The sequence below is a fragment of the Trachypithecus francoisi genome, unplaced genomic scaffold, assembly GCF_009764315.1.
Source record: "Trachypithecus francoisi isolate TF-2019V2 unplaced genomic scaffold, Tfra_2.0 Lachesis_group0, whole genome shotgun sequence".
Taxonomy (NCBI): Eukaryota; Metazoa; Chordata; class Mammalia; order Primates; family Cercopithecidae; genus Trachypithecus; species Trachypithecus francoisi.
In genome coordinates, this window is record NW_022681453.1 from 63,563,103 (window position 1) to 64,076,844 (window position 513,742).

A 513,742-nucleotide genomic window follows, 5' to 3' on the forward strand; every position below is an offset into this window, starting at 1 on the left:
GCATAGATCCAAAAGAAGTCAAACAGGTTCTTGTCTCTTTCAACAAATAAGTGCATGACTTCCTTAATAAAAATAAACTAGCTCCCTCCACATTGGCAGTGGAGGTAGCCTCCAAATATTGTACAAGGTGTACTTATACCAAAAAAAATTTATTGTTGATCTGAAATTCAATTTTAACTGGACATCCTGCATTTTATCTGGCAATCATAACTAGGAAGCAAGGAAAAGTGGTGGTGGTGGTAGGTTCTGTGTGAGAAGAAGGGAGAGGAAAACGTGGACGACGTGGGCAGGGCCAGTGCCCACTTGTGAAATAAACAGGATTTTTGTGGACAGACGATTTTAGTAAGTGAAGCAGTACACTCTTGCTGGGTTTGAGTCCAAGACTCTGAGCCATCGAGGGCTGGTGGGTTTTGAGTTCTTTTCTTTTCTGCTTTTGAGATCGTGCCTGACAGAGGTCCTTTTCACCCCACTGTCCTCAGAAAATGAGACTCTTCATGCCAGCCCAGATCTGTTTGTTCTCTGAAGAACAAACATTCTGAGAAATGGAACGTTGAGAGGAAAAAGAAGAGATATGCAGTGAAATGCCTAAAGTATAACCTAATCTGGGCCAAATGTAGCCCACAGGATCCTAAAATGAGACACGTGGGCACCTCCAGCCTCTAATTACACAGTGAGGATGACGCAGATTGGCTACAGCTTGGGTTGCTAGAGAGTACACAAAACCAGACATTTCTTTTCTTATGGGAAGTGGGGAAGCAGTCACTTTAGAGATGATGGGGTGGAGAGAAGGCATGCATTTAATTCTTATCAGCATGAACATGTTTATTTCGACCTAATATAGTTTTTGAGATTTAAAGCATCCAAAATGTCCTGTATTTTATAAAATGAAATAAAGATGAAAGAGCTTAACATTGCTAGTTATTAGGGATAATGCAAATTTAAAACATAACAAGATACCACTATCTGCCTTCTAGAGTGGCTAAAATTAAAGTACAAAACGAACAAACAAACAAACAAAGAAACCAGACAGCACCAAGTGCTGACGAGGATTTGGATCAATAGGCAAAATGATAGTTACTTTGGGAAAGGCGTTTGGCAATTTCTTACAAAGTTAAACATACAGTTAGCATAGGACCCAGAAATCCTACCCCTGTCGGATGAATAACCCAGAAGTACATCAACTCAACTAGTAACTTGATAAACAAATTGCGATACCTCTAAACAATGGAATACTACTCAAATGAAAAGGAACAAAGCTACTGATACATGCAAAAACTTGGATGAGTCTCAAAAGTATCATGTGAACGAAAGAAGCCAGACATAAAAGGCTATATTTCATTTACACAATATTTTGAAAAAGGCAAAAAACTATAGGGGCAGAAAGCAGATTAGTGGTTGTGGCTGGGTGTGGATGATAATTTTCTACAAAGGCGTATGAGGGAATTTTGTGGGGTGATGAAACTTTGATATCTTGATTGTGGTGGTGGTTATAGAATGGTATCTGCCAAAACTCATTGAATGTATGCTGTAAAAGGATAAATTATATTTTGTGTAAATTATACTTCAATAAAACTGACTTTTTTTATTTTTTATTTTATTTTATTTTTTTTTTGAGATAGAGTCTTGCCCTCTTGCCCAGGCTGGAGTGCAGTGGCATGATCTCGGCTCACTGCAACCACTGCCTCCCAGGTTCAAGCGATTCTCATACCTCAGCCTCCCGAGTAGTTGGGACTACAGGCATGCACCACTATGCCCTGCTAATTTTTGTATTTTTAGTACAGGCGGGGTTTGCCACTTTGGCCAGCCTGATCGAACTCCTGACCTCAAGGGATCTGCCCGCCTTTGCCTCCCAAAGTGTTGGGATTACAGGCATGAGCCACTGTGCCCAGCCAATAATCCCGACTTAAAAAAAAAAACAACTAAGGGATTATTTGAGATAGGGTCTTGCTCTGTTGCCCAGGCTGAAGTGCAGTCATGCAATCATAGCTCACTAAAGCCTCGATCTCCCTGGCCCCAGCAATCCGCCCACCTTCCAAGTAGCTGGGACTGAAGGCTTGTGCCACCATACCCAGCATATATATATTCTTTTTTTTTTTTTGAAACGGAATCTCGCTCTGTCACCCAGGCTGGAGTGCACTGGCGCGATCTCTGCTCACCGCAAGCTCCGCCTCCTGGGTTCACGCCATTCTCCTGCCTCAGCCTCCCAAGTAGCTGGGACTACACGTGCCCGCCACCACGCCCGGCTAATTTTTTTGTATTTTTAGTAGAGATGGGGTTTCACCATGTTAGCCAGGATGGTCTCGATCTCCTGACCTCATGATCCGCCCACCTCGGCCTCCCAAAGAGCTGGGATTACAGGCATTAGCCACCATGCCTGGCCAATCTTTTTTATTTTTAGTGGAGACAGGGTCTCACTATTTTGCCCAAATTGGTCTTGAACTCCTGAGCTCAAGCAGTTCTCCTGCCTTGACCTCCCAAAGTGCTGGGATTTCAGGTGTGAGCCACCATGCCTGGCCCTAACAGTTTTTCTTAAATATAATATTGCTATCACCTATATTAATGTCAGCTAATATTTATTGAGTATTTAATATGTAATAGTCATTAGGCAGCATATAATACACACACACGTGTGTGTGTATGTGTTTACACATAAGATGATTTAAAATATGTTAGACAATTATTATGTATATTAGAGTATTTTATACACACATGGATAGATATTAGAGTGATTAGTAGATGAAACTAAGGCTCAGAAATGTGGAGGAACTTGCTCCGGGTCACAGAGGCAGTAAGTGACAGCACTGGGATTTGAGCCCAGTTTCCCTGATTCCAGAGCCATCACAGCTTGCTGCCTTAGTTCAAAGTGTAAGCATAGACAACTTACATATAGCTAGTCAGGGTTTCTCGGCCTTGGCACTATTGACATTTTGGGCTGGAAAATTTTTTGTATGGGGGTATTCTGTGCATTGTAGGATGTTTAGCAGCATCCCTGGTCTCCACCCACTAGATGCCAGTAATGCCCCTTCAGATGTAACAACCAAAAATACCTCCAGACATTGCCAAATATACAATGGGGCAAAGCAGTCTCCACGCCCAATTAAAAACACTGAGGTTTTAGTGTTTCTCTTGTGCAAGACTTCCCAAGAGAAGACTCGCATGGAACCACTGAGAATACGGAAGATCCAGAGAATAAATATGGTATATTTGGATAGCTGGGTTGATGACTTAATTACTGTAGCACTTGGGTCCTGGGTAAATCCCTAGAAGTGAATTAATTCTGCGTAAAACTTATGTGAATAAATATTTATGCACGTGGACATAGAAACATAAAGATGAAACTATAATGTTTCATGAAAAATACCCATGCCAAAATGCATGTTTTTTCCTCTTATGCAGTCACCGTGGGAGTCTTTATGCTTCTGCCAGAGGTACATCATTCCCCAGGATGGTGCCAGGCCTGCCTTTGGGACCAACCTCTGCTTTGAATTCTCTACGTGGCAAGTCTTCCTCCTTTTGGAAACAACTAGAAGTTACCAAGGATGATGAGCAAGTTGGACAATCAAATTAGGTGATCATATTATGTTTTTTTCCCCCAAAGAAGACATGACCGTGAAGAAGTAAGATTGATCTTTCTCTGCAGTTTATTCAATGATTATTGTACATTGGTGATTTCTTTAAAGAAATCATACAATAATGATACTAGATGCCAGTCCCTGAGTGCTTACAATGTGCCTTGTAGTCTGCAATATTCATCTTATGGAATCATAAGAATTATCTGACCTATCACCATATACAAAAATGAACTCAAAATCATCAACTTCCTAAATGTAAGAGCCAAAATCGGCCGGGCGCGGTGGCTCACGCCTGTAATCCCAGCACTTTGGGAGGCTGAGGCGGGTGGATCACGAGGTCAGGAGATCGAGACCATCCTGGCTAACACGGTGAAACCCCGTCTCTACTGAAAATACAAAAAACTAGCTGGGCATGGTGGCAGGCACCTGTAGTCCCAGCTACTAGGGAGGCTGAGACAGGAGAATGGTGTGAACCCGGGAGGTAGAGCTTGCAATGAGCAGAGATTGCACCACTGCACCCCAGCCTGGGTGACAGAGTGAGACTCCGTCTCAAAAAAAAAAAAAAAAAAAAGAGCTAAAATCATAAAACTCTTGGAAGAAAACATCAGTGTAGATCTTTTTGACCTTGGATTAGGTAATAATTTCTTAGATATGACACTCAAAGCATAAGCAATTAAAAACATGTAAGTTGGGGCCAGGAGCAGTGGCTCACGCCTGTAATCTCAACACTTTGGAAGGCCAAGGCGGGCAGATCACCTGAGGTCAGGAGTTCAAGACAAGCCAACATGGCGAAACCTTGTCTCTACTAAAAATACAAAAAATAGCCAGGTGTGGTGGTGGGCGCCTGTAATCCCAGCTACTTGGGAGGGTGAGGCAGGGAGAATTGCTTGAACCTGGGAGTTGGAGGTTGCAGTGAGCCAGATAGTGCCACTGCACTCCAGCCTGGGTGACAGAGTGAGACTCTGTCTCAAAAAATAAAATAAAATAAGTAAAAAAGAAACTACATAAGTTGCCGAAGGTCATATAGTAAATAAGAGGCCTCGGTAACATTTGAAATCAACCTCTAGGCCACTGGGTCTCAATCAGCAACCGGCAGCATCAGCAGTGCCTGGAAATTTGACAGAAATGCACATTATCAGATCCTATCCAAGACCTACTGAATCAGATATTCTGGGGCTCTCAAATTGGGGTGGGGCCTAGTAATTTGTGTTTCAGTATGCCTTACAGATAACTGAAGCAGCCATTTGAGAAGCACTGTGCTGTGCTAGGTGATACTGCCACTCAGAGCCTAAACTAAGGCAGGTGTGTTAAAGATGAACCAACAAGACAGATTGGAGAATTATTTAGAAAGGTAAGAGCTCTGTGGCCAGGTGCGGTGGCTCACGCCTATAATCCCAGAACTTTGGGAGGCCGAGGCGGGTGGATCACCTGAGGTCAGGAGTTTGAGACCAGCCTGGCCAATATGGTGAAACCCTATCTCTACTAAAAATACAAAAATTAGCCAGGTGTGGTGGCAGGCGCCTGTAATCCCAGCTACTCTGTAGGTTGAGGCAAGAGAATTGCTTGAACCCAGGAGACAGAGGTTGCAGTGAGCCGAGGTCATGCCATTGCACTCCAGCCTGGGCAACAAGAGCGAAGCTCTGTCTCAAAAAGAAAAAAAAAAAAGAAGAAGAAGAAGAAAAAGAGTTCTGGCTGGGTGTGCCATAATCTCAGCACTTTGGCAAGCCAAGGCAGGTGGATCACTTGAGATCAGGAGTTTAAGATCAGTCTGGCCAACATGGTGAAACCCCCTTCTCTACTAAAACTAAAAAAATTAGCTGGGCTTGGTGGTGGGTGCCAGTAATCCCAGCTACTCAGGAGGCTGAGACAGGAGAATTGCTTGAACCCAGGAGATGGAGATTGCAGTGAGCCCAGATTGTGTTACCGTACTCCAGCCTGGGCAACAGAGTGAAACTTCATCTCAAAAAAAGGAAGTTAAGGGTTCTGTTTAAAAGGCAGCTGGGATTACAGGCATGTGCCACCATGCCCGGCTAATTTTTGTATTTTTAGTAGAGATGGGATTTCACCATGTTGGCCAGGCTAACTCCTGATCTCAAGTAATCCGCCTACCTTGGCCTCCCAAAGTGCTGGAATTACAGACGTGAACCACTGTGCCCAGCCAAGTATGTAGTTTCTCTTGGCCTCTTTCCTCTTCTGTAAAATGCTGATACAAGCCTTACCTTTGAAAGTTGTATTACATGAGATTATACAGGTAAAGCTTTTAGCATGTTAAGCCTGGACAAGTAGGGGCTTAATAAAGGGTAGTTTTTTAGGCCCACATCATCTCTCTCCTGGACTCACTACCGGTCTTCTCCATCCCTGATCACCCCACCCAAGCGATTCGTCTCTATCTCTGACCCCAATTATCTAACTTTCAGCTCTCTTACTCCGTTTTGCTCACTGTGCCTGGTTTTCAGTTGTATTGAGGGTTTGGCCCTTTTATGATCTCCCATTAGCCCCATCCGCTCCTGCACTCTGAATGGGATTTCTCTCCTTTCTGGCTAGACCACAGGTCTGTCCCTTTTGCCAGCGCCATTGATTTCCTTGACCCATATTCTTTGCAGTGCTGACCTTAGGAAACTTTGAGCTCATTGCGGTTATTTGTTGGCCTTCCCACATTCCACCTGAGCTGCTGGATGCTCCTAGAGAAAGTGACATAACAAGCTGCTCCTTATGGGTCTAATCTCAGAGTCCTCAAGCTGCTCTTAATCTCTTTATTTTCCCCTTTGAATGCAGCCATCTCAAACCTTCTCCAAACTCTTCTGACCTCCTACCACAGCACCTTCCCTCTTCCTCTCAGCAGGTGATCTCGTGGTTTACAGAGGAAATAAAAGCGTCTGTTGATTTCCTGTCATTGCTTCCACAGATTGACCTCCATCTACCCTTGTCCTTTCTTCTGCCCCTTTGCCCAATACTTCTATTGTGCTTGGAGCCCCTTTCTTCAGGCCTACAACCGCCCCATACACCTTTTTTTTTTTTTTGAGACAAGGTCTTTCCCTGTCACCTAAGCTGGTGTGATCATAGCTTACTACAGTATGACCTCTTGGGCTCAAGCCATCCTCCCACCTCAGCCTCTCAAGCAGCTGGAACTATAGGCTCACATCACTATCACTATGCCCCACTAATTTTTTCTTGTTTTGTGGAAATGGGGTCCCACTATGTTGCCAGGCTGGTCTCAAACTCCTGAGCTCAAGTGATCCTCCCTCCTGAGCCTTCCAAGGTGCTGGGGTTACAAGTATGAGCCACCACACCCAGATGGGCCCAGTAGGGGCTATGCTAATCTTTTCTGTACCATTCCAATTTTAGTATATGTGCTGCTGAAGTGCACACTCTACTGCCTTTTAAAAATCTTTTTTTAAATTATTCTACTTTAAATTCTAGGGTACAAGTGCACAACGTGCAGGTTTGTTACATAGGTATACATGTGCCATGTTGGTTTGCTGCACCCATCAACTCGTCATCTACATTAGGTATTTCTTCTAATGCTATCTCTCCTCCAGCCCCCCACCCCTCAACAGGTCCTGGTGTGTGATGTTCCCTGCCCTGTGTCCACGTGTTCTCATTGTTCAACGCCCACCTATGAGTGAGAACATGTGGTGTTGGTTTTCTGTCCTTATGATAGTTTGCTTAGAATGATGGTTTCCACCTTCATCCATGTCCCTGCAAAGACATGAACTCATCCTTTTTTATGACTGCATAGTATTCCATGGTGTATATGTACCACATTTTCTTAATCCAGTCTATCATTGATGGACATTTGGGTTGGTTCCAAGTCTTTGCTATTATGAATAGTGCCACAGTAAACATACGTGGGCAAGTGTCTTTATCATAGAATGATTTATAATCCTTTGGGCATATGCCCAGTAATGGGATTGCTGGGTCAAATGGTATTTCTCGTTCTAGATCCTTGAGGAATCACCACACTGTCTTCCACAATGGTTGAACTAATTTACACTCCCACCAACAGTGTAAAAGCATTCCTAATTCTCCACATCTTCTCCAGCGTCTGTTGTTTCCTGTCTTTTTAATGATTGCCATTCTAACTGGTGTGAGATGGTATCTCATTGTGATTTTGATTTGCATTTCTCTGATGGCCAGTGATGATGAGCCTTTTTCCATGTATCTGTTGGCTGCATAAATGTCTTCTTTTGAGAAATGTCTGTTCATATCCTTTGCCCACTTTTCGATGGGGTTGTTTGTTTTTTTCTTGTAAATTTGTTTAAGTTCTTTGTAGATTCTGGATATTAGCCCTTTGTCAGATGGATAGATTGCAAAAATTTTCTCCCATTCTGTAGGTTGCCTGTTCACTCTGATGGTAGTTTCTCTTGCTGTGTGGAAGCTCTTTAGTTTAATTACATCCCATTTGTCTATTTTGGCCTTTGTTGCCATTGCTTTTGGTGTTTCAGTCATGAAGTCCTTGCCCATGCCTATGTCCTGAGTGGTATTGCCTAGGTTTTCTTCTGGGGTTTTTATGGTGTTAGGTCTTACATTTAAGTCTTTAATCCATCTTGAGTTACTTTTTGTATACAGTGTAAGGAAGAGATCCAGTTTCTTCCTTTAATCTCTTTTTTCTATACATACTTATCCAATAACTTATTTATTTTTATTTTTACTATTTTCTTTAGAGATAGGGTCTCACTCTGTCTCCTGGGCTGCAGTGCAGTGGCACAATCTTGGCTCACTGCATCCTCCACCTCCCGGGCTCAAGTGATCCTCCCACCTCAGCCTCCCGAGTAGCTGGGACTACCGGCGTGCACTACTATACCTGGTTAATTTTTAAAATTTTTGTAGAGACAGGGTTCTTGCTAAGTTGCCCAGGCAGGTCTCAAACTCCTGGCCACAAGTGAGCCTCCTTCCTTGGCCTCCCAAACTGCTGGGAGGCATAAGCAACCACACCCAGCCCCCAATAACTTTTAAATGCATTTAAATCTCTTTCAAATAATAATCATAATAATAAAACACCATCGACTTTGACTCCATTCCTTCCTGCAGCCACCCTATCACTATCCTTCCCTTTATAGCTAAGCCTCTTCAAAGAGTTGTCTGTGCTTGCCACCTCTACTTCTTCCATTCTGATTCACTCTTCAGACCTTCATCATCTGGCTTTGCCTCCACACTCTGCTAAGCCAGCTCTCTCTAAAATAACAAACGCTGCTCCTTGCTGCCAAGTGTCCTGGACGCTTGACCACTCTATGACTTTTAACACTACCGACGCATCCTCTGTAGGAGGCTGTTTCGAAAGCAGCTCCTGGTATTCACTCCCTTTTTTAATCCCTTCCTTTTGTGTGGGCTGAGCCTAGTATCTTGCTTCTAATGACTAGAATAAGACAAAAGTGAGATGGAATGACATAGCACTTCCAAGATGAGGTTATAGAAGACTTGCTTACACTCTTTTTTGGATTCTTCTTTCAGGTTTGCTCTGGTGAATGAAGCAAGCTCCCATGTTGTGAGGTGCCCTGTACAGAGATCCCCATGAGAAAGATCTGAGGCCCTCAGTCCAATAGTCCTTAGAAAACTGAATCCTGCCAACAATTGAAACAGTTTGCCAACAGTTTGGAAAAGGATCACTATCTAGAGAAGCCTGCAGATAAGACCACAGCCTTGAGTGACACTTTGATTACATCCTTGTAAGAGACCCTAAAACAGAGGACCCAGTTAGGTAGTGCAGGACCTGTACCCACAGAAATAGTGTGTGGTGTAACAAGAAATGTATTTGGGGCCGGGCGCGGTGGCTCAAGCCTGTAATCCCAGCACTTTGGGAGGCCGAGATGGGCGGATCACGAGGTCAGGAGATCGAGACCATCCTGGCTAACACAGTGAAACCCCGTCTCTACTAAAAAATACAAAAAACTAGCCGGGCGAGATGGCGGGTGCCTATAGTCCCAGCTACTCGGGAGGCTGAGGCAGGAGAATGGCGTAAACTCGGGAGGCGGAGCTTGCAGTGAGCTGAGATCCGGCCACTGCACTCCAGCCTGGGCGACAGAGCGAGACTCCGTCTCAAAAAAAAAAAAAAAAAAAAAAAAAAAAAAAAAAAAAAAGAAATGTATTTGGTCTTGGTCTCTGGTTCTTGGCACAGAGCTCCTAAAGCCCTTGGAATTTCATGAGTTTCTTTTGTTATTCATAATGAAACCTTTTTGGTCACATCTGAGTTTACATATTAATGAGGTAACTTGCCCCTAGATAGCCTCAGAATGGGGCTGGTCACCAGAAAGACCAAGTGATTATAAGGTTAGAACAGACCTCCTGGAAGGGGCTAGAGATTAAGCTCTTTGAAAACTCTTGCACAACAATAATAGTAGGATGACAGGAGGGTGGTGGACCCCAACTCCACGAGGACAGAGCTCCTGTTCTTGGGATCCTTCCAGACTACACCCCATGTATCCCTTCATCTAGCTGTTCATCTGTTCTGGTTAAAACAACAACAACAACAACAACAAACCAAACTTCACGTAGTGAGCTAAGATTGTGCCACTGCACTCCAGCCTGGGCCGCAGAATGAGACTCCGTCTCAAAAACAAAACAAAACAAAAACTTCAGCCAAATTAAATTTAAAGGAGTTTAATTGAGCAATGAACAATTCACGAATCGGGCAGCCCCCAGAATCACAGCAGATTCACAGAGACTCCAGTGCAGCCACACGGTGGAAGAAGACTTACAGACAAACAAAAACAAAGGCTATGACACACAGAAATCGGCGGTGAGGTACAGAAACAGCTGGATTGATTACAGGTTGGCGTCTGCCTTATTGGAACACAGTTTGAACATTCAGCTATCTATGAATGAAGTATGGCTGCTGGGATTGGCCAAGACTCAGTTATTGTAACAGGCATATACTCCTAAATTAGGTTTTCTTTTTTTCTTTTTTTTTTTTTTGAGACGGAGTCTCACTACGACACCCACACTAGAGTGCAATGGAGCAATCTGGGCTCATTGCAACCTCTGCCTCCCAGGTTCAAGCAATTCTCCTGCCTCAGCCTCCTGAGAAGCTGGGAATACAGGTGTGCGCCACCACGCCCGGCTAATTTTTGTATTTTTAGTAGAGATGGGGTTTCACCATATTGGCCAGGCTGGTCTCAAATTCCTGACCTCAAGTGATCCGCCCACCTCCTAAAGTTCTGGGATTACAGGTGTGAGCCACCACGCCGGCCACTCCTAAGTTAGGTTTTCAAATTTTGTCTGACTATTAAGCTAGGTTACGGTTCATCCACAAGGACTCAAATATAGAAGTATGGAATCTTTCTCAGGCCATTTTAGTTTGCTTTAGCAGTACCCTTTATGATAAACCATAAATGTAAATAGAGTGTTTTTCTGAGTTCTGTGCCCCATTTTAGAAAATTACTGCACATGAGGAGATGATTGCACCCCAACTTACAGTGGGAGGATCAGAAGCACAAGAGGCCTGGACTTGAGACTGGCATCTTCGGTGGGAGCAGTCTTGTGGGAATGAGCCTTTAACTTGTGAGATCTGACCCAGACTCCAGGTAGATAGTGTCAGAATTGAACTGTAGGACACCCAACTGGTGTCAGAGAATTTTCAGTGTGGAGAAAACCCCGTACACCTGGTCTTAGTCGTGTTCTGTGTGGCAGTGCAGAGAGACAGAGTGTGTTTTGTCAGACAGTGAGATAATAAATGTGTTTTGCTTTCAGCCACTACATTTTGGGTTAATTATTTTAAATTTATTTTTTGAGACAGAGTCTTGCTCTGTCACCTAGGCTGGAGTGCAGTGGCACGATCTTGGCTCACTGTAATCTCCGCCTCCCAGGTTAAAGCGATTCTCTTGCCTCTGTCTCCTGAGTAGCTGGGATTACAGGTGCCCGCCACCATGCCTGGCTAATTTTTGTATTTTTAGTAGAGATAGGATTTCACCATGTTGGTCAGGCTGGTCTCGAACTCCTGACCTCAAGTGATCCTCCTGCCTCAGCCTCCTAAAGTGCTGGGATTATAGGCGTGAGCCACCACGCTTGGCCTTAAAATGTATTTTTAATTGATACATAATAATTATATATAGTTATGAGGCTGGAATAAGTTTTACACAGGAATAGATATTAAATACACCTCCCTTCTTAAAACTACTCTCCCATGAATTTCCACAACTGCTTTTCGTCCTAACTCCATCTCTTGCTCTCTTTCCTTTGTGGGCTCTTCTACTATTGCTGTTTTTCAGCTCCTGCTGTTTCTCCAAGGTCTTCTCTTCATCTCTGTATACATTTTCTTGTTGGTCTCATCCATTCAAATGCCATCTATAAGCCAGTGATCCCTCAAGTTTATATCTGTGGCTCTCTGGAAGACCAGACCCATATATTCAACTGCCTAAAGGGAATTCCCACCTCGACACTGGTCTCACAAGACACGGACTCAGCACGTCCAAAAAGGAACTTGTCACTTCCCATCAGACCCTGTATCCTTCTGTGTTTCCTGCGTCAATGAGCCACAATCAGCCGGTTGCTCAAACCAGAAACCTGAGAGTTGTCTTTATTTGTTTTTTCAACAAATATTGATGGAGCACCTATAATGTGCCAAACTGCTTTAGGCTCATGGATAGTGACATTCCTGTGGGAGAGAGACAATGAGGATAATCGACTATAATAGTATGTTAGAGTGCTGCATACACACACACACACACACACACATACACACCCCCCATACACACATCTCACAATAAGTGCTATGGGGAAAAATTGAGCAGGCAGAAGAATGCATATCATGGTACGTGAGTTGTAATATTAGGTAGTGAGAACAGACCTCTCCAAGAAGGAGACGCTTGAAGAAAGAGAAGTCTATGCTATGTGAATATTTGGGAGAAGAGCATTTCAAGAGGGGGCAGTGAGTGCAAATGCCTTGACCAGAGTCTTAACTGGGGGTTTGGGGAACAGCAAGGTGGCCAGTGTGGCTGGAACAGAGAGAAAGAGGAAGATTTTTAGTGATGAGGTTAGTGAGGTACCCAAGTCCAGGTCATGGGCAGCATTCTTGGCCATTGTAAGGAGCCTGGGCTTTACTCTGAGTACAATAGGAAGCTGTGGGAGGGTCTGCAGTGGAGAAATCACGTGATCACTCTGGTTACTATCTTTAGAGTAGGTTGTAGAGAAACGATTCGTCTCATTTTTATCTCTTAACCCCCAAATCCTACTTTTCTCACTAAACCCCATTTATTTTGCATCTTAAATATATCTTGAACCCATCTACTTCTCTTAATTTCTATTGTAACTACTTAAGTCAACAGTATCCTTCATTGAATGATTCATTCATTCAGTCATTCAATGAATACTTACTGAGCAGCTATTATGTTCCAAGCACTATTCCTATTCTCCGTGCTTGGAACAAGGCAATGAAAAAAAAAAAGAAAAGAAAAGAAAAGAAAAAAGGGGAGACTAGCCTGTATGGAGCCTACATTTCTCCCTCGGATTTATTGCTTTTTAAAGAACTTGACTTCTCTTAAGTTGTCTTAGGAACTTATTTGGTTACTTGCTCATTGTATCCGCTCCTCACCAAAGTGTAAATGTTGTGAGATCAGGCACATCACCAATTTTGTTCACCAGCCATATTCTCAGTGCCTAGAATAGCACCTGTTACATAATATGTGCTCAATAAACACTAATTGAATGAACAAAATACTGCAACAGACTCCTAATTGGTCTGTTTCCAGTGACTTTTAAACTTTCTTTGACTTTGACCCACAGTAAGAAAAATATTTTGTGCTGTAACCTAGTAACACTTACACACATGCACACATACTTATAGGTGCATAGGTAAAATTAAAAGTATTGTTATGTGTGGTGCCATCTGATTGTATGTGAAGTTGTCTGATACTATTTATTGTATCCTATTATGTTTTACTGAGAAAAACCCAGCCAGTTACAACTTTAAGAAAATTAAAAAAAAATTTTTTTTTGAGACGTGGTCTCACTGTGTTGCCCAGGCTGTAATCATGTGATTTCTCCACTGCAAACCCTCCCACTCTTGAACTCCTGGGCTCAAGTAATCTTCCCATCTCAGCTTTCCCAGTAGCTGGGATTGCAGGTGTGCACAACTGCACCCAGCACAACTTTAAATTTGATTTCAGAATCCACTCATGCGACTTAACCAGAAGTTTGGCAAATACTGTCCTTATCTATTCTCCACAACCAGTGTTCTTTCTAACCTATAAGTATTCTTATGCGACTTCCCTACATAAAAGCTTTCCATGGCAATCTGTCAGCCTCAGGCATTTTTGCCCAAACATCAGTCATTCATGGTTGTTCATGTACCAACTATAATCTAGGTAGTATTCTGTCTGTCAGTTGAATTACTTTTGTCACTCAATCTCATCCTAAGCAATAATATAAGCAATGTGTTGGGTGTATGAAATATATATATATTTCTATGCATGTTCACTCCATTAACTACGAAAATAAAAAACAGTATTCTGTGTAATATCTAAGATCTTCTTATCATCCAGCCACATTTTGGGAAAGCCTGTTCTTGGGATAAAGGAAGGTCAGATGCCTCAACTAAGTCCACAAGGCACTCTGGAGCTTGCCGGTGCTTTCCACTGCAGTATCAATTTTTTTTTTCTTTTTTTTTACCACTTCCTGCATGCATTCATTCGGAACGACTCACAGGTCCCTGAACACACTGAGCTCTCTTTGGCACTAGGACTCTGCACATGCCATCTCCTTCCTCTGCTCAGGACTCCACCAGTACCACCCCCTTTCATGTCTCAGCTAAAATGTCACATTGGGGAAGCTGTCCCAGTCCGGGGCTGCATAGGTCCTCCTCCAGCGTCCTCCTCCAGCGTCCGGTGCTCATCTCTATATTAGAATGTATCACCCTGCAGTGAAGCAGTTTATTCACCTGTTTTACTCCACTAACTGATGGCTGTAAGCTTCTGGGCTAGAAGAGTATTTCATTTACCAGAGTATTTCTGGTATTTGGTATAGTATTCGATAACAATTTGTTTGATGAATAAAAAAACAGATGTTCGATAACAATTTGTTTGATGAATAAAAAAACAGATGTACGGATTTCTCAATGGACTGAATATCCCTGACACAGCTCATTGCCTGACACATACTAGGTATTCAAAAACTACGATTGAGCAATTGAAAGGAGGGCTCGTTCTCACCCCAGTAACATTATCTATTTACTTATTTATTTTTTGAGATAGAGTCTTGCTCTGTCACCTAGGCTGGAGTGCAATGGTGATCATAGCTCACTGCAGCCTCAACTGCCCAGGCTCAGGCAACCCTCCCACCTCAGCCCACCAAGTAGCTGGGACCACAGGCATGCACCACCATACCCGGCTAATTTTTTGTATTTATTGTAGAGTTGGGGGTCTCCCTATGTTGCCCAGGCTAATCTTGAACTCCTGGGCTCAAGTGATGCTCCTGCCTCGGCCTCCTGAAGTGCTGGGACTACAGGTGTGAGCCACTCCACCTGGCCATGTTATCTTTTTAAAAAAAGTATTCAAGAGGTGATCTCAAGTTCCAATGTCTTTGCCTTTGTGATATTATTCTCTCCTTTCTGCCAGGAAAGAAGTCAGAAATGAGATCAAAATATGTATCTGTGGCGTAAGAGACTTTTGGTTCCTCCAAAAACAATTCTGCTATGACAGAAGACAAAGTCTGCAGGAAAAATCACAGCCCACTGGGGATTATATCTGTTCTTGTTTCTCTTAACGTGTAGTAGCTATAAAGTAAACATTAAACTTCTGAATTAACATTAAACCCATACTTTGTGTATGCTTTCAATATATTTATTGTTACTATGTATTCAGATTTTGATGCCATTATCTTCCTTTTCTGAGGTTCTAGAATACAACTTATGTGATTTTTTTTTTTTTTTTTTTTTGAGACCGAGTCTCGCTCTGTCGCCCAGGCTGGAGTGCACTGGCCGGATCTCGGCTCACTGCAAGCTCCGCCTCCCGGGTTCACGCCATTCTCCTGCCTCAGCCTCCCGAGTAGCTGGGACTACAGGCGCCCGCCACCTCGCCTGGCTAGTTTTTTGTATTTTTTAGTAGAGACGGGGTTTCACTGTGTTAGCCAGGATGGTCTCGATCTCCTGACCTTGTGATCCGCCCGCCTCGGCCTCCCAAAGTGCTGGGATTACAGGCTTGAGCCACCGTGCCCGGCCATGTGATTTTTAAAGACTGATGGTAACACTGTTTCTTACAACAGTCTGTGCCATAGGTATATATAATAAAGGTTTTATAGCAATTAATTTGTATTCAAATACTTTATTTTTCTTTTCTATAATAGCTCTCCTATCTGGCATTTTGGGGAATGTGGTATTTTGGATAAATGGAGCTTCCAGGATTAATTAATGTTAATCTTGTTAACATCAAAACATTAAGAGGCTGGGCGCGGTGGCTCACACCTGTAATCCCAGCACTTTAGGAGGCCGAGGAGGATCACCTGAGGTCAGGAGTTCGAGACCAGCCTGACCAACATGGAGAAACCCCATATCTATTAAAAAATACAAAGTCAGCCAGGCATGGTGGCATATGCCTGTAATCCCAGCTACTCGGGAGGTTGAGGCAGGAGAATTGCTTGAACCTGGGAGGTGGAGGTTACAGTGAGCCGAGACAGCGCCATTGCATTCCTGCCTGGGCAACAAGAGAGAAACTCTGTCTAAAAAAAAAAAAAAAAAAAAAAATTAAAAAAAAGATGGAAACTTTCTCAATATACTGCACATTCCCTGGCTTTTTAAACAAAATGCCCCAAATGTGAACAGTTTTTGCCTACTTGGGGCTCTCCCTTCGGATATCAGTTATTTGGGTGTCCTCTGTGCAGGAAGTTTAGGGGTGGGCACAGGCAGACTTAACTGATGTGTGCCCTGAGGCCAGATGGTTAATGACTAACAGTGACAGTGCAACTTATTTTCTTACTAACAAAACGAAACCCCAAATCAGCTATTTTATGCGCTGTCTCGTATGCCCCACCCTACAACCACCCCCTTTTTATTGTAAGGGGAAAATGAAGCTTATGTAACTGCCTAATTTTCTTTGAGAAAGTGCAAAATGGTTACCTTTAGGAAATATCAACTAGTGAAAGAAAAGGTAAAATGGCCTCCTCCCACCAGAAAGTTATCTATTTTATCACTGTCATATCATTCACTACCACTGCTGCATATCATTTTCACCTGATTTTCAACTTCCATTGCTCTTCAACCTTACTTGCTTATATTTTGTTCATGGAGGGTGGAGATTATTCTGCAATCATTACAAGATGTGTGTGTGTTGGAAAGGACTTGCCTCAAAGCTTACACTTTTTTAATGATCAGGAGATAAATGCTTCTTTCAATGTCAAAGTCCTGCATAATGTTTGATCTTCGTAAAGAATTTCATGTGTAGATTTTTAGATGTATAAACCTGGTGGAAAAGTATTATTTTGGTATCAGAAAGATACACCAATCTGTAGGCTACATCAGTGTGGGAACCCAAAGCACCCCTGATATCCTTCTATGTGATCACAGCACATAATGCTGAAATTGTCTCACCTTTTATCTGCCTCCTCCATTATTTATTTTATTTCATTTTTAAAATTTTTCTTAATACAGTGTCTCACTCTGTATGCCCAGGCTGGAGTGCAATGGTGTGATCATAGTTCACTGCAGCCTCAACCTTCCAGGCCCAAGTGATCCTCCCACCTCAGCCTCCCAAATAGCTGGGACTACAGGTGCCACCATGCCCAGCTAATTTTTTGATTTTTTGTAGAGATGGAGTCTCACTATGTTGCCCAGGCCAGCCTTCGGCTCCTGGGCTCAAGTGATCCTCCCACCTCCCAAGGTGCTGTGATTACAGGCATGAGCCACTGTGCCCAGCTTCCTCCATTAGTTTACAGTGTCTCATGAACTTAGAACATGTCTTAATCTTCTTTGAACCCTAACACTGGGTTCTTACATAGCTACATACTTTTCTTCAGGAAGTGTAAAACGGCTGCCTTCATGAAAAATCAAGTAGGAAAGAAAAGGTAAAACAGTGTTAACCCCAGTGCTTATTGTGTCTCTGCCTGTTTTGACCTTTTCCCCATATCTTCCCATGTCCTCCAAACCATTGTTATTGCACAGCTGATGGGCTTCAGTGCAACTCTGTATCTGTTTTACCCCTTCTGTGGTGCCATTTGTAGCACTTGGCATGTGGGTGTTAAATAAATATTTAAGCTGAATATTGGCAAGTTAGAAAGATAGTTATGGAGGGAAAATGAACCCTCTTTCTCTGTGTTGAATTGCTACATATAACAGGGTAGTTTTGATATATTTTGATGAGTCCAGAACTCTCACATGCTTTTTAATTCCAATCATATTAAGACAGTAAAAACAAGAAAGAAAAAAATCATTTCTGCATTATATTGCACCATCTTGGCAATAAGCAAATTGTGAGATCTCTATAACACTTTGGGATGATACAAATTGTCATTATTTCTCTCTTATGAAAACCCACAGCTTTAACACATGAACAGTTAACTTGTCTTCACTCTGGTTAAACTTTGGGAAAGAAGAGGTAGGCACTTGATTCACTGGTGTTGTTGGCTGGATAGAAAGTAGCAAGCATCCTTACAATAGACCAATGTCATCAGCCTTATAAAATTGTTCAGGCAAAGATTATGCTCAGAAATAAAATATCTGAATAATGGCACTTCTTTTTTTTTGCAGGTTAATTTTTTTCCTAGTGTCATCTACCTATTGTATACCCTTTTTATTCCCCATGGTAAACATTCTGAAAGTTATTTTCCCATCTAAATCATTTCTCTCATCATGGTTTTTTTTTTTTTTTTGAGACGGAGTCTCACTCTGTCACCCAGGCTGGAGTGCAGTGGCCAGATCTCAGCTCACTACAAGCTCCGCCTCCCGGGTTCACGCCATTCTCCTGCCTCAGCCTCCCGAGTAGCTGGGACTACAGGCGCCGGCCACCTCGCCCGGCTAGTTTTTTTGTATTTTTTTTTTTAGTAGAGACGGGGTTTCACAGTGTTAGCCAGGATGGTCTCGATCTCCTGACCTTGTGATCCACCCGTCTCGGCCTCCCAAAGTGCTGGGATTACAGGCTTGAGCCACCGCGCCCGGCCGGTTTTTTTTTTTTTTTTTTTTTTTTGTCCTTGTATAGTTTCTATTCTTTTCCTCACCCCAATCCACTTGTAGAAACTAATGTCTTGGCCGGGCGCGGTGGCTCAAGCCTGTAATCCCAGCACTTTGGGAGGCCGAGACGGGCGGATCACGAGGTCAGGAGATCGAGACCATCCCGGCTAACACGGTGAAACCCCGTCTCTACTAAAAATACAAAAACTAGCCGGGCGAGGTGGCGGGCGCCTGTAGTCCCAGCTACTCGGGAGGCTGAGGCAGGAGAATGGCGTGAACCCGGGAGGCGGAGCTTGCAGTGAGCTGAGATCTGGCCACTGCACTCCAGTCCGGGCGACAGAGCGAGACTCTGCCTCAAAAAAAAAAAAAAAAAAAAAAAAAAAAAAAAAAAAAAAAGAAACTAATGTCTTTTCTCTGATGAATTTTATTTTTAGGAAATTTGGTTCATATTACCTTTAGGTTATTTTAAATAGTAATAATAGCAACTACAATATCAACACCACATAGAACATTTAACTATGTGTCAGTTATTGTTCTGCTTTACATTGCCAGGTGTGGTGGTTCATGCCTGTAATCCCAATATTTAGGGAGGCTGCTGTGGGAGGCTCACTTTGAGGCCAGGAGTTCGACATCAGCCTAGGCAATACTGCCAGATTCTATTGCTGCAAAAAATACAAAAATCAGCTAGGCATGGTGGTGCACACTTGCAGTCCCAGGTACTCAGGAGGCTGAGGTGGGAGGATCACTTGAGGCTGGGAGTTTGAGGCCGCAGTGAACCACGATTGTACCACTGCCTTCCAGTCTGGGCAACAGAGACCCTGTCTCTAAAATAAATAAATAAATAAATAAACACTAAGCCACTCCATGCTATTAATATTTAATAGCCATAATATCCCTAAAAAGAAGGTATTATTCTTAGTTCCATTTGCTAGATGGGGCACTTGACAGCACAGAGAGGTTAAGTAACTAAGATTGCAAAACCAGTAAGTGGTAGTCAGGATTCAAACCCTGACTTCACTTGACTTCAGCTGCAGAATCTGTGGACTTAATCAACAGACTAAGCTCTAGGCACTAGTAGATATTATCCTTATATTATTTTATTTTTTCCTTACCCACTAATATCATCCTGGCCCAAGACCTCATTTTCATTCTTTCTTGTGTATCTTGGCCTCTCAGTGGTGTCTTCCCTTGTGCTCCTCTAAACCTTAGTTATCTCACAGCTGATGAACTTTAGTGCAACCTAGTACCTTCTTTAGATGCTTCTAAGAGGTGCAGTGTTTATTGTCTCAAACTCAAGAAACTACCTACACTCTATATCCTAAGTAGGAGACAGTAGGCTATTCATTAATTTTAGAATATATCAGTGATCTGGGATGCCCTTTGCGCTCCAGCGGAGGGCTAGGTAAGAGAGAATAAACAAAAAAGCTAAGAAATTTCTGGCAAATAACCTTTCACCTAGGTCCCCAAACCTTCCATTTCCCCAGGCCTAAAGCATATCTAAAGCAGGAACTCAGGGGGAAATGTCCCAGGAAAAGAACTCCTTTAGGAATAGGAAAAGCCATGTTTTTCTGGGTACAGTAGGAATGATGCAGTAGAGGCAGGTCTAATCTGTAGCAAAGCTATGAATTTAGAGCTTTGCAAAGAAAAGGACAAGTTTATCCTTAAGGTAGAACCAGCTTTGACAAATGGCTAGTGCTGCAGGGAGCCACAAGGATACAGAAGACAGAACTTCCATCTAGTCCTGAGTCTGAGAATATTAGAAAAAAGGAAGCAAAGATATTACTAGAGGAGGATATGAAGACCCGGTGCAGTCTTTGCAGGAAAGAGATGGAAGTACATTCTTATCCTGGAAGGAGTGCAAAGACCAAGCCTCAGACCTAATTCCAGAGCCAGAAGAGAGGAAAGAGGCCATAGAGCCCCTGAGAATCTCACTCGTCAGAACAGTGGTTCCAGCCTCTGTGGGTTAGGTAACATCAGAGAAGATATATTGCGGGCTATGGGCTTAATCTGGCCCACAAGCCTGTTTTGTCTGACATGCTTTTGTGTTCTTAAAAAAAAATGCAATGAGTTGTCAACATTTAATATTTGGGAGATTTCACCCCAAAACTCAGATTCCTGACTTCTCTTGATTTCCTAAATATCACATTCCCACTTGGAAACCATCAGCTGCAAGTGACTGTGCCTTTTAGATTTCCTTGAGCTGTGGACCTTTATGTTTAGGTTAAAACATCAATCTCAAAAGTTTACATGCTATATGATTCCACTTACATAACATTTTTGAAATTATGAAAATATAGAGATGGAGAATAGATTAGTGGTTACTAGAGGACAGGCATGGAGTTGGGAGAGCAGTTGCAGTGTGGAGGGGGATTTGTGAATACAAAAAGGTAGTATGAGGGAGTTATTTTGTGGTGATGGAACAGTTCTATGTCTTGATTATAGGGGTGGTTACAAGGATCTGTAAATGAGGCAAAGTTGCACTGAACTACACACGCGCACACACACACACACAATAAACAGAACACAGGTTAAGAAAATGGCAAATACATTCTGTAGTCTAGTAAACAGTAATGTACCGTCGTCGATTTCCTGGTGTGAAAGTTGTCACAATCAAAATGGAGTCACTAATGTTAAGAAACCCTGACAAATAGAGCTAGGGAAGGCTACGAAAGAGAGGGTTCTTACATTTGTATGCCTGATAACAAAAACTATCAAAAAAGGCTGCAAAAACCACAACCTTGTACAAAGGCCATCACAACCTTACACAAAAAATACTTCTGCAAGGACATCTGCCCAGCAAATGCCTGTCCAATCTCGGACTGGCGTCACCCTTGTTATTGATCTTTATAGTCAAGGATAATTATTTCAAAACAATTATGTAATCCTTTCCATTTTTTCCTTTAAACACCTTTGTCTATGCAGACAGTTAAACTATGAGATGCATATTTTCATTGCAATGCTCTATTCCCAAATAAACATTATCTTTTAGAAAGCCTCTCTGTTATTTAGGTTGACACTGGTTTTGATGTCTTACTAGAGCTTTATAAGATGTCACCATTGGGGGAAGCATGGGACTCTGGACTATTTTTGCAACTTCTTGTGAGTCTATAATTATTTCAAAATAAAAATTAAAAAAAAAAAAAGGAAAAGTAAGTAGGCTGAGTACCTACGGGTGGTGTTTAGGGAAGTGAGCAAGAGGAGCATGGAGAGCCAACCTCAAGCTGAGAAGTTTCTCCAGTTTAACTTATAAAGGACCTACACTTGCTCCTCACCATTGCTTCTGCTGTTACTATCCCTGTAGTGCTCTTCATTCTGCCCATTTTAGACAGCTATTTCTCTATTGCTTCTTCGTTAGGCTGCTGAGCAGAGAACTAGATCTATTCCTAATAGCAAACCAATCAATCCTAGCCCATTGGGTGTAACCTCAGTTATTAGTTTTCCCACTGCCTAATACTGAGTAGGGTTCCTTGCTGCCAGAGGTGTTTTTTATTATGACATCTGAATTTGATGCCATTGCAGGTGCTAGAAGCTGCCAGAAGGCTGTCCTCCAGATAACTGTCCCTTGGCTCTAACTTGTATCACTGTTTCGTTGCAATTAACATTCAGAAAATGCGCAGTCATCTTATTAAAATTTGTATTTTTTAATGGCAAAAGCACAGAGAGCTGATTGTAGAGCTGTGGTTTACTCTTGCTCTTAGTTACCTGTGTCTAAATGAAGCTGAATCTCTGGGCCTTAGCTATTTCTAAACAGGCATCACAATTTACTAAGGTTAATGCCTGAGGGAACATTAACCTTGCAGACACTAATCTAATTCAGTGTCATCACAAGTGCATAATGCAGGAGTTTGGAGTTTTGCCAAAAAGCACTATTCAAATGAACATTTAGTTGGCAAGGGGTGGGAAGGTGGGTGTGGAAAAGGGAAGGAGGACACCAGAAATGGCTTTATAGATATTTCCATGCCTTTTCTTTTCCCTCTCCCCTCAAAGGTTACGTTTAAGTACCGCAGAGAGGCGCTAAATGGAATCTTCAGATTATTATGAAGAAATCGCAATGAAGGCGTTTTATCCCAACTGCAAGTTCCAGATGCTCACAATTACTCAACATTCACTGAGCATCTTTTATGTTATATGGCTGACCTTGTGCTAGGGTGGGTACACAAAGATGAATAATTGTAAACGATGGCAGTACGCACAAGCACCTCAGGTCGCCTAATGTTAGTTGATGAAGGCATCATTAAGGAGGTCACAATTTGGCTCAAGGGCCCCCAAACGATGAGACAACTGTGTAATCCTAGCTCTATAGAGATCATTACCAAGTCTTTGCCATACAAAGTTTGGACTTTAGGTGAAATGAGAAGGACAAAGTTCTGCCCAAGAGGGTCCAGGGCCGGATCTCTTGATCCGTCTCTATGCCCACACCCCGCATCTCAGCTTGCGGACACTAATAGGGTTTGCCAGTTTCAAGGACGCAGGGCTACATCTTCCGGAAAAGGTGGCATTTGAAGGTGGTAGAGGCCAACGACTGGAGGTGGCGGCGGAGGACTAGTTAAGAGAGAATAAGTGAAAAAGCCAAGAAATTTCTGGCAAACAACGTTTCATCTAGGTCCCCGACCCTTCCATTTCCCCAGGCCTGAAACGCTCCCGAATCCCCGAGTCCTCCACTTCTCTGAACGCTGGGCATTGGTTAAGGCTGAAGGAGCAGGGAGTCCCCCGCTCTAAGACAGTTCCTCAGTTCCGATCTTTTTCAAACCGCTTTCTTTCCGGGCCCAGCCTGGGGGGCCTGCGGCTCGGGTCCAGCTTCCACGGCCACCCTGGGCTGGTGACACGCAGGCGCCGGAATCGAAGCCACACTGTGTCTTCCCAGCCAGGTCTCTGCGCCAGACGAGGGCGGGCGCCGCGGAGCGCTTCCCGTGTGCGGGGCTTCCCACAATGCACCGGGCCGGCAGTGGCGGCGACCGCGGCGGCGCTCTAGCTGCGGCATGTCTGCGTCTCTACTGCTCTGGGAGGAGGAAGAGAAGGAGGAAGAGGAGGAGGAGGAGGAGGGGGAGGAAGAGGAGAAAGGCGCAGGGGTGGGAGCTGTTGCCGAAGCTGCCACAGCAAAAGTTCTCCCCCCTCCCCCCTTCCCCTCCTCTCAAGGCCCCTAGAAAGGTTGGAGCTGCCGCCGCCTGCAGTCGGTGACCGCGCGACTCGGCGCCCGCCCGCGGTAAAGCGCTCGGCCTGGCAGGCCCGGGCCCGGGGGAGGGCGGGGGAGGGGGAGGGGGCGGCGCGCGGGGGGAGCGCGCGGCGGTAACGGCCTGACCCCGGGGGGAGCGAGCCGTGGCGAGGCTGGGGGTGGCCAGGGGGCCGGCCGAGGCCGAGGGAAACGCTGGGGCTGGCCGGGGGACGTGAGGAAGCAGGGCGCGGAGGGTGGGTTGGGGGGTTGAGGAGGGATAATGACGGGGGTGGCGGAGGCGAGAAGACGGCCTCCGAGGCTGGAGGCGGGTGTCAGAGGTAGGGGAGGAGGTGGGATGTTTGCACGGGGAGGACAGAGGGTGCTGGGTGTGGGTGTGAAAAAGCTAGGGAGACACCAGGGCTCTGTCCACCGTGCCTGGTGCAGTGCTTTATGCACCGCAGGCCTCAGTCACTGTTGCTGCCGGAGTGTGCTCTTTGGGAGAAGGGAAGGGCAGGGGTTGGAGAAAAGGGAATGCTTGCAGGAAACGTAGAGGGAGTGCGAACAGGGAGAGGGGCCGGGGGAAAGATGCCGGAGAGGTGGAGGAATGCGGGGAGATGGCTGTGGAGGAGTCTTGAGGATTCTGGGGGGTGTTCATTGTGCAGATACGTTAGGTATTTCATTATGGAAATAACTGAAGCGTTTCTCAGGGAAGGAAAGAAGGAGATAGGAGTTCCCGTGAATAGAAAGGATCGCGTTTGAAGCTAGAGGGAGTGCTAAATAGTAGAGAAGATGCAGGGAATGCATAATAGAATAGACAGATGTAGTATAATTAATAAATATTGGCCTAAGGACTGAAGAGTTATTCCAGATGGGCCGGGATGGCCTAGTTCCGAACCTGTGTGGGCTCTTCAGTAGATGACATCTGGTAAGTGTGGGTCTGGGCTGTGGTTGGGGTCACTGAGAATTAGATTTTAGTCTGTAGTTTGGTCTGTGACATTTTAGACGTGCACCAATGAATATGAGAACCTCTGAAGCAGACCTTGAGAAAGGGCCGGGCCTGTGAGGATTCCTTAGGCCATGGAGCTTCGATTTTAGAAAATTTGAAGTATTAACACTTACCGGAGGTTGGGTAAATACTATCCTGGCAATGAAAATTAATTGACTGGGTGGTTTTCTTCACTGCCCAGTTTATCTGGTCCAGGAAAATTGGTGCTATTCAGCCTGGATTGCAGTACACAAGATTATAATTAATGGTGGGGGGAATACATGCACATGCTTGGTGGCTCTTCTTTGGATACTTCATTTGTAGCTCAAATTAGTCTAGTTGGCTGGATTGGTTCCATAAATCTGTGGCTGGTGGGAGATCTTCTGCCATTCACAGTTCCTGATGTGAACTGTGAGGGAGTTCTCCAGTGAAGAGAATACTCTCATTGAGGCATAGTGGTATTGAAGAAAACAAATCAGCCAGCAAAATGTGGGCCTGCAGAATGGAGGATCTAGAATATCTGTTTTGGTTTTAGGTTGCAAGGAGGTCAGGACTAGTTATCATAAGGTCTAGGGGAACCTAGGAGACTGGATGACTCTAGAGCCAGGTTGGAGGGAGGATTAGCATCTCTATATCAGGAAATGAACCAAGCTGTCTCTGGATTTGCTGAGCTCACACTAGCCCAGATTTCCAAGAGGGAACTCTGGGCTAGAACCATACTCTTAAAAACTACCTGAGTATTATTCACCTTTTATTAAGAAAAAACTATATACGGCTGGGCGCGGTGGCTCATGCCTGTCATCCCAGCACTTTGGGAGGCCGAGGCAGGTAGATCACCTGAGGTCAGGAGTTTGAGACCAGCCTGGCCAACATGGTGAGGGTCTCAAAACTCCTGACCTCAGGGGATCCGCCCGCCTCGGCCTCCCATAGTGCTGGGATTACAGGCGTGAGCCACCGTGCCCGGCCAGATTTACTCATTCTTTTTTTTTTTTTTTTGAGACAGGGTTTCACTTTGTCCCCTAAGCTGGAGTGCGGTGGCTTGGATCATACCTCACTGCAGCCTTGACCTCCTGGGCTCAAGGGATCTTCCTACCTCAGCCTCTTGAGTAGGTAGAACTATAGGCATGCATCACTATGCCCCAATAATTATTTAGTTCTTTTGTAGAGATGAGGTCCCCCTATGTTGCCCGGGCTGGCCTCCAGCTCCTGGCCTCAAGCAGTCCTTTTGTCTAGGTCTCCCAAGGTGCCATGGTTACAGGTGTGACACAGTGGCTTGGCCACTCATTCTTTTAAAGGACTTATCCCCCTCCCCCCCCACCACCTAACCCCTGAGTCTCGCTCTGTCACCCAGGCTGGAGTGCAGTGGCGTGATCTCAGCTCACTGCAACTTTCTGCTTCTTGGATTAAAGCGATTCCCCTGCCTCAGCCTCCCGAGTAGCTGGGATTACAGGCATGCGCCACCACGTCCAGCTAATTTTTGTATTTTTAGTAGAGATGGGGTTTCGCCGTGTTGGCCAGGCTGGTGTCGAACTCTTGGCCTCAAGTGATCCTCCCGCCTTGGCCTCTCAAAGTGCTGGGATTACAGGTGTGACCCACCTTGCCTTTCTAGGGCTTTTTTTTTAAACATAGTATGCTGTACTCAATTGTATTGTCATCATGGCATGAGAAGGCTAGTCTTCCTTCCCTTTTCTCTCACCAGCACTGTATATTATCTGTTCTTTTAATTTTTGTAAGCAGAATGCCCTTAAATATGTCGTTGTCTTTCTACCCTTTAACATTTTTTAAAAAATTATATTTTTTGAGACGGAGTTTTACTCTTGTTGCCTAGACTGGAGTACAGTGGCGTGATCTTGGCTCACTGCAACCTCCACCTCCCAGGTTCAAGCAATTCTCCTGCCTCAACCTCCCAAGTAGCTGGGACTAAAGGTGCCTGTCACCACCCCTGGCTAATTTTGTATTTTTAATAGAGATGGGGTTTCTCCATGTTGGTGAGGCTGGTCTCGAACTCTTGACCTCAGGTGATCCACCCGCCTTGGCCTCCCAAAGTGCTGGGATTACAGGCGTGAGCCACCGTGCCCAGCCTCTACCCTTTTATTATCAAATTGTTCTGAGGGAACTTATAATGAAAAACAGCCCAGTCTCACCTGTCTATTGCAGTTCCACTTTACTGAGGCCGCTACTTCTAAGCATTAATTTGTATTTCTTACCGTGCTTTTTTCCATGTCTCCAAGTAATAGGCATATAATATTATTTCTTGATTTATCAAAATGACATTATCAGGGAATCTATGAATGTTGTCATTGACGTTATCCCCTTTCTCCTCCTTTCTGACCTTTGATAGTTATTTTAGTTTATTCGATGTGTTTATATTTTTAAATAATATGCTTAAACCTTGATTTTAGAGTCCAACAATCTTAGGCTGTATCTCTTGCTTCCCCATTATATTATAGGGATTTAGCCTATATATGGCTCTCCTGAAGTAGAAGGAACATTGACAATTATACTAAAAATGCTGGATGAGATGATAAAGGGAAGTTTGGATGGACCTATGAGAAAGACCATGTTGTAGGAACCATCTTTGCAGAATAAGGTTTGCTTGTTAGAGATGAAGAGGAGTTGCTTGACAATGATAGTTGTTCATCTTGGAATTAGTTAGCAGATTGCAGTATTCTTTGACAGTCTTCTGGAGAGTTTTAGTGTGGGAAATCTGGAAATGCATTAAAATGACCCTTGAATGTTCTTTCTAGGCTTCTATGGCATTTTTTCTTTTGAGACGGAGTCTTGCTCTCACTCAAGCTGGAGTGCAGTGGTGCAATCTCGGCTCACTGCAACCTCCGCCTCCTGGGTTCAAGCAGTTCTCCTGCCTCAGCCTCCTGAATAGCTGGGACTACAGGTGCCCATCACCACACCCGGCTAATTTTTTGTATTTTTAGTAGAGACAGGGTTTCACCTTAGATGGTCTCGATCTCCTGACCTCATAATCTGCCTGCCTTGGCCTCCCAAAATGTTGGGATTACAGGCGTGAACCACTTCGCCCTGCCCCCCCCTTTTTTTTTTTTGAGACAAGGTCTCACTTTGTCACCCAGATTGAAGTGCAGTGGCGTGATCTCAGCTCACTGCAGCCTCCACCTGGGCTAAAGCAATCCTCTTATCTCAGCCCCACAAGTAGCTGGGAATACAGGTGTGCGCCTCCACTCCCGGCTAATTTTTTTGTATTTTTTTTTATAGAGACGGGGTTTCATTGTGTTGCCCAGACTGGTCTTGAGCTCTAGAGCAGAGACTTCCTCTAGTCTCTAGGGAAACTCACAGCAGGTTGATTCTTGGGCTCAAGCGATCTGTGCCTCAGCCTCCCAAAGTGCTAGGATTACAGGCCTGAGCCACAGTGCCCGGCCACAATTCTTACGTTTTTATTTTTAGTAGGGGATGGATTGGCGTGGACATGTATTTTTTGGGGGATGTGATGGGGAAATGTGGTAAGAGGAGGATGAGGAAGAGGAACAGGGTTTGGTGGAGATGGTGATACACTTTGAGGAGGCTGAAGAAAAGGTAAAGAATTTTAAGGGGATTTGGATATAGTTAATGTGAAGGAGGTTTACCTTATGGTGATGAGACTAAAATTTTTGTTACTTTTAAGGAAATTAGCATGTTTAAGTCACTAATATGTTGGGAATGTGGTAGGAAAAAACTATACTGGGCTCAATCTCATATGTTAGGATAAAGTCATAAATTATTAGTGTTTTTGAAAGTTGTGTATGAGGTGCAAATCACTGTGGTGGATATTGGGAGAATAAATATTGCTCCACTTCTTTTTGGGAGTCAAAGTAATGGCACCTCTTCAGAGTTTTCCTTACTTTCAGTGGCAACAGTATTCACAAGTAGTTTATGTATTGCTAAATTTTGTATTTGTGACAGTTATTCTCTTTGTTTTGCAAATGGTACATTGTAACCTGTTCTAGATCAGAGACTTCCTGTAGTCTCTAGGGAAACTCACAGCAGGTTGATTCTTAAGTGCTTAATAAATACCTGTTGAATGACTGATAGAAAGTAGTGTTCACTGTTAGCGATAATAGTGGGATTGTATGAAATTGCTGAGTACTGTGCGGGTATTGTAGACAAAATTGTGTGTGTGTGTGTTTGACAGCGTGCAGGACAAAAGGGATATCTGACTGGAGAGGACCTTTAGATTTAAGGGAAGAAGATAGAATAGATTAGAATGGAATTGCAACGGTTCTGTAACAACTTCGAAGAGGTGGGACCGGGGGATCTCTTCTAAATTTGAGGCTAGTTTAATCTGGAGTAAAATCTGGTCTGTAGCAGGGTGCTGGTTTAATTTAGATTTTTTTATACCTCAGACATAAATGACTGTTTTAGGACTGTCTGATTTAATTCTTTTTTAGGATAGTAAAAATAACATAAGCTTCTTTTCTCAAGGAAGTTATAGTATTTACAATTTTTTTGTTTTTGAAATGGGGTCTTGCTCTGTTGCCCAGGCTGGGGAGCAGTGGTGCGATCTCAGCTCACTGCAGCCTCTGCCTCCCGGGTTCAAACAATTCTCCTGCCTCAGCCTCCCAAGTAGCTGAGATTACAGGAGCGTGCCACTATGCCTGGCTAATTTTTGTATTTTTGTTAGAGGTGGGATTTCACCATGTTGGCCAGGCTGGTCTTGAACTCTTGACCTCAGGTGATCCTCCTACCTTGGCCTCCCAAAGTAGTATTTACATTCTTTTGAGAGAGAAAGACAGTTGTGAAATAATTCAGTAATGGTACAAGATTTCAGAAAGTTGATTTTTAAAAACAAATATCAAAATTATATCTCTGGATAAGAATTTTTTATATTTTGGTGGTCATTTTCAGTAGCAGTGTTCAGAATGTTTTTAGAACGCCTTTTCTGAATTAACTTTTGAGTACAATTCTATACAGTTTCCCTATTTATTAAGTACCTATTGTGTGCTGTTGGGGGAAGGGGTCAATAAAGGTAAGTAAAACATGGTCCCTGTCTGCTAGGAGTTCACAATCCTTCCGAGAGGCACACCTTTTTTTTTTTTGAGATTGCAGTATTCTTTGTCTTCTGGAGAGTTTTAGTGTGGGAAATCTGGAAATCTGTTAAAATGACGCTAAAATGTTTCCAGGCTTCTATGGCTTTTTTTTTTTGAGGCAGGATCTCACTGTTACTCAGGCTGGAGTCCAGTGGTGCGATCTTGGCTCACTGCAACCTCCGCCTCCTGAGTTCAACTGATTCTTGTGCCTCAGCCTACCAAATAGCTGGGACTAGAGGCACACACCACTACCCCTGGCTAATTTTTGTATTTTTAGTAGAGACACGGTTTCATCATGTTGGCCAGGCTGGTCTCGAACTCCTGGCCTTAGGTGATCCACCTGCCTTAACCTCCCAAAGCACTGGGATTACAGGTGTGAGCCACTGCACCCAGCCCAGGAGGCACACTTTTGTTGTTTGTTTGTTTTTTGAGACGGAGCCTTTCTGTCACCCAGGCTGGAGTGCAGTGGCACCATCTTGGCTCACTGCAACCTCTGCCTTCCAGGTTCAAGTGATTCTCCTGCCTCAGTCTCCGAGTAGCTGGGACTACAGGCGTGCACTACCACTCCTGGCAATTTTTTGTATTTTTTAGTAGAGATGGGATTTCACCATGTGGTCAGACTGGTGTCGAACTCCTGGCCTCAAGTGATCCACCCACCTCGGCCTCCCAAAGTGCTGCGATTTCAGGCGTGAGTTGCCGTCCCAGGCCAAGAGGCACACTTTTAAATAATACATGGTATAATCTTATTCTGAATGGTCTCATTGATGACAGAGCTTTTTACTTTGAAAGTTTGATTTTTAGAAATGCTGAAGGTTAGTCAATATCAAATAGAGTGAATAAAGAATAGTTTTGCCTTAAATCCAGTTAATCACAGAAATGGGAATAATTTTCTTGGTTGACTTATTAGCTGATTCTGAAAACACTCCCAAGGAGGAAGTTGGGAATATTTTGAACAGGGGTGATAGCTTCACGTGTTGTTAGTTAGGCACTACGTAAATGTTGGTTGAGTGCATCACCTGGTTGGATGGATGGAGTGAATAAATGAGTAAGTGGTAGCCTTCCAAAGTAACTTACTTTAAAGAGGACCATACTGATTTGAATATGTAAATAAATTCTTTTTAAGAAATTCATTTTTCTCAGATGAAATAAATTCTGAGTATATTTGTTAATAATTTTATTACCTTGAGCAAGATAGTTTAAGTTCACAAATGAGTTTTACAGACAGTAAGTGCTGTAGGAGTTCAGGGAATGGAGAAATGAACATTGGCTAAGGTTTGGTGAAATGATTTAAGTGAACCATACTTTAGCTTGATATTTGAAAAGATTCCTTAGGGATCTCAGAGAGAAACTAAATGACTCCAAATTTCTCTTGCAGCCCTAAAGTGAACCTAGAGTCTAGATCTATTTTTGTCTGAATGCTTTCTGCCTGTTTCGTTTTAGCTACTCCTACTGGTTTGTTCCTTTCAGATTTACATTTGTTTGGTAGATGTTGAGCCCCCTGAAACAACTGTGGGGTCTGTTTTCCATCTTTATATAGTGTAACTTTTAGTTGTTCTTTTATGAGCCTGTACACCACAAATTACTTGGCCTTCATGAGAGAAGAGCATGAGTCAACTTGGCCCTGTTATCCTGGCATTTTCCTGCATGCTTTTCTCAAAGCTGCTTTCTGAATTACGGAATAGAATAGACAGAACTGAGGGCATGTGTCCAGTAGACACAAGCTTGTTGAATGAATGAATGAATGAATGAATGAGATATTTGAAATAATTTAGCTCTGAATTGTCTATATGTTTTATGTTTCTTTTTCATTTATTCGTAACCTGCCTTTTTCTACAAAGGACTTAATGGGGCTGCCAAACTATATGCACTAGCAGTGAATTGAGATAATTAAAGAAGTCTGGTTAAAGAGATGGTGAAGAAAAGAAAAATCTGTTTAAAGAATATAGATCAATGTGTATGGATGTTAGAGAACTAGGAATAAGGTAGAAGATGAGCAGATGGGGAAGGAAAAGTGGTATCTTATAGAAAGGATGATTCTGAAGGAAGGAAAAGATTACTGAAATATGACAAGCTGTGTTTGGAGGAAAGCATGAGAAGATGGAAGGTAAAGAGGATTATTTGAGAGGGCTGTTCTGAGGGGGAAGATGGTAAGGCTATTTGAAGGATAAGAGTCAACAGAAGGTTGGAATATAGTAGAAAATATTAAATTATATTGATTTATAACTAGGGGTTTCAGAAAATAATGGAATGAGTTTTCTTTAATAGATAATGCACATTTGTTATATGCAAAAGCATATAATGCTTTGCTGTCAGGAATAAATCCTTTGGGATTTATTTTCTGGTAGGGCAGCTGGGCTTGTGGACAAATACCTGTACTGTAATCACAAATATATCTGTGAGTCACAAATATACCAAATATTACTGAATTTAAAAGGCAGAAAATGCATTTGATTAGGAGAAAACCTGAGACAGCATTTTAATGGCATAAAAGTGGAATTTTAGCTAGTCTTTGAAGGGATTGATAGGATTCTTTTTTTTTTTTTTTTAAGTTTTGGATTGATAGGATTTTGATTTGCAAAGATTACTGAAAGAGAGCATTCCTGCCTGAGAGATTAGCATAAGCAAAGCTGTGGAGGTGAGAAGCCCAGGAGATGTGGGGAATGGTAAGTTAGGTTTAAATTTTTAAACTGTGACCTGTAGTAAGAAATACATGTCACACTTCCATCTAATATATGCATGTGTGAATGTTTTTGTGTGGGTAAAACAAAAAGTTTCATAATACAGTAACTGTCCTTACAATGGTAGATGCAATTAGATGTTGTCTATTTTGTTTGACTAAAAAGAAAAAAAGCTGGCCAAGGGGGAAGAAAAAAAAGCTGATTGTTCCTCATTAAACTGATTTCATGACTGACAAAATAATTGATCACAATCTATAGTTTGGAACACATAGAGTTCATGAATAAGGTATAATACAAGGTAGGACAGTCAGTTGGGGGTGGGTTGAAAATGAATGGTCTTGAAAGCTAAGCTAAGTAGTTTGTATTTGATATGATGTAGTGTTGTGCTTGGTAAGCAAACAGAAGCTGGGTTTTAGTCTTGGCTCTTCTGTTTACCCACTGTATGATTATGGAGAATTATTTCCTTTCTGAGTTTCCATTTTCTCATCAAATTGATAATCATACTTTCCTGGCAAGGGTTATGGTGAGGATGTGAGAATTAAAGTATGTTAACATAGGATTAAAGTATGTTAGCATACATCATTAGTGTATAACTGTTGAACTTTTCTGAGTAGAGAATTGAGCCGAGGACTGTATATTAGATAGCTTCACCTGGCTGTAGCTATACCTTACTGGATAGATTGTGAGTAATGTGGTGGTAGGGTAAGATTATATGTGAAAAGACCAGTTAGGAAAAAAAAGCCCAGTTAGGTGGCTACTGAAGAAATTAAGAAGGGCTTGAATTAGTTTGATAGCAGTAAGATTAGAATATGGGAGTGGAATGCAATTGGAGGTAGGGAAGGGGGAAGATGACTAGAAATGCACTATTTATTTATTTATTATTAATGAATGAACAAACGTCAGGCTCTTGATCTGTTGCCCAGGCTGGAGTGCAGTTATGTGAACACAGCAGCTCACTGCAGCCTCTACCTCGTGGGCTCAAGTGATCCTCTTGCCTCAGCCTTCTGAGTACCTGGGACCACAGGCATGTGCCACCACGCCTGGCTAATTTTTAATATTTTTTGTAGAGATGTGGTCTCACCATGTTGCCTGGGCTGATCTCAAACTCTTGGGCTCCAGTGATCCCCTCCCTCGGCTTTCCGAAGTGTTGGAATTACAGGTGTGAGCCACCACGCCTGGCTGACTGGAAATTTAGAGTTGTAGAAATATTCAAATGGCAGCAGCTGAAGTTGGATTATATTTTTGGGTAGTTTAGTGGAGTACATTAGAGTATAGTTTCAGTTTCTTTCATGTAGTAGGTGCTCAATTATTTGTTGAATGACAGAAACTAAGTATGTGAACTATGGGATGAATTGTGAGTAGAAGCAGTGATGGATGGATATGAGAAGGAGGGTTAGACTGAAGGATACTTTGATGGACTGCCAGAATTAATTCAGGGAATATTTTTATATTTACTGTGTGCAAGGTTCTATGGTAGGGAGTGTGAAGGATACATGTTTATATATGACACAGTCCGTGTGCTTCAGGAATTCATCCAGGGACAAAATAGACACATCCGTCTATGACACAAGTACTATGGCAGGTTTGTTCAGGGTTGGCTTTGTGGAGAAATTAGTGGTATAACTTAGACCTTGAAGGATAAATAAGATAATAGGCAAAATGGTGAGGGTTGGCTTTCCTAGAAGAAGGAGTGATGAGTGACAGTGAGCAGAGTTCAGGGTATGTTTAGGGGTTGGTGGTCTAGATTAGCTATAATTTAGGGTTTATGTTGAGGAATGGAGGGAAATAAAACTGGAAAGTAGGCAGACTATCTCAAAATTCAGGCTAACTTGGATTTTGAAAATTTATTGAGATACATACAGTAAAGTGCTCCAATCTTAAGGGTACTTAGGTATAAATTTATGTAGCCACCACCCAGTTCAATATACAGGACATTTCCAACTTCCAGAAGGATGCCTCATGTGCCATTTCCAAGTTGATCTCATCCAACCAAAAATAACTATTATTCTGACTTTTGTCATACCAGAGTAGTGTTGTGTGTTTTTGAATTTTGTATAAATAGAACCCAATTTCTGTGTCTAGTTTCTTTTTCTCAAGGAGCATGTCTGTGAGTTTTATCCATGTTATGTTAGGCAGTTGTTTATTCTTTTTCATTGCTGTGTGGTATTCCATCATATGAATATACCACAGTAGATTTATCTATTCCATGATTATTGGATGGTTTCAAGTTTTTTGAAGTCTGAGGAATTTTTTTTTTTTTGGAGGCAGAGTCTCACTCTGTCACCCAGGCTGGAGTGGTGCAATGTCTGCTCACTGCAACCTCCGCCTTCTGGGTTCAAGCAATTCTGCTGCCTTAGCCTCCCGAGTATCCAGGATTACAGGCACATGACCTCACGCCCAGCTAATGTTTGCATTTTTAGTAGAGACAGGGTTTTGCTATATTGACCAGGCTGGTCTCAAACTCCTCACCTCGAATGATCTGCCCACCTCGGTTTCCCAGAGTGCTGGGATTACAGGCATGAGCCACCATTCCTGGCTGAAGTCTGAGGAGTTTTAACTTAAGTCAGTATGCAGTGGCGAACCATTGTTGATATTTGAATGGGTAAGAGAATATTTAAGAATAGTAATCTAGTGACCTTTCTTTTTTTGTAATGAAGAGAACCTGGTGACTGGGAGACAAAGTTAGGAAAAAGTGTGAAGTAGGCTGGACACAGTGGCTCACGCCTGTAATCTCAGCATTTTGGGAGGCGGGCAGATTGCTTGAGCTCAGGAGTTTGAGACCAGCCTGGGCAACATGGCGAAACCTTGTCTCTACAAAGATAAAAAAAAAAATTAGCCGGGTGTGGTGTTACATACCTGTAGTTCCAGCTGCATGGGAGGCTGAGGCAGGAGAATCGCTTGAACCCAGGAGGCAGAGGTTTCAGTAAGCCAAAATCTACACTCCAGCCTGGGTGACAGAAGGAGACCCTGTCTCAAAAAAAAAAAAAAAAAAAAAAAAAAAAAGTGAAGTATTGAGGGTGTAAGTTGGGCCGTCATAGTGGGAATAAAAGGAGAGGGATAGATATAAGAGATACCTCAAAGAGAGAATGGGCAGGTTTGATGGCAGATAGGCTTTTGGGAAACAGCAGAGAAAAAAGAAAACTGAAGAAAAGCTCTAGGACTTTTAATCTGGGTGACTGAGATTGATGGTGCCATTAGTAGAAATTATTAGATCACTTAGCAGATTGGGGTTTTAAGACACATTGACCTGTGTATGAGGCATTAGTACTGGATTGGAGCTAAGAAAAGAAGTCCAATATAGAGTTGGGAATACATACATAGAGTTGATAATTGCTGCTACTAATTCTGGATTTAGTTAGGGCACTGACGGTTATGAAATTATTTGGACTGATAATTGATGTGTTAATTGAAGTAATAGTTGAAGAATCTAGTTAAAAAGAAATCATTATATATTCCAATTCTAGTTAAAAAGAAATCATTATGTATTCTAATTCCTCGGGAGTAAATTGGATTGTAGGAGAGGGTGATGGTTTAAAGATTATTTTGGGTAGCTAGGGGAAGATAGCCATATGAAGAATGAAAATGTAGAAACAGTGGTGAGGGATGAGACCCTTAGTAGCTAAGAATTATAGGGGGCTCCAGGTCAGAACTTGGGAAGATATCCACAATTTGGACTAGGAAGAGCAGCAGTGATTTCAGATAGAAGAAACAACCAGAGACGTCAGAGTAGAATCATGTGCTACAGTGACATAAAGCAAGGTGGATAGCTCAAGTGTCATTGCCAAAAAGAGGGTAAGGACTGGCTGAGCATAGTGGCTCATACCTGTTATTTCAGCACTTTGGGAGGCTGAGGTGGGCATATTGCTTGAGATCAGGAGTTTGAGACCATCCTGGGCAACATGATGAAACCTCGTCTCTACAAAACATAATAAACTTTGCTGGGTGTGGTGGCTTGCACTTGTAGTCCCAGCTACTTGGGAGGCTGAGGTGGGAGGATCACTTGAGCTTGGGAGGTGGAGGTTGCAGTGAGCTGGTATCGCACCACTGCACTCCAGCCTGGGTGACAGAGTGAGAGCCCGTCTCAAAAAGAGCAGTTCAGAGACCAGAGTGCCTGGGGATTTACTGAGTGGGTTGGAAGAATATGGAAGCAATAAATACAGGAATTGAATAAAGAAGTTTAGTTTGAGAAGGAAGAACAACAACTCTTATTCTAAAACTGGAGGCAAGAAGTAACAGATGGGTGGAGATATAACATTTTAGAAACTGTGAAGAGGATTTGATTACAGGTGGAGAAGGTGTGATTTGAGGGAATTTTATAGAAGGGTTTGAGTATTTGATGGGATTAGGGATTTAAATATGAAAATGATTTGGATTAGTCAATGAGATGGAGAGTTGTATTTAGAATAAATCTGTTGTGGAAGATTTCATAGCTTTCTGGTGGTGCTTAACACCCAGTGCGTGGGTGTGGAGGAAACAGATGGTGAGGATTGTCTATCACTGGGGAGATGCATAGTGAGAATAATGGAAGGTCATGATATTCTGGAGAGGACAGTGTTAAAATGGCTGTTGGACAAGTTTAAATTATATAGGGAGACAATACAGCCAAGTGGAGGTAAAGAGCAGGTCTACAACTAAATATAAAGTGGTTGTGGATAAAGAAAAGGGGGGTGGTCTCTGAAGTTACAATCCTAGTGGATTGTAAATTTTTTTTTTTTTGAGCTCTGTCACCCAGGCTACAGTACAGTGGCATCATCTCAGCTCACTGCAGCCTCTGCCTCCCGGGTTCAAGTGATTCTCCTGCCTCAACCTCCCAAGTAGCTGGGATTACAGGCATGAGCCACTATGTCCGGCTAATTTTCTGTATTTTTAATGGAGACAGGGTTTCACCATGTTGCCCAGGCTGGTGTTGAACTCCTGACCTCAAGTGATCCACCTGCTTTGGCCTCCCAAAGTATTGGGATTACAGGCCACCACACCTGGCCTAGCAATTTTCAATTGATGTCTCTGTTTTCAGTTTCTTTGTGGCTAGCTGAAGTGCAGATGAAGGTTTTAGGAGTTTTTGAAGGTCAGGATGTAGAAAGTTCTTCAGCATCTTTGTTGAAGTCATTGAGAATAATGTCTGAATTTGGGACCAAGTAGAATTGAAGTCATTGGGTAGGGAAAATAGGAGGATATTCTGGAAGTTGGTAGATGTTGCAGAAGGAATGGTTTTAGTGAGTAATGTGACTCCCAAGCGATTTTTTAGTGATAGGATAACAGGGAGTGGCCCTGGGGAGTAAGAAGCAGCAAGTCATTTTTTATCAAGCTGAAGGAGTAGGAGAATGATATAGCTAGTCATGAGAGAAGCAGATTGTCCAGGAAAAGCCAGGTAAGATGAGACAGATGGTCACAATAATTGGGCAAGAGTTGATAGTGATTGGAATCGTTGAGCCATGGGAATTGAGAAAAATAGCTAGATTTGTTACATTTACCAGTTCTCTTATTTTTTTTTTTTTTTTTTTCTTTTTGAGACAGGGTCTTCTCTGTTACCCAGGCTACAGTGCAGTGGTCCAGTCATGGCTCACTGCAGCCTTACCTCCTGGGCTGAAGCAATTCTCCTGCCTCAGCCTCCTGAGTAGTTGGGATTACGTATGTGTACCACCATACCCGACTTTTCTTTTGTGTATGTGTATATATATATTTTTTTTTCTTAATTTTTAAATTTTTATTTATTTATTTTTTTTAAAGAGATGTGGTCTTCCTGTGTTGCCCAGGCTGGTCTTAAACTTCTGGTCTCAAGTGATCTTCCCTCCTTGGCCTCCCAACAATTTGTTTATAAAATAAATAATACTTGCAAAATCATAACCATTCATGTGTAATATACTCATCTAAATTTAGCTGAAAGATATTTGTGGGTTAGAAATGAGACACTGGAAACAAAAGATGAGGTGGAAGTGTATTAAAGATAAGGTAAGCTGAATGTGATGGCTCACACCTGTAATCCCAGCGATTTGGGAGGCAGGAGCAAGAAGATCACTTGAACTCAGGAGTTCAAGACCAGCCTGGGCAACATAGGGAAACCCTGTCTCTACACAAAAATAAAAAATTAGCTGGGTGTGGTGGTACACACCTGTAATTGCAGTTACTTAGGAGGCTGAGGTGGGAGAATCACTTGAGCCCTGAAAGTCAAGGCTTCGGTGAGCCATGATCGAAACACTACACTCAGTCTGGGCAACAGAGTGAGACCCTTTCTAAAAAAGAAAAGATGAAGGTAAAAGACAAAAGATGTTCTATTGTTGGTTGACAGTAGAACATGGACAAGCTGATAGGATCTAGTAAATAGATGGACTGTAAATGAATGAGGAGGTTGAAGTTGTAGGCATAAGAGAGGAGGGAGTAGCTTGCAGCAGAGAAAATATGGAGAGAACATATGGAAAGGGGTTTAAACAGGCCATGGTTTGTAGGGGTGAGGATATTGACAAGCATCATTAAGTATAATGTTTTTATTAAACTGGGAAGTAGGGAATCCTCATATTCCCTGGGTTTTTGCAGCCCAGGTCCAATTGTGCCAGCTGCATAAGCGGGACTGTGCTGGTGGTGCATTCAGCAGCTGGTGGAGCAGCGGCGTGGAGCTGCGTGGTGGCGGGTGGGCTGCCGCCCGCCTGGATCCGTGTGCTCTTGGCCCATGGCAGGGCAGGCAGGTGGGCGCTCCCTGAAGTGAGCAGGAAATAACTGATGTCAGGAACCTATTCTTTCTCTGTGCAAATAAGAACAGTCTGTGCCACCCATGACAAAAAGGTGGCAGTATGTCATGCCAGCTTTTAAAAAAATATTGTCAATGATAGAGACCTTGAGATCTCTATTTGTGTGCTTCAAAACCACATCATGTTTTCTGTTGGCAAAAACTTGCATAGGTAAAGAGATTCGGGTAAAATGTGGAAGAATGGGGCACATGGTAAGAATGAGTTGTCCTAAGGGAACTAAAGTGGACTCTACTTTCTTTTTTGTCTATAATAACTTTAATAATCCTGAAGTGCTGGGATTATAGACATGAGCCACTGTGCATGGCCCCTATCAGAGTTTTTGATGTTCATGGTTGAGAGAGAGAGCGCGCATATTTAATGTAGAAACATGAAATGGCAGTGAGAAAAATATGACAAGGCACAAAATATGTAGTATTGGTGTTCCATCCTAGTGTAGCTTTGCTTCAGGATTAGTTCCAGGATTTAGCCCTGGGCTTTCATCACTTTCTTCCTGCCTTAACTTCTACATCTATTTAGCCACCTAGTTTAATAATGAAAGATCTCTGGAGACTCAGAGTCTTGAAGGCCTGAGGAGGGCCCAGGGTTCTCACTTTGCTCAACTCATGAAACTCGGCTTTACCATCATGTAGCAGCCCTGCCTCATTCAGTCTAGAGTTGTTTTTAGGACATGCCTCATACTGGACCTTGTTGAGGGAGAGCATATTCTGAATATTTGGGTGGATTGTGTGGGTTAGGCCAATGATGAGTATCTTAAAGAAGTTGATGGGAAGGATTATAGTAGACATGGAGAGAAGTGTGTTTTAAATGATAACTATATTAATTCAACATAGATAAATGTCTTCACAATATAGGGGTTTGACCTTTGAACATCTGGGATGGCATGGAGAAGTTCCTCTGTAAAATTGAGAAGAGCCAGTATCCAAGAGATTAGAATGAAGTGCACACTTGGTGTTCTGCAGGCCCCTGTATATGTGTGCTTGTCATATGTACACACCTGTATATGTAGATACATATAATATTAGAATTTGTTTATTAGATTATATAATTAGTCTTAGGGGAAGTGGGACTACTAGTCCAACTAGTTTTGAGTTATGAATGATTTAAATGAATTGTTACAGAATATTTGGAAAGATCATTTTCAAGGTTTTGGGGACAGGCCTAGGAAATAGATTTTTCTGTAACTGTGGGGGCTTCTGGAATAGATGCACAAACTTTGACGGTAGTTTGGGGCAAATTTGTGTACGTTGGAGAGTGTTAGCTTTGAAGAAATGAGAACAGACAATAAAAATGCAGTGTTTGAGAAAGTTATTTATGAATCGATTTAGTAGGAGCTGATAAAAATTATAAAAGTTGTGGAGAGATTTTGAATAGCTAAGTGGGAGATACCATGGAAGTGATTTATGAAGCTTTTCTTTTTCTTTTCTTTTTTTGAGATGGCATCTTGCTCTGTTGCCCAGAGTGGAGTGCAGTGACAAGATCATGCCTCACTGCAACCTCTGCCTTTTGGGTTCAAGTGATTCTCCTGCCTCAGCCTCCTGAATAACTAGTATTACAGGTACCCACCACCACACCCGGCTAATTTTTTGTATTTTTAGTAAAGATGAGGTTTCATCATTTTGGATAGGCTGGTCTCGAACTCCTGACTTCAAGTGATCCACTCACCTCAGCCTCCCAAAGTCCTGGGATTACAGGCGTGAGTTCCCGTGCCTGTCCGATTTATGAAGCTTGTTACTACAAGTATTAGAAAAGTAAAATGAAAAGATGGTTTACAAAAGATTTCTTTTGGGAACAATACAGAACAGCAAGGCAAGGAAAAACTAAAATGAATAAATTACGGTGTGGAAAAGTTAGAGAGTAAGAGGAAGGATTAAGGCAGAGTCTACTGAAAGATTTCTTACTGTCAGGCTGTGTGATAATATAAAGCTGTGTTCTGTGGTGCTTTGTTGGATACTATTGATAACTGGTTCTTTAAGGAAAGGGGTTTAAACAGGCCATGGTTTGTAGGGGTGAGGATATTGACAAGCATCATTAAATGTAATATTTTTATTAAAGAAACTTGGGAGCCCTGATATTCCCTGGGCTTTTGCAGCCCCGGCCCTATTAGTTTCGCGGGCGGGACTGTTGCTGGCTGTGCGCTTGGCGGCGTGAAGCAGCGGCGTGGAGCTGCGTGGTGGCGGGTGGGCTGCTGCCCGCCTGGGTCTGTGCGCTCTGGGCCCGTGGCTGGGCGAGTGGGCGCTCCCTGAAGTGAGCACGCCCTGGGGCGGGGAGGACAGACTTTGCCCACCGTCTGGCGAACCCTGCACGCGTCCTTTTGGGGTGTGTTTGTGTGTCCCGCGCGAGTGTGCCCCGCGCGAGTGTGCCCGTGTGCAGGGAGCAGCACCTTCCATGACTTCCTTTTGTGTGTACGTGCGTGCGTGCGTGTATTTGTGCGCGTGCGCCCATCTGCAGAGAGGAGGCGGAGGGGCGCGGAGAAGGTGGCGCACTTGGGGCCTCGGCGGGGACGTCTGCGGCGGCCAGACCTCCCAGACACCGTGCCTTCTGGGTCTGCCCCGCTGGCGCAGTCAGGGCTCCTTCCCTCAGCGGGATGGGAAACTCTGTGAGTGGCTTCTCCGCAGCCACTAACAAGTGTACGCCAGACAGCGGGGGTGGGGGGCAGCCGAAGGCTGATAATGGATACCCGGTTTTCCTCTTATTCCTCTGTTATAAATCTTCTGTTGAACTGCATTGTGTTTACAGTTTCATGTCTGTGAAAAGTTCAGCAGGTAACTTGCTTTACTAGACAGCTTTTTACTGGGTATTAAGATCAAAAAATGTACACCTGTATCCTTATATTTAAAACCCCTGCCTGTCTAGTGGTAAGAACAATCCTAAGGCCTTTCCGGAATTGGGCTGGGGGGCAAACTTTTGCTCTCCAGACTTTGTGAAACACCTTTTACGATGCCAGGAAAGAACTACTTGTGCAGTAGACTGAAAGCTAGAGTTGGAAATGCAAAAGTTGAAGCTCTTTCCAACAGCTTGAATTTAAAACAGCTTTTTGTTTTACATAATAATTGTGATTTGTTGAGTTTACATGAAGAATTTTGCAAAATTAGGCATGGTGTGATTAAAAAAGCGTTTCTTAATTTTATAGAGGGTAATGGTAAAGGCACCACTCAGTTTGGAAATTTCAAGGATGTTAAAATGTTGCTATAAATAAAATCCTATTCAGATTTTTAGATTTAATAAATCTAAAAATGTGTTTGCAGTTGTCCTTTGGGTGCAGGAGCAAGTCCTGGGTTTCTCTGTGCTTGTTTCTGAGCAGATTTTCAGTATTGTTAGCATGATACAGGTATAGAACCTTAACCTGACTGAATAATTTGCTTGAGATTACCAGTCTGTTTTAGAGCTGGGAATAGACTCTGGGTTTCTCATGCCTAGTCTGGTGACCAATCCAAGAATAGACTAAGGAAACTGGGTATTTGTCTGTTTGGTGGAAAATATGGCTGAGCCAAAAAGTGAACGTGTGAACGTTTACTTTTCTGTTATAACATTTAAATGTAATTTCTCCACATGGATTTTTTTGGCCTTTCTTTAAAAACAGAGGACCTGAGGATATTCCACAGTGTTACTTCTAGTGCGATTTGTACCGCATTTACATTTTATTACAATAGGTAGATGCTTATGGTATTTAACTGGGGGAAGATATGTTTTTCATGCGAGTGTTCTCAGTGGTTAGAATAGGGAGTAACTTTAGCACTTTTAGCCTCCTTGAAATGCTAAGAGGAATTAAGTTAATATCATTAATCTCTGTTAAAAACCTTTGGACCTCTTTATTGAGGATTCTTTACAAGGCATGGATGGAATACGTACAGATTTCCCCATAGCTTATATACTTTTATTCTCATTGTTACTGCATTAGCCACACAACAATATTTAATTGTTTTCACTCGGCCTCATACAAGAGGGTACCTTTTTTTAGTATGTGAGTTGCAATTTTTTTTTTTTTTTTTTAGAGACTGGGGTCTCACTGTGTTGAGCAGGCTGGTCTCGAACTCCTGGCCTCAAGCTATCCTCCTTCCTTGGCCTCCCAAAGTGCTGGGATTACAAGTGTGAGCCACTGTGCCCAGCCTGACCTTTTGTTTTGCTGGAAAACATTCCTGTCCTTTCTTATGGCGTTCCTCCTATATCACAAAACAAAAACAGTCTTCTTCCTTTTTCCCTTCTCCAAACAACCTTGGACATTTTAAATCGAATGCAATAGTTCTCAAACCAGAGGTGATTTTGTTGAATGTCTGGGGACATTTTTGGTCAGCATGTTGGGGGGGTTCCACTGGCATCTAGTGGGTAGATAAACCTCCTACAATGCATGTGACAGTCCCCATGATAAAGAAATTATCCAGTGCAAAATGTCAGTAGTGCTGATGTTGACAAAACCCTGATCTGATGTATTGAGAATAACATTCTCCCAAATGGTTTAAACCTGTGGAAGTTATTTGTAATGTAATTGATATCTCTATATCATAATCTTTTTCCAGTGTTGTCATTAGAGTGATCATGAGTCAAAGGTTATGAAGTATATATTAGAACATTAGAATACAGGATTGTGGAGCTGGAATATTAACAAGTATAACTCCTTCAGTATGTAGATGAAGAAATTGAGTTGTGGAGAGATGGTGACTTACCCAAGGTTGGACAGATAATGCAGAGCTCAGGTGTCTTTTTACTTCTACTTCTTAGTTTAAATCATTGCTGAGGGAAAGGGTGTGGCATCACTTTTGCTTCATACAGATAAATTTAATCAAATTACAATTTTAAATAATCACATTGTGAGAAATACTCTCTTTCAATGAATTACTTTTTCAGATTCACACATATTTTTGAATTCTTCAGCATGGTATTGTTACCACTGTAAACTTTTCAGTGGCTGCTTTTTAAGAAAATGTCTGAAAAATTTAAAAAGACCACATATACTTTTTAAAACAAAACAGTTAAAGTTAGTTAGCTTAGGCAAAATTTTGAATGCAAACTCAACCAGAATTACTGAAACATCTTAGGATATCTTGAACTTAACACGTTTATTCTGTTGTATGAGGACCACTAACGTGGTGAATTATTGTGCTGATTGTAAATGTGTTATAGCAAGTCCCCTTAGTTAAGAAAAAGATACTGAAACCTTCAGGTGAAATGTAATTGGGGAAATATAAATTGGATATTTAGATGAAATATTTTCAGATTGCTTAAGCAGTGTATTGTCAGAAGAAGTATCAGTGAGGTTCTTTTTTAAATTAATTTTTTAAAAAATTGGGCAACACTTAATTCCATAAAATAGAATAAGTGTTCTCTCAATGGGGTTCTTTTATATTTAATTTTTTTTCCTAAAAAAAAGCAAAAAAGTGAAGTAAGTTTTCCAGCTCTGCATGCCTGAGTGTGATTTGTATGGCCCCAGGAGCTGTGGACATCTGCGAAAAGACAATGGTGCAAAGATTTCCTTAAAAATTTATATTTGACATTTAAATTTAAAAAAATTTTGAAATTTAAAATTTAAATTTTATGTAAGAAATTTATTTAATAGAAAAAACTTAAAATGCATATTAGCATAAAGAAAAATGGAATCAAGAGAAACTGCTTTTAATATGGCTTTCTTATATTTCTATCAACCTTTTATTATGGAAAAACTGAATGAAAAATAGAATATTATGAACTCTCATATAGCAATTAATGGCTAAGCTTATGTCATCTATACCTCCACCTTACCCGTCTCTCCTCTCTCTTTTTTAGTTTTTATATAGAGATGGGGTCTTGCTGTGTTGCCCAGGCTGTTCCAAACTCCTAGGCTCACATGATCTTCCTGCCTTGGCCTCCCAAAGTGCTGGGATTACAAGCATGAACCACTGAACCTGGCCTCACATGTTAATTTTTTTTTTTTAAACTTTATTCTGGGCCATGCACAGTGGCTCATGCCTGTAATCCTTTCACTATGGGAGACCAAGGCAGGTGATTCTCTTGAACTCGGAGTTCAAGAACAGCCTGGGAAATATGGCAAAACTCTGTCTCTACTATGTAAAAACAGAAAAAACCTTTATTTTGAAAAAATTATAGACTCACAGGAAGTGGTAGAATTAGTAGAGTCCTGTGTACCCTTCACCCAGACATCTTAATAAAGTTCTAGTAAGACAGCAAAACTAGGAAATTGACATTGGTATATTACTGTTAACCACACTACAGAATTTATATCATTTTCGCTGTTTTTTAACCCTGCACTCATTTTTGTGTGTTTAAAGTTCTAGCAGTTTTATCCCATATATAAATTCATGTAACTACCACCAAGACCAAGATCCAGAACTATTGCATCATCACAAAGGAAACTCCTCTTGCTATCCCTTTATATTCCCATCCCATTCCAACACTCCTTGTATCCTGGCAAACTGTTTACTATCCATAGTTTCGTTCTTTCCAGAATGACGTACTTTATGTATGTATGCTTTGTATACATACTTTGTTTAGCCATTCACTTGTTGAAGAACTTTTAGTATGTTGCAGTATTTTGTTATTATGAATAAAGAGGTTATGGACATTTGTGTACAGGATTTTTTGTAAACAAAAGTTTTCGTTTCTCTGAGGTAAGTGCCCAAGAGTGGGATTGCTGGGTTGTATGGCAAGTACATGATTAGTTACTTAAGAAACTTCCAAACTGTCCAAAAATCAGTTGAACATATTTGTGTTGGTCTGTTTTGGGGTTCTCTATTCTCTTCCATTGATATGTGTGTCTGTCTTCCCTCCAGTACCACGCTGTCTTGATTATTATGGTTTTATAGTAAGTCTTATTGAGTAGAGTGCCTCCTCTCACTTCATTCTTCTCTGTCAAGATTGTTTTAGCTCCTCTGGTTTTGTTGCCTTTCCATATAAATTTTAGAATAATCACATCTGTATCTACAAAAAAAATCTTGCTGGGAGTTTGATAGGAATTGAATAAACCTATAGTTGAATTCAAGAAGATTTTTTTTTTTATTGTATAGAGGTCCTTCAGTCCATGACCACAGGATAGTTCTCCGTTTACTTAGATCTTCCGTATCATTTTTGAAGCAAATTCCAGCCATCATATAGTTTTTCTTAAACAGTGTTATTGAGGTATAACTTGTGTACCATACAATTCACCCACTTAAGCTGTACGGTTCAGTTGTTTTCAGCATATTTACACAGTCGTACAGCCATCACCATAATCAATTTTAGAACATTTTCAACACCCTAAAAAGAAACTACCCATTAGCAGTCAATTTCCATTCCCTGTTCCTCCCGGTCCCTGGCAACTACTAGTCTACTTTTAGTCTCTAGGACTTTGCCTGGACATTTCATATGAATGGAATCATAAAGTAGATGGTCTTTTATGTCTGGCTTCTGTTACTTAGTGTTATGTTACATGATGTAGCATGTGTCAGCAGTTGATTCCTTTTTATTGCTGAATAGTAATCTATTATATGGGCTTACCACATTTTTTCTGTATCCATTCATCACTTGTTGGGTTGTTTCCACTTTTTTATTTTTGGCCATTGTGAGTAATGCTGCTGTGAACGTCCATGTGCAAGTTTTTATGTGAACATTTGTTTTAATGTCTTTGGTGTATATGTGTATCTAGGAGTGAAAAATTGCTGAGTCATGTGGTACCGCTGTTTAACCATTTGAGTAACTTCCAGACTATGTTTCAAAACAACTTTACCATTTACATTTCTATCAGCAGTATATGAGGGTTCCAGTTTCCCCATATCCTCGATGACCCTTCTTAGTGGCTTTTTGATTATAGCTATGCTGATGGGTGTGAAGCAGTATTTCATGGTTTGATTAGCATGTCTCTGTTGGCTAATGCTGTGGAGCATCATTTCTTCTGCTTATTGGCCATTTGTATGTCTTTTTTGGAGAAATGTCTTCAGATCTTTTGCCTGTTTTTTAGTTGGGTTGCCTTTTTATTGTTGGGTTTTAAGAGTTCTTTATATGTTCTGGATATTAGACTTATCAGTTAAATGATTTGCATATATCCTCCAATTCTGTGGGTTGTTTTCACTTTCTTGATAGTGTCTTTTGAAGCATAACAGTTAAAATTTTCTTATTGTAATAAAAAATACATAACATGAGATCTACCCTTTTAACAAATTTCTAAGTGTGCAATACAGTATTGTTAACTATAAGCACAATGTTGTACAGCAGATCTCTAGAACGTTTTCATTTTGGATACCTTAAACAACACCCATTGAATAGCAACTGTTCACTTTTTTTTTTTTTTTTTTTTTTTTGAAACATGGTCTCACTCTGTGGCCCAGGTCGGAGTGCAGTGGCGCAGTAACGGATTGCAGTCTCAACCTCCTGGGCTTAAACAAGCCTCTGACCTCAGCCTTCTGAGTAGCTAGGACTACAGGTGCCTGCCACCACGCCTGGCTAATTTAAAATTTTTTTTTTATTTTTGTAGAGACTGGGTCTCATTCTGTTGCCCAGGCTGGAGTGGAGTGGTGCGATCACAGCTCACTCTAGTCTCGACCTCTTGGCCTCAAGCGATCCTCCCACCTTGGTCACTCAAAAGTGCTGGTGTAATCAGATTACAGGTGTAATCCCACACCCAGCCTCAACTCCTCATTTCTACCTCCACATTTCATTTCACTCCTCATTTCAACCACCACACCCAGCCTCAACTCCTCATTTCTACCTCCCGTCATCCCCTGGCAACCATTGTTTTACTTTCTGCTCCTTTGAGATTGACTTTATCTTAGATCCCTCATAAAAGTGGAATCTTTCTCAGCAAAAGTGGAATCATACAGTATTTGGCCTCCTGTGACTGGCTTGTTTCACTTATGTTCTTAAGGTTCATCCATGTTGTCAACGTTATAGAATTTCCTTCTTTCAGGATGAATAATGTTCCATTGTGTGTATGTATACACATATGGACCGCTGCCAGTCCGAGGCCTGTTACAGATTGGGCTGCGCAGCAGGAAGTGAGTGGCAGGTCAGTGAGCATTACTGCCTGAGCTCTGCCTACTGTCAAATCAGCAGTGGTGTTAGATTCTTTTAGATTCTCTTGGGAGCATGAAGCCTGTTGTTAACAGCGGAATCTATTTTACATACTGCTTTTGAGAATCTAATGCCTGATGATCTGAGGTGGAATAGTTTCATCCTGAAACCATCCCTGATCCATTGAAAAAATGTCTTCCATGAAACCAGTCCCTGGTGCTAAAAAGGTTGGGGACCACTGCTGTAGTGAACATAAGTGTGAATATTTCCTCAGAAATCCATGGTGGTGGCTCACGCCTGTTCTCCTAGCACCTGGGGAGGCCGAGGCTAGGGCGGGCGGGTCATTTGAGGTCAGGAGTTTGAGACCTGCGTGGCCACCATGGTGAAGCCCCATCTCTAATAAAAATACAAAAAAATTAGCTGGGCCTGGTGACGCATGCCTGTAGTCTCAGCTACTTGGGAGTCTGAGGTGGGAGAATCACTTGAACCCGGGAGATGGAGGTTGTAGTAAGCCGAGATTGTGCCACACCACTGCACCACTGGGTGACAGAGTGAGACTCTGTCTCAAAAAAAACAAAAAACAAAACCCAAAACCCATTATCAATTCTTTTGGATAAATATGCAAAAGTGGGATTTCTAGACCGTATAGTAGTTCTTTTTTTAGTTTTGTGAGGAACCTCTGAACTTTAAAAAAAAAAAATAGTGTCTGCACCATTTTACGTTCTTATGAACAGTACGCAGGGTTTACACTTTCTCCATCCTTGCCAATACTTGTTATTTTTATTTTTGGATAATGGTTGTTCATACAAGTTCATGTATCTTTTTGGTATAATGATTTCTTTCTTTTGGATATACACCCAGTAATGGGATTTTGGGGTCGAATAGTAGCTCTGTTTTAATTTTGTTTGTTTTTTGAGACAGGGTCTGGCTCTGTCATCTGAGCTGTAGTGCAGTGGTGAGATCATAGCTCACTGCAGCCTCAAACTTCTGGACTCAAGTGATCCTCCCACCTCAGCCTCCCAAAGTGCTGGTGTAAACCACTACATCTCGCCTGTTTTAAGTTTTTTGAGAAATCTCCAAACTGTTTTCCACAGTGGCTGAACTAATTTACATTTCCACCAGCAATATTTAAGTGTTCCCTTTTCTTCACAGCCTCACCAACGTCTGTTAGTTTTTGATTTTTAATAATAGCCATTCTTACTGGTGTGAGGTGGTAGCTCATTGTGGTTTTGATTTGCATATTCCTGGTGATTACTGATGGTGAGCATCTGCTTATATACCTGTTGCCCTTTTGTATGTCGTCTTTGAATAAATATTTTTTCAGGTCCTTTGCCCATTTAAAATGCAGGCTATTTGTTATTTTTTGCTATTGAGTTGTAGGAGTTCCTTATATATTGTGGATTTTAGCCCCTTAGCAGATGTGTAGTTGCAAATATTTTTTCCCATTCCATAAGTTGCCTAGTTGCTCTGTTGATTGATCTCTTTGCTCTGTAGAAGCTTTTTAGCTTGATGTAATCTCACTTGTCTGTTTTTACGCTTGTTGCTCGTGCTTTTGGTGTCAAATCCTAGAAATCATAGCTGTGTCATAAACTTTTTCTTCCATGTTTTTTTCTAGGAGTTTTACAGTTTCAGCTCTTATTAAAGTTTCTAATCTATTTTGAGTTGACTTTTATGTATGGTGTAAAAGGAGGGTCAAACTTCAATTCTTTTTCATATAGCTGCCCAGATTTCCCAGTACCATTTATTGAAGAGACTGTTCTTTTCCCGTTGTAGATTCTTGGCACCTTTCTTGAAGATCAGTTGCCTCTGTATGCCTGGGTTTATTTCTGGGCTTTCTGTTCTGTTCCATTGGTCTGTATGTCTTGTTTTTATGCCAGTACCATACTGTTTTAATATGTTTTGAAATCAGGAAGTGTGAGGCCTTTAACTTTGTTGTTCTTTTTCAAGATTGTTTTGGCTACATTCGGGGGCTTTTGTGGTTCTCTTTGGGTTTTAGGATTGTTTTTGTGTTCCTGTAAAAAATGCCATTGGGATTTTCATTGAGATTGTATTGAATCTGTACATCACTGTGAGTAGTATGGACATTTTAACATTAAGTCTTCTAATCCATGAACATGGGATATATTTCCATTTATTTGTGTCTTTAATTTCTTTCATGAGTGTTTTGTAGTTTTCGGTGTATATAAGTCTTTTGCCTCCTTAGTTAAGTTTATTTTTAAATATTCTTTTTGATGCTACTGCTGTTGTATAGCTTTTTTTTTTGTTTTTTGTTTTGTTTTTAATTGAGACAGGGTCTTGCTTTTTTGCCTGGGCTGAAGTGCAGTGGTTCTATCACAGCTCACTGCAGCCTTGACCTCTCAGGCCTGAGTGATCCTCCTGTCTTTGCCTTCTGAGTAGCTGGGACTACAGGTATGCACCACCACACCAGACTTTTCTTCTGACAGTTTTATAGCTTTAACTGTTACTTATAGGTCTTTAATTCATTTAACTATTTTTTTTTTTTTTTCTTAGAGACAGGGTCTTGCTCTGTCACCCAGGCTGGAGTGCAGTGGCATGATCAAAGCTCACTGCAGCCTTGATCTCCCAGGCTCAACCAAAGCTCAAGCAATCCTCCAGCTGCAGCCTCCTGAGTAGCTGGGACTGTGGCACGTGCCACCATGCCCAGCTAATTTTTGTTGGTTTTTTTTTTGTAGAAACAACATTTTTTTTGTAGAAAAAAATTTTTTAAAATTTATTTTATTTTATTGTATGTATGTATGTATGTATGTATGTATGTATTTTTTTGGAGAGATAGCCTTGCCCAGGCTGGTCTCAAGCTCCTGGGCGAAAATAACCCACCTGCGTTAGCTGGGATTACAGGCATGAGCCATTGAGCCAGGTCTTTAATCCATTTCGAGTTAATGTTTATATATGGAATGATGAAGGTATCCAATTTCATTCTTTTGCATGTAGATATTCTTTGGTTCTAGCACTGGTTTGTTGAAAAAACTTGTTTCTCTACTTAATTGTCTTGGTGTCAAAAAATTGGTTGACTTTGCCTGGTGCAGTGGGCACAATCCTGTAGCCTCGGCTATTTGGGAGGCTGCGATAGGAGGATCTTTGAGCCCAGGCAACATAATGAGACCCCGCCTCTATAAAAAGAATACATAAAATTAGGAGGCTGAGGCAGGAGAATCACTTGAACCTGGAGAGTGGAGTTTGCAGTGAACTGAGATTGTGCCACTGCACTCCAGCCTGGGCGACAGCAGGATCCTGTTTCAGAAAAAAAAAAAAAAAGAATACATACAATTTAACAAAAAAGATTGACCATAAATGTAGTTATTTATGTCTGGACTCTAAATTCTATTACTTGATCTATGTGTTTATCTTTATGCCAGTACCACAGTGTCTTGATTACTGTAGCTTTGTTAGTTTTAAAATCAGAATGTATGCATTCTCTAACTTTGTTCTTTTCTTTCAAGATTGTTTTGGATTTTCTTCGTCCTTTGCAATTCCATATGAATTTTAGCATTAGTTTGTCCATTTCAGCAAAAAAAGGTTCTGGGGTTTTGATAGGAGTTGCACTGAATCAGTAGGTGATTTGGTGAAGTATTTTCATCTTAACAATATGAAATGTTTCAGTCTATGAACATTAGATATTTGTTTAGGTCTTTGTTAATTTCTTTCAGGGATGTTTTGTAGTTTTCAGTGTACATGTCTTGTACCTGTTTTGTTAAATTTATTACCAAGCACTTTTTTTTTTTGCTGCTATTATAAGTGTTTATTATTTTCTTAATTTTATTTTTGAATTTTTCATTGATAGTGTATAGAAATATAGTTGATTTTTGTAAATTTTGAATCCTTGGTGAACTTGTTTATTCTAGTAGCTTTAGTGGATTCCGTAGGGTTTTCTATATATATGATCATGTCATCTGGAAATAGAGACAGTTTTTTTTTTCCCAATATTAATGTCATTTAATTCAATTTTTTGCTTAATTTACTGTATTGGTCCATTCTCACACTGCTATAAGGAAATACCCAACACTGGGTAATTTATAAAGGAAATAGGTTTAATTGGCTGGGGAGGCCTCAAGAAACTTACAAATATGGCAGAAGACGAAGGGGAAATAAGGACCTTCTTCATGTGTTGGCAGGAGAGAGAAGTGCAAGTAGTGGAAATGCCAGATGCTTATGAAACCATCACATCTTGTGAGAACTCATTCACTATCTTGAGAACAGCGTGGGGGAACTGTCCCTATGATCCAGTCATCTCCCTCCCTTGACATGTGGGGATTACAGGTCCCTCCCCTGACATGTGGGGATTACAATTTGAGATCAAATTTGGGTGGGGTACAGAACCAAATCAGATAATTTACCTTGCTAGAACCTCTACTATAGTGTTGAATAGAAGTAGTAGCAAGAGCAGACATCCTTGTCTTATTTCTGATCTTAGGGGGAAGCACTTGTTATTTTAAATATGATATTAGCTTTGATTTTTCATAGATGGCCTTTATCAGGTTGAGGAAGTTCCCTTTCCTAGTTGGGTGTTTTTGTTGTGTAAATGGTTTTGTATTTCATCATATGTTTTTCTTCATCTAAGATGATTTGCCAAAAATAAAAGGTTTTGGCCTTTGTTCTATTGATGTGGTGTATTATATTGATTTTCAAATCTTAAGCCAACTTGCATTTCTGAGATTGGTCATGCATAATCCTTTCTATGTGTTGGTAGATTTGGTTTGTTAGTATTTTGTTGAGAATTTTTGCAGCTACATTTATAAGAGTTATAGGCTTGTCATTTTCTTTTCTTGTGATGTCTTTGTCTTGTGTTGGTAATAGTAATGCTGATCTCATAAAATGAATTGAAGAATATTCTCCCCAAGTTTTGGGAAGAGTTTGTGAACAGTTGGTATTAATTCTTCATTAAATGTTTGGTAGAATTCACCAGTGAAGCCATCTGAGCCTGCAGGTTTCTTTGTTTGTTTGTTTTTGGCAGCATTTGAGGGAACTTTTAAATTAAGAAGTCAGTTTTATTTAATGGCTATGGGGTTATTTATATTCTCTATTTCATCTTGGTTGTGTTTTGCTAGTGTGGTTTTGAGAAGTTGGTGTCAAATTTAAGAGCATAAAATTGTTTGTAGTATTCCCTTACATTCTTTTAAAATTGCTATAGGATCTGTACTGATGTCCTCTGTTTCATACTTGATGTTTTGTGTCTTCTCTTTGTCTTTTGTTGTTGTTGTTGTTAGTTTTGCTAGAGGCTTATTAATTTTTTGCTTAATTGATTTTCTCTATATTCCTCTTTTATTTCTTCTTTTAATAATTGCTTCCTTTGGCTTCATTTTGCTCTTTTTTAGTTTCTTTTGGTAATTCGGTTTCTGGTTTTAGATCTTTCCTCATTTCTAATGTAAGCATTTAGTGCGTCCGGTTGTTGTTAGCTGCATCCCATGTATTTTGATGTGTGTTTTGTTTTTATTTTCATTTATTTTTATGTATATTTTAAAATTTTGAGACTTCTGTTTTGATCCATGGACTTTTAAAAAGTGTGTTGTTTATTCCTCTATTTAGAGATTTTCCTGTTGTCTTTCTGTTACTGATTTCTAGTTTGAGTAGATTATGGTTAGAAAATACACTGTTACCACTTCAGTTCTTTTAAGTTTTTTGAGGTTTGTTTTATGGCCTTGGTGAATGTTCCATGGGTGCTTGAAAAAAAAGTGTATTCTGCTGTTATTGAGTGGAATATTCTCTACATATGTCAATAAGACCCTGTTGGTTGATTGTGCTATTAATGTAGCCACTCTGCTTTAAAAAATTTATTGTTATATCTTTCCATTCTTGTGCTTTTTGTTATGTTGCCAAATTTAAATTTCTTGCAAGCAACATATAATTGGGCCATTAAAAAAAAATCTACTCAGGCTAGCTGAGAGGAGATCCGGAGCCCAGAGCATCCAGGCCACTGCCCCACCTCCCCTGTGTCCCATCGCCTGCCACCTGCATCCTCAGTCCTCTTCCAACAATCTGCTAAAACATGTTGGATACTATGAAGGTGTGCAGAGACATACCTTACCCAAGGATATTAAAAAAAATAAAACTGGCACTGAAGTGGCACCCAGATTACATTCCTGAGAATAAAGAAGAAACAGAGAGAAAATTAAAACAAGTGGCTGAGGCATGTGAGGTGCTGTAAGATGCTAAAAGATGGTACATCTATGACAGATATGGCAAAGAAGGATTAAATGGTGGTGGAGGAGGTGGAAGTCATTTTGACAGTCCATTTGAGTTTGGCTTCACATTCTGTAACCCAGATGATGTCTCCAGGGAATTTTTTTTCGGTGGAAGGAACCCATTTTTATTTGACTTCTTTGAAGACCCTTTTGAGGACTTTTTTTTTGAAATAGGGTCCCTGAGGAAGCCAAGGGACAGAGTCATTTTTTCCACATTCAGTGGATTTCCATCTTTTGGAAGTGGATTTTCTTGTTTTGATACAAGATTTGTTACATTCAGATCAGTAGGTCATGCGGGTTTCACTTCATTCTCTTCCATGTCATTTGGTAGTAGTGGGATGGGCACTTCCAAATTGATATAAGGTTCTACTAAAATGGCTAATGACAGAAAAATCACTACAAAGACAATTGTTGAGAATGGTCAAGAAGGAATAGAATTTGAGGAAGATGGCCAGTTAAAGTCCTTAACCATACACAGTTAGGAGCAGCTGCTGCAGTTGGGCAACTCAAGTAATTCAATGCGTGCATTTAACAGAACTGTTAAACTATAATAAGCCTCATTTGAGGATTAACATAAACTTTTTTTTGAACATTTCAGATGAACCCAACTTTCAGTATAATTGTATCAAATCTAAAGTTTGTATAAACAGCTCAACAGAGTCCCCATTTGTCATAGACTTTTGAGTTTGTTGTTGGTGTGTCCGGAGTTGGTTCCTGCCGGTGGGTTTGTGGTCTCTCTAACTTCAAGAATGAAGCCACGGACCTTCACAGTCGGTGAATGTTAGAGCTCTTAAAGATGGCACAGACCCAAAGAGTGAGCAGTAGCACGGTTTATTGTGAAGAGCAAAAGGACAAAGCTTCCACAGTGTGGAAGGGGACCTGAGTGGGTTGCCGCTGCTGGCTGGGGTGGCCAGCTTTTATTCCCTTATTTGTCCCCTCCCACGTTCCGTTTCTGTGCTGTCAGAATGCCCTTTTTTCAATCTTCCCTGCGATTGGCTGCTTTTAGGATTCTGCTGATTGGTGCGTTTTACAGAGTGCTGATGAGTGCATTTTGCAGAGCACTGATTGGTGCGTTTTACAGAGTGCTGATTGGTGCATTTTACAATCCTCTTTGCTAGCCACAGAGTGCTGATTGCTGAGTTTTTACAGAGCGCTGATTGGTGCATTTTACAATCCTCTTGCTAGCTACAGTGCGCTGGTTGGTGCATTTTACAATCTTCTTGTAAGACAGAAAAGTTCTCCAAGTCTCCACTTCCCAGGAAGTCCAGCTAGCTTCATCTCTCATTGGGACCACATAATAGGACCTTTTCTTTTTGTCTTTAAAATTGTAAATCTCTATGTGTGCTTTGCGTTTTTATTAAATGTACTCCAAGGTGAGCCTTGACACTTTAGTCATAGGAAAAGATTGCATACTAAAAAAGACATGTAAAAGCATGGATCTGCTTTTCCATTGTGTTTAAAATGTGAGCCGTAGTGTTAGCCTCCTGTGAAGTTAACATTGCCAGGATGAATCTTCTACAGAAATAGTTACATTTCTTTTTTTTTTTTTTTTTTTTTGAGACGGAGTCTTGCTCTGTCGCCCGGGCTGGAGTGCAGTGGCCGGATCTCAGCTCACTACAAGCTCCGCCTCCCGGGTTCACGCCATTCTCCTGCCTCAGCCTCCGGAGTAGCTGGGACTACAGGCGCCCGCCACCTCGCCCGGCTAGTTTTTTGTATTTTTAGTAGAGACGAGGTTTCACCGTGTTAGCCAGGATGGTCTCGATCTCCTGACCTCGTGATCCACCCGTCTCGGCCTCCCAAAGTGCTGGGATTACAGGCTTGAGCCACCGCGCCCGGCTAGAAATAGTTACATTTCTGGTTTAATATAAATTAAGAATTTTTCTGGTAGTGCGTGAATGTTTGTTTCCTTGTCTTCTTGCAGATTACTAGAACCTTTATTTAGGATTCCATCTTGACTTAAAATGTTGTTTTGAGTCTATCTCGGTTTTGTAGTGGCTGTTTTGGTTGTTATATGCATACGTGACTTAGTCTACTAGTATCAACATTTATACTTCAACAGAAGTGTGGAAAGCTCACTTTTATTTTACCTTTCACCTTCTCCAATTTTAAATATGATTGTCTTGAGTATCAGATGATGTTACAACTTTTGTTTCAGTCATGAAATATGATATATAAAACTAACGAAGGAAAAGTCTTGTTTACACCTATATTTCCATTCTTCTGTTGTTTCTTCTTTGATATTTTGACATTCCTTTTTTAAAAAATCATTTTCTTTATGTTCAGCAAATTTCCTTCAGCCAGTCTTTATGGATAGGTGTGCTAGAGACTTTTTAAGAAAACTTTTCTTTATTTGAGAATATGCTTTTATTTCCTTATTATTTCTGAAGGGCAGTTTCACTGGATATAGAAGTCCCAGTTGGCAGTTGTCTTTTTTCCAGTGTTTGAAAAATACTGTGCCACTTTTATTTTTGGCCTCTGTGGTTTGAGATGAAAAATCTGGTGTCATTTGAATTGGTGTTCTCTTATGGGTAATGTGTTGTTTCTCTCTGGCTGCTTTCAAGGTTTTTTTTTTTTTTTTTGTCTTTAGTTTTTGAGTGTTTAATTATGATGTGTTAGCGTGAATTTCATTAGGCTTATCAACTCTTTGTATTTGCTTAGCTATTTGGATCTGCAAGTTAGTGTTCCCTAAATTTGAGTATGTTTCAGTCATCATTTCTTCAAGTAGTGTTTGAACCGCACTCTCTTTCTTTCGTCTTTATGGGATTTTGATTGTGTGAATGTTGGATCTTTTTTTACTGTCCTGTAGTTCCCTAAAGCTACTACTTTTTTCAGTTTGTTTTCTTCTCTTGTTCAGATTGGGTGAATTCTAATTTTCTGTCCTCAAGTTCAACGATTCTCTTCCTCGTCATTTCCATTTTTTTTCCCCCCTGAAACAGGGTGTGGCTCTTTCACTCAGGCTGGAGTTAGTGGCACAATCTTGGCTCACTGCAACCTCCACCTCCCATGCTCAAGTCATCCCCCTACCTTAGCGTCCTGAGTAACTGGGACTACAGGTGTAAAGCCACCATGTCTGGCTGATTTTTATATTTTTTGTAGAGATGGTGTTTCGCCATGTTGCCCAGGCTGGTCTTGAACTCCTGAGCTCAGGTGATCCACCCGCCTTGGCCTTCCAAAGTGCTGGGATTACAGGCATGAGCCACCATGCCCAGCCCATCTCTATGTTTTTATTGAGCCCACCTTAAAAAATTATTATAATTTTAGTTACTTTTTTCTTCTTTTTAGTTTTTATTTGCTTACTTATTTTATTTAATTTTTTTTCTAGGTAGGAGTGCAGTGGTGTGATCACAGCTCACTCTCGCTCTGACCTCCCAGGCTCAAGTAATCTTCATACCTTAGCCTGGCAAGTAGCTGGGACTACAGGTGTATGCCACCATGCCCAGTTAATTTGTAAAAATTTTTTTGTAGCAATGGGGTCTCACTGTGTTGCCCACGCTGGTCTTACAACCTCTATTTCTTTGCTGAGATTTTGCATTTTTTCACTTGTTTCTGGGTAATGTATAATTGTGGAAACGTTTTTATTATGGCTGGTTGTGTTTTTTTCACTTGTTGTGGTAGAATTTGTTTTTTTTTTTTTTTGAGATGGAGTCTCGCTCTGTCACCCAGGCTGGAGTGCAATGGCATGATCTCTGTTCACTGCAAGCTCCGCCTCCCAGGTTTACGCCATTCTCCTGCCTCGGCCTCCCGAGTAGCTGGGACTACAGGCACCCGCCACCTCGCCTGGCTAGTTTTTTGTATTTTTTAGTAGAGACGGGGGTTTCACCGTGTTAGCCAGGATGGTCTCGATCTCCTGACCTAGTGATCCACCTGTCTCGGCCTCCCAAAGTGCTGGGATTCCAGGCTTGAGCCACCACGCCCAGCCTAAAATTTGTTAATATATTGTTGAAACTTCTGCTTAAAAATTCTTGTCAAATTCCAACATCTGATTTACCTCTATTTTGGCTTTGATTGATTTTCTTTTCTCGTTTATGGTGTGATTTTCTTAGGTGTTTTTTTGTTACATCATGGACATTTTATCTGTTATCTTAGGAGGCTCTGGGCCCTATTTACATTTTTATTTAGGAGTGGTTCCAGTGGCAGTTTAATTTTTAGAGACTTTGCAGTCTACTTGGTTTGTTTGATCCTACTGGAGCGCCCACTGGAAGGGGTTTCCCCATGCTGGGTTTCTGATTGTCTACAGATGGGAGAGGATTATGGTGGGGCCCACCTACTGGTCTCTTCTTTTTCTCCCCTGTCCTGGTAACTTCGGGCAAGTGAAGAGGTTCTTGGCCCAACCTGAGCCACTTGCTACGGCTGGGTCCCTGAATTTCTCCTACTTGCCTCTCTATCTCTAGGTGGAAAACAGAGTCTCAGGCCAAGTAAGGAAGAAGAGTGCTTCCTGTGGTCTTGTCATTTGGGCTTCCAGTTGATCTCCTTCTCCTGATGTTTTCAGGACAACATCAGAGAGTTGTTGCTATTTGTTTTGGGGGAGGAATCTGACTATCTGAGCTACTTTCTTTTGCTAGATTGGTGATTGGGAAATGTCAGGTCTGGGTTGTCTTCTTCTGTTGGGTGTGAGGACATGAAACACTCTGCTGCTCTTTTGTTTCTCCATTCCTTGGGTCCCAAATTGGTTTACTGCCTTTTTACCACCTTTGGATTTTCCTTTGCTTGTTATTTCAATGGTTTACAGTTGTGCTTCGTGAGTAGCGGCAGTAGGAGAACAGATCTAGGCCATTTTATCTGAACTGGAAGTTGAAGTCCCTGCATCATCTCAATCCAGCGAGTTATTTCAGCATTGAAAATAATGGTATATAATTATGTGTTTTGTGAACTTAAAATTTATTTTTAATTTTTAATTGTTGTGGGTACATAGTAGGTTATATATTTTTGGGGTACATGAGATATTTTGATACAGGCGTAATAATCACATCATGGAAAATGGGGTATCCATCTCAAGCATTTATCCTTTGTATTACAGACAATCCAATTATATTATTTTGGTTGTTTTAAAATGTACAGCCTTGTTTACTTTTAAGCATTATGTAAAATGCATGCTTCACTTATAAACCACATTAAAGTTTTTGTGAGGTCAGTCATACCCTGCTCAAGAGGTTGCTAGGGAATAGATGCATACTATTTTCCTGTGCATCTATACATAAACAGAATTTTGTTATTTAGTTAATTAAAGTGAGTTTTTGAATTCTGAGCATTTTCTTCAAAGATGTGTTTAATAGATTGTATTTAAGATATTTCAACTGTTCCCATAATACGTTACTGCATTTTAGTACTCTTAAACATTTTTCAGAAAAAGACTGAAAATCTTGTATTATGCAACTGATTTATTCTAATTAATAGATTGGAAAAGGTAAGATAAATTATCATGCTTTTACATTGCCTAGTTTTCTTTTTTTTTTTTTTTTTTTTTTTTTTTGAGACGGAGTCTCGCTCTGTCACCCAGGCTGGAGTGCTGTGGCCGGATCTCAGCTCACTGCAAGCTCCATCTCCCGGGTTCATGCCATTCTCCTGCCTCAGCCTCCCGGGTAGCTGGGACTACAGGCGCCGCCACGTCACCCGGCTAGTGTTTTTTTTTGTAGTTTTTTTAGTAGAGACGGGGTTTCACCGTGTTAGCCAGGATGGTCTCGATCTCCTGACCTCGTGATCCGCCCGTCTCGGCCTCCCAAAGTGCTGGGATTACAGGCTTGAGCCACCGCGCCCGGCCTACATTGCCTAGTTTTCTAATGGAGAATAAATTGGCCCAAAATAAGAAAATGTTCACCGTACATTAATAGAAGCTAGTGTTTTTGGCTGGGGACGGTGGCTCACACCTGTAATCTCAGCAACTTGGGAAGCTGAGGTGGAAGGATCCCTTGAGGTCAGGAGTTTGAGATCAGCCTGGGGAAATGTAGTGAGACCCCATCACTAAGAACAACAACAACTACAGAATCACTGGGCTCCTTTGCAGCTGCTACTTAGTATTCTCTAATTGATTCTTATGACAAATCTCAGTTTTCCTAATCAGATTAAAAATTATTCCCTTATCTCAGGGACTATATTTTTTTTTATGTTTAGGCACACCTCTACATTGTGTTCAGTGCCTAGTGTAATTCTGGGCATGTATTCTAGACAGAGTAGATCAGATTGGTTCTGGCATTGAATAAGGTGAAGAATATCAAAAGATGTACTGGAAATGGCGTATGGCTTTTTGTGGCCCACTTACAAGTTTTTAAGTGACCATATTTAATTATATTTATATTAAAACTAGTAATTCCATTCCTTCTTGTTATTTTTGACTTGTGATAGTATTTTTGTTGTTGTTGTTGTTTTGAGACAGAGTCTCACTCTGTCGCACAGTCGAGTGCAGTGGCACAATGTTGGCTCATTGCAACCTTTGCCTCCCATGCTGAAGTGATTCTCATGCCTCAGCCTCCCAAGTAGCTGGGATTACAGGTGTGTACCAGCATGCCTGGCTAATTAATTACTTGTAATAGTATTTTAACATGTTTTTGATCACAAAGAATTGACATTTCAAAAATCAAAGTTAAATGAAGTGTTAAACTTTAATTTTTAAATGGGCATTTCTATATTCTTTTCTAGTGTTCCCTTCATTATTACAATAACTTCATGTAATAAAAATGATGAGTTTTCTCTAATTATACACATATGTATCTATCATTGTAAATAGCATCTTCATGTCAAAATTTATGTCTATTAGTGTTACACTGAACTTTAAAGATGTTTACTTTTTTTCTGATTCCTAGAAGATTGCTAAGAGTAATGTTAAATATATCTTAATTTGAAAATGACCTTACCTGTGGTGTTATGTTAGAGTAGACATTTATTAGGAGGTGGAGGATCTGGTCGATGGCTTTTGTTTTTGATTTGGAGAGAGTCTCACTCTGTTACTCAGGCTGGAGTGCATGGTGCAGTCCTAGCTCACTGCAGCCTCAAATTGCTTGACTCAAGTAATCCTCCCACCTCAGCCTTCCTAGTGTCTGGGTGGCATGCACCAGCTTGCCTGGCTAATTTAAAAAAAAAATTTTTTTTTGTAGAGATGGGGTCTCACTATGTTGCCCAGGCTGGTCTCAAACTCCTGGGCTCAAGTGATCCTCCCACCTTGGCCTCCCAAAGTGTTGGGATTATAGGCATGAATTGCCGTGCCTGGCCTTAGTTGAAGTCTTTGTCTTGCCACTAAGATGGTGTATAATCTTCGTTACTTAACCTCTTGAACCTGTTTCATCATCTAAAGAACTGAGACAAACAATAATACTTGCCCAGGTAGTTGTGTGTGAGTGTTTAGAGGGTGGGGAATGAAATGTCACCTGTGAAAGCACTTTGTAAACTCTAAAGTACTTTATCAGAATATGGTTGTTTCGTCTTTGAGTAAGATTGTTTCAAAGTTTGCCTGGGTGATCTCGATCATCATAGTACAAAATGTATCATGATTGTTTACAAAATGAATGTTTATTCAGTAAAAATTTAAGAATTAAACAGCTTTTCCTTAAGTTTTGTGGCTTACTAACCTTAAAAATTAATTTACGTTATCTGGGAAAGGATTACATAGTTGCTTGTCAGTGCAGCATCCTCTCTGTGATAGGGTTAGTTTTGGAATGTTTCTTCTGGAAGCAGGTGATTTAGATTTAAAAGTTCTATCTCTTTAGTGGTTTATAGTCTAAAGTTGATAAAATGCTTACTTTTGTAGCATTACTTTTTCTAACATGGATGGACAGTTGGTTTCTTCTTTGACGAATATTTATTGGTTAGTTGATTTGAAAAGATCAAGGGAAGGTGAAAATTTTCACTTGATGGCTTTATTTTACTCACTTTTCTAGGCCAACTTCTATGTATCTGAGTGCTCCTTTGTAGGATTTTCTTTCTCAGCTAAGTGCAGTAACCACACCAATTGCAAAGTTTTAAAGATTGTGACTTGATTTTTTTATTTTTTTGAAAGGTGATTTCTGGCCAGGCACGGTGACTCATGCCGGTAATCCCAGCAGTTTGGGAGGCCAAGGCAGGTGGATCAGGAGGTCAGGAGGTCGAGAACATCCTGGCCAACATGGTGAAGCCCCATCTCTACTAAAATACAAAAAATCAGCCGAGCTTGGTGGTGTGCGCCTGTAGTCCCAGCTATGCAGTTGGCTGAGGCAGGGGAATCGCTTGAACCTGGGAGGTGGATATTGCAGTGAGCTGAAATCATGCCACCACACTGCAGCCTGGTGACAGAGCAAGACTGCATCTCAAAAAAAAAAAAAGTGATTTCTGGGGTGGTTGGTTTGAATTTACTGGGCTGTCATCCCTCCTTGGGATAGATATGGTTATGAATAATATACTCTTAGGCCATTCAGATATCATTTAGTTCAAAATATATAAAGTGTAACTACTTAGGGGGAATCTTAATAACTTTAAATTTCAAAGCAGTTATTACAAGTTTAAAGAACACGTTCATCTGTTCTTTGCATTGTCACTCTATAGAGATTCAAAACAAATTCATAGAAATCTCTTGCCTGGAACAAGTTTTTATTCTTTTTAAAACATCATTCAAAAAGCCTCATTAAATCATAAAAGTAAGAACTAATTTAAAAATATAACTTGACTAATGTGTAAATGTATAATGTGTAAAATGTGCTCTAGTTAAAAGATGCTAAAGGACTGTAAGCATTTTTAGTTTCAGATTCTTATACCATGTGTGCTGTAATTTATCCTTTCATTGCTTTGGGCTTTTGATTTAAAGGGCAGTGGTAGCCTTTTTATTTGATAGAGCTCCTGGGAGTATAAACAGTTAAAATGTGTAAGCATTACACATTTCATTGAAACTTTAAAAATGATTTTCTAGAAAGATTACTTTAGTTAACCAAGAACTATGTTCTTTGTCAATGAATGGCTTTTCAAAGGATGATCATACTTAGGAGTAACATTAAGGTTTTATTTATTGCCTTAGAAATTTATATTCTTGACAGAATTTTTGTGGGAGTTTCTTCTAACACATCTTTTATCTGGATCTTGCTACGTTAATTCATAAAACTTCATCTTTAGCAATTTTACTTTTCTAGGCAAAGATGACAGTTAAAACATAATTTGGTGGGCTAAAAGTATACTCTGCAAACAACATAAAGATATACTTTGAAAATATTGTATCAGTAGAAACTGTCTACATGAAATGTAAAATATTTGAAAACATGAAATGTGAAATATTTGAAAATATGAAAGAAGCTCTTCCTATCTGTTGCATTGTGCTTGCAGTTTTTGTAGCTCTTCTGAAGGAGTACTTCTGAAATTTGTTACTAGCATTATTTTTAAACAAAGAATGGAAATTAAGTTAGATTGGACTAACCTATTTATGTTGCTAAGAATTACCATGGTGCATTTGATACAGTGTTTCATAAAGTTCATAGTAGACTTATCAGTATGTTGAAATTTCTTTTATTTTTAAGGCAGTCAAGGCTTTTTCTGGAAATTCTAAGGGTAACGTAATGTTGCCAAACTCCGTTTAGGCTGGTTTTGAGACCAAGTTTCACCATTTTATTAGGTTAATGTGACCTTGGGTGACTTTTCTGCATGCCTTAGTTTTGTTATCTATGATTCCATAATTAGAAAGAGAGTGTTGTATGGTGATTAAGCTTCTAGAGCCTGATTTTCCTGGGAGGAAATTCCAGCTTTACTAATAATTTAAAAAATACTGCGTCTCTTATGTGTAAGGCACTGTTTTAGGCACTTGGGATATATCAGTGGATAAAACAGACAAAAATTTTTTCTCTTGTGTAGCTTATAGTTAGGGCAGAAAAAAAACATAAATAAGTCGGTTGTGTAATATGTTAGGAGGTGGGCAGTACTGTGCAAAATGTATAACAGGATAAAAGGGGGATTGAGTGTATATGGTGGGATGTTGTAATTTTAAATGGTGTGACTGGAAGAGCCCTCATTAACAAGACTTTAGCAAGACTTTGTAGTAGCTAAAGGATTTAGTTACAAAGATCTCTCGAGGAAGAGTGTTCCAGACAGAGGAACAGCCAGTGCAGTAGATTCTGCTGCATGCTGGAGATTCTGGGACAATAAGGAGGTCAGGTCACTGCTGCTGGAGTGGAGTGAACAAGGGGAGAGGATAGAAAATGAGGTCTGAAAGATGAGGGTGGGTAGTGGTGGAGGTGGTCGTTGATGGGTGGGGGATAAGCACAGTAGTGCATGTAAGGCCTTGTAGACCCTTATAAGGAGATTGGTTCTGCCTCTTACTACTTTCATATTCTTTAGTAAATTATATAACCTTTTAGTTTTGTCATCTGTAAAATGTGAATAATAACAATACCAATCTCATAGGCTTGTTGTTTTGATTGAGTTAATACCTGTAGTGTCCTAGGAACACTACTGAGCAGAGTCCAAAGCATATATTCATTACTTATATATTGCATATATTCTTACATGTGGAATCAACATTAAGAGATCACCTTCTTCCTTTTCAAAAGAAAAGGTAGCAAAGGAAGAGTTAATTGCTCACTGCTTTGACTTTTCCATGATAAATTGCTTATGCTTCAATTGTATCACATTATTATCACAAACATTTACTCTGTATGTGCTTATCATCCTTGCTAAATTATGAATGCCTTTGGACAGAGACCAGGGTATTTTATTATGTCTTAGGAATCTTAATGTGTTGTAAATATATATCATGTGATAAAAAATGTTGACTAAATTAATGACAAAAATGTTGACTTATTTAATACATTGGACCACCTGCTAGTAAGTATATTGGAACATTGCCAGTCTATCAAAGCTAAATAGTGGAAGGGTGGTAGCTAACAGCCTCTGCAAAATATTTATGTATTTTATTTCTGTGCCGTAATTATTCAAATTGGCATTAGTAGAAAATTTCCTTAAATATTATATAGATATACAAGTTTGTACCATGTAAAATGAAAAGTCTTTATGTATATTATTGTATATCTATTAACATTTGCTGTCCTTGGTTGATAGGAAACAACTGCTATCTTGATTGATAGCATAGATACAATAAAACTCCTACTTTAAAATACAATAGTTCCCTACTTACAGTGGTTTGATTTAGGATTTTTTGACTTTATGATGATGCAAAAGGCATAGGCATTTAGTTATAGGCATGAACTTGTTACTTATTGGGACATAACCTCATCATAAGTCAAGGAACATCTGTATATTTTTAGTCTTAATCTGTTTGTATCTGCCCAAGTGTTTATAATCAAAGATTATTTAGCCAGCAAAATGTTAAAAGAATTGCTAAGCAGGAATATTCACTGACTGCTGAAGTGGGGTAGTAGGGCAAGCAAAGAGGAAGATCTGAACTGACTTGGGTGGTTGTCCAAGTCATTTTATATCTGCGTTTTTGTATTTGCATGGTTTCAGTTTCTAGCTTAGTAGGTTCTCTTCTCCCCATTCTTGGTTGAGAGGAGTGGAAGAGGAGAAAGGGGGATAGAGGCTTGAAGACATGAAATTAGTAGATGATGCTAAATGAATTAGGGTTCCAGAGACAGACTATGTGACAGGTGACTTGGGGGTAATTGTGGGTTTACATGGTAGAGGAATGGTTGTGTGGGAAAGACATTCCAGAATTTCTGTTTATAAATTTATACTTTGAGGTTATATTATTTTGTGTGTATGCATGTTTCCTTTTCCTTCTTGCTTCACTATTTTATTTTTGTTTTCTTTTTACATATCTAAGTTATATTCTTTGATGTATGACAGCAGTAATTTAGTGCTTTCAATAAAATGTGATGCAAGAAGGTGAGTATGCTTTTTGTGAAAATGTGTTCGACTGAATATTAAGATTTCAAAAACATTTGTCCAGTCTGTAGATGTTACTAGCTCATGATGAGTTGTGTAATAATATCCTGATTGTGGAGTAGATACATCACATCAACTTTTAAAAAGACTCATAGTGTTAAAATGCATAATATGAAGACATTTTTTCCCCATATATAGGCTTTGCAGTGTCCTTTTCTGTTCAATTTTATTCTTGTAATTAGCAATTCTAAAAGTTGGATATAGTAATGTATGTAGCAGTATATGTACAGAATATATAATATTCTAATAGAATACTGAACAGCGGCAGTGTAATGCAGAAACAGTTGTTAAAAGAAGAACTTTAGACAAATTTAGCAGAGCATATCTGTGCAAAGAACTATTCATAAATCAGGCAGCACTCTGAACCAGAAGAGGTTTGGAGACCTCCACCCAGCAACATAGGCAGGCAGTATTTATACACAGAAAAAGCAAGTGACAAGCAGAAATAGCTTGATTGGTTACCTCTTGGCATTTGCCTTATGTGGACATAGTCTTATCAGGTGACAGTCTGTAATTGGCTGAGGCTTGGCTACTGTGATTTGCTGAGACTCAGCTACTTGTTACAAAAATATACTCTTAAATTAGGTAGCAGTTTGTTTACATAGTAAGTTAGGTTTTGTTGGCTACCCAGAGAGGCAGCTTTAGACCTAATTTAGCATAATATTGCTTTACTTTAACCATTTTTAATAGTGTCTAACTTAGTAGTATAGTTTTATAGCTTTTATTATCCTTTTGGTACTCTTGCTATAGAAGTATGTACTTAAAATAGCTTTGCATAATTGAGAGGAATGACATATATATGCTTTTGAATGCTTGGCTGCAAAACATTGAGGCAGGCAATTAGGAGCTTAGTAGAAATAAAGTATTTTAAAGTAGATTTTTTTGTTTGTAACTAGCTCAATAACAAAGCTACTGACTAGCTAAGTACTGGAAAATGCTAAATTATCAGAAAGACTGTACTGTTTGTAGTTTCTTGATAAAGCATATGTAAATACAACCTTGAGCTGATATACTTGGTTATTTTCTAGAGATTATCAATTTCTAGAAAATACCCTGCTTTTACATTTATGGCTTTTATTGATGTGCAAGGTATTTATGGATCCCTAAACTTGTATTAGGACTGTTACATAAAATGCTTTACCTATTGTTTCTGAATAAAATTATATTTGGCTTGTTCCTTATTTCTGATAATTCAACTTTCAGTCTTCATTACTTTCATTTAATATACCTGGGAAAAATCCCAATTACTTGAATAAAGTGATCTGTGGTTGGTATCAATGCAATAATACCAATGTGGAATGTTAATTTTCTGTGTTAGTCTCTGCTAAAAGGTCGATTATAGCATGATGTTTAAAAAATATTGATGGACCATTTTAGCGTTATTAAATACCTTTTGCTTTGAACTTTTAAGATGCTTATGTTTGTATTTTCAAAAACTGCATCCTTAATATATTTAGATTTTTTCAGCTGAGGGAAATGTTACTGTAAGAGTTTATCAAGAAAACAGTGCTATTTGAGTGTTGGAGAGTATCAGAATATGATTTTAATGAAACACATTTGTGCTTTCCTTCCTATTTTAGGATATTTAAGATGATTGTCAAGGTTATTGTCCTGACTTCAAATAAATCTTAATCCTTCACTGGAAGTTAAGTTTGAAAAAGTCCAATTTGTATCTGAGTCATTGTTGTAATATCATTTAGCATTGGTGGGTCATTGCACTCAGACTAAGTGTTAGTTGTTACTAATTTTATTTAACAGTATCTACCATGGAAAGAATTTTGTTAGACTTAGGACACTTAAATGTAACAATTTTACCTGACTTTAAGACTATGTTTAATTCTGATTCTTTTGGGGGATAACCTGTATTTGTGTACTTTTGTAGGATAGAGGGAGGAATCAGCAGCTTGAAAATTTAAGCACGTGATCTGGCGGGATGGGCATTTGCCTGACATATTTAATGGAGGTAATTCATCATTGTTTGACTCAATCTTTAATTTTTACCTGTGATAGATGCTCATGTTACTACACATACAATAACTGTTGGGTATAAGTGTGCATTTATGGCCAATCCCTTTTCTTTTTATATTCATGTAAATAACATGATATCACTATTATAAATATTATAAATAATATGTAGATATGGACATATGTACACAGAAAATAACATTGTTAATTTTATAAGATGAAGTCCATTATCTTCTCTTAAGATTACTTGCATATCTTCTTTTAGGCCTCATTTCCTTTATGTTAGAAAGGCAAATGATCCTCTCCTTTCTTGTTGGCCTATGTTGGTGCATATATTAAACCTATGCTTTTGTCTTTCATACAACATGAAAGAAAATATCTAACAGTTTTCAAGGAGTTTACATATCTGTCGGTGGCACATACTCATGTCAATTTTGAATGATCATAAAAATTATTCTGTTTGTTGTATTTTTAATTTTTAAATTTTTTTTATAGAGACGGGGTCTCGACTATGTTGCCCAGGCTAGTCCTGAACCCCTGAACTCAAGTAGTCCTCTTGCCTCAGCATCCCAAAGTGCTAGGATTACAGGTGTGAGTCACTGTACCCGGCCTGATCATAAAAATTCTGAAGTTTCTCTGTGCATTTTAAAATTTGTTTTTTGAGAATTTTTTTTTTTTTGAGATAGGTTTTTTTTTTGAGATAGGCTGGAGTACAGTGGTATGATCTTGGCTCACTGCAACCTCTGTCTGTGGGGCTCAAGTGATCCACCCACCTCAGGCCTCCCAAGTAACTGGGACCACAGGCACAGGCCACCCTACCTGGCTAACTTTTGTGTTTTTTTTTGTTGAGATAGCGTTTTGCCATGTTGCCCAGGCGGATCTTGAACTTTTGAGCTCAAGCAATCCATCCACCTTGGCCTCCCAAAGTGCTGGGATTACAGACCTGAGCCACTGTGCTCAGCCTGAGAATTCTTTTTCACCTTGCAGATTGAAATTATTTGGAATTTCAGTGGCCATATTTTAGGATTTTCCTAGTTTTTCCTCATCTTCTGATAATTGTTATGTTCAACATTTTTCACTTCTTTACTCATGTTTATTATAATAGGTGTATACACTTAGGCAATAGAGAATGTTATAACATCGAGAAAAGGTTTTCCAATCCCTCCCTATTCAGTATAATCATTGTATATCCCTGCAGACAATTTCTATACATATACAAGCATTTATGTGTGTGCTTATATTTACACATTTTTTTACACAAATGAGATCACACCATATTATTCAGTAATATTAAAAAAATAAACTTCCACATTTTTGCAAATCCTTCTCATTTTATGCTGCATAGTATTATAATATTTGGACATATCATGATTTTTCTAACTAGTCATCTACTTATGGATATTTAGCCCCTTTTTTTTGCTATTGTAAATGATAATGCAGTGAATATTCTTGGGTACACCTTTGCACATATTTAAAAATGTATCTGGCTAGGTGTGGTGGCTTATGCCTGTAATCCAAGCACTTTGGGAGGCCAAGGCAGGTGGATCACTTGAGGTCAGGAGTTCGAGACTAGCTTGGCCAATGTGGTGAAACCCCAGCTCTACTAAAAATACAAAAATTAGCCAGACATGGTGGTGGGTGCCTATTATCCCAGCTACTCGGGAGACTGAGGCGGAAGAATTGCTTAAACCCAGGAGGCGGAGGTTGTGGTGAGCCAAGATGCCACCACTGCATTCCAGCCTGGGCGACAGAGCAAGACTCTGTCTTACATTAAAAAAAAAATTATATATATATATATATATCTGTAGTATAAATTCTGAAGGGAAAAATTATTGGACTGAAGATTATGTACATTTAACAATTTGGTGGATAAATTGCCTAACTCTAAAAAGAAGGCCAGATATCATTAGTCTGTGAGAGAGGGGATCTCTGTATCTCTTTGACAACACTAGCTAGTGTTAGACTTTTTAATATTTGTCAGTTTTTTGTTGATTAGCTTTGCTTTTCTTACGAATGAGTTTGAAGATTTTCCCCCTTATTATTGGCCATAATGTATGTTTTCAGTTACCGATTTGGTCATGTGCTTTGCCCTTTTATGGAGCTCTTTATGTTTTTGTATATTAAGGAAAGGAGCCTCTTGTCATTTTTTTTTAAGTTTTCCAGTTGACAATTGTATACACTTATGAGAGTGTAATGTTTTTTATTTTTACTTGACACATATATAGTGTATATTTATGGTAACATACATGGTGTATATTTAAATTTTATACACTGTTAAAAATAGTGTATATTCACAATAAACACTTTTTCTGTATTTTGTTACATGCTTACATTGTGTAATGGTCAGATCTGGCTAATTAAAGTATTTTCATCACTTTAAATATTTACCATTTCTTTGTGAGCCTCTTGTCATTTATTAGACAGATTACTTTTGCTCAAGTTTTGCTCATCTTTTGATTTTATTATTTTGCCCAACAGAAGTTTTCATTTTTTATTGTTGAATATACTAATCTCATCTTCCATGACTGAGGTGGGCAGTGGAGAACAGTTCTGTGTTAGATTTAAAAGGTCTTTATCATTGATTATAGGGCTCACTTTTCCCTTCAGGTTATAGCATCTCTGAATAACATGAATCTCTAACTTATCATACTTTGACTTTTGTTTCTTTTTCTTCTTTTTCTTAAATTAGTTTGGCCAGGTGTCTTTAGGAAGAAAATGAATATACATAAATAATTATCTTTTAAAATATAAATAATAGGTATTGGGACTCATGATGGAAGAATAGGTATACATTCATAATGACAACTACAAAGTTAAAATGCCTGGGAGCATATTACTTTAAAAAAATTTGAAACTCTATGGAAGAATAAGAAAGAGTATTTGAATCAGTTCACATTTTTTGATAAGATATATATGAAACTCTTCAAATATATATTTAAAGCTGTATATTTTAAGTATTGCTTTAGCTGCATCCTGTAAATTTTGATATTTGTTTTGATTTTCATTCAGTTAAAAATATTTTCTAATTTCCCTTTACATTTTGTCTTTGTTATTTAGAAGTTTGAAGTTTAATTTCCAAATGTTCGTGGATTTCCCAGTTTTTTAGTTGATATCAAATTCAATTCTGGTATAGTTAGAGAACATATAAATGTATTTGTTTATAAGACAGGGTCTTGCTGTGTTGCCCAGGCTGGTCTTGAACTCTGGGGCTTAAGCAATCTGTCCACCTCAGGCTCCCGAAGTGTTGGGATTACAGGCGTGAGCCACCTTGTGCGGCTCAGACAACATATTTTTATGACTTCAATCCATTTAAATTTAGTGAGACTTATTTTATGGCCCAGCATGTGGCCTGTCCTAGAGAATGTTTTAAAACACTATGTATTCTAGTATTGTTTGGTAGTGTTTTCAATATATGCCACTTACGTATAGTTGGTTGATAGTGTGATTCCAGTCTTCTCTGTCCTTTCTAGTTTTCTGTCTAATTATTATATCACTTATTTAGAGTGAGACATTGAGATCTCCAAATATAATTGTTGAATTTTTAATTTTTCCTTTCAGTCATGTTAGTTACTGCTTCATTATTTTGGGACTCTTTAGATGCATACACAATTGTTATATCTTCCTGATGTTTTGAGTGTTTATTATTATGAAATGTCTTTCGTTGTCTCTATAGTCTTAAAGTGTGTTTTATCTGATGTTAATATAGCCATTCTGTCTCTTATGGGTACTGCTTCTATAGTATATCCTTTTTTTCCCCATCCTTTTACTTTCAGTTTTAAATGTAGGATATGTCTTTTGTTGACAGCATATAGTTGGAATTTGTGTTTCTCTCCTTTCTGACAGTCGTTGCCTTTCCATTGGACTGTTTAGACCATTCATATTTAATTAGGGATATAGTTGGATTTACATTTGCCATTTTGGTATACCTGCTACACACACACACACACACACACACACACACACACAAATATATACATATTTATATACATATATAAAAAGATATCTATACATATATAAAGCAAGTATATATAGTGTCATTTCACTGTGGTTTATATATGATATGGTCCTTTATATATATATATCTACATAGATATAGATAGGTATCTCCTATGTTTTTGTTCCTTTGTTTCCTCTATTGCCTTTTGTGTTAAATACTTTTTAGTGTGCCATTTTAATTACTCCAGTGATTTTTTTTAACTATATTTTTAAAGATATTTTCTTTGTGGTTGCTGTCAGGATTATGCATTTTAACAGGCTGCTTATTATCAGTTAGATAAAGAAACTTTCCTCCAATGTAGGTCCATTTTCTCTTCTTTATTGTACCACTATTATAATATACTTCTATATATATTATAAGCCCAGTAGTACAGTCTTGTCATCATTGCTTTATACGTTCTTAGGTGTTTTAAAGGAAGGAAGAAATGGGAAAAATATGTTTGTAGAGTCTTTTTTGAATTAACCCACATATTTGCCATTTCTGGTGCTCTTCAATTCTTTCTGTGTATTTAAGTCTGATGTCTTTTCCTTTCAGCTTGATGGGCTTCCTTTGGTGTTTGTTAAGGCAGGTCTGCTAGCAAAAACAATTGTCTCAATTTTTGGTTATCTGGGAATATTTTTTCATTTTTGAAGGATAGTTTTGCTGCCTTCTTGGTTGACAGCTGTATCTTTCAGCTCTTTGAATATGTGATTTCACTGTCTTGTTGTCTCTATTGTTTTTGACTGGAAGTTAGCCACTAATCTCTGCATATGCTGAATCATTATTCTCTTCCTACTTTCAAGATTTTTCTCCTTGTGTTTGCTTTCAACAAGTTTGACTACGTTGTGTCCAGTTGTAGGTTGCTTTATATTTTCCTACTTGAAATTCATTGTGCTTCTTAGATCTGTAGATTTATTTTCCTTAGAAAAATTAAATTTGGTGGCTCATACCTATAATCCCAGCACAGGTGGGGATTTGAGAGGCCAAGGTGATCACATCACCTGAGGTCAGGAGTTCAAGACCAGCTCGGCCAACATGGTGAAACCCTGTCTCTACAAAAATACAAAAATTAGCCAGGCATGATGGCGGGTTCCTGTAATCCCAGCTACTTGGGAGGCTGAGGCAGGAGAATCACTTGAACCTGGGAGGCACAGGTTGCAGTGAGCCGAGATCACACTATTACACTCCAGACTGGGTGACTGAGCGAGACTCCATCTTAAAGAAAGTAAATTTGTCACGTTTTGGCCAATATTTTATTAATTTTTTTTTTCTGCCCTTCTTTCCTGGTACTCAAAATGTTGGTAAGCTGAATGTTGTTCCACATGTCTTTGAGGCTCTGTTCATTTTACTTCCATCTTTTTCCACTCTTGTTTTTCAGAGTAGATGGTTTCTATTGATGTATCTTAAAAGTCACTGATTTTCTTTTGCCATAAATCTGTTGAGCCCTTCTGATAAATTTTTTATTTCTGTTACTGTATTCTTAAACTTCAGGATTTCCATTTGGTTCTTTTACATAATTTCTGCATCTTTGTTGAGGATCTCTTATTTGTTGATTGTGGTTTTTCATAATTAAAAAACTTTAAAACATGAGTTCCTTTTAACATATTTAACATATCTATAGTAGATATTTTACATAATATATTGTAACAACTCTGGATTGTGAAGAGCCACTCCCCTTTTATTGTTATTGTTGTCATTTCACTATAGTTTATATATGATACAATCCTACTGAGAAAAAGAAATTTTATTTTGCACGAAAGTGTATCTGGAAAAAGAGATATGCGTGAATATCCAGGAAAATTCTGAAATGCAAAAGTACTGAGAGGTGAATAGCTCTATAAGAATTTGAACAGGCCAGGCGCGGTGGCTCAAGCCTGTAATCCCAGCACTTTGGGAGGCCGAGACGGGCGGATCACAAGGTCAGGAGTTCGAGACCATCCTGGCTAACATGGTGAAACCTCGTCTCTACTAAAAAATACAAAAAAAAAAAAAAACTAGCCGGGCGAGGTGGCAGGTGCCTGTAGTCCCAGCTACTCGGGAGGCTGAGGCAGGAGAATGGCGTAAACCCGGGAGGCGGAGCTTGCAGTGAGCTGAGATCCGGCCACTGCACTCCAGCCTGGGCGACAGAGTGAGACTCCGTCTCAAAAAAAAAAAAAAAGAAAGAATTTGAACTTTTAAAAAAATATGTAAACTGTTGAAATGTGTTTTTAAAAATGAATTAATATATTTTCTGAAGTTCAAAGAGGAAATCATTACTGATATGGATGTAGGTGGGAAAGACTATTCTTTTTGCCTTTGCACCATCATAAACTAATGTAAAATCATAGGATCTTTCGTGTATCATCTGGTCTCCACACTTCTTGTGAAGGAGTGTATGCAAACTATTCTTGATAGATAGGACTCTAATATTTTAAGAACCTCCAGGGTAGGAAATTCCATAAAATCTTTAGTCTGTTAACTATGCTCCGAATACTCACTGTCAGGAAGTTTTCTTCCTGTGTATAGCCTATACTCTGTTTTTGTTTTGAATGTGCTAAAAATTTTCCGTATATTTTTATCTATCTTTTTTGTCAGCTTTTTCCTGTCAGTGGTAATCTTGCTGATAATATTTAATCTGATTTTATAACCATAATTGTTTCTATTGTTTTTGGCCACTAGAATTTTATGTTGAATTTATATAATAGTTTCTTTTAAGTTTTGGCATGCCATTAGTTCTGTTTGTTTGTAAGGCCTGCCATTGTGTTTCTTTTCTCTTCACTTCATAGACTTTAACAAAGCAGATATGATTAGTGTTTTTTTTTTTTTTGTTGAGACGGAGTCTTGCTCTGTCGCCCGGGCTGAAGTGCAGTGGCCGGATCTCAGCTCACTGCAAGCTCCGCCTCCTGGGTTCACGCCATTCTCCTGCCTCAGCCTCCGGAGTAGCTGGGACTACAGGTATCCGCCACCTCGCCCGGCTAGTTTTTTGTATTTTTAGTAGAGACGGGGTTTCACCGTGTTAGCCAGGATGGTCTCGATCTCCTGACCTCGTGATCCGCCCGTCTCGGCCTCCCAAAGTGCTGGGATTACAGGCTTGAGCCACCGCGCCCGGCTATGATTAGTGTTTGTAAGTAGTTTCTTAAGTTTTGTTTTTTCTAACCTTTTAGGTCTGTAATTCTCTGAATTTCCTTGAATATCCTGTATCTTTGAGGCTGTAGATTCCACATCTAGGCAATTGTTTTTTTTTTTTTTTTTTTTTTTTTTGAGACAGAGTCTCGCTTTGTTGCCCAGGCTGGAGTGCAGTGGCGCATTCTTGGCGCACTGCAAGCTCCGCCCCCCGGATTCATGCCATTCTCCTGCCTCAGCCTCCCGAGTAGCTGAGACTATACACGCCCGCCACCATGCCTGGCTAATTTTTGGTATTTTTAGTAGAGATGGGGTTTCATCGTGTTAGCCAGGATGGTCTCGATCTCCTGACCTTGTGATCTGCCTGCCTTGGCCTCCCAAAGTGCTGGGATTACAGGCATGAGCCACCGTGACCGGCTGGCAGTTGTTCTTTATAAGACCAAGTTTATTTCTCATTTACCGTCTACTTACTACTATTGCATTTTCCCAATTTCAAACATAAAAACAAGTCAGTACATTGATCATTGAGTCATAACTTATTATATTTAGAAAGAATTTTCACTTCAGTATTCATACCAATTTGCACATATTATATTTGTATAGTATTTTTTCCTACCGTTAATAATGTTTGTTGTGTGTGTGTTTATTGTAGGAATTGGATGGCATAAGTGATTAAGGTGGTATTGAGGATTTCTGAAGCCTATGAAAGGTAGAAACTCAACCATGATTTCTTTTTCAACTCTACAGCATTCCCTTCCTTGAAGTCTTCATTTTTACCTTAGTCTCAGGTAATTTTAATACTTATATTTCATAATCTTGAATAAATAAGTTTTTTCAAAATGAAGTCATTGTGTTTAGCTGCTAGAATTTTATACTGAATTTATATAATAGTTTCTTAAAGTTTTGGTATTTATATTTGGAAGAAACTAGTTTTTTTCTTGAGGGAACACATTTAAGAGATGAATAATGATGTCATTTTAGACTCTAACTCACACAAAAATGTGTAATCTTAAGTGAAATTGAATTGAGAGTTATTTTCTTGGTTTAACACTTTTTCTCAACAGGGTATAGCATTTTTTACCCCCTATCCTGAACACATATACACTCATATTAAATTTCCCAGAATTTTCAAAGAAACTGTTTTCACACTGAGGAAAGTTAGGCATGTTAGTCAAGTTTAATGGTGTTTGCTATATAATTTTTAAAATGTGGAAAAACCATATCAGTTTCTATACATCTGTACATGTGTGTATGCCTGCACTAATATAAGGAAGCAGTCTTATAGATAATTCAGTAATCACTTAAGTATATAGGCTTGGCTACTGTGACTGAGGCTTATAAAGGTAGAAATATATTTGAATTTACTTGAAAAGTCTGTGTAAACTATCTTGAGAGTATATGGAGGCTGCAGAATCACTATATCCCAGGGCTCCTTTGTCTTGCTCCGCTCTTCTTATGTGCAGTTTCTATATTGTGGGCGAGAATGGTTACCACTGTGTCTGCTGATAAGAAGAAAAAGAGAAGGGCATTCTGTTTACCTTTAAGAGGAGTTTGTGTATATCACTTTCACTCAGATCCCTTTGGTTTTAACTTTGTCACATGTCACAACCAGCTGCAAAGGAGGCTGGGAAGTAAGTGACTCTGATCTAGGCAGCCATATGTTACACTTAATTTTTATTACTGGATAAGAAGGAGAGAACAGATTCTGGGGAGATAGCCAGGTATCTGTCACATTAAGGTTTGAGTCAGATATATTTTCCATTAAAAAGAAGTGCTGTTGATTTAAACAGTTAACTTTGTTGTTGTTGTTCTAGAATGAGTCTTGGTTACTGTATAGTATGTATTAAAAATAACCATTAGCAATCTAGGCATAGTGGTATGCGCCCAGTCCCGTCTCATTTAATTAAAAAAAAAAATAGGTGTTTAACATTTGTTCATAGTATACAGGGACATTTTGTTTTAAGAAGTTTTTAAAAATATTTTTAAAATATTTCTTTTGATCATATAAGAATACAGAAACTTTATAGTTTGAATATTAATGTTTGAAATTGTTGATATTGGCATAAAATGTGATGGATGCAATAACTAGATCCAACAGAATGTAGGATTCTGCTTTATGGGAACTTTTTTTTTTTTAACCTTTTCCCTCGCCCTCTCCTTGTTAAGATAAATTATAGCTGTTTCTTAAACTGTTTGAATTTCTGTAAATTTGATATTTTAGTATTTCTAAATACACTATCTTCTTGTTACATTGTTTTACAGAACAGATAATAAATATTTGGAATGCAGAATATGCCTAGATTCTGTTTCATTTGAGAGGGGCTTCAGTGTGGTATAGAAATGCCTGTTAACTTTGGCTTATTCAAATATTTATAAATTATTTTTCTGTGCTGAAAAAATAGTTTTTTAAAAAAACTTTTTAGATTTTTGAAGTCGTATTATATAAAATGATTATTGTTAGTGTGTAAGTTTTCTGATTAATAGTTGTTTTAGCAGCTATTGAAATAGGTATTTATTTAAACATCCTTTATTGTTGTTAGCACTGATCAGAGATGCCATTGTGTCCCATTGTATAAATGATGTTCCTGTTAGGATATTTTGAAATAGTAGTACTTTAAAAATTAACATAGTTTACAAGGTATGTTTTATAGATACAAAATGGTAGTTATACAGAGATATATCTGAAGAGGTCTTTGAATGTACTTAGACAAGAAATAGATTTTGTTTTTTTAATAAGAGATGAAGTGGTTTCTGCTTAGATCAAAACTGTACTTTTCAAGGATGAAAGCAAATGCAAAACTTCTTCAGAATAACAAATAGCAAATTTGTTAAAGGTTCTGGTATTAATCATGGGTTTCATCTCACCAATGATTTGGAGGCTCATTGATACTTATATTTCTAATGCTGATTTTTTAAGGTCTAATTTCTCACAGTTAGAAACATAGGTTAGAAATGTTAATATCCAAGTGAATGTAACTGGCATCCTGCAAATAACAAAGTGCTTTGGATCAGAAGTAATTTGTGAAATCTAGCTTTTTTTCTTTTACCTGTTTTCAGAACAGGTTCCTTTGGGTGCCTCTCTTTTGGCTTGCAAGTGAAGTTTCATTTTAAAATGAATGGGTTCTGTTACAAAGTCGGGGGAAGAGGTGTTACTGAATTTGTGAGAATATTTTAAGTTGAAAATTACTCTTTTTATACAAAAGACGATGATTAGGTTCCGAAGCTTGCCTATTATAACCTGCTTTGACTCATAGGTGAAGTTCCATATTATTCAAAAAAGTTTATGGAAAATAATATTACTACCAAACTCAATACATAGAAATGGAGGATCTCTAAGTGGGAAATATTTATTTCTTTCATGCTCAAATGCAGATTAATTAAAGGTAATAAGTGGCACATGGAAGCTCATACACATTCTGAAAGGGAACTTGGTGCTTTAAAAAATTTTAGAGCATATAGCACAAGCCTTCAAATCTGTTTTCATTTTAAATTGTACAGCCCTCTTTTTTTGATACAGGTGTATCATTAGCACTGACTGGTTTTACATTTATTAGCCATATTTAGGATTATTTTTAAATTTCCAATTGGATATGGGAAGGTAGAGAGATTTTCCTGGTAAGGCTTTGAGAAAACAGAGGAAGGAAGGTAGCTTAAGAAGATATATTTAAAACCATGAAAAAGAAAGAATGGCTGAGGAGAAATTCACTGAGATATGAGTAACAGATAGAAATTGGAAAACAGAAAATGTGGAAAGTGTCGAGTCCTCCCACAGAAGAAAAGGGGATTCTGTGTCAGAACATTCTCCCATGGTAGCCATGAGATGGAGTAGTCAGCTAAGGACAGTTTGATTGCTTTGCCAAGCCAAGCAATGATGATAGAGAGGCCTTAAGAGCAGGTGGTGAGAGGGCAATGAGAATTCAACTACTTCTTAATGTGTCCAGGGGCTTTTAAAGTCAGGAAATAGTGTGATAAGGTAAAAAGTGCATTGAGTCAGGTAAGTCTGGTTTGAAATCTCAGTTTACTTCTTAGCTATGCATCCTTGGGTAAGCCCCAGTTTGTCTGTTAAATGGGGATATGCTGTTACTGTCTTGAGGGTTATTGTAAGTATTAAGTAAGGCAATATATTTAAAGGTGCCCAGCACAGTGTCTTACATTTCAGCACACATTAGTTGTCTTTCCTTTCCAGGTTTTCATAATTTCTGAATTTTAGAATACAGATGTAAACATACTAATTTGGAAAGACCCCATTAATTGTATAAAACTCCCATTAGGAAAACCTCAGCAAGCATTTTTTTCCCCCAATTTTTAATTGGCCCTTGTAGAACAAGGAAGCATTTTTAAGAGCCTTGTATATTTGATTAAAAATGAGTAATAGTACCCAACTTGTCCATTTGTAATGCTTCTGTTAACTTTGTCCTCTGAAGACAAGCCCAGACAGTTCCCCAAGTTTTGGAAATAATTGTCAAAAAACATTTGTGTTAAAAGCCTATGTATTTAATTCCTTATTAAAAGCCCCGACCCAAAACTGTTTGCTCTGTTTCAACTTAATATAAATCTGTAAAGCTTAGTTTTTAATTACTTACACATAATTGATTAGAAACATTAAATTCGAAGATGACCACAAGAAGAGTCAACTATTTCTTCTAGTAGACAGGAGAAAAGTAATGGCAGATAATTTACATTCTTTTTAAGTACCCCTCTGCCACTAGGCTTAAATGACTAGAGGGTTACCTAAGTCACTACAGTTAGACTTTTACACAGCTGAACTAAACGTGTCAATAGGAAGAATGTTAGGTATGTGTGGGGTTGGGAGTGGGAGCGGGGAGGGGAAATTCAATGGAACTGCAAGTTGTGTTGTGGCCCCCTAAATACCCCTGTAGCCGGTTTCTCTCGCAGAGGGATGGTGATGAGGGAAGAATAAATCATGGAAGTGGGGAAAGAATGCAGAATTCAAAGTAATCTGTGAAAGGGAGCTTTAGGAGAAATTGGCCTTAGTTGGTCTCCTTCCTTTCTCTTTCCTGCTCTGTTGTAGTTTTCACCATTCTCTGCTGTGGATAACTTGAAGTACAGAGGAAGGATTGCCTCTCATTCTTAGCTGAATTAGCCCAAGCCCGTCTTGGTTCTTAACAGGGCTGCCATTTTGTACTCTGTGGTATCAGCTGCCTAAGGTCTCTGCGAGATAAAGGGTCTTCACAGGGAGCTCAGCGTGGCTTATTACTCCACGTATTTTCTTTTCTCTCCAGTTGGACAGGGGTTCCTTGAAGCTGAAATTAATTGTTTAGTTTTTTTCCCCTTCCAAATCAGTCTTCCATGTGAGTAGTAAGATTTAAAGGAAGCATTATTTCTTTCCTCTTCTGTGTCGTATCCCTAACCCCTGACTTTCCATGAATTATACACACATTTGGATTAGAAAGCAGTTGGCTTTTTGAGGAGTTAACAGGAAGAGACAGTTAATTATCCACTTATTAGTGTGGCTTGACTACCTCAGTTTTCTTTCTTTACACTTAGCTGATCCTCCCTAAAAATAATGAAATTAGGAGAGGGATATGGCATGTGTTAGCTTTTGAGCTTGGAACCTTTTGTTGTATTTGGATTTTTGAATATGCAGTGAGGCACGTGAGAGCTTTGACTGAGACCACTGAAGAGTTTCCGTAGGAAAGGTTAAAACCATAATGGCAGAGAAGGGAGGTGCAAGGACAATACCAATGTGTTTTTTCTACTTTATCTTTTTAAATTAATAAATGTAGCTTTGTCCTGTTCCCTTTTTCCATGGACCTGGTAAAATTTCCTGGCCAGAGACAGGTTGAGGTATATGATAGAGGTATGACTCACTTTGTCTTTGAAACTTGTCTTAAAATAACACTAAGTCTTTGTTTTAAAATAAAGAAGAAAAACAAGACCTAGAGTCAATTTTGTTACTCATACCCTGTTAGCTTGCTGTAACCTTAAAGAAAGAAAAGATGTTGGTACATGAAAAAGGAATAATAAAAAGTCAAAATTAGTCTTCTTCATGAAGATCCTTTCTTATTTCATTTTCCAAATTCCAGTTAAGTTTCTTACCAGGAAAAAAAAAATATATGTGTGTGTGTGTGTGTGTGTGTGTATGTGTGTGTGTGTATTTCTCTCTATGAGTGTGTGTGTGTGTGTATATAGAAAGGATCTTACTATCTACATAGTTGTCCTTGATTTTTTTTTCACTTAATATATCTTGGAGAACCAGCACATAAAGCTAACCTTATTCCTTTTAATGGCTGCATGTGTTTCATTGTATGGTTGAGTCATAATTAATGTAACAAGTCCCCTGTCTATGGATGCTTAAATGTGTTTCCAGTCTTTTCCCATTGAAGGGTTGTAGCAAACACCCTTATACTTTCTTCTTTGATGAATGTCTGTAAATAAACCCATAAGGTTGGATACTATATATCCCTAGCAGTGAGATTGCTGAATCAAGAGTACATACAGTTTTCATTTTGATAGATATTTCCAAAGCTCAGTTTAAAGCTTTGTCTTATTTAAAACCTTGTATCCATTGATATTGGAGTTTGTTTTGATATCTTAGTACTTTCTGGTATTTTGGGGAAATTTCAGGGTATTTCAAAAAGTTTCCAGGCCAGACAGTTTAATTCCCAATATATGCCTTAATTTGGGGCCATAGGAATAAGGAACTTAATGTAAAAAGGAAGAGAGATTTATTTTTCTTTGCATGTGGTCGGTTTTCAGGAAGATTTTTGAAGAGGTCATTTGTTTTTCATTTGGAGTATTTCCACTTTGTCTTCAGTTTACTACTTCTGTATCAAGGTGTGCTCTCTTCCTGTTCCAAGCCTCTCACTCTAGCACTTTATGCCTTTTTTCCAAAATATTATCTGTCCCCAGAATACTAATACTTCCTCAATACTTATTGTTTTGACTTGATGCTAAGCATAGAATTAGGTAAAATAAATAAATAAATAAAAAATCACATCAAGCTAAAAATCTTCTACACAGGAAAGGATATAGTCAATAAAGTGAAGAGACAACCCACAGAATGGGGGAAAATATTTGCAAACTACCCTTCTGACAAGGGATTAATAACCAGAATATATAAGGAGCTCAAACAATTCTATAGGAAAAAAAATCTAATAATTCAATCAAAAAATGGACAAAAGATTTCAGTAGACGTTTCTCAAAAGACATGCAAATGGCAGACAGGCATGAGCATGAAAAGGTGCTCAACATCATTGATCATCAGAGAAATGGAGATCAAAACTACAATGAGATGTCATCTCCAGTTAAAATTGCTTATATCCAAAAGACAGGCAATTACCAGTGCTGGTGAGGATGTGGAGAAAAGGGAACCCTTCTACGCTGTTGGTGGGAATGTAAATTAGTACAGCCACTATGGAGAAAAGTTTGGTGGTTCCTCAAAAAACTAAAAATTGAGCTACCATACGATCTAGCAGTCCCACTGCTGGGCATATACCCCCCAAAAAGGAAATCAGTATATTAAGATATTTGCACTCCTGTGTTTGTTGCAGCACTGTTTACAATAGCTAAGAATTGGAAGCCACCTGAGTGTGTATGAACAGATGAGTGGATAAACAAAATGTACATGTACACAGTGGAGTAGTATTCAGCCATAAAAAAGAATGAGATCCAGTCATTTGCAACAACATAGGTGAAACTGGAGATCACTATGTTAAATGAAATAAGCCAGGCACAGAAAGACAAATGCATGTTCTCACTTATTTGTGGTACCTAAAAATCAAAACAATTGAACTCATGGGTATAGAGAGTTAAAGGATAGTTGCTAGAGGCTGAGAAGGGGAAGGTGGGGATGGTTAATGGGCAAAAAAAAAAAAATGAATAAGACCTACTATTTGATAGCACAGTAGAATGATTATAGTCAATAACAACTTGATTATACATTTAAAAATAAAGAATGTAATTGGGTTGTTTGTAACTCAAAGGGTAAATTCTTGAGAGGATGGATACCCCATTCTCCATGATTTGCTTATTTCACATTGCTTATATCAAAATACCTCATGAAACCCATAAACATATATACTTATGTATATATGCACTGCCCCCAACTTTTTTTTTTTTTTTTTTTTTTTTTTGAGATGGAGTCTTGCTCTCGCCAGGCTGGAGTGAAGTGGTTCGATCTCGGCTCACTGCAACCTTCACCTCCTGGGTTGAAATGATTCTTCTCCCTCAGCCTCCTGAGTAGCTGGGACTACAGGCACCCGCCACCATGCCTAGCTACATTTTTTGTATTTTTAGTGGAGACAGGGTTTTACCATGTTGGCCAGGATGGTCTTGATCTCCTGACCTCGTGATCTGCCCGCCTCGGCTTCCCAAAGTGTTGGGATTACAGGCATGAGCCACTGCGCCCGGCCAATGTTTTATATATTTAAAACATAAAAATATAGTTATTTTATATATTTAATGATTGTTTCTAAGTTTTCTTTAGTGATTGGTCTGGTAGTGTTCCTGTCAGTTTATTCTTTATTGAATTCATCTCTTCTTATTTTTAAGGTATTTTAGTATATTAAGGATATGGAATTTTTGACTGATGTTACAAATACTTTTCACCAATTAATTTTTAAGGATTTCCAAATAAATGGTCAGAATAATCAAATTTTAGCCTTAAGACAGTGTTTCATTTAGTTTTAGTTTATTTTCTAAGAAATGTGATAAATGAAATTTTTGAAGAGAGCAGATATTTGGTGATGTATGTAACATCTTTGACGTTTATTTTTATTTATTTATTTTTGAGACAGGGTCTTGTCCTGTCACCCAGGCAGAGTGCAGTAGTACAATCACAGCTCACTGCAGCCCCAACCTCCTGGGCTCAAGCCATCCTCCTTCCTCGGTCTCCCAAGTAGCTGGGACCACAGGTGCGTGCCACCATGCCCAGCTAATTAATGTATTTTTATTTTGTAGAGATGGGGTTTTGCCTTGTTGCCCTGGCTGGTCTTACACTCCTGGGCTCATGTGATACGCCTACCTCGGCCTCCTAGATTGTTAGAATTACAGGCATGAGCTACCATACCCGGCAATCTTTGACCTTTAGATTTTAACTTTGCTACCTTAAAGATTTTGAAAAGTGAAGTAAGGTGTTTTGTACAGATATACTGTATATATTCTAGGCTGATAATACCTGGTACCAGGGAAGAAAGATTAGCAAGTTTTGAATTATACATTTGTATATTTTGCTGTTCATAAGGTTGTTTTAAGCTGTTCATTTCAGTAAAGGTTTCTCCGTTAACGATAACCTTAGTAAAGGAAAGAGTATTTTGATTTCAGTAGTGTGTTGGAATATAACTTTGGTGTTTGACTGCTGAAAACTATGATCAAAGTTGGTCATTACTTATGTGATTAATTTGGGAAAGAAGTGACTAAACTGAAATATACTTAACATTTTCATTATGGTAATGACTGCTGTAGTGGTTTTCTGTGTATACCTTTGTTTACATTTTTTATTTCATCAAGATAAATTCCAAAATGTAGAATTCCTTGTTCAAAGAATATGTACATTTTTATAGCTTTTGATACATACTACCAAATGACTTTTGAAAGTAGTTGATATAATACATACTTTTATTATCAGTAGATGAGTGTCTTTTTTTTAATACTTCAATATTGGATGTATTTTTTAAGAGTCATTATCAGTTTGGTAGTTGAAATATGATAGTACTGTTTAATGGTAATTTCTTGGATTACTACTGAGACTCTTTTTTTGTGTTTAATGACTATTTCTAAATTTTTAAAAATGATTGCTTGATGATGTTCTCTGTCAGTTTATTCCTTATTGAATTCATCTATATTTTTATTTTATTTTATTTTATTTTTTTTTGTATTTTTTTTTTTTTTTAGTAGAGACGGGGTTTCACAGTGTTAGCCAGGATGGTCTCGATCTCCTGACCTCGTGATCCGCCCGTCTCGGCCTCCCAAAGTGCTGGGATTACAGGCTTGAGCCATCGCGCCCGGACTATATTTTTATTTTTAACACATTTCAATATATTATTAATATATTAAAGTGTATGGATCCCTTGACTGATGTTACAAATACTTTTCCCTAATTTGCTTTTATGTCAGGCTTATTTTTCAATAATTAAGTAGTTAGGATTTTATGCCTTTATATCAAAATGAAAATTTGTGTTTTATTTTACCAGCCTTTGGAAACCGATCTTGGTATTATAATTTTAAAATTGGAGGCAGTTCCAAAGTACATGAATAAAATCTTTGTATTTGAATATTCAAATTCTTAATTTGAAAATTTTAAAAAATGAAGTAGTCACATAAAACTAATTTACTATGTTTCGTTGCCAAACTTGGTCTTTCTAGGCAGTTATACTTAAGCATGAACATTGACGACAAACTGGAAGGATTGTTTCTTAAATGTGGCGGCATAGACGAAATGCAGTCTTCCAGGACAATGGTTGTAATGGGTGGAGTGTCTGGCCAGTCTACTGTGTCTGGAGAGCTACAGGATTCAGTACTTCAAGATCGAAGTATGCCTCACCAGGAGATCCTTGCTGCAGATGAAGTGTTACAAGAAAGTGAAATGAGACAACAGGATATGATATCACATGATGAACTCATGGTCCATGAGGAGACAGTGAAAAATGATGAAGAGCAGATGGAAACACATGAAAGACTTCCTCAAGGACTACAATATGCACTTAATGTTCCTGTAAGTAATTCCTTTATAGGATACTAAACTTAGAAACATAATTTCTTGTTAAGTAATACTGCAAGTCATCGAAGAAATTTCAGGAAATGTTTCAGGGCTAAATAGTGTTCTTGAATAGATATACTAAAATATTGACATAAATCATATTTGAAAGGCAAAATTAAGTTCTTGTATTATATTATTTTAGAAGCTTATTTCTTTCAGGATAACAATATTTCTATATCAGGATTACTTTGGTATTAAATTTTAAATGCTTAATTTTGAAAGATACTTTATTTAACTTCTAGGTTTCTCCTTAAAGAGTAAAACATTTGAATCTTCAACATAACTAGAAAAAGATCACACATTCAAGGGTTTTTCCTTCAAATTCTGTAATTCCTGCCTTCTTAAATTTTTCTAATATGCTCTTATTCTCTGTTCTCTTTGTATTCTCCACTTCCTTGATCTGTTTATCTTTTTAAAGTATATCAGCCCTTTACTTTTTCCTGTCTACCCCAGACATCATTTAAGATGTTTCATAAGAGCCCATATCTTTTTCCTTCTTCTACCTTTATTTTTACCCAGTAATCAGTGAAACCACAACCATCATGTAAATTCTTGTCTCTTCTTTCTATGATATCAAACCTGGGTTCCTTTCAGTTCATCTAACATGTACTTTTTCTTTTGATTTAAGACTTTAATATATCCTGTTTGAGATAATACCCTTAGTCATACATCATACCTGTTTTATAACCTGTAGATATAAGTTGACTTCTTCTTAACTCTAGGTTGAGTCCCTGTGACAGGGACTTGTGATTTACTTGTACGATGTTTCTCTGATAGATTGTAGACTGTAAGGACAGGAGTTTTGTCTTACTTTTCACTGTAGTCCAGGTGTTGGCACATGGTGTGAATGAATGGATAACTACTTGTAGTTGTGCTCTGATATATACGTTCACCAGCTTTACCTAGCCCATTGCAATAACTTTTTCCTCTTTAGCCTGTTGATGTGATGGATTACATTAATTGATTTTTTTATGTGGAAGCAACTTTCTTACCTGGAATAAATCCTGCTTGTTTGTGGTATATAGTTCTTTTTAAATGTGGTTGGATTTGATTTGATAATATTTTGAGGATTTTTACATTTGTGTTCTTGATAAATATTAGTCTATAGTTTTCCTGATGTCTTTGTCTGTTTTTGGTATTAGGGTAATACTGATCTCATAGAATAAATTAGCAAGTATTCCCTCTGCTTATGTCTTCTGGAAGAGATTGTAGAGAATTAATATAATTTCTTCCTTAAATGTTTGGTAGAATTCACCAGTGAACTGCTTTGGGTCTGGTGCTTTCTGTTTTGGAAGGTTATTGTTGATTCGATTTCTCCTATAAATATAGGTCTCTTCAGATTATGTAATTCTTCTTGTGTGAGTTTTGACAGATTGTGTCTTCCAAGGAATTGGTCCATTTTGATAAAGTTGTCAAATTTGTGGGAGCAAAGTTCATAGTATTCTTTTATTATCCTTTTAATGTCCAGGGGTTTATCGTGACGTCCTCTCTTTCATTTCTGATATTAGTAATTTGTGTTTTCTCTTTTTTTTCTTAAGACAGTAATTTTTTTTAAATTCCTTTTTTTATTTTTGTGAAGTATCATTTAACTGAGTTAAATTATATAGGGTTTTTTTTGGGTCTGTAATTGATGTACATTTGATTTTAAAAAGACACTGTTTGCCTTATATCAGGACAAAGAAGATTTACATACAACTATCAGCAGAAAAACAAAGTTTCTCTGTGATCTGAGCAGAGGTACTCTTTTCCTTGATCATAAGAAAATGCAGTATTTTTAGAAGGTAAAGCTATTAAGATTACAGAAGTTTTACCAAAATGCTTTAAGCAAAAACTCTTTTTTTTTTTTTTTTTTTTTTTGAGACGGAGTCTCGCTCTGTCGTCCGGGCTGGAGTGCAGTGGCTGGATCTCAGCTCACTGCAAGCTCTGCCTCCCGGGTTTACGCCATTCTCCTGCCTCAGCCTCCGCAGTAGCTGGGACTACAGGCGCCCGCCACCTCGCCCGGCTAGATTTTTGTATTTTTTTTAGTAGAGACGGGGTTTCACCATGTTAGCCAGGATGGACTCGATCTCCTGACCTCGTGATCCGCCCGTCTCGGCCTCCCAAAGTGCTGGGATTACAGGCTTGAGCCACCGCGCCCGGCCTGCAAAAACTCTTTAAGAAAAAAGTATGAGTTCTCATTTTCTATTCTTAGCATGAATTTTAATTCTTTCTGGTAGAACCTAAGTCTTCTGAATGCCTGTTAGCATCATCCAAAGCTTGAACTTCTTCTATTTCTGGATTAAAAATTCATTCACAAATGAGCTGTGCAATGCGATCACTTTTTCTGACTTTAAACTTTTCTTTGCCAAAATTAAACAGTACACCACCAACATTTCCTCAGTAATCTTTGTCTATGACACCAGTTCCTACATCGATAAAGTGTTTTGCAGCCAAGCCAGACCATGGAGCTACTCTTCTATAAAACCCAGAAGGAAGAGCTATCTGAATGTCCATTTTCACTGTAGCTTTCTCCGTAGGTGGTATTGTATCATCATAGGCACCGTCAAGGTCATAGCCTTTGGGCTGTGTGGATCCCGGAGTCAGGGTTGTGGCCTGCTCAGAGAGTGGGGCAAAATGGAGCTGCATGCCACCCTCCTCTGCAAACCAGGCCTGTTTGCTGGGGGTAATGGTGGGTGTCTCTTCAGAGCAGGGCATGGTAGAGTGAGAATGCGAGCAGAGGAGAGAGCAACAATTTTTAAGTGTCCATTTTAGTAGCGTAAACTATGTTGACATTGTTGTACAACAGATCTCTAGAACTTTTTCATCTTGTAAAACTGAAACTGAAACTCATATTCGAATAACTCTGCATTTCCCCCTGCCCAGTGGTAGAGGCTTGCTCATTTTACTGATATTTTCAAAGAAACGGCTTTTGGTTTTCTTGATTTTTTTTTTTTTTTTAACTCTGTTTCCTATTTTCAGTTTCATTTATTTCTACTCTAATTTTTATTATTTTTTTCTGCTTGTTTTGGATTTACTTTGCTCTTCTTATTTTACTTTCCTAAAGTGGAAGTGTATTCATTTTAGATTTTTTTGTTTCTAATATATACATTCATACTATAAATTTTCCTCTAAGTACTGCTTTAGGTACATTGCACACATGTTGATAGTTGTGTTTTTATTTTTGTTTAGTTCAATATATTTAAAAATATCTGTTAAGATTTCTTCTTTGGACTGGGTGTGGTGGCTCACACCTATAATCTCAGTACTTTGGGAGGCTAAAGTGGGTGGATCACTTGAGCTCAGGAGTTTGAGACCAGCCTGGGCAACACAACAAAACCCCATCTCTACTAAAAATACAAAAGTTAGCTGGGCATGTGGCATGCACTTGTTATCCCAGCTATGTGGGAGACTGAGGCATGAGAATCACTTGAACTCTGGAGGCAGAGGTTGCAGTGAGCCAAGATTGCGCCACTGCACTCCAGCCTGGCTGACAGAGTGAAACTCTGTCTTAAAAAACAAAACAAAACAAAACAAAAAACAAACTTCTTTGCACCATTATTGTTTAGAAGTGTGTCATTTAATATCCAAGTATTTTGAAATATTTTCTAGCTACCATTCTGTTATTTAGTTCTAGTTTAATTCTGTTGTGGTCTTAGAGCAGACGCCGTGTGATTGCTATTCTGTTAAGTTTGTTAGATTGTGTTTTATGGCCCAGAATGTTGTCCACCTTGGTGAAATGTTATGTGTGAGCTTTTAAAGAGTGCGCATTCTGTTTTTATTGGATGAGGTAGTCTATAGATTGCAATAGACTGACATTTTTATTGGACTGACAGTAGCCTGAGCGTTCTCCAGTGTATCTGTCAGATAGTTTCTACTGTCATCTTTCCAAACCAGATGTATACATGTCATTCCCTTACCGAAACTTCTCCAGTGGTTCCTCATTACTAAACAGCTAAAATATACTTTTTTGCATGGGTGGAAATAGCCATCATACTCCTGTCCCTTATCCAACTTTTTTTTAAACTGTAGTTCAGCCCCTTTCCCCACCATTTTATGCTTTAAGCATATGAAATTAATTTAGTTGCCTAGGTCCACTATGGTTTTTTTTCTGTTACTTTTGTTAATGTCGTATATGCCTATAATATTATTTATTTGGCAATTTCCTGTTGTTCACATTTCACCTTAAAAGATTTCTCTTTCTTGTGATTTTCTTTATGGTAACTATAATAACTTTGCATTTCCTTGCTTGCAGGACTGTCTTGTCATTATATTTTAAGGTATTTTTTTCTGTATCCTGCCTTTAAATTTTGTGTTTTCAATACCTAGGTTATAGTAGGCAGATTGTTTTTGAGTGAAAATATGCATTCTGTTTTTAATTGAGGAAAAGTTTAAAGTGAAATGCTCAGATTCTGAGTTTGTAGTTCAGAGTTTTGACAACTGCATAAACTTGTATAGTCCATAATCCATCAAGACACCAAATGTTTTTGTCATCCTGAGGAGTTTTTTTGTAATTCTTCCCAGTCAGTTCCCTCCACAACAATTGTTCTGATATTTTTTCTTCATAAATTGTCATTGTCCCTTGAGAACCTCATGTAAATGGAGTTATATGCAACTCTTGTGTCTGGCTGCTTTTGCACAACACATTTTGAGATTCATCCATGTTGGTTGAATGCATCAACAGTTCATTCTTTTTCCCTATTGATTAATGTTCAGTCATTTAAATTAATATCTTAAAATTTATTTATTCATTTTCCTTTTTGTGGTTATTTATGTTGTCTCTTTCAATGATTATGAATAATGCGGTTAGGAAAATTGTTGTACAAGTCTTTTTTTCATTTCTCTTGGTACATGTTCGTGTAAGTCTTAGTTCTCTTGGGTTTTCATTGATGGACCTAGTGTCTGTCTTTAAATCAGTATCACACTGTTTTGATTGCTGTATCTTTTATAGCAAATATTGAAATCAAGTTGTGTAAGTCCTCCAATTTTGTTGTTCTTTTGTAATGCTGTAGTGACTATGTTAGGACCTTTGCATTTTCATAAAAAATATAGAATCCACCTTTTAGGTTTTTTTTTTTTTTTTTTTTTTTTTTTTTTTTTAAGCCAACAGGTTCTGATTGAGATTGCATGGATTCTGTATATTGACTTGATACAAACCAACATCTAAACAATAATGGCTCCCAGTCCATGAACATTGTACACCTTTACTTTTATTTAGGTTTTCTTTATTTCAGCATTGTTTTGTAGTTTTCAGTGTAAAGTTATTGGGCACATTTTGTTAATTTTATCCTTAAGTATTTCATGGCTTTGGTTGGATGCTGTTGTGAGTGGTATGTTTTAAAATGTCAAATTCTAATTGGTACTTTCTAGAATATAGAAATGCAGTTGATTCTTTTTATATTGACTGTGTTCTGTGACTTTGTTATCTTTACTGATTAGTTATAGTAGTTATGTTGTAGATTCCTTAGGTTTCTTCACTATCGTATTGTTTTACTTTCTTTCCAATCTGTATCTCTTTTATTTCTTTTTCTTATTGCACTGTCTGGGGCCTACAAAACAATGATGAATAGAAGCGATGCAAGTAGACATCTTTGCTTTGTTCCAGATCTTAAGGGGACTGCATTTACTCTTTCATCATTAAGAATTATGTTAGAGGCTGGGTGCAGTGATTCATGCCTCTAATCTCAGCACTTTCAGGTGCCAAGGCAGGCAAGGGATTGCTTGAGCTAAGGAGTTGAAGACCAGCCTGTGCAACATGGGGAAACCCCATCTCTACCAAAAAAAAAAAAAAATTACCTGGGCATGGTGGTGTGCACCTGTAGTTGCAGCTACTTGGGAGGCTGAATTGGGAGGATCACCTGACTCCAGGAGGTGGAGGTTGTGGTGAGCCGAGATCACACCATTGTACTCCAGCCTGGGTGACAGAGTGAGACCCTGTTTCAAAAAAGGAATTAGGTATAGGTTTTTCATAGATTACTTTTATTACGTTGAAGTGTTCTTTCTAGTTTGCTGAGACTTTGTCTAAAAAACATGAATGGATATTTAACTTCATCAAGTGTTTCTTCTGCATTGATTGAAATGATCATATGAATATCCTCTCATTCTCTTAATATGGTGAATTGTACTGATTTTCAAATATTAAACAGCCCTTGCATTCCTGGGATAAATCACATGTGGTCATGATGTGTCATCCTTTTTTCTTGTTGAATTCAGTTTACTAATTTAAACATTTGTATGTTTATGAGAGATATTAGTCCATGGTTTTCTTTTTTTTGTAATAGCTATGTCATTTTTAGGTATATTGGCCTCATTTTAAATGGGTTAGGACGTATTTCCTTCTCTATTTTCTGAAAGAGTTTGTGTAAGATTGATATTTCTATCATACATATTTGATAGACTTTACCAGTAAAGCTAATCTAGATTTGAGTTTTCTTTGTGGGAAAGGTTTTTTTGTTGTTCTTTGGAGACAAGGTCTTGCTCTGTTGCCCAGGCTGGAGTGCAGAGTGCAGGGGCACAGTCACAGCTCACTGTAACCTCAACCTCTTGGGCTTAAATGATCCTCCCACCTCAGCTTCCCAAACAATTGGGACTACAGGCACATGTCATCACACCAGGCAAATTAAAAAAAAATTTTTTTTATAGAGACAGGGTCTCACTATGTTGTCCAGACTTGTTTCGAGCTCCCGGGCTCAAGTGGCCTCCCACCTCAACCTGTGGGAAGGTTTTAAATTACAAATTTTATTTAAGAAACATAAGTAGGCTATTCATACTAAATATTTTTTTTCTTGAATAAGTTTCGGTAAATTGTTTTTTTTTGTTTTTTTTTTTTTTTTTTTTGAGACGGAGTCTCGCTCTGTCGCCCGGGCTGGAGTGCAGTGGCCGGATCTCAGCTCACTGGAAGCTCCGCCTCCCGGGTTTACGCCATTCTCCTGCCTCAGCCTCCCGAGTAGCTGGGACTACAGGCGCCCGCTACCTCGCCCGGCTAGTTTTTTGTATTTTTTAGTAGAGACGGGGTTTCACCGTTTCGGTATATTGTATTTTTAAAGGAATTTGTCTATTTCTTAATTGTTTAATTGACCAAAGTTCTATTAATATTTTCTTTTGTTGTTTTAAGGATCAATGGTGATTTCTTTTTTTCTCATTCCTGCTATTGGTACAATAATTTTTCTTTTTCTTGATTAGACTGGGTAGAGATTTACTAGTTTTTGTTGTCTCTTCAAATAATGACGTTTCGGTTTTATCGATTTTCACTATTCACTTTAACTTTTGTTCATTTTTACTTTTTATTATTTCTTTCTACTGCTTTGGTTTTCATTTGCTCTTCTCATCTTAACTTTTTAAAGTAGAAAGTTTGGCGACTGATTTTAGATATTCATTTTTGACCTAAACATGTGAAGCTCTAAACTTTTTTCTCAGCATGGCTTTTGATGTATTTTTATCATTTTAATTCAATTAAAGATACTTTTAAACTTCCTTTATTTCTTTTTGATTCGTGAGTTAATTAGAAGTATTTTGCTTAATTTCTGAATGTTTAAAAATTTTCCAGATACCTTTTCATCACTGATACCTAATGAGTGTGGTTAGAAAATATATGCTGTATGATTTCTGCCCTTTTGAATTTATTGAGACTTGTTTTAGTGCTTGGCATATGATCTATTTGGTGAGTGTTCTGTGTGTACTTGAAAAGAATGTGTATTCTGACTATTGTTGGTTGGGTTATTTTCTAAATGTCAGTTAGGTCAAATCGTTTAGTTGTATTCACTTTTTTCTTTTATTTATTTATTTTTTTGCTCATGCTGGTGTGCAGTGGTGTGATCATGGCTTAATGTAGCCTTCACCTCCTGAGCTCAAGTTATCCTCACAACTCAGTCTCCTGAGCTATCTGGTCTGTGGGTACACACCACCATGCCAGGCTAATTTTTAAATTTTTTTTGTAGAGACAGAGTCTCACTATGTTGCCCAGGCTAGTCTCACACTCCTGGGTTCAAGCAATCCTCCTGCTTTCACCTCCCAAAGTACTGGGATTACAGGCGTGAGCCACAGTGCCCATTCACTAATTGTATTCTTTAATTCTTTTATGTACTCACTGATCTACATGTTCTGTTAGTTACTGGGAGAGAACTGCTAAAGTCCAGCAGTTAAAGTTTGTTATCCAAAAGACTCAGTTCAAAATTACATGTTGCATTTAATTGTCATGTTCTTCAGTTTTTGTTAGTCTGGGTTAATTCATCACTTTTGGAATTTATATTTTATATTGGTTTAGGAGAATGTCCCTCAGGCCTTACCTGATTTTTTTTCCTCCTTATGATATTTAAGTTAAGCATCTTTGGCAGGAATATCGTAGAAATAGTGCTGTGTTTTCTCCCCATTGCATTCTGACAGGCAGCACCTGAGTTTTATTTGCCGTCATTCAGATGATGGTTCACTTTGATCAATTGACACCTTCCAGGCTTTGCTACTATAAAGTTATTCCTTATCACACTTTATGTGCATCAGTATGGAATTAGGGTTTTAAAAAATTTGCTGGGTTAAAATATATTACTGTGATTATTTTCATACTCAGTTTGTTTAAGATTTGGCTAACAGAAGCCTTTTCAAGCTGGTTTTATGTTCTTGGACATACCTTGTCAGTCGTTGAGTACTTCTTTGCTTTTTGGCACATTATGTTCTAGGCTTATCTTGTCTGTTTTCTGCTTCAGTTCTGGAGTCAGCTATTTCTCCAAGGACCCCCTAGTTCATTTTAGTGGAGAATAGTATTTAGAAACCAGGGTCTGGGTGCTGAACATGCTGCTCCTTGCAGTTGGGGTATACCTGCTCCCAGGCCTCTCAATGGACAGAGCTAGAGAATGTATGTATGTATGTAATTATATACATTTGTATATAGTGCACATTTTCCTTTCTATAATAATTTCCATACCCATCAATATTGAAAACCATAAGTTCCTACTGATACTTCCCATTACAGTCCAACAGAGTACATTAGACGGTGAGAAACCTGGCTTGTTATCTCAGCGTATTTACTTATTACCCTAATGCCTGATGCAGATGCTCCTAGGCTTCTAAACCTCACAGGAGTGCTTGCTACCCCTGCCGTGCATGGATACCTTTCTCCTCCTGCATGTGCTTTGACAACTTGAACTAGACCTTAGCTCCAAGTGGACCCCTTCCTTAGGGCATTCTTAGATACACTGCACTGGTCCACACCCACTCTTTGATACCTTCTTCATCCTACTTAGCTTTTGACATCATGCTCTAGGCTGCTCTTTTCCCACAATCTAGACCCTTCCTTATGCTGCTTGGGCTCCAACACCTCATGCTGAGCTGCCCTTCTATATGGAGAACCACCTCACCCTTCTTGGGCTTTGACATCTTATATTGGGCCTCCTCCCATGTAGAAGCCCTCTTCCTTCTGTCTGGTATCTGACATCTTGCTTGGCCCCAGCTTACAGCTTTAGAACTGACTGGTTCCTGGAGGATAAGAGGATAGGCAAGAGCAGGAAGGGAAAAGGACAAAATCTATCCTTTTTTATTTTAAAATTATATAGATTTATGGAAGGTGGCAAAAATGGTACAGAGAAGACCCACTGCATCCTTCATCCAATTTCTCCCAGTTGTTACATTTTATATAAACGTACTGCAATGTCAAAAACCAAGAAATTCACATTGCTACAGTGTATCCCATGTTGAGTACTTTATGCAAGAACCCCTAACCGTTTTTGGCACCAGGGACCAGTTTCCTGGAAGACAGTTTTTCCACGAATGAGGTGGGGGTGGAGATGGTTTCAGGATGATTCAAGAGCATTACGTGTATTGTGCACTTTATTTCTGTTATTATAATATATAATGAAGTAATTATACAACTCACCATAATGTAGAATCAGTAGGAGCCCTGAGCTTGTTTTCCTGCAACTAGACCGTCCCATATGGGGGTGATGGGAGACAGTGACAGATCATCATCAGGCATTAGGTTCTCATTAAGGAGCAGGCAACCTAGATCCCTTGCATGTGCAGTTCACAATAGGGTTTGAGCTCCTATGAGATTTTAATGCTGACGGTGACCCAACAGGAGGCGGAGCTCAGGCATTAATGCGAGCAGTGGGGAGAGTGTGTAAATACAAATGAAGCTTTGCTTGCTCATTGGTTGTTCACCTCCTGCTATGCAGCCAGGTTCCTAACAGGTCCATGGCCTGGGAGTTGGGGACTTCTGTTTTATAGCACGTGTAGATTTGTGTAGCCACCAAAGCAATCAAGATACAGAACTAAGCCAGGATAACAAAGGTCTGTCTGGTGCTATCTGCTATAGGCACACCTCTTGTCTTCCTTCCACCATTCCTAACCCCTGAATACCCCTAATCTGTTGTTTATCTCTAGAACTTTGTCAGTTTTGAGAATGTTGTATCAATGGAATCCTACAGGATGTGACCTTTTGGACTTGACTTTTTTCACTCAACATAGTGCTCTTGAGAGTCATCCAGGTTGTTGCATATATCAGTAATTTGTTACCGTTTGTTTTGTAGTAGTGTTGCATAGCATTGATGTACCACAGTTTACCATTCACTTACCGAGGGGACAGTTTAGTTGTTTCAAGGTTTTGGTTATTAAAAATAAAGCTAGTGTTAACATTTGTGTGCAGGTTTTTCTGTGAATATAGGTGTTCATATCTCTAGAATAAATACCCTACCATACCCCTATCACCCAGATATAGTCACTCATAAATTTTGGCTTATGTGCTTTATGCTTTTTTGACGAGCATGCCATACATGAGATGATATTGCTTTTTATGTAGTCTTTTCACTTAACAGTATATTTTGAACTTTTTTCAACTCTGTATTCTTCTAAAACAACTTCAGTGTCTGCTTGATAATTCATTCCTTATATTCCCAATAGATAATGATAAATTTGAGTCCATTCTGAAAATGAATCAGAGAAAAGCTGTATTATGCCATATACCAGATGGGCAGAATTTGCAAAGTGTTTGCATAACATTGGTTTATAGTAGAACATAAGAGACATGAGAAATTCTATCCCTTACTTCTTACTTATGGGTTCCTGTTGATAAGGTGGGGGGGGTAAAGGTAAAGGGCAGGTCTGGGTTTCATTAATGTACTTTCTTTTTTCTTTTCTTTTTTTTTTTTGAGACAGGGTCTTGTTCTGTCACCCAGGCGGGAGTGCAATGGCATGATCATGGCTCATGACAGACTTGATCTCTTTGGCTGAAGTGATCCTCTCACCGTTGCCTCCAGAGTAGCTGGCACCACAGTTGTGTGCCACCTTGCCTGGCTAATGTTTAAAATTTTTTTCAGAGATGGGATCTCAGTATGTTGTCCGGGCTGCTCTTGAACTCCTGGGCTCAAGCCATCCTCCCACCTTGGCCTCCCAAAGTGCTGGGATTACTGGTGTGAGCCACCACAACTGGCCATGAATGTTCTTTTTCTTTCTTTCTTTTTTTTTTTTGAGACAGAGTCTCGCTCTGTCACCCAGGCTGGAGTGCAGTGGTGCGGTCTCAGTTCAGTGCAACCTCCACCTCCTGGGTTCAAGCATTTCTCCCTGCCTCAGCCTACCAAGTAGCTAGGATTACAGATGCACGCCACCATGCCTGGCTAATTTTTGTATTTTTAATAGAGACAGGGTTTCCCCATGTTGGCTAGGCTGGTCTTGAACTCCTGACCTCAGGTGATCCGCCCACCGCGGCCTCCCAAAGTGCTGGGATTATAGGTGTGAGCCACTGCGCCTGGCCAAATGTACATTTTTGAATTGAAGAGAGAAATTGATCTAGAATAATATGATCCAGGTCCCCTAAACTGTAGAAACTTCACAGTCCTTTACTCAAGTGTTTTTGTAGATTGTGCTAAAGCCTTTTAAAAATTGATACTGAACATGTTAATGATTTTCTTCTTTGATTTGCTCATTCATGTGGAAGGTACAGATAACTTTATATTAACTTTTTTTGGTCAGTTCAAAGCAAAAAATTGAGTTTTTAGTGTTTTAAAATTGTTTAAGTTCTGTAGCTTATGTAAACTCACTAGTGTCTGGTGACATTTGAAATATAAGTCATCATTTGTGATAACTACCAATTTTCAGGATTTATTTTGGCTCTCTAAGTCAGTCACTCAGATTTAGCTCAGTGGCACTATGTTTTCAACAGCAAAGTATAGGCCAGCTGTTTCTTATTTTAATAAACTTTACTAATAGTGATGGGGTCTTGTTGTGTTGCCCAGGCTGGTCTCAAACTCCTGGCCTCAAAACAATCCTTCTGGGATTACAGGCATGACCTACTATGCCTTGCCTAGGCCAACCTTTGAACGTCTACATCTTTCTCATTAGAATTTTGCTTTTAATATTTTAAATATTTAAATTAGATTTTAATAAAATTAATTTTTCAGTTCCTTGGTCACACTAGTCACATTTCAGGTTGTCAGTAGTCACATGTAGCTTCTGTATTGGATAGTGTAGATAAATAATTATTTTCGTCATTTCAGAATATTTTATTAGATAGCACTATATTAGAAAGCCTCTCAACTCAGAAACAAAATTTTATTTCAGCAATTAAAAAAATTATTTGGCCTATCCATTTTACACACTTATCAGACCCATTGAGGAGTATTTAGCAAATCATAAATTTTTATGGTCTTTATTTTTCAGTTTGGTGGCAAGCATGTTAAGAGGAAGGACTATGTTCTGTATTAGCAAAATAGGGCAAATTGTAATTCACAGTGCTGTATGCGACATTCATCTTCTAGAAAACTATTGCTTTGTATCACTTGAGTGAAAGGATTTTATAAAGTAGGAACTATCTAAAAAATCATGCTCTAGTCACATAATGATGTAATAAAATATGAAATATTTCAGGCATGTGTATAATTCCTTAAAAAATGCTTCAGCATTTGTGTAGCATTGTTAGTCATGAATTTTTTTGCTATAAAGCAGCATGTATAAAATTGCAGGCATACTGTTATGCATTTTTGTGTTTATGATTAATTCATTTAATGGCCCAGGAAACTCAAAATATATTTGGCCATTGGTGTAAGACCTCTGTTTTGGTTTTTAGTTTTTAAATTTCCTTAAATTCTATTACTAGCTTAGGGAGGAGGGTATAGATAATTCTCCCAAATATTTCATGCTCCAGTCAATAAAAACTTAATATACAGATGCTAGGGATTGGTGACTTTTTTCTTCCTATTAGAAAAAAGGAATTGTTTTACCCATTTCAGTGGCTTTGTGGTATTTATTATTTTTGACAAATATTTTGTGCTTTGTTTTAATTGAGGAATTGCATTGCATTTATTGGTGACGATTGATCTTTCAGAATCATTCTGGGGGGTGACAAATCAGTTTGCCTTTGTATTTGTTGGCTTAAATAGCCATTTATAGAATATGTTTCTTCCCCTCTCTGGCGAACTTCCAACTTGTTATTTATTACATTATGTACTTTTTCAAAGTCGTTTATAAGTTATACCCAATTCCTAACTACCATTGCATTTCTTTTAAAGTTTTTTTGAGGGATTCAGTAGTAGTTTTGTTTTAAGGAGAATAGATGGTAACTAACTTCAACTCTATTTTTTTCACGAGATTTCACTCTCATACCACATGGCTCTTTAAAAAAGTGTATTATCTACCAATAATCATTATTTGGGCAGAAAGCATGTACTGAGTACTATTCCTTTCCTGGTGAGAGTCATGTTTATTGCTTATTATTAATGATTTCAACTCAACAGGCAAGTAGATGAATCAGATTGTCTCTTCCAGTAGATTGTTTTAGGGAGTTGACCCAACATGGTCTATTTTTCAGTACCCTCACTTGCTCTTAAGGTTGTTTGACCTAGTTTATATCTTTTTTTCCTCCTTAAGTGGACATAAATTGTTGGTAGAAGATTTCTTTATAGATTACTTTATTATTTTTATTTTTAAATTTTTTATAGAGATGGAAACTTGCTAGGTTACCAGACTGGCCTTGAACTCCTGGCTTCAAGCCAGCCTTTTGCCTCAGCCTCTCAAAGTGTTGGGATCATAGGTTTAAGCCACCACAGCTGGTTTCTAGCTGACTTTAATAACATAACCAGTCTCCTAACACTCTTAATATAGTTCTATCTGACCTTTGATGTCTAATTGCTTCATCTGGAATTGTGAGACAGTGGTACTGAAGGAGAGTTACGCTCTTAGACTAGTAGTACAGTACACAAATTGGAAATCATTTAGCACAGGGTATATAGAGTCAGCCTAGCTACGTTAGTTTCAGAGCGGTCTACTTTGGTGTTTTTATATTTGTATTTTATTATAAAAGGACTACATTGTCATTGTAAAAATTAAAACAAGGTAGAAGAAATAATAAAGTGAAAAGTAAAAATTTCCTTGTTTCCAGTGTCTGTCTACTACTCTTAATTCCAAAGAAATAGCTACTAATATTGATAACTTTATGGAAGTTTTACATTTATAAAGAAACATATTGTGTGCATACATTTTTGTCTATATAATACATTTTGGATATATAATACATATATTTGACTGGGCTCAGTGGCTCACACCTGTAATCCCAGCACTTTGGGAGGCTGAGGCGGGTGGATCATGAAGTCAGGAGATCGAGACCATCCTGGCTAATACGGTGAAACCTTGTCTCTACTAAAAAAAAAAAAATTAGCCAGGCGTGATGGCACGCACCTGTAGTCCCAGCTACTTGGGAGGCTGAGGCAGGAGAATGGCATGAACCCGGGAGGCGGAACTTGCGGTGAGCTGAGATTGCGCCACTGCACTCCAGCCTGGGCGACAGAGCGAGACTCTGTCTCAAAAAAAAAAAAAAAAAAGCATATTTAATATAAATATACAATATTTTGTTTTACATAAATTGGATAATGCTGTTTGTGTGCATTTGAAATTTACATTATTCATTTAATGACACATCTTGTGGAGATTTCCATGTTATTGCATATAAAACTGCCCTATTTTAATGAGTGATTAAAGGATATGCCATAATTTATTTAATCACACTCCTCTGTTGATTGACATTTGTTGTTACTGGGTTTGTTTGAATGAAATAATTGGAAAGGAGCGTGTGTGTGTGCGTGCGTGTGTGCATGTGCGCACATTTATAACATTGCTCTAGGTATATATCTTTTTATTGAAATGTAACATTTATACAGAAAAGTGCACAAATCATAAGAGTACATCTTGATTTAATTTCTCTGAAGTGAACATCTCATGTAACCACTCTCAAGATCAAGATACAGAATCCCTTTTGGTCACAGCACTCCTCTAGTTCCTAAAGACGACTACTACCCCAACACTTTTGTCATAGTCTATTAGTTTTACCTGACTTTGAATTCGAAATAAGCAGAATCGTAGACACTATATACTGAGTATCTGGTTTCTTTATTTTCATTGTTTATGAGATATACCCATGTTATTGCATGTAATTTCTGTATAATCATCAGTTGAATGAATTTCATTTATTCTAGTCTAATAGGCGTTGAGATTGTTTCTGGATGTTTGGTATTAAGTGCTGCTGTGAATATTCTTGGATGTCACTTGTATGTATATTTACTCATTTCTGTTGGTTATATACTTAGAATTGAATTTACTGGATATGCGTATGTTCAGCTTTAGTACATACTGACAAGTTGTTTAAATTGGTTTTGCCAATTTATAATGATTGCTCTATATCCTTGCTATTCGATCTTGTCAGTCTTTTAAGTTTAGCTGTTTTGGTGGTATGATAGTGGAATTACAATATGGCTTAATGTTTCATTTCACTGATAACTAATGAAATTGAATGTCTTTTCATGTTTATTGACAATTTGAATATTATTTTTTAGTAAGGTACATGTTCATCTTTTGCCTAATTTTCTATTAGATTGTTTCTTTCTCTAACAGATTTGTAGTAGTTTTTTATCCACTGGTTGGATGTATGTATTGCAGTTATCATTTCTGACTCTGGCTAGTCTTTTTGCTTTTTTGATAAACAGGAGTTAATAAGGTTCAATTTATTGTATAAGTCTTTTCCTTTTGGTATTTTTTGTGTCCCTCTTAAGAAATTTTTGCCTATCCCAACATTGTGAAGGTATTTTCCTTATTTAACTTCTGGAGGCTTTATGGTTTTCCGTTCCCATTTAGATCAGTAATCCACTGGGAATTGATTTTTGCTGGTGATGTGAATTGTGGAGATTAAGATTTATTTGATAGCTCTGGTTTCTTTCTCAAACATACCCATAGAGATTTTCTTTCACTTTACTTTGCTGGGTTAATGTTTCAGTTTTTAGAACAACTTAGTATATTAAGATAATAATATGTTTTTAAATTAATGGTAAGGATTTGTACTAGGACTGGATTTGATTTCTTTTTAAGGTTGAAAAATGTAAAAATTTTAAAACTATAAAGAGAATAAAAATTGTGATAATCTTACTACTCTAGGGTAACTGCTCTTAACATTCCATTGCTAGCATTTTAATGTTTCATTTTTGTTTTTGTTTTTCTATGTAGGTAGTTGTGTGTTTGCATAAAATTTGCTCTATTTATATTTGTGTTTGTATAAAATTGTGAAAAGATATTTATCTGCATGCCTATTTATATTTATTACTTTAACTTACACCATGAGCATTTCATCTTGGTTATTAAAAGTCAGATTTCTAATATTTGTATAATGCCATATAGCTGTATTATAACTTATCTGACTGTATCTTTATTATTGGGTATTAGACATTTGCACCCTTTTCTTACTGTTGTAAATAATATTGTCGTGTTATATATGTGCTTTTTTGTCAAGTGAAAGCATTTCTTCAGTATAAGTCTCTTAAGACTTTTATTGTATATTGGCCAGATTGTAGTCTACAAAAGATGACCAATTTAGTTTCCCTCTAGTAGTATATGAGAGTCCCAACTTAGTATCATTATAAATAATCTAAAGAAGGAAATATGAAGTATAATTTCTAGATTTGTATATTATATTTAGGAAGAACAGTGACAACTGGACTTTGTCCTGGGTGGAAGGTAGAAAAGAAAACTAAAAAATAGCATTGGCTGGGCATGGTGGCTCACGCCTGTAATCCCAACACTTTGGGAGGTCAAGGCGGGCGGATCTCTTGAGGCCAGGAATTTGAGACCAGCTTGGCCAACATGGCGAACCCTGTCTCTACTGAAAATACAAAATTAGTTGGGCGTGGTGGTACATGTCTGTAGTCTCAGCTACTCGAAAGGCTGAGGCATGAGAATTGTTTGAACCTGGGAGGTGGAGGTTGCAGTGAGGTGAGATTGCACCACTGCACTCCAGTCTGGGTGATAGAGTGAGACTCTCTCCTTAAAAAAAAAAAAAAAAGAATCTTTAGATAGGATACTGGGATAATATATTGAAAGGCAGGGAATTTAGAAGGAGTATCTAACGTGAAAGGAAAGATTATTTTTTAGGCATATTGAGTTTTAGATATCAAGATGTCTAAGTAGAGATATTTTATAGAAATTGCTAATCCTTTGTGTATCCAAGCAGTTACACACCTATTAATTGTATGATAATTAATAACTATATATTCATCTAGTGCTTTAAGGTTTTCAAGGTGCTTTTCATGTAATCTCATTTGATTTTCTGATGTAAGATGGATTTTATTACTACTACCAATTAACAGATGAGTTTATTATGATACTAAGAGGCATCAAGAACTATTTCATACTGCTCTGTACTGTAGTTAGTACTTTACAGAGTTATCGTATTTAACTATGAGATTTTCCCCTCTAGGTTACAGGTGAACAAAGTTCGGCATGATTCAGTTTTAGTTGTTCAGTGTCACACACTATTAGTATTACTATTTGAAACTGGATTTTATTTCTTTGAATTCCCAAGCCTGTGCTTTTCTTGTTTTGCCATATTACCACTGGAAGCCAGGTTCACCTAGCTAGTAATTGGAAGAGACAGTTTTGAAACCCAAGTCTTCTGTTTCATCTAAATATTCTTGGCATTTTGTCTTTTTTTTTTTTTTTTTGAGACAGAGTTTCACTCTGTCGCCCAGGCTGGAGTGCCGTGGCACGATCCCAGCTCACTGCAACCTCTGCCGCCCAGGTTCAAGTGATTCTCCTGCCTCAGCCTCCCAAGCCGCTAGGATTATAGGTGTCTGCCACTGCGCTCAGCTAATTTTCGTAGTTTTAGTAGAGGTGGGGTTTCACCATCTTGGCCAGCTCGTCTTGAATTCCTCAGCTAGTGATCCACCCACCTCGGCCTCCCAGAGTGCTGGGATTACAGGCATGAGCCTCCGTGCCTGGCCTTTTTTTTTTTTTTTTAAACATTTTGTTTTCCTTTAGTAATAATCACTACATGTTCTAAAACCACTAGAAGTTTTTTCTTATTTTGGAAGCAACCAAACTATAGTTCATATATGGAAAAATACAGTATGTTTGTATAAAAAGCATTTTTAAATAAGTTTGAATAATTTAGATTTATTGAAAAGCAGTCCTGGACTGAAAGGTATTTGATCTTAAGTCCTAGTTTTACAACTTAATAACTTGGGTAAGACACCTCCCTGAAATTTTGGTAACATGAGGATAAGAAAGAATTCACAGATCACAATCGTTAGAATCTTAGTCACTAGATTCAGAAGACTTTGGTTTAAATTTTGTCTTTCTGTCTTAGTTAATGTGCTTTAAGGCAAGTAACTCAGCCTTCCTGGGCCTTAGTTTTCTATTTTTTTTAATGAAAATTCTTAACATAGTGTTACTGTAGGATTCAGTGCAATAGACTATACAGGCTGGAGACCATGTCTTCCCCGTGTATTGTATTTATGTCTTCAGCACTTAGGACAGTACATGGTACATAGTAAATGTCTGATAAATCTTAGTTTATGCTGAGGAGGCAGAATCACAAACTCATAAAAATGCCATGTAAATGCTGAGTATTTTTATAGTTAGAAAAATCAGAGTCTAGTTTAACTTTACATTTTGAAATAATTTTATACTTAAAGTTGCAGAAATAGTAGAGTTTGCATAAACCTTTCACCCAGCTTCCCCTAATGTTAAAACTTATGCAACCGTATGGTACAGTTTTCAAGACCAGGAATTTACCGTTGGTGAAATACTATTAAACTACAGACCTTGTTTGAATTTTATGTTTCCCTCCAAATGCCCTTTTTCTGTTTGAGGATTCAATTCAGGACCCACATTTCATTGAGTTATCCTATTTTCTTAGCCGCCTCCAATGTGTTTCAGTTGAATGCAGACTTTTCTTCGTCTTTTGTGACCTTTATACTTTGATGAATGTTGGTCAGTTGTCTTGTACGCTGTTTCTTAATTTGAGCTTCTCTGGTGTTTTCTCATGGTTAGATTGATGCTCTGTACTTTTGACATCCCCACAGAAGTGATGTTGTGTCCCCCTCAGTGCATCATATCAGGGGCACATAATGTGGATAGGTCTTAAAACTGGTGATAGTAACCTTGATCCTTCTTTACTGTGATTGTCTGCTGGGTTTCCCCATTGTAAAATTACTATGTTTTTCTTTCTAATTGACAGATACCTTGGAGGAGATACTTTGAGACCGTTTAAATATCCTGTTTCTCAAAATTTTTCCCACTAACTTTAGCATCTGTTGGTGGGGACCTTGCCTGTGATGGTTATTACCATGATGTTTACCTAATAGTGATTTTTGTCTTTTCTTCATTCCTTCTATATTGATGTTCCTTGTAGCTGTCCCATTTCCTCCATTTATTTGTTGTTTTTACTATTTCATTTTGTATCTGTGGATATTCATTTTATTCTGTGGTTTATAATCCAGTACTGTTGTTGCTTACCTTCTTGCTCAGATCACTCCATCTTTGGCCATTAGGAGCTCTTTTAGTCTGGGTCTTATGTCCTTTTGACATCCTCTGATCCGTTTTTGAATACTTTAGCTTCTGACATTATGATCTCTAAAGTAATCTTATATTTTTCCCTGACTCAGCTCTGGGCTCACCCACTTCTCAGAGGACTCTGGTTCTTTTTTATTTGGATAATGGCATTTAGAAACCAAGTTCTGGGTGCTAGGTGTGTTGGGTGTCGTTGCTTTTTAGTGACCTCAACAAACAAGCTAGGAAATACATGTATGTCTACTAAGCCATGCATGCACACAACATCTATAGTAATTTCTTTATATTGATGGGGCCCAGGCATCTGTATTAAAAGAGGTTGAGTGTAGGAGAGAAAGGGATTATATAGTTAAGCTATATCTAGATTAGCAGCTCTCAAATATTCTGGTCTTGGGGTCCCTTTATACTCTTAAAAAGTGCTGAGAACTCCTAAGAGCTTTTGCTTATGTTGGTTATATGTATCAGTATTTACCATATTCGAAATTAAAGTTGAGAAATTTAGAGTTTTACGTATTAATTTGTCACAATAAAACTCACAACGTTAGCATGTAACATTTGTAAATAAAAAATAACTGTTTTCCAAAACAAAAAATTTAGTGAGAAGAGGGAAATTGTTTTACATTTTTTGATATCTCTTTATTATCTGACTTAATATAACTGGATATAATGCATATCTGTGGTGACATATATTCAGTCTGTGGTGATATCACATTTTAATTAGCCTCTGTAAAATGCCACTGTATACTTTTGAGAGAAAGAGAGTTTTAAAAATCTGATACTATTGTGAAAGTAGTTTTGATGTCATGAATGACCTGAAAGGGTATAAGGGACCTTCAGGAGTCCCCCACTATGCTGACAGTTTTTTGCAAGTTCTAAAACATCTCTTGATTACCCTGACCTTTTTCTCATTTTCAGTCTTTCCTTTTTTATTCTCCCAACTGTAAACATAAAGAGTTAAGAACCACTGATGTAAATTTACTGAAACTGTTACAAAATACAGGCACATATTACTGGAAGGATGGATCCAGAAGAACTGCTATGAAGAAAAGGAGAGAACTTAAATTAGGTGATTTTATGGAACTTGGAAGACTAGAATTTCCAAGTAGGATAGGGATGGTCAGCACTGATTCAGGTAAGGTAACTTGATTTGATCAGTTAATCTAGTTCATCTTTAATTATATAAACTGTAAGATGGTGATCTAGTAACCAGAATTTACTTTTATAGTGAGAAATGTAATAGGTATATAGACCAGAATGTTTATTTCCAACTGTGGCTCTCTGAACCTTTTCAAAATCAAAGGATAGCAATGGACTTTTGCCTGACAAATGTAGCTCCTTTCAAAATTTTGCATGCAGTCATGGATCAGGCAAACGGGACAGATATAGTTCATGATTCACACAGGCCTCTCCATCAGTGTACTGCTTCACCTCCCTGTCCTGTTCTGTGGCTTTGTGAGCTCGGAATTTGAAGTCTTCCTGTTGTCTGGTTACATCAAACTGTTCTTGCAGTTCTGTCCTGGAAATATACATGCAAGTTAAACTTAATCTTAAATTTCTCCTTTTCTGGACTCCATGAATACCCCCATATTGCTGACATTCTTTAGACAGTACATTTACAGTACTGTTAATTGTGTCATAACTTTCCTTTTATATTTAAACCTGTTATACTTTTAGTCACCTTGATTCAACTTGGGTGTTGCCTAGGCAGTATTTTGAACAGGTTCCTTCTAGTGATAGTTAAACACATCTTTTTTTATACGGCTGTGTGTACTACTTTTACTCTCAGAACAACCATTTCTCTAAATTTGAGCACAGTTTTATCTCTATGCTGACTACAGATTATTCTTTCAAAATGTTTGGCCAAAAGAAGGAAGATAGTAGCTGGAAAAATTTTGGTCCACAAGAACTTATAGGGGAAATTTCAGTGTGCTTTTAAGAAGAGAAGAAGTAGCCAGTAGTGTCAGGGAAACTATAAAATAGATAGTGAAACAGCAGAGCCGTGGAAATGGGTGGGAATGGAATCAGTAGTAGAGTATAGGAGAAAACAGAAAGACCACCTTCATTTTATTCCAGTGGGTTGGAAGATGAGTGAGAATACCAAAATTTGAAATTGAAAATTGATAGGAACATATGACTCCAGAAATGGAGAGGAGTGATGGTAAGGTCATATCCTTCTGCCAAGTACCTTAGGTCTTTTCTGTAAAGTAGATCATATAGAATTTTGAAAGTGGAGCTGGGGAGCTGATAATGGATACTATAGGCAACAGTCTGTTGCCAATTCCTCACTGAGGAAATGATAAGGAAATAGTTTTATATTAATTTATTTGTAGAAGAATACATTGGGAGATGATAATGCTCTAAGTCAGTGAGGTTGTATGGTTAATTGGAGGGAAGTGGATGTCACTGGGTATGGGTGCAGGATGTTGGGAATGAAGAGAAGGAAGAGTCTAAAATGATTCCAAGGAGTCAGTCATCTTGTTTGGAAGGTGGGGAGAGAGGGTAGACCAAAATTTGCAACTGTAGTGAAATACTTATTCATAATATTATGACTGGCAACATTATTTTAGTTACATTTATATTTGTTACATCACTTATTGAGACAAGATGAAGTTGAGAAGAGTAGCAAATTTGCAAGACAAAATTAAAACGGGGGATATATGTGATAAACTTGCAGCTGTCATCATCTGTTGTTTTGTCCCTAAAGTCTGATGCAGTTATTTCACATTGTCTTTATTTCTCCCTTTGAATTTCTACCCTTATTCTCTGTTCCATTCAGTTTGAGTATGACATGTGCTGTCTGTATTAGGTGTTTGTTTTGTTTTGTTGTTTTTTTTGTTTTTGTTTTGTTTTTTTTTGGTAATGCATCAGAACTTTGCATCTACATTTTAAGACCTTTGAAAAGGAAATCTCATATTTAGAATGTAGTATCTAGAATGTATGTAGAATGGCACTTTGCACATATTACAATCTCAGTAAATGTTTTTGTTATAGTATTTTAGCCTGACAGAGCAGGCACTTAATAGCCATTTCGAATGAGAAAATGAATGACAGCTGTTCTAAGAAATACCAATAAAGAGTATCTTACTTTAAAATATCAAGACAGTATACATGCACACTAAATAGTTAAATATAAAAGTAAGACTTTATTTTGGGGTGAGAAATAAGTCTTGATAAAGCAAGTCATTCTGGAGTTGAGTTAATGATTAGAATCAAAGGAAGGATATTTTCAGTATAGGGAGGACTCTATGTTTAAAGTCAGGAGAATAAAGAGGGAAAGATTGAAAATGAGAAATAGGGTAATTAAGAGATGTTTTAGAACTTGCAAGAAAGAACCAGCATAGGGAGTGGTAAGAGGAGAGGAAGCATGACACTATAGGTCTCTACTTCTGTCTTAACTTGGGGAAGAGGTTAGATGAGTATAGAAGGGAGATGTGAAAAGGAAATCATGTCTGGTAGCTTCTGTAGTTTCAAAGTGGGAAGCCCAGAGGGAGATTGGCTCAGTGGATGAGCAGGGGCCTTAGAGTTTTAGGAGAAATGTCTGAGTTTAGGCAAATCTGAAGAAGGGCAGGTAGGGTGGTGGTGGATGGTAGTGGTGGTGGCATTTCTGGACTGGTAATAAGAACAGCATTGAAATTCAGGCCTGCAAATAGGCATGAGGGTACTAATGGGACTAGGTGAAAATCATAGTATTCGTATAATCACTTTCCATATAGGTGGAAATAACAGGTTCAGATATATGTATTAATCTTTTTTACTGTTTGCATATAAAGACTCTTCTTTGGTTTGTGAATGGCAGTTAACAGCAGAACTTATTTATGAATTTATCTTACACTCTTGACACTTGCTAAAGAGTTCCTCTTTTTTATTGCCGCGTGCTACATTTCCATAGTTTATTTGGAATTTACATGCTGACAGAAATGTTTGCACTACTTTTTGGTACTCTTTCAAAATAGGGCAGAAAAATTCCACAGCTGCTTACATAGTCTGTTGTCTTTTCTTGTCTCATACCCATTCCCAGTAATTGTTTTTCAGTAAATATCACTTCAGAGGTGACAAGAGGTCTGTATTCCCAAGTCTTGTAGGTGGTGATTTTACCATCCTATTTCGTATTCAAAATAATTGATACCAACGAAGCCAGAAGAGTGGTCACTGCACCCTTCTGTAACTTGGTAGAATTACTAGCTAAATAAATTATCATTTGCATAATGTTTTTATGCCAAGGTTCTTGATTTGTGATTCTCCCATGGCCTGCATTTCAGGAATTCATGAGAACTTCCACTTTTTATTTTGTCAGTCTGAGATTCCTGGCTTAGGTTGCATTTTTCTTGTGAACCTCTTCTACACAGCTGTGTTCCCCTTTACACTGTGAATCTGTAAGATGTTGATCATCTTTTGCATCATGCTTTTTAGTATGGTTATTGAAAATGTAGCCATTAGCATATTGTTCTTACTGAATTATTCTCAAGGATCTTTAGTGTATTTTATAGCCTGAGTTGAAAGTTTCTTAGTTTTAAGGTTCTTGTTTAACTTCAAGGTTAGATTGAAAATGTAGCAGTGAGGAGGGGATGACTGAACACCATCAAATCTGATGAGAAGTGACGACAGTACCTTTAGTGATCTTAGAACCTTGGTTTTTCTTTTCTTTCTTTAAGGACAAGTAACTCTGAGAACTGAGATCTGAAAATTGAAGAAGACTGTTGAAATCTTAATGTTTCTTCTAGTATTTCTCTATTATGTAGTTAGTATCACATCTTGTACAGTGTAGCGGCCTAAAATTATACTTTCTGTAAACACATATTTGATGATGGTTTGTTGTAGAGCCCAGGAAAGTACTGGCTAAGATCTTGAGTCATATGACAAAAATGTTGAGCATGATGATGATTAGATTTTCATTGTTAATTTGTCCTTCTTTTGATAAATTATCTTTTAGAATTTTGTGTGATTTACTTGATATTTTATAAATACAGAGCCCATTCAGTATTGTGTTTTGATTTTTGGAATTTAACCTTTTTTTTGTGCTTTTAAGTATCAGTTTCCTTAAATGTGGGAATGAAATTGATGTTACGATTTCCTGACTTCTGCTTGGTCTTATGATCATCTTTTCCCAGGACGTCTTTAATCTTTTTTCTCAGGTAGATTTAAAAAAAAAATTGTTTATCCCTCAATTTATGTACTCTCAATTCTTATTACTCACTGCCTGTTGATGAATTCTGTAGCACAGTATATAGTTAGCACACACACACACAGATCATCATTCTGGGAGCACCTACCTGTATGTGGGTTTAGCAAAGGATTAAACATAAAATGGCCTTTTGTCACAATGAACTTTTTATGTCTAAAATTGGCTTTTCTTTTTTTAAACAGATAAGTGTAAAGCAGGAAATTACTTTTACTGATGTATCTGAGCAACTGATGAGAGACAAAAAACAAATCAGAGAGCCAGTAGACTTACAGAAAAAGAAGAAGCGGAAACAACGTTCTCCTGCAAAAGTAAGACAATATATTAAGGTGGTAATCACAATCCCTTAATTCCAACTGTTGGTTAATTCTATAGGCAAGAACCTGGCTGGACCCTAAGGCAGATGTAAAATTCTTGTGTGGTTTAGTAGGAAGGGGTGCATGACTGCATGGAGGTGGTGGGCCTTGCTTTCAATTTTTCTGCTTCTCTTTCACCAGGTTCCTGACTTGTCTAAAAATGAACTCTTCTTTTTCCATATCTCTAACAGATGGCATGCATTGCCCTTTCTTCTCATTTGTGTTAGTTTTCCTTATCTTTATATGAAGGTTTCAGGAAAATGTAATACCAGTTATTCATCAGGAAAAGGTATAGGATCCCTGTTAATAGGATGTAAACTTCATGAGGGCAGGGACTTCATTTTGTTCACAGCTGTATCCTAAGAGCCTGGAATAGGAGACATAATAGATCCTCAATAAGTATTTTATGGGTTTATGAATGGATTAGTAAATCAGCAAGTAACCCAGGCTGGAGTGCAGTGGCATGATCATGGCTCACTGCAGCCTTAGACTCCCAGTCCCAAGGGATCCTCCTGCCTCAGCTTCCTAAGTAGCTGGGACCACAGGCATGTGCCACCAAGCCTGGCTAATTTTTGAATTTCTTACAGAAATGGGGTCTTCCTATGTTGGCCAGGGTAGTCTCCAACTCCTGGTCTCAAGCAGTCCTCCCACCTCAACCTCCCAAAGTACTGGGATTACAGGCATGAGCCACCACTCCTGGCCTGCTTTTTTCTCTTTAGCATAGTGATAGCTGAATGTATGCAGCATTTTTGGTATTCCTAGAAATTCTCTGAACTCTCCGCAGTATATTTGCATTTTTATAGTTAAGTCTTATTTTTTTCTTCCCTCATGTGGTGAGAAAGTCCTTTTAAAAAAGATCATACTGTAATAGATTTTTTTGATGGCTTTTTAAAAATTTGTGTTTTGAAATCATAATCATCATTATTATTTATGGTTTTTATACTTTTGGACTTATTGGAGTGTTGGAGCCAGCTCGAGCTGGCTTGCAAGTTTTCATTTGCAAACTAGTTGCCAAAACGATTGGTAGCATATAATTAGCTATGGTGGGAATATTTACACCCCAGAAATCAGCAAATGCTTCTCTACCCCCTGATTCCTTAGCTGGTGGTTAAATATTTGCCAGCATACCACTATTTGGGGGATATATAAGTATGTCTGCAATAGCAAATTTTGAAAAACATAGAGACTAAAATAACCCATAGTTACATTTCCTTGAGATAACTACTTGGATTTTCTGCCATATTCCCTTTCTATCTTTTTTTCAAATGTGTGCGGATAGATATGTAGGTATAATATAGATTTAATTAGCTGATTTTTAACACTTAAAGTGTATGTAAGCAATTTTTGTGCTTTAAATTTTTAATGTTTTTTGTAATCCTTTTATTAGCTACATAATCTATTTTTTGATAGATCATGTTATATTTAATTATTGCTTTATTGGACATTATTGTGTTGTTTGAAAGTTGTAGTCCTTTTGTTTCTGTTTTAAATCATGCTGCACTTAAAATGTTTGAGTATGTATCTTTGTGCACTATTGATCAAAGGGTGTGAAATTTTAGAAAGATTTCTTGATAATGTTACTCTTTTCAGAAATGTTATACTAGTTACATTTCTACCTGCAGTGAACCTGAGGTGTATCTGTCTGCATTCTCACTGGTCTTGAGTGACTTTGCTTAAGATGGGAGCCTCATTATAGTTTAAATTTGAATTTCTTTAGTTTCTGGTCACACTAAACTTCTAAAATTTTTGTTGGCATTTTATATTTCATGTTTTGTGAAATTCTCCCTTCTTTTCTTCCCTCTCCCTCCACTTCTCTTCTTGGGGTTTTAATGTTTTTCTCAGTAATTTATATCATTTTTGGGGGTTCTTTACATTAATGAACAAATCAAGTTCTTCAAATATAGAATAATACCAGGTTTTGTGTACAAAATTATTTCTAAAATCGTTTGTGATAGTGATTGATTGTTACTTTGGATTCATTGCTGATCTATGGGGTATCTATTTCAAGTGTGCTTTCTTCTTGAAATTCTGACTAAAACCCAGATTATTATCTTCTTATTGGGTGTTGGACTCTGTTTTTGGTGATATGTTCTAGGTATTTGTAAATATAGATAGGTATTTACAGACTTTAAGCTATTTTGCTTGTCTAATTTGAGATAAAACATTTATAATGTATCATTTTAGAATATTTCTAAAGGTATTATTTAAGTATTTATATACCTATAGTGGCCAGATGACAGAGTTGTCCTGTTCTAAGTATAGTATATATAAGAGAATGTTTTAAGGAAGCCCTTTAGAGAAATTCTTAGAAAGATGAAGTGACTAGAAACAGTATACAGAAGACAGAGGTGTAAGAATAACAAACAGGCCAGGTATAGTGGCTCACACTTGTAAACCTAGCACTTTGGGAGTCTGAGACAAAAGAATTGCTTGACCCCAGGAGTTCAAGACCATCCTGGGCAACATTGTGGAATCCTGTGTTTGTTTGTTTTAATAAAGAACAAACAATTATTTTTCAATTATCCTGGCATGTTACATGTAATGGGACAGGGAATGGTTGTGAACTGTTTTTAACCACTCATCTGCCATCTCCAGATGAATGGGTTTTTTGTGTCTGGAGTCTTAGAACTTTAAGGTATAATCAGTGAGTAATTTTACATTTTCTCAAGAGTGTGTATAAAAATTTATGCTTCAGAACTTTTGTTAAAGTAATTTGTTCTGCTCTTTGGTATGAAGAGAAAGAGAAACTCACCCATGTTTGTAAATCAATAAGTGTTACTTGTTACAAATTCCTTAAAAACAGTTTTAAGTTCCTCAAAGAATTATGATTTATTATGCCTAGAGGACTCCACTATCCCCCAGCACCTTTTCCAAATCTTAAAATCTTGCCATTGTGAATATTTTGAGTTTGTGTCACCATTGTGTACTATTAGATTGGGGACCTGCACAAGAAATATAACTAATGTGATACAGTTTTAGTAAAAATATCAGAGCTTATAAACATCCATGTAACTATGGCTCCCTTTATGGTAAGTTTTGTGAAGTACTGTGTTGTTATGTCATCTTTTAGCTGCCATGGATTTTAAGCAATAATTGCCTTCTGAACCTTTCTCATATGGCAAAGCTGAGTCTTTTTTTTTTTTTTTTTTTTTTTGGAAAACTTAAATGCAATGGGAAAGCCTGGTCATCTTAAGGTAGGTTTTAATACTTGAAAGCTGCCTAAATACACTTGGCAGGATGCCTGAGGAAGAGGGTAACTGAGCTAGGAAACATCATCTAGGTCAAGCTATTTGCATCTGTTGTGGAATTAGCTGTTTTATGAAAGTAAGTTTTCTACATAATAGAAGCTTACACCTTTTAAATATCAAATTTCATTTTATTTTCACCATTTTTTGGGAAATCTTTAACGTGTTGTTTTCCTTTTAAATATAGTGTATTTGAACGTAATTCAGTGTTTAATGTCTTGAAGCTGACATAAATATTTTTAAAAATCGTGTATTGTAGTTGAAGCCCTCTAGGAGAACAGAGATTTTAGGGCTCTCCCCCACCCACCTGACCCTGAAAATCCTCACTGTTAGACTTTAAGTGTTATACTGCTTATTATCACTTCACTTCTCATTCCTTGGTGACATGCTATTCATTTTTACATTGCTGTATATCTGGGTGGCCACTTAACATCACTTTCCTTTGCCCCTTTGAGTCTGTTTTTGGTGATTGTTATACTCTTAAGCTTGAAAACCTCAAATCTTGACACTAGAAGGTTCTGAATAAATGAAGTATTACTACTGGACTTTGGTATTCACTTGTTACGTGAATTAGAAGGTAACATTTTCCATCTCAGAAGGGTTTTAGGAGGATTGTTGGGTTAACATTAATGAATTCTAAGAATTTTTTTCAGTAAAATGTAACAATATTATCTAAATCCCATGTCGTATATATTATATATAGGTCTTCTCAAGCTCCTTAGTAACAGAGAGAGGGTATTTTTAATTACGTCTCTTTATTCTGAAATATATCTCTTCTTTTCATTTATTCAACAAATAATTTGAGTGCCTGTTATGTGCCAGGATCTCTCATCAGAAGAAAGGAACTGGGTTGTTTGTTGTAACACTTTAGGTGATCTGAATAAAAATTGATTATTCAAAGTTATGCTGAACTGAGGAAGAGTACTTTTCACACATCAAATAGATTGTATAGAGAATCCTTTCCCAACAATTTATTATATATTGTTGGTTCCCAGAAAAGATTTTGGATTTTGGTATAAAAAAGATTTAAGATTGAATTATGTAAAATAAGGAAAATTTAATGAAAAGAAACAGAAGTAGATGTACCAGACATTTGTCATGCTTTCTTCTACATGTTACCTTGATTTAGGAAGAAGTAGCTTTAAAGATGAACTGATTATAAGACTTGAGGATGAAAACAGGAAGTATGGAATAGTAAGAAAATGAAGGAATAAGATTGGCAAAATAATAGAGTTTTATTTATCTAATTTTCCCAGGAAATTGTGTGTTTTGGGCAAATTGTTTTTCCATAGAACTGAACCCTAACTTTGAAAAAAAATCTGATGTAAATCTTCCTTTAGAAAATATCACCTACTTCTTTGCCTAATATTCAGGAAACAGGGAAGAAACAGCCTTTTCTAAAACCCAGGGTCATTTTGCTTAACATAGTTGTTGTACCATGGTTATGATACAGTGAATTGCCATTTAAAAATGCAATTTGGGCCGGGCGCGGTGGCTCAAGCCTGTAATCCCAGCACTTTGGGAGGCCGAGACGGGCAGATCATGAGGTCAGGAGATCGAGACCATCCTGGCTAACACGATGAAACCCCGTCTCTACTAAAAAAAAATACAAAAAACTAGCCAGGTGAGGTGGCGGGCGCCTGTAGTCCCAGCTCCTTGGGAGGCTGAGGCAGGAGAATGGCCTAAACCCGGGAGGCGGGGCTTGCAGTGAGCTGAGATCCGGCCACTGCACTCCAGCCTGGGCGACAGAGCGAGACTCTGTCACAAAAAAAAAAAAAAAATTGCAATTTGGTGATGAGAAAAATCTAGTACTGAGAAACAATAAAAAAACTCGATGAATAACAGAAAGTGACAATGTTAGAGTGGGTTAATAAGGATGACCAGGACAGTCAAGTTGCCATGATGGGTATTACTCAGGGTGACTGTTATTTGTATTATCTTTGGACTTGCACTATTTTCCATTTCTCATTGGATTTGGATTGTAAAGACAATTGTCACAGCTGTCATTCTCCATCCCCAGTTGCAGTAGAACATCTCATAATAGGTGAGAAATATAAACTCTCTTATCTAAGTTGTCTTTTGAGTTTTGGTGGCTTAGAAGCTGATTTTGATTGATTCAGGAATATATGATAAAACTTATAGTGTTTAGTTTAAAATATGCTTTAATAATTTTAGTAGTACACATTTGAATGTGAAAAATCATGTCTGCCTTTTAGGAAAACAGAACTTTTTCTCAGTGAGGGGTGTCAGGTTTCATTTAGTCAGTGGCAGTGATCCTTATGGAGTGAAAAATCTCTGAATTTGAATAGGCAGACTTTAGGGCTTTGCCTAATGAAAATGGGTATATTATTTAAGATAACGTTCACCATATGTGTATATTTAGGTAGCTGGCTGGTAATGGATTTGTCTTAAAACAGAAAATATATCACAATGAATATGAGATTAATAAAGCAGATTAACTGAGAAATTCCATTTGATACTCAATTTTTTTCCTATAAAATCTTGTTTTAAATTTACTGAACACATAAGAAATAAAAATCTAGTGTGTTGAGAATTAGGGTATTACTGATTTCTCCACTTGCTAAAGCCTGATTCCTTGGTGTATGTAATATACCATATTTCTCCTGAAGTAGCAATGACAAGAGGCAAGATAAAGCATCTGAAAATGCTATAGCAGGCATCTTAGAATTTAACATTTTAAACATAAAATTCTTTAATTGTAATGATGTTCATGTGTTGGGGGAAAAAGAAAAGCAAAAATATTTTATGGAACCAGTTGCAGGTAAGACTGCTAATCTCCAAGGCAAACACACTTAGCTGGTAGATCACATTCTACATTAAAGGTCTTGAAAAGGTGTGAGCAAGAAAAGAAGGCAAGTCAATACCAGGGAAGAAAATTTTGCCTGCATTAATGTGCTAGTTTTGTTCTGCTAAGGGATTTTATTCTTTGCCTACCCGCTTCTCTCACTACTCAGTTATCTGAAGACTAAAAAATTGAAAAGTAAAGTTTTGCTTTTAGCAACACATTTAAAAAACAATAAAGTGGTAAGCTAGGAGGAGTATTTGATATGAACAGCAGGCAGCCAGGTCCGTTGACAGGAATAGTCTCCACTATGCTCCAGATACCATTTTGGACACTGAGATTATAAGGGGGAATAAAAATCTTTTGGATATATTTAAAACAGGCTACAAATTGAAAGGGCCATTGATGCTCATCTGAGTCAAGATGAGTCTACTCTGTGTCCTTTAAACGAAGATGTTTGTTACTCTGGCCTAAAGAAAGAAAGGAAAATATAAAATGTCCAAGAATTTGGTCTTTCTGTCTTTGAACTTAAAAAAAGCTATATTTTCCTGTGTGTTTATCCACAAGGCAGTGGTAGCTGTTTCATCCACAAAATTCACCTTGAATTAAGGCTTGAATCTACAATGAAAGGCAGCAGTACCAGAAAACAATGACCTAGAACTCTTCAACTCTTCGTAAAAGGACTTTGTACGGTCAAGGATTACATCCGTTTCACATTAAGCAACTTGGGCCAGATTTGTTCCTTACAAAGCCTTTCCTTGCAGTTGCTATGCCACAGAAAGCTATTGAAGTGCCATGTTTTTTGGCAGTTGGATTTTCTTATTTGTTATCAACATACATGAAAAAAATACCTGCTACGTCTTGTTTTTAGTTCCATTTTATATAAGTATTTAACATCTTTGTGTTTGTTTTATGTCAAAAATATTTTGAGTCATATTTTAAAAGATTTTGTGTGTTTTTCCTTTTGCACAGTCTTAACTTGCTTATTATTATGTGACTTGGAGGGGTTGAAAAAATTTAAAACTGACTGGCCCAGAGATGAAGCATTCCACTCTCTTTGACTCTCCTCAGGAAGCTGTGACACCCACTTCCATTCTCCTGCCAAATGTTTCCCTTCCATGACTTTGGTGCATAGACTTTGAAGCATTGTTGACCACATTGGCTGTTTGCCCAGAATCCAAATGCCCTGTGTAATTTGCATAATAATTACTGCTGATTTGCATATAGTATAAGCTAAACTGTCTTCTTGAATTTAAAGTAAAAATGTTTTAAAGATTAAAGCCGTTTTCCTTTACCTACTACCCTTTTCTAGGTTTGAGAAGGCGTCACAGCTGTGTGTTTGCAGGCCCTCATCAGTTTCCAAAGTTCTTTGTTTCCCAGTTTTCTCTACCTATGTTGGACAGTTCCTAAGCTCCCATTCTGTATGCCCGCACCTAGAGCATTGTTTCCCTCTCACTGGCCATACTCCTGATCAGATCTTCTGGTTTTCTTTGCTGCTTCAACATCATATTCTTTTTTTTTTTTTTTTTTTGCTTTCCTCAATAATGAAAAAGGAATAATTTTCACTCTTCCACATGTCTGATGAAAGGCAATTTTTTTTTTTTTTTTTTGAGACCGGTTTTGTTCTATTGCCCAGGCTGGAGTGCGGTGGGATGATGATGGCTCACTGCAGCCTTGACCTCCTGGCCCAAATGATCTTCCCATCCTCAGCTTCCCAAGTAGCTAGGAGTACAGGGATGTGCCACCACACCTGGCTAATTTTTGTGGAGACGGGATTTTGTCATTTTGCCCAGGCTGGTCTTGAACTCCTGGGCTGAAGTGAGCCACCTACCTCAGCCACCCAAAGTGCTGGGATTACAGGCTTGAGCCACCATGCCTGGCCAAGAGGCAGCTTAATGTTGCACATTGAACAAGTTGTTGATAAATTGGAATACATGCAGCCTAAGGTGAGTTTCTCTCTGGTGCCATCCAGACCAGACTCACGATACTGTTAATCTCAATAAGCACAGAAATATAAGATTGCTTTCTTTGACTCCTGTCTTCCTTTTACCCACTTCTATTTAAAAAAAAAAATTTTTTTAAGAAATAATTTTCCTATACAGTACTTATGTCCCATATGGACCCCATACCCACTTGTAATTTGTTTGACAAATATTCTTAGGAATATGTTTAACAATAATTTAGTAGTTCTAGAATAACCTTTAGGGTCTTCTTAGAAACAGACCCTAAATTCTACATATTATAACTTGAAAACTTAGTGTTCTCTTTTCTTTTTTTAAGTGATAGGTAACCACTTACATGGTTCAAAAAAATGTGTTAGGTATACAGTGTAAAACCTCCCTCCCATTTTATCTCTTGTCTGCACAGTTCCCCAGCCATCACAATCAAGGATATATACTTCTATATATATATATCCTTCTCAAGTAGTTTTTATGCCTATACAAATATATATTCCTGTATGTACCTTTTATGTACAAAAGTTAGCAAAACTATACACTAAACTTTGCAAAACTAGCAAAACACTTCTAAACTTTGCCTTTTTTTAACTTAACAAATCCTGACACCTTTTCATGTAAGTATTAGAAAGCTTTGTCATTTTTACAACCACATAATATTAAATTGTATTCATTTTCCATGATTTATTTAATTAGTCCCATACTAATTGATATTTAGATCATGTCTAAAGGCTTTTTTCCTGCATATATGAGAATTTGAGATTGAAAATATACCTGTGCTCACCCTAACTGAACACTTAGGAACTCCATCACGCATCAGCGTTACAGAGGAGAAGGCTGTGATGAGATCTTACTTAACCAGCTTCCAAGGTTTTATTAGTGATTTTTGCTCATTCTGAGTCACATTGTACTTTCTTACAGTTAATAACATTATTCTAATAGTCTTTTCAAGATTATTTAAAAACAAAATATTTCATAATCTCTGGTGACCGTTGTTTGCATTATCTTTTTTAAAAATTACTATTTGATTACGTTTTTAAAACTTATTTCTTTTGTTTTTGTCTTTTTTTTTTGAACTAGATCCTTACAATAAATGAGGATGGATCACTTGGTTTGAAAACCCCTAAATCTCACGTTTGTGAGCACTGCAATGCTGCCTTTAGAACGAACTATCACTTACAGAGACATGTCTTCATTCATACAGGTATTTCTCGAATTGAAATGGGCTTGTGACCATTAAAGTTATTATCTTTGTTATTTTCATCTTCGTGTAAACGTCATTCATTCCTAAGACCACAGCTAATCTGGCATTCCAAATCAGAGATTTTGTAGGCCGGAATGTCAGAAGGAAACCAGGAAAAAATGTTGAGTAAGAAAACAATTAGCATGGATGTGTAAAATTAATTAAATAGTCTTAATTGGACACCTGTTTGGCTTAATGTGCTCCATTTAGCTAGAAAAATTAGAGATTAGAGAATGTATTATTAAAAGCCTGTTTGTCAGTGTTCATTTTTTGTGTATGCAAAATATCCAGGCAGAGTTTAAAACATGGATTTGGAAATCAAATATAAATAAATGATAGCTAAGATAATGAAGTTGTAGAGAACAGTATTAAAGATGGCAGACCTTTGGGTAAACAAACTAGACATGTAAGATGAAATGAGGAATAAAAACAGTTATAAGGGAGATTTGATGAATTAGGAAAATAGTGTCCCAGAAGCTGGAAGAAGCTAGAATTCCAAGCGGGGTGTGACCAACAGTGCCAGTTCCCTAGGGAGGATAGAGGTTAGAGAACCGAGAAAAAAATCTTTGGAATAAATAGCAAGGAGATCACAAGTAGCATTTCAGAAAGCAGAGTATAAGGGTTAAACCACAAGTGGGCAGTGGAGAATTTGAGACTTAGAGTGGACTATTCTTTTAAGGAGGTGTAGTGAAAGGGAAGGAGAGAAACTACTAAGGTAGAAGTGTTTCAGGACTGAAACAAGGTTTCTCAGCATAGAACAGGCCAGAGAATACTTAAAAGGAAAAGCCCCAGCAGAGAGAGAAAGTTTGAAGAGACAAGATCTTTTGAAAAAGGGATGTTTAGAAAGTTCTGAAGGTTCTGAAGAAAATATGTAAAAGGGCATAAATGGATGGTTAACTAGGGAGAAAACAGGATGGGCACACCTTCTTCCAAATAAAAAGAAAGAAAAGATGTTTAAGACACGTGAGAACCTGTAGAGTTCTTTCTTACCCCATGATTTTAAAATTTAATTTTAAATTGTTTTATTTATTTCCTTTTCCCCCCTTGAATATATAGATCAAATTTAATCTCATTTTTATGTGATTGTGAGAATATGAATTTTTAAATCCTGGGGAAAAAATGGAGAGGAAATAAAATTCTGTTAATAACATCAAAAAATTGTATGGCTATTTTGTAATTTTCCAAAATTTGGGCATCTAAGATTTTTCTTTCCTCAGAAACAGTAACTAAAAACTGTTGTTTTATTCAGTAACTAATTTGTGGATGTGAAATTATTTTAAGGCGAAAAACCATTTCAATGTAGTCAATGTGACATGCGTTTCATACAGAAGTACCTGCTACAGAGACATGAGAAGATTCATACTGGTGAGTGTTAACCACCCTTACTAGGTTCATTAAAATGATTATTTCAGATGGAGGGAAGAATTTTTAATAAGTGGCAGTGACTTGCTGCCATTTCCATTGGTGTAGACTATAAATCACAGGTTATCTTTTTTATCCCTTCAATAAATCAATGTTAACTGTTAAGACTTAACTTTAATGTCCAAGCCTAAGAAATTACTTTGAAATAGAGTTGTATAATAACCTAAAATACATGTTTAAAGTCACAAAAGGAAGGAAGATTTTCTGAAATTGCTATTTCCTTAGGTATTTACTAAGCTTTAAGTTATCATTAATTAGTCTGAGGTAGGAAGCGAATTCCTGACTACTGAAGCAGCAGTACAATTCATTCTCTTTCTTTGCATTTCATGTATATACCTTACCCTATCAGTAAACATGTAATCTTAAAAAGTTGAGAATTGCCAATTTCTCAGTCAAGTTATTAATGATTTAGAAATTAAATATTCTAGAAGATCATTATAAAGGAACACATACCTTAAAAACCTAAGTCTCATTTTAGAGAAAATATTTATTTGCATCTATTTTTGCCAGTGGTAAAACCAGCTTTTATAAGTAACTTTGATTTAATAGTCTGTCGGCTTAACCTTTGTTGCATCTAAGCATGTTGAAAAGTGTGTCTTTAGAATTGATTTCCAGTGTTTTGCTTTTTGTGATGGAATAAAAGCAGAGTTGGTAAATTTGTATAACTTTGAATTTTGCATTTGAATAGAATTGAGAATTGTGATAATATGAGAATATTGGAAATATTAAAGTTCTTCATATTTTTCTGTTTTAAAAGTACTCAAGCAAGTACCTGCCCAGTGTTGTTATTTAGATGTGTTCTCATGGAACCTGCAGTGTTTATGAAAGGACAGTTTGTCATATAGAAGCAACGTTTTCTGTCCAATAACTTTTTTTTCAATTTTCTTTGCCCCTAAAAAGAAGCATGAATGTGTCTGATCTGCTTAAATAAAACTTCAGCCAGGCCGGGCGCGGTGGCTCACGCCTGTAATCTCAGCACTTTGGGAGGCAGAGGCGGGTGGATCACCTGAGGTCAGGAGTTTGATACCAGCCTGACCAACATGGAAGAAACCCCATCTCTACTAAAAATACAAAATTAGCCGGGCGTGGTGGCACGTGCCTGTAATCCCAGCTATTCGGGGGGCTGAGGCAGGAGAATCGCTTGAACCTAGGAGGCAGAGATTGCGGTGAGCCGAGATCGCGCCATTGCACTCCAGCCTGGGCAATAAAAGCGAAACTCCGTCTCAAAAAAAATAAATAAACAAATAAATAAAACAATAAAACTTTGTGCAACACGTCTGTATGCTTGGATGTACTTTTTAACAATCATTTTGCACATTACTCATTTCATTTTTTTAAGTAAACGTATTCATCTGTGTTAGAAGGGGCTATACTATGCGCTATGGGAGAAAAAATTTATAGATTTTGTGTGACTTATAGCTAAATTTAAATTACTGTATAACAATAAAACCTGATCAGATAAAAATGAAAGTGATTATTTTTGTGTGTTCTTAATACCTATTAGGGTTTGATATTTTATTCATTCAACAAAAATTTATTGAGCATCCAGTGTTTTTCAAGCACCGGAAATAGATAACATAAGGCAGTTTCTTTGCAGTTTACGTTCTTGTGGGAAAATAGACATGGAAAAACACACATATAAACAAGCACAGTGCAGTTAAGTGTTCTAGAATTTTATACAAAATTCTGAAGGTACTATTGTGCCCTGAAGAAGAGACACATGTGCTGTCTGTGAAAGTTACTTAGGGAAGGTGTCACAGAAAAGCTACATGAGGCTAAGTTAAGAATATATGTGTGTGGGTGGGTGTGTATCTGAAAAAAATATTTTTGAAACAGTACTTACCTTTATTGCACTATGATATTTTGTGTGTGTGTGTGTGTATATGAATTTTTTTTTTTTAAGTGCTGGTCACAATTCTGTAATCAACTACACTAGACCGTGGGGAATCTTGGATTTAAGCAGAGTATAATGGGTTGTTAATGTTTATTTAGAATTTACTAAGTACCAGAAAACTTTGTTAAATATCTCATTTCGTCCTCACATTAATTGTGAAAGGCAGGAGTCATTACTATCCACATTTTATAGATGAGCAGATAGTAAGAAGTGCACAGAAGTTAAGGAACTTTCCCAAATGTGTATATCTAATAAATGATGGAACCAAGATTTCAGCTCAAGCCTCTGTGATTCCAGAGTACACATGTGAAATCACTGGCTATGCAGAATGGGACTAGAAGCAGAAAGTTATATTTGGGCCTTTTTGAGTTTTTCTTGCTCTGCTGCTAAGCCAATTATGGCTTAGCCTTCCTATAGGTATAGTAGCATCTAAGAGCGGTAGAAGCAAAGGCTGGAGTTCTCATATTATAGAGAACAGTGTAGAAGAAGATAAGGAGTTGAGAGGAACCAGGGCAAAGCAATCACTAGGGTTCCTTAACAAAGAAAAGTTCTTTTGAAGAGAGAATCAATTCTGCCCTATTGTTCCCTCCCCACTAGGTGGAAGTGATATAAGGGGATAGTTTTCTCTTCTTTACTTCATATTCTTGATTCTTTTTGTAGATTCTTTTTAAAGGCAGTAAAATGTTTTTTGTTAAACCTATTTGGGAATATATATCTAGAACCACAAATAGATCTCCATCATTTATTATTATGTTCTAACTGTTCTTTCATTTTCTAAATGGCTTTTATTTTTGGAGGAGGGTAGTGCCCTAAAGTTTGCCCACGTGAAGGCTTTCTTTCTCTGTAGGCCCTTAGTTTAGAAGAATACATTTAAATAGTTACAGCATTAAAAAAGATTTTCCGTATTTCTATCCATTTTTTAATTTTCAAGTGAGTAATGAGTCACCTGACCCTCAAAGGTTGGTGAAAACCATCAGCCCTTAAAGGCTCCATTTTCCATACATCCTTCCTTCTCCCTTTAGGTCTCATTTTACTGTCTCCTCCTGGTCCCTCAAGCCTCCAAGCCCATTCTCTGGCAACATGGTTAAAAATCATTACTTGCTTGGTAGCTATGGCCAACCATAAAGAAACCTGTGTCTTACTAAAACCAAGAACATAGTTGATTTGGTTTCAAAAGGTAAAATGTTTAACGTGCCCTAGACAGGCTATTATTTAATTCCATTTCCTAAATTTGGGCTTGGCTATGAAATACCATTTTAGGGGAGAGTACTTTTTCATCCAAAGGCTGATCCCTGAAATTCTGGTTTAAGCTTTATTCCTTTAGATTAAGGCACTGAAAACTCACATTTTAAATACCCTCAGGACTGCTATTTTTGGCAATTATGGGAGATTTACCTTTTTTGTGAATATTATCTTTTTTGTAAATATTACAGATCCTTTATTTAGGTGATGTTTTGGATGTGTGAGAGAAGATGAGGACTTGAGGCTAAGGTTGAAGATAATTCTAAGTGATCATTTTGTTTAGGGCCAGAATTACTGATCAAGTGTGTATCAAGGTTAAATATTTATCATCATTGGCAGATTTCCTTGTGGATCAAGTACTTTTGTCTGATGTGCCCTTTCCTTGTCTAAGGTGCCTATTTTAAAAATGCATATATAGAATAAATGTTAGAATGGCACATATCCATAGTTGTGTTATTTTCTTCTCACCCAATGAACATTTTACTCTAAGAAACTTCCAGTCTTATCACCAAGAGGGACTGAGGAGTAAAAAACCTAAGTACCATTGTTAATTTTAGTTTTGTAAATTCCTCCAAATAGTAAGCCACAGAATACCTGCCCTGATGTTCTGTTATACAAATTATGGTTGTTTTTTAGTTATGCCAGTTTTCATAATTTATTTTTTATTTCAATTAGTAAAAATATTATGAAGCTATTTCTATAGGGAAGTTTCTATAGGAAAGTTTTTATAAATGATTCTCCTCCTGGCCAGGTGCAGTGGCTCACGCCTGTAATCCGAGCACTTTGGGAGGCCGAGGCAGGCGGATCACAAGGTCAGGAGTTTAAGAACAGCCTGGCCAACATAGTGAAACCCGATGTCTGCTAAAAATACAAAAATTAGCCAGGTGTGGTGGCACAAGCCTTTAATCCCAGCTACTCGGGAGGCTGAGGCAGGAGAATCGTTTGAACCTGGGAGGCAGAGGTTGTGGTGAGTTGAGATTATGCCATTGCACTCCAGCCTGGGCGACAGAGCCAGACTTCATCTCAAAAAAAAAAAAAGAGAGAGAGATTCTACTCCCAAAAACAAAAGAAATTTTTGAAAAAACTAAATCACTCAGAATTATATATGTTCACTAGATTTCTTTTTCTGTAAGGTTCTTTTTTAAGCCTTTAGTTCTTAGATGTATATAGTTCTGTCTTTAAAAATACAAAAATACTGGAAAACCTGTCATCTAAGTTGGTGTTCTTCATGCCTAAAAATACAGCAGTCCTCTTTTCCTCTTTACTATGACTTTTATTCACAACTGTATTAAATAGCTGAATAATAATGCACTTTTGTTTTTGTAAACCAGTTGGGGTAATGGGATGGGGTTACAGAGAATGTTAATTTACCCTTCACTAACTTAGCTTAACCCTTTATATTTCCCTTAGTATGGTTCAGTTATTGATAAAAATTAGTTTTCCGCTCACGTTTTTCAAGCCCTAATTTATAGTTAATTAGCTTTAACAGAGAAGTCTTAAGAAAGAAAATGTTAAAGACCTACTTAGAGTTTAACTCTTAATTTGTGAGGATGAAGGAAATGAATACTGTTTGTATAACTGAAAATGTTGTGTGCACTACAAGCTCCTGGCATTGTGATTGCTGAAGCCCAGACTGCACTGGCATGGACAGATCTTGCCAAGGAAGTATTAAGCAGAGAAGTATGGATTGCTGGGACTGACATTTTCTGCTTTAACAAAGCTTTTAGAAACCATTTTTTTTTAAATCTGCAAAGCTGTTAATAATTCCTACTAAAAGATTGGTTATACATAAAACATATAAAAGCTTAACACTATGTATCAAAATATCTCAGTAAAGACAATAAAAGAAATCATGTATATGTGTATGTATATATGTATATAATTAAAGTATGGTGTAATTATATATATAAATTGATAAAAACCTGATATGTATAAAAATATTAAACCATACTTAAATTTTTTTTTTATTTAGGAGGATAGGAGAAGTCATCCAGAAGATTGATTCCATTTATTATTATGTCTTACAACAGAAATATGGCATATCAGAGGCTTTATAATGAAAGTTGCCCAGTTTTCAATTAAGTGTGTATATTTTATGGATGAGTATCCCTACCCCTCAAATCTATATAGAATGTTCTTTGTTAGTTCATAGCAGCTATATTTTTAAAAGATGTTTAGCATTTGTTTTAACAAGTCTTTAACAAATTGAGACTTGGTTGAAGTGGTCTCATTCTTCTATATAGTCATTGAGTGAATGAACATGTGAATCGTGTGACTCACAGTTTAAGGAAGCGTATGTCAAATTTCCAACACAGTGGTGCAGACAACCTGAGCTTTACTATTTCATTGAAATAGACCAGACAGGATTCAGAGTGGTGGCTTCATGGAAGAGCACTTTATCCACACAGCAGTCCTGTGAGGAGGGTACTGGTATTCCTGTTTTACAGATGAGGTTCAAAGATTAAGTCATCTCCCTCAGTGCGTATAACTGGTAAATAACAATCTAGCTCTTCAAAGTTTGTGCCCTTAACCAATATGCTATTGAAAGGGTAGATCAAGCACAAAGGAAATTTCGAAGTGACATCAACTTTTGGTTTTAACCAGGGAGATTTTTATTTTGTTCAGGTAAGGGCAAAGCCAGTCCTGGACCTGGCCTGTAACCTGTATGTATGTAGCCTTCTATGCTTCACTGGAAAGAAGTCTGTGGGTGGAGGGATAAGACCGGATTTCACAATGGAGTGGGCAGAGGCAAGATGTGCATGTAAATAGCCGTTCTGAGGAGAGCAGGAAGGACGGGGAGAGTGGAGGTGAGGAGATAAGTCTAGAAAGCTTGATTTTGGAATTGCATTGTCTAGCCTTGATGCTAAGCTAAGGAGTGTCAGATTTATCTTGTAAAGCATTATAAAATACCAAGGCATTTAACTACCATGTTAAAAAAAATACTGTTTTGTGAGGAAAGATGGAAATTTGGAAAATATTTTACTGTTAATCATAACTAATATGAAAAAATTGCAGAATATTTAATATTTTTATGCAAAAATATTTAATCATAATTATGTATTAATCAAATTTAGGTATTTAAATTTTTCTGAAACAAATGGAACAACATAGTTAAGCTTTAAGGAATGTAATATTACTTTAGTTTTGGTCATTTTGAGAAAGTAGGCAAAACTTAAATACTTTTTTTGTTTTCAGAGATGAAGTCTCCCTCTCTTGCCTAGGCTGGAGTGCAGTGGCATGATCATAGCTCACTGAGGCCTCTACCTCCTGGGCTCAAGCAATCCTCCCACCTTAGCTTCCTTGAGTTTCTGGGACTACAGGGGTGCACCAGCATGCCTGACTGAAGTTACTTTTGACAGTAGTTTCTTATTTTTCTTATTTGACCATAGTATGGTTTGGTTTCCCCTTTTAAAATATTTTCAAAAACTGTAGAAAATGTACTCTAAAACAAGATAAGTTTCTCTACTCTTTGACTTGTTAACCTGCCTTCCTTTAATGTAGGGCCCCTTGAAAAATTATTTTACATTCTACAGAAGATGAAACATTCGTTCAGTTGGGTCTCGATATAATGCTTTGTTTGACAAATTATTTCACACCATATTCTTTTGGAAAAATAATTACTTCTTTAAACTCAAACTCCTGAAGACCTCAGGATTTTCGAATATTGGAAGCATACCACCATGCCTGGGTAATCTTTTTTAATTTTTTGTATTTTTTGTTTTAGAGATGGGGTCTCCCTGTCTATCCCAGGCTGGTCTGAAACTCCTGGGCTCAAGTGATCCTCCCACTTTGGCCTCCCAGAGTGCTGGGATTATAGGCGTGAGCCACTGTGCCTAGCTTCAGTGTACATTTTTAATTATTCCAGAAAATATACTCCGGTAATTATACTATTCGCAATTATACTATTCCAGAAAATATACTCTGGCAAGTATACTAGGTAATTAAGTTTACTCTTAATTACCTAGGAGTGAATTGACAAGGTTGTAGGTTAATTATTACAATTTTTTTTAGTTAAAATTTTTACTTTAGATTCAGGGGGTACATATATAAGTTTCTTACAAGGGGATATTGCACGATTCTGAATTTGGGCTTCTATTGATCCTGTCACCCAGTCAGTGAACCTAGTACCCAATAGGAAGTTTTTCAGGCCTTTCCCCTACTCCTCCTCTTCTTCCTTTTGGAGTCTCTAGCGTCTGTTTTTCCCATTTTTATGTCTGTATGTACCCAAGATTTAGCTCCCACTTGTAAGTGGGAATATGTGTTACTTGGTTTTCTATTTTTTACGTTAACTCACTTAGGGTGATGGACTCCAGCTGCATCCATGTTGCTGCAAAAGACATCATTTTGCTCTTTTTATAGCTTTGTAGTATTCCATGGTGTATATGTACCCCATTTTCTTTATCCAGTCCACTGCTGATGGATACCTATGTTGATTGTATGTCTCTACTGTTGTGAATAGTACTGCCATAAACCTATGAGTGCATGTGTCATTTGGTAGAATTTTTTTTTTCTTTTGGGTATGTACCCAGTAATGGGATTGCTGGGTCAAATGGTGGTTCTATTTTTACTTCCTTGAGAAATCTCCAGACTGCTTTTCACAGTGGCTGAAATAATTCACATTTCTACCAATGGTGTATAAATGTTCCCTTTTCTGTGTAGCTTCACCAACATATGTTATTTTTTGACATATTAATAGCCCTTCTTAGGGGTGTGAGATAGTATGTCATTATGGTGTTCATTTTTTTTTTTTAAGATGGTGTTGCTGTGTTACTTAGGCTGGTGTGCAATGGCATGATCTGGGCTCACTGCGGCCTCGACCTCCTGGATTCAAGTGATCCTCCCACCTCAGGCTTCCGAGTAGCTGGGACTACAGGTGCACACCACCACTCCCAGCTGATTTTTGCTTTTTGTAGAGACCAGGCTTTAACATGTTGCCCAGGCTGGTCTCAAATTGCTGGGCTCAAGTGATCCACCTGCCTTAGCCTCCCAAAGTACTGAGATTACAGGAATGAGCCACTGTGCCTGGCCTTTTTCATATGTTGACTGCTTGTATGTCTTATTTTGAGAAGTGTCTGTTCTCATGTCCTTTGACCAGTTTTTAATGGGGTTAATTGTTTTTTGCTTGTTGATTTAACTGCCTTACAGGTTCTAGATATTAGTTTTTTGTTGAACGCATAGTTTGAGAATGTTTTCTCCCATTCTGTAGGTTGTCTGTTTACTCTGCTGATTCTTTTGCTATGCAGAAATGCTAGTTTCTTTAGGTGTCACTTGTCAGTTTTTGTTTTTGTTGCAGTTTTTTTGTAGATACCAGGTCTTGCCATGTTGCCTAGGCTGGTCTTGAACTCCTGGCCTCAAGCAGTCCTCTTACTTTGGCCTCCCAAAGTGCTAGGATTGCAGGTGTGAGCCACTGTGCCCTGCCTGTCAGTTTTCGTTGTTTTTGCAATTGCCGGACTTAGTCATAAATTCTTTGCCAAGGCTTATGTCTGGAAGGGTATTTCCTAGGTTTTCTTCCAGGATTTTTATCGTTTTATGTCTTACATTTAAGTCTTTAATTTGTCTTGCATTAATTTTTGCATATGGTGATAGGTAGGAGTCCAGTTTCATTCTTCTGGATATGGTTAGCTAGTTTCCGCTGCTCCATTTATTAGGAGTCTTTTCCCTACTGATTATTTTTTGCCAACTTTCTTGAATAGCAATTGGTTGTAGGTGCAGCTTTGTTTTCTGGGTTCTCTGTTCTGTTCCATTGCTTTGTGTATCTAGTTTTGTACCAGTACCATGCTGTTTTGGTTACTGTGGCCTGTAGTATAGTTTGAAGTCGTGGTTTTGTTCTTTTTGGTTAGGATTGCTTTGGCTGTTGGGGCTGTCGGTTTTTTTTATTTGTTTTTTGTTTTTTGATTCCATATAAATTTTAGAATAGTTTTTTTCTATTTCTGTGAAAAATGACGTTGGTAGTTTGATAGGGATGGTGGTGAATCTGTAGATTGCTTTGGGAAGTATGGACATTCTAATGGCATTGATTCCTTCTAGTTCATTAACATGGAACATTTTTTGCATTTGTTTATGTCATCTATGATTTCCTTCAGCAGTGTTTTGTGGTTCTTCTTATAGAGATCTTTCACCTTGGTTAGATGTATTCCTAGGGTATGGGTGTGTGTGTGTGTGTGTGTGTGTGTGTGTGTTTGTGTGTGTCTAGTGTAAATGGGATTATGTTCTTGATCTGCCTCTCAGCTGCATGTTGGTGTATAGAAATGCTGTTGATTTTGTATTCTGAAACTTTACTGAAATTGTTGATCACGTCTAGGAGCCTTTTGGCAGAGTCTTTAGGGTTTTCTAGATACTGAATCATATGGTCAGCAAAGAGAAGCGATTTGACTTTCTCTTTTCCTGTTTGGATGCCTTTTATTTCTTTCTCTTGCCTGATTGCTCTGGCTAGGACTTGCAGTACTATGTTGAAGAGAGTGATGAGAATGGGCGTCCTTGTCTTGTTCCAGTTCTTAGGGGGAATGTGTCCAGCTTTTGCTTGTTCAGCATAGTGTTGATTGTGGTTTGTCATAGATGCCTGTTATTATTGTGAGGTATGTTCCTTTAATGCTTAGTTTTTTGAGGATTTTTATAATGAAGGGATGTTGGATTTTATCAAAAGCTGTTTCTTTGTCTATTGAGCTGATCATGTGATTATGTGATTTTTGTTTTTAATTCTGTTTATTTGGTGAATCACATTCATTGATTTGCATATGATGAGCCAGCTTTGCATCCTGGGAATAAAGCATACTTGATCAAACTGAATTAACTTTTTGTTGTGCTGCTAGATTCAGTTTGCTAGTATTTTGTTCTGGATTTTTGCATCTATTTCCATCAGGGATGCTGGCCTTTAGTGTTTTTTTCTCATTGTGTCTTTGCCAGATTTTGGTATCAGGATGATACTGGTTTCGTAGAATGAGTTAGGGAGGAATCCCTTCTCCTTGATTTTTTGGAATAGTTTTTCAGTAGGACTGGAACCAGCTGTCTTTTGTACGTTTGGTAGAATTCAGCTGTGAATCCATCTGGTCCAGGGCTTTCCCCCTGCCCCCTGGTTGGTGTGTTTTTTATTAGTGATTTAATTTTGAAACTCCTTATTGATCTGTTCAAGGTTTGAATTTTTTCCTGATTCAATCTTGGGAGGTTGTGTGTTTATAAGAATTTAACTGTATTCTCTAGATTTTCTAGTTTGTGTGTATAGGGGTGTTCATAATAATCTCCTTGGAGCTTTTGTATTTCTGTGGGATTAGTTGTAATGTCACTTTTGTTGTTTCTGATTGTGCTTATTTGAATTTTTTCCTTTGTTAATCTAGCTAGTGGTCTGTTAGCCTTGTTTATCCTTTCAAAAAACCAACTTTTTGTTTTGTTGATTCTTTGTATGGTTTTGGCGTCTCAATTTCATTTAGTTCTACTCTGTTTTCTTTTATTCCTTTAGCCTTGGGATTAGTTTGTTCTTGTTTTTCTAATTCCTTTAGGTGTGATTTTTTTTTACACATTTTTTACACACTTTAGTTACATTGTTAATTTGAAATCTTTCTGTCCTCTTGATGTGGGAGTTTAGTGCTATAAACTTTCCTCTTAATACTGCTTTTGCTGCATTCTATAGATTTTGGTAGCTTGTGTCTCTTGTCTTCATTTGTTTCAAAGAATATTTTGATTTCTGCCTTAATTTCATTGTTTATCCAAAAGTCATTCAGGAGCAAGTTGTTTAGTTTCTAGTAATTGTGTGGTTTTGAGGATTCTTCTTGGTATTGATACCTATTTTTATTCCACTGTGGTCTGAGAATGCGCTTGGTATGGCTTCCATTTTTTTGAATTTATTGAGACTTGATTTATGGCCCAGCATGAGGTTGATCTTAAGAGTATGTTCTATGTGCAAATGAGAAAAATGTATTTTCTGTGGCTGTTGGGTAGAGTATTCTGTAGAGGTCTATTAGGTCCAGTTGGTCAAGTGAGAAATTAGACACTTGTCCAGAATTTCTGTGTTAGTTTTCTGCCTCAGTAATCTATTTAATGCTGTCAGTGGGATGTTGAAGTCTCCCACTATTATTGTATGGCTGTATACATCTTTTCCTAGCTTTAGACATACTTGCTTTATGAATCTAGGTGCTCCAGTTTTGGGTGCATATATATTTAGGATAGCAAAGTCTTCTTATTGAATTGAATCCTTTGTCATTATAAGATGACCTTCTTTGTCTTTTTTTACTGTTGGTTTAAAGTCTGTTTTATCTGATACAAGAATAATGACCCCTACTCTTTCTTGTTTTACATTTGTGTGATTAGTTAAAATTAAAGAGACAAATGCATTCATAAAAAAACCAAAATGACTGCAAACACAAAAAGAACAACCTATTTGTTGCTGTTTGAAGACCCACAGTATTCTATATGGGCCTATTGTACTTATGTAATGGAGGAACTCTACCTTAAAAATCATACATATTCTTTCCCACTTCATCTCTCTTCACCTTAAAAACCAGTCATATATGGTCTTGCCCACTTCATCAACCTTTGAGTTCTTTACCAATGGATAGAGGGGGAGGACATGGAGTTTGATCCACTGTAACTCTAGAGTCCTGAGAAAGTCCAACTTTATCCCAATAGAAAAATCTTGTGCTCTACCTGTTCTTCAGACATTTTGTTTTCTTAAATGATGTTTAGGAGAAATAGACAGTGGACCTATAGGAACCTGAAAGGTATTATTTTAAAATGTTAGGATTCTGTGACAAATCCAAGGGTGTTTGGCTTATGCAGAAGCCTTCAACAAAAATACTAGAGACAGGCCGGGAAACTTTTCAAGTGCTGTTATTAAGGAGATGAGATGCCAGGCAAGGCTGAAGAAGCTCTTGATTGTTACAGGATGGGTGGAAGCTGGCTACTAAAAGCAATACTTGATGCTATGCTTTAATCATCCAGACTTCTGCTAGATTATTTAATAGAAGAATTTGCTCAATGTCTAACATTATCTAGGCCTTTTCTGATATTAAAAAGTAAAATATTACAGCGAAAAAATAAGCAGTAGTAACAGACTGCCTTGGCAGAATAAAAGTATTTTTGTTCATTTTCCCCCTTGTATTTTACGTGATATTTTGTATTTGAAAGCTGTTCTTGGAATATTGTGTGTAAACTTGAAGTTTACATGACATCATTACTCTTTTGAACTGAGAGTTAAAGCTATTTACTCTGTAACAGTCTGGATATATTTGCTCAGCAGTGTTTGCGTTATATATCTAATTAATTAGCTATTAAATTTTTTTCCCCTGAAGGAAACTAACTTCTGAACCTAATCTCATTCTCTCTTTCCCCTGCCTCATTGAAATGATTGTTTTATAATGAGATTTCTTAGGAATACTACTATCATACTCTAGCAAAGTATATTTTATTAAGTGATGAGGGTCTGAAGAAGACCTTAAGACTGAAAATGGAATGAAATGGACATGAAAGACATTTCAGAGGAAGAATAAATACAGGTGAAATTTAATAGTAATATAAACAGAAGAAATTGGAGTGAAACTGATATAGGAGAATGGCTTTTAAACTTTTTTTGATGGAACTCTGATTCTCAAATGAAATCCTACATGGTATCAACATCAATAGTCAATTAAAAAACAAGGCAGATGATTTCAAGTGGCTTTCCTTGGCTATTGATGAGTTGACAGATGGTACCAATTATTATGATCTGTTTTTACCCACTTCTGACACCAAATGTGTGGATTTTTCCTCATACCAACAAACACTTCTCCAACTCTGGACACCAGCCAGTGTCCTATTATACAGTTTAATTAAATGCTGACACTAACTACTTGGAGTTAGCATCAGATCCTGCAAGTTAAGGGCTCAGTCCCACAAGACTGCCCCCTGTTCGGTAGCCAGTCACAAGTTTAGGCCTCTTGTACTTCTGACCAACTGGCTATAAATCACGAGGGGAGGGAGTTTGAATAATTTACTATAACAGTTTACAGAACCCAGGAAAGCACTTTACTTACATTTACCATTTTATTATAAAGGATACAGATGAACAGCCAGATGAAGAGGGTCCACAGGACAAGGTCTGGAAGGGTCCCAGGTACCGGAGCTTCTGTCTTGTGGATTTAGGGTGTGCCACCATCCTGGCACTTGGATGTGTTCACCAACCCAGAAGCTCTCAATACCTCATTACTTAGGGACTTTTATGGAGGTTAGTAATGTAGGCATGATGGATTGATTATTAACTCAGTTTCTAGCCCTTCTTCCATTCCTGGAGGTTGAGGAGAATGGGGCTGAAATTTCTAGGCTTCTACTCAAGGCCTTGTCTTTCTGGTGACCAGCCCCTATCCTGAAGCTATCTAGGGTCCCAGAAAAAGTCGCCTCATTAGAATAAAAGAGGCTCCTATCACCCAGGAAATTCCTAGGGTTTTAGGAGTTCTGTGTCAGGAACAAAAGACACTCCTATCACTCAGGAAATTGAAAGGATTTTAGGAGCTCTGTCAGGAATCAGGGACAAAGACCAAATACTAGAACAAAAGATGCTTTTATCACCCCAATCACTCAGGAAATTACTAGAGTTTTAGGAGCTCTTTGTCTGGACCTGGGGACAAAAATTGAATATATATTTGTTTTTCTTTTTTTGAGACGGAGTCTTACTCTTATTTCCCAGGCTGGAGTGCAGTGGCACAATCTCGACTCACTGCAACCTCAGCCTCCCAGGTTCATGTGATTCTGAGTAGCTGGGATTACAGGTGCATGCTACCACACCTGGCTAATTTTTGTATTTGTAGGAGAGACAGGGTTCCACCATGTTGGCCAGGCTGGTCTTGAACTCCTTACCTCAGGTGACCCACCCACCTTGGCCTCCCAAAGTCTTGGGATTACAGGCGTGAGCCACCGTGCCCAGCCTAAATATATATTTCTTCTTATAGTACAATATTACCCTGTTATTTATTCAAGAAGTCAATACAAGGTTTGAAGTGACTGAAGAATTCGTCTCTGTGCAAGAACCATAGGCAAGAATAGTTTCAAAATGGAATTATACACTTTAAATGGATAAATGGAATGGTATGCAACTTAAATGTCAAGGTGTTTTCCAAAAAATGAATATTTTAAAGAACTTGACAAAACATTATTTTAATATAAACTGAAGTGGATCTGCTAAGTTGTGTTACAGCGAATGGTGGGGGAAAAAAATACATGTGGAACAGAATAGTTTAGTTGGACTAATTTACAAAGCTTGAGAGGTAATACAAAGCATTTAAAGTTTATGGCCTTTCATGGTAGTATTTGTGACCAGTACTTTGTGAGAAACGTTTGAATACATTATGTGTCATTGAACCAATAGTGTGAATAGTGAACTGCATTTGCTCTGGTGGACTTAACCATTATCAGTGTTCTGTAAATTTCTGTCAGCTATGGAAGCTGAATGTTCTGACTTACTCTACTATATAGCAGTTTAATATCTTAGAAGTGGTAAAATCTTATTGAGAGCTTTTGAATGTAAAGCCAAAATTAAACGTTTTCTGAATTAATAGCACCAGTCTCAATCACTAAAGAATAGCTTTGGAAATTAGCTTTTGCTGAAGACTTGAAAATGTTTCTTGGCCGGGCGCGGTGGCTCAAGCCTGTAATCCCAGCACTTTGGGAGGCTGAGACGGGTGGATCACGAGGTCAGGAGATCAAGACTATCCTGGCTAACACGGTGAAACCCCGTCTCTACTAAAAAAAATACAAAAAACTAGCCGGGCGAGGTGGCAGGCGCCTGTAGTCCCAGCCACTCGGGAGGCTGAGACAGGAGAATGGCGTAAACCCGGGAGGCAGAGCTTGCAGTGAGCCGAGATCCGGCCACTGCACTCCAGCCTGGGTGACAGAGCGAGACTCCGTCTCAAAATAATAATAATAATAATAATTTTTAAAAAAATGTTTCTTAATAAATTCAGTCTGTTATTACAAGGGAAACCAGTGTCTATATGTAAAATTTCTCCCGTGATAAAGTTATCTTAACAGCACCTGATATTGAATCACAAAATGCTTCTTTATGTACTTCCTATGATATAAGTTAGAACAAGAAGCAAAGTCTCCATTCTCACACAAATAGGCAATGGATTTATTTTCCAAGCTCAAACTACAATTTCATCAGATTTTGGACCTTGAGGCAAGTGCAAAGAGAATTTTCATATTTCAGAATCCACTTAATTCTGCAACTCTACCTACTCTTTAATTGGGAGTAATTAATCTCCAGTGTAATACATGATAAAAGGCAAATATCAGGGATCTAATAAAATTTTTTGTAAATGCCTTTCAAGTGGTGAATAATGCTTGATAAAATCACGTTTTCATGGATTGTTATCAGTATGTCTTTGTGACAAGATGGTTTCAAAGATGAGATACATAAAATCTCATTGCAGATCAGCATTAACATACATTTACAATTGACTTTAATGATAGGGAATGCTAATTTTGAAGCCCTGTAAAAGAGAATTCCAATGTTTTCATTAGTAGACCTGTATGGTGAAAAGTTATGCATTGTTATTATAGTTTGCACTTCATTAATAAAATTGTTGTGGAAATTGTTTTCTCTCTTATTACATGAGTTTGTATACAGTATCCTTGATTTTTACCTTTTGGTCTACAAAGCTTAATATTATTTAATGTGTGGCCCTTTGTGTTTAAAAAAAAAAGAAAAAGATAGCTTGTCAACCCTGTCAGGTTATTTTGAATGCCCCACCCTCTCACTTCTTAGACCTCTGTTTTGTTGGTGACACTGTCATTTATTCTTCCTCTGTCATAGTCATACTTTAGACTATTGCTCACCAAACTTTAGTCTTCCTGTGACTTTAGTTTCTTATTTCCCAGACACACTGTCCTATCATTCCTCCTCATGTCATTTAGTACTTAGGTTTCAACAATCCTTCGTCTTCGGGAGGACTCAGAATCCAGTGATTCTACCTCCTTTTCACTATCCCTCTTTTTCCTTGTATCTTCATTTTCCTTATTTAATTTAAATTGTCATCATTTATCATATTCACTCCCTTGCTTACATTCATACCCTTGCCCCCTCTCATACGTAGTACTTACGTTGGCTACATTACAGCCGTAAGTAAATTTAATGACCTTTTTATTAACCTATTTTACTCCAACAGAAAGCCACAGGGAATTAGGGTCACTTTAGATTTTAAATGAACCCATAATGACTTCTGGAAATGATTTCCTTAGTCTTTTCATTCTCCTGCTCATCCAGATTGGGTCTTTAGTTCAAACAGTGGGCCAGCTCCACCTGTCTAGTGTCGTAATTCAGATTTTATTGGAACAGAGACATACCAGTTCCTTAATGTATTATCTGTGGCTACACAGCAAAGTTGAGTAGTTGTGACAGATCATATGGCCCCATGAAAGCCTAAAGTATTTACTGTGTGGCCCTTTTAAAAGCTTGTCAGTCTTTCTCCTAAACAGGTGTTTCATACATTCTCCTTTCCATAAACCTCCAACACTTCCCCTACCCTGTATCAATCACTGAGCAAATTGAAGTCATCAAACGAGAAATTCAGTAAGTTTTTAGTGCATCTGGTTATCAATAAATCAGGAAGTTTTGATCTTTTGGAGAAAGACGGGCAAATGGTAATTTATTTTATTTTGCAAAAAAGCTGAGGATTTTTTCCAGTGTTTTGTTTAGATATGTTTAGGTATATATAGGTAGTTTAAATCTTCGTTTTCCATGAAGGGAAATATGTGTTGTTGACCTCAGATTTCTTTTAACGTACAATTTACATACAATAAGCTTTACCATTTTTAGTGTGTAGTTTTGTGAATGTTGACAGTTTCATAATTACTACCATAATCAAGATACAGACTAGTTCTGTCACTCCCCAGGAGTCCCTTGTACTTTTTAAAGTGAGCCCCTCTCCTACCAACATCCTGTGACAAACACTGGTAAGATTTTTGTCTCTGTAGTTTTGCTTCTTCCAGAACATCATATAAATTGAATTATATAGTATGTAGCCTTTTGAATCTGACTTACTTCACTTAGTATAGTGCATTTGAAAGTCATCTGTGTTGATGCACCAATAGTTCATTGCTTTTCATTGCTGAGTAGTATTCCACTGGGAAAATACCTTGGAGTGATATTGCTGGGTCATATGATAAATGGACAGGCATACATCATTTTATTGCACTTCACTTTACTGCAGTTTGCAAATTACAGTTTTGTTTTTTTTTAATTGAAGGTTTATGGCAATCCTGTGTTGAGCGTCTTGTCAGCACCATGTTTCCAGCAGCATGCGCTCACTTTCTATCTCTGTGTCACATTTTGATAATTCTTTCAATATTTCAAACCTTTTCAGTAGTATTTTATCTGTTGTGGTGATCTGTGATCGGTGATCTTTGATGTTACTATTGTAATTGTTTTGGGGCACCACAAACTGTGCCCATATAAGACAATGAACTTAATCAATAAATGTTGTGTGTGTTCCAACTGCTCCACCAACTGGCTGTTCCCTCATTTCTCTGCCTCTACTGTGACCCGATTTCCAGAGATGCTACAATATTGAAATTAAGCCAGTTAACCCTATAGTGGCCTCTAAGTGTGCAAGTGAAAGGAAGATTCGCACACCTCTCACTTGAAGTCAAAAGCTAGAAATGATTAAGCTTAGTGAGGAAGACATGTTGAAAGCCAAGAGAGGCTGAAAAGCGAGGCCTCTTGTGCCAGGAAGCCAAGTTGTGAGTGCAAAGGAAAAAGTTCTTAAAGGAAATTAAAAGTGCTCCTGTAGCCTCCACCTCTCAGGTTCAAGCGATTCCCCTACCTCAGCCTCCCACATAGCTGGGATTACAGGTGTCCGCCACCATGCCCAGCTAATTTTCGTACTTTTAGTAGAGATGGGGTTTCACCATGTCGGCCAGGCTGATCTCGAACTCCTGACCTCAAGTGATCTGCCCTTCTCAGCCTCCAAAGTGCTGAGATTACAGGTATGAGCCACCGCATCCAGTGCAATAAAGTATTTTTAAATTGTGATATGTATGTTTGTTTTATTTAGACGTAATGCTATTTTACACTTAATAGGCTATAGTATAATGTAAACATAACTTTTACACATTTTGCATGCACTGAGAAACAAAAAAATTTGTGTGACTTGCTTTATTGTGATGTTAGCTTTATTATGGTTGTTTGGAACTGAACCTGCAATATCTCCAAGGTATGCCTGTATGTTTAATGTTATGAAAAATCACCATAGCATTTTCCAAAGCAACTATACCATTTTACATCTCCACAGTATCTTATGAGATTTCCGGTTGATCTGTGTCCTTGACAGCACTTGGCACTGCTCTATTTCATTTTAGTCATTCTAATAAGTGTGTGCTAGTATCTCATTGTGGTTTTACTATAAGGACCTAACATGTTGAGCATTTTTTCATGTGCTTATTTATATATTGTGGGGTAGAGGAATAATGTGTCTGTTCAGCTATTTTACACATTTAAAACATGGGATTGTTTCTTTCCTTATTGTTGATTTTTGAGAGTTTTTCATTTATTAGATATGTGATTTGCAATTTTTTCCCATAGGTTGTTTTTCAAATTGATGAAGTATTTTTTTTATCGAAAGGCCTCTTAGTATTTTCCAAGATATAACATCGTGTTTAATTTTATTTTTCTGTGCAATATACTATTAACTTCATATTTCTAACTGTAATACAGAATAAAAAACAAAAAGGTAATGAGTTTACATTAACATATTTTTTTGAAATAGAAATTCAAAACCAAAAATTTGACATATCAGTTAGATTTAATTTTTCTCTGTTGAGTTTGGAGCCTAAGTTTTATTATATATTTTAAAGAACATTATGAATTTTAAAATATTCAATGGGTAATGTAAGTATTCTCATATAACATCTATTTCTTTAAAAATGGGTTAGACTGTATAAGTAAAATAAAATATTTAAAATAAAAGTTTACTACCAAACTGAAGCACTAAAAGATTTAACGTACATCATATGGGTAATAAATTACATTTGGAAAATATTTTTAACATATGATTAATTTGTATTTATTCTTACTAATTTTCAGATTCATGCTTTGCTTGTAACAATTAAAATGTAGTTACAGCCAGGTGCGGTGGTGCACACCTGTAGAGCCAGCTACCTGGGAGGCTAAGGTGGGAGAATCCTATGAGCAATTATTGAAGCTGGGTGATAGATGAGTGAGGGATCTTTATGAATTCTCTACTTTTGTGTATGTTTGAAAAGATCCGTAATGATAATTAACATAAACTGTAGGAATAGAAAGCAGATAATTTGTTCCTGGATGGGGATGACAGAGAGGAGCAAGAGAAAGGAAATATAGAGAATAAAAGGAATAGAAAGCAGACAATTTGTTCCTGGAGGGGGATGACAGAGAGGAGCGGGAGAAAGGAAATATAGAGAATAAAAGGAAATTTTGTGGTTTAAGATAAATGTATTGTCTTGATTGTGATGATGCTTTCAGAACTAACCAAATAGTCAAATAGTCCAAAAAATGGAAATAAACAAACAATAAAACCAGAAAACTTAGGTTCAACTCATTCCAACTGCTGTCATCTACCTGGAAGAAGACCAGACACTGGTAACAACTTAATACTTGCTAAACGAATTAATGACTGGGGTGCCATTTGGCATTTTATTGGTCTACATTTTTTTAAACTATAGAAAATATTGAGCATTAGTTTCTTACAGGTAAGTTACAAATTATTTGAAAGAAGTATGTACATGTAATCAGAGGTCCACACTCGGGGATGCTCTGAGATAAAGTATCTCAGATGAATAAAGCACTGAAGCAGCTTTTCTGGAGATGAAAGGCAGCCAGCCAGAGTTCATTCCCAGGCTTGGTTTATTAGCATCATGACCAGGGCAAAACTTTCATCACCTGGTGAGGATAATTTATTCCTCTCCCTAGCCTCATCAAGGTGTAATTAACAAATGGAAATTGTATATATTTAGGGTATACAACATGATGTTTTGATACATGTATACATTGTGAAGTGATTGTCACAGTCAAACTAACATAACCATCACTTCACGTAACGATCTTTTGTGTGTGTGGTGAGAACGCTTAAGATTTACTCTCAGCAATTCCGTGTGTACAAATTATTAACTATAGGTCCCATGCTATATATCTCCAGAACTAACTCATCTTACAACTGAAAGTTTGTAACCTTTGACCAAAATCCACCCATTCCCCCTTACCCCAGCTCCTGGTGACTACTATTCTACTCTCTGTTTTTTGAGTTCTGCCTCTTTAGATTCCATGTATAAATGACATCATGGGTGTTTATCTCTCTCTGTCTGGCTTATTTCAACTAACATAATGCCCTCCATGTTCATCCATATTGTCACAAATGATAGGCTTTCCTTTTTTAAGCTGAATAATTCATTATGTACACACACACACACACCCCACATTTTCTTCATTTATCCACTGACAGACACTTGGGTTGTTTTTGTATGTTGACTATTGTGAATAATGCTACAGTGGCCGGGCTCGGTGACTCACGCCTGTAATCCTAGCACTTTGGGAGGCTGAGGCAGGTGGATCGCCTGAGGTCAGGAGTTTGAGACCAGCCTGTCCAATACAGTGAAACCCCGTCTCTACTAAAAATACAAAAAAATTAGCTGGGCATGGTGGCAGACACCTGTAATTCCAGCTACTAGGGAGGCTGAGGCAGGAGAATCTCTTGAACCTGGGTGGCAGAGGTTGCAGTGAGCTGAGATCGTGCAATTACACTCCAGCCTGGGTGACGAGTAAAACTCCGTCTCAAAAAAAAAAAAGCTACAATGAACATTCAGATATCTCTTTAAGGTAATGATTTCAGTTCTTTTGGATATATACCCAGAAATGAAATTACTGGATCATATGGTAGTTCTATTTTTAGTTAGTTTGTTTGTTTTTTTAAGAGACCTCCATACTGTTTTCCATAATGGCTGTATCATAGATTTACAATCTCGGCAACAGTGTGCAGTGGTTTGTTTTCTTCACATCTTCACCAACATTTGTTACCATTTGACTTTTTGATAATAGCCATCCTAACAGGTATGAGGTGACTGACATCTCATGCTTTTGATTTGCATTTCCCTGATGATTTGTGATGTTGAGTACATTTTTATATGTCTGTTGGAAAAATGCATGCCTTTGGAAAAATGTATATTCGGGTCCTTTGCCCATTTTAAAATTAGGCTATTTGTGGGTTTGTGCTATTGAGTTGTATGAGTTTCTTATGCATTTTGGATATTAGCTTCTTTTCTTGATGGATATATGACTTGCAAATGTTTTTTCCCATTCCGTAGGTTATCTTTTCATTTTGTTGAGCGTGCTAAAACTTTTCAGTTTGACGTCCTAATCATTTATTTTTGCTTTATTTGCTTATGGTTTTGTTGTCATATCTACAAAATCATTACCAAGACCATGTCAAGGAGCTTTCCCCCATGCTTTCTTCAAGGATTTTTATGGTTTCAGGTCTTACGTTTAAGTCTTTAATCCTTCTTGAGTTGTTTTTTTGTGTATGGTGTACAAGAATAGCGCTTTTAAGCTTTAAAGACAGAAATAAGACAGGTATTCTAGATTGAAATGCAAATTACACCTACATTTTAAAGATGATACTTTAAGAAATAGAGCTCTTGTAGCAGAACACTTCGTGTTCCTGGAGTCTGTAGTGCTTGTTTATTCTCTTTAGATATTAATTGACAGCCAAATCCAGAAGAGATAGCTGCTGAATTTGTCACTAATTCTGAGTCTGACTCTCATTTCTTTGCATAAAAGTAGTGTTAATGCTCTGTGCTCTAATTAGAGCACCTAAACCATGTTTCTGAAATACAGTGTAAAGGAAATTAAAGTGTAAGGTACAGCTAGTATAAAAAAAGCAAATCATTTTATTGTGGCAGAATAATAGTGACATCATACGGGTGGGCAAAAAGCCACAGGACCCTGATTAGGAAAATGATTTTAGTCATGAAAAAAGTATGCTTTCTGAGAGAATGGTCCTTCATCTTTTATACGCTAGTTAATTTTTTTAAAAGGAAAGAAAGCTGATGTGCATTTTTACAGTTTTGTATGCAGAGTAAGCTGATGACAGGGGCTTCTTTTAAGGGGACTCAACATAGAGTCATCTGACTTGGTAAGTCCATTATGGGCTTAATGTAGCCTTCACTGTTGAGCTCTTATTATAGGGCACTTGTTTTCAAGAAGTAGCTGGAAACTGGGGGCTTACATCAAGTTCAGAAATAGACGTGACTAATTTAAAATGTTAGAAGTCAGGATACTTTTTAGTAAACATTGTTTTTTAAACTCTGTTGTACGTGTTGGGATTCTAACTCATTGATGTTTGGTAGGAATTCGCTGGTGCCTACATATCCAGCCATTTTACTGATTTTACATATGTCATATTTAGATGGTGTCTACAGTAACTGCTATTGCTTTAATTTAGGTCTTGTACTCCCTAGGTGCCATCATTGGAACATCAGTTATTTAGTGTTAATATACTTAGATGTTAATACCAGTTGTGTACTGACTGTGTAACTGGCTAATAGAAAAGTGAGATGTGAAAGTGTCATAAATGTATGGTGTTCAGCTTATTTTGGAATTAGGACAATGGTTTTTTTGTTTTGTTTTGTATTTTTCATGTATGCTTCCTAGACCAACTCTCAGATCTTTAATTTGTGAACAGGCTTCCTTAGGATGTTGCTCTTACTAGAGGTAATTAATCAGTTTTCATTGATGGCTCCCTCATAAAGTGGAAGTTTAAAACCTAAGCTATGGAAGCCATGAAACGGTTTCCCTCAGCCGGTCATGGTGGCTCACACATGTAGTCCCAGCACTTTGGGAGGGCGAGACAGGCAGATCACATGAGGTCAGGAGTTTGAGACCAGCCGGGCAACATGGTGAAACCCTGTCTATACTAAAAATACAAAAAAATTAGCCTGGCCTGGTGGTAGGTGCCTGCAATCCCAGCTACTCAGGAGGCTGAGGCATGAGAATCACTTGAACCCAGGAGGCAGAGGTTGTGGTGAGCTAAGGTTGCGCCACTGCACTCTAGCCTGGTTAACAGAGTGAGAGTCCGTCTCAAAAAAAAAAAAAAAAAGCTTTCCTCCTCTCATTTGCTGTTTCATCCTAAGGAACTTGAGAAATAGACTACTTTAAATATTACAGTGTATATAAATGTGTAATTTCATAGCTCTGCAGAAGAAAACCCAGAAAAAAAGGAAGAATTTTTTAAACTTTCTTTTTGGGGAAGGAAAGTTTTTATTTGTTATCTCTTATTGGAATCTGTTATTTACAAAATGGGCAAACATTGCCAATCTTTCTGAAGTTTGAAATGCAGAATTTGAAGTTTCTCGTGGCCCTGCATTCTAGTGAAAGAAAACCATTCTTTTTTTTTTTTTTTTTTTTTTTTTGAGACGGAGTCTCACTCTGTCGCCCAGGCTGGAGTGCAGTGGCCGGATCTCAGCTCACTGCAAGCTCCGCCTCCCGGGTTCATGCCATTCTCCTGCCTCAGCCTCCCAAGTAGCTGGGACTACAGGCGCCCGCCACCTCGCCCGGCTAGTTTTTTGTATTTTTTAGTAGAGACGGGGTTTCACCGTGTTAGCCAGGATGGTCTCGATCTCCTGACCTCGTGATCCGCCCGTCTCGGCCTCCCAAAGTACTGGGATTACAGGCTTGAGCCACCGCGCCCGGCCCAAGAAAACCATTCTATACTAGAAAGGTGTTATTTTAAAAGTTTGATACCCAGAAAAATTACTTATTTCATTAGGTACCTTAATGCCTTTGAGTTTTTTGTCAGTTTGATTTAACTGACATTGACATGTCTTTGTGTTAGTGTTGCAGCTTCTCAGGCTTTATATCTTACTTCGTTGGTTGTAATTTAGTCTCAGATGATTTCCTATAGGATGTAATTTCCTGCATAGTATATGAGTTCTACTTAGCCTGATAAATGATCTTTCTAACCTTCTGGAAGGACTATATGCCAAAGATATTCTGATATTTTTCTAAAGTTTTAAGGAAAATTATTGGGTATGTGGTTATTAGTCCATGGGTTTATTTTAGTAATTGTCATTGTTTCACCTTTTCTCAAGTTTATTGTTCAGCTTAAGGATAGTTTCATTTAGGATATATAGCCCAGACACTGGGTTATAATTATAATCAATATGTAAGTATGGCAGTAATCATTTTTTATCAACCTTGTCATTCCTGTTCTTAATAGTTAACATTTTTTGAGCTGTTACACTGCTGTGCTAGGCTTCATTCTTAAATTACTACTTCACATTAGTTATTTAATATTTGGGTCTGAGGTATATTCTATTAATATTTCCATTTTGCAGGTGAGAATACAAAGTCCTCGAAGTTTGAATACATGCTTATTTCTCACAGTAAGAAATGCTGAGACCAGCATTAAAACTCAGCTCATCTGGCTGTAGGACCTGTACTCTTAAGTACTATTTTATATTGCATCACATAATGGTACATGATCTTTTTTGGTTAGGGTAATATTTATGATGCTTGTAAATTTTATTGTCTACACTTTGTAATGATTTATTAAATATGGATGTTTCCTTTTGTTGTCAAGTATGTATTACTATGCCATGTGAACTTTGTCATAGTCTCATTTTAAGTATTTTTCACCCAGATTTTATGAAGACCCTTTATTATTAAAATAATATCCACATATATTCTGATTAATACAACAATGGCTACCATTTTTTGAGTATTAAGTGCTTTACATTTGCAGTCATAACAAAGAATTGATTTGGGTAAGTTTTGTAGAAAAAATTTAGCAGAAAATGATTATAGAGGTAAGAAAAAAGCATGGTAGTTTAGGAATTGAAAGAAAGCCACTTTGATTAGAGCTCAGAAAGCAGAGTGGGGAATTGTGAAGAAAGGTCAGACACAAGAAAGGTAGGGGCCAGATGAATAGAGGACCCAATTTTAATTTTTATTCTTAGAACAGCAGAAGGCCATTAATATGCTTTAAACATGATCAGATTTACTGAAATAAACAGAGCCTGACTGTAATGTGGAATTAGAAGAAGATGGTAGATCCCAGAGAAACTACTCCTTAGGAGGATATTATGTAATAGGCGAGACCACAGGATGATGGTGTCTTGACCTTTGGGTGATGACAGTGGGAAGTGGAGAGAAGTGAACAGGTTTGATAGGTATTTAGTAGGCTGAATCCGTAGGGCCTGTCAATTGTCCAAATATGGAGAGAGGATAAAGAAGAAAAAAATTGTACAGTCCTCTCGCTTGTGCAGTTTAGGTGGGAGAAGAGTGCCATTTGTGGCGTAACCTGTAAGTTGAAGATTGTATTAGTCCATTCTCGCATTATTGTAAGGACATACCCAAGACTGGTGATTTATAAAGAAAAGAGGTTTAATTGGCTCACAGTTCCACATGGCTGGAGAGGCTTCAGGAAACTTGCAATCATGGTGGAAGGGGAAGAGGCAAGTCTTACATGGTGGCAGGTGAGAGAAAGCAAGCAAGAGCAGGGAAAATTGCCTTAGCCGTCAGATCTTGTGAGAACTCATTATCAGGAGAATGGCATGAGGGAAAATGCCCCATGATCCAGTCACCTCTCACCTGGTCCCTCTTCGACACATGGGGATTGTGGGGATTACAATTTGAGATGAAATTTGGGTGGGGAACAGAGCCAAACCATGTCATAGTCCCTAAGTTTATTTTGAGATATGATGTATTTGAGATCCTTAAGTGTTATAGAAGTGGATATATTACATAAACAGTTTGGATATGTGGTTCTGGAGCTCAGATTTGAGAGTAATTAAAGCTGTGGATAGATGGGCTTCCCTTCATGCCAAAGAGAAAAATACATAATGAGATAAGCAGAAAGCTTGTTTTGAAGAACTAAAAACATTGCACATTTGGAAGGAAGAGGGTGAACTAGAAAGACAACTGAGAAGGAGCAGTTGGAGAGGTTGAAGGAATATGGATGTCATAGATGCCAAGGGAAAAGTGAGTTTCAAGAAAAAGAAAGGGATCACTTGCGTTAAATGCTGTTGAGAGGACTAGTAAGATTTCTGGGCCGGGTATGATGGCTCACACCTGTAATCCCAGCACTTTGGGAGGGCAAGACGGGTGAATCACTTGAGGTCAGGAGTTCAAGACCAGCCTGGCCAACATAGTGAAACCCCATCTCTACTAATAATACAAAAATTAGCTGGGCATGGTGGTGCATGCCTGTAATGCCAGCTACTCGGGAGGCTGAGGCAGGAGAATCACTTAAACTAGGGAGGTGGAGGTTGCAGTGAGCCGAGATGACACCATTGCCCTCCAGCCTGGGGGACAAGAGCGAAACTCTGTCTCAGAAAAAAAAGAGAGGCTGGGCGCGGTGGCTCAAGCCTGTAATCCCAGCACTTTGGGAGGCCGAGACGGGCGGATCACGAGGTCAGGAGTTCGAGACCATCCTGGCTAACACGGTGAAACCCCGTCTCTACTAAAAAATACAAAAAAAGCTAGCTGGGCGAGGTGGCTGGCGCCTGTAGTCCCAGCTACTCGGGAGGCTGAGGCAGGAGAATGGCGTAAACCCGGGAGGCGGAGCTTGCAGTGAGCTGAGATCCGGCCAGTGCACTCCAGCCTGGGCGACAGAGCGAGACTCCGTTTCAAAAAAAAAAAAAAGCAAAAAAAGATTTCTGAGGAGACTTGGTTGTATTGGTGACCTGAATGTGATTTATAAGAACCATTTTGATAGGGTGGGTCATTGCAGCAGCCAGATGGAATAGTTTGAAGAGGGAAAGGAAGGTTTGCAGTTGCCAAAAATCAGATTAGTATGTCAAACCATAGTGAGCTAGATTATACATAGATGTCTTTATAACTCTCTCACATGTATGGTTTACCCTAACAGTTACCCGTATATTATAGTAAAAATTTTTATCCATAAACAGCTGATTGTGGGCAGTGTCAAAGTTACCAGGGAGAAACATCACAGTGGGAGAAACAGTCTCGCTGGATAACTGTTAGAAGAGAAACTTTAGGGCCCTTGGGTAGGGGAAAATTAACCATTTTGTGGGACACCTGGAAATTGTTTTTTCCTTACCATGTTATTGCTTCCTGGATGTAAAAAACATTTAAAACTTCTTGATACTTTTCAGGTAAGCTTTCTCTGTCAGTCTTGAAATCATTCAAGTGCTGTATAGATTTAAAATGATAAAGGAATTTTCTCCACAAGGGAATTTTTCATTTAAGTGTTTTTATTTTTCTTAGGAAAAATAGATATCAGTCATTTTATTCTTATTTCAAGAATGAAGAAACAGGCCAGACGTGGTAGTTCATTTCTGTAATCACAATACTTTGGGAGCCTGAGTTGGGAGGATCACTTGAGGCCAGGAATTCGAGACCAGTCTGGACACCATAACAAGACCCTGTCTCTATAAAAAATAATTTTTTAAAAATTAGCTGGGCATGGTGATGCATGCCTGTGGTCCTGGCTACTTAGGAGGCTAAAGTGGGGGAGGATCACTTGAGCCCAGGAGTTCACGGCTGCAGTGAGCTGTGATTGTATCACTCCACTCCAGCCTGGGTGCCATAGTGAGACCCTGTCTCTTAAAAAAAAAAAAAAAAAACTCTTAAAAAAAGAATGAGAAACATACCAAAGTATACATCAGGAGTAACATATAGAGCCCATTATCACTACCACTTTTTAATTGTTCGAGAATAGTAGACGAGAAAAAATAAGTTAAAAAATATTTTTTGTAAGCAATATGATTATAAACTTGGAAAACCCAAGAGGTTCAACTGAAAAATTACTGCAAACAAGTAAATTCATTAAAATAGCAGAAAACCATACCCTTTGTATAGCCACACACACAGGGAATAGAAGATATAAGAGAAGAAAACACTCTTTTCACAATATCAACAAAAAGACAAACCCCGGAATGAATTTAAGAAGATGTAGAAAATCCCATATGAGGAAATCATTCAAAGCACTACTGAGGATACAAAGGTTTGTGAAATGGGAAGGCGTATCTTTTTTCTTCCTAGGAGAAAAGAGTAAACGTCATAAAGAATATCAAATTGTTCATAAGTTAACATAAACACTTCAGAGAACTCTCCTCCCTCTAATTCCTGATAAGCTAATTCTGAAATTTACAGGGAAGTGGTCCAGCAGGACAAACGAGAAGAATGCAGAAAAAGCAATGAGGAAGATTAGCCTTACCAACAGTAAAGGATATTATAAAGGCTTATGAATTGAAACATTTTGGTTCTGGCTTATGAACAGTCACACTAGTGGAACAGATTAGCAGGTCTAAGGATAGACCCATGGAACTTAATTAGTGTGTGATTGTGATAAAGGAATGGTAAGAAATGTGATCAAGAAAAGCTAAACTTTTCAATAAATGGTGTTGGGGAAACTGGATAGCCATCTGAAAAAACAAAAGTTTTATCCATACCTCACATTCTACCTCAAGGTAAACTCCAAATATATGAGAGTTTGTTTTTAATTTTTGTTTTTTTTGTTTTTGTTTTTTGTTTTTTTTTTTGTTTTGTTTTGTTTGAGACAGTGTCTCACCCCTTTGCCCAGGTTGGAGTGCAGTGGCACAATCTCGACTCACTGCAACCTCTGCCCACTCCCCAACACCAGGTTCAAGCAATTCTCCTGCCTCAGCCTCCCAAGTCGCTGGGATTACAGGCACATGCCACCACGCTTAGCTAAGTTTTGTATTTTTAGTAGAGACGGGAAGTTTTGTCATGTTGGCCAAGCTGGTCTCAAACTCCTGACCTCGGGTGATCCACCTGCCTCAGCCTCCCAAAGTGCTGGGATTACAGGCATGAGCCATGGCACCCGGCCATATGAGAGATTTAATGTAAAAAATGAAACTTACAGTTTAAACTTACGTGTCTGAAAATATGAGCAGATCAGAGTGGAGAAATCTTTTCTAAATAACACTCAAAATCCAGTATCCATAAAAGAAAAGATTGATAAATTCAACTACATAAAAATGAAAACCTCTAAGAGCAAACAACTCTACCCCTACCATTCAAGAGCAGGGGAAAGGCCAGGAAAAAAATTCTGAAACTCATTATAGACAAAAGACCAGCCTTCTTAATAAAGCTCTTTTAAGTCATCAAGCAAAAAACCTGGAACTACAAAAAAGTAGGTGGAAGATGTGAGCAGACAGTTCGCAGAAAATGAAATATAAGATGACTCCACCTCCTACTGGATAGTTGTTTCACCTGTTAGATATGTAGTCATCAGAAAGTTTGACAACATAGTGGGTTATAGGGAAACAGTAACTCATCCATGGCTGGTGTGGGAGTACAGATTGATAGCATCTCCCCTGAAGACTAGTTTGGTAATACATTTCAGAATCATAAATATATGTTTTATTTGTCCAGAAATTCTATTTCTGGGTGTTTATTCCACAAATATACCTGCGTGTATGTGAATTAATATATTTACAAAGTTATCCATTACAAAATCATAATAGCAAATGTTGGGAAATAATAGAGGATTGGTTAAATAAATTGTAGTATGTCTTTCCATCAGTGAAAAATAAATAACATCAGCTGTGAGAAAGAATGAGCTAATTCTCTTTTTGCTGCTAAGATCTCCAAGATACATTGTTGACTGAAGGAAAAAAAAAAAGAATAGTGAATTAAATATGCTATCTTTGTAAAAGAATGAGGGAAAAGTAGAAAAGATTATGTATTCATTTTTACTTATGTTGTGTCGAAAAACCTGGCCAGGTGCATGCCTATAATCCCAGCTACTCAGAAAGTGGGAATATCACTTGAGCCCCAGAATTCAAGACTAGTCTAGGCAATATAGCGAGACCCTGTCTTTAAAAAAGAAAGAAAGAAAGAAAGAAAGAAAGAAACTCTGTAAAGAAACTGGCTCAAACAAATAAATGTAGTTACCTTTGTCAGGGCCAAAGATAGGAGGAAGACATTTTCCTGTATACTTTTTTTTAAGTGTTTTGATTTTTTTTTTAACTCTGTAAATACATTCCCTAATCCATAAACAGGGATCCTTAAGTGGCAAAACTTAAATTTTAAAAATTTCTGGAATAGCTAGTTTTAAAAGGAAGGAATGGAGACGAGTATAAGAATGGGAGGGAGGAAAAGGGATATGAAGAAAGATGGTACAGTAAAAAAGGGAGGAAATAGGTACTAAAGGAGAGCAAAAGACAGGAATAAAAAATGAGACCCAATCAAAAAATAATAAGTCATAGAAGATGAATTTATATTGCATCCAGTTTTGGCTGAGTTAGCTATCACAATTGCTCTGTTTAGTTGGGAGGAGGATTGTTTTTAGCAACAAAGGAACATTTGTACAAATCACTTTTAAGGTGTTAATGTTTCTGGTTTTGTTTTGGTTTTGGTTTTTGGTTTTTTTTGCAGACAGGATCTTGCTCTTGTCACCCAGGCTGGAATACAGTGGCGCAGTCACAGCTCACTGCAACCTCAACCTCCCAGGCTCAAGTAATCCTGCTGCCTGCGCCTCTGAGTAACTGGGACCACAGGCATGTGCCACCACACCCTGCTAATTTGTAAAAATTTTCTGTAGAAACAGGGTCCACTGTGTCACCCAGGCTGGTCCTGAACTCCTAGACTCAAGTGATCCTCCCACCTGAACCTCTCAAAAGTGCTGGGATCAGTGGTGTGAGACACCACACCTGGTTGAATCTTTTGTTAAAGGAAATGCCGTAGTGTTGCTTTTAGTTAAATAAACTTAATTATTGGTTCATCTATTAGAATGTAGCAAGTAATTTAAACATGGGTTTTCTCCAGTTTATGTATGTATGTATGCATGCATTCATTCAGAGACAGTGGGTTGGGAGTGTTTCGCCATGTTGGCCAGGCTGGTCTCAAACTCCTGGCTTCAAGTGATCCGCCTGCCTCATCCTTCCAAAGTTCTGAGATTACAGACGTGAGGTGCTGCACCCGGCTTTCTCCAGTTAATTTATTTTTAATTAATCTTGAGCTCCTTGAGTGAAAAAAATAACTTCTCACTTTGCATAGTGTCAATTGTATTACCATGCATATTTTAAAATAACTATTGAGATATAATTCACAGTATCAGAAAATCCACCCATTTAAAATGTATAATAGTTTTTAGTATGTTCACAGAGTTGTACAACTATCACCACTATCTGGATTTTAGAATGTTTTCGTCACCCCCTAAAGGAAAACCAATACCTGTTAGTAGTCACTCCCCATTCTCTACTCCCTTCCAGCCCTGGGTCACCATTAATCACTTTCTATCACTGTGGATTTGCCTGTTTGGGGCATGTGTGTAGCTTGTACTTTATTTCTTTTTATAGTTGAGTAATATTCCATTCCAATTTTATAGTTGGATATGTCACATTTTCATTCATTTATTGGTTGAGGGACATTTGGGCTGTTTCCTCTTTTGGCCATTGTGAATAATGCTGCTATGAATACTTGTGCATGAGTTTTTGTGTGAACTTAATTTTTAGTTCTCTTGGGTATGTGCTTAGGGGTGAAATTGCTGGGTCATGTTTAACATTTTCGTGGTCTGCAAAACTGTTTTCCAAAGCACTTAATACCATTTTACAGTTCTGCCAGCCATGTATAAGGGTTTCAGTTCTCTACATCCAAGCTTTTGTTATTGTCTTTTTAATTATTATATTTCCCTAATGATCATGATGGTGAGTATCTTTTCATGTACTGATTGGCCATTTGTTTATCTTCTTTGGAGAAATGCCCATTCAGATCCATTGCCTATTTTTAAATTAGTTGTCTATCTCCCGTTGAGTTGTAAGAGTTCCCTTTATATTCTGGATACATGTTCCTTATCTGATACATGATTTGTAAATATTTTTTATTCCATTCTGTGAATTATGTCTTCATTTTGTTACAACCATACCATGAAGTTTATCCTAAGTGTACAATTCAGTGACATTAAGTACATGTATAATGTTGTGTAACCAAATAGAAACTCTGTACCCATTAAGCAATAACTCTCTTTTCCCCTCTTCTTCAGTCCTGATAACCAATATTCTACTTTCTATCACTCTGAATTTTCCTGTTCTAGATACCTCATATAAGCAGAATCATTCCATGTTTGCCCTTTTGTATCTGGCATCTTACATTTAGCATAATGTTTTCAAGATTCGCTCATGTTGTAATATGTATCATCATTTCATTTTTCTAGGTGAATAATGCTTCATTCTTTGTATATGTCATATATTTATCCATTCATCTGTTGATGGACACTTGGGTTACTTCTGCCTTTTGTCTATTTTGAATAATTCTGTGATCAGTGTTGGCATACAAGCATCTGTTGGAATCCATGTTTTCAATTCTTTTAGATATGTATCTAGGAATGGAATTACTAGGTCATGTGATAATTGTGTTAAACTTTTTGAGGAAGTGCCAAACTCTTCCTCAGTCCCAACAGCAGACATATTTCCTAAATGTCATTTCATTTGTGTGGGCTTTTTTTTTTCCCTTTAGACAGAGTCTTTTTCTGTCGCCCAAGCTGGAGTACAGTGGTGTGATCTTGGCTCACTGCAACCTCTGCTTCCCAGATTCAAGCGATTCTCCTGCCTCAGCCTCCCGAGTAGCTGGGGTTGCAGGAGTGTGCCACCACGCCTGGCTAATTTTTGTAGTTTTAGTAGAGATGGGTTTCACCATGTTGGCCAGACCAGTCTTGAACTCCTGACCTCAAGTGGTCCACCTGCCTCTGCCTCCCAAAGTGTTGGGATTACAGGCGTGAGCCACAGTGTCTGGCATGTCTTTTCATTTTTTTGATAGTGTCCTTTGAAGCATGAAAGTTTTTAATTTTGATTAAGTTCAATTTATTTATTTTTTGTTTGGTTACTTGTGCTTTTGGTTTTATCTAGGAAACCACTGCCTAACTAAGGTCCTGTATTATCTTCTAACATTTTTATAGTTTTAGGTCTCACGTTTAGGCCTCTGATCCATTTTCAGTTAACTTTTGTTTATTGATGTGAGAGGTGTGGGAGTTGGTGGGAGGGTGTCTAACTTCATTTTTTTTTTGTATGTGGGTATCAAATCTGTTGAAAAGACTGTTCTTTCCCCATTACTTTGGCACCTTTTTAGAAAATCTGTTGACCATAAATGTAAGGATTTACTTTTGGACTGTGAATTTTATTCCTTGAAATGTATGTCTTGTCCTTAAGCTGTTATCATATAGTCTTGGTTATTGTGGCTTTGTAGTAAATTTTGAAATCTGAAAGTAAGAGTCCTCCTGCTTGGTTCTTTTTCAAGATAGTTTTGGCTCTTTTAGATGTGAATTTTAAGATTAGGTTGTCAATTTCTGCTTTAAATCTGTAGATCAGTTTGAGGAATTTTGCCATCTTAACAGTATTAAGTCTTCCAATCCACAAATATACAGAATGAATTGACTTGTAATCAACTTACTAATTTTTCTCATTCATTCTTTCTCACTTTTGATAAATAACTAACTTCTGACGTTAATGAGCTCTATCATCTACATTCTTTTTTAAATTTAGTTTAATTTTTTTTGAGATGGGGTCTCATTCTGTTACCCAGGTTGGAGTGCAGTGGCACGATCTTGGCTCTCTACAACCTTCACCTCCCAGGCTCAAACGATCCTTCCACCTCAGCCTCCCGAGTAGCTGGAATCACAGGCGCACACCACCACACATGACTAAATTTTTGTATTTTTAGTAGAAACAGGTTTCCCCAAGTTGCCCAAGCTGGTCTTGAACTCCTGAGCTCCAGCAGTCCACCCTCCACAGCCTCCCAAAGTGCTGGGATTATAGGCATGAGCCATTGCACCCAGCTTTACAAGCTCTATTTCAAAATTTGCACGTATTCTTTCTTCCCCTATCCAACAACATTACCTGTAATCTCTTTCCCTTCCCATCTTGTTTCCTCTGGATTTTGTTCTTTTGATTGTACACCATTTCAGCAGTATTCGGTATTGATAATCAATTTCTCTTCTTCACTGGCTCCTCTGCCTTCAGTCAGTTCAGTCTCCCTGTCAAACAGTGCTTATTCTGGAATGGATTGCCTCTTAACTATTATTTCCCATCTCCATCTTTTCATTTCTTTCACTTCCAAACTTCCTTTATAAGTGACTTTCTCTCCCAACTTCCATTGCTTCAGTAGTTAACACATTCATTAACCCCTTGACCACGTGCCTTAATTTTCGGCCTTCAGTATTTCCTTTCTATAAAATGAGTGAATTGGTCTGGATTTGTTGTCGTAAGCTATCTTTCTAGTCTCTGAATCTTTGGAACCCTTACTTGGAGCCCCATTGTATAAAAGTGAGCTATTCTCTACTAATTTTGGGTGACAAACTTTGAGCCTTTTGCCACATCAGCAGCTGTCCGTCTGGGCCTCTGGAACTTGAAAGAGCACAGTTCGAAAGCCACTGGAAACCCTTTAGCTCTAAAATTTGGTAGCTCTACAGTAATTACTGAAGTTACATTCCTGAAAGTTTTAAAACAACTTACTTGTTGCCAATTAAATTCTCTTCTTAGACACCATTTCTCCTGCACATTTTATAGTATCTAAACACTTAGAGTACTGTTATTTCCCTCCCCCCACCCCCGCCAACATTTTTTTTCCCTTGGCTTTAATCTCTCTGCTACTCAGCTTAAATTTCAACACTTCCAAGAAACTATTCCAAATCATACTAGCTCATAGTAACATTTTCCCCTTAATAATCCACTGTAATGGTCACCATTTATGCCTTTCACTTGGCACTTAAAAAATATCACAAGGGGCAAGGCACAGTGGCTCATGCCTGTAACCCCAACACTCTGGGAGGGCAAGGCAGGAGAATTGTTTGAGCCTGGAGTTCGAGACAGGCCTTGGGCAACATAGTGAAACACCATCTGTACAAGAAAAAAAATGTTTTTAATTGCATAAGGTACTTTGAACTACATAAATATAATTTAGACCTGGATTCTGAGCTAAAGAAATACAATCTAGTAGAAGAATAGAGATATACAAAATAATTAAATAATTATAATTATGTCAACTCAGTAATTTGAAATTTTAAAAAAGTTTAACTCAATGATTATTGAGTTGAAAGTAATGAGTGCCGTAGGAGAGGCACAGATAGAATTCTGTGGAAACTGAAAGATACCTTTCACCGGGGAGAATAGGACAGAGTATCCCAAAGCAGATGAGTAGGGTCTCAAAGGGAATATAGTGTTTGAACACCCAAAGGTGGGCCTTCCTGATCGAAGGAGCAGCGTGAATCAGGATAAAAGTAGGAAAGCACAAGATGGTAGGTATTTTGGTTTGTCTGAAAGGGTTACAAAGAGAAAGAGTGAAATATAAAGATGTAAAAGTAAATCAAAATCGACATAGTGTTAGTTGTCTTTTTAAAATGTGTGTATCTTGTTTTCCCAATTATGTTATAAACTGAAGACAAGTAGTATGTTTTATATTTTTAACCTCCTACAACAAGGGCTATGGGTAGACTAGTAGTCTTTGGTAAAATTTTCGTTAAATGTTTGAACGGTAGAAACAGTAGTTTCCCCAACAAGCGTTATTCAAGGTAACTTCTTGTCGCACCCTTCTGTTAACTTAGACTGTGGTTTTATCAGTAAAAACTATTCTAGAGCTTTGTAGTAGTGGTTCTTTACGGCTTAGAAATCATTGCTGGGGCCAGTGGCACAATGGATAACATGCCTGACTATGGATCAGAAGATTCTAGGAGTCATTAGGGAATTTTAAAAAATGGGGGTGGGGGTTGTGTGTTGTGTTATATGTCCAATTAACAATACTCAGTTTAATTCATTCCCTAAATGACATAGGAAGTGCTGGCTTGAGTTGAGGAAAAGAATAAGTATAAACAAACTTAAGACTCTAAGTTCTTTTTATATTTTATTAAATTAGATTTTTAAGGATGTTTTCAGGGTTCAGATTTTATTTAACCACAAACATTTTTGAAAAAGAAATTGAGTTAAAAAGCTGTGCCCGGGAAATGTGTTGTATTGTGCATGGGTAACTTTTTTTTTCTTAGTGTTACACAATATTTTATATTATTGAAAAAAAGATTAGAAACATCAGCTAGTCTGTTCATATTGCTATAAATTCCTGGCACTGCTGTTCTCCTTGGAAAGAGTATATTACATATGCATGTAACAAAAAGACAGGAAAATGGACTGTGCCTGTATTCATCCTTTTCTTTCCAATAGCATATGCTAATCCTTTTCATTTTTATAAAGCAAAATATATTTGACAAATGAAATTGGAAGTTATAACTTTCAAAAGCCATTTATTTTAGAGATTCTTATGCAAAGCAATTCATTATTTTACAATATTTGTTTTGTTTTAAACTTTCTATATTATGTGCTAGGTGAAAAACCATTTCGCTGTGATGAATGTGGTATGAGATTTATACAAAAATATCATATGGAAAGGCATAAGAGAACTCATAGTGGAGAAAAACCTTACCAGTGTGAATACTGTTTACAGGTAAGAGAGATGGCTTGAAATTCTTCTATTGTAATTAAATTATACAATAATTATAAATTAGATTAGAAAATATTACTACTTAGAACTATTTGAGGGGCCTTCTAACTTATGGATTAGATTTATAATAGAAAATTGGCTCAGTGAGTTTGTTTTGAATTATGTATGTTATCACATTAATATATCTTTATATTAATTGTTTTGTTTCACTTTTTCTTTTCTTGGTTGACCAAAAACACAACCCACTGCCATCCTCCGAATTCAACAGTATTTTTCCAGAACAGATCGTGTATTGAAACATAAACGTATGTGCCATGAAAATCATGACAAAAAACTAAATAGATGTGCCATCAAAGGTGGCCTTCTGACATCTGAGGAAGATTCTGGCTTTTCTACGTCACCAAAAGACAACTCACTGCCAAAAAAGAAAAGGCAGAAAACGGAGAAAAAATCATCTGGAATGGACAAAGAGAGTGCTTTGGACAAATCTGACCTGAAAAAAGACAAAAATGATTACTTGCCTCTTTATTCTTCAAGTACTAAAGTAAAAGATGAATATATGGTTGCAGAGTATGCTGTTGAAATGCCACATTCTTCAGTTGGGGGCTCTCATTTAGAAGATGCGTCAGGAGAAATACACCCACCTAAGTTAGTTCTCAAAAAAATTAATAGTAAGAGAAGTCTGAAACAGCCACTGGAGCAAAATCAAACAATTTCACCTTTATCCACATATGAAGAGAGCAAAGTTTCAAAGTATGCTTTTGAACTTGTGGATAAACAGGCTTTACTGGACTCAGAAGGCAATGCTGACATTGATCAGGTTGATAATTTGCAGGAGGGGCCCAGTAAACCTGTGCATAGTAGTACTAATTATGATGATGCCATGCAGTTTTTGAAGAAGAAGCGGTATCTTCAAGCAGCAAGTAACAACAGCAGGGAATATGCGCTGAATGTGGGTACCATAGCTTCTCAGCCTTCTGTAACACAAGCAGCTGTGGCAAGTGTCATTGATGAAAGTACCACGGCATCCATATTAGAGTCACAGGCACTGAATGTGGAGATTAAGAGTAATCATGACAAAAATGTTATTCCAGATGAGGTACTGCAGACTCTGTTGGATCATTATTCCCACAAAGCTAATGGACAGCATGAGATATCCTTCAGTGTTGCAGATACTGAAGTGACTTCTAGCATATCAATAAATTCTTCAGAAGTACCAGAGGTCACCCCGTCAGAGAACGTTGGATCAAGCTCCCAAGCATCCTCATCAGATAAAGCCAACATGTTGCAGGAATACTCCAAGTTTCTGCAGCAGGCTTTGGACAGAACTAGCCAAAATGATGCCTATTTGAATAGCCCGAGCCTTAACTTTGTGACTGATAACCAGACCCTCCCAAATCAGCCAGCATTCTCTTCCATAGACAAGCAGGTCTATGCCACCATGCCCATCAATAGCTTTCGATCAGGAATGAATTCTCCACTAAGAACAACTCCAGATAAGTCCCATTTTGGACTAATAGTTGGTGATTCACAGCACTCATTTCCCTTTTCAGGTGATGAGACAAACCATGCTTCTGCCACATCAACACAGGACTTTTTGGATCAAGTGACTTCTCAGAAGAAAGCTGAGGCCCAGCCTGTCCACCAAGCTTACCAAATGAGCTCCTTTGAACAGCCCTTCCGTGCTCCGTATCATGGATCAAGAGCTGGAATAGCTACTCAATTTAGCACTGCCAATGGACAGGTGAACCTTCGGGGACCAGGGACAAGTGCTGAATTTTCAGAATTTCCCTTGGTGAATGTAAATGATAATAGAGCTGGGATGACATCTTCACCTGATGCCACAACTGGCCAGACTTTTGGCTAAAAAAAAAAAAAAAAAAAAAAAAGTGTAAATAATACTGGCACTTTAGAACAGATTAATCAAGAGTGGGGTTACTCTGTGTAAATGGAGTGCTGTACAGATTTAAGAGCAATGCGTAATAACAAGTTAAGCTGATATGAATAGCAAGATAATCCAATAACTGCATTTCGTTTGGTTAGTCAGCATTCTTTGAACTGCCTTACATGTTGTCACCTTTATAGAAGCAATGCATTACTTGTTTTAGATCAGAAACTTGCTATTCCACCCACACCAAGTTAAAAAGGAAAAAAAAAAAAAAGACTTTCGCACAATTGTTTCCTAACTGATAACATTGTACATTCTTAGGAGATTAGTAATTGTGTGAAATTTACTCATACTGTTTCTAAGTTTTTCAGCATAGTCATTGCACTTCAGCAGGGAATCTGAGTATACTTTACAGACAGAGTGAACTTAAAAAGTTTAATGTCAAGAGATTATGGCTTAAATAAATTAGTGTGTCCTATAGGGGGAAAAAAACCAAGAAACCACCTTTTAAAAAGAATGATAATGCCATATACCCTTGATTTTCATTTTGCATTATATTGACATGTGTTTTTTTGAAGAAAAAAAAGTAATAAAAATCTGATAGTCTAAGACTCCACTATTTAAAAGCCTAATTACTTTAAAAATATGCATACTTTCAAAACTTTTACCAAAACACACAACTGTTGAAGCAGTCACTTCTCTATGGAAGTATGCATATTGGTGTCAGTTTCTTTGTACAGTTGTACCTAGATATTTTTTATGATTTTTCATGTGCAGGTATCAAGGTTTTGAAGTTTTAGTAAAAAAAATTCTGTAGATTACATTCCCAAGAACATAATGCTTACACAAAATGTATATTCCACATTTTAAAGCTTAATTGTATTTTACTTTACATATACACTTCAGTTAACATAGAGCACTTAGAATCTATTTGGTATTTTTGATTTCTCAAAGTAAAAAACAAATTAGATTTTTAGGTTTGATATGGTTGTGTCATAATCATCTCATAATTGACAATTTTAACTTTTGGCAATAAAAAGAAATTGGGATATCTTTGGAACTGTAAAACGTGGTTTAATCTTTTTCTTTCTAGACTCTTGATAGATTGGATAATTAAACAGCATCCAGAGAAACTAAAGAAATGGGCATTTTAATTGCTTATTTTATCTTGAGTTACTTTTTAATGAACACTGCTCATTACAACTTTACAAACCAAAAGTGTTTACTAATTCCAGTAACTACCATTTCTTTTTCAGCTAGATGAGTGATCGGAAAATTTTTGTTGCATTTCAAAATCTAAATAAACTACAGACTTTATCCTATACCATGAATGTTTTTTTTTAATACTCTGTCTTAAAATAATACAGCATGGTACAATAAATAGTGCTTTTATATATATACACACACACACACTTTTCTGAAGAATGATGGTTTGAGTTATGCGTTGGGCAATTTTGATTTTTGGAAGTTATATTAGTTATTGACTCTTTGTTCCAACTTTTTCATTTTTACATTTTGAATTTCTGCCATCTTCGTCACAATGCACATACTGATTTAGCACCAGTGAAAATCTAAAATTAATACCCTTGGAAAATGGAACTATTCTTAATTTCCATTTTGACTCTTATACTGGCCCTGTAGATGTGCAGGCTTTGTTTCAATATAGAATATGTTATCCATTTAAATTATTTTTGCTTTTATTTAATGTTATCCCAAGACTGTTCTCATAAAGAAAGGGAAGAAATAACTATCCACCCTTAACATCCTTCATTTATTTTGAATATATTGGTGTTTTTATGATAAGGAATATAAATTATATTTAATGTGGTTTCCTCTATACTTTGGTTATTAAGTTTTGCTTGAAATACTAGTTTTCCCATTTGACAGCTTTCTTTGCTGCCAAAGTTTTCAAGAATTTTAGACTTCTTTGAAGTAAATATTTAAGTTCTGCCATTATTGACTCTTAAGATTGTGTGTGTTGTGCATTACATAATTACAAAAAGGCTTCATTCAGGTGATATGTTAAAAATGGAACTGTGCTCACCCTAGATAGGCATTGGTATTTTTCTCATAGTACTTTTGATGAGAGTAGGCATTTATTTCTTGAGTTGTTTTGGTGCCTCATCAAAAATTTTGTTCCATGGAGAACTTGATGTAATTTTGATACAATGTAGAGGTTTTTTCAGTTGTTTTAACATCACCAGCACAGTTTTTAGGATGTGACTCTTGCTGAGCACTTAGGGTAAGCTTGGGAAGGAAGGCCTTTGAAAGTGGTAGTTATGCAAGCAGACTTTCAGGTGTTGCATTCCTGTTTTCACACATTTCTTTAAATCTACATAATGGCAGACTTTTCTACCAGGTTACAAGCATTTTTTAGATAAGTGATACTCAGCCAGCATAACTTACTGACTTACCATTTATGTATAGTCATCACTCTCTTACTGTGAAATTCCAAATGCCTACCAGAGTTACCTTGTTCTATCATAATATGATAAACATCTCAACAGTTTTGGGTTTCCCCACTTTGGTTCAGAAGGTTATTTAATTTCTATCTGGGCATTAATGGAGAAAATAAGTAGCCTTGTGTGCTGCTTTAGATTGAAACATGGAGGATATGAGATACTATTTTGCAATTCATGTTTCTCATTTCTCAAAGTGAGCACATTGTTCTATAAAAACATGCTGGTACACCCTTAAACTTTTGATCAATCTGAGTGAGGTGTGCTTTTCCTCTTGGGACCTACTCTCACGTTTGAAGATTGGAAACATCACGTTAGATGAGGTAATATCTCTTGAACATCTTCTAAAGGGTTTTTTAAAACCTTATTGCACACATATTTCATTTGTTTTGAGTAAGTGGCTCTTAAATGTTTTGGGTCTACATGCAAATGTGGTACTTGATAAGGTAGGAATCCATCTTCGTAGCTGTGACTGAGGGTGCCAGCCATCGGTCAGGTCATTTTTATATCAAGAGGCAGAAGGCAGTTATGTCAAAAATTGTGCTCAGGGCAGGATTTCCTTTCCACAGAGGAGAGACACTTGCAGAGTGCCAGCTAGGTTAGATCTTTTCCCACTTCTTTCATTTGATTAATTTGGGTTTCTAAAGGGCTGTTTAAAAAAAAAAAAAGAAAAAAGAAAAAAAAAAGGCCGGGCCGGGAAACTTTAAAAAGTAGGCATTACTGTAGTACTGCATTTCTTAGACTTAGAACATTTTAAACTAGAACTCATTTTTTTCACAGTATATTTACTTGAAGAAGCACTATAATAATCAGAAATATTTTGAGTCTGAAATTTAATTTAAAACCTTTTCCGTTTCAAATTGCTTTATTTCAGGGAAATAATTTTCCAGTTGTTTTGCTATATTCTGCAAATAAAAACCGTGTTTCCTTTTTTCACTTAAACTTTGGTAGGAAACAAACTGAAGCAGACAAACATTTCTTGTTATGTTTGTTGCTTTCTTTAATCCAATGGATAAAAAAGTAAAACCCTGTAAACATTATTTTATTTTTTTATGCAATACCATGCTGTAAATATGGTTCATCAAATAAGGATGTACCTATGATTGAATCTTTAATTCTGCACAGTTAGAGTTTATATATAAACGTGTCTTGACAATCAAGGACTTTTATGTGAGTCTTCCTTTATGATGTTTATTAATGTTATGCATTCCATTTGTTTTGAAGTGAGTACCAATGTGCTAATTTGTATTGTCTGAAAGTATGTAATGTTTTTACAGCTTGTTTTTAAGAATCTGTAAATATGTACAAACAAATCACAGTACTGCTTTATGTTAGAAGGCATATGATGTTGTACTGTATGTAAGCAATAATACATAGCAGTGCTAACTTTACAAGTAGCATCAGGAAAGTTCTAAAAACATTTCAGAGTTATTAATTATCCTTATTTCATTTAATAATGATTATCTTTAATCAGTTTTTATAAGCAAATTCCATTGTTCCTCCTATTGGAACGTAACACTGTTTACACAGCATAATTGAAGTTGCAGGGGAGACAGGCTAAATCTGACTTCATCTGTACTCACTTTCACTAAGCATTGAATGGCCTTACCACTCTTCTGCAAGATGGAGGAAGACCGCAAAACTTAGTGCCCATCACACTGAAGGAAGGGATGTGGTTTTTTTTCCTGCTTCTGTACTGCTACCTAACTTTGTGATTTGCTTTGGATTTTAATATTTGTTTCTGTTTTAGATTCAAGCCCGTAAGTTTTGAGGTGACTTCAGCTCCATTGTGAAATAGATAGTTCTCTTCATATTTCATAACTACATTTCAATAATTCTAAACTTTCTACATTGATTTTTAGATACTTATTTTTCAAGCTTGATTTCTCAGCTGATCAGATGAATTTATTCAACTTCAATACAAAGAAAGACAAACCTATTATAGTTTCAAGTGAGTAGATATTATACTGTACAGAACAGCTATTTGAACACACACATCACTGCTTTAGAAATAAAACCGCCAATTTATAAATGTATATGACCTACATTTTATAGGAAAAAAATGTTTTTAAATGCTAGTCATTTATATAATGTGCTTTGAAGGATTTGCTAGTCCACTTCTGTCACTTTTTAGTACACTGGTATCTTTTATATGTAATGTATGCTTTTTATTATTGTAGCAAAGCATTTCAGTAGAAAGAATTTTGCAACAATATGGGGGAAATTTTTCATTGTTGGATTTGAATTATACTGGATTTTATCTGTGTAGTCTTACTTGTCTTTATTTTAATGCTGTCTGAAGGGAACTTGGTATCCAAATAAAGCAGGTAACCTCATTTTACTTCAAGGGCATACTGTGTAGTGCTGAATTTAATCTGAAAATCTGATGATTTTGAAAAGAAAAACAAGTTTATAAACATTGTACAGAAGAAATTAAATGTGTGATGGAAATCATGATGGTGGAGCACGTTGAATTTTCTGATATATAGTGTTATTTTCCTGGGATCCCCTATGCCTTCTTTGTATTTCAACTAATAAAAGAAAAACCCTGTCATTAAAACTGGTAAGATAATAGGATATTCTGATTATACAGTATTACTATTCCTATCCCATTTTCTGACCTTTTCTCAATCACTGTAAATTTTTATTTTCTATTTCCTATTGATAATTAAATATGTACATAATATAGACACTGTTGTATAGAACTGAATGAATTGGGTTGCTATGCTTGAGTGGGTAGTGAAATGGAAATATTTGATGAATACTGAGAGTTCCTAAAATGCCAGAGCAAATTTTCGAGGGAAAGGGGGCATCGTGTGTCTTGGGAAGGTTGCGTCAGGTTGTTTCTTCAACTCCCTAAGAAATTATTGTGAAGGACTCAACTGCAAACTCGGGATCAGATACAAAATGGGTCTTTCCTTTCCCTCTCCCACAAAAAATAGGAGCACTAAATTTTAAAATCTACTCAGGTGACAATTGCTTTGCAATGAAACTTATGACATTGAAATTTTCACTGTTAAATAAAAAGATATTTGTGATATTTTTAAATACAAACTTTTGCATCAGTAGTCAGCATCCTGACACAATTGAAATTTGGTAAGTCGATATATTTTAAAATATTTTGCTCTCCAAATAGAATTGTTTTTAAACAATTGGGAGGATTTTTTGTTTCTTTAAATCTATTTTAATTGTCATTGTAAAAACAAAATCTTGCTTGACCCTATATTATGCCATGAATGAATTGCTGAGCCTTTATGATACAGTGAAAGCTTGTTTCATGCATAGTCATGGAACATAGAGATGTTCTTTAAACTGACCTATTGATAAGAGGTTTAATGAGTTTCACGGCTTTCAACACTATTGTCATATAGTTATCTTTGCCATTTGGAGTTTATAAAACCATTTTATGTATTGTGATACTAAAGGACGTTGTTTTGCTTTACTTTAAATTGAATTATCAGACTAATATTTGCAAATTCTGCATTTTAAATGTGGACACTGGCTGTTTGAAAAATAAAAAAATACAGAATACAGTTTTATGGATAATTTTCGAGCTGAATTTTTCACAATATTCTGAACCAAATAACGAATGGTAAATATGCAAAAATCATGGTGCATAGATTTAACAGTAAAGAGAAAAGTATGTCTGTGTGGAATTAACAGTTACACAAATTGGGTAACAATTGTCAGGGCCTTTATTATAGCTTTGTGTGGAATGTTATTTATTAGACAGTTCTAAAATGCAAGAGTCAAATGTTACTGTCATTGAATATTTTAGACTTGAAACGTGTTTATCATAGGGCTAAGAAAATATGTGGTTTTTTCTTTACAGATAAGATTCTGTTAACCCACTATCAGCATATGTGGGATTTCCTTTCTTTTTCTTTCATTAGTGGAGATTTGTTTTCATCCATCTACCACCTTGCCAGTACCCTAGCTTGTGACCAGCGGGATGCATTGTAAGAAAGTTGTCTGCAGTTAGGAGTGCAGTCTGGGTCCATGGAACAAATTTAAACTAATTGGCCCTTGCAATGATCAGTCCTAGGACCCTGGCCTTATTAGCATGGTGCTTTAACCAATTGTACATAATAATACCACTGATAGTCTACTAATGCATTTCCTAGATCCCAGTTTTTCTTGAATGATTAGGAATGGTGGGGAGAGGGGTGGGGAGATACTCTACATGATACTTCTCCAGTCTTCTAAAGATTATAAGAAAAAATAAAAAATTGAAGTCACTTGAATTAATGTGTTGTCACTGAGTCTTACTTGACAATTTATCATACACAAAGTGAGTATGAAGATTTTTCTGGTTATATGTTTGGATTGAATTTAAAAATTTTTTTTCAGAGTGCTGGTTGTTCTGTTTTCTTTCTTCTCTGGTGAACCTGATAGGATATAAATTATATTCATATGATGCGTAAAGAATAAATGGAGGTGAAAAGTTTTAAGTGAACTAAAGCTAAAATTTGGGTCTCATAATTTTCATTCTTTTGTCATTTTCAAGTGTAATTAAAAGGAACATTTTACCGAGACACTCACACAGCTGCATATGCGTATGTGTAAGAGCTGGGATGTGAAATGTGATATTGTAAATTAGAATGACATCTCAAAGTGATTTTCAAGTGACTGGGAAAACTAAGGTTTAGAAATGGACTTGAATTGTTAGAGAACATTTGAGCATTTACATATTTACCCACTAATAGAGATGAACTTTTTTATTATTTATTTATTTATTTATTTATTTATTTTTATTATACTTTAAGTTCTAGGGTACATGTGCATAATGTGCAGGTTTGTTACATATGTATACCTGTGCCATGTTGGTGTGCTGCACCCATCAACTCGTCAGCACCCATCAATTCATCATTTATATCATGTATAACTCCCCAATGCAATCCCTCCCCCCACCATGATAGGCCCCAGTGTGTGATGGTCCCCTTCCCGAGTCCAAGTGATCTCATTGTTCAGTTCCCACCTATGAGTGAGAACATGCGGTGTTTGGTTTTCTCTTCTTGTGATAGTTTGCTAAGAATGATGGTTTCCAGCTGCATCCATGTCCCTACAAAGGACGCAAACTCATCCTTTTTTATGGCTGCATAGTATTCCATGGTGTATATGTGCCACATTTTCTTAATCCAGTCTGTCACAGATGGACATTTGGGTTGATTCCAAGTCTTTGCTATTGTGAATAGTGCCGCAATAAGCATACGTGTGCATGTGTCTTTGTAGTAGAATAATTTATAATCCTTTGGGTATATACCCAGTAATGGGATGGCTGGGTCATATGGTACATCTAGTTCTAGATCCTTGAGGAATCGCCATACTGTTTTCCATAATGGTTGAACTAGTTTACAATCCCACAACAGTGTAAAAGTGTTCCTATTTCTCCACATCCTCTCCAACACCTGTTGTTTCCTGATTTTTTAATGACTGCCGTTCTAACTGGTGTGAGATGGTATCTCATTGTGGTTTTGATTTGCATTTGTCTGATGGCGAGTGATGATGAGCATTTTTTCATGTGTCTGTTGGCTGTATGGATGTCTTCTTTTGAGAAATGTCTGTTCATATCCTTTGCCCACTTTTGATGGGGTTGTTGGTTTTTTCTTGTATATTTGTTTGAGTTCCTTGTAGATTCTGGATATTAGCCCTTGTCAGATGAGTAGATTGCAAAAATTTTCTCCCATTCTGCAGGTTGCCTGTTCACTCTGATGGTAGTAGTTCTTTTGCTGTGCAGAAGCTCTTTAGTTTAATTAGATCCCATTTGTCAATTTTGGCTTTTGCTGCCGTTGCTTTTGGTGTTTTAGATATGAAGTCCTTGCCCATGCCTATGTCCTGAATGGTACTACCTAGATTTTCTTCTAGGGTTTTTATAGTATTAGGTCTAACGTTTAAGTCTCGAATCCATCTTGAATTAATCTTCGTATAAGGAGTAAGGAAAGGATCCAGTTTCAGCTTTCTACTTATGGCTAGCCAGTTTTCCCAGCACCATTTATTAAATAGGGAATCCTTTCCCCATTCTTGTTCTCTCAGTTTGTCAAAGATCAGATGGCTGTAGATGTGTGGTATTATTTCTGAGGACTCTGTTCTGTTCCATTGGTCTATATCTCTGTTTTGGTACCAGTACCATGCTGTTTGGTTACTGTAGCCTTGTAGTATAGTTTGAAGTCAGGTAGCGTGACGCCTCCAGCTTTGTCCGTTTGACTTAGGATTGTCTTGGCAATGTGGGCTCTTTTTTGGTTCCATATGAACTTTAAAGCCGTTTTTTCCAATTCTGTGAAGAAAGTCATTGGTAGCTTGATGGGGATGGCATTGAATCTATAAATCACCTTGGGCAGTATGGCCATTTTCACGATATTGATTCTTCCTATCCATGAGCATGGTATGTTCTTCCATTTGTTTGTGTCCTCTTTGATTTCACTGAGCAGTGGTTTGTAGTTCTCTTGAAGAGGTCCTTTACATCCCTTGTAAGTTGGATTCCTAGGTATTTGATTCTCTTTGAAGCAATTGTGAATGGAAGTTCATTCCTGATTTGGCTCTCTGCTTGTCTGTTACTGGTGTATAAGAATGCTTGTGATTTTTGCACATTATTTTTGTATCCTGAGATGTTGCTGAAGTTGCTTATCAGCTTAAGGAGATTTTGGGCTGAGACAATGGGGTTTTCTAAATATACAATCATGTCATCTGCAAACAGGGACAATTTAACTTCTTCTTTTCCTAACTGAATACCCTTTATTCTTTCTCTTGCCTGATTGCCCTAGCCAGAACTTCCAAGACTATGTTGAATAGGAGTGGTGAGAGAGGGCATCCCTGTCTTGTGCCAGTTTTCAAAGGGATTTTTTCCAGTTTTTGCCCATTCAGTATGATATTAGCTATGGGTTTGTCAAATAGCTCTTATTATTTTGAGGTACGTTCCATCAATACCGAATTTATTGAGCGTTTTTAGCATGAAGGGCTGTTGAATTTTGTCAAAAGCCTTTTCTGCATCTATTGAGATAATCATGTGGTTCTTGTCTTTGGTTCTGTTTATATGCTGGACTACGTTTATTGATTTGCGAATGTTGAACCAGCCTTGCATCCCAGGGATGAAGCCCACTTGATCATGGTGGATAAGCTTTTTGATGTGCTGCTGAATCCGGTTTGCCAGTATTTTATTGAGGATTTTTGCATCGATGTTCATCAGTGATATTGGTCTAAAATTCTCTTTTTTTGTTGTGACAGATGAACTTTTAAAGTTGTAACCTTAATTTTCCCTAGCTTCTCATTCTTAATAAGGTTCTGAAAATACGATGTTGTGTCAAGATGGGGAAGGGAGCCAAAGAAATGCCTTGCCCATGGTAGGAACTGTGTTTTCTATTGATTTGAATCCACTGGGGCTGACTTGTTTGACCCTACATTCATTCAGCACCAATCACCTATTTAATAACAGGCATTGTACTTCCTGTGTATAATAGATGGTTGAGGCTATTAGCATCTTTATTTGACCCTGTGAAAGGTATTTATAGTGTTATCAATTGCAGGTTGCAGTATTGTTCTTTAGATTATTCAAGCAAACAATGAGTGTTAAGATGTGTTGAATGCTATGCTGAGTAATCTTATCCCTCGAACTTGTAAGTACATTTATTCCCTGTTTTAGGATAGGATTAGAAAATATAATCTTAATAAATTCCACAAGATAGAAAATACATACAGACTAAAAAAGTGGAAATAGGGAACATTGTCAAAAATTATACTCTACCTAAAATAACAAAGTTAGGGATAGGATTCAAGCCTGGACTGTGCAAATGAGAAATAGATTTTGTTTTGAAGGAACTGACCTACCACAGGACTGAGGTTCCCACACGTGAGAGTGAAAATACACTAGAGGGTCACCTGTACCCCACTGTGGGGTTGGAAATGGGTGGTGAGAGATGGTTTCCTGGAAGTGGAGAAATAACTAAACCAAGGCTGATTCGTCATTCTAGCACAGTCTTCATGGAAAGGTATTAATATTTTAAACACTTTGAAGTCATATGCTACCTGTTCAATCCTCCCAGACTACAATTATGTTTATGGTACTTTATGTTAAATAACTTCCAGCTGTCTCTATATATGATTCTCTCTCTTGGCCATTTCCTTCAAGGTGTTTTGGCCTCTGAAACTTACCTTTTAAACTTCAGATATGGTAGTTTCCCCTATGGGAAAACTATGGGAGTTTCAGCACCATCACCCTAATGCAACTTTTGTGAAGACAGTATGAGGGTTAAGACTGATTGCTAGATCACGAAATGGCTGAAAGAGGACATAGCAGAGTAAAGGCATGCAGAGTAATTTGCATAAGATGGCTGAGAGCACAGAAGATGGCCAAGAGCAGTTTGTGCATTGGTGGGGGGTGGGGGGAGGGGGAGAATATACACAGAGTCTAGTAATATGTGTGTAAAAAATAGGGTTTTCTTTGTGGATTGTCTTATGGTTTTTTTGTAGGGGGAAGGGGATGGAGTCTTGCTCTGTGCCCCAGGCTGGAATGCAATGGCATGATCATAGCTCACTGCAGCCTTGTACTCCTAGGCTCAAGTAATCCCCTTGCTTCAGCCCCCCGAGTAGGTGGGACTACAGGCATGTGCCACCATACCCAGTTATGTTTATTATGTTGTATAGAGACAGGGTCTTGCTGTGTTTCCCAGGCTTGCTGTTAAACTCCCGGTCTCAAGTGATCACCCTACCTCGGACTAAAAATATCCTTTAAGAAAGTACTTCCAAGGCAGCATATCCAATGCTGCATGGGACAGCTTTAAATGAGCTATGCATGTTTTTTGTTGAGGATGATTGTGAGACAGTAGAGTTGTAGTTTGATAATATTCTATAGGCTGCATGGGCAAATAAGGGACAGTGAAATAAACAGAGGACTTAAGAGGATTAAATCACTGCTCTGCCTTGATTGATCTGTGTAGCCTTGCTCAAGTCACATTTTTCTAAGCCTCAACTTTCTCATCTGCAAAATAAGGATAATAAATGCCTACATGAATTGCTGTGAATGTCAAATCACTTGAGATAATTTGTAAACTGTAAAGTACTAAATACATACCATATTCAGATTTTATGTATTTATTTTTTTAAAGGGGTCTCGCTCTGTTGCCCAGGCGGAGTGCAGTGGCATGATCATAGCTCACTGTATCCTCGAACTCGGGCTCTAGAGATCCTCTTGCCTCAGCCTCCTGAAGAACTGAGACTTCACACTTGCTCCACTACGTCTAGCTAATCTTTGTTTTATTTTTTATAGACAGGATTTTTTTTTGTTTGTTTATGTTACCCAGGCTGGTCTTGAAATCCTGGACAGAAGCAGTCCTCCCGCCTTGGCCTCCCAAAGTGTTGGGATTGCAGGTGTGATTACACTGTGCCCAGCCTATCCAGATTTTGAAGCGGCACAAAAGCAAGATAGAGCAGAGTTGGACAAGTGTATTTACTGTATTCAGTAAATACAGATTCCAAATACTTCGGAATCTGGTGGGGGTGGGGTGGGAGATAAATAAGAAAATTAGCAAACAATGTGGGGTAGATTGTATTTCCCGTATGCTCTTCTTACAATATGATGTTGGGATTCCTTCAAAAGAGTTAGGGTCTATGTTACCTCCCATTGAGCCTGAGTGGACCTTTGTAAGTGCCCCAACCAATAGGAGAAATGGTAGAAATGACACTACATGACTTTTTGGGCTAGGTCCTAAAGGCAGTAGGGAGTCTGGCTTCCTCACAATTGGAAGCCTCATTTCATGTAAAGCAGAACATGTAATAACTTTCGCTTGTAGACAATATTATCTTTCAAAAGACTGAAGAAGATACGAGAGTCTGTCTGGATTTAATTGACCAAGGAATAACTAGTTAGTGAAGCAGAAGTGATAGGAATTTTGTAAATGAGTGATTACTTATCTCATAATTTGTGTTCACTGACAAATGGAGTACGGGGTATTATAAAGCACATGCCCTAAACCTTAGGAACATAATTCAAAAAACTTCATTAAAAAACTATGACTGTAGCCTGGGCAACATACAAAGACCCCCATCTCTCAAAAACACTTTTAAAAATCACCCAGGTGTGGTGGTGCACACCTAAAGTCCCAGCAGTTCAGGAGGCCGAGATGGCAGGATCACAAGCTCAGGAGGTTGGGGCTGCAGTGAGCCATGATAGCGCCACTGCACTCCACCTGGGGTGTCAGAGCGAGACCCTGTCTCAAAAGTATGATTTCATTATCACATACCCTGAACGGGATGGAACATTCTGGATGAAGTCTAAACAACACTGACATACATTGCCACAAATGAGAAACAATAAGCAGAAGTGTCATCCTACAAAAGAAAGGGAATATACTGGGGTGGAGGTCCCCACTTTCTCACTCCTAAGCTACTGGTTAATCATGAACAGGAACCTGGCCAACCCGTGATTCAAAAGCACAGTTATGGACAATGAGGTTAAGATATTGGAACCACTTTCTTCTCTCTCCCTTTTTTTCTCTTACATTATTTTTCTTTCCCTATTTCTGTTCCTTCTTTGCTATTCTTTTTTCTTTCTTTCTTTCTTTCTTTCTCCTGAGTGTCTATGCCATAATCACAGGTATACATCGACTAGAAGCAAGCAGCAGATGCTATGTGATGAGATTTGAAGCCCTGCCTCTCATGCAGGTTAGGCTTATTTGTTTTTTAGTATTCATATTTCAGGAACATTCAAAACTAAATTGATCATCAGGAGAAGATTGTGAGACCCCCTGGATTAGTTTGTAAGCTTCTTAAAGGCATTAAGTTCAGAGAGCATAAAGCTACCTCACACAATGAGCAAGTGTGAATGAATGAGCAATGCTAGGGGGTACAGGAGGCATTCAGAGGGCTATCTGAAGGTATTAGAAGTATGATGGAGATTCAATGGCATTAAGATGATGCTATGATCCAGGGGCCTGGAAATGCCAGAATTCTACACTCAACTACAACTTGCACTTGCCATAACCTTAAAAAAAAAAAATTCCCTAAAGTGGCACACAAGAATCAATGGCCAGTGGGAAACAAGGCACCCTCTTAATATGTGCTATGCTCATTTCCCAAACCCTAGTGTAGAAATGAGCTAGAGGATGTGGCTGGAACTATAAGGCCTCTAGAGCCACTTCCTTCCCCGTGACACCTTACCATCTCATGCTGACGGGGGCATTTCAGTATATGAGAATCGAGGGAATAAGGAGTAGGATGGCCAGGACTCATCAGTGAGCAGGTGGGCCCCAGCCCTTTTCTCACTGCTCCAGTTGCATAGGAGCAAAGAAAGGAAGAAGCAAAAAAGAGACATGTCCACATGTGAGGCCTCGTAATGGAAAATGCTCACTGCTGGATGGGGTTCAGTAAGTATTCTACCATCTGATCAGTCAGGCCACTCCTGGAGAGCAGGGCTTGTGAATATTTCTCAAATTCTTTGGTACCCTCCCTCCCTTTACCTCTACCACAGCCCAAACCACCTCCAGGTGTTGCCTGAGTTTCTGTAAGTTTCTGTACATACACTCTTGTTGGCCTCTGGTTCTTGCTCCACATAACAGCCATGCATCAGCAGCTTCCCAGTTGTTACTTAGAGAAACATGGCGTTCCTTACCTTGGCCCTATGTAGTCATCTGCTGCCCGTAGACCCCGCCTTCCCTACAGTAAGCCTCTCATCCTCTCTGCTCTTTCACCACTGGACTGCTTTCAGCTTCGGATACTTGGTCATGCCCTCTTGCGCTACAAAGGCACTATTTTCTGTCTACACTCTATTAAACCTCATACTCCCACCCCATGCGTCCCTTGGATTTCAGCCCTAGCATCACTTTCCCAGAAAAACTTATCCTGATTTTCCTGATTGGGTCACGTTAACCATTTCAGAATCTCTCTCTCATCACTCTGTACAGTTTCTCTAGCTTCTGGATGGCTGTTTGTAATGTGTGAGAATTTGATGAATGTCTGTTTTGCCTGCCTGCCCAGAGCGGTCTTGCTTCCACTGTGTGTTCTGTGTTGGCCACAGTCCTTGGTGAACAACAGATGTTTGGTGAATGTGGTCGAAGGAGAGGATGCAGGCCCCCTGAGTTATATCCAAGGATGCAAAAAGAGCTTGCCGGTCCTGCAGAAGAATCACTGTCAGGGAGTTTGAGGCTCTGGATAACCGCAGTAAGACCAGAAAACTGGACATGGGATTTTCAAAATGGGAGGGAAAATAGTGGATTGTGAAACCAAGAGATAGCTGATCTGGATTTCAGTTCCCAGTAAAATTCTAGAATGTTCATAACCACTCTACCAGGTAGGCTCAGCAGGTCTTAATCATTAACTCCATGCTACAAGTAAGAAAATGGAAGCTTAGACACATTGGAGACCGTGGGCAAGGTCACACAGTGAAGAGGGAGAACCAGGTCTCAGATCCAGACCTGACTTCTCTCATCTACACTCTAGACAGCCTGTCACTGGGTCTGCCATAGATGGTATTTGAGTAAAAGCTAATGCTAATCACTTTGTTGTCACAGTCTAGTGAGGCTGCCACTGTCATCATAAAATAATCTGGACCCTGTTTCTCAGGCTCCTTTCTGCATCACATTTTGTTTTGTGCTCCCACCAGGTCCTAGCCCATGACAGATGCCAGGTGGCTGATAGAGGCAGAATGACTTTCTCTTGTCAGGGCAAACCCCCAGAATCAACAAACAGCCTAGATCCTGGAGGAGAGACCTGCCCAACAGGAGCTGAACGCCTGACACCAGGAAAGCCGTGGCCCCTCCCTCTCCATTCTGTCTTACCAGAGAAACCAGAGGAAGAAGACTGGCCCACCCCAACTTCCCTGGGAGCCAGGCGCTCTCAGCCCGTGTGAGGGGCTTGTGCTTTGTTCAGGCCTGCATCTCCCGAGTCACCCCCTCACAACTCCCCAGAATGCTGGGTGGCCCTCTGGCAGGACACCCTCTTTGACCTGGGGCTCCTGGAAGTGCTTTTCAAAGTCCATGAAGAAGGAAAACCTTTTTCTGTTTTCTCTCTTCGCCTGGATTAAACAGGCTGCATTGTGTAGAGGAGAGAGCCTGGCACTGGCATGAGACCTAGGTTCCCATCTCGGCTCCACCCTCAGAGCTGGCAAACCTTGTGAGTGTGTGCAGAATTCCTGTGATTTTTTTAAATAGGCAGGCTTGCCCTAGGGAGGTGCATCACAATGAGCAACTAAAACATATATGCAGTTTATATAAGTACTCTGTTTAAATAGTAAGTTACTCATGCTGCCTCAGTGATATATCCGCCTTCTCCCTGTCATTGAAAATTGTAACTACAATAAGACACCACTGCCAGCAAGACGTATTCTATCTCTCAGGTGTTTTGAAGAGGGGAAAAAAACTATTGGGCTAGAAATCTCATGATTTTCCAACCTTGGTTGAGGATTAGAATCATCTGAGAAGTTTAAAGAAAATACTGATTTCCAGGCCCCACCCCAGACGCATTAAGTAATTAAGTCAGAATATCTGGAGGTGGGTCCCCCAGGTACTGGCATTTTCTGAAACCACCCCTAGGTGATTATAAACAGTACACCACACTAGGGAAGCCACCTCTTGAAGCACCTTTGACTGTGGTTCCAGGGCCTAGGTTATGAGATAGATATGTTTTTGTGTACTTACCTATTCACATCATGACTTCATGTTTTCAACCTGCTTTCCCATTCCTATTCTGGTTGACCTTGTTGGAGCCCTGATCCCTCTCCAGGGTTCAGACTTTCTGACAAATGACACTGTCTTTCAGGTTATGATTTTGTTGCCAGCCTTCACACAGAAGGCAGTTCTCAGTGCCAGCCACTGGAAGGAAAGAGGTGAGAGAGCATCTGTCTGTGGCTGAGCTGGGTGAGACACACAAAGCAATAGGCTCACTATTATGTGCTTCACCTTGACCTTGAGGTGTTACTGACTAGAGAAAAAGGTGAGTTTAAGGCTGGGCGTGGTGGCTTACACCTATAATCCCAGCAGGCGGATCACCTGAGCTCGGGAGTTCAAGACCAGCCTGGCCAACGTGGTGAAACCTTGTCTTTACTAAAAATACAAAATCACCCGCACATGGTGGTGCATGCCTGTAATTCCAGCTACTCAGGAGGCTGAGGCAGGAGAATCTCTTGAACCCAGGAGGTGGAGGTTGCCATGAGCCGAGATTGCGCCATTGCACTCCAGCCTGGGCAATAAAAGCGAAACTCCATCTAAAAAAAAAGGTGAGTTTAATAACAACATTATTCTTTTTTTATGTATAACTGAGCTTCAAAAACAATGAATTCAAACAATGAAATAAATAGAACTACTTTGAAAGGAAATAAAATGTTTTAATTTTTTAACCTTGGTTGGATGTTCTAGGTATTCACTATCACTGCATAACGATTACCCCAAACCTTAGTGGCTTACAACAACGACAATAATTTATTTTCTCTTATGGTTTCTGTGAGTCAGGAATTCAGACAGAGCCCAGCAAGCACAGCTTGTCTTTGCTCTACAACGCCTGGAGCCTCCACCGGGAACTGGAATCATCTGCAGGCTTGTTTCACTCACATGTCCAGTGGTTGACACTGGCTATTGGCTGGAACACCCACAAGTAGCCTCTCCCTGTGGCCTGGGCTTCCTCACAACATGGTGGCTGAATCCCAAGGGTAAGTGCACTGACAGTGAGGAAGCCAGGCTCCCTATTGCCTTTAGGACCTAACCCACAAAGTCATGTAGTGTCATTTCTACCATTTCTCCTATTGGTTCGGGTACTTACAAAGGTCCACTCAGGCTCAATGGGAGGTAACATAGACCCTAACTCCTTTTGAAGGAATCCCAACATCATATTGTAAGAAGAGCATACGGGAAATACAATCTGCCAAACACTGTTTGTTTTTAATTTTCTTATTCATCTCGCACCCCACCCCCTCCAGATTCCAAAGTAATGTATGCTCATTGCAAGAAAAAAAAATTGAATAAAAATCCAGAATGGACTGGTTTGGTGGTTCACGCCTATAATCCCGGCACTTTGCGGGGCTTAGGCAGGAGAATTGCCTGAGACCAGGCTGGGCAACACAGTGAGACCCTGTCTCTACCACAACAACAACAAAAATTCAGAATTTGTACTCCAAAGTCTATACTCACTATCTCAATCCCTCCCTGGAGATAACCACTATTAACAGATTGATGTGTATTTTTCTTTTTTCTTTTCTTTCTTTTTTTTTTTTGAGATGGAGTTTTGTTCTCGTTGTCCAGGCTGGAGTCCAATGGCACGATCTAGGCTCACCGCAACCTCCGCCTCCCTGGTTCAAGCGATTCTCCTGCCTCAGCCTCCAGAGTAGCTGGAATTACAGGCATGCACCACCACACCCAGCTAATTTTTTTTGTATTTTTAGTAGAGATGGAGTTTTTCCGTGTTGGTCAGACTGGTCTTGAACTCCCAACCTCAGGTGATCCACCCACCTCAGTCTCCCAAAGTGCTGGGATTACAGGCATGAGCCACTGCACCCGGCTCTATTTTTCTGTACAAAACACACACATATATAGAGTACATATATATACCGTATACATATATTGTGTATATATGTATGTACTATATACATATGTACACACTGCTTTTTAAAAAACACTATACATTATTCTTCAACTTGCTGTATTTATTCATTATTATGTAATGAACAGAGTTCCATGTTAGCACATATGGAAACACTTAATTCTTTGTTTCTTTCTTTTTTTTTTTTGAGATGGAGTCTCACTCTGTCAGCCAGGCTGGAGTGCAGTGGCATCATCTCAGTGCATTGCAACCTCTGCCTCCCAGGTTCAAGCAATTCTCGTGCCTCAACCTTCTGAGTAGATTACAGGCACACACCATGATGCCTAGCTAATTTTTGTTGTATTTTTATTAGAAATGAGGTTTTTAGGCCGAGGAGGGTGTATCACCTGAAGTCAGGAGTTCAAGACAAGCCTGGCCAACATGATGAAACCCCATTTCTACTAAAAATACAACAATTAGCCGGGTGTGGTGGTGGGTGCTTGTAATCCCGGCTATTCGGGAGGCTGATGCAGGAGAATCACTTGAACCTGGGAGGCGGAGGTTGTGGTGAGCCAAGATCATGCCACTGCACTCCAACCTGGCAACAGAGTAAGACTCCGTCTCAGAAAAAAAAAAAGAAAAGAAAAGAAAAGAAAAAGAAAATAAATGGGGTTTTTGTTTTTTGTATTTTTATTAGAAATGTTAGCCAGGCGGCTGGGCACAGTGGCTCACGCCTGTAATCCCAGCAGTTTGGGAGGTTGGGGGGTGGGGGGCGCGGATCACGAAGTCAGGAGTTCGAGACCAGCCTGGCCAATATGGTGAAACCCCATCTCTACTAAAGATACAAAAATTAGCTGGGCACAGTGGTGGGCGCCTGTAATCCCAGCTACTCAGGAGGCTGAGGCAGGAGAATTGTTGGAACCCCAGAGGTGGAGGTTGCAGTGAGCCGAGATCATGCCGTTGCACTCCAGCCAGGGCGACAGGGTGAGGCTCCGTCTCAAAAAAAAAGAAATGTTAGCCAGGGTGATCTCAAACTCCTGATCTCAGGTGATTCCCCGGCCTCAGCCTCTCAAAGTGCTAGGATTATAGGCGTGAGCCACTGCACCCAGCCCAAAAACACCTAATTATTTCTAATGCCAGCTGTCGTAGTATGGCTGTACCATAACTTATCTAAGCAGTCTTCTGTTGACGGACATTTAGGTTGTTCTCATTGTTTAAAGTATTACAAATTAATGATACAACAAATGTGCTTTTACTAGTTCATGTAGGGCAGTATCTTAAAAATGGCAATGTTTAAAGGATATGCAGGATACTATTTCTCTCTCTCTCTTTTTTTTTTTTTGAGACAGAGTCTTACTCTGTCGCCCAGGCTGGAGTGTGGTGGCACGATCTCAGCTCACTGCAACCTCTACCTCCTGGGTTCAAGCGATTCTCCTGTCTCAGCCTTCCGAGTAGCTGGAATTACAGGTGCCTACCAGCACACCTGGCTAAATTTTGTATTTTTAGTAGAGATAGGTTTTCACCATGTTGGCCAGGCTGGTCTCAAACTCCTGACCTCAGATGATCCACCTGCCTCAGCCTCCCTAGGTGTTGGGATTACAGGTGCGAGCCACCTTGTCTAGCCAGAATACTATTTTTCAACATGAGCATTTTTTTTTAAGGTTAGTATCATTGTTATAAGAAAAATCTACATTAAGCAGGATATATATCTTTTTTCTTTGCAAAGGGCAGGTTTATCTAGCCTTAACATGAAGAAAAGAAACAAATATATTTGTTCCTGGGTTTAGAAGATGCTTGTAAACTTTGAAGGGGATTTCTCATTTATTTAGAAAATGACGAGTGACGGGAAGTAGGTGGTTATAAAGCAAGAGGTGGATTTCCTTTTCTAATGTTTTTAACTCAGGCTGATATGGAATTGAATGTAGATTCTTCAGAATTCATGTTGACACTTAGAGGGAGGCTCATCAGAAGGTGATAGCGAAGAGGAAACCAGCTTGAGGCAAAAAAAAAAAAAAAAAAAAAAAAAAAGTGTGATGTATGACCCACCAAAAATGAAGTGTGATGTATGACCCACCAAAAATGAATAAGAAAAATGACTCTGCTGGTCATACTGATGGATCATGGAAATACAGTCAGCCCTTCATATCTGTGGATTTGACCAATGGCAGGTCAAAAATATTTGGTTTAAAAAAAAAAAGAGCTTGGTTGCATCTGTACTGAGCATGTACAAACGTTTCTTCTTGTCATTATTCCCTAAACAATACAGTATAACAACAATTTACATAGTTTTTTTTTTTTTTTTGGTTTGATTGTTTTTTTTTAAGACAGGATCTCACTCTGTCACTCAGGCGTAATGTAGTGATATGATCATGGCTCACTAAAGACTCAACATCCTGGGCTCAGGCAATCCTACCACCTCAGCCTCCCAAGTAACTGGCACTACAGGTATGCACCACCATGCCCAGCTAATTTTTAAAGTTTCTTTTGTGGGGAAAAGAATAGGCTCTCACCATATTGCCCAAGCTGGTCTCGAATTCCTGGGCTCATGCGATCCTCTTACCTTGGTCTCCCAAAGTGCTGGGATTACAGGTGTGTGCTACTGTGCCTGGCCTTGAATTAGGTATTGTAAGTAATCTGGAGATGACTTAAAGTATGTGGGAGGATGTGTGTAGGTTAAATGCAAATACTACCTCATTTTATATCAGGGACTTAAGCATCTATGGATTTTGGTATTGGTTGGGGAGCCTGCAGCTAATCCCCTGCAGATGCCAAGGGGTGACTGCATAATGGATTCCAGTAATATAACTCTGTCAACCTGTCCGCCTCTTCATCCTTTGTTCACAGATGGCTAATCTGTAATTTTTGGGGGGTCTTTTTTTCTGGCAGAGATGGGTTATTAAAAACTTCTTTGCTGAACATGAAATTCTGACACATGCTACAACATGGATGAACCTTGAGGACATTATGCTGAGTGAAGTAAGCCAGACACAAAAGGACAAGTATTGTATGATTCTACTTACGTGAAATATACAAAATAGGTAAATCCATAGAGACGGGAAGTAGATGAAGGGAGTTATCTCTGCGAGTAGGCGAAATGGGGAGTTCGTGCTTAGTGGGTATAGAGTTTCTACTGGGGACGATGAACGTTTTGGAAATAGCGGTGATGGCTGGACAATATTGTGAGTGTGATTAATGCCACTGAACTGTACACTTAAAATGGTAAAAATGGCAAATTTGATGTTCTATATCTTCACACACGTCTTTGCTGGAGCAGAAGCGAGAGGTTAGGCTCCGTCAGTGTTCCCATGGCTTAGCCTTCCCTTTTGTTTTTAAAAGAACAACCTCTATTTTTAGGGATTTTCACACAAAGGCTTGTGGGCGTGGGAAGTTCTCCCAGCTGCCCTCCTGTTTCTCAGAAGCCCACATGGAAGCCTCGCAAGTTATTTAAGGTTTAGGAAATATGCCAGATTGGGAATGGAGATAATTTAATCTCTGTATGTTAATTTAGGTTTTTTTTTTTCCTGCAACATGAGGCCCTGGAAACCTTACTTCACCCCTAGGAAAGGCAGTTCTGGATCTTGCTGAAAGTGGTAAGGGTAATTCACCCCTATACAGCATGCCCAGAGCACTTTCCTGGCAAAAGCACTTCCACGCCCTCAGAGTCTGGGGTCACCTGATCACGCAGCCAGGCGCACACGGAGACCCCCGCTACCGGGGTCTCGGTCAGCTTGTCCAGACGCCTCTCGGCACCTGCCCAGGGGGCTGCGGGTTTCCCTGCACTCCGGGCTTACCCCGGGCTTTCTCAGTCCTGCGTGCAGCGCTCACAGCCATTTCTCAGAGCCGCACAGGGTAGGCTCCTGTCCCTAGCCCCCTGGTCTCGGGGCTGGGCACCTCCGCTGGTGGCACTGTCGAGGGGGGAGCGGCAGTGGCTGGTCACGTTGAGCCTGTGTGCTTGCGGCCCCTACTCCCTGTTTTCTGCCAGCCCTGCCCCTACCCAGGTGAAAGTTCTTGTCCAGTTAGGTGCGAAGGCCCGACCCTTGCGGAGGGAAAGCCTCTGCACCGCCCCCTCTCCACCTGGGCCCGAGACTCCCGGTGCTGGCGTGGCAGGGGTGCCCCCGCCGGGACAGGACAGCTGGGACCCGTGCAGCCGAGCCGGGGCAGCCACGTGGCAGCGGGGCGGGGACCGGGCGGGCCTGGCGCTGGGAGCTGGCTGTCCCGGGAGCAGGTGAGGGCGGAAGGGCTGTGGGGGGTGGAGAGGGTGGTCTCGGGACAGTTCCTCTCCCCGGCCCGCAGTTAGGAGCCAGGTCTGGGGTCACCTTTGCCCCCACCTCCCCGCCCAGGTGGATTCTCCCCTACCGCCGGTCACCCGCGCGCCGGCACACGGGCGTGGCCCCAGTACTTGGGGTGGGGGTTCGCGTCTTTGTGGGGTGCCAAGGGGTCCGAGTCCCAGCGCGGCCCAGACGTGAGGGTCGGGGCTCCGCGGAGGAGCCGGCTCTGCGGGGCAGCGGGAAGGGCGAGTTGAAGCCTGGGGTCCCTTGCTCTGTGGGGGACACCCGGGTGCTCTGGTCCTTTACCTGTCACCCGGCTTTTGGCAGGACTGCAGTCCACGAAGTCCCCCAGCCTTCCCAGCTTCCCACTGGGCTAACCCTGTTCCCCCAACCCTCCACTCTTAGTGCCCGGGCGCCTTCCCTCCTCGCCAGCGCTGGCTGCTGTCCTAAGTCGCCTTCTTCCCAGGACGACCAGCTCTACCCTTCCCTCTTGCTCTCGTCCTCCCCCTTCCTCCTTCTTCCAAAGGGTCCTGAGCCCCGTCTACCTTGCAGCACTATGCTGGGGAGAAGAGCCACACAGAGCAGGGGTACAAACTCCCCCTCCCCTCAGGGAAAGCCAGGTCCAGCGCGAAGAGGTGGGTGCCTGGGGGTGGATTGAGGAGCTGCCCTAGTCCTGTCCAGCCTTTTCTCACCCACCCTCTTCTCTCCCCTACCCTTCTCCGGCCCTGCTCCAGAAGGGTCCCAAGACAGCCTTCTCATGGCCGCTCTCCCTTCTGCTCAGCTACATTCACTCACCAGCTGCAGCCAGGTCTAGTGAGTCATGATGCCCTCCTCCTGGAGAGAGGGGTTCACGAGGAACCTGAGGGCAGGAGAGGAGTGTGACTCTGTGTCCTCAAGGCTGGGCAGCCGGGCTGTGACCCTCACATATTTAAGGAGCTCAGGGAAGAAGGAGAGAGCTGGGAGTGCCTGAGGCTTTAGGGCAGCAACGTTTGAGCACAGGTGGGCTCTGAAGGACCAGCGGGATCTACTTGGGTACCAAAAACGTACGTAACCCGGCCAAGTTTTCAGATGAGGCAGACAAGGCTTCTTCCCCGGCCAGGGCCTCGCCTGGTAGTTTGAACAATTCTAGTAGAGAGAAAGGATGGACAACAAGAGCAGAGGAGGAGGAACCAGCCTGACCAAGGATGCTGTTACCTTGCAGAGCAGTCTCCCTGTCCAGATCACCAGGATCCCGTTTGCTGGAGAATGACCCAGATGTCCCAGGTGCAGGAGCTCTTCCACGAGGCAGCCCAGCAGGTAGGCTCCAGATGTGCCAGGCCTGTGATGGAGGCCTGTGAGCACTGGGATCCCCAGACAGTGGGCTGGATGCAAACATTACAGTGCACTCTTTAGACGTAATTAACTCCAAAGTCTTTTTTGGTCATCCAGTTTAATGAGAAAATATAGCCAAAATATTATAGCCATTATTAACTGTTGATGTACAGAAAACTTGGCATTATCTGTGGTGGATTTTGAGTCCTGAGATCTCCCACAACTCCAAACCCCATCCTGAGAGGCCTTCCATGGACAGTCACAGTGAGGACTCACATAATACGAACTCATTTTAATTCTGGATCAAACCAATGTAAGAAGGTAAATTTATTTCTGAAAAAACTCTTATGTTCTGAAGCCGAAAGGATTTCTGGATGCCCTAGTGTTTGCTTTTTTTTTTTTTTTTTTTTTCTTTATCTTCTCCCTGCTGATCATTAGTTATAGCAAATATGCATTCTGTAGATATGGAATTGAAGTGGCTTTCCCCAGAAACAGAGAACTGGTCCCTGAAGAAATAATAATAATAATAATAATAATAATAATAAACCATACTAAGGTTTTTATTCAGAAACTATGTGCACCCAGGGTCTTTGCCATCCATGATCACTCAACATGAATTTTTCACTATCTCTTGGACTTCTGTCCTGCCTTCTAGAGAGGGGCAGGAGGGTTTCCCAGCCTTATAACAGGGGAACAAGCCCCATCAGTGGGGAGAGAAGCAACATGAAACAGAAACCCAGATGGAAAACGTGAGGCCCCAGGAATTCCCAAAGAAGACAAATAAGACATTCTGGGCTCTCCCCTGTGAGAGCATCCATTCCTCTCTCCCCTGTTTAAAACCTCTGGTGTCTCCTCATGTGCACCACTCAGGGCTCAAACTTTCCAGCCTCAGCCCTACACAGTCTGACCCCACCTGAGTCTCAAGTCGGGTTCCCCACGTCTTCATCTTCCTGCCACACTTTCCAGCCAAACCACACCATTCCCCAGGGCTTATATCTTTCCCTTGATCTTTGCTGATGCTTCTTATCGACAATTTGTCATTGAAACCTTCACCCAAGGTAGGACCTGGTATTTAAGTGGACAGTAAATGTTAGTTGATTGACCACATGAACAAACAACAGAAAACTACAATGCAAGTTAAATTGTCCTAAGGGCCCTGAGAGTTGATTTCTAAAATGTAATGGATACAGTGACCTCTATGTTGCCTCCTTCTCTCTTAATATCTAAACATTGAAGGATTGGACACTGCCCAATGCCCAATTTTAAGGCCTTCGGTGTTCATGATCTAGAAATCCATCCTTTCTTTCTCTCTCCCTCCCCTGCACTGTCTTGTTAAGGATACCATTTCTTGATTGGATGATTCATACTCTCCTAACTTCTTTTTCCACATTGCTACTAAAGTGATTCTTTTGTGAAGCATACATCTGTACATTTGACCCCTCTGCTTAAATTCCTTCAATAGCTTCTCACTGCCTTCAGAATTCAGCTCAGACTCCTCATCTTGGCCCCCAGGGCCCTCCATGATGGTTAACTCACCCCTCCTGTTCCATGGCATCCTGTGTCACTGCACTTACTAGGTAGCATTGAAATGAGCTGTTTCTTTTCTGTCTCCCTTAAGGCTGTGAACTTAAATTCAAGGGCATGTCTTATTTATTTTTGTATTCCCAATACCTGGCATAGTGGGTTGTGTGTAGAAGATGCTCCATCAGTGTTGCTTCTACTGAACTGAACTCACCTGGCTAGGAATTGGGTGAGTTGCCATTTGCATTAAGTTTTAAAGTAATGGTGGAAGTGGAACATATGGTGAACTTGGGAAGCATATTCCAGGTGGGAGGGTGAGAAAATGATAATAGCTACCAATTAGTGGGCACTTACTGTATACTGAGCACTTAATATGCATTACCTCATTTATCTCCACTATAACATTCTGAAGTTGATATGATTATTTTGGTTTGACAGAAGAAGAACTGTAGCACTGTAAAGCCAGGGACATTTGATGCCAAGTCCCAAGCTTTCATCCTTTTTGCTATGTGCCTCCTGCTCCAAATGGTATAAGGAAAGCCACCCAGATGGTAAATCAAGGACCTGTGCGGAGGAACAGAGAGTAGGTTAGGTGGCTAACATGCTGGAAGCTGAACTCTAGGAGTGGCTGGCCCTCAAGAAATTTCCTGTGAACCTTTGAAAAATTGTATTCCAGTCTTGGGGATCAGAAATTCTGCTAGGAGATTTGACGCCTGCAGAACACAAGATTAGGAGGCAGTGCCCAGTGGGAAGACAAGCTAGTGAGTGTCATGCCACCTTCAGTCTTGACCTGCTCTTCTCTTGGTCACGGTGATTAGAAAGTAGCTCACAGGAAGTTTGGCAAGGGTGGGGACACTTGGAAGTTAGGTGGAGGGTGAATGAATTAACTCTTGGTTTGCTTTAATCATTTTAGGACCAGATAGGGTAGCTCTCTCTCTCTCTCTGTGTGTGTGTGTGTGTGTGTGTGTGTGTGTGTGTGTGTGTAGACTGGTCAGTAATAAGTGAACCAGCTAGGAAAGAACTATAGATCTGAATGTTAATGGTGTGGTGGTCGAGGGTGCATGTGCTGCCTGGGTCAAGTCCTGGCGCTAATGCTTTGTGACCTTGAACAAGTTTTGTAACCTCACTAAGCCTCCATTTCCTCACCTACAAAATGACTGCCCGGTGATTGAAACTACTGTAGAGATTGAAGACAATTAAAAGAGATAATTTGCATAAACATTTGGTATAGTGCTTGGTTCCTGGTCAGCATTCAGCTTATATTATATAAATAGCTAATAATAAAACTAAGGTGGGGAGTATGTTTTTAATCCAAGGGGTACTGGTATAAATAAGCAGAAGGATCCATTGGCAAATAAATGCATGACTCAGCACAGCTGAGTCAGGCGGAAGACCTAAGGCAGGAGTCTCAAACCCAGAATCATACCTTGGACCAACACTAGAATGTGGGACATTGTTCTGGACAACCTGCTGGGTGGGCAGTCTGTTGAGGATGGTGGGTGCTTTCTAGGCCTGAGTGAGTCTGGAGTGGTTCGGGAATATGAGTGTGTGTTTGGAGACCAACCGAACTGCTGGCAGGCCAAGTCTTGTTCCAGGGGCCTCTGTCCGGAGGCACTTTGTGTGCTTTGGTGGTAGACTCAAACCTGGGTTCTGGGTTTTCCATTCTGACCGTGCTGCTGGATAGGCTGGGCCCTTGGGCAAATTACCCGCGGGTTCCCAGTCTATTTCCACAACTATGTGATGGGGTGAGTGGATCTGATTCTCAGGGTTTTTATGAGATTAAAGGAGATGCCATATGTGGAAGGGTCTGGGCCAGTGCCTCTCACATGACAAGCACTAAGTAAAATGCTCGTTTAATGATTGGATGAAGCCGACCGCACACAGAAACCCAGCGGACTAGGCTGTGAAACCTGGGGCTTAAAAACTAAGAAAGAAACAGCCGGTGCCGAGGGAGGTGAATGGAAGGCTAACGAGCCATGATTGGGTGCTTGTCTCTGCCAGGTACTGGACAGAGAGCACTGTTGCAATCTGGTTGTTTCAGGAAGACTGAGTTGGCAGGAGAAAGCAGGTAGCCTGAGACAAAAACAGATGGCAAGCTGACAAGCTGTGTGGAGGTCTGAAGTCCAGCAGAATCTCATGCTCTTAGCGTCAGGAATAGGGAGAAAACTCGGTTTCATTTACCAGGTGTTTATTGAATGACAGTTCTTGCCAGAACCTCCAGCTCCTGCTGGAGATATTAAAACAAACACAAAAACAACAGCAATCTCCTAGTTCTTATGGAATAAGAAGTGCCTGCAGCTAGACTGAGGCTTTTGTCTTCCTTCTCGCAGGGTTGGAGAGTCTCAATAGCAACTTAAAAGGGAAGCTGGCCTGAGAATAAGTCACCAAAAGCCAGTTTAACTAGTATACCGGATTCATGCTCTTTCTTCTGCATTCTGCTTTACCACAGAGACTTGAAGTATGGCACTAGTGGGTCCATGTGGACCCTTTTCTAGGAGGTCTGCAGGCCAAAGTCTGGCTAATTATTCTAGGAAAAAACCCACTGCCGGCCGTGGGAGTAGGCTCCCCATCAGAACCATGGTGTCTGGCCCAAGCGCAGGAGGAGGAGTTTCCAGGTCGCTGAGGCCTGCCTGGGTTCTGGCTCTGCTCCCTGTCTTCTTGTACAACGTCCCAGCTCTTTCCCTTCTGTGTCCTCTCCTCCCTTGCTGTCTCATGGTTTGGATCTGTGTCCCCACCAAATCTTATGTTTAATTGTAATCCCCAGTGTTGGAGGTAGGGCCTGGTGGGAGGTGATAGGATCCTGGGGGTGGTTTCTCATGAATGGTTTAGCACCATTCCCTCGATGCTGTTCTGATAGTGAGTGAGTTCTCATGAAATCTGGTTGTTTAAAAGTGTGCAGCACTTCCCAGGACCTCTTGCTCCTGCTCTGGCCATGTAAGATGCCTGCCTCCCCTTTGCCTTCCACCATGATTGAAAGTTTCCTGAGGCCTCCCTGGAAGCAGAAGCTGCTATGCTTCCCGTACAGCCTGTGGAACCATGAGCCAATTAAACCTCTTTTCTTTATAAATTACCAGTCTCAGGTATTTCTTTATAGCAGTGCAAGTACGGACTAATACACACTTTTTCTCTGTCTTTTCCTCTTTAATTAGATGGCTTACCTGAGTTAGCTTGGCGTGGTAAGATAGAGTCTGGTCAAGTTTTGGGGCAATGGTGAATAGGGAGGTGGCACCGGCAAGAGAAGCAGATAGAAACAGAATCAAACAATCAAGACACAGAGGAGTCCTCAGAGATCCTCTGGCTTAGTCCCTTTGCTTGTCGTGTCAAGAAGCAAGCCCAGAGACTTGAGTTCCAGCAGTAGTGGGTCCAGGAGGACACAAATGTTGAATGACTTGCCCAGAGCCACACACAAACAGTGGCAGAACCAGATTAGAAGCAAGGCTACTGGCCCCAGAACATAGCCCTGAGTTGACCCTGACACATCCAATTTTGAGTATGGGTGTCAGGCTTCATCGCAAAAGCTTAGCTCTTATTTTCTGAGTGTTCATTAGCCAGTGTATGGTTAAGAACTGACTTTTATTTTTACGATGCATTTTTCAGGGCTTTTTTAGCATCTTTAAAAAGCCATTATGCAAAGTGAGCCTCGGTAGACACATGCCAGGCAATAGCATATTGCTTTATTAGCAGATGTAGAGAAATGAATGCGGCTGAGGAGGAAGGAAAAGGGAACTTCAGACAAGAAGGTCTTGTTAGCCCTTCTTTTTTTTCTTTAAACGTATTTACATCTCTTGAAGCCCCTCTTGTTAAGATGAGGACACTGGAGCCCAAATGGTTGGGTGGAAGAGCAGGACTTGCTTCTGGGATTCCTAGGGCCATGACCCTCTCACTATCCCAGGTTTTGTAGGGCATGAAGCTTATACCATTTTTATGGACTCTCTTTAGTAGAAAGGATACAAATTGCAAATAGAAAATTTGGCATTATCTTTGGAAGGGACCAAATGCCAAGTGATGTGTCCTGAGGCTTAAGCTGTTAGCTTCACCATAAAACCACCTCTGGTCAAGGGACAGAAGCAGCTTTACAGGCAGCAGAAGACAAGAGGCTAATGCTCCTGGAGTTGGAGAGAAATGGCAGCTCCTGTTCTCAGGATTGAGATGCAGCACAAGTATTTCATGTGCACACTGACATCCTTTCCTCTCTTTCTCCTCTGTCTTCCCCCTTTCCATTTTATAGCCCCATTTGTTACTTTGCCTAAAAATGACAACTGGGCCCCAAAGGCTGCATATTTGTAAAAAATAGAGTGGGGACGTTTTCTGGATAAAAGTGTCCTACCTAGAAACTGGAGTGACAGTGTTCTTCACTGAAATGAGTTAGGCAGGGTTCTGTGACTCATCTGTACTTGCGGGTTTTTAACTTACAGAGGTGAGAACACGGAGAGGTCAATGTCACTGAAAGAAGATTTTTGTTACTTACCTTGCTTGAGAGAAGAGAATACACTATGCCACGCAGGGCCACAGGGGAAGCACCAGGAATGCTCAGGGGGCTGAAGACAGGAGTGAGGGGAATGCCCAGCCCAAAGCCTTTATTGGGGTTTTTTCAGGAGAGGAAAGGCAGGGCACGGTGAACAGCTTAGGATTGGCAGTTTGAATAATTCTAGTGGGCTCTGGATTGTAGGGGTGGCCTCTGGTTGCCAGATGCGTGGCTCTGGAATGATTTGCATCAGGAGAAATCTTGGTGTGGTATGTGAGTTAGATGAGGAGGTGGTTTTTGGAGGTATAGACTCAGCACTGGTTATTTTGCTTAAGAAAGGTATGTTCATGGCTAAGCCTTTTGCTATCTCTGAGAATTGGCTAGGTCTGGGAGGGTCAGTCTTTTCTAGGCCAGCAAGATTTTAAAACATTTTTAAGTTGATATATAATAATTATACATGTTTATGGGATACATGTGATATTTTGGTACATATATACAATGTGTAATGATCAAATCAGGGTAATTGGGGTATCCATCGCCTCAAACATTGATCATTTCTTTGTTTTAGGAGCATTTCAAATCTACTTCTCTAGCTATTTTGAAGTATACAATAAGTTACTGTTAACTATAGTTACCTTACTGTGTTATAGAACACTAGAACTTACTCTTTTTATCTAACTATACAGTTGTACCCATTAACCAACCTCTCTTTATCCCCCAATCCCCTTCTTACCCTCTGATAACCATCATTCTACTATTGACCTCCATGAAGTCAACTGTTTTAGCTTCCACATATGAGTGAGAACATGTGATATTTGTCTTTCTGTTCCTGGTTTATTTCACTTAACCTAATGACCTCCAGTTCCATCCATGTTGCTGACATGATGGGATTTCATTCATTTTTATGGCTAAATAGTTTTCCATTGTACACATTTACCACATTTTCTTTGTCCATTCATCTTTTTTTTTTTTTTTTTTTGAGACGGAGTCTCGCTCTGTCCCCCAGGCTGGAGTGCAGTGGCTGGATCTCGGCTCACTGCAAGCTCGGTCTCCCGGGTTTACGCCATTCTCCTGCCTCAGCCTCCCGAGTAGCTGGGACTACAGGCGCCCGCCACCTCGCCCGGCTAGTTTTTTGTATTTTTTAGTAGAGACGGGGTTTCACCGTGTTCGCCAGGATGGTCTCGATCTCCTGACCTCGTGATCCGCCCGTCTCGGCCTCCCAAAGTGCTGGGATTACAGGCTTGAGCCACCGCGCCCGGCCACCATTCATCTTTTGATGGACACTTAGGTTGACTCCTTTTGCTATTGTGAATAGGGCTGCAATAAACATGGGGGTGCAGGCATCCCTTTGATATACTCATTTCCTTTCCTTTGGATAAGTATCCACAGTGGGATTGTTGGATCATATGGTAGTTCTATTTTTAATTTTTAAGGAGCTTCCATATTGTTTTTTATAATGCCTGTGATAATTTACATTTTCACCAACAGTGCACAAGGGTTTCCTTTTCTCCAAAGCCTCACAAACACTTGTTATCTTACATTTTTTGGGTAATAGTCATTCTAACAGGCGTGAGGTGGTATCTCATTGTGTTTTTGATTTGCATTTCCCTGATAATTAGTGCTGTTGAGCATTTTTTCATATGCCTGTTAGCTATTTGTATGTCTTCTTTTGAGGAATGTCTATTTAGATGTTTTGACCACTTTTTAATGTGATTAGTCATTTTATGCTGTTGAGTTGTTTGAGTTCCTTATATGTTCTGGATATTAGTCCCTTGCTGCATGAATATCTTGCAAATATTTTATCCCGTTCTACAGGTTGTCTTTTCACTCTATTTACTGTTTCCTTTGCTGTGCAGAAACTTTTTAGATCAATATGACCCCATTTGTCTATTTTTGTTTTTGTTGCCTGTGCTTTTGAAATCTTAGCCATAAAACCTTTTCCCAGACCAATGTCCCAAAGCATGCCCCCTATGTTTTCTTCTAGTAGTTTTATAGTTTGGATGTTACATTTATGTCTTTAACCCATTTTGTGTTGCTTTTTGTATAGGTCGAGAGATGGGGGTCTAGTTTCATTCTTCTGCATGTGGATATACAGTTTTCCTGGTACCATTTATTACTGCGGAAAGAGGGTGTCCTTTCCCCAATATATGTCCTTGGCACCTTTGTTGAAAATCAGTTGGCTGTAAATATGTGGATTTATTTCCAGATTCTCTATTCTGTACTGTTGGTCTATGTGTCTGCTTCTATACCAATACCATGCTGTTTTGGCTACCAAGGCTTTGTAGTATATTTTGAAGTTGGGTGGTGTGATGCTTTCAGCTTTGTTCTTTTTGCTTAGGATGGCTTTGCCTATTCTGGCTCTTTTTTGTTGTTGTTCCATACAAATTCTAGGGTGTTTTTTTTTTCTATTTATGTGAAGAATGTCGTTGGTATTTTGATAGGGATTGTATTGACTCTGTAGATTGCTTTGCATAGTATGGTCATTTTAACAACAGTAATTCTTCTCATTAATAATTCCAAGCATGGGATGTCTTTCCATTTGTTTGTGTGTGTCCTCTTTATTTCATCAGTGTTTTGTAGTTCTCATTGTAGAGGTTTTTCATGTCCTTGGTCAGCAAGATTTTTAAGTTGTCGTAACATCATTAGATACAGATTAAAAAAAAAAAAGTGGTTAATACATTCTGCCTAGCTATGAATAGAGAGATTAGGCAACTTCAAACCTTCTCACTGCCTTAAGGTAAATTTCATCCATAGTCAGATATAGACAAAATACTGCATTTGCCATCATTTAATCTTCTGGGGTTTGCAAGGAACACCTAGATGCTATGGTAATGCCTCTGAAGTACTATTCTTGTAATTTGAATAAGGTGCCATTAGGTGGTGCTTTTACTCCGGCCGCCTGGCCTGATTGAACACCCTGGCTTCCTGTAGGGGAGAATAACTGAGTTTTAGCTTACTTTTTCATTAATTTTATACTTTCTCTGACCAAAATATTTCTCTTCAGAATAACAGTTAAAACATTAGACAATTCTGTATTCCTAGAACATTATCAATTAATTGTAGTAGGATAAAGAGAAATACGCATATGACTGGGCGTGGTGGCTCGTGCCTGTAATCCCAGCACTTTGGGAGTCCGAGGTGAGCAGACCACCTGAAGTCAGGAGTTCAAAACTAGCCTGGCCACCATGGTGAAACCCCGTCTCTACAAAAATACAAAAAAAATTTAACCGGGTGTGGTGGCGGCTGCCTGTAATCCCAGCTATTCTGCAGGCTGAGGTGGGAGAATCCCTTTCACCTGGAGGTTGCAGTGAGCTGAGATCAAACAACTGCACTCCAGTCTGGGTGACAGAGTGAGACTCCATCTCAAAAAAAATTAAATTAAATTAAAAAGAAATACACATACTTCACTATAATTCAATTCAGTATCTCTTTTTGCTCTTCAATAATTATCAAGTGTAATCGAATTCCTAAATTTTTTCTTTCTGAATTTTAACACCTTAATCAAAGGGTGGGTGTGCTTGACATGAAAAGTCTTTAGAGGTAGTACCTAGCTTTGATGCTGCTGCTTCTTTTGTTTTTTTCAATCATGGCTTACTGCAGCCTCAACCTCCTGGGTCTGAGTAGCTAGGACCACAGGTGCGTGCCACCATGCCTGGCTATTTTTAAAATATTTTGTAGAGGCAGGGTTTTGCCATTTTGCCCAGGCTGGTCTCGAACTCTTGGGCTCAAGCAATCCTCCCACGGGCCTCCCAAAGTACTGGGATTACAGGTATCAGCCATCTCACCCAGCTTTGATGCATTTCTAATACAATAATGCTTTAACATTTACCACTGCTTGGGAGGCCGAGACGGGCGGATCACGAGGTCAGGAGATCGAGACCATCCTGGCTAACATGAGGAAACCCCATCTCTACTAAAAAAATACAAAAAATTAGCCGGGCGAGGTGGTGGGTGCCTGTAGTCCCGGCTACTCGGGAGGCTGAGGCAGGAGAATGGCGTAAACCCGGGAGGCGGAGCTTGCAGTGAGCTGAGATCCGGCCACTGCACTCCAGCCTGGAGGACAGAGCGAGACTCCGTCTCAAAAAAAAAAAAAAAAAAAAGAAAGGTCCTATTTACATTCCCTTTGTTTTTTGTTGTTTTGTTTTTAGAGACAGGGTGTCACTCTGTTACCCAGGCTGGAGTGCAGTGATGTGGTCATAGCTCACTGCAGCCTTAAACTCCTGGGACTCAAGGGATCCTCTCATCTCAGCCTCCCAAGTAGCTAGGACCACAGCACATGCCACCATGTCTGGCAAATTTTTAAATTTTTGTAGAGATGGGGTCTCACTATGTTTCCCAGGCTGGTGATGAACTCCTTGCCTGGCCTCAAGTGATCTTCCCGCCTCAGCCTCTGAAAGCACTGGGATTACAAATGTGAGCCACTGTGTCCAGCCTGTTTGTTTTTGACTTGCTGTGTGAATGTCTTCTTCCCCACATGAACAGCCAGAAAGAAAGAAAAAAGGATAGTGTGGTACAAATCACTCGCCTGTGTAAAAATTCTAGCATGTTCTTTTCCCAATCTGCAGCTATCCTGTGAATAACATCACTGTCCCTGGTTACCGGCTTTAGGGGCTTACTGATTAACTTGAGGCAATGGTGGCCGAGCAACCCTCACTAAGCCAAAAATAGTTGCGTTCCTGCTCTGCCATGAGTCTCTGCATTCACAGAATTTAACTTAAAACAAAAAGCCATGACTCATTTTGAGTCACTTTCCTTCTTAATTTTAGGTAGTTATTAGTAAAGAATAACACAAAGCAAAAACAAATTAAAAAACTTAAAGATACACAAAAAATGTTGAGGTAGGCATTGATTTTATAAAAGGATTCACCATCTTTAAGTATTCCATTCATTCAATACATTTTAAAATGTGATTGAAATTACAGAAATCTTTTGGTGAATTCATCCACTGAATGAAATGACATATAGCCATAAATGGTATCCCTAACGCTAGGTCAGCCAAAAAACCCATTCTGGTTTAAAAATATTTCTAAGAATGTGGTAATTTTTTCTTTAAATATAAAATAAGTTCGTTGTTGTTGTTGTCGTTGTTTTTCTTTGAGACAGAGTCTCTTTCTGTTCCCAGCTGGAGTCCAGTGGCACGATCATGGCTCACTGGAGCCTTAACCTCCCAGGCTCAGATGATCCTCCCACCTCAGCCTCCTGAATAACTAGGACCGCAAGGGCACACCACCACGCCCAGCTTATTTCTTTGTATTTTTAGTAGAGACGGAGTTTCGCCATGTTGCCCAGGCTGGTCTCAAACTCCTGGACTCAAGGGATCCACCTGCCTGGGCCTCCCAAAGTGCTGGGATTCCTGGTGTGAGCCACTGTGGATAGTCTAGGGTTTTTATTATAGAAGTACTACATGCATGCAGTGAGAAGGATTCACACAATACAGCATGACATGAAACGAAAAGCCTTCTTTCCCTCTTCCTTCACTTCTATTCCCCAGTGGCAGTCATTGCTAATGGCTTCTGGTTTTCATGTCTTCTAATTTTTCTCATTGTAACTTTAAATAATATCCTTATACTTCAGTTTCTTAGGTCACTAATTTGTTATCATTTTACTTCCTATTTCCCATATGAAAAATAGGACATTGGCACACATACACTTCCTTCCATTTCTCTCATTTCATTTCCATTTTTTAGTAGTTGTTTTATTATTTTTACATTATCAAGGTTTATACCATTTTTCTATGTAACCGTATTTTTGTGTTTATTATAGTTGGTTATAGAAATTTATTTTATTTTATTTTTTTTTTGAGACAAGGTCTTGCTCTGTTGCCCAGGCTGGAGTGCAGTGGCGTGAGCGTAGTTCACTGCAGCCTCGAACTCCTGGGCTCAAGCGATCCTCCCACCTCAGCCTCCCAAGTAGCTGGGACTACAGGCATGTCCACCACACCTGCCTTTTTTCTCTTTTGGAGAAAGGTTCTGATTATGTTGCCCAGGCTGGTCTCGAACTCCTGGCTTCAAGTGACCCTCCTGCCTTGGCTTCCTAAAGTGTTGGAATTACAGGCATGAGCCACTGCCCCAGGCCTACTATCTTAACTATTTTTATGTGTAGAGTTCAATGGTATTAAATACATTCATAATGTTTTGCAACCTATTTATTTATTTTGACAAAATTTTACATTTATAGAAAAGTTATAATAATACAATAAAAAACCCCACATACTCTTGACTCAGTCGATTCGAATTGACCACTTGTTAACACTTTGCCTTTTTGCTTTATCATTAGACCATTCTCTCTATACATATGCATATATTTTCTCTAAACCGTATAAAAATAATTTGCAGACATCATGTCCTTTTATCCATAAATACTTCAGTGTCTATTTCCTAAGAACAAGAATATTCTTTTACCTAACCACAATATCTGTTTCAGGATCAGGACATGTAACATTCAAAAATCCTATTGTCGGCCAAGCGAGGTGGCTCACGCCTGTAATCCCAGCACTTTGGGAGGCTGAGGCGGGCAGATCACGAGGTCAGGAGCACAAGACCATCCTGGCTAACACAGTAAAACCCCATCACTACTAAAAGTACAAAAAATTAGCCAGGTATGGTTGCATGTGCCTATAGTCCCAGCTACTTGGGAGGCTGAAGCAGGAGAATGGCGTGAACTTGGGAGGCGGAGCTTGCAGTGAGCCGAGATCATGCCACTGCACTCCAGCCTGGGTGACAGAGTGAGATTCCATCTCAAAAAAACAAAACAAAACAAAATCCTATTTTCTAATCCATAACTCTACATTAAAATTTTGCCAGTTATCCCACTAACATCCCCCAGCTTCTCCCCCAGACCTCCTTCCAGGATCCAATCCAGGATCATACGTGACCCTTAGTTGTGATAATTTCTCTCTCTTTATTTTATTTTATTTGAGACAGAGTTTCACTCTTCTCGCCCAGGCTGGAGTTCAGTGGTACAACCTTGGGTCACTGCAACCTCTGCCTCCCAGGTTCAAGCGATGCTTCTGCCTCAGGCTCCCGAGTAGCTGGAATTACAGACAACCACCACCACAACCAGCTAATTTTTGTATTTTTAGTAGAGATGGGGTTTTACCATCGTGGCCAGGCTGGTTTCGAACTCCTGATCTCAGGTGATTACCCACCTCAGCCTCCCAAAGCGCTGGGATTACAGGCGTGAGCCACCACACCTGGCCAGTTGTGATACTCTCTTTAGTCTCTTTTAATCTGGAGCAGTCCCATGGCCTTTCTTTGTCTTCTATGACCTTGACTGGGTTTTTTTTTGTTGTTTTTGTTGTTGTTGTTGTTGTTTTTTAACAGAACACATGTTGGTTATTTTGTAGACTGTCCTCAGGTTTTCTTATTTTTGTTTTTTTGTATTTTATAGGCAGAATTGGGGGTGATGTCCCTCAGTTTGGGGCATGATCTGTCACAGATAGATTTAGGTTTTCTATTTTTGGCAGGAACACCACAGCAGTGATGGCGTGCTCTTCCCGGGACATCATAGTAGGAGCTACGTGATTTCCATTTGTCCCGTTGTTGGTGATGTTAACTTTGGCTATTTATTTAAGGTAGTGTCCACTAGGTTAATCCACTCTAAAGTTACTAATTTCTCTTTGTAGTTAATAAGTAATTTGTAGAGGATGCTTTGAGACTATAGAAATACCCTGTTCCTCATTAATCCTTCACTCACTAGCATTAGCATCCATTGATGATCCTTGGCAGAACTGGCTCTTACTGTGATGGCTGCAAAATGGTGAATTTCTAACCCCCTAATTCCTTCCACATGGATCAGCTGGCTTTTCACTGTAAGGAAGGGCTTTCTCTTCTTGCTGCCACACGGGAATGATACCTTGGCCAGGGCCACATCAACATGAAAGGGGATATGTTTGGGACTACAACAATTCCAGTTGCTCTTCCAGCCCTCAGCCTCCAGGTCCACTCAGTGACAATGAGCAGAAATAGACGTATTATGATTAGTCGTGACCAGGTAGGGTGGCTCACACCTGTCATCTCAGCACTTTGCGGGGCTGAGGCAGGAGGATCACTTGAGCCAGGAGTTTGAGACCAGCCTGGGCAACAGTGCAAAACTCTGTCTCTACAAAACATACAAAAAAATTAGCTGGGCATGGTGATACACGCCTGTAATCCCAGATACTCAGGAGGCTGAGGCAGGAGGATTGCTTCAGCCTAGGAAGTTGAGGCTGCAGTGAGCTGTGATCACACCACTGTACTCCAGCCTGGGTGACAGAGCAAGACCCTGTCTCAAAGAAAAAAAACAAAAAGCAGTGAATTTATTTATGTATGTCCATATGGACTCAGATTCTTATTCTACTCCTTGAAATTCTATTGCTATTATTTACTTTCAGGACCAAATTGTGCCAGATTTGGCTAGTGGGAGCCCCTTCAAGTGGGCTCTTGTGTCCTTTTGACACAGCCTTGTCATTTTTTTCTTTTCAGCACTTCCCTACTTTCTGGCAGAAGATATTCCAGACTCATTTTGTACGTTCTCTGCCCTAGCCTTGAATTAGAGCCCTGGCTCCTTAAAGTGAAGAATGATAGATCATTCTATCATTCTTAGAAATTCTTCGTTCTAAGATAGATAGAAATTCTATCATTCTTACATAGAAATTCTATCACTCTTAGAAATCAAGATCTGGGTGCTAGATACGTTCATTGCCACTGGGACGTCTTGGCTTATAGTCACCTTTTTTTGTTTGTTTGAGACAAGGTCTCCTCTGTAGCCCAGGCTGGAGTACAGGAGCATGATTGTAGCTCACTGTGACCTTGAATTCCTAGGCTCAAGCAATCCTCTTGCCTCAGCCTCCTATGTAGCTAGGACTACAGGCACGCACCACCACACCTGGCTAATTTTTCTATTTTTTGTAGCAGTGTGATCTTACTATGTTGCTCAGGCTGGTCTTAAACACCTGGCCTCAAGCAATTCTCCAGCCTCTGTCTCCCAAAGTGCTGGGATTACAGGTGTGAGCCACTATGCCTGGCCTTATAGACACTTTAAGTGGGCAGAGGGAAGGAATGTAAATATAAATATGTACATTGATCTATCTGGGTCTCTGTACATTAAAAACCATAAATTCATACTAATATGTCTAACTCCAGTTCATCACTATGGGGGTTATTCTTCTCTTTTTTCCTTAGTTGGAATTCCTTCTCCAACCATGAGAAACTTGACTCCTATTCAATGTATTTTGTTATTCGCTTACAATTCACAGAAAGCAGATTTAGAATTGGTAATTCATACTCCTACAAATACTCGAATTTTCGATCCGGCATTTAATATTAATTGCAGTTGTTTTTATTTTAGACTGTGATACATAATCAAAATACTATGTTCATAAGTTACTCCAGTTAGTTCTTTTTCCACTTTAAGTATGATTATGGCATTCATTTGAAATACAGCTAGGATAATTTGTTTCTTTTTGCATTCTATTTAGATTTTGAACTCTCATCTTTGTTGATTTAATTGTATTTGATGTTGAGTATGTAAAATATTAACATGATTCCCAAAATTTTAACTATATGGATGGGTCTCCTCACTACATATGAATTCTTAAATGGATATAATATTGGCTGATCCACTGAAGCACCTGGAAGAATAACCTTTTTGCAGCTGATGTTTCAGTGGTTTGCCTGTTATTAGGGGGAGGGGGCATTAGGGTCTATGTTGCTCCTCCTTGTGTTAAATCCAGGTAGACTTCCTTGCGGCAGCCCGAGTCCAGCAGGAAAAGCTCTGCCCTTTTGCCAAGGAGGTTGGGAAGGGCCAAGGAAGCCCTTGTTTAGGTGGCCTTGGCATGGCTGCTGTGGCGTTTTGTTGTTTGCCAGATGACATCAGGTGTCCAGAGCTCATCTCTGGGCTCTGAGTTCTGAGGCTGCTGTGTGATTCTGGGAGGCAGAACTTCGGCATCAATGTTTTCACAGTGTCTGATGGTCTTGCCACTTCAGATGTTGAGCCATGTGTGACCAGGTCATGTGCTTGTGAGAATCCCAGCCTTGAACAGGTGTGAAGATGCACAGGTATGGAGAAAAAAAAAAAAACAACAGATTGAGTCTGTGGGAACGACTAGATTTTGACCACAGCTTTCGTACCAGCTCGGTGGTAGAAGAGACCGACACAGCCACGAAGACCACACATTCCTAGGAATGACTAAATCTATACAGACCAAGGGTGCTGCCCAGATCCTAATCCAGGGAAATAAGACCTTGATGGCTCCAACTGGATCCTTGCTTCCTTGGCTGCAGAGCCATTTCTATTTCCAGCATCAGTCGCCTGGCAGAGCACTCACTGGAGGTCCATTCTGGAGCTCCCACTACAAAACAGAAGGGATGGGCTCTCTTTTACTCAGAATGCCTGGGCTGGGCAGGGATTAGAGACGCAGCTTTCAGGGCTGAGCTGTAGAGCAAGGATTCCACTTTAAACATGAAGACAAGTTAGCTGGAGAAAATAGCAAATACAATCAAAAGACTTCTTTGTCTTCCTTCCAACTTCCCAGAAGAAATCCTCGTATGTATTTAAAATCCTCTGTTGTGTTTTGTGTTTACACAAGCTTTCACAACTATCATCTCATCTAAACTTGACCAACCCCCCCGAGGCAGGCATGTAGCTGCACATATGGGCTGTAGTCCATGGAGCCCACGGCCATGCTGGCGCCCGGCCCAGCTCTCAATCCCTGTGGTCCAGCACATAGGGCCGGTTCAGAGGCAGGGGAAAGGAATGAGGCTCCTCAGTCTGCCCATTGGATTGCAGTTCAGCAGCAGCTTGGGCATATTCTCTGATGTTTAATTAATAATCCAGTAATCAACTTTGAGGAAGCCATCTGCTGGTTTGCATGTGTGTGTAATCCAGGTGGAACCAGTCTCTGCAGGTGCACTTTGAGAGAAAGGAGCAGGCCAGGTCTTGCTTTGACCTACCCCTGACCTGCATGGACAGAAGCAGAATTTCTCAACTGATTGCTTTTCCTCCAGCTCCCAGAAGGGAGAAAAGGTATCATCTCACATTTCAAACGCGTTCATGAAGACTTAGCTGGTGACTGAGGCAAAAGGCTTCTGGGGCTGAGCTCATATCACTGCCTCTGGCAGAACTTTCCAGCCTCTTACTCAGCTCTGCTTGCTGGATGCAGGATTGAGATACTTCCCACTCAGGTGCAACTTCCCCGCCTTTCTAGACAACCCCCTCTCCCCCCTCAACCTACTCCCCACCTTGCTCAAGTATGGAGATTATTCACAGGAGAACGACTTCCCCTTCTGAACTAAAAACACCCACCAGGCAGTCATGGTTTTTCCAGCATGGGGTGCAGGCCCCCGGGCTCAGACGGACAGGAGTCTGGCTTCTTGTCCTGGGTGCTTGGGTAGGAAGACCCTAGCAATGAGGAGCATGGCAGAGGGATCATCCTGGGCCAGGCGCCAAGTCGTCGCACCCCTGGAACCTGTCAAGCTGGCCCTGCCAGGCTGAGGGTCTTCAGGGAGGAGAGGACTCTTGCCCTCAGGCATGTTTTATGCTGCCCTTTCTGAGGGACCGATTTGCCCCTTGCTTTTCTTATCCCCCTCATCCTCTATCTCTACTTTGCAATAGACCCAATGCCTTGTATAAGGGACATTCCATTTCCCCAGCCCATTATGTCTATGTAATAGGATGTTGAATGGGATTCATGTTATGCTGGAATTGATGACTGGGGCCCAAATCTGGGACACTAGGCCCTAAAGAGAGCAACCTATGGTTGGGACCAGACCTCTCTCCTGGTGTTTCACAAGAGAGCACAGAACTGGCCTAACCTTCAGCAACCATCACCCCAGCCCTTCCATCCCCTCCTCCCCTGGGCGACAGAAAAGACTGGGTGGTGGCACTCAGAGAATCTTAGCGTGGACTTTGTGGGAGGGCCTATTTGGGGTGAAGCGTTCCTTCCTTCTGCCTTAGGGGAAGGAGTTGGGGATGCAGACTCAGGAGAATCCAGTACTTTGTGTGTATGTGGAGGGGAGCTGACGTTCTGTCCTCCTGTTGCATGTCTGCCCGTACTGCAGACCGTGGCCCTGCCCCTCAGCCTGTCAGAACAGGAGCTGAAGAGAATGGGAGAGCACACAGGACAGAGCCAGAGCTCTCATGACGCAAGGGAGCTGCTTTTAGTTTTCCAGCCAGTCCTCTCCCAAGAGGTGAGCTCTGGGCACTAGCTAAAGTCTGAATGGCATCACGAATGTGGCGAGGCTGGACAAGGGACCTGTGAGAAGAGCGGGGACACACAAGCTGCTACTTCTTTTTTTGAGACAGGGTCTCACTCTGTCACCCAGCCTGGAGTGCAGTGGTGCAATCTCGGCTCACAGCAACCTCCGCCTCCTGGGTTCAAGTGATTCTCATGCCTCAGCCTCCTGAGTAGCTGGGACTATAGGCACGCACCACCACGCCTGGCTAATTTTTGTAATTTTTAGCAGAGACGGGGTTTCACCATGTTAACCAGGCTGATCTCAAACTCCTGACCTCAAGTGATCCACCCACCTCTGCCTCCCAAAGTGCTAGGATTACAGGCATGAGCCACTGCGCCCAGCCCCAAGTTGCTACTTCTATGTGGATGCCTGGGAGGCAGCGTGGCATCTGGGAAATATCCCTCGGGGGATCTATTTGGCATTTTATTCTGGGGCTTTCCATCTCATCCTCTTCCCCTTTCTCTCTGTTTTGGTTTCTTCTTTTTCCTTCTTTCTCTCTCTTGCTGGGCTTCCGTAGTGTCTCTCTCTTTCTCCAAGAACATCAGGGTTACTCCCTTGGGGTCAAACCTACGCTCTTCCCACCCAGTCTCTGATGAGCAGACTGTGGGAAGACTTAGTTATAGTTTTTTGTCACACGGTGAGAAAAGGTAGGCACACACCCCTAAATATCCTGAAACAAGCTGCGAGGGCTCAGTCACCAAACCCATTTTAAATCAGTTATATTTTCATTCTCTGGGTAAAGGGTTTCCCGAAGTTTCTACCTGCTCTAAGTTTCTACCCTTGAGGCTGATTCACTAGTCCAGTAAGATCAAGGAAATGAAAGGCATTTCACATACCAGCAGGTAAACAAACGCATATGCAAACCAGCCTTCAGAGTGGGAAAATGAAGGCGCGCATGAAAGAGGAATAAGGTTTCTATCATCACAAAGGCATTCATGGGTAAGGCAGATGTATTTGCTGTTAGAATTTGAAACCTGAAAGATTTAAATGTAGGGGCAAAAAGGGCAAGTAATGTTTAGCTGAGTGTGGTGCAGGGAAAATCACAGATCTTGCGAGTGCTAGGGCAAGCCCTGGCTGTGAGAAGCCCTGGCTGTGAGATTGGGCCGTCAGGTTTCTTCTCTCAGCCTCCGTCTCCTCAGCCCTCAGCGGGGCCCCCTCCCTGCCTGCCTCACGGGGCTGCTGTGAGGAGCAGAGCAGAGGGCTCCTGTGGAAGCTGACGGCACTCTCTATAGTATTAGTCTTTCTGTTGCTGAGAGTCACTGTTATTACTGAGGAACGGTAGGCCTGTAACAAGACACAATAGGAAGTGGAACACAAGCGGAGACAGGAAGTTGGGACCTATCCTGAATTTTGAGATTAGGATCCTGGGAAACAATCCTGCATTCCCCAGACAGGTCCTTTGGTACCATTGGCTCAAGGGCAAGCCTAGATTGGCAGAGTCTTTGTTCCGAACCCCGAGGACTGTTCTGACATTTATTGACTTTCAGGAGATTGCTCATTTGTGGTTTGCGAAGGACAGGCAAGCAGTCGTGTACATGCATAAATGAAGCTTACGGAGTTGGAGATTGATGGGGACACAAGGGGTCCCCGGACCCATCAGTCCCATGTGGCTGAATTGAGATCCCTGAGTATTTCTGGGGGCCTCTTCTTGATCTGTGGATGTGTGTGTGATACAGGAGGTGGAAGAGGAGCTGGGATCCTCCCTTTTGATTTTGAGCATGTGCCGTTGGCCTCAGCCTTTGGTCCTAGATCCTGGGTGCACCCATTGTTCTCAACCATTCAGCAGCCATGCCCCGTGGACTCTGGATCTTAGATTTTCCCCTAAACTCTTGATTTTTCTGCCTTTTTATTGTGTTTATGGATAACAGTTGCTCACCAGGTCCAGAATCATTGCACATGGTGACTCCTAGCTTTGGATGCCTCCCTCTCCCCACCCACCCAACCCAGCTGAGAACAGTAATCACTCCTGTAGTCGTTTGTGGCCACTGGAAGACTCTGTTCATGCCTGAGTTTAGATTAATTGCCAGACCTACATAAGAGCATTCACAGTGTGAGTTGCTACTGGTTTTGTTTAAGATCATTTTAGTATATCCACAAAGTTATGGTTTTTTTAGTAAAAGGTTTCCATTTGAGTGTTTATAAGTGCCTTTGTTATTTGTGAATTGGAAAAACGAGCAAGGAATCTGTTTATGTGTTATTCGCCTCTGATTCCAAACAATTGTCCAATAATGCTGTAGAATCCTGGGGTATCAGCAGAGATCACTGGTATCAGTGCTCAGTCAGGAAAACAGAAATAACTCCAGTCATTTTAAACAGGGAATCTCATCCACAGGGCTGATTGCAGAGGTGTTAAAAGGGCTGAAGGAGCAAAGAGCACCCAGTGAGGTTGGCCATAGGTTAGTAACTGCCAGAAGCTGCTGTCCCTGCTAGGACTGGAGGATGAAGAGGGCTCATGGGTCTCAGGAGGTGAAACCCAGAATCTCACACTCACTTAGAAGCATCATCTAGTGCTTCTGCTTGCATTCCATGGGCTGGAACTCAGTCACACAGCCACATCTAGCTGCAAAGAGGCTGGGAGTCTACCTGACTCCCTGGCTACTTGAGTGATGACTAGAGGGAAGGGACTAGGTTTGTGAACAATGAGTCTCTGCTACATGTGGGTACGGGAATCACTGTTGTTATGAGAGAACAGTGACCCTTTTGTAGAGGTATGCTTCAGGATATGTGTGTGTGTGTGTGTGCGTGTATACACACACACTTGCCCTGGCACAATAAGACAGGATTGTTTTTAAGCTGAGTTCTCCTACCTCCCTCCTTCTGTTCCACTCTCACTCCCTCCCCATGCCATCCCTGGCCCTCCCCTCAGCTGATTTCTGTGTATTCTGTTTGCAGGAGGCCCTGGCCCAGCCCCAGCCCTGGTGGAAGAGCCAGCTGTTCATGTGGGAGCCTGTGCTCTTTGGGACCTGGGATGGTGTGTTCACATCCTGCATGATCAACATCTTTGGGGTTGTGCTCTTCCTGAGGACAGGCTGGCTGGTGGTGAGTACTGAGCTAGTGGCCTGGAGCCTCTCACGGGCCTGAGACAGGAAAGCTCTGCCCCTCTTGGCATTCTATAGTGCAGGCCACAGATTCCTGAAGCACAGATACTCCTGAAACATGAAACAGAAGCAAGCACAGTGAATAGCTAGCATTGCTTGTTTTTTTTTTTTTTTTTTTTTTGAGGCGGAGTCTCGCTCTGTCGCCCGGACTGGAGTGCAGTGGCCAGATCTCAGCTCACTGCAAGCTCCGCCTCCCGGGTTCCCGCCATTCTCCTGCCTCAGCCTCCCGAGTAGCTGGGACTACAGGCGCCCGCCACCTCGCCCGGCTAGTTTTTGTATTTTTAGTAGAGACGGGGTTTCACCGTGTTAGCCAGGATGGTCTCGATCTCCTGACCTCGTGATCCGCCCGTCTCGGCCTCCCAAAGTGCTGGGATTACAGGCTTGAGCCACCGCGCCCGGCCGCATTGCTTGTTAAATGAGCATCCTGCGAACGTAGGCTTCTGAAGTTGGGGTGGAAACCTCACACTGTAGATTTGACTGTGGAATAGGAGCACCGAAGTCAGGGCTCATCATGGGCGGGACTCCAGATGGGTTGGAGAGATCATTGATGGCAATTTTGCCTCCAGCTTGTGGCCCTCTGTAGTTTTCCTGGTATTCTTCACTTCATCTTGGGCCCGCCCTCATGGTTGCCTTCCCCCACTGTACCGCAACCCTGTGGGTAAGACTGTGAAGGAGGATGCTTGGTCATAGGTGTGGGCCGCCTACCTCTAGGGATGGATCGCCTAGGACGCACTCTGCTGTGTGAGATCCTGGGGGTCAGTTCATCTCCTTCTGTAGAAGGAACAAAAGGCCTCTTCTTTAAGTCTTATGCAAAAGCATCCTAGGACCTTCCACGCAGATGTGTGCCTGGAGCAGGTGTTCTCAGTCCCACACACAGTGCCATCTCGTGCAGTGGGACTTCAGTAGACCACACAGGTGCGCAGAACAAAAGGCAAGCCAGTCACCATCTAAACATAGCTGAGCGCCTGCTGTGGGCCAAGCACTCCTTAGTGCCAATGGGATTACAAAAGACAAGACATGGCCTGGGGCCTCATCCCCTCCTCTCCTCCCCGCCCCGCCTCATAAGCTAACAACCATGATGGGTAGATATCACATTAGGAGAGTTCTCAAAACAACATTAAGTCCCTTGGGGTGGAACAGGCTATGAATGCTGCAGTCACTGAGGTGTCCAGGAAGGCTTCCTGGAGGAGATGTGGTTGAGCCAGGCTTTGAAGGGTGAGCTGGACTAGATGGGTGAAAGAGAGGAGGCCATTCAAGGTGTAGAATCTACTAGTCAGGATTCTCCAGAGAAATAGGCCAGTGCCAACAGGAGATGTAAGTATATCAGGTATATATTAGCAGGTAAGGATTGATGCTGCAGTCTTGAGTCTGAAGGCTGGAAATGCAGGAAGAATTTCTGTGTTGCAGCCTGGAGGCAGAATTCATTCTTCTTTAGGAAACCAGTCTTCGCTTGTAAGGCCTTCAACTGATTAGATGAGGCCCACCCATAATATGGAGGGTAATCTCCTTTACTTAATTAAGGTCAACTGATAGTAAATATTAATCACATCTGAAAATCACCTTTACAGCAACATTTAGACTAGTGTTTGACTAAACAGCTAGTTGCCATAGTCTAGCCAAGTTGACATATAAAATTAACCATTACATGGGCAAATTTTGGGAGATTTAAACTCCTTTATAGTGGGATGTACAGGATTCTTAGCCCCCATAAGAAGTCTGGGCAAGGTCGGATCTTCCTAAGCTCTCATTCTGTGCCACACTCAGATCCTCAGCTCAGGGTTCAGCCTTAACCACAGCCAGGGTGGATCTCAGACCAGCAGTGGAGCCCCTGAGCATTATATTATGAACACTGGAACAGAGTACAACTGACTTCCAGGGCAATTTTCCAGCTCATGTTAGGACACTCAGCTCTTGAACTGGCTCTGCCCACTCCTATTTCTCTCTCCAGCACCTGCAACACGTGGAGTCTTGACTATCAGGAGTCTTCCTTGCTTTCTATTGCAAAACATGTGACGTTGCAGCTCCTTCTTAGATGTGCTGTGTCCATTTCCTCTCGGGAACTCCTGCTTTTCACACTGAAATGTGTCTATCTGCATGTGTTCATCTCCAGGTGTGCATGTGTTTGTTTATTCGCTCAACAAGCATTTAATGAACACCTATTTTGTGGAGGTTATGCTAAGCACTGAGGATATGAAGGGGAAGAAAACATGATCCTGCTCCGTATTAGTCCATGTTGCATTGCTATAAAGGAATACCTGAGGCTAATTTATAAAGAAAAGAGGTTTATTTAGCTCACAGTTCTGCACACTGTACAAGAAGCATGGTACCAGCATCTGCATCTGGTGAGGCCTCAGAAAGCTTTCACTCATGGGGGAAGGTGATGAGGGAGCAGGTGTGCCACATAGCCGGACAGAAGGCAAGAGAGGTGCCAGCCTCTTTTAAACAACCAGCTCTCCTGCGAACGAACAGAGTGAGAACTCCCCCATTACCGTGGGAGGACAGCAATCCATTCACAAGGGGTCCACCCCCATGACCCAGACACATCCCACCAGGCCCCACCTCCAACAATGGGGATCACATTTCGACATGAGATTTGGAGGGGATCCAAATCCAGACATCTAAACCATGCCATCCTCGCCTGGAGCTCACAGCCTAGACGTCAAAACCAGCTTGGAAACAGACTCAGTTTGGCAAGTCCTGTGAAAAGCACTAAGCCCCGGCACTGTAGGAGGAGCCCAGAGAAAGGGTTACAGGGCCAGCTTCCTGGTGAGAAATCCTAAACACAGGCCTAAAGGATATGCTGCAGTTAACCTGACAAAGACAGAGAATGAGCAGGAGAGGCCTTCCAAGCAGAGAATCAGCATAGTGGGGAGAGAACTTGCTGCTGCATGTTAGGCCCAAAGTGAGATTAGGAGGCACCTCGTGAGGGCATCGGCAGCTCTGACTGTACCCTACAAGTGCGAGAGTCCCTGAAGAATTTGCAGCCAGGACGCTTCCCTTCAGTTAGAACTGCTTCCTGGCCTTGGCTCTTGTGGTGCTTGCTTTGTCCTTTTTAGTCGTCCTGACTCTGTGCCCCCACCCCCGGCCCCCATTCCAATGCTGTGGGAGGAGGGGAGGTGGTCAGTGCTCCCAGCAGGGAGCTGGCAGGGCCTCCTCGCCTAACCCAGTCTCACTCCTTGCTATTCTGCTGCAGGGAAACACGGGAGTGCTCCTGGGCATGTTCCTGGTGTCCTTCGTTGTCCTGGTGGCCCTTGTCACGGTGCTGTCTGGCATTGGTGTCGGGGAGCGCAGCAGCATCAGCAGCGGTGGCGTCTACTCCATGATCTCCTCGGTCCTGGGTGGGCAGACGGGAGGCACCATCGGGCTGCTCTATGTGTTTGGCCAGGTGAGACCTGCACCCGGGACGCTCCCCCTGCCTGGCCCTCTGCCACTTTCTTGTCCATTTCCTCACTTGACCTGGGGAGAGGCGAGGGTGGGGACAATTGCCCCATGTGACAGACAAGCAGGCTGGGGCTCTGAGGGGAACTCAGCAGAGAGCCAAGTCACCATCCGGGGCCTGACCCCTTCGCCCAGCACTCCTTTCTCTCTGCCACTGCCGCCTCTTGGATGCCTGATGTGACCAGCAGGGCAGGGCCTGGCCAGCACATTCTTGCTGTTCAATCTGGGGACCAGCATGCATGACAGCAGCTGAAGCCCGGGGGGCAGCCAGGTGGCCTGGGCCCTGGGGTGCTTTTTTACTGAAAGCAGGTATTTTGCCTGTGCCAAAGGGCTTTCCTAGAAGCAGGCTTTTCTCAAATGAGCTGGAGCTCCCCGACAGCATTTGATAGCTTGGGTGGCCTTCCCAGGGAGGCCGGCAGCCCCTTGTGTGGACGCCCGGTCTGAGAGGGAGAATGTTAATGAGGAGCCTGCTTCATCAGAATGGACGAAGGCACTCCGAAAACAAGCGAGTAGGGGGAAATCCTAAGGCTTTTTTAGCTAAAACACAGGCATGGTAACTTAATGCTGAGGGAACAAAGTACAGACATTAAGAAGCAGTTCTTTGTCAGCATTTCTTGGATTGAAAAAGGCTTTTATGAGAGTGCAAATGGTGGTGGGTGGTTGAAAAAACAGTTTAAAGAGAAGAATTTGTCTAAGTAAGAGTGTGCAAGAATCTCCCCAGAGAAAGCATTGGTTTTGTTTCTTTTATTTTTAGGCAGCAGGAGCAGGGTGCTTCAAGCATAAATATATCTGATTCTCGAACAGCACAGAGCCACGTGTGTGCATGTGTGGGTGGTGGGGGTGCGTGTGTGTCTAGGACAGTGCAGGGAAGGCAAATGGATGGCCTCTGCACTCTTAAAAAGCACTTGCCTTGACTGCACAAAGGTCTTTAAGTATAGTAGTTGGAGAGGGGAGTAATAAATGGTCAGTTTACTTTATTACCCTGGGGATTTGGGGTGTGTGTGTGTGTGGTGTGTGTGTGTGTGTATATATATATTATATATATATTTTTTTACTTCTCTGCTATTTTATAGCCAACCAGGCTGCAAGGTAGGCAAAGTCCTGCTTTCCCCCTCGGTGCAGACACCAAGTGAGCCTCTAGAAGCAGATGCCATGGGTGGGTACCGGCATGAACACCCCTGGACAAAGAGAGGGAGCTGGGCTCCTAAGAGTCCTCCTTATGTGGGCTGATTTGGAAAAAAGATGTTCACAAATAAGATGTTTTCTAAGCACTGGCAGCCACTTGGGCCTTGGTCCCAAACATTAGAGTCCCCCTGGACACTGTCTCTGGAGTGCCTGTGCTTTTAGCTGACGCAGGCCGGGAGTCCCTGATCAGGGTGTGGTTACTGTGTAATCCTTTTTATAAATTGCCGAATTTGGTTTGTTAACATTTTGTGGAGGATTTTTGTGTATATATTCGTGAGGGATACTGGTCTGTAGTTTCCTTGTGATTCTTTGTCTGGTTTTGGTGTCAGGCTAATTCTGGCCTCATAGAGTGAGTTGGAAGGTGTTGCCTCCTTCTCTATTTTTTGGAGGAGTTTGTGAAGGGTTGGTGTTAATTCTTTAAACATATGGTAGAATTTTGCCATGAAGCCATCTGGTCTAGGTTTTTTTTGGATAGAAAGTTTTTTGGTTACTAATGGAATCTCTTTACTTATATAGGCATATTCTGGTTTTCTACTTCTTCTTGATTCAGTTTTGATAGTTTGTATCTTTCTAGAATTTTGTCTATTTCTTTTCTTTCTTTCTTTTTTTTTTAATCTGGGAGTTTTTTTGTTTTGTTTTTTTGAGACAAAGTTTTGCTCTTGCCTCCTGGGCTGGAGTGCAATGGTGTGATCTCAGCTTACCACAATCTCTGCCTCCCGGGTTCAAGCAATTATCCTGCCTCAGCCTCCCGAGTAGCTGGGATTACAGGCATGTGCCACCATGCCCGGCTAATTTTGTATTTTCAGTAGAGACGGGGTTTCTCCATGTTGGTCAGGCTGGTCTCGAACTCCCAATCTGAGGTAATCCGCCCGCCTCAACCTCCCAAAGTGCTGGGATTACAGGCGTAAGCCACCACACCTGGCCACGAATTTGTTCACTTCATGTAGGTTATCTAATGCGTTGGCATATTAATTGTCTATGGATTTTCTTATCCTTTTTATTTTTGTAAGGTTGGTGGTAATGTCTCCCCTTTCATTCCTAATTTAAATAATCATCTCCTTCTTTTTTCTTGATCAGTCTAGATAAAGGTGTGTCTACAAAGAACTAATTATTGGTTTGCTGATTTTCTCTATTGTTTTTCTGGTCCCTCATTCATTTCTACCCCCAGACTCATTTTGAGAAGATGGTTTAATTTTGGGCTGTTACTGCTTTCCTTAAAGTAAGTCTCTTTGGTTTCAAGCATCCTTATTTACAACTTATATTGCAAATTTCCAGTGATGGTACCATCATCTATTTAGCACCAACAAAGTATCTTATGATATTCACAGCTAGCTACTGTTTCCTCTTCTTCAGCAGTGATTAATAACAGTCATAATGATAATGACAGTAGCTATTATTATTATTATTACTATTATTATTATTTTCTGCCCAGGCTGGAGTGCAGTGGCGTGATCTCGGCTTTCTGCAACCTCTGTCCCCTGGGTTCAAGCGATTTTCCTGCCTCAGCCTCCCAAGTAGCTGGGACTACAGGTGCGCACCGCTGCGCCCGGCTTATTTTTAGTTTTAGTAGAGATGGAGTTTCACCACGTTGCCCTGGCTAGTCTCAAACTTCTGGCCTTAGGTGATCTGCTCACCTTGGTCTCCCAAAGTGCTGGGATTACAGGTGGTAGCTATTGTTTCTACAACTCTATCAGTCAGATATTGTTCTAGGACTTTACATAAATCATCTCATTTAGTTCTCACAGTAACCTTCTGAAGGTTACTATCATTATCTGTGTTTCACGGAGAGGTTAAAACACTTTCCCAAGTCAGCTAGGATTTGGCCTTAGATATTTTGGCTTCGCAGTTCATGCTCCTAACCACCATGCCCTTACAAGCCTCCTGAGGAGCTTCCCCTGCCCCCTACCCTGCCCCCTCCCCTGTTGCTGGCATCTTTGGGCTAAAAAGCAATTTTAGATACAAACCAGAAAGATGAGATCCACTGGAGTTACTGGGAACAAAAGGCAGCATTTACAGCTTGGCTCACTTTGCATGAGCAAATTGTTCTACTGCTAGGAAAAAAAAAAAATCAGTTTGGAAGCTTCAGATGCAAATGGTCCCATGGCATCATCCTCTGCATGTCAGAGACATCAGGTACCGGGAAAATGGTGCCCATATAAATGGTCTTCATTGCTACATTTTTGTCCATTTCTTTTCTTTTCTTTTCTTTCTTTTGCTCAGATAATTTTGACCATGAAGAGTCCTGTGGACCTGGCCAAATACTGATGAAATAACCTCACTATCACACATCACACTCTTGGTGTTTAGTAATGAGGAAGTCTGAGTTCTGAGATGAATGCAGGAAAACATTAGTCTCTCTCTCTCTCTCTCTCTCTCTTTCTCTCTCTCTCTCAGAAATGATTGTATTTCCTTCACATTTCTTGGAATTTCCACCTCACCCTAATATGGACAGAAATGTTTGTCATTATGGGATGCTGGAATAACTGTTAAGCGAAGTGTGTAAATTTGGGGGATGCTGACAAACATGACATGTGCCTAGTTGCAAAGTAAGCTGATCTCACTGAAGAATGGGGCCTTGTTCACAAGCTCCTCTCAAATCCAGAAGTTGTATTACTCTCTTGCCTTTACATGAAAGTGCTGGAACTCTTGGAGCCTGCTTCCCAGAGCACCTTTTATATGATCAGCATATCACAAAATATTTATTGAATGCTTGCAACATACTTAGCAAATGCAAGTACTTGAAGAGGTACAGTCAGCACAAACAATTTTTTAAGATATTTGCATTCTTGGTGGTAGGGTGGGCAGACAAACTTATGTGCATGACATGATAATAGAATATGGAACCAGATAATTAATTGTATGGCCCTAGCAGTTAGCTTACTATTTATTCAGAAAAGGAGGTTGAGGAATTCATGGAAAAGGAGGGACTTGAATGAATGAGGCCCTAATAGAATGTGTTCCCAGAGAATGGCAAGGCAGGGCTACAGTGATAAGAGTGGCCAGCTGGCCCTGGGGGCAGTGGAGGACAAAACTGAGGAGAGAAGGAGGCTGAGGCTGAGGAATTAGGAAAAGTGAGGCTGATGTTATTTTCAACAATTTAATTTGAAATGATCTTTGAAATATTTCCCAAAAGATAAACTCATGACACTCAGGCAAATATAAGAAAAACATGTGCCAAGGATTTCATTTCATTTTTGTTTTTTTAAAAAGATTATATAAGGCAAAGATTTATACGATCTGAAGAGAAAAGTGCTGGGATTACAGGCCCAGCACTTTGGAGGCCGAGACGGGCGGATCACGAGGTCAGGAGATCGAGACCATCCTGGCTAACACGGTGAAACCCGTCTCTACTAAAAATACAAAAACTAGCCGGGCGAGGTGGCGGGCGCCTGTAGTCCCAGCTACTCGGGAGGCTGAGGCAGGAGAATGGCGTAAACCCGGGAGGCGGAGCTTGCAGTGAGCTGAAATCTGGCCACTGCACTCCAGCCTGGGCGACAGAGCTAGACTCCGTCTCAAAAAAAAAAAAAAAAAAAAAAAAGATTATATAACAAATATTCATAGGAGCCTCACCTGGACCAGGGATTTTATTTAATTTATGAATTAATAGAGGAGCCAGTAAGATGTTACAGAGCAGTTGCGAAGGATGCTGGTGGATAGAGGTCAAATTTGTAAATTTATAGTTAAGCAGTTGAATAAATAAATGTTAGGATAAGATTGATGGGTTAGATAGAAAACCAGCTAATGTCTTACAGGACAACAAATCCTAATCTTTTGGGTTATATGTTCCATTGGACAGAAGTTATTTGCATCTGTACTGGAAAAAAAATCCATAAGGTAACATGTAACTTTATTAAATCTGGGGCATATTTAATCAACAGCAAATAGTGAGTGCAGTGAAGTACATTCACCTAGATAGTCCTTGGGTAGCCTTTGTCACATGACATTGAAAAAGATGTGCCACTCCCTTTTTTTTTCTATTGCTAAGTTTTAGATAATTTTAAAAATAATACTGACCTACAGAGAAATGAAGAAAAATCTGGTTTACTGCAGTGCCCTTTTAAGGCTCTGTAGATGGGACCTCCTGTGTGTTCTTGTTCTATCTTTAGTACTTGAATAACTCGGACCGAGAAATCTGGAGGCCTCTTTGGCCCAGTGTCCCATCTTCTTCCTCCCATAGTCTTTTCATCTTTGTTACCACTGACAGCTGGCTCTCAGCTTGGGTTCCTCCTTCATTCTTTAGTTGAGATGTAGACAAGCAGAAATGGGGCCTGAGGCAAGTTCACAGGCTGCTTTAACCCTGTGCTGGTCCCAGGCGCTGAGCCTCGGTGCCAGTGAGTACGTCCGATGGGGGTGCAGGGATCTCAGCGCCGGGCGGTTCTGCCTGTGGCCCCTGCCTTTCTGTCCTGCTGACTCTTCTACCTGGAATCGCGTGTCAGTGTGTTGCAGGTGCCATGTACATCACCGGCTTTGCTGAATCCATCTCAGATTTGCTGGGCCTCAGGAATATCTGGGCTGTGCGAGGAATTTCAGTTGCAGTGCTTCTGGCCTTGCTGGGCATTAACCTCGCAGGTGTCAAATGGATAATCCGCCTCCAGCTGCTGTTGCTGTTCCTGCTGGCCGTGTCCACATTGGACTTTGTGGTGGGTTCTTTCACCCACCTGGACCCAGGTAAGCCTTTCGGAGTCCAGTATGTGGCCTTATAGATCTTCACTGCTTTATAGATGTTTGTAGGGTGAGTTTGCCAACCCCACCTCCCCCTAACCCCCATAGGCTTTACCTACAATTGGTGTGGGCTGTTCCTGGATCAGGTGAGTAGGTGTGTCTTAGAGCAGCCTCACGAGGTTGGAAGCTCCTCTTCACACAGACATCGCCTAGCACATTTTCTATGTGTCCTTTTATTTTCTTGCTATTAAAAAAACCCGGCCAGGCACGGTGGCTCATGCCTGTAATCCCAGCACTTTGGGAGGCCGAGGCAGGTGGATCACCTGAAGTCAGGAGTTTGAGACCAGCCTGACCAACATGGTGAAACCCTGTCTCTACTAAATACAAAAAAAAATATTATTTAGCGAGATCTGTTTGATGCTAAAGCTGTTCCCTGAGGTGAGAAGAGGGGCCTGTTTTTGCACGATGACACAGTGTCTTTCTGTAACAGCAACTCTGCTTTTCCCTTTGGAGGCCACCCCGATGTGCGTCTACACAGTCCTGTCTACACAGTCCTGTGTTTTAGAAAAATGTTGGTTGTGGGAGGGTCAGCATTTGGTTGGCATCCACTCCTCTGGCCTTATTACTTCTGAGCATGTTAAAATCTTCTGTTGGAAAATTGTCACTCCCCCCTACCCTCTGGCATCCTAGTCCCTCCCCAGGAACCTTCAGACAGCCCAATGATCCGGCACCTAAAGGGTTAACCCTGGGGCCCACTCTTTGCTCAGGGGCAATGTGATGTTCATACTGATCACCTGGAGCCCAGGCCTTGCAGCTTGCTAAATATTTGACGCATCTCCAGGAAGGAAACGGTGATTTTTTTTTTTTTTCCTGGCCATGTACCACCCTGCAGAGATGGCCCACATATGGAGGGAGATTGCTGGCCTTTGGCCCATCAAACTGTCAGTGAAGGAAAGACAGAGTCCACTCAGGGTCCCTGATTCCTGGTACTTCCCCCTCCAGCGACACAGTTGCTGGAAGAGCTTAATTAGTTAAATTGCAAGGCGATACTACTGGCTTCTTTGAAACTTCACACTAGCCTGATGTATTTTCCTTCTTCTTGATTAGAAGTTTTCTTGGCTGCTCTTCTAAGTTACTCCAAATATTTTTCCTTCCTTCTGGTCAATACATTAGTAGAGTGTAGTGTGAAATGAAATTTATTTTCAGTCATTCCCATAGCAACTGGCCCCTCAAGAATCTGTTTTTGGTATCACTGATGTTTCATATGGGATATTTTCTTTGTGGTTAAAAATCCAAACTGAAACCAAACTATAAACCTTCAGAATGAATTTAACAGAGTGATTTCAACTCTTAAAAATGAGGACATATACGTAGATATTTGAAAAAAAGACTGGAAGGAACTATGCCTAATAGTGACTATCTTTCTGTTGAGATTCTATGTGGCTAAATTATTTTATTTCTACTTTTCCTTCCATTGACCAGCGTTACTATTTTTTTTTTAATTAATAGATTTACTTTTAGAGCAGTTTTAGGTTTATGGAAAATTAAGCAAATAGTACAAAAGTTCCCACATACCCCTTTTCTCCCTCCCCCACCACAGTTTCCCCTATTACTAATATCTTGTATTAATGTGGTACATTTACGGGAAGTGATGAACCAATATTGATACGTTATTGCTAATAGTTTAGGGTTCATTCATCGTTACACAGTCTATGGATTTTGACAATGTACAATGTTATGTATGCAACATTACAGCATCATACAGATGAGTTTCACTGCCTTAAAAATTCCCTGTGCCTTGCCTCTTAATGCTTCCCAACTTCTGGCAACCACTGATCTTTTTACTGTTTCCATAGTTTTGCCTTTTCCAGAATGTTGTATAGTTGGAACCATACAGTATGTAGCATTTTCAGTTTGGCTTCTTTCACTAGTAATATGCACTTAAGATTCCTCCATGTCTTTTTCTGGCTTGATAACTCATTTCCTTTTATTGCTGAATAAAAAGAAACTGGATGTAGCACAGTTTATCCATTCACCCACTGAAGGACATCTTGGTTACCTCCAGTTTTTGGCAATTATGAATAAAACTGATATAAACATCCATGTTCAGGTTTTTGTGAGGATACATTTTTAATTCATTTGGATAAATACCTAGATGCATCATTGTTGGAGCATATGGTAAGACTATGTTTGTAAGAAACTGCCAAACTGTCTTCTAAAGTGGCTGTACCATTTTGCATTCCCACTAACAATGAATGAGAGTTCCTGTTGCTCCACATCCTCTTCAGCATTTGGTATTGTCAGTTTTTTTTTGTTTGTTTTTTTTTTCAGTAATTCTAGTAGATGCCCAGTAATATCGCATCATTGTTTTAATTTGCAATTCCCTAATGACATATGATATTGAGCATGTTTTTTATGCTTGTTTGCCATCTGTATATCACCTTTGGTGAAGTGTTTGTCAAGATCTTTTGCCCTTTTTAAAAACTGTTGTTTTTTTTTCCTATCATTGAGTTGTTTTGTTTTGTTTTGAGACAGGGTCTTGCTCTGTCGCCCAGGCTGGAGTGCAGTGGTAAGATCTTGGCTCACTGCAACCTCTGCCTCCTGGGTTTAAGAAATTCTTGTGCCTCAGCCTCCCAAGTTGCTGGGATTACAGGTGCACATCATCACACCCAACTAATTTTTTGTATTTTTCTTTCTTTTTTTTTTTTTTGAGACGGAGTCTTGCTCTGTCGCCCGGGCTGGAGTGCAGTGGCCGGATCTCAGCTCACTGCAAGCTCCGCCTCCCGGGTTTACGCCATTCTCCTGCCTCAGCCTCCCGAGTAGCTGGGACTACAGGCGCCCGCCACCTCGCCCGGCTAGTTTTTTGTATTTTTTAGTAGAGACGGGGTTTCACCATGTTAGCCAGGATGGTCTTAAACTCCTGACCTCATGATCCGCCCGTCTCGGCCTCCCAAAGTGCTGGGATTACAGGCTTGAGCCACCGTGCCCGGCCAATTTTTTGCATTTTTATCAGAGATGGGGTTTCACCATGTTGGCCAGGCTGGTCTTGAACTCCTGGCCTCAAGAGATCCACCTGCTTCGGCCTCCCAAAGTGCTGGGATTACAGGCATGAGCCACCATGCCCAGCCACCATTGAGTTTTAAGAGTTCTTTGTATATTTTGGATTCAAGCCCTTTATCGGATGTGTGTTTTGCAATTTTTTTCTCCCCAGTCTGGGTTTCTTTCATTCTCTTAACAGTGTCTTTTGCAGAGCAGAAGTTTTAAACTGTAATGGAGTCTATCTTATCAATGTTTTTCCATGGATCATGTCTTGGGTCCTTGTGTGCTATACCTAAAATCTCTTTGCTAAACTCCTAGATTTTCTCATTCTGGAAGTTTTGTTTGACATTTAGGTCTATGATCCAGATTGAGTTAATACTTTGTGAAGGATGTAAGATGAGTGTCCTGATTATATTGGATTTTATTTATTTATTTATTTATTTATTTTGGCACGTGAATATCCAGTTGTTCCAGCTTCAGTTGTTGAAAAGACTCTCCTGTCTCCATTGAGTTGCTTTTGTGCCTTTGTCAAATATCAGTTGACTGTATTTGTGTGTTTCTGGGCTCTCTTTTCTCTTCCATTGCTCTGTTTGTCTATTCTGTCTCCAATACCATACTGTCTTGATTACTACAGCTTTATAGTAAGTCTTAAAGTTGGTTAGCATCTATCCTCCAACTTTGTCCCTTTTTGCCAGTGGTTTTTTTGTTTTTTGTTTGTTTGTTTTTGAGATGGAGTTTCACCCTTGTTGCCCAGGCTGGAGTACAGTGGTGAAATCTTGGCTCACTACAACCTCCGTCTCCTGGGTTCAAGCAATTCTTCTGCCTCAGCCTCCCAAGTAGCTGGGATTACTGGCATGCACCATCACATCTGACTAATTTTTGTATTTTTAGTAGAGACAGTGTTTCACCATGTTGGCAAGGCTGGTCTCGAACTCCTGACTTCAGGTGATCCACCTGCCTTGGTCTCACAAAGTGCTGGGATTATAGGTGTGAGCCACCGCGCCTGACCAGTGTTACTTCTAAAAAGTTTTTTTAAAGTACACTTAAGCCTAACTTTATTTCTTCCCATTTCTTTAAATATAAAAAATGAAGGAACCAGGTGCATCCACTAGGGAGCTTAATAGGACTGTAGAATCTCAGGTCCCACTCCAGACCTACTAAATCAGCAACTCTGAGGACCAGAGTCGATCCAGCTGTGGTTTAAAAAGCCAGCCAGGTGATTCCAGTATCAGCTAAACTCTGAGATCCACAGATAAGAGCTAAGCCGGGGGCGGAGCAAGATGGCCGAATAGGAACAGCTCCAGTCTCCAACTCCCAGCGCGAGCGACACAGAAGACCGGTGATTTCTGCATTTTCAACTGAGGTACTGGGGTCATCTCACTAGGGAGTGCCGGACAATCGGTGCTGGTCAGCTGCTGCAGCCTGACCAGCGAGAGCTGAAGCAGGGCGAGGCATCGCCTCACCTGGAAGCGCAAGGGGGAAGGAAATCCCTTTTCCTAGCCAGGGGAACTGAGACACACAACACCTGGAAAATCGGGTAACTCCCACCCCAATACTGCGCTTTAAGGAAACAGGCACACCAGGAGAATATATCCCACACCTGGCCGGGAGGGTCCCACGCCCACGGAGCCTCCCTCACTGCTAACACAGCCGTCTGCGGCGATCTAGGCAAGGCAGCAGCGAGGCTGGGGGAGGGGCGCCGCCATTGCTGAGGCTTAAGTAGGTAAACAAAGCCGCTGGGAAGCTCGAACTGGGTGGAGCTCACAGCAGCTCAAGGAAGCCTGCCTGTCTCTGTAGACTCTACCTCTGCCGACAGCACACAGCTGCAGTCCAATAGGGGAAAGAGCGGGGGCCGGTGCAGACGCGAACGACTCTGTCTGACAGCTTTGGGAGAGCCGTGGATCTCCTAACACGGAGGTTGAGATCTGAGAACGGACAGACTGCCTGCTCAGGTGGGTCCCTGACCCCTGAGTAGCCTAGCTGGGAGACATCCCCCACTAGGGGCAGTCTGACACCCCACACCTCACAGGGTGGAGTACCCCTGAGAGGAAACTTCCAAAGGAAGAATCAGACAGGTACACTCGCTGTTCAGCAATATTCTATCTTCGGCTGATACCCAGGCAAACAGGGTCTGGAGTGGACCTCAAGCAATCTCCAACAGACCAACAGACAGTCCTTCTGACTGTCAGACGGAAAACTATCAAACAGGAAGGACACCTATACCAAAACCCCATCCGTACGTCACCATCATCAAAGTCCAGAGACAGATAAAACCACAAAGATGGGGAAGAAGCAGGGCAGAAAAGCTGGAAATTCAAAAAATAAGAGCGCATCTCCCCCTGCAAAGGAGTGCAGCCCATCGCCAGCAACGGATCAAAGCTGGTCAGAGAATGACTTTGACGAGATGAGAGAAGAAGGCTTCAGTCCATCAAACCTCTCAGAGCTAAAGGAGGAATTACGTACCCAGCGCAAAGAAACTAAAAATCTTGAAAAAAAAGTGGAAGAATTGACAGCTAGACTAATTAATGCAGAGAAGATCATAAACGAAATGACAGAGATGAAAACCATGACACGAGAAATACGTGACAAATGCACAAGCTTCAGTAACTGACTCGATCAACTGGAAGAAAGAGTATCAGCGATTGAGGATCAAATGAATGAAATGAAGCGAGAAGAGAAACCAAAAGAAACAAGAAGAAAAAGAAATGAACAAAGCCTGCAAGAAGTATGGGATTATGTAAAAAGACCAAATCTACGTCTGATTGGGGTGCCTGAAAGTGAGGGGGAAAATGGAACCAAGTTGGAAAATACTCTTCAGGATATCATCCAGGAGAACTTCCCCAACCTAGTAGGGCAGGCCAACATTCAAATTCAGGAAATACAGAGAACGCCACAAAGATACTCCTCCAGAAGAGCAACTCCAAGACACATAATTGCCAGATTCACCAAAGTTGAAATGAAGGAAAAAATCTAAGGGCAGCCAGAGAGAAAGGTCGGGTTACCCACAAAGGGAAGCCCATCAGAATAACAGCAGATCTCTCGGCAGAACTCTACAAGCCAGAAGAGAGTGGGGGCCAATATTCAACGTTCTTAAAGAAAAGAATTTTCAACCCAGAATTTCATATCCAGCCAAACTAAGTTTCATCAGTGAAGGAGAAATAAAATCCTTTACAGATAAGCAAATGCTTAGAGATTTTGTCACCACCAGGCCTGCCTTACAAGAGACCCTGAAGGAAGCCCTAAACATGGAAAGGAACAACCGGTACCAGCCATTGCAAAAACATGCCAAAATGTAAAGACCATCGAGGCTAGGAAGAAACTGCATCAACTAACGAGCAAAATAACCAGTTAATATCATAATGACAGGATCAAGTTCACACATAACAATATTAACCTTAAATGTCAATGGACTAAATGCTCCAATTAAAAGACACAGACTGGCAAACTGGATAAAGAGTCAAGACCCATCAGTCTGCTGTATTCAGGAGACCCATCTCACATGCAGAGACATACATAGGCTCAAAAAAAAGGGATGGAGGAAGATCTACCAAGCAAATGGAGAACAAAAAAAAGCAGGGGTTGCAATCCTAGTCTCTGATAAAACAGACTTTAAACCATCAAAGATCAAAAGAGACAAAGAAGGCCATTACATAATAGTAAAGGGATCAATTCAACAGGAAGAGCTAACTCTCCTAAATATATATGCACCCAATACAGGAGCACCCAGATTCATAAAGCAGTCCTTAGAGACCTACAAAGAGACTTAGACTCCCATACAATAATAATGGGAGACTTCAACACTCCACTGTCAACATTAGACAGATCAACGAGACAGAAAGTTAACAAGGATATCCAGGAATTGAACTCAGCTCTGCACCAAGGACCTAATAGACATCTATAGAACTCTCCACCCCAAATCAACAGAATATACATTCTTCTCAGCACCACATCGCACTTATTCCAAAATTGACCACATAATTGGAAGTAAAGCACTCCTCAGCAAATGTACAAGAACAGAAATTATAACAAATGTCTCTCAGACCACAGTGCAATCAAACTAGAACTCAGGACTAAGAAACTCAATCAAAACACTCAACTACATGGAAACTGAACAACCTGCTCCTGAATGACTACTGGGTACATAACGAAATGAAAGCAGAAATAAAGATGTTCTTTGAAACCAATGAGAACAAAGATACAACATACCAGAATCTCTGGGACACATTTAAAGCAGTGTGTAGAGGGAAATTTATAGCACTAAATGCCCACAAGAGAAAGCAGGAAAGATCTAAAATTGACACTCTAACATCACAATTAAAAGAACTAGAGAGGCAAGAGCAAACACATTCAAAAGCTAGCAGAAGGCAAGAAATAACTAAGATCAGAGCAGAACTGAAGGAGATAGAGACACAAAAAACCCTCCAAAAAATCAATGAATCCAGGAGTTGGTTTTTTGAAAAGATCAACAAAATTGACAGACCACTAGCTAGACTAATAAAGAAGAAAAGAGAGAGGAATCAAATAGACGCAATAAAAAATGATAAAGGGGATATCACCACCGACCCCACAGAAATACAAACAACCATCAGAGAATACTATAAATGCCTCTATGCAAATCAACTAGAAAATCTAGAAGAAATGGATAATTTCCTGGACACTTACACTCTCCCAAGACTAAACCAGGAAGAAGTTGAATCCCTGAATAGACCAATAGCAGGCTCTGAAATTGAGGCAACAATTAATAGCCTACCCACCAAAAAAAGTCCAGGACCAGATGGATTCACAGCTGAATTCTACCAGAGGTACAAGGAGGAGCTGGTACCATTCCTTCTGAAACTATTCCAATCAATAGAAAAAGAGGGAATCCTCCCTAACTCATTTTATGAGGCCAACATCATCCTGATACCAAAGCCTGGCAGAGACACAACAAAAAAAGAGAATTTTAGACCAATATCCCTGATGAACATCGATGCAAAAATCCTCAATAAAATACTGGCAAACCGGATTCAGCAGCACATCAAAAAGCTTATCCACCATGATCAAGTGGGCTTCATCCTGGGATGCAAGGCTGGTTCAACATTCGCAAATCAATAAACGTAATCCAGCATATAAACAGAACCAAAGACAAGAACACATGATTATCTCAATAGATGCAGAAAAGGCTTTTGACAAAATTCAACAGCCCTTTATGCTAAAAACGCTCAATAAATTGGTATTGATGGAACGTACCTCAAAATAATAAGAGCTATTTATGACAAACCCACAGCTAATATCATACTGAATGGGCAAAAACTGGAAAAATTCCCTTTGAAAACTGGCACAAGACAGGGATGCCCTCTCTCACCACTCCTATTCAACATAGTGTTGGAAGTTCTGGCTAGGGCAATCAGGCAAGAGAAAGAAATCAAGGGTATCCAGTTAGGAAAAGAAGAAGTCAAATTGTCCCTGTTTGCAGATGACATGATTGTATATTTAGAAAACCCCATTGTCTCAGCCCAAAATCTCCTTAAGCTGATAAGCAACTTCAGCAAAGTCTCAGGATACAAAATTAATGTGCAAAAATCACAAGCATTCTTATACACCAGTAACAGACAAGCAGAGAGCCAAATCAGGAATGAACTTCCATTCACAATTGCTTCAAAGAGAATCAAATACCTAGGAATCCAGCTTACAAGGGATGTCAAGGACCTCTTCAAGGAGAACTACAAACCACTGCTCAGTGAAATCAAAGAGGACACAAACAAATGGAGAACATACCATGCTCATGGATAGGAAGAATCAATATCGTGAAAATGGCCATACTGCCCAAGGTTATTTATAGATTCAATGCCATCCCCATCAAGCTACCAATGACTTTCTTCACAGAATTGGAAAAAACGGCTTTAAAGTTCATATGGAACCAAAAAAGAGCCCGCATTGCCAAGACAATCCTAAGTCAAAAGGACAAAGCTGGAGGCATCACGCTACCTGACTTCAAACTATACTACAAGGCTACAGTAACCAAAACAGCATGGTACTGGTACCACAACAGAGATATAGACCAATGGAACAGAACAGAGTCCTCAGAAAATACCACACATCTACAGCCATCTGATCTTTGACAAACCTGAGAGAAACAAGAAATGGGGAAAGGGTTCCCTATTTAATAAATGGTGCTGGGAAAATTGGCTAGCCATAAGTAGAAAGCTGAAACTGGATCCTTTCCTTACCCCTTATACGAAAATTAATTCAAGATGGATTAGAGACTTAAATGTTAGACCTAATACCATAAAAACCCTAGAAGAAAATCTAGGTAGTACCATTCAGGACATAGGCATGGGCAAGGACTTCATGTCTAAAACACCAAAAGCAACGGCAGCAAAAGCCAAAATTGACACATGGGATCTAATTAAACTAAAGAGCTTTTGCACAGCTAAAGAAACTACCATCAGAGTGAACAGGCAACCTACAGAATGGGAGAAAATTTTTGCAACCTACTCATCTGACAAAGGGCTAATATCCAGAATCTACAAAGAACTCAAACAAATATACAAGAAAAAACAAACAACCCCATCAAAAAGTGGGGAAAGGATATGAACAGACATTTCTCAAAAGAAGACATCCATACAGCCAACAGACACATGAAAAAATGCTCATCATCACTCGCCATCAGAGAAATGCAAATCAAAACCACAATGAGATACCATCTCACACCAGTTAGAATGGCAATCATTAAGAAGTCAGGAAAAACAGGTGTTGGAGAGGATGTGGAGAAATAGGAACACTTTTACACTGTTGGTGGGATTGTAAACTAGTTCAACCATTATGGAAAACAGTATGGCGATTCCTCAAGGATCTAGAACTAGATGTACCATATGACCCAGCCATCCCACTACTGGGTATATACCCAAAGGATTATAAATCATGCTGCTATAAAGACACATGCACACGTATGTTTATTGCGGCACTATTCACAATAGCAAAGACTTGGAATCAACCCAATGTCCATCTGTGACAGACTGGATTAAGAAAATGTGGCACATATACACCATGGAATACTATGCAGCCATCAAAAAGGATGAGTTTGCGTCCTTTGTAGGACATGGATGCAGCTGGAAACCATCATTCTTAGCAAACTATCACAAGAAGAGAAACCAAACACCGCATGTTCTCACTCATAGGTGGGAACTGAACAATGAGATCACTTGGACTCGGGAAGGGAACATCACACACTGGGGCCTATCATGGGGGGGGGGGAGGAGGGAGGGATTGCATTGGGGAGTTATACATGATATAAACGTCATGCACATGTACCCTAGAACTTAAAGTATAATAAAAAAAAAAGAAAAAAAAAATGAAACAATTCCAAACAATCCTGAAATATATAATGTATAATGTAAATATGTAAAAAGTAAAGTAAAGAATGAAAGTCTCCTCCTTCACTCAATTTCTCCACTTCTTTCCAGAGGGAGATTGGTCCATGTATTAGTTACCTATTATTGTCAAACAAATTACCCCAAAATTTAGTGGCATAAGATAACAATAAACATTTGTTATCTCTGGCCTTTTCTGTGGGCCAGTAATTTGGGTGTGACTTGGTTGGCGGCCCTGGATCAGAGTCTCTGGTGAGGTTCACTCAGATGTCCTCAGGGGTTGTGGTCATCTGCAGGCTTAATTGGGGCTGGAGCATCTCACTGGCAAGTTGGTATTGCTTCTTGTTAGGAGGCCTCAGTGGTCCATGTGGTCCTTTCCTGAGAGCTGTTTTAGTATCCTTAAGACAAGGGGTAACTGATTTCTCCCAGAGTAAACAATCAGAGAGAGAGAGAAACAGGTAGAGAGAAAGAGAGAGGGAGGGGGAGAGAGAGAGAGAGAGAGAGAGAGAGAGAGAGAGAGAGAGAGAGAGAGAGAGAGAGAACAGAGAAGATGAGAGCTTTTTTTTTTTTTTTTTTTTTTTTTTTTTTTTTTTAAAGAAGGGGTTTTGTGGTTGTCACCTGGGCTGGAATGCAATGGCGGGATCTCAGTTCAGTTCACTGCAACCGCCACCTCCTAGGTTCAAGTGATTCTCCTGCCTCAGCCTCTTAAGTAGCTGGGATTATAGGCACTTGGCATCATGCCTGGGTAATTTATATATTTTTAGGAGAGACAGGATATCACCATGTTGGCCAGGCTGGTCTTGAACTCCTGACCTCAAGTGATCCCCCTGCCTCTGTCTCCCAAAGTGCTGGGATTACAGGCTTGAGCCACCATGCCCGGCCTAATTTTCACCTTTTCAATGGAAAAGTGTCAAAGAATTTGAAGGCACACTTAAAAACCACAATAGCTAATTTTAAAATCAGGAAAATGTTATAAATACACTTAAGTCAAACTATATTTTTCTCTTTGTTTTTATTTTAAAGACAAAATCAACGTCTTTGTTTCATAAAAATGAAAAAAATTCTGAAATTTTTCAAGTGAAAAGTGAAAGTTTCTTCCCTTCACTCCGTTTTCCCACTCCTACTCCCCAGAGGGAGATCGGCACATAGCTTCGCAGTCTATTTTCTATACATGCACAAGCTCACATGCACACGTGCTTGTACGTAAACACACACAGCACAGCTCTTTGTAAAAGTATAATTAAATTCCACATTGTTTTGCTAGTCCCCACTCTTGAACATATCATGGATATCCTTCAATTTCAGTACATTTAGGATTTCCTCATTCTTTTAAAACACCCACATACCATTCCATATTAGAGGTTTAAAATGCTTTATATTTAAAGATTAACTTACTGATGAGTATTTAGATTTTTCCAGTTTGTTGCTATCACAAATATTGCTGATGTGTACGTCCTATACAAAAGTTTGAGCTAATTTCTACAGGATCTTTGCTTGTAAATAGAATTCACAGGACAAAGGTCAAACACTTTTAAAATTGTGTTAGGTTCTACGAGATTGCCTTCCAATAATGTTGTTGCATTCTGAATGACCACTAACAGTAGCTAAGAGTTACTGATTCCCCATACCTTGGAAAAGATTGAAGAGGCTCAATTTTTCAAGTTTCTGTCATGTGATGGGCAAAAAAATGTAACTTTTTCTTTTAATTTGCCTTTCTTGAAACATTAATGAGGATTTTTTTTTTGTATTTTATTCCCACTTGTATTTTTTTTTTCTTTGAGTCGTCTATAATCTTTCTCTGTTTTTGCTTTCTATTTTCCCTATTTTCTTTTCCAGATTTCTTTTTCTACAATCTTGTTTTGCTCTCCCTGTCAGGTGCTGGCAGCTTTCTCCAAATGTCTGGTAGTCCTTGGCTGTCCATGCATTGTTGGTAATGAGGCACCACAGAGCTGACCGGGAGTTCCATCCACAACCCGAGTGGGTGGCAGTTGTGACAGGTGGGCATCACAGTAGGGTGATCGGTGGCAAACTGCGTTGTTTCATTGGAAGTCTCGCAAATGTTCGTTTCTGCAGGTCTTTCTCTGGTATAGTCATATACTCCAGAGAAGAATTCTCTCATCTCCCGCCAGGGACATGCCCAGCTGCCTCAGTTCGGGGAGCAGAGTGGAGGTGGGTGAAGGGGCTGGCAGCCTCATAGTCAGGTGCAGACTGTCATTCGTCAGATGCTTTCCCCTGGCACACCCTTCCCTCCAGTGTGTCCTTCCATCTCAAGTTGTCTTCCCCTGTCACCCTCACTCTATGTCTTGTCTCTCATTTCATCTCCAGACTTCCCACAACAGTGGGTCCTCCTCATTGCCCTCATTTCCTCATCTCCTGACTTCTTGATCTGCAGCCTGGCAACCTGGGCCCCTCTTCCTTTCTTCACCTCCTGTCCTGTCCTTCCAAAAACAAGCATCATTGCATAAGGCTCTCTGAAGACACAGAGCTTCTTCACTGTAAAAAGCTAAATAGCATGAAAACTTAATTTAAACAAGACCCTCTCAAGAATTTGTTTGGCTTAAAGCTACTAAAATGCCATTCTGTTGGCTCATATTTTCATTTATGTAAGATGAGTGTCATGCCAAAATGATTTTATTGCCATAGAAGTCAGGCAAATATAGAGAAAATACATTTTAGAAAATAAAGTGACATGTGGCACATTTGAATTCTATGTTCTGCCTTTAAAAATGAAATCATGCCTCTCCAAGCTTAAGTTTTTGGTTATCTAGGAAGACGGTAGCCTGGTCTCTACAGGGTTCCACTCCAGAGCCCACACTGCACACTCTCTGCCCTGCCATGGCACTCTGCCATCTGTGGGAAGTGGGTCAGTTGGGCCAGGCCAGGCACAGGTCCATCTCATGCTGAATGTAGCAGACTGGAGCTGCTTCTGCTGGCTGAGGGAGGGGGCTTGTGCTTGGCTGTGAGGACAAGGTCATTGCTTTGGAGCTGTAAAAGGGATGGGGCAAGCATGCCTGCCTCTGCTGTCTGCTGAGATTCCTTTATCTCAGGTGCCCATCATCTCCTGATCTTCAACCCCAGGACCTTGACTCATTTCTTATTCTTGAAACTTTTTGCACTGTTGACCACCTATGCTAATTTGAAATGGTCTCTTCCTATTTATTCCACAACACAACACTGGCTTAGCTCTCTTCTTGGTTTTCCTGTTCCCTGATGTGGGCAGGGAGGCCACGGGGCTCAGTCCTCTGCTATCACGGCATTGTTTTTGTGCCTTTTTCTTCGGAAATAAACTTCCACCATCGCTGCACCAGTGCCTCTCCCCTGCTTCTCCAGCTTTCTTCAGTGTGGCTCTCACATCGCCAGCTCCTGTCGGATTTCTACCTGGCTGTCTGGGCACCATCTTGAATTCAAGTTTAAAATTAAAAATTAAAAAAACTCAATTTCTCACTCCTCTCTTTACTTAGTCTCTTCTTCCCCAACTGCCCTTTCACCAGTTAATCAACAAGCCAAGAATCAGCTCATCATCTGAGTGCCTATCACCATTCCCCAAGCCTGGAAAACCTGGAAAAGAACTTTCATTTCTCTGTCTAGTTTAAGCTCTTCTATCCTTTACAACCCCACAGTTCTCACCTTAGATCAGCAGATGTCATTTCCTCTGTGGGCCATTTAGACAATGTCCAAATCCGAATTTATCCCTTGAGGATCTTCCCTTTGGTTGTCCCCAGCCATTTCCTAAGGGTGACTGACACCTATGCACTGAAGCCAGGTCAGTTTTCCTACAACAGTACTTTGTCTTGGTCACTCTCCAGCTTAAACAGCATCAGTGGCTTTCTGTTGCTGTAGGACAAAACCCAAACCCATTCTGTTTGCATTCAAAGAGCCACATGGGCTATCCCTAAATTAATTACCCATTTGGTTGGATCTCCAGTTCAGGCCCTTTCTGAACAATTCCCCCCAAAACATGTTTATTTGCTGATTTATGAAGCATATGAATACAGCTCTGCTTCTGATTCTGGAATTCTCTTCACCATGCTCAGTTGGACCTAAGTTCTTGCTCTTGGATGAAGTAGTTCGGGAAATTGTACACGAAGAAGGCATGGTCTAAAATCCAGGATCCCCTGTGTGGTCTTGAGCCACGTTAGATGTTCTGAGCCTTGGTTTTCTCATTGGTTAAAAACAAGGATGAAAATCGTATTTACATCTCCAGGCTGCCTTCCTGACTGTCTGCGCATGGCTGCCAGGCCTAAGGCCCGTGGAGATCCTTTGGGTGAGGGGCTGTAACAGTCTGCTTGGGCCGCCAGGGACTTTAATGAGGACATTTGGGACTCTGGTTCCGTGTTAAAATTTTTAAGGCTGGGCGCAGCGTCTAATGTCTATAATCCAGCACTTTGGGAGGCCGAGGTGGGTGGATGACCTGAGGTCAGGAGTTTGAGACCAGCCTGACCAACATGGTGAAACCCTGTCTCTATGAAAAATATAAAAATTAGCCAGGTGTGGTGCATGCTTGTAGTTCCAGCTACTTAGGAGGCTCAGGCAGGAGAATCTCTTGAACCGGGGAGGCGGAGGTTGCAGTGAGCCAAGATTGTGCCATTGCACTCCAGCCTGGGCAACAGAGGGAGACTCTGTCTCCAAAAAAAAAAAAAAAAAAAAAGTTTTAAAAATGTACTGATGAACACTTCCAAGTGTATAGGAAAGAATGTAGCAGATATTCATTTATCCACCACCCGAATTTAATGGATATTATTTTGCCAGTTTTGCTTCAGAGCTCTATTTAACATCAAAATAAATAAAGTATTACAGATGTAGTTTAAGCTGTACCTTCACTGACCCCCTCCTGTCCCCCAAGGGACCACTGTCCGGAGGCTCATCTTCCCCATGTGTTTTTATTTTTCTACCATATGTAGATGGCCCTAAGTGCTGTCTGCTATTGTTTAGTGTTTGAAAATTTCATATACATTGTATCATACTGCATGGATCCTTTCATTTGATACATAATTTGAAAGGTGAATGAATGATTTTACAATTTGCTTTCTTTCACCCAACGTAGTTTTGCAATTTATCCATGTTAGTGCATGTCATGGCGCTTCATTCATTTTAACTGTTCTTCATGTAAGGGAGACCCAGAAAAGTTACTGAGTGGTGAAGGTGGTGTGAGAGGGGTTTGCACAGGGCACCGGAGCTCCTGGCGCTCCCCGTGCAGTCGGAGAGGCAGGAAAGACTTTTTAGAGGAGATTCCGTGGGAGCTGTTAAGTGGGACGGACGTAGAGGCTTTGTCAGCCACCCAGCAGGGCTTGGGCTTTATTTTGGGGGCAGCGGGAAACCTGACTCAAGTTCATATTTTAGAAAGATTGCTCTGGTCCCAGTACAGAAACTGGCCTTGGATAGGGATGAAGAAAGGAGGCAGGACTCACTTGAGAGGCTGCTACGGCAACCCAAAAGAGCCAGGCAGGGCCTCTGGGGTGGAAAAGAGACGAGATGGGGGCGGGGTATGGGGTGAGGACAGGAAAAGGGATAAGGCTGACACGTGGCTGGCTGGTGGCTTCATGTTCTGGGACTCGGGAGGAACATGGCAGCTGGAACAGGTGTGGGGGAAATGGCGAGGCTAGTGTGAGAGGTCAGCTGAAGATGGTGGCCCAGAGCTCGGAGGTGTGGTCACGGCTGGGGTGAAGCGCCCTCAGCGTGGGAGCAGTAGAAGCGCTGGGCTGGGAGAAATGCTTGGGCAGCGTGTGCTGGTTTGGAAGCAGAAAGAGCCATATTTGTTGAATGAATTTGATTTACCAGAAGAGGCGTTTTCACTGTTCTATATATTTTTTTAAAAACCTCTCTGACAAAATTCCAAACATACAAAGTGGGTAAGCTAAAAATTAATATTCTTCACCCAGAAACACACCCAGAATCTCCCCCAGTGGCTGTTCCATTCGGGATGCAGGGAACACATGGATGTTTCGGCTGCTCTCTGGGCCTGGCAGCTGGCCTGCACTGTGGCTGCGGAGAGCCAGGCCTGGGGTCTTCCTTCCACGGTGCTGGCCTATTGTAGGTATTCAGGAAATATTTGTGCAAGGAGCGAACACACTGCATGGAAGATTGTGAGGCTTGACTCAGCGGCCTCTTCTGCCTGGACAGGTGAGGATGGCTCATCCATGGGTGCCTGGAGGGAGCCTTCTACGCCCCCATGGGGAACACCTGCCTGGGTCCCCCTTCGCTGGGGCTCTGTTATCCTCCTGAGATGAAGAACCAGCAGTTAGCTGTCACCAGAATTGTGTCCTTCCAGCGGGGCATGTCCCTGAGCCTCCCTTGCGGCTCCCTTTGCCGTGTGATGGAAGGGCATCTGCGTGGCTTTGCCAGGAAGGGTCTTCTGGACTCTGGTGAACTAGGGCAGCCTGGAAGGGCCCTGCAGTGCCCGAGATGGCCTCTGTGTGGAGTAGTGATTCTGACTGTTTGTTTTCTGGCCTCTGATGGCTGGAAAGGCTCGTCCCAGGACAGCTGGCTCAACCCTTCCTCGCTGCCCACGGAGGTACTAAGAGGAAACACTCTTATGCGTGAAATGGCTGTGGGATCCTGGCGTTCACACTCTGCTTCTGGGCTGACGGGTGGGCGGTGCCCCACAGCAAGGCCTTCCGCACGCTCTCATGTGACTTTCCTGATGATGGTGGGAGGGACGTGTGCTGAGTTGCTCAAAGAAGCAGGACAGTGACTTAGAGAGGTGAAGTAACTTCAAAGTCCAGGCCTCAGTCTCCAGCCCCTTCCTGGCCCAGCAGAAAGGAACAAAGTCTCGGAATAGCTGATGAGCTGTTTAAGGGGGGGCCCCAGCTTCACAGCCTGGCCTCCATCCCTGGGGTTCTTAACCCTGTCTGCACATCAGAAGCACCAGGGGAGCCTCAGGTACGGAGAAAAGAATCCCAAGCTCCACCCCAGACCAAGTAAATCAGCACTCTGGGGTGGGCCTGGTGGTCTGTATTTTCAAGTGCTCCCGGTGCTACTGTGCAGCCAGGGTTGAGAACCTTTGCCTTTCAGCCTCTACTCATGCAGGCTGTGCTCTGTTATCTGCAGAGATGGGCACCCAGGCTCAGTGGAGGAAACCAAAGCAATCCAGGCCAAGTACCTCAGAGCTCAGGCTGGCAACACCCTGGAGACAAGACTGTCATCCCGTTTACACTGGGCACGGGCTCAGGGCCGGGACTGGAACTCTTCTTCAGTTAGCCCCTGATGTAAGGACTGACTCCTTTTTCTCCTGTATTTCCCACTTGACCTGCACTCAGCTGAGGGCCAAAAGTACAGCAAACACCTGCTTAGTTTTGGATATGAATGTGTGCAACGAACTGGGAAGGAGCGCCAACTCTGTGTCAGGCACTTTGCATAGATTCTTTGCAACAGTTGTATCTTTGAAACAACCGAGTGAGATGGGTGAGATGGTTATTGCAGTTTTACAGACAGGGAAGTCAAAGTCCCAGAGAGGTTTTGCAACTTTCTTGAGTTTGCATAGTCCGAGTTTTCAATCCTCATCCAGGATTGAAACCCAGAGGCAACTGACTCCAAAGCACCTGGTTCCCTGGTGCTCCCTGGCACCTGCTGGCTCTGGGGTGCCCTTGGAGGAAGATGGTGAACTCCTTACTGCTTCCTTTCTCCTTTCAGATCAAGGGGATCTGAGAACCTGCCAGTCTCTGCTGGGCCCTTTCATGCCTGGTTAAAACTATTAGGGGTGAGCCTCTTGAAGGGAAAGCAGGAGATGAGGTGTGGACTGTGAGGACCAGCAGCTGAGGTGGCTAAAACATACCTCCCCAGTGCCACCAGGAACAGAGGCCATAGACACGCTCAGTTCAGGACCAAACTCAAGTCCCAAGTCAGGCAGGGAATGGTGTCCAGCCGGGCAGGGGCGCTCCTAGTTCAGCCCACAGGGCTTCAGCAGCACCTCCTCCTGGAGCACACAGGGTGAGGCCAGCTTGGGAGCCCAGCTGCTCGGCCCCAGCCCTCTGCATCCTTGGCCTCAGGCAGGCTGACCCCAGCATCACGGAGAATTTCTGCCCCTTTTTTGGATGATTCCTTGGAAGGTTGTGTTAATCAGAAGTACAAAGGGATCACAGGGCCCCTAAAGAGGCAGCAGACCTGCTGGAATTTGTGGCCACAATGAAAGAGATGGGAAGCACCAAGTAGCATTTCTTTTTTCTTTTCTTTTCTTTTCTTTTTTTTTTTTAATTTCTGAGACAGGGTCTCACTCTGTCACCCATGCTAGAGTGCCGTGGTGTGATCTTGACCCACTGCAGCCTCGAGTTCCCAGGCTTAAGCGATTCTCCCACTTCTCAGCCTCCTGAGTAGCTGGGACTATAGTTGTGCACCACCATGCCCAGCTAATTTTTGTGTCTTTTGTAGAGATAGGGTTTCGCCATATTGCCCAGGCTAGTCTCGAACTCCTGGGCTCAAACAATCCCCCTGTCTTGGCCTCCCAAAGGGCTGGGATTATAGGCATGAGCCAATGTGCCCGGCCCCAAGTACCATTGCAAACCTTTATTAGGCTTCTCCTGTTTTTTTTTTTTTTTTTCCTTTTTCTTTCTCCTCATCCCTTTCTGACTCTTTTTCCTCTTCCTCTTTTTCTGGTTCTGATCTCTTTCCCTCTGCCTCTATTCCTGGCTGGACCCTTGGGATGAGCTACTGGGTGGGGGTTTCTGGCCAGGCCTGGGCTGCTTCCTCTTACTGCCCTCATTCCTCTTTGTGAATCATCATTATGTGTATGCTATTTACTACCTAGGTAGGTTCTTGTTGTATTGCAGATGCTGATAATGAGCAGGTGTTTGGAGGATCCAGAGTGCATAGCATTGATGATTTAGTCTTGAGAAGTTTACTCATTCACTTGGTCCAACCGCAACGTAGGCCAGTCACCATGTCCTGCCTGCCACTTGGCTGTAGCAAGAAAGTTCCTAAGACCAAAAACAATCTGAATCTGAAAGTCCTTGCTGGTGCTAAGGGAGGGATGAAGCCCAGGAGGTAAGGCTGGGCTGGTGGATCCACACCGTGCTCCTGTTGCTTTCACCCTCTGTTGGCTTTGTCTCTGGTGACGTGATCTAAGGGACGCTGCTGGTGGGATTGATACTGGGATTGCAGAAAAGTGGTTTCACTGGGGGTTCCAGGAGTCCCAGGTGTCAGGGTTGCTCCCTGAGTGGCCTGTCTCGACAACATGAGAGCCTTGAGGACAGGAATCTATCTCAGTCAACTCTGTGTCCTCCAACACTAGCACGGGGCTTGCTGTGGGCAGGAGCTCAATAGGTTTGCTAAGTGAATGAATGAAGGATGAATCAAAACCAGTGAAAGAAGTACAAGGGAAAGGCTCTGAAACCCACATGGAGGTGTGGAGAACCCTAGCCCCTTAGCTGCTTATCTGCAGTCGCCTGGGCCATGGATACTCCCCAGGCCTCCCTCCAGAGAGGCGCCGACCTTCCTGTGTTGGCAGCAGTTTGCAGGTATTCTGTCTGCACAGAATGGCAGAGGATCGCACAATGCCTGTGTGGAGGCCCAGCCCAGGGTGGGGCCAGCTTGCAAGCCCAGTCAGATCTTCTTGGGAAGAAGGAAGGAAGGAAGGGTTGCAACTGAGAAGAAACTGTGGCTTTGAAAGTTTTCCTCCAGGGTTTTTTTGTTTGCAAGGAAAGGAGATGCTTAGGGAGGCGTTATATACGGGACAAAAGAGTGCGGCTGGGTCAGTGGTGAAATCAGAGTGCACGTCTTTCCCACAGCAGGTCGGTGGGGATAGCTTTGTCTGCGAATGCCCATGTGCTGGGAAGACGTTGCAGCCTCTGGTAATAACAGCTCTGTGTTTCTAGATTTCTTTTTTCTTTTTTGGGAAAAGTACATGTGCTTCATATTACCTGTGTCCACAGCACAGATACAAGTGAGTAAAATGTAAACAAGGATCCAGATAGCTGGGACAAAGAGTCTCCTGACCTGTTCTTTCCGACTGTGCGGGTTTGAGAGAAAGACCAGGGATCTGGCAGTGTTGGCCAGACATTCCTGCAGGTCAGTTGGAATCCGGTTGGGGATTTGCTGATGTGAAACATACGTGGACACTCACACAACCCAACATATTGGGCCGAAAAGCAAGACCAACTTGACCTTAAACAAAATCCTCCTTTGCTTCTGAACTATGCGCCAGGCAAGACAAATTTAGGGAAATGGGAATATGGATTTCTATTTGTTAAAAAAGATACAGTTGTTTCTCATCAGGCTTTTCCAGTTATAGCACATAGGATTGCAGTGACCTCATTTTTGATCAATGGCCAATGCATTCAACTGTCTGGTGGAATAATCTATTAACTGGGCACCTGCCAATTGTCTGGAATAGGAACTAGTTTAGGCATATGTTTTAAAAAGTGATAACATTGTTATGAGCCCTGCTGAGACAAGGGGATGGGAAGCTCAAGCAGGTCAGCACTGGCTCTGAAGTCGGTTTGGGATGATGGACTGCGTTTTTCAGTAGACTCACTGCCCTGTGACTGACCTGCCTGCCTCTCTCCCTGCATTAATTACATGGTATTTAAAGGCAAACCAACAAACCACTTAAGAGTCCCAGAACCCGGGCATGTGGAATCTGGATGAGTGACCTTCGCTGGGTCACACACAGCCACTGTTAGAACCCAGTTCTCCCAGTTCCCCACCCAGCGCTCTCTGCCCTGTGCCCCCATGCAGCTCCCTCCGAGTCCCATGTGATCACCTGTGTTTATGATAAGTCATCACTCACATCTGTGTATTGATTCTGCTGCGAAGAGGCCCCTTATGGCACTGGCTGGTGGAGGAGGCAGCTATGCAGTCTGACAGCCCACCAGCAGGCTAAGTTTGCCACTTTTAGGGATCCATGTCTTAATCCTGAGCGTGAAAAGACTTAAGGTGTTACAAGCATCACCTACTTCATCTAAACTCACATCTGCAACCAGTGGCTGATTGAGAGATGGCAAAGGCTGTGGACACCAGGAAGCCATGAGGAGAAGGACCCCCTCAGCAAGGCCCAGGACCTGTAGACCTTTGGATGGGAAGAACTTCACCTGCAGATAGTTATCATGTGTAGTCAGACACTGCTTATCTGTAATAGTGAGGACAGTGGTAGCTCACCTTTACTGAGCACTACTATATGCCAGGCACTGGTTTTTTGTACTTTATATGTATTAATTCATTTAACTCTTACAAAAGAAGTAGATACTATTATTCCCATTTTACAGTGGGGAAACAAAGGTGGTGAGAGGTGAGTACCTCACCTACCATAGGTAGAGTTGAGAATCAAGTCACACTGGGTGCGATGGCTCACCCCTGTAATCCCAGCACTTTGGGAGGCTGGGGTAGGAGGATCACTTGAGCCCCGGAGTTCGAGACCAGCCTAGGCAATACAGTGAGACTTCATCTCTAGAAAACATTTTAAAAATGAGCTGGGCATGGTGATGCACACCTGTTGTCTCAGCTACTCAGAAGGCTGAGGCAGGAGGAATCACTTGAGCCCAAGAGTTTGAGGTCACAGTGAGCTGTGCATTCCAGCCCAGGTGACAAAGCGAGAACCCTGACCCTAAGAAAGAAAGTAAAAAAGAAAGAAAGAGAGAAAGGCGGGGGGGGGGGGGGGGGGGGAAGAGAAAGGAAGGAAGGAAGTAAAGGAGAGAAAGAGAACATTACCAGTACTATTGCTTCCCTCCAGTTGCATCTCCACAGCAGTCACTCTTAGACTTTTGGTTATTTATTTACCTACTTTCTGTTCATAGAGTCAAATCTGACTCCCAGGAAAGGGCATGTGTCTGGGCAGCTGAGGGGCCGTCATAGGCCTGGGGTTCTAGATGACTGGAGGGAGTGCTTGGGAGAGCGAGCTGCTCTGTATTTTGCTTCTAAGCTCCTCATTGCCTACCTCTAGCCCTCAGGAGTGGGTCAAACCAGAACACTGCCTGGGGGCCAGTGGCTCACGCCTGTAATCCCAGCACTTTGGGAGGCCGAGGCCTCCATCTGTCACACCCACATCCAGAAATACCTGGTGCGGTCAGCTCCTGAGACCTCTGAGAATTTGGAGGGCTAAATCAGATTGGTTCTCAGATTTTCCCTCTGCTGACTTGACATTCCATTTTCTTGGGTCTGATATCTGTACCACTGGACCATCTACTTTTTAACTTCCAAAATTTTGTTGCTGTGTTCTCCTGTCTTCCCCATTCTTATGGATTTATATCCTTTCAAAAATTTCTTTGATGGGTGCAATGATTCATGCCTCTAATCCCAGCACTTTGGGAGACCCAGGCAGGAGGGTTGCTTGAGTCCAGGAGTTTGAGACTAGCCTGGGCAACATGGTGAGACCCCACCTCTAAAAAAATGTTCTTTGATATATATTGGTGGATGTGGGGAGGGAACAAAATCAGGTTCATGTATTCAGTCTGCCGTGTTAACTGATAAGTCTGTTATTAATATTTTTCAATGACAAACTAACCATACTTAAAATTTTTTTAATTAGATAATTTTATTATTTTCCCTCCAAAAAGTATTATTTTTCATTTAGAAAGGTGTAGTAGTATATCTCTTTGTGACATATCATTGTCTGTCTCGCTCTGGCAAACTTTACAGTCCTAGATTCAGGACTGTGATCACTGCGGATTCTACCCCTGATTCTAGGGACTGTTTGTGGAAATCTGAATAGTGCTTTATAAACAGATTTCTGAGTCTTTTTGAAGTCATTTGGGATGATATCATGGAAGAGATATGAAGAAGGTATTTTCTCTTGGTGGGTTGCTGCAATATGATTTCTGACTTAGTGTCACAATAAATATTTGAGGCTACTTGTTATTTTCAGTAGGTGTTACTTTATGGGCTGATACTTAATCACTGCAGTCAGAAACTGAATTTGCATGGTGACACCCTTCCAAAGTGACTGTAAGAGCTTTCCTCCCTGACTTTTGAGGATTTGCAAACAGCAGAGAAGCAAGTTTTAGGTATCGCTCCAGGGAAAATAGTGATTTCATGTTTGAAATATGTGGGAACAGTATCTAAAGAAAAAGCTTAAGTTGTCTAAAGAGGATCTTATAATAGTTGGATACATTTATGATTAGAAAAGCCCATTGGGGGTCCAGGTACTGTGGCTCACACCTACAATCCCAGCACTTTGGGAGGCCAAAGTGGGCGGATCACTTGAGGTCAGGAGTTTGAGACCAGCCTGGGCAACATGGTGAAACCCTGTCTCTACTAAAAATACAAAAATTAACTGGGCGTGGTGGTGTGTGCCTGTAATCCCAGCTACCCAGGAGGCTGAGGCAGGAGAATTGCTTGAACCTGGGAGGCAGGGGCTATCATGAGCCAAGACAGCGCCACTGCACTGCAGCCTGGGTGACCGAGCGAGACTGTCTCAAAAAAGAAAAAAACGGCTGATTTGACATTGGGGCTTACCAGGAACAAATAAAAGCAGAGAAATGTTCTAGTTAGAAATGAAACCTTAGATTGAAACGACAAAATTTATGTATTCCTGAAAAGATTTCCCACAGTGAGTCGTCAAGTTGTGTCTTAGTAACATTCAGTCCCTGGCTCCTTCATCCCCACCGTCCTTCCTTGGTTCATGTGTCTCTTCATCTCCGTATTTCTTTGTCTCCTCCCCACCTTGATTTCCTTCTCTCCTCCACTCTAATCAGTTCGCTGGAAAACTTGTCCTGAGTCCCACGTGTGCAGACCCAAAGCTAGAAATCGAGGATACACACAAGAAGAAGGCACAGTCTCTCCCCTCGCCAAACAATCACCATTTCCTGGGTCAGTATTTTAAAGGAAAATATGCAAGCTGCAGGTGGAGGAGAGTGGAGGAACCTTGACCTTGGGGTTTCAGAGAGGTCTTCAAGGAGAGGGTGATGTGAGTGTACCCCAGAGGTCACACAAGGGTTCACCTGGCAGTAAACTGGGGATGGTGATCCCAAGGAATGGGAACAGCATGTGTGAAGACTCAGCGTGTGTGGAAGAGTTCAGGAAGTGCAGGAAGGAAGGTGTGCTGGAGCTGAGTGTGCTGGGACAGGGTGTGGGGACAGAGGGCCAGAAGGGTACAAGCCTTTTCAGGTTCAAGACAGAGTTCTTCCCAGTTCCCTGAGGTGATGGTGCTTCAAAGCAAGGAGGCAGAGGGAAGCTCAGGGACCTCTCAGCTTCTAGGGCTTCCAGGACCAGCTTGTATCACAGGCCTTGGTGAAAAGTGGAAGAGTAGCTTGTCTCTGTTCAGATCGTAGCCATTATTTTTCATTCATCACAGGTTTATCGGGACATGGCCCCACTGAAGGTCAAGGAGCATCTGTATTTATAATTAGTATATTTCCTTCTGATATTCTTGCCTTCCATATTTGTATTCATATTTGTGAGTAGATAGTACCTACTAAATGATAATTTTAACTTATTTTTATTAAGAACAATAAATATTTAATTTTAAAATATGTCTAAAAGCTATTTCCTTATAGCCTTTTTTCCATCCTTTTTGCTTTTAAAACATAATTGAGCTCACATAGTATATAATATTTTAAAAGTTAAAACTAATGTAGCAACATTCAGAAGTCCCAGATGGAATGTACTATAAACAGAGGCTTGATGACATATCTTGAGAATTTTCTTAGCCTCTCTAGTTAGAAAAGCAAACAAACAAACAAACAAACAAACCAGGAATAAGTTTAAAATTCCACATGTGTTTTAAAGATACAGAAATCATAAAAGCTGAGCAAAAGGTCAGTAGGATTTTCTTTGAAGCAGGGAAGGGGTAGAATCAGATTTGCTCTTTGGAGCCCTGCCTAGGGTTAGGGTAGGCACAAATGGGGAGGGACTGAGGCTGGGGCCCTTCAGAGGTGGTTGCAATTGTCCAGTCTAGAGAAGACACAGCCTGGACTGATGCAGTTGAGGTGGGGTAGAGATGAAGACCAGACGCAGTTTGGGAGACAGTTTCATGATCTCATTCTCTTGATTTGTTTGTACATGCCTCTTAATTGTTTCCATTCCCGCCCTACTCATCCCACCTCCCATCCTGTCTTTGGTCCACCATCGCCACTGGGAACATACACTCAGTTGTTAAACTCAAACAAAATTTATTTTAACCAATGAGAACTTTGATTGTTTCTTTGTCTCATTAGTTTATAATCCAAAACAATGATGAAAAAATTAAAAAGCGTCCAAGATCCTGCCGTATTTACTTTCCTCGCACCACTGGCTATGTGAGTGGGTGCACATGTAGACCCATGCATGGTCACACACGCTGATGGCCTGGCCCAGAGATACTGGAGAGAAAGCAGCCGGCACCGTGTCTGGCGCATGAGCGCAAACACTTCACTTCCTCTGGTAAACCTTGGCCAGCCCCATCCATGATTCAGTGACGAAATGCCTTCTCACTCTGAACTAAATTCATTTGTATGGTTTCTAGGGTGCTTTGTATTTTTAGTCTTTTTCCACACATGGCCTCTCCCATTGGATGGCAGACTGCCTCATCACAGCACTACAGCTCAGCCACATGCCCCGTGACAGCATGATGAGGCAGCCGGCCGGGGTCTGTGCCTGGCCCGGGGCCTGGATTATCTCTGTATGTGGCCCCCATTTGCATGTGAAAATCATGTCTGGCTCACAAGTCTGTGGCCCAAACAATAGTGTCTTTCACCCTGAGCATACAGTCTAGGGATGTGAAGGGGAATTTCCCTTGCTTCTCTGAGAATATGTGCCACTTTTCTGAAAAATTAAAAATAATTGAGTTATGAAGCTGAGTTTTTATTTTTTGCAAGAGTAAGCAATAATGATTAAGAAAAGTGGTTCATCAACTGTTACCCAGCTCTTAGTCCTTTCAAACTTATTTCTAATAAGCCATCAGAAAATTATGTCAGATGTCTACATCAATTCCTGCATCAGAATCTCATGGTGTCCTTATCAGACATTCTTTACCAAACGACCTGGATAAAATTAATACTTTTTGAAACACTGAGTATATTTCTGCTGTAAGCAGAGAATAAAGTTAAGTGGAATAATTTATTGAGATGAGAAAAAAGTCCTGGGTCAATTCATATTGCTGTACATTTCTTGAATTTAAGATTTGAAGGTGGTGAGGTGAGCAAGGAAAGTAACACAGTAGCCCCCTCCCACCCACGGCTTCGCTTTCCATGGTTTCCATTACCCGTGGTCAACCACAGTCTGAAAATACCAAATGGAAAATTCCAGAAACAAACAGTTCGTAAGTTTTAAATTGCCCACCATTCTGAGTAAGTAGCATGATGAAATCTTGCACCATCTCACCCGAGATGTGAACCCTGCTTTGTCCAGTGTGGCCATACAGTACACATCAGTCACTTAGTACCTGGCTTGGTTATCAGATCAACTGTCACGTAGCAGAGGACTTGAGCTCGAGGCCAATAATAGTCAAGTGCTATGATGCCTGCGTCATCTGCCTCACTTCTCATCACGTAGGCATTTTATCTTCTTACATCATTACAAGAAGAAGGGTGAATAGAGCATGGTAAGCTATTTTGAGAGAGAGATGTTCACGTAACTTTTATTATAGTATATTGTTAGAGTTGTTCTGTTTTATTATGAATTATTGTGGTTGATATCTTATTGTGCCTAATTTATAAATGAAACTTTACCCTAGGTATGTATATATAGGAAAAACATGGTGTATATAGGGTTAGGTACTATCCGTGGTTTCAGGCATCCCCTGGGGTCATGGGATGTGCCCCTGATGGATAAGGGAGGGGGGTACTGTAATAGCTAATGTTTATTGAGCATTCTCTATGTGCCAGGTGCTATACTCAGCATTATATATCTCATTATATCCTAACGATATCCACGGGGTCCCTGTGCTGTTATTATCCCTATGATAAAGATGAGATAACTGAGGTTCAGAGAGGTTATCTTGCCCAGCAGTTATCCAGCTGGTCAGCAATGGAGCCTGAATTTGAGCCCTGGCTTCTGACCTCAGGGTTCATGTCCTTAACCATCAAGCTCACACTGTTTCCAGCGGCTGGGGCCACCTGCTCTTCACTGACTGAATTAGAAAACAAGCAGGACACATAAGTCCCATGTAGGGCATGGCATTGAAAATGCAGTTTGCGAAGTTGCTAACTAGTGAAGTGAAAGGGGATGGTAGTTAAAGTATTTTGCACTGGGAGACTTGAAGCCAGTGTTCTCTTTACCACTGTCTGTGGGACCCTAGGCCAGCACCCTAATATCTGTGGGTCTTCAGTTTCCCCATAATAAAACTTGATTTTAAAATTCATTCTCTGGCCGGGCACTGTGGCTCACTCCTGCCATCCCAGCACTTTGGGAGGCCAAGGTGGCTGGATCACCTGAGGTCAGGAGTTTGAGACCAGCCTGGCCAACATGGTAAAACACTGTCTCTACTGAAAATACAAAAATTAGCTGGGTGTGGTGTTGCATGCCTGTAACCCCAGCTAGTCCAGAGCTCAAGGCCAATAATAGCGAAGTGCTGTGTCACGATGCCTGCGTCATCCGCCCCCACATCATCTCATCTGCTGAGGCAGGAGAATGGCTTGAACCTGGGAGGTGGAGGTTGCAGTGATCCAAGGTCACACCACTGCACTCCAGCGTGGATGAGACAGTGAGACCCCATCTCAAAAAAATATAAATAAATAAATACAAAAAATTCATTATCTCTTGGAAGTCAGCAGGCTGCCCAGCCAGGGTCAGAACTTAGTGTGACACTTGCCCAACTCCTGGTATTTGTCTCATACTTCCCAGCATGGGAGATGTGTCCTAAATGAAGAAGCACAAGAATATGCTATTGAGAAGAGTCCCTCAACTGGGGCCATCATTTGATGTCTCTGAAAGTAACAAAACGAGGCATCAGAAATAGCAGAAAGAAGCACTGGTGGTAGCTGAGAGAGTTTGATAGTCAGCTACAGAAAATCCCCATACGTTGGATATTGAGGGCACGCGGTGCTGAGTTGGAAATGCAGAGGTCATTGTTTTTCAGGCTGTAAGAACCTCAAACACAGGAATCCCATCTTATTGCCGTTTTATCCCAGCATCTTGGAAAGTACCAGGCACGTAGTTGGCTCTCCGTTGCACTTTGCTGAGTGACTGACTGGAAAACACACCAGAGTGGATCAGCATCCAGTGAGGCAGATGGATGGACACAGTCCTAGGAAATGTAATCTGAGCAGCTTGTGAAAGTGTGATGAGAGTCTCAGGAGAATGGAGTTGATGGAACAGATTGTCAGAGCACTGTCTCCAAAGAAGAGGAGTGGCAGGGTGGACAGAGCACCTGGCTGCACACACACCTGTTCCACCTCCCTTTCTTTCTTCCTCCCATCCACCCACCCCATAGGTAGTCATTGAAGCCAACGGGGTGCCAGGAGGTAGGCTTTGGGATACAGCAGAGAATAGGATAGCGATGGTCCCTCCCCTCATGAAACAGGGAATCCATGTCAGCAATATGTGCTTTTCTGATTAATGCTATCAGAACACATGCTTCTTGTTAGCTGTGTGGCTGTGGGCAAGTCACCGAAACCCTTTGAGTTTGTTCATCTGTCTAATGGAAAGAAATACCTTCCAGGAAGGGTGTTTTTTAAGGATTAGAAATAGTATGTCCAAAGTAGTTATTTTTTCTTTGAGTTTTGGGAGGAGGGGTGGTTCCTTCTTCTCCTTCCCCTGCCAACTGTTTTCCAGAAAATAAGCACTTACTGGATATTGTAGAGAATAACTTTTGGGTTTTATTATTTTGAAGATGGTTTCTTCTGTTAAATTTCTTCCTGCATCCTCTTGGACTTGCAGAAATCAAAATGCTAGATTTTTAAAGGTATGACACTTTAGAATCCTGATTCTCAAAAATGAAAAACATTCTAAAGTAAATAAAGTAACAAACTTAAGCAGTGAATCTGTAATGACCGAATGAGCACCATTTTATTTATTTATTTGAGACGGAGTCTTGCTCTGTCGCCCAGGCTGGAGTGCAGTGGCACGATCTCGGCTCACTGCAAGCTCTGCCTCCTGGGTTCACGTCATTCTCCTGCCTCAGCCTCCCAAGTAGCTGGGACTACAGGTGCCTGCCACCACACCCAGCTAATTTTTTGTATTTTTTAGTAGAGACGGGGTTTCACCATGTTAGCCAGGATGGTCTCAATCTCCTGACCTCGTGATCCGCCTGCCTCGGCCTCCCAAAGTGCTGGGATTACAGGCGTGAGCCACTGTGCCTGGCCATAGCACCATTTTAAACTCACATGTACCAGAGGTGATCGTGGCGTGAGGAATGAGCATGGTACATTCTGAAGTCCCTAAAGTAATCAAGGGACTTTTGTTATTGCCTAAAGCAAACAAAGAACAGCCACCAAATAAACCTATATACATTTCTATTTTTTTCCCTCAAATTTCTACTTGAAGCGAAAGGAAAGTCACTTCTTGCTTTCTCTGCCCCAGTAACTCTGGGTGGCAGTCACTTTTTGGAGCAGTTCTCCTGGAGAAATTACTCTGTAATCCCAAATTCCTACTGTATGAACAAATCTGCTCATACATTATCAGGGAAGAAATACTGGAACCTGGATTTTAGTCCCGGCTCTGCCACTTTCTCCATCCGTGACCTTGGGGAAATCACCTAAGCATCAGTTTCCTCCTCTAGAAAATAGAGAATAATATATGTCTCACAGGTTATTTAGAGATTAAATGAGGTAATAAAACGTATTTCCTCAATTCCAAGTCACCATCAATTTTAAGTTACACCAAATTTTCAGGTGGAAAAAAGCGTTACATTAAGTCCTCATGTTGCTTGTAAGACATCCAAATTTCAGAAAATCAAAATGTTTTTAAAAAATTATACTCAAAATGAGCAACTACTATAAATACGATTGCCTTGGCAAAGGAAGATTCTAAATAAATGTAAGACAGTCTTATTATCAGGGTCATCCTCCCCGGGCGGGGGATCTGCAATCTGTGCCCGGGTTTCCCTGTTGCCACCACTCTGCTAAGCAGCCTGAAGCAGGGCTGCCGCTTTAGCATTTCTCTTGAGACCCACCCCACCCCCTCACAGTCCCAGATCAGATGCCAAACCCAGTGTGGATCGGACACCATGACGAGTCCAAACCAATCCATGCTGGGCTTGGCATCTGATCTGGGATTCTCCACCTTGCGGAGAATCGGAAAGTATCTCCACAATTTCTTTTGGACCGAGCTGTTCTTCCCTTTCCATGAGTTTCTTTTACACCTGACCTAGAGCCTCTCAACCATTTTCATGTCACTGCGCAGTCAGAAAATGATAATATTTGTATAGCACTCCAGGGAAAAGGGAGGAACAGTTGGGCCAAGAGGCCAATGACTTCACCATCTGGAACCCATTCAGGGCATTCCAGTGTGGCCCACCTTCTCCAATTAGTCTCCTCAATGAAAAAGAAAGAGGGGGAGGAAGAGAAAGAGAAAAGAAGAAGAAAACCCTGGTAATGTTCACTGGTTTTTGCTTTAGAATTATAAGGGCACTTTAGTTTTTTGAAGGCTCTTTATAATAGTGATCTGGTATCGTGATCAAAATACCCTTGGGCTTGAAGAGCCATAAACAAACAAGTTGTGATACTTGCATGTGTATCAGAATCCCTGAGGAAACTTGGGGTGTGTGTGTGTGTGCGCGCGCGCGTGCGCGTGTTTCCTAATAGCCTGAGGCCTGGGAATCTGGATTGTAAGAAGGGCTCCAGGTAGTTTTTTATCATGGTTTTTTTTTTTTTTTTTTTTGAGACGGAGTCTCGCTCTGTTGCCCAGGCTGGAGTGCAGTGGCCGGATCTCAGCTCACTGCAAGCTCCGCCTCCCGGGTTTACGCCATTCTCCTGCCTCAGCCTCCCGAGTAGCTGGGACTACAGGCGCCCGCCACCTCGCCCGGCTAGTTTTTTGTATTTTTTAGTAGAGACGGGGTTTCACTGTGTTAGCCAGGATGGTCTCGATCTCCTGACCTCGTGATCCGCCCGTCTCGGCCTCCCAAAGTGCTGGGATTACAGGCTTGAGCCACCGCGCCCGGCCTTATCATGCTTTTTAAGTCAGATCTGGGAACTACTGCCTTCAAGGCCCTAGGAAGGTTTCACCGGGCACTATACCTTTCATGTTCTGCACTGCTCATTCTATTTTCCCCTGTAAAGGTAGCCTTTTTGATGCAGTAGTCCAAACCTCGTCTTGCGGTGCCCTTGCATATGCGCTCAGTCCTGTCCCCTAGTGTACAAGAACTGCACTGCAAGGAGTAGAGAATCAGCTGACCTGTGGAACCAGAAGCTCAGCCTCTCAGACTTGGAATTTTCTCTGAGAACAGTGTGTCTCAGCGTTTGCTGTGGGAATTTCCTGTATCAGAATTATCTAGAAACTCATTAGAAAAACAATCTGATCCATACTCTCAAATTTTGGACTAGTAATCTACATTTTAGATAAGCATACTGGACATTCTTATGTACATTCAGATTTGGAAACTACTACATATATAGGATTTACTAATCCTATTGATCTGTAAAGGGTTAATATGACTCACACATTGTTACCTGGGTCAAAGACAGGCCCTTTACTGCAAAATAACCATCCATGTACACAGTAGACCCCTTGGAGTAGCCAGCCTTGCTTCCAATACGACTGTTGGGGTAGTGACCAGGAAAAGACGCTTAGGCCCCAAATTCTGTCACTGAAGCCAATGGTGTAATTAAAGCTCAATGTGATGACTTGAATACAACACATCCTACCCTCATTTTACTTTCATCTGGCAGTTGAGGTGTTTTTGCTTTTACCATTGGGTCTCCCCAATGGTAAAAGGGGAGATATGGGTCTCCCAATCAGAGTGGAGTTTCTAGAATAAGTATTTTTAACAAAGAGTCCTTGAGCCCCTGAAGTTGCATGCAAAATTGTATGAAAATAAGTGTATTTTTCCAGGACAGGGTTCAGAAGTACTGCCAGATTCTCAAAGGCATTCTTGACCTGAAGGGAGAAAGATTAAGGATTAGAACAGAGGCATTTTAAAGGGTTAGAACAGTGAAGAATTATAAACAAAGGCTCATGTCCAGGTAAGGATTTCTGAACTTCTGCAGACCAAGCCTGACCAATTGTCCAGCATTCCCCCAAATCCACCTACTCTCCCTCCTCTTTTCTTTCTGCCTCATCCTTTCTTCCTTTATGCTTGTCTCTGTTTTTTCACCCCAATCCTTTTGTCTCTCTTTTTCTCCTCTGCCCCCACTTTGCCATCTCCCCATCCCTCCTCGGCTTCCATTCCTTCTCTTTCTCTCCCTTCCTAGCCTGAATAGGAAGCAAAGCATGTTCTTTGACTTGTTCCACCTGTTGAATATTTTCAGTATTACACTTATTTTATGTTGGTGGTTCTTGTTTGTCAAATTATGTGAGTTGCACATTTAATATTTCTCTAGTTAGGTGAGAAACGAATGCTTTAGGCATCCTTGTTCCCTGATTGTTTGGATCCAGCCCTTGTTAGAAGGCTTTCTGTGGGCAGTGGTCCCCATCACCCCTGGCCAGCAGCAGGCATGCCTTAGGCCTCCCTCTTATTCTGAGATTGATTCTGATGAAGAAAAAATGGCTGACCAGAATCCCAGAGCCCTGGCTCCAAGCCCCTACGCTGATCCCACGACCCAGCTGTCTCTGTTGAATTATTCTGATTTGCTGGCTTTGGCTTGGGGATCAGAGAAAGGAGCCATGGGTTGAAGAGGCCGTGTGTCCTGGTAAAGGTTGCAGAAGGAAGTACAAGTGAGCGCTGCCCAGCTTTGACCCCTGAGTCTGCTCCCCCTCTGTGACTCTGTGGGCAGAAGGGATGGGCTGGCCCAGCTCCCTGGCTGGGCGTTCCGTTCAGGGGATGGATGCCTGACACATGAAATCACCAGCTGGGGAGGGCCCTTCCACACTTCTGAGCCTCGCCTACCTCAGCCCTGAGCAGCTGGGAGTTCCGAGGAAGCGGTGGGTGACCGCGGAGGGGTGGGCTGACACATCCCGCCTGTGCCCCCGACTGCTGGTTTGTGTTCCTCTCACTGCACGTGGCACGTGTCCCCTGGCTGTGGGGAATTTGCAGATTACCCGTCATGTGACTGTAGAAGCGTACCTGAAGGCACTTCTGGCTTCACCATTTTGGGGGTACCTCCTCAGGTAGGAGGCAGGATGGTGGGTCTGTATAAGGCACAAAGTGGGAGATGTGCCCTCAAATCACTCACGTTTGGGTGGGGAGCAAGGCGGCCAGCTACAGACCCAGAGAACAAGGTGGGAAGTTCTGGGCTGAGAGTGGGCGTGCAGGAGTGGGCTCTGTGGTGTGAAGAGCCTGTGAGTGCTGGCCGAGGGTGGGGGGTGGGAGGTAACCCAGAGGTAGAGCTGGCAGGAGAGTGCTGCCTCCTGAGGCTGGCAGGAGATGATGCCCCAAATCGCAAATTTGAAAGTTAAATAATATACAAAGGACCCGTGTGGGCCCCCATCCCCCACCCCCACTCTTCTCCTTGCGACCCTCACTCCAGGACCCAGACAAGGCCAGTGCTAGAGCTTCCAGACCTGCTCACAATCCAACTTACCTGGATCTTGCCTGGATCTTGATGCTCCCTGGGGACTGAGGCACGCACCTTCATCTTCAGGGATGTGTTCTGAAGAAATATCGAGGCCTCTGCCGTAGGGTTGACCTAACCCCAACACATAGGTGTCCACACCGTAGGCCAGCACTAGGCAAGGGGGCAGCCTCTAGACATCTGCCTGGGGATTGCCTTTGCCTTTAGACCTCTGGGCCCCATAGAGAGTTGGCAAGTGGCTGTCACTGCTGGCCTGATGTGAAAGATTGCATCACATATACTACAGTCATCAGAGACATGGCTTTGGAGTCAGACCTCCAGCTTCAAGTTTCAGCTCAGCTGTAATTTGCTACATGGATTTGATCAAGTTAGGTAACCTCTCTGACCTGCTCTCTTTGTTTCTGAAAAGCAGGTAATAGCGCCTGCCTCGCTGGGTTGCCAAAGCATAAAATAAGATAATGTTTATAAGAGGCCTAGTGTCATGCCTGGCACAAAGTAGGTGCTCAATAAAAAGTCATTGTCATTATCATTGCTTGTCCTGGAAGAAAAGTTCCCTGGAGGCCCGGGGTTATACTCTAAGACAGTGCTTCAGGATCTGGGGAGCTTGTTAAAATGAAGGTTCCAATGCCGCAGGTTGGGGACTATACTTTGCATACCAAGGTAGTTTCCTGGAGCACCTCAGTCACGTTCAGTCAAGAGCAGCAGCATCCTTTCTTCTCCTCTTGCTCTCCCCGTGTGCTCTCTGGGTTGATCAGTCATCAAAACACTTCCCAGGCTGTCCAGGCAGGATGTGGGGCAGGATGTATGGTCACTGGACTCATCCAGCACCCCAGTGACTGCAGCCACCTGGGGATGAGGAGGGGATCCCAAGGGAGGCTTGAACTTGTCTCTGACCTTGAGGATTCCTAATCTGACAGGGAGATGGTACAAACACACCTCACTCTCCATAAGCGCCTGCAGAAAAGGCACACAACGGCTTGCAAAAGAACACACAGACACCGGAAGGGGCCACTTCTGGTTTCCTCCTCTCAGAGCCAGGAGGTGGAGAGCAGAGCGCCTCTGCCAGCCCCACAAAGGGAAGCGGGGTGCAGCCTGGAGCTGCAAGGTCAGGTGATATGGCACTAGCCCAGGGCAGCCCGGGTTAAAGGCACACTCACTCAAGGCCAGCTGTCATTTAGTGGGACCGCAGGTTAAACGCTGCTCCCAGGCCTTGGGTCCCAGTGACCAGGAAAGTTTTGAAAATGAGAACATGTGCTGACCATAGGACTAGGACAACAGCACCCTTGATTTTGCGGAAGTCTTCCCTGGGAGTTGGGCATGCTTGATATTGAGACGCTGCAGCTTGTATTTCTTGACAGCTTTGCTGCAAATGCTCACACACCTCACCCTTGAGTAAAACTCCACGGACTCCAGACGTCAGCAAACTCCTGAGCACAATGGTCCTTTCCACCTAAACCCCTGAGCACACAGTGAGTTCTGCCTACATTGGTGACTGGTGGTCAGAGGGCTTGCTGGACAGCTTCCCCGCCTCGCTTCTCGTGAAGGAAGGACCTTCCTGTGGTGAGAAGAGGTGTTCCCTGTGGCAACAAACTGAGACCTTGTCTCTACAAAAAATGTAAAAAAATACCTGGGCATGGTGGCGTCGGCCTGTAGTCCCACCTAGTCGGGAGGCTGAAGTGGGAGGATCATTTGAGCCCTGGGAGGTAGAGGCTGCAGTGAGCCGTGATCATGCCACTGCATTCCGAGGGAGGCCACAGCTAGTAGGCAGGGCCTGTGGCTCTGTCCTTACCTTCTGCCAGCCTTGGGCAGGAAGCCCCCTTTATCCTCTATTCCCACATCTGTATGGCAGGAAGGAGCCCAGGCCTTAAGCAAGGTGGCATCTCTGAGGATCCACGGGGAGGGTGCTGTGGAAAGAAATGGCTTGTGTATTTTTTTTTATTGCAGTAAAATATCCATAGCACACACTTTGCCATTTTAACCATTTTTAACTGTACAATTCGGTGGCATTAGTTACATTCATACTGTTTTGCAATTGTCCTAACCATTTGCTTCCAAAACTTTATCATCACCCCAAACAGAAACTCTGCCCCCAGTAACCTCTATTCTATGGTACTTTCTGCCCCTCTGAATTTGCCATTCTAGATATTTCATATGCAGTAGTTCCCCTTATCTACAGTTTTGTTTTCTACAGTTGCAGTTATCCATGGTCAACAGTGGTCCAAAAATAGATGAAAATAGTATAGTACAATAAGATATTTTGGGCCAGGCGCAGTGGCTCATGCCTATAATCTCAGCACTTTGGGAGGCTGAGGTGGGAGGCTTGCTTCTGCTCAGGAGCTTGAGACCAGCCTGGGCAACAAAGTGAGACCCTGTCTCTACAAAAAATATAAAAAATTAGCTGGGCATGGTGGCACTGGCCTGTAGTCTCAGCTAGTCTGGAAGCTGAAGTGGGAGGATCACTTGAGCCCTGGGAGCTGGAGGCTGCAGTAAGCTGTGATCGTGCCAATGCACTCCAGACGGGGCGACAGAGCAAGACCCTGTCCCCGCCACCCCCCCAAAAACAGAAAGAAAAGAATAAAAAAGTCATTTCGAGATGAGGGAGAGAGACCACATTCGTAAAATTTTTATTACAATATAATTGTGTTTTATTATTAGTCATTGTTGCTAGTCTCTTACTGAGCCTAATTTATAAGTTAAACTTGATCACAGGTATGTATATACAGGAAAAAACATAGTATATACAGGGTTTGGTATTATCTGCCATTTCAGGCATCCACTGAGGGTTTTGGAATGGATGCCCTGTGGATAAAGGGGAACTACTATAAAGGGAATTATACAACATTTGTCCTTTTGCGTCTGGCTTCTTTCACTTAGCATGATGTCTTCAAAGTTCATCTGTGTTGTAGCATGCATCAGAAATTCATTCCTTCTTATGGTGGAATAATATTCCATTGTATCGATATACCACATTTTGTTTATCCATTCATCTGTGGATGGATATTTGGGTTGTTTCTATTGTTTGTTAATATTAATGTTTTATATTTTTTGCATGTCCCCTGGGGCTAGGTGCTGGAGATACCCCAGAAAATAAGAGAGCATGGTGCCTGCCCCCACCTAGCTCATAGTCTAGTGGAAAAAACAGGCAAGTAGCCAGCCAGTAACAGCAGAGAAATGGGGACCCATAGGACATATTGGACAAGGGCTTGGCCCCAGCTGCTAACTTTGTGATGTGGGCGCCTCCTTTCTCAGGCCTTAGCTTTCCCATCAGTAAAATGGATTTAAGGCTAAAGAGTGCTGTGATGCTAACTTTCTACAGTTCTATGATACTGAACCTTTAGCCATGGGATTCTAAGGAAGGCCCTGCTCTGTTTCTTGGGTAGGACTTGGGGTGGGGGAGAGCTGCCTATGGCTGCAGAACTTGGTGGGGAAGGGGTCTGAGCAAGTGAATATTTTCAGCCTGGTGCTTGGCAGGAGGGGGGCTCTGCTTGTGTGTTGATACTGGCTGCCCCTTCCCTGCAGGGGCCACTTGACCTCCCACCCCCTCTCAGCTGCCTGCCTAGAGAGGATATCCAAGCAACAGTGGGGCAGGGCAGACTCCTTGACCAGCTTGGAGCTGTGCAGGGGCAGCTGATTTGAGGGGGCCGTGAGTTGAGTTAGGATTATTTTGGGGGTGTTGGAGGTCAGGAGTTGAAGCATGAGAAGTGGGATGCCAGAGGCAGAGACAGCCAGAAGGAATAAGTGGTGGCTGGGAGGAACCCACAGCCGGGGTGGAGACTTCCCGTTAAAACAGCCCCTTAGCCTGGCGGGAGGGAGAGTGCATTCCTTTCCCCCAGGAGATAAGGAGGCCAGATTTTCCTTTCTTAGGGCTCCTTTTTAGGGCAGGCTAGTGGGGGCTCTATGGGCTGGGCTAGGGGAGGGGTCTCTCTGGACCCCTCTGCAGGGTCCCAGCTGGACCACCTGGAGCCCCTGGCACTCGTCCAAGACTCCCTGCAGCCTTGGACAAGCATTGCCGCAGCAGTGGCAACACAATGTTTGAATCCCAGTTGCCTCTCTGTGCCTCAGTTTCCTTCCCTGAAAAAAAAAATCCATCTACCTCATAGGGTAGTTGTGAGGCTTCCATGAGTTAATACGGTAAAGCACTTGGAACGAATGGTGCGCAGCGGAAGTGGACAGCACTGTTCTCACCCCAAGATGCCTCTTGTTTCCTGGGGCCCAGGTGAGAACCTAGTGGCTCCTCAAGTCAGATTCTTTTCACATTCTTGGGCATTTGACAGCTCTTTCCGGCTGTAGGCCTCTCTAGGCAAAAATCTCATCTCAGCTTACTAACCTCAAGGCCGTTATGAGAAAAGGTTTATTAAGCATTTCAAATAGAGCCCGTGTTAACAGATGGAACAATTTCTTGGTTATTAGAAACCACTCTTCATGAAGAAAAAGCTCATCTTTCCTTTCACAAATAAGGAATCCTTAGCTCAGAAAGAGCCCCGGGACTGCCGTCCTAGACCACAGGGCATGGCGGGAGCTGCTCTTTTTATGGGACACTTTCAACCGCTTCCCTCCCAGGCCAGGGAGCCTGCCCTGACATCCCCCAACCTGGCCTTTCATCCCCTGGGTTGCCCAGCCCTGGGGGTTCTTCCCGACAGCCAGCCCTCCCACAGGGTGGAGGCCTCCCCATGGCCAGGCAGGGGTTCCAGGCTGCTCCTCCCTAGGCGGGCTGGGTGGGACTCCCCTGGCCCTCTGGGCAGGTCCAGCCACACTTTAGATTTCCCTTCTGGCCACTGCTGGAATGCCCAGCCCTCCCTCTATGTATTTTCTCTCTGGGTGGGGTCTTGGGCTGAAAACCCTGTGCACATCCTCTCTCCACCCTCTCTTTGGAGAACCCAAGTCAATAGGGCTGAAGCCAGGGAGGAGACTGTGGTCCGAGGACGGCTCCAGGCTCACGCCCAGAACTCCTTGGGGACCTCTTCGAAACCTCTCATTATTTCCTCTTCCAAATCTCCAGGCAGTGATCAATACAAAGCAATACAGCCCGATTCAGTTTAATTTCAAAACAGTCCGATGCAATACAGCCCAAGTCAGTTCTATTTCAAAACACTTTTATTGAACACCAATAGTTGTACCAGGATTGTTATGACCCAGTTCAATGGGAGAGCCCAACAGATTGGGACTTGATACTATCTGGACTCCAAACTGTACTCTCAGTTAGGGTTACTGTTCCCCTTTTGACTCTGCATGTCTTTTGAACAATTGGCTCCAGCTTGCCCTTTGGTTTCCTCAGTTGTTAAAATAGGCCAATGAATGAGACCATGAAGGTTTCCTCATCTCTCTGCCTTTCCATATAATCTCTCATTATCGGCCAGTAAGGTTTTATTAACATATGAAACTGTGGTAGGGAGCTTGTTTCACGGTTCTGGAGCACATCCTGTATCAACAACTACAGAGTCAGGGTAGAGAGGGGGGCATGTTATGGAAGCTGGTTTGGGATTTTACCTCTGTCATTGGAAACCAACTGTGTATTTGGAGAGTGTGTCCTGAGAGGCCTGAGAGTAGGCTTCTGGCTGGGTAGACTTCAGAATTAGAAGGGTTCTGAAAAATTATCTCGTACTCTGCTATTGAGAGTGCGACGGCAGGCAGGAGCATGGCATCACCAGGGAGCTCATTAGGAAGGCTGGGTCTCTGGCCCATGCCGATCTCGCTGACTCAAAATTTGCGTCGCAAAGCTCCAAGGGAAAAGGGCTTGTTTACAGTCCCACAGTGAGTCCTCGCATAACCAGGACCCTAACCCAGCTGTCCTGATTCCTGGTTTTGTCACTGTTCTTGCCTTCCTCCACCCAGAGATCTTCAGGGTCCTTGTGCCTGGAAGGGGGCCCTGTGCTTCACGCCGAGGGAGGATGAGCATGGCGGGGACTTCTCCCAAATCTGTGCTTCTTGAGTTCAGTTTTGACTGGGCTCCTCCCTGATAACCTATAACTGCTTCACCCTTTGTATCTCCCAAAAGAAAAACCCCACCCCCAGCCCAAGCAGACCGGTCCTGCTGTGTTTAATTGCCCATCTCTGCGCCTCTTAGCCCATCTGGGGCTGGGCAGTATCTGAGTGAGTGAGTGTCCGGGCGAGGGTGGGGCTGCTTGGGAAGGAACTGTTGTGGGTGACAAGTGGCAGGATGGGGCCCGTGGACACTCCCTTTCCTCCCCTTTCCGCGGACCCCCTGGGCCAGGCAGTTTCGGATTGGCTGCAGATCCCCGTCTCCATGAGGCTGCGTCTGGCGAAGTGCAGGTGGTGAGACGCGCTGGGCTGTCTAGAGGCTGCGCGCAGGCCGGGTGCGAGGTCCCGCGTGCGCGCCGCGCCCACTTCCTCTGCCGAGGAGCCTCGCGCAGTCTCCGGGGCCTCCCACTTCCCCCGACGCCCCTCCGGCGTCGTGGTGCGGGTACCTTCCCAGAAGCGGCCTCTCCTTTCCCTTTCCTCGCAGAGCCGCTCTTCCTGCGCCCTCCGAGCCCCACCCTCCTTGCACCGTCCCGAGCCCTTCCTCCGCGCTGGCTATTCTCGGTTGCGCCAGCCTCTCCTATTGTCCGTTCCCAGGAAAGGGCTGTCTGACTGGTCGTCGGTCGCTGGTCCAGAGGTGGGGGACCCAGAAGAGAGCGCCGCCGGAAGCCCCCGCCGCGGCAGGAGCCCGCGGCCCGCAGCCCCAGCATCATTTTTAGAAATCTTGCTTTCTAAGTTAGTCAGCAGTGCAACCCGACGCCCACAGGGAGGGGTATGACTTCCCGACTCCCTCTTCTAATTTCGGCAGCCCCCAGCGGCGTCGGTGGCGGCGGCGGTGGGGGGGAGGGGGTGTCGGGGGCACCGCAGGTGCCACCCAGAGCCCCCCAGCAGCCACCTACCCAGGCCAAGGGCCCCATGCCCGGCTGCTGGGCACCCCAACAACCCTGCTGGAGCAGCTCTCGGTCCCACTAGTGACCCCCGCTGCCTGCCTTTGGCTAAGGGGAGGAGGGTAGGCTCCCACGAGCACCCCTTGGGAGCAGATGGTGGGCCCTGAAGAGCCACAGCCCACTGGCCACATCACAAGAAGCCCGAGTTACCCGAATTCCGGGTGGAAAGATCAAACCTTTCTGCAGACAGAGCTTCAAGGACTTTCCCTCTGCCTGTTACTGCCTGGGTCTTGTCGTCATTTGTTCTCTCTCTTACCCGCCCCCCGTTTTGTTTTTGTTCTTCCTGAAAGCATACAGCTCAAACTGAACCAAAGTATTTTTATTCCTTGGATAGAGAAACAGATGTTCAGGTCAAACCCAGATCCATTCTCAGGCAGCAGCTGCAGGCCCCAGGCATCCCACGCCTTTGAGAGTTGGAAGATGTCAGATGACAGGACCCCAGACCACATTCTCAGTTTCACCAGCAGAGGAATCAAAAGCCCAACAGAGAGGCAAAGAGACTCTTCCGAGGTCAAGAAACAAGTGTTGGAAATCCCTGGGGAGGCCAGACGTGGTGGCTCACACCTGTCATCCCAGTGCTTTGGGAGGCCAAAGTGGGAGGATTGCTCGAGGCTGGCAGTTTGAGGTTGCGGTGAGCTACCATAGTGCCCCTGCACTCCAACCTGGGTGATAGAGTAAGACCCCGTCTCTTTGAGAAAAAAAAAGGAAAGAAAGAAAAGAAAAGGCCATTCCTGGGGAATGACTTTGGGATGGATGACAGAGGGACAGTGTGGTAGATGGAGACCTGAATTCACTCAGATGTGGGGTCCAGGACGGGCTGTGTCCTCCCAGCTGTGTAAACTCCAGCCAGTCGCATACCAGTAGGCACATGGTGTTCCACAGGATAGGACTCCTGCCTGCCCTACACAGATGAGGCCCGGGGAGATGCCGTGATCTCTGTGGGCGTGTTTCCTGGGGCTGAAAGGCACCCTGTGCTGTAGGTATCTCTCTGTAAGGGGGTGCAGTGCCAGGGCCTGGGGACCCACCTCCTAAAGAGAGAGGCCTGGGTTCTGCCACCGGGAGAGGCAGTGGGTGAAATACAGACACATCTGGCTATGTGACCTCGAACAAGATTTTTCACCTTCCGGAGCCTCCGTGTCCTCAGTCGTCGTACAAGTATGACGTTGTAAGGTCTTGGTGCTCAGTGGCTGGCACATAGGAAGGGTTCAGTCATTGGTTGCTTGGTATCATTTTCAGAAGTGAGGTTGCACTGTGATGTTCTTAGGGTGATCTGCACAATCTCTGTGCACACAGTCGTGGCCATTGCTTGGCAAGGATTATGACATTAAAACCTTATTGGCTGCGTCACTCTCAGGGCTGCTGTCCACTCTGAGGCAGGGCAGGGCGGCAGTCAGGCCTTGGGAAGTTGTGGGTGCCTCCTGGCGGGACAGTCTTAGGTGCAGATGTAGTTGCTAGAGTGGAGGTCTCAAACCTTAAGGTCCATGCCCTCCAGAGAGACTTCAGAAATCTGCCCTCTCCCAAAATGATATGCAAAATGTGGTGTCTGTGGGGACAGGGACCATGGTTTTCATCAGACTCTCAAATGAGGCAACTAAAAGAATTAGGAAGCTTTGGTCTGGGCATCAGCAAGTCAGGCATTAAGAGCCACTGTTGGAGGGCATGGCAGATGGCATGGACCTCAGCCCTAATCCTGGGTGTGACCCGCTGACCTCACACCGTGCTTAGCTAGCCAGTACCGGCCAGTCAGAGACATCAGTTCCTCCCCTGGCCACCCACTCTGCATAAGCCCAGCAGAGAGTCAGCCATGCCTCGGGTCTGGCTGGGCCACCAGGTTCAGGGTGTGGTAAAGAGACCCAGGCCCCAGCAGGCAGGATGGGGACCAGTGAGGAAGACTCTTTGGGGACTGGCTCAGGATTGGGGACCCTGAGGTGGGGTGGTGATAGGTGAGGGGTGCAAGTCATAAGGGCCTGGGAAGATAGGGGCAGAGGAAATGAGGCAGGGTCCACTGTGCCAGCTTTGGGGGCTCCTTTTTGTCCACTGGAAAGTGGCCCATGTGAGGAATGGGCCACCAGATCCAATGCCCTGCCTCAGTGGGCTTGGTCAAAACAGAAAATTCTCTCTGAATAAGGCCTCAGACTGTGGGTCATGCAAGTGCAACTGGGGGTGTTCTTACCCTCTCTCTCTTTTGCTCAGTTTCTTTCTTCCTTTGGTCCTTATTTTATTTTCCCTGTCTTGTTTATGTTTTTCTCATAAGCCACTCAAGTCATTTTGGGAAACAGAGTATAAACAGAAAGAAAGAAAAGCTCTTCATACATAGAAAAGCTTCCTGGAGAAAGTGGGCTTTCAATTGTGAGATGTTTTGTTTGTTTTCCTAAAAGGTATTATTATTTGATGACAAATAGATTATGTTCATTTAAAAAAATTATTTTGTCACCCAAACCGGAGTGCAGTAGCACAGTCATAGCTGACCGCAGCCTTTACCTTCTGGGCTCAAGTGATTCTCCCACCCCAGCTTCTTGAGTAGCTACTAGCATGCCCGGATGAGTGGTGTGTGTGTGTGTGTGTGTGTGTGTGTGTGTGTGTGTGTATTTTGTAGAAGGGGTATTTCTGTGTTGCCCAGGCTGGTCTAAAACTCCTGGGCTCAAGCAATCCTCCCGCCTCAGCCTCCCAAAGTGCTGGGATTGCAGACATGAGCCACTGCACTCAGCCCATTAACTTAAATGCGGATGTTTTGTAGAAATAAAAAAAAAGTTAAAGAATTGCCTGTAATTGCATTATACAAACAACCACAGTTAGTATTTCAGTGTTTTCTTCTAGCTGTTTCTTACATGTATAGATTAATACACCTTTTTTTTTGTATTTATACTATAAATGGTATCTGAATTAACATATATTACATATAACATGGACAGTTTTCTCTCATACTAAAAACTCATTATAAGCTTTTAAAATGTCTCAGTCTCACATAGACATTTAGAACCTCCTCTGATGTTTTTTATTTTATGTTTATTTTTAAATTTTAAAAAATTGAGATAGAGTCTTGCTCTGTTGCTCAGGCTGGACTGCAGTGGTGCAATCTTGGCTCATTGCAACCTCTGCCTCCCAGGTTCAAGCAATCCTCTTGCCTCAGCCTCCAGAGTAGCTGGGACTACAGGCATGCCCCATCGCACCTGGCTAATTTTTGTAGTTTTAGTAGAGATGGGGTTTCAACTTTTGGCCAGGTTGGTCTCGAACTCCTGACCTCAAGTGATCTGCTTGCCTCGGCCTCCCAAAGTGCTGGGATTATAGGCTTGACCCACTGCACCCGGCCCCTCCCCCGATTTTACATTATTGTAAGTAAAGCATTGACACATATTTTTGTCTATAGTGTTCTTTGCAAAGTTAAGACTATTTCCTTGAACAAGATTCAGAACTGAGCTTGGCTCCAGCTCAGAGCAGGCTGGGCCAGCAGCAGTGTGAGTGTGAGTGTGCACTTGCGAATGTGGCAGGGCTCCATTTCTCATTAGCCCTGCAAGAGAGGGCAACTGAGGCAGGCCCACAGGCAGCCAAGTGACTCATTATCTCAGCCTGCAGGTCTTGCTGAAGGAACATGCGAGAAAAGGCTTCCCAGTGACTCATCTGTTGGGCCTGAAATCCCTCTGAACCTTCAGGCTGGCCAGAGCAAAGCCCTTCAGGCCCGGTGACCAAATATTCCCCTGTGTCAGGGCCGCCCTTGGGCCCTTGGAGATGAATGCGCCTGATGAAGTGTTTTATGTCCTGCAAGGCAGGGCTGCCGGGCATGCACAGCCCTCCGCTCAGATGTGCTTTCCGATCTGCACATCAGTCCAGCTTGGCTGAGCTCAGTTCCAAGGCAGGCTGGGCTAGTTTTCTCCTCCTTAAGACTCATCAGTGAGGTCAGCCAGCGGATAAGCTAAAGTTAACTTAGCTATTATTGCTTTTTTGTTAATGAGGGGAGGGCCAGCTAGGAAGACGCCAAACCATTCAGAAAAGTTGTACAGCACTTAGGATTGAATATGCCAGAACAAATTCTGTATTCAGGCAAAAGAAAGCAATTGACAATGATTTAAGTCCTGACTGAACTCTCAAGGGTCCCTTGTGCTTCCCTGAGCTTTCGTTTTATTATTTTTTTAAAAAATGTTTTTCTTATGAAGTTGTGAATCTTGGAAGCTGTGTGAAGCGCGGGCGACCTCATTGGACTCATCAGAGTGACCGGAGCCTTCTTTTGTGGATGGAAGCTTGGGCTGTAATTAAGCTCCAAGCGGGTGGAGGATGCGGCTTGGGGAAATTCTGTCCCTGAAACCCTAGGGTTGGCTGTGGAGTGAGAGCTGAATACCCATCCTACGGCACCACAGGGGTTGAGGGAAAACAAGTAGGGATTGGCTTCTCTTGGACAACAATTAATAGGAACAAACCAACTCCTTCTCAGAGATGAGATTCAGAAGCAGAGGCTGAATATCCTGGGTGTTCCTGAAACCAAGAACACTTGACTTGTGTCTTAAAATTCCGCAGCTCACTAGCATGTTCACAGATGCTGTTCAAAGTGACCTCCTTTGACAAAGAAGCAATGTGCCTGCAGGGTTGAAACCACTTGAAAAAACTTTGTTAAAGTCGATGTACAAAAATGTTTAAAATGCTTTGAGGAAATAAGATCTGAGATGTTCCTGCTATCATGTAGTCTGTGAACAAGTCGAATTGAAAGTGTGGAAGCAAGATGTGCCCATAGGCTGAGAGATCTAAGAGAAAGGTTCTTTTCAGCGTGACCCATATTTGCAACCTAGCTACTGTGCACCAGTGCAGTGCTTAGCTCTGGGGGATAGAGACCTGCAGACCTGGATTTCGTGCCTCAAGGAATCTAGTTGGGGAAGGTCTTACTGTGGCCAGACCTAGCACCAAGAGCAGTGAGGAGGGAGGAATAGATTCTGATTAGGGAGTGCTTATAAAGCCCAAAGGAGCACCAGTTGAGCTGAGGTTGAACAGTTGGCCCACTATGATGCTTAGAGATATGGGAGAAGAGTCTGGAAGGCCAGGAGACTGCCTAACGAAGGCACGGGGTTGGGTGTGGTGGCCTTCCTCAGGGTGTGGCTGCTGGGGAGGAGAAAAAGCAAGGGATGAGTAGGGAGTGGTGGCTATTGCCAGGTTGTGGAGGCTTTGATAGGAGTTTGGACTTGATTCTGTAACTATTAGGGATTCGTTGAAGGTTTTTGAGTAGGAAAGTAACTTGCAAATATCAATTGATTTTTTAAATGGAAAACAAACACATAAATACATGCTCATTGAAAGATATTTCAGCTATATTAAAGTCTGTGAAGCAAAAGATGAAAATGCTCCCCTTCCCAGAACTAACTACTGCTTCCTTTCATGTTATTTCATTCACCTGTGTCTATGGGATCGGCACACAAAAGTCAATCCTAGAAGTGGGAAGGAAGATGGTTCTGCAGACCCGCTCTGTCACTCTGTGTAACATACATGCCCCTACTTTTCCAATATTTAAAGTAATATATGAAATAGTACTGTCATCTGGGGAAATGCCTCCTGTGTCTTCTCACTGGGCTCACGTTGCTCTCCATTGCATTATTTCAGAACATGGTTTCATTGGATATTCACCCGAACTGCTACAGAACAACACGCTGCCCGATTACAGCCCCGGGGAATCTTTTTTCACTGTGTTTGGGGTTTTCTTCCCAGCGGCTACAGGTATTGTAATCTGGGTTCCTTTTTACTCTCAAATTTGGGATACAAGTTCTTGGTTCCAAAATTCAGCATCATCATTGGCCTGCATGTGCTCTTGGTATGTATATCCAACTTTAGATATGGGCTTAGCTTTGACTAAAATTTTGTTATTTTGTTTATTTTTGTATGTATTTTGTAGAGACAGGGTCTCACTATGTTGCCCAGGCTGGTCTTGAACCCCTGGCCTCAAACATAAAAATCTATTATTTTAACAGAGTTTACCGAAGGCCATCAATATGATTTAATCCTCCTCACTCCTTACACATTGCACCTCTTGTTCATAGAAAGGACACATATCTCATAGGGCTGAACAGGACAGATTCCTCAGCAGGACAAGCTGCTCTTTTCACAGGTGGAATAAGTGCATACCTGGAATGGAAGGGAATGGAACGGAAGGGAATGCCTTCGCTTCCCTCTACCCATACCAGCACATCTTCTCCCAGAGGGCAGAGAAATACTATTATCTTTTCTTGCTATATCGGGTGTGAGCCAAAACAATATTCCAGGGGTGAGGAATGAATCTCCTCACCCTCCCTTCCCCAGGTTCTGCAGTGACTGTAGAGGAGTCTCCCACAGCCAAGCTACCTGTAGGACCCCTGCCCCATGCTTGGGTCCCTGGCCTGGAAGGCAATAAGCTAACATGTTGACCAGATGCTCCATAAAAAATAACATTTGCTAGTGACTGGGTTTGTCCCAAGGGAACAGACTCTTAATGAAGAGAGAAAAGCATTTCACTCTTGATCAAGAGTGTCGATAGCCTGGAGTGTATTTGCCTTGTCTCCTTGTCTCTCTCCCCTTTCCCTCTGCCCTCCTATATGTGGCCATTTCCTCACTTGTTGTCCCCACCCCAAATGGGATAGGGACAGAAAAAGAAGGAGAAGCTACTAGAATGTCTAAGATTGAGAAGAATGTCTAAGATTGAGAAGTGTTAGCAAAGATGTGGAGACACCAGAACCCTCATGCGCTGCTGAAGGGAATGTAAAATGGTGCAATGACTTTGGAAAAAAGTTTGACAGTTTCTTAAAAATTACATCCAGCTATTCCATGACTAGTTATCTACTGCAGAGGATCAAAGGCCTGTGTTCATATGAAGATTTGCTCATGAACTTTCAAATCAGCTTAAATTTTAATAGCCCCAAACTAGAAATAGCTTGAATGTTCATCAACAGATGAGTGCATAAACAAACTATGGTGTAGCCACACAATAGGAAAACACTCAACAATAAAAATAAATAACTGGCTGGGCATGGTGCCTCATACCTGTAATCCCAGCACTTTGGGAGGCTGCAGAAGGCGGATCACCTGAGGTCAGGAGTTTAAGACCAGCCTGGACAACATGGTGAAACCCCGTCTCTACTAAAAATACAAAAGAAAATTAGCCTGGCATGGTGGTGCATGCCTGTAGTCCCAGCTACTTAGGAGACTGAGGCAGGAGAATTGCTTGAACATGGAAGGCAGAGGTTACAGTGAGCCAAGATCGTGCCACTGCACTCCAGCCTGGGTGACAGAGTGAGACTCTGTCTCTAAAAAAAGAAAGAAAGAACTATCGATACACACAACAATATAGGTGAATCTCAAAATAATTATGCTGAGTAAAAGAAGTCAGGTCAAAAAAAGAGCAAATAAATATGATTGTATACATCTCCATTTATATGCAGTTCTAGAAAATGCAAGCTATAGTGACAGATGCCTGGGAATGGGAGTGAGAGGAGCAGGAAGAAGGGATTACCAAAGTGCAGAAGGAAATTTTGGGGGGATGAAAATTATATTCCTGGTCTGGCATGGCAGCTGATGCCTATAATCCCAGCACTTTGGGAGGCCAAGGCAGGAGCGTCTCTCACACTCAGGACTTTAAGACCAGCCTGGGCAACATAGTGAGACCCTGTGGTCTCTACAAAACATGATTAAAAAGTTAGCTTGGGCCGGGCTCAGTGACTCATGCCTACAATCTCAGAACTTTGGGAGGCCGAGGTAGGTGGATCATCTGAGTTCAGGAGTTTGAGACCAGCCTGGCCAACGTGGTGAAACCCCATCTCTACTAAAAATACAAAAACTACCTGGGTGTGGTTGCATGCACCTGTAGTCCCAGCAACTCGGGAGGCTGAGGAGGGAGAATCACCTGCAGTTCCAGCTACTTGGGGGTGGGTGGTGCGTGGCAGGAGGACTGCTTGATCCTAGTGAGCCTTGATCACGCCATGGTACTCCAGCCTGAGTGACAGAGTGAGACCCTGTATCAAAAAAAAAAAAAAAAAAAAAAAATCGTGTGTGTGTGTGTGTGTGTGTGTGTGTATTCCTGATTATAGTGATGATTTTACGGGTATATTCATATAGCAAAGCTTTCCAAGTTGTTATACTTTAAACATGTACATCTTATAGTATGTTATACCTCAATAAAGCTGTTAAAATGAAAAGGACAATAACTTTAATCATCTTTAATTGATTTTCCTCAATCCCATTTCTCCTTATAGCAATAGCCTTTCCCTCTCCTCTTCATAGCCAAACATAACATGTCTCCGTGTCTCCATTCTTTTATCCTCTGCTCAACTCTCCCACTCTCTCCTTTGGGAATTGCAAGCCTGTCTCTCCAATGACATGGCTCTTTTACCAGTGACTTCCTTGTTACTAAATGCAGCACGCATTTTTAGTTTCTCACTTTATTTGACCTCTCAGCAACAATGCACCTCCCTTTGCATTTCTCTTGCCTTCCATGGTGCAGCCTTCTGAGCTCCCTCCTACTCTCTGACTTGCCTTCATAGGTGCATCCCCTCTGCCTGACCATCCAATATTGGGGATCTTCAGGCTATTTCTAGGCCCTCGCATTTCTTTCTCAACTATTTTCCTTGGAGTCTCATCCATGCTCATTGTTGAATAACCACCTTCAAAACTGATGACTCTAAAATTCACACTTCCAGCCCAGACTTCTCCTCCAATCTTCACATCATGCATTCAGTTGCCCATGTGACATCTTCTCTTGAGTATCTTGGACCGAACAAGTTTGAACCAGACCCATCTCACCTACCCCTCAACTCGTCCTCCTCCTGTACTCCTGATGTCAGTAAATGGCACCTCCACCCAGCCAATTGCTTATGCCAGTGATCAGAGCACCCTGTTTCTTTCCAGTGCCCTCTAAGTCTTGTCAATTTTACCTCCTAAGAGTCGCTAGATTCTCTCTACTTCTCCTTGTCTCTACCACCTGACCACTCTGGTACCAGCTTCATCTATCACTTGTATCACTGCGTCAGCCTCCTGCCTGACTTTTCTTAAAGCTCGGCCATGGAAATGAGCCTGGAACTAGGGCTTGGAAGTGGCAGGTCGAATCCTGATCCACAAATCCAGATTTGCCAGAAATAGTGTGTTTTCATTTTTATAAAACAAGAAGAGTTAGTCTCTGACTCTAAGCCTTCATTCTGCCAGGATGGCTTAAAGTTAACATCAGTAATTCAGCATGCCTCCACCTGCTCCTGCCATGCTCTGCACCAGTTCCAGGGGCTTAGGGTTTTATACAGTACCCAGACATGTTTGGGGGGCTCTGCAACTCCTTATCTGTAAACAGAACCAGGCCTTCCCATCGTCCTGTCCATAGGGCCTTTCAGGTTTGTGCTGCCTCTGAGCCACGTTTCAGGGACCAGAAATCTGAGATTGGGAACCCTATGCTTAGGGTCTGTGTACTCCCCAAGTACATAGACTGGGGGTCTTACCAGCTCCTCATCAGTACTGCCAGGGAGTGGGGGGGTCCCAGGTCCTCATTTCCCCAGAACCTGTGAACAGCCTCTCTCTCCCCCTGCCCCAAACTCCAGAACCAGTTTTCTGTCAAATATGGGGGACACTCCTGTCCAGGGCCAGCATTCTGGGTGTGTGACCTATGGATTCACACTGTCCCTACCCTGAGAAGGGCCTCGTGCTTGTTTTACAGCTTTGCTGTTTCTAAAATTCTTGGATCGGGCACAGTGGCTCACGCCTCGTAATACCAGCATGAGGTAGGCAGATCACTTGAGCCTGGGAGTTCGAGACCAGCCTGGCCAACATGGTAAAACTCCATCTCTGCTAAAAATACAAAAATTAGCTGGGTGTCGTGGGACATGCCTGTAATCCCAGCTACTCAGGAGGCTGAGGCAGGAAAATCGCTTGAACCTGGGAGGCACTGGTTGCAGTGCACCGAAATCGTGCCACTGCACTCCAGCCTGGGCGACAGAGTAAGACTGTCTCAAAAAAAAAAAAAAAAAACTTAATAATTTTTGATTCTGCATTTGTATTTTTATGTGGCCCTGCAAACTGTGTGATAGTTTTTCTCCTTGTCCCCCCCACCCCCGGTTTTCCCCAGCCATTCTGCTGTTTCTTTTCTGTTTCCCTCCAAAATCTTCTAAGGACCTAGGCTTTTGAGAAACAGAAGCCAAAACAGTGCACAGGCAAATTCTGCTTCCTCTCTGCCTCCTGTCTCCCACAAGGCAAGAGAATATAGGTCAGCTTCCTCTTGAATGGACAGAAAAGGAAAGGGGAAAAACAGAGGGAATTAAAACAAAATTAACATCTGAAGATGTTTCCCAGCCTCTCTTCCTCTCTCCTTCCGCACACAAATTGAAAACCATCTGAGTGTTCCCTGGGGCCTGGCAGTGTCCCCACTGAGTGAAGACCCCTGGGCCGAGACGCCAAGTTAGCATTTACCCTAGAGGCAGGGGCAGAAGGCCTCTTTGCCTGGTCACACTGCGCAGGGAATGTCCCGAGTGTACTCCGGTGCACCATGGGGTTGTCTTGGCAATGTGGCCCTGATGCGCCCCTCCACCCTGCTCCCACGGCTGGCTTTCCTAAGAGAGAGGATGCCTGGTGTGAGTGGGGGTTGAAGCAATTCTTGTGCTTCAGCTTCCTGAGTAGCTGGGATTACAAAAGCATGCCACTATGCCCAGCTAATTTTTGTGTTTTTAGTAGAGATGGAGTTTTGCTAGGTTGGCCAGGCTAATCTCGAACTGCTGACCTCAAGTGATCCACCCGCTTCGGCCTCCCACCTCCCAAAGTGCTGGGATTAGAGGCACGAGCCACCATGCCTGGCCTATATTCCCTTTTGATAATGATACTAAAAGCCTCACAGACACTGGACATTCTGGCTCAGAGATGGAGTGTTGTCGTCCTTTCGCGGAGAAAGCTATAGCTACCTAAGACGATGAGTCAAGATTTGTTTTCTGTGGTTTAACTTATGAGTATTATTTTGTAAGATTTCAAATGTAAAATGATAATAGTGCATAGATTGTAACTACACAGGCCTCTCTGCCCCACCCCTTTTAGGGGACATGTTTTCCTGTCCCTCCCACTCTCCTTTGGCCCAACCAAGGTGAAGAATCATTGATCCGATCCTTTATTTTACCAGATGGGGGAGGAGGGGTGCAGAGGAGCTTGTGAAAGACCCGACAGAGGTTACGCAGCTGATTAGTGGCCAGAGTTGGGCCGCCACCCTGCTGTGGAGAGCTGCCCTCCCTGTCTCTGTCTCTGTTTTTCAGGGCCCCAAATGTAAACACAATAGGCAGGACGAATGGTTTGTATGACTTGCTGTCTCCTGGCAGATGTTCGGTTAAGCTATGAAAAGCATGGATGATTGGCAGTTTCCATGGTGATAGATTTGCTAAGGATTAGCTCCAAGTGAGTCATGGCTGGGGCTCCCTCCAGCGCCATCCTCTTCTGGAACAAGAGAACCTCCTGGCTGTGGCAAGGGGAGAGTTTTGAAGAACAAACCTTTCTGTCCCCCAGCCCCCCATCCTCCCATCAGAGATATGATAGTTAAGTTACTTCAGACGTTTTGTCCCAAGGGCAGGCGACTTCCTGGGAGAGCGGCTGGAGATTTGGTCTGGGGGCTCCTCTGGATTTAGGAAGCTGTCCCCCTGCTCCCTCACTGCACTCCTCTGCATTGTGCTGGTGGCTGCAGGGGTGGCATGGGGGGCTTGGAGTGGACACTGTACTTGCTTTGCTTCTCAACGTGTGTGCCTTCTCCAAGCTTCACTACCAAACTTTCCCTGAGAAACAGACATCCCCTCTCTAGGATTTCACACACACCACGCGGATGCAGCCACTCCGGGGATCCAGGAACACCATTCACAGAGGAACTAGGAAATGGAAATTCACTGAGAAGAACGTCAGTCATGTGAAGTCCTGTAACCCTTGTTCCCAGATTCCAAACTCTTACTGGAAGGGATAAGAGCCTCTTTGGCCACAGCCAACACATGGGCCTGTGGTTGACCGCACCCAGCACGAAAAAATGTGGTAGAAAACCTACAGCCTTTACTGAAACATCCACAGTCACCTTCCTTTTCAAGAGCCCAGCTATTTCTGTGATGCCCTTTGACCTCCCTGGGCCTGACTCCTCTCTCCTGCTCATGTACACACTCTGGGAAGCTCTGGGAGTTTGCTGGGCCCTCCAATTGGCTGGTTGTCTCCAGGCCCCTCAGCCCGGCTGTTAGTGCTCACCCCTCCTCTGGTCTACTTCCCCCGTTCTCCCCTCCCAGGCATCCCCTAGGTCTCCTCACAAGTTATGTGTCTTATGAGTGAGAGGACAAGAACCTGCTTAAACATGGGGATCAGAATGGGGTCCCCATGTTTAAGGACTAGAGAGCCCCAAGTAGGGACAGTCTGAAGATGGGGGCTCACTCCACTCCCTTCATTCTGATGGACTTGTGAGCAGAAACAGGAGACAAGATGGAAGCTTTGGCTGGGCTCAGTGGCTCAAGCCTGTAGTCCCAGCTACTCGGGAGGCTGAGGCAGGAAAATTGCTTGAACCCGGGAGGCAGGGGTTGCAGTGAGCTGAGATTGCATCACTGCACTCCAGCCTGGGCGACAGAGTGAGACCCTGTCTTAAAAAAAAAAAAAAGGGCCGGGTGCAATGGCTCAAGCCTGTAATCCCAGCACTTTGGGAGGCCGAGACGGGTGGATCACGAGGTCAGGAGATCGAGACCATCCTGGCTAACCCGGTGAAACCCCGTCTCTACTAAAAAATACAAAAAACTAGCCGGGCGAGGTGGCGGGCGCCTGTAGTCCCAGCTACTCCGGAGGCTGAGGCAGGAGAATGGCGTAAACCTGGGAGGCGGAGCTTGCAGTGAGCTGAGATCTGGCCACTGCACTCCAGCCTGGGCGACAGAGCGAGACTCCGTCTCGGAAAAAAAAAAAAAAAAAAAAGCTTAGGCCGGTGTGGTGCTCACGCCTATAATCCCAGCACTTTGAGAGGTCAAGGTGGGCAGATCACTAGGTCAAGAGATCAAGACCATCCTGGCCAACATGGTGAAACCCTGTCTCTACTAAAAATACAAAAATTAGCCAAGCATGGTGCATGCCTGTAGTCCCAGCTACTCGGGAGGCTGAGGCAGGAGAATCACTTGAACCCGGGAGGTGGAGGTTGCAGTGAGCCGAGATAGCACCACTGCACTCCAGTCTGGTGACAGAGTGAGACTCCATCTCAAAAAAAAAGGTTTATAATTATTATACATGTCTATTTTTTGTGATTTTATTTATGGAATTAATTTATGATTGTTTTATCAAAATATACATATCTATACATGTCTATTTTTTGTGATTTTATTTATGGAATTAATTTATAATTGTTTTATCAAAATAATTATACATATCAACAGTTTGTATCAAAACAATTATAAATATCGACAATACTTATTACAGTAACCTATTATGTCAGGCACTAAGCACTTTGTGCATAGTTTTCCATTTAAACTTCTCCACAGCCTGACTGGTTCCATCAGACACAGGGCTGCCATGAAGTAGATGAAGCCTGGGCTTCAAGGTCCCTCACTTGTGTGGGCTCCTTCCAAAGCCCTGTTCCTAATCTTATATTCATAATTTTGTACTTTCAAAAAAATTTCGGGCCCCATGGAACCTAGATCCTCCCACAGGTTCTATTATTTACTCATTTTACAGATGAGGAAACAAAGACATAGAGAGGTTATTTCCCCAACATCTCCCAGCCAGTAAGCGGTAAACCCCATTGCTTCCCACGTACTGAGAGAGGATGCTGGAAGAGAGGACACACAATGTTGGTGCCGCCCCTCATTCAGAAGCCAATAAATCTTGCCTGGGTCCTGGAGATAGAAAGTTGCATTATTTGACACTGTCTGTCCCAGCAGGATTTCTAAAACATTGAAAGGGAGGGAAACTCACAAGTTTTGCTCCAAGAACAGAGCAAGAGAGGTTTAGAGATTTTTGCAGGAACAGCTAAACAAACAAACCAACAAGCCAGGTATGGGAAAGGAATGGGGTTTGGAAATCAGAAGGAAGGTAAGGAGAGGCAGACCAGTCTTTAGGAATCTGAGGGATTTCTGAGTAAGGAGCAGAGCCCATCTCTCCTGGGTGAGCATTTATTTAGCACCTACAAGGTGCCAGCCACTATGCTAGGTGCTTATGAATATCTGTTCCAACTTCACAGCCCTGCAAAGCAAATAGTATAATCCCCGTTTACAGGTGAGGAAAGCAGGGCTCGGAGCCACATTGCCTCCAGACAGTAATAGATCCCTTTTGTTTCTTCAGTTAAAAAAAAAAAGGCAGCAGATGAGACTTGGGCACGTTCGTGCATGTGTAGTCTACCTTCATAAGAAAGAAAAATAAAGTTATGAACTTAGAAATCAGGCAGCAGAGAAACAATTAAGCTATAAATGGGAAGAAAAAGTTGAAGAGTTTCTCAGGACACAGATTTGGATTGAAAAGTCCCCAGGAGGAAGCTTGGAAGTTCCTTGAGAAAGAGTAAGTAGTCCTTTGTGAACTAACAGGAACCTGAAAAGCCTAGAAAAACTGTTGGGCTTTTCTTTTCCTATGAATCTTCATTTTCAGGAACAGAAAAGAGAATTGGAGTGGGAAGTGGGCTTGTGGTAATTGGTAATAAGTAAGGACTTTGGTCTATGTGTGCCATTGGGTGATTCAGGGGTCAGGGAAGAAAAGAGATGAGCTGCCTGCTTGCAAATGTTGGTAAGTGGTCATTGACATTTACACTGGTTATTTTACCCAAGGATGTATATTTGAGAGCTGTAAGGGGTTGATTCATCTTCTGGCCATCTATGTTTTCTGTGAGACCAGACGCTGGAACTAGGCGCTGACCCCAAGCCCCCTGTTCACCATCCATCGAAACTGTAGGCGTAATGTCAATGTCTAGGTGGCTACGGATGCCAGTCGAGGTGTAGCCTCATAAACCTAAGCTGGTCAAGTGATGGCTGACACCATCAGACTTGCATATTACAGCTGAGATCATAAAGATGTGCCTGAAGGCCCCAGGACTGGGGTGGAAGACCAAGCCAGAAGGCTCTCCCCGTATTAAGGAAGCCGTTTACGTAAGTCACATGGTAACAGTGTGCAGACCAGACAGATCATCGTTGTGATGCAGGGAGAAAAAACATTTTTGGGTAAAGCAATTAACTGCTTCCTGGAACTGGCATTGAAAACCTAGAAATGCCATCAAGCCAGCACAGTCTAGAGATGAGGAACTGGTGATGCAAGCACCTGTGGGGAAATCAATGCGCTGCGCCGATTGTAACTGATAAGCTCAGCCTTGTGGTGGGGATGTAACCCCACATTAATCATGCAATTACTGTTTCAGAAGGGGAAATCTACAAAGAGCAGGGGTGTTAGGAAGAAATGGAGAGGCTGTGTGATGTAGTGGAAAGAACACTGACTTGGAATCAGGAAACTTGAGGATTAGTGCTGGTTCTGTTAGCAATTAGCTTGGAACACTTGAATCAAATGGCTTCCCTTCTTTGGGCCTCCGTTGCTTCATCTGTGAAATAAAAGGTTGGAGAAGATGATCGCTAGGGTACCATCTAGCCTTAAGAATCATGATTCTAAATAGCGGTTTTATTTTTTATTTTTATTGTTTTTGAGACAGAGTCTTGCTCTGTCGCCCAGGCTGGAGTGCAGTGGCGTGATCTCGGCTCACTGCAACCTACCCAGGTTCAAGTGATTCTCCTGCATTAGCCTCCCAAGTAGCTGGGACTACAGGTGCATGCCACCATGCCTGGCTAAGTTTTTGTATTTTTAGTAGATACGGGATTTCACAATGTTGGTCACGCTGGTCTCGAACTCCTGACATCAGGTGATCCACCCACCTTAGCCTCCCAAAGTGCTGGGATTACAGGCATAAGCCACTACATCCAGCCCTAAATAGCCAAATTTAAACAATTTTTGGAAGCCCACCAAGAAAAGTGTCAAGAACAAATAGTAATTATAAAATGGGCACTGAGTGTTTCCCAAACTGTGCTCTGGGGAACTTTAATAATGAACACAGTGTTTCATTTCTTTAAAAAAAAAAAAAGGGTTCAATGCCAAATAAGTTTTGTGAAACACTGTGTGCTGTTCTTAGCGATGGACAGTGAATATTAGCATATTATAAGCACTACAATAGCCCAGCACTGAAAACCTCTCTAATTAAGGTTTTCCCAACCTTATTTTCAATTGTGGAACTTTTAAAAAAATGTAGTATTTGTAAAACACCTGGGCACTAATGCTCTGGGAAATAGTATTTGTTCTATTATGCCAACCCTAAATGTAACTCTAACCTTAACGATAGTGTTTTAAAATTGCACTGGATGCAAAAGGAAAGCAAACTAGAGAATTTCTGTAACACTTAACAAAGATGGGAAAAAAAATACTAAGTCAAAATACTTTTTCTAGCTCTAACTAGCGAATGAGACATTTATAATTCACCAAAGCTAGACAGCATTGCCCAAGAATCATGTGGTAACACAGAGGTAGAATTTTGGAAGTGACAGTCACAGTGTGTGAGCCCCTATAACAAATGTGCAGGCCGGGCGCGGTGTCTCACGCCTGTAATCCCAGCACTTTGGAGGCCGAGGCAGGCGGATCACCTGAGGTCAGGAGTTTGAGACCAGCCTGGCCAACATGGTGAACCCATCTCTACTAAAAATACAAAAATTAGCCAGACATGGTGGCAGGTGCCTGTAATCCCAACTACTTGGGAGGCTGAGGCAGGAGAATCACTTGAACCCAGGAGGCGGAGATTGCAGTGAGCCAAGATCGCACCATTGCACTCCAGCTTGGGTGACAGAGGGATACTCCATCTCAAAAAAAAATCCAAACAAACAAAAAAACCAAATGTACACTTTGCCATGGGAACCGCCCACATTGCCCCAGCAGGAATCACCCATGAGACTTCTTGTCTGCAGTCCGAGTTGCCTGCATCTCCTTGTCTGTGACTCTTTGTGTCTGTGATACGATCTCCTTTCTGGCTTCTCTGTTTTCTCTCAAAAGCCAGCTTTCTGGCCACGTCTGGGCCTGGCTCATTCCCGTGTTACAGTCAGTCCTTTCTCCTCCCACTGACCAGCATCCTAATGTACTGCACATCAGGAAGCCTACACAGAACCTGGGGAAGGAAGAAAGGGGGTTTGTTACCAAGACAGTATGTGTTTGGAAGCAGGAAGCAATTAGGATCAATCAGTCACTTTCCTCCACAGAAGCATATATCGCTGTGGGGTCTTCGCTCAGGGGTCTTCATGGGTTAACTTCTGTATAAATGATCTGAAGAAAGGTGTACAAAATGACCTGACAAAATGTAGGAGGTACAACAATGGCGAGGAATAAGGAGCACTATGTCATGATATGGTTAGGCTCTGTGTCCCCACCCAAATCTCACCTTGAATTGTAACAATTCCCACGTGTCGTGGGAGGGACCTGGTGCGAGGGAATTGAATCATGAGGGTGAGTCTTTCCCATGCTGTTCCCATGGCAGTAAATAAGTCTCACGAGATCTGATGGTTTTATAAATGGGAGTTCCCCTACACAAGCTCTCTCTTGCCTGCCGCCATTCAAGATGTGACTTTGCTCCTCCTTCACCTTCTGCCATGCTTGTGATGCCTCCTCAGCCATATGGAACTGTGAGTCAATTAAAGCTCTTTCCTTTATAAATTACCCAGTCTCAGGTATGTCTTTATTAGCAGGAAGAGAACAGAGGAATACAGCAGGTCCTGGATATTCCTTTTTTTTATTTTAATCCAAATAAGACCTGTACATGATACAAAATAAAACAGCACAGGGGCTTGAAATACAAAGCAATAGTCTCCCACCCCACCTTTCACTATCCCCAATAGTCCTCCATAGGGACAACCACTTTAATCATTTTTAGTACTTTGAGAGCTGTGTATAACCAAGCAACGTAAGTATACATATAATTTGGTTAATCAAAGTCAGACATCGTCTGTTGACTTCATGCTAGGAAATATGAGAGTTAGCTTTCTTACATGCGCCCTCATCCACTTTCCAATGTTTGATAGTTATATTTTTAGTTTTACTTATTTTGATGATTACATTGATAATTTTAAAGACTATACTTAAATCTCTGCTATTCTATCAGTTTTAGGTTACATCCCTTCAGTTCTTGCTGTTGGCGTGGGAAATTGAGATTCTGTGTTGTGTTTTAAGATTAATGTATTAGAATTATATTTATTTTATGTGTATCTTTATTTTTATAAGGAATGCTTTAGTTATTGTCCTAATTTTAAAGGAATCTACATAATCCTTTTGTACTTGAGTTTTTAGAGCATTATCAGGAAAACTATAGATAGCAAGTTGATTATTAGCAGGCGAGTGGGCAAAATCCCATGAAAAATGTAGTTTAAAACTTTAACTGAACAAATAGTTTCTCTCTCACACACACATGCGCACATACACACAAACACACACACACACTTATTAAAAATATTTTTTGCCTTGAGGTTACAAGTCAACTATCTTTGGAACTATGAAAACAAACTGCTTCATATATTTGACATTTCTTTGCTCTACTTAGCAAACACTCAGAAACTCAACTTTATGATAACAAGATACAAAATAATTAACTTAAAATTTATTGCAACTGCTATGTAAATATTTGCTAGGTTTTTCCATAGCTACCTACCACATTTAACAGGTAGCTCAAAAGGCGTGGCTTAGATTACCTTTTAAATTTGCTTATTAAACTAATTGAAGCTTGTAACATTCAAGTCAGGCCTAGTGAATGAACATGAGACTTATATATTTTTGTTTTCTACATTACTATGATGAAAATATTAGTGCTTTTTCTCTTCCCTCTCCTTCTCTTTCCTCTTTTCACTTCCTAATATCAGCTAGCTATAACCTTCTTTTACATTGTCAAGATAGATAATATTCATATTCTGTTTCATAACTATAGTTGCACTCGTTCATTCTGGCACTGCTATAAAGAAATGCCTAAGACTGGATAATATATAAAGAGGAGGTTTAATTAGCTCATGGTTCTGCAGGCTGTACAGGAAGCATGGCAGGATCTGCTTCTGGGGAGGACTCAGGGAGCTTTTACTCATGGCAGAAGGCGAAGGGGGAGCAGGTGTCTTCATATGGCAGGAGCAGGACCCAGAGAGAGAGGGCAAGGTGCCACACACTTTTAAACAACCAGATCTTGTGAGAACTCTATCACAAGAACAGCACAAAAGGGATGGTGCTAAAGGTGCTAAACCATTCATGAAGGATTCACCCTCAAGATCCCATCACCTCCCACCAGGCCCCACCTCCAGCTTTGGGGATTACAATTGAACATGAGATTTGGGCGGGGACACAGATCTAAACCATATCAATAGTTATGTCCTCTGTGTTCTGCCTATAGGCCAATTTTAGACGTTAAAGAACAATAAGCAAATACACGATTGTGACTGTGCAGCTGTTGCTCCCCGAAGAGCAAAGCGTTGGGCTGGAATTTCATTCTCTTCACTGTGATTCTCACATGGCCCTTGTGTCATTTAGCAGAGGAAGTTCCTATACCATGGTCAAACGGGAGAATTTTTCTAACATTTTATTAGTTGTTTAAAATCATGTCACATTTTGGTTTGCTTCATATTTAGACCTTAACTTTAATTTTTAAATTAAATTTTTATTTTTTTAATTTATTTTTTAACTTTTAATTAAAACTTTTAAAATTGACACATAATGGCACATATTTTTGGGATATGTAGTGATACATATAATGTATAGTGATCAGATCAGAGTAATTAGCATATCATCATCTCAAACATTTACCATTTCTTTGTATAGGAGACATTCAGTATCCCCCTTCTAGCTATTTATAATGCTTAACTTTCTTATTCACTTCTCCTGGAGTTTCAATAACTCTTTTAGCAGCCAAAATGATTTATTAATTGAAAATAAATAAGCGTAGACATCATTCTTTTCATGTAGATATATATGGTCACAACTACCTTGCCTCTTGCCTACACAAAGGTTTTGTCATTAACATTTCTTCTAAGAGCATTGAGTATTTTGCTAGCAAATTTTGCTTCCTTCTCAGAGTAAGTTCTCTGGCCCCACATCAGGACAGCACTCTGTAAAATGTGGACCTGAAGATAATAGTCCTGGTATATCATATTCTAAAGATGATTCTGAGTGGTAAAAATCACTCCACCTCAAACATAGCCAAGAGTTTACCACCACAGATTTAATGGTATACCTTTTCCCCATCTTTCCCATCTTCTACTAACTGTAACCCTTCCACAACCCTTTTTGCTGAACACGGTAGACTATATCTAACAATATAAATTTCTCCAAAGCTCATAGGCTTACCTATACTGTGGTAACAGTTTGGACTCACAACTCTGAATCTCTGTAAAAACAGTAAACTAGATGTATATCAAAATGAAAAATGCAAACTGAGATAACCTCTATTAACATGATTTAGTTCTTCCATGAAAACTTTACCCAGGAAAGATAAAGACTATAAACCACTAAATATTATTTGCTTCAAGATATTAATGAAAATCAATTTATCTGATTCAGTAGTTTGATTACTTGGACAAAGAGCTCACCTGTCAAATAACAGTTAATCAATTCTTCCCATAAGATACTCACCTTATTCTGTCCACCAATACTAAACTACCATATCACAAATTTTACCCAATCTCTATCCTCCTTCCATCATGAAATACCTTAGACCCCAACATCCTGAGAACATGCCCTCCCCCTTGGGAGGTACAGCCAATACCCTGGCAAGGTGGTGTTCTACCTCACTGCAGTGAGTTCTAATATATTTGGCTTTGCTGTATTAAATGGCTGTTTTGTGATATTTGAGGTAGTTCAACAAAAGAGAATGTCAACAGTGCTCTACACGTTCGGAGAAACTTCTCTAATAACAAACTATAGAAATGATCCCTGAAAGTGTAGTCATAATAACTCTTCTTTTTATGTTGTTGCCAAAATGTGCAGTCAGTATATCCTTAAAATCATTCAGTTTAATTTTATTGCCCATTGTGCTGGAAGCATTTCCTCTCCAGAGGCATCCCTCCAGGAGCCTCCATTTTTTGCTTTAATCCGTGGCAGTTTCTCTGCTGTGCAACCCTTATTCTGGAACTTCACTCAATTCCTCAGTTATCACCACTGATTTCTGAATCTCATGTTTTCCTTCTTCATGGTTTACATCCTCATTTTGCTGGAATACATATTTTAGTATCTTAGAAACAATATGGGGGAAGTAAATTTTCTGAACTCTTATCTGAAGGAGCTCTGTCACCCAGGCTGGAGTGAGTGGCATGATCTCCGCTCACTACAACTTCTACCTCCTGGGCTCAAGTGATCCTCCCACCACAGCCTCCCAAGTAGCTGGGATTACAGGCATGCACCACCACACCTGCCTAATTTTTGCATTTTTAGTAGAGACAGAGTTTCACTACGTTGGTCAGGCTGGTCTGGAACTCCTGACCTCATAAGATCTGCCTGCCTTGGCCTCCCAGAATGCTGGGATTACAGATGTGAGCCATTACACCCAGCCTCAAGTGATCCTTCTGCATTGACCTCCCAAAGCGCCGGGAGTACAGGCATGAACCACCATGCCTGGCCCTTAAATCTATTACATTTTTAATTTTAGTGATCATATTTTTAATTTCCAAAAGTTCTTTCTTGTTCTTGGATTTTTTTTTTTCACAGCACCTTGTTTTATAGATAGAATATTCTTCTTGGATGTATCTGGAGCTACTAATCAGTGTTTTCTTCCAAATTCTCTCTGTATCCTGATGTATATGTTTCTTCCAGCCTGGGTTGTTCTGTTTCTATTTATGCATGTATTTGTTTATTTGTTGCTGTTTTTCATAACACATCGGGCGACCTTGGTTGCAGGCGTGGATTTCCCTGGCTGACATGCGTTTAGGTCTGTCTCCCTGCTGGGGCCCTACCTTGATGAGAAGTTTGTGAGTGCTGTTGATTCTTGAGCAGGGCTTCATTTGGGGTGCAAACGTCCAGCCCTGGTTTTCCTTGGTGTATTCAGATCTTGTAGAGAAGCATTCCGAGGCTTTCTTTCCTTCTCTTTTCCTCTGTGTTATGTTCTCCATTTTCTGTTCTATGTTCCAGACATTTATGTGAACCTTTCATCTACTTAGGGTCCCTCAACTTCTCTTTGCTTACAGGAATTTATCCACTTTCCCCCTTTACTATGCTTTCTTTTTTTTTGAGATGGAGTCTCGCTCTGTCGCCCAGGCTAGAGTACAGTGGCTCCATCTCGGCTCACTGCAAGCTCCGCCTCCTGGGTTCACACCATTCTCCTGCCTCAGCCTCCCTAGTAGGCAGAACTACAGGCGCCCATCACTACACCCGGCTAATTTTTTTGTATTTTTGGTAGAGACGGGATTTCACCATGTTAGCCAGGATGGTCTCGATCTCCTGACCTCGTGATCCGCCCGTCTTGGCCTCCCAAAGTGCTGGGATTACAGGAGTGATTTACTATGCTTTTAATAGGATCTTGGAGAGGAGTGAATGAGAGGAAAGAAAATGTGCCTAACATGCCATTAAACAACAACAACAACAACAACAACACCTTAGAGGTTAGTTTTGACGTGTTTCAAAATGATCATTGTAGAAAAGTGAGAAAATATAAACAGTCAAATAAAAATGACCTGTTCTTTTATCACCCAGAAATTACATTCTTAATGTTTTAAAACATGTTCTAGTTCCCTTTTCTATATATTTTTATAACAATGGGATCATACCAGATGTGTTCTGTTTTCTAATATGCTTCTTCAAACTAAGCAAAAGCTTCTAAACATCTTTCCATGTCACAACATATCCCTTACAATATTCTGAGACCTAGTATTTATTGACAGCTATATCACTTATTTAACCCATCCTCTATTTTTAGACGTTATGTTGTTTCTAATTTCCACTGTTCTAAACAAGCATTTATAAAACTGTTGGGCTAAATCTTCCCTCATAGCCTTGACTATCTACTTTGGGTAAAGTCCTCATAACGGAGTTGCTGGGTGACAGTATATGCACCCCCATCCACGGGCCAGCATTCAGGGTTCTCTCTGGAATACACCCCCCTACTTTCACTTTCTGGTTCCAAACTGTCGCTTCACTGCACTTCACTTGGATTCTGTGAAGCATTATGGCAGAGGCATTGCGAGCATAATTTTCAGAGTCAGACAGACCAGGGTTGAATCTTAGCTTTGCCACTTATTAAATGTGTGACCTTAGACTGTTTTAATTAACCTCTTTGAGCACTTTTCTATAATATGAGGAAATAATTCTACTTTTCTGATGAGGCTGTTACGATAATTAAACAGGATAAAAAAGTGCCTGTAAAGCACTTGACACAGGCCCAGGCAGGTTGAAAGTGTTCGCAAATCATGGTGTTAGATTCATTCCTGTCCCTAAGCCCGTTCGAATCCCTCTTTCAAGGCCACATTCAAGCTGCACCCCCTCTATGGGGCTTTCCTGCCAGGGCAGCCCATCACACTGAGTTGTTATGGCACTTGTGGGCTGGATCCTCATCCGATGTTCAGAACACCCTGTCTTGTTGTTTTCATATATTTGTTCGTAAGGGAAGAGGCAACACCCCCACCTCACCATGCAGCACAGTGCTGTGGGTCCCTTATGGATTCATTCATTGTCATTAGTGTTCTTGCAGAAGAGAGGTGATGATGAAAAGGAGCTTGTGACTCCATGTCAGTGGCATCAGGATTGGTTTTTTTGAGTTTATTTCAAACCCTTTGGTAGCTCAGGAGCTTGGAGGATGGTACCTGACCCCAAGGACACAGGAAGCTCCCACGGAATCAGCAGGCAGCAGAGGCAGGGAAAGCCACTGAGCAGGAGGCTGCCAGACCTTTGTAATGCTGAGCCTCTCCAGGGCATTGTCCCAGCTCAGCACACAGCGCAGGACCTCTGTGTGCCTTGCAAGCCAAGCCGCCTTCCTCCCCCTGGTTGCTTTGCGCTAAGCGGTAGGATGCTTTTGGAGCCGGGAGGGCTTTCCTCCTGAGTCTCCTCCAAGCCACAAAGGTCCCTTTCACGCCACAGGGATGCCTCCCTAGTTGCCAGGGGAGATGGAAAAGCAGCCTGTGCGCAGAGCTGCAGCTGGAGGGCTTGCTGTGGGACAGCTTCCAGGAGAGGGTCCGGGAGGAGAGGAGGGGGCAGCCCTGGGGAAGGTGATGCGTGGAGAAGGCTGCTCACCCCATTCCCCATCTGGGTGTCTTTCAGGAGTCATGGCCGGTTTCAACATGGGGGGCGACCTCAGGGAGCCTGCCGCCAGCATCCCCCTGGGCTCCCTGGCAGCTGTTGGCATCTCGTAAGTTCCCCTCATGGCAATCAGTCCGAGCGGGAGAGTGGGAGAGAGAACCCCAGGCAGAAGAGGGATTGCCCCTTTTGTTCTGAGAAAGCCCCGACTGTGACCCATCTATTTCGTATTCCGATCCTTCTTTTAACACTCGGTGGGCTGTAAACTTCACGTCTGGTGGGTTCAGACACTGCCCTTTCATGCGCCCTGCCTGGGAGTGCTGCCGAGGAGGAGTGTCAGGACCCAGATCACAGACCAAATCCTTTCTTTCCTTTCCTCGGCCTCCCGCCCCCGTCCCTCCTCAACCCCCATTTTGAACTTGGGGATTTTTTTAACCACCGAGTTTCCAGGATCCCTGGAGGGAGCTTAAAGATGAAGAGTTTTGCAGTCAGACAAATTCTGGTTTGCCTCTCAGCTCTGCCGCTGATTGGCTGCGTGACTCTGGATAATTTACTGAGTTCTCTGAGCCTCCATTTCCTTTCCTGTGAAATGGGGATGATGACAGTATATGTGCTTCATAGACTGTGGGGGAGAGAGTAGAAGGCACAGTGGAAGCTCAGCACCCAGCTCTCCTTCTTCCCCCAGTGAGCCTCCCCTCCAACTACCCCAGGCCATCAGGCCTCTGGGGTTTTAGTTCACACTGTGCCACCCGCACAAGCAGGCTGGGTGACTTTGGGTCTATTTCTGACTTTTTAGAATATTGTTTCTCTCTGTACCACAGGAATAAGCTTCTCTGCCCTTCACTGGGTGGGTGTGAAGAGGCAATGAGCTCAGAGACCAGAGACAATGACTTGAGAAGTTAAAAGGGCCTGTGTTATTCTAACCACAGTATTTAGAAAAATATTAATGTATCTGTTTCACAAACACTGAATTTGCTCTTAGCTTATTGCAGTGACACCTTTGCTATCAGCCTGGAATACAGCATCAGGGTATTTTGTGCAAAACAAGACAATAACATTGGGAAGAAAATGAAGACAACAGAGATAGAATTGAGTGCTGGGAAGGAAATAAAATAAAGAGGCTTCTGTATGAGGACCCTGTCTTGTTTCTGGTCCCAGCTGGGAGGTTCCACGATGAACCCTTGGCCCATCCTCTCACTGCCCGGGTGGGAGTGAGGAGATCACAGGAACCTGGGTCTTGTTCAAGGTTACAGGGCATCTTGGGGACAGAGCCAGGCCTCTGCTCTCTGCCTTTTAACTTTAGTTTCCCTCTTTATTATCTGATCCAAAGATAACAGACCAGCAGGACTTAGAGGCCTGAAGGATCATCAGCTTGTTCTTTTGCTGGAGGAGGCTGGGAAGTGAGGCTGCCCTGGCCCGAATCCTGACAACCTAAAGGCAACTGGGCCTCCCGCTTCCCTACTCAGAATGCCCGTTGTGTGGTTTTCTTTTTTAATGTAAGAAAGAGAAAAAACAGGGCTCACTTCAGCAATACATATACTAAAATTAAAACAATACAGAGATTTGTGTGGCCCATGTGCAAGGATGACCTGCAAATTCATGAAGCATTCCAAATTTTTATATACATTTAAAAGTAAAAAAATAAACAAAACAATGGTATCCCTTTTTTGGTAAGAAATGTGCCAGAAGAGAAATAGTACAAAAAGTGTCCTCCCAAGCCAGCTGGGGAAGCTTCATGACTGGCCTTTCTCTCATTCTGAGACAGGTTCCCTTTGGAAACAGAAGGTTGAGTTGGGGGACTGGATGGGGCTGGGTGAGGTGAGTGGGGGGCAGCCCTGTTCTGCTCTTGGGTTTTCAGGTGGTTTCTGTACATTGTCTTCGTTTTCCTCCTGGGCGCCATCTGCACTCGAGAGGCCCTTCGCTATGACTTCCTGATAGCGGAAAAGGTGAGTGAGGCTTGCGCTCCTTGAAGGGCTCAGTCAGCTGGAGTCATTTGTTTGTTTTCACCAACAAATGGCCGCCTTCCCCTTGCAGTACTGTCTGGGAATCCATATAGTCTTTTAAAAATTTAATTAATTTATTTTTTGAGACAGGGTCTCACTTTGTTGCCCAGGCTGGTGTGCAGTGTTGCAATCTCAGCTCACTGTAGCCCCAACCTTCCAGGCTCAAGCAATTCTCCTGTCTCAGACTCCCAGGTAGCTGGGACTACAGGGGCATGCCATCATGCTGGGCTAATTTGTTTTTAATTTTTTGGTAGAGATGAGGTCTCATTGTGTTGCCCAGCCTGGTCGTAAACACCTGGCCTCAAGTGATCCTCCCGCCTTGGCCTCCCAAAGTGCTGGGATTACAGGCTTGAGCCACCACACCCAGCCTCCATATAGTCTCTAGCCCAGGAATGAAGTGTTGGGTTGTGATGGGGAAGAGAGATGATGGAAAAGGTACAGGCTCTGCTTAGGGATTTCGAGAAACAGATAACGATGCCCAGAGAGATTCACAAACATGAGGGGCTAGATAATGGTGACATCTCTTCCTGTCAAAAGTCAGGACAGAAACAGAAGAATTTGTTCACCCCAAATTCCCAGCTAAGCAAGTGCCTCACTTTTGCTAATAGCTTCACCTTGCATGATGAATAGAATGTGCTGTTCAGAAGTGGCAAGTGGAGAAGGAGGCTGGGAACAGGCAGAGGTGGAGGGAGAGGGAGGAAGCCCAGCGCCAGGGTGAGTGCCAAGGCCCTCCTTGTCTCTGAGGTCCTTGACCCCTTTTGCTTTCCTGAGAATCTCAGACACTGCGGGTTGATTTGGCTGCAACATCTTTGTTTCTAGAGTCCGCACCCTGCCAGGAGAAGATTAATGAATTCCTGGCGTTCCTCCGTTAGCAGGCTGGACGTCATGTGACATCAAGGACATTTATTTGGCATCCTAGAATCCACATAAGATTTCCAGATATTTTTCTGGAAATCCCCCAAAACTCCTACCCTCCTTTAAGTTCTTGGAGAAAAAGTAGACCCTGAGATTCCCATCATTTTTCAAAGAAATGTAGTTGGTTAGGGAGTTTTTCTGTTAACTTCTGAGTATCGCTGCTTATATTTTATGTATTTTTAAATTTAATTTAATATTTTAACTTTTTAAAGACAGGGTCTCACTCTGTCACCAGGCTAGAGTGCAGTGACATGAACATGGCTCATTAGAGCATCAACTTCCAGGGCTCAAGCGATTCTCCCACCTCAGCCTCCCAAGTAGCCAGGACTACAGACATGCACCACTACACCCAGCTAATTTTTTTTTTCAATTTTTTTGTAGAGACAAGGTTTCACCATGTTGCCCAGGCTGGTCTCAAACTCCTGGCTTTAAGTGATCCTCCTACCTCAGGCTTCCGAAGTGCTGGGGTTACAGGCGTGAGCCCCTATATTTGAGGATGGAGTACCATTTTCTCTTAGTGTGAGGCTTTGCAAAGCAGCCCTGCTGATCTTCGTGGAGGGCCAGTGCCTGGGGCAACCTGGGGCAGGAAACTGAATTTTCTTTTGAGAGATACGTTTGAGCTTGGTTTTCACATTAGCACAGGTTTCTTTTTAAGGCTTGTAGGCACCCATGCAAAGGTGATTATTTGTTTTCAAGGGTTTTGACCTTAGTATAAAAGCAGGTTTTTTGAAAGGTGGTGCAGTTCAGTTAGTGAGAGAACTGATACCCACCTTTCAGCACCCAAGGTCACAGACCCCCAGGCGGCAAGGTGTACTCTCGAGCCAGGAGTCTATAGCCCTCCTTTGTATCTACATGCACGCTTCCGTCTGCAGTTTCACTCCCAAGAGCCTGTTCTCTAGTTGCGGAATGAAAAGCTTGGCTGCATGACAGGAATTGAAGGCCTAAAGGAGCAGCCTGGGTAAGGCTGGTTTGACAGGGGGAAATGCTTCCTGCTCGTCTGCAGCTTGCCAGTGGCTGGGCTGCTCTGCCTGCTTCTAAAGTTCCTTTCTCATGCTTTCCTTCACAGAGGTCCTTGCACCCTTTAGAGACTCTGATCTGATTATCCCCTGGCCCGCGGCTCCTCCCTCCTCTCCTTCCCCTGCTTTTCAAGGGAATGCTCAGAGTAGGTATATGGGAGGGCAGGCAGCTTTGTATCTAAAGCCACAAACAGCAGTAGGGTAAAAACAGCCTAGAGACGGCATCTGAGAGCCTTTGTGGGTGGAAATTCCACACTTCATAATAGGCACCAAACCGGGGGAGCCTCCTTTGGAATGCCACCTGTCCCGACAGTGAGCAGGTAGGCAAGCACTTAGCTAGCTGGGGGCACCTGCTGCACCAGGCCCAGCAATGACACTTGGGAATGTAATTATGCACACACTGGGATGAAAGGTGGAGATGTAGTTTTCGGAGAGGACAGGAGACCGTTCCCTGGAATAGGCCATTGTAAAGCCTATAAAGGAACAAAGCTACTGCTCTTGGTTCTCAGTAGAAATGGGCAGGTGCAGCAAGTCAGTGAGCCGTGATGGAACCGACCCTGATGACTTCAAAATAGCAGCACCTGGGTCTTCTGGTTCCCACTACCCACCCCCTAAAGGGGACCACACAGGAGTTTCCTCCCACACCTTTTGTGCTTTCCTGCTCACTGGTGTCGCTCCTTGGGACTGACTCCACTGCAGGAGCAGGTACCATGCTCAGGCGGTAGATTGGGCCACAGCTGTTTTTACTGGCAGTGCCTGGAGAAGGGGAGGGTGCAACCTACACTAGTTGGGAGGTGCAAGTGAGGAGTCTCTTTACCTTGGTCACTTGACACAACCTGCCACCCTGATAACCTGTTCACTTCAGCTTCCTGTCTTACCTGTGGCTTCAGTTCTGAGCCAACGCATCTCTGAGCTTTCCTGGGCCTGAAGAAAGGCCTCTTCTGTATGTGTGCCCCGCGCATCACCTCTGGACACTGAGACAGGGCGGGCCTCTGACCTACTCTCCTTGGCGCGCGTTCACACGCTGCTCCCCAACGCACTCCTCTCTTTCTCGGGGGCTTTCTGCCAGAACAATTATCTTCAATGGCTGCAGGCTGCCCTGGATTCCTTTCTACTGATTTGCAGCTGGTCAGTTAATCTGTTTCTGTCTGGGTTTCCTACAGCTTCTCTGATTTCTAATTATTTGGCTTCTCAACTCACAGTTTCTCTAAGAAGCGTCTTTTTCCTTTCTCTTTTCTTTTTTTTTTTTTTTGAGATGGAGTTTCACTCTTGTTGACCAAGTTGGAGTGCAATGGCATGATCTCGGCTCACTGCAACCTCCACCTCCCGGGTTCAAGCGATTCTCTGTCCTCAGCCCCCCGAGTAGCTGGGATTACAGGCACATGCCACCATGCCTGAATAATTTTTTATATTTTTAGTAGAAACAGGGTTTCACCATGTTAGCCAGGCTGGTCTCAAACTCCTGACCTCAGGTGATCTGCCTGCCTCAGCCTCCCAAAGTGCTGGGATTACAGGGGTGAGCCACTGTGCCCGGCCACATCTTTTTACTTTTTATCCCAACCACAGAGGAATTTTCTCCCAGCTCTCAGGTGTATGTGCATTCTTAAAAGTCTTATATACAGTGGTGGCTCTGAGCTAACCCATGAAAGCACATAGTAGGTGCTAATTATAATACATTTTACCTGGCACATAGCAGGTGCTAATTAAATTTTAACTCCCTTCCACACTCCTTATGGGCATACCCTTACAGATCAAAACATTTATTTTAGGAACACATTTTCTCCCCACAAATCCACCATATTTAATAGGAAAAGCCAAAATAGTCAATCTCAGTATTATTTAGTTAAAAAAGGAATTGTATAAACCACAGTGTTAGTTGGGGTAAAATAGATTAAATGTTTCAAAAGAAACTTGTATACAGTCCAGGAAACATGTTTATTACAAATAAAAAAGACCAAATATCTTAGGAGCCCTGGGGCTTGCTAACTAGCAAAATAAGAGCAATCTAAGAAGGAAAAATATCCCAAAAGTATTGTTGTTAAGACTAGGGAATCTGGCCAGCTCATGCCTGTAATCCCAGCACTTTGGGAGGCCGTGGTGGGCAGGTCACTTGAGGTCAGGAGTTCAAGGCCAGCCTGGCCAACACAGTGAAACCCCATCTCTACCAAAAAATACAAAAATAAGCCAGGCGTGGTGGTGCACGCCTGTAGTCCGAGCTATTCAAGAGGCTGAGGCAAGAGAATCGCTAGAACCCGGGAAGTGGAGGTTGTAGTGAGCCAAGATCGTGTCACTGCACACCAGCCTGGGCAACAGTGCAAGACTCTGTTTAAAAAAAACAAAAACCCCAAAAAACTGGGTAATCCCACAGAGCAAACTCTGATTCCTGGATTTAATAGTCATGGTTTCACATATTCACAAGGGACCTTGGAAGCTCATGGCACAAGCTGTACAGGGAAGATGGGGATGGGACAATGCTGGTGACTAGGGCATGAGTCCTAGTGGGCCACTCAGCACCTGGGAGTGGGTCAGCCTGAGTGTCCTCTGCCCTCCATCATGGACACAGTCCTGCCTCTCAGGAAGAGAAGCAGACTAGGTCTCATTATGGAAAATGGCTCTCAAGTGAGAGGTAAAACTGGACTGAAAGTTGAGATGTTGATCAGTTCGTGGAGCGTGGAGAGTGCTAGGAAACTCATGACTGTGGAAATGAGATGTGGGAGGAAAAAACCAAAGCGTTGTTGAGACATGGCCTTATTAATACACTTGGGATTGTAAAGGTTTTTAGGGTGCGCTCCTCAGTGATGTCAGGGGGCCACTGGAATTAGATGAGACAGAATGAGCCCCTTGCAAATGACTTTCAATCCTGTCCTTCAAGAGAAGAGAGCAGCCAATGAATGAGTGGAGTCCCTCAATGACTGAAGCTCAAGTGGGAGCTGGGAGAAAATACTAAGAGCAGAGAGATGGAAGTAATTATTTTAATCAGTAGTTACTGAAGAAAGAAATCAGGGTACTTCACACCCCATGTAATATTTTGGAAAGAGCTTTGAGGGGGATGGTTCAAACAGGTGTATGCCAGAAAAGAATCACTTTTTATTTAAAAAGAACTGTTGACACACCTCTGCTCAAATAAATCCTCACTTCCACCTCCACTGGCACATTTAGCAAATTTTCAGTCTGATATGAATAGAGAAAACAATTAAGTTCTTTTAGGGCTGGGAGCAGAGCTGCGTGGTTCACCGTTGTGTCTATAAGCCTTGCTCTGCCTAGCACTGTGCCAGGAACATAACCTGTCCTTGGGAAATGCTTCCTAAATGGGTGGATGGATGGATGACAAATGAAAGAAAGAGATAGGATTTAGGCAGGAGAGATGGAATGAAATGTTTATAATTTGTCTAGATGTGGGGACCAACATTTCATATATTATTCAGAAAATAGACTGAATAATATTTTTATATTTTTTAAAAGTGGTAAGTGAACAGATCATTCTACACGATCGACAAACTGGACATAAACAAGTTGCTATACATGGCCCTGTCTGACCCCAGCTCTTAGGGCTCTGGAGGAATCCCAGGGTGTGTCTGTGGGAAGGCTGGCCAAAGACGGAAGCCACCATATCGTGTACTCATGGTGCCAGAGACTCAACCCAGTTCCTGAAGTCAGTCCAACTCTAGGAGTATGACAGGCTGGAGCATTCCCACTCTTTCCTGCTCTGAGTAAATAGACAGGCTTTAAATGAAAAAGAGTTGTAAAAATTCAAATATACATAACCTTTTAGGTAAGAAGCAGTGAAATTTCTACAAGGAGATGCCATGCCTGACTCTCCCAAAGAATTTTTTGAGGGGAGAATGCAATGGCTACAATGTGTTGTGCCCAGGGGTTGCAATGCAATTGCAATGGCTACAATGTGTTGTGCCACATCGGCTGCATATTAGAATCACCTGGGGGGGCTTTCTTACCATCAACCACGTCTGTGTCTCACTCTACACTAATTAAATGAGAATCTCTGGGTGATTCTTATGTTTAGCCAGAGTGGGGAATTATTGATTTAACTTTTCAAAAGGCTCTTTCTTGATAAAATTTCATCATAGAATCTGTTTTCTAAAAACCAGTCAACATAGGATGCATTTGGTAGAGAAGACAGAAATAAAGGTTATAGATGAATGATCACATCTCAGAATGGATTGAGGACTAATAATGGACCCAGCTTATCTAACAGTTTTGTAAGGCACCTAGGGCTCAATGACAGCAAAGTCGTGAAGCTGCATGAATACAGCTGCTGAGCTCTGCTTGCCCGATTCTGGATGAGCTGCTGGGGGAAGGGGGCCAGTTCTACCCGTGAGGCACTCAGGGTGCTGGCAGGATAAGCCATGAGCATAATTCTCCCACAGGATGGAAAGTAACAAAATGCCATCAGATCACACAAAGTGATGGAAACACTAGATGACATTGATTTTCTGTAGTAATAAAACGGTGAGTAGGGTGGGTAGGACAAACCCAAGAAACCTGTGACATTGGAAAAAGAGACAGGCGAGATTCTTTGGGGATAAGAGAGATGATAAATATAGGGGAAAGGAATCAACACTGAATTAAAGACAAGGTGGGCTCCATAGTGGACCTTAGTCTTGTTCATCAAGCCTCTGACCTTCCTGACCATTTGGGGGTTATTCCACCAATGGTCTTGAAGGGAGGGAGTACCCCTATTCTGCGTAATAGAAACCCAATGGACCAGACCTCTCTTGCCTGTCCCTTTGCAGCCCTGGTAGGGCACATGACCTACACTAGGCCATTGGGTGCTCCCATTGTAACCAATGAAGCAAAGATAAAGAGCTGGTGAGAATCCATCCACAGGGCAGCAGGGGTGCAGCAGCATCCTGGCCAAGCTGTTCCTGGGGAAGAGGCTGGGTATGCCTCCAGGCTTGGTCCTGCCCTTTTCTGAGCCTCATCCTTTAGCCTCCTGATGATTCTACAAACTGCCAGTGTCCTACAAATATATTCTTTTTTTAAGAAAAGTATTTTTTTCCCAATCAACTGTCCTGACTGATTCATCAGTCAGTCAAATTATTCCAGTGATAATTTATGAGCCAGGAAAGAAGTCTAACCAGTGGCTTGCGTTCAGTGTAGCTTGATGACATGAATCTGGTGCTTTGCTGATGCAAGGAAGTAAAAAATGGGGCGAGGAGAGCCTTCATCAAGAAGGGTGTAAGCGACAAAGCTGAATATTAACTCTAACCTATCTGTAAGCATTGGACACATGAGTACTCGGAATGTACAGTTCTGGCCACTGTGCCTAAAGTAAAGTAGAATGGAGAGGGCACCTCAAATAAGAAAACAAAGTTGCTTCCCTATGGGTACAGATGAGGTCGGGCCCAGGAGGGTGAATTCATGAGTGACAGCTTGGGACCTGGCTGCGCATGGCAAGCAGTGATGCAGCCACCCAACCCCTTAGCACTTTTAGCACTGGGTTAGCTAGTAACATCCTAGACCCTGATCTTTTGTAAGTTGACACCAAGAAGAACAGCTGTGCCCTCTTATTCTATCTGTTGGTGCCTTGTGGGTCATGGATCTCATTCATTCATTTGGCATTTATATTTCTGTGTTGGACACCAATAATTCTAGGGTGAACAAGACAGAAGACCTGCTTAAAGGAAGCCTCCACATTAGTGGAGGGGGTACCATGATAGGTGCTGTCCTAACGTCATGTTGGGGATGCTATGGAGCACTGAGAAGCGACTACTGTAGTCAGGGGAAGAGGTGATGGCCTCACAGTGGAGGTGAGGTTGGTGCTGAGTTTTGTAGCACAATTAGGAGTTTAACAGACAATGAGTAGATTAGGGGGTGTGGACAGAGGCTTCCTACAGACAGAAAAATCATGGTGACCAGACTCTCAGTGTGCCAGGTGTGGAGCTAAAGAGGTCACAGACCATGAAGAGCCTTATATGTCAGGACAGGGGGAGCCTTTGATATGTCTGCAACAGAGACATTGTGATTAGATTTGAGTTTAGAGAAGTCACTCCCGCAGAGGCTTAGGGGATGATTCAGAGTCAATCATCTGAATGATTTAAACTCATCTTTAAGGTGAGCTTAAAGGCAAGAGGCCAATGAGCATTGTAGTTGGCCAGTTTGTTCTCAAAGTGTGGTCTCTGGGAACCTGTGGGGAATCCGAATTTCTAGGCCCCACCCCAAGCCTACTGAACCAGAAACTGAGGAGGGGGCCCAGAAATCTGTCTTTAGCAAGCACTGCAGCTGAGTCTGGCAGACGCTTCATTTGAGGACCGCTGTGCAGTCCATATGAAATGTGGTGGCAGATTCAGCTGAAACCATGGAATGAATGGGGGTGAGGCTGGGGATATAGAAACTGTATCCCAGAGATCAGATCCAGAGGACTCAGTGGATGATAGAATGGAAGCAGGTGGGTGGGTGCTGAGGGAGTAGAAAGGCACAGGAGCAGGTTCTGGCACTGGCAAATGAAACCACTTCTCACACAGGTGTCCCTTGTGGGCTTCCTGTTCCTTTTGGGCTTATACATCTCGTCCCTGGCTTCCTGTATGGGAGGACTTTATGGAGCTCCCCGCATCCTGCAGTGCATTGCCCAGGAGAAAGTGATCCCTGCACTTGCCTGTCTGGGACAAGGGGTGAGTAATCCTCTTTTTTGTTTGTTTGTTTTTTGAAACATGTTTTGCTACTAACCTGATTGTTGGCCCATCAGTTGGTTAAGCTTTTCTGATCAGAGCCTCTGGTTAATTTCTTTAGGGTGACACACAAAATAATGCAGAGGTCATTTCTTTCAGCCCTGTCCTCCGGCTGGCTTAGGTTAGGGCTAAGTAGATGAAACATCTTAAATGTCACAGCCACCCAGCCCCTTAGCACTTTTAGCACTGGGTTTGCTAACCCGTCCTAGTAACATCTTGGACCCTGAGCAGCATGAAAATGCAGTGCCCCATTCTTTAATAAAAATGAATTCAGGGTCCTCCAGGTTTAGCATAGAAGAAAGCATGTTTTGGTCAGGAGGCGAGCTGGTCCTTGCAGATCTAACTCTGCCCTCGAGGCTCACCTGCCCCTTGGGGTTTGCTGTTTGATGATTTCCCACACCTCTGGCCTCTATACTTCCTGTTAACCATCAAGAACCAAACCTTAACTGATACCTAAAGGACAGCTCAGTTGAGTCAAGGCTGGGATGATTAAAATAGACATTCTAAAGCCCAGGGGAGGACCAAAGAGACATAAACAGAGAATCCCACTTCCCAATAATATGGTTTATAAGCTATAGTTCATTTTTGCCTTGTTGAGGTACCACAGAGGGCGTCCCCACCCGCTTCCAATTTTCACCCTCCCTCTGGTTTAGGGAACACATCATTGCAACTTATCCTTGATTTCTTCCTTTACCTTCCTTCAAAAATGCAGTTTGGTTTTGGACATTGTTCATTTGAGATCCTATTAGACATCCACTGGGAATGTTGAGTAGGCAGTTGGATATGTAAGCCTGGGTTTCAGGGGAATGTTTTAGGCTGGAGATTCAAATTTGGAAGTTGTCAATATAATGCCAGTATTCAAAGCGTGAGCCTGGTTGAGCTCACCAAGGGAGGGAGTACAGACAGAGAAGAGGTCTGAGGATGGAGCCTGGAGCTGCTTTAAATGTGGAGTTCAGAGACGTGAAAAGCCAACTATGGAAACCAAGAAGGAGCAGCCAGTGACGAGGGAGGTCAGTCAGGAGAAGTGAGGTAAAGAAAGTGTTTCGAAGAGGAGGGAGTAGCCAGCTGGGTCAAAGAAGACAGGGACTGAGAAGTGACTGTTGCTTTTGGCCCAAGAACTATGTCAGTGACTGTGATGGAGAGCTCCCGGGAATGGCAGCTAGCACCTGTTTTCCATTCCTGTCCGCCTGAAGGTCACCATACCCACCTTCATTAATAACAGGTGTGTGTAATGTGTGTGCGTGAGCATTTGCTGGTGTTTAGGGTCAGAATTCCCCTCTTCCAGCCACCAGTGATTCTGCTGTGTCTTCCGGAATCTTCCTCTCCCTGGGAAGAATCAACTTTGCATCTCTTTGATTTTCTATGCTGGTATCAAAACCCAATGAAAGACAAAAGGAGAAAATAGTTGGGAAGCCAAAGTTCTATAAAAAATGCCCCATGTTCATAGTTATTCATACAGGCTGGGCACATTGGCTCACGCCTATAATCCCAACACTTTGGGAGGCCGAGCTGGGCAGATTGCTTGAGCCCAGGAGTTTGTGACTGGCCTGGGCAACATAGCAAAACCATGTCTCTACAAAAAGTACAAAAATTAGCCACGCATGGTGGTGTGCACCTGTAGTCCCAGCTATTCAAGATGCTGAGGTGGGATGATGGCTTAAGCCCAGGAGGTGGAGGTTGCGATGAGCTGACCTCACACCACTGCAGTCCAGCCTGGGCAACAAAGCCAGACCCTGTCTCAAAAAATAAAGTTACTAATACAACTAATACCTGTGGGGCTTACTGCATATCAGTCTATGTGAAGCATTTCACATGTATGAACTCTGATCTCACAATAATCCCATGACTAGGATACTATTATCTCAAGTTTATAGATGAACAATCACATGGGGAGAAGTGGCTGAGTCATTATGAATTGTGTTTCTAGCCTATAACTTCTGAAATCTCTGAAGCATTCTATCTGAAATTTTATGGTCCTGCGTGTTATTTTTGTTGCTGCAGAAGGGGCCAAACAAAACACCTGTGGCTGCCATCTGCCTGACCAGCTTGGTGACCATGGCCTTTGTCCTTGTGGGTCAAGTGAACGTTCTGGCCCCCATCGTCACCATCAACTTCATGCTGACATACGTCGCAGTGGACTACTCTTACTTCTCCCTGTCCATGTGTTCCTGCAGCCTGCCCCCGGTGCCTGAGCCAGTGCTCAAGGAGGGCCCGGAAGGCCTCCACTGCTCTGAGCACCTGCTCTTAGAGAAAGCTCCCAGCTACGGCTCTGAGGGACCTGCCCAAAGAGTCTTGGAGGGAACGCTGCTGGAATTCACCAAGGATATGGATCAGTTCCTCCAGCTAACCAGAAAGCTAGAGAGTAGCCGGCCCAGGCAAGGAGAGGGTGACAGGACCCCAGAAAGTCAGAAGAGGAAAAGCAAGGAGGCCACCAAGCAGACCCTACGAGATAGCTTCCTCTTAGACCTCAAATCCCCTCCTTTCCCTGTCGAGATACCTGACAGGTTGCCCACTGCCTCCTGGGAAGGGCAGGAGTCCTGCTGGAACAAGCAGACTTCCAGGAGCGAAGAGACTCAGCTTGGGGGAACATATGGAGAACAACTGGTTCCTGACCTGTGCAACCAATCTGAGTCCAGTGGAGAAGGTGAGTGCTCTGGCATCACACTGGGGCCTCTTATTTGGGGATGACCACTGATTATCCTATCTACCCAGTTATTGTGAACCAGTTATAGCTGGGTTTAAAATCCTTGTTAATTTTGTGCAATATTTACTTTAAAACATTATAGTCAGGTATCAGCTGAATTATTTGTAATTCTACTCTGTTATAGATAGTTAATTTTAAACAGAAATTTCTATCTACTTCTGTATATTAGACCCGGGAGCCACAGCTAGTAATTGGGTATCAATCTCTTTTCACTCAAAAATGAACTGAAGTATAAAGCCAATGTGAGTAAAATCAATCTCTCCTTACAAGAGAAGTGGAAATGTGTTGTGATAAACTACCTGTCAAGGACGCAATATGTTTTCTTTGTGGAAGATGAACCTCCCAAACCAGGCAAGAGGGGATGGAAAGAAGGTGGCTCAAACTTTGTTTTCTCAAATCTATAAACACAGAGACACAGAGAGAGACACTCACAGAGAGGCTTATAGGACATGAGCAATTCTGAAAGTGAGAACTCGTATTTTCAAGGACCTACCATATTCTAGGTACTTTACATCTATTACTTCATGTAATATAATATATATTAGCATTTTCCATTTTATAAATGAAGACCTTGTGTCCCCATGAGGTCACAGAGAAGACTCTGAGCTGATTCTTTGCACAGCTGGACATCACCCTGCATTGTATTGTCTGTATTTGAGGCCCATGTACTTTCCTCTACATTATGCTCTCCCTGGAACTATATATAGACAGGTGTGGGCAAAGAGGAGGAGATGAGGGACATAGAAGGAGGTGTCTAAAAAATAGTGTTTTGGCCGGGCGCAGTGGCTCACATCTATAATCCCAGCCTGACCAACATGGTGAAACCCTGTCTCTACTAAAACTACAAAGAATTAGCCAGGCGTGGTGGCGGGTGCCTGTAATCCCAGCTACTCATGAGGCTGAGGCAGGAGAATTGCTTGAACCTGGGAGGTGGAGTTTGCAGTGACAGGAGAATTGCTTGAACCTGGGAGGCAGAGGTTGCAGTGAGCCAAGTTCATGCCACTGCACTCCAGCCTGGGCGACAGAGTGAGACTCCATCTCAAAACGAAAAAACAAAAACAAAGCAAAACCCAAACAAGCCCCCAAAAACCTAGTGTTTTATGTTCTCCCAGAAACCTGTTTTTCCTTCTTTGCCTCTAAATTGCCGGGAACTTTTAATTAAAAATTAAAAATTATTTTATTTTAATCAATGTAATAAGTGTATGGTTTAGTAAGCCAAATAATATTAAAGTCACATAATCAGAAACAGTAGTTCCTACTCTTTTATACCACCCCTTTTACCCTACTCTACTTCCAGTCCCATTCCCAGAAAATCCTACTTTGAACCAAAAATTTGCCTCTTCTGTTAATCTGTCACTAAATAATGTATTTGCATTGCTACTTCTTGATATTTCAGTTTCTGATATTGTCTTTTGACTTCCTCTTATGATAAATGAGGATTTGATGCAATCTCAGCTCACTGCAACGTCCAACTCCTGGATTCAAGTGGTTCTCCTGCCTCAGCCTCCCAAGTAGCTGGGATTACAGGCACCCACCACCACACCCAGCTAATTTTTGTATTTTTAGTAGAGATGGGGTTTCACCATGTTGGCCAGGCTGGTCTTGAACTCCTGACCTCAAGTGATCTGCCCACCTCATCCTCCCAAAGTGCTGAAATTCCAGGCGTGAGCCACCACACCCTGCCTGGATTTAATTCTTACATGCCACTCTGACTTCTCCTCATCTAATGCCCCCAGAGTAGTTACCCCCATTTTTTTATTAAATTAAAAGCTAGCATTCTTGTTATCATGACTAAGTAAATATTGCTCAGTTCTGAGCCATATGTTACCCTATGATTACATTTCCTTTTTTGCTCAACTTTTGCTGTTTCCTAGAATTAATAATTGCCTTAGTTTTTTCTTTGCTTGATTTTCTGTCATCATTTTTCTTTAAATGCTCTGGCAGATCTGTCAAATGTCTTTTTGCGTTGTTTTCAAAATACTCCGATTCTTCAGAAATATATTCTTTTCTTTTTTCCCCTCTGTCCTATGGCTCCATCTTTCTCTTCCACTCTAGATTGTTTATTTGCTAGGTCTGCTACAAAGCTGTTGTCTTAGAATTCCTCTTGTTACCACACTTCTGTGTCAGATCCAGGAAACAAGAGATTTCTTACCAAATTCATGCATTTACATAGTTTTTCTTTGATAATTCCCCACCCCCATTCCTCCATCCCCACTCTATTATCTTGATTTTGTATCTTAAATGGCTCTCTAATTTTCTTTCTTTTCTCTTTCCTATTCATTTATTTGTTGTTTTTTCTGGGATATTTCATGGCTTTTCTCTCCCAAGGCTTCTAATGATTTTGTTTGAAGGGTTGGTTGTTGTATCAGTCATGATTAGTTTTGACTGAGGATAACAAAATTGCAAAATAATAGTGACTTCATCTAGCTCATACACAAGGATCCAGAGGTGGGCAGTCCTTGGATGCCATGGCAGCTCCATGTTCCTGAGTGACCCATGCTCCTTTATTATTTTCTTTACCATCATCCTTAGAATATTATTCTGTGATCCAACATGTGGTTGCTGGGGTCATGCCATTACATTTATATTCCAGGCACTAGAAAAAAAGAGAGGGAAAAAGGGCAAAAGGATGAGCCTCTAAATTGAGTCATTTGGAGGAGGCTTCCTCAAACGTCCCATTCCACACTTCTCATATTTCACTGGTTGGAATTTAGTCATGTGATTACAACAAACTGCAAAGAAGGCTGAGAAATTGTTTTTAAACTGATCATATTACTACTTTACATAAAATTATGTGTTTTTTCTTTTCTTCCTAAGAAAAAAGGAGAGATAGGGTAGCAACTATCAGTCTATGTCACAATTATCCAGTTTTTAATTTCCAGGACCTCTTGGTTGTAATCTAATTTGTCCCTGTCTTTTTTTTTTTTTTTCTAATTTGAACGTCATCTATTTTTGTTCTATGGGTACAATGGCTTATCTTCTCTCTCTGATAATATTATTTTTCTTCCCCCTTTAAAATTTTTTTCTGAGGCTGGACATGGTGGCTCATACCTGTAATCCCAGCACTTTGGGAGTCTGGGGCAAGAGGATCACTTGAGGCCAGGAGTTCAAGATCAGCCTGGGAAACATAGTGAGACCCCATATTTACAAAAATTAAAAAGGAAGTTAGCTGGGCATAGTGGCATGTGCCTGTAGCCCCAGCTACTCCAGAGGCTGAGGTGGGGGGATCTTTTGAGCCCAGAAATTCAAAGTTACAATGAGCTGTGATCACTCCACTGCACTCCAGCCTGGGTGACAGAGCAAGACCCTGTCTCTAAAAAGAGTTATTCTGTTCCTTTTACCGTTTCTGTTTTCTTTTTTTTTTTTTTTTTTTTTTGAGACGGAGTCTCGCTCTGTCGCCCGGGCTGGAGTGCAGTGGCCGGATCTCAGTTCACTGCAAGCTCCGCCTCCTGGGTTCAGGCCATTCTCCTGCCTCAGCCTCCGGAGTAGCTGGGACTACAGGCGCCCACCACCTCGCCCGGCTAGATTTTTGTATTTTTTTAGTAGAGACGGGGTTTCACCGTGTTAGCCAGGATGGTCTCCATCTCCTGACCTCGTGATCCGCCCGTCTCGGCCTCCCAAAGTGCTGGGGTTACAGGCTTGAGCCACCGCGCCCAGCCCCTGTTTTCTTTAATTCTTTTCTCTTTTGGTTTGGGCTCTCTCTCTCTCTCTCTTTTTTTTTTTTTAAACCTTGGAGGCTTTTTCTGAAATGTCCATTGATCTTTTGACTTCTTTTTGTACTTAAAAGTGAAGTACTGGCTGGGCACGGTGGCTCACACCTGTAATCCAGCACTGTGGGAGGCTGAGACAGGAGGAATGCTTGAGCCCAGGAGTTCAAGACCAGCCTGGACATCATAGCGAGATCCGGCCGCTACAAAAAATTTAAAAATTGGTGAGGTATAATGGCACATGCCTGTAGTCTCAGCTACTTGGGAGGCTGAGGTGTGAAGACAGCTTGAGCCTGGGAAGTTGAAGCTGCAGTGAGTGGTGATCGCATCACTACACTCCAGCCTAGGTAATGTATTGAGACCCTGTGTCTACAAAAACTTTTTAATGAGCCAAGTGTGATGGCACATGCCTGTAGTTCCAGCTACTCAGGAGGCTGAGGTGAGAGGATTGCTTGAGCCTGGGAGATTGAGGTTACAGTGAGCCATCATCTCACTACTGTACTCCAGCCTTGGTGACAGGGTAGGACTCTGTCTCTGTCTCTTTTTTTTTTTTTTAAGTGAAATACTAAAAAACTGTTTAGAAGAGCTTTGTACATTAGCAGGACTTGTTCATTGGGGCACCTTACTGTAGAATAAGGAGGAGGGGGCTAGACTTTTTACTGGAGGACCCCCCAAATGTGAATGTCTAGAGGTTTTCTCTTGGACTCTTCAGTATGTTCCTCTAGAGGAGGGTTCTGTAATCCCTTGCTCGAGGGACACACAGATAGGTACTTGCATTCTGGGAACAGGATGAGATGAGTGAGTTGGAGAGGGGTCCCATTGTTTAGGGTATAGATGTGCATTTCATTCCCTGGCTTCATGTTCCATTTCCCCACTCTTTGCTGTGCCTGCTGTGCCAAGTTTGGGCACTCTCTGGCTTGATTGTTTCAGAGGAAAGCCCCCTTGGGGAGGGAACTGGGCAACAGAAGGGTTGTTACTTGGCTTCATAGGCAGAGAAAAGGATCTTGGTGTCCAATAAATATAGGCCTCCCATCAGCCCCCTGTACCTCACCACTGCTTGGGATGTGGTGCTTCCTGATCCTGAACCTGGTCTGCCAGAGTGAACTGGGCTGCTCCCTGTCAGCACCCTCTCTGGAGGCCCTAGGGCTCATTCTCCTCTGCTCTGCTCAGTCTGTCACCACTGTCACCTTTCCATCTTCCAGGGCTTGTTTTTATTTTTCCTCTCTCATTCTGTTTGTGTTTGTGGGTTTATGTCTGTCTCATTCATTTTCTGTCTTCTCAGTGGGTTTTCAGGAGAGACGTGAACAGTCTGCAATGTTTAATCAAGGAAGTGGTCGCTGTCCAGTTGCCTAGTCTTAGAAACGTCATAGGTATTGCTGACCATTCCCTCTCTCCCACTCCCTGCTGCCTTTACTTTGGTGCAGACCCTCATCATCTTGTACCTGGACTCTTCCTAAGTCTCCAAAATGCTCCCCCATCCCGTTTCTCCTTCATGCTGCCCACTGAATGATCTTTCTAAAATAAAACTCTCATCATGTCTCTCTTACTTAAAAACCGTTGCTGGAATCTAACCCCTTCCATGTGAAGTCCCAGATTGTGTGTGCGATGCAAGGTTCTTCGCAATCCAGCCCTAACATACCTTCCTAGCCACCCTTCTCATGACAACCCATGCGCTGTATGTTCCACTTTCACCCAAACTGATGTCCTAAACACACCATGTTCTTTATTCCTTCCTGCCTTCATACACCCTGTTCTGCCTCCTCCGATTGCTTCCCCTCCCCCTTCTCCATCTGGAAAACTCTGATATCATTTCAAATCCATCTGACTTTTAAGACCCACTTTGCCTCTTCTGGAGAAGGATTCTGTGATGTCTTCCACTGTGCAACCATAACATTTGATTCATATTAGTAATATAAAGTATTATCTCATATTTATATGACATCATATTTATGTCATATTTGTTTACACATTTGTCTTTAGGTTTATTTGTCTCTCTTAAGGAAATAAATATTAATCTCATTTGTTTGCCACTAGATTGTCAGATTCCTTTGTTTGCGAACTGTCTTTTCACCTCTGTACTCATCACCATATTCCCACACAGTACACATAATGTAGCACTCAGTAAAGCCTACTTTAATTGATGAGCAATTGAGCAAATATTGGCTAAAACATTGAAGCATTGATCAAATAGAAAGAGTTAAACTATTACAAGAACCTAATCGTTGACAAACCAGATGCTATAAAATAGTAATAATCAAATCACGATGAAATAAATATTCCTGAGAGCATGGATTTTAAAAATTAACTTGAGGCTGTATTTTATGCCTATATACACAAGAATTCTTTATTTACAACAGCTGTGCAAGAGAGATATTTCTGACTATGTAGACGTCATCAAAGACAAGGTATCTGATTAAATAGAAATAAAAAACATTTGCACAACACAGTGTCACAGAAGGAAACAATTATTCTTACAAACACAACTGATAAAAGCATACCTTCCAAAGCATATTATTTTTAAAAACAGGAAGGTCCAAAATCTAGATTTTACTGAAAAGATGTCAGGTGAGATAAATACAAAGTTTAACATTTGAAAAATCAATGCTCACTCATTCATGTCAAGTCAACAAATGAATTCTTATTGTTAAGTATTATTAGTAGCTAAAAATAGCCAGCACTTATTGAGCACATCCTATGTGCCTGGCACTGAGATTAGCATTTAATATGAGTTATTTCACTGAAGCCCAGATTTAGGCATTGTTCTGTCTTTCTACAGATGATAAAAGTGAGGCTCAGAGAAGTTAAACACTTGCTTATGATATGAGAGAGTCAGAATTTGAACCCAGGTCAATCTGACTGTCAAATCTGTGCTCTTAACCACTACACAATGTGTATGCCACCACTTGTAATGAGTATTTGTTTTGAACTAGGCCATGATATTGATTAAATGAACACAAATTAAATCATCTTTAAGATATCATTAAGCTGGGCATGGTGGCTCATGCCTGTAACTCCAGCACTTTGGGAGGACAAGGTGGGTGGATCACCTGAGGTCAAGAGTTCAAGACCAGCCTGACCAACATGGAGAAACCCCAGCTCTACTAAAAATACAAAAATTTGCTGGGCGTGGTGGCACATGCCTGTAATCCCAGGTACTCAGGAGGCTCCCTTGAAACTGGGAGGTGGAGGTTGCGGTGAGCTGAGATTGCGCCATTGCACTCCAGCCTGGGCAATAAGAGTGAGACTCCATTTTTAAATAATAATAACAATAATAATAAATACATATATAAGTGCATATCTATTAAGCTATAAAAAATAAAATAGCAGATTTGTGATAATTAGGTATATGTACACATTGCTAGAGGCAACATCAATTGATTCATTCCTTTCCTGTTGATTAAAGTTTTTCATCAAATTTGGGAAGTTTTTGGCTAATATTTCTTCAAATATTTTTTCTGGCCTTTCTTTTACTCCTGTCCCTATGAGACTCCCATTACATATTTGTTGATATACTTGACATTATCCCATTAGGCCTCTGAGACTCTCTTTCTTTTGCTTCCACCTTTCCTTCTCTGTTCTTCACTTTGGATTATTTTTGTCTTCAAGTTCACTGATTCTTTCTTCTGTCATCTCAAATCTTCTGTTGATGCCATCTAGTACATTTTTCATTTCTGTTACTGTATTTTTTAACTGTAGAGTTTTCATTTGGTTATTTTTTATAGTTTATATTTCTCTTTCTCTCTCTCTTTTTTTGGATGGAGTTTCACTCTTATTGCCCAGGCTGGAGTGCAGTGGTGTAATCTTGGCTCACTGTAACCTCCACCTCCTGGGTTCGGGTGATTCTCCTGCCTCAGCCTCCTGAGTAGCTGGGATTACAGATGCCTATCACCATGCTTAGCTAATTTTTATTTTTAGTAGAGATGGGGTTTCACCATGTTGGCCAGGCTGGTCTTAAACTCTGACCTCAGGGGATCTGCATGCCTCAGCCTCCCAAAGTGCTGGGATTACAGGCGTGAGCCACTGTACCTGGCCTATAGTTTATATTTCTCTATTGGTACTCTTTATTTTTAAAGTCATTGTCATCCTAATTTTTTCTCACTAACATTATATTTTTCTTTAATTCTTTAAACATATTTTTAACAGCTGTTTTGAAGTTTGAAGTCTTTGTCTGCTAAATACAACATGTGAACCTACTCAGTTTCTTTTACTTAATGTTTTCCTTTCCTGAGCATGGGTCACAGTTTTCTGGGATTTTTGCCTGTCTTGTAATTTTTGGTTGAAAACTAGACAATTTAAATAATATATTGTAGCAACTCTTTATTCTGATATATATTTCTGAGTTTTTCATTTTTTGTTTATTTTAGTAAATTGCCTGGATTTAAACGGTGGCATCTGCCTCCCCTGTAGTGTGTGGCCGCTGATATTGTTAGTCAGCTTTTTATTCTTATTTTCATTTGTTTAGCCTGGTTTGCTAGGAGGTTGCCCCCTGTGTCTGCATAGCCCTTAAAGCTCTGCTTTCTGCCAGTGGATCTGTGTGTCACTTGGGAAGCACAGTTAAAGTTGGATCCAATTAGTTCCCCACTCTCCTCTGGGTTTTATGTTTTGCCAGGTTCTTTCAGGCCTCCCCAGGCATGGGCATAGTTTTCTAGTCATCCAGGGAAATGTGGGGAGGTTATCTAGTCTTTCTATGGTGCTCTCATTTCCAGGATCTCCCCCATTAGATTTCTGCTAGTCTTCTGCTCACCCTAGCTGGATCTGCACTTTCAGGCTAGCAAGGATTTTCCCCATTCATTTTTCTACTGTGCTCATCATATTTAGCATATAAAGCCACAGCCTTTTGCCCTGGCTTCAAATCAAGTTTTCCCCTTTGACAGCAAACTGCTGGTTTCTGACCAGCTCCATGCTGAATGGGAGCAGCTGAGGCAAGAAGGCTACAGGCTTTCATGTTTCTTACCCTCAGCTTTAGACATTTTTGAAAAATAAATACTTCTCAATTTGTTTTCTTCATCTGGTAAATTTCTGGAGCTCTGAAGTAACTGTTTTGGACTATTTTGTCTAGTATAATACCTTTGTGTGTGTGTGTGTGTGTGTGTGTGTGTGTGTGTGTGGAGAAGATTCACCGACCTCTTCATACTGCCATGGCTAGAAGTCCCTCTGGTTCATTCTGTGTGGAGAATGATGTTTCGAGATGTAACAAGAAACACAAAACTGTTTAATTGCCCTGATTTAGTAAGTCTATTTGAAGGAAACATTTATCAAGGAAACAACCCCAAATCAGCCAAACAACAAACCAAAACATGTGTACAAGATTGTCATAGCTGCATTGTTTGTGCTAATGACAAATTAGAAATAACTTAAGTGCTCAGCATTTGGAAAGTGGTTAAGCAAATTATAACATCAACATGATAAAATACCACAGGGACTTTAAACATGATTCTGTGTAGAGTATGGCAATATACATTATCAGTTTATACATGCTAATTAGAACTACGTGTTTCTTTATTCTGATAAAGATATGAAGCGAATTTTCACAGAGGGTTTAATGTTTAAGTAATTTCTATAAAATTACTTAAATTTATTATTTAAAAATTAACATAATTGGGGTTTCCCCTTTATGCTTAAAGTGTTTATATCTGCTGTGAATATAGAACTTATACATATCACTAGATTTTAAAAGTCAGTTTAATATTTGCATTATATTTGTTATGTTTGGCATTTTTAACATGCACGGTGCATGCTTGTTTATGAGTAGAGGCTTGATAAAGTAAAGTTGCCTTCCTTGTTGTAACTTCCTAGTATTTCTAGCATGAGAAGCTGTCCCCTGCCCCCTTGACAAGTTTGTACAACTTGCTTTTTCCAGCAAAATCTGAGATGAGAAAAAAAATTCCTTTAGTCACTTTGGAAGAGTTTTGAAACCCTAGCTATTCAGAATTATGAATAATTGTCTATTTTATAGTACCTATTCAAAGAGTCATTGCGCATCTTCACATAAATTCTCCCTTACATTGCTAATAGATAAAACACCATTGTGGCTGCCTAGAGGACAAACCTTTCCTACTACTTCTGCCCAAGTTCCTCAGAACACACACACGCACACACACACACACACACACACACACACACAAAATTCCCTTTAGGTTCAGTAAAATTGAGGTTGTATAAGACCAAGTGTTGTAAAACGGTGAGCTTTAATAGGTGACAGATCTCAGAGAAAGGCAAAAATATAAGTTCTTAACCAATAGTGAATAGTGTTTCTTTTTCTCCTCCTCCTCCTCCTCCTCCTCCTCCTTCCTCCTCCTCCTTCTCCTCCTCCTTCTTCTTCTTCTTCCTTCTTCTTCTTCCTTCTTTTTTTTTTTTTTGAGACAGAGTCTTGCTCTGTTGCCCGGGCTGGGGTGCAGTGGCATGATCTTGGCTCACTGCAACCTCAGCCTCCTGGGTTCAAGCAATTCTACTGCCTCAGCCTCCCAAGTAGCCAGGATTATAGGCATGTGCCACCATGCCCAGCTAATTTTTGTATTTTTTGTTTAGTAGAAACAGGGTTTCACCATGTTGGCCAGGATGGTCTCAGTCTCCTGACCTTGTGATGTGCCTGCCTTGTCCTCCCAAAGTGCTGGGATTATAGGTGTGAGCCACTGTGCCCAGTCTAGTGTTCCTTCTTAATAACCAAGGGGGCAACTGTATTTTACTAAGCCTATGTTTGCCATTAATTGAATTGTTAAAATTAAACAATTTAAAAAATAATTCTGTTATGATTGCCACTAATTAAATTGTTAAAACTTCACAATTTAACATGCTGAATAGACATAGAAGGTTTTTGCTGTTATAGAGCTTACATTCTGGTAGGGGAAGACATGATAAATAAGCAAATACACACTGTGATGTCAATAAGTGATAAGTACAAAACTAAACAACCAATTTAAATTGTTAAAACTATGCAATTTAATTAATGGCAATCATAACAGAATTTATTTTTTGAAAAGTACTGGAGCTGTCCATTCAGATCAATCTTGCAGACTTTATTTTAATCCATAATTTTTTTTTTTTTTTTTTTTTTTTGAGGCGGAGTCTCGCTCTGTTGCCCAGACTGGAGTGCAGTGGCCGGATCTCAGCTCACTGCAAGCTCCGCCTCCCGGGTTTACGCCATTCTCCTGCCTCAGCCTCCCGAGTAGCTGGGACTACAGGCGCCCGCCATCTCGCCCGGCTAGTTTTTGTATTTTTAGTAGAGACGGGGTTTCACTGTGTTAGCCAGGATGGTCTCGATCTCCTGACCTCGTGATCCGCCTGTCTCGGCCTCCCAAAGTGCTGGGATTACAGGCTTGAGCCACCGCGCCCGGCCTAATCCATAATTATTAAGGAGACTTTTACCGAGTGCTTCCGATACACAAACTTCTAAATGCCTAGAGTTGGCATTTAGAATATAAAAGAGGGTCCTTGTCCCTGAAGGTGTAGATGTATAAAAAGATAAGCATAATACTTGGAGGCACATGATGAAGGCAAATAGATGTTGAGAGGATGAAGTCTTCTCAAGGTGTAGAATGATTTACATGCAGAGAGGTAGAAGAAGAGTTCCAGGTAGAGGAACTGGCATGTAGAAAGGTCCAGGTGGGAATTGGACTGGCAACTCATCAAGAATGGCAGAGGCCCAGTAGTGACTGGAGAGCAGTGAGCCAGGGAAGAGAGGTGAGAGGAGTCCAGTGAGGAAAGTGGGGGATAGTGCTGTATAGGGCCATGTGGGCCATTGTGAGTGTGATGGAAGGCTCGGAAAGTTCTAGCTACAGCTACAATGTGACCAGAGTCAGACTTTAAGAAGATCAGTGACTTTTAGAGGTAAGAGAGAGAGCCAAGGCCAATTTGGAGGTATATTAATTAGGGTAGGCTAAACAATAACCAAAAAATGTTATTTACTTGCATTACAGTGCAAGAAGAGTGTTCCAACTCCGTGGGAGGCTCTCTTCCATGCATCCACTCAGGGATCCAGGCTCCTGCCATTTGTACGACTTCACTATGCCCTCGAACCTAGTCATGTGCACAGTCAAGACTGAGTTACCACATTCAGATTTCAGGCAGAGGAAGGGGGAAGTGTACAGAGAAGAGGCACACGTTCTCTTAAAGACCTTGGGCCAGAAGTGGCACTCACTGCTTCTGTTCACATTCTGTTGCTGAGAACTTAGTCACATGGTTACACCTAACAGTGAGAAATCCTGGGAACTGTACTCTAGCTGTGGTCTGTACCACAGGAGCCCACTGCAGTAAATGGATGAAAGATGAAAGTGGGGGCAGGGCGCGGTGGCTCAAGCCTGTAATCCCAGCACTTTGGGAGGCCGAGACGGGCGGATCACGAGGTCAGGAGATCGAGACCATCCTGGCTAATACAGTGAAACCCTGTCTTTACTTTAAAAATACAAAAAACTAGCCGGGCGACGAGGCGGGCACCTGTAGTCCCAGCTACTCGGGAGGCTGAGGCAGGAGAATGGCGTAAACCCGGGAGGCGGAGCTTGCAATGAGCTGAGATGCGGCCACTGCACTCCAGCCTGGGTGGCAGAGCAAGACTCCGTCTCAAAAAAAAAAAAAAAAAAAAAAAGAAAGTGGGTTGGATTAGGACAGGAGCAATGGAGGCAGTGAGGAGTGATTGTATTCAGCATATTTTTGATAGCAGAATCAACAAGGTTTATGGACAGAATAAGTATAAGTGTGAGAGAAAGAAGGGAGTAAGGATGAATCTTACATGTTTGTGTAAATGGTGGTGTTATTTATTCAAATGAAGATTTGAGGTGAATAGATTTCTGTGTTAGTCATGTTAAGTTTAAGGTGCTTATTAGCCAACTAATGGGTGATATTGAGAAGACAATGAACTATTCAAAACTTAAGTTCAAGGGAGAGGTCAAGGATGATATAAACTTGGAGTCATCAATATATCAGTAGCATTTAAAGCCATGGGACTAGAAGAAATCTCTTAGGAGTGGGTATACGTGGGAAAAAGGAGTGCTGAAGACGGAATGTTGGAATACTCCAATATTTTCAGGCTGGAAGGAGGAGGCGAGTCAGCAAAGAAGACTGAGAGAGTGGGCAGTGACATAGAAAAATCAAGAGAGTGAGGCATCTTAGAGGCGAAAGTGTTTCAATAAGGAGAAAATGATCAAATGTATCAGATGCTGCCTGAAAGATCAAATGGAATGAGGACTAGGAGTTGACCACAGATTTTGAAAAGATTCAAATCATTGGCAACTTTGGTAAGAGTAGTTTTAGTGGAAAAGTGGATACAATCTTAAGAGTGGGTTGAGGAAATAATGGGATATAGAGACTGCATAGGCAATTCTTTTGAGGAGGTTTGCTATAAGGGAGACACAGAAATAGGGCAATAACTAGGGGTGACCTGTAGACGTTTGTTTAGGTGGGAGAGATGACAGTGTATTTGTATTTGATGGGAATGATTCAGTAGGGGATAGAAAAATTGATGATGCGAGAACAAAGTCCTTGAACAAGCCAAAAGGGATGGGATCACGGCACAAGTGGAGGGAAGGGCCTTATGATCAGAGGCTGTTCATCCACTGTGAAAGGAAGGAATACAGAATAGAGGGTATAGATGCAAGTGAATTGGCTGATTTGGTGATGAGAGAACATGAAAAGTTCTCTTTGGAGAAGAGAGCTTGTAAATTTGTTCTACCAGAGAGTAGGAGAATGAGTTGCCTAGGTATGAGGCTGCTGAGTAATGCTAAAGCATGGGAGCAGATGTGTCTGTAAGGGAATGCTGATAGTCTTAGATGGTGGAACCCAACCTAGGTACAAAGCGGGAGGTAGGTGATGGAATGCAAAAACATACTAAGGCAAATCATCTAAAGGTCCCTCTGTAGACTATGAATGGTTGGAATGAAGAACAGCAGAGCAAATGAGCTTAACATTGTTTTTAAAGGAGGTTATGGGCTGAGAGCAGATTGCTTAAAGTCATGATTTAGGAAGTGTAAGGTTACTGGTAACGGCACACCGCAAGTGCAGCTAAGGGAGTCGATGGTTGGGATGAGGGAAATAAAATGTTACTAGTATGAGGATTTCAAGGAATCGAGAAAGCAGGGCCTTGGATGAGTTGTTTTTGTAGAAGTCACCAAGGATGACAATGGATGCTGATAGAGAAAAAGATGGTGAGCCAGGGGCTGAAATATTTAACAAGCAAGAGAAGAATGACAAGTTGGTAAAAGACTGTAATGATAAAGGGTAGGGTGTGAAGTAGTCTGATGGCATGTGCTTCAAAGGGGCTAGGTCATAAAACCACAGTGACCAGAGAGGATGGGAGACTTGGTCTAGGAATACTCAGTGAGTTCTGCTGCATGCCAAGCCCTAGGCTCAAGAGGGATGTGGGCTCTGCTCCCATGAAGCATATAATCCAGTGGGCATGGAAACACGTAAATACGTATACAACTACAAATGATGGTAAGTGCTGTGAAGGAAATGGGTCATAAGGAAATATTAATGGTATGAGGGACTATATTTAGATTTTCCTGTGGGGGCTGATTTCCCCAAGGAAGTGATAACTGAGCTGAGACCTGAGGGATGCATAAGAGTTAGATAAGCAGAGGGCTAGGGGATCCATGAGTTGTGGATCCCAGAGAGATTCCAGGAACCAACACATCAGGGGTGGTTGAGGTAGGGAAAACTCTGGTATATGAGACAGGTTCTGGACTGTAGTGAAGAAGGAAGGGCTGGGCAGAGGAGATGGCATAGTCAAGACAGTTTGGCTGAAGCAGGAGTTTGATACTGGAGAACAGAGAAGGGCTATGTAGGGAGCTTTCTACTGTATTTCCTGAGCAACAAACTATGAAGTTGAGAACACCTGAAGTTTTAGTGTTGAAGTGAAGTATAAACATACTGTGAAGTTAATCCAACATATCATTTGTTTGAAACATTATTGTGTGTTCATGGTGATTAGACCATATTGTTAAACAATCTAGATGCATTTTCATAGTTAAATTGAGCATTTCTGCAGAAATAGAAAGTCAACTGCCTCATGTTTTCACTTATAAGCAGGAGCTAAATAATGTGTACACATTGACACAGATTGTGGACTAATAGACACTGGAGACTTGGAAAGGTAGGAGGGTGGGATGGTGAGAGGGGAATTGAGAGATGAGAAATTGCCTAATAGGTACAGTGTACACTATTTGGGTGAGGCTTACACTAAAAGCCCAAACTTCATTACTCTGACATTAAAAAAATTATTATTATTATTTTTAAATTGAGTGCATTTGGAACCAACTGTAAACTGAGAATGCAGAGCCAAACAGAACATGGCATAGCTCTGAGAAGCCCTGTTGTGCCTGAAAGGATGAGGCAGGACTATGCATTTGCTTATTGCTGGGCCCCTTTCCCCTCAGCCATTTCAATTGCCAGAGGAAGGAATCAAAGGAGCAATTCTCCCTCCATCTCTCTGCTTCATCACTTTCTCCTCGATACCTGAGACCAGTGTAACATGAGCTAACCTTCAGAGTCAGAAGGTAGCAAAGACCATTTCTCATTAGACAAAAGCCAACCTGCCCTAGCAGTCCCAGTGGTCACACCTGGGAGCCAAGAATACCAGATGTCTAGTTCTCCAACTCTAACCTCTTACATCCAAAAAAGAGGGGAGAGCTGAGTTTTCAATTCCCTCCCCCCAGATGACATATCTAGACAGATGTGCCTTGGGCATCAGAGAACCTTCCTCTCCACTCTGTCTCTCCCTTCCCTTTCTTTCTCAGATCATTGGCTGGTGGGAGGAGGTCATAAACACTTCTTTCTTCCTCCTCCAAGAGCAAGCCCTGGGAGTTGTCTTTCAGGCTAAGTTACAAAATTGAGGAAGAGGAGCTCATAGGTATTTTCTCCTAAAAAATAGTAGAGGGTTGATAGCAATTTGGCAGCCAAATCTTTGGCTATTTTTTAGATTTCTTCTTGAAGTCCAGGCTCCAAGAACAAGATATCTGGAGAAGATCAACTTCTTTCTATACCCACATGTGCAACCCCTGGGTCTCCCTGTTGGGGGTGAGTAACTTCATCTCGATCTCAATTGTTCTTGGGACAGAGTTCAGGTGGACACATATGTGATCTTGGGCTGAGGGGGAGGAAAGATGGAGGGCCTAATTAGAAGCAATGTGATTTAATTGCCTGTTGTATTAGAATTTACATGAGACTACATATGGCAAGATTACATTCAATGAACCGCTTATTTTAATCAATAATTTCCTTTTTAAATAATTAATTGTCTATGATAACTTCTGGGTTACTAAATTTTAAGGTACACTAAGTTATACTTTCATCCTAATTTGTTTCTTATAGGGAAGAATGGGACAAGGAGGTAAGATAAAATATCTAATTGATAGTTTTAATTAAAGAGTTATTCTCAGAGGGTATCTGCCCAAATATCTGCTTAAATGAAGTTTTTTGAATTATTCATAAACTTCAGTTATTCAGACTTTTACAGTGATCAGAAGTTGATGAGAGGGAATGTTGCTGAAGACATTAGCCTTGTGGCTTGCTTACCATGTAGAAAGCCATTAGGTGATTTGCTCTTCCTATTCTGTTTTCACAGGCTGTTGGGTCCCTTCTCATCATGTTTGTGATACAGTGGGTGTATACCCTGGTTAACATGGGTGTTGCTGCCATCGTGTATTTCTACATTGGCCAGGCTAGTCCAGGGCTTCACCTTGGTAAGCAGCAGAGCCATTTTGCCACTGGTTCCTTCATTCTCTTTACCATTCATTGGAAACAATAAAAAAAGTTTTGAATGTCAATTGAATGCCAACACTGATTCATATATGAATCCCATTTTCAAATAGTTTATAGTCTAGGAGAAGAACTGTGACAAGCATATGAAAGATTACAAATAAAAATGATAACTTAGTGTGAGGTTTATAAGCTATGTGGAAGTAAAATGGATAACAACAGTACAAGAGCCAGGAGTGAAATGAAAGTATACTGTTGTAAGTTTCTTATACTTTGTTAAATACTATAACATCACTTGATGATAGATTGTGGTAAGTTTAAAATGTATACTATAAACCGTAAAGCAACCTAAGATAACACAACAGTTATAGTTCAGCCAATAAAGGAGATAAAAAGTAACCAAAATAAGGCAGAAAAAGAAGAAAAAGATGATAAAGGACAAATGAGACAAACAAAAAACAAATGACAAGATGGTTTATGTATATATAATCCCTACCATATCAATAATCACACTAGATATGGGTGGTCTAAACACCCTAATTGAATGCCAGAGATTGTCAGATTGAATGAAAAAGTATGACCCAACTATATGCTGCCTACAAGAATCCTCCTTTAAATATAAAGACACAAACATATTACAAGTAAAAGGATGAAAAAAGATACATCAGGCTAACACTAATGAAAAACAAAGCCAGGGTAGGTATATTAACATTAGGCAAAGTAGAGTTTGAAGAAAAGGGATATTACAGGGATAAAGAGGGTCATTTCACAAAGCTGAAGGGAAAAACATATCAGGAAGACATAACAAACCTTAACATTTATGCACTTAAAAACATAGCTTTGAAATACGCAAACCAAAACCTGATAGAACCACAAGAAGAAATAGAAAAGTTCACAACCGTAGTCAGAGATTTCAATACCTCCTTCCTAATAATTGATAAAACCATTAAGTATACAATCAGTAAGTCTATAGAAGACTTGAATAACACTATCAACAAACCTGGCTTAATTGACAGAGAACATTCTACCCCCAAACAGCAGAATATACGTTCTTTTCAATTATACGTGAAACATTTACCAGGGGAGACTATATTCTAGTACATAAAAAATATTTCAATAAATTTAAAAGTATTCAAGTCCATTCAAGAACAGAGTATGCTCTCTGACCAAAGGGTGGAGTAATTAGAAATAAATAACAGAAAGATATCAGAAAATCCTTCAATAAGCCAGGCACAGTTGGCACACACCAGCTATTTGGGAGGCTAAGGCAGGAGAATTACTTGAGGCCAGGAGTTTGAGGCCAGCCTGGGCAAAATAACAAGACTCTGTCTCCTAAATAAAAAATTTAAAAAAAGAAAAGAAAATCCCCAAATATTTAGAAACTAAAGAATATGACATAACCCTAATTAAAATACAGAAAATAAATAATCCATGATTCAAAGAAGAAAGCAGAGTGAAATTACAAAGTATCTTGAACTGAATAAAAGTGAAAATGGAAGAGCAAAATTGTGGGATGTAGCTAAGGGAAATTTATAGCATCAAATGCTTACGTTAGAAAAGAAGAGCATTTGCAAATCAATGATCCTAACATCCAACTTAAGAAACTAGAAAAAGAAGAGCAAATTAAACCCAAAGTAAGAAGAGAAAAGGGAATAATACATCAGAATAGATCAGAGTAGAAATTAATAAAATATAAAACAGAAAAAAAAATAGAGAAGGCAAATGAAGCAAAAACCTGATTATGTGAGAAGATCCGTAAAATTAATAAACCTCTGGCCAGACTGATCAGAATAAAAGAAGCAGCACAAATTACCAATACCAGGAATGAGTGAGATGACATCATTAGAAATCCTACAGATATTACAAGTGAAATAAATGAATAATATAAACAGCTTTCTCTTGATAAATTGACAACTTAGATGAATTGGGCAAATTCCTTGAAAGATACAAACTATCAAAGCTCACTCAAGAAGAAATAGATACAGGGCTATTCAGGTCATCTCTTAAAGAAATGAAACTGGGCCGGGCGCGGTGGCTCAAGCCTGTAATCCCAGCACTTTGGGAGGCCGAGACGGGCGGATCACGAGGTCAGGAATTCAAGACCATCCTGGCTAACACGGTGAAACCCCGTCTCTACTAAAAAATACAAAAAAAGCTAGCCGGGCGAGGTGGCGGGCGCCTGTAGTCCCAGCTACTGGGGAGGCTGAGGCAGGAGAATGGCGTGAACCCGGGAGGCGGAGCTTGCCGTGAGCTGAGATCCGGCCACTGCACTCCAGCCTGGGCGACAGAGCGAGACTCCGTCTCAAAAAAAAAAGAAAAAAAAAAAAAAAAGAAATTAAACTGGTCATTAAAAACCTTACCAGAGAGAAAAGCCTATGCCCAGACGGCTTTACTAATAAATTCAACCAAACCTTTAAGGAAGAAAAAATACGAATTCTATAAAAACTCTTTGGAAAACTATAGACTGACATATCTCATGAATATAGATGCAAAAATTCTTAACAAAATTTTAACAAACTGAATGCAATAATATGTAAAAAGAATAATACAATATGATCAAGTGGGTTTATTCCAGGAATGCAAGGTTCATGTAGCATTTGAAGTTAAGGTAATCACCATATTTACAGAGGAGAAAAGGAAAACTACAAAGCATTTCTGAAAAAAAACCTAAAGAGTAAATTAAAGAAATAAACGAAGAGATATACTATGTTCATGAATTGGAAGACTTAATATTCTTAAAATTTCAAGACTTAATATTCTTAAAATTACACACATATACACACACAGACCAAATTGTATACTTTAAATATACTCCTTGACTTAATGATGGGATTATGTCCTGATAAACCAATCATAAAGAATAATTGCAAGTCATGGACTGTCTTTACGTGCAGTTTGTTCTGCAGATGTACCCAGGATTTGTTTTAATCAGATGTGGTAAAACACACTGACCTGGAAATGACTGTCATGAAGGAGGAAGATCGTTAGAAACAGGAGGTTTGGCATGCCATGCAAGGCCAGGTGGGGATGGACCAGGGTCAGTCATGGGGCAGAAGAGGAAGAGGGAAGATCATGGTCTAGAGACTTTTTTGGGTTTTTGTGAAAAGGAATGAGCAAGGCAGGGTAGGTACACTGTGTAAGGTTAGGATTGAATAATTTGAGTAATAGTAGCAGACTCTGGGCTATAGGGATGAACTATAGTTGTCTCGTCCTGGTGTGATTTAGGGCAGGGGTAATATTGGCTTGGTGTGGGAGAGTTTGATAAAGAACTACATTAAGGGGAGGGTCCTGGATTGGTTGGTTTGTATATCAAAAGCCCACCCACTGGAGAATTGTTGCTATTCAGTATCTAGGAATTAGCTAGACCCTCCAGGATCAAGATCCAAAATGCCCGAGCATCCAGAATATAGAAAACAATATAGTCAATACACAGTTTATTGCATATCAGTTATTCCTTAATAATAAAGCTGTTTAAAAATACACTAGAGAGCCCTTTTCAGCAAAATTCTACGATGCCCCAATTTAAAATAAAGCAACTTGTTACAACTACTAACTAAATCAAATGGCCCATAACTATCTAGGCAAACTTTAAAAAAAAAAAAAAAAAAAGGGTTTGCCAGGCATGGTGGCTCATGCCTGTAATCCCAGCACTTTGGGAGGCCGAGGTGGGCAGATCACGAGGTCAGGAGTTTGAGACCAGCCTGACCAATATGGTGAAACCCCATCTCCACTAAAAATACAAAAACTAGCCAGGCATGGTGGCAGGCGCCTGTAATCAAAGCTACTCAGGAGGCTGAGGCAGGAGAATTGCTTGAACACAGTAGTCAGAGGTTGCCGTGAGCGGAGATCAAGCCAGTGCACTACAGCTGGGCAACAGAGTGAGACTCCGACTCAAAAAAAAAAAAAAAAAGGTTCTTTAGAATTAGAATAGTCTGATGCACTTCAAATACTTTGAAAGAAATGCACTTCAAACATTTTAAGTCGTGTGTATTAAAAATACTGATTTAGAAAAACAGTAATGTTAAGAAGAGGTCCTTACGTTAGCTGACTTCATGGATAGAATGTATTTTAATTAACAGTGATTACTTCAGTGATTGCTTCTATATTTCTTAAAAAGTAGTTTAATCTTAAGAAATTTCGATATTTCCTAGAAATCTATTCATAGGAAAACATGAAATGAAATTTCAGGCCAATGTCCATGTAAAATTCAAATAATTTAGGATCTAAATTATCACACTTAAGTAGGGTGAGTTAATAAAATATTTATGTTTATTTTCTTCCTTCTGACCATCTCAAAATATATTAGAAATCTTCTCTTTGCAATTGCAAATGCAGATCTAAAATTTATCATCCCTTTAGCCATAAGGGCCTAAATTATATTGAGGAAACATGTGATCAGCTGCATACTGTTGATATTTGTGGAGATTCTAACATAAGTCTCTTAAAATAATGCTATTTTCCTGATCGTATATTGAACATTATCTAATCAATCAATTTTCAATGATATGTATGTATAATTTAGAAAAGCATTTTCTAAAATCACATTTGATTTGTTTCTCTAAAGTTACATATAATTTACTATGTGAATTTTTTTAAACCTACACCAAAGGAGGGATGGATTTTTATCAATTGATAAACCCTATTCTAATCAGTGTGTTTGATATCAGGATTATTTGGCTAGAATCAATAACAGTGTCACTTCAAACTTCGGCTCTAACATTTCTACATGTGGAACTATTTGATTCACTTAACACCTGTTAAAAAATTCTTAAGTTCCACATCCCATGAGGTACTGTGATGATTATAAGGATGAAAAAGACATGTTCCTTATTCTCAATGACTGTATGGTCTAGTAGAAAATTTCATAGCGTGTATTCAACACTTGTCAGTATGAGTCTTAAAAAATTATCAAAGTTTTTTAATTCCTAAAACTAAAGTTAGCAAGTCTTCTGCATTTTTCCTTATAGCACTTTATCCAGTTTTTTGGGAGTGATTTTGGAGTTTAGAAATAAAGTTTTGAAAGATTCACATGAGTAAAAGTCCTTAGTAGGCTGCTATCATTGGAGGATTACAATGAATATTGTTTGGTTAGACTGAAAAAGGAAAACATTTGTGTTAATTCTGTGCGTGTGTGTGTACTGGGGTGTGCATTCACCCTATTAAAACTGAGCTTCTAGATGCGTATGTAGAACCTTCAAAAATGGTTATGTATATGTCTTCCCTGCAGGATCAGCCTCCAACTTCAGCTTTTTCCGGTGGATGAGGTCTCTCTTGCTCCCCTCCTGCAGGTCTGTGCCAGTGTGGAGCCAGTACCAGAATGGATGAGTGTCCAGAGTCCTGGGAGGTGCCAAGGGTGTCCCATTCGTGGCTGGGCTTGGGCCTGGATTGTGTCATGGGAACCTAACAACTGGGCACCTCCAGGAGACCAGATATTACTCTCGTCTGCACTCCACCACACTTGGCCCCCAGATTCGGCTCATCAGAAGCTTCCTCTAGGCTCATGTCCTCTTCCCTTCTTGTCCTCAGTCATCAAGAACAGAGGCTTTATTTAGAATCTGGTTGCTGGGGTGATAAGTCATTACTCTCAGTGAGTTTACAGTCTAAGACACATTAGCATCAATGCATAATCACACACAAGATTAAAGCCCAGGGAAATGTAACGCTAGGACGCACATTCTTCCATGTGAGTCAGAGGTAGTTGACATGATGGGGTTGGGGACAGTGCAGAGGCCAAGTATAGAAATAAAGTGGAGATCCTGGAGGACTTCTGTGGGACCTCCATGGTCAGATACACAGGAAAAGGGAAAAAAACTTTTCGTAAGAAATAGAAGCCTCCTAGAGAAGGTATATTTCACATGTGCCCTAATCTCACTCCTTCTCCTCCACTCTTGCAGTATCACTGCTTCTTACCTTTTAAGGCCCGGAGATTCTGGGGAATGACACCCACCCTTCCCCTTTCAATATCAGTGAGGAGCTAGAGCTGCAGGCTAGGAAAATCCAGGCAAAACCCAACCCAGTGTTCATTTGGTTGCATTTTGTTGGTTTTTGAGACTCTAGATGTCTGAGTTGTACTTGCTAGTATTTCCACCCTCCATGTCCAGACATTGCTAGTGGATCATGGGATCCTTTGCCATTGATCCCAGATGTAACTTCATAGCCCTATTTTTAAAATTATGGTAAAATAGGGTTGGGTGCTGTGGCTCATGCCTGTAATCTCAGCACTTTGGGAGGCCGAGACGGGCAGATCACCTGATGTCAGGAGTTCAAGACCAGCCTGGCCAATATGGTGAAACCCCATCTCCACTAAAAATACAAAACTTAGCTGGGCGTGGTGGTGTGCCTATAATCCCAACTTCTAGGGAGGCGGAGGCAGGAGAATCGCTTGAACCCGGGGAGGCAGAGGTTGCAGTGAGCTGAGATCGCGCCACTGAACTCCAGCCTGGTTGACAAAGTGAGACACCATCTCAAAAAAAAAAAAAAAAAAAAGGCCAAGTGCAGTGGCTTACACCTGTAATCCCAGCACTTTGGGAGGCCGAGATGGGTGGGTCACCAGGTCAGGAGATTGAGACCATCCTGGCTAACACGGTGAAACCCCGTCTCTACTAAAAAATAGAAAAACGTAGCCAGGCGTGGTGGCGGGCACCTGTAGTCCCAGCTACTCGGGAGGCTGAGGCAGGAGAATGGCGTGAACCTGGGAGGCAGAGCTTGCAGTGAGCTGAGATTGCGCCACTGCATTCCAGCCTGGGTGACAGAGCGAGACTCCATCTCAAAAAAAAAAATAGTGAAATACACGTAACATGAGATGTACCATCCTAGCCATGTTTATGTGCAGTGTGCAGTTCAGTGGCATTAAGGACATTCACATTGCTGTGTTATCATCACCACACCCATTAAACACCCTCCATTCCCAAGAATCCTTTTGAAGACAACTCTTCACAAACATTGCCGATCTATTCAAGATGGCACAAGAAATAAAGCCTTCCTGCTGGAGCTTGGGATGACAAGAAGGGCTATAGAAACCAACAGGGAGAGGGCCCAGGGATGGAGGCTGGGGTGCATGGGGAGCACCCTGTCATCTGCTTACTTGGGCCATCTGGGCTCAATGTCCCTTGTGGAGCTGTAGGGAGGGTGAGTGATCTCTCTGCCTCTTGTCCTGTCTGATGCACAAGGTTGGGTGAGCCAGGTCACAACACATCTTCACTGATCTCTTCTCCCCTACAACCCAGTCCTGAGAAAGAGTAGAGTTTAAATGGAAATAGATGCTGTGTAAAACCTGCCTACAGATTCTGCAGCTGCAAGTGGTGTGTGGGTGAGACTATTTTGCCTTGCCTGATTTACAGGAATATTTTTAGTCATTTCTGGTTTTAAAGCCTAAAAATGCCAAGGGAGGTCACCACTCCTTATGTTGTACTCTGAATTCCTAGGATTTCACCTTGGAGGCCACAGCAGTGCTATGTAGACAGAAGAATATACTAGGGGGAGATTATTCTTAGAAAAGGACAGTACTTTGTTTGGAGTAGAATCAGTCCACACCATTCATAACACAAAACCAGGCTCTGTAGGCTGTGAGGTGGGCGGCAGAGGCCTCAGCTAAATCAACATCAAACTTATTGGCCTCACCATGGCTGCTGGGTGATATTTTGGGATGGTTATTCAGGAGGGTGAAAGGACCAACAAAGACTGGGCGCAGTGGCTCACACATGTAACCCCAGGACTTTGAGAGGCTGAGGCGGGTAGATCACCTGAGGTCAGGAGTTCGAGACCAGCCTGGCCAACATGGCAAAACCCTGTCACCAGGCATGGTGACAGGTGCCTATAGTCCCAGGTACTGGGGAGGCTGAGGCGGGAGAATCGCTTGAACCCGGGAGGCAGACGGTGCAGTAAGCTGAGATCACAACATTGCACTCCAGTCTGAGCGATAGAGTGAGACCCTGTCTCCAAAAACAACAACAAAAAAAAACCAAAAATGGTGATTTATTTTAAAATAGAGATTGGCCAGATGCACTGGCTCATACCTGTAATCCCAGCACTTCGGCAGGCTGAGGCAGGTGGATCACTTAGGCCAGGAGATTGAGACCAGCCTCGGCAACATGGCAAAACACCATCTCTACTAAAACTACAAAAGTTAGCTGGGCATGGTGGTGCACACCTGTAATCCCAGCTATTTGGGAGGCTGAGGCATGAGAATTGCTTGAACCTGGGAGGCAGAGGTTGCAGTAAGTTGAGATCAACCACTGCACTCCAGCCTGGGCAATAGAATGAGACTGTCTCAAATAATAAAAATAAGACAAAATTTAAAAAAATAGAGATTGGTAGCTGTGTTTCTGCTTTGTAGTTTTAAGTTCCCCTCCCAATCCCCAACTATAACCCCCAAGATGCTCTTCAAAACCAAAGAAGAAGAAGAATGTAGAGTGTGTTTTGGCAGAAGAATTTGGCTAGGTTACTTCCTTCGTTATGCCTACAATTCCTGTGAACTCTGTGAAGTTGAGCCTGTCGTTGAGAAGGCTTTCTTTCTTGAAGCACTAGCAACTGTCCAAATGAGGATTCGACAGTCATTCTAGACTAGAGAGTGAAGTATTTTATTTCTCCAGACTCAGAAGAATGTAATGGTTTCACCTAAAAAATCAAAACAAAAGCATTAGCAAAAACACTTACATGTTGACTGGTATGACATTTTTGTCACCTCCTAACCTTTTTGGAGATTCAGACTTTATAGAAGTTAATTCAGTTCTCAAGAACCCTCAGAGACCTATGTAATTTATATACGTTCTCAACAACTAGTTGTAATGACATAGTCATATGATCTGAACTTCTATAGCAGGACTTTTGGCCACAGTCCATTGAAACTTTCTGTTTAAGTTCCACAGATCTATAACATTAGATTTCTACCTTTTTGCAACTCTCAAATATATTCCATATTCAAACAATTGAAGCTTACTACTCATAAAGTAGATGATTCTTTTAGAGTAAAAATTTTAAGAGGAAATCCATGTCTAAGTTATGACTTAAGGACTTCACACAGACTATAGGAACTGGAAGAGACCCGGGAAGATAAGAAAATAGAGACACAAGGAGGTAAAGAGGCTTCCGGAGGCCACCTAGCTGATTAGGGACAGAGCTGTGACTGGGTCTGCCTTCTGTAGCAGCTGCCTGGACAGCCAAGCTGAGCTTTCCTCACTCCTTTCTTCCTCTTAGCACTTTCCCTGTGCATCCCTAACATTTTTCTTTCCCAGTTTACCCCAACCAAAACTATGTGCAGAGACTCCAGTGACGATGGGATCCATATGGGACTTGTTCTTCACTTGAGGCCACCTTGGTGTCAAAAGCCTTTGCAGTCCCTCTTAGCTGCTTGCTGTGTGAGCCTTAGCTCTTGAAATCATTCCTTATTCAACTTTATTTTCAATACATCTACGAGAAGTTTTCTCTTTCCACTCTTGTCAATGTTCCAGCCTCTCCATTCCATTATTTTTGACAAAAAAAGCAAAGAAAAGCTCCAGAGCCCCAGCATGATACCATTTGGAAGGCAAAAACCTCTCTTTGTTGGTTATTTCCTATCAGGTAGGTACAACTTTATACTTTCTACTTAGGGAGGGTAAATATCACACACACTCTCTCTCTCTTTATTTTATTTGATACTTTGTATTTCTCGTGCTTTGAGTTCATATATTCTTGTACATATACCTTTTAACAATTATGTTTTAAACATTTAAATATATGTGTGTTTACAAATAATTTCTCTATGCCCAGTAGACTCACCTCTACTGTTCAGTCTCTGTTGTGTCCTCCTCACCATCCTCTGTGTCTCTCTCACTGCAGGAGCTTGCGGTCCCCTCAGGAGCAGATCATCTTGGCGCCATCCCTGGCTAAGGTTGACATGGAGATGACTCAGCTCACCCAGGAGAACGCCGACTTTGCCACTCGGGATCGCTACCACCACTCCTCCCTCATGAGCCGGGAGCAGCTGATGCCTCCCTACTAGATGCAGCGCTGGGACCTTCCTCTTTTGGAGCTGTCCCATGCACAGTGGACCCAAGCCCGGAACCTTCGTGGGGCTGCTTCTCCTCCCTGAGAAACTCAAGGCCCATCCTTCCACTGTCACTTTGGACAATGGAAATCTACATTTCTTTCTTTCTTTTTTTCTTTTTTTCTTTGGAGACAGAGTCTTGCCCTGTCACCCAGGCTGGAGTCCAGTGGCACAATCTTGGCTCACTGCAACCTCTGCCTCCCAGGTTCAAGAGATTCTCCTGCCTCAGCCTCCTGAGTAGCTGGGATTACAGGCGTGCACCACCACACCCAGCTATTTTTTGTATTTTTAGTAGAAGCAGAGTTTCACCATGTTGGCCAGGCTGGTCTTGAACTCCTGACCTCGTGATCCACCCACCTCAGCCTCCCAAAGTGCTGGGATTACAGGCGTGATCCACCACACCTGGCCAGAAATCTACGTTTTCTTAGAACATGTGGAAGAAGGAGAAAGAAAGACAAAAAAGGAAATCTGCATTCTGAGGACCACGTCTCACCCAGGGTGACATCAGGAATGGTGCTAGCCTCTGCAACGTAAGACCCAGTCTGAAAAGCTCTACACAGGCACTAAAACTAGCAGGGGACACCAAAACTCCCAGGTGTGGAGAACTAGAACTGACCCACAACCAAATTGCCTGTGCAGAGGGCCACAATAAATGTATGTTTTATATTTTATTGTATTATTTATTTTTTGAATAAATAATACACTCACATGGTTCCAAACCCAAAACTTATAATGATGTATAGAGTGAAAAGTCTCCCTCCAATCCTTGTTCTCCACCTGCTCAGTTCCTGTCTACCCTGGCCTAGAGGTAACCACTGTTCTCATCCATACATCCAGCATTTCTTTATGGACACACAAGCAAAAATAGGATTGTAGAGTCTCACATTTTCTCTTTATACACAAAAGTTAGCATGTTATACACGTGTTCTGCACCTTTCTTCCCTTAACAATCTATCTTGGAGACATTTCATATCAATTCATATGCCATTTCTTCATTTTTTTTCATTGTATAAATGTGTTATAATTTATGTCACCACTTCCACAATGATGGGCGTTTGGATTCTTTCCAATCTTTTGCAATGACCATCAGCTCTGCAGCGAAGAATCTTGTACAAATGTACAAGCATAAAGTGTATCTCTAGGATAAATTCCCAAAAGTGGAATTGCAGGATCAAAAGGTACATGCATTTGTAAACTACTATTGTTTAGTGAGGGTCTTTCTAATTAAAGAGTTAATATGAATTGCTTAATGGTGACTCACGTTCTCCAAAGAATCTGGTCCTCAACTCCTGGAATGCCTTTGCAGCTGTTTTGCAGCATGAAAGACATGAGGGCACGGTACTCTTTTGGTTTCCTTATGAGCTCTGCCTGACATTCATCACAAGCACCCAGTACCAGGGACTGTGGCAGTAGCTTTCCCCAGAAAAATTTAGCACTTGGCCCAGGGTCAGACGCTTTGCCGTGGAGCCACAGAGGGAAGTATTGTTGGATCACTTCTGGTTCCTTCTATGGTGGAAGTTCTCATGAGTCAGTGTGCTAACAATCACCTGGGAGTCTTGTCAAAAGTGCAGATTTCAGGCCGGGCATTGGTCGTTCACCCAGCACTTTGGGAGGCTGAGGTAGGTGGATCACCTGAGGTCAGGAGTTTGAGACCAGTCTGACCAACGTGGTGAAACCCTGTTTCTACTAAAAATACAAAAAATTAGCTGGGCGTGATGGCAGGCGCCTGTAATCCCAGCTACTTGTGAGGTTGAGGCAGGAGAATTGCTTGAATCTGGGAGGCAGAGGTTGCAGTGAGCTGAGGTCGTGCCACTGTACCCCAGCCTGGGCAACAAAAGTGAAACTCTAGCTCAGAAAAAAAAAAAAAAAGTGCAGATTTCTGCACCTCACCCCTAAACTTTTTATTTGGCAAGTCTGGGATGGAGTCCTAGACTTTACATCTTTAACAAGTGCCTCAGGTGATTCACTGCAGGCAATCCTTGGACCGCATTTTGAGAAACACTGAGCTGTTGAATGGAAGGGGCTTAGCGTGAGTGAGGGCTTGGGAAGGTCAGGATGAAGGGTCAGCTAGATCCTAACGTTCTCTCCTGGAAGATGAGGTTTTATTTATGATTACTGTTCTTGCAATCTGGCTTTGGTTAAATACCCGATTTCTGAGCATCATTAGAAAGCAGAGTCTGAATTGGCAGTAGGCATGTAGGAAGGAGAAATGCTGAAAAAGACAGATTGTAGCCGTGAAGAGCTAAGTTGGGTGATCTTAGAGGACCTTTATATTTATTTCTGAGACAGAGTCTCATTCTGTCATCCAGACTGGAGTGCAGTGGCATGATCATAGCTCACTGCAGCCTCCACCTCCTAGGCTCAAGTGACCCTCCCACGTCAGCTTCCTAAGTAGCTGAGACTACAGGTACACACCCCCACGCCTGGCTAATTTTTTTGATATATTAACCAGGCTCTTTTAAAAAAGAAGTTGCTCTAGTTTCCTATGGCTACTATAACAAATTACACAAATTGGATGGCTTAAAAACAACAGAAATTTATTCTTTCACAGTTCTGGAGGTCAGACGTCTGAAATTAGTAACACTTAGATGAAATCAACGTGTCAGCAGGACCAAGCTCCCTTCAGAGGCTCCACAAGGGATTTATTCCCTGCCTCTTCCAGCTTCTGGTGGCTTGTGATCATATCACCCAAATCTTTAAGGCCAACATTTTCAAATCTCACTGTTCCGTCTTTACATCACCCTCTCCTCTGTTTGAATGAAGTCTACCTCTGTCTCCTTTCTGTAAGGATACATGTGATTGCATTCAGGGACCACCCAGATGATCCAGGATCATCTCCACATGTCAAGAGCCGTACTTGAATCACATCTGCAAAGGCTTTGCCAAATGAGGAAACATTCACAGGTTCCAGGGAATAGGATGTGGGTCTTTTGGGGGGTCCTTTTTCAGCCTATCACAGAACCTTTACTGAATCTGCTTTTTTGAATTCTACATAACAAGCTAAAAAAAGTAACCACTGTTAAGCCCTTTGGGGGCCCGCATTGCCTCCCCATTGACAGGTTAGGTAAGGACATGATACAACCTTGGCCAAGAGCACCTGAGATGGGGTCTCAGGGCTTTCAGAGATGGTTGCCCTTTCTCGTGGATATTGTTGGCTCCACACATGATGCCTGTATGAGACTCGTCGAGTTTCCAACTCTTCTAGCTCAGGAGTTGCCTGCCTTACACTGCCCTGGATTGTGTAACAAAGAGTTTAAGCCACTTCAATACTGGGGTTTCTGCTCATTGCAGGGGATGGATTGAGAATAGAATCAGGCACTGCTGGCCTTAAGCACCAAGTGCAGGAGCCACCTGTGCTCCCAAGGCGTGTGCTTTAGTTGGTGCTTTGTCACAGTCATTTACTGGCAATAGTTTAATAGGGAAGGGAAGGCTTTTGTGGGGAGTCCTGACTTTGCTTCAGAGAGGAGAGCAGAATGGTAGGGAATAGGTCAAAATTCAGGTGTGGTCTCATTTGCATTGTTGCCCAAGAGCTTCCTGGAAAGAGTACAGAGCTCTGTGGGCCAAATCTTGTGGCCTAGATATCATGACTACATATTGGGCCTAGAGCTCAGCCTGAGGGACCATAGTTGCTGTGACAGCCTCTAGTAGTTCCTGGAGCAGCAGGAATAAGGTCTCTTGTTTAAAGGATGTCCCACACTCCTCAGCAGTGTTGAGAAGAGGCTGTCCCTAGCACCTGCCCAGGAGACTGGTCTCGAAAGTCTAGAAACCAGTAATCAGATGCCACTGACTGTAGGATACAAGAGGAATGATATTCTACTAGGAAACAAGCATTTGTAAAAAAAAAATACAAAAATGTAAACTGGTAACTGTGATAAAGCTTAAAGCTGACATCTCTGAGGGTGTCCATCTAGACTAAGCTTGATTCTCTCCATTTCAAGACCTCTGGGTCAGTCCTCAAATCTGTGTCCTGAGGGCTCGAGGTAATCACAGCAACTGGCCCTGACTTCTCAGTGGACAGATGCTTATCGTGTCTGCTCCTTTCCTGTGGTGCTGTTATGACTAATCTTTTTTTTTTTTTTTTTTTTTTTTGCCTTTGAGACATGTTCTTACTCTGTCTCCCAGGCTAGAGTACAGTTGTGCAATCACAGCTCACTGCAGCGTCAACCTCTTGGGCTCCAGCCATCCTCCTGCCTCAGCCTCCCAAGTAGCTGGGAGTGTACCAGCATACCCAGCTAATCTTTGTAATTTTTGTAAAGATGGGATTTTGCCATGTTGCCATGCTGGTCTCAAATTTCTAGGCTCAAGTAATCCTCCTGCCTCAGCCTCACAAAGTGCCGGGATTACAGGTATGAGCCACCCCACCTGGCCATTACTAATCTTAATATATCTATTTCTGCTCCTTGTCATTGAGTGGACCTGGAGACTGAGGGCTGGAAGAGCAACTGGAATTGCTGTAGTGCCAAGTATATCCCCTTTCATGTTGATGCCACCCTGGCCAAGGTATCATTCTTGTGTGGCAGCCAAGAGAAATCTTTTCAAAAAGAAGCTGGAGCTCTAGTCTTGTGGCTGCCAGTTGTCTTCAGGTCCTGGCCTTTCCTGCCCCCAGGCTCATCTCTATCCAGGACTGCCTGGAAGTCCAGTTCATCCAGTCCAGAGGTAACAAGCAATGTTATTGTAGCTTTATGTAAAATAACCAGAAAGTAGAAATGACCCAACTCTGTATTGACAAGAATGGATCAACATCCTGTTGCATCCACGCAATGGAATCCTAGTGAGTATTAAAATACTGACACAGGAAACCATGTAGCTGAATTTTAAAGCACTGGGTAAGTAAAGGAAGCCAGGCACAAAAGATAAAATACTTGAAGTTTTATTTGACCTCCAGGAAAGGCAGTAGCACAATGACAGAAAGCTGGGTCTGGGTCTGGGAGGGGATCAATTGCCAAGGGCATGACACAACTTATTGTGGTGAGGAAATTCTTCTTCTTTTTTTTTTTTTGAGATGGAGTCTTACTCTGTCACCCAGGCTGGAGTGTAGTGGCACGATCTTGGCTCACTGCGACCTCTGCCTTACGGGTTCAAGTGATTCTCCTGCCTGAGCCTCCCGAGTAGCTGGCATTACAGGTGTGCACCACCACGCCCAGCTGATTTTTGTATTTTTAGTGGAGACAGGGTTTCACCATGTTAGCCAGGCTGGTCTCGAACTCATGACCTCAAGTGATCCTCCTGCCTCGGCCTCCCAAAGTGCTGAGATTACAAGCATGAGCCATTGCGTCTGGCTGGGGAAATTATTCTGTAACTTGATTTTGGTGATGGTTTTATGATTATATCCACTTATTAAACTCATTGAATTATACACTTAAGAAAGTAACCACTCTGAAAAGGATAATACTGAGTTTGAAAACCAGTAGTCTGAAAAAGATAGTACCAAGCTTAAAAACCAAATGCCGTAGAATATCCAAGTATCCAGGAAGAGCATCCTCCTAATGTGATTGATTTTATGGAAAAGAATAAGAGAAGAATGGGGCATGATAAAGAATTCAAACATTATCTTCCACACTGGGGACCACCAAAATGAATGGCTCAGTCTAGTGTAGGAGGCAGGTGGTACACAGGCTGACTTTCTAATGAGGTCCAAAAATCTTGTATTTCACTCCAGCTAGATTGTGAAAATAGTAATAGTAACCAGGTCTTAGCCTGGGTTTCTCAGAAAGTGGAGGCTTATGAGCTATCCCTTGATTGGAGAGTGCAGCCAGGGAAGCAGGATGAGAGGAAAGAGGGATAAAGCAGGGGAGGAGGGCTAGCAACCACTTAGTATCACATGCAAATGATGCTTCACCTCAAAGAACTCTGCTGAGAAACTACAGGAACCCTAGGGGTAGGAAGGGATCAGAGTTCATCTACTGGCTTCTGCTTCCCATAAGCAAAAGTTACCTCTGGGTGGGCACCAGCCACCCTGCCATTGTGACCTGCACAACGTGAGTGCTTAACAGGCTGCAGCAAGAAGACACTTGCTGCAGCCCACCAGAACTGGTTCCAGTGGCGGCTGAGATGGAACAAGGCCTTGCCCCAGAGGTGGGTGGAGCAGAGAGGATCTGAGTTGGCGCATTAAGAGGGATTATAAATAACCTGTGTATTGACAGAGGTCAGTAGTAAGTACAGGTTGTCAGAAAGACAAAACATGCATGTGATTGGATCATTCTTATGTAAAGGATGTCCCCAAAATGTCAGTACGGCCAGTATATGTGACAGTGAGACCAGCAACATTTTCTAAGATAGGGAGAGGGGCAGATTCCTGGCCTGAATTTTACCAAGAAGTCCACAATTGTAGGTGAGAATGTCTGAATGAGTGAGGGTTGTATCAGACCTTCTGGGCCCATGAATGTCTCCCTTCAGAGCAAACAGTCTATATATTGACTCATCCAATGATCCATCTACTCACCCACCCACCTACCCATTGACCTACCCATCCATCCATCCATCCATCATTCCATCCACCCATCCATCCAAGGCTGGAGCAACTGTACTCATAACTTTGTAGATGGGTGCCTGAAACCATCTAATCTGAGTCAGATACACCTCACCAGTCTCAGAGCTCTATCATATAAAAATATGATCATAGGCCATGCAGGTAAAAGCAGACTCCCCAGCCACCACCCTCAGACCTTAAGGATGAGTACAGCCCAGTGCCAGAGCATTCTTAAACTCAGGTGAGGAACCAGAACGGCGGTGATTTTCTCAGCTGTTTCCGGGAGTCATGCTAACAAGTCCTCTCACCTATACAATAGGGGGTATCCTGCACAATTATAAATTAGTGTGGGAGTTTCAGGTCCAGGATTCCATCATCCTTCCTTCTCTCTAGGTTTTTGACTGAGGGGATGGGAAACAATGTGTCTGTTAATGTATTAATACCAGGAAGAGGGTGCACAGTTTTTGTTAAGTGCTGTAGTGGAGAATGCAGTCGAGATCAGAGGGTTGACACAGGTCCTCTAGAGTCTACCTTTATTCCTCTTAAGTCTAAGAATCCAGAGACCCCATGAGGATGGATGAGAAGCCGGCACCAAGAGAAAGAATGCCCAACTGGGTGATGAGGGCAGCTGGTCTCATCATCCAGTGACAGATGGACAGAGACCATGCGGTGGCCACACATTACCTTTCAGCTCAGGGCCCTGCCTACCAATGCAGGGTGGTCCAGGCAGTGAGCAATCAGAGTGCCCCCTACCGTGGGGAGGAGGAAATACAGGACGGCAGAGGTGGAGCAGGGGACAAAGTGTTCCCTCTTCTTTGTCGTGGAGGAAGGGAGTTGGGTGGGAGTTCCATCCTCTCCATAAGTAGAGGAGGGAAATGAGGACTGAAGAAAGGAGTCCAGTGTGGTGACAGTGGAGAGAGCGGCAGAGCCAGGGTCCATGGGTGGGCAAAGAAGCCCCTAGCCCACTCTGACAATGGTCAGGGAGGGTTCCCTGGAGGAGGAGGAAAATGACCCGCACCCAAGCAGTTAGCTGCAGAGAGGACGGCTGGGCATCTACACAGAGGGGACGGTGTGATCAAAGGCAAGGAGATGAGACACAGTTTGTGGGGACTGGCCATAATTTAGGCTTTCAGGAGCCTATGGGCTGCAGCAGCCTGAGGCAGGAGAGGTAGGCAAAGGGGCTTGCAGGCCACCCTGTGTGCCTAGAGAATGAGGAGGGAAGGCTGGAGAGTGAGAGCAAAAATCAATCCTCTAAATGTTACAGGGTTTTATTTTTAAAATGAATTTGCATGATCCAGGTTCAGGAAAAATCCAGCTTCTGATCCCCTCTTTCCCTGACACATTTGTTGGTTCCTGTTTCTGCTCTCCTTGCTACACTGGAGAATGGGGGGAGGGCCAGCGGGGGGCTTTCCACCCCTGAGACTAGGCCAGTGGGAGGAGAGGCTGAGGAGCCAGCCCAGACCCCTGGAGGGGCAGGGGCCAGTCACTTCCAGTTCTCGGAGCCCCCAGTGTATGCTGAGCTCCAGCTGCACTGGGGGCCTGTGGAAATGGTCTTGAGGGAGAGTAGAGACAGGAACAAAGTGAGCAGTACACCCAGCCCTGCAGTGTTACTTTCCTGTGACTGCTACAACAAACGTGTACACATTTAGTGGCTTAAAGCAACACAGATTTGTTATCTTACAGTTCTAGAGGTCAGAAGGTTGAACTGGGTCTCACTGGCTAGAATCGAGGCGTCGGCAGAGCTGGGCTCCTGCTGCAGGCTCTGCGGGGTGGTCGGCTCCTTTTTCCAGCTTCTAGAGGTGTCCGCTTTCCTTGATCGGGGCCCTTGCATCTTCAGCTCCAGCAGGCAGCAAGCACATCTCCTCTGGCCTCTGCTTCTGCCATCTCACCTCCTTCTCTGGCTCTCCTGCCTCCCTCTTCTGCTTTGAAGGACTCTTGTGATTAGATCGGGCCCACCTGGATAATCCAGCACAGTCTCCCAGTCTCAAGATCCTTAATTTAATCAAAGCTGCACAGTCCTTTTTGTCCTGTAAGTGACATCTTCACAGGCTTTGGGGATTAGGACCAGATCATTTTTGGAGGGGCATCCTTCTGCCTGCCATATGCGACTTGGGGGCATGCGGGAAATGGCTGGAGTGTAACCACAAAGCATACAGCACGCAGCCAAGCAACATGCTACAAGATGAATCCACAAGTGCCGGGGAGACAACCAGTGAGGAAGAAGCTCAGGAGACTTCTTGGAGGAAGCGAGTTTCGAACCAGGTTGGTGAGAGGACGTGGCAAGGCTTCTGAACCAAGAGAATGAGATGGACAGACACATGGGGCAGAAGGCCCCAGGCAGGAGAGGGCAGGCCTACCTGCAGCCCAGGCCTCTTCTTCCTGCCTTTTACCTTTAAGTGAGGTCACCTGAGAAGGAGGTTGGTGTAGCTGCAAATTCATGGGAATTGGGAAAGAAAATCTCTGGTTTCCATCTTGGCTGTGGCACTTACTAGCTCTGTGGCCTTGGGAGGGCTTCTTAATCTCTGAGCTTTGCTTCCCTTCTCTGTAACGTGGGAATTATAATCCTACCTTCCTCCACGTGGAGTTGTGAGTACTAAAACAGTGAGACACATTTTTTTGGAGGAGATCAAGATGGGGTGTTGGTGGGGGATGTGGAGGAGCATCTCAACAATATTCTCCTACCACCCCTGCTCATTCCATGCCACTTACTGTAGGCAACACCATTTAAAAAAAAAAAGCCATGAAAACTGCAGTATGTCTTGGCACCTGCTCACCTGGAATTTCGGAGCACAGTGAGGTTCTGCTTCAGCAGGTCATGCTGTATCACGTGAGACACAGACACAGCGGTGCACCCTCACTAGCCAGCACCAGGAAACCTGCAAGCCCAAATCAGAGAGAGGAGAAGCTGCAGAGAGGCCGCTCAACTGCCATTTCAGCTCTGCCCACCGCCCCACCCAGCCACCCCCTTGGCCTATCAAATTTATTTGGCCACTACCCTGTATCACTCCTCTGCCCAGCCTTCTCCCTCCCTTCCCAGAGCCTTGGAAATTTTTATTTTATTTTATTTATTTAGAGATCAGAGCCCACCCTGTCACCTAGACTGGAGTGCAATGGCACAGTCGTAATTCCCTGCAGCCTCAATCTTCCAAGCTCAGCGATCCTCCCGCCTCAGCCTTCTGAGTAGCTGGGACAACAGACACTCACTACCATACTCAGGTAACTTAAAAAAATTTTTGGCCGGGCGCGGTGGCTCAAGCTTGTAATCCCAGCACTTTGGGAGGCCGAGGCGGGCGGATCACAAGGTCAGGAGATCAAGACCATCCTGGCTAACACGGTGAAACTCCGTCTCTACTAAAAAATACAAAAACTAGCCGGGCGAGGTAGTGGGCACCTGTAGTCCCAGCTACTCGGGAGGCTGAGGCAGGAGAATGGTGTAAGACCCGGGAGGCGGAGCTTGCAGTGAGCTGAGATCTGGCCACTGCACTCCAGCCTGGGCAACAGAGCGAGACTCCGTCTCAAAAAAAAAAAAAAAAAATTTTATTCTTGTAGAGACAGGGTCTCACTCTGTTGCCCAGGCTGGTCTCGAACTCCTGGGCTCGGGCGATCCACCTACCTCATCCTCCCAAAGTGTTGGGATTATAGGCGTGAGTCATTGCACCTGGCTGGAAATGTTACTTAAAACCTACCTTGCTCTCCAGCTCTTTTGAACCGTGGCTTACCCGAGAGTAAATAACTCACGCCTTGCTCTGTCTTATCTCTTTGAGGTCCTCGTAGACGTCTGAGAGGAGAGGATCCGCTGTGGAAGTGTGTGGGCTGGAGATTTTTCTACATTGCTTGCACTTCTCAATCGGCAGGGGGATTGCAGAAATCTGTGCTCACTAAATACTGCTGAGCAGTCCTGCATCTTGGAGATGCACCTGGGCTCCTTTGGGGAGGCTCACAGCAGAAACGGATGCCAGTTTGTCAGCTTGAGGCAGGAAGGAGAGGCTTAAGCCCCTGACTCTTGATAAGGCACTCTTCTTGGGAAGAAGGCCACATTCAAGTAGAAGGCAAAGCAGATGGTGAGAAAGGCCCACCAGCATCAGGGGTCTCCAGCTGGCTGTGCTTCCGGGAATGCAGCCCATTCTGCAGCATCACGGCTGGCACCCGCTCCCTGTTCCCAACCTCCAACCAGCCAAGGGTGAGTGGAGGACGCAGGCTCACCACCATTCATTGGTGTGAAGGGGGACACAACCACCTTCTAAAAGATGCAGAGTGATTCTCTAAATGAGAGTCTCTAAAATATTGGAAAGCCTGCGTTTGTTTTTTTCTGTTTTATCTTGTTTTAAATAACACACACCAGTGCATGTGTATATGTGTGCACTTTCCTGTTTCTGTTAGAGAAGGTTGAACTCACCAAATGTGAAGCCTGGCTTAAAATATGGGCCATGTGGTATACATCAGATTCACTTTGGGGAGCTCTGAGGGCAGGTGGCATTTCAAAGAATTAGCAGTCATGCCCCAGCAGCCAGCAGGAGGGGTTGACGAGTGCTGATCTGTGTGATGTGACATATACCATATGTATTAAGAGGCTGATGATGGAGAAAACAACACTGGCTTCAAATACAAACCCCAAACTGAAAGTCATAAGGATAAATGCTCCAAATGGTAGTGTCAATTTCTATTCTACTTAAGCTGCTTCTCACTTAGGCAACTCAGTGTAACTCTGTGTGTCTGTGTCAGTCAGGCCAGACTTGCTGCTGTAACAAACAGCCCCCACATTGCCGTGACTGAACACTATAAATTTATTCCTAGTTCATGTTACAGTCCAGTGCAAGTCAGAAGGGAATGAGAAGTTTTTCTTTACACTGTCATTCAGGGACCTGACCTCCTTCAGTTGCATGGCTTGAACATCTTCTATGACCTCAGAGTCTTCCCCTGAATTCTCAGCACCCAGCTGGCAGGTGAAAGAAGACAGACACATGGAGGAACCCAGAAAGGTTTTAGGGGCCAAGGCTGAAAGGGCTCCTGTCACTTCCTGCATTCAGTTGGCCAGAAGTAGACACATAATCTGTCAAACTGAAAGTCAGTCTGGGAGTTACAGAGCGGCTGTGTGCTCAGGAAGAAGAGGACTGGGTTTGGTGGGCATCTAGCCAGTTCCTGCCACCATGCTGCTGGATGAGAAAACTGGATGAAGTTCCTTATTAAGGGCAAATGAGTGAGTCTCCTGACTTGACTAAGTTTGTGCCTTCAGAGCTCTGTCTCCTGTGGTGAATCACACACTCCAGCCAACAATTCTGCCGTTCTTCAAATCATGCTTGGGATTCCATTTTTGGTACTCTCTTCAGAGCCTTTGAATATTCTAATGAATGATAAATTTTTATCCTTTGAGAGTTCTTTTGATTCCTAGAAGCACCAGAAATCATTTGGAACCAAGCCTGGGAATAAGGGGACTGATTAAGCTAAATCACCTTCTTTGGGTCAAAAATGAGGTGACCATAAAGTAAACCAACTCTTGAGGCAAATTCCAAAGATGAGATACCCATGCAGCACATTTTGAGGATTGACTGTGTCACTGGAATAATTCTGTGAGGCTTCCCAAGGGGCTGATTTGGAAGGAACAACATTCATTTAGATGCAGTCTTGTGCCGCATGATGACATTTGGGTCAATGACAGAACACATATATGACAGTGGTCCCATAAGATTGTCTAAGAAAATTCCTATCACCTAGTGATGTTATAGCCATTATAATGTCATAACACATTACTCATGTGTTTGTGGTGATGCTGGTGTAAACAAACCTACTTAACTGCCAGTTGTATAAAAGTATAGCACATATTAATATAATTATATACAATACATAATACTTGATAATAAACAACCATGTTACTGGTTTATATATTTAGTATACGTAAATATTTAGTGTATATATATATTTTTATTGTTTTTTTTTAATTTTTATTTTGTTTGAGACAGAGTCTTACTCCGTCACCCAGGGTGGAGTGCAGTGGCACAATCTCAGCTCACTACAACCTCTGCCTCCTGGGTTCAAGTGATCCTCCCACCTCAGCTTCCTAAGTAGCTGGGATTACAGGTGTGCACCACCACACCCAGCTAATTTTGTTTTGTGTTTTTAATAAAGACAGGGTTTCACCACGTTGGCCAGGCTGGTCTTGAACTCCTGACCTCAAGTAATCTGCCCTCCTTGGCCTCCCAAAGTGCTGGGATTACAGGTGTGAGCCACCACACTCAACCTTTTTATTGTTATTTTAGGGTGTACACCTGCTAATTATTAAAAAAGAGTTAAGTGGTGTAGAAAAACGAAAAATTAAATCTGCTAAAATCTCTTTTTAAAATTTAAAGTAAACCTAATCTGGTATTTCCAGATTAAAAAAAAAAGAGTTAATTGTAAAACAGCCTCGGGCAGGTCCTTCAGGAGGTATTCTAGAAGAAGGCATTGTTATCACAGGAGATGGCAGCTCCATGTGTGTTACTGGTCCTGAAGACCCTCCAGTGGGGCAAGATGTGGAGGCGGAAGAGGTGATACTGATGATCCTGATCCTGTGTAGATCTAGGCTAATGTGTGTATCTTTGTTTTTAACAAAAAAGTTTAAAAAGTAAAAAGAAGTAAAAAAATTTTTAGGCCGGGTGCGGTGGCTCAAGCCTGTAATCCCAGCACTTTGGGAGGCCGAGACGGGTGGATCACGAGGTCAGGAGATCGAGACCATCCTGGCTAACACGGTGAAACCCCGTCTCTACTAAAAATACAAAAACTAGCCGGGCGAGGTGGCGGGCGCCCTGTAGTCCCAGCTACTCGGGAGGCTGAGGCAGGAGAATGGCGTAAACCCGGGAGGCGGAGCTTGCAGTGAGCTGAGATCTGGCCACTGCACTCCAGTCCGGGCGACAGAGCGAGACTCTGCCTCAAAAAAAAAAAATTTTTTAAAGTAGAAAAAAATTAGAAAATTAGAAAAATAGTAGAAAAGTAGAAAAAAGCAGAAAATATAGAATAAGGATGTAAAGGATATAAAGAAAGAACATCTTTTTGTATAATACAATGTGTTTGTGTTTCAGCTAAATGTTAATATAAAAGAGACAAAAAGTTAAGTTAAAAAAATTAAGTTTATAAAGTAAAAATGTTACATTAAGGTTAATTTATTATTGAAGAAAGAAAAATATTTTTATAAATTTAGTGTAGCCTAAACACAGTGACTACATGAAGTCTACAGTCATGCACAGGAGTGTCCCAGGCCTTCTCACCCACTTCTCTTTTTTTTTATTTTTTATTTTTTATTTTTTTATTTTTTTTTATTTTTTATTTTTTATTTTTTTATTATACTTTAAGTTCTAGGGTACATGTGCATGACGTTTATATCATGTATAACTCCCCAATGCAATCCCTCCCTCCTCCCCCCTCCCCATGATAGGCCCCAGTGTGTGATGTTCCCCTTCCCGAGTCCAAGTGATCTCATTGTTCAGTTCCCACCTATGAGTGAGAACATGCGGTGTTTGGTTTTCTCTTCTTGTGATAGTTTGCTAAGAATGATGGTTTCCAGCTGCATCCATGTCCCTACAAAGGACGCAAACTCATCCTTTTTGATGGCTGCATAGTATTCCATGGTGTATATGTGCCACATTTTCTTAATCCAGTCTGTCACAGATGGACATTTGGGTTGATTCCAAGTCTTTGCTATTGTGAATAGTGCCGCAATAAACATACGTGTGCATGTGTCTTTGTAGTAGAGTAATTTATAATCCTTTGGGTATATACCCAGTAGTGGGATGGCTGGGTCATATGGTACATCTAGTTCTAGATCCTTGAGGAATCGCCATACTGTTTTCCATAATGGTTGAACTAGTTTACAATCCCACCAACAGTGTAAAAGTGTTCCTATTTCTCCACATCCTCTCCAACACCTGTTGTTTCCTGACTTCTTAATGATTGCCATTCTAACTGGTGTGAGATGGTATCTCATTGTGGTTTTGATTTGCATTTCTCTGATGGCCAGTGATGATGAGCATTTTTTCATGTGTCTGTTGGCTGTATGGATGTCTTCTTTTGAGAAATGTCTGTTCATATCCTTTCCCCACTTTTTGATGGGGTTGTTTGTTTCTTTCTTGTATATTTGTTTGAGTTCTTTGTAGATTCTGGATATTAGCCCTTTGTCAGATGAGTAGGTTGCAAAAATTTTCTCCCATTCTGTAGGTTGCCTGTTCACTCTGATGGTAGTTTCTTTAGCTGTGCAAAAGCTCTTTAGTTTAATTAGATCCCATGTGTCAATTTTTGCTTTTGCTGCCGTTGCTTTTGGTGTTTTAGACATGAAGTCCTTGCCCATGCCTATGTCCTGAATGGTACTACCTAGATTTTCTTCTAGGGTTTTTATGGTATTAGGTCTAACATTTAAGTCTCTAATCCATCTTGAATTAATCTTTGTATAAGGGGTAAGGAAGGGATCCAGTTTCAGCTTTCTACTTATGGCTAGCCAATTTTCCCAGCACCATTTATTAAATAGGGAATCCTTCCCCATTTCTTGTTTCTCTCAGGTTTGTCAAAGATCAGATGGCTGTAGATGTGTGGTATTATTTCTGAGGACTCTGTTCTGTTCCATTGGTCTATATCTCTGTTGTGGTACCAGTACCATGCTGTTTTGGTTACTGTAGCCTTGTAGTATAGTTTGAAGTCAGGTAGCGTGACGCCTCCAGCTTTGTCCTTTTGACTTAGGATTGTCTTGGCAATGCGGGCTCTTTTTTGGTTCCATATGAACTTTAAAGCCGTTTTTTCCAATTCTGTGAAGAAAGTCATTGGTAGCTTGATGGGGATGGCATTGAATCTATAAATCACCTTGGGCAGTATGGCCATTTTCACGATATTGATTCTTCCTATCCATGAGCATGGTATGTTCTTCCATTTGTTTGTGTCCTCTTTGATTTCACTGAGCAGTGGTTTGTAGTTCTCCTTGAAGAGGTCCTTGACATCCCTAAGCTGGATTCCTAGGTATTTGATTCTCTTTGAAGCAATTGTGAATGGAAGTTGATTCCTGATTTGGCTCTCTGCTTGTCTGTTACTGGTGTATAAGAATGCTTGTGATTTTTGCACATTAATTTTGTATCCTGAGACTTTGCTGAAGTTGCTTATCAGCTTAAGCAGATTTTGGGCTGAGACAATGGGGTTTTCTAAATATACAATCATGTCATCTGCAAACAGGGACAATTTGACTTCTTCTTTTCCTAACTGGATACCCTTGATTTCTTTCTCTTGCCTGATTGCCCTAGCCAGAACTTCCAAGACTATGTTGAATAGGAGTGGTGAGAGAGGGCATCCCTGTCTTGTGCCAGTTTTCAAAGGGAATTTTTCCAGTTTTTGCCCATTCAGTATGATATTAACTGTGGGTTTGTCATAAATAGCTCTTATTATTTTGAGGTACGTTCCATCAATACCAATTTATGGAGCGTTTTTAGCATAAAGGGCTGTTGAATTTTGTCAAAAGCCTTTTCTGCATCTATTGAGATAATCATGTGGTTCTTGTCTTTGGTTCTGTTTATATGCTGGATTACGTTTATTGATTTGCGAATGTTGAACCAGCCTTGCATCCCAGGGATGAAGCCCACTTGATCATGGTGGATAAGCTTTTTGATGTGCTGCTGAATCCGGTTTGCCAGTATTTTATTGAGGATTTTTGCATCGATGTTCATCAGGGATATTGGTCTAAAATTCTCTCTTTTTGTTGTGTCTCTGCCAGGCTTTGGTATCAGGATGATGTTGGCCTCATAAAAAGAGTTAGGGAGGATTCCCTCTTTTTCTATTGATTGAAATAGTTTCAGAAGGAATGGTACCAGCTCCTCCTTGTACCTCTGGTAGAATTCAGCTGTGAATCCATCTGGTCCTGGACTTTTTTTGGTGGGTAGGCTATTAATTGTTGCCTCAATTTCAGAGCCTGCTATTGGTCTATTCAGGGATTCAACTTCTTCCTGGTTTAGTCTTGGGAGAGTGTAAGTGTCCAGGAAATTATCCATTTCTTCTAGATTTTCTAGTTGATTTGCGTAGAGGCATTTATAGTATTCTCTGATGGTTGTTTGTATTTCTGTGGGGTCGGTGGTGATATCCCCTTTATCATTTTTTATTGCGTCTATTTGATTCCTCTCTCTTTTCTTCTTTATTAGTCTAGCTAGCGGTCTGTCAATTTTGTTGATCTTTTCAAAAAACCAACTCCTGGATTCATTGATTTTTTGGAGGTTTTTTGTGTCTCTATCTCCTTCAGTTCTGCTCTGATCTTAGTTATTTCTTGCCTTCTGCTAGCTTTTGAATGTGTTTGCTCTTGCCTCTCTAGTTCTTTTAATTGTGATGTTAGAGTGTCAATTTTAGATCTCTCCTGCTTTCTCTTGTGGGCATTTAGTGCTATAAATTTCCCTCTACACACTGCTTTAAATGTGTCCCAGAGATTCTGGTATGTTGTATCTTTGTTCTCATTGGTTTCAAAGAACATCTTTATTTCTGCTTTCATTTCGTTATGTACCCAGTAGTCATTCAGGAGCAGGTTGTTCAGTTTCCATGTAGTTGAGCGGTTTGGATTGAGTTTCTTAGTCCTGAGTTCTAGTTTGATTGCACTGTGGTCTGAGAGACAGTTTGTTATAATTTCTGTTCTTGTACATTTGCTGAGGAGTGCTTTACTTCCAATTATGTGGTCAATTTTGGAATAAGTGCGATGTGGTGCTGAGAAGAATGTATATTCTGTTGATTTGGGGTGGAGAGTTCTATAGATGTCTATTAGGTCCGCTTGGTGCAGAGATGAGTTCAATTCCTGGATATCCTTGTTAACTTTCTGTCTCGTTGATCTGTCTAATGTTGACAGTGGAGTGTTGAAGTCTCCCATTATTATTGTATGGGAGTCTAAGTCTCTTTGTAGGTCTCTAAGGACTTGCTTTATGAATCTGGGTGCTCCTGTATTGGGTGCATATATATTTAGGAGAGTTAGCTCTTCCTGTTGAATTGATCCCTTTACCATGATGTAATGGCCTTCTTTGTCTCTTTTGATCTTTGATGGTTTAAAGTCTGTTTTATCAGAGACTAGGATTGCAACCCCTGCTTTTTTTTGTTCTCCATTTGCTTGGTAGATCTTCCTCCATCCCTTTATTTTGAGCCTATGTATGTCTCTGCATGTGAGATGGGTCTCCTGAATACAGCAGACTGATGGGTCTTGACTCTTGATCCAGTTTGCCAGTCTGTGTCTTTTAATTGGAGCATTTAGTCCATTGACATTTAAGGTTAATATTGTTATGTGTGAACTTGATCCTGTCATTATGATATTAACTGGTTATTTTGCTCGTTAGTTGATGCAGTTTCTTCCTAGCCTCGATGGTCTTTACATTTTGGCATGTTTTTGCAATGGCTGGTACCGCTTGTTCCTTTCCATGTTTAGGGCTTCCTTCAGGGTCTCTTGTAAGGCAGGCCTGGTGGTGACAAAATCTCTAAGCATTTGCTTATCTGTAAAGGATTTTATTTCTCCTGATGAAGCTTAGTTTGGCTGGATATGAAATTCTGGGTTGAAAATTCTTTTCTTTAAGAACGTTGAATATTGGCCCCCACTCTCTTCTGGCTTGTAGAGTTTCTGCCGAGAGGTCTGCTGTTATTCTGATGGGCTTCCCTTGTGGGTAACCCGACCTTTCTCTCTGGCTGCCCTTAAGATTTTTTCCTTCATTTCAACTTTGGTGAATCTGGCAATTATGTGTCTTGGAGTTGCTCTTCTGGAGGAGTATCTTTGTGGCGTTCTCTGTATTTCCTGAATTTGAATGTTGGCCTGCCCTACTAGGTTGGGGAAGTTCTCCTGGATGATATCCTGAAGAGTGTTTTCCAACTTGGTTCCATTTTCCCCCTCACTTTCAGGCACCCCAATCAGACGTAGATTTGGTCTTTTTACATAATCCCATACTTCTTGCAGGCTTTGTTCATTTCTTTTTCTTCTTTTTCTTTTGGTTTCTCTTCTCGCTTCATTTCATTCATTTGATCCTCAATCGCTGATACTCTTTCTTCCAGTTGATCGAGTCGGTTACTGAAGCTTGTGCATTTGTCACGTATTTCTCGTGTCATGGTTTTCATCTCTGTCATTTCGTTTATGATCTTCTCTGCATTAATTAGTCTAGCTGTCAATTCTTCCACTTTTTTTTCAAGATTTTTAGTTTCTTTGCGCTGGGTACGTAATTCCTCCTTTAGCTCTGAGAGGTTTGATGGACTGAAGCCTTCTTCTCTCATCTCGTCAAAGTCATTCTCTGACCAGCTTTGATCCGTTGCTGGCGATGGGCTGCGCTCCTTTGCAGGGGGAGATGCGCTCTTATTTTTTGAATTTCCAGCTTTTCTGCCCTGCTTCTTCCCCATCTTTGTGGTTTTATCTGTCTCTGGACTTTGATGATGGTGACGTACGGATGGGGTTTTGGTATAGGTGTCCTTCCTGTTTGATAGTTTTCCGTCTGACAGTCAGAAGGACTGTCTGTTGGTCTGTTGGAGATTGCTTGAGGTCCACTCCAGACCCTGTTTGCCTGGGTATCAGCAGCAGAGGTTGCCGAAGATAGAATATTGCTGAACAGCGAGTGTACCTGTCTGATTCTTTCTTTGGAAGTTTCCTCTCAGGGGTGACACCACCCTGTGAGGTGTGGGGTGTCAGACTGCCCCTAGTGGGGGATGTCTCCCAGCTAGGCTACTCAGGGGTCAGGGACCCACCTGAGCAGGCAGTCTGTCCGTTCTCGGATCTCAACCTCCGCGTTAGGAGATCCACGGCTCTCCCCAAAGCTGTCAGACAGAGTCCTTCGCGTCTGCACCGGCCCCCGCTCTTTCCCCTAATGGACTGCAGCTGTGCGCTGTCCACAGAGGTAGAGTCTACAGAGACAGGCAGGCTTCCTTGAGCTGCTGTGAGCTCCACCCAGTTCGAGCTTCCCAGCGGTTTTGTTTACCTACTTAAGCCTCAGCAATGGCGGGCGCCCCTCCCCCAGCCTCGCTGCTGCCTTGCCGATAGATCGCCGCAGACGGCTGTGTTAGCAGTGAGGGAGGCTCCGTGGGCGTGGGACCCTCCCGGCCAGGTGTGGGATATATTCTCCTGGTGTGCCTGTTTCCTTAAAGCGCAGTATTGGGGTGGGAGTTACCCGATTTTCCAGGTGTTGTGTGTCTCAGTTCCCCTGGCTAGGAAAAAGGGATTCCTTTCCCCCTTGCGCTTCCAGGTGAGGCGATGCCTCGCCCTGCTTCAGCTCACGCTGGTCAGGCTGCAGCAGCTGACCAGCACCGATTGTTCGGCACTCCCTAGCGAGATGACCCCAGTACCTCAGTTGAAAACGCAGAAATCACCGGTCTTCTGTGTCGCTCGTGCTGGGAGTTGGAGACTGGAGCTGCTCCTATTCGGCCATCTTGCTCCGCCCCCCTCTCACCCACTTCTCACTCACTGACTCGCCCAGAGCAACTTCCAGTCCTGCAAGATCCATTTACCATAAGTGCCCTGTACAGGTGTACCTTTTCAGATCTTTTATACTGTATTTTGCTGCATCTTTTCCATATTTAGATAAATGACTACCATTGTGTTACAGTAGTCTACAGTATTCAGTACAGTAACATGGTGTATAGGTTTGTGGCATAGGAATAGTAGCCTATGACACACAGCCTAGGTGCATAGTGGGCAGTACCTTCTGGGTTTGTGTGAGTACACTCTATGATGCTCAAACAACACCACCATTGCCTAAGGATACATTTCTCAGAACGTATCCTTGTCATTAAATGACACATGACTGTATATACATTTTGATAAATTGAGTGTGTGTTTGCGTGTGTGTGTGTAGTGGATGACTTTGTAGTTTAGGTTCATACGCTGTCATTTATTCATGATCTGTGTTGGTCTTTTTGCCCAATCAACTGCATCTGCAGGAGTAGAGGTGTATCTTCTGTAAGCAATCATCTCAATTTATGGTTTTAAGTATTCTTGACATGCTGTCAGCCTGTATAACCCATCATGGATTTGTTCTGTCACTCACTAAGTATGTATTAAATGTCTACATGTGCAAAGCTATTTTGCTTGATTCAGACAAACTGTGATACTAGATGACAGCAACTGCTTCCCTAGCAGCCTGAAACTCAGTTTGTAGGTGCTAGCAACAGAGTGTTCTAGGATGAAGACACGAGAATCAGGCACAGACCTCTTGGATAGCCAGCACGAGAGCAAACTGGTCTTGGAATAGGCTGCACTTGATGGTTCAACTGAAGTGTTCTGAGAAGAGAGATTACCCGTAACATTTTCTTACTGGCTAAAGAACACTGGATCAGCTCTTCCTTGGACTGGTATTTTGCTTTTCTGGATAAACCCAGTGTCTTGGAACATCCTCACATTTATTTCAGAATTACTCATGTTACCCCAAGAAATACAACCTCAGATTATCTTTTTCCCATGAGCAATGAGGAGGAAGCGTAAGAGATAAGGGTGGACCCTGCCGTATAGCCGCAGTCCAGGAAGGAAGTTGGGGACCTCCTTGTACCATCACACGACTGCCTTGAAAGATGAGGAAGTAAAGCCTTATGTCTGAAAGTGTAGTCCTCAGCTCACTGATGTAATAAAAAATCATCTGGGATGCTTCTAATATGCAGATTTGGGGCCCTTCCATTTAAGCAACCCCTCCCCAAGTGATTCGTTAAAGCTTGAGAAGCACAGGTGGAAGGGCTTTGGGCTGCCCTGAGTCTGTGACTAGCTGTCTCCATCAGCTCCAGGCTCTGCGGTGAGCAGCAGGAGTCCCAGACCAGAACTTCATGTGCTGGTGCCAGTGAGACACACTGGTCCACGCTGGGGTCCAATACACCACACGGCAGTGAGGCCCATCCCTGTGGGTCAAGTTGATGAGCTGGAGACAAAGCACTTCAGAACCTTGTTTTACTAAACATGGTGGAGATGGGCTGCATCATCTTGGTGTGCATGTGTGCATGAAGTTCGTGTTTGCACCTGTGGGGTCTATTTCTCTGTAGATCTCGAGATACACATTTTGTTCTCTCTGCCACTGACTGGTAGGGCCTCTTCCTTTACCTCCCACCCCAGCACCAACTCCTCCCTTCTTTCCAGTCTCACCTCTCTGGCTGCTAGGGCTCCAAGCCTTGCCTGGACGCCAGTCCACAGAAGAGCTGATCCATGATCAGGGAACCCAGGCAGGGCTTGGAGCCCTAGGAACAGCTAGGGTCTTGCAATTCATAGTCGATCCTAAAATTAAATAAGAAAATCTTTATTGACCCTTATGCTAGCCACCTACATTCATTATCTCATTTGATTCTCAGAACAATGCAATGAGTTAGGTACTCTTTTCCCCCATTTTATAGAAGAGGAAACTGAGGCTCGGGATAAGTAAATAAGTAATTTACTGAAAGTCCCACAGCTAGGAAGTGAGAGAGTCAGATTTGAACTCAGATCACTCACTGGTCACTGTTCCTGGGACCCATGGAAGCCAGCCCAGCCCTTGTCTTCTCTAAGTCCCCAAGTGCTCCTCCCCCTCCTGCCCTTCACCCTTCTAGCCCCACTGTCTAGAACAGGTGTTTGCAAACTACATCCCCATGGGTCAAATCAAACCCATGGCCTGCTTTTGTTTTAATTGAGGTGAAATTCACATAATGTAAAATTAACAATAGTAATCACTGCCTGTTTTTGAAACGAAAGCTTTATTGGAACACAGCACACCCACTCACGCGTTGTCGGTGGCCACTTTTACGCTGCAGCAGCAGAGTTCTGCAGCTGTTGTGACAGACACCATAGGGCCTACAAAGCCTAAAATTTTACTGTCTTTCCCTTTACAGAAAATGTTTCCTGAGCCCCGTTTTAGATAATTTTGATCTATTCTCTTTAGATAGGACCTGGGCCCTGGGGAACGTTTTCTCAGACATCTCTACCTCTATTAAGAAATGCCTGCCCTAGTCAGGCATGGTGGCTCACGCCTGTTATCCCAGCACTTTGGGAGGCCGAGATGGATGCATCACTTGAGGTCAGGAGTTCGAGACCAGCCTGGCCAACATGTCAAAACCCCGTCTCCAAAAATTAGCCAGATGTGATGGTGTGTTTGTAATCCCAGCTACTCGGGAGGCTGAGGCACGAGAATTGCTGGAGCCCAGAAGGCAGAGGTTGCAGTGAGCCAGATCATGCCACTGCACTCCAGCCTGGGCAACAGAGTGAGACTCTATCTCAAAAAAAAAAGAAAAAAGAAAAAAAAAGGACATGCCTGTCCTCTCTAAAGGCAAACTCTTCCCCGCCCCCGCCCCCCGCCCCCGTTGGATGCCATGCTCCTGTGCCTTATGGACCATCTCCTCAGTGACTCCTGTTTCCCCCTCCTTTCTCTGGTCTCAACCCACACACGAGTCAGTCCTGGCAAATATGCTGGTACTTGATCTGCCAGGTGCCACCCCTGTTCTTTCCTTCTGCCAAGTGCCTGGTGTATATAGTTTGTATCTGGATATTCCACTTTCTCTGCTTCTATTTTCCCCCTTCACCTTCTACAGTCCAACTTCGGTCCTTCTGCTAGCCTTTTCGATACATCTCCATGTGGATGTCTTGGAGTTAAACAAAATTTAAGTCATCTACCCAGCGTCCTCAGTCTTTGCTATTGCTGTGTTATCTATCCCGTTGTCTCAAGTTAGTCACTGTGGAACCATCTTCACCTCTCCCTCTTTCTTTATCTCTGTTCTGTTACCAAATTCCATTGCCTTTTTAGGAAATCTCTCTTGGGTTTCTCCCTTCCTCATTCCCGTTGTCAATTTCTTGGTCCAGCCCTTCATCACCTTACATCTGAATCACTACCTGGGCTTCTAACTGGTCTACCTTCCTCTCTCTTTTCTGATCTGCCTACTCTGTCTCATTGTTCAAATACTGAGAGCTCAGATAGAATTCAGGCCCTTGGCGTTTACCTTCCCCATTCTTTCCAGCCTCCTGTCCCCCTCTCCCAATATTCCCTGAGCACACCTGGTCCCCATAGGACTCAGCACCTGTGTAGTACTCTGTCTTCCATTTATAATGTTCTCCTCCGTTTTCTTTGCTTGGGAAACTCCTAAACATCTCTGAGGAAAGAGTTCTAATATCTCTAAGAATGCTTTCTCTAGCAACTCTCAATGTCCTTAGAGCACTTGGCTCATACTTACGTGAAATAACTTCCCTTACATCACACATATTTATGGATCCAGTTTTTTCTCCTAATCTGTTGGCTGGACAAGGGCAGGCACTTACATATATTGTTGTGTCCAGGACATATCTTCTTCATCTTTGGATAGCCAGAGTAGGTGCTCACTAAATGTTCTTCTAAACATTTTATTTTAGATTCAGGAAGCACATGTGCAGGTTTGTTACATAGGTATATTGTGTGATGCTGAGGTTTGGACTTCTCAGGATCTCATTGCCCAACTAGTCAGCATAGTATCCAATAGGTAGTTTTTCAGCCTTGGCCCTCTCCCTTCAATAAATGTTTCTTGAGCAACCCTTTGATCATGTCCCTCTGCTGCTGAAAGCCTACACTGAGTCTCTGTTTCCTAGTGCAGTAAGTTTCAGTTCTAGGTGTGGCCGCACATTAGACCCACTTGGGAAGCTTTGGAAAAATACTGATGTCCAGGCCCCACAGCCAGTGATTGTGATGGAGTAGGGGGATTCCAGGCACTGGCATTTTGTGAAAGCTCCCCTGGCACGTGTGATGTCCAGCCAGGGCTGAGAATCGCCAGTTTCATGTAGTTTTCAAGGCTCTCATTCATTTCTCTGTCTCCCCAGGAGGCTCTCAGGAGCTCTTGCCTCAGAACCCCTCTCACATGTTGCTCATCCTCAGAGCTCCCTTGCACTGTAGACCCTTCCTCACTCATATCACTCTCTGTCATTCAGGCTATACTTCTCCCCTCACCCAGGTGGGAGTGCCCCAAGGGCAGGGAGCCTGTAGCTTTGTATCCCCAGAGCACTGAGCGCAGGGCTGCCGGTGTGATGGGTAATCACAAAGAATCTGTGGGCTGGCTGCTCAAGGTCTCCCCTTGTAGAAACCATCTTGGCAAGGCCTGAGGAAACAACACATTTCAGGGCATGAGCCTCAGGACACTAGGTTTGTTTTGGGTGGATGAGGAGGAAGAACTTGGGTGGGAGGGCGCCCTGCCTATCTTCACCAGTGTGTGGACTCCAACAGACTCCATAAACTAACAGATGATCCATGCTGGTGGAGAGTGAAGAGTCTTAGATTGGCTCTGATGGTCGTCAGACTTGGAGTCCTGTCTCCTACCCACACTCTCGTCAGATCCTTGCTATATGAGGCTGGGCAGTGTAAGGTAGAGGATGAGGCACTGGCTGCTGTCTGAAGACAGGTCCAGACCTGGCCTTCTGTGCATCCTCTGTGGGTACATGGCTTCCCTTGAGGGGCTGGAGTCTACCCCTAAGGTCCTTTACAGCTCATTCAGTCGGTTTTTCCGTTGCTCATCTAGACCAGGAGTCCCCAGCTAATGCGAGACAAGGACCACCTGGAAGGGGAAAAACATGGCACAGGCCACATGTTCCCACTTGCTCATGCTAAACATAGACCTTTGGAGATTGGACATTTTGAGACATTTCTCTTTCGTGGCCCACAGTGGATCAGGGATTCAGGAGCTCTCATGTCTAATGAAAGTCACAAGTTCAAAATTTAAAACAGATAAATCAAGAGCATCACATTGTTGCTGTTAAATTTTTCTTTAATAAGAGAAATAAATACAATACATTATTATTATTGTTATTATTATTATTAAACAGGGTCTTGCTCTGTTGCCCAGGCTGAAGTGCAGTTGCATGATCATGGCTCACGGTAACCTTGAACTTTTGGACTCAAGTGATCCTCCTGCCTCAGCCTCCAAAGTAGCTGAGACTACAGGTGCATGCCATCATGCCTAATTTTTATTTCATTTTAGTTTTATAGAGATAGAGTCTCACTATGTTGCCCAGGCTAGTCTTGAACTCCTGGGCTCAAGAAATCCTCCTGCTTCAGCCTCCCAAAGCATTAGGATTACAGGCATGAGTCACCACACCTGGCCATTATTTTTTGCATGATACCTTAAAAATTTTTTTTTCCTCATGTCCATCATCTCATTTGATTGTTACAGTTACCCTGTGAGGTAGTAATGCCTACCAATGACAGGCATTACTGTTCATATTTTACAGATAAGAAAACTGAAACTCACTGAGGTTGACTGATTGGCCCAAAGTTGTAGAATCGAGAATGGAGAAGCCAGAATGAAGACTTGTGTTCTGTCTCCTACTCCAGAGTCCTTTTATGAAAACATTCCACTTGGCCATCCCCATCTTTCCAAATAGAAATAGTTTTCTTTTTTCTTTCCTGATTATAACAGTAACACATGCCATTAAAAGACATGTACATGAATTTTAACCACAGCGTATTTGTAACAGCTGCAAATGGAAACTACCCTAATACCTATTAACAATAGAAGAGAAAGTAAATTGCAGGATAGCCCCACAATGGCCACCACCGCACAAGGACAACGAAGAGTCCATGCCTACATGCAACAAAGTGAGTGAAGCCCTGGACAGTAGAAGCTAGACCCAACTAATCCATATGACTGCATTTCACTTCCATAAAATACAAAACCAGGGATTTGGTCTTTTATCAAAGACAGAAATCCATGCTGAGAGAAATCAGGGCAGTGGTGACACATGTGGAGGAGAATATTGAACGGCAACATAAGCATCTTTTAGTCCGAGATGTGGCTACACAAGTTGTATTCAGTAAGTGAGATTCTTGGAGCTCTGCATGTTTTTGGCATTTCATGGGCACTTTTTCCCACAGGCATTGATATGGTTTGGCTTTGTCCCCCCCCAAATCTCTTCTTGAATTGTAGCTCCCATAATCCTCGTGTGTCATGGGAGGGACCCAGTGGGAGGCAATTGAATAATGGGGTTGGGTTTTTCTGTCCTCATGATAGTGAGTAAGTCTCACAAGATCTGATGGCTTTATAAAGGGCAGTTCTCCTGCACACGCTCTTTTGCCTGACACCATGTAAGACGTGACTTTGTAAGACGTGACTTTGCTCCTCCTTTGCCTTCTGCCATGACTGTGAGGCCTCCCTAGCCATGTGGAACTATGAGTTCATTAAACCTCTTTTTCTTTATAAATTACCCTGTCTCATGTACTTCTTCACAGCAAGATGAAAATGGACTAATATAGGCATCATATTTTAAAGAACAGTTTTAGAGAACTACACATACTGTTATAAGAAAATCAGACAACACTGAAGACTACAAACATTTTTCAATCAATTTTAGAACTAAACACCAGAGAATGTGAAAGTATATTCCACAAGCCTAAGAAAAATGTATTTAGTTCTGTGTCAACAGTCACTTAAGGAGAAGAAACAGAAGAGGGAAGGAGAAAAAAAATGGGGATGACTTGATTGGAAGAAAGGCAGACTGATGGAGAGGTAGAGGAGTGGCTGGGCCGGGAGGCACTTGGTGACACAAAGGGAGACTTGAAGAATAGAGACTGAGACCCAGAAACAGGCTCAAGAAGAGACACCTGCAAACAGAAAGCGACAACAGAAAAGCCAGCAGAATGAGGGCCGAGGGGGCTGGAGGGGAAGAATACATCCAGATTCACAGAGTGAGTGAGGTAGAGAGGCGTGTGGATATTGCCCCTGACTGTCAACCTGGACTGTGTGAGGAGAGGAAATCATCGCTGCTTTTTGCAGTCATGTGGAAACACCGTGTTTCCAGTGACTCCACCAGAGCCTGGCGCTTGGGACGTGTTTGGCAAATATTTGTTGAGTGAGTGATTGATGAACAGATGATTGAAAACCCAGGTCCCTCTGCCCACAATGGGAGCTCCACCTCTAGACGTTCCGCTCCTTCCCTGGGGCCCTGGACACTCTGCCCAGTGTTGTGGCATCCCAGGAATTTCCCTGCTTGCTGTGGGGAGGATGTTTCACACTGGAAGGTTTTGCAAAATAGGACTGCTTTATCAGAATCCTGTTGCACTGGAGAATGTTCCTGGCTCATTGATGTTTACGGTGTGTAACCAATTTTTATCAAAGGAATGTTGTTTGGAATGGAATGGTCCTCTCAGATGGGCAGACAAGAAACGGAAGGTCATTTAAGGACCTGCCCCAAGCTGTGTTAAGTTGGAGCTCCGAGTTGCTGCGTATGATGTTTGGGAGCCTGGCCAGCCCATGAGCAACCCTTCCTCCCTGGAGGAGGTTCCAGCCAGTTTTCAGAGGGATTGCAGTGTTTATATTCTCACCTTGGACCTGCAAGGCAAACTCCCCTGGAGCTCAGCACTGGTGGGTGGAGAAGCAGCAAGGGCTCCCTATGCTCAGGGTCCAGCAAAGAGGTCAATGCAGCCTGGACAAAATGACACTGTTTCTGACATTCCAGAAAGGAGAGAATAAGTCTTCTTCTAGGGGGTTAAAAAATAAGGAGATGGGTTTATTCCTTTCATTCTTTGGTGAAAATCCCAACACACCTGCTTCTTGGAGCTCTGAACAAAATAGTGTAGATGTAGCCCATGTGCCATGAAGGGTTGGAATTCTGCTCTTCTATGACGTCTCTGGTGCTGTGGGGCCAGCTCTGCAGCTCCTGTCTGCAAGAGTTCTTCATGTACCTTGGGGCAGAGAAAGGGACTGAACGGGAGGTAGAGATGGAGGCTGAGGCAGGAAGGGAGGAGGAGTCAAGAGAGGTCAGAAGGTTCCATTCTTGTGGGAGGGAAACCTGCCCTGCAGCAGGAGAGAGCTGGGGTGCCCCAGCTCTGCCCAAGGATGCCAGTGAGCAGAGGGGAGCAAGTGGGAGAGCAGCTGATGCTGCAGCGTACTCTCATTATTGGTTTATCTTCACCAGTCCCCACGGGCCCGTGACAGGGCTGGGCATGCTGGGACATTTCTCTCCCTCTCTACAACTGTTTCTAAATGTCTTAATGATAATGGATAGAATTATGTCTCCCCAAAAGATATGTTCAAGCCCTAACTTCTGGTATCCGTGAATGTGACCTTATTTGAAAATAGCGTCTTTGCAGATGTGAATAAAATGAGATCAGACTGGATTATAGGGGGTCCTAAATCCAGTAACAGTGTCTTCTAAGAAGACCATGTGAAGACAGACGCACACAGTGGGAAGAAGACCATATGATGATGGAGGCAGGGGCCACAAGACAAGGAACAGCAAGCATTGCCAACCACCGCCAAAGCTAGGAAGAGGCAGAAAAGAGCTCTCTCCTGGAGCCTTCAGAGGGAGGACGGGTCCGCTGACATCTTGATTTCAGAATTCCAGCCTCCGTAACAGTGAGAGGATACATTTCTGTTGTTTTAGGCCACCCAGTTTGTGGGACTTTGTTACAGCAGCCCTAGGAAAAGAACACGTTGGTGTTTCTCAGAATTTTAAATCCCTCATGCCTGCCCCTTCGTTCCCTCCACTCACAGCAAGTAGCCTCTCTTACAAGTCAAGTCTCCTAGTTTACCAAGAAAACGGAAGTCTCAGAGGGAAGTCCAGGCCCTGCAGTACCCCATGCTCTCCTCTTTTCCTCTTCCCAGGCCAGTCCGTCCACCTGGGCTAGGATTCCATCCCGTCCTGCTTCTCAGAAACCTTATCCCATCACCTTTGACTTTCTCCCTCCCACACAGACCATTTCCACGTCCAAATGTTCCCCCTAAAAACAAGAACTCCCCTCTACTCATTCCCCTGTAGTTACTGTCCCAGCTCACTCTCCCACTTCAGAGCCAAACTCTCTTGAAATGTTATCTCTACCAGTTCGACTTCCTCGGCTCTCACTCCTCCCACTGTTCTCCGTGTGGATTGTGCTCTGAACACTCCTCTGAAGTCACTTTTCTTAGGATCACTGGTGATTTCCATGTTGCTAAAACGAATGGCTATTTTCAGTCTTCACCTCACTTGACCTTTCGGCAGCGTTGCACACTGTGAGCCAGGATCTCCTTCCCTTTGCTGGGGTGATGTCACCTTCTCCTGGGTTTTCTCCTATCTCTCAGTGGCCCCTTTCCAGTCTTTTTTCTGGCTCAGCCTCCTCTCCCAGCCATTTCATGTTGTGTTCCCCAGGACTCATTTTCAGCCTGTCTTCTCTGAATATGGTACTCTCTTCCCTACGTAATCCCATCCCCTTGTACTACAAACCTTAAACTGGGACCTCTCCCCTCAGCTCCAACTCTGCAGATTCAAATAGTTCTTGTCCACCGTTCCCTCTCCTTGTGAATGGTACCACCATCCATCCAATCATGCAAACCAGAAACCTGAGAAACCTTGCCACTCTCTCTCTCCCTCATCTTCCATGTCCATCAACATGTCTGGTGGATTTTACCTACTGCAATCTCTCAAATCCATATTTTCCTCTGAATTCACTTCTATTACCCTTATCCAAGAATTATCACTTTCCTCTTGGACTCCAAGACTCCAGGCATCAGTTCTTGTTTCTTTCTAAATTATTCCTCTTATCATATTATTCCTCTTATCATTATCCTCTTATCATCTTAGAATGACGATTTCCAATCCCAAATTATGTCACCCCTCATCCCTTATCTCCCCCTCCTCTCCTCCACCTTCACCGTACTCTACCTTCTCTACTTAACACTTTATAATGACTTCCTTAAACTCTTAAAATAAATAAACAAATCCTTAAAATGAACTGTTAGGTCTCCCTGATTTAGTTCCTATCAAATCTCCAGGCTTACCTCCTTCCATGCTCTTCCTCACTCTCTATCTCAGTCACAATAGCTTTCTTCCAGTCCTTTCCATGTATCCTACTTCCTCCTGTCTCAGGGGCCTTGTACATCCTCTCCCCAGTCTGCTTTGCCTGGTTAACAGCCTACACAGCTTTCAGATCAGGGTTCAATTTCATGTCCATGGGATTTCATGTCCATGGGAAAACCCAACACACCCTCCTGAGTGCTCTCCTTCAGGCACTTACACATGACAAGTTTACATTTATACTCTTCTAATTACTGTCTGTCTCCTTCAAACCCTTAAGCTCTATAATGTCACAGACTTGCCCAGCACTCAGCATAGTGCCGGGCACAGTGCAGTCACTCAGTAAGTATTTGTTGAATGACTAAATAAAAGAAAGTCTTATGTTGGATTCTGAGGATATAAAGATGAATAAAGCACAGAGCATCCCAGAAAGCACCTTGTAGATTAAGAGTGGGAGGGAACAAGCAGATGAGAGGATGAGTAAACAGACTCAGGGTTTAATAGGATGATGAGCAGATAACAGAGAAGCCACCAGATGCCCTAGTGGAGACACTGATCCCTGGGCCCAACCTACCTGTCCCTAGGTGGAGCTCAATCCAGGTGTCTATTAACTGATCTGTCAGCCCTCAGGTACCCCCAGGTACCAGAGTCCTGAGCGTCCCTGGGACATTACTGCTATGCATCTGCCACTGCATCCCAGCCATGGCAATGCCAACCTATGTGACCACAAATCCTGCACAGGCACCATCCTCAGGAACTGGGCACACTGTGGGGCCAGGTTAGAATGCAGTGTTAGAAAAGGCTCTGGCTACAATAAGGGCACCATGCAGACCACTTTAGTCAGAAGAGTTCCTGGTGCCTTCTGGGCAGTGATCTCATCACATCCTCAGACCAACCCCAAGAGGCAGCAGAGGGAAACGATTTTTCTCCCCACTGGGCAGCTAAGGAGACAGATCAATAGAGATCACCCGACCTGGCCAAGGAATGAGAATAGCTTCTGAACAGAACTTAGAGAGAACCCAAGGTCCTCTCTGTTCAGTCTACCAGTCAAGCCGCAGATCCGCTGTGGCAGGAACCTGTACAGTTTGTTCATTTTGATGTGGAAGGACATTTCATGGCCCCTTCATACCACTGAATGTTAGATTAGGTGGCCTTGAGAGATCATTTGATTCAACATCCTCATAAAGAAGGAAACGGAGACCAAAAGATGAATCTTTTTACTCTCCCTTTCTTTACCTGCTCTACTGATATCTAGAGGTAGGGCAGAGATTGTTAGCGGTCTACCCAAATCCCTTCTCTCCTTCTTTGCCTCTGTGGTTAGACTACATTTCCCAGCCTCCTGTGCAGTTGGGTGAGCCATGTGTCCATGCTCTCTCCAGTGGAATGTAAGAGGAGATGAGGTACTTCCAGACCGGGCCCACCAAAACCTCCTCTGCTCACACCACCACGTTCTTTTCACCTCTGGCTGACTGGGATGCCAATTTCCAGAGCAACTTTGGAAGCCATAGCAGGGTATGATAGACCCACCATAACGTGGATTCATAATGTGGATTCCTGTTCCTTTAACAGCCTTACACACTGATGATCAGCTCAATGGGACAGCTTCTTCACGCAGCCTTTTGAGCTGAACATCAGTGTCTAAGGCCGTCAAGGGAACAAGAATGAAACACATATGGTGTTAAGCTGCTGCATCTGGGTGGCCTATTTATTACTACAGCCTAGCCTAGTCCGACTAACACAAGTAGAGGCAGGAAAGCCCTGGCAAAAGCTCTGACTAGATGAAGTTTCAGGTGGCAAAGACACTGGGCTCCCTGCTGATTTCACTGTCAATTACATTGGGGTGCCCCCACTCCTACCTGTGGAGAGGTCAGGAATGCCTGTTAACTCACTCAGTCCTTGAATTTGTTCTGAGCTGTCTTCCCAGCTGTTTTATCCTAGATCAACAGATTCCCAGGGCTGGAAAGGGTCTGAGAAGTCATCTGATTTATGACCCTGGCTCCAGATAGGACCTCTCAAGCTATCTGAGATGATCAAGAATCTTGTCTGGATTTTCAATCCCTGGGAAGGAAACACTACAAATGTTCTTAGATAATTGTTTTAGTCTATGGCCGTACCACCCTACAGTGCCTGATCTTTTCTGATCTTAGAAACTAAGCAGGCTTGAGTCTAGTCAGTACTTGGATGGGAGATACCTATTTCATACATCCTTGCTACTGTGCCGGAAGTTCTTTACTGAACTCTAAAACATTAGAGCTAGAACTCTCCTCAGCAATCATCTAGGACCATCTTTGTTTTAGAGATTGGAAACTGTGGCCCAGATCACACAATTAAACAGTGGTAAAGGGCAGAAAAGAAGCAAGGGCTCTAGCTCCAAGTCAACTGTTCTTTCCAAGGTTCTATACTGCCTCCAGCTCTCTTGCTGTTTTGCTGTTTTCTCTTGTTCTGCCCTAGGAGGAGAAGAAAAAGAGCTGGAATCCATCTACACCATGATCAATCTTTCCAAGTTCTCCCTGTGTGTCCCTCCCCTAATCTGCTGGTTAAGCCCTTTCTAGTTGGTAGTTACCCTGAACTTGGTCATTTCTCTTAGAAGGCAGAGAGAAGATTAGAGAGATAAACCTGTGGTACTTAAAGTGGGGAGGGATTGGGGGAGTGGGGGAGGATTGTGGGGAGGTGGCAGGTACATGTTTACTCCTTGGGTCTTAGTAGAGAAGGCAGATTCTCTCATAGGATCCCTGAATCCACACGAGAAGCCTGTAAGGGCCATTCTACCCTTAAACCTTCCTGCTCGCCTGGGAGTGCAACCAATACTATGTGACATGGTCTCCTTGGAGGGAAGGGAGTGGCAGTGAACAGAACCTCTGAGCACAGTCCTAGTCTGTTGGGGCTTGTCTGACTGGGTCTGGGCAGCTGTGCAGTCCTGCCTGTTATTGTGAGAGCAGCATCCAGAGAAGTTGAGCTCAGGCCATGAGAGCAAACCAAGTCAGTTTCAGGGGGGTTATTGTTTAGTACTTTCTTGGAGAGACCTGGAAGTTCTGTGTGAGAGCCCTGGAAAACTAGTTTGTTTAAAAACAAAACAAAATAAAACCAAATCTTTACTCCTCATTCCCTCATTTAAGGTGAGTTTGTTTATACACAACCTCCTTTATGTTTTTTTTGCCAAATGACTCACTTGTACTGAGTCACCAGAAAGTGGGCCTAGGCCCATCTGCAGCTGCCCTGAACACCACGATCTCATTCTCCTGGAGGTGGGTCATGGAGATCTGGAGACAGAGAAACAGAGAAGAGCAGAGAAATGGGATGGAGAGCCAGGCCTGAAAGTGAGGTGCATACTCATATTTTCATGAGCATTTGGTTGTCAGACAGGGGCCCCCAACAGAACCGGCAAGATCCCCAAGGAGCTGCAACATTTGTGTCTGTTGCAATACTATTTGTTTCTGTTTGCACATTATTGCAAACTGTGAATTAGGAGACCAGAATTAACAATATCACATGGTCATTCACAGATCAATCATTTCGTCTTCGGGTCTACCTTCAGAATCTTGAGCAAGTTATTTTCCCATTTGAGCCCCTCTTTCTTCACTTACTGAGGAGGCTTACAGTCCTAAACTTTAGACATTTTATTATTCATTTACTGGGGAGGGAGTGGTTATGGAAACAAATGGAACTTTATTTACCAAGAAAATTTGTTCACATGAAATCTTTGAATCTTTCCCCAAAGGTTTCCATTTAAAATTCTGTGATCTCTGGGCATCATTTGGTTTAATTTGCGATCTACAGCTCTTTTCCTGATGATGAGTTTGCCCTAGCCTGCCTGAATTCACAGTTTTCTTTTCCCTGCAGCCTGTTTGGGTGTCCTCGCGGTGACATCTCTGCAGAACTCTGGTGTGAGCCAAAGGCAGTGGTCGGATGGGAACAGCATCCAAGCTTGAGAGGGCGTGGGGGATACTCGGATGCTCGCGTTGGCCGGAGGGTGAGGTGTTAGGTTTGGCAAACACGAGCTCATCACCAGCCCTGGGGCCTGAAGAAGGGGAAGTGGGGGTGGGAGTGGGGACACTTCAAATCAATTAAGGGCGGTGACAGCGCGGGCTGGGGACCAGGGGACCGTTCCCTTTCTCTCTCCTATCAAAGCATTTGGGATAATCTAGTCTGGTGCTAATCACATTACCCAGGACCTGCTTTTCACCTACTTCTTGTGCGTTTAAGGAGTTGGGAAAGTGGTGCCCGATTCAGAAGACTCTATGCGGAGCATGTGTGTGACAAAAGTTGCAGCACCGTGGCTCCGCTGACCTCATCCCCCTGTCCCGGGCCGGGCCGCTCTCCAGGCGCCGGGCCCCAGCCCCCTTCCTGCCCTCTCCCCGCCCCCGGGCCCGCCGCGCGGGGCCGGTGATGTCAACCGAGGAGGAGCCGCCCGCCCGCCAGCGACCCGCCCGGGCTAATTAGCATGTAGCGGCGCCGCGGGCCGCCTCCGCCCAGCCCGCCCGGCCCCCGGCCGCCCTCCCGCGGCTCCCGACAACTTTTGAGGCGGGGGAGCGCTCTCGCAGCCTCACTCTGCTCACTTCCCCGGCCCCGCGCGGCCCCCGCCGCCCGCTGCCCGCTGCCCGCTGCCCTCGCCCCACGGCCGCCCCGCGCCCGCCCCGCGCGCCGGGCATGTGAGCGCGGGCGGGCGCCGTCACCATGGCCTCACCGCGCGCCTCGCGGTGGCCGCCGCTGCTCCTGCTGCTGTTGCTGCCGCTGTTGCTGCTGCCGCCGGCGGCCCCCGGGACGCGGGACCCGCCGCCTTCCCCGGTCCGCCGCGCGCCCCTCGCGGGCGCGGGGCTGGAGCTGCAGCTGGAGCGCCGCCCGGAGCGCGAGCCGCCGCCGCCGCCGCCGCCCACGCCGCTCCGGGAGCGCCGCGGGCCCGCGACCCCCGGCCCCAGCCACAGGGCACCGGAGCCGGGCGCCGCGACACAGCGGGGACCCTCCGGCCGGGCCCCCAGAGGCGGGAGCGCGGGTGAGTGAGAGCCGGGAACCTGGCGCCGGGCCAGCCTGGGCTGGGGGCGTGGGCGCGCCCCGGGCCGTATCCCCAGCCGTAGGCCCCTCCGCGCCGCGCGACCCAGGGTGGGGGCTCCTCGCCCGGCGTGTGCGGGACCTTGAGGGTCGGCGGGTAGGGAGGGACGCTTTCGCCGTTGGCTGGACTGAGGGGTGTGACCATCCCGTTCTCCCTCAACCCTTTGGAAGAAAACTTATTTCCTATGGGGTACCCTGTATCTCTTCCACCCCACTTTAAGAAAATGGAAAGGAAAGGAAAGCAAAAGGGAAAAAGGCTCCAAAGCATCTCTCACCTCTGATATCTGGTCAGCCTGTCCCCAGTTTCATTTTTTCCGCTATATAGAACTGGCCTCTTCAGGTACAGGGCTCGACTTTCTCATCTAAATAATTGATTTTTTAAGGGGTTCTAGCACGCGATATTGTAAAGGACAAAGGATGTAGGTAGTTTGAAACGAAACGCTCTACTGGTTCGACTTAAAAGCAAAGGAACCCCGGTTGGGGTTGCATGGTTGAACCCCTACAAGGCACAGGCTGATACAGGACCATCCCTGAGCCTCCTGCCTCCCCTTTCCTTTCCCAATGAACTGTTGCTCCGTGATAGCCACTGCCCATTCCACGCAGAGAGAAGGAACTGACCTCTCCTCCCTGCTACCTTTGTGTCCAGTTCTTTCTTATGATCTGGAAAAATATGTCACAGACTGAGTGGAATTCTAACCATAATACCATTATGACCTTGGGAATGTTGTCTCTTTGAGCTCACTTTCTCCATCTGTGAAATGGAAGTGATGATGCCTGTTCCTTCTAGCCTCCTAGTGATGATGTGACAAAATGAAAGTAAAAATAAATGGAAAGTGCTTTGAACAAAGTCAGCAACGTGGTGGTGTTAGCCTTTGCCTTCCTGTGAGTGACACAGGGCATATGCTCTGTCCCGGCTATTCAAAGAAGCTGGGTTGCTTGCAACACTGGACATTGATTTGGAGTTTCCCTGAAAGTTGAGGTTTTTGTCTGCGTAATTGACAATTCATTTAAGTTTCTCATATCATGCAGACTTTCTGGCACATGAATTAGCTTGCTTCCTCCAACCTAGAGGTGCTTCTTAGAGTTAAATAAGAAAAAGTTTGGATTTTTAAAAATCAAGTTCTCCTGTAAAAACTCAATTTCATATTCAACAGTATTCCCATTATGGCAAAATGCCTTATTTTGTGAATTTTTAAATCACTAGCATAAGATTGAGAAACCGAGGAACAGTAAGAAAAGGGAGAGGAGAGATAAGCTTCTGAAGACTTGTAAGAGACACATCCCAGAGTGACCCTGACTTTAGATAACTTACAGCATACACTGTTTTGCTAAGTTCCACGGGAAGGAATCAAGAACATAAAACAGCACATTTCCCAACTTTCTCCAACTAGAAAAGTAACTGAGGAACACTGTGTAGTATTTTGTGAGTTTTTCTAAACAGAAGATAGAGTGTAGAGAATTGAGAACATTTCAGAGGAGACACCCAAGAGCTGAAGGCAGATTTCTCTGGGTAGTAGTCAGGCTTTCTTAGCTGAATGGCCCACATCTTATTGTTAGGGGATAGGTGGGAGGGACACTGACTTGCAGGGGCCCTGGCTGGATGGGGCTGGCACATGAGTCTCTTTCCTTCTCTTAGGGGTGGGATCTCTCCAGAGACCGTAGACAGGTAGGTATTACAGAGATAGGGACAGTGGAGGCAGCTAGCTTACAGGACTCAGGTGGTAAGAATTGGGGCCTTATGTGACCCAAACATCCCTCACAGGTGTGGCAGGTAGCACTGCTAGTCTTGGCTTTGTGGCTTTCCCAGTTTGATTCCTTTGCAGAGGTGAGTGATGGGGTCTTCAGGTATATGAGGTACTGGAAGGAATGAGAGTCCCAGAAAGCAGCAAGAGAGTAGTTGGAATAGTGCACACCTTCCCTTACCTAAGTAGGCTCTCCTGGTCTCCTGGTGTCCCACAGACACCACCCAAGGAGTGCCTCCTCTTCAGTGGCTCGATGGCCCAATCTCTGAAGAGATGTTGGAAAGGTGCGATTAGAAGAGATGAAATGAACACCTGTTGAAGCTGCTAGAAGCTACTCATATGGCCAAGGATCTAGGCATGACTTGTGCTTGTTTTTCTGGTAGTGGCTCAAACAGTGTCATTTAAGGATAAAAAAGAAACAACACATAAGAAAACCAGAGTTCAGTGATTTCAGTGAGTCTGAGTTTTCTGATAACCAGGATTGGGGGCCTTTTGGATTGGCCCTCATGTTTCACTAGATGCTATCACTTATTTCACAAGGCAGCAAGGTCTCGATGCTGAGAGGGCCTCCACAGGTCCTCCAGTCCACACTGTTGCAGCAGATGTCTTCCCCTGCAGCACCCCTGACAGATGGTCATCCCAGCTCTCCCTCAGCATTTTTGTGTTTGGGGAGGCGCCATGCTACTGCTGCTAACAAGCCCTGAGTCTCACAAGTAACGTGCTCCATTTGGTTGCTGGGGAAGCTGCCTGCAGCCCCTTCATGCCATGGAGATGCTGGTAGTCAGGGCCTGGCCCATGGGACTTCCAAATACACTCGTGTCAGCAGCAAGGGCCACAGATGGCCTTTTCTTCCCTGTGGGCCATTCCCAGCTCTTCTCTTCCTGGCAGAGTTCAACTTCTCATTGCTGAGTGACCACATTTGCATTCTATTATGTGGGTTGTTTGCCTGTATTAGACTGTAAGTCCCTGGAGAGCAGCTCCCTGTTTATATAGCCATTGTTAAGCTTTTGCGCCCACCTGTCACCCTGCTGGCTGTTCAGCTGATGTTTATTGCTGATGTTTCAGCCAGTGGTGACAAGATGCTGAGACCTAGAGGTTTTCTTTTTATGCGTGTGTTTTTCTACCACTCAGGACTTCCGAGCCACAGTTCTAAGCTGAATGCAAAGTTTATATGCCTTGATTTTGTGATCCATATGCTATGCTTTAATTGTGAGATCTGCAGATGAGAGGGAGAGAAGGCTTAAATCATAATGAAAATCAGTGCAGAAGGAAAGAACTTTCCCACCCAAAGGGGAAATGACGCTGAGTAGCTGAGCAGCCAGCCTAAGAAATAATAATCTTAGAAAAATGCAGCTCCCTAGAGGAAAGGAAGTGCTTTGAGCTGAGCCCCTTCTGAACTGTTAAATAGCTGTCGCCTGAATTGCTCTAACTTTGTGGGCCAACTTCGTCATTTAGCTTGGCTGCTGGGAGAACCATTACAAGGTGCAGCGGGCAAGAGGCAGCCCCTCAGGGAAGGGAGAATGGCTTTCCTCCAGAAAGCCGCTACCTCACTCCTGGCGGAGGCTTGCCGGCGGGTGGTAGTGGGGATTCCTGAGAAGCCTGTTTGCTTTGATGGAGGGTGTCCCAAATAGAAGGGGGAAGGCGGAAGGGGGCAAGGGACTCTCTGTGGTACATGAGTGTTTAAAAGCCACATCCTTTTTACTTTGCAAGAACCCTTTTATTGCTTTCCTCAGCCTGTGTGCACAGGCTGAACTGTTATTTTTTGCCAGAGACCTGAATGCTGTGGACTGAGGGAGACTGAAATGTATTTGCTGCCCAGGTGGGCAGTTTCTGCATCCTTGTCCTGGAGGCTGGGGAAAGAGCCTCTGCCCTCCTGGTGATCCCTCCTACCTTCCAGCAGCCCTGCCCAGCTGGCTGAAAACAGTGTTCCTGAAGTTTAACTTGTCCTTGTCCAGAGACACTCAGAAAGAAAGCAAAGAACAGATGGCAGTTGCGGTTTCGTTAGCCACTTACTGCCTTCTTCAGTGGCTTCCCTCTGTCTCCAGCGTCCTTTTTGTGTGAATGGGAGGTTTCAGCTGCAGTAAATGTTCTCTTCCAAGAATCCTGGGGAGGCAACAAGGAAGGAAACTAGTTGGGGTCTGACTTTTGACTCCCTGGCCTTTGAGCACCTATGTGTGGTCAGTGTCTTCACACTCCTTGTCCATTTAACCCCAAAACAAGCCTGTGAGGGATGTTATTTGCCTTTTACAGTTCTGGAAACAGTAGCCTGGAGAGGTTAGATCACACAGTAAATGGAGGCAGCAGGATTTACATAGATTTTGACCAAATCCATTTACTTGTCCCACAATATCAGGAGGTCTCAGTTTTCTCATCTGTAAAATGGGGTGCCAGTTGTCCTCCATCTCTAAGATCCTCTCCCGCTCATCATTCTTCCTCCTCCCTCCCTCCATTCCTTGCCTTGCTTTTTTGTAGAGATTAGGGGCCAGCGTTGGGGTGGGGAAAATATGAGGAGATGGCAGTGGCAATGAGTTTTTACACCTATTGAGTAAAAATGTTTTAAAAATTTTGTTTGAAATTGCCTGAGACAAGGCCACAAGTCTTTAAAATGACATTTTATATAGAGATTGTAAATTATACCCTACTCATATGCCAATCCATAGGTTATTGATGCTAGAGGTTGTTGCATTAATTATAAGCCAAGCTGAAATGAATTGGTGACTTTCTTAATAGGCCCTCTCCTGGGAACGTGGAGCAGTGGCTGACATTGTGAGGCAGTTGTTATGAATACCTGCCCAGTAGGAGGTGAGGTTAAATGGTACTCCATGCAGATGCTGTCAAATGGCTTTCATTTGAACATCTATGTATGTTCTTTTCTACCCACTCACCATTCATCAGGCATAGACAGAAAGAAAGACGTTTCTATCCTGGTTTTTCACTCTTCTTTTGTTGGAGTGTGGCAGATGTCTCTGTTTGTGTCAAATTGGACTGATTTGTAAATCAGGAAATGTTTATGGAAGCCTTGCTATGTGGAAGAGTCGTGCCAGGTGATGAGGTTGTATTGCATGTCTGTGATGCCCCCAGGGAACATTCAGTCTTGTTGGAGCACACACATCAAGATTGTAAAAAGCGAACTAACGATGCATGAGTGATTCACAACTGAAGAAATGCCACGGGAGATCATACTGACCAAAGGAATGGTGAGGGTGGAGATGGGCATGCAGACGTGGAAACCACTGGGGGCTGGATAGTCCAGGGAGACTTCGTGGGAAAGGGGGGAGTTGATTTAACTTTGAAAGTTGACTGGGGCCGGGCGCGGTGGCTCAAGCCTGTAATCCCAGCACTTTGGGAGGCCGAGATAGGCAGATCACGAGGTCAGGAGATCGAGACCATCCTGGCTAACACCGTGAAACCCCGTCTCTACTAAAAAATACAAAAAAACTAGCTGGGCGAGGTGGCGGGCACCTGTAGTCCCAGCTACTCGGGAGGCTGAGGCAGGAGAATGGCGTGAACCCAGGAGGCGGAGCTTGCAGTGAGCCAAGATCGCGCCACTGCACTCCAGCCTGGGCGACAGAGCGAGACTCTGTCTCAAAAAAAAAAAAAAAAGAAAGTTGACTGGGATGTGGATAGACAGAGAGGTGAAGGATGGACTGAGCACAATGGCTTATGCGTGTAATCCCAGCACTTTGGGAGGCCAAGGTGGGTGGATCACTTGAGGTCAGGAGTTCGAGATCAGCCTGACCAACATGGTAAAACCCTGTTGCTACTCAAAATACAAAAATTAGCTGAGCATGGTGGCATGTGCCTGTAATCCCAGCTACTCAGGAGGCTGAGGCATGAGAATTGCTTGAACCTGGGAGCCAGAGGTTGCAGTTAGCCGAGAATGCCCCACTGCACTCTATCTTGGGCAACAAAGTGAGACTTCATCTCAAAATAAATAAATAAATAAATAAATAAATAAATAAATAAAAGAGATGGAGGATGAATGGCATCTGCAAGATCCCAAGTGTTGAAAAGTTCAAGACTTTTCAAAATGGAGGTGATCAACAGCCAGTAAGGCTGGAGAAAAGGACTTGAAGAGGCCAGTTAGGCTCCCAGATCAACCAATCATTGAAGACAAGACTGGAAAGGAGGATTAGACCTGATTGTGGAGGGCTTTAGAGGCCTGTTAAGGTGTTTGTCTTCATCCCATCCACACCAAGGAGCCCCGGATGGCTTTTGAACAGGGAGAGCATAGTTTGCTTGTTCATTTCTGCTTGGACCTGGGGTCTCATAGATGAACCACATGCATATCTGCCCCCACTACAGCCCCGTAGTTGTTTAAGAGACGCTGGAATGCTGCTGGGCCTCGTATTGATGTGTTGGGAGGAAAGACTGAGGACAGAGCATGGGTTAGAGTGGAGGTAGTGGAAATTGAAAGGGAGAGATGCAAGTGCCACTTGAAAGAGTAAGGCTGGAGTACTAGACTGCCTGGCCATGGGGATGACGGGAAAGAATGGAGAGGAGCTCTTTGCTGTTAAAGAGGCTCCTTCAGTTTCAGCCTTTCAGTGTAAAGATTGCATGTCCCCTTGGAAGTATTCTGTGGATGACTGAGAATGTGGAACTGAACTAGAGGGAGGCCAGGACCAAATTCAGCCCTGAGGGGCAGTAGTTAAAGCCACAGAGGAAGAGGAAATCAGCTCCAGTCGGGTGGAGAACATCCAGTGTGGATGGTGGGGAGGAAGGGACGCCAGCCCAGCATGAGGGCGCAATGAGAGGTGGGGGTGACTTGCAGGCTGGCTGTGGATTGGCAGATAATCTGAATGTAGCACGGTTTATGCATCAAATGTGGAGGTCTGTGAAGGTCCATGTAAGTTAACATATTTCTGCTTTCTGCTTTGACTTGTCTTCTCCTCTGGAAACTATCCGAGTTAAAAGGCAGAGGGAGACTGGGGAGAATGAGGTCTGGGGAAAGGCCACTGGCCTCCATTCTGAGCTGTTTAGTGGGACTCCTAAAAGTGCAGGAAGAAGCCTGCCTACTGTATGATAGGCATGGAAGGCCTGCCTGTGACAAAGTTTGACGGTGAAAAAGAATAGGAAAATCAGAGAGAATCAGAATCTTTGATTCTCACCCCCTAACCCTGCGTCAATTCCTGCCTCTTCCCGTGTCGGGAGTTAGCAACACCGTGCACCTAGTTCCTTAAGCTAGAAGCCTAGAAGTCACCCTCCATTCCTCCCCTTTCCTCACCCACTACCGTGGTTCTTTCTTTGGCAACTCCAAGTGATTCTGTTTCCAGAATATATGGTGAATCTGCTCTCTTCCTCCCCACTGCTCTTTTCTGTTCTCTGCATCCACTTATGCTGTCTCTCTAATCTATACTCAGAGAAGCCAGAGTGATCTTCTTAAAATGTAATTCAGGTCAACCTTACTTGGAGGCTTAACACCCTCCAAGAGCTTTGCATTGTACTTAGAATAAAATCCAGACCCCCTAAATTGGAATATGAGGCCTGCAGGATCTGACCGGCCACCTCTCTCACCCTCTCTTGCTCTGCTCCCCACTTACACTAGACAACTGTTAATACATGCCAAACTCATTCCTGTCCTGGAGACTTGGCACATGGCGTCCCCCTGCCTATAGCAGCAAGAGCCTTCCAGGCAGGGGGAGCAGCCAGGGCAGATGATCTAAGACAGGACTAAGTTTGCCTTGTCTCAGGATTGGCAAGAAGGAAGGCCAGGGTGCCTGGATCACCCAGGGCCGTGAGAACCATGGTAAGGAGGTCGATTTTCCTCTAGGTACCATGGAGGGTCATGCAGCAGGGTCTGTACCACCACGTGGTGTGGGGCCCTAGTTGCAAGGATTCTTAAGGAGCTGGAAGGACCATCTGCAAAGTCTACAGAGGCTATTAAAAATGGACAGTTTCCTTTTGTTTAATATTTTAGCTCTGAGGTACTTGAACTTCATTCTAGCTTTCCTGTCATGTAAACGTTTTTGAGGAAAGTTTACAGGTCAGATGGCATGGCAGGGAGGCAAGACCGTGTTCCCAACTCCTGGAATGTCTTGGGGGACTTGAGGGAGGATCTGACCTCACTGAAGACCCTGAATAACAGGAGCCCCCATCTATCCGTGCAGAGAAGGTGCTGAAGGCAAAGATGGATTTGATAAGTTGGCAAGTTTCTCCTTAATGTCTCTGATAGGCTGGGAAATGAAGATGGGAGAAGAAGAAAAGTGACAAGAAGAGGGCAGAGGCCAAGGTCAAGCTCTTCAGGTGGCCCTGCAGTTCCACCTGGGAACTGAAGAATCAGATTGGAGGAAGGAGTAGCAAGAGTCAGGAGAGAGATGCCTGCTTGTCACCTGGAGGGATGTTCCTTGTGCAGGGCTGTGACTAGTGATTATCATATGTTGGGCTAGAATTGAAAACCACTCCATTTTCCTTTTCTGGGTGATAGGAGATGGAAACACTTCAACTTAGGGACGAGTTTCACTCCTGCCACCTCCCTGGCCACCAGGACCTTTATTACGGCCATGTGGTGAGACTTTTTCAGGGGTCATCTTTTGCCAGGGTGTGGATGAGAGCCCTGCTGGTGTTGCAGTCACAGGCCACAGAGGTCCCGGCTTGGAAGGATCAGACAGTCTCAATTCAAACCCCAGCAGTGCTACTTGCCAGCTGTAGGACTGTGGTAGGTTATTTAGCCTCTCTGTGCGGTCAGTTTGTCATCTGTCAAATGGGCTATTAATAGAAAGAGCCCTGCTCAGAATGGATAAGTGCAGTATAACACCTATAAAGCAGACAGCTTGATGTCTGGGCAGGAGAGCTCTAGAAATGCTACTGAAACCAGTGGCCGTTTACACTGGTCATTGTGTTGACAACAACACCCCCATCCCCCGCACCTTGCCCCCCAGGTATTTTATTGGACAGCGGGCAAGCTCCCTGCCTAGGGTTCAAGTCCATGTTCCAAAGACCTCTGTTACCTGGTCTTCCCCTCGTTGGACTCCTGCCAACCTCACCCTTTGGTATCCCTAGAACTCTCTCTTGCTTCTTAGCCTTAAACATGAAGAGGAAAGAGCCAACTTTCATGATTTGAAGTCAGAAAAACCAAGTGCAACAGCCCTCACCTATGGTCATCTGAGGAGACCAGATGACCATATAGAAGGCAACTAGGATTAAATAAAGGCAGTATGCCAGGTGTGACCACAAAATAAGAAGCCTTTGAAAATCAGTCCCACTTGGACCTCTGTGGTCAATGAATATTCTTCAGATCAGAACCTTTGGGGGTTATCAATACGTGCTTCACAAGTGTTTGAAGGAGTTGAGAGCCACCTTCAGAGTGTGTGTGAGCCACACAGGCAACTCCCTGTTGTTTCTTGCAGCAAACCTCCTGGATTGAAAATGGGGTCGCAGATCTCCATCTCCTGCATCTTTCCTCAGATCGTCTTTGAAGTTTTGTGTTTCCAAAATAATCCAACATCATTATCAAGGGATGGAAATGTATCATTATTCAGGAAACTCAAGAGAATAATATTCTGCAGGCTCTATTGAAAATTAGCCAATTGGGTCGGGCACAGTGGCTCACACCTGTAAACCCAGCACTTTGGGAGCTGAGGCGGGAGAATTGCTTGAGGCCAGGCGTTCAAGACCAGCCTGGGCAACATAGTGAGACCTCATCTCTATAATTTATTTATATATATGTGTATGTGTGTGTGTGTGTGTGTGTGTGTATATGTGTGTATATATATATGCACATACATATATATGAAAAAAGAAAAGTAGCAAATTTTAGAAAATGGTTTGAGCAATAACAGTATTGATGGACTAAGTATTGTCTTATTGGGACCTCTTTGAAGAGGACCGTGTCCACTTGGGTAGGGGAATTCTTGTGGTTTGTTAGGAATTATTTCTAGTACAGTCATGCTTTATGGTAATGGAGTGCTACTGGCTGTAGCTGCTGGCAGAGTTGGGGAGAGATGCCATGGAGCTCTGGCGGGGGTTGGAGGACCTGTGCTTAACCCCTTCCGCTTTCCGCCTCTGTGGCATAGGATAGCTGCCTAATGTCTCTAGGCCTTAATTTCCTCATATTAAAATTGGGGATAGTAAAGACTTTCCTGCTCCTAACAAGATTTTTGAGGAGAAGCAAATACAATTATGGCTGTGAAAGCACTTGTAACTGGACAGAACGATGTTTTAGTTGTGATATAGTGAACTGGCTATGACCTTGGGCAAGTCATTTAACTTTTGTACCTGCTTCCATATCTGTAAAATGGAGACGATAACTGTTTGGTTGACTTCACAGTGTGTTGGAAGGATGAATGGAACTGATCCACGTGGACACGCTTTGTAAACATTCATATGCTGTGTACGTGTTAGTTATGAACGCTTCCCGGGAACACATCAGGCGTTATGTCTTTAAGAGAGGCAGGCATCAGGAAGAGGTAGACATGGAAGGATGAGTGGAAAATTGGAGAGGAGTTGGAGAAAGGGAGAACATTTCTGGGAAATCTCAATAGCCTTTTCAGTTGTTCGTCTCTGTCCTGTCATCTGTCTGTGATTGCCATGGCTAACGCTTTCCCATCTCTTCTGCCTCCCACCAGATGGGATGTCCTTCACAACTCTACCCTTGACCTTCTGCCTCCCCCTTGGTTCAGTGAACATTTACGGAGTGCCTGCTATGAGCCACAGTCTCTCATAAGAGACCTAGGATTGCGAGAGAATAAGCTAGAATTGTGTAACAAGATAAAATAGTCCAGAAGGAGAGAGTTGTCTCTGGGGAAGACTTCTTGATAGGGGTGATCTCTGAGCTGATTTTGCTGGGAGGCCAAGGGGAAGGAAGTAGGACAGTCTAGGTAGAGAGAACTGCGGGACAAAGGCTTGGAGAGAAAACAGTGTGGCTTCACCTGTTTGAGCACTTCCGACTATAATCCAGTTCTGCGTCTTCAGCCAGCTGCCAGCATTCACACAGGTTTAGTGAGCTTCACTTTAAACCAACAGGTAACAGTTATACAAGCAAATACATCATCCCTTCCTCCTCCAAAATCTGACCTCCCTTTGCTTGCTAATGGTCCCAATAATCTCCCAATAATGCACTCAAACCCATCATCTTCGTCCTTTGCCGCCTTTTCTTACTTGCATGTAATCAGCATGGACTCCTCACTCTCCCTTCCTCCCATCCTTGCTTCTTCCCTTTCTTCTAAATCATATCAGAGTGCTGAATTCCATTTGGGCAGTGAGTTCCATAGGACATCAAGATGTCATATCCCTGTTTGTGTCAGGAAATTGCAATTTGGATCCCAGTGTCGTTAGTGAGACATCCCCGAAGCCCACAAGGAGGAAGCCCGGCTCTGTCCTTTCTGGCTTTTGCTTTCAGTCCATGTTACCCTTTCTCTGGAGCGCTCAGTCTTAGTTTTGTTCTTTCTTATTTCATTCTTTCTCTATTTCTGTATTTTTTTAAACTAGATTTTCACTGCAGTCAGACGGACCTGGGTTTGGATCCAGTTTTACTATTTGCTGTGTAACCTTAGACAAATTACTTAATCTCACTACACCTCAGTTTCCTTATCAGAAAAGCAGGGGTAATAACGGGAGGACCTCATAAGGCTGTCGTGAGGATGGATTGAGACAGTCCATGTGAAATGCTTAGCACAGTGGCTGGCATGGAGTGGATGCTACCTATGTTTTGGCTGCAATATAATGATAATAATCATTATTATTGTCCTGCTCTGGTATGTGTTTTGAAAAAATTCCTTAGCTTTATTTCTTTTTGTCTTATTTCTCTTTTCAGCCCCCTTCCTTTCTTCCTCTTTCTCTGTTTTATCTCTTTCTTAACTGGCTATGGTATACAACTGATTTTTTAAAATACTGGTTATATTTGAATAGAATGTCAGGTTTCTCAATCTTGATTTACAAAACGCATTCTCAGACTTTACATTTCTCCCTTAACTAGATTTTAGCCTCTCCCCTCGGAGGCCCTGACGCTCCCTCCCGTCAGCCAGCACAGGCCTCAGAGCCCTTCGTGCTGAAACATCACTCCACGGCTCCATTTTCTAGCAGTCGTCAACGCTCCAGACAAATTATTTCTATGATTTCCTCAGAGTCCTGGGCCACTTCACAGAGGTCTGTCGAGTAAATTAACTGCAGAGCTTCTGAAAGTCAGCCTCCAGCCGTGTGGCCTCCGGGGCCCGGGCCCAGGCCGGGCTGCCCAGTGCGCACACCCCCGGGAGCAGGCCTGTTTCCTCCCGCCCCTCCTGCGCCCGCCTCTCCCCCCTCTTCCTCCTCGGAACCAGGATGTTTTTCCTTGCCTTTTTATTGTTTCGCTAACCTGGCAGGTCTCCTTTGGTGGAGCCCTGCCACCCAGCTTCCTCTCTGGGTGTGATCGAATGTGACGGTGACAACACAGGAGACCCGGAGGCCTGCACCACCCCGCTGGCGCCCTTGGCCGTTGCATCCAGCGGGGACTGGGAGCTACCGGCTTCAGCTTCTTTCTAGAAACTCCCCCTTTACCAAAGAGCCTCCTCTTCAGCCACTCTGTTGGATATTTATTTGTCAAAGGATGAGAGGGGCAAAGAAAATGGAGGCAGCAAGGAAGGTGCCCCTACAAACAAGGTAGACCCCCTTTCCTCCTTGCAGAAAGCCTTTTTGTTCACTTATTTAACCAAATGGGAATCTTGTGACCTTTGACCCTAGGACTTTTTCTCAAGGCCTTGGGGGAAAAAAAAACTATAGAATTCTTTTTAAAGCAAAGAGCTTGAGGTCACCTCAAGGTCCTTCATCTTTCACTCCTGCTGGGATAGGCTGCATCCCTCCTTCATGCCCAAGGCCACCTCAGAGCCTGTTCTATTTCTGGAAGGCTGACCCTGACTTGGGAGCTCCAGGCCAGGCCTCCCCTGGGTCTGGGTTCAGTCCAGCAGACGTCTGTCACCCGGAGAGAATGCTCAGCTGAACAAGAGTCGACCCCTCACAGGGAGGGGAGGTAGATTTTACTTTCTTCGTCACTAGAGTGCTTGCAGGGGAAGCATTTTAAAAATCTGATCGTCAAATCTCAAGTCCAGCACTTTCCAACATGCTTGATTTTTCTTAGGGCTGCCTCTTTCAGGGCAAGAACAAGGAAGGAAACGAAACTCCCCGAGAGCCCTGGACAGTCCAGATCGAGGGCTGAGTCTTTTGTTCACACGAACTCATTTGGCTTCTAAACGTCCTCCACCCAAAATCATTACATCCGCAGCAGCGTTTCAAAACACAGCCCAGAGTGGCCTCGCTGAGTGGGTGGCTGCTTTTCTGGGGAGGCTGCAGCCACCTTCCCACAGGCCCCCAAGGTTCTTGCATGTCCCAGAATATCCTGCTGCTGGCCACTGGCCTGAAATCCCCCTCAATGGGAGGACCCTTGGGGGAAGGTATCAGGCCAAGAGGGCCTGCAGGGGAAGGGCTCCTGCTATCTGAAGGGGACTGGGACTGGCAGCCGTGGAAGGGAGGATGGGTTTGTAGTTCCAGCCTTGCCCCTTCCAAACTCCCAGGCACAGTCTCAGTCTCTACCCCTGGGGGGCTCCTTCTCATACCTCAGAAGCATCATAGGGACTTATTAACATGGTCCAGCTCTCCTGGAACTCCTGGAGGCAGATTCTATACCTGATTCGTCCTTGTAACCCTCACAGTGTCTTGCTTATGGTTGGTGTTCAGTAAATACATACTTTTTTTTTTTGGAGACAGGGTCTTGCTCTGTCACCCAGGCTGGGGTGCAGTGGTATGCTCTCGGCTTACTGAAACCTCTGCCTCCCAGGTTCAAGCAATTCTTGTACCTCAGCCTCCTGAGTAGCTGAGATTACAGGCACGTGCCACCATGCCCAGCTAATTTTTGTAGTTTTAGTAGAGACAGGGTTTTGCCATGTTGGCCAGGCTGGTCTCGAACTCCTGACCTCAAGCGATCCACCCGCCTTGGCCTCCCAAAGTGCTGGGATTATAGGCATGAGCCACTGTGCTTGGCCTAGTAAATACATACATTTCTTATTGTAGTAAAATATGCACAACATGAACTTTACCATTTTAACCATTTTTAACTATACAGTTCAGTGGCATTGAGTACAATCACAATGTTGTTGCAATCATCATCACCATCTGTTTACTGAAACTTTTCATCATCCCAAATAGAAACTCATTAAATAATAACTTCCTGTTCATCCCTGCTCCCAGCCCCTGAAAACCTTTATTCTGCTTTCTGTCTCTATGATTTTGCCTATTCTTGATACCTCATGAAAGTGGAATCATGTAATATTTGTCCTTTTGTGGCTGGCTTATTTCACTTACCATCATGTTTTTGGGGTTTACTCATGTAGTATGTGTTAGAATTTCCCTCATTTTGAAGGCTGAATAATATCCCATTGTACATATATACCACTTTGTTTATCCTTTCATCTACTGATAGATAGCTGGGTTGCTTTCATCTTTAGCTGTTGTGAATAATGCTATGAAAATGGGTGCATAAGTGTCTGTTTGAGTTCCTGCTTTCAATTCTTTTGGATATAGACCCAGAAGTCGGATTGCTGGATCAACTCATAACTCTTAAGGTTTTGAGGAACTGCCATACTGTTTTCTACAGTGGCTGCACCATCTTACATTCCCGCCAGTAATGCAGGAGTGTTCTGAGTTCTCCATATCCTTGCCAGCACTTCTTTTCCATTCGTCTTTTTTGATAATAGCCTTCCTAATGGGTGTGAAAGTATTTTTTCAGTTGATAAATGCTACTCATTGGTTGGATTGCAGATTTGAAACTGTTACTCTTCCTCTCGGACCTCAGTCCTGTGATGGTCAGGCTAGTGGTTGCTTTGGTCCCTAAGGGTAGTGGTCACCTTTGCAGAGGGATGGGGGCACCAGAGACAATCCAGGTAACTTTGGCCAGAATGAAGGAAGTAAAGCAGTGTGGATGCTAGCTAGTAGAGCTTGCCACATGCTGGAAATCAGTTTAGCAAGAGCTTCTCTCTGCTCAGTCCTCACTGGTTTTCGTTTGAAAGTGGTCAGTTAGGAAAGACACTGGAATGAAGGAGCTGGTCTCTAGTCTCCGCTCTGCCACCTATTTTCTGGGTTAACCTGGGCAGGTGACTTCTGTACTGAGCCTCAGTCTCCACTTCTGTAAAACAGGGCAAGAATTACCCTCCTGCCTGCCACTCAGAGGGTCAGAATCTAAAGGGATAATTTAGGCCGTGAAATTATCCTGTGAAAAGTGCTTTGTCGATTGTAAAATGCGTGGGAATTTTTTTCCTAATTTGATCTGTGGGAAGAGAAGCACAGATTCACTCTCCTGGAAAGGACCTGTGAACAGTGCTGTGCCCCTCTTCAGTCTGTGGCCGTCCATCATACTCAAAGGGGATTTTTAAAGGAGGGTGCTAAAAGTCCTTTAAAAAAAAAAGAGTCTGTTTTCTCCCCTCCCTATATGAACAATTAAATTTTAGGAAAATGTCTTAAAATGTCAAAGAAACCCACTCTCATGGGTGTAAGGATCTGTTGCTGGTATCTGCAACAGTGTAGGTATGTTTTCATTTGAATGTGGTCCACCAGACCCCAAATTGAGGATCCCAGGAATGCTCTACCAGGGAGGCAGGAACAGGGAATTCCGCAGCTGGGGATCAGTGTCTTACTGTTCTGGAAACTCTCCCTTTTAAGCAGTATGACCTTCATCTTTCTTCTACCAGGCGACACCCTAGAAAGGCCTAGGGACTTTCTGTAGGGCTGGTCTCACTGCCTTCCTCTTCCCTGGCTCCTACCTTTAATTTCATCCTATCCTTCCCTTGTCATCTGTGTCTCTGTCACTGGCTCTTCTGTCTCCACATTCAAGTTTTCCCCAAAATCAGTCCTCGATCCTTGATTTTTCCCTTCGTATGTCATATCCTGGCCTTCTCCTAATCAGCAGTCCTGAATCTTTAACTGTCTGCCAGACGTTTTCACTTGGAAGTTGTAACATCACCCCAAACGTCACATTTCAAAAACAGACTTTTCTTGTTCCTCAAGCTCATTCTCCATTACGGCTCCACTCTTTCTCTCTTATTCTTTCGTTATGCATAAAAATCCTCTCTGAGTTAGAAGCTGATTTTGAAGTCCTCTTGCTCTGTCTTCTAGCTAATAATGTGCAGCTGTTGTCAAATCAAGTCTGATTCCAAAGCCCATGTGATAGGCAGCATTTCATTCCTCTTAGGGAGAAACAAGGTCAACACAGTTGTGTTTCAAGCTGCAGTTTGGCTTTTTGTGGGGGGCTTTTTCTGTTTTTTTGTTTTTTGTTTTGGCTCTGCTCTTCTGGCCAGTGCCTTAAAGCCTCACGGAATAAGCTGGAGTGTGATGGAATGAGCCCTGGGTTCAGACTGTGTCTGTACTGCTATTGAGTGTGTGACCTGGAACAATCACTTAATCTTTCTGACCCTCAGTTTCCCCATGTGCCGTATGAGGATAATAATACCCGCTTGACAGGGTATTAATGAGATAATGCATGTGAAAATGTTTAGCACGTGGTAAGCCCTAAATAGATGTTAGTGAAATCTGAATCCAAATGGAGGGAAAAGAAAATAAAGGGCTTGTTCTTCAACTGTGTGCCTCAGAAACACAAGCTTGTAGCTGGCAGTGCTTGTCATTTGGCCCGCTGTGGGGGTTGATGCCGAGGTGTGGGGGTGGGGTGGACCCTCCAGGAGGAAATTGCCTTTTTGGATAACACAGTACACTCCCTGTATGCTCCTACTCACTCCACTGCTCCGAAACAATGCAAGTTGAAAAGCCCCAAATCACGGGCAGGGAGTGGAGGGTGGCAAGGAGTTGACTCTGTACAGCAGCTGCTAATTAGGAAATCCTATTCTTGGGCTGTGCTAGCATCCCTGATGATGCTGGTTCACAAACAGATGTTTTGGAACATTAAGACGCTACAGAAGTGGAAGTTGTCGATTAGGAGGAAAAAAAAAAAACAGGCAAAGCAAGCAATAAAACTCTCTTGTTAATTTAATCTCCATTCATGGTACAAGGGAAAGTTACAGCCCAGCACAGGGGGCTAAGTACAGAGGGAAGGATGGCATTTTCAGCTCAAAAGATACCTGAGAAATGGGATGTCTCATCTCCAATATGAAGAGGGTTGGTGTGAATGGGGTTTGAATGATCATCTCCGACCATCTGCGAAGCTGGCCTGGGTGAGATGTATAGCACCAGTCTACTGAGCCTCCAGGGTGCCCCCTCCCACCCCATGAATATCTGAGGGGACACAGCCTCTTCTCCTTACTCCTGACTTCATTGGGCACAGACTCTGAAGCTTGAGGAATCCTGTCTCCTTTCCATTTCTCCAGGGTCATTTCTCTTCTCCACCAAGAATAAGAGCAGGTTCTTGGACACCTCACCCCCCCATGTGGCAGGTTTATTCCAAATTACTCTCTATTCAGGGTTTATACAGGTGCTGAATAGGGAGCCATGCCCTCAACAGAATTCATCCACAGCAGCCCTAACTAACTCAGGGCTTCAGAAAGGATCAGTCATTGGACTTCAGTACATATTTTAGCATTTGACCCGTTGTCCCCGCTGAGATGGCGCCGGGAATGGTGTAAAGCACTTGGATGTTCACAAACAAGACCTCCAGTGGCAGTGGGGGTGTTGCCTGCCCCAGCTGTGTGGTTTATTAATCCCTTTCCTAAGGAAAAGTTCGTAGGCAATAAGAGATATAGAGGAGCACCCGGAGTTCAATAGGGGACAGTGGGATATCTTTCATATTGTTTTGTATTGTTTCCCAAGGATCCGTGAGGAAACTCATCAGTCTTTCAGCTATGCCATCAAAAGCGACTCACATGCTTACATTTTGTTTCAGAAATGTCACTGGAACTCCTGCCTACACACTTGGTTAGTAGCAAATTGCATGAGCCAGTGACTTCAAGAGCTTGCTGTGCTGGAGGTGGTCCCAGGTCTCACCCTGTGCGCCCTAAGCTCTCCCTATACCTCCTAGGAGAGGTGTCGTGGAGTGGAATTCAGTGAGGCCCACACTGTTCCTGCAGCCATTTGTCTAGCCTCAGTGCTTTCATCAGAGTGGATTCCTAGCTTCCAAGAGGGCTTGGGAGCCCGGGGCCGCTCTGGTACGGGCTCTGGTCCACTACCTGAAGAAGGATTAGGACACTGAGCTTTGATTGATTAGCAGTGCCTGCCAAGGGCATCTACCCAAATCTGTTTCTTAAAAGTTGACAACCCTAAATCCATTTAATAGCTATGACATATGTAGCATTCACTATGTACCAGGTACTCTTCCTATGCTCTTACATGTCTACATTCCACTGGTTTTCACAACCACCCAGTGAGGGAGATACTGTTAATATCCTTATTTTACAGAAGGCAAGCTGGGGCATGGAGAAATTAAGAATCTCACTTACGATCATAGGGTGTGAAAGAGGTGGAGCCAGAAGTCTAACCTACATGGTCTGACTTGAACCACAGTCTGTGCATTCCCCCACTGCCTCTCTTATTAAGAATTGAATTTCTAGAGACACGGAAAGCAGTAGCTTCTCACCAGTGCAGGCGACTCTGGTGCCCGCTGACTAAGGAGAAGAAGTGGAGGTGTAACCACAGAAGGCAGGTCTTTGGGGCCAGCAGGGGCCAGCAGTGGCTGCACTGGCCAAGGGTGTATCTTGTGTCTGGCTGCTCTGGAGAAGTGGTCATGAGCCACCAGTTATGGCCAGGACTGTTACTGAGAGTAGTTAGGCATCCAGGGGCAGAGCAGCCAAGGCACAAGGAAACTCATCAGTCTTTCAGCTATGCCATCAAAAGACACTCACATGCTTACATTATGTTTCAGAAATGTCACTGGAACTGCTACCTGCACACTTGGTTAGTAGCAAGTTGCATGAGCCAATTTTCTATAAAAGGTCTACAGACTTCACCTACCTTAAGAGGCAGTCTGGGGATCCCAGAAAGCCCATTCCTAAGTGGCTTCTCCAGGTCCGTAGACCTGGGATCCTTTTATCAAGATACCAACCATTTTTGTTCTTTTTCTTAGGAGACACATTTGTCATAGACATATTTTTAATAACATAGAATCATATGATACATACTATTTTATAATTTGTGTTTGCATTTAACAACATAGTGTGAGCATAATACATAAGAAAAACTGTATCAACAATATATATTGGTCAGTCCTTTAAAATGTTGTTGTCTCGTAATTAGGTTAACTAACTTCCTATTGTAGAAATTTAGGTTGTTTCCACTTTTCATTATTATAAACAATTCTGTGATAAACTTCCTTATACCCGAAACTTTGCACACTTCCTAATCATTTCCTTAGAACTAATTTCCAGAAATGGAATTCTTGGGCCAAAATATATGCCTATTTTTAATGCTTTTGCAATGGATTGCTAAATTCCTCACCAAAAGGACTGTGTTAATTGTATTTTTACCAATATCGTATGAAAGTACCTGTAACGACATTAGATATTATTCTTAAATCTTTGCTAATTTGATATGCAAAAATAAACAAGTAATGTAAAAGGTCCTTTCTAGTTTGGGTTTGTACCTTGCTTTTCAACAACGCTTTCATGTATTTATTCTCCACTTATATATTTCCTTTTGTAAATTGCACATTCATGTTCTTTGTCTACGAGGGGTACATCTTAGGGATTTGAAAAAGTTATTTGTGTGTTAAGGACGCTAAACATTTTTATCAGGCACTGCAGACATTTACCCTTGTTTGTCATTCAACTTTTTACAAATATAGCTTTTATTTTTATCAGACTTATACATAGTTTGAAGATCAAATAGATTGTATAAGGCTGTAATAAAACTCTGACTACCCCTATCATCATCATTTTCTGTTCCCCAGAATCAAACATTCTCAACCCTTTTAACTGATTATCTTAGTATTTTTTTCCATATCTCTAACCTGCTTATGTTGCTATCTATTATTGATTTTTTTTTTAATTTTTGGTTTTAGGCAGTATTCATTTTATATCATTCCAAGCTCTACCAATTTGGAAGTGACACATTCTATTTCTATTCTTTTTTTTTTTTTTTTTGAAACAGGGTCTTGCTCTGTCATCCAGGCTGAAGTGCAGTGGCACCATCACAGCTCACTGCAGCCTTGACCTCCTGGGCTCAAGCGATCCTCCCACGCTAGCCTCCCAAGTAGCTGCAACTACAGGCATGTACCACCATGCCTGGTTAATTTTTTTTATTTGGTAGAGACAGAATCTCACTATGTGGCCCAGGCTGGTTTCAAACTCCTGGCCTCAAGTAATCCTCCCACCTCGGCCTCCCAAAGTGCATGAGTCACCATGCCAGGCCTCTATTTCTATTCTTTAGAGAGGTATTTTAAATGTGTTTTTCACAGAACTCAAAGTTACCCTTCTCCTACGCAACATGATTCTAATTATCCCATGCCAGACTTATGAGCTATTGTTATGCAGGATTTGTTCCATCTTGTTTTATTAATTTCACAAATGAGAAATTATTGTTATTATTTCATAAATTCAGTGTTCCTTTAGATTTATTCACACATGTGTTGTTTTCTTTGCTCATTACATTGACTTGCATCTGATATCTTTCATTAAGGATTGTTTTTCTTCTGCTTGAAAGAAATTTGTTATAATTTCCTTTAGTATAAATGGTTGAAAAACTTAATTTTGACTGAACATGTTTTTATTTGATAGTCTGAAGATGTTTCTGAAAGATAGCTTTGCTGAATGTACAATTATAGTTTTCTCTCTCAGCACGTTGAAAATATTTATCCACTGTCTTTTGGCTTCCATTGTCACTGCTGAGAAATCAGCTGTAATTGTCACCTTCTCTAGATGATTTATCATTTTTTTCCCCTCTGGTTGCTTTTAAGACCTAGTCTTAGTCTGTGGTTTTTGTGCAGTTTCGCTATGATAGAGGTATATGTTTCTTTTTCAATTTAGTCTCCTAAGAAGCCGCCTTAAAATGAAGGTTTATAGTTCTCATTAGTTTGGGAAATTTTCCAGCCATTACCTTTTAAAATATTGCCACTTCTATAAGCCCCACACTTTGGGAGGCTGAGGTGGGCAGATCACCTGAGGTCAGGAGTTTGAGACCAGCCTGGCCAACATGGTGAAACCCCATCTCTACTAAAAATACAAAAAAATTAACCAGGTGTATGGCACACCTGTAATCCCAGCTACTCAGGAAGCTGGGGCATGAGAATTGCTTGAACCCAGGAGGTGGAGGCTGCAGTGAGCTGAGATGTACTCCAACCTGGGTGACAAAGTGAGACTCTGTCTCAAATAAAAAATAAAAAAATAAAAATTAAAGAAATATTTTCACTTCTACTTTCTCTGTTTTCTCCTCCTAAACTCCAATCAGTTGTGTGTTGAACTTTCTCACTCTTTTTCTCTCTTAACCTCTTTATCATATTTTTCTGTTTTTAAATCTCATTTTGAGCATTCTGTTATCATTTATTTTCTTACTCTTTTTTTTTTTCTTTCGAGATGGTCTCACTCTGTTGTCCAAGCTGGAGTATAGTGGCACAATCACAGCTCACTGCAACCTTCATCTCCCAGGCTCAAGCGATCCTTCCACCTCAGCCTTCCAAGTATCTGGGACCACGGGTATGCATCACCATACCCAGCTAATTTTGTTTATTATTTGTAGAGACAAGGTCTCACTATGTTGCCCAGGCTGGTCTTGAACTCATGGGCTCAAGTGATCCTCCTGCGTTGGTCTCCCAAAGTGCTAGAATTATAAGCGTGAGCCACCATGCCTAGTGAATTATAATTATTTTCTAATTCTCACTTTGGTCATATCTAATCTGCTGTTGAGTTTTTAAAATTTCAATTACTACTTTTTTTATTTCTAGAATTTCCATCTAGCTTTCTTTCAAATATTTTGGGCTATTATTTATAGTCTCTTTTTTAAACATTTTTTTCTAATGTAGTTTTGTGTACTTCTTTGTCTGGTAATTCTAGTATTTGAAGTCTTTGCTTGTCTAATTTGTTGGCAATTGTTTAACAAGCAAAGACTTCAGATACGAGAGTTACCAGACAAAGAGGTATGGATGTCTTGTTTCCTCATGAATGCCTCATTTTCTCGTGTATTTTGTGATTTTTGACTGTGGTCTCTTATTCCTTAGAATGTTATTAATAAATGATAAAAATTGGTTTGAAGATATGTTTATCTGGAGAGCATTTGTATTTGTGTCTACACAATACAGGTACCTGGAGGCACTATCCATCAGGACTGCCCCTGCTCCATTATTAACAGGATGTGTGTGTATTGGAGATATAATTTACATCAGTGGTCCCCAACCTTTTTGGCACCAGAGACCGGTTTCATGGAAGACAATTTTTCCACAGATAGGGTGGAGTGGGATGGGCTGGGGGTTGGGATGAAACTCTTGCACCTCAGATCATATCAGGCGTTAGATTCTCAGACGGAGCCTGCAACTTAGATCTTTCGGACATGCACAGTTCACAATAAGGGTCTTGCTCGTTTGAGAATCTGATGCCACTGCTTATCTGGCAGGAGGCGGAGCTAAGGTGGCAATGCTCGCCCACCCGCTGCTCACTGCCTCCTTGCAGCCTGGTTCCTAATAACCCATGGACCACTAGCAGTCCATGGCCTGGGTTTGGAGGCCGCTGATTCACATGCCATAAAGTTGACCCTTTGAAAGTATACAATTCAGTGGCTTTTAGTACATTCGCAGGATTCAGGACCACTCGCAAATACATCCTTAGTTTAGACCACAGAGGTAATGTGATATGCGGCACACCCAGACGAGGGCTAGCTTGATGGTCATATATTCTTGGGTGAGATTTATTTCTTCTTTCACTTGAAACCAAGATTGAAGGGCCAGGTTTCTTTGCTGTGCCCTTCTGTGGGGCAGGTTTGTTTCTATTTGCCTTATACCCAAGGCATAGCTGTGTAAAGTCCCAGCTTTACACAGTGGTTTCCTGCTGGATTCCCTCCTTGAGAATCGTGTCTCCCATCTCCTGATTCTCGGCAGCCATCAGAACAGAAATTCAAGGTCACAAATGTTGAACAGGTGTCTCCAGGGCAGCTGCCAGCCTCAGCATTAGCTCATTTCTCTGGATTCCTAGTCATGGTTCATTTTTGGCCTCAGAAGATTGGATTCTTTACTTACTTGCCAGCTCAGCAATGCTTTCAGAAATTTTTTTAAAAATATATTTTGTTCAGCATTTTGAGTTGTTTATAGTGGCAGGGTCATTGAGGATACTGCAGGGCTATTGTCTGCCTTTTAGTTTTGTTTATAGCGTGCATTTTTTCTTTCTTACATCCTTAGTCACCCCTCCAGGAAGAGAGCGCAGGTCAGTGTGGGTCCTGCCCTGTCTGCACGTGGCCGTCCTTTTCCCCTCGGAGACTGCACTGGAGTTCCCTGAGCTGACTGGGCTGTGGGACCTCCACTCCTGGTCCCTGGAGAGGAAGGGAACAAAGCTGCCTCCTCAAAGGCCCCGTCACACTCACCAATGGCTGAGTCTCACCTTGTTTGAAGGTTGTAATGGAGCCAAGTTCATTGCCTTCCCTTTGCTCACAGCTGGCCAGCTTTGGGGCATGGGTTTTGAGTCCCTTCTGCTTCCCCACAATCACTTCTCTCTGGCTTCCTTGGAGAATAATTTCTCATTGTGTACAGTTAACCAAAAGGAGAGAGAAAGCATCCTCAGACCTTTCACCTCCTCCCAGGAGACCAGCTTGCCATTGTAGCTCCCAGAGGTAGAACAAAGGGAGCGTGCCCTGTGGGCCACTGCTGTCTGTAACCCCAGGCTCTCAAGTTGAACTTGGAGGCCTTGTGGCTACCCCTGGAAACGCCCTTCCACATCCCATTTCTAGCTGCATGTGGGTCTTGCCTGTCTGGAACTGGGCCCCAGAGGAGCTCAGATGCATGGCAACTTCCCTCCCACTCCAGGAAGCCTCTGTTAATTATCACCCACAGGAAACAGAACAAGAGGCATAAAAACAGTAACTCTCAAAGGATTTGGGGAGGAAGTGATTCTCTCAGGAAAGTTTGTCAGAATGTCTTCTGGAAGTTTTTTGCAATCATCACCCCCTAACCCCAAGTAAGTGAGCCACTGCTTCTAGAAGGAGTGAATCAGAGTGGAGAAATGTTCAGAACCATCGATCTAGAACTGCACTGGCAAGTGATGCAGCCACCAGCCACGTGTGGCTATGGAACTCGAGATGTGGTTCCCAAAACATTCACTGAATTTTAAACGTTTAATACCAAAAAAAGAATATAAAATATCTCAGTATTTTTATATCAATTACACATTGAAGGGATAGTATTTTGGATATGCTGAGTGAAATAAAATATTAATATTGAAATTAATTTCACGTTTTTTAATTTTAAAAATGCAGCTACTAGAAAATTTAAAGTGTACACTTGTAGATTGTGTTTGTGACTCAGTATCGTTTAGGCAGCACTGATCTGAGAGATAACTTGTTCTGTGCCTGTGTGTGCGTGTGTGTGTGTATGTGTATGTGTGCATGTGTGTGTGTGTGTGTGTGTGTGTGAGGGGTATATGTGGGTGTATGTGTGTGTGTGTGTATGTATGTGTGTGTGTGTATGTGTATGTGCATGTGTATGTGTGCATGTGTATGTGTGCATGTGTATGTGTGTGTGTGTGTGCACGTGCGTGTGTGTGTGTGTATGTGTGTGTGTGTGTGTGAGGGGTATATGTGGGTGTGTGTATGTATGTGTGTGTGTGTGTGTGTGTATGTGTGCATGTGTGTGTGTGTGGGGGGGTATATGTGGGTGTGTGTGTATGTATGTATGTGTGTGTGTATGTGTGCATGTGTATGTGTGTGTGTGTGTGTGTGAGGGGTATATGTGGGTGTATGTGTGTGTGTATGTGTGTGTGTGTGTGTATGTGTGCATGTGTGTGTGTGTGTGTGTGTGTGAGAGGGGTATATGTGGGTGTATGTGTGTGTGTATGTATGTGTGTGTGTATGTGTATGTGTGCATGTGTGTGTGTGTGTGTGTGTGTGAGGGGTATATGTGGGTGTGTGTATGTATGTATGTATGTGTGTGTGTGTGTATGTGTGCATGTGTATGTGTGTGTGTGTGTGTGTGTGAGGGGTATATGTGGGTGTATGTGTGTGTATGTATGTATGTATGTGTGTGTGTGTGGTATTTAGATACAAACTGTAGGTTCTGCCTGCAGCTTCTGCTTGTCCGATGGTTTGCCATTTTTGTTTGATTCATATAAGTAGAAGTGATTCCATTCATCCCCACAGAGGTTTCTCACCAGTGCCCACAGTCCCCATTCCCAAGCAGAAAGAGAAATACCATTTCCAAGTGGGGAAAATTAAATGTTGTTTCAGGGAGTCACGTAATCAGCGACAACGTCACGTGGCCCTGTCCTCACCCTTTCTCAGTGTCCCTCAATTGGCACCCATATTTGATATTGGATTCCATATTGTTTTGGATGTATGGGGAAAGGACAATGTTCTCAGAATCCTGTTTGGTTTTGGTGCTATTTTTTAGGGGCCCAGCACCCAGCAGTGGCCCAGCTTTGGCTTCTGAGCAGTGGCCAGGCTGGGTGCAGACTCTTCCAGAGTAACAGGGCAGCTTTCTTGCACTGGACTTGGGCATCCCACACACCTGCTCTGACCCTGAACCTCCTGCCTTGACAAATGGCATTTGATGCTACACATGACTTACTCTTGCCCAATTTAACCCCCAACTTTAACTTTATCCTTAGAACATTTTTAACTAATACCCTCTTTGCCACCATCTTGGGCGTTATGGAAGTTAACTATCATTTAAATGTATTTTCTGACTAATATAAATACATTCCTAATATACAGGCTTCAAGTAACAATCCATACTCAAGAGCATTATTTCCTCAGCACTCCCAGCTGGAAACCATACTCTTCTCCACCATTTTCCCTTCCAGCTGAGCACAGCTGGCGGGCGAGAGGCCTGGGTTTGGAGCAGGCTGCCTGGCCCTCCTGCTTTTTGACTGTGCGACTTGGGCAAGATGCATGACCCTCCCCCGCTGAAGGAGTTTTAGGTTTGTTCTTTCTTTTCCTTTTTCTATTGTAAACAATGCTGTAATGAACATCTATGCAGCTAAATCTTTGTCCACATTCTTGAGTATCTCCTTCAGATAAATTCAATTTGGAATCATTGCCTCAAACCCATTCATATCACACAAGTTTTAGTAATATTGCCAGAGTCTTCATGTTTTATCAGAATTGTGCATTACACCTCCCACCTGCAAGAGTAGGTGTCAGGGTCAAGGGCTGCCAGCTTATATAATAGCTTCCTACCACCACAGGAGGCAGAGTTAGCAACTTTGGCAAATATGAGATGCTTCTTGCCTTATGCTTACACCCAATCTTCCTCCTCCAGTGCCCTCTCTGACCTGCACAGGTGCCAGAGGTTCAGTTGCTCTTCCATGAGCCCCATGCTGATCTCTTTCTATCAATAAATTTTTATCATTTATTCTATGCACAGTGAAATTTAATCCTGTATTGTATTGTTGCTTCATAATTCCTTCCTCTGGATTATAAGAATAATGAATATGGGGAAAAAAGAAAGGTGAAATTATTATTTTTTTTTTTTTTGAGATTGAGTTTCACTCTTGTTGCCTAGGCTGGAGTGCAATGGCACATTCTTGGCTCACCGCAACCTCCACCTCTCGGGTTCAAGTGATTCTTCTGCCTCAGCCTCCCTAGTAGGTGGGATTACAGGTGCCTGCCATCACGACTGGCTAATTTTTTTGTATTTTTAGTAGAGACAGGGTTTCACCATGTTGGCCAGGCTGGTCTTGAACTCCTGACTTCAGGTGATCCTCCCGCCTCAGCCTCCCAAAGTGCTGGGATTACAGGCGTGAGCCACCGCACCTGGCCAAAATTCTTTTATTTGCATTCCCTCTCTACTGATGTATCTCATAGTGTCTTTTCTGAAGATTTACTTTTCTTTTCAGAAGCCAGCAAGTTCTCCCTGATGCATCCTCTTCTTCTTTCAGATGCTGCCTGGAAACACTGGCCAGAAAGTAACACTGAGTCCCACATAGAAAACATCACCTTCTATCAGAATCAAGAGGACTTTTCAACAGTGTCTTCCAAAGAGGGCATGATGGTTCAGACCTCCGGGAAGAGCTATGCTGCTTCGGATGCTCCAGAAAACCTCACTCTACTTGCTGAAACAGCAGATGCTAGAGGAAGGAATGACTCTTCAAGTAGAACAAACTTCACCAATTTGTCCGTTGGGTACTCGCTAGAGATAGAAACAGCTCTGACTTCCCAGAGTAGCACCTTAGGTGAGCTTGTGCTGATGATGCACGTTTCATGCATGCGTGTCCAGTCCTGGAAAACAAAGTTTCTGCCATTCCCCACAACCCCCATTCTGAGCCATTGTGCCCTTCCAAGGTACCTAGGCTGGGGTGGGTCAGACCTGTGACTTAGGCCTCATTTGTATTACGCTTGTCAATACAGACCAGACAAGGATGCAGATTTGCTGAGCAGCCTCTCTGGTCCTGTGGTATCTGTGATCCACGGCCAGTGGAATCCAAACTTCATGCCTTTTCCAGGGAGCCTGACACACCCAAGGGTCTCAGAGACAGTATATTTTGTGGGATGCATAGCTGGGACAGGCTTGGGTTTGGTTTGTGTTGATGTGGCCCAAACGGTTATTCTTGCTCTGGTGTGCACAGCCTGGTGGTTTGCTATTTTTAGCAAAGAATGTCAAGAAGGTGCTGGGGCTCAGTGGGTAAGATTTCATCGAGGAAGAGAAGACTAAGAAAAACTGGCATTAATCAGGGACCTACTACATACCACCGTGTCTGTTCTCTCAATCCTTCCAGCAAGCCCATTAGATCATGTTATTCTCCTTTTAGGCATTTGGAAACTGAAACTCAGAGAAGTTAGTTGACCCAATACGTGTAGGTCAAACAGTTAACAGGTTTCCAAACTGGGATTAGAGCTTATGTGTGTGTATCTGAGCAAGGTGGCGGGGGTGCTGAGGTGTGGAATGCCTGGACAACGAGAGTGAAGTGCAGAGGAGAGAAAGACAGATGTGGCCTGTCTGTAGGGTGGCAAGGCCAGCAGCCTCCCTTGGGAAGGGTATCAGTTGCCCACAGAGGAGAGGAGGAGCAGGTGGGACCATTGTGTGGACGGGGTTAGGGACAATCACAGAGGACTTTAGAAACCTGGCACTTTAGATTTGGTGTGGTAGGAAGAGTCAGTGAAGGTTTCTGAGCAAGTAAGTGACATAGCTAAAGTGAATTTGAGGAGGATTCGCCAGGCAGGCAGGTATAGGATGTCTAGCATGGGAGTGGGAGGATGGAGGGAACCTGGAGTCAAAGGGACCACCCAGGCAGACAGAGAAATTCAGACATCAGGTGCTGCAATGTGGCCTCGTGGCCACAGGGATGAAGAGGAGGGCATTGGTAGAGACGTCACCAAGGAAAAGTGAGAGGATCTGTTGATGGCCTGAAAGTAAAGGATGAAGCCGTCCGGGATGATTCCATGGTTTCAGGTCCTAGTGGCAGGAGATCTGGTTGGGAGGGACTCGATTCTGTAAAGATGCATACGAAAGGCTTTTGTATTCATAAATGATTCCTACAGAGCTTAGAAACTCTGCACATGATATTCCCTGGTCTTCTTGGTCACCTAGATATTGGGAATTTTGTTTATATTGCATTCAGGTAAATTCTGGGACCAATTTGGTGGAGTGTGGTTGCTGGGTCCTGATGATCAGAACCCTGATCTCCGATTCCATACTTACCTCCAGTGAGCCCCTTTTATGAGAATTTTACCACAATATACAGAATCTTTGTGAGATCTAATAACAGTCTCTGGCTTGGTTTGTGGTCTCTTTCAGGAGTTTATTTTTTGTAGAATGAATTATTCTCCTAATTTCTTCTCATGTGTGTATATTTTGTAGATGTCAGAACTAAGCCCCCTAAAAGCATATTAAGACATTTTGAAGTCTGCTGGTGGAATTCTAATTGTTGCTGTCTGTTTTCAGCCTCGGAAAGTCTTCACCTGCCATCCAGCAGTTCAGAGTTCGATGAAAGAATTGCCCCTTTTCAAACAAAGAGTGGAACAACCTCGGAGATGGGAACAGAGAGGTTGATGGGGCTGTCAGAAGAAGTGACTGTACACAGCCAAGGAGCCACCACTTCGGCTTGGAGCCCATCCTCTCTTCCTGCTTTGGAGATGGGAGAGCTGACCATGCCCTCTAGGAAGAGAAATTCCTCAGGACCAGATCTGTCCTGGCTGCATTTCTACAGGACAGCAGCTTCCTCTCCTCTCTTAGACCATTCCTCATGTGAGTGCCACATACCCAGCTTAACCCTCGGAAGTCACCCAAAGTAGACATAAATCAATGTGCATAGCCAGCTGGTTACATACTCATAATAGGGAGTAAGGGGAAAAGACATCAAGCCAAAATGCTCTTCCTCTAATGCCAGGTGCTTGGGGTGGAAGTAGGTACAACCTACCCAGTTTATCTCAGTATTGAGGCCCATGTTTAACATAGTTTTTCTTTTTTTGTCGCCCAGGCTGGAGTACAGTGACGCGATCTCAGCTCACTGCAACCTCTGCCTCCCAGGTTCAAGTGATTCTCCTGCCTCAGTCTCCTGAGTAGCTGAGATTACAGGCGCCCATCCGCATGCCCGGCTAATTTTTGTATTTTTAGTAGAGATGAGGTTTCAGCGTGTTGGCCAGGCTGGTCTTGAACTCCTGACCTCAGGGAATCCCCCCCACCTCGGCCTCCCAAAGTGCTGGGATGACAGCCGGGAGCCACCGCACCCAGCTATTGGTGTCTATTCTCAAACAAGAGATCTTACCTTGGGGTGCATGAAATGGTGAGCATTGTGCCATTTGATTAGGAGTGAGATTTTATTTCTTCATTATTGCAAAAATGTTTCCTTTGGTGGTAAAGAAAACATGAGTGTACATTTTTCTAGGTGCCATTTTGAAAAAAAAAAAACAGATGTAACGCAGGAGTTTGCAAGGTGTGGTATTAGTAACTACAGCTGTGGAGTGCTCGCCTCTCTCTCTGCTGTTCCAATTACTACTCATCAGTTAAGTCTCAGCTCAGGGATTCCCAAGCCTTTCTTCAACCATCTGGTCCTCTGTGCTGTACACCTTGTCATAGCAGGTCATCTAATGCCTCTCTGCCCAGAGAGACTGTAATCCTCTTGAGGACATGGGCTGTGTCGGTTACTTCTTTTAGATTCCCCCTCGCCCCAGAACAAGGTGTAGCCGATAAGGCATAGGGATTAGCATGTGCCCAGGTACCCTCACAGGGCACATCATGCCGTGGGCCAAAGAGAATACTGGAAGCTCTGACCATCTTTTTTCTTCTCTGAGGTTTTATTCAGTGTTTGTGTGTGCTGCTTGTATTTTCATCCTCTACCATAGGGAGCAGGACAGAGAGGGTTGGAAATATTCTTGGAAAATAGAGGTTAGGTTGCCTCCGAAATTGCCATTGCAAAATTTTTATAGGTCAGAGGTTTTTAGAAGTACCTTGCGAGACTAGGAGTTTGGGTTTGTGTCATCAAAGCCAAAACTAAACCCAGAAGTCCCTTCTGGAGTGCCTGTTTAAAGCAGCCAATTCCTCTTCCACATACCCTGTACACAGTTTCCTGCTGACTGGATTTGGATGTAATTTATGATTCATGTTTTTAGAAGATTGCTTTTTAAGATTATTCATAAACATTGGTTGGATTGGATAAAAGCTGCAATTCTTCCAACCTCAAAATTCTGTGGTTCAGTGATTTACAACTTTACTAAACGGTAGAAAGGAAGCATTTTCTAGGAAGCTATGCTTTGATTCTGATCAGGATCATTTAATATTTATAATTTAAATTCAACCTACTTTGGTGGTATATTTGAAAAATCAGCCTATGTTTCCAACTTTACTGGACTTGACTCTATGACTTTATATTCACCTATATATTTTTTTCACCTATGTTTTTCAACACTAAAAAATATAGTTGTTCCTGAAATTCTTTTACTATCCATCCTTTTAAAAGCTTATACTTTTAACTGCTGGTGAGTTTCATCATATCTTTCATATCTCTTGAGTCTTTTACTGAGCATTTCTCTTCCTTTTTAGTGAACTGTGTGTTCAGTTTGAGGTAGAGTCCCACCACCCTTTTAGATATTAGAGATGGTTCTGGGTGCTGTTAAATGGGGTTCTCACCAGGCATCCAAGTATGTCTGAATCCATCCTGCCAACCTCCCCTCCTCCCTGTGGGGATGCAGAGGGTACATGCACAAGGATCTGAAGTTACATGGGAAACAAAGTTCTGCTTTGTTTTTAAAGCTGGGCTGGCATCTGCTAACCCACTAACCAGAGTCTTCCCCTTGAATCTAATTGTTGAGACATTACTGTCCCTTTCTGACTACACGATACAGGAGCTCTAGGCTCTCAGGCAAGAGTGCTGAGAGAGAGCCAGCAGGACCTGCCAGGCAGACCTGGAGTCGACTCAGCCTGGTTGGCCAGCTCTGGAAAAACAAAAGCAAAGGGGGAATGCAGCGGGGCTTGTGAACACTTGGCCACTCCACCCAGTAGGAAATATGACCCTGTGAAAAGTCTGGCACTTGCACCAGTCTGATGAGTGATGCTTCTCACTAGGTGAACACAAGGAAGATAGCTAGGAGCCTGGCACGGAGAGGAGGGGGCTCCTTATTTGGAACATGAAGGGATTTGAGCAGATGATCTGAAAGATTCTTTCTAGTTTCAGCATCTGTGATTCCACGTGTATCCAGCCTTTGTATTCTGTGCCTCGTTTCACTCTTCACTCACCTACACAGAAACACGCATGCAACATAACCTTTTCCGAGGCTGGGATAGCCAGGAGTTACCTGCTTCCAAAACCAAATTGTATGCTTTACAGTGTTAAAGCAAGTATAGGCCTAGGGAATGGAATCAAATTTTTAAAAAGAGATCAGAAACCATTGGAAGTTGTTTTTCTTGCTGCTTTACATCTTTTGCTGCTTTATATCTTTCTATACATTCCATAATTTTTAATAATGACCATTGTATTATTTGATCATCGGAGGGAAAAGCAAACAAAGCAACAAATGGGAAAAAAGCTCCCTTTTGAAGGTGGAAAGAGATATGTGTATGTTGAATTGTGTGAGAGTGGCTACAATTGAGCACTAAATTTAGTACTGAGCTTCCTGGAAACCAGGGCACAAAGGGAAACCGGGTGGGGCATGCGATTGTTTTCAGATAAAGTAAGCATACAATTTCATCCATAGGCATAAGTGTTTGGGGGCAGTACATTTTAAGAGGACTGTTTACATAAGAAACGTTGAAAATCATAATGCAAAATGCCTTCAATTGCTGTTTGTGGAAATTGTGCTAATGTTCTTTAAAAGGTGATATTTTATATAGATTCTCAATAGGAACTGAGGGTATAATAATGGATCTCAACTTATGAAAGTATTTCTGTGGGTAGCTAAGCTACTGTGGTCCAGGTAAATTGCTTTGTGGTGATTTCACTTTGTAAAGAAAGAGAGCATAAATAACTCTGAAGATTGTAGATTTGGCGTATCTTTCTCAAATATCAGCTGCTTCAGCTGCACTTTTGGCAAATTCCGGATTGCAGTCAGGTCAAGATTGAGCATTCTGACGTGTTCCTGAGGTTCCAGTGTTTTGTGCTGTGATTGAAGAGAGACCCATGTACCTTTAGCAGACGAGCAGGCATTCTTGCAACTTCCCATTAAAAAGATCAGGAATTTGGCTTGTTTCTGCTCCCAGATGGATGGTCTTTCCATCTTTGAATGGCTGCTTTAGGGGTAGAAATGAGCAAGAAGGGCAATTATTAAATAACCAAGAATCTAGCCTGTTGATTAGAAATGTGGTACATTCCCCCCTAGATTTATTTAACAGGTGCTCATTTAGTAATATAAGTGGTGTTTGTAGATTAGTTTGACCAAACATTTTCTCTTTTTACAAAGAGTCACCAACTCTGTCAAAGTATTCACATATATTTCATAGCTTTCCCGTGAGGACTAAATGAGATTTGTATATAATGTACTTAGCCCAATTCCTTGCAAGTCATAATTGGTCAGTGAATGGTAGTTTTTGATAATGATGATAATGATGAGATAATGAGATAAAGAAGCAATGTTCTGCAGAGCTCTCAGAGTCAGGGAAAAACAGAGCCATTTTCCTTTCCTGACTTTCAGCATTTGTGACTTTTATAATTATATTTCATTTCCATTGATTTGCTAAATCCACTAGAGGTGGACAGGCCTGGGTTTTTCAGGCTGAATTCAGTATCACCATTGGAGTTTTTTGTTTGTTTGTTTGTTTTGGTTTGTTTGTTTGTTTGAGACCAAGTCTCTCTCTGTCGCTCAGGCTGGAGTGTAGTGGCACAATCTCAGCCCACTGCAACCTCCACCTCCCGGGTTCAAGCAATTCTCCTGCCTCAACCTCCTGAGTAGCTGGGATTACAGGCACCCACCACCACAGCCAGCTAATTTTTGTATTTTTAGTAGAGATGGTGTTTCACCATATTGGCCAGGCTGGTCTCAAACACCTGTCCTCAGGTGATCCACCCGCCTCAACCTCCCAAAGTGCTGGGATTACAGGCATGAGCCACTGCACCAGGCCGATCACTGGATTTTGATGGGAATGTTGAATGGATGAAATTCATGCAGTTTCCTGGGAATAAAAGGTGTTTCGAAAGAAACTCCAGAAAGCTGATGAGGCTGTAATTTGGTGGATATAAATGATGAGTCTAGTGAAGTTAGGGCTGAGAAGCCATGTGGTTGAATGAGGATTTGGGGCATGTCTATTATGCTTTCTTTTCTTTTTTTCTTTTTCTTTTTTTAAATACTGAAGTATGTTTTGTTTCGTTGGTTTGGTTTGGTTTATGTTTTTAAGTAGAGGTGGATTTTGGTGGTCTGGGACTCTATTTTTGTGTCCAGGTCTTTCTGTTTCTTGTTTCCATTACTAGTTGTATAGATTGCCTGCATCTTCATTTTGTCTCCATTAAGGTGGGGTGACCAGAGCTGCCGGCTGTGTTCTAGATATAGCTAGTTTTATGGTTTTGCACAAGAGTGAGAGGAACCTTTTTGTTTCCCATGCTTGCTCGCTCTCTTTCTCTCTCTCTCTCTCTTGCTGTAGTGATATTTAAAATTTATTTGTGGTTGTAGTCACAACTACACATAGGACTGGTCTTCAAGGAATTGTTTGTAATGACAACTTCCTTTTTCTCTTTTCTAGGCCATAATTAACAGCTCAAAGCCTTTTATTATATAGGTGTAGAGTACTTTTTATTATTTTTAGCCTAAAAAGAAGAAAGACACTCTCTTTTTGTGCCTTTAGTCTTACCCACCATGTTTCTTTCCATTCCCTAAGCTTTCCTGCAGTTTATTCCCGTTTGGAGTGAAGATTTTAATAGCCTTTCTGGAGGTCAGTTCTCAGGGCATCCTTTAGAAAGTTATTTATGGAAGGGAGCCACCTGTACTTATGTGGAGCAGACTACGCCTTTTGACCAGTAGTGTCTGATTCACTCCTTGAGGTTCTTGACAGTTTCCCCGTGGCTGCCATCCATCAACGAGAGAAACTGCTCGTGGAGTCCTTGATCTCCGAGGGGCCCATTGGAGTAGTATGAAGATTTGAGAACTGGTCTCTAAAGCTTAATGGGGCGAAGTATGATAATGAAGCCTGTTTGCTTTTGGGTGGAATTAAATTTGTGGGGTAATAATAAGTATTTCCTGCTGATTAGAAATTCTGTTATTTAACAAATGCAGTTTGGTGAATAGTCTTTCAAAGCATAAGGCTTAGGGTGGCCATGAGGTGGGGAATAACAAAGAACCGTTGATGGTGACAAGGCTGGGAATTACTGCTCTAGGCCATGAGCGTTCCAGCTGTGTTCTGCAAAACCCTAGGCCTCCTTAGTGGTGACCTGGGGTGGGCCACCTTGCAGCAGCTTCACTTTTATTCATTTTATGTATGAGATTTTAATCAATAACAGCATTTGAACAAAAGCATTACATTGCCAAAACAAAGCAGAGCAAAATAACAAAAAACCTTATCACAGTGGCCAGTCCTGTTTAAGCTGTAATGTAAAATTCAGCAGACATTTTCATCTTCCTTTTTAAAAAACAAATAATGCAAATAACATATAAGCTTCTCATTGTGCCTGGTGAGGGATCTCGGTGTTCTCCACCTTCCTCTGTGAGAATTAGAACCAGTAAGGGGAGAGTGCGGGCCTGTGTCCTGGTCGCATGTGTGTGTATAGATATGTTTGTATCTATATTAGGTCCATGGTATTTAGATGTATCCACCAAAATGTAAGAAACATCATTTGTATCTCTAATATAGTGATTTTCTTACACTCCTGAGTAATTTTGAAGCATATCTTTTTCCGTTGTAGCTTCTGAAGGTACAGAGAAGCTTAACAGCTCCACTGGCCTCCAGAGCTCCTCAGTCCGTCAGACAAAGACAATGCACGTTGCCACAGTGTTCACTGATGGTGGCCCGAGAACACTCCGATCTTTGACGGTCAGTCTGGGACCTGTGAGCAAGACGGAAGGCTTCCCCAAGGACTCCAAAATTGCCACGACTTCAGCTTCAGTCCATCTTTCACCCTCTGCAGTGGAATCGAGAAGAAACAGTAGAGTAACTGGGAATCCAGGGGATGGGGAATCCATTGAACCATCTACAGAAAATGAATTTGGACTTACATCTTTGCATTGGCAAAATGATTCCCCAAGTAAGTATTCCATCTTTACTTGATCTATTAGGGACGTTTGTAAATTGTTGAATTTTCTTAGGGGATCTCTTCAAGACCATTTGTAATCTCCAGAGAAAAGTATGCTTTTTAATGGCACTATTGCATTTTCATGGTCACTCTTATGAGAACATTGTGAAGTTAGTCAGACAGGTGTCATTCCTCCTGCTTTCTTATAGATGAGAAAACTATGGCTCTGAGGGTTTAAGTAATGGGTGCCTGGCCATTTAGCTCACTCAGTAGAGTTGAGACCTTAGCCTCAGGGTTCTCAGTTCCATCTTCTTTTCGCTCTACAGCATGATCTTCAAGCTGAGAGCTGGCCTGCTCTTTATGTTTTATTTTGTTTTGAAGACAATGTCTGGCTCTGTCACCCAGGCTAGAGTGCAGTGGCATGATCACAGCGCACTGCAGCCTCAACCTCCCCAGGCTCAGGTGATCTCTCACCTCAGCCTCCAGAGTAGCTAGGACTACAGGTGCATGCCACTCCACCCAGCTAATTTTTCTGTTTTTTGTAGAGATGGGGTCTTACAATGTTGCCCAGGCTGGCCTTGGGCTCTGGCCCTAAGCAATCCTCCCGCCTTGCCCTCCCAAAGTGATGGGATTACAGGCATGAGCCACTGTGCCCAGCCTGGCCCACTCTTTAAACTAGCTTCAGTTATTTTGTGTACACATTGTCTTTCCACATAAATGTGCAGATGTAAATATTGTTCCCAAATTCATGGTTTAGCTTAATCCTTATAATTGATTTTTGTTTTTGCTATACTTTGGTATTAGAATAACCTTTAATAAGAGAACTGCTTTAGGAAAGTGCTCTGACTGTGCGCTATATTTATGTGCATTGTATTTGTTGTATGTAACCACACACTCACTCTCTGGAACACTTTTTATGGGAAAGAGAATGAAACACTCAAGCCTATAAGTTACTCTGCTACTTGCACATGCTGTTTCAAAGGTCCCCTATTCAGCAAGTTATATTTTTTTGTATTGCTATCTTGCTGCCACCCCAGAGTTTTAAAATAATTATTTAGAATATGATAGTGCATAATACATTTAATAAACACCATGCCAGGTTCCTTGGCAAAGAATCTTTCCCTAGAGAGGTCTCACTTCTTAGTTGCCAAGGGATCTCTTTCATATCTATGTAATGGCCTTTTTTCCTATGATACCTTACAGCCTTTGGAGAACATCAGCTTGCCAGCAGCTCTGAGGTGCAAAATGGAAGTCCCATGTCTCAGACCGAGACTGTGTCTAGGTCAGTCGCACCCACAAGAGGTAGAGTGAGCACTGAACACTGGCTCTTGACCAACGGCACAACATCTGCAGATGTGACAGGAAGCTCTGCTTCATACCCTGAAGGTGTGAATGCATCCGTGTTGACCCAGATCTCAGACTCTACTGTACAGTCTGGAGGAAGTCACACAGCGTTGGGAGATAGGAATTATTCAGAGTCTTCATCTACATCTTCCTCGGAAAGCTTGAATTCATCAGCACCACGTGGAGAACGTTCGAGTGAGTTTTTCGTTTGCGTGCAGCTCCGCCCCATGGAGGAGAGAGGGACTCACGATGCTTATGAAATCTGTGGCATATTAAAACCATGCATGAGGGCCGGGGTGGCGGCTCGCGCCTGTAATCCCAGCACTTTGGGAGGTCGAGGCGGGTGGATCACCTGAGGTCAGGAGTTCGAGACCAGACTGACCAACTTGATGAAACCCCGTCTCTACTAACAATACAAAAAATTAGCCAGGTGTGGTGGTGGGCATCTGTAATCCCAGCTACTTGGGAGGCTGAGGCAGGAGAATTGTTTGAACCCAGGAGGTGGAGGTCGCAGTGAGCTGAGATCACACCACTGCACTCCAGCCTGGGCAATCAAAGTGAAACTCTCCCATAAAAAAAAAAAAAAAAAAATGAGTGAATGAAATAACTCCTCAGGCCGCTCCACCTTCCTTCCTTATTTCCAGGCCCTTATTCTGGCTGGTTGATACAGATACACCTATATATCCCCCAGTTTTTTCTGGTACATCTCTGAGAAGCTATTCTTGCCACTTCCTCTTCCCACACACAGCTCAGGGACTTCTCTGTCCACATCCTCTCATTCCCTGTGGCCAACCCATAACTCTATACCTGCCTCAGTCACAGAGCTTCTGGAAGGTGAAAATCTCACCTTCTCGTTAGTAGTGGTCGACACATTCATTCAAATAAATTCTCTGTTTTTAAAAAAACAGCTTTATTGAGGTATTTCACATTCCATAGTATTTGCCCATTTAAAGTACACAATTCAGTGATTTTTAGTGTAGTCACAAAGTTGTGCAACATCACCACTGTCTAATTCTGGAACATTTCCATCACCCCACAAAGAAACTCCAAACTCATCAGCAGTCACCTCCCATTCTCCCCTCTTCCAGTCCCTGGCAATCACTCCTGTGTTTTCTATCTCTGTAGATTTGTCCATTCAAGACATTTCCTATAAATGAAATTGTACAATATGTGGTCCTTTGTGTCTTTCCCTTAGTGTCATGTTTTCAAGGTTCATCCATGTTGTATCACAACTTCGTTCCTTTTCGTGGCTTACTAATATGCCATGGCAGGGATATGCCACACTTCGTTTATCAGTTGTCATCAATTGATGGGTGTTTGGGTTGTTCCCACCTTTTGGCTATGATGAGTAATGCTGTGGTGAACATTCGGGTGCAAGTGTGTATGTGGTCGTAAATTTTCAATTCTTTAGGAATGGCCGGTTATGTGGCTGTGGCTGTTCTATTTTTAACCTTCTGAGGAACTGCTGAACTCTTTTCCAAAGTGGCTGCATCATTTTATTTTCCCACCAGCAGTGTACAAGTGTTCTAATGTTGCTACATCTTCACCGACACTTGTAATTATCCATCTTTTCTGATTATAGCCATCTGAGTGGGGGTGAAGGCATCTCATTGTGGTTTTGACTTGTATTTCCCAGTTGACTAATAATGCTGAGCATCTTTTCATGTGCTTCTTGGCCACTTGTATGTCTTCTTTGAATATGTCTATTCCAATCTTTTGACTATTAAAATTGGGTTATTTGACTTTTTATTATTAAATTGTGAGAGTTCTTTGTGGCTGGCTATGGTGGCTCACACCTGTAATTCCAGCAGTTTGGCAGGCAGCAGCAGGCGAATCACTTGAGGTCAGAAGTTCAAGACCAGCCTGGCCAACATGGCAAAACCCTGTCTCTACTAAAAATACAGAAATTAGCCAGACACAGTGGCACGTGCCTATAATCCCAGCTACTCCAGAGGCTGAGGCAGGAGAATTGCTTGAACCTGTGAGGCGGAGGTTGCAGTGAGCTGAGATCGTGCCACTGCACTCTAGCCTGGGTGACAGAGACACCCTGTCTCAAAAAAAAAAAGTTCTTTGCATATTCTGGATACAGTCCTTTATCAAATATATAATTTGCAGACATTTCTCCTGTGGGTTGTCTTTTCTCTTTCTTGAAGGAATCATTTGTAGCACAAAAGTTTTTAAATTTCAAGAAGTCCAATTTGTCAATTTGAGAAAATTTTTCTTTTGATGTTTCTTTTTGATAATGCTTTGGGATAATTTTTTAAAACAATTCTCAGAAGTCTTTTATCAATGTAAAGTATATTCTGACTAAAGCAAAAATGTATTAGTTTATCATTTAATCTTTGAATAGGTTTAAATTTTTACTTCCCAAGTCACTAGTAATAGCTTCATTTCCCCCATATGAGAATCCTAATTGATGAGGAAGATTAGCATTTATTAATACTCATGTGATGTGGAAAAGCATGCATTTATCATGAAAGAATACCACACATCCAAGCGGGGGATATTTATGCTCTTTTATGTCTGTGCCTGGAAAACACATTATCTATATCTCCTAAGCAAAAGGAATCATTTTTCACCCTCACTACTATGGGGATCAGGACTTCTACCTTCTCAAACCAGGATCTTGAGTTTCATAGCCTTTCCCTTTTACATCTCTTCAGTACCCTCTTCTCTGCAATTCATGCTCAGTTGGTTCAAGAGGAATATATGATTTCAGTGTGATCAGATCTTAGAGTTCAGTTATAAAGAGCTAGATAGAAAGTAGCCACATTCCTGAAACCATCTCACTGTGGGTTAACACAATGCTTTATCTTGTTCCCTCAGAGTCACCCAAAGCTGATGGGTTCTGCACTCCAACCTTTTAGAGTTCTTGACCCGCTCCCTCTTCTGCATTCAGATTCAGCACCTCCATTTCATGTCTGACTCTCTCTCTACTTTGTTGAGCCTGTAACCCTGATGTGGTCATTGGCCTAAATTTCATTTAACAGAGAGTTTAGGATCTCCCTATACAAGGCCTTTTTCTCTTTGCCCAGAGAAATCATACTCAGTTAGATCCTGCTCTTGAGCCTCTCCTGGTTGGCTCTCCACAGGTCTCGAGCCCTTCAGCCTGGCTTGAGTTGCATCCCTCTCTGGCTTCTGGCTTTCTCAGTGATGCTCATGGCCTGTGCTCATTCTTGTCAATTCAAACCTATCCCAAAATGAATTTAGCCAACACTCAGCTTTACACTGTTTTCCATCAAAGCATGGCCGTGGGGTACTGACAGCCAGTCTGGGCTGGGAATGTGAATAAGAACCAGAAAAGAACCTGTTTGTTTGTTTGTTTTGTTTTGTTTCGTTTTGTTTTTGTACAGCCAGATTACGAAGGATTTAGGCCAAGGAGAATTGGACCTCATTTTCATCATTTCTGAAAAGAAGGGTTTGTCTGATAATCTAACAATCTAAGATTAGTTCTAAGACCCTTTAGGTTTGTAGCATAAACATATACCCAAAAGAGAATGAAAAGAACATTTATTCATGTGTCATCTTCCCTATTCCATCCCCATCAATGGAATAAAACACATACATTTTAAAAAATAAAAGAAGACAAAAAACAAGCCCGCCTTTCACCCCCAACCCCAGGCTATTTCTTTGCCATTGTACTAAGCTCTAGAATGACTGGCCCTGTGGCCATTCATGTATTCCTGGTCCTTCCAGAAGGAAGAGCCTTCCAAGGAGGACTATGGACTCCCTCCTGGGCCTTGTGCAAATGTCTAAAGCCCCAGTAGGGTTATTAGTCTTTCACCCACTGTTTACCTCCTCACCCCCACTACCAATTTCTCTGACATAAACTCTATTTATTATGTATCACTGAGCAAAAATCCAGTATCGATCCTATTACTAAAGTAATATACCCTCCTATAAATCCAGGGTGCCTGAACAGATGTGCTGATCCACAGTTCCTCTTGAGGTTTCAATCACTGAGCCATGTTTACAAGAGCAACAGACATCTCAGATAAAGACCCTAAGAGTACAGGGAAGTGTCTTGGCTCCCACGGCCCAGGAAGTGAGGCTTGGTGCACAATCCTGTTTCTGTAGCCCTGCATTTTTCAGCCATCCCCTTTCGCTCTACTTTTAGCCTTGGAAGACAGCCAAGAGCCGGGCCAAGCGCTTGGTGACAGTTCCGCCAATGCAGAGGACAGGACTTCTGGGGTGCCCTCTCTCGGCACCCACACCTTGGCTACTGTAACTGGAAATGGGGAACGCACACTGCGGTCTATCACCCTCACCAACACCAGCATGAGCATGACTTCTGGGGAAGCGGGCAGCCATGCAGCGACCATGCCCCAAGAAACAGAGAGCGCCTCTCTGCACGTGAACGTGACGGACGACATGGGCCTGGTCTCACGGTCACTGGCTGCCTCCAGTGCCCTAGGAGGTGGGGTGTCTTCCACAGTCTCTTTTAACACATCCCTTCAGCTCATCTATTAATTTACGCACAGTCCTGAGATGATTCGGTTAGCTGTCAAGCCAGAAAGTGCCTTATAAGCTCTTTATGAAGAGAACTTTCTAGGTTCTCCCATGTCAGGAAGGTGAACACCCCTCCGCAATTCCCACCCCCAGCCCTCCACACACACTCACCTAGGGAATTTGGGATAGTGTCTGCTGGGAGACTTAAAATAAGAGACCAACCACTTGTGGCTGAGGTCAATCTCCTAGGAAAGAAATATCTCATTCTACAGAATGGCAAGTTGGGAAGGTTTTCCTTTTCTCATTTAGGCATAACAGTTATTCTATTTGGGGTCTTAAGAGCTTTTCAGATATCAGTTTGCTTTTATCGAAAAAGGCATGTGGAGGGAATTTGGAACTCCTCTCCATTTTTAGACTCTTAGTCCCCACTTCTCTTTTGTTACCATTTCCACTGCCACTACCACTGCTTCTGTCAGAAGGTCAGTCTGCTCAGAGGAGACACTGACCACTCCTGCCTGCCCACAATGTCTTTGTTCAGAGTGCTCACCATTGAAAGCCACCTCTCCAAAGCAAGTGTTTCACCCACTTGAATTCACTGAGTTCCAGGACACTGAAAGTCTGTTTGATAGTGTATATTTCAGAGATTTGTTGTTCTTTTATTTGACCTAACTTTGGCTTTTCCCTTTACAGTCACTGGGATTAGCTACGGTCAAGTGAGTGGCACAGCTACTGAACAAAGGACTTCCAGTGACCACACAGACCACACCTACCTGTCATCTACTTTCACCAAAGGAGAGCGGGCATTACTGTCCATTACAGATAACAGTTCATCCTCAGACGTCGTGGAGAGCTCAACTTCTTATATTAAGATCTCAAACTCTTCACATTCAGACTATTCCTCCTTTTCTCATGCTCAGACTGAGAGAAGTAACATCTCATCCTATGACGGGGAATATGCTCAGCCTTCTACTGAGTCGCCAGTTCTGCATACATCCAACCTTCCATCCTACACACCCACCATTAATATGCCAAACACTTCGGTTGTCCTGGACACTGATGCTGAGTTTGTTAGTGACTCCTCCTCCTCTTCCTCCCCCTCCTCCTCTTCCTCCACCTCCTCTTCCTCATCTTCTTCTTCTTCAGGACCTCCTTTGCCTCTGCCCTCTGTGTCACAATCCCACCATTTATTTTCATCAATTTTACCATCAACTGTGGCCTCTGTGCATCTACTAAAGTCTACCTCTGATGCATTCACACCATTGTCTTCCTCACCATCACCTTTACCAGTATCCTTAACAACATCTACATCTGCCCCACTTTCTGTCTCACAAACAACCTTACCACAGTCATCTTCTACCCCAGTCCTGCCCAGGGTAACGGAGACTCCTGTGACTTCAGTTCAGACATCAACGATGACATCATTTATGACAATGCTCCATGGTAGTCAAACTGCAGACCTTAAGAACCAGAGCACCCCACACCAAGAGAAAGTCATTACAGAATCAAAGTCACCAAGCCTGGTGTCTTTGCCCACAGAGTCCACCAAAGCTATAACAACGAGCTCTCCTTTGCCTCCATCCTTAACAGAGTCCTCCACAGAGCAAACCCTTCCAGCCACAAGCACCAACTTAGCACAAATGTCTCCAGCTTTCACCACCACCATTCTGAAGACCTCTCATCCTCTTATGACCACTCCTGGCACCCTGTCAAGCACAGCATCTCTGGTCACTGGTCCTACAGCCGTACAGACTACAGCTGGAAATCAGCTCTCGCTGACCCATCCTGAAATTCTAGTTCCTCAAATCTCAACAGAAGGTGGCATCAGCACAGAAAGGAACCAAGTGAATGTAGATGCTACCACTGGATTGATCCCTCTGACCAGTATACCCACATCAGCAAAAGAATTGACCACAAAACTTGGCGTTACAGCAGAGTACAGCCCAGCTTCACATTCCCTCGGAACATCTCCTTCTCCCCAAACCACAGTTGTTTCCACGGCTGAAGACTTGGCTCCCAAATCTGCCACCTTTGCTGTTCAGAGCAGCACACGGTCACCAACAACACTGTCCTCTTCAGCCTCAGGTAAAACACAGTCATGCAAGCACATGTTAACTGCAAGGCCCAGTCCAGCACTGAGAGCTACATGGGGCTCGGGGTTCATGTGAATTTGTAGAAATGGCTGGCATTTGAAATAGCCTCTGTTTTGTGACCTAAAATGCTTCCTGTTTAAACTCTTAAAGTGTAAAAGAAGGTCATGGGTAGGCCTAATTTTCTCACCCCTGTGTTGCATAATGCTTCCTGAATAAAGAGGAAAGGATGCATTGGCCATGTGTCACATCAGTAGATGGTACAATTGCAGCTTTTAGTGTCCTGTAGTTGTAAGAGCTTTTCAAGCATGCCTTTAACCCCTCAGAGGTCAGAGGAGGGTAGTGAAGCAGGATTGCAAGGTAGAGAAACTCAAGTAAAGAAGCTTAGATGGCCTGGCTGAGACAGGGATCAACTGGGTATCTGCTTCTGGATTAGATCTCAGAGTCTCTGAGTTAGGGCTCCCCAGTCACCAGGGGGCTTCTTGGCATCACTGGGTTTCTCTTGATCCAGGGAAGCCGAAGCTCCTTTGTCTCCCAAAGAGTGTGTGGCTAGTTGATAAATGGGAGTGGGGAGACATGTAAATGAAAAGATGGTGAACTAACCTTTTCCCACAGTGACTGCACGGCCAGGGCTCCTTTATATCACACTTAGGGTTGTTTTTACAGCCATGTTGAGGTTGCCGGTACCAGGAAAGTAAAGTCAGCCAGATAATCCTTTGTCATTTAAGGAACAGTAGAAGGAAGTAGGATGATGCATCTTTTCATGTCATGTTCAAAATTACACTTTTGGCTTGTCCAGACACGGGAAAGGAAAACTGCTGTTGGAGAAGGAGTGAAATGGAAACTGGCGTCTTAGGGAAGAAGGAAAGAAGAGATGATGCTTTGTAGTGGCTGGAGCAGAAAGCTCAGTGAGCAGTACAGTTCCAACCTGTCAGCCACAGTCAACCTGGGCTGGAGGCTCATAAGCAAACCATTCCTGTGCCAGCCCAAGAGAAAGGACAGGGCACGTGCGCACACACGCACACAGAGTAAATCTTCTAGCAGGGGGATGAGTTGATCAGAGATCCTTTTCCCCCCTAAAGTGTGCTTTCAATTGACATTGATTCAAGTAGAATTTTCTAAGTGTCACCAAGGTGATATAATCATCAATCCTGAATGGAATGACCTGTAAGGTGCATTTGATTAGAATCAGTTCTTGCATTCAGAGATCCCATTGTCTAACATTTATATCTGAACACAAACTAGTACCAGGACGCTGTCCCACTGCACCTCTGGGAAACCCATTTTACTTTTGTAATGTTGCCTTTCAGGGCAAGTAAACAGAAATAAGCAAGAATCACATATTAGCTGGGAGAATTAAATATTTACCTAGAGTCGCCTTTACATTTCCTGTGTGGTTAACTGCTTTACCCCTGGAATGTGTTTGTAGTCAACAGCTGTGCCACGAACCCTTGTCTTCATGATGGCGAATGCATCGCAGACAACACCAGCCATGGCTACCACTGCAGGTGCCCGCCTTCCTGGCAAGGGGATGATTGCAGTGTAGGTAAGAGAAAAAGTAATGCCCAGTGGTCTACACTATAGTACCACATTAGGCTACCCAATAAACTCCTTTTTCCTCCCAAATGTGGACGAATACACTGTTTTAGTTAATACCCTGCTTACTTGAGAGTTAGCATGCTTGTAGGTTGTGATCTGCAGGAGAATGTCAGGAACTGTAGTGTGGCATGGACTGTAGTGTGGCACTGACAGACTTCCTGATCTGTGTCTGTTCCCAACACTTCTGCCACACTGGACCCTATTCCTGCCCCTGGACTTTACTGTACTGATGCCTCAGCCTAGAATCCCCCTGCTGCCACCCTAATCTATTGATTAAAGTCCTTCCAGTTGTAGTCCAGGTGTTATGTGAAACAGTCTTTAATTCTCCCCTCCATTAAAATTCGCTGTTTTCCCCGTATATGCAAATCTTGTCTTGTATTTACAGTTAGTTGTTTATATGGCCACCTCCACCCTCAATAGATGGCAAGTCCCTTGAGGGCAAGGGTGTTCTCATATTCATCCTTTGGGGTCTCACAACACCTAGCACATTTGGCCCTTACTAAGTACTTGCTATACGGGGTTATGGTTTTGCTGTTTGCTACAGATTTAAGATGGTCTTCTTTTTTCTCCTCTACAGATGTGGATGAATGCCTGTCAAACCCCTGCCCATCCACGGCCACATGCAACAATACTCAGGGATCCTTTATCTGCAAATGCCTGGTTGGGTACCAGTTGGAAAAAGGGATATGCAATTTGGGTAAGAGACTTGGTCTATTTCGGACTTTATTCTATACCACAATATATTTTACAAGGTAACGTTTGTTATTTTTCTTCCTAATCAAAATCAGTATTTGTTCAAGGTACAAACTTAAGGAATATAGAAAAAAGTGGAAGCTATTGTCCATTATTCTAATACCTGGAGATAAAGCACCCTACTTTGTGTTATGTTTTTGATGTGCAGTATATTTTTACATAGTTGAAATCATAGGACATTTGTATAAACTTTATATCTTAAACATTTTCCTATGTTGTTAAAAACATTGTACAAACATCTTAATGAATGCATATTATGCCATCATCTGTGTATAATATTATTTGCTTAACCACTCCACCCTGGAGCTAGGGAAAAAAAATCAAAAAAAAAAAAAAAAGAAAGAAAAGAAAAGAGAGTAAAACTCTGATTGTCCTACCACATTCACACATTCTTTCGGTTTTTAAAAGTGACCTTCATGCTCTTGCTCACAGGCAGATGCATTCTGAGAAAGCTGCTGTCCTAATTGTATCACACAATTTGTCGTATTTTGTTCGCTAATTTGATAGATTCATGAAGCTGTTGGATTTTGAAAATAATCTCCATTTTGCAAGTTAAAAAGCAAACAAACAAACGAAACAAAAACCAAGGCCCTCACAAGGTGCTAAGTGGCCAAGCTTACTTAACGGGTTGGTGGGAAGCCTGGTTTCCAGCCCACAGCTCTTTCTATTACACCATAATGTGTTAATTTCAGAGGCTTTCTTGCTTGCAGGGTGTGACCCTTGTTAGAATATCAAGTTTAATGCATAACTTGTTGAAGAAGTTAGAAATGAAAGATAGAGTTGTTTGAGACAGAGTCTCACTCTGTTGCCCAGGCTGCAGTGCAATGGCACCATCTCAGCTCTCTGCAACCTCCACCTCCCGGGTTCAAGCGATTTTCACACCTCAGCCTCCGAGTACCTGGGGTTACAAGCGTGCACCACCATGCCCGGCTGATTTTTATATTTTTAGTATAGAAGGGGCTTCGCCACATTGGCCATGCTTTTGAACTCCTAACCTCAAGTGATCTGCCTGCCTTGACCTCCCAAAGTACTGAGATTACAGGTGTGAGCCACTGTGCCTGGCCAGATACAGAATTTCTAAGCTCAGTAAGGAAACTGGCAGATAAAATAACTCATCTTTCAATTGTCTTAAATTGCCCAGAGTGACACTTAACACACAAAAAGTGCTCAGTGTTTTTGAGAGAGCAAATATCTGTATCCTTTGAAAGTGCTATTAGCTGTGGGCTGAAGGGAATTTTTAAGAAGTACCCTACCAAAATCATGGTAGAATTTTGAAATTTGTTTAAAACACAAAGATCAAGTCAAAACATTATTTCAAAAAGAAGGATCTAGAAATAGAGACATCAGTCAAAATTAAGAATTTCTCTCATTCTGGCCTGGTGCAGTGGCTGATGCCTGTAATCCCAACACTTTGGGAGGCGGAGGCGGGCTGAACACTTGAGATCGAGAATTCAAGACCAGCCTGGTCAACATGGTCAAACCCTGACTCTACTAAAATTACAAAAATTAGCCAGGCATGGTAGTACACACCCAAGTAGTCCTAGCTACTTGGGAGGCTGAGGCATGAGAATTGCTTGAACCCGGGAGGCAAAGGTTGTGATGAGTCGAGATTGCACCACTGCACTCCAGCCTGGGCTGTACAGCAAGACTTAGTCTCAAAAAATAAATAAATAAATAAATAAATAAAAATTTTTAAAAAAAAGAATTTCTTTTATTCTAATAATGCACTTGGGTTTTAGTAAACTATTTAGCCACACCCTAAGAAATAGCCAGGAGTTTTCAGTTTAAGAACAGAGAAGCTGGAAATGATTTTGTTTTTAAGGATTGTGGGGAAAGTATATTTGCCCAGATTTGCCCAAATCAAATGATTTGCTTCCAGCTCCAGGGCCACCACCTATAGCACATGGCTTCTGAGCCCTAATTTCCTCATCTGTAAAATCACATTACCATCGGTCCTGCTTCCCACTCAAGATTATTGTGAAGATCAAATAAAGTAATATATTTGAGCAAGCTTTGAAAATGGTAAAGAGCTGTCCAGATGGGAGGTATCATTTAACTTTAATCTTCAAACTCTCGGACCAGAATTGAAAGCATTGAAAACAATAAACTGCTCTGAGTGCAAAGTAATCATTATGGCTCTTTCCCAAAAAAATCATTTAGATAACATACGGAAATCAACATTTAAATTGTAAGTAAAAATTCTACTTAAAGCCAGGTGCTGTAACTGCAGGTATAAAGGTGTAATAAGTGTCTTTAAAAACAACAACAACAACAACAAAAACCCTGCCTGGAGTGAGTGCAGGTTTGGGATGAAACTGATATATCTTTATATTCACACAGAAAGCAGAGGCCACATTTACTGTCCTGACTCAGAATAGACCTATGAACCTGACATTTGCAATATGAATTTCTATACAGAGAGTCTGGGTATCAGCCTAGACATGTGAGATGGAAAAGTGAAGAAGCGGGACCATAGTTCTGGAAGCCTGTGTGCAGAGAGTCCCACAGGTAGCACGGCTCAGGAGGAGAACAGCACTATGGCATTCACAATCATCTTTCCCTTTTCAAGTCATTTAGCTTCATTGTTCAGAAACCTCAGAGGAACATGCAAATTAGAGCATGCTGAAATGCTTTCATTTGGCCAAGAATGTTTTCAGAGAGCTCCCTGCTGCTCAGAAAGAGTCCTAAGCAGCTGGCTTCACTGAACTGTAGAACAAGCAAAAAGATGTTAAGTAAGGATTAAGCGCTTTAGACAGTAAGTGTGAGATGTTAAATGTTTTCCCTGGCTCATTTGTGGGTCTTTTTCTCAATTCAGCATGCAAGCTTTTGGAGAAAGAGCAGCTTCATGGACTTCTGTGTCTTGAGTTACTTTTTTTTCCATCTGGAGGGAAAGATAAGCATTTAATATCAAGGAAGATAAGAGCCAGCGATAAAACACGCCATACTAAATTTTGGTTGCCTGCCCATTTGTAAGCCCCATTCGCCTCTGGCCCAATCAGCACAAATTGATGTTAACTGGAATTTTATTTTATGAGTGAAATGGGCCTTGAAAATGAGGCTGCTTTTTTTCATTTCCGAACCCAACAGTGTCTTGAATATGGGCTGTTTTCATTATGTGGCTTCTAATCATGGAGTCGGCAGCCCCATGGAGTATAGGCCCAAGACAAATGCTTGGCACCTTTCTTTCTCTCAAGCCCCTTGGGTGTCCTTAGGATATCAGATTCCTCAGGGCACAGAGGTTATAGGGGAAAGAAGAGCTTTGAAGATGGACACGCATATGCTCCAATGCCAGTGGTGGCCCTTGGGAGCCTGGGTGAACTTTCTTAGGAAGTTGCCTGACCTCTGAAAGCCCCCTTTATCAATGATAAAATGGGAATTTCCTCTGACCAAGTGGAATGGGGTTTTGGATGGGGGTGGCTCTAAGGACAAGAGAAACCTGAAGCACCCCATTGAAGTGGAGGGCATGACTCAGTTGGAGACCTCGGAGGACAAGAGCTTTCCTCTGTCAAAAGCCTGATGAGGCCTGAGGAGCATTTTTAGTGTCTAACACATCTCCCTCCCTCCACCTAGGATGACATTGTTTAGACCTGTTCGTTTTTCTTCTTTGTAGCAGCTTTCTTGGGCATCTATTATGTGGGAGGCCATCCTAGGGACATTGCAAAGGGTCCTTCTCTTAGCAGCCTTGCACATACACAGAAGGCTCTTTGGAGTTTCTCTCTCTCAAAAGTTTGCTCAATCTAAGCCTTTAGCACAGTCCAGTAGATGCTCACTTTGCTAGAGAAAAACCTAGAAGAGGGAGAGGAGGTCTTTACCCATAAGGAGAAAGAAATGCACAGAGATTATCCTGTGAGGCAGAGTAAAGCCAGACACCCCAGAGATTTGCAAACACACAGCCTTGTGTAGGTTCTTCTATTGTGTAAGCTAACAAGTTATGTTCTCATTTTCAGTTAGAACCTTTGTGACGGAGTTTAAATTAAAGAGAACTTTTCTTAATACCACTGTGGAAAAACATTCAGACCTACAAGAAGTTGAAAATGAGATCACCAAAACGGTAAGTGTCCTGAATGGCGTCTTTCTACTAGTCTTTTGTTTCCTAGAACAGATTTTATTCCAAGAGGAAACTGCCTAGGGGTCAGCTCTGTCTCCTGGGCTCTTCGCTTTTGTTATATTTGGAAGGAAAACTTCATGGTAAACTAAAAAGCCTTTCAGAAATGGAAGCGAGGTGTGGGTGCCCAGTAGAAGAGTTTCTTCAGATGTGTCCTCATGCACAGTCATGTCCTTTATCTGCACCTTGGTGTTTCTTTTCCATGTGCAAACTCATAGTCACAGACATGCAGATGACAGGCACCAGCAGGAGCTGTTGGTGAGGAAGAAGGGCCCAGAAAATCTTACGGTCCCATCTGCTGTTGACAGGCTGTGTGACTTTCCCCTTGTATTTTGGAGCTCTGGGGAATGGTACTCTTTTTCCTCAAAGGAATGCCAAAGGTGCAACAGTTAATCCTGATGCCCTACGGTTTGAGAACTCACTGTATAGATGACTGAGGGGCCTTTGGTTCTGCTTCTTTCCCTCTTTGCCTGCTTTTTATCAGAAATTAAAAAAGAAAAGAAAAGAAAAATGCCATCCTGGGCAGCATGGCAAGACCCCGTCTCTACAAAAAAGACAAAAATTAGCTAGGGTTGGTGGCATGCACGTGTGATCCCAGCTACTCAGGAGACTGAGGTGGGAGGACCTTGTGAGCCCCGGAGGTTGAGGCTGTGGTGAGCTGTGATCGAACCACTGCACTCCAGCCTGGGTGACAGAGTGAGACAGTGTCTGAAACAAAAGAAACCCCCCAAAACAGCAACAACTAAAAAGGAAAATGGAGAGGAAGAAAGAAGAGAGGAAAATGAAGCTCATATAATAAACTTTGCTTCTCAACTGCTATCTGAGTCAGAGATTTGACTCGTCTATACAGTGAGTTTTTAAACCCTAGGTTCAGAAAATTGAAATTTACCATTAAAAAACTTTAGAGATGAATTGATTTCCAATCTCAATGTTACTTGTTCTTTGTGGATAAGAGTTAGTATATTAGCCAGGAATTACACATTTCTATGGGACTTTTGACTTTATTTGTGTAAAATGCAGCTCCAGTTCTATTTCTCTATCTCCTGAGCATTCCCTTCATGATAGGGACGATGTCAGATGGCGCACTCCTGGAACAGGCATTGCCAGCACGTCTGCAGAGAGAAACCCGGGAGGTCTGGAAGTGAATGACATTGCCTGAGTCCATGCACAGCAGGTGCAAAGTTGGGGAACAGTCCACTAAACCACCCTTACTACTGATACCAACTTCAAGTTCAGGCATCCCCAAGATCACCCTCAGTTTCAATATTCACTAGACGAGTCACAGAGCTTACTAAAAGCAATTATATTCGCAGCTACAGTTTATTACAGTGCAAGTCAACAGGTTTAAATCAGCCAAGGAAAGAGATGCATAGGACAGAGAGGGCAGAGAGTCCGGGAGAGTTCCAAACACAGAGCTTCCAGCTGTCCTCCCGCTGAGGAGTCATGCACAGTGTTAACTCCTCCTGGCAACAGTGTGTCCAGTATGCAGGGAGTACTGCCAACCACGGAAGCCTCCAGAGCCTTGACTGGGGCTTTGTCATGTGGCTGACCTCAATCTCGAGCCCCTCTAGAGGTTGAGCTGATACCATGTTACCCAACCCCACCATAAATCACATTGTTGGACTCTCTGGCATGGCCCAGCACCCCCAGGTAAACAAAGAAGTTTTTATTACACAGCACATTCCAAAGGCTTAGAGATGGCCTCCCAGGATCTAAGAGCAAAGGCCTGACTTCCCTGGGGCCAAGGTTAAATTCTTTACTACACAGCAGAATTTTATGTCTACTAATCCTACACCTTGTCCCTTCACCACAGCTACCCCTTGGTCGTGCTGCAGGTGGATAGCTCCTGCTAAGATAGTTTAAGGGTTTAGAACCCTATGCAGAAGGGTAGTCCTTCACATTACATGGTGCTCAGTGACTTATTTGACTTGCTATTTTTTGCCCAGTGTCAATGTATAATTTACTGGTGATGTGACATACCTGTCCCCAAGAAAGAGTGAAGATTAATGAATCATTGGCTGGGAAAGCCACTCAAATGGTCTTTCCCGAGATGTTATTCTGTTTACCAAACCTGGAAAAACAGGTTAATAATAAAACAACAATAATAAATCATTGCTATTAGGCTATAAAATGATGTCATAGGAAGCCAAAAAGGGTTTGATAATGTCCCATGTTTGCCTCCATCTTCTGTAGAGTGGCATGTAGACAGGTGAGCCTACACTGGGCCCAGTACTGAGACCCTCCGCTCTGGGAAGGAAGTCTCGATAGCTCCTATTGTGCAGGGCAGCAGGGAAGCAGGCCTGATATTTCATGCTGTAGAGGGATTTTCTACTGTCTCCAAGGGCACAAGGCAAACGTAGGGAGAGTAGCTCTTAATTTGCTCTCAACAAAAGGGCTCTTGACCCACGTAATGTAATTTCTCACGGACAGCCTTTTTGAAGAAGACTTGTCTTTGAGTTAGGTCAACTCATTGTAGATTATAAGGCGTCTATGTAGGGCCTGTCAGAGCTAGGGTAGCTAAAAGGAGCCTTTCCAATGAGCTCGTTCACTATGCAAAGTCCAAATAAACAGTTGCCTCTGAGTTGTTTGAAACCCTGGGCCTTAGGAGAGAACTGCTCCTTTGAAGATGTTTTGCATCCAAGGGTGCTATTCTGAACATCATTTCCTGCCAAGATTTTCCCCACTGATTTACTCTCTGCCTCTTTCTCTTTGTACTCGTGGAACAACAGAAAGGCATTTAAGAGGGGAACAAAAAAAGGACACCACTTCTGTGCAAAACCGCCTGCTGATAACTTGATGGCTGGAAAATGCCTGTTTTATCCTGAAAATAGGAAACTGGTTCTAGGTCTAAGGCTTTTGTCTAACTCACAGTTAACGACAGACTTGTTCTTCCTTTCAGTTAAATATGTGTTTTTCAGCGTTACCTAGTTACATCCGATCTACAGTTCACGCCTCTAGGTAAGTAACAGATTACATTTGCTTGTGAACTAGTCTGTAGAAAGGGGAGGCTGTTCTAACATGGGTGATAGCAACAAAACCGGGCTGTTTTCACCCAGCCATGGGGCAACCCAGGGACAAGGTCACTGACCTTCATGCTTTCCCATTTCGTCACTGAAGAATGGTGATGACACTCATTTCCAAAAGCCTTGGGACCTACGTGTCATTTCAGGGCTATTAAAAACCCACAAACTTTGCCTATAGGGAGTCCAGCGTGGTGGTGATCTCACTGCAAACAACCTTTTCCCTGGCCTCCAATGTGACGCTGTTTGACCTGGCTGATAGGATGCAGAAATGCGTCAACTCCTGCAAGTCCTCTGCCCAGGTCTGCCAGCTCTTGGGATCTCAGAGGCGGATCTTCAGAGGTAAGAGGGCAGCCCTCTGGGAGGACCCTACCCATATTGGTAGGCACAGACCTAAGATGGAAATGCAAGGCATCCAGGGCTCAGACCAAGGAAAGGCCCTCACAGAGCCTATTTTTGGCATGGGTGTTAAGTCAAAGACCTTTGTGCACATGCATCTTCTTTTATGTGTGCATGCATGTACAAACACATGCACACACACACCCAGAGTCCTGTACACAAGCCTTGAAGACACCTGGTCACTGGCATGCAGCTCCTTCTATTTCTTTTATCCAGTGTTGATGTGGGAGGGGAGGGGTATAGGAGCTGATGTGACACAGCAGAAGTCACTCTTTTTCCCTTGAAAAGTTCCAGCTCTCTTTGGGGAAATAGAATGTACATGCTTGTCAATGATCCAAAAAAACCTTCATCTGGCCAGGAGCAGTGGCTCACATCTGTAACCCCAGTACTATGGGAGGCTGAGGTGCCCTTCAGCCCAGGAGTTCGAGGCTATGATTGCACCGCTGCACCCCAGCCTGGCCACAGAGTGAGACCCTGCCTCAAAAAGCAAAATAAACAACCACCACCAAAACCTTCATCGTGATACATTATTAGGTTTAAAAAAAAACACAAAACAAACCCATGTGCGTTATTACCCATTGTTTGTGTTTGTTTGCACATTATAAATGCACAGAAATGAGACCAGAAGAATGGAGGCCAGAATGCCCACAGTGGCGCCATAAACAATTATTTTCCTTTTCTCATTCTTGCTTTGTCTGTTTTGTCAAAAGCTTCTATAGTGCCTCTGGTGTGAGGCAAATGAAGAAAGGATTGGAGACAAGTTCAAAAGGGAAGTTTGGGTCTTGGAGGGGAAGTTTCACCTCCAGGACAGGAAAACTCAGCTGGAATCTAAAGTACTTCTTTGCAAAGGGGGCTTGTCCCTGTTGCCACATGCTATATGATCAAAGTTAGCTCATCTTACTACACAAGTAGGGCTGGCAAAGGATGGAGGATCTAGTCTAAACCTCCCACCTGGCATCCAGATGCTGGACATGAGTAGAAGATATCAGATTGTAACAGTCTGCTGGTAGATCCATGACATTGACATTCCCAGTGGGCCTGGGTTCCGTAACCGCTGGTCAAGAGAGCTTTCTGGAGTGGGCCTGTATATTACAGAGCTTGGGAGCCAGATTGTTAGCCCTTCATTCTAGGGTAAGAGCTGGAGCTTGGCCCATTTAAGGCTAGTTATTAATTTGAAAAAAAAAGCTAAACCTCTGAAGTTGAAGTTACTATTGACGGGGGAGTGAGGTAGAAAGGTCATGCCCCGTCCGGGCGCGGTGGCTCAAGCCTGTAATCCCAGCACTTTGGGAGGCTGAGATGGGTGGATCACGAGGTCAGGAGATCGAGACCATCCTGGCTAACACGGTGAAACCCCGTCTCTACTAAAAAATACAAAAAAAACCTAGCCGGGCGAGGTGGCGAGCGCCTGTAGTCCCAGCTACTCGGGAGGCTGAGGCAGGAGAATGGCGTAAACCCGGGAGGCGGAGCTTGCAGTCAGCTGAGATCCGGCCACTGCACTCCAGCCCGGGCGACAGAGTGAGACTCCATCTCAAAAAAAAAAAAAAAAAGAAAGATCATGCCCCATTATATCATGCTCGAAACTTTGAGACTCTGTGGTTTTACTTTTTTGTTTCTCTTGCCACGGATTCAAGGGTACCAAACTGTCCTCCCCAGTGCAGTAGGAAAGTCACCTTTCAGTTCACTAAATATTTATGGAGTACATTCTATGTGATCAACATTGTACCAGGTTACTTTTTGTGCCCCATAAATGCATTCCTGCCTTTACAATTCAAATGCCAGTCATTTGGATTTGAAAGAGCCTGATCATGGCAGCCCTACCCACCCTCTGACTCCCATTCTTCCAACTGCTTGTGTATGGTTTATGGGAAAGTACCTCTCACCCTTGCTGCCTTGCTGAAGTTCCTATTTACTTCTCCTTTCAGAGCCCATGAGAACAAAGACAGCTATGCATATCGACTGAAAAAAACAGGCTTGTTTCCCTGTTTTTCCTCCCAGGTCTTCTTCAGGTTGTGCCAAGACCAGCCTGGTCTCATGCTAACCTTTCTGAGTGCTAGAGAGGTGGCCTTGACAGCTTCTGATAGCTGGGTGTTTCCAGCATAAGGGCAGTGCTGGGCTACTCTGGACACTGCCATTGGAAAGGAGGATTTTCTGTCTTCACTTCATAAAACATCCACTTCCTTGTCTTTCAAAGAAGTGTAGCCCTTGTCGTCTCCAGAGGTTTAGTCTTTGGAAATCCCCCATGGAATGTCTCAGCTTTAGATTTACTTAGAGTCTCATTGTCTGTGTTGGCGGATGTTATGCCCAGGAAAGACCATGGGAATTGTGAATGTAGCAAAGTCACATCGCCGGGCTTTACATGAAAATGGGGTTCTATGTGGTCCCATTGGATGGATTTATGGTAGAATATTCTTTGAGAATTTGTAGGGTGGTGACTCCTCCACTGCAGAAGCGGGCCCTGTGTCCCATGCTTTTGCGTAGATCTGTTTCTGTGCAGGGTACAGTTGCTCCAGCAGAGTGATTTGCCAACGGGCTGGATTAACGGGCAGGGTAGAAGGAAAACGTAACGTTGGCTTCCAGAAAATATCTAATCAGGCCAGGCGACTCTGGCTGGCCGCTGGACAAGGCAAGTGTCAGCCTGGACAGGTTTCTGCCCTGGAGGAATTTCTTTATATTAAGGCTTGAGGACTGGCAAAGCCTTCAAAGAGTTGAGATGAGGGATTGTGGAAGTTCATTACCTCCCTGGTGCCAGCTTTGCAGTGTTTGCCTGGTGAGATTTTCCATTTTTAATTTTTCTCCCTTAAATACAAACTTTTTACAATAAACAAAGGAAATTCTATCACACACACAAATGTGGTTCTGATTGAGCACGCCAGCTTCCACTGATAAAGGCAGGAAATTCAGCTTTGAGAACTGGAGTTGTGTCCTAAGCTTACCTCGTGTGACCAGGCTGTCCACCGGCCCTGAGCTCTCAGGACTCACAAAAGGGGGCAGATGTGAGGAACCCCATGTGGGGCGGCAGCTCATGTCACCAAAACCTGCCTGGGCAGGGGCAGTTTTGCACTTTTAAAAGGGGTACCTGGCTTCTGAATAGGTTGGCTTCCTCCTTTGGGTGGGAAATGGGAGACCATGGCTAGAAAATGGGCAGCCATTCCTCCCTGCACAATAGATACATGGCCCTTCCTCTTGGATCTTTCTTCCCATTCTGAACTTGAGCTTGCCCCCTAATAACAACAACAAATATCTAGCTTGCCTTGCCCTGCACATGGGTGTAAATAAGGTACTATCCACTATCCAGTTGGTTTCCTATTTTTGTTCCATTCTCTGTGTACCCCATATACACAGTAGGCCTATGCACCCTTATTGTGTATGCTGTAGACAACTTCACAGAGGGCCATATGCCCCATAGGAAATGCTTTCTGATAATAATGAAATGATTCTTTGTCATCCATAAAATAAATAAGGCCCTAAAGTGAATGACGTAGCAAGCCTGAAAGATGGGCTCCTCTGCCTGCCTGTTTCTCTCTGCCTGGCCAGTGACAGGCTGCCATGTGTACCAACCAATCCCTGTGCAAGGCACTGAAGACCCAGAGATGAAGAAGCCTCAAGAACCCATCAGTGGAATGGGGGAGACTGCCTGATAGACAGAATTGCACTGCAGCCCGGGGCAAGTAGATTGTCTTTCAGACCCCACCTCCTCACCAGTGGGCAGGGTGATGTAGGCAGCACGCTGTCAGGACAGCGAGCCACCCTGCCACAGGGAGTGGCGCTGGGCCTCTTTTTAGGCCATGCAGAGACACAGAGCTGACATGCACTTCCACTTGAGATAGGTCTGGCCTGCACTCCTGTTCTTAGCCCGAGTCTCGGCTTCCTAAGAACTTGGCCTTATTTTCTGGTTGTGCTGATCCTTTCCCTGCAGTCCTTTGGAAGATACCAGGTCGTTAAGGGCTGTATTTGCAGTGAGCACCAGAGGAGGGAACAGGGCCCTGTTTATTCCAGTTTGGTTTTTCAGGTGGTCTGTGGCACGCTGTGAGGGTGTTTTCAATGGCGAAGGCTGGTACACAGCCTGCGGCTGATCAGAGAAGGAATGGCAGAAGGCAGTGCAGATGGACTCCTGAGAGGAGTATTGCTCTGTGGAGACTTTTTGGAAAACTGTTCTCAGCCTCTTGAGATAGAAAGTTCATGCAGACGCACGAGCTTTGAAGTGGAGGAGGTTTTAAGGTTTGAAGTGGAGGAGGTTTTGTTTTGTTTCATCGTCTTGTTTTTCCATTCCAGCGGGCAGCTTGTGCAAGCGGAAGAGTCCCGAATGTGACAAAGACACCTCCATCTGCACTGACCTGGATGGCGTTGCCCTGTGCCAGTGCAAGTCGGGATACTTTCAGTTCAACAAGATGGACCACTCCTGCCGTGGTAAACACAGCTTCGCCTGGGGTTCTGTGCCCCATCCTGGGACTCTGCCTGGTGCTCTGTCTCTCTCTCTGTCTCTCTCTCTTGCTCTCTCTCTCTCTCTCTCTCTGCTTAGGCGTGACCATTCTAAACTGAGGGTAACTGGTTCTTGTTATTTTGCTCGTGGCAGGATTGAATACATTATCTCCTTGGAATAATAGCATTATCTTTGACTGGTGCATGCTGGTCTGGCCAATTAAATTCAAAGGAAGAGAGAATGGAATGCCTGTGGCAGCAGTGCCTTTTCTTTTTTTTCCACTTAAAGGAAGTTAGAAAAATTATTGTTTTAATTCCCAAAGCTTTATCTATTGTCTGCTAATCTTTCAAAGTGGAAGTACAGGCATAGAGTCAGGCTTATATCTTTCAGAGGCAGCTGAGGCCAGAGTCAAAGCCTGACTCTGCCTCCCTGACCGTGTATCCCCTTGGGCAAGTTACTTTGTTTCTCTGAGCCTCAGTTTCCTCTTCTGAGAAATGGGTATGCTGATCCTCTATTGGCTGTTTATTCTAAGAGTTAAGGAAAGCAGTGGATATAGAGGCCCTTTGTAAGCCATCAGCATCTGCTCTTGTATTTGGTCCAGGTTGTTGTTGAATTAATGAGTTCTGGTTTTAAAGGTCTCATGCAGTGTTTGAGAGCAGAAATCTATTCTACTAACCTTTAAGGTGAGACTTAAATTCATTTAGTTTGAGGGAAAAACTGCTCAAAGAATGTAGTCCAAGAATACTGCTTTAAAATAAAATTAATTCAGGTCCAGAGCACCATGCACCCTGACTTACAGAAAGGCTGCTGCAACTTGCAATCACCAGAAAAACTAATGATATAAAGGCCATCGTGGATGGCCAGTTTGCCTACTCAATCAACACCTTGCTGGTGATAGATGTCAATGGATGTTACTGGAATCTAATAAAAATCACATACTGGGGCGAGGTGACATGCCAGTTTTCTCTATCAGGACTTGCCATTGGAGGACTTGTTCATCACAGATAAAAATATATTTCAGGGCAGCACTCTTATCCTGAGCTTCAGACCCTCTGACTTTGTTAGGTTTGGATACAGAGTTCTCAAGTGCTCATCATTAGCTCTCCAGGTGACACCTGTGATGGGTTTTGAAGGGGAGGGCCAACTCTCGTTGGGCCTAGGTCCTGATGTGTGACTAGCACACAGCATGTCTCAATGCCATGCCAGACTGCCACATTGCTACAAAGAGATGATGCTTCCTCATGCCATCTTTTCTGCTTTAATGCAGAGGGTTCCTTGCACCTCTTAGAAATGGGGAGTTGAACCGGGAGCAGTGACTCATGCCTGTAATCTCAGCACTTTGGGAGGCCGAGGTGGGCAGATCACCTGAGGTCAGGAGTTCAAGACCAGCCTGACCAACACGGAGAAACCCCGTCTCTACGAAAAATACAAAATTAGCTGGGTGTGATGGTGCATGCCTGTAATCCCAGCTACCTGGGAGGCTGAGACAGGATAATCTCTTGACTCGGTGGAGCAGAGGTTGCAGTGAGCCGAGATCACGCCATTATACCACTGCAGCCTGGGCAACATCTGTCTCAAAAAAAAAAAAAAAAAGAAATGGGGAGTTGAGCCTGTCTTCACGTGGGAAGGGGGCTGGGCTAACATCCATGTGTGTTGGGTGCTGTGCTGCTGACAGGGGATGACACAAGGTAGGCAGAGGATGGGCATGGTGCTGTGGTGTTCCCTGTGAAGAGTGTCTCAACAATGGCCCTATCACCTTTGCTTCTGGCTGGCCTGCGCCACTTCCTCTGTTTCCAAGTCAGCAATTTTATAATCGTTTCACTTACAGGCTAGCATTAACAATAGCTGTTAAAGATTTACCAAGTGTGCTGACACAGGCACCAGCCACCTTATGTTGACCAAGTAAGGACTCAAGAAGCAGCATAAGGAAACCTTGGTTTGCTTTTGGGCTTGTTGCTGAGACCCAGTGAAGCCCTTTCTTGGCAGTATTTGCACCATCAGGCCTCTGATGAGTGGATCCCGGAGCTTCTTGGGCCACAGCCCTTTAGGCTGGATTCTGATGGGTTAGCAGTGACATCTTCTGGCCATCAGTGCTGGAGCACTGACACCTCAAATCAAGGCTCAATCCCGTGTATAAATAGAGGATAGAGGAGTGTGTGTTCTCTAAATCACTGCAGTTCAAGCTATACATTAGCAAGTCTCTATGTTCTCTGCTGCGTGTGCACGCATACACATACACACACACACACACACACACACACAATGTGTTTGGTGTCTCACAGAAAATGTCTTTACCAGACTTTCAAAGCTACCTATAAAATCAAAGTAGATCCCTCTCAATCCCTCTCATAGGTTTCTTAGCTTCCTTCCATCATGCAGGCATCATGATTAATTCTTTTTTTTTTTTTTTCTTTTTAGAGACAAAGCCTTGCTCTGTCACTCAAGCTGGAGTGCAGTGGTGCAATCAGGTCTCACTGCTGTCTTGACCTCCTGGGCTCAAGTGATCCTCCCACCTCAGTCTCCCAAGTAGGTGGGACTACAGGTCCTTGCCACTATGTCCAGCTAATTTTTGTATTCTTTGTAGAGATGGACTTTTGCCGTGTTGCCGAGGCTGGTCTCAGACTCCTAGGCTCAAGCAATCCACCCACTTCAGCCTCCCAAAGTGCTAGGATTACAGGCGTGGGCCACCACACCTGGCAATGAATTCTCACAACCTGTTTGCATGTCTCTTTCTTTAATCAGACTGCCAGTGCCTTAGGTGCCAGAACCGTGTCCTGAACAGTGCAGGGTTCAGCAAATGTCTATTGAATAGATGAATGGATAAGGCAGCAAATAAGACAGGAAAAGATTGGCATGGCTAGATATAATTTCCTGCAAGGGAACACAAGAGTTTTTAAGATGCCACTGTCAGCTGGGCACAGTGGCTCATGCCTATAATCCCCGCACTTTGGGAGGCCAAGGCGGGAGGATCACGAGGTCAGGAGTTCGAGGCCAGCTTGGCCAATATGGTGAAACCCTGTCTCTACTAAAAATACAAAAATTAGCTGGGTGTGGTGGTACACGCCTGTAGTCCCAGCTACTCAGGAGTCTGAAGCAGAAGAATCGCTTCAACCCAGGAGGCAGAGGTTGCAGTGAGCCGAGATCCCGCCACTGCACTCCAGCCTGGGTTACAGAGCGAGACTCCATCTCAAAAAGAAAAAAAAAAAAAGATGTCACTATTTACTTATTTCTATTTTTAAGTCCGGAAGACTTGAATTCACTTGTGCCTTATGGCAATAGGGGAAGCCCAGTTTGTGAATATATACTAGCCGTTGCCACATTCATTTCATCTTCAGTGCTCTGTGTCAGAATACCTCTGGGGCAGGAGTCTCCAACCCTACCGGTTTGTGGTGTGTTAGGAACCAGGCTGCACAGCAGGAGGTGCAGTTAGGAACCGGGCTGCACAGCTGAGCTCCACCTCGTGTCACATCAGCGGTGGCATTAGATTCTCATAGAAGTGTGGACCCTATTGTGAACTGCACACGTGAGGGATCTAGGTTACATGGTCCTTATGAGAATCTAATGCCTGATGATCTGAGGTGGAACAGCTTCATTCCTAGACCATCTGCCCAAGACCGCTACTTTGCTGGTCCACGGAAAAATTGTTTTCCGTGAAACCGGTCACTGGTGCCAAAAATGTGGGGACTGCTGCTCTAGGGTGAGTGAGATGAGAAGCTGGGTCCTAAGGAGCACAGTAGCACCTCACTGACAAGTTTCCCCAGAACAGCTCCATGGCATAGTAGCACTCAACCACTGATGAATGACGGAATGAGCCCATTTGAAATAGAGAAATATCATGACGTCAGGGAACCAGGTCACTTCTGAAACAAAATGAAAACAGCCCAACCCATCAGCTTGCGGCAGGACAACAGATGGACCTTACATCTGGCTGGATGACAGCCATGGAGTGGACCGCCTCCACCCAGCAGATGAAATCTAATGTTGGGTGGGGAGACTGGATGTAAAAACATTTCCAGGAAGAAGTGTTCAAAATAGAACAGGCTGGTGTGACATCAGCCTGCCCCAGTGCCGAGATGGGTGGGGAGGAGTCACTAAGAAGTAAGCAATCCCCAGTGGCTGCCCTGCAGCCTTAGCCATCCACAGATCATCCAGGGCAGCTTCCCCCACTCCCACGACCTGCTGCAGCATGAGGCAGAGGCACACACAGGAGGAGGGCCACCGGACACGGGAGAGGCAGGAGCACTCAGCTGCCTCCTTAGAGAAGACCCCACCTGTGTGAGGCCAGCCGAGAACTCAGGTATCAAAGATTGAGAGATGGGGCCTCCTTACTCCTTCCCTAAACGGGATGCAATTATGCTCTACCCGTGGCATAAAGTGAAAGCACCTAGTGAAAACTGATTTGATAAAATAAGATTGAAAAATATGTAAGAGGTAAATCAGGTTGAAAGGGAAATTAACAGACTGTTTTGTTGAAGCCAGAAGGAAAGTGAATATGCAGAATGAGACACAGCAGGGTCCTGCACGCTTGGTAAAAGAAGGCCCCTCACTTAAGTGCTGAGGTTCCCAGACACTGAGGCAAAAAGAGAAACATGACTTTGAAAAGAGTCAGGGTCCCTAAAATAAAGAACAGCTGTTCAGGAGCATCCCTGTCTTTTAAAACAATGGGGCCAAGAGAAATTTCTCTGGGGCATCCTCATCAAGAGGTTACTGAGTGGTATTGTAGCAAAGCAGTCCATGACATCCCCAAATAAATACCACAGGGACTTTCCCATGGCTGCTGCTTGTAACAAAAAGGCCTTTAATACAAGAGATTGTAGCTCAGAAAAGTGATTCTGTGGGGCCAAAACAGTGCAGTCCAGGTGCACAGCTCTCTAATATCTTCCGTGAGACATATTACAGTTGATTTTGTTTTTGAAACTGTATTCCACAACCCTCTAGTGATATGTTAATAGAAAGTCTGTAACAATAAAGCAGGTGCCAGAGATGTTCAGCTGCTAACATTAAGAAAGTAGGAGGAGGAGCCGGGCGCGGTGGCTCACGCCTGTAATCCCAGCCCTTTGGGAGGCCGAGGCAGGCGGATCACGAGGTCAAGAGATCGAAACCATCCTGGCAAACACGGTGAAACCCCGTCTCTACTAAAAATACAAAAAAAAAAATTAGCCGGGCATGGTGGTGGGCGCCTGTAGTCCCAGCTTCTTGGGAGGCTAAGGCAGGAGAATGGCGTGAACTCGGGAGGCGGCAGAGCTTGCAGTGAGCGGAGATCGCACCACTGCACTCCAGCCTGGGCAACAGAGTGAGACTCCGTCTCAAAAAAAAAAGAAAGTAGGAGGAGGAAGAACATTCAACACATCATCATGAGGAAAGTTATCATGCACAAGGATGCTGGACCCGGCCCACAGGGCCCCTCTCGCCAGTCCCCTGTCCCTCCTCACCCCCAGCCATGCATGCTGCTGGCCCCCCTAACCCACCATTAGCATGTCTGCTATCCCATCAAGTATTGCAGCTCTACCACTCTGTACCTTTTCTTATTCGGGATCTTTTATGTGATGTATCCCATACATTAACCCTGAATCACATTTTTATCATTCCTTGCAGCAGAGAATTTGTCTGTGAGGCCATTTTTCATTGTCTGCTTTCATTCAAGCATGCGTTATAGCTCATGGTGTTCTGTCGTCTTATCGTTGTGTTGAAAATGTTCTGTGATCACAGAAATTCAGGAACTGCTGATCCAGGGAAATGGCCGGGCCACAACTGCTTCAGTGAAGTAGTGTTCCAGGAGCCGCACCACTCAAGGGTTCAAAATTCTGTTCTTGGGCAAGGTGCCGATTAACACACATCTAGATATGTCCAAAATCCCCTACACAGACTACAGGGTGAGCATTCTGTTATGAAAACCTGGGAACACACCAGAACTGTGCCCCAGAAGATGTCACCCACAGCTCCCCCGTTCTCATGGAAGGGTGTCAGCAGGGCCGTTATCAGGTTACAGGTTTGATTTACATTAAGAAGGTGAGCCATATGTTTTTGCGATGGAAGGAGGTTCCCCAGGGGACATTCTTCAGCTATAGAGAACTTTTAAATGAATTGCATTGGTCATATAATAATTACAACTACATGCCTGACACGGTGGCTCATGCCTTTAATCCTAGTACTTTGGGAGGTGGAGGTGGGCAGATCATCTGAGGTCAGGAGTTTGAGCAGCCTGGCCAACATGGCGAAACCTCATCTCTCCTAAAAATACAACAATAAGCCAGGCTTCATGGCGGGCCCCTGTATTCCCAGCTACCTGGGAGGCTGAAGCAGGAGAATCGCTTGAACCCAGGAGGTGGAAGTTGCAGTGAGCCAAGATGGTGCCACTGCACTCCAGCCTGGGCGACAAAACAAGACTCCATCTCAAAAAATAATAATTACAACTACAAAACATTGATTTAGTGGTTACTGTGTACCAGACCTGTACTAAGCCATTTGAATGCCTTAATTTCACTTAATCACCTCCAATAAAATACTTTTTATAGCTGGAGATTGAGAGCCACAAAGAGGTTAAGAAAAGTTTCTTGATAAGGTTAAGATTTGAAGCCGGGCACAGTGACTCAAGCCTGTAATCCCAGCACTTTTGGAGGCAGAGGCGGGCAGATAACTTCGAACTCAGGAGTTCGAGACAAGCCTGAGCAACAGGGTGAAACCCCATGTCTACTAAAAATACAAAAATTAGCTGGGCATGATGGCACATGCCTGTAATCCCAGCTACTTGGGAGGCTGAGCCTGGAGAATCCCTTGAATCCAGGAGGTGGAGGTTGCGGTGAGCCAAGATGGCACCACCCCACTCCAGCCTGGGCGACAGAGTGGGACTGTCTCAAAAAAAAAAAAAAGTTGCGCTGGCAACAGTATTTAAATGAGGATCATTCCAAAGCAATTTGCAGGCTTCTGGTACTAGAATAATCTTGTGGACTTTAGGGTGGCTGGCATTTAATTAACTGGGAGTTTGGGAGAGGTAAACAGACACACTCATGCATTTTCCTTTTCTTTTTCAGCATGTGAAGATGGATATAGGCTTGAAAATGAAACCTGCATGAGGTAGGCTCAAAGTTCATTTAGTCTCGTTTTGTTACAAATCTTATCGAGAAGTTATTTAGATAAATTGTCTCACTTATTTCTTTTGAGATTTGAAACTAATTCTTACCCTTATTTCTTTCTTGGTTTGCAGTTGCCCATTTGGCCTTGGTGGTCTCAACTGTGGAAACCGTAAGTGTACAAAAGTGGACCATTATGCGTGGGCAGGGGCCTGGCCCTGTTGTTAGTGCACAGGTGTCAGTCTCCTCCCACTTCCCTCAATTCACACCCACTGTCTTCTTAGGTTCTGTGCCGATGGCATGGGGGCAACAAAGAGAAAGGCTGGGCATTGTGGCTCATGCCTGTAATCCCAGCACTTTGGAAGACGGAGGCAGGAGGATCACTTAAGGCCAGGAGTTAGAGACCATTTTGGCCAACATGTTGAAACCCCATCTCTAGTAAAAATAAAAAATTAGCTGGGTGTGATGGCACGTACCTGTAATCCTAGCTACTTGGGAAACTGAGGTGAGAGAATCACTTGAACCTTTGAGGCAGAGGTTGCAGTGAGCCGAGATCACGCCACGACACTTCAGCCTGGACGACAGAGCGAGACTTCATTTAAAAAACAACAACCACCAGAAAAAAAAATAAAAGAGAGAAGGATTTGACTGGTGCTGTTTAGGGGCTCAAGGTCTGGGCAGGGAGAGAAACACTCACTCCTAAATAGCCCTGCTGTGTGCTGAGTGTTACTGTGATAACCAGACATGGGGTGTGGATGGGGAGGCAGGGACTGTGCCCCGTCCCTACACAGAAAGAATGGGAGGACAGTCAACAGTACTTCTTGGAGGGTGTGGAATTAGAGGAATAGTTGGAAAGATTTAAACTGGCGGGTATAGGGGGAGGACATCCCAGGCAGAGGGAACAACTTAGACAAAGGTCTTGAGGCAGCCGTGGGCCCTTGGTGTTCTGGGGACAGTGTGTAAGTGGGCGTGGCTGGAGGATAGGAAGATAGGAAGGCAGAAAGTAGAGGATTTGGGTTGGCAAAGTATATGGGGTCTGAACTGTTGGCGTTGAGATCACCAGGCTGAGGAGTGTAGACTAACCAATAACTGTCAGGCAGGGCAAAAGTCTTAGAGCAGGAAAGCAGTTTGATCAAGGAAAGCAATTTGGGCTGCATTGAGAACAGACTGTACGGAGGAGAATGTGGGCGTGCAGCTTAGAGATTTCCAGCATAGTCCCCCCAGGCATGCTAGAGACACACTTAGGAATCCTCTCTGCTCCAAGTGGAAGTAGAGGGTGGAACTCCAAGCAGCCAAGAGTGTTGGTGGGGACTGTGAGCGTGGTGTGTTTTGCACCTAATCCAGTTCTTGGAGAAAAGCAACTGTGATTCATTTAAGATTGCTTGCACTGACATTTTCTTATATTGATACATTAGAAATGGAAATTATCAGCAAAATTAAATTTGGGGATATAGCATATCATAGGATGTAACAGAAATACTAACAATGAAGATTTTAGTTTGGGACAGCTTTGTCTCTCATCCTACAGACAAATGTGCCAGTGGACTGTATTCTAAGTTTACTAGAAGGAAAGTAGATATGATTTTATTGAATGTGTGTAAAAAAGCCGCCTGTTTCTATTCCCCAATGGTATACCTCACATCTGACTTCTTCAGTGGTGTTTTCTTTGTTCGTAAAGGTTTTCTATTAGCAAGTTTCATTATTGACCTTCTTTGAGCATAACTAAAAAATAAAAATAATGAAATAAAATCAAACACATTCAATGCTGAATATAAAACTGACATAAAACTCTCTTGGTGCACCCAGCATGGAGCTACTGTCAGGCCAGAGTCTAGAGACTTAGAATTACATATCCATTTAGGATTACTGACTTTGGTCATCTGATTTATCTTGACTGCAAACTAGCAAGAGGTTACAGAAGATAGTCTCAGAGGAAGACTAGGGAGGCACTTCTAGAAGCAATTATATGTATAGTCTTATTGAGTAGAGAGGGAGAAGCCCACAGAATTGATATTTGTTTTTTTGTTTGTTTGTTTGTTTGAGATGGAGTCTTGTTCTGTCTCCAGGCTGGAGTGCAGTGGCGTGATCTCGGCTCACTGCAACCTCCGCCTCCTGGGTTCAAGCGATTTTCTTGCCTCAGTCTCCCAAGTAGCTGGGAAAACAGGCACACGCCACCACGCCCAGCTAATTTTTGTATTTTTATTAGAGACAGGGTTTCACCATGATGGCCAGGATGATCCCGATCTCTTGACCTCGTAAATCTGCCCACCTCAGGCTCCCAAACTGCTGGGATTACAGGTGTGAGCCACCGCGGCCCGCCGATGTTTGTTTTTTAAGTAGCAATCTGCAACCCTAAGTGGTGTAGTAAACAAGCCTGTACTCTTTAGAAGTCCCAGAGGACACTGTGGGGCCATAGCACCACGTGGGCACGGCCCTTCACTCCGATGGACCCCAGTTATCACGCGCTAAATGGTATTTGGTACACTCAGTTTAATAAGGCAAGGAAGTTATCATATTTTAGGCTTTTGTGTTTAATAAAGAATAGTCAGAATTCTTTCTAGGTGTCAATGCTTCACAGGGTAGGCTTGAGTATTTTGGAGATTTGGCTTATGTAAAACAGTATGGATGGCAGTACATGTCCTTTTCTAAAGATCAGCATTCAGGCAAGTCAGTTTCGCAGCTGGGCTCAGGGTCTTTATGCTTTCAGGGTGTTTAGGAGGCTATCTGTGCCTTAAAGGGGCTGCCTGGTCTTCAGAGTGGTGTGTGTTCATTTTTTTGTATGAATCTCATTTCTCACTTGAAACCAGAACAGAGTCACAGAGAGCTCGTAAACTGATCAGAGAATGGAGTAGCCTGTGCACAAAAATAGATGAGAAAATCTATAACGTTTCAATGTGGAAAAAGGAGGCTGAACAGAAGTTTAAGATATTTGAGACTTGTTTCTCAAATGCTGGAATACTAGAACTACATGGTGTGTGTGTGTGTGTGTGTGTGTGTGTGTGTGTATACATATATAGTCTTTCAGAAGAGATGCTTCAAGGCTAAGAGTAGAGGTTGCGTCACAAGCCTGCAGACGTGATCCTAAGATATTATAAGTATTAGAAACAGAGACGCTTAGACAATTTCATGCAGCATGGATTAAAAATAATGTGAGGGAAGGAGGCTCAAGGTGCAGCAGACCTGTATCACATGTGCAAGAAACTCATCTGAATGCAATCCACCTGATGGCAGAGAAAGAGAGATCCAGTGAGACAGGTGAGAGGTATGGGGGTGTGGCCACCCTGTTCTCCACGTGTGCCCCTCAGGTGAGCCAGGGAGCAGGAGGTAAGAGATATGACCTGCTGAGTCCTCTTGGGGCCTCTCATCCCTGACAGGCCTCTCATAGAATGAGCTACTGCTTTAACCCTGCTTTGGTCAGACAGCTCCCTAGTTTTTATTTTTTATTTTTAGGGATGAGATCTCTCTCTGTTGCCCAGGCTGGAGTGCAGTGGCCTGATCGTGGCTCACTGTAGCCTCAATCTCTCAGGCTCAAGCAATCCTCCAACGTTGGTCTCCCAAAGTGTTAGGATTACAGGCGTGAGCCACCGCACCTGACCCCTAAATAAGTTTTATTAGAAAATGCTTCATGTTTCTCATCGAATGGAATAGTGATCCATTGAGGGAACATGAGTCTATAAAGGGTTACAGGACAGGGGCGTGAGCTGCAGGGCATTATTCTGAGTGGCATTGGTAATTTTTCTGGGAGATTATTAAGTACTATACATGTTTGGGGATGCTATTTCCCTATGTCATTGACTAGTCTGTAAATTCTTCAGTCAGGAAAAAGTCAAGCCCTCCCCATTATGTTTGTGGGGTTTTGGAAGTAGCCAAGATTTCTCTCTGATGCCTCAGACTTCCTTTTCCTTCCCATTAGTCCAAGTCACTGTCACTGTGTCCAGCAGAGGGCAGAGGCCTGTCTGGATGGTTTGCTCCTGGCCACCTTTTGGAACTGGCAGCTTATCATTAGTGTGGTAACTGTTGTTATTCTGCGATGGCATGTAAATATCACTTTATCATTTTGATATCTCTATTAGTTTCAATGTTGCAAGGCAGTTAATATTATAGTGGCTGATTATAAGTAGCACTTGCCACCTGCCTCTTTCTCTGAGGTCTGGGCCCAGACCTGGGTGTTGGTTAAGGAGTTGGGAATTCATCCCTCTCTATGGTGATAGCATCTTGGGAGTCTGTGACTCAGCATTCAATGTTTTGTGCCAAATATCAGGGCTCTGACCGCCCACCGCTGTTACTCCCATTATTGCCACCTAAGACAGCAGGGGCCTTCCTGGGGCTGTGACTCAGGCTGGATTTTTCATAGGCAAGAAATGCTTCTTCTCTATGCAGACTTCTTAGGGCACATGCTCTACCCAAGCCCAGTGAGGCTGGGGAGGCTGGCTTTTTCCAGCCAAGCACACAGTCTTAAGATTTTCTTGCTCCTACATTCCTTGCAATCATCCAACTCCAGTAGATTTGGGCATTAGGCATAACCTATGTCCTACTCCTGTAAAAGTTTCTGTTCGCTTTCTAGTTGTGCCCAGAGTTCAGTCCTTACTCCTTACAGAGAAACTGGAAAGGGTAGGGCACGGTGGCTCACGCCTGTAATCCCAGCACTTTGGGATGCTGAGGCAGGAGAGTCGCTCGAGGTCAGGAGTTCAAGACTAGACTGGCCAACATGGTGAAACCTCATCTCTACTAAAAATAAAAAAATTAGCTGGGCGTGGTGGCATGCACCTGTAATCCCAGCTACTCGGGAGGCTGAGGCAGGAGAATCACTTGAACCTGGGAGGCAGAGGCTACAGTGAGCCGAGATCGCACCATTGCACTCCAGCCTGGGCTATAAAGTGAGACTCTGTCTCAAAAAATAAATAAATGAATAAATAACTGGAAAGGGCAGGACAAGCCTTTCTCTCAAGTCTTCACCACCTGTGGAAGAGCAGGCCCTGCTGGAGCAGGGGCCCCGCTCCTGGGCAGCGCAGGTCTGCACCTTTCTTATCACTGCTCTCCTTTTAATTTTCTAAACATGTAAAATATCTCTCTGTTTATATCCCAGATTCCACCAGTTCCAATAGCAAATATACCATTTGCCAGATGGCCCCAGAATTCTTTTAGGAATGTGTCATCAGACGTGTCTCTCTCTCCCCCTGCCTCCACCCTTTTCTTAGGGCGTGCACATTTCCTCTATTGCTGGAAGCTGACGTTGGTTCCTCCTCACAGTTTCATAATTGCTCTCATGACACTTTGGGTTGTTTAGCCTTTTTTCTGTTTTTCAAATAAATTCCTTTTTAAAAAAATAACAATGTAGCACATGCCCAATAATTTCCCCTATTTTAACCCAAATTAATTAGAAAATAGAAGTTAAGGGAAGAGGAGAGTAAAGTAAACAATCTCACCACCCGTTAAACACTATGTTCACCACATTTCCTTACTACTAAGTGTGGGGCATAGGCCAGCAGGATCCATGTCACCTTGGAGCTTGTTGGAAATGCACAGCTTCGCACTCCCAACTCCAGACCCACTGAATCCAAATCTGAATTTTCACCAGGCCCATAAATTTAGTTAATACACAGATTCATATGCATATTAAAGTTTGAGAAACACTGGTATTACATATTTTTCCAGAGATATATATGTGTGTGTCTTTTTAAGAGAAATTGAATCTCACTGAATATACTGTTCTGTGACCTGCTTTTAAAACTAGTAAACTGTGGAATGTTTTCACTTACATGATTTTATAATGTCACTTTTGATAGTCCTGTGGAATTCTGCTCTATGGACATACTGTAATTTGCTTAACCATTCCTCTCACTGCCTTTCAAAAGTCTCTTTTTAAAATATTCTTGGCCGGGCGCGGTGGCTCAAGCCTGTAATCCCAGCACTTTGGGGGGCCGAGACGGGTGGATCACGAGGTCAGGAGATCGAGACCATCCTGGTCTACACGGTGAAACTCCGTCTCTACTAAAAAATACAAAAAAAAAAACTAGCCGGGCGAGATGGCGGGCACCTGTAGTCCCAGCTACTCGGGAGGCTGAGGCGGGAGAATGGTGTAAATCCGGGAGGCGGAGCTTGCAGTGAGCCGAGATCGCACCACTGCACTCCAGCCTGGGCGACAGAGTGAGACTCTGTCTCAAAAAAATAAATAAATAAAATAAAATAAAATATTCTTGTCATCTAAGCCATTTTTTTTTGTTTTTTTTGTTTGCTTTTGTTTTATTTTTTGGTTTTCTTTTCTTTCTTTTTCTTTTTTTTTTGAGATGGAGTTTCACTCTTGTTACCCAGGCTGGAGTGCAATGGCAAGATCTCGGCTCACTGCAGCCTCCACCTCTGCGGTTCAAGGGATTCTCCTGCCTCAGCCTCCCGAGTAGCTGGAATTACAGGCGCTCGCCACCACACCTGGCTAATTTTTTGTATTTTTAGCAGAGACACGGTTTTATCATGTTGGCCAGGCTGGTATCGAACTCCTGAACTCAGGTGATCCACCTGCCTCAGCCTCCTAAAGTGCTGGGATTACAGGCGTGAGCCACCGCGCCTGGCCCCATTTTTCTGTTTCATGGTTTTTGTCTTTTTGTGATTGTAGAGCTCACATAATTCTCCTAGATTACTTTTTTCTGACCACAGACTTTTTTTCCATCCCTCTGTCATATTTGCCACATGTCTCTTTTGTAGGTCATCCTTTTCATTCCAATGGTCTGCACCTCTTCAGAGGAGAGCTCTTCCCCACAGCCTCCCAGCATAGCCAGCAGGGAGTGAGAGTCTGCCTTCCCCGCTGACAGCCCTCTTCCCGTGAAGTCAGACATTCCACTTAAATATCATTCTGCACTGTCTCCCCAGCCCAGCCCACGGTCTCATGGCAGGTGTAGAAGGTGTCTTTAGTTGTGTTCACCCAGTCGTTGCCTTGTGTTATAAAAGACTTAAACCAATAGAAGTGCTGCGTGTTGGTGGGAGTCACTCAGAACAAACATCCAGGAAGACAGCACTAAACTGCTTAGGAAGGAGGGAGAATCCATTAATATTACCCAGAAGGCAGCTGGAAGTCTCATTCAGCTAAAAGCAGTCATTTTATTCGGTCTTGACTGGCCTCCCTTCACTTCAAATGGGGGAAGGCAGGGATTGGGGAGAAGGAACTGCTGCTCTGTACCCAACCTTCCTACTAGTAGGAACTGTTTGGTGAGGTGGAAGGGATAGAGTTGTGTAAAACATCAGGAGAAAGTGACAGAATCATGTGGGGCACTGTCACAGTGGAGAGTGGTGGGCACTGGGTATGTTCACACCGTGCCTGTAGACTTGAAAAAGGTGAATTTCAGAAGGTACAGGGGAAAATAAGAATGCTGTGAACAGAGATGGAAGAGGAATGGAAAGATTTTAAAGGCAAAAATTGTCTGAGTGCAGTGGCTCACACCTGTAATCCCAGCACTTTAGGAGGCCGAGGAGGGAGGATTGCTTGAACCCAGAAATTTGAGACCAACCTGGACAACACAGCGAGACCAAAAAAAAAAAAAAAATTCAGCCAGGCATGGTGGCATGCGCTTCGTGTCCCAGCCACTTGGGAAACTGAGGTGGGAGGATCACTTGAGCTGGGGAGTTTGAGGTTGCAGTGAGCTGTGATCATGCCACTGCACTGCAGCCTGGGTGACAGAGCAAGACCCTGTCTCAAAAAAAGATTAAAAAATAAAAGGCAAAATTCTAACTATAAATCATGAGTGAGCTCGGTGAGGAAAAATATGGAGAGAACAGAATGCATTGTAAGACAAAAACTAATGTGGCTACCTAGAAAGTTCTGTAATGTGTTCAAGAATCTTAAAGGAAGGTTGGCTAAGGTTCTCCTGGAGTAAGTGAGCCTAGCTAGCCTAAGCGACAAAGAGAGTTTATTGGAAGGATCCTGGCATCAGGAGTGGCAGGAACCAAGGAAGTGGGGGAAGGAAGCTCAGCAGCTGAGGGTAGCAAGGGGCTTCCTATGAGAGCATGTGTTGCCATGACTGCATCCTCATGTCTCGTCTCCGCTTTTTGCCGTGTGTCTGTACACAGGCTCTCCTTCCCAGACAACATGATGGAAAATAGGGTCACCAAGCAGCTCTTGGTCAGGGGTGGGGAGGTCACTAGCTCACAATTTTGAAAGCGATGGCCCTCTCTTTCCCACATTCCTGGGAAGTAACTAATGGATCCAGTTTGGATGGTGGGTTTATTCCAGGACCAGCCAGCTGTGTCCAGGGGATGGTGTTACATGTCAGAGTGTGCCCACCCCCAGCTGCAGTTGGAAGGGGTGCACAGTTCTCAGAAGGGGGGCGGCTAAGCAGATAGTCCAGTAGATCCCATCCAAATAAGCATATAAACATAGACAAATACGGCTCTGAGGAAAGGCTAAGGCCCAGAATGTGCTGTTGGTTTGATGAAAGATGCTAACAGTGATGACAACAATGTCAAGCTGTGAAGAATCAGGGAAATCATGGAGCCATTGCTTGAGAAAGACTGAAATGTCAACAAATGCCAAGAAGAAAGTAGGACTAAGAATCCCAAGCTCTTCATTCTGGAAAATCTTTTCACACTAGAAAGGATAGGACAGACAAGCCTAAGATGACATTCATTGCCTCTGTCTCACCTAAATAAATATTCAGAGCACCTCTGAAGCTAGGAAACACTTCATTTGGCACTTATTCAAATCCGTGCACCTCTACATCATCATAAATCTAAAATCAGTACTTAACCCCAAAAGATCATTTGTAGAGTGATTTTAAGAAGATCTGTGGGGGATATTACAAGGTTACAGTGACATGACTGCCAAAGAACCTCAAATGTACTCTTTAAAAAATGTGTATGTGTATATATACACAATGTCAAGATTTCAGGGAGGGGTGTTTGTATGTGTGTGTGTGCGTGTGCACGTATGTAAATATGCAAATACAATTTGGGAAGTGCAGAAAAGCACAAAGAAGAAAGCAAGTTCCCCACCATTACCCGAGGCAATACTAACTTGTGTAGACGTTTTGGTGAGCCCCCTCCCAGGCTCTTTCTCTCTGCTTGTGTGCTGGGTGGTCTCCTGGCTTTCAGCCCAGTGCTCTTTCCTCTCCCGTGTAATCAAAACCAGTGCTACCCACGGTCTGGTCCATTGGCTGGCAGCAGCACCATCCCATAGAAGCCCCTAGAAGTGCAGGTTCTGAGCCCCTGCCCAGTACGACTGCACCAAATCTCTTGGAGCAGGGACCAGGAATCTGGGTTTTAACAAGGCTTGTGGGTGACTGAGATGCAGACGGGAGTTTGAGAAGCCCTCATCTATGCCAGTGCTACGCAGCTTGTAGTCTGCCGTGTGAAGTGTTACTGGACTGTGGCAAGATGACACAGAAGTTGAGAGTGAGCACTTAGAAATGTTTATATTAACTTGACATAACTGTGACATCCAAGCATGGGAGCCTTGGAAAAGAGTTTTATTATATTTTACAAATATATCAGTCCACAGTCAACTCCTTTAAAAAAAAAATGAGAAAGTTAAATTTATGATAGTTGGTACCTGTGGGGACAGATGAGGGGAGGAGCACGTGGGACTTTATTTTCTTTATTTAAAAAGAATATCCAGGTTGGGTGCAGTGGCTCACACCTGTAATCCCAGCACTTTGGGAGGCCAGGGTGAGAGGACCACTTGAGACCAGGAGTTCAAGACCAGCCTGGACAACATAGTGATACCCTGTCCCTACAAAAACCAAAAATTAGCTGCGCCCATGATCCCAGCTGCTTGGCAGGCGTCCATGGTCCCAGCTGCTTGGCAGACTGAGACAGAAGGATTGCTTGAGCCCAGGAGTTGAAGGCTGCAGTGAACTGTGATTGTGCCACTGCACTCTACTTTGGGCAACATAGTAAGACCTGTCTCAAAAAAACAAAACAAAAAAAAGGATAACCAGAAACACAAACAAGCAAGCAAAAACTGGTCCCCAGGCCAGGCGCAGTGGCTCACACCTGTAATCCCAGCACCATGGGAGGCCAAGGTGAGCGGATCACTGGAGGCCAAGAGTTCGAGACCAGCCTGGCCAACATAGCGAAACCTCATCTCTATTAAAAGTACCAAAAAATGAGCTGGGCATGCTGGCACCTGCCTGTAATCCCAGCTACTCAGGAGGTTGAGGCATGAGGATTGCTTGAACTTGGGAGAAAGAGGTTACAGTGACCCAAGATCACACCACTGCACTCCAGCCTGGGCGATGGAGCCAGCCTCTGTAAAAATAAAAAAACCAAAAAACTGGTCCTTGACCACAGACAGTTTGAGAAGCACTGCTCTATACCATCTGTGTTTCTTTTTAGACAAAACTGCTTGTTTCAAACAGGAACCTGCCACAGCTTCAGCCACTTGCAAGGGTCACCTCTAAAATGGATACTTCTTTTGCTGGAAATGAGAAAACTTAACTTGGTGTGGAAGGATAAGCAGGAGCTAGACTCTCGTCTTTAGGAAAAAAGGGAGCCACGGAGGGTTTTTTAAAGCAGGGAAATGGCAAGATCAGATTTGCTTTCTGTAGTGAGTGAACAAGACTGGGCACAGGTGGATGCACTGGGAAGCAGCTGCAGTTGTCCAGACAAGGGATGATGGTAGCTCAGAGCCATGTTGGGGGAGATGAAGAAAAGTGGATAAATTCAAGAGGTTTGTTTTCTGTCTTCACTTTTGTTAAAAAAGAAACTTTGAAATACATGTGTTGGGAGGTAAGGAAGAGAATGTGTTTATTCTGTGGCTTGGCTTTGTTTCCTGTGTATCTTAATACTGACAGTTTTTGTATGCTAATACTGATGGTTTTACATAATAGTCAGGTTTCTATGCTATTTATTTAAATAAAAGGATAGGTAAATTGTTGCATGGCTTGTATTTGCTCAAAGTCTGCCTGCTGCCTGTCTTCACTCTCAACCAGCACCTAGTGCTCTGGGAGCTTGGTGAGGAGGGGAGGAGCGTGTCAGCCCTGTACCTCATCCTTGTTTACAAGGACAAGAGAGCATGAGACCCTAGACAGCATGGCTCCAATCTTAATTTACTATCGAGAATCCAGCTACTGGTGTTTCATCCTGGATCCTACAACTAGAGAACACAATTTTCATTATATTTCCACAACCAAAAAATCAATCAGAATATTTAATAAAATTTATTGAAGATATGATTTTGCCAGAAATAGATATAAAAGCAACTAAAGCTTTTAATATTGCTTTCTACATATGATATGTACTTGCTTAATCACTGCTAATTTCTGGTAATTAAATTTGATGTGTATTTATTGAGCTACTCAGTCCCTAGTATGACTGATGCAGTGATTCCCAGACTCTAGACTTAACTGATCAGTAATGTTCCTTATAAAATTGGGGAGTCTAACCTAGGGTTGCCTTCTTTTTATTTTATGAAGTAAAAATCTAGAACTGAATCAAGAATTTTTAGGCCAGGCATGGTGGCTCAAGCCTGTAATCCCAGCACTTTGGGAAGCAAGGCAGGCGGATCTTCTGAGGTTAGGAGTTGGAGATCAGCCTGGCCAACATTGTGAAAACGCATCTCTACTAAAAATACAAAAAAATTAGCAGGGCACGGTGGCATGTGTCTGTAATCCAAGCTACTTGGGAGGCTGAGGCAGAAGAATCGCTTGAACCCGGGAGGTGGAGGTGGTTCAGTGAACTGGGATCGCACCGTTGCACTCCAGCCTGGGCAATAAGAGCAAGACTCCGTCTAGGAAAAACAAAAAGAATTTTTATATCTACTATTACCATTAACTCAAAAAATTAAACAACACCAAAGGGTGGGAAGTGGCCAAGAAAAGATTCTGCGTTATCTGCATTACTTTTTTATTTATTTTTATTATTTTGAGACAGAGTCTCACTGTGTCACCCAGACTGGAGTGCAGTGGCGGGATCTCGGCTCACTGCAAGCTCCGCCTCCCGGGTTCACGCCATTCTCCTGCCTCAGCCTGCCAAGTAGCTTGGGACTACAGGCGCCTGCCACCGCGCCCGTAGTTTTTGTATTTTTAGTAGAGATGGTATTTCACCGTAGTCTCGATCTCCTGACCTTGTGATCCGCCCACCTCAGCCTCCCAACATGCTGGGATTACAGGCGTGAGCCACTGCAGCCAACCCAAAAAAGGGAGCTTTTTGGCCAGGCACGGTGGCTCACGCCTGTAATCCTAGCACGTTGGGAGGCTGAGGCGGGTGGATCACGAGGTCAGGAGATTGAGACCATGCTGGCTAGCACAGTGAAACCCCGTCTCTACTAAAAATACAAAAAATTCGCCAGGCATGGTGGCAGGCGCCTGTAGTCCCAGCTACTCGGGAGGCTGAGGCAGGAGAATCGCTTGAACCTGGGAGGCGGAGGTTGCAGTGAGCAGAGATCACATCACTGCACTCCAGCCTGGGTGACAGGGTGAGACTCTCTCCAAAAAAAACAAAGAACCTTTCTCAATACGGAGAGGCTTGGAGATAGCCATTGAGGATCCCTTGCCAGAGAGTAAGAAGTTGTAGGCGCAGGCACTCCTCAAGGCAGGGTGGTGACTGTAGAGTCAGGGGAGACCATTCTTGAGAACTCACTCATTCCTTCATTACCTCTAGCCAATCCGCTTTTTTGTTTGTTTTACGTTTAGCCTATCAGCTTATCACTGTGGTGATCGCAGCTGCCGGAGGTGGGCTCCTGCTCATCCTAGGCATCGCACTGATTGTTACCTGTTGCAGGTAAGTGATGAGAGTTCAGATTCCAGTCCTGTTCCTTTGCCTGTGCTATACAAGGGTCAGATTCTATTCTCTTACAGAGTACTTGAGATGGTTCACAATATTAAATCATTATGTGACTAACCCATTTTAATAAAAGGAAAAAGGGAATTCACGATAGTTGGTGCCTGTAAGGAACAAGAAGGGGAGTAAATGAAACTTCATTTTCTTTATTAGAAAAGAATAGCTGAAAGCACAAGCGGGAAATGAAAAATTAAATAAATTAGGCTTCATCAGAATTAAAAACTTTTGTACTCCAAAGAACACTATCAAGAAAGTGAAAAGACAACCCATACTTGCAAATATGGATTGCATGAGAGAATACTTGCAAATTATATGTCTAATAAGGGACTTGTATCTAGACTATAGAAGGAACTCTTATAACTCAACAACCTAATTTTAAAAATGGACAAAAAACTTGAATAGACATTTCTTCAAAGAAGATATACAGATGGCCAGTAAGCACATTGTCTTAATCCATTTTGTGTTGCTGTAAAGGAATGCCTGAGGCTGGGTATATTAGTCCATTTTCATACGGCTGATAAAGACATACCCAAGACTGGGCAATTTGCAAAAGAAAGAGGTTTAATGGACTTACAGTTCCACGTGGCTGGGGAGGCCTCACAATCATGGTGGAAGGCAAGGAGGAGCAAGATACGTCTTACATGAATGGCAGCAGGCAAAGAGAGAGAACTTGTGCAGGGGATCTCCCCCTTATAGAACCATCAGATCTCATGAGACTTGTTTACTATCATGAGAACAGCATGGGAAAGACCCACCCCCATGATTCAGCCACCTCCCACCAGGTCCCTCCCGCAACACGTGGGAATTCAAGATGAGATTTGGGTGGGGACACAGCCAAACCATATCACTGGGTAATTTCTCAAGAAAAAGGTTTAGTTGGCTCACAATTCTGATGGTTGGAAAGTTTGAGACTGGGCATCTACATCTGGTGAGGGCCTCAGGCTGCTTCAACTCCTGAAGGAAGATGAAGGGAGCTGCCTGATGAGAAAGGAAGCAAGAGGTGGGGGACTGGGGGAGAGGTATCAGGCTCTTTTGAACAACCAGCTGTCCCAGGAAAGGCATTAGTCCTTTCACGAGAGATCTGCCCTCATGGCCTGAACACCTCCCTGTAGGCCCCATCCCCCAGCACCTCCACACTGGGGATTAAATTTCAGCATGAGACTGGGTGGGGACAAACCATATCCTGATCATAGCACACACAAAAGGATGGTCAACATCATTAGTCACCTAGGAAATGCAAATCGAAACCACCATGAGACACCACTTCACGCCCACTAAGATGGCTGTTAAAAACAAACAAAACCCCAGAAAATAGCAGCTGGGCACAGTGGCTCAGCCTGTAATCTCAGCACTTTGGGAGGTCGAGGCGGGTGGATCACTTCAGATCAGGAGTCCGAGACCAGCCTGGCCAACATGGTGAAACCCCTGTCTGTACCAAAAATATAAAAAATTAGCCAGGCATAGTGGTGGGCACCTGTAATCCCAGCTACTCGGGAGGCTGAGGCAGGAGAATTGCTTGAACCCGGGAGGCGGAGGTTGCCGTGAGCTGAGATCATGCCACTGCACTCCAGCCTGGGCTACAGAGCCAGACTCCGTCTCAAAAAAAAAAAGAAAAGAAAAAAACCCAAAATAACAAGCACTGGTGAGGATGTGGAAAAATTAGAACCCCCGTACACTGCTGGTGGGAATGTAAAATGGTGCAGCTGCTTTGAAAAAGTCTGAAAGTTAAAGACAGAGTTACCATTTGACCCAGCACTTCCACTCTTAGGTATATCAAGAGAAGTGAAAAGGTGTACTCACACAAAAACTTCACATGAATGTTCGCAGCAACATTATTTACAATAGCCAAAAGGTGAAAACTCTACCAATGTTTGTCAGTAGATAAACAAAATATGGTGTATTTCTACAGTGGAATATGATTCCGGCATAAAATGAATGAAGTACTGATACATACTATAACGGGGTGAACCTTGAAAATATGCTAAGTGAAATAAGCCAGTCCCAAAAGACCACCTATTGTGTGATTCTATTTATATGACTCATCTGAAATAGGCAAATCGAATAGAGTTGGAAAGTAGATTAATGGTTGTCTAGGGCCAGGGTGGTGGGAAAAAGGGAAGAACTGGAAGATGGTGGCTAGGGGCCATGGAGTTTCTTCTTGGGGTGATGAAACTGTTCTAAAATTGTGATGATGGTTGCACAAGTCTGAATATGCTAGAAACCATTAAATGAGTGAATTGGATGACATGTGAACTGTTTCTCTGTAAAGCTATATACAGAGAGAAAGAGAAGCAGACAAAGAAAGATGAAATATTTTTGCAGTAGAGAGGTTGTAGCAGCAATGCGGGATGCTTTGGGCTTCCTGGACGCCACTGAGATTGGGTTGCTATTGGAAAAGGAAGGGAGAGGAGGAATTGATTCCCCTTCTCCATGATGATCTATTCAGATAGGGAAAATTATTGCATCTGACTTAGATGATAATAATGGCAGGAATTATCTAGATGTAACAGATGAGGGGAACCTCCCAAAATAGCTAGTTATCTTTTCTACCGCTGATATAAAGGACATTTTAAGATATCCTCTGTCTCCAAAAAGGCAGCAGAGAGCAATGTGCCCTAACTACCCAACTAGCAATGCAGGCCTTATGGTACAGCCTTTGCCTGTCATTTTCCAAATTGCTAGCAAATCATCAAGGATAAACCATATGAGTGGAAATAAATTTCAGGGGATGAGACTAGGAATGGTTACCTAGAGGGACATAACCTGAGCACTCAAGGGACAGAAGCCTCATATTTGCTACGTGTTCTGTACTATATGGTGTACCCATTTGGGGAAGGAGCCTGTGCCTGCTGGCTTCTGAGAAGAGAAGATAGTTGTGCATGAATATGTCTTTGTCTGAGCCCAGGTACCCCACCCACCAGGAAGCAACACAGTGCCAGGTCTATTCCCAACTTCCACAAAGAGCCAGCACCTAAGCCACATGCTGGGCATTCGGTTTTATGACCCCGAGTCATTTTATGCCTTCCCTAGAAAACTTATTTGTAGATTAAGTGAGGTAGAAAGAAAAAGACTTCGGATTATCCTATCCGTGACAAATATAATTTAAAACTTCTGGTCCTGGGCCGGTTAGATAGGTGAAGAACACAGATTCCAACAATTTGCCATCAGGGAAATCTCATGAGTAGCGTTTCTCTAACCTGCTGAAATGAGAATTTGTACAGGTTTATAAATAGGTGGGCTTTTTCATAAATAAACCATTCTGTTTTTATGACTTGTGAAATATTTGCTTCTTGTAGTAGAAAGAGCACTGCCCGGGGAGTTGGAGGCCTGAATTCTAGTTCCAAGCCTTCTAGTAGTAAAAGGTGACCAAGAGGACAAGTCAGGTCTCTTTACTGAGCTGGAGCTGCCGTATCTTATCCCCAGAGCTCCTGATTCAGTCAATCTGGTGGACACTCAGACTCTTCCCATGTAAATTCTGATGTTTGGGCAGCTCGGGATCCACTGGACTAGAATGAGTCTAAGGGCCCCTCTGGCTCCGGCATCCTGTGAATTTATGACCCTCGTTTTCCTGGCCACCCCCAAGACACAGTAATCTCTGTCCTGTAGAAGAGTATAGATCTGCTCTGTTGCCACTGTTTTTGTCCCCCTACCCCTGATAATCTGGTCCTTTGGGGTTGGAAGACTTTTTGCATCTTTTTTTGCACCTAACTGCATATTTACTTGTTGTAGGCAAATACCAAATAAAACAATACTAATAATACTCAGTGGGCAGCTACAAAGAAATGGAATGGTAGCTTTCAGTTGAATTTACATTATAAAATCATAGTCGGTGCTTTCACAAATATCACTTCCTTACAGAATTGAGCTTTACAAATATTTTTGTATCCCGCAGAAAGAATAAAAACGACATAAGCAAACTCATCTTCAAAAGTGGAGATTTCCAAATGTCCCCATATGCTGAATACCCCAAAAATCCTCGCTCACAGGAATGGGGCCGAGAAGCTATTGAAATGCATGAGAATGGAAGTACCAAAAACCTCCTCCAGATGACGGATGTGTACTACTCGGTGTGTATTCCTGTGTCAGGATGACCCCAGGGCCCCTGGTTCCTCTGAGAAGTAAAGTAATTCTGTTTTGTTGTAGTAAAAGCATTACAGTTAGTTAAGGGTTAAAGAGTAGTGGCATGAACCTCTGATTTGCTATTCAGTTTACCTGCAGTCTATTTGCATGGTACTTATCAGTGTTGCTATTGAGGTATGAAGGATATTTCCATAAAGCACATTATATTTATGTGGTTGTAATAGTAACCTTCTTGTTACTAAACTTGCTTTTAAGTTATAGGAATGGAAACTGAAAGGTAGAGCAAGAATTTGGTGATATTTAGGCTTTGGCCCTTTCATTTTTATCTCCTGTCTGCCATGCTTACCTTGTGTGGTTAAGTATTTAAAACTAGGGGATTGATGGCTGGGTACAGTGGCTCACACTTGTAATCCCTGCACTTTGGGAGGCCAAGGTGGGAGGATCTTGTGAGTCCAGGAGTTTGAGACCAGTCTGGGCAACATGGTGAAACCATGTCTCTACAGAAACCACGCTCATCTCTACAAGAAGTTAGCCTGGCATGGTGGTGCTTGCCTGTGGTTCCAGCTACTTGAGAAGCTAAGATGGGAGGATTGCTTGAGTCGGGGAGGCAGAGGTTGCAGTGAGCTGAGATTGCACCACTGCACTCCAGCCTGGGCAACAGAGTGAGATCCTATCTCAAAAAATAATAATAATAATAATAATAAACAACCAAAAAAACCAACTAGGGGATGGGGAAAAGGTATAAAGAGAACAACAATTCAATGTCATCCTCAACAAGCACTTCTCAGGTTTAGAATATTGTATACTCAGTAGGCCTTTAATAATTTGCTATGTCCAGCCTGCACTGCATCATATGGAAAGGTAGGAGACAACCTTGAACTCTTGCTGCTTCTCTCCCACATTGAATTTAACCTGTGTCATATTCCTGTAAACTGTTCAGCTCATTTCATATCACTGTATCAACCATAAAGCAAACACGAGCTTTATTTGAGCTGAAAAGTAAATGGTTATCAGGTGACTTCTCATGCCATGTGGAGCTGTTTAAGGAATAGCAATAAATGTGAAACCTTGCCCCATGGGGACTTAATGGTGTTAGACAATCTTGTTACAGAAACCGTAATCCCTCTGGGTTGCTGTAGGAATTAACCATGAGGATTCAGACTTTGGATGGGAGGGACAAGTTTATTCATGCTAAGGAGCTGTTTATTTCCATGGACTCTTTTTGAAAATTTTGAACCTAAAGGAAGAACAAAAAGTTACAAATAAGGATAAAAACATAAAGAGATACAAACTTAGCTCTAGGGAAAATATTCCCATTAATATTTCTGCATAGGGCTTTGTGTCTCTGTTTATCAGGAAAGTCCTTTTCCTTTACTAACTGAAGCCATAACTGAGCAGGTATTTTACCCTGGTGTGTCCCTACACTGACATCCTTTGCTCAGGACCCCTCAGCCCCAGCACGGTACAATAACCAGCAACAAACAGGCCTGTGGCATCATAGGAACCAACTTCACTGCATGTTTCCATGGTATTAAAGAGTTGCCTTAAATAAATATAGTCAAGAATGTAAATGAACCCCATTTTTATTCCAAAAATAGCAGGCTAGCCAGGCACGGTGCCTCATGACTGTAATCCCTGTAATCACTTTGGGAGGCCAAGGTATGGGGATTGCTTGACCCCAGGAGTTCAAGACCAGCCTGGGCAACATGGTGAGACCCTGTCTCTACAGATTTTTTTTTTTTTTTAAATTAGCCAGGCATGGTGGTGGACCCCTGTAGTCCCAGCTACTCAGGAGGCTAAGGCAGGAGGATCACTTAAACCCAGGAGGTCAAGGCTACAGTGAACAGTGTTTGTGCCATCGCACTCCAGGCTGGGCAACAGAGCAAGACCCTGTCTCAAAGAAGAAAAAAAAAGGCTGGGCGCAGTGGCTCATGCCTGTAATCCCAGCACTTTGGGAGGCTGAGGCAGGCTGATCATGAGGTCAAGAGATCGAGACCATCCTGGCTAACACAGTGAAACCCCGTCTCTACTAAAAATGCAAAAATTAGCTGGGCTTGGTAGTGTGTGCCTGTAGTCCCAGCTACTTGGGAGGCTGAGGCAGGAGAATCACTCGAACCCAGGAGGCAGAAGTTGCAGTGAGCCAAGATCGCGCCACTGCACTCCAGCCTGGCGACAGAGTGAGAATCCGTCTAAAAAAAAAGAAAGAGAAAGAAAAAGAAAAGAAAAGGAAGAAAGAGAGGGAAAGATAAAAAAAAGAAAGAGAAAGGAAAGGAGAAGAGAAGAGAAGAGAAAAAAGAAAAAAGAAAAGAGCTGGCTGAGCAGTCTATAGAGGCAGAGCCTAAGCTTAGGGCATGAAACTGTCACCTGGGTAGACAAGCTGTTCCACACAGTGGGCTCAGGTGTCATCCAGGTGATTCCCACACTGGGCTCTCCTGTGACTCATTTATGATACACAGTAGCTAGTATTTTATTTCTGCCAAGAAATAATTGACCTTTGGTGCTACTATGAAGGCCTCCTCAAAGTAGCCCCTCTTATTCCCAGAGAGCCTTTTTTTGAGATCAAACTGGTCACTTGAGGATTGCTGTTGGCCTCCTGGTTTGGGGTCCTAACTCCACCTGCAACTAGGTGGTCATAGGACTTTACAAAGGTCATTTCCTCCATTTGCATTAGTCGCCTTCTGCATGGTGGCAGGGACAGGAAAGATTTAAAGCGGGTTGTGCTCCAGAGAGAAAGACACTTTAAAAAAATTAGAAATAATCAGTAGAACCACATCATACGGGATAAACCCAGATCTTTTCCTACATTGGTCTAAAATCATTGGGATTTAACACTGTAATTTAAACCCAAGAAAGATAAATTGACTTTTCTTCTTTTCTCTTTGGCCACCAGCCCACAAGTGTAAGGAATCCAGAACTTGAACGAAACGGACTCTACCCGGCCTACACTGGACTGCCAGGATCACGGCATTCTTGCATTTTCCCCGGACAGTATAACCCGTCTTTCATCAGTGATGAAAGCAGAAGAAGAGACTACTTTTAAGTCCAGGAGAGAGAGGGACTCATTGCTCTGAGCCAGTCGCCTGGGACCTCTGACTCAGAGGACCGCACCAGGAGGCTGCGCCCAGGATTTGTCGGAGCCACGCTGAGTGGCAAGCAGGAAGAGGGACAGGCATGCGGGGCGTGACCACAGTGGAGGGGACAGGTGGATGTGGAACCACAGGCTGCTCATTTGGCACCTTTGTTGTTACTGTGAACGTGAATGTGGGCCAGTATCAAGAGAGTCTCTCTGAGTGACTGCACCATGGCACTGGCACCAGGGCGACTATTAGCCAGGGCAGACCACTAGACATCAGTGCAGGGACCTGGTTTTCCCTTCATTTGCACTTTAGTAAATTGGGTGGGAGGTTTCCTTTTGGATCTGTTTCAAGACTGTTCCAGAAAGAAGGCTTCCTTTCCTGAGACACTTCCATAGGCAGCAATTTGGTGATTCATTTGCAGCAAAATACTGGCTTGTTAATTATTTTCCTGCCCAGCGCCTGTGTGCTAAACAACAGATGAGGATGAGCGTACCACTGAAGTCTGAAGATGTCGCCGTTGAAGGGACAGTGTTTTCATATGTTTCTAGGTTGTCTTATGCTACAGTTTCCAAGCCAACCCCCACAATGAGGAAATGTGTGAGGCACAGCACACAATTGCAATGTGTTTTTTTAAGTCAAGGTGACACATTTATTTAAGATTTTTTAAAAATCTCTTTGCAGTTAAATCTCACTTTTTCAAACAAGCCTGGATCAGGCAAAACAAATTACATTTGGTTTCAGCTGGAGGCTCTGCAGGCCAATTACAGGCAGGGGGGCATTTTTCATCCATGAGGGTCCAACCTGAGGCCTGGGACTCTGACCACCATCGTGGAGGCCAGAGGCAGCTGCGTAAGGAGGAGAAATGTCAAACTGAATGCAGGTTTCACCACTCTACGAAAGTAGCTTAATGAGCGCCTGCAGCTGGATGTGTTTAGAGGGATGGGCTGAATAGGCAGGTTAGATTTCCTGCATCGACAGTGCTTTGGGAAGCTGCGTGGATTCCTGAGGAAGAACAGGGAGCCGAGATGCAGCCACATGTGAGTTTGCTCACCTGCTACTGCAGCACTTTGTACGCAGAATCTCATCCACAAACCCCATGTAAACTTTCAACCACTCAAAGCTGTTTATTCGGCTGAAGAAATAACTATTTTTTTTTTCTCACCCAGTCATTTGTACCTCTTTATATGGCTATGTCGCACCCTCCAGAAATGTGGTTATACTTCCAGTCAGTGTGGGAGAACTGAAGACTTCCGGTTGGTCGAGGAACTGAGGGTTGACCTTCCGGAAGGAAGTTCCACTCGTCTTATTTATTATGCTTGTGACGTGGGTCCTGCCAGGGAGACATCCAGTACTCGGTGTCTTTAATTGCCACCTGTGGAACTGTTTATTGGCCTGCTTTGGGGCATCCTGGTTTTGGATGAAGTGAAGGGATACAGAGGTAAAAGAATTGTCTCCACCCTGAAGCGGGGAGCGCCGCAGCACACACATTTCTGGAAATGGTGCAGCCACTGGGACAGTTCTGCCCCGGGCATGGTGGTTTCTTCAAGGTCCTCTAAATATAATCCCTATTCTCACATAATCCTTGGCCCTGATGGTTTTAAGCATGAACTCCTGTGTCTCGTGGTCTCCACCACTCACCATCACCCTGCTGTAGCAAGAGCCCTAGTTAGGGGAGGTGCATTTTAGTAGTTAAATTGTACTCATCCGTGAGATAAATAAAAGGAGAACTGTTTTTATCAGTGGAGGCTAACCTAAAATTTCAAAGTATCGCCTTTTTGAAATCTTGGGCCTTGCCTCTCTCTGTAGAACCAATGGCCCTTTGTGGCTCACAGCCTCGCACCTAACTGGAGAGCTCCGAGCTCCTGCAGCTCACCTGAGCCCACAGACTTGGCTTCTTGGCTCCTTCCGCAGCATGCCTGCTCATCCCCAGGACCCGCAGCTGTGGGAAGAGCCATGCAGGGAGGCTATTCCCAAGCACACACTTCTGCTGCCTTCAGCTGACATCACAGCTGACAAATCATCTCCTCTATCGGAGCCAGAAGCCGCCAGCTCCACAAAATGAAGTGTTCTGTCCCAAAAGCATTCTTGGGAAGAATCCCAACATCCAGAAAACGGTGTCCTGTGAGTTCCAAGAATGCTGCTGCTTCATGGGTTTCTTCCGTATGGAGTGGATTATTTATTTTGTTGTTGTTTTAATTGAGAAAAAAAGGAGGCACCCACAAGGTTGAGTTCACACTGTCTCCACAGTTTCCAGGAGGCGTGTGGGGGCGGGGAAGGCACCTCCAGGGCATGAGGCTCTAAGGGGACATGAATAAAGCATGGCTGTGAGCCTGTGAGGAAGGGAGGGCCAGCTGCACTCCTGCATGGGGTTCCTAGCTACAGAAGGGTCCTGCCTAGGCCGAGGGGAAACACCCGGTAGCAGAAGAGGCCTGGATGCACACTTGGCACACCAAGGCTCTCTGCCCAGACACTGCTCCATGTCAGCCCCTGCAGCTGGGGTGTGTGATTCACGTGCACAGATGCCACAGTCCTGCAGCAATGTCCCACAGCTGGGGGAAGGTGAGAGGAAGGGGCAAGTGATGTGTAACAGCTCAAGAGATGCTTAAACCTCTGTAGAGAAGAGCCGGGTGCAGGGCATCTGTGTGTCCTGTCACACACTGCAGCAGGGAAGGGTGGCTGGCTGGCTCCCTGGCATCAGTGGTTTGGTTTAAGCTCCAGAGGGTCTTATTGCATTGTCTTTTCCTCTGCCCCTTGAGCCAGCCCAAGGCCCTGGAGTCTGTGTCTTTAGGCAGATGAACTGTCATGCTCCTACCACGACCAGGCTCTGGGAAAGGCTCCAGCATCCTCGAGAGGTGGGCATGGAAGTGCCCATTTCTCAGATACAGAGACCTTCAGAGAGGATACATAGCTTGCCTTGTAGAAGCAGGACTGAAATCCTTGTCTGCCTGACTCCCCCAGCTGCTCTGCCCACTGTAGCCCCTGCCTCACTATCCTGGCACACCCGTCACCGTCCTGTGTACCTTAAATATCAAAGAGGGCAAGGGAGAAAGGGCTTTTAAAATAAGTTTCTTTTAAGGAACCTTAATATTATTTTTAAGGAGTAACCAAACTAATGGTATGAAGTTCAAAAAAAAAATGCTGAATACCCTTTTGAAAATGTGCTTTCAGGTTGGCTTTTACATATCTTTCTTAGACACTTGTCATTAAGAAAATAGTGGCTGGCTTGTGCTCAGCAAGAAGCACACCGGCACGTGGCTTTGGTATAGGAAGTGTAGGGCGAGGACCTGGGTCTCTGACAAGCGCAGTCAGACGTACACATCCATCTGAGAGCTGCTTGCCTTGTTCCCATGGTAAGGCCATGGCTCCCACATACTGGGAGCATATTTTTGTGAACTGTTTTCAGAATTGGGAACATATTCAGTGGAATGTCTTAAACGCTGACACATCTTCCTCCTTTGAGGGGAAGTATATTTTCAGAAGCAGCTAAGTCATTTAGAGCCAAAATTGCTGATAGGTGGTTCAGTCAAGCTGGCTGATGGCATCTGAGGTCAAAAACTTCAAGATGTGACAATTGAGTTCTTGAAGAGGTAACTCTTAAAGTGGGCCCAAGGGAGAAGGCAGCATCTTTGGACTTCTAGGCTGGATGGCTAGCCAAGGTGTTGAAGGATGACACCTATTCAGATGTGGAAGTTCCCAGAGTGGGCACCTTTGGGTCACCCACCTCGCGTGGCTTTTTGATGCCTGTGTGAAACTGTGTTGCCTCCTGGTGAAATACCCAGGTGTCCTGTAAGCCGATTTAACTCTGCCTAAAGAAGAGGAGCTGTCCAGTCCAGTTGCCCTTGGCTAAGTTTAGCCTAACACACCCAAAACTAGGGTTTTGACCCATAGTTCTAAAAAACACCAATTTTGAGACTACAGCACTTCTTTGGAAAGAGGAAGAATGCAAAGTTCAGTATTTCAATATTTTGTATTTTACTTGAAATTACCCTTAGTATCATCTTTTTTTTCCTATCTGAAAGCATTTGTGTGGATGAGAAGAGACATTTCATTTCCTCCCTTAACAAAGTGTCATTCTGAGGTTCTCGTGTGTTTTTGGAAACAGAGATACTGGTTTTGTAGAGTTTGCCTTTGGGTATGTTTTCTTTTTTCTTTTTCTTAAATCTCCAAGGAAGAGAACTGGTTAAAATAGTAGGAACATGAAAGTATTAAATGCCAATTAATTGTTGTAGTAAAGTATCCTCAGTAGCATTATACTCCATCATATCTGGTGTAAACTGCTCGCAGGAAACCCTGTGAAACCAAAGGGGACCATTTAGGTCTAAAAAGAGACAGGTCTGAGACTGGGTCTGTCACCTAGGCATTTTCAAAGAGGACATTTTGAAGAATTTGCATATTCTGATTTTTAAATTGCACTTAACCATACTTCATTACAGATTTCTTGGGTAGGGAGGATGGGATAGGCCAGGGATGGGATGGAATCAGTTCTGCCTGGGAAAGTAATCCGACTCATTTACCTTTCCTTATTAACCTTGGCCTGTCCTAAAAAGAGAATGACTATTTCATCATGAGTTGCTCTGAGTTTTGTGAATGTTTGTGTTGGTGGATTGATGGTTAAATGAAGCATGTAGCTGGAATATGAACTTTTGGAGTTTTCATGTTGTCCTGGATTTCTCTTTGTAAACCTTTAAACCTTAGTCCCTGATTGATTGTGTTAAACCTATTATGAGAATGTTATTTAAAGTTGTATTATAATTGCAACCTCCACTAATTATTCAGTACTGTAGCAGTAAAATATTATTTGTAAGAATTTGGTTATTTTTATACTTATATCCACTATAAGTCTGGCGTTCTAGTCAGCAAAATGATGCAATAAAATTAATATCATTTTCATTGTGTGTTTTCCTCTTACAAACAAGAAAACCAGACTAGAATGCAACAAGTTACTTTACAGGAGGGCATCACTTAAACAATGGAACAGTTGTACAGTGAACTTCCACATGGCAAATGTGGACGCTGAGTCATTTCTGTATTCTCAGTACTGGGGAAGTACACTTTTGGTGATGGATGGATAGATGGATGGAGGGAGAGACAAACAGACCTAAATGGCAGAAAGCCAAACTTAGATATAACATCTACTTTTATTTATGTGAATTGGAGAGCATAAGTGACCAATTCAGAAACTTACAATTTCCTCCTCAATGTCTCCCACTACGCCTTCCATGCCAACTCTTCATGGGATGGAGGAGAGGGGAAAGTAAGCCTTTGTGTGCTCTGGTGGGGAGAATCTGCAGAACTTTAAGATGGTGGGCCATGGACCTTACACTCATGGTGGCCGAGGAATGTGGCTGCCTGTCTAGATACACATTCGTGAATGAATTGCTTCCTTGGATACCTTGCAGGTCAGGGACGATGAGCCTCTCATATGCTTTATGGCAAAAACCTTGGCACTGGGGGAGGCCAATAATGGCAGTTTGGGGCACGAAGGTGACCTTTTGGCAGGTTGGATTAGGGCTACCGCTTTCCAAATGAATGGAGGTGGCCAGTAGCACTCTCCTCTCCTGAGCCAGCCCCACCCACTCAGCTCTCCAAGCCCCACAGCTCACAATCCCAACTGAGGTCTGAGCAGGAACCCAGGACTGACTGCTTTCTTGCTCCTGCTCAGCTTAGGCAGACTTACAAACATCACATCATTTTCAGACTTTCTCTCCTCTCATACTAGTTTTTTTTTGTATTTTATTTTTTTAATTGTATATATTTAAGGTATACAGCATGGTGTTTTAATATACACAGTGAAATGGCTATTATAGTCAAGCAAATTATTATATCATCTCGTTTTGTGTGTGTGTGTGTGTGTGTGTGTGTGTGTTAAGAGCACCTGAAATCTATTCTCTTAGCAAATTTTCAGTATACAACACAGTATTACTAACTGTGGTACTCAGACCGTACATTAGATCTCGAGGCTGATTCATCTTACATAACTGCACGTATGTACTCTTTGATCTATTTCTCCCCATTTCTGTACTTTCCCACCATTCTACTCTCTGTTTCTATGAGTTCAACTTGTTTCTAGATTCCACATGGAAGTGAGATCATTCATTGTTTGTCTTTCTGAGCCTGGCTGACTTCGCTTGATAATGTCCTCCAGGTTCCTTGTTGCCCACATTGTTGCAAATGGAGGATCTCTGTTTTTAATACTGAATAATATTCCACATGTGGTAATGTACACCACAGTTTCTTTATCCATTCATCTGTTGATAGGTACTTATGTTGTGTCCATATTTTGGCTATTGTGAATAATGCTGCACCCTGGTAATTGTTGTGAACCTAAAATGGAAGGAACTTCTGCTGTGCACGATAAGCTGGCCTGAGTGCTCATCCTGCTTGTGCCACTGACCTGGCAAAACAGAACCTCCACCTCAGGCTTTGATTGCCAGCAAATAAAGAGCTAAAAAGTGGTTTTAGACTGTTGGGCTAAAGCTCAGCAATGCGCAATGAGCCATTTTCTGGTTGCTTGGGAAGTCAAAGGTAAGGGGCACAATGCATAGATCATACAGGTCAGAGTCCTCTCCCATACTGGATATTGAACGGCTGTGGCAGCTTTCAGTTCCTAGGGCTGGATTGTGGTAGTCACTTGGCACAGTGAGCAGGAATTTCAGGTCAGAAAGATAAAAAGATGCCAGGCATAACGGTATTTATGTTGATGTGTATTGACCCCATGCATACTTGCAGCACCATCAACTGGTACGAGACACTCTCCAACCATTTTGTGGCTGTTTTCCCAGATCATGACATCAGGCCTAAGAGGCTGCCCTGTTCTCTGACCCTCAGTGTCCTGATCAGTAAAGTGGGGATAATAATCATTGCCTCACAGAGTTATCATGAGGGTTAAAGGTGAGAATTCATAGGAAAACACTATGAGTGTCTCCTATGATTTCAATACAAATCAACATAAACATCTACTCCTGGGATATTTTTATCTTTTTGACCTCTAGTTCCTGCTCATTGTGCCAAGTGGCTACCACAGTCCAGCCCTAGGAATTGAAAACTACGAAGAAATAGCACATTGGTTCTCTTCAATAGGGCCCTCCTGTTACCAAAAGAAGAAAAGATGCCACTTTGGGAAGCCAAAGTGGGAGAATGGCTTGAAGCCCGGAGTTCAAGACACAAGCCTAGACAACAAGGCAAGACCCTGTCTCTACAATTTTTTTTTTAATTGACCAGCCATGGTGGCTCATGCCTGTAGTCTCAGTACTCAGGAGTCTGAGGCTGGAGGATCGCTTGAGCCCAGGAGTTCAAGGCTGCAGTGAGTTAGGATCAAGCCACTGTACTCCAGCTTGGGTGACAGAGTAAGACACCACCACCAACAACAAAACAATAACAACAACAAAACAGAGGAAAGACAGTTGCAGAATTGAATGTCCTCTCCGTACTGATATGCTAGTAACTGCCCCTGAAGACCTTGGACTTGCGGTCAAAGTGTTCTCATCATGTCCCCTTTACTCCTTCTCCAACCTGTTTCTTATGTCATGAAGGGATTAATGAGCTCAAAATCATAAATCCTGTGGGGATAGGAACCAATCCTATCCTTGTTAAATACTATCTGCTGCCAGGCGCGGTGGATCAAGCCTGTAATCCCAGCACTTTGGGAGGCCGAGACGGGCGGATCACGAGGTCAGGAGATCGAGACCATCTTGGCTAGTACGGTGAAACCCCGTCTCTACTAAAAAAATACAAAAAACTAGCCGGGCGACGAGGCGGGCGCCTGTAGTCCCAACTACTCGGGAGGCTGAGACAGGAGAATGGCGTGAACCCGGGAGGCGGAGCTTGCAGTGAGCTGAGAGCCGGCCACTGCACTCCAGCCTGGGCGGCAGAGCAAGACTCCATCTCAAAAAAAAAAAAAAAAAAAAAAATACTATCTGCTCAGTGCCTGGCACTCAGTTGGCATTCACTAAAACAACGAGTGAGAGGGCAGACCGATCAGCCAACAAAATAAATAAATCATGACAATTAAAGATTCTGGAGTTCTAGCTCCTCTAGTAGCTGCAGGCCGATGACTGGCTGATGGTGGAAAAATATATAGCTATGACATATCACTGAACAGGAGCACTCTTGTAGCAAAGCCCAGGCAAACATTTGTGGAGGAAAGACTTTTAAAACACACTAGAAAGTCCTTTCCCTGGGGAATTGTGGAACTGTGCAACAGAATCTCACTCAGCAATTTGAAGGAACAAAGTACTACAATAGGCAACGACATAGATGAAGCTCAAAGTATTGTGCTAAGTGAAAAAAGCTGGGCACAAAAAGGACACAAAAGGCTTTTCCATTTACATTACATTTTGGAAAAGATAAAACTATAGGAACTGATTGCCTGGAGGTAGAGAAGGAGATTTCTGCTATTTACCAAATATGTCCAGCTTTCTTCCTTCCAGGCACATGGTAGGATACACTTTTCTACCCCTTTGAAATGTGGCCATGTGAATCTCTTTGACCAAAGAAATGTAGATGGGAGTGAAATGTGTCACTTCTGGGAAGATGCTTTTTATTTATTTTTATTTTATTTTATTTTTTTGAGACGGCATCTCTGTCGCCCAGGCTGGAGTGCAATGGCATGATCTTGGCTTATTGCAACCTCTGCCTTCTAGGTTCAAGCAATTCTCCTGCCTCAGCTTCCTGAGTAGCTGGGATTACAGGCGTGCACCACCATGCCCAGCTTTTTTTTTTTTTTTGTATTTTTTTAGTACAGACGAGGTTTCACCACATTGGCCAGGCTGGTCTCGAACTCCTGACCTTGTGATCCGCCAGCCTCAGCCTCCCAAAGTGCTGGGATTACAGGCGTGATCCACCGCACCCGACCCCGAGAAGATGCTTTAAGAGCCTGTGTATGATGTTCACTTCTCTAGCTTCAGCAATCATGGAACTATGTGCTGGGATGGAGCCGTTGGTGGCCTAGGACACTGACTGCCTCAGACGAACATAGTGCCTTGCTGACCAGAGTGGGACTGGCATGAGAAATGTTGTTATGTTAAGGTACTGAGACTTAGGCATCACTTGACTTGTTACTGCAGCATTACTTAGCTGGAGTGCTGATGAGTACAGCTCTCCAAAAGTAACCCTAGTTACTATAGTTCATGCAGATTGTTTGATTCCTAGTTCAATGCCATGGGACATTTATGTTATCTTTTTTTTTTTTTTTTTGAGACAGATGATTTTTTTTTTTTTTGAGACAGGGTCTTATTATATTGCCCAGGATGAAGTGCAGTAGTGCAATCATAGCTCGCTGTAGCCTCAAACTCCTGGGCTCAAGCAGTTCTCCCATCCCACCACAGCCTTCTGAGTAGCTTAGACTACAGGCATGCACCACCATACCCACCTAATTAAAAATATATATATAGATATAAGATCTTGCCATATTGCCCAGGCTAGTCTTGAACTCCTGGCCTCTAGCGATCCTCCTGCCTTGGCCTCCCAAAGTGTTGAGATTATAGGCATGAGCCACCATGCCCAGCTCCATTTATGATTATCATTAACATTCTTCAACCAAGTTGTTTTAATTTGTTTTTAAAAATTTAAATCAGAAGCACTTATTGTATATCTAATATTTGCCAAAGCTGCTGTGTGAAGCTTTGTGATGTGAGTGGGCTGTTGAACCACAAGGACCGAGATTTGAAACTCCCCTCTACTGCATTGAGACCTTGATTAATTTCTTAATCACTCGTCATTCGTTTCCTCCTCTATAATATGGAAGCAATGAAAACTAGAGAATTTAGATGTATGCTGAGGGATTGAATGATAGGATGTCTCTAAATTGTGTCTAAATGATGGGTGCATCTAAGGCTCTGGGCCTGAAAGGAAGCAGGTGTGAGGAACTGTGTATTAGGCTCTGTGGTAGGCACACTTGAAGTAGCTGTCTTGTTATATAACAGAAAAAATTAAAATATTAATTCCTCTGCCCTTCCTTCCTGCTTACTTCACAGTTGCACAAGTAAGGCATTATCACTGTGATACTATTATCATCAATAAGATAAGAGCAGCTGGGCATGGTGGCTCACACCTATAATTCCAGCAGTTTGGGAGGCCCAGGTGGGAGGATTGCTTGAGCCCAGGAGTTCGAGACCGGCCTGGCCAACATGGCAAAACCTTATCTCTACAAAAAATACAAAAGTTAGTCAGGCATGGTGGTGTGCGCCTGTAGTTCCAGCTACTCAGGAGACTGAGGTGGGAGAATCGCTTGAGCCCAGGAGGTGGAGGGTGCAGTGAGCCAAGATCATGCCACTGCGCTCTAGCCTGGGCAACAGAGTCAGTACCTGTCTTAAGAAAAAAAAAAGACAAAAGCTGTATTGGACAATATGTCATAATTTGATAATCCATGTAGAACTCAATCTATATTTAGCCTGGTGATAATTAAGTTAACAGGAGCAAGGTCCAAGTTTCCTGTCTGTCCATACCCACCACTCCCAATATGGAGTCCCTTGTCCCTCATTTCCTTTCTGGTTGCTTCATATCTTGCACTGAGGCTAATTCCTTTGTAAAGATCAAGGGACAGATTATAGCTATCTTAGCTGGCAAAATAGGAGCAGCTTCCCCTTTACTCAAAGTATCAGAATGTGAGACCTGGACAACTTTTTTAGAGAGGTCATGTGGGCCAAGGCTTTAAAAATCCTGCTCATAGAGAGAGAGACAGATGCTGATTCAGGAAGACGTTATCACTGGGCAGAGGTCAAATGCATAAAATAAGTAGGGAGATTTTCTAAAAGCAATATTTACTCAATTTAAATGCTACCTCATTGATATGAGATAATATCCTTTCTACTTTTTTGGTAATAAAAATGTCCCTTATAATGGTGATAGAAGATGGTAGTTTTCTGTATCTACACTTAGTCAGCAGCTCCATGTCAGTCCCCTCCACAATCAGTTTTTTTTTTTGACATGTCACTAATTTTTCTAAGCCTTTAAATCTATGAGCCACTAATGTGGTCCAGTTCTGCCATGTTACAAAAGAGGATTTTCAGGCCCAGTGAGGCTGAATGACTTTATCCAAAGTTTCCTAATGTCCTGGTTGTATTTTCCCCAGCAGGACAGAAACATCCTCATATGGTGGGATAGAAGAAAGCAGGCTTCACAGACAGAGCTAGATGCAAATCCTGGGCTCAGATGAGCTATTTACTAGGATAGGACCTTGGCAAGGCCATGGAATTCTCAGATCTTAGTTGTTGCTTTTATTAGCTACTTTTAAAACCAGGACAGTTTAAAACCAGGCATTAAAAGGAAGTCCTGGCCGGGCATGGTAGCTCACGCCTGTAATCCCAGCACTTTGGGAGGCTGAGGCAGGTGGATCACCTGAGTTCAGGAGTTCGATACCAGCCTGGCCAACATGATGAAACCCTGTCTCTGCAAAAATACAAAAAGTTAGCCAGGTGTAGTGGCAGGCACCTGTAATTGCAGCTACTCGTTAGGCTGAGGCAGGAGAATCACTTGAATCTGGGAGGTGGAGGTTGCAGTGAGCCAAAATCGTGCTACTGCATTCCAGCCTGGGCAACAAGAGCAAAACTCTGTCTCAAAAAACTCTGCCCTTTGAAAGGATAGAATCAGGCTTCTTCACAGCAGCATGCAAAGCCAGAAGGCAATGAGTCAACATCTATGAGGTTATTAATTTAATCATGAAAGCAATAGGCAGATTTTGTCCAATAGAAATGATTTTAGTGAACCTGGCATGCAAGGAAAACCACTCCATGGGGACATCTGCCAACTAAGAGAGGAATCAAAACGCAGAATTTGGGAATGAAAAAGCTATGAGGGATAAGTATTGGATGTGTTTAGATACAGAATTAATGCTAAAAACTGAATGCATTAAGATTTGGAAATAGAATATGTTATAAAACCCTGATAGAGTAAAAATAATATAGGCAACAAAACAGGAGGTATGGAAAGAAGAATACGATGTTCTTCTGCTTATTTTTGGTGTATATCTATATATATCCTAGCACAGTTCCTGGCATATTGTAGGCACTCAATAGATGCTGAGGGCTATTATTATGGCTTTCTTGAGGAGGCAAATAAGAGCTTTAAATTCTAACTATCATACCCCCCTGTATTAGTTGGGGTTCTTAGTTGCAGACGTAAGCATCCAATCTGTTTGATTTAAAGGATATCAGGTGACTCGCATAATTTCCAGAGGGTCTTGGAAGATCTGCAGACAGGAGCAAGGGTCAAATCACTCTGCAGGAGGGCTCTAGTGAAGACAGCCCCACTGCCACCACCAAAGGGCATGGACCACACAGCACCCACCACAGACCCTGGCAAAAAAAAAAAAAAAAAAAAAGGACTCTGTTTGTGTCTGCTTCCTTTGTCTCTTCCTTTTTTTTTTGAGACAGAGGCTCACTCTGTCACCGAGGCTGGAGTGCAGTGGCATGATCTTGGCTCACTGCAACCTCTGCCTCCCAAGTTCAAGTGATTCTCCTGCCTCAGCCACCTGAGTAGCTGGGATTATAGGCATGAACCACCATGCTCAGATAATTTTTGTATTTTTAGTAGAGATGGGGTTTCACTATGTTGGCCAGGCTGATCTCAAACTCCTGACCTCAGGTGATCTGCCTGCCTCATCCTCCCAAAGTGCTGGGATTACAGGCGTGAGCCACCGCATCCGGCTCATTTCTCTCTTCTAAATACAAGTCCTAGGCAGGTGCCTCTGACTTACGGTGCCAAGTCACAGGCCATTCATGCAGGCTTCCTGGGTGCACATCCCCCACTTACTAGCTCCGTGACCCTGGGCACATTATTTTGCATCACTTTGTGCCTTAGTTTCTTCAAATGTTAACAATAATAGAATCTACCTGTTGGAGTTATGAGAATTGAACGAGTCAATATTCACTAAATACAGCATTTACTAATACAATCATATGTATTAAATTACATGTATAATGTACCTATTTGTTAAATGTAATACATTTTGTAGTTCACACTGTGAATCAATCAACTGAACTGTGACTTGGGTTTCACCATTTATGTAGCTGATTTCACATAATGACGTGTTTCTTTTTTTTTTTTTTTTTTTTAGCATATTCTCAACAACCTCCTAAACTGTGAAACAAGTTGAGAAGCACACTGTAATGAGAGGAGCACATCCTACTCACTCTCTTGCCCCCCAACACTGTGCTTGTGTCCAAAGAATTAAGTCAGAGTAACCTTCAATGGTAATTAACTTCGAGGCCATGAAGGTTCACTGAGCCTCTCTCTGTCCCCTTGTTAATAGGCATCACAATAAAGCAAATTTTCTCCTCCTACTTCTCTACAGTGGCAGATAGGTCAAAAGACTCACTGACATCAATGCTATTCATTCATAAATGTGTATTATTCTTAAATTTCTATTATTAGCTTCTTGGTCATCACCCACTAGACTGTGGACTCCTCAAGAATAAAGACCTCAGTCTTACTTATCTATTTGTTTTGGTATCAACCCCTGCTCCCCGCTGTTAACACATGGTAGGTGCTTAATAAGTACTTGTAAAATTGGCTTTCATTTCGGTCCCTCCCCATTCCATAATGCCCCATTCTCTACCCTCTTTAGTTCATGCATTTGGCTAAAGATTAAAGATCAAGTTGGCCTCTGACTAATTTATTCTTTTTTTTTTTTTTGACACCCAACAGGAAACACAGTTAATTTATTCTTAAATACCCTTGTGAATGTGCCAACCAGTTGACATTTAGGTATATTGTGTCATATACCTGAAACAAGGTTCAGGGTCTATGCTACTCTAGTCTATCAGCAGTAATAACTTTCTGTAAGTTACTAATAGTGTGACGTTGCAATATGTGGGTAATAAAACAGGGAATCAGTTGACTCATGGAAGGCTAAAATTAGAAATGAGCTCAGGAAATGTTGGTATCATTCAACTCCCCAGTCCTCCTTTACAGACAAGAAAACTAAAGATCAGAGAGGGCAAAGTATTTTGCGGGTTACATAGCTGATTTATAGAAGGATTGGAATAAAAGTCCAGTTTATTATCCTTTCTGCGATACATGTAGTCATTGAAAGTATGTGTCATAAAAGCACGTAAGCTACAGAAGTGTATGGGAGAGGGCAGGCCTGCAAGCACAGCTGTGTTGACTGACTAGGCAGGATACAGGCAGATGTCATCGGTGATTCTAGAAGAAGACCTGGTTGGAGAACATGGGCAGAGATGAGGGGCAGGCATAGATTAAGTGTCTAGATTGAATAGTAGTGGTGTGGCCTGGTGAGTACAGCATGGCTTTGAAACCTGGGAATCCCAGATCTGACACATATCCCTTTGTTACTTAACTTATCTATTGCTGAATTTTTTAATCAGTAAAAATGTGCCCATAAAACTGACTTCTCAGAGTTGAGTTAAAGGAGACAATGGATGTCTTATAATATTCAACCTAGCCTCAGGAAAGAGTTCTGAGAGATGGTGGTTTCTGACATCCTAATGGAGGTCAAGCCTTGTGGTCATTGTAGGAGGTTAAAATTGAGAGCCTATTTCCCCTGTCAATCTTCGGGACACTGCTGGGCAATGATGAGCTCTTATGTTGGTGAGGGAGGACCTATCCTCATTGAGCTGATAGCTCTCCAGATCAGGGGTTGGCAACCTATAACGCCATGAGTTAGAATCAGTCAGCTGCCTATTTTTTTAGGATCCACAAGCTAAGAATGATTTTTGCATTTTAAATCACTAAAATAAAATTTTAAAGTAATAATTTATAAAATGTGAAAATTATATAGAATCCAAATTTTAGTGTCCACAAAATTTTATTGGAGCACAGTCACACTCATTTGTGTGCATATAATCTGTAGCTGCATTTGTGCTGTAATAGCAGAGTATAGTAGTCATGACAGAGATTGTATGTGATGCTCTCATCACTGCATGCTGAAACAGAACACCACACATCCCATGATGCAGCTATGGCTCAACAATATTTCAAATGCCATGCATATGGTCATACTGTGACATTCTCTATCATTCTTTTTTTTTCTTTTTTAAGACAAAGTCTCACTCTGTCACTGAGGCTGGAGTGTAGTGACATGATCTTGACTTGCTGCAACCTCTGCCTCCCGGGTTCAAGTGATTCTCCTGCCTCAGCCTCCCAAGTAGCTGGGGTTACAAGTGCCTGCCACCACACCCAGCTAATTTTTGTATTTTTTGTAGAGACAGAGTTTCACCACGTTGACCAGGCTGGTCTCGAACCCCTGGCCTCAAGCAATCTACCCGCCTCCGCCTCTGAAAGTGCTGGAATTACAGGCATAAGCCACAGTGCCTAGCCCATTTTCTTTTCTTTTTATTAAATTACCAATGCATACCCATCATGTCAAAAGAAGAAAAGAAGAGAAAAGGGGACTTTAAATGTCATGCATTTAAGTCACAGTATGAATTATTTTGGGGTGTGGAACAGGGATTATTTTATTATCAAAATAGATGGCAAAGCATTGCGTGTACTATGCAATGACAGTATAGGTAGGCTAAAATAATAGTTCATGTTAATATTACTACACTAAGCACATACCACAATATTCCCAAGTCACAGAAAAGCAGCCATAGAAAAAAACAGAAGATGTAAAATGGAATGTCTTTTCATAGCAGAATGTCTTCTTAAAATTAAATAATGAAAATGAGGCTGCAACCAAAGCAAGTTTCTGAGTGTTTCATTTGTAAGCCAAGCAAGGAAAGCCATTTAGGAATGAGTTGATTATATTATGTTTGATTGCAGCAAATTATGTTTGAATGCAGAAATGTATCCAGAGGAAAGAAACTTGTTCAAGACCATGCAAAACTTGCTTAAGACTGCTTTGGAAAGAATAGTTGCTCGGAGAGTTGAAATCACTGGGAACAGTATCAATAGTTAATTTAAAAACAAGGCAAGTGCCTTTGAGTGGTTTTCTTTGAATCTTGATGAGCTGACAGTTGCTACCAATACTACTCTGCTGTTTATTTGAGTCAATGATAAGTTCGAAGTGACTAAAGAATTAGCCTATATAACTTCTGTGGAACAACTATAGGCAAGAATAATTTTAATGAAATTATACAGTTTAAATGGGTGAATTTTATAATATGTGGATTAAATCTCAATAAAGCTGGGTTTTTTGTTGTTTAATGAACATTTTCAAAGAACTTAGAAATGCAATATTTCAGTATAAACTGAAGTAGGATCCTCTAAGATGTATGACAATTGACAGTGGTAGAAATATGTTGGAACAGAACCATCTGTAGTTGGGCACATTTGCAAAGCTTGTAAAAGTGTGAGGCATTTAAAATATATGGTTATTCACTGCACGCATGAGCAAGTATTTTGCAGAAAATATTTGAAGATATCATGTGTTATTGAACCAGAAGTGTCAAGAGTGAGCCTTATACCCTCTAAGTAGATTTAACCATCATTGGTTCCATGAATTTTTGTCAGATAGAGAAGCTGAATACTCTCACTCACCCAACTGTACAGCAGTTTCATGGCTTAGTAGTGGCAAGATTTTATTGCAAGTTTTTGAGCACAGGGCTAAGATTAAAATTTTGAGTGAGAAGAACCACTTTCAACCACTATTATCAAACACTGGATGGCTTTTGAAATAATCTTTTGTTGAAGGTTAGATAATGCTTCTTTTTTTTTTTTTCCCCTTGAGATGGAGTCTTGCTGTCGCCCGGGTTGGAGTGCAGTGGGCTGATCTTGGCTCACCGCAACCTCCGCCTCCTGGATTCAAGCGATTCTCCTGCCTCAGCCTTCTGAGTAACTGGGACTATGTGTGTGCCACCACACCTGGCTATTTTTGTATTTATAGTAGCGACGGGGTTTCACCATGTTGGCCAGGCTGGTCTCAAACTCCTGACGTCAAGTGATCTGCCTGCCTCAGCCTCCCAAAGTGCTGGGATGACAGGCATGAGCCACTGCACCTGACCAGATAATAATGCTTCTTAATGAATTCAACTTACAATTACAAGGCAAAACAGCACTTACATGCAAATTTTACCCTGCGGTAAAGTCATTTTAACGACTAATGTTGTATGACTCACAAGTAATGTAAAGCAGTTTTCTTTACTTACCAGGTGGTCAAAAGTTACAATGAGAAGCAAGATCTCCCTTCCCACACAAATTTGCAGCAGACATATTTTATGAAGTTAAACTATCGTCTCAACAGCTGCTTTCTGGCCCCCAATGCAAGTGCAAAGAAAAGTTTTTGAAATTTCCATATCTCAAAATCTATTTTCTGTGGTCATTGCAAAAGATTATATGTAGCAGAGGGAGGCCTTTTTTTTTTTTTTTTTTTTTGAGACGGAGTCTTGCTCTGCCGCCCGGGCTGGAGTGCAGTGGCCGGATCTCAGCTCACTGCAAGCTCCGCCTCCCGGGTTCACGCCATTCTCCTGCCTCAGCCTCCCGAGTAGCTGGGACTACAGGCGCCCACCACCACGCCCGGCTAGTTTTTTGTATTTTTTTAGTAGAGACGGGGTTTCACCGTGTTAGCCAGGATGGTCTCGATCTCCTGACCTCGTGATCCGCCCGTCTCGGCCTCCCAAAGTGCTGGGATTACAGGCTTGAGCCACCGCGCCCGGCCGAGGGAGGCCTTTTCTGAGTAAAAGTTTCCTTTAAGACAGTCCTCTCTCAAATTGCCCTGGAGGGGTTTCCATCTAATCAGTCCTAACTCATTAAAAGAAAAAAATTATTATTATTATTTTTTGGTAACAGCTTTATTAGATATAATTCACACACCAAACAATTTAATTCACTCATTTAAATTCAGTGCATCAGCCAGGTACAGTGGCTCACACTGCACTTTGGGACGCCAAGGCGGGAGGATCGCTTGAGGTCAGGAGTTTGAGACCAGCCTGGCCAACATGGTGAAGGATGTGGTGGTGAGAACCTGTAATCCCAGCTACACGGGAGGCTGAGGCAGGAGAATCACTTGAGCTCAGGAGGCAGAGGTTGTAGTAAGCCAACATCATGCCACTGCACTCCAGTCTGAGCAACAAAGTGAGACTCCATCTCAAAATTAAAAAATAAAAATAAGAAGTAAATTCAGCGCATCACCACAATCATTAACACAATCAATTTTATTTTTTTTTTTGTTTTTTTTTTTGTTTGTTTTTTGTTTTTTTTTGTTTGTTTGTTTGTTTTGGAGACGGAGTCTCGCTGTGTCGCCCAGGCTGGAGTGCAGTGGCCGGATCTCAGCTCACTGCAAGCTCCGCCTCCCGGGTTTATGCCATTCTCCTGCCTCAGCCTCCCGAGTAGCTGGGACTACAGGCACCCGCCACCTCGCCCGGCTAGTTTTTTGTATTTTTTAGTAGAGACGGGGTTTCACCGTGTTAGCCAGGATGGTCTCGATCTCCTGACCTCGTGATCCGCCCGTCTCGGCCTCCCAAAGTGCTGGGATTACAGGCTTGAGCCACCGCGCCCGGCCCACACAATCAATTTTAAAACATTTCCATCATTCCAAAAAGAAACCTGAACTTCTCAGTCATCATACTCCAAACCTCCCATGTCCCCCAATCCCTAGACAACTGCTAGACTGCATTTGGCCTCTGTGGATTTGCTTATACTAAACATTTATTATAAAAGGAATCATACAATGTGTGGTCTTTTTGTCTGGCTCCTTTCACTTAGCATAATATTTTTGAGGTTCATCTATGTTGTAGCCTGTGTTACTACTTCATTCCTTTTTATGGTCAAATAATATAGATGGTCCTTGACTTGTAATCATTTGACTTGTGATCTTTTGACTTTACAGTGGTGCCCATACTATTTTCACTTTCAATACCAGCATTCAAGAAATTACATGAGATATTCAAAACTTATAATCAAATGGACTTTGTGCTAGATGGTTTTACCCAACCATAGACTGATGTAACTGTTCCGAGCATGTGTAAGGTAGGCTATATTAAGTAATGATGTGTGGTAGGTTAGATGTATTAAATGCATTTTCAACTTATGATGTTTTATCAACTTATAATGGGTTTATTGGAATGTAACTCTATTGTAAGTTGAAGAGCACCTGTATTCCATTATATAGATATACTACATTTTGTTTATCTGTTCATCAATTGATGTACATTGGGTTGTTTCTACCTTTTGGCTATCATGAATAATACTGCTATGTACATTCATGTATGAGTTTTCTGTGTGGACATATTTTCATTTCTCTCGAGTATATACTTAGGAATGGAATTATTGCATCAAAATGATAACTCTATGTCTAACTTTTTGAGGAACTGTCATACTGTTTTCCAGACTGGCTGAACCATTTTACATTCTTACTAGCAGTATACACAGTTCCAATTTCACCACGTACCCACCAACACTTGCAATTACCTTTTTGTTGATAGTTATTCTAGCAACTATGAAATGGTATCCAGCTCACTCTTAATTCTCCAAGTTGGGGCAATGGGGAAAGCAATCATTCATACTATTCCATACTTGGTCCATGTGAGGACACCACCCTGGGAGTTCAGCTCTGTAAGAACATCAGGTCATTTCCATTGAAAATGTAAGTTTTTTTCAAGGTAGGGAAGAATCCCAGAGATTATGTCCTATTGGTAACTAGTTTTTCTTTTCTTTTCTCTTTTTTTTTTTTTTTTTGAGACAGAGTCTCACTCTGTCCTTCAGGCTGAAATGCTATGGCGCGATCTCAACTCACTGCAACCTCCGCCTCCTGAATTCAAGCGATTCTCGTGCCTCAACCTCCCAAGAAACTGGGATTACAGCCATGTGCCACCACATCTGCCTAATTTTTCCTTTCTATTTTTTTTTTTTTTTTTTTTTTAAGTAGTGACGGGGTTTTGCCATGTTGGCCAGGCTGGTCTCAAACTCCTGGCCTCAAGTGATCCACCTGCCTTGGCCTCCCAAAGTGTTGGGATTACAGGCGTGAGCTACCACGCCTGGCCAATAATTTGTTTTTCAATTCACAAACCCACATATTATGTCACCCTCTAGGAAGCCATTATTGGCAATATGGAGATGTTTTTCAGAGCACTGTAAATATTTGCAGGGCAGGTTATTTAATACACAGCAGGCACTAGGATGTGACCCCTTCTGGAGAGTTCTGTAGACAGTATTGCCCCAGCCCCACCTCTCACTTCTCACCCTCCTTCTAGTGATTTATAGAGATACTAAAGGATCTTTCTGAGGAAGGAGGTGACTTAAATTCTGCAAACAATATTAAGACAAATACAAACACTGACCAAGGCTAAATTGCAAAGGAGAAACCAGGACCTCTGGAGAGGAGTTGCCATAAAGAAAGGAGGAACCTCATGGGGGAGTCAGGCCCATCATCAGGGCAGGAGCTCGGAGGGAAGGGTGGTTTCTGGTCCTGACCAGCATGGCAGCTGCTAACCAGGGTAGTGCTGACATTGGGATATTTGCCCCTAAAGAAACTCAATCAAGGGCTATTTATTGAGTACCTACTGTATGCCTACCTCTGCTGGGTATTGTTCTTACCGGTGAACATCACAGTGTTTCAAGGTAAGGTTTTCCTGTTATACCTGCTCCCACCATATCCTGAATGAGTCCTTTATAAAAGTACTCTGCACAGTTCTTGCTGCAGGAATGATGGCTCTAGTTCATTGCTGTATCCCCAGTGCCTAGAACAGTGTCTATCCCTGATAGTGTCATGGTACTCTCAAGTATTTGGTGAATGAAGGAAAAAAACCTAAATTCAACATATTGTTGCAAGTTTCCTTTGCTATCAACTATAAGCTGAGTTTTAATGGCTACACAATACTCTTCTCATGAACTCACCAAATTTGTCTTGATCAAGCCACAACTTTTAGACATTTACATAGTTTTACAACTTTTTAGCTGGGCGTGATGGCTCACACTTGTAATCCCAGCACTTTGGGAGTCTGAGGCGAGAGGATCACTTGAGCCCAGGAGTTTGAGACCTGCCTGGGCAACATGGTGAGACCTTGTCTCTGAAAAAAAAAAAAAAAAAAAAATTTTCTTTGAAAAACAATAATGAGGCGCAATGGCTCACACCTGTAATCCCAACACTTTGGGAGGCCGAGGCAGTGGATCACCTGAGGTCAGGAGTTCCAGACCAGCCTAACCAACATGGAGAAACCCCATCTCTACTAAAAATACAAAATTAGCCGGGTGTGGTGGCACATGCCTGTAATCCCAGCTACTCGGAAGGCTGAGGCAGAAGACTCTCTTGAACCCAGGAGGCGGAGGTTGCAGTGAGCCAAGATCACACCACTGCACTCCAGCCTGGGCAACAAGAGCGAAACTCCATCTCAAAACAAAACAACAACAACAATAATGATATATTTATACAAATGTATTTGAGCATATGTCTGGCTATTTCCTTGGGATAAATTCCTAGAATGGAATTGCTTGATCAAGAGATATATCCATTTCAAAGGTCTGTGATACATATTGCTGAATTTCCCTCTTCCGAAGGCTGTTTAAATACCTTCCCTACTGCTGTGTTTGAGGCCTGTTTCCCACACATCATTGCCAACAGCAGCCATTGCCATTCTCTTCATCTTTGCCAGTTAAATAGCTTCAACATCATGGTGTCTAATTGGTTCCCAGTGCTAAAGCAATCTCTAGGAAATTGCATATGAGTATGTGTCAAAAGCAAACTTGCCATCAAGTAAAAGTTTTCTGAGAAAGTCAAATCAACGATTTCCTCTGAGAAAGCTGACTTGGTACAACGATAAAAAAGAATGTGTGGTTAAAGATTATGGGGACAGTGGCGAGTTGAGTTCAAGCTTTGCGCGTCTGTCTAAATGTCATTTTGTTCTCCCAGAACTGTCAGCTGCAAGAAGAGAGAGACTTTCCAGGAATGGGTTCCTATTGCATTAAAGTCGAGTTTAGCTCTAGCTCTGGCATTGTTCAATTTTCTCTTTTATTAGTATGTTGTGACATTTTTCATGTGGTGGAAAATGTGTATTTCTTTTTTAGTTAACTCACCTGTTTGCTTCTCTCCTATCATGCTTTCAAAGGCCCTCTTCCTTGCCATTCACCCTACGGTGTGCCCTAGCACGGTGTTTTCCAAACTTCCGTCAGTTTTGTACCTCCCTGGTGATTTTTGACAAATCGTATTATCACCATGCTTTCTTACATATTTTTGTTGAAACTGATCTTTTTTAAAAAAGAATTAACTGAATTTTGTTTCTTTCTTTCTTTCTTTTTTTTTTTTTTGAGACACTATCTGGCTCTGTCACCTAGGCTGGAGTGCAGTGGCATGATATAGCTCACTGCAGCCTCAGCCTTGAACTCCTGGGTTCAAGCACCCTCCTGCCTCAGACTCCTGAGTAACTGGAACTACAGGCATGTGCCACCATGCTTGGCTAATTTTTATGTAAAAAAAAAAAAAACCCTTTTTTGTAGAAATGGGAGTCTCACCATCTTGCCCAGGCTGGTCTCAAACTCCTGGCCTCAAGTGATCCTCCTGCACTGGTCTTCCAAAGCTCTGTGATTATAGTTGTGAGCCACTGTGCCAGGCCAAACTTAATTTTAAAATAAACGTTACAGCTTGGTGTGGTGATTCACACCTGTAATCTTAGCGCTTTGGGAGGCCAAGATGGAGGATCACTTGAGCCCAGGAGTTTGAGATGAGTTTGGGCAAGATGCTGAGACCCTGTCTCTATGAAAAAAAGTTGTTTATGATTTAGCCAAGCATGGTGGTACATGCCTGTAGTTCCAGCTACTCAAGAGGCTGAGGTGGGAGGCTCTCTTGAGCCCAGCAGTTTGAGGCTGCAGTGAGCTGTGACTGTGCCACTGTGCTCCAGCTTGGGTGATAGAGCAGGACCCTGTCTCCAGAAAATAGATAAATAAATTAAATTAAATTAACTTGTCATCACCACCCCAAATTTAGAAGAAAAAAAAAACTAGTTTCCTTTACCATGGATAGAAAATAGCCATAAGAAGCATAAACAACAACAAAGTGTTATTAGATTACCAGGAGTTTGGTTGCCAAAGGCTCTGTGTCTGGGGCCTGATCTCTCTTCCTCACAAAAAGGAATGTGTGATTATTAGAGAAGAGTTAAAGATATCTTAGCAGTATATGAGATTTTCTCATTGTGTAATCAGAATGACTGAAATTTGAAAAGGCATAACTTTCCCCTCCAGGTGAATCACTGTTATCTAACGCTGCGTACGTGGACACTTAAAATCATCTTGTGTGCCACAAAGACAGTGGTCCTCAGAGCAGAGCACAAGCAGAGTCACACTAAAAATACAAAAATTATCCGGATGTGGTGGCTCATACCTGTAATCCTAGCTACTCAGGAGGTTGAGGCAGGAGAATCACTTGAGTGCGGGACGCTGAGGTTGCGGTGAGCCGAGATCGCACCATTGCACTCCAGCCTGGGCAACAAGAGTGAAACTCCATCTCAAAACAAACCAAAACAAAACAAACAAAAAAACACAGATTGCTGATTCAGTAGGCCTAGGTGGGGGCCTGAGAATATGCATTTCTAAAAAGTTTCCAGGTCATGCTGGTGCTGCTGGTCTGGGGAACACATTTTGAGGACTGATGCCCTAGTTGTGTCATCTCTCATTTTAGGAATAACTGGACTGGGTAAGGTTGAGAGGTACAAAGCCCAAAGAGGGGCAAACCTATTCCCACCCATTGTTTTCAATTTTCCTCTTAAAGAGCAACAAGTCCAGGCCTGGTGCTAGCATCTCTGGGGACAATGTTTTAATCTGGAACCACTCGCTTCCTCTCTCAAGAGATATGAATTACAATTTGTGGCCACAGCAAGAGCTTTCTGATCTCAGTCAAACCTCCCATAGTCTTGATGGGTGAGTAGAGGAGGAAGTGGGTGAGAAATCAAACTCCTTCCTGGGGAAAATCTCTTTATAGAACTCCAAGAGTTTCATTCCAAAAGATAATAAAATAAAATAATAAAATAAGAAGCCCACAAAATCTCTCATGATGTGAAATATATTTTTAGAGCTGACTAAATTCAGTGAGGTGAGTAGATAAGCAATTGTGAAATTTTATAAACCAAGACTCAAAAAGCCAATGCCTGCTTCTTTTGAAGGTCAAGGTGTTTTGGACACATCTCCAGTGGCTAAACACATGGCTGGGCGCGGTGGCTCTCGTCTGTAATCCCAACACTTTGGGAGGCCACGGTGGGCAGACCCCTTGAGCTAAGGAGTTCAAGACAAGCCTGGGCAACATAGGGAGACCCCATCTCTACTAAAAATACAAAATTTAGGCAGGCATGATGGTGCAATGCCTGTAGTCCCAGTTACTTGGGAGGCTGAGGTGGGAGGATTAGGCGGAGGTTGCAGTGAAGAGAGATTGCACTCCTGCACTCCAGCCTGGGCAACAGAGTGAGACCATGTCTCTCAAAGAAAAAGAAAATCTTTACATTGGTACTTGACCCTTTCTCTGAGCCCATTACATCGTTTGTGTAAGAAGAGGAAGTTGCCACAGGAGTGCTCAACCGCCGTCCTGCCACCCAACAAAGCAATCATTTTCATGTGTTCATGTTTCCTTCCAGCACTTATGTTTATGGAGGCATGGTTTTTACATAATTAGAGATATAATGAGAATCCTGCCTCTTCAACTTCTATCGTAGTAGAATAAGCACTTCCCGTCAATGCTGCGGTCTTCTGCATCGTTCTGTGTGTGGATAGTCGTACCTCTCATCAAGGGTGGTCACCACATTTAAACTTCTGTTGTTGGGTAAGGTTGTTTTCAATTTTTTATACTGTATATATGTAATACTGCCACAAACATATTTGTACATATAATTTGCCCTTCATTTGAAATTATTCCTTGACCAGGCACTGTAGCTCACGCCTGTAATCCTAGCACTTCACGAAGCCAAGGCAGGAAGATTGCTTGAGGCCAGAGTTCAAGACCCCCATCTCTACAAAACTCAAAAAAAAATGTTTTTGAAGAAATTATTTAAGATAAAGTTCCAGAAGTAAATTTCTCGATCACAGCGTAAAAACATTTTGTTTTGTTTTGTTTTAAGACAGGGTCTGGCTCTGTCACCCAGGCTGCAGTGCAGTGGCATAATCACAGCTCACTGCAGCCTCACCCTCCTTGGCTCAAGCAATCCTCCCACCGCAGCCTCCTGACTAGCTGGGACCACAGGCATGCGACACCATGCTCAACTAATTTTTTAACTTTTTGTAGAGATAGGGTCTCACTATATTGCCCAGACTTGTCTCAAACTCATGGACTCAAGCGATCCTCCCCCATTGGCCTCTCAAAATCATGCCCAGCCAAGAACATTTTTAAATTGCTCTTAATACCTGTTGCCAAAGTGTAGCATATTGAATTATTTGCACCCACACCAGAGTTGGATATATCATTGTACACATTTTTAAAATATGTAAAATATTACACCAGTGTGGTGGCTCACACCTGTAATCCCAGCACTTTGGGAGGCCGAAGCAGGCGGATCACTAGAGGTCAGGAGTTCAAGACCAGCCTGGCCAATTTAGTGAAACTCATCTCTACTAAAAATACAAACATTAGCCAGGTGGGGTAGTACAAACCTATAATCCCAGCTACTCAGGAGGCTGAGGCAGGAGAATCGCTTGAACCCAGTAGGTGGAGGTTGCAGTGAGCAGAGATTGTGCCATTGCACACTAGCCTGGGTGGCAGAGTGAGACTCCATCTCAAAAAAAAAAGAAAGGTAAAATATAATCTCACCTTTGTTTTAGTTGTAGCGTCTTTAAAATGAGTAAAAAATTAAATATTTTCCCCCACACATTTATTTCATAATAATATTTTCTCTTTTGTGAAAATTTGATCATGACAACCAACTTTTGGAAGTTAAATTGTCTGAAGGCACTGTGAGTCTGAAGACCCCGGACTGTGTCTTACTTACTTTGCATTCCCTGTTCCTTGCACCTAGAACAAATCGGACGGGCTTCATTTATTCCTTCCTTTCTTCCATAAATCTTTACTGAGCACCTGCCATGTGCCAGCTGTTCTGGATGCTGGAGACAGAGGAGTGGACAGGGAAGAGAAACTCTCATGGACGTTAGGCAACAGGTAGCTAAACCAGCAAAGAGACAAAGTAATTACATATCATGATGAGGGCCATGGAGGAAACAAACTGAGGCGGGATGGTCAGGCAAGTAGACCAGCTCCTTTAGATAAGGCCCCGAAGGAAGATCTGGCCTGTTGTTCTCCTGCTTAAATGTTCCCATGGCTTCTGCCATTGTGCTTAGAATAAAATCCACCCTCCTTTCCACAGCCTCTAAGATCCTGCAGCATCAGGCCCCAGCCTGTCTCTCTGACAACATCTCCCCACAATCTCCTCCTAGATCATGGTGCTCTTCAAACACACCAGACTTGTTCTAGCCTCAGGGCCTTTGCACTTACTGCTCTTCTAGCTGGAATGCTCCTTTTCTGATGTATATATGGCAGGCTTCCCTTCAGTAGCAGGTCTCAGTTCTGATATCAGCTCCTGCAAGTAGATTTTGCTGACCATCCTATTTAAAGTAGCACCTCATACCCCACAAGTCACTATCCCATTGTTGTGTTTTATTTTCTTCAGAGCATTGATCACTGTCTAAAATCATTGTATTTAATTACTTTTTTGCCCACCCCCACTACCCATCAGCTTACAGAAGCTCCAGGAGAGCAGAGACCTTCATCGTCTTGTTCACTGCTTCATCCTCGATACCTGATGGATGTGTAGAGATGCCTCGAGTACCAGGGATTGATTGAACAGCCCCCTCCTGAACATTACTCATGTAAAGCAACCATTTGCTGAAAAGTTAATTTCAGAGGGTATAAAAAACAAGAGTGGAAATGGTTCTGTCAATGTCATCAATTAGATATTTGAGTTGGGAATATTGCTTTCCACAAGTCATTTCTCTGGGAATGGTCTTCTGAATTAGAGAGGAAAAATGCTGATGCAGCTTCATGTAGTATCTAAATGTGATATCAATAAATGGTAGTAGTGACTCTAGGAAAGCTATATTCACACCTCTGTTGAGGGGCTGGAATTAGTGAGAAGGAGATAGGAGCTTAACAAGTATTTACTTCTGGTTCTATAGACAGAAAAAAATCTTTGGGTCTAACTATTTAATCTTGATAGAAATGTTATGTTTTAATGATGCTCTAGAGCCTTATCATGGTGTTGCAGTGTTGCAGAATCAAAATAGCTGAAGAGGGGCTCTTTTGTTTGAGACAGGGTCTTACTCTGTCGCCCACGCTGTGGTACAGCAGTGCAATCTCGGATCACTGCAACCTCCACCTCCAGGGCTTAAGGGATCCTCCTGCCCCAGCCTCCCAAGTATCTGGTACTATAGGCATGCGTCACCATGGTCAGATAATTATTTTAAAATAGTTTTGTAGAGACAAGGTCTCACTATACTGCTTAGGCTGGTCTCGAATTCCTGGGCTCAAGCAACCCTCCCACTTCGGCCTCCCAAAGAGCTGGGATTACAGATGTGAGCTACTGCACCTGGCTAGAGGGGCTCTTGATGGATCGAATTCTAATTCTAAAAGGTTCTGATATAGCTCTCTTGAGTTTACTTTATGCCTATATAACTGGATATTGCTTTAGATTAATGGGCATGTCCCATTCCTCTGCATAGTGAATAGAATCATTGAAAAGCTCACCCTGAACAGTAGTTCTTTTGCAACCAGGTAATTATGGGTAAAGAGCTTTTTGTTCAGCTGACTTGGTGACAATGTTACCAACATATAACATTGTTTCTATGGGAAAATGGAGTCTGTGTTCTTGACTTATAGATAAATACTTAGAAGTTAGCCATTTCATGCTAATAAATATCACCCCTTTTTCCTATCCAGATTTTGAGTTCTGTGAGAAGTAAAATAAAGAGTACAACAGATGGAGACAAAATATTACTTTTATGGAAGCCTATTTTTGAGAATGTGGCTTAGGCCCTCCTCCTACTGGATCATTACCTTCTTGGCACAACAATCCTGAATCCAGGTTCTCTCCCCAAAGGGAAACTGCAGGATCTGAGGTGAGTATTCCCAGTTTATTCTGAAATAAGTCACTACTCTTCATTTAGGGCAAAATGAATAAAGACATGCCAAGAGGCCAGGAGTGTTTCAGGAATTAAACTCCCTCCATATGCAAGGAAACATCAGCCCTGAGGAAGAAGCTGTTCCCCTCACGAAAGCTCTGTGCATTGTCTCTGTCATCCTGCAGTACTGGAGTCAAGTGTGGATTGAGTTAGGAGGGGGCATAACAGTGATTGCTGATTTATACTTTGAAGACTGCCTGACTTTCTTGCTGCCCATATTTTTCCAGATGATAAGGCCAGGGAAGAGTCAGGGAGCCAGATGCTTCGCAGTCCTCCATGCCTTCCTGGTTATACTTTTCATTCTATGCTCAGCAGATAAGTAATATAGAAAACCATGGAAATATTGACACTGTTATAATATGGTGGCATCAGTAGACACTGGTGATAGAGCACTGTGGGCACTACTCACTTGATATCTCGAATCTAAGACGTGAAGGGGTGTGATAGGCTCCTCCCAGTTTAGGAGACAGGATTTGAGACCCTGCATTTGAGATCCTGCTGCTACTTACATGATCCCAGGGCACTTTTTCAATTTTTCTAGATTCCTGGTTAGGCTTTTATAAAGTGAATATAGTAAGTTTAAAATGCCATATAAATATGGCAGAAAAGGAGAAAAGATTTGCAATATATATGTGAAGAACTTTTACCGTTAAAAAGCAAGAAGAAAACCAACTCAGTTTTACAATGTGCAAATTATTTGAACAGGTACTTTACAAAAGAAGAGACATGAGTGGCTAATATGCACATAAAAAGATGTTCAACATCATTTGTCATCAGGAGATGCAAATTAAAACAAAAGTGAGATGCCACTACATACCCTTTAGGGTAGCAAATATAAAGACTGACAATACCAAGTGTTGGCAAGGATAGGGAACAACTGGAATTCTCATATATTGCTGATGGAAAATGGCATAACAACTTAGGAAAACCATTTGACCATTTATTAAAAAGTTATATACCTACCATGTGATGCAGCCATTCTATTCTAAATATTTACCCTAAAGAAATGAAAGTGTGTGTTCATAAAAAAACGTGTACATGAACACTTATAACTCTTTTTTTTTTTTTTTTTTTTGAGACGGAGTCCCACTCTGTTGCCCAGGCTGGAGTGCAGCGACGTGATCTTGGCTCACTGCAAATTCTACTTCCAGAGTTCAAGGGATTCTCCTACCTCACTCTCCTGAGTAGCCGGGTTACAGGTGCCCACCACCACACCTGGCTAATTTTTGTATTTTTAGTACAGATGAGGTTTTGCCACATTGGCCGGGCTGATCTCCAACTCCTGATCTCAGGTGATCCACCTGCCTCAGCCTCCCAAAGTGCTGGGATTATAGGCATGAGTCACCACATCTGGCCTTATTTATAATATTTTTATTTGTAATAGTCAAAACTCGAAACAACTCAAATGTCCATCAACAGACATATTGATAAACAAGCCATGGTACATCGATACAGTGGAATAGTGTTCAGATATAAGAAGAAACAAACTAGGAATACACACAGCAAGGATGAATCTCAAAATGATTATGTTAAGTGAAAGAAACTGGCCCAAAAAAACAAAACAAAACAAAAAACTACATCTGTATGATTCCATTTACATAAAATGCTAGAAAATACAGACTAATCTCTAGAGACAGAAAGCAGATCAACAGTTGCCTGGGGTTGGGGTGGAGTGTGGGGGATGCAGCACTAAAAAGGGACAAGAGGAAAGTCTTGGGTGTGTCAGGAATGCCTGGTATCTTGGTTGCAACAGTAGCTACACATTTATATACATCAATCAAAACTCGTTGAACTGTACACTGTAAATAGATACAGTTTATTGACATAAATTATAGCTCAATAAAGCTAGTTTAAAAAGAAAAGAAAAAGAAGCCTTTGTTTAAATACTGATTCTAAGAGTTATTCAAGCTGAGAATAATAGCACAACATAATGGGTCTTAGACGTGTCTTTGTTTTGGAAAAAGTGTTTAAATGGACCTCTCAGCCATGTAAGAACAAACCCCTGTCTTATTCTTGAATGGAGACTGTAGGACAAAAAGCAACTTATCTGTTGGGTGATCATACAAAAATGTTTTGTTTTCATCAAGGTCAGAGTTAAAAATTTAAACCCAAAGGCCAGGCATGGTGGCACACGCTTATAATCACAGCACTTTGGGAGGCTGAGGTGGGGGATTGCTTGAGTCTAAGAGTTTGAGACCAGCCTGGACAACATGACAAAACCCCATCTCGTCTGAAAATACAAAAATCAGCCAAGCATGGTGGTGCATGCCTGTAATCCCAACTACTTGGATGACTGAGGCAGGAAGATCACTTGAGCCCTGGAGGCAGAGGTTGCAGTGAGCTGAGATTGTGCCACTGCACTTCAGCCTGGGCGACAGAGTGAGACTCTGTCTCAAGAAAAAAAAAAATTTAAACTCAAAACTCTAGCCACAACTCAGAAGGTATCATTAGTTTACATTCCTCTGGCTGGGGCTGGACACAGTAGAGTTGGGGCCCTGGACTTTAAGGAAGGAGAACTGGATTAAGAAGACCCAAATCCAATCGTAAAGCTGGTTCCTGACACATGGTGAGAGGTGAGGGGCTGAGGAACTAGAGAGAGGGTGAGAAAGGGAACTGAGAGGTGGGGACCTGCCCAAAGCACAGCCAGGAGCAGAGAGATCAAATCAGCTGTTCTAGGTTTTCTCTTTTCCGTACTTCATTGCCCACTCCCCAACACACCAGTCACCCACAAGACTTCAGTAAAGTTAGGTTAGATGCCATGATGTGATGTTCATTATGCTTGGGAACTTTACTGGGGGGCTGTATCCAGGTAGAGTCACAGAAGCTTGGAGATGTGATTACAAAGTTGCTAGATGTGGCCATCAGAGAGGCCCGGAATGGTGGTCCCCAGTATATGGTGACTAAAGTTAAGCAACTAATAATTTTGGGAAAGATGTAAGTCCTCTTCAGGGATTCTCAGAATTACAGCTGGAGGAAAGTGGGTTTCCTGCACTCAATGTGGGTGAGTAGAGCACAGTTCATTATTGAATGTTTAATGGAATGGTGACCTCCTAAAACATGGTAGCTTGGAGACATTTGAGATATCAAGAGATTAACCAAACTCTTGTGCCACCAACCTCACAAGGATATTCGGAATGTCCTAAGTTATTTTGGGCTTCAAGTCAGAAAAATGATTCGTAAGGCCAGCTCCACCTCTTCTATCTCAAAAGCTCGGAAGAGACCTATGGTATATGACAAAATGCTAGCTTTAATTGCCTTTCTCTGGTTTGACGTCAATTAATGACTGGACTTTGTACCTGAAAGACAGTTAAAACTAAAGGTAGCCGGGGAGGGAAATCATTTCCTCCTCGGATTACCAAGCAAGAACAGCTAAAATGAAAGCCGTCACTCATCTTATTCTTCTTGCTCTCCTTTTTGTACACACAGGTAAGGAATATTTTTACATTTTAATTCTTCCAATCATGTATGTTGTCTTTGAGGTAGAATCAGCAGACCTACAGTTACGAATTCTCCCAGCCCAGCACACGGTCTATTTTATAAATGAAGTTTCCTTTCCAGCTCAGCTCAAAGACACAGGCATTTTATTCTGTGATGGGGAAGACAGAGCAATAGCAAAAGTGGCCTATGGGCTGGGTGCAGTGGTTCAAGCCTGTAATCTCAGCAATTTGGGAGGCCAAGGTGGGTGGATCACTTGATGTCAGAAGTTTGAAACCACCCTGGCCAACATGGTGAAACCCCATCTCTACTAAAAATACAAAAACAAATTAGCCAGGCATGGTAGCGGGCACCTGTAGTCTCAGCTACTCAGGAGGCTGAGGCAGGAAGAATCGCTTTAACTCGGGAGGTGGAGGTTGCAGTGAGCTGAGATGGCACAGGGTGACAGAGCCAGAGTCCATCTCGGGGGGGTTGGGGAGAAGAAGTGGCCTATGGAGTAAGACTTGGGGGCTCAGCAAACCAGAGGTTTGTCTTTGAGAGTTTCTGAGGCCAGATAAGAAGGACTAAGTAGGTTTCAAGGACCTAGTTCTCTACTGTAGCGTTCTGGATCCCCTCTCATGATAATCAGAGAGCTGACTGCAGGAAAAAGCCTCCTTGCACAAATGTACTTGAATTTGAGAATGCTAAACCATAGGGAGTAGTTGTCATGTTGATTAGACTTCAGACATGTACTCTTTGTTCTGAGTTAGGAAGGGTTCTATGGGCCACATGTGGGTGAGATCATCAGTACGTTAAGAGGTGAGGGTTGTGGGGGCCAACTGGCTTAAAATTTTGCTGAAAAATCACTGGCGTGAAGTAGATGGATTAATAGGAAAAAAGGCATACAAGTGTATTTAATGTGTGTACCCAGGAGCCTTCAGCATGAACACCCAACTTCCTGATGAGGTATAGAAGCTTATACTCCATCTTGAAGTTACAGAAAGAAAGGGGACTTGGATCTTGGTAAAACAAGTTACGGAAGAAGGGAGAAGAGGAATTCTGTTGAGGGGCAATAAATGATTATTAGGGAGAATAATTTGATCTGGGAACAAAAATGAACTTGTAGATAATTTTCCTTGGAATTTCAAGATCCTTGGAGACAGTCGTTATCTTGACGGAGGGTCTGCTCAGGGGTAGTTTCCCTCTTGGTCTTCTTTCCTGTAGTGGATAATGACATAACAGGGAGGGGAACAGGAGCAATAGTTCTTTGGTGGGTCAGTCCTTACAGCGCTTGTTGACCTCTGAGAGTTTTTAATTTAAAACATTCATTATATCAGGGAGTTATATTTGGGGGTGAAATATTTTGATTTCCTTCAGGTTCAATGAGTTGAAATCTAGAAGCTGCTTGCAGAAAGGAAGAAAGTCTTTGATAAGGCAGACATATGAAGAGAAATTAAGCCCTTTCAGAGAACAGGAATGAATGGCATCAGGATTAGAGTTTTTGAGAGCTGGTTTCAAGCTTTTTTTTTTTTTTTTTTTTGAGACGGAGTCTCGCTCTGTCGCCCAGGCTGGAGTGCTGTGGCCGGATCTCAGCTCACTGCAAGCTCTGCCTCCCGGGTTCACGCCATTCTCCTGCCTCAGCCTCCCGAGTAGCTGGGACTACAGGCGCCACCACCTCGCCCAGCTAGTTTTTTTGTATTTTTTAGTAGAGACGGGGTTTCACCGTGTTCGCCAGGATGGTCTCGATCTCCTGACCTCGTGATCCGCCCGTCTCGGCCTCCCAAAGTGCTGGGATTACAGGCTTGAGCCACCGCACCCGGCCATGGTTTCAAGCTTTTAATGCGGGAAGTTTGGAAAAGGCTAGGTGCACAGGAGGGGAGGGCTCACCAGATCTGTCCTGCCAACGCTGGGGGCAGATGCCAGGTCCAAGCCTTCAGGACCAAGGAAGAATTGGTGAGGCCTGTATGACTTTCAGGAGCCACTATTTAAAAAGGCTTGACTTTTAAAAAATAGAATAGAAGGGCGGTAGAAAGGGGAAAGTTGGCTGAGAGGGCCAAGGAGATGAATAGAGAGGTAAGGGAATCAGGAATCATTGAGGCTCAAGGTACCTTAGGGGAGTGGAGATGTTTCTTGACCCAGAGAACCCAGGGGGAAGGGTAAATAGTGGAGCAAGCAGGGATTCAGACGGCATGCCACCGCTTATTAGCTGTGGGGTGTCTCTGACCCTCAGTGTCTTCCTGTGCAACAATAGAGGGGACATCCCTATACTGAAGAGTGACTGAGAGGATTAAATGAGACAGAGAGCCTGATGTGCTGGGATACTCCCTGGCACATAGTAGGGGCTTAATACATGATTTCCCTTTTTGTCATGTCTGCACTTGGATCTGATCTTTCTTCCTTTCTTCCTTTTTTTTTTTTTTGAGACTGAGTTTCACTCTTGTCGCCCAGGCTGGAGTGCAATGGCACGATCTCAGCTCACTGCAACCTCCACCTCCCAGGTTCAAGCGATTCTCCTGCCTCAGCCTTCTGGGTAGCTGGGATTACAGGCACCTGCCACCACACCTGGCTAATTTTTGTATTTTTAGTAGAGATGAGGTTTCACCATGTTGGCCAGGCTGGTCTCAGACTCCTGACCTCGGGAGATCCACCCGCCTTGGCCTCCCAAAGTGCTGGGATTACAGGTGTGAAGCACCACGTCCAGCCTGGATCTGATTTTCAGACTTTGGTTTTGATTTCCTCTTCTTTGTTTAAAAAAGTTACACAAGTAATGCAGACCCACTGTAACAAATTCAAACAATACAGATGTATATGAAATAAAAATTGAGCATCCAATCTGCCTTCCCACCCATCTACCTCCAGATATATTAATATTGACAGTTTTTGTGGCTATTAAGGTTTGCTTTTGAAAAAAAAAAAGTTTATTTTATTATTTACTTGTTTATTTTGAGACAGAGTTTTGCTCGTTACCCAGGCTGGAGTGCAATGGTGCGATCTTGGCTCACTGCAACCTCCCCCTGCCAGGTTCAAGCAATTCTCCTGCCTCAGCCTCCCAAGTAGCTGGGATTACAGGTGCTCACCACCACGCCTGGCTAATTTTTTTGTATTTTTTAGTAGAGATGGGGTTTCACTACATTGGCCAGGCTGTTCTCAAACTTCTGACCTTGTGATCCGCCCGCCTTGGCCTCCCAAAGTTCTGGGATTACAGGCGTTAGCCACCATGCCTGGCCTTATTTTATTTTTTGAGATGGATTTTTGCTCTTGTCGCCCAGGCTGGAGTGCAATGGCGTGATCTCAGCTCACTGCAACCTCTGCCTCCCAGGTTCAAGTGATTCTCCTGCTTCAGCTTCCTGAGTGGCTGGGATTACGGTGCCCACCACCATGCCCAGCTAATTTTTGCATTTTTAGTAGAGATGGTGTTTCACCATGTTGGCCAGGCTGATCCCAAACTCCTGACCTCAGGTGATCTGCCCACCTCGGCCTCTCAAACTGGTGGGATTACAGGCATGAGCCACCACACCTAGCCTGATACATTTTAAAAAGTTGCTTTTTTTTTTTTTGAGACAGAGTCTCACTCTGTTGCCAGGCTGGAGTGCAGTGTCATGATCTCGGCTCACTGCAACCTGTGCCTCTTCGGTTCAAGCAATTTTCCTGTCTCAGCCTCCCAAATAGCTGGGACTACAGGCATGTGCCACCATGCCCAGCTAATTTTTGTATTTTTAGCATAGACAGGGTTTCACCATGTTGGCCAGGATGGTCTCAATCTCTTGATCTCGTGATCCACCCACCTCAGCCTCCCAGAGTGCTGAGATTACAGATATGAGCCACCGCTCCTGGCCTGAAAATTTTTTTAAAGTTGCTTTTTTATGTAATGTTAAGGATTTTGGAGGTGTGTGTAAGGAATCACTACTTCAAACATGAGTTACACATCTCAGGATTCTGGGCAACCAAGGGCGGGAATTGTGTCTTGTACACCTTTACGTTCCTCCTCACCCCCATGCCTTGTATAGCACCTTGACTGCAAGAACCTCTACACAAGCATTTACTGAAACAAATGAAAAATGTGCCAGTGACATTTGAAGTGCCTTTAACAGGCAAAACTTTCCAGGTTGTTTTTGCTTTCTCTGAGAGATTAGGACTGCATTATTCCACAGAATCTGATGAGTGCCTTTGGGAACCAACATCTCATCACAATGAAGAATTTAGTTCTGGGAGAAAGGTGTTTGATTGTGACTTTCAGCTAGCTTTGAATAAAGCAGTTATAGATGTGTCCTGGACATGGGTGGTGATTATGGAGTGTTCCCCAGAAAGAAACCAGGTCAGGGCATATATTTTGCCACTGAAACCTATGATTTATACCTCCGTGGACATTGTGCTATCCTTGTGTTATTTAGAAGTTTTAGGACCTAAGAAAATAAAAAGACTAAAGCTCTTTTACTGCACAGATGTCTTCATAGATTTCTGTTATCTACAGATTGAACAGAATAGGTTATTTGACAATTCCTCTTGGGTATTTTTACTAGATAATTTACGCCTGGGATATCAACTCTAAGCTGTCTTCCCTGAAATCTGTATAACCCTCGGATAAAACACACATATACACATAGACACACACAAGTATATTTTAGTTTTTTTAAAAAATTGTAGCTATTCACAGCAATGAATTGCTGTCAGCTTGGAATGTGTCTCATTTATTAAAACTAATTGAGCATTCTGAAATGTAATCTCCCTAGTGAACAGAAATTTAAAACCAAAATAAACAAGCCTAGAAGTCCAAAACTCCTTGTCATAATTCCAAAGGCCTGCAGAAGACCTCTTAAGATGTCCCGATTTGTTTTCTGCACATCTACAGAAACATGTTGGTTCTTGGGCATCGGCCAAGAATGAACATTTCCAAAGCATGAAATTCAGGGTCTAATGGGGTTGGGGCTGTTTGCACCCACAGTCTGCCAAGCCCTTTTCTTCTGTCCAGAGTTTTCCATGGTGAGAGCCAGCCCCTGGCCACTCTCACTGCTACCCCAGTGATAGAGGGCACCATGAAGGTCACTTCTGCTTCCACTGCTTTCATTCTGATCCCCAATTTTCTCTATTTGCTCTTCTTGTGTTTGCTCCTCGGGGATGTCTTGGCTTTTTTGTTAAATGGATGGCCTTCCCCGTAACTTTAATCAAGTGGTAGTTAGGACATTGTCATCTCACAGACCTGGCTTTGCCTCTGGGCAAATTCCTTAACCCCACTGAGTATTGGTGGGCTCTTCTGTCAAATGAGGGCATTTACGTCTACTTCACAGGTACTGTCGGGCGCAGGGCCAGTGCTTGATAGATGAGAACTATCCTGAGTGGCAGGAATAGGAAGAGTGGCAGTCAGCATTGCCAGCTGGTGATGTATTTCTTGCCTAGGAAGAGCAACTGCTGATCTCTTCAACATTTCTGAATGGCTATGTTAGCCAAGCCTCTTCAAGGTGAAGAGCCAGGGTCTGCCCTCAAGGGGCTCATAGACCCATGGGGGAATCAGGAAGCATATTCCGCAGTTCTCTGTACCCTAAGATTTAGAAATTGCTTCCTCACTAAAACTTTTTCTTTCAATAATTTTTTTTTTTTTTTTTTTTTTTTGAGACGGAGTCTCACTCTTTCGCCCAGGCTGGAGTGCAGTGGCCGGATCTTAGCTCACTGCAAGCCCCGCCTCCCAGGTTTATGCCATTCTCCTGCCTCAGCCTCCCGTGTAGCTGGGACTACAGGTGCCCGCCACCTCGCCCGGCTAGTTCTTTGTATTTTTTAGTAGAGACGGGGTTTCACCGTGTTAGCCAGGATGGTCTCGAACTCCTGACCTCGTGATCCACCCGTCTCGGCCTCCCAAAGTGCTGAGATTACAGGCTTGAGCCACCGCGCCCGGCCTGTAATTTTTTTAACCTATTGTCAAGGTCAGAGTTCTTAGAGACAATGAAAATTTCTAGAAAACTTATCACTGGGCCAGGCAAGGTGTTTCACACCTGTTATCCCAACACTTGGGAGACCAAGGTGGGAGGATCACTTGAGCCCAGGAGTTTGGAGCTGCAGTGAGCTATGATGGCACCACTGCATTCCAGCCTGAGTGACAGAAGAAGACCATGTCTCTAAAAAAAAAAAAAAGAAAAGAAAAAGGAAAAGAAAATAGATCACTGAATCACTAGAGTTTACCACTCCATGGATCCAGGGGTTCCTAAAAGTTGTGAAAATGCAACTTTGATACCCATCATAGCTCAGAAAGCAAAGATCACTTATTCATCTTACTCTTAGTCAATGTATCGAGAATTGTGAATGGGAAAACACTACTAGAATACAATTTTGGAAGAAGTATAATAAGCACTTAATGAGGTATTTTTATTTTATTGTTCTTTACCCAACCCTAACCTCTCCCTCCCTCAATCTATCAAGGTAATGAAAAATGGGGGCAGTTGCCTTAAAGTGCAGAAAGACAAAAGGAGTCCACTTCCGGGTAGTCACTGCGCCACCTTGTGGCATTCTCAATTGTCCTCACTGAGAACAGTCTGAAGTATATTAAATCCAGATCGACAGTTGTACAACTACAGGCATAAATAATATTACTTCTTGGTACTCAACTTAAAAAATATTAACTCCTCTGTGGGACTGGTGGGTCACGTCTGCAATCCCAGCATTTTGGGGGGCTGAGGCAGGAGGATCATTTGAGGCCAGGAGTTAAGATACCAGGCCAGCCAGGATAGTGAGACCCCCATCTCTAAAAAACAAAAAACATTAGCCAGCCATGGAGGTGTTACAACTGTAGTCCTAGCTATTTGGGAGGCTGAGGTGGGAAGATTGCTTGAGCCTAGGAGCTCAAGGCTGCAGTGAACTATGATCACACCACTGCACTCCAGCCTGGGTGACAGAGGAAGACCTTATTTCTAAAATAAATAAATAAACGTTAACTCTTTGTCATATTTTTCAATGACATTTTTTCCAGTTTTGTCTAATTTTTAATTTTGTTTATTGTGGGTTTTTCTTGTGTTTAAAAATAACCATGTATTTTAATTTTTAATATAGTCATATATATTCATTTTTCCAGAAACGAATGAGTTGAGGCTAGGCATGGCAGTTCATAACTATAATCTCAGCAGTTTGGGAGGCCAAAGAGGGTGGATCGCTTGAGCCCAGGGGTTTATGACCAATCTAGGCAACTTGGGGAAACCTTATCTCTACCAAAAAAAAAAAAAAGAATGAGTTGGATACGAATTAGTATTAAGTAACTGCCATTAGTTATTCAATGTACTGTCTGCTCAAACTTGGTATCTTTGTTCCTCCAGCCACTATCCAAGGCCAATCAGCTGTTGATTTAAAAAACACAGAAACTGCAACTAGTCGTCCTGCAGTAGCTACAACTGATGCCACTAAAACTAGTTCCCCTGAAACTGCTGGCACCACAACTACACCTTCTTCCCCAACAGCTGCTTCACCTGCTTCCCCCATAATTAATATACATAGTTCCTTCACAATTTCTACACCTACTACTACAGACAATGAGTCAACCGCAAATGCAAATTCATTAACTACATCTGACATAATCACCACTTCATCTACAAATGATGGATCAATCACAACGGTTCCTTCTGAAACACAAAGTGACAATAAAATGTCCCCCACCACAAAAGACAAGCAATCATCAGAGCCTCCCACTGGCATCACTTCACTGGAGACCAGCACCCTAAACACCACAGGTAAGGGCGATTCCCTCAAAGACTCCCCAAGAATGGAGCATACCATTGTGGAGGGAGGGAGGTGGGTATGTTCTGGTGGGCTAGGAAAATGGGTCTAAAGAAGCCCAAGGTTTCCTTGGAAATTAACTGAGGGTTTGAAATCTGGGTCACAATGTAGTGACAGCAGAGCTCCTAAAACCCTCAGTTTCCTTCTGTTCTCCTTTCCTTTCCTGCTATCTTACCTCAAGTTATTTGCTAGCTGTGCAGTATTTTTTTCAGTGAACTCGGGCTTTGTGAAAGGTATCTCTATAGCTTTTCTCTCCCTAGAGGATTTTTAGAAATAGTTTCAGCTTCTCTGAGAAGACCAGGTCCAAATAAGCATGCACTGTTCAGCCCCACTGATCTAGCTCTCTGGTCTACCTAAGGAAGAAGTCAGTTCTACCCTTGAGGTAAGATGGTGGCTGATCACAATGTGGAACTTGTGTCAAGCCAATAATTTGAGACTGAGTCGTAGAAAGCAAAACAACAGCAGTGTTCAAACAGTCCTAGGCATAACCAGGGCCATTGTCCAAAGGACAGATGCTTTGGGAACACTAAGAGATGACAAGTGACCTCAAGCAGAAGTTAATGAAACAGGAACCATTTGCTTCACTTCCCCAAGCTCAGTCTATAACAGAAATCAACGAAGTTCATCAGTAAAGGCTAAATGGCCTTGTGGACCATGTGGGGTCTCTGTTGTAACTCCTGCACTCTACTATTTTAACATGAAAGCAGCCACAGTTAACAAACAAAAGGTTGATCAGATATGACTCGTGAACCATAGTTTGCCAGCCCTTGATCTAGAAGAATCGTCACACTTTAGAGCCTGAAGAATCTAGATAAATCCTATCATTCTCAGACGGGAAAGCTGGGACCCAGTGAGGGCCATGACTCACCCAGGGTCAAAGACCAAGTGGATGTCTCCCTACCCTTAACTTCTGGTAGCTTCCTCTATGTTCTTTGATAGATTTAAGAAGTGGATGGTTAAGCAAGTAGAGCCCAGAGGCTGTATCTAAGACATCTTTCCCCAATCTTCTTTCATGTTTGGAGGGGCCACTCTGAAGGTGGGATCCAATGGGACACAGCTCTCCTGGAATCAGGAAAGGGAGGTTTTCTAAGCCATTTCTGCTTCGCCAGGTGTTCCCTCAGAGTCAGGCCATCTTCCTGTGTTCTGGCCCTACCATGAATAAACTGTGGGGTCTGGGGCAAGTCATTTCTCTCTTGTCTTCAACTTACTGATCTGCAATAAGGCGAGACTGAACTAAAAAGCCCCCAAATCTCTTCTGGCTGTAACATCCTGTGACTTAATCAATTCCTGGCCATGAAACGAGCTAACAAGTCTGTCCTTCGTTGCTGAAGAGAAAGCACCGGGAATTACTTGTCTGGTATCTCCAGGAGGAGATACATCCAGTCTCTTCCCTAAGATGTCCCAAGTCATCTTTGCAAGGTGGCTGAGGCTTTTCTTAAAGAAGCCATTAATTTTATTTAGAAGACTGGTTCATACCTTGTCAGAGGGGTGACCCTTATTTTGTTTATAAGATACTGAGCTATGCCTCCTTTTATCCTATATAGTCTATTTTTTTCTCTTTAAAAAATTGTTGGCTGGGCGTGGTGGTTCACGCCTGTAATCCCAGCACTTTAGGAGGCCGAGGTGGGTGGAATACGAGGTCAGATCAAGACCATCCTGGCTAACACAGCGAAACCCCGTCTCTACTAAAGAATACAAAAACTTAGCCGGGCGTAGTGGCAAGCGCCTATAGTCCCAGCTACTCAGGAGGCTGAGGCAGGAGAATGGTGTGAACCCAGGAGGCGGAGGTTGCAGTGAGCTGAGATTGCGCCACTGCACTCCAGCCTGGGTGACAGAGCAAGACTCCATCTCAAAAAAAAAAAAAAAAAAAAAATTGTTAATGGAAGCCGGGCATGGTGGCTCACGCCTGTAATCTCAGCACTTTGGGAGGTTGAGGTGGGTGAATTGCTTGAGCTCAGGAGTTCAAGACCAGCCTGGGAAATGGCAAAACCCCATCTCTACAAAAGAAAAATACAAAAATTAGCCAGGTGTGGTAGCACGCACCTGTAGTCTCAGCTACTCAGGAGGCTGAAGTGGGAGGACCACTCAAGCCCTGGAGGCAGAGGTTGCAGCCAGCCAAGATTGTATCACTGCACTCCAGGCTGGGCAACAGAGCAAGACCCTATCTCAAAAAAATAATGTTAATGGACTTTATTTTTAGAGCTGTTTTAGACTCACAGCAAGATTTAGAGAAAGGTACAGAGGTTTCCCATATACTCCCTGGCCTGATACATACATTATCAACATCCCCTACCAGAGCGGTGTGTTTATTACAATTGATAAACCTCCAGTGACACATCATTATCACCTACAGACCATAGTTTACATTACAGATCACTCTTGGTGTTATGCATTTTATGAATTTGGACAAATAAATGTATGGCATGCATCCACTATTATGGGATCACAACCCTAAGAATCCTTTGCACTTTTCATCCTCCCCTCTAACTCCTGGCAACCACAGATCTTTTTACTGTCTCCATAGTTTTGCCTTTTCCAGAACTTCATACAGTTGGAATCATACAGTATGTAGCCTTTCGAGATTGGCTTCTTTTACATAGTAGTATGCATTTCCTCCATGTCTTTTCATGGCTTGAGAGCTTATTTTTGAGTGCTGAATGGTATTCCATTGTCTAGATGTACCGGTTTGTTTATCCATTCACCTACTGAACGGTATGTTGGTTGTTTCCAAGTTGTGGCCCTCATGAACAAAGCTGATATTAACGTGGATGTGCAGGTTTTTGTGTGGACATAAATTTTCCACACCTTTGGTATATACCAAGGAGGGTGACTCTCAGATCTTCTCGTAAGAGTATGTTCAGTTTTGTAAGAAGCCACCAAATTTTCCTCTCAAAGTGGCTGTGGCATTTTGCATTACCACCAAACAATGAATGAGAGTTCCTGTTGCCCCGTATTCTCACCAGCATTATTTTACTTTTTATTTTTTAAAAGAAGTAAATTAGGCCTATGATTATGGAAAAAGCAGCTCAAACAGGGCAAAATCATGTGCAATAAAAATTAAATCTCCCTCTCATCCTGAACCCCTAGGACCCAGACTCCGAGTTTCCTTCCCCAGAGGCAACTTCTGTGGCCAATTCCTTGTATCTCCCTCCTGAAATTACCTATGCAAATATAAGCATACATATTTGCTTGTGTATAACCCTCCCCTTCTTTTATTCACAAAAGAGAGCATGTTATACACATCGTACCTTATATACAGCTTTTAAAGAAATCAGTGGTTTCTACATATAGGTTTGTAAGACTCTCAAGACAGCTTTGAAGGTTATCAAACACATAAGCTATTCTGCCATCGCAGCTCAGAATCATTCCACTTGACAGAAATGAAGAAAACTGGAAGCCCAGATCACCATTGGATCACTGAGCTAACTCTCCTCCTCAGATCTCATCAGTCCCCAGAGAGAGAAAGATACTGCACTCTGCTTGGCCTGGGAGTCTCGGCCCGCAGTGTAGAACCCATTGCAGTGTTATTTTCACCATTTATTCAAGTGATCCACTTAGAAAGCCAGAGGCTGGAGTGTCTTCTCATGGCCTCTTATAATTTTCACTGAGTTAATCCACATTCTCTCCTTTACTGTCCCATTCCTGTTTTCATGGCTATGTCTCCTAGGTATGCTTACCAGAATATGACATCTAGTTTCTTTTCCGAGCTTCTTGGCTGTTCGATTATTCATACCTTTCTAAAAATAAGACGTTTTATCTAGAGTGTTTTAGGGAGCCCCACCTTGTGTTAGAGGACTGTGCTTCAAGGTTCTGGAGGGACTCTGAGATCTGAAGATTCCTGACTCCTTGGAGTTAGAAGACTGCAATCTCTCTTTCTCTGGGCAAGCCCTTGTCCACTAATCTCTGATCTTTACTATTGACGAGTATTATATTTGGTTCTAGAATTTCAGAAACAACTCTCTAGAGACCTAAGCAGGCAAATATTTGTTTTTAACTCTTCTAAAAGTGTGCTGTGGAGTAACACAACCAAGGAATGGAAAGGGCCCAGGAGGGAGGCAAGAAGATGGAAAAATACATTTCCTCTTGTTATTTATTGTCATTTCTCTGGATTTCTAATCTCTTTCTACTCCATCTAAGGTCCCAGCAATCCTTGCCAAGATGATCCTTGTGAAGATAATTCGTTATGTGTTGAGCTGCAAAATACACGTTTTTGCTTGTGTTTAGAAGGGTATTACTACAACTCTTCTACGTGTAAGAAAGGTGAGTCACAAGGGATGAGCCGTGTCTGAGCTCTGTATCTCATACCAAAAGTGGAATCGAAAACTCAAAATGATGGCAAAAGGAGATTCCAAAATATCAGAGATAAAGAAAATGTGGAGGCAACAAAGGCCAGCAAAGTAGAGAAAAGTGCTGTTACTTAGGGACACTGAGGCAGAATAAGGTGATCTATCTAAGACCACATAGTCCAGCAACCCTGGGAACCTGATCTTCAGTTCTGTGTCACAAGATTTGTTTACTCCACAACATCAGATCCCCCTCTTAGAGATATAAGAGCCCTTCAGCTCTAAAAATGGATTTCAGGAGTACATTTATACACCTATGGCATAATGATGTTTTGATTAGATCAAACACTAGGGTGCAATGAAGGTCTGAGGACTGACTGTCTGAGTTCTAGTTCTATTTTTTTTCTGTTTTATGAATGAGAAATATCTTCATTTTCCAGAGCAGCCAATTCTATAAGAAATTAATGCATTGCATTGCCCACTGGGTTAGGGATATATCAAAAGCCCCCCAAATGCTCATATTTTTAGCACTAATAATCTCACTTCTGGAAATTTACTCTAAGTAAGTGACCCCAAATACAGAAGAACAGTTTGTGTGTGAAGATGTTCATTGCAACCTTTTTCTTTTCCTTTTAAATAATTAAAAGCACTAAGTCCAATAACAAAAAATGATTACATCAAGGAAGGGAACATATACTTCATAGAATATTATGCAACCTTTAAAAATGATGGTTATGAGACCAGGCATAGGAGCTCACACCTGTAATCCTAGCACTTTGGGAGGCCAAGGCAGGAGGATCACTTGAGGCCAGGAACTTGAGACTAGCCTAGCCAACATACTGAGACCCCTATTTCTACAAATGTTAAAAAATTGCCTGGCTGTGGTGGCATATACCTGTAGTCTCAGCTAGTCAGGAGGCTGAAGCAGGAGGATCCCTTGAGCCCAGGAGTTCAAGCCTGCGGTAAGCCAGTTGTGCCACTGCACTCCAGCCTGGGTGACAGAGCAAGACTCTGTCTCTCTCTCTCTATCTCTTTCTCTAAAAAAAAAAAAAGAAAAAAGACTAGGCAACGATTTGGAAAATACCTATTATATAATAAGAAAAAAAGAAATATGGCATAAACTTGGAATTACAACAATGATGTAAACTGTGAACGGAAAGAAATATACCAAAATGAAAATGGTTGTGCTAGGTTGGGTGGGATTATGCATAACTTTAAAAATATTTCCAGATTTCCTGTAGTGTCATTATACAATGTTGGGAATTCTAAAAAATAATCTATGTTTTAAAACAAAATGGAAATGACCCTCTTTTCATTAAATAGTACAGAAAGATTCTGCTTAACTTTCAGGAAAGATATTCCCTGGGATGATTTTAGTAAAAGTATCAGAAACATTTGATCCAGAAGACAAACATTCTGTGGCCTATCAAGATTTGCATAGTAAAATTACTGACTTCGTAAGTATTTTCCAGCTTTCAGTTCTGTAAAACATTCTTTTGTTCTAACACTGAGTTGCAGAGAGTAGAGCTGGTCTTCAGGTGGTTCACACTGGTACCATTGTACCAGTTGTTCAAACAGTGAAATGTACCTTTACTGGTTGGTAAACAGCAGCTGTCCTGAGTGCCTCCACTGGTGCCACCACTTCTTCATTGCCCAGGCCTCTCCCCTGGGACCCTTGGACCACCCCATCGTCTTGCACCTGGAGGCATGGCACCTGGCCTGGCATGGCTGAGGGCCTGCAGAAGCTGGCTCCAGCCGTACCATACCCATTGTTTTATAAGCTATTAATACAGTTTTAAATGGACAGATAAATATTATGAAGTTTTAAAATAAATTATTTCCACAGAATGAAAGAGAAAAAAATTTAAAGATGTTGTTTTTCTTTTTTATATTCAAATTTGCATACATTGTCATACTAGTCTGGCTTTAAAAAAATGTCTAGAAGAATAATTATATCTGAATATCTGTTACTTATTTTTCCCATTTTCAAAAATGTTGGCATGAACAATACTTTCCCATCTTTTAGGTTATTGTGACCGAGTGCACACGTGTGAGCGAGCATGAAAGGACAGGGTCTTTCCATTTTGCAGCCACAGATGTTAGCCCTGGAAGGACTCTCAGAGAGCATCCAGCCAATATAGCTCAAAGTTCAGTTTTAAAGGAAAAAATATTAGCCTTAAATATGTCTTAGAAGTCGAGGTGGAGGCTGGGCATGGCGGCTCATGCGAGTAATCCTAGCACTTTGGGAGGCTGAGGCAGGCAGATTACTTGAGGTCAGGTGTTTGAAACCAGCCTAGCCAACATGATGAAACCCCATCTCTACTAAAAATACAAAAAAATGAGCCGGGCGTGGTGGTGGGCGCCTGTAATCCCAGCTACTCAGGAGGCTGAGGGAGGAGAATCACTTGAACCCAGGAGGTGGGGGTTGCAGTGGCCCAAGATCATGCCACTGCACTCCAGCATGGGTGACAGAGTAAGACTCTGCCTGGAGAAAAAAAAAAGAAGTAGGGATGGAGAGACATTTTTTTAAAGCTGAAGTCTTATTCCATGACAATGTCTCTCAATTTGAAATTATATCACTACTAGAACTGGTAACATGTAAAAAAAGTATCATGGAAATGATTTTACAGATGGTACAAAGAGAGCTAGTGCTTCCCACTGCACAGCCAGCCAGTACCTGACAATGCTAGGATAGAATCTGTGGCTGCTGTGTCACAGAGTTTGCCCCTTTGCCATGTCACCTCTGCCCTGTGGGCCAGCTGGCTGTGACTTGCCCTCTCATCTCGGATCTGCTTTCAAATTTGCCAGCATGGATGGTTTCAGTACATTGAAGACAGCAACATCAATGTGGTCCTACTTCCAGGGAACCCCTGAAGTACTTCATGTGGCTTTACTGAGCAATGGTCACTTAGCACTACTTTCCTCAAACTTGACTTTGAGTGTGAGTGTCACAAAAGCCCCCTCCAGTTACAGGCCTTATGCCCCAGTCTTCAGAGATCAGATTAGAGACTTGATCTCAGTCAGAGTTTGATGTTCCTGGGGAAACCAGTGAGGGGATGATGTATTCTTATAGTTCCTGGGAGATTTGTAATCCAGAAGGGATGCACCAGAACTCCCTTGCAACGATTAGAATAGAGTTAGGAAAATAGAGACAGCTTACTTTCTTCAAGGTCCTCTTCGCAGCCTTTGTGGGGGCAGTCCCAGCTCAGGCCCTAAGAAGTCCCCCAGGGTCCATTTTCTACCCAGTTGGATCCCGTTAAAAGCTAGATAGAGTATTATTTTTTTCTGCCCCATTTGATTTGTAGAAAATGTGAAAAAAAATGTTTTTTACTTGTTATTAAATCTGTTCTCCTCCACAGTTTAAAGGTGTATTTGGCACATCTGTTTATGGACAGACTGTAATTCTTAATATAAGGTAAGTTTGTTATGGACTGCTGAGGTACTTTGGAGGCAGATGTGTGTCTGTCTAACTTCCGAGCTTCTCTTGAGGTCTGCATGTAACATTAAGACCCTCTGTGGCAAGTCACAAGTTAAGAGGAGAGGGTCAGTCTCAGTCTGAGCACTGTAAATGGGACTGTGTGCCTTGGTCCTGCCTCTGATGTCACTCCAACTCTGGGCAGGGTGTGGCCTGCAGAAGGCAAGATTCTGTCTGTGATTGGCTGTGCAACAACTTGTGCATACTGCCCAGGACATCATCTGGATCTCTTTGTCTTAATCCCATGGCTGCAAACCATACCTAGTTAATCCCTGGAATGTACATTCCAGCGGGCCAGGGGGAGACTGAATGGCCCATAATCATCTCTTCCCTCATAAGGCAAGTGTGAGGCGGACAAGAACACCCAAATCACACACCTGGCTACCGAAGGGTCAGTGGTGAGCTCTTTCTGCAGTGAGAACAAGCACTTATTGAGCACTTCAATAGGTACTGGCAAGTGCTGGGTGCTATTTAGGGAAATAAAGAGGAAGAAGATTCTCAAGAAATTAGCAATTGCATCTCAGCCTCCTCTGAAGCACATTCATACACAAGTACTCAGGCTGAGGAAAGAATGCTCTAAGACAAACGAAGTTAGGTAGGAAAAGCAGTCCTCGTGTAGCAATGCACTATTTACATCTTAAGTCTTACTATTGTATTTATCCTTATAAGCCATATCAAATCCTTTGTGGAGGCCAGGCGTGGTGGCTCACACCTATAATCCTAGCACTTTGAGAGGCTGAAATTGGAGGATCACTTGAGGCCAGGAGTTCAAGAGCAGCCTAAGCAACATAGTGACACTACATCTCTACCAAAGATGTATTCTCACTCCCATCATGCAGGCTGGAGTACAGTTGCACGATCTCAGCTCACTGCAACCTCTACCTCCTGAGTTCAAGCGATTCTCCTTCCTCAGCCTCCAGAGTAGCTGGGATTACAGGTGTACGCCCCACACCTGGCCTAATTTTTGTATTTTTAGTAGAGACGGGATTTCATCATGTTGATCAGGCTGGTCTCGAACTCCTGACCTCATGATCCACCCACCTCAGCCTCCCAAAGTGCTGGGATTACAGGCATTAGCCACTACTCCCGGCCTGAAAAAAAAAAGTCTTTTAAAAATCTTTTGTGGAATGAGAGAGAGGGAGAGAGAGTTTGTGTATAAAATTTCAGAGAGGTCTTTTAAAAGTGATGGATTTCTAGCTTGGTCTTGAATGAGGGGCAAGTCTGGTTGGCAGTGAAGAGGCAGAGTTTGCATGGTGGGAGGCTGGCAGCAAGCAGACGGGCTGGGCCCAAATGCAGAGACTCTGTAGCTGGAGGTGTACAGCAGACAGCTGCTGGAGGGCTGTGAATTGTTTCTAGGGATTAGATTTGGTTTAGTGGACAACAGCCAGTTCATGTGTAGAGGAAGACTGGGTACAAACAGGAGCGGTGAAATTGGAATGGAGTTAGCCAAACCTGTACTTGAATCCTGGCTTTGGCACTTCATCCCTGAGTGACCAGGCAGCTATTCTAACCTCTCAGAACCTTTGTCACTGCGTCTGTGTAATTGGGATAATCTGATCAACTTCCCTGGAGCCTTGTGAGGAGTCACTGAGATAACATTTGGAAGATTCCCTGTATGCAGTGCCTGGCACATAGTTGATTTCGACACCATTCTGTTTCCTTTCTAGAATATGGGACCCTGCAGTGTGATGGAGAGCTGGTCCCACAAGGTCATTTGGGGAATCCCCAAAACTGTGGCACTCCTTTGATTCTTAAGGAGTTACTAAAAGGGAGCCAAGCTTGTTTGGAGGCAAACCTTCACCCGTGAGCTCAGAGGCATGGAGGGAACTACTTCCCCCACCTTGGGGCCCATTGCAGGGCAAATGCACCTGGGGCTCACCTAGAAAGGCATTTCTTTTTTTTTTTTTTTTTTTTTTTTTTTTAGTAACAGGCTTAATTCACTTTATTTTTCTTGTATAAAAAGCCTATGTTGTAGCCACAGCTGGAGCCTGGGTCCGCTGCACGGAGACTCTGGTGTGGGTCTTGACAAGGTGGTCAGTGAATTCCTGATAGGGAGACTTGGTAAACACAGTCTCCTTCCAGAGGTCAGGGGTCAGGTAGCTGTAGCTCTTAGAGATGGCATCAAAGGTGGCCTTGGTGAAGTTGCCCAGGGTGGCAGTGCAGCCCCGGGCTGAGGTGTAGCAGTCATCAATACCAGCCATCATGAGCAGCTTCTCGGGCACAGGCGCTGAGACGATGCCAGTGCCCCTGGGTGCAGGGATGAGGCGCACCAGCACAGAGCCGCAGCGGCCTGTCACCTTGCAAGGGACGGTGTGGGGCTTGCCGATCTTGTTCCCCCAGTAGCCTCTGCGCACCGGGACAATGGAGAGTTTGGCCAGGATGATGGCCCTACGGATGGTGGTGGCCACCTCCTTGGAGCACTTAACACCCAGACCGACGTGGCCATTGTAGTCCCCGATAGCAACAAAAGCCTTGAACCTGGTGCGCTGGCCAGCACGGGTCTGCTTCTGCAGGGGCATAATCTTCAAAACCTCGTCTTTGAGAGAGGCCCCCAAGAAAAAGTCAATGATCTCAGATTCCTTAATGGGCAGAGAGAAGAGGTAGATCGCCTCCAGGGACTTGATCTTCATGTCCTTGACCAAGCGGCCCAGCTTGGTGACGGGCATCCACTCCTTATCCTCGGCCTTGCCTCCGCGAGCTCCGCGGCCTCGGCCCCGACCCCGTCCACCGCCGCGACCCCGGCCCCGGATGCCACTGCCGAAACCTCCGCGGAAGCCACCGCGGTTCCCCATCCCAGGGCCAACAGGGCCTCCGGGCCCCCCCCCCCGCTGCACCGGCGTAATCCGCCATTTGGTGTTTTCTCGGAGAAGAAGCTAGAAAGGCGTTTCTTAGGCTCCAGCCCAAAATTATCTCTCCCTTCTGACTCCCCAAGTTCTTTCCTACTATAGCAAGGTTAGAATTGGAAGGATCCTCAGAATTTCTCTCTTTAAAACCTCTCTTTGGACAGAGGAAGAAACTCGGGCCCAGAGAAGCTGACTGGTCTTGGGCCACAAGGGTCTGGACCTCATGTCTTAACGCCAAGCCTAGTGTCCTCATCATTTATACTCAAGTGTGCAGTGGCTCCAGTGTTCCCTTTAACTTTCACAGGTGTAACGTCTTGCCTCCTGAATTAGAGTATAAACCTGTAGGTTCTTTTAACGAATAAATTATGGATGGCATTTGCTTTCCTAGCCCCAGTGCAAAGTTATGCCATATATTTCAACCAATATAGAATAATTTGTATCAAGTTCACCTTTCTCACTGCCCTATTACATTCCACTCCTACTCCCCGCCCACCCCCACCACCACCACCAAATCCCATCATGAACGAATTATGGTAGAAAATATTAAATTACAATGCTGAAGCCTATTTCATTTTTTGGACTCCATTTTGAGATGATTGTGCCTAAAAATGGATTTGGTTCATGTTTTGGATTTTTCTTGATTGTTCTGAGGACCCAAGGTGGCTGCAAACATTGCCTAAATAGGTTGGCTCTATTTTCAGGCTTCTGCATTTATTCGAAAGTCAAAATGAAATTTTAGCTGGGCATGGTGGCGCCTGCCTGTGGTCCCGGTTACTTGGGAGACCGAGGCGGCAGGATCAGCTGAGCCCAGGAGGTTGAGGCTGCAGTAAGACGTGATCTCACCACCGCACTCCAGCCTGGTGACAGAGCAAGACGCTGTCTCAAAAAAAAATAAAATAAAAATTTTTTTAAAACTCAAAAAGGAGTATAGAAAAAAACATTTAGACAACAAAAACATATCCTGAGGCTTAAAAGCACAGAGCGACAAATCAGATAGTGAAGAAGTTTTTAAAAGTCCCTTTTCCCCTGTCTCAGTGATTGTATCACTTGATTCATTTTGGACAATGAAGTAATTGCACAGCTGTGCTTAGGGCTCCGAACTGCAGTGCTGATTAGAGAGAGAGACAGTGACAATGCCTTGCTTGTGGCAGGCACTTCACATTGCTGGTAGGATTTGGTAGTATGTGCTCATGTTTTCCGCAGCCCAGGCCCTCTTTTTCACTTCTCCTCTGGGTCGTGTGTGTCCAGGCCCAATCATGTTCCCACTTTGAAGCTGCCTGCTGACTTCCTGGTCCTTTCTGGGAGTGATCCAGGCTCTCTATGGCTGGTTACTGCTTTCTCCGTGCACAGGGAGGGACACGCGCCCCTCTGTCTCTCTCAAAGAACCAGTCTGAGATTTAACAGTTCAGCAAGACCTACTCTGGCTGTCTTACAGAAAGTGACAATTTCCCATTTCAGGTGTTACTTGTTCTAATTCTGGTTAGCTCTAGGCTCCTAGATCCTTCAAATGATGATTCACAATTCTTCCAAAAATGATTATCCACAATTTTCCTAAGTTTTCTCCAACAGAATATTGTTTACACCATAGGTTTCCTCTGAATACACATCAAACAGAGACCTCCAAGCCTGTACATTGCCATCTTTTTGCAGCCCCCGGCCTCCATATGTGGGTCCCAATCGTAGGGACAGGACAGCGGGTCAGGACTAGGGCCAGGAGATTCGGGAATCTGGGAGATTAGAAGACTTATTTGTTGATTCTTCAGTTTGATTCATTAAGTGACAGCAGATTCATCTCATTTTTAGCACATCTCTGTCACCAAGATCTGAAATGCGTGCTGATGACAAGTTTGTTAATGTAACAATAGTAACAATTTTGACAGAAACCACAAGTGACAATGAGATGACTGTGACTGAAAAAATTATTAAAGCAGTTGGAAACAACTCAAGCGGCATTCTAAACTATACTTGTAAGTATCGTATAATTTTATTCAAAGTTTACCTGAAGACCTACCTACCTTTTTGGTAAACCTTTTCATTATATGTGAAAAGGAGGCAAGAACTGCGTCACTGAACTGACAAATGTCTCTAAATTTCTTTTTAACCAATTCTTCTTCCCTTTTCTTGCTCGCTTGCCCTCTGCTTCTTTCCAGCTATCTTCCAAGTCATCAAACTGACCAGTGTGTTCCTCTTTAGGAAGGTATAAATGACCAGACAAACCACTGCTGGACAGGGAAAGAAAAAGGAGAGACAACAGGGCTTTCTGTCAAGTTAAAGCTTTCCAAATGATTACAGAAAGTTTTACCTATGGCTGGGCGTGGTGGCTCATGCCTGTAATCCCAACACTTTGGGAAGCCAAGATTGGCAGATTCCTTGAGCCCAGGAGTTTGAGGCCAACCTGGGCAACATAGTAAAATCTCTACAAAAAAATACAAAAAATTAACCAGGTGTGGTGCAGGTCTGTGGTCTCAGCTACTTAGGAGGCTGAGGTGGGAGGATTGCATGAGCCCAGGAGGTTGAGGCTGCAGTGAGCTGAGATCATGACACCACACTCCAGCCTGGGCAATAGAGCAAGACCAAGCATTACCTGTACTATTTTTCCCTTTAGACTGACACACAAACCCACCATGTAGCTGTAGCAATTGCGTTTGCTGTGTTACAACGGTAGTGGCCGAAAACAACCACCATTTATTTATTGCAACCCTAGAATTCCTTGGGTCTGAATTTGGGCTGGGCTCAAGTGGATAGTCTGCTGATCTGGGCCAGGCTTAATTGATATCTGCTGGGCTCACTTAAGCATCTGCCATTAGCTGCTGGGTCAGATAATTGGTTTGTCTCTGCTCCACATGGTCTCTTATTCTCAGCAGACCCATCCAAAGGATTTCGAGAGAAGCAAGGGGGTAAAATGCACAAGTATTTTTCAAGGCTCTGCTTACATCAGAGTTACAACTGTCCAGTTGGCTAAAGCAATTCTCATGACCAAGCACAGTGTGGAAGGGCCCTGCCAAAGGGGTACAGAAAGGTGTGAGTAAATTGATGTCATGACTGCAGTCAGCCCACCACAGCAGTCATCAGAAGTTCCTCACTCCAGAGGTGACCCGTTGGGGCCAGTCCTGGGAAGAGGTGTTTGCAGCTGGTTCTCAGTCCTGGCTGGCTGCCAAATCCAGAATCCTCTGTTGGGCCACAACTTATTTGACTTTTCTATAGCATTTGACACTAGTATCGTTCCCTTCTAGATGTTCCTTCTTCCTGGGCCTGCATCCACCATTCTCCTAATCACCTTCGTGCCTCCCTCATCCTTCTTTTTGCTTCTTCTAAGACTCCTTTCTTCATCTCTTAAATGTTTGCTTGTTTGTTTGTCTGTTTGTTCGTTCATTCGACAGGGTCTCACGCTGTTGCCGAGGCTGGAGTGCAGTGGGATGATCTTGGCTCACCGCAACCTCCAACTCGCGGGTTCAACCGATTCTCCTGCCCCAGCCTCTCAAGTAGCTGGGATTATAGGCCTGTGCCACCACGCCCAGCTAATTTTTGTATTTTTAGTAGAGACGGTTTTCGCCATTTTGGCCAGGCTGTTCTCGAACTGCTGACCTCGGGTGACCGGCCCACCTTGGCCTCCCAAGGTGCTGGGATTACAGGTGTGAGCCACCATACCCGGCCAGAAAATACTTTTTCCGTTCTCCGGCTTCAGTAGCAAAGATAAATCATTTTCTTTGCCCAAAATTGTAGAATCTCTTGCTCTAGACTTTTAATCCGAGCCATTTTCATGTGGCAGGTGATGAAGGAGGCTCAGTTACAGTTTGGGATGTTTAGTAGAGAGGAGCCATATGACTCTAACTACTCTTATTCTCTCCCCCTAATCCATTCTCAGACTCATCTTTTTTTTTTTTTTTTTTTTTCTTCCCAAGACAGAGTCTTGCTCTGTCACCTAGAGCTGGAGTGCAATGGTATGATCTTGGCTCACTGCAACCTCTGCCTCCTAGGTTCAAGCAATTCTCCTGCCTCAACCTCCTGAGTAGCTGGGATTACAGGTGTCTGTCACCATACCTAGCTAATTTTTGTATTTTTAGCAGAGACAGGGTTTCACCATATTGGCCAGGCTGGTCTCAAACTCCTGACCTCGTGATCCACCAGCCTCAGCCTCCCAAAGTGCTGGGATTACAGATGTGAGCCACCACGCCCAGCCCAGACTCATCTTTTATCCCTAATGCCTTCCAACCCATATTTATTTATTTATTTATTTATATATATATATATATATATTTTTATATTTCGAGACAAGGTCTCACTCTCACTCAAGTTGGAGTGCAGTGGCATGATCATGGCTCACTGTAACCTTGAACTTCTGGGCTCAAGTGATCCTCCCACTCCAACCTCCTGAGTAACTAGGACTACAGGAGCTTGCCACCATGCCCAGCTAACTTTTAAATTTTTTCACTGTGTTGCCCAGGCTGGTCTTGAACTCCTAGGCTCAAACGATCCTTCTGCCTTGGCCTTCTAAAGTGCTGGAATTGTAGTTGTGAACCACTGCACCTGGCCCCAAAACTTATTAAAAGGCAAAGTATAACAGCAATGGGGTGGAGTAATTTTCACAAATTACCTTATCCATATTGTCATGCTGAATATATTTTAAAATTATTTGTGCTTCTCAGTGACCTCTAGGTGTGATTATTATAGCTGTAAGCAGTCTGTGGATGAATGCATCAATGGTTTGGCATGCGATTGCAAACCTGGCCTGCAAAGGCCTAACCCACAGAGCCCTTTCTGTGTTGGTAAGTGTTTCACCTGCTTTTAAATGTTCTTCACAACTCCACTTTCTCTCCTTTTGCAACAAAATTCACTGCTTAAGTTTCCACGTGCATTTCAGAGTCTGAGTGATGTGACTTCTGACTTTAGACATATGGACCATGGCTGGGACCTTTGCTAACCCATGTCCAGCTTCACAGGGGACACATCATGTGTGGAGTCAATAAGCATCTCATTTTACCTAGAAAAAGCAATGTGAAAAACACTGTCATGTTGTCACATGTGACTTTGGGGTTAAAGAGATTGTTTCTGAAAATTACCCAGAAATCATTCTGTTTTGAAGCTTCCAGTCTCAAGTGTCCTGATGCCTGCAACGCAGAGCACAAGGAATGCTTAATAAAGAAGAACGGCGGGGCCCCTGAGTGTGCGTGCGTGCCCGGCTATGAGGAAGATGGTAATGGGAACTGCCAAAAGTAAGAAAAATTACTTTGTTTTTGTCTTGCCACAGCTGGAGCTAGGCAAAGAAGAGAGACCTTACAACACATATATAGGCGTTGAGTCAGGAAGTTGGTAAGCTGGCATAGGTTGGCAGAGACAGAGCATCAGCAGCAGCAGCAGCAATAGTTTTTTTGTTTTGTTTTTTTTTTTTTGAGATGGAGTCTCACTCTGTCCCCCAGGCTAGAGTGCAATGGCGCAATCTCGGCTCACTGCAACCTCCGCCCCCAAGGTTCAAGTGATTCTCCTGCCTAAGCCTCTCGAGTAGCTGGGATTACAGGTGCCTGCCACTGCGTCCGGCTAATTTTTGTATTTTTAGTGGAGACGGGGTTTCACCATCTTTGCCAGGCTGGTCTTGAACTCCTGACCTCATGATTCACCCTCCTCGGCCTCCCAAAGTGCTGGGATTACAGGCATGAGCCACCGCGCCCAGCATCATCGATAGTTTTTGAGCATCGTCTATGCTCCAGGAAACACACTAGGTAATATCTATCGCACAGCAACACTGTCAAGAATGTCTTAATTTACCATTTTCAGGTGAGGAAACTCAATGTAAATAACATCCTCCAGCTCACAGGGCAGCAAATAAGTGGCAGAGCCATGTAGTGTCACAGCCTGAGACGGTCCCACTACCCTCCATGCCTCTTGGGTTCAGTTTTGCCTGAATTGCAGAATCTTTCTGAAGCCTGGAGGATGGAGTGCTCAGTCAGTAACAAATGAGCCTGCATGGGATTGCATACCCCCCTCACCTTTCCAGAACCCCATGGAAGGTGGTCTCCTGGAATAATGAGAGTGTAAGGAAGACAAAAGAAAGAGCAAAAAAAGCAAGGGAGGACAGAATAAAAGGAAGATGGAAAGGAAGAGGTAGAGATTGGGGTGAGAACTCTGACACGCTCCCCATAGGGGCTCTTTAACACTGTTTCCTATTGCTCACTGTATTTCAGGTGTGCATTTGGCTACAGTGGACTCGACTGTGAGGACAGTAAGTATGAAAGTCTTGCTATTATAAACAAGTTATTAAACATCTGAGAAATCAGTAGTGACCCCATTCAACATCCTGCCCTGTCCTTCAAAGTCTCTGTCCTCTTTCATAAAGAGAGAGAGCGTCTGCCTCCAGTTTGCCTTCTGGGTCCTGCCATGCCATGCCCACCCTTAGGTTCTGAACAGCAGCCCCTCTGCCATAGAAAATAACAGAACTCAGCCCCAGGAGTGGGCTGGTACCTCTGGCCTTGCTTGAGACCAGAGAAGGGCGTCTTAGCATTATATTGATTTCCTACATTAGCTTACATATGCATTATCTGCTGCTACTAGAGATAAAAGACCAGTACATTCCAAAAATTCTGGTGGTTGTAGAAGAGCAGACCTAGAAACCAGACATTTAAATACTCAAATCCTTTTGTCTCAGAGCTATTTACTAGTTTGGGATATTTTGCTGCAAATTCAAATTTTGTTCCCTCCCATGCCCCACCCCCACCAGATTAAGACAACACTAACTTTAAATTTTCAATCATTTTATATTCTAAAATGTACATAATGAACTAAAGATCAGTCTTCCAAGATGAAGGAAATATTACTGTCAGCCTTCCTGCCAGCCATGAAGATAGTGATGAGTGACATTCTCTGTTTTTACTGTATTTTATTGCAAGGAATAATTTGCTAAGTCTTTCTTCAGAGCTTTCAATTTCCACACCTATAAAATGAGAAGTTTGGACCAGACAAACTTTGAGGTCTTTCCCAGATTTGCTAGTCTATGGCCCCATGAATCCATATTAAAGGCGGCATTTGTGGAAGTCGTATAGCAGAGACAAAGAGGTCTAGAGCAGTGTTGTGCAATAGAAATATTATGTGAGCTACACATTTCATTTGAAATTTTAGAAATTTCAAGTAAATTGTTAGAAGTAAAAGGAAACAGATGAGGTTGATTTTAAGAATATATTTTATTTAACCCATATAGCCAAAATATCATTTCAACATGGAATAAAAAAAAAAAAGATAAACCAATTATCTCACATTTTTTTCACAGGAGGTGTTTGCAGTCTTGTGTGTCTGTTACATTGTGTCTCATAGCCACAGTCAGGTGTCAATAGCGCCAACCAGGGCAGAGTTAGGAGAGGAGAATGGGTGATAATGAATGTCTAGACTCTTCCCTCATTGATGTTATTATCAAGCCATTAGCTGGCTCCTCTAGCAGTGACATTTAACTACAACCTAGTTTCCTTAGCTTATCAGTAAGGTGAGGTATGAAGGGCAGACAAAGGCAGCAGAGGTAAGGAGGGAGGTGTGGCCCTCAGTTGATACTCCACTCCCCACAAAGTACAGGAAGACCCTGCCACCATCGGCCTCCTTTGTATTTGCAGTCTTTTGTCTGGCAAGGCTGCCCTTTCCAATTGAGTTCTGAAGGCACAGTTTAGGAGGTGTGAGGGGTGGATGCTAAAGGAAATAGGCCAACTACCCAACCGGGTCTGGAGGGTTGGAGACCAGAGCCTGATCGTCTTCACAGCTAGGAGTCCCTGGGAATACACGAACCTGTGCAGTAGACAGTTGGGGGCCGGCTTGCTGGAGACTGTTCTTATTTTCTTCTCCCTTTCAGAATTTCAGCTAATCCTCACTATTGTGGGCACCATTGCTGGCGTTGTCATTCTCAGCATGATAATTGCATTGATCATCACAGCAAGGTATGGGATGAAAGTGTCCTTTTTAATTCTTTTTTTTATATAGAGAGATGGGGGTCTCACTCTGTTGCCCATGTTGTTCTGAAACCCCTGGATTCAAACCATCCTCCCACCTCAGCCTCCCAGAGTGGTGGGATTACAGGCATGAGCCACCACACCTGCCAGAAGTGGCCTTTTCCTGTGGCACAGCACCACCAACATGACACTCTCTAGTTTCCAAACACACTCGTCCTCTCCTGGGCAAGAGAAGGGAGATAAGGAGAGGCCTTTCTAATACCACTAATGGTTTTTCCTTACCTTACTTTTCTTCTTATTATATAAGCAATAGCATGATCATGGAACAAAATCAAGAAAATAGAGAAGTGGGTAAAGGGGTGGAATTTAAAAATCACTCACAAAACCCACCACGCTGAGGCAACTAACATTTTGAGATGTAACCTTCCAGATTTATTTATATCTTTTAAAATAATATTATATACATAATTTTGTATCTTTTGTGTTTTTAAATTTTTGGATTGAGGTTTTTTTTGGTTTAACACCGTAAGATGACATAGCAACCATTTCCTTATGTCATTAAAAACTCTTTGTTAATGTAATAGTATTTAACTCCACTGAAGTTGTGAAATACGGTTTTCATCAGGTCACTTCCCTGTCCAGGACTCTGCTACAGATGGTCTAAAATCAACCTCAACTGAACCCCCTGGGTTTTTTTAAACTTTTTTTAAGAAAGGTTATTTCGTTAGCTGGACATGGTGGTGGCACCCCTGTAATCCTGCTACTCAGGAGGCTGAGGCAGGAGAATCCCTTGAACTGGGAGGCGGAGGCTGCAGTGAGCCAAGCTTGCCCCACTGCACTCCAGCCTGGGTGACAGAGCAAGACCCTGTCATACACGCACACACAGAAACACACATGTGTTATCTCTGCAAGGCTATTTCTCAGCTTGGTGCCTTAAGGTCTCTTCTCTTATGGAAAGGGCGGTAGAGTTCATTCATTCAACAGATATTCAGATAGACTAAAGGTCCTCCCATTAACAGGGTGGCAAATGCTGTGATCTCTTTCCCATTCTAAATGTGCCAACTGGGGATCCACTTTGATTTTTTTAAAGCTACTGTTTTCTAACATTTAGTTCATGTCTTATATTTTGGCAAAATAGGTAGTTTTCCACTACAATGTGAGAGGATAAACAGATTTTAGGTTCCTGAAATATTTTGTTCTTGGTTTGTTTTTTTTTTTCTCTTGAGACAGCGTCTTGGTCTGTCACCCAGACTGGAGTACAGTGGCATGATCTTGGCTCACTGCAACCTCCACCTCCCAGGTTCAAGCGATTCTCCTGCCTCAGCCTCCTGAGCAGCTGGGACTAGAGGCACGTGCCACTGTGCTTGGTTAATTTTTGTATTTTTAATGGAGATGAGGTTTCACCATGTTAGCCAGACTGATCTCGAACTCCTGGCCTCAAGTGATCTGCCCACTGCGGCCTCCCAAAGTGCTGGGATTACAGAGGTGAGCTACTGAGCCCAGCCTCCTTTCACGTCTTTGAACTTATTTTACTCATTTTACCCACCGAGGTGATTCTTAGATGTTGACTTTGCTTGAATGAAATGCTGTATCACAAATTATCTTTTCTCTTTCACTTCTATTATCATTTCCAGAAATAATTCAAAAGCACACTTAAGAATAATAATATTATGAGCAAAATATGAATGAGGCCAGTGGAATTAGAAGGTTATGTTGGATCAGCATTGAAGTCCAGGTTTTGTAGATACTCAGAGCTCATGAGCTTAAACTTAGGGAACCTACACTGAAGAAAATAATGAGGTGTTTTATTTCATTCTTAGTGGGGCATCAAGTCTGCAACTTATTCTTTCATAAAAAAACTGTTGGTGTTCTTTGGTTATGCAACTTATTCTTAATTGGTTCAGAAATGTTAATAATTGGGGAATCTGGGTGATAAGTGTGTGAGAACGCTGTAATATATGTATTTTGTAACTTACAAATAAATGTGAAGTTATTTCAGAATTTGAAAATATTTTTAAAAAGAATATTAACATTTACTTCAAGAAACTTTCTGCCATTGTCAAATCCTAATTCCTCTTACTGATTACAGATCAAATAACAAAAAGAAGGATATTGAAGAAGAGAACTTGATTGACAAAGACTTTCAAAATATAAAACTGCAGTCGACAGGCTTCACCAATGTTGGAGCAGAAGGGAGCATCTTTCCTAAGGTCAGGATAGCGGCCTCCAGAGACAGCCAGATGCAAAATCCCTATGTAAGCCAGAGCAACGTGCCCCGCCCTGACTATTAGGTGAGTCAGTGGGCTTTCGCTCCTACTTTTGGGAGTGAATGCACCAGGGCAGAGCAGAGACCTGGTTGTTGGATCTTCAATCCTTGGCTGCCCTACAGGCTTTCTTTTTCTTTTTCTTAACTGAAAGAGAGAGAGATCAAAAAGGGAGTTCTCTGCTGTTGTAACTCTGAGCATCTATGTGATTTCAGACACATCACTTAATTTCCCTGGCCTTTGATTTTCTCATCTGTAAAAAGGGCAGCTTAATTTAGATGCCCCTAAGGTCCTTTAGATTACCAACTTCCATGAATATGACTCCAGAGATTATGATGATACTTCTCAGGCTGTTTAAAGACCTAGGTCCTCCGCCAGGACCAGGGAAGGACATTGGATGTAAACATAGCTCTGTGGGATCCTTTTCACCAGGCTGTGTAAAGGCAATGCTCTCTTTCCCTGCTGCTTGATCTCAAGGCAACTCAATCTATTTTTTTATTTCTATTTGTTGTTTTTGTTATTGTTTTGAGACAGGGTCTCACTCTGTCACCCAGACTTGAGACCAGTGGTATGATCTTGGCTCACTGCAGCCTCAACCTCCTGGGCTCAAGTGATCCTCCTACCTCAGCCTCCCAAGTAGCTGGGACTACAGGCACATGCCACCATGCCCGGCTAATTGTGGTATTTTTTGTAGAGATGGGGGTTTCTGCCATGTTGCCCAGTCTGGTATCAAATTCCTGAGCTCCAGTGATCCTCCTGCCTCATCCTCCCAAAGTGCTGGGATTATAGGCATGAGCCACTGAACTGGGCATCAGTCCATTTCTAAAGAGATAAAATGGAGCTTAGCTTGTTGGCTCATCCCCATACTCCTAGCACTTTGGGAGCCGGAGGCAGGAGAATCACTTGAGCCCAAGAGTTTGAGACCAGCCTGGGCAAAAAATGAGACCCCATCTCTACAAAAAATAATAATAATAAAAAGATAGCCTTTTTTTAAAAAGGAGATAAGGCTAGTGAGGCTGGCGATACTGTATTTCTCTAGGGAGAACTTTCAAGGACAATAGCTTGTACCCACTGGGTTTGTACTGGATAATCATAGCTGGCACTGCTTAGTGTGATTGAATGAAATGTTGAAAGGGGGAAGCCTGTACGAGACTTTTGGAGGAAGAGTGACAGGAGACTGAGATGGAAAGAAGGAAGATGGTGAAGGAAGAGGAGAAAGGGAGCTGGGGAAGAGATGGGGAATGGAAGAGACACGAGAGAAACGATAGAGAGAATGTGGGAGAAAGCTGAAGAAGACAAATAATGAAAGTAATGTTAATAATTTACAGATCTAAATGATCTCATATGTTTCTCTTGGAGTATTTTCTAAGAGTATTATCTCTCCCTCTCTCTTTCTGTCTAGAATCATAAGAATGTGGAACCCGCCATGGCCCCCAAACAATGTACAAGCTATTATTCAGAGCGTTTAGAAAGACTGATGGAGAAGTGAGCACCAGTAAAGATCTGGCCTCCAGGGGTTTTCTTCCATCTGACATTTGCCTGCCTCTCTGAATGGAAGTTGTGGATGTTTGCAATGAATCCAGCTCGCTTGCAAAATGAGAGTCGATGACATTAAATGTAGTAGATGCTGTTAGATGCTTGTCAGAGAGGTGGTTTTCTTCAATCAGTACAAAGTACTGAGACAATGGTTAGGGTTGTTTTTTAAATTTTTTTTCCTGGTAGGGCAACAAGAATCATTTCCAACGTAGAGGAAAGCTCCCCAGCATTGCTTACTGAACGTTGCTCTTGAGTTGAGATAAATGACCTAATTCCCCTGGGAAACATATGCATCAACTGTGGAGGTCCGAGGAGATGAGAAGAGATACTCACCATCTTTCAAGGGTCACAAGCTCACTCTCTGGCACGTCAGAATAGGGATACTGCTTCTATCCCTCCAATGGAGGGATTTTGGCAACCTTTGAATAGCTCAGAGCTTGCAACCTAGCCTCACTCAAGAAGCCTGGAAGGAAACATATCTCTCAGCTTTTTCAGGAGGTGTGACTGGGAATCCAGGAACTTTCTGATGCTAATTAGAAGGCCTAGACTAAAAATGTCCACTATGGGGTACACTGTACAGTTTTTGAAATGCTAAGAGGCAGAAGGGACAGAGCGTAAAAAAACATGACGGGGTAGAAGGAAGAGAGGCAAAGGAAACTGGGCGGGGAGGATGAATTAGAGAGGAGGCACCTGAGATCCACCTTCTTCCTTAGGTCCCCTCCTCCATCAGCAAAGGAACACTTCTCTAATCATGCCCTTCCAAAGACTGGCTGGGAGAAGATGTAAAAACAAAAAACCCAGGAGTAAGAGCCTTAGGTCAGTTTGAAATTGGAGACATGCTGTCCGGTGAAGGGTGCGAGAGGGAGCTTAAGCTCAGGAGTCCAGCCGCCCAGCCTCGGGGTATAGGTTCCTGAGGTGTGCTTTTGGAGCTTCAGCCTTCCCTGGTGACAGAGGCTTAGCTGTGGCCACCAACACACACAGCCACACACACACACACACGAATGGGGGCAACCATATCCAGCACAAGCTTTTACAAATGTTATTAGTGTCCTTTCTTTTATTTCTAATGTCTTGTCCTCTTAAAAGTTATTTTATTTGTTATTATTATTTGTTCTTGACTATTAATTGTGAATGGTAAAGCAATGAAATGCCTTTGTCAGATGGTGTCCTTTCTTGTGTTTGGGGCTTTTTTTTTTTTTGAGACACAGTCTCGCTCTGTCACCCAAGCTGGAGTGCAGTAGTGTGAACATGACTCACTGTAGCCTCAAACTCCTGGGTTCAAACAATCCTCACATATCAGCCTCCTGAGTAGGTGGGGCTACAGGAGTGTGCTATCATGCCCAGCGAATTTTTTTTTTTTTGGTAGAGACAGGGTCTCACTATGTTGCCCAGGCTAAGTTTGGGGTTTTTGATGATGCACACAGCAGTTAGTCTCATTTTAAATAGACATGGTAAATGGGAGTGATTGACATCTGCTGTCCTTATTAGGGGTTATTGGATTACCCAAGGTAACATTCTACTGGACAGGAGACATTTGCTTCTCCCATGCACATCCCACTCCTACCCCATGATGAAGCGGCCAAGCATTTTGGGTGGGGCTGATCCTGCTCCCAGCTACAGAGGTTGGCCCTGGTTGACTCAAGCCAGTCAGTGAAATCCCATGCCTCCTTGCCACAGTAATTGTCCTAAAAGTGAACATGTGGCGTAAGTGGATACAATTAGAATAAAGCCTAAACTTTGGTAGGAAGTTTGGAGAAAGAGAAACTTTCTTGTTCTGAAAAGTGGGCTTGAGGTTGTGAGGTCTTAAACTGCTTCTGTTTTGCTGGGGACAAAGCTGACACACACACAGGCGAAGAGCTGAGAGAACCAGAGAGAAATGGACCTGGCACCTTGATCAAACCATACCTGAAGGCTCTGGCCTTTCCTCAGCTACAAGGCCAATTTGAGTAGTTTTTTCCTGTTATTTGTAGTCAAAAAATCCTCACTGATACCACTTGTGTTTATTCTTGTATTCTCATGGCTAAGTGGTGAATCACATACAAGAAACATACTCTCATGAACTATTAATGCCCCACTAAAGAAATCAGCCATAAACCAATCAGTTAACAGCAGCAGAGTTAATGCAGGCAGAACTCAAAATTGGCTGGCCACTGTAATTTGTCATCACAGACTCTATTTCTGACCTGCATATTACCCCCTTTATATTTAAATATGGTTCTGGATTCAGTACTAGCAGAAGGCTATTGGAACCTTATTTCTAAAGAGGCCCTTCCCCCTTCCTGATCCCCCTTTGAACCAGAGCATGCCAGCTCCTGTCACTTCTCAAAGGTCCTGAGCCATATTAATTCTGGGCTTCCTGGGCCATTCTTCAAAGACTTCCATTGCTATTGTTTGAATAAAAATAATCTCCTAAACATGTATATGTATAATGTTTATGAAAATGGCTTTTGCATTTGCATTAAAAAAGTTCTTTTTGGTTATTGTGCAACATGACCTACAATTCATTTGTTTCTGCCTGCTGGTACCATTGCAAAGGTTTCCTTACTAATCATCCTGCCATCTTGGGGGGCTGTCAGAGTGAACTTTCTATGATGCATATCTGATTGTGACACTCCGTTGCTTAAGCTTTCAGGGGTCATTCACTGAGAAATAGACCTCATAGAATAAAAGACTCCTGGTGGCATGGCACTGCTAGATATCCGGTTACTGCCGCTGATTGTGCTGGCTTTGCCTCATGCCCCTCCCCACGGTGCACTAACACTTTGGCCACACCTGCTGTTTCCTTAACACACCACCTCTTTAATTAATTTTTTTTTTTTTTTTTTTTTGAGACAAGATCTGGCTCTGTTGCCCAGCCTGGAGTGCAGTGGTGTGATCCTGGCTCATTGCAAACTGCCTCCCAGGCTTAAGCCATCCTCCCACCTCAGCCTCCTGAATAGCTGGGACTACAGGCACATGCCACCACACCTGGCTAATTTCTGGGTTTTTGTAGAGATGAGATTTTTGCCATGTCACCAGGCTGGTCTCAAATTCGTGAGCTCAAGCAATCCACCTGCCTTGGCCTCCCAAAGTGCTGAAATTACAGACATGAGCCATCGTGCCCAGTCAATATACCATCTCTTCATGCCTCCATTCCTTTGCTCATGTTTTCCCTCATGCTTATGCTTTCCCATTTGGGAATGCCCATTTCCTTCAACTACCTAATGTCTTAATCTGTTCGAGCTGCTATTACGAACTACTACAGACTGAGTGGCTTACAAACAACATAAGTTATTTCTCACAGTTCTGGAAGCTGGGAAGTCCAAGATCAAGGTGTTAGCCAATTTGGTGTCTGGTGAGGACCCAGTTCCTCATCTTTTCACTGCAACCTCACGTGTTGGAAGGGGCAAGAGATCTCTCTGGGTTTTGTTTTGTTTTGTTTTGTTTAGATGGAGTCTCGCTCTGTCGCCCAGGCTGGAGTGCAGTGGCACGATCTTGGCTTATTGCAACCTCTGCCTCTTGGGTTCAAGCAATTGTCCTGCCTCAGCATCTTGAGTAGCTGTGACTACCAGTGCCCGCCATCATGCCCAGCTAATTTTTTGTAATTTTTAGTAGAGACGAGGTTTCACCATGTTAGCCAGGATGGTCTCCATCTCCTGACGTTGTGGATCCGCCCGCCTCAGCATCCCAAAGTGCTGGGATTACAGGCGTGAGCCGCTGAACCTGGCCTGGGGTCTCTTTTATAAGGACATTAATCCCATCCATGAGGGCTCCACCCCCATGACCTAATAACTTACCAAAGGTCCCACCTTCTAATAGCATCATATCAGGCCTTAGGATTTAATACACGAATCTTGAGGATACCTAAACATTTAGACCATGGCACCTGATAAATACTTCCATCTGTCTAGATCAACTAAACCATTATCTCCTCTGGCTAGCTTTTTCTAATTCTTCCTTTCTTCCCCCAGCACTCTCAAGCAGAATTGCCTCCTTCATGTCTCAACTGGTTCTGTAACCAGTTCCCCCCAGGGAAATGGTTGTATATGGTTCCTTCTCACCCAGCACAATGCCTGACATAGAACAAGTATTAAATAATTGTGAAATGGGAGTGTAAAACAGGACTCTTGCAGCTCAACCTTGAAGAATATGTTCATTATCTTGATTGTGGCACTGGTTTCACAAGTATACACATATGTCAAACATTGTCCAATTGCACACTTTATAAATGTACACTTTGGTGTATGTCAATTATACCTTCACAAAGTTGGGTTTTTTTATTTTTATTTTTTAAGTGGGGAGTGAATTATTATGTAAAGCGGTCTCCAACCTTGAGGACACCTTCCAGGCACAGCCCTAAGACAGGATGAGAAAACGCACATGTCACACTGCTGGCTCTTGGCATTAGACTGAAGGTCCTCTGAGGTCGGCTTTGGGTGAAACAGCATGGGATGGCCTGCTGCCTTGACAGCAGCAGGTCTTAGCTTCACATTGGGATCCCCCGAGGAGCTATAAAAGCCACTGATGCCTGGGTCCCATTCCAGAGCACTTCATCAGGCTAGGCAGACCTGAGTCTCAGGAGTATTTAAACTCTTACCTGCATGGGTCGGTCTCTCTCTCTCTCTCTCTCTCTCTCTCTCTCTCTCTCTCTCTCTCTCTCTCTCTCCCCCCTCTCTCTCTCTCTCCTCTCTTCTCTCTCTCTCTCTCTCTCTCTCCCCCCCCCACCCTCCCTCCCTCCCTCTCCCTGTCTCTCTCTCTTACAGAGTCTCCCTCTGTCACCCAGGCTGGAGTGCAGTGGCACAATCGTGGCTCACAGCAGCCTCTAACCCCTGGCCTCAAGCCATTTTCCCCTCAGCCTCCTGAGTAGCTGGGATTCCAGGAGCCACCCGCCGCGCCCGCGCTCCCAGGTGCTTCTAATGTGCAGTGGAGTTTGAGAACCACTGTTTCAGGTCACTGAGTTGGCTAATGGTCCAGCTCGAGGGCACATCACATCATTTCCCATTCTTTCCACGAGAGTCTGGAAACCAAGAGTCACATTGTGGACAAGAAGCCTCAGTAAGCTCCAAGTCTCTTTACAGAGAAGGTGACCAGGCATCCAGATTGCATCAACACCAAAACCGCTTGAGACTGAACTCTTTTGTACCATTTTGCCCCCAAACCCACCCTGTCCTCCCGCCCCTTTCTACAGCTGGGCAAATCTCGGGGCCGGTAGGTGGCGCTGTCTCCTATGGCTTGCAGAAAACTCAACTTCCGGTGGGGCGGTGCTTTTAAAAGGCTTTTTTGAAATCGTTAACTTTAATTTTAATATTTTTTTCTTATGGAGACAGTCTCACCCTGTCACCCAGGCTGGAGTGCAGTGGCGAGATCTCGACTCACTGCAACCTCTGCCTCCCGGGCTCTAGCGATTCTCCTGCTTCAGTCTCCCGAATAGCTGGGATTACAGGCGCGCACCACCTTGCCCGACTAATTCTGTATTTTCAGTAGAGACGGGGTTTCGCCATGTTGGCCAAGCTGGTCTTGAACCCCTGACCTCACATGATCCGACCGCCTCGGCCTCGCAAAGTGCTGGGATTACAGGTGTGAGCCACTTCACCTGGCCTTGAAAACATTAACTTTTAATGCATCATTTCTAAATTTCTTCGTGGACTTTTCCTTGGTTGGTCTCTTTATTCCTTGATCTTGTGCTAGGGAAAAATGAATGTTACGCTGTTTGCTCTTGAGATATTTGCATCATTTTTACTGAACCATTAGAGATCATATATTGTCCTCTTTATTGCTCTTATAATAACCATAAGTAATGTTAATGTCATATTAATGGTGCATAAAATTTGGTACAATTGTTCAGAGAAATCAACGTTTAATTTAGTGGTGATTGTACAAAATTAAAAAGGAGATAAATCCATTTTCACTGAAAAATTCTTCAGTTAAATAAAAAACGAAATGCCACCCGTGGGAGGTGAGGTGAGCAAGATCTGCCTGGGTTCTCCTTCAAGGTTCTCCGAGAATTCCAGTTTGCCATTAATTGGCAATTCACAGTGCAAAAAGCAAGGTTGGAGATTAGGTTGGGGAGAGCCCTGGAAGACATATGGGGGTGTTCTTCTCAACCTCAGGGCTGTGAAATACGGTGCTCTTATTCAAAGACAGAAGCCTGGGGCAAACCATGAAAGGCCTCATAATTTCCGCAGGCCTGGTAACATTTTTCCGGAGCCCACAATCACGACATGTGGGCCAATAATTCTCTGCTACTTCCAGATGAGAGAACCAGTTTGAAAATCAACAACTATAATAATATTTAATATATTATGAAGTACTCCCTATATGCCAGGCACAATTCTTGTGCCTCACACATATTAACCCCTTTAATTCTCATAATTATGAAGTAGTACTATTTTTATGCCTGTTCAATATTAGGGGAAATAGAGACAAGTAACTAGTTTGCAGTCATATAACTAGGAAGTGACACAGCCAGGATTTGAGCCAGGCAGTCTGACTGCATTGCCTACCTCTCTGTCATTTAATGTTAAAATATTAGTGTAAAAATATTAATGAAATGTGGACATCCTTTTTTTTTTTTTTTTTTTTTTTGAGATGGAGTCTCACTCTGTTGCCCAGGCTGGAGTGCAGTGGCCGGATCTCAGCTCACTGCAAGCTCCGCCTCCCGGGTTTACGCCATTCTCCTGCCTCAGCCTCCAGAGTAGCTAGGACTACAGGCGCCTGCCACCTCGCCTGGCTAGTTTTTTGTATTTTTTAGTAGAGACGGGGTTTCACCGTGTTAGCCAGGATGGTCTCAATCTCCTGACCTCGTGATCCGCCCGTCTCAGCCTCCCGAAGTGCTGGGATTACAGGCTTGAGCCACCGTGCCCGGCAATGTGGACATCCTTTAAAGAGGAGAGGTGATCATTTTGAGAGTCCACCCATAAGACAGGCCCTCATAGTCTTCCCACATAAAGAACACGTTCAAACAGGCATTCCATCCTCTATGTAAGAGCAGTGCTTTTTTGTAGAACAATTTTTAGTCGGTAGATCAGGTTATATAAAGTAGAGCCTGCTGCCAAGTGTGGAACACATTTGGCTTTGCAAGTGGTAATTATAGAGCCAGCTCTGGCAGGAACCAGGCCCTTCACTTTCCAGATGAGCACACTGAGGTCCAGAGGGTGGCAGGCAGTTGCACGGTTGCTCAGCTAGTTGATGGCAATGAGGACTGGAACTCAATTCTTCTGATCCTGGGCCCAGATTTCTCATTTTCCTCCACTAGCAATTGAATATGAGGGGCCATATTCTACAAAAGGGTCATCAGCTGCTGCAAACAGGCAAAAGCTGGGTCCTGGGCTAGTGGCTGATGGCTGAGCCATGGCTTCTTGTGTACCTGGTCCTTGAGCAGCTGTTCAGCCTCCATTCCCCACTCCAGCCCCAAACATGACACCCCAAGAAGGGTAGGGGTCCAGAAGCTTGTCCCATCTTTTGAAAGGCTGCTGAACTGCTAGCTAAGCATTGTTTTAAAGGCCACTGGTATACCTAAGACAAGGTAAAGGTGAGAGGCATGATGGTTCACACCTGTAAAAAGCCCAGGATGGTTTTGAATGTGGCCCAACACAAATTCGTAAACTTTCTTAAAACATTGTAAGATTTGCGGGGGGATTTTTTTTAAGCTAATCAGCTATCGTTCGTGTTAGTGTATTTTATGTGTGGCCTAAGACTTCTTCTTCCAATGTGGCCCAGGGAAGTTAAAAGATTGGACACCCCTGGTGTAGACCATACCTGTTCTGTGTCTCTTCTCCATCTCCTGCCTACTCCCTTATTACTGGCATTTACTCAACAAGTCTCTAAACATGGTTGGTTTAAAATATAGTGTGTGTGCTTATGGGTGTTTGTATTCGTTCATTCTACTTTTTACTGAAATAACTGGAAAGGAATCTATGCCCTTTAGGTGATATGAGAAAACATCCAGGAAAAGAGGAACGCATTGTGATTGCTTTGCTCCAGTGAAAAGGAGGCATTTAGAGAAAGAATCCAGGAGAGTTTCCTCCAGGTCTAAGCTCTACTGATAATCTTAAAGAAAATTTTACATAAGCAATATCCTATGTGGAAAAAAAAAAAAAAAAAACAAGCATGGCAAACTTAATTGAAAAATATCACAATTTTTACTATAATTTCATTAATGGATTTGTTTTAACATAGTTCATGAAAGCTGGAAAATATATATTTCCTCTGGAATATATAATTAAAAAGTATTTTCAGAGTTAACCTTTGAAAAGTTGCCCTCAGAAGGATGTAATAATAAGTATTTTCGGAATTGGTAATTAAGTGCTTGTGTGTGCTTCTTAACAGCTTCAGAGAAATACATTTCTATGACTTATAGCTACGTTTGCACATTAAAAGCAACAACACCAAAGAAAAACACCTATCCCTATGTTGAAAATTTCTGTCGAGACTTGTTTGGTACTCTGTCTCTCAACGTGAAATTCCACCCCCCCTCACACTTGGCAATGACCACTATTCACATGCTGAACCTAAAAATAAGCCATCAAACAAAAATTACTGAGATCTAATATATGCAGTTACTATAATAGGCTATTTTCACTAACAGGGAACCCAGTGTGCCCCGGGGCTTGTCATCTGCTTGTCTCCCATGTTCATCCATCATCTAGGTGTCATTTTTGGGTCTGCCCTCAGTAGTCTTGCATTGGCTGTGGCACAGGACCATGGTGGACAGGGAAAGAAAAACTTTGGCAGAGCATTTTCCTACAAAAAGGAATATAATTTGGTATTTTTCAAATAAAAAGTTAATCATTTTAATTTAATTTTATTTTGAGACAAAGTATCACTCTGTCATCCAGGCTGGAGTGCAGGGGCACCATCTTGGCTCATTGCAACCTTCACCTCCTAGATTCAAGCAACTATCATACCTCAGCCTCCTGAGTGGCTAGGATTACAGGAGCACACCACCACATCCAGCTAATTTTTGTATTTTTAGTAGAGATGGGTTTTCACCATGTTGGCCAGGCTGGTCTCGAACTCCTGACCTCAGGTCATCCTCCTGCCTTGGCCTCCCAAAGCGCTGGGATTACAGGTGTGAGCCACCACTGTGTTCAGCCTAATAAGTTAATCTTAACATTAAAGAAAATTGTATACATGTGTCATAGGCCTATCAATCTCTACAAAAGAATTTTGTAATACTCTGTCACCAGAGTCACTCATTTCTTGTAGTGTGGCAAATCCTAGCCATGACTAAAAGCAGAGTAAATTAAGTGCCTTATCTAAACTAAGGGGTATAGTGTAGGATAGTTGTTGTTCTGCCCCGAACTCTTTTTCTCCCTGCATGTTAAATTACAGGTATGCCTCAGTAAAATATTTCTGACCTGGATTACAAATTGAATTGCCCAATATAAAAAGTCACTTTGGAGGCTGGGCGCGGTGGCTCAAGCCTGTAATCCCAGCACTTTGGGAGGCCGAGACGGGCGGATCACGAGGTCAGGAGATCGAGACCATCCTGGCGAACACGGTGAAACCCCGTCTCTACTAAAAATACAAAAACTAGCCGGGCGACGTGGCGGGCGCCTGTAGTCCCAGCTACTCGGGAGGCTGAGGCAGGAGAATGGCGTAAACCCGGGAGGCGGAGCTTGCAGTGAGCTGAGATCCGGCCACTGCACTCCAGCCTGGGCGACAGAGCGAGACTCCGCCTCAAAAAAAAAAAAAAAAAAAGTCACTTTGGGTGTGGGTAAATCTGAATTGTGAAATAGAAAACTTAACGAATCTGATTTTTAAGTTTTTTGTTTATTTTTACGGATAAAATAGACGTAACATAAAATTTACCATTTTAACTTTTTTTTTTTTTTTTTTTACAGAGACTCCCTCCATTACCCAGGCTGGAGTGCAGTGGCACAATCATGGCTCACTGCAGCCTCGACCTCCGGGGCTCAAGCGATCCTCCCACCTCAGCCTCCTGAGTAGCTGGGACTACAGGCACATGCCACAATGCTAATTTTTTTTTTTTTTTTTTTAATAGGGACGAGATTTCACCATGTTGCCCAGGCTGGTCTCAAACTCCTGGGCTCAAGCAATCCACACTTCTCCACCTCCCAAAGTGCTGGGATTATAGGTGTGAGCGACCACACCTGGCCCATTTTAACCATTTTTAAGTTTACCATTCAGTGGCATTAAGTACATTCACCATGTTTTTGCAATTATTACTACCATCTATCTCCTGAACTTTTCCATTATCCCAAACTGAGGCCAGGCGTGTTGGCTCACTCCTGTAATCCCAGCACTGTGGGAGGCTGAGGCAGGCAGATCACTTGGGGTCAGGAGTTCAAGACCAAACTGAAAGTATTTACACATTAGTTTAATAATTACTCTTAATTCTCCTCTCCCTCTAGGGCCTGGTAACCTCTATTCTACTTTATGTCTCTGAATTTTTCATTCTATGTACTTCATCTAAGTGGAATCATACAATATTTTGTCCTTTTCTATATGGCCTATTTCACTTAGCATGTTTTCAAAATTTACCCAAGCTGTAGTATAATAGGATTTTTTTCCCTCCCTTCCTCACTTCCTCTCTCCCTCCCTTTCTTCTTTTTTTGAGACAGGGCCTCACTCTGTCTCCCAAGCTGGAGTGCAGTGGTGCAATCATGGCTTACGGCAGCCCCAACTTCCCCAGGCTCAGGTGATCCACCTCAGCCTCCCAAGTAGCTGGGATTACAGGCATGCCACCACACCCAGCTAATTTTTGTATTTTTTATAGAGATGGGATTTCACCATGTTACCCAGGCTGGTCTCAAACCCTGAGCTCAAGCAATCCTCCTGCCTTGGTCTCCCAAAGTGTTGGGATTATAGGCATGAGCCACTGCTCCCAGCTGCATGTCAGAATGTCAGAATTTCATTTCCTTTTTTTTTTTTTTTTTTTGAGCCAGCTATGTACTCTGTTGCACAGCTCACTTTAACCTCCAGCTACAGGCCTCCAACTCGAGGGCTCAAATGATTCTCCCTCCTCAGCCTCCCTATGTTGCTCAGGCTGGTCTTGAACTCCTGGCCTCCAGCAGTTGTCCTGTCCCAGCCTCCCAAAGTTCTAGGATTACACGCCTGAGCCACTACAAAGGCCTTCATTCCTTTTAAAGGCTGATAATAGTCCACTATATGTATCTACTACATCCTATCTTCTGTTCATCTGTTGATGGACACTTGGGTAGTTTCCACCTTTTAGCTATTGTGAACACTGCTGCTATGAACCTCGGTGTACAGGTATCTGTTTGAGTCCCTGCTTTCAATTTTTTGGAGGATATACACAGAACTGGAGTTGTTGGGTCATATGGTAAGTCTATATTTAATTCTTGAACTCATAGTTTAAAACTAACAATAAGAAACATAAAATTTCTCTGGGTTATCCATGCTCAAACCCCATAGTCAAACCGATCCAAAACCAGCAGCCTCCTTTAGGTCCAGAAGCTTAGCAGTGATCAGACATGGAATGTTCCAGAAGTAGCCCACAAAGGAAACTGTTCCAGTGGCTGTGGGAAAGTTTTGCCTCGAGGTGAGCAATCAGTGCATACTGAATTTAATGAGTAGACAAAAGTCAAAGCATTTGAAGGTCATCTCCACTCTCCAGCTTAATAAAAAAAAAAAAAAGAAGAAGAAGAAGGGACAAGAAAAAAGGCATAAATCAGAAAGCAAACGCTCAGAGAAAAGGCATCTCCAAACCAGTTTTAAGATATTGGAGACAGGATCACTCAGGATTTAAAGCTTATGGCAGGTCTGGGCAAATTAGGGGGCTCAGGAATCCACCCAGGTGGTATAGGACGGGGGCTGGTAAGAAGGGAACCAGGTGAAGGTTTGATTGCAGAACTTTCCAAGTGCGGTTTAGGTAAGTGGCGGTCTGTGTTGGATCTGAGTCTGAGACAGATCAAACTGATATTTCAACAGTTTGTAAAGCACTGGAATTGAAAGAAGGAAGGTGACACACAGAGGATCTGCTGCTCCACAGAGCCTAGGCTTAAAGAATGCTAGATAAATGCTAATTTTTATTGTAGTTATTAATGCAATATTTACCCAGTTTCCAGGACTCCACTCCCCTTCCATCTAATCCATCCTACACTCCCCTGACAAATCTTTTAAAATCACCACTTGGCACACAACATCTCACAGCTCAAACTCTTTCAGGGCACTGACTGACTGATCAATTGACTGAGACAGAGTCTCGCTCTGTCACCCAGGCTGGAGTGGAGTGCAGTGGCACTATCTTGGCTCACTGCAACCTCTACCTCCTGGGTTCAAGCGATTCTCAGGCCTCAGCCTCCAGAGTAGCTGGGATTACAGGCACCCGCCACCATGCCCAGCTAATTTTTGTATTTCTAAAAGTGACAGGGTTTTACCATGTTTAGCCAGGCTCGTCTTGAACTTTGGCCTCAAGCTATCCACCTGCCTGGGTCTCCCAAAGTGCTGGAATTAGACTTGAGCCAACGTGCTGGCCCCATTATTTATAATCACTGCCTCTCAAACTGGGATAAGAGTAGCTCCAAGGCCACTGACCTGAGAGACAGGTAGCTCTGAGATAAACCCAGGACAGCTCCTGTAAAATATTTAGGGACAAGCATTTTACATCAAAACAAACATTAGGATATTATAGAATACGTTAACCCAAAATATCAGAGACCAGTCTCATTAAATTTAGAAAGTTTGGTAGCGGCCGGGCGCGGTGGCTCAAGCCTGTAATCCCAGCACTTTGGGAGGCCGAGACGGGCGGATCACGAGGTCAGGAGATCGAGACCATCCTGGCTAACACGGTGAAACCCCGTCTCTACTAAAAATACAAAAACTAGCCGGGCGAGGTGGCGGGCGCCTGTAGTCCCAGCTACTCGGGAGGCTGAGGCAGGAGAATGGCGTAAATCCAGGAGGCGGAGCTTGCAGTGAGCTGAGATCCGGCCACTGCACTCCAGTCCGGGCGACAGAGCGAGACTCCGCCTCAAAAAAAAAAAAAAAAAAAAATAGAAAGTTTATTTCACCAATGTTAAGGATGTGCCAGTGACGGGAAGTCCTGACAATATGTACCCAAGGTGGTTGGGGGTACAGTTTTCCTTTATACGTTTTAGGGAGACATTAGATATCAATCAATATGTGTAAGATGTACATTGGTTCGGTTTTGCAAGGTGGGACAACATGAAGTGGGGGCTTCCAGGTTAGAAGTAGATAAGAGACAAAAGGCTGCATTCTTTTGATCAGCCTTCCACTGAACACACAATTTAGTCTGGCTCAGTGAATCTGCATTTTTACATAAACAATAGGCCAGAGGGAGCAATCAGGTATTCATTTGTCTCAGGTGAGCCTCAGAGGGATGACTTTGAGTTCTGTCTGTCCTTTGTCCACAAGGAATTTCCTGTGGG

At 42.5% G+C, this 513,742-nt stretch overlaps 4 protein-coding genes, 1 long non-coding RNA gene, 1 other non-coding gene and 5 pseudogenes across 20 annotated transcripts; 6 read left to right on the forward strand and 5 right to left on the reverse strand.

Annotated features, from left to right (window-relative positions):
• Positions 1–6,877: 6,877 nt before the first annotated feature.
• On the reverse strand, positions 6,878–6,939 carry LOC117084650 (annotated as a pseudogene).
• A 16,671-nt stretch (positions 6,940–23,610) lies between these two features.
• On the forward strand, positions 23,611–165,254 carry ZNF148 (zinc finger protein 148). Of its 8 annotated transcripts, none has more exons than XM_033210953.1 (10): positions 23,648–23,863; positions 24,662–24,737; positions 68,154–68,234; positions 75,967–76,102; positions 85,641–85,989; positions 111,184–111,309; positions 120,438–120,561; positions 121,882–121,965; positions 158,440–158,558; positions 158,824–165,254. In XM_033210953.1, the coding sequence occupies exons 5-10, from the start codon at positions 85,657–85,659 to the stop codon at positions 160,420–160,422; spliced, it is 2,385 nt and encodes a 794-aa protein (XP_033066844.1). In that variant the 5' UTR covers positions 23,648–23,863; positions 24,662–24,737; positions 68,154–68,234; positions 75,967–76,102; positions 85,641–85,656; the 3' UTR covers positions 160,423–165,254. The 8 variants fall into 8 exon arrangements, with proteins under 8 accessions (XP_033066841.1, XP_033066843.1, XP_033066845.1 ...); XM_033210951.1 differs by lacking the exon at positions 24,662–24,737 and adding an exon at positions 59,157–59,273; XM_033210950.1 differs by lacking the exon at positions 24,662–24,737 and having other exon boundaries at positions 23,611–23,863.
• Positions 41,839–55,463, forward strand: LOC117078237 (annotated as a pseudogene).
• LOC117084514 lies at positions 88,234–88,728 on the reverse strand (annotated as a pseudogene).
• An 18,563-nt stretch (positions 165,255–183,817) lies between the features above and the next one.
• Positions 183,818–320,458, forward strand: SLC12A8 (solute carrier family 12 member 8). The gene is made up of 13 exons (XM_033210958.1): positions 183,818–183,961; positions 205,070–205,216; positions 208,469–208,660; positions 214,335–214,566; positions 260,905–261,018; positions 279,505–279,592; positions 281,339–281,426; positions 289,897–290,043; positions 292,102–292,744; positions 308,420–308,517; positions 309,065–309,182; positions 314,426–314,486; positions 319,015–320,458. The coding sequence occupies exons 1-13, from the start codon at positions 183,911–183,913 to the stop codon at positions 319,175–319,177; spliced, it is 2,142 nt and encodes a 713-aa protein (XP_033066849.1). The 5' UTR covers positions 183,818–183,910; the 3' UTR covers positions 319,178–320,458.
• On the reverse strand, positions 276,136–276,208 carry LOC117084780 (annotated as a pseudogene).
• On the forward strand, positions 280,996–281,099 carry LOC117084629. The gene has a single exon (XR_004437552.1). It is a non-coding gene; the product is annotated as a U6 spliceosomal RNA (small nuclear RNA).
• Positions 320,459–344,642: 24,184 nt separating the features above from the next.
• Positions 344,643–355,050, reverse strand: LOC117083382. Its single transcript, XR_004437061.1, has 3 exons — positions 354,678–355,050; positions 352,526–352,616; positions 344,643–351,803 (listed from the first exon to the last, which is right to left on the reverse strand). It is a non-coding gene; the product is annotated as an uncharacterized LOC117083382 (long non-coding RNA).
• On the forward strand, positions 353,809–443,816 carry HEG1 (heart development protein with EGF like domains 1). Of its 7 annotated transcripts, XM_033210959.1 has the most exons (19): positions 353,810–354,346; positions 377,362–377,571; positions 381,050–381,343; positions 383,053–383,355; positions 389,432–389,770; positions 390,962–391,297; positions 395,220–395,519; positions 396,242–397,633; positions 399,068–399,184; positions 399,815–399,934; positions 403,938–404,041; positions 406,995–407,053; positions 407,297–407,457; positions 411,787–411,921; positions 418,966–419,008; positions 419,139–419,176; positions 431,622–431,709; positions 435,662–435,836; positions 438,740–443,816. In XM_033210959.1, the coding sequence occupies exons 1-19, from the start codon at positions 354,031–354,033 to the stop codon at positions 438,887–438,889; spliced, it is 4,680 nt and encodes a 1,559-aa protein (XP_033066850.1). In that variant the 5' UTR covers positions 353,810–354,030; the 3' UTR covers positions 438,890–443,816. The 7 variants fall into 7 exon arrangements, with proteins under 7 accessions (XP_033066853.1, XP_033066854.1, XP_033066850.1 ...); XM_033210962.1 differs by lacking the exon at positions 395,220–395,519 and having other exon boundaries at positions 353,809–354,346; XM_033210963.1 differs by lacking the exon at positions 390,962–391,297 and having other exon boundaries at positions 353,809–354,346.
• A 26,403-nt stretch (positions 443,817–470,219) lies between these two features.
• Positions 470,220–501,556, forward strand: MUC13 (mucin 13, cell surface associated). Its single transcript, XM_033210967.1, has 12 exons — positions 470,220–470,327; positions 477,611–478,021; positions 482,205–482,327; positions 483,701–483,807; positions 485,710–485,765; positions 490,472–490,635; positions 493,315–493,434; positions 493,752–493,881; positions 494,848–494,885; positions 496,494–496,578; positions 498,680–498,881; positions 500,257–501,556. Exons 1-11 carry the CDS (start codon positions 470,276–470,278, stop codon positions 498,879–498,881), a joined length of 1,488 nt encoding a protein of 495 aa, XP_033066858.1. The 5' UTR covers positions 470,220–470,275; the 3' UTR covers positions 500,257–501,556.
• On the reverse strand, positions 487,720–488,690 carry LOC117083384 (annotated as a pseudogene). The gene has a single exon (XR_004437062.1). The product of XR_004437062.1 is annotated as a 40S ribosomal protein S2-like (transcript).
• Positions 501,557–513,742: the final 12,186 nt, after the last annotated feature.

Excerpts from the sequence above, each read along its gene's own strand:
- MUC13 (XM_033210967.1), top strand. The coding sequence starts at position 470,276 with ATGAAAGCCGTCACTCATCTTATTCTTCTTGCTCTCCTTTTTGTACAC. Across the intron at positions 483,808-485,709 it reads ATAGTAAAATTACTGACTTC|TTTAAAGGTGTATTTGGCAC; the intron begins GTAAGTATTTTC and ends TCTCCTCCACAG. Across the intron at positions 493,882-494,847 it reads GGTAATGGGAACTGCCAAAA|GTGTGCATTTGGCTACAGTG; the intron begins GTAAGAAAAATT and ends ACTGTATTTCAG.
- HEG1 (XM_033210959.1), top strand. The coding sequence starts at position 354,031 with ATGGCCTCACCGCGCGCCTCGCGGTGGCCGCCGCTGCTCCTGCTGCTG. Across the intron at positions 431,710-435,661 it reads CTGATTGTTACCTGTTGCAG|AAAGAATAAAAACGACATAA; the intron begins GTAAGTGATGAG and ends TGTATCCCGCAG. Across the intron at positions 435,837-438,739 it reads TGACGGATGTGTACTACTCG|CCCACAAGTGTAAGGAATCC; the intron begins GTGTGTATTCCT and ends TTTGGCCACCAG.
- SLC12A8 (XM_033210958.1), top strand. The coding sequence starts at position 183,911 with ATGACCCAGATGTCCCAGGTGCAGGAGCTCTTCCACGAGGCAGCCCAG. Across the intron at positions 309,183-314,425 it reads TAGTCCAGGGCTTCACCTTG|GATCAGCCTCCAACTTCAGC; the intron begins GTAAGCAGCAGA and ends TCTTCCCTGCAG. Across the intron at positions 314,487-319,014 it reads CTCTTGCTCCCCTCCTGCAG|GAGCTTGCGGTCCCCTCAGG; the intron begins GTCTGTGCCAGT and ends CTCTCACTGCAG.
- ZNF148 (XM_033210950.1), top strand. The coding sequence starts at position 85,657 with ATGAACATTGACGACAAACTGGAAGGATTGTTTCTTAAATGTGGCGGC. Across the intron at positions 85,990-111,183 it reads AATATGCACTTAATGTTCCT|ATAAGTGTAAAGCAGGAAAT; the intron begins GTAAGTAATTCC and ends TTTTTTAAACAG. Across the intron at positions 158,559-158,823 it reads AGTGTGAATACTGTTTACAG|TATTTTTCCAGAACAGATCG; the intron begins GTAAGAGAGATG and ends CGAATTCAACAG.